Genomic DNA, 576,716 nt, shown 5'->3' on the forward strand with positions numbered 1-576,716 from the left:
CACTGGTAAAGGTCACCCTTCCAGGGCACAGAGAGGCAGTGGGAAAGCACACCACATGGCTGGTCAGTTGGGGCACGTGGGAGCCCAGCCCCATCATAGAAGGCACCTGGGTGGGCGGTCATGATCCCCTCCAGTCCAAGGCAGAAGGTTCCCTGCTCTGCCATCCCCACATCCTGGTCCAAGCACGACGGAGCAGTTTCACACGCTGCTCCTGGAGGGTTTGAAAGGGAAAGGCACATGAGCAGGGACCTATTCCTTGCCACAAGGACCTGGAAACAGAGGGAGCCCCCCTATGGGGAAAGTTCAGCTGGGACATCCTGGGGTGGGAGCGTTCTTGGCCTTGGACGGCCACCTGCCCAGGTACGAGTCGCGTGCTGGTGCATGCTGTCCTTCAGATCTGAAATGTTCCCAAAGGCCCATGTGGTTAAGGTGTCCTCAGTCTTGTGCCACTGGGAGGGGAACACTTGGGAGACAGGGCCTGACGCTAGCAGGAGAGATGGAGGAAGGCAGGCTCCCCAGGGCAGGCATACCCTGTCCCTTCCGACTCTCTCCTTGTTCCCCAGATACCATGAGGTGAGCAGCTCACTCCAACGTGCTCCTGCCTGCCACAAAAACTGGACCACCAAAGGTCCCAGCCCTGGGGCCAACCACCGAGGACTGAAACCTCTGGAACCACAAGCCCAAAGAGACCTCTACTCCCTACATATCTGGGGTCACAGTCACAGTGAGGGAAGGCTGATCCACCCAGCGCCCAGGGAGAAGATGACCATGCTGCCGGAGACCAGAGGGTGCGCACAGCTCCACCCCTAGCCCTCGCCACCAGAGGCCGTGCTGCATGGGATTCGCCCATCGGAAAACTCACAGTGGGTACTTCATCACTCTGTCTTGAGCTGAAATTCACAGGCCAGAAGGTGTCTTTCATTCAATTTGCAAGCAAATGGCTAGTGGAAATTCATCCCAAACACTGAACACCACCGAGGCGCTCAGGCAGGAGGACAAGACAGGTCGGACCTGGAAGGACAAGTACAAGATTCAGAACAAGATTCACAAAGGATGCAGGAAGGGTCGGGATGGAGGGCTATGCACATTTTACAGCTCCTTAAAAATCTACTACGACATAACCTCCAGAACAGAGCTGTGCGCACGGGTCCACACAGTAGAGGTCCATGCACTCCATGCCTGTGCCATCACCAAGGTGACGTTGTGGGGAAACAGGTCTGTGGGCCACATGGAAACCCAGGAAAAGGAGAGGAACTCTTCTGTTCCCCACCAGTCAAGCCCCTGGGACATTGCCTCTGGTGTGGGAATTCAAAAGCACCTCGTGCGTGTCCACCTGGTGAGGACTCGGACCACGTACTAAAGTCCAGGAGGTGCAGATGCAGTGAGACCAGCACTTCTCCACTGCCGCAGCCCGGCTGGCTGGGCAAAATAACCGGGGGGGTGATGAACAACTTGTGCAGATTGATACAGCAGGAGTGGGAGCCATTTATTGTAGGACAGGAGGGGTATATATACATTCCACACAGCTTATCTAATTAACATAAACTAGATACAGCAGTCAAGCAATAAGGAATCTCCACACTTAATGGCTCGCTGGCTCCACCTCACAAACCACTCCCTCTGGCAAAATGCCAGGCGCCATCCTGGCTTGTTTACAGACCTTAACACTCCACACCCTGATGGAGGAAGGTACACAGCACCACTTCTCTGGAGCACCCTTATGTCATGGATATTAAGGCCATGAAAAGTGTACGTGGCTTTCACCCACTAGTTGTGCCTCTGGGGAGGTAAAACAAGATAATCGGAGATGCCCACAGACAGGCTGGACCACGGGTTCCTTGCACCCCTGCTTACAAGGGCCCCAGTAGAAAGCAACTTGAATGCCCAGGGAAGGGGAACAGTCTGCCACAAATCTCAGGCTGCATCAGGGCACCTGCGGGAAGGAGTCCAGGTGCTGAAAACCATGGAGCCCTCTGCTGAGGCCTAGCAGGCTTCCCAGGACCAGGGGCTCCCCAGGACCCTCTCCCAGCCTCTCCGCCCAGCATCTCCTGCTCAGGGAGCCAGGGCTGTCCACAGGGCAGTGCTCCCCACGCTCTGCCTGCTCCTGAGCCAGCTGCTCCCTCTGGCTCTCCTGCAGGGGCTGCATTCCAGCCCCTGCTCTGGGCCACCGCTCCTACCTGCCCCACCCTCCTCCACCCCCCTGCACCCAGCCTTTCCTCCTCCTCCCTGGCCACCCGCCCTCTGCCCTCCTTCCTTTGTCCCCCCTGCTCTCCAGGAGGACCCTGCACTCTTCCCCTCCCCTCTACCCATCCCTCTTCCCTCTCCTTCCTTCCTCTCCTGCCCTTCACTCCCCTGTCTCCTGCCCTTCTCAGCCCTCCCCCTCCCCCCTCCTCCCCCCTGCTCCTGCCTCTCTCCCTGGCCCTCCCTCTCCACTCCCCCCCCTCCCTGCCTCTGCTGCTCACAGTCTAGTCTGCAGTAGGTCTCCTGTCTCAGGGATGGCTCTGGGGACTTCCTCCTCTTGAGGATGGTGTCACTGTCCAACCCAGAGCCCACTGGGCACCTTTAACCATCTCTGCAACTCAAGTCGATCCCCTGGTTCCCAGCTGGGTCCTCCAGAGGTCCCCTGCTCCTCAGATCTGAACTGAGCTTGGACCACAGAGGAGGAGAAGGGGAATGTTCTTGCCTACACAAGCAAGGCCTGCCATTGCTTAGGTCTAAAGAAATTCCAGGGCCCCAAAACAAACAAGAAACAGCCAACTATTGGGTTTATCAAAACAAACATTCCATGAATAATATGGAAAGTCTGGGAACTAAAAGGATGGAATATGGCCTTAATAACGACTCCTCCCAGCCAGCCCTCCAACAGGAACAGCTGGTGTCTCTGGCCACACATATTACACTGCCCAAACTCGCTAAAACAGAATGTCCAGCTCACTGCTCAACAGGACCTGAAGCTCAGGGTGACTGGCAGAAAGGCCACCTAGGTATGAATGCTCCACAAAAACACAATCCCAGGTAGCTCACCAGTACACAACCCTGCGGTGGCTTTCGTCCAGTGAAGAACCCAGCCCAGGTCCTCTCGAGCCATTCAGTGCCCGTCTCCTCCAACTCGGACTGACCAGCGTCCAGAGTGTGGTAGCAGTCCCCTCATGTCATGATGCTGGTGGGAGAGACTCTACCCTGAGTCCCAGGGCCATGTTCCCGACCTCAGTGGGGTGTGGGGGCCAGGGCAGAGTGCCTGCCTCATCATTGCCACACAAGGTCCTATCAGGTCACTCACCAAAACCCTCCCTACACCCCACATGAGAGACGGTGGGTCGCCTTCCAGCGATGAAGACCGAACCTTCCAGCTGAGAACCCTAAGGCCAGAGGTGCCCTTCCTGGGGTGCAGAGAGATGGAGGCGTCCCTGTCACCCAGGTCCCTTCCCCTGCTCTGTCCATAGAGCCTTAGCTGGTTGTTTGGGAACCTCACAGACTGACCGCTCCCCCCTCTGGGACCTGAGGCGTCCATGTTTCAGGCACCAGGAGGCCGGGTGTCCAGGGAGGTCTCGCTCTCTCCTTCCGGCGAGGGACCTTGTTGCCGTGTCCCACACCACACGGCTGAAAGGCCGAGGACTGGGCTCCTTCAGTCCCTTTCCCTGCTCTCCTCCCTTCTATCCTCCTTGGTCATAGTCATGGAGACACCAAGGTCAAGCATGTGAGGCCAGCGCTCAACTCCTGAGCCACTTTCCCAGCCCTTTCTAGTGTCTTTGACGAAGGATCTCACACACTTGCCTAGGCAGGTCTTGAACTGCCAATGCCCCTGCTAGGCCTCCGCAACCAACAAGTAAAAAAGCAGTCACCACCTTGCCCACATGACATGTCTGTATCTGTCTCTGTGTGTTCCTGTGTGTGTGTGTGTGTGTGTCTGTGTGTGTGTGTGTGCATGAGCACACCTGAGACCAAACGCGACCATGTGTGGTGCAGAGGGTAGAACCAGGGCCTAGTTGCTGGCCAGAGGAGGTCCAGCCCTGAGGCACACATCGCCGTGGGGAGCCAGGGCCCCAGGGCCTCACCCTCCTGAAGGACCACAACACCACACCCTCAAAGGGAGGGAGTTTCATCAGCACTTTTGGAGAAACACACTCCTCCAATCTCGGCCCTTGGAAACCAAAGGCAAAGGACTCGGTCTCCCCTGCACCTGCCCTTCAGGACAGGAGTCCCTGGTGGTGGACTGAACGACCTTAGGCAGGGAATCAGAGATGGGTGAAGACACAGGGGTTTCTGGAAAGGCCGGTTCCTGGCAAGTACAAAAGGTGGCATCACTTTTCTTGTCCACAGGGAAGGGACCAATTCAGAAGAAAACACTCAGTGGAGGGTCTGCAGTACCAAACCCACCAGGAACACACAGGTGGCTCTGTGACATCAGAGACCCAGGGGGAGGGGGTGGGGTCTGCATCTAGTACAGGAAGGAAGTGAGGCTGCCCTCCATTCACTTCAGACTGGGATCTCTGACCCACGTCAAATGGAAACCCTGCGGAGATCACAAAGAAAGGGGGACAGAGCCCACACCCCGAGTCGAAGGGATGGGAATTGAAAGGTTCACTCCAAACACTAGACCCGGAAAACGGCTCCTCCCAGCCAGCCCTCCACTCCTGGGGGCTGGGGGCTCTGGCCACACACCCTCCCCTGCCCACACCTGCGCCCCAGTTCCCCCACCCATAGGTGGTCCTGCTCCCTGCTCAGCAGCCCTGGGGAGCTCAGGGTGGCAGGCTGAAGGGCCCGTCCCCGGGTCAGGACGCTCACAGGGACGGTCCCGCAAAGCCGAAGGCCTAGAGAGGTTAAAGCTTCACCAGGGCAAGAGCGAGCCCCTGGCAGGGACATTCAGAGGACGGAGCAAGGGCAGCCCCCAAGCCACTCTGGGGGAGGCACCCACAGCTCTACCCTGACTGCCCCCGGGGCCTGCGACACGGTACCTCCTCGTGCCACTCTGGGTGTCCCCCCAGGATGGGCTTCGGCTTGTGGCTCCTCTGTCCAGGGTTCCCTTCTGAAAGTGGTGACCGGGCACCATTAGTGTCAGGCCAGGCACAAGGTCTGCCTTTCTGCCCCCCACCCAGCCTCCTCCCCTGGGACCACTCTGGGTCACGTGTTGCCCTTGGGGACCTCCGGAGGGCTCCCTGTCACTGCTCCCTTACACCATCCCCACTGTGACACCACCACCCACTCTCCCACTGTTGCCAGGAGGCGGCCAAGGAACGCAAGAGCTGATCCCCACGGAGCACCCAATTTATTCCAACATCCGTGGGACACGCGAATGGATGAAGAGCTTATTGGGAAGCATCTCTGCCCCAGAGGGTGGGAGAGAGAGCAGAGGAGAGCAGGGCGGGGCACGTGTCCAAGGAGAAGTCCCTGAGGTGGGATCCGGGTGGGGCGCAGGGGCCCACTGGTGTCCGGGTGTCTTCGGGTGTCCTCCTGCCTGAGGGGTCCGGGAGGCGGCGGCCAGGGCAGGTTGCACTTCTCGCTCCAGCAGCTGGCCCTCGTGAGGTAGAACCCGGGCCACCTGTCTGTGGACAATGAGAGGGGCTAGGAGTCCGAGTCGCCCACCCTGTGGTGCCCAGGTGGACCTAACCCTGGTGGCACCCCCCAAGGGCAGAGGGTGTCCATTCATCCTTTGGAGATGACACTCATCAAGGCACACGTGAGACCCAAGGCAGCACCGCTCCACCTACTTGGCTCCGTGGGCGTCTCAGCTGGGCGCTGGCCAGGGAGCCACTCTGTTTTTGAAGAATCTTCTGAGGGCCTGACCTCTGGTGGGGGCAGGTCCCGGGGGGTCCCTGGGTGCTGGTGCTGGTGGTGGCGCGGGCCCTCCAGCTGCAGGAGCCACTCTGTTGGAGCGTCCGGAGCCAGTCCTGGGGGCCTGCACGCAGCAGCACAGCCTCGCCAGACAGGTGGCCATCCTCCGGACCACTTCCCTCCATCCCCTGGCGGTGTCACGGGTCAGGCCAGGGGTCCTGGAGCCAGCATGGGGTTGCGCGGTGGAGGAGGAGCTGGGATCCGGTGCCAGGGCTTGGGAGGACCCGGGCAGAGGGGCCGTGGGGCCGGGAGCAGGGACGCTGGCCGACAGGCTGCACAGCATGATGGCGGGCAGGCTGGCTCTCCTGCTGCCCACCTGCCCTGAAGGCTTGAGCTCCTCAGGCTGCTGCTGCTGCTGCTGCTGCTGCTGCTGCTGCTGCTGCTCACAGGCCGAGAGGGGCCAGGAGCGCATGGCCGGCCTGCTGACGCCCCACCTTGGGCCCAGAGTCAAGCTGGAGGGGATGGACAGGGACGGGCAAGGCCCCACCTGTGGCCGCCCAGGTACCTGCAGCCGCACCTGGCAGCCCGCCCCCCGGGTTTTCTGGTGGCCCAGCAGGAGGTAGGTGGCCATGGCCTGGTTGAACTGGCGCGTCGCCACCGACACCCAGGTCTCCTGCAGCCCGTAGCCCAGGTCCAGCATGGCCAGCAGGATGGAGGTGTCCGGGCGCTTGGGGAGCAGCTCGGCGGGAGGACTCGGGCAGCGTTCCCCATCCTGGCTCAGCCACGGGTGCCCCAGGATCTGCTGGAGCGTGGGCCTGTGCGCGGGCTCCAGGGTCAGCATCCAGGACACCAGGCTCTGCGCCTCGTCGGACAGGTGGAACGGGAGGTGGTACCTGGCCTGCAGCACCTGCTCCTTGGCCTCCGCATAGCTGGCCCCGGTGAACGGGACGCTGCCCGTGAGCATGAGGATCAGGAGGACACCCAGGCTCCAGACGTCCACCGCGGGGCCGTCGTAGGGCTCTCGCCGGTGCAGCTCCGGGGCCCAGTAGGCCACGGTGCCGCAGAGCAGGCCCAGCTTCTCTCCGGCCCTGAACCTGCAGGCCAGGCCGAAGTCGCACAGCTTGGCGCGGCCCGCGGCATCCAGCAGCACGTTGTCCGCCTTCACGTCCCGGTGCGCGATGCCCTGCGCGTGGCAGTAGCCCACGGCGCTGGCCACCTGCCCGAACAGCATGCGGGCCTCGTCCTCCCACAGGCCCACGACCTCCGGGATGTGCTGGCCCAGCTGGCCCCCAGCCATGTCCTCCATCACCACGTAGGCAGTGCCGGGGGTCTCCACGATCTCCAGCAGCTGCACCACGTGCGGGTGCTCCAAGCCCTTCATGATGTCCAGCTCCGACAAGACCCAGGACAAGGTGGCCCCCGCCCCCTTCCGCAGGACTTTCACGGCCACCTTCGTCCCCGTCAGGATGTGTCGGGCCAGGAAGACCTTGGCAAAGCTGCCCTGCCCGACGACCCCCAGGGGCTCATAGCGGCCCGTGAGGGCTTCCTCCAAGGAGGAGCAGGCCGCGAGGTCCCGACACACCCTCCGCACCACACTACGCTCACTGCTCTCTCTAGACATCCTCCGCCCCACGCCCACTAAGCCCGCTAGCTAAAAACAAACACAACAAACAAAGCAAAGAACACAAGCAAAACTAACACAACAAAGCCCAACAGAAAGCCCCAAATCAAAGAACCAACCCGAGACCGCAACCAGAACCACCAAACCACCAACCACCAAACGCGCTAACTATGGGAGTCCCACAGGTCACTGCCTAGAGCTTCCTGTGCTTGTGGACAAGGTGCCAGCCTCGTCCCGGCCTTATATCCCCGCTGGCTCAAGGGCCTCACAATGCTGGCCCCTGTGAGGTCACAGCCAGGAGTGGCCCACTCACACCTGGGGGTGGCCCACGGTGGCATCTCCCACTCGGGCCTCCGGGACCTTGGCCACCTTCCTGGTCAGAACAAGGAGGGTCTGTGGAACCTCGGTGCTCCCGTGTGTTCGGGACCCCGACCTCTCCTTGCTGAGAAAGGAGGAGCTGGACCAGGCCCCGGGGCCCGTGCCTCGCCAGTACACAACTCTGTCGTGGCTTTCGCCCCGTGAAGACCCCACCCCAGGTCCTCTGGAGCCATTCAGCGCCCGTCTCCTCCAACTCGGACAGACTGCTGTCCAGAGCGTGGTAGCAGTCCCCTCACGCCAGGACGCTGGTGCGGGTCGCTCTGCCCCCTGAGATCCAGGGCCACATTCCCGACCTCTGTGGGGTGTGGGGGCCAGGTCAGGCGCCTGCCTCATCATTGCCCCACAGGGTCCTATCAGGTCACTTGTTAGAACCCTGCCTGCAGCCCACAGGAGTGAGTGTGAGTCATCTTCCAGGGATGAAGGCCGAACCTGCCAGCCAAGAACCCTAGGGCCAGCAGGTGCCCTTCCTGGGGTGCAGAGAGACAGAGGCGTCCCTGATGCCCGGGGCCCTTCCCACTGCTCTGTCCATAGAGCCTTAGCTGGCTGTTTGGGAACCTCACAGACTGACCGCTCCCCCCTCTGGGACCTGAGGCGTCCACGTTTCAGGCACCAGGAGGCCGGGGGTCTAGGGAGGTCTCGCTCTCTCCTTCCGGCGAGGGACCTTGTTGCCGTGTACCACACCACATGGCTGAAAGGCCGAGGACTGGGCTCACCCCTTCAATCCCTTTCCCCGCTCTCTTCCCTTCTTTCCTCCTTGGTCATAGTTATGGAGACCTGCCCTGAATGCTTGTGCTCCTCAGGCTGCTGCTGCTGCTGCTGCTCACAGGACAAGAGGGGCCAGGAGTGAATGGCGGGCGTGTTGACGCCCCACCTTGGGCCCAGAGCCAAGCTGGAGGGGACGGACAGGGACGACAAGGCCCCACCTGTGGTTGCCCACGCATCTGCGGCCCCACCTGGCAGGCCAAACCCCGGGGGCCAGCGCTCGACTCCTGAGCCACTTTCCCAGCCCTTTCTACTGTCTTTGAGGAAGGATCTCACACACTTGCCTAGGCAGGTCTTGAACTGGCAATGCCCCTGCTCGGCCTCCCCAACCCACAAGTAGAAAGGCAGTCACCACCTTGCCCACCGTGACATGTCTCTGTGTGTTTCTGTGTGTGTGTGTGTGTGTATGTGTGTGTCTGTGTGTGTGTGTGTGTGTGCATGAGCACACCTGAGACCAAACGCGACCAAGTGTGGTGCAGAGGGTAGAACCAAGGCCTAGTTGCCTGCCAGAGGAGGTCCAGCCCTGAGGCCCACATCCCCTTGGGGAGCCAGGGCCCCAGGGCCTCACCCTCCTGAAGGACCACAACACCACACCCTCAAAGGGAGGGGAGTTTCAGCAGCACTTTTGGAGAAACAAACTCCTCAAAGCATGGCCCTGGGAAACCAAAGGCAAGGGACTCGTTCTCCCCTGCACCTGCCCTTCAGGAGAGGAGTCCCTGGTGGTGGACTGAACGACCTTAGGCAGGGAATCAGAGATTCATGAAGACACAGGGGTCTCTGGAAAGGTCTGTTCCTGGCAAGTACAAAAGCTGGCCTCACTTTTCTTGTCCACGGGGAAGGGACCGATTCAGAAGACTCAGTGGAGTGTCTGCGGTACCAAACCACCAGGAACACACGGGTGGCTCTGTGACATCAGAGACCCAGGGGGAGGGGGTGGCGTCCGTATCTAGTACAGGATGGAAGTGAGGCTGCCCTCCATTCACTTCAGACTGGGATCTCTGACCCACGTCAAATGGAAACCCCGCGGGGATCACAAAGAAAGGGGGGCAGAGCCCACAACTCGTGTCCAAGGGATGGGAATTGAAAGGTTCACTCCAAACACTAGACCCGGAAAACGGCTCCTCCCAGCCAGCCCTGCACTCCTGGGGGCTGGGGGCTCTGGCCACACACCCTCCCCTGCCCACACCTGCGCCCCAGCTCCCCCACCCATAGGTGGTCCTGCTCCCTGCTCAGCAGCCCTGGGGAGCTCAGGGTGGCAGGCTGAAGGGCCCGACCCTGGGTCAGGACGCTCACAGGGACTGTCCTGTGCAGCCGAAGGCCTAGGGAGGTTAAAGCTTCACCAGGGCAAGAGCCAGCCTCTGGCAGGGACATTCAGAGGAGGGACCAAGCGGCAGCCCCCAAGCCACTCTGGGGGAGGCACCCACAGCTCTACCCTGACTGCCCCCGGGGCCTGCGACACAGGGCAATCCTCGTGCCACTGTGGGTGTCCCCCCAGGATGGGCTTGGCCTTGTGGCTCCTCTGTCCACGGTTCCCTTCCCAAAGTGGTGACCGGGCACCATCAGTGTCAGGCCAGGCACAAGGTCTGCCTTTCTGCCCCCCACCCAGCCTCCTCCCCTGGGACCACTCTGGGTCACGTGTTGCCCTTGGGGACCTCCGGAGGGCTCCCTGTCACTGCTCCCTTACACCTTCCCCACTGTGACACCACCACCCACTCTCCCACTGTTGCCAGGAGGCGGCCAAGGAACGCAAGAGCTGATCCCCACGGAGCACCCAATTTATTCCAACATCCGTGGGACGCGGGAATGGATGAAGAGCTTATTGGGAAGCATCTCTGCCCCAGAGGGTGGGAGAGAGAGCAGAGGAGAGCAGGGCGGGGCACGTGTCCAAGGAGAAGTCCCTGAGGTGGGATCCGGGTGGGGCGCAGGGGCCCACTGGTGTCCGGGTGTCTTCGGGTGTCCTCCTGCCTGAGGGGTCCGGGAGGCGGCGGCCAGGGCAGGTTGCACTTCTCGCTCCAGCAGCTGGCCCTCGTGAGGTAGAACCCGGGCCACCTGTCTGTGGACAATGAGAGGGGCTAGGAGTCAGAGTCGCCCACCCTGTGGTGCCCAGGTGGACCCAACCCTGGTGGCACCCCCCAAGGGCAGAGGGTGTCCATTCATCCTTTGGAGATGACACTCATCAAGGCACACGTGAGACCCAAGGCAGCACCGCTCCACCTACTTGGCTCCGTGGGCGTCTCAGCTGGGCGCTGGCCAGGGAGCCACTCTGTTTTTGAAGAATCTTCTGAGGGCCTGACCTCTGGTGGGGGCAGGTCCCGGGGGGTCCCTGGGTGCTGGTGCTGGTGGTGGCGCGGGCCCTCCAGCTGCAGGAGCCACTCTGTTGGAGCGTCCGGAGCCAGTCCTGGGGGCCTGCACGCAGCAGCACAGCCTCGCCAGACAGGTGGCCATCCTCCGGACCACTTCCCTCCATCCCCTGGCGGTGTCACGGGTCAGGCCAGGGGTCCTGGAGCCAGCATGGGGTTGCGCGGTGGAGGAGGAGCTGGGATCCGGTGCCAGGGCTTGGGAGGACCCGGGCAGAGGGGCCGTGGGGCCGGGAGCAGGGACGCTGGCCGACAGGCTGCACAGCATGATGGCGGGCAGGCTGGCTCTCCTGCTGCCCACCTGCCCTGAAGGCTTGAGCTCCTCAGGCTGCTGCTGCTGCTGCTGCTGCTGCTGCTGCTGCTCACAGGCCGAGAGGGGCCAGGAGCGCATGGCAGGCCTGCTGACGCCCCACTTTGGGCCCAGAGTCAAGCTGGAGGGGATGGACAGGGACGGGCAAGGCCCCACCTGTGGCCGCCCAGGTATCTGCAGCCGCACCTGGCAGCCCGCCCCCCGGGTTTTCTGGTGGCCCAGCAGGAGGTAGGTGGCCATGGCCTGGTTGAACTGGCGCGTCGCCACCGACACCCAGGTCTCCTGCAGCCCGTAGCCCAGGTCCAGCATGGCCAGCAGGATGGAGGTGTCCGGGCGCTTGGGGAGCAGCTCGGCGGGAGGACTCGGGCAGCGTTCCCCATCCTGGCTCAGCCACGGGTGCCCCAGGATCTGCTGGAGCGTGGGCCTGTGCGCGGGCTCCAGGGTCAGCATCCAGGACACCAGGCTCTGCGCCTCGTCGGACAGGTGGAACGGGAGGTGGTACCTGGCCTGCAGCACCTGCTCCTTGGCCTCCGCATAGCTGGCCCCGGTGAACGGGACGCTGCCCGTGAGCATGAGGATCAGGAGGACACCCAGGCTCCAGACGTCCACCGCGGGGCCGTCGTAGGGCTCTCGCCGGTGCAGCTCCGGGGCCCAGTAGGCCACGGTGCCGCAGAGCAGGCCCAGCTTCTCTCCGGCCCTGAACCTGCAGGCCAGGCCGAAGTCGCACAGCTTGGCGCGGCCCGCGGCATCCAGCAGCACGTTGTCCGCCTTCACGTCCCGGTGCGCGATGCCCTGCGCGTGGCAGTAGCCCACGGCGCTGGCCACCTGCCCGAACAGCATGCGGGCCTCGTCCTCCCACTGGCTTTAAGATGCTTTTTTTCTCACTTTTTGGTCTCGTTTTCCCAATTGTTAACGACTTTGAAAGCAGCATCTAGAAGTTGCTGCTAAAGGAGTCTTGGGACACTTTTCTAATGGTGTAAGTTTTTTACAGATATCAGGTGCAGATCCTCTGATAAAAGGACATGGAGAAAGAGAGTACCAGTGGGAGTATTGAGGTCTAGGGTGGTATATTTGGTAATAGCCTTTGTAGTAGGATTTTCAGAAAATAGTCCTAATCTGTCCTCAATTTGGGATATATCTGTCATAGAAAAGAGAAAGTGAACCTGGACTGTCCCTCAGCCATCTCCCAGAGAAGGAATACGTGTTACATTGGAAGGGTTTTACACTGTGCAAGAGGAGGTGCAAAGAGGAGGGTGTGGGACTCGAAGAGGGGATGGGATGAGTGAGCAGAGGGACCCTGAGGTCTGTAAGGAGGGTGTTCACCCACTATTTGGGGGGACGTTGAATGAGGAAGAGAGTTTTGAGTCAGCAAGAATAAGTTGTAGAACAGAGAAGGACTGGAATAATGAGGGCTTTGAACAAAGGTAAAAGAAAGTTTGGAGGTAGGGAACTGTTTGCCATTTTGTTGGAGGAAATTTTCCCAATCTTGGCGGCTTTTTAAATCAAAGGTTCCAAACTTGGGCCATCAATGCAGACTCTCTAATTGGTACTGTGGCCAGATCTGGGTACTCAGCCTAATGAGGCATTGCTTTTGAGGTCAGATTAGAGGTGTACGATGTTGAGATTTTTAATGAGAGAACCTAGGGGTGGAGTATTGTGGGACAGACTGGTTAGCCCCTCTGTTCGAGAGGTTTGTGGTCTCCTGTCACCAGGCAGAGTGCTACTGGAGAGTGAGAGGGTATCCCCTTGTACAACCTCAATGATGGAGGATACTCAGGAACCACATAAGCCTCACTCTGGCTTCTATGGAATCAGACCACAGAAACACATAAGCCCCTCAAACCCCCAAATACACACCAGCTTAGAGGGCAGTAAGCAGGTAAGGAGCGATGCTCCTGTTGGTGACACCCATCTCAAAGGTGCACTTGGTTCTCATGAGCACTGTGATGGGACTTTGTGGGGAAATGTGACAGTGTGAAAATTCACTGAGGCTATGGTGACCTACCTGAAGCTGTGCTACCAAAAAAACCAGAAAGTGAGCTGCAAGGTCTAGCTGAAGCCTGGGCGGCCAGATGTGGGGCATTGCCTACCCCCTCCACCACTCCCAGATTCACTGGGGGCCCAAGGCAGAGTGCCAGAAGGCCTACCCTTTGCTTCTGGTCCCTCTCACCCCACAAGCAGAGGCCACATGAGCAGCAGAAGCAGTCAGGGCAGAGGAGCGGCAGAAGAGCCAGCCTGCCTGCCATTCCCTCTGTGCGGCCTGCCAGCTAGTGACCCCAATCCCAATCTTGTGGTCCCTCTGCCCACCTGCAGGCCCAGCAGAAGTGGGCAGAAGGCAGAGTGAGTCTCCCAGGCCCAGGCATTGGAACGAAGCTCCCACTCCACTGAGCAGCCCCCTGTAAGACTAAGACCCCTGCCTGTACCAGTGACGCCACCAGGAGCTGGAGGGAAGTGGCCAGAAAGAGAGCTGACTGTCCTACATGGATATGTTGCTGTGTGCAGGCCCCAGATGCCAGAGTAGATCCAGGGAAGCAGGGCACGTACCACTTACACTGACTCCTCCCAGAGTGGCTCCCTCAATAGCACACGGTTGAGATGCCAGCAAAGCCAAGTAGGCAGGGCAGTGCCACCTTTGATTTCACACGTGCTTTGACTGGTATCATTTCCAAGGACAAATCAGCACCAAACTCATTTGTGAAGTGCCAAGGGATTTAGGTCCGTCTGGGCACCATGCGGTGGGGGACTGGCTCCCTCACTTATCTGTGTCCTCATTCAGATCACACAGGGTCTCACCCATGAGAACAAGCTACTGGAGGGAGAAGTGCAACCTGTTGTGGCCACCTCCTCCTCCCAGATTCCAGGAGGGACACCCAAAGCCTCCTGGACACCTGGGGGCACCTCTGCCCCACCCAGAACAGACCTCAGGGACTCTCCTGGGACACCTGCCCTTGTCCTGCTCTTCTCTCCTCATTTCTAAAGGTAAAGATGCTTTCAAATAAGTTCTTGTTCCATTTCCGTTTCTCGCAGATCTTATAATGAATTTGTGCTCCATCGATGATCGTATTGCATACTTTGGCCTCCTCCTTGCAGCCTTGGAAGAGCAGGTACTACTAATGTTGTAGTAGGAATTCATAAGGGAGTACTGATTCAGACGCTACTGAGGTCCCCCAACAGCAACATGAGACTCAGAGTGTTCCAATGGGACAAGACCCTGAGCTGTCCAGGGCAGAAAGGCGGACCTTGTGCATGACCTGACACTGATGGTGCCTGGTCGCCACTTTCAGAAAGGAACCATGGACAGGAAGAGCCATAAGCTCGAGTTCATCCTGTGGAGACACCCCGATGGCACAAAGAAGCCCTGTGTCACAGGCCACAAGGGCAGTCGGGGTGGAGCAGTGGGTGCCTCCCCCAGAGCGGCTTAGGGGCTGCTACTTGCTCCATCATCTGAATGTACCATGCATGGGGTTCAGTCTTGCAAAGGTGATGCTTTCTCTTGAACAGTGACACGGGTCATCTCTGTGAGAGTCCTGACCCAGGGATGGGCCCTTCAGCCACCTTGAGTTTCCAAGTGGTGCCAGCACTGAGGCAGACACACTAGGTGGTCGGGCAGGAGGCACCATGGGAGAATTTATAGCCAGAGATCCCAGCCTGGAGGAGTGGAGGGGTGACTGGGAGGAGCTGTTGTCCCTAGCAAGTTTTGGAGTAAAACCTTTGAATTCCCATCCTTTTACCTTGGGGTGTGCACTCTGGCCCTTTCTTTGTGATTCCCACAGGGTTTCCATTTAACGTGTGAAAGAGATATGAGTCTGATCTAAATCCTCACTTCAAAAATATACCAGAGCTGGTCCTCTGCAGCCCTGGCCCCATCCCCATGATTGCTGAGGTCACAAAGCCACCTGTGTATGCACAGTGTGTTCAGTATTACAGATTCTTTTAATTAATATCTTACAGGCATACAACAAAAGTAACTCCAACTTTTACAATTGTCATGAATTTGCATGTGCAGAGACCTTTCTGTCTTCACCCCTATCTGAGTCCATGCCTCAGGTCATTCAGTTCATCATGAGGGACTCCTCTTGTGGAGGGCAGGTACAGGGGTGACCAAGTCCTTTGTCTTCTGTTTCCCTGTGCTGTGGTTTGAAGAGTATGTCCTTTCAAAAGTGTTTTTGAAATGTCAATGCCAATTCAGCAGTATTAAGAGGGCCACCAGGAGTGGGTAAGGTCCTGAGGCTCTGCCTTCCTGGACCAGATGTGCTCCTCAGGGCCGGTCACTGTCTAGCAGGTAACAAGGCACAGTCTCCACTCTCCACCCCATGCTTGTGTGAACATGTGCACGAGTGTGCACACACACACACACACACAGAGAGACACTCGTATAACAATGGGCATGGTGCTATCTGCCTTCACTTCTTATTGGTTGGGAGGATGAGGCAGGGGGATTGCCAGTTCAAGACCTGCCTAGGCAACCTTAGCAAGATCCTTTGCCAAAATAAAATAGAAAGTGCTAGGAAAGTAACTCAGAAGTAGAGCACTCACTTGCCTAACATGTGCGACGTCCTGGTCTCCGTAACTATTAACAGAAGAAAGAAAGAAGGCGAGAGTACAAGGGGCTTGAAGGCATGAGTTGAAGGGTGTGGCAGAGCCTCTTGGCCAGCTCCTCCTTGGAAGATGCATTCATAGGCTGGTTTGAGATCTTGTGGGTCATGGGGCAGCACAGCTTGGCCATGGCCCAACACATACTGACAGGGACAGTGTTGCCATGAAAGCCCCGAGGAAGGTGGAGCAGGATGGCGTGCCCTTTTCCATGTCTGAGTAGACATCATGAAGAGTATGGAGCACCCCACGTGGTCCAAGATTTGGAAATCATCAACACCCCTGGCTCAGCCCACATGGAGAGGGAGCATGAGGCTGGGGGTCAGCTGCAGTGGCACATCCCAGAGGCTGTGGGACTTCAGGAGAATGAGGTCATCAGGGTGTTCAGGCAGGTGGCCAGTGCCATGGGCTACTGCCAAGTGCAGGGCATCAAGCACTGGGACTTAAAGGCAGACACTGTCCTTCTGGAGCTGAAGGAAGCATCAAGCACTGTGACTTTGGCCTAGCCTGAAGGTTCATGGCTGGACAGATGCTGGACGTGTTCTGCAGCATTGTTGCCTACTGGGCCCCAGAGCTGTATCCGTGTAGGGTGTACTATGGCACCACAGTGGACATCTGGAGCCTGGGTATCCTCTTATATCTCATGCTCATAGGTGACTCCCAGTTACTGGAATTACCTTTGCACAGGTCAAAAGCTACAGGAAGTCAGGAGTACCCAGCCACCTGTCAGCCTAGGTGAGAAGCCTCATCTCGCAGATGCTGACCGTGGAGCCCTCACATAGGCCCACGCTAGAGCAGATCCTGAGGCACCAGTGCATGAAGCAGCGTGGGGAATGCTCGTGGAGTCCCCCGCTGAGCTACTCCCCCCAATCCTGGGCACTTCCATCATCCTGGCCATGCTGGACCTGGGTTACGGCTACAGGGGAACTGGGTGTCAGTATCAACCAGACAATTTGACAAAGCCATGTCAACCTACCTCATGCTGCGCTACCAGAAAACCCCAGGGGCAGGGGTGGGCTCAAGGTCCAAGGAAGCCTGGGTGGCTGGAGGCGGAGGCCTTCTGCACCCCTCAATCCCTCATACCTTTATTCAGGGCCCAAGGAGGAGCACCACCAGGTCTGCCCTTCACACTGGCCCCTCAGGGGGCAAGAGAAGCAGCCACATGAGGACCCAAAGCCACTGGGGCTGGGGGCAGCAGAAGAGCCAGCCTGCCTGCCATTTCCCTATGCAGCCTGCTGGCCAGCGCCCTCAATCACAGCCATGCAGACCCACTGCCCAGCTGCTGGCCAAGCAGCAGTGGACAAGAGGCAGAGAGTGACTCCTCCCAGGCCCCATCCCTCTGAGCAACACCCTGCTGGGACTGAGACCCATGGCTGAATGCGTGAGCTCCCCAGCGGCTGGTGAGGCCTAGTCAAGAAGACGGCCGACTGTTTCAGAAGGCTCTGTTGCTGCACGCAGGCCCCAAACAGGCACGGTGACCAAAGCAGAGTGGCTCCCATGTGAGGAGGACACACCTCAACCGACAGACCTACTGACTCCAAGCCTCCAGAGTCTTCACCACCAGGGGACTCCCAGGCCAGCACCCAGCTGAGAGGCCGCAGGGCCAAGCAGGTGCGGCGGTGCTGTCTTTGATGTCACCTGTGCCCTGATGGCAGTGTTCACTACCACATTCTCTTCATTGAGTTTTTTTTCAAAATTAGTCCCTCCATGTAGACAAGAAAAGTAATTCCTGCTTTTAGAATTGCCAGAAATGGGCATGTCCAGACTTCTGTGTGCTCACCCATCTCTGAGTCCCTGCCTAAGGTCTTCAGTTCATTATGAGGAGGGACTCATCTCGTGGCACAAGGATGACCTCGTTCCTTGCCTCTTGTTTAAGAATTTGTCCCTCCAAAAGTGCTACTGAAGCTTCCATGCTAAAGCAGCAATGTGGACAGGAGGGCCTTCAGGAGGGGTGCCTTCCGAAGGGGACGTGCATCGTCCTGCCAGACCTTGTCTAGCAGGGCACAGGCCAGGTCCTACTTCCCACTCCACACATGTGTAAATAGGGCACGCATGCGTGCACACACCAACACACATATTTCCATGGGCATAGACGTATCTGCCTCCACTAATTGTTTGTGGGAGGATGAAGAGGATTACAAGTTCAAGACCAGTCTAAGCAACTTAGGGAGATCCTTTGCCAAAATAAAGAGAAAGTGCTAGGAAAGTAACTCAAAAGTAGAGCACTTGCCAAACCTGTGTGACGTCCTGTCTCCGTGACTCTGACCACAGAAAGAACAAAAGGGAGAATGGACAGGACATGAAGGGATGAGTTCGGCCCTTTCATGGTGTAGAGTGGGGACACAGCAACACTGCACCCCGCTGAAGGCAAAAGCGAGACATCTAGACTCTCGTCTCCTGGGGCCTCAACAGTGGCCTCCTCAGATCTCTGAGTTGGGAGAAGTCTGTTTCTGGGGTTCCAAATGATACAGCCCAGGCCCTTTGGATGGAGCAGCATGAAGGGATCGAGGCGTCTGGGATGTCTCCATAGCAAATGTGAGGCACTTGAGCCAGCCGAGATATAAGGCCCGGCCGAGGTCGGAGCTTGTCCACCAGCACAGGAAGCTCTAGGCGTGACCTCTGGGACTCCCATAGTTAGCGCGTTTGGTGGTTTGGTGGGTTGGTGGGTTGGTTGCAGATTTGGGTTGGTTCTTTGATTTGGGGCTCTTTTGTTGGGCTTTGTTATTAGTTTTGCTTGTGTTCTTTGCTTTGTTGTGTTTGTTTTCAGCTAGCGGCCTTAGTGGGCGTGGGGGCAGAGGATGTCTAGAGAGAGCAGTGAGCTAGTGCGGTGCGGAGGGTGTGGTGGGGCCTCTCAGCCACTGCCACGCGAGTGCTCTGGGAAGGACAGTCACTGGCCATAGGGCACTTGGCTGGCAGGTTCAGCCTTCATCACTTTGAAAATACACTGCCTTCTGGGCTCCAGGCTGTGTTCTTATGAGGTACGTCATAGGACCTTGTGGGGCAACGATGAGGGAGACCCTACCTCAGACCCCACAGACATTGGGATGTGGCCACGACTCCCGGGCAGCAGAGCATTTTGGTCCAGTGTCGTGATGTGAGTGAAGTGCTACCATGCTTGTGACACAGATCAATCCAGGTTGGAAGGACAGGCGTTGAAGAGCTTGGAGGACAAGGATGGGGTCTCTCCAAGGCAAAGGCGATACATTTTTGTACTCGCAAATCAAAAGCTGCTGGAGCCTCATATAGGCTTAAATTGCAAGTGTCCATATGGCACTGAGCAACCACGTTCTGCAGAGCCTACTTCTCTGAATTCGGAATGTGGCAAAAGTCCTGGAGGCCTGACGGGGAGACACCACTGTGGGCACCACCTGGGCACGAGTGGACCACTCCTTGCTGTGATCTCACCAAGAGCAAATCTGAGGCCCTTGAGCCAGCGGGGATATAAGGCCCGGCCGAGGCCGGGAACTTGTCCATAAGCACAGGGAGCTCTAGGCAGTGACCTGTGGGACTCCCATAGTTAGCGCGTTTGGTGGTTTGGTGGGTTGGTGGGTTGGTTGCAGATTCGGGTTGGTTCTTTGATTTGGGGCTCTTTTGTTGGGCTTTGTTATTAGTTTTGCTTGTGTTCTTTGCTTTGTTGTGTTTGTTTTCAGCTAGCGGCCTTAGTGGGCGTGGGGGCAGAGGATGTCTAGAGAGAGCAGTGAGCTAGTGCGGTGCGGAGGGTGTGGTGGGGCCTCTCAGCCACTGCCACGCGAGTGCTCTGGGAAGGACAGTCACTGGCCATAGGGCACTTGGCTGGCAGGTTCAGCCTTCATCACTTTGAAAATACACTACCTTCTGGGCTCCAGGCTGTGTTCTTTTGAGGTACGTCATAGGACCTTGTGGGGCAACGATGAGGGAGACCCTACCTCTCACCCCACAGACATTGAGATGTGGCCACGACTCCCGGGCAGCAGAGCATTTTGGTCCAGTGTCGTGATGTGAGTGAAGTGCTACCATGCTTGTGACACAGATCAATCCAGGTTGGAAGGACAGGCGTTGAAGAGCTTGGAGGACAAGGATGGGGTCTCTCCAAGGCAAAGGCGATACATTTTTGTACTCGCAAATCAAAAGCTGCTGGAGCCTCATATAGGCTTAAATTGCAAGTGTCCATATGGCACTGAGCAACCACGTTCTGCAGAGCCTACTTCTCTGAATTCGGAATGTGGCAAAAGTCCTGGAGGCCTGACGGGGAGACACCACTGTGGGCACCACCTGGGCACGAGTGGACCACTCCTTGCTGTGATCTCACCAAGAGCAAATCTGAGGCCCTTGAGCCAGCGGGGATATAAGGCCCGGCCGAGGCCGGGAACTTGTCCATAAGCACAGGGAGCTCTAGGCAGTGACCTGTGGGACTCCCATAGTTAGCGCGTTTGGTGGTTTGGTGGGTTGGTGGGTTGGTTGCAGATTCGGGTTGGTTCTTTGATTTGGGGCTCTTTTGTTGGGCTTTGTTATTAGTTTTGCTTGTTTTCTTTGCTTTGTTGTGTTTGTTTTCAGCTAGCGGCCTTAGTGGGCGTGGGGGCAGAGGATGTCTAGAGAGAGCAGTGAGCTAGTGCAGTGCGGAGGGTGTGGTGGGGCCTCTCAGCCACTGCCACGCGAGTGCTCTGGGAAGGACAGTCACTGGCCATAGGGCACTTGGCTGGCAGGTTCAGCCTTCATCACTTTGAAAATACACTGCCTTAGGGGCTCCAGGCTGTGTTCTTTTGAGGTACGTCATAGGACCTTGTGGGGCAACGATGAGGGCGACCCTACCTCTCACCCCACAGACATTGGGATGTGGCCACGACTCCCGGGCAGCAGAGCATTTTGGTCCAGTGTCGTGATGTGAGTGAAGTGCTACCATGCTTGTGACACAGATCAATCCAGGTTGGAAGGACAGGCGTTGAAGAGCTTGGAGGACAAGGATGGGGTCTCTCCAAGGCAAAGGCGATACATTTTTGTACTCGCAAATCAAAAGCTGCTGGAGCCTCATATAGGCTTAAATTGCAAGTGTCCATATGGCACTGAGCAACCACGTTCTGCAGAGCCTACTTCTCTGAATTCGGAATGTGGCAAAAGTCCTGGAGGCCTGACGGGGAGACACCACTGTGGGCACCACCTGGGCACGAGTGGACCACTCCTTGCTGTGATCTCACCAAGAGCAAATCTGAGGCCCTTGAGCCAGCGGGGATATAAGGCCCGGCCGAGGCCGGGAACTTGTCCATAAGCACAGGGAGCTCTAGGCAGTGACCTGTGGGACTCCCATAGTTAGCGCGTTTGGTGGTTTGGTGGGTTGGTGGGTTGGTTGCAGATTTGGGTTGGTTCTTTGATTTGGGGCTCTTTTGTTGGGCTTTGTTATTAGTTTTGCTTGTGTTCTTTGCTTTGTTGTGTTTGTTTTCAGCTAGCGGCCTTAGTGGGCGTGGGGGCAGAGGATGTCTAGAGAGAGCAGTGAGCTAGTGCAGTGCGGAGGGTGTGGTGGGGCCTCTCAGCCACTGCCACGCGAGTGCTCTGGGAAGGACAGTCACTGGCCATAGGGCACTTGGCTGGCAGGTTCAGCCTTCATCACTTTGAAAATACACTGCCTTAGGGGCTCCAGGCTGTGTTCTTTTGAGGTACGTCATAGGACCTTGTGGGGCAACGATGAGGGCGACCCTACCTCTCACCCCACAGACAATGGGATGTGGCCACGACTCCCGGGCAGCAGAGCATTTTGGTCCAGTGTCGTGATGTGAGTGAAGTGCTACCATGCTTGTGACACAGATCAATCCAGGTTGGAAGGACAGGCGTTGAAGAGCTTGGAGGACAAGGATGGGGTCTCTCCAAGGCAAAGGCGATACATTTTTGTACTCGCAAATCAAAAGCTGCTGGAGCCTCATATAGGCTTAAATTGCAAGTGTCCATATGGCACTGAGCAACCACGTTCTGCAGAGCCTACTTCTCTGAATTCGGAATGTGGCAAAAGTCCTGGAGGCCTGACGGGGAGACACCACTGTGGGCACCACCTGGGCACGAGTGGACCACTCCTTGCTGTGATCTCACCAAGAGCAAATCTGAGGCCCTTGAGCCAGCGGGGATATAAGGCCCGGCCGAGGCCGGGAACTTGTCCATAAGCACAGGGAGCTCTAGGCAGTGACCTGTGGGACTCCCATAGTTAGCGCGTTTGGTGGTTTGGTGGGTTGGTGGGTTGGTTGCAGATTCGGGTTGGTTCTTTGATTTGGGGCTCTTTTGTTGGGCTTTGTTATTAGTTTTGCTTGTGTTCTTTGCTTTGTTGTGTTTGTTTTCAGCTAGCGGCCTTAGTGGGCGTGGGGGCAGAGGATGTCTAGAGAGAGCAGTGAGCTAGTGCAGTGCGGAGGGTGTGGTGGGGCCTCTCAGCCACTGCCACGCGAGTGCTCTGGGAAGGACAGTCACTGGCCATAGGGCACTTGGCTGGCAGGTTCAGCCTTCATCACTTTGAAAATACACTACCTTCTGGGCTCCAGGCTGTGTTCTTTTGAGGTACGTCATAGGACCTTGTGGGGCAACGATGAGGGCGACCCTACCTCTCACCCCACAGACATTGGGATGTGGCCACGACTCCCGGGCAGCAGAGCATTTTGGTCCAGTGTCGTGATGTGAGTGAAGTGCTACCATGCTTGTGACACAGATCAATCCAGGTTGGAAGGACAGGCGTTGAAGAGCTTGGAGGACAAGGATGGGGTCTCTCCAAGGCAAAGGCGATACATTTTTGTACTCGCAAATCAAAAGCTGCTGGAGCCTCATATAGGCTTAAATTGCAAGTGTCCATATGGCACTGAGCAACCACGTTCTGCAGAGCCTACTTCTCTGAATTCGGAATGTGGCAAAAGTCCTGGAGGCCTGACGGGGAGACACCACTGTGGGCACCACCTGGGCACGAGTGGACCACTCCTTGCTGTGATCTCACCAAGAGCAAATCTGAGGCCCTTGAGCCAGCGGGGATATAAGGCCCGGCCGAGGCCGGGAACTTGTCCATAAGCACAGGGAGCTCTAGGCAGTGACCTGTGGGACTCCCATAGTTAGCGCGTTTGGTGGTTTGGTGGGTTGGTGGGTTGGTTGCAGATTCGGGTTGGTTCTTTGATTTGGGGCTCTTTTGTTGGGCTTTGTTATTAGTTTTGCTTGTGTTCTTTGCTTTGTTGTGTTTGTTTTCAGCTAGCGGCCTTAGTGGGCGTGGGGGCAGAGGATGTCTAGAGAGAGCAGTGAGCTAGTGCAGTGCGGAGGGTGTGGTGGGGCCTCTCAGCCACTGCCACGCGAGTGCTCTGGGAAGGACAGTCACTGGCCATAGGGCACTTGGCTGGCAGGTTCAGCCTTCATCACTTTGAAAATACACTGCCTTCTGGGCTCCAGGTTGTGTTCTTTTGAGGTACGTCATAGGACCTTGTGGGGCAATGATGAGGGAGACCCTACCTCTCACCCCACAGACATTGGGATGTGGCCACGACTCCCGGGCAGCAGAGCATTTTGGTCCAGTGTCGTGATGTGAGTGAAGTGCTACCATGCTTGTGACACAGATCAATCCAGGTTGGAAGGACAGGCGTTGAAGAGCTTGGAGGACAAGGATGGGGTCTCTCCAAGGCAAAGGCGATACATTTTTGTACTCGCAAATCAAAAGCTGCTGGAGCCTCATATAGGCTTAAATTGCAAGTGTCCATATGGCACTGAGCAACCACGTTCTGCAGAGCCTACTTCTCTGAATTCGGAATGTGGCAAAAGTCCTGGAGGCCTGACGGGGAGACACCACTGTGGGCACCACCTGGGCACGAGTGGACCACTCCTTGCTGTGATCTCACCAAGAGCAAATCTGAGGCCCTTGAGCCAGCGGGGATATAAGGCCCGGCCGAGGCCGGGAACTTGTCCATAAGCACAGGGAGCTCTAGGCAGTGACCTGTGGGACTCCCATAGTTAGCGCGTTTGGTGGTTTGGTGGGTTGGTGGGTTGGTTGCAGATTCGGGTTGGTTCTTTGATTTGGGGCTCTTTTGTTGGGCTTTGTTATTAGTTTTGCTTGTGTTCTTTGCTTTGTTGTGTTTGTTTTCAGCTAGCGGCCTTAGTGGGCGTGGGGGCAGAGGATGTCTAGAGAGAGCAGTGAGCTAGTGCAGTGCGGAGGGTGTGGTGGGGCCTCTCAGCCACTGCCACGCGAGTGCTCTGGGAAGGACAGTCACTGGCCATAGGGCACTTGGCTGGCAGGTTCAGCCTTCATCACTTTGAAAATACACTACCTTCTGGGCTCCAGGCTGTGTTCTTTTGAGGTACGTCATAGGACCTTGTGGGGCAACGATGAGGGCGACCCTACCTCTCACCCCACAGACATTGGGATGTGGCCACGACTCCCGGGCAGCAGAGCATTTTGGTCCAGTGTCGTGATGTGAGTGAAGTGCTACCATGCTTGTGACACAGATCAATCCAGGTTGGAAGGACAGGCGTTGAAGAGCTTGGAGGACAAGGATGGGGTCTCTCCAAGGCAAAGGCGATACATTTTTGTACTCGCAAATCAAAAGCTGCTGGAGCCTCATATAGGCTTAAATTGCAAGTGTCCATATGGCACTGAGCAACCACGTTCTGCAGAGCCTACTTCTCTGAATTCGGAATGTGGCAAAAGTCCTGGAGGCCTGACGGGGAGACACCACTGTGGGCACCACCTGGGCACGAGTGGACCACTCCTTGCTGTGATCTCACCAAGAGCAAATCTGAGGCCCTTGAGCCAGCGGGGATATAAGGCCCGGCCGAGGCCGGGAACTTGTCCATAAGCACAGGGAGCTCTAGGCAGTGACCTGTGGGACTCCCATAGTTAGCGCGTTTGGTGGTTTGGTGGGTTGGTGGGTTGGTTGCAGATTCGGGTTGGTTCTTTGATTTGGGGCTCTTTTGTTGGGCTTTGTTATTAGTTTTGCTTGTGTTCTTTGCTTTGTTGTGTTTGTTTTCAGCTAGCGGCCTTAGTGGGCGTGGGGGCAGAGGATGTCTAGAGAGAGCAGTGAGCTAGTGCGGTGCGGAGGGTGTGGTGGGGCCTCTCAGCCACTGCCACGCGAGTGCTCTGGGAAGGACAGTCACTGGCCATAGGGCACTTGGCTGGCAGGTTCAGCCTTCATCACTTTGAAAATACACTGCCTTAGGGGCTCCAGGCTGTGTTCTTTTGAGGTACGTCATAGGACCTTGTGGGGCAACGATGAGGGCGACCCTACCTCTCACCCCACAGACATTGGGATGTGGCCACGACTCCCGGGCAGCAGAGCATTTTGGTCCAGTGTCGTGATGTGAGTGAAGTGCTACCATGCTTGTGACACAGATCAATCCAGGTTGGAAGGACAGGCGTTGAAGAGCTTGGAGGACAAGGATGGGGTCTCTCCAAGGCAAAGGCGATACATTTTTGTACTCGCAAATCAAAAGCTGCTGGAGCCTCATATAGGCTTAAATTGCAAGTGTCCATATGGCACTGAGCAACCACGTTCTGCAGAGCCTACTTCTCTGAATTCGGAATGTGGCAAAAGTCCTGGAGGCCTGACGGGGAGACACCACTGTGGGCACCACCTGGGCACGAGTGGACCACTCCTTGCTGTGATCTCACCAAGAGCAAATCTGAGGCCCTTGAGCCAGCGGGGATATAAGGCCCGGCCGAGGCCGGGAACTTGTCCATAAGCACAGGGAGCTCTAGGCAGTGACCTGTGGGACTCCCATAGTTAGCGCGTTTGGTGGTTTGGTGGGTTGGTGGGTTGGTTGCAGATTCGGGTTGGTTCTTTGATTTGGGGCTCTTTTGTTGGGCTTTGTTATTAGTTTTGCTTGTGTTCTTTGCTTTGTTGTGTTTGTTTTCAGCTAGCGGCCTTAGTGGGCGTGGGGGCAGAGGATGTCTAGAGAGAGCAGTGAGCTAGTGCAGTGCGGAGGGTGTGGTGCGGCCTCTCAGCCACTGCCACGCGAGTGCTCTGGGAAGGACAGTCACTGGCCATAGGGCACTTGGCTGGCAGGTTCAGCCTTCATCACTTTGAAAATACACTGCCTTCTGGGCTCCAGGCTGTGTTCTTTTGAGGTACGTCATAGGACCTTGTGGGGCAACGATGAGGGAGACCCTACCTCTCACCCCACAGACATTGGGATGTGGCCACGACTCCCGGGCAGCAGAGCATTTTGGTCCAGTGTCGTGATGTGAGTGAAGTGCTACCATGCTTGTGACACAGATCAATCCAGGTTGGAAGGACAGGCGTTGAAGAGCTTGGAGGACAAGGATGGGGTCTCTCCAAGGCAAAGGCGATACATTTTTGTACTCGCAAATCAAAAGCTGCTGGAGCCTCATATAGGCTTAAATTGCAAGTGTCCATATGGCACTGAGCAACCACGTTCTGCAGAGCCTACTTCTCTGAATTCGGAATGTGGCAAAAGTCCTGGAGGCCTGACGGGGAGACACCACTGTGGGCACCACCTGGGCACGAGTGGACCACTCCTTGCTGTGATCTCACCAAGAGCAAATCTGAGGCCCTTGAGCCAGCGGGGATATAAGGCCAGGACGAGGCCGGGACCTTGTCCACAAGCACAGGAAGCTCTAGGCAGTGACCTGTGGGACTCCCGTAGTTAGCGCGTTTGGTGGTTTGGTGGGTTGGTGGGTTGGTTGCAGATTTGGGTTGGTTCTTTGATTTGGGGCTCTTTTGTTGGGCTTTGTTATTAGTTTTGCTTGTGTTCTTTGCTTTGTTGTGTTTGTTTTCAGCTAGCGGCCTTAGTGGGCGTGGGGGCAGAGGATGTCTAGAGAGAGCAGTGAGCTAGTGCAGTGCGGAGGGTGTGGTGGGGCCTCTCAGCCACTGCCACGCGAGTGCTCTGGGAAGGACAGTCACTGGCCATAGGGCACTTGGCTGGCAGGTTCAGCCTTCATCACTTTGAAAATACACTGCCTTAGGGGCTCCAGGCTGTGTTCTTTTGAGGTACGTCATAGGACCTTGTGGGGCAACGATGAGGGCGACCCTACCTCTCACCCCACAGACATTGGGATGTGGCCACGACTCCCGGGCAGCAGAGCATTTTGGTCCAGTGTCGTGATGTGAGTGAAGTGCTACCATGCTTGTGACACAGATCAATCCAGGTTGGAAGGACAGGCGTTGAAGAGCTTGGAGGACAAGGATGGGGTCTCTCCAAGGCAAAGGCGATACATTTTTGTACTCGCAAATCAAAAGCTGCTGGAGCCTCATATAGGCTTAAATTGCAAGTGTCCATATGGCAATGAGCAACCACGTTCTGCAGAGCCTACTTCTCTGAATTCGGAATGTGGCAAAAGTCCTGGAGGCCTGACGGGGAGACACCACTGTGGGCACCACCTGGGCACGAGTGGACCACTCCTTGCTGTGATCTCACCAAGAGCAAATCTGAGGCCCTTGAGCCAGCGGGGATATACGGCCCGGCCGAGGCCGGGAACTTGTCCATAAGCACAGGGAGCTCTAGGCAGTGACCTGTGGGACTCCCATAGTTAGCGCGTTTGGTGGTTTGGTGGGTTGGTGGGTTGGTTGCAGATTCGGGTTGGTTCTTTGATTTGGGGCTCTTTTGTTGGGCTTTGTTATTAGTTTTGCTTGTGTTCTTTGCTTTGGTGTGTTTGTTTTCAGCTAGAGGCCTTAGTGGGCGTGGGGGCAGAGGATGTCTAGAGAGAGCAGTGAGCTAGTGCGGTGCGGAGGGTGTGGTGGGGCCTCTCAGCCACTGCCACGCGAGTGCTCTGGGAAGGACAGTCACTGGCCATAGGGCACTTGGCTGGCAGGTTCAGCCTTCATCACTTTGAAAATACACTGCCTTAGGGGCTCCAGGCTGTGTTCTTTTGAGGTACGTCATAGGACCTTGTGGGGCAACGATGAGGGCGACCCTACCTCTCACCCCACAGACATTGGGATGTGGCCACGACTCCCGGGCAGCAGAGCATTTTGGTCCAGTGTCGTGATGTGAGTGAAGTGCTACCATGCTTGTGACACAGATCAATCCAGGTTGGAAGGACAGGCGTTGAAGAGCTTGGAGGACAAGGATGGGGTCTCTCCAAGGCAAAGGCGATACATTTTTGTACTCGCAAATCAAAAGCTGCTGGAGCCTCATATAGGCTTAAATTGCAAGTGTCCATATGGCACTGAGCAACCACGTTCTGCAGAGCCTACTTCTCTGAATTCGGAATGTGGCAAAAGTCCTGGAGGCCTGACGGGGAGACACCACTGTGGGCACCACCTGGGCACGAGTGGACCACTCCTTGCTGTGATCTCACCAAGAGCAAATCAGAGGCCCTTGAGCCAGCGGGGATATAAGGCCCGGCCGAGGCCGGGAACTTGTCCATAAGCACAGGGAGCTCTAGGCAGTGACCTGTGGGACTCCCATAGTTAGCGCGTTTGGTGGTTTGGTGGGTTGGTGGGTTGGTTGCAGATTCGGGTTGGTTCTTTGATTTGGGGCTCTTTTGTTGGGCTTTGTTATTAGTTTTGCTTGTGTTCTTTGCTTTGTTGTGTTTGTTTTCAGCTAGCGGCCTTAGTGGGCGTGGGGGCAGAGGATGTCTAGAGAGAGCAGTGAGCTAGTGCAGTGCGGAGGGTGTGGTGGGGCCTCTCAGCCACTGCCACGCGAGTGCTCTGGGAAGGACAGTCACTGGCCATAGGGCACTTGGCTGGCAGGTTCAGCCTTCATCACTTTGAAAATACACTACCTTCTGGGCTCCAGGCTGTGTTCTTTTGAGGTACGTCATAGGACCTTGTGGGGCAACGATGAGGGCGACCCTACCTCTCACCCCACAGACATTGGGATGTGGCCACGACTCCCGGGCAGCAGAGCATTTTGGTCCAGTGTCGTGATGTGAGTGAAGTGCTACCATGCTTGTGACACAGATCAATCCAGGTTGGAAGGACAGGCGTTGAAGAGCTTGGAGGACAAGGATGGGGTCTCTCCAAGGCAAAGGCGATACATTTTTGTACTCGCAAATCAAAAGCTGCTGGAGCCTCATATAGGCTTAAATTGCAAGTGTCCATATGGCACTGAGCAACCACGTTCTGCAGAGCCTACTTCTCTGAATTCGGAATGTGGCAAAAGTCCTGGAGGCCTGACGGGGAGACACCACTGTGGGCACCACCTGGGCACGAGTGGACCACTCCTTGCTGTGATCTCACCAAGAGCAAATCTGAGGCCCTTGAGCCAGCGGGGATATAAGGCCCGGCCGAGGCCGGGAACTTGTCCATAAGCACAGGGAGCTCTAGGCAGTGACCTGTGGGACTCCCATAGTTAGCGCGTTTGGTGGTTTGGTGGGTTGGTGGGTTGGTTGCAGATTTGGGTTGGTTCTTTGATTTGGGGCTCTTTTGTTGGGCTTTGTTATTAGTTTTGCTTGTGTTCTTTGCTTTGTTGTGTTTGTTTTCAGCTAGCGGCCTTAGTGGGCGTGGGGGCAGAGGATGTCTAGAGAGAGCAGTGAGCTAGTGCAGTGCGGAGGGTGTGGTGCGGCCTCTCAGCCACTGCCACGCGAGTGCTCTGGGAAGGACAGTCACTGGCCATAGGGCACTTGGCTGGCAGGTTCAGCCTTCATCACTTTGAAAATACACTACCTTCTGGGCTCCAGGCTGTGTTCTTTTGAGGTACGTCATAGGACCTTGTGGGGCAACGATGAGGGCGACCCTACCTCTCACCCCACAGACATTGGGATGTGGCCACGACTCCCGGGCAGCAGAGCATTTTGGTCCAGTGTCGTGATGTGAGTGAAGTGCTACCATGCTTGTGACACAGATCAATCCAGGTTGGAAGGACAGGCGTTGAAGAGCTTGGAGGACAAGGATGGGGTCTCTCCAAGGCAAAGGCGATACATTTTTGTACTCGCAAATCAAAAGCTGCTGGAGCCTCATATAGGCTTAAATTGCAAGTGTCCATATGGCACTGAGCAACCACGTTCTGCAGAGCCTACTTCTCTGAATTCGGAATGTGGCAAAAGTCCTGGAGGCCTGACGGGGAGACACCACTGTGGGCACCACCTGGGCACGAGTGGACCACTCCTTGCTGTGATCTCACCAAGAGCAAATCTGAGGCCCTTGAGCCAGTGGGGATATAAGACCAGGACGAGGCTGGGACCTTGTCCTCAAGCACAGGGAGCTCTAGGCAGTGACCTGTGGGACTCCCGTAGTTAGCGCGTTTGGTGGTTGGTGATTTCGTGGTTTGCTTGCAGATTCGGGTTGGTTCTTTGATTTGGGGCTCTTTTGTTGGGCTTCGTTGTGTTAGTTTTGCTTGTGTTCTTTGCTTTGTTTGTTGTGTTTTTTTGGTGGTTTTCTTGCAGATTCGGGTTGGTTCTTTGATTTGGGGCTTTCTGTTGGGCTTCGTTGTGTTAGTTTTGCTTGTGTTCTTTGCTTTGTTTGTTGTGTTTTTTTGGTGGTTTTCTTGCAGATTCGGGTTGGTTCTTTGATTTGGGGCTTTCTGTTGGGCTTCGTTGTGTTAGTTTTGCTTGTGTTCTTTGCTTTGTTGTGTTTGTTTTTAGCCAGCGGGCTTAATGGGCGTGGGGTTCATGATGTCTATAGAGAGCAGTGAGCGTAGTGTGGTGCGGAGGGAGTGTCGGGACCTCGCGGCCAGCTCCTCCTTGGAGGAAGCCCTCACGGGCCGCTATGAGCCCCTGGGGGTCGTCGGGCAGGGCAGCTTTGCCAAGGTCTTCCTGGCCCGACACATCCTGACGGGGACGAAGGTGGCCGTGAAAGTCCTGCGGAAGGGGGCGGGGGCCACCTTGTCCTGGGTCTTGTCGGAGCTGGACATCATGAAGGGCTTGGAGCACCCGCACGTGGTGCAGCTGCTGGAGAACGTGGAGACCCCCGGCACTGCCTACGTGGTGATGGAGGACATGGCTGGGGGCCAGCTGGGCCAGCACATCCCGGAGGTCGTGGGCCTGTGGGAGGACGAGGCCCGCATGCTGTTCGGGCAGGTGGCCAGCGCCGTGGGCTACTGCCACGCGCAGGGCATCGCGCACCGGGACGTGAAGGCGGACAACGTGCTGCTGGATGCCGCGGGCTGCGCCAAGCTGTGCGACTTCGGCCTGGCCTGCAGGTTCAGGGCCGGAGAGAAGCTGGGCCTGCTCTGCGGCACCGTGGCCTACTGGGCCCCGGAGCTGCACCGGCGAGAGCCCTACGACGGCCCCGCGGTGGACGTCTGGAGCCTGGGTGTCCTCCTGATCCTCATGCTCACGGGCAGCGTCCCGTTCACCGGGGCCAGCTATGCGGAGGCCAAGGAGCAGGTGCTGCAGGCCAGGTACCACCTCCCGTTCCACCTGTCCGACGAGGCGCAGAGCCTGGTGTCCTGGATGCTGACCCTGGAGCCCGCGCACAGGCCCACGCTCCAGCAGATCCTGGGGCACCCGTGGCTGAGCCAGGATGGGGAACGCTGCCCGAGTCCTCCCGCCGAGCTGCTCCCCAAGCGCCCGGACATCTCCATCCTGCTGGCCATGCTGGACCTGGGCTACGGGCTGCAGGAGACCTGGCTGTCAGTGGCGATGGGCCAATTCGATGAGGCCATGGCCACCTACCTCCTGCTGCACTGCCAGAAAACCCGGGGGGCGGGCTGCAAGGTCCAGCTGAAGCTTGGGTAGCTGGAGGCAGGGCCTTACCCGTGGCCCTCCAACCCCTCCAACTGGACTCTGGGCCCAAGGAGGGGTGCCAGCAACCTGCTCTTTGCTCCTGGCCCCTTTTGTCCTACACGGGCAGCCACAGAAGGATCACAGACATCACAGCAGAGGGCCAGTGGGAGACCCAACCTGTCTGCCATTTTCCTGTGCAGCCTGCTTGCCAGCAGCCAATTCCCAGCCTGTGGCCCCTCCGCCCAGCTGCTGGCCAAGTGGCAGTGCTGAAGGCTGGAGAGCCTGTTCTCCCAGCCCCTGACATTGGAACCAAGCTCCTGTTCCACTGAGCAAGCTTCGCTGGTACCAGTCCCCTGGCTCTACCCATGACACCAACAGGGGCTGGAGAGGAGTGGCCAGGAGGATGACCACCTGTGTCCCCTGGCTGTATTGCTGTGCAGGCCCCCAGGACAAGTCCCGGATGCCAGAACTGATTTGCTCCCACTTGAGGAGGGCACACACCACCACTCGACTTACGGACACGTGACTCCACTCAGTGGATGGCAACAGCCAGGACATCTGTGGAGCCAAGGGGGGCAGTGCCACCTGTGATTTCACATGTGCTTTGATTGGTGTCATTTTAAAAGGACAAATTAGCACTTCCACATTTGCAGGGTGCTGCGAGGGTTAGGTCCACCTGGCTCCTTCCCTTCTCTGTGTCCCAAGATGGATGGCACAGGGCCAGCTGTTGGAGGAAGAAGTGCAACGTGCTCTGGCCACTGCCTCCCAGATTCCTCAGGCAGGAGGCCACCTGAAGACACATGGACATCAGTGGGCCCCTGCGCCCCACCTGGAGCAGACATTAGGGGCTCTCCTAGGACACCAACCGCTTCCCTGCTCTCCCGTGCTCTTTCGCCAATGACTCTAGGGGGAGAGATGCTTTTCAATAACTTCTTATTCCGTTTCCATTTCTCAAAAATCTCATGATGAACTTGTGCTCCATCAGTGATCAGATACTGCATTCTCTGGCCTCCTCCTTGCAGCCTTGGAAGAGCAGGTAGTAATGTCCTAGCATAAATGTGTAAGGGACTGCTGACTTCAGAGACCTACTGAGGTCCCCCAACAGCAACATGTGACCCAAACTGTTCCAACGGGACAAGACCCTGAGCTGCCCAGGGCAGAAAGGCGGACCTTGTGCGTGACCTGACACTGATGGTGCCCGGTCGCCACTTTCATAGGGAATCATGGACAGGAGGAGCCATGAGCCCGAGTTCATCCTGCGGAGACACCCAGATGGCACAAAGACGCCCCATGTCGCAGGCCACGAGGGCAGCAGGGGTGGAGCGGCTGCCCTCCCCCAGAGCGGCTTAGGGGCTGCTGCTTGTTCTGTTGTTTGACCGAATTCTCAAGGAGTTAAATCTTGCAGTGGTGATGCTTTATCCTCTAACAGCGGCACAGGACTCTGCCTTTGACAGTTCTGCTGCAGGCCTGTGCCCTTTAGCCCCTCTGAGTTACCTAGGGGTACTAGCATGGTACCTTGTTTCCAGGTCCCCATGCTGAAAGGGCAGAGGATTGAAGTCACTCCTTCAAACCCTTTTCATTGTCTTTTGTTCTTTCTTCCCTGGTAATAGTTATGGAAACAGAATGTCATACATGTTAGCAAAAGCTCTACTCCTGATCTACTTTCCCAGATCTTTCTATTTTCTTCTGAAAAAGGGTCTTGATAATTTGCCTATGCTAATCTTGAATTTGCAATCCCCCTGCCTCAGCCTCCCAACCGACAAGAAGTAGAGATAGTTATCTCCATGCTAAGCAGTGTGTTTGTGCCTGTGACCGTGCATGCATGTTTGGTGTCGAGGGTGGAACCTGGACCTCCTTGCCTGCTAGACAAGGTCTCGCTGTAAGGTGCATATCTCACCCAGGAAGGCAGAGCATTGTTCTCACCACCTCCTGAAGGCCCTCCGCTCAACACTGATGCATTGGCATTGAAAGTTTCAATGGCACATTTGAAAGGACACCCTCTTCAAATCACAGCACAGGGAAACAAAAAGGAAGTGACCACACCCCTGGACCTGCCTTCATGAGAGGAGTCTCTCATGCTGAACTGAATGACGTTGGACATTCAGAGATGGGGAAAGACACTAAGGTCTCTGCACACGCAAATTCATAGCAATAATAAAAGCCTTAATTACATTTGTTGTCAACACAATGTAGGCCTTGTGCAGGATGCGTAGGAACTGTTTTCTAAACAGACAAGTCCCATTTGTGATGTACAGCCTCATGGCCCAACCCCCTCCTGAAGGCCCTCTTCTCCATAGTGCTGCCTCGTGGCTGAACTTCCAACAGGACTGTTGGAGGGAAAGCCCTCAAGCCCCAGGTCTAGGACTTGGTCACTAGATGTGCCCTGCATCAGGGGAATCCTTTTGATTCATCCAAAGGACATTATATGGGCACTCAGAGCTGGAGGAGGACAGAAAGAGCTCTGGTGAACACAAATTCATGACAGTTGTCAACACTGTGCTGCTTTTGTCTTCCCTGTGACTAAAGAGAATACTGTATGAAAAAAATCTCCTCCAGGGCTTAGCGCAGGTTATTGAACCCAGGATGCATGCTCTGCAGCTCTGTGACACAGGTGACTGAAGGGGATGCCCTGGAGCTGTAGGGGGCATGCTAGGACCCCATGGGCGTGACGCTGCTCTGGGCTCACATCACTTGGTCATGTTAATTGGAACCCCAAGGAACCCCAAGGAATAGCTGTGGCCTAACCCAAATGAAAGGGAAAACCAACAAATAGCAAAGGAGGAAATGGCAGGAATGAGGCCAAGCATCCACGAGACCTCTAGGAACACACAAGAGATGGCTCCGGTGCCCTCCCTTGTCAGGACGTCCTGTCAGGAAAGCCCATGAAACACTCCCTGGAAGCACAGGAGGACCAGGACCCGGAGGACAGGCTACAGGAGCCCCCTGAGGGAGACCACCCAGCCCTGGCCGGATCTGGGGGAACAGGGCCAGGCAGAGGAGTTGCAAGGCCCCAGGTCGTGGGCATGATGAGTGAGCTCAGAGGGATGGAGGGACAGGCAGGCCTGGGTGTGTGACCCCGTCCTGGAGCAGGAGCAAAGGAGAGCCAGGTGTGGGTCTGACCAAGGTCACACTGGGTGCCGGCAGCTCTGGTGTCCACTCTGCAGATAAGGAAACTGAGGCTCAGGGAGGTCGAGACCCCTGTGAGTGCCTGCCTCCCTCCCTGGATGCACGGTCCTCACCCCCAGAGCACTGCCCTGGACCAGACTCACACGTGCTGGGCTCCCCACCTCCCAGGCGACTACTAAAGTGGGGTTGCAGCCGACAGCCGTCCAGATAGCTGACCCAATGTGTCGGGTCATTCAGCCCCTTCCCCACTGAGTCCTCAGCAGGCTCCCTGCCCCAAAAATAACTTTGGCCCGTCTTCTCAGGGCTCTCCAGAGGACTGCTCTGGACACTTCCCAGACGGTGTTTTGCTCGTCTTGAGTTTGACGGCTCTGAGTCCTGGGAGGTCTTTCTACTTCCTGTGTAAGGAAAGCGCCACTTGTCCTCCAGAATCAGGAGAAACACACACAGAGCCGCCCAAGAGTGGCAGGGACCTGGAATGCCTGGTCACAGAGCAGACGCGACACAGCTGGAGAGAGCACTCGTGAACTGGAAGGTAGCCCTGAGGGAACGTCAGGATGTACCACAGAAAATCAAGAAGCTGAAGAAGGAGAAGACGGCCATGAACACCACAAAGCCCCAGAACCTCGTCTGAACTCGAGGGTAGAGAAGAAAGCACGCAGGAGAGCCCAGAGGGGCACTCTGCAAGCCAGGACTAGCATTTCCTGCTGAGGCCAACATGGGCTTCCTCGGACCCTCCTCGGCATCTCACAGTTGACTCAAGACTGTGGTGTGGCCGGAGACAGGAAAGCAGGACGTGGGTGCTAACTGAGGGCCACCACGCGGCACACGCTGCCCATGTGTCCCAGTGAGCCAGTCCCTGGCCTTGAGGCTGAAACCGCCACTCCCTTTTTGGCATGGGAGGTTCACTGTATCTCACTGGCTTCTGGGTGCTTGGTGGTTGGCACAAAGACACACACAGTAGGTGCTCAGTAAAGACCATTGAATGAGCATGGACCTGCGGCTGGCAGAGTTCAGGTTCACGTCCACTGTGGCATAGAGGGGAGGAGGAGGAGGAGAATGGCTCTGAATTGAGGACCCTCTGACCCCAGGCCTGCACTGAACCCACATCCCAAGCAATGTCCACATGCCCCCATGGTGGTTTGGACCTTAAAGGGCCCCGACAGCTCAGATGCTGAAGGTTTGGTCCTGTGGGGCTCATATCATGCCACTGTGTCTCGGAGACCAAACATGACCCAGAACCAGAACCCAGCAGGGAAGTGGCGCCCACTAGGGTGGGTTCTGGCCTTTCTTGGCCCAGCTCCTCCTCACTGTTTTCCTGGTCTCCTGCACTGTATCTGGGAGTGTCCGATTCATTTTCTGATTTCCCCAGTGGCTCACATCAAAGAGCCCGCCTGGGGTCAGAGGGGAAACTTGGACTTGCTGTTAGAGCCACGTGGAGCCTGTTGACTATGGGAGCCATGAGATGGACCAAATGGGGCTCACACTGTGCGATGGACACCAGGTGATGGGGGCTGGGAACAGGAGGTCATGCTTTGCATCACAAATACCCCAAAAGCTTGAAGGCTTGCAACCCAATGCAGCCGTGTTAAGAGGTGGGCCGTGGGCAGGTGACTAGACCATAACATCCCTGACCTCAAAATGCATTATGAGGGTACATTACTTGTGGGACTCTTAGGAATTTAAAGGATCTTAGGGGGACGGGGCCTAGTTGGGGGAAATAGGTAGTTGGAGACGTGGCCTTGAAGGTTACCTGCTTTTAGGTCACCACGAGGTAAGCAGATGCCCCACCACAAACCTGTTGTCCTGATGTTCTGCCTTGACAGGGGCCCAGGACAACAGGGCCAAGCAACCACACACTTTCACTTCTGAAAAAGTGAGCCAAAATAAAACTTTCTTCCATTTATTTATTTTCTTATGGGGGCAGGTGAGTACTAGGGATTGGACCCAGGGGCAATTTACCACTAAGTCACATCTACAGCCCTCTTTTTATTTTTTGAGATAAATGAAATTAAGTTAATTAGAGCCTCCCTAAATTGCTAAGACTGGCCTCAAAGTTGTGATCCTCCTGCCTCAGCCTCCCAAGCTGCTAGGATGACAGGTGTGCACCACCATGTTCGGCTCTTTCTTCCTTCTAAGTCATTTTGCTCAGGTATTTTGTTGCAGTGATGAAAAGCTAATTATCACACTTCCCAAGGCTGCTAGGGCAGCCGTCTGTCAGACATCAGGGGACAGGACTCCAGGAGAAAGCCCCACACCCTCTCGCTGACTCTGAACCCTGAGAGTCCACCCTGTTGGTCCAGCTCTATTTACACACCGTGGCAAATATTCCCTGCTTCACCTGAAACATTGGGCAGTTTTCAGATCTGTCTTAGTCAGCTTTTTCACTGCTGTGAATAAATACCTAACTAGAACAGCTGCAGAGGAGGAGAAGTTTATTTAGAGGCTCACGGTTTGGAGATCTCAGTCCATAGACAGCCAGCTCTATTCCTCAGGTGAAGCAGAACGTCATGTTGGAGGAGTGTGGTGAGGGAAGCGGTTCACATGATGATCAGGAAGCAGAGATACACTCTATTAGCCAGATGCAAAATATAAGTCCCAAGGCCACGCCCCCAACGCCCACCTCCTCCAGCCACGCCCCCAACACCCACCACCTCCAGCCACGCCCCCAAAACCCACCACCTCCAGCCACGCCTCCAAAACCCACCTTTCAGCTGCACCCCCAACGCCCAGGACCTCCAGCCACGCCCCCAACGCCCACTTCCTCCAGCCACGCCCCCAACGCCCACCACCTCAGCCACATCTCCAAAACCCACCTTTCAGCTGCACCTCCAAAGCCCATCTCTCCTGCCACGCCCCCAATGCCCACCGCCTCCAGCCACACCCCCAATGCCCACCTCCTCCAGCCACACCCCCAACGCCCACCTCCTCCAGCCACGCCCCCAACGCCCACAACCTCCAGCCACGCCCCCAACGCCCATCTCTCCTGCCACGCCCTCAAGGCCTACAACCTCCAGCCACGCCCCCAACGCCCACCACCTCCAGCCACACCTGCAACACCCACCACCTCCAGCCACGCCCCCAATGCCCACCACCTCCAGCCACACCTGCAACACCCACCTCCTTCAGCTGCACCCCCAACGCCCACTTCCTCCAGCCACCGGTAGCCACCTTCCATTACCACTCACTTCATCCCATCAGGGGATCCATTCAGTGTTGACCCAGTCATTTCACCTCTAAACCTTCCTGCATTGTCTCACACATGAGCTTTTGGGGGACACCTCGCATCCAAACCATAACAATATCTTCTTGCAAATCAACAAAGTGAATCTTCTCATTTGGGTTTGGGGGGAAAGGCAGAAATAATGAGAAAGTCTGTGTTGCCTCAGTGGATGGAGGAGGATGTTCATAGGAAATGGGCTGGGTCTGTGCAACCAGAGTCCCTTTCTCTAGGGACAGCCCCCTCACCCTACACCACCACAACTCTCACCCTAAACCCAGCTTCCAGCTTCCCACCCCAAGATGTTGGTTGGTTCCTTTGGAAAATGGAACCGGGGCCCCAGACTCTGGCCATGAGCGGAGCAGAAATGCCTCCTTCACACATTCAAAGCCACACCTCCGTCAGCCCACACTTATGGAAGGGCTTCCCTGGGGACCTGCAGTTCCAACAAGCATCACAGTCCTCTCTACCTGGCAAAGGCTTTCCAGTGTGACTTCTCAGTTCTGTGCTGTGAATCTTATATGGAGTCAAAAACAGACCAAGCATTGCTATCTTAACTTAGCATGATGCTCTTTACTTTCATCTTTTAACCAGAAAATGCAATAATTTCATTCTTCTTCATGGCTAAGTAATACTCCAGTGTGTGTGTGTGTGTGTGTGTGTGTGCACGCACACGCATGTACATGTGCACATGCATAAATTTTCTTTAACCATTCATATCTTGATAGACACCTAGGTTGACCTTGGCTATTGTGAATTGTGCTGCTACAAATATGAGGTGGCAATATCACCGTAGTATGCTGATTTTACTGATTTTAGATAAGTACCAAGGTGTGTCATACCTGGGTTATATGGTGATTCCATTCCTAATCTTTTGAGGAACCTCCATACTGCTTTCCAGAGTTCTTGTTGTAACCTGCAGTTTTACCAACAATGTATAAATGTAACTTTTCACCAAATATTAGCCAGCACTCATTATTATTTCTGTTCTTGATGATTGGCATTGTGTTTGGAGTGTGATGGAATCTCAGTGCAGTTTCAGTCTGCAGACTTCAGGTTGCTAGAGATGTTGTATAGTTTTTATATATTAATTTGCCATTTGAATCTCCTCTTTTGAGAAGTTATCTTTTTAGTTCTTTTGCCAATTTATTAATTAGGTTCTTTTGTTTATTCTTGTTTCTGTATTTGTGTGTGTGTGCATGTGTGTGTCTTATTTTTTCCATTCTTTATATATTTTGGATATTAACGCCCTATCTGAGGAGCAGGTGACAATGATCTTCCACTCAGTAGGTTCTCTCTTGAAGTTCTCAATTTTTCCTTTGCTGTGCAGAGTTTTTAAATTGATTCATTCCACTTATTGTTGGTTTTATTTATTATACTTTGGGAGTCTTGTTAAGGAAGTCAATCCCTGTGTCGAAGTTGGAGTGTTGAACCTATATTCTCATCTAGCATTTGTAACGTTTCTGGTCTGATTCCTGGGTCTTTGATCCACGTTATGTTTTGACTTCTGTGCAGGGTGAGAGACGTAGATGAAGTTTCATTCTTCTACATAGGGATATCCAGTTTCCCTAGCACTTTTTGTTTAAAAAGCTTTCTCTTCTCCAAAGTATGTTTGGACACCACTGTCAAGGACCAGATGACTGTGATCATGTGGGTGTGTCTCTGTGTCTTCTATTCCATTCCACTGGTCTTCAGGTCTGTCTGTGCAGCAGCACCATGCTGTTTTATTTATGACCATACTCTCTGACACTACACGAGGTCTGGTATCACGATGCCTCCAGCACTGCCTTTCTTGTTCAGGATTCTGGGTCTCTTTATTCTTCCCAAAGAATTTTGGAACTGTTTTTTTCTAGTTCTGAGAAGAATGTCGTTGGTATTTTGAGGGGGATTGCATTGAATCTGTATAACGCTTTTGCTAGTATGGCCATTTTGACAATTATTATTACACTATTATTAACTACCTATACAAGAACATGGGTGGTCTTTCCATCTTCTAAAGCAATCTTTCTTCAGTGTTCTATACTTTTCCCTGTAGAGGTCTTCCATCTCCTTGCTTAGATTTATTCCTAAGTGTTTTATTGGTGGGGGCAGGGTATTGTGAAGGGCATAGTTTTCCCAATTCTTTTTCAACAGATTTATTATTGGAGTATAGGAAAGCAATTGATTCATGTATTTGGATATAGTAGGCTGCTACTTTGGTGAATGCACTTATCAGGTATAGAAGTCTCCTGGTGGAGCTTTTTGGGTCTTCACAACACAGGATCATGTCATCAGCAAACAGATAATTTGGCTTCTTTTCCTATTTGCCTGTTTTTAATTTCCTTCTTTTGCCCCATGGCACTGGCTAGAGTTTCAATGACTGTGTTAAATAAGAGTGGAATGTTTTTGTGATTATATTTGCTAAGATTTGTTTTGTGCCTCAATATATGAAATATTTTAGAGAATGTTTCATGTGCCACTAAGAAGATAGTGAATTTAGCTGTCATTGGATAAAATATTCTATACATGTCTGTAAGGTTCATTTGATTAATCGTATTTTTTAGGTCTGAAGAGTCTTAGTTTATGTTTGAATGATCTACCTAATGGTGACAGAGGTGTGTTGAAAGCACCCAGTATTACTATGTTGTGGTCTGTTTGATTGTTTATATTGAGAACAGTTTGTTTTATCTATGTAGATGCATAAATTTGGACCATAAATATTTATAATCATATGTCATTGTTGAATGATTCCCTTAACAAGAATGAAGTGACCTTCTTTTTCTCTTCTGATTAAATTAGGCTTGACGTCCACTTAGATATGAGAGTAGTTCCCTTGCTTTTGCTTTATATTTGCATAATATGTCTTTTCCCATCCTTTCCCCTTCGGTCTGTGGATGTCTTTGTGAATATCTTGTTAATAACAGATGGTTGGGTCTTGTTTTATAATACAATCTTCAAAGCTATGTCTTTTGATTGGAGAGTTTTAGCCCTCCTGACTTTTAGTATCTGCACTGCAATAGCAGTTGAAATCCAACTGCTTTACCTCTAAATGTAGCCAGCCATCTTCCCCTTGCAGGTTTTAAGATTCTGCCCTTACTCTCTGGGTTAGACAATCTCATTATGTGTCTCTTGGAGCGGACATTTTTTCATCACGCCTATGTGGGGTTCTATATGCTTCCTATATTTTTATTTCCATCTTATCCCTAAGGTTTGGAAAGTTTTCTAATATTATTTCATTGAAGAGATGTTCATCCTTTTAGTTTGTATTTTGTAGCCCTTTACCCCAATGATTGTTAAATTTAGTTTCAATGTTTTCCCATATTTCTTGAATATTCTGGCCATAGTCTCTTTACATCTTTTTTTATTGTTGACATTATTTCAAGATTATATACTTTGTTGTTAAGTACCGAAAATCTGTCTTCAAAGTGTTCTCATCTATTGGTGTTGCTTTACATTGAACTCTTAGTTTTATTTATTGATTCTTTCATTTCCAGAATTTCTGTTTGGTTCTTTTTTCAGAATCAGTCCTTATTGAAATCTTTCCCTTCCTGTATTTTCCATCTTAAGTTAATTTCCTACCTTCTTTTGACTCCTTGAAGATTTAACGATGAATCTGCTAAACTCTTTCTCTGACATTTCCTCCTCGGTGGTGTCATGGAGTCATTGTAAAGTGGGCTGTTTGGGGTGGTCTGTTCCCTTGGTTATTCATATACTTGTATGTCTACTTATCTAATGGGTTGATTATTGCCTCTTCTTTTAAGCAAGGGACAATGTAGGAAGCTTTTCTCTCTTAGAAGCCCTGGGCTGGTCAAGATCCATGCACTGATACTTTTATTTAATGAATGTCCTCTGCTGTTCCCAGCATCAACACCACTTTAAGAGAAACCACTGAACTCTATTTTCCACAATCATTTCAGAGCAAAGACACATACTACTCAACATTAGGAAGAACAAAAACTTGTTCATATGGCTCATCACAATTCCTCTAATTCAGGTATAAATTTGTTTCAAGTCCATCTCCTGTCTTTCAGGTGCCCCTTGTTCTCCTTATAGATCTTCCAGCTCCTGCAATCAGAGCAAACCGGGCCGCCTCAAAAATTCTAGTGAGAATTTAGAGATGGATCCTAAGAATCTGAAATTATTTTTAATGTCATATTGTTGTAAGATACTTGGAACAATTGTCCTTTTATATTGTAGGGTTTTAAAAAAATAATTTTTATTTGTACATAGACATAGTATCTTTATTTTGTTTATTGACTTTTTTATGTGGTGTTGAGGATTGACCCACTGCCTCACACGTGGGAGGCAAGCGCTTTACTGCGGAGCCACACCCCGGCCACCAATATTGTAGTTTTAATATACAAGGTCCTTAGTCCAGTTTTTCAGTTTGTTATTTTCATTTCATTTCTCTGATTCTACTATGAACATTTAAAATGTCTGTTTAATAGTAAAATCTGTTGTTAATACACACTCTCAGTCCCCACTCTGATCTCCTTTTCCTTTCCTCTTCATTCACTAAGTCACTACCCGTATGGTCTCAGTCCTGCGCTGTCTCCACACCTCACAGCAGGCTACATCCTGCTCTGCACCTTGCTCTTCCACCGAGTCAGGAGGCATCTTCCCAGTCACTGTACAGCTTAACAGCGTGTATCATCGGGATTTCCCCGGCTTCCCAGTCCCCTTGCGTAACTGATGTTGACAAAGAGGACATGAGCAGAATCCATGCCGCACTTACAGGGCAACCTACCAGCCCATGTTTCCTCTCTTGCTCTGGCTTCATGGTCACAAAGAAGCAGTTCTGAGACGGAAGCACCTGCAGCCTGGGTCACAAGGGGCAGTCAGCCCTCTTAGAGGGTCAGCCACTCCCAAGTGCAGCTCTTGAGGGGAAATAATAAGCCTGATGAATTAAGCCTCAGAGATTTTGTTCTGTGTTCAGACACACAGCGCTTGTATAGCTTCACCACATCATGCCACAGACAGTTCCTACAGCAAAGCCTGTTGGCCCAATTCAGGACACCTGCAGGACTTCCCTCAAACATGACCTTATTGTTCTGGCCACAAAAAAATCTCAGCTAGCCCTCAAAATGCTCTACCAAATAGGCCGCAGGTTCTCAGCACATAAACTAAATTAACAATAAACCGAGTTAAATTAAGACAAAGCCATAAAGTGATGGCTGAATTATTTGGAGTATGATTAAACACACTCTGAATAACTAGGCAAGCACAGGGTAAGCACAGCGAACATGCAGTCATCAGTACTGGGAGGCACAGACGTGAAGAAAGCATGAGATGTGACCAAGCAGCGGGCCTTAACATTTAGTAGAGGAAATGGGTATGAAGGTGAATGGATTCGTGGTTCAACACTGGATCCAGGAGAAGAGAGAAACAGCTCAGGTGAATTAAAGGTTCAAAGCATTGCAAATAAAGATGTTAATAAATATCCAAGGAAATATGAGGGATGAGAAATGAAATGAAGAAACAACAAGCAATTACAAACTATCAAAGAGCAAAACTTTGACAGTGAAATAGAGGAATAAAAAGAACACAGGATGACTTCTAACTTGGTTGTGTCTATAGGGAGATAGAAGTTGTTCCACCGTAACAAGCGTAATACAAAAATGAACTCACTGAAAATTAGCCACTTTCCTCACATCCATTAGAGACTCGAGGTCACAGGGCAAACTGCTGGTCTCAAAATGGTAGAGCCAAGGGCTGGGGCTGTAGTTCAGTGGTAGACTGTGCTTGGCATGCGTTAGGCCCTGGGAAGTTGTAGACACATGTAGAGACTTCGAGAATGACGACTCATTAGGGCAGCAATCCCGAAGTAGAAACCTCAGGGGGCTCCTCCAAGGGTAGGAAATCTCAAACTCTAATTTTCAAATTGGTGTAGTCTCCAAGGTGATGAGTCCAAGAGCAAAAGTCTCCAGGCTGCTCACTCAGGGGAGGCACATCCTCATGGATCATCTCCAGGAGCCCCCAAGGGCCTCACACTCAGAGTCGAGAAAGATCCCAGTATCTATGGCAGAGCAGAGGAAAATGAACTAATCCCAGGGGTGCATTAGCACTGAGCTACATCCCCAGCCCCTTTTATATTTTCCAGACAGTGTCTCTAAATTGCTGAGGCAGGCGTTGAACCCAGGATCTTCTTCCCAGAACTGCACACACCTTACTCCTAGGCTAGGATTTCATGTGCTTCATCTTAGCTCCCCCTGAACTTGGAGAGACTTCCCTCTAGTCAGAGGAGGAGCTGGGTGTGCACAGCATGCACAGGCCCTGGACTGGTCCATTTGCCCTTAGTGGGTAGAAGCCAGTGACCTTGAACTGCAGGTCTGGGAAGTATCTGCCCCAAGGGCCATGCCAGGTCTCTGCAGTAGGACCCTTCCCAGGTCTCCCCAGGAACACCCCTGGCTCTGGGCAGTTCTCGGTGCTCTCCTACCTGCTGAAAGCAATGACCCTTCGCTGGCTTCCACCCGCTAAGGGGAAACCACTGCGTTAGTGTACAAAGCTTCCCAAGTTGGAAAAAATGACAAAGGGATCCAGTCCATGTGGGCAAACGAGGGTTTATGGTTGTCCACCCTGTCCCCATGGTGGAAACAGCCCTGCCTTGTGGATCCTCGGGGACAGGTAAGGAGAGTGAGCCTGGAGGTCCAGGTAGACTCCAGGCCAGAAGTGGCTCAGCCCCCAGCTCATTCACCTGTCAGTCACTCAGGCTGGCTGCCTGTCCTCTGGTAAACTAGCATCCCCTGGGGGTTGCATGGCTGGGGGTGCACTTGCCCCCCTTGCTTGTGCCCTGGAGCTGGCTGTCCGCAGGAAGCCGGCTCCCCACCGCCACCAGCCAGGTCAACCCTTTCTGCCTGGCCATGGCAGCAGCAGAGGGTGAGAGGAGGGCCCCTGCGCCCCTCCCCTGAGCTTGCCCTACGAGTCCTCCTTCAGAAGCCGGTGTCCCTCCAAGACCCTGACCACCACTGCAGATGTGCGGTGGGACGTCCTTCCCCTCACCTCCCAGCAAACTCCCAAGTCCTGCCTGGCACTGGGTGCACACTCCCAGGGCACACCCCTTAAACCAGGGGTCACCTAGCGGATGGGGTGGCTCTGGAAGGGGTCAACTTGTCGAAAGGGCCTCAGCTGAAACCCAAATCCCCCTTCCTAAGTCCAGTCTCTCGGGACAAAGCTGATCAAAGACTGGAGCCCGAGGGACGCACAGCGGAAGGAACAGCAGTGGAAATGGCTCACCTGTCGGTACCCACGCTCGGTTGCGGACCTGGCGGCCTCGCCCTGCGGGATGGCCCGCGGCTCGGCTCGGCGCCCTTGGCCGCTGCGGTGGCGCGATGGGCGGGGGCAGCAGGACCCACCTGGCCGCCGGACGCCCCCGGCCCAGCGCCCTCTCCGTCCCCCACACCTGGCCCACCTCCGGGCCTTCGCTACCTGCTATCCTATGAGGCGACACCAGAGTGGATCGGCCGCGGGCCGGGGTCCTCGGGCTGACCCCTGGACGCGGGCAGGAAGGGGCCGCTCCTTAGTCGGGGCGATCTGTGCCCAGACGCCTGCAGGTGCATGATGCCCGCGCTCCCCGCCAGGTGGACGCCGCCCGGGGCGGTTGGCCTGGGTACCAACTGTCCCAGCGCGTGTGCCGCAGCCGGTCCGGAGGGGCGGGGCCTGTAACGGGCGGGGACCGTGGGGCGTGGCCTCTATGGGCGAGGCCTGCGAGGGGCGGGGCCCCAGGGCCAGGAGAGGGGGCGGGACCCTCAAAGCTCGCGACCCCGCCCAGAGGCGGCCGCGGCCACAGGGGTGGTGTCAGGGCCACTCCAGGGAGGAGGCCTTGCTGAATCCCGCGGTCTGAGCGGGAGTTCCTCGTGTGCAGGATGGGAGGTCTCAGTGGAGGCCCCGTGTGCAAAAAGAACCAGGGGTGGAGGGCGGTGCGGCCTTCTGACCCCTGCTGAACTGTGAGACCCGAAGCTGAGGACGCTCGGCTGCACTCGCTCAGCAGGCCAGCGGCTGCGGGGTCCTGCTGCGGGGGTCTCGCTGCCCCAGCGGATAGGGTGCTGGCCACCCCCCGGGGTGGAGAGCTTCCCGGTGTGGGAGAAAGGAGGATGTGGGGATCTGGGAGCTGAGTATTCCACCTGCCCAGGGTGGAGGCTGGCAATTCTGTTCCCAGGAGGAACCGGCCACTGGATGGGGCCAGCAACTGTAGGTACTGTCCTGCAGACCCTGGGTTGTCTGAGTCCCCACCACCATGACACTGTGCCTACCTTGAGAAGGCAGGGGATCTTGTCCTGTGGCAGGCAAGCCCAGGGACGTCCGGGGACTGTGGGAGCCAGACAAGGGGAGGATGAGGACTTGCTCCAGTGCTTCTGCCCCACCCAGCTTTTGGCTGCCTGTTAGGGCAAGGAGCCACAAAAGCACCTCAGGGCCTGGCTGGCCTCCACCTCTCCCAACTCTATGTGCAGCGCCCACCTGCCTTCTGGGAGCAGCCTGTACTTCCAGAGGCTCGAGTCTCTCTGCACCTCACCCTGGGAGAGCTCCCCCACCCCGCCCTCATGCCCACCCCTCCGTGTCCAATGACCAATCTGCACCTCTGCCTTAAAACACCCTAGTTGTCTACTCTGGCCAAGCACCTGCCATCCAGGGAGCTGGGGGTCCAGGCCCACGAAACCCAAACGGACCGTCTAGCCCCCTCCAGTGCCTGGCCCAGGGAGCTGCCACACAGGTCCCTTCCTGGGATGCCATCCCAGGGTGCCCAGCAGCACATCTGCCCTTATCCAATAATATGTTAATCAGTTACTTAATGTAAGGGGATCGACCCTGACCCTCTTGACCCCCTTTCTAGGGTGAGGGGACTGGATTGCGTTTGCTGACCTGATTCCTTTGTGGATTGGGGGACCGGTCTCCCGCTGGGCTGGGACAAAGATGAGGGTGCAGTCACTGGACTGGGCCTTTGTAGGCTGGCATCCCAGGGGACCCTCCTGAGGACCTGAGGGGATCCTCCTTCCTAGCACAGTGCTGAGCTCCCTCTGGACCTCCAGGAGGCCCGACTCCTCCTGCACCTGCACCTGCTGCTCTCTGCGACCTCCAGGCACAGAACTCTCTGTTTCTCTTCTACCAGGGCCACCTCCCAGGCAGAAATGCTGCACTCTCTGGGCCCAAATAAGGAAGAGGGACTTGAAACCACAAAACCCTTGTCAACACTTTTTTTCAAGCACTTTATGATTTAATGCCACTTTTTCCCTCAAATTTTGTAAGAACAAATAGTATGATTTCTAGCTTAGGAATAATTTGGGTTAGATCATCGCACAAATGTGTTATTTCCTGAAGCCTTTTTTAAAAAATATTTTATTTTAGTTGTGGATGGACACAATACCTTTATTTTATTTTTATGTGGTGTTGAGGATCAAACCCAGGGCCTCGCACATGCTAGACGAGCACTCTACCGCTGAGCCACAACTCCAGCCCTCCTTAAGCTTTTTATATATGTCTGTATGCCAAACATTACATGTTTATTTTCATTTTTATTCAATTTTTTGTTATCTGTTTTAAAGGCAAAATCTCAAAAAGTATAATATGCTTCACAAAATAAGAGATCCATTTTATTTTAAATCATATAGATTTCTTTAAGATGTGAATCAGTCCTAAAAATAAATATCATAGATTTGTAATTACATGACATTTAATAAACTTTTAGTTTCTATCCCATAATTACTGGTTAAAAGAAAAACCCTTAGACAAGTTTAATTTATCTGAGTTTATTCAACAAAAAAGTTAAAAAAAAAATTTACTTGTTGGCCTCAGGATCAGAAGAGGATCAGAGAACTTGGGTCACAATGTGGCATGAAAGGTGGCACAAAAAGAGTATGTGCTGTCACCCGGGTTTCCCTCTGAGTTTGGTCCCTTGTGTGGGCACCTGTCTGTCGCCTTTGTGCTAGGACAGACGGGAGGGATTTTCCTTGTTCTGTTCAGCCACTTGCAGAACTGGCATATGACCAGCCCCTCTGCTCCATCTGGTCCTGGTGTGCAGGGGACAAGGCCCTCCCACTCTAGCATAAGAGGGGTGTGTGCAAGCCAGTCACCCAGTGGCTGCCTGGAGAGACCTGCTAGTCAGGGGCACTGGCACCTCCTGTGGCTGCTCTGTTTCTTCCCCACTGAGTGAAGGGGAAGGGCTGGATGCACTGTGCTCTCCACGGCGCCTGAAACCCAGATGCCCTGGGCGGAAGGGCTCAGGCTCCTGCTTCTGCAACAGGCCAGCAATGCCACTTGTCCAGCACAAACTGTTCCTGAAACAATGCATTCGTCTTTGGAACAAGTTAAGCCTGTGGAAAATGTAACATTAGCGACACCACCTGGATCACTTTTAAATCAACTGAAATGAAAACTGAAGGTTTCTCTTTTGTCAACATGTTTCCTTTATGAAAGCTCTCATTGCTTATGCACATAAACATTCTTAAGTGTTTTCACGTTATCTTTAAGTCCTAATTGTATTGCATTTCTTTCTAGACCAAACAAAAATGTACCTAATGCTTTATATGTGAAAAATTTATCCCTCAATTATTAACAATGATGCATAGAAATAGACATGGGCAAGGGCAAGTTCAAAGAGTTCTAATTTAAAGACTCCTTCTTGTCCAAGTCCCAAGTCTTCTCATGGACTCTTTCTTTCTTTCTTTTTCTTTTTTTTCCTTTTGGTATCAGATATTGAGCCCAGGGGTACTTAACCACTATGCCACATCCCCAGCCCTTTTCATTTTTTGAGACTGGGTCTTGCTAAGTAGGTGACACTGGCTTTGACTATGTGATCCTCCTGCCTTGGCCTTCTGAGCTGCTGGGATTACAGGTGTGTGCCACCATGCCCAGCACCTCTTAAGTTTTCTTGCATTGTTTCACACATAAGCTTTTGGGAAACAACTCTTATATAAACCATACAGGATCTTATCTCTTATCTTATCCTGTATGGTTTAGATAAGAGTTGGTTTTTATTTTTTTTTCAATACCTTTATTTTTTTAATTTTTTTTTCAATGTGGTGCTGAGGACCATACCCAGCACTTCACACGTGCTAGGTGGCATTCTACCACTGAGCCACAACCCCAACCCCCTAGAACTTTTAATCAGTTGGCTGGTAAAAGCTAAGCCAAAGATTTAGTTCATGTGCTAAGCAGTTTCCAAAATGGCTCCCCTTGACCCCTGTTTTCATGGTATCTGTGCCTATTTTGGACTATTTTTGCTCTATAACAAAATACAACAGACGGGGTTATTTATTTATTCTTAATATTGGAGGTTAAACCCAGGTGCACTCTACCAGTACATCCCAGTACACCCCCCCTTTTTTTAGTTGTTGATGGACCTTTGTTTTATTCATTTATATACAGTGCTGAAAATTGAACCCAGTGCCTCACACATGCTAGGCCAGCACTCTGCCACTGAGCCCCAGCCCCACCCAACCCCAGCCCCTGTTAGTTTTAATTTTGAGGCAGGATTTTCCTAAATTGCCTCAGATAGCCTTGAACTTGCCTCAGCCTCTTGAATAGCTGGGATGATAGGCATGTGCCACTGTGCCACACAGATGGGGTAATTTATGAGGAACAGACTTTTTTATATAATTATGAAATTTATTTATATTTCACCTTTTAAAATTTCACTTTCTGGAAAGTCCTCTTATTAGAAATACATAAAGTGCACTTAACATAAGGAAATTAGTTTCTTGGTTCCTCCAGTGAGATGTACATGCTCTTCCAATCCTCTCCAAGGAAGGTTTTCTCAAACTTCCCTCCAGGCTTCTCCTCTCAATTCAGGGAGTTCTGAGTGAACTTTTCTCAGAAATTACAGTGAAGAAGCTGATTTTAACAGGCATGTCCTCCCAAGAAACAACACATTAGGAAAAAACTACATTGCCCCAAATAGACCCTGTCTTTGGTGGTTATAGGCAACTGCAGTTAGCTCTTCCATGGTGGGTGGGAAGAGCTCGCAGCAGTAGGGTACAGGTCCAAAGCCACTTGCAACCTTGGCCATCGACCAGGAAAAAACTGCCATATTCAAACTAGAGATGTGTGACATGAAAGAATGAACCAAATCTATAAGCCCTTGGTCCATCAGAGATTCTGCTCCTATACATTAGGCTGGCAGCTCTTAGCCTTGGAACTAATATTCATGAAATATGTTCACGATTCTTGAACTGCTCCTAAACTGCGTTCCCAGTACACAGCTCATCAGAGGGCGTGCTGTGCCTTGCAGACAGTGTGCTTGTTGGAAGAGACAACAGGGCACACCACAGCCTCTCTAGGAGTTGAAAGCCAGGGTTTTAAAACAGCAGTTTGGATGTTGAAACAAGTGTCATAAAGAAACTATTGGTCACAGTAAAATAATGCTGGTTAATTTAAGTTACCAAATAAAAGATAAAAGAACTAGTAGCCTTCAGAGCCCCTTACCTTCTTCTTTTCAATCATTTGAGGACTCCTTTTCATGCTTCAGGACAAGAATGTATGCAAGCTCCCAGAGAGAAAGGTAAATGTGACCCAGTCATCTGAAAATACATTGTTAGCTTGAAAACCGGAACCAAAAAGCTTTGGCCATCCCACTATTTTAGCTGACCCTCTCCCCCACTTACAGAAAAATACTGTTTAATTTTCCCCCACTAGAAATACATGGTTATCCTTTATCCTAAAAAGACACCATGCAGGCATTTAAGACTGAACCAGCCAATTCTAAGGGCTGCAGGAGTATAGCAAAGTATCACCAATAAAACTTCCAGCATCAAATCATGCAAAACCCAGAACGTTCACCCCAAGAGGGTTCCTGAAATGTTTCCCGGGTGCACACTGCAGCTTCCAGCAGCCACTGCCCACCGCATGGACAAGCAGCTCCACTGCAGAGGATTTTCAGCTCTGGTCGGCTGCACTGTCACCGGAGTTCATACACCTCAGGACAAGGAAAAGAAACGCTCATTTCATTGTTATGTGTGACCCAGAAAAGGTCCTGGGGAGGATCTGAGATGAAAACTGGATGGGAGGAACAGTGTGAAACAAGAACACGTGCAGATGAGGAAGATGGGTTTTCCTCCAGGAGAGGCGCTGGAAGCTCCAGGAAGTAACTGAGGACAAGTGTGACTAGACCAGGTGACAAAACAAGGTTAACAGTGGGGAAGATAGCTTTGGAGAGAGCCCAGCAGAACAGAGGGCACTGACTTGGGGACCCAATTCCCATCAGAAGTGACCTGTCCCAACGCCCTGGCTCGATTCCAGGTCTGTTGCACGGTGCTGGTGTGGGAGGCAGAGGTCTCATGCTCCACAGATGGAAGAACGAGGCAGAGGCAGCGACTCCGCTCACGGATGGTGATGGAGGGGCAGCACCTGAGCATCTCAAGCTCCTCACTCGATTGGTGTGATCGAATATTCGCTTGCATTTAAAGACAACCTGCTTCCGAATAATGATTGATAGTGCCACTACAAACAGGAAGGCAGACATTCTCAGGCAGCCTTGGCAAGAAGGCTCTGTGCTCTCAATCTGCCTCTGGCGCTGCACAGCTTGGGGCCCCAGGTACCAGAGCACTGCAGCACACCTCCAAGACAGGTTTCTTGGGCTTCAGACATTCCTGTAGGCATGCAGAGAAACGAGTGTCCACAGGACACCTGCATGGGCTTCTCACATACTCCTGGGGCCCTGTGCCGGTGTGACGCCCTGACAGGGCTGCTGCTGCTGGCCTTGCTACCGCCCAGGGCGAGCAAGCAGCCCAAAGGGGAACAGACGTTTCTTGCTCAGGGTTTTGGAGCTGGGAGGTCACACAATAATAATGGTTTGTTTGCCAGATTCATTTGGATGTGGGGCCAACTGCAATAAACTTCAATAAAATTCTAAGTCTGTGGAACCCACTTAAAAAAAGCAGTTGGGATTAACACTGCTCTTACATTCCTGGCTCAAGGAAGCTCTCATGTTTTGTTTCTTTGTATGGCAAATATAACAATATTGGTAGAAACACAACTTTTCACACAGACACCAAGAGACCAATCTGTGTAGACAAACTAAAAATTGAAAATGAATCCATTCAGATCTTACATTATTGAATCATATAACAAATGGGACAGAAAAGAACAGTATTAAAAAGCGGTCTTCTTCATCATTTTCAAAAATTCTTCCTCATTTATTTCTCCATCCCCATCATAATCAGCTTCATCAAGCATTTCCTATAAAACAAAACAAAAAATGATATATAAAATCTACTAAAATGAATGACAGAAATGAATGTTAAATTACATGCTCGAAATCAAATTTTACTTTTAATGTACAACTAAAGTTAGAATATAACATTTTATACAAAAGTTGTAATTACACATAAATTATAAAAACAAGCAAGATTTACCTGCAGTTCATCATCTGTTAAATTCTCCCCGAGCTCCTTGGCGGCTCTCCTGATATTACTTAGTGTTATCCTCCCAGTATCATCATCATCAAATAATTTGAAAGCCTTCAATATTTCTTCTTTTTCATCTTTCTCACCCTTTAAAAATATGAAATAACTGGCACTTGTCTTTGATTATACTGCTAGAATAAATAAATATTCTAAAAACAGATCTTCTCAGGCCTCTGAGCACTAGCGCTCCAGTGTACTGGGCAGCTGAGCTGAGCTGACTGCTGCACTGTTAACCACCCAATGCCCTCACACTTGCCCTCAAGGAACTGAGGTTCAGAACACAGTGAGGCAGGAAAATGCCCCTATACTGGCCCTCATCACTCAGGTCCATTCCAAAGACATAGGCTCCGCAGAGCTCCTGCAAGGCTCTGCAGAACAAGGCCTGCAAATACAGGCCCTCAACATGCTTGCCAAGTGCAAGTTTTTAAATTCTAGCTCCATTCTGTCCATCCTGACATATGTCCTCATTATTTCCCGACAAACCCCATTCTCCACAACAGTCTCCATTACCAATCTGAGAATGTTTTAATCTTGCAATTTCTGTTTATCTGTGTCCCACCCAATCTGAAACTTCTAGACCCAAATTCTTCTATGAAACCTGTTTCAGCCCTCCCTCAAATTTGGAAAGCTACTGCTTGTGTTTCTCTGAAAAAAACAATATCATGACTATACCATTTTTACACTTATAATGGCAAAAAATTTTTCAAAACTAATGGTGCCAATTCCTTCTTTGTCCATTTCAGCTATCATTTGTTTAAGTTCTTCTTTCTTTGGTTCAAATCCTAAGGCCCGCAATGCAATCTAGAATAGGAAGAAAAAAATTTTAATATGCCAAGATATCATTCTGATTAAATATTCATTAATCAACAGCTTCTCTTTTTAAAATTTTTTTTAGATGTTGATGGACCTTTATTCATTTAATAAATGTATGCTGTGCTGAGTCTCAAACCCAGTGCCTCTCACAGGCTAGACAAGCCCTCTACCACTGAGCCACAACTCCAGCTCAGGCTTCTCTTTTTTAACAGGGACTGAGCATTAACCTAGAAATGAGGTCAGCAGTCCCAGGTTTCAACCCAGCTGTGCTAGAGTGTACTGTACACCCTGGGCTTGGCTTGCTCACGTATAGAACATGATTTAAATGTTAACAAGATATTGTTTGTTAACACTCTCAAGCTTCCCGAAGACTACCGTTAAAGTCTGATCCCACAAACATGGAATTTGAAATGTGTTGGAATTGGAAATTATTTCAGGACCTTCAGTTCTTTCACATCTATGGTCCCAGAGCCATCAGCATCAAATAAGTCAAAGGCCTCTTTAATTTCTTGCTTTTGCATTTCATTCAATTCAGTTTTCACTGCTCTTTTCTCTGAACTTGTGTGTTGGTCAGACGCCTGCAATAAATACACACGTGGGTGAAAGACAAACTACATGCCTAGAATAATGGACGCATAGTTGAATCTGATAAATGAACTTATTGAAGGACCCTACTTCCTGCTATTATAAAGTTGCCCCTCACTAAATTTGTGCTTTGGGTTATTAAGAACTTGGTGGAAAGCCTGGTTCTTTTTTATCACTTAGATTTTTTTTTCCTTAAAATTAGTGCCTTTTGAGAGGGGAAGGAGCAAAGGAGAGATGGTGGAACGGGCAGTGGCGGTGGTACGACTGTCCCCCCGCGGGGTATCCGAGGGGCACTCGCCCAGGAGGAGTGACCTTCACGTAGGCCCGTTTCCTAGCACGGGGTGGGGGGCCGCCCCACGGAACAAGAGCCGCTCCCGTCTCCTCCCCGTGCTGCCGTGTACAGCGGCGGAGGGGCGAACGGCCACGCGGCCCAGGCGAAATACTACTGCAGAGGCCGGACGGCGACGGTGCGCCAACTGGCAGTGTCCGCGCCGCCTGGGCGGCGTCCTCTTCCGGCGAGGTGCGGTTTTCTGCCGGCAAGCGGGGCGTCGGGCTAGCCTCGGCCGGCGGCCGCGCCGGGGCCCTAGCCTCCAGCTCTGAACCCAGGAGCCCTGGGCCCGAAGCCTCGGCCTCACGGCTCCCGGGGCAGCTCACGCCCTCGCCTCCAGCGGCGGCGGCGCGGCGGCCGAAGGGAGGGATTGCGGGCCGCCCAGAGCGAGCCACAGGAAGGACGCCTCGGCGACTCCTGCGGAGCCCCGAGGGAAGCAGAGGCTCCACCTCACAGGCCCAAGCTCCCCTCCTTCCCGGGACCCACTCACCATGTCGCCCCGCTCTCCGCCCGGCCCGCTCCACCCGCGTTGCTAGGGCCGCCTTCGCCCCGCGAACCCCGCCCACCGGGCTGCGTACTGATGGACGGACACTCCATCCAATGGTCGGAAAGGGAGTCCTCAAGCCCCCCCCTCCCGATTCTCCACCAATAACGTGGCGTGCCCCGCCTTCTCCGCCGTGAAACGGAAATTCCCGAGCGCGGACGGGGCGGGGGCGTTTCCGGCTTTGGCTGCCGGCGTGAATCCCAGGTCTGTGGGGCTCTTCAGGTCGGGCGCGGGGAGAACCTGCGCCTTCCGAGGCCGCTGGCCGCGAGGGCCGGTGAGAGGACGACGGTGGCCCGCGCCCAGCAGGGCCTCTGCGGCCCCGGCGGAGAACCAGCTGAGGCCGGGGCGAGGGTGCGGTTTAGCCACCGCAGGTCGCCCAGCTGGAGCCGAGTGCTTCTTGGAGCACTGCGTTAGCGGGGCTTCTGAGACCAGGAAGGAACGTGGTCCAGCGGGCCTCAGCCTGACCCCGGCTTCAGGCTCGGCTGCATCGGGTCTGATCTGACGGTAACGAGAAGGTTGAACAGTGGGTGGCCTGTTTTTGCATCACTCTGCGATTTACGCTTCTGTTTGGGAACGTGGAGTTAAGATGTTTTGTTTTCTTTTTTTAAATGGTAGGGCTCAGATTGCAGTTCTAGGTCTTGATTAGAATGTACTCAGTCTTGAAAAAGGGCTGCCACTAATCCGGTTGCACTATAGACATTCCTAGTGATAACTAGATTTCTTATATCTACCAGATTTATTATATCTTATATATCTACCAGATTTATTGCTTTACATGTCAGCCTGTCAGCTACTGAGTTTGAAAGGAATTGCATGTAGAGTGTAAAAGATGAATAAAACCAAGGGTCCCCAGATTAGTGGTTGAGATAGACAAGACATAAACACAGGGGCTGTGCTTGGGAGCACAGAAAGGAGGGACTCCTCCTCCAGCACTGGAGAAAGCTGTATCCAAAATGTGGCATTTGCCTTGGGTCATAGAGCCATAGAGCATTCAAGGAGGTATAAAGAGGATAGGCTGTTGAAATCAAAGTGTAGTATGTACAAAGTAAGGTACGTGGTATAGCACAATCATGTGGCTTTCAAGGAAGGGTGGGAGATGGGTCTTAAAAAGTCTGAGTGTAGACTTTACAGCACAATGTTAAGAAGACTTTATTTTCCAAGATAAATAGTTATTGGCAGTGGAATACCCAATTTACCCAATTCTATTTTTAGTTTTTCAGAATGATTCTGAAGCCTCTTTAAAAGAAATTAAAGGGTTCCAACTAAGGCAGTGCCAAATAGGAATCAGTCAACTCCAAAGGTAGTTGAAAGTTATATTCATGTTGGAGGAATACTAAACAGTGATATCTGTTTTCTCTTGTTTCAGGTGTGTACTCAAATTTGGGATAACAAATGTGAAAATCATTTACCAAATAATTTTTGAGTGCCTGCAGTAAAGTATACAACAATGCTGTAGGTACTTGAGATACTTCCATGACTAAATTGCACTCCTGGAAATTATATTCTAACAGGGTTCATAAATGATAAGTAAACTGTATGCTACTAAGAGTATCCAGGGTGTAGAGGGAGAAGAGTTTGTGTTATTAATAGGGTGCTCAGGGTGGGCTGTACTGAAAAGGAAATTTGAGAAAATATTTAAAGGTGGTGAAACAGTAGAGTTCTTGGAGAAGGAGTATTCCAGAAAGGGAGAACAACTAGAATAGAAACCCTAAGGTGGAGAGCAGGCTTTGCATGTTCCAGGAACAGGATGGAGGCCAGAGCAGAGTGAGGTGGAGTCAGAAGGGAAAGGGAAGAAGTGCATGTTCCTGGGGCTTGTGAGCACTGGGACTCTCGTATCAGTGAGCTGCGGAGGCTTTGCAAGATTCCCACCATCAGTGAAGGGAGTCCTATGTCAGACAAAGGTCCACGACTTTCTGAGAGGCTTTTAAACAGTGGGTTGATAGGATTAGACTCTGTGTTGGGAATAGACTGGAGATGAGGAAACTGTTGATTTTTATGATGAAAGGCTGATTGTCCCCAGGCCGCTCCTGAGAAACGCGTCTTAGTGTTGAGCTGAGTACTTCGGACAAAACTAGACATGACCTTGTGAAAAGAAAATGCCTTCTGATTTCAAAATCCTGGATAAACAGAGGCGACTCTGCTGGTCTGTCACTCAGGGAGGAGGAAGGAAGGTGCCAGAGGTCCTGTCCCCCATCACCTTCACTGTCTTTGCCTTTGTAGGCCCAGCCTCTTAGAAGGTGAGGAATTCTTGTTTTCAGTCTCTTTTTTTGTGTTTATGGTAGGCCCTTGCAGCTTCTTTAAAGTAATAATTAAGAAGGTCATCCAAAGTTAGAAACCTTAGACTGATTTGTTTTTGTTTTTAGATTACTACTCAAAGTTGGAGTAGGTTCTTCAAGATGCTGAAACAGGTCTTTTGTAAATATTTATTTTCATAGCAGTTGTATGTGATATTTTGCATGTAGACTAGTTTTTTTAATTGTATGCCTTCTTTGGGAAGGTTTTTTTCATATAAATTCCATACCAACTAAGTTTGGAATAGCTCATGAATTTTTCCATTTGTGCATTAATATCCTTGTGGTTCAGACAGTACAGAAAGGAGACCGTAAGCAGACATCTTAAAAAGACATGGGCCTATGCCTGATAAGAGTGTTAACCAGCCTTGGAAGAAGGCAGAGGCCTGAGGAATGGAGACCGTGGGTAGAGAATGCAGCCCGAGGGCAGCATCGTGAGGCAGTTGGTAGCTTGAACAAACCTGGGTTCTAGTCCATAGCCCTTTACTTACTAGTCACGAGGTCGTGTGTGTTGATTATCACGCCTCCTTTCCGCATCACCAGGAGGCTCATGGCAGTACCACCTCACACTGCTGCTGTGAGGGCCACGTGACATAGGCCTGGTAAGTGCCTCACACCCGGTGAACTCTCAACATGTGTTAGAAATGAAAAGCAAAACAAACAAAAACAGTCTTTTTAAGCTATTCCTTTCAACAGATTATTTTGAAGCACCTGGATATTCATGAGGAAAAAGGAGCCAATGTTTCCAGTAATTTACAAAAATCAGTTTAAGATGAATTATAAACATAAATGTAAAGAAAAAGTTTGCAGCCCGGGTTCCTGACATCAAAATGTACTGCAAAGCTGTGTTGTCACAACAGTATGGTGCTGGCACCAAGTGAACACAGGGGCAGTGGAATTGATTGAGAAACCAAAAATAAACCCATGTACCTACGGCCAGTTGGTATTTGACAAAAATGCAAAGGCCACTCAGTTGAGAGAAGACTCTCTTCAACCAATGGTGCTGAACAGTTGGATATCTACATGCAAAACATGAAGTTGGGCTGGGCTTGGTGGTGCACGCTTGTAATCCTGGCAGCTTGGGAGGCAGAGGCAGAGGCAGGGGGATCACGAATTCAAAGGCACCTTCAGCAAAAGCAAGGCACTGAGCAACTCAGTGAGACCCTGTCTCTAAATAAAATACAGACTAGGGCTGGGGAGGTGGCTCAGTGGTCAAGTGCCCCTGAGCTCAATCCCCAGTACCACACAAAAAATGAAATTGGACCTCTGCTTATACCATATACAAAAGTTAACCCCAAATTGATCAACACTGTTAAGGGATGAATTTATAATTTAAAGATGATGTTTGGTTAAATATGAATGATCTTGGATGTGGCAGTGGAATGATATGGCACCAAGAACATGAGCAACAGAAACAAAAAAAGTGGACTGCATCAAAACTAAAAACTTGTGCATGTCCTCAACAATGTAGAAATCACTGCATTTGTTTTCCGCAAACGGGAGTGTGTTTGCAAATTGTATACAGTGGTCTTTCACGTCCTTGGTTGACTGGTTCCAGGACTCCCCTGTGAATACCCAAGTCCACAGGTTTGCCAGTTACTTTTACATCTTCCCATATACTTTAACTCTCCTCTGGGATTACTTATTACTTCCTAATAAAATGTAAATGCCACATGAACAGTTGTTATGAGGCATTTTGAAGGAAAGTGACAAGAACTTGTCAGCTGCAGGTGCAGGTTTTTTCCCCAGGTTTTTGTGTCCACAGTTGGATCCCTGCGTGCAGGACCCTGATTGGCTCTTGCTGTTGTTTGATAAGGGTCTAGTACCCAGCGTGCACTTACAGCTCAACACAAGAAAATCAGCAGCGCTTCTTAAATGGGTGAAATACTTGAAAAAACATTTCTCCATTAAGATTTACAAGTGGAAGCTGGATGCAGTGCTGCGCTGCCGCAGTCTGGCTGGGCACACAATCACGAGCCACCACACAGCTTGTAGATTCAAACAGCAACTCTTTATTCCCGAACTCACACCAGCCGTCTACAATCACGTTCTGGGGAAATCCACGTTCTCTGCCCAAATCCACCTCCACTGGGCTTCTATCTCCAAAATATACTGTCTGAATCACGTGAGAACTCAAGGGGAACTCAGGCAGCAGGATACGCCCTATTCCCAGGAGGAATAATCTTAAACCTTAAACCTGGAACCTAAACTGGGAACGCCCTAAACAGGATTATCTTAAAACCGGGAACACCCTAATCTGCCTTGGTCCTTGAGCAAGGTCACCTACATTCAATGTCGCTGCAACATGTCAGCAACATGGGGTACGCTGGCAAGGAAATTGTCATACCTACTTGGCTAATGGCTCCCAGCATCTCCCCCCTTCTGATTAATTAAACAACAAGCAATGTGGCTTAAGGACCGTGCCTGGTAGGTTGTCCAATTCAACATATGGTTCTTACCCGTCATCGGAAAACTGACCTTTAGGCGTCAGCCTCCTGTCTTAGGTTGGTACCACTGCAATTGAATCATACCCGTCACTGACTACCGGTCCAGCATACAGCCATACTTGTGGATAGGTCTATGCACCAGTGGGGGGGTGAGGTTCTTTGCCTCACCTCTGTTGGCCCCCAAGTTTGGCCTTGGTGCCAGTGGGGGAGTGAGGTTAATGTGGCTTATGGACCGTGCCTGGTAGGTTGTCCAATTCAACATATGGTTCTTACCCGTCATCGGAAAACTGACCTTTAGGCGTCAGCCTCCTGTCTTAGGTTGATACCACAGCAATTGGATCATACCCGTCACTGACTACCGGTCCAGCATAAGCCATTGGCCCCCAAATTTTAGACCATCACTAGCAGAAGGGAGGAGGATACAGAAATGCCACGACACCAAGCCAATTGACGGCTCCTTGGGAAAAATTGCATCACTGGTGACACCATCAGCAAAGATATGTCAGCACTACCACAATTAACATGGGGTGCGCTGGCAAGGAAATAAAAATTGCATCACTAGTGACACCATCAGCAAAGATATGCCAGCATTACCACAATTCGCTGCACCAAACGATAGTTACATAGTCCAGGCAAGTTCTGCAAGCAGTTCAAAGCGGAGGAATCTATCAATATGTCCATTTCCTCCCAAAATCCGTTTCCTCCCAAAGTAAGTTGACTCTTTGATTGAGCATTACTTGTTGAGTTCTTCACCGGCACTGGGATGGAGATAGGAATTCTGGCAATGATGCTAAAGAGACATTATCCTGAAAAGAATTATTAAATATAATGAAAAGGAAAGGTGAAAGTAAACAAACAGATCTGTTAACCTACTTTAAAAACAATCCTTAACAGCCTTTTACCTAATTTAAACTAGTAAACAAACAGATCTGTTAACCACCTTTAAAAACAATCCTTAACAGCTGTTTACCTAATTTAAATTAAACCATTTAAATCACGTGAATAAAAAAAATAATAATAATTCGGATCCATTTTTTCATGAGCGCTCCTCATATAAGAAATATGGACATACGCACATACAGACATACAACACAAAACACAAGAGTGTACACAAACGTACAACACATAAGAAAATAGTAAAGGCCTTGTAGCTTTACCTAGGTGAAATCTCCATTGCAATGTTTAAAAACTCCACCGTCAAAAAATAAAACTGATCAGAAAAACATTAACCTAGGTTTGTATGAGCTCAAAAAATAAAAATAGAACCTTATGATGTGGAAAAATGCAATAATAAAATAGCTATTGAAAAAAGCATCCTGGTTAATCACTGTCGCAGATGTAAGAATGGCCAAGCTGGAGTTCTGGATATCAGCTGTTATGGATTTGAGTCAAATCATCTTCTTTTCGATCTGTAGAGACTGTTTTAGTTAATCTTTCTGGAATCCAAATGGGCTGCTGTTCTCCCTGTGGAAAAACACAAACAGACCCCCGACTCCAGACAATCACTGGGTCAGGACCTTTCCATTGTCCTGTTAGAATATCTTTCCAAAGTACTTTAGGCTTATGTACATTTTTTGGATACATATGCCTTTCCGCAGCACTAAGTCCTGATGAATCCAAATTTAAAAAGTTTAGAGTAAAAAGCGTTATTTTAAGTTTATCTTTGGGGGATATATACCCCTTTCCAATTCCCTCTTTTTGCTTTAATAAGTATATGTCTGTATCTAATAGTTGTCTTAGCTTCTTGCATTTTCTATCTGAAATACCTTTACTTGACATTTTCAACCATTTTTTCTTATTTCTATCTTCTAGTTTTTTTTTTTCCTAAGGTTTGTATATTTACCCTTAGTTGCTTATTTTCCTCCTAGTTTTTTTTTTTTCTTCCTATTTTGTGGGTTTAAAATTTTTGTCTTCCTACATTTTTTTATCTTTCTACATCTTTTCTATCTTTTTTTGTTTTTAACTTTCTATACTTCTGTCTTTAAAGTTTTTCACTTTAAATTTTTAATCTTCTTTATCTAAATATCTTTTATCCCATTATCTTCCCATTTTTTTTAAAGTAATGCCTTTACGATTAACTAGGCTTCGAATGATGCAATCTTTCCTCCGTCATGAAGGCATTTTAACCACCTTCAATTTAACCTTTTAAAGCCTTCCAATTATCATCTATACTGTACTTTTAAATGTACTTTTTCACCACCTACAACTTCACTCTTTTAAACGAGGCTTAGATTCTGTTTAAATCTCTTTAATGTTAGTTTACATGGCTGCCCTTCAACCAAAGGCTTTTTTTTTTTTTTAAACCATTGAGAAGCTTTGTCTCAATCTGCCATGTACAAATACCTTTTTCTTCTTTTTTCCTTTCTCAAGCTTTTAAAGTAAGTCTAGTTTCCTCAAAATCTTTTTAAATGGCATTTTACAACTTTTTACTTTACCACACAGATTATCTCATCTAGAAACATTTCTTTCTCCTTTAACCTTTCATATTAAAATATATTTCCACATCTTGAATCTTTTTATATCTTTTTTAACTGTTAACCCTTTTTATAAATTTACATTCTGAAACAACTCTTATAAAATTTCTGATTTAGACAAATTACTCCACTTTAATAAGATGAAAGACTTTCATGTTTTTTATGATACTATAATACTATAATTGAAACCCAACTGAAAATTTTTCTACTCTTTGTATATAAATTACACATGATAGAATCTTAACACTTAGTAACCTTGTTTTAGCAAAGACACAGACACAAAGCAATATTAAACCTTTTTCCATTTACCAATTTATGAAAACACACATAATGTTTAAATATATTACCTTATGGAACTTAATAAGTAAAGAGTACTTGATTTCATATTTAGTGGTTGATATTTTAACACTTTAGCTTTGTAAATTAATCAGATGTCTGTAAAAACCAAGATCTTAGACAAATGTAGTAAACAGAACTAGCATCTCTTTCTTGTTGAAGAAAAATCTTTCTACAGGATACCATGATGGTCCCATTGATATATTTAATAACTCGTCTTTAAAAAGCCATGGGCTACATTTTTGTATTGTATCAACATATGTCCTAACTGCTCTTGGTCTTACTGGGGTGCCTCTTTCCTCTAACAATTTTTCTTCCTCGGAGGCGAACAACTTCAAACCTTGAGTCAACCATTTTCCCCAGTTTGCCTGAGAAAGTTCTAGGAACAGGCAACTTGAAATAAAAACAAAATAAATCAAAACAATAACACATTGTTTTTTGAAAGGTTCACCCATTCTTTCTCTCTTCCTCAAGGGTGAGAAATTTCACTTACCTCTAAGCTTCAGAAGTTCCCCGTACGGGCCACCAAATGCCACAGTCTGGCTGGGCACAAAATCACGAGCCACCACACAGCTTGTAGATTCAAACAGCAACTCTTTATTCCCGAACTCACACCAGCCGTCTACAATCACGTTCTGGGGAAATCCACGTTCTCTGCCCAAATCCACCTCCACTGGGCTTCTATCTCCAAAATATACTGTCTGAATCACGTGAGAACTCAAGGGGAACTCAGGCAGCAGGATACGCCCTATTCCCAGGAGGAATAATCTTAAACCTTAAACCTGGAACCTAAACTGGGAACGCCCTAAACAGGATTATCTTAAAACCGGGAACACCCTAATCTGCCTTGGTCCTTGAGCAAGGTCACCTACATTCAATGTCGCTGCAACATGTCAGCAACATGGGGTACGCTGGCAAGGAAATTGTCATACCTACTTGGCTAATTCCTTATTCCACCGAGGTTTTACATGCATAGAAGAGGAATGTTCACCTTAAATAAGCATATGAGCGATTAACAGGTTTTCCAAGTGATAACTTCATCAAATGGCCAGTGGTAAACAAATGTCCGATGATGACAGCCCCAGCACCAGCAGTGGCAGTTCAAATTCGGACCAGGAAGACCCTGCTGCTCCAGAGCCTGAAGATCATGAAGAAAGAACCTTCTGCCACCCAGCAGAAGAAGAGCACCAAACTCTCTAGCAAAACCACTGCTAAGTTATCCACTAGTGCTAAAAGACTTGAGATTCATCTGAAATGACAATGCAATCCCTAGCTATTGCAACAGAAATCTTAACCTCTCAGTGAAAAAAAAAAAAAGAGGGATGTTGAGATACCTTCAATCATCTTTTCTCACTTCTGCTGTTAATGTATCGAGGTGAAGCTCTTGAAGATTTCAGAGGCCCAGATTGTCTTTTTGTGAATTTTAAAAAAGGTGACCCTGTATATGTCTACTATAAACTTGCAGAGGTATCACCAGAATGTTGGGCCAGAAGCGTTGGCCATATTTTTGGATACTTTCCAAAAGATTTCATCAAGGTAGTTCGTGAATATACTAAAGAAGAGCTACAAATTCCAACAGATGAGACAGATTTTGTCCGTTTTGATGGTGGAAGAGATGATTTTGATAATTATAATGTAGAAGAACTTCTAGGATTTTTGAAATTGTATGATTCTGCAAATGAAGATTCTGAGAAAGCTATAGAAAAAGTGGAACAATTTCCTGAAGTCTCCCAGGACGTTGAACCTGAACCTAAACCAGTAGTAGCAAACTCAGAGCAAATTGAAAGTGCATTCTCAGAAAACACTATGGATCTTGAGGAACAATTTTTGGCTCAGAAGAACCATCCTCATTCGGATAGTCAAACAGATAATGCTCAGGGTGAACAAACTTCATTTGAACCTTTTGAAGAAATACTACCAGATAAATTGAAAGTGCCAGAAAGTGAAAACAACAAAACCAGCAACAGTTCTCAGGTCTCAAACGAACAGGAGAAGACTGATGCTTATAAACTTTTGAAAAAAGAAATGACATTAGACTTGAAAACCAAATTTGGCTCTACTGCTGATACACTTGTGTCTGATGATGAGACGTCCAGAATGGTGACTTCATTAGAAGATGATTTTGATGATGAGGAATTGGATGCTGATTGTTATGCATTTGATAAGGAAGAAGAGGAGAATGAGGAAAGCTTTGGGGAGCTCCTGTTATCAATCTTTATAAATGAAGAAGACATGAAATTCCCAGTGGAGTTTGGAGTGGAGAAATATTTAATAGGTGAAGAGCAGAATTCAAATGAAGAAGATAAGGTTGAGTCACACATTTTGAGCGTAGCAGAGCAAATGCTTGATAATCGTGTGAATGATAATAGAGACATAGGAATAAAGGAAAGTAACATATTTGAAGAGGCTGCAGTGCTTGATGATATCCAAGACTCGATCTATTTTGCGAGGTACAAGCACTGCACAGTGGAGGAGACTGCTCCATTGATAACAGCGAATCCTCTCGAGGAAATCTGGGCTAAAGCTAAAGTTTTAGAGCTACTTATAACAGAAGATACTTCTGTTGATGCTTCTGATACAGAAGACCATCTAGAGATAAAGGTGGAAGAGCCAGCAGATGCCACCCTTTTGGACAACATACTTTTCTTGTTATATTCATTCTTGCCTTATTTCTCTAAGACGCTGTTTACTACATTGCCTGATGATACTCAACCTGGGCCTGATTTTTATGGACTACCATGGAAGCCTGTAGTTTTCACTGTTTTGTTTGGATTTGTATCCTTTGTCGTTTTCTTTTGGAAAACTATTCTTGTTGTAAAAGATAGAGTATATCAAGTCAATGAACAGCAAATTTCCCAAAAGGTGAACAATTTCACAAAAGAAAATGAACTGAAGCAGAAATTGTCAAATTATGAACAGAAGATGAAGGAAGAGGTCAAAGAAATCATGAAGCAAAATATGATTCTTTCTGATGAAGCAACTAAATATAAGGATAAAATGAAGCTTCTTGAAAAAGATAAAGAACTTCTGGATGAGAGAGCTAAAAGTCTTCATGTTATGTTAGAATATGAGAGAGAACAGAAAGCTAAGAATCAGGACTTGATAATGGAAAATAAGAAATTGATAGAGAAGCTTAAAGAGGTCATTTCAGTGAATACTGCTGAACTTTCAGAGCTTCAAATTATCCTTAATGAAACTAAGCTTCGTGAAGAGAAGGTGAAGTTGGAATGCTGTCGGCTTCAGAAAGAAAATACCATGCTTAAGAAGAAGAAAGAGCAGTTGCAGCAGGATACGCCCTATTCCCAGGAGGAATAATCTTAAACCTTAAACCTGGAACCTAAACTGGGAACGCCCTAAACAGGATTATCTTAAAACCGGGAACACCCTAATCTGCCTTGGTCCTTGAGCAAGGTCACCTACATTCAATGTCGCTGCAACATGTCAGCAACATGGGGTACGCTGGCAAGGAAATTGTCATACCTACTTGGCTAATGGCTCCCAGCACTGCGCTCCTGGAAATTCCACTGCTCTCAGGAGGCTGAGGCTGGAGGATGGCAAGTTCAAGGCCAGCGTGGGCAACTTAATGAGATCCTGTCTCAAGGTAAAGACTAAAAAGAACTGGGAGAAATGCTCCATGGTAGAGTGCCCCTGTGTTCAGTCCTCAGTACAAATGCCAACAAGCACATGAAAAGATGCCCATCATCATTAGGAAAGTGCAGGTCAGAAGCACAGTGAGATCACTCCACATCAGTGGGATGTCTTTAATTTTACAAAAAAAAAAAAAGTATTGTTGAGTGTCCTGTTGATTGAACAGTACACACACACACACTTCATGTCCTTCCAGAATTTCAGAATGTGGTGTTTTTTGAAATGAGGGAGATCACTGAAGCTGAGGTTATACTGGATTAGGCTGGGCCCTAGGCCCACCAACTGGTTCATGATTGTAGAAAGGCCATTTGAAACAGAGATTAAGTTACCAGGAGTAACTAGAAGCTGGAAGAGGCAAGGAAAGAATCTTCCCTGGGGGGTGAGAGACTCACTGCCCTGCCAGTGCCTGGATTTTGGATTCTATCTCCAGAACCGTAAGAGCATGGGTGTGTAGTTTTGAGCCTCTGGTGCTCTGTGATATCTGGTAGGGCAGCCCAGGAAACCAATACCTTGTGCGTGGCTGGTGTGAGTGTTCTGCTGTGGAAAACACTGTGGTGGTTCCTTAAAGAAAGTACCTCCAGGTTCCCTCCTAGGGTAAAGAATTGGAAACAGCTGTTCAGGTCCACACTGTACATGGAAGTCCATAGCAGCATAATTCACAATGGCCAGCAGATGGAAGGAACTCAAATGTGCATCCATGGAAAAGAGGATATGCTAAGTGTGATTGTCCGAAGGCAGGTCGCTCAGCCATGAAAGAGGAATGAAGCCCTGGTCCATACTACAGTGTGGATGAGCCTCAGAAACAGGCCAAGTGAGAATCGGTGTTTTATGATGCCGTTTATGTAAGGTATCAAGAATGATAGTGCTGAAAGACTGAAAGCAGGGTGGTGACTGCCAGGTCTGGGAGGGAATGGGGCAGAGACTGCTTCATAGCCCTAGGGCTTCTTTAGGGATGATGAAACTAATAGTTATACAGCATTGCAAACGTACTGAAGGCCACTGTAAATGCCAGTGGTACACTTTAAAATGGTTCAGTTTATGTTAAATGAATTTTAGATCAATTTAAAACAATAAAGCTTTCAGAAGAAATACAGAAAAATAAGTTTTCTTCTGAGAGTTAGGAAAAAAACCTTTCTTAGATAGATAAGAGAAAGTAATAATTATTAAAAGAAGAAAAGATAAATGGACTAGGGAAATATATTGTGAGGCGGTTTTAAGGCCACTTGAGGTTTGGGGCCATGAACCTCAAATGACACCAGTGAGCGTGGTTGTGTGTGTGTTTCATCTGCACTGGGGCAAGCACGGAGTGGCTGGGGCTGGACTTCATCCAGATGAGCTGAATTTAAGGATATTTGTACAAGGGAGCAACTGTAATAGTTGACAAGTAGAATTCAAAACAGGCAAGTAGAGAGTTGATGTTACGGAGTAGGAGGTAAAAGGCGGATGTGGTGCGGCAGAACCTCACCACACTGTGGGTCGGAGAACATGACAGTCTCGGGAGGGTTGAGGTTGGAGCCATCAACCTCAACCTGGGGCTGTTCTGACGTATTATGGTGCTATCTAGGAATATTGCTGACCATATCATAAATTTTTGTTATATAGAATTGAAAATTCACAAAAGAGGCCTTGAAACTGAACGCAGAGAGTCTGTCAAGCTGTTCCAGCTTCCCTCCGAGTCCTGGGACGCCGCCAGCTGCTTCTGGGCTCAGCGCCTGCTGCCCTGGAGCCCCTCTCAGGGCACTCTCCAGGGGTGGTGCAGTGCGGGGGCCAGGTGGGGTGCAGAGACAGCGTGGGAGGAAAAGCAAAAGTCTGAGTTGTTTGCTTTTCAGTGTTTGAGATTTAAAAGATTGTGATTAAGAAGTATTATTCAAAAAAATCATGGATTCTTAGAGCAAAGGGCAAGTTTGTATTTTCTCTGATCTCGGCTTCCCTGCTGAGTCGCCAGGGATCATGCCTCCCAAGGCATCAGTTTTATAGATGGCTTTTCAGTTAGGGGGTGTTGAGAGCCACAGCCGAAGGGAGTTCTATTTATAGGACTAAAGTCCTTCCCTTGTAACTTCCTATAATTTTGGGTGCAGATTCCAAAGTATTATGTGGAGTTAGTTGCTTGCTTTTGTGTGTGTGTGTGCGCGTGCGCGCTTGCATGCATGCTGTGGATTAAACCCAGGGACACCTAATCACTGAGCCACATCCCCAGCTCTTTTTAATATTTTAAATAGAGATGGTCTTGCTATGTTGCTTAGAACCTAATTAAATTGCTGAGGCTAGCTTTGAACTTGCAGTCCTCCTGCCTCAGCCTCCTGAGCTTGCTCTTGAGCCTCCATTTAAATAGCACTTATTTTCCTTTATAATGTAATCCTTGATCAAATCCATTTCCTCCCTCCATCTCTCTTCCACATTTCTCACCAAGGTAATTACAGAAAATTCTTAATTGGCCTCTCCACCTCCTCTCTACATGCAGCCAGTCAGTCCTCTGAATCTGTTACCACAGTGCTAACATGTCCGGAACATCCCCGTCAAGGCTCCTTGAACAGGACTCTAGACCTCTGGAGCATTGTACTGTCTTAATGACCCCACAAAGTGGATGCTGTGATTAGCTCCATTTTCAGATATGCACACTGAGGGCCAGAGTAGTTAAATGTTTAAGTTGCTGAAGGCCACCCAGCTAGTAAGCAGTGAGCTGAGTTCAAGCCCAGAGATCTAGACACACATATACAAGCTTTCAGGAGACGGCCAGTGGTACACACCTGTAATCCCAGGAACTCGGAGACTGAAGCAGGATCACAAGTTTAAGGCCAGCCTGGGCAACTTAGCCAGACCCTGACTCGGGAAAGTAAAATAAGTAGTAGTACAAACTTTCAAACACTATGTCTAGTTGTTTCTCTTTCTGTTGGGATACTGGGGATTAAACCCAGGGGTTCATGCTTATTATCAACCTCTACTGCTGAGCCACAGTGAGCTGGGGAGCTCTCTTCAGTGGCCTCCACTGCAGGAGCAAGGCTAGGCTTCTCGGCATAGTATATTATGCCCATCTTGATCCAGGTTCTGTCCTCTGCAGGAGGCTGGTTTCCTGAGGTCCCCCTGTACTCGGTATGCGCCCACAGCACCATGGCTCACGATAACCAATCTTACCCCAGCACCACAGGTTGGTCTGCGTGTGTACTTTACTGCCACCTCCCACCTCCTTCCTCCTCCACCTAGCTGACCCGCTCAGGTAGTCCTTCAGGGCTCGCTCTGGGGATTGCTGCCTTCTGCACACAGCGTGTGTTGCGTCTTGAATGGTGTGGCCACCGCCATGTCTTTGTACCTTTGTCATTAGTATTTTACTGCACATTGCACTGACCACATTTAATGGAAACCATGTGTACTTCAAAGGCAGGGACCATATCTTATTTTTCTTCTCTGTATGCATTCATAATGATGAATCACACTGAATAAGTTTCCAAGTTTTTATTTTATTTGCAGATGATGACTTGTGATGGCCTGCAGGGTAATAAACAAAAGACGACATGTGGGACTTCAACAACTGTCCTCATTTGCAGAAACAGGAAGAACGTTCCTGGGCCCAGTGAAATCATCCAAATTTGTTACAGGTGGGGACTGTCATGAAAGTGTGTTGATCAGCTCAACAGTAAGACTCCTTGAAAGTTTGGATTTGACCAGCACAGTGGGGCAGCTTCTCCATGAGGCAGTTCAAGCACAAAACAACACCTATAGGACTGGCACCAGCACTCTCTTGTTTCTCGTCGGTGCGTGGAGCAGGGCTGCTGAAGAGTGCCTCCATCTGGGTGTTCCTGTTTCCATAATCGCTGCAGTGATGTCAGAAGGCTTGGACTCTTGCAGGGAAGAGGTAGCTTTCCTTCAAGTCCCAGTCCACAACGTATTTGACCATGTGCACAACTCAAGGACCATTTCTGGACTTGAAACACCTCATGTTGGTTCCTGTCCTTTCCTACAAGCCCCTTCAGGTGCTGGTGGGATACCCAAAGAGCATGATTTCAAACATGCTGCCTCTCAACTATTGACCGTTTACAGTCTTTCTGGGAGACCTGTTAAACTGCCAGAATTCTTCAACCTTCCAGTAAAGGTCGAAGCAGGTAAAGAGGCATCACAAGGTCTGAAGAGCAGTCTGCACACAGACACCTGCTCTAGAAAGTCAGTACTGATCCACAGTAGGCATTTTAACAGGACCGATAACAGTCTCTGGATAAGCAAACCAGATGGGTTTCTAGAACAGTACAGCGCAGCGACTCCCAAAACTTACAGATGTTGTGATTTGGTAGAGTTGGCAGTGGGTTTGAGCCATGGAGATCTTGGCACCATGAAGTTGGTAGAAGCAGCAGTACAACTGCAGTATCAGAAGGCATGTGTGCAACAAGGCAACTGTACAGTGCCATTTATGTTTGATGTTTCTAGAGTCTTCACTTGCTGTCTCCCAGGCTTGCCCGAAAATTTGTCTTGTGTTTGTTCAGGGTATGTCACTGTTGTACCAATAGCTAGTGTAACCCTGATCAAGGGATTAGAGAATCAGCCTCTCCGGGTAGTTCTCATTGAGGGTGACCTTGTAGAGAGTTACCACCACCTGGGATTTAATGAGTCCACCAATACTAAAACAGTACTAGATAGCATGGAACTTCAAGGAGACAGCTCAGAAGAACTGTGGACGAATTATGTATTACAGGTGTTGACCCAGTTCAACGTGAACCTCATCCTGGTGCAGGGAAATGTATCTGAATCCTTGACTGAAAAGTGCAGGCACAGTAAGCGGCTGGTGGTGGGATCTGTGGGCAGCAGCGTGATGCAGGCTTTCGCTGAGGCTGTGGGAGCAGTGCCAGTGACCTACGTTTCCCAAGTGAATGCAGACTGTGTGGGCAGTGGCGTCTCCGTGACCTTCTGGAGAACTCCCTTGGAGGTTGTAGGCAGGAGCAGCGGAATGCCAATCTTGTTAAAAACAGAAGGAATTAATCTGATCACAGCGGTGCTCACTCACTCAGTCCCTGCACAGATGCAAGCCAAAGAAGACAGGTTCTGGACCTGTGCATATCGTTTGCATTATGCTCTAGAAGAGGAAAAGGTCTTCCTTGGAGGTGGAGCAGTTGAATTTTTGTGTCTGAGTCATCTTCAAATTCTTGCTGAGCAGTCTCTGAACAAAGGCGACCACCCCAGTCTGGGGTGGCTTCCTAACACTTCCTGCTGGCTGGCCTCCTCCCTGCCAGCATACAGGCCAGCTGTGCTTAAATGCCTGGCAGGCGGGTGGCACAGATACCTCTCGGCACTCATGTGTAACTCAGCCACTTGCCCATCAGAGCTTGCAGCCCGCACGTTCATCGAGCATCATGTACAAAATGCTACAGCCTCTGGCTCACCGTTGGCTTACATTTTAAATGAATATAGTAAACTAAATAGTGGAATTTTTAATGCAGATTTTTCAGATAAACTGGAGCAGGTTCCAAGAGTTTATGACATTGTCACACCAAAGATGGAGGCATGGCGCCGAGCCCTGGATTTGGTATTGTTGGTACTTAAGACAGACAGTGAAATTATCACTGGACTTGGACATGCCCCACAGATGAACTCACAGGAAGTAGGGGGGCTTTTGTTTTTATAGCGTTATTGGATAAGTCTTTGGAAAATGATCTTTTGTAATATACCATGCAAATAATAAATTTGTTAATAATCAAGTTATAGTGCCTGAAATGCTAGGTATTACCAAGAAGAAAATAATTGAGGACCCTCATGCTATGCAGGGGCTGAGATTTTACCCTACTGGGTAGCCGGCAGATAACCCAGCTCCTGTTTCATGGAGTGCCAGAGAACACAAGACACTGGGATCAGCGGCAGAGGACTCGGCTAGTCAAAGCAGAAGTGGTGTCTAGAGCTTTGCGTTGGCTTTCATGAGTGCTGAGCTTGGCACAGTCATAGCAGAACCCTTTCTGCACCCTTGTCCAGCGGGAGCTGTTACCACATACTTCAGGGTGCTCAGTGTAAGCACAGCCATGGCGTGGGCTGGCTGAAGGTCACTCACGTCCTTGTGTCCTTCGCATCCCCAGCAAATGTGCAGGGTAGTGTCACCCATGGTGTGTCGCCGTTGCCAGCAGTCCCAGCCACCTTGCTGGTGGGAGCCAAGTGGAGTAACACAGGGGCAGAAGAGCAATGAGAACTAGTGTGAGCGTGAGCCGGGTGTGGTGGCCCACGGCCATAATCCCAGCAACTCGGGAGGCTGAGGCAGGAGAATGGCAAGTTTGAGGTCAGCCTCAGCAACTTAGCAACGCCCTGTCCCAAAATTAAAAAGTCCAAGAGAACTGGGGTGTAGGTCCCTGGTAGAGCATCCCTAAGTTCAATCCCCACTATCATCCCCACCCCCCAAAACAATGTAACCTTGAAGACAAGGTCCACTGGCCTCTAGGAAGCAGCTGGACAGTCTGGTAAGCAGTTCCTCCTCAAGAATAGGAGCGAGCCCCAGAGTCATAAAACAGAATTGGCACAGACCCATACCCCTCTCCTCAGAGGAGTCCCCTCCTCTAATTAGATTCACAAAGATTCCCTGCAGGTGCCTTGAACATGGGGGACAATGAGAAGCCAAAGCCATTCGACATCAAATGACCACAGTATAAGAAAAATGCTAAACCGACTGCGGTGTCTTCTGTGCTGCTGCGGCAGTGCCACAGGCTGCCTGGTAACCCACACGGTTCTGGGGGCCAGGGGTCCAGGTCAAGGTGCCAGCGCTGTGTCCTCGGGACGTGAAGGCTGGAGAGGCGGGAGGGTGAGAGCCACTCCCTAGCCCTCTCTGTAGGGCCACAGTGTCATCCTGTGCACTCCCAGAGGCTCCGCCTCCCAGCTGGTCACACTGGGGACTCAGTTTCCAATAGCAGGTGTTTGGGGAGGATGAAAACATTCAGGAAGTAGCACAAACCAAAGAGATTCCCACAGGTAACGGAAACTCACCAGAATAACAAAAAGCTAGAGCAGGTGAAGAGTGTGTTTAAATGGGTTAGGTCATGTGGAACAGAGTTTCTGAAAAGCAGTACAGTCTCAAAACGATATCAAGTATCAGATGACAAGCAGGTCATGAAATGGGAACACGGAAAAGAACTGGGGGGAGCGGTGCAGTGAGGCGGTAAGTCCCCCAGCCTCAGTGAAGGAGCTCCCCGTTCTCAGACGGCCAAAGGCCCAAGACAGACCTGTCTTGTGCCATTTTTCTTTCTAAACGATTGCTTAAATGGCCGAACTGCAAAGAGTGAGACAGGGCCAGTCACCCTAGGTCCCCCTGGAAGGCCAAGCCATCGAGCAGAGGGCAGTTTGTGGCTCACCTGTTCATACCGTGTTCTCCTCTAGAAGGCGCAGTTTAGTGAGAAGGAAGGCTGTGGTGGGCTCCAGGAGTCCCGGTCCGGGGGGAAGTGCCATGGTTTCCATGATCGTGGCTTTGCAGGCCTCACATAAAAATGCATAAATAAGAATAAAGGTATTGTGTCCATCTACTACTTCTACAACAACAACAACTCTGTGTGTGTGTGTGTGTGTGTGTGTGTGTGTGTGTGTGTGTGTATCTGCTCTGTACTCCATTTAAAAAAAATTTCTTGGTCCCTTTGTTTTCTTCCCACATACCCATGTAATAATTGTCAATATTTGGGGTACAGTTTCCCAAGGGGCTTCTGTGTGTCTAGATATGGAGATGGAGTTTATAGTCCAAAAATGGGATTGCCGCGCATGCTGTGTATAATCTACTTCTGTCCATTAGTCTCTCAAGTACTTTCCCCAGTATCCTTTCCCCAGAGTCCTGTAAAATCATCCAGCATCACTTGTTCCAGCACAGTAAACTGCTGTGATTTACTTAGCCTGTGACCTGTCAGACATTGAGGTCAGACCCAGTGTGGAAGTTATTATGAACAAGGCCATCATAAGTGTATTTATAGCTGAATTTTTCCTGTTAGTCATCATTATTTCCTTTAGAAAAATTCTTAGAAATGGACCAACAGGTATCACGGATATCTTTAAGGTACTCTGAAATATTCTTGTCAGATTGTTCTCCAAAAGGCTCTACAATGTGTGTGCGTACACATGTATATCGCTTCACCGACCCTTGTCAACCTGGATGTTATCATTTTGATTCTGTTTGACCAGTGTGGGTGAGAATGCTATTTCCTTTTACTTAAACATTCTTTGACCATTAATGAGGGAGAAAACAGTGATTTTTTTTTCTTTTTAGAAATTATTTGTTCTAATTATATTTTCTAATTACATTTTTATGTTGTTCTAATTACATTTTTAAGCCATCTGGAATTTATTTAGTAGACTATTTAAAGACTCTCAACTTTTCCAGTGGTTATTCAGTTGTCCCAACGTCATCATTCAGGTAACTCTTGCTGTGATGAGCAAGTGTGAGCAGAAAGAGGTCCATGTTCCTTCTCATTGCTAGAAGCATTCCATGCCTTTCTGATCATGAGGTCCTACTGCTCAGCATTCTATCATAATTTTTTCTGACACCATAGTGCTGTACACTAATGAAGAAAAGAATGTAGTTAGAAACTCATCGCCCTAAAAATGCTGGAAATTAAGGCAATACCCCACTGGTAGAAGTCTCCTCCCTGTGTCCAGTTTCTCTTCTAAAACCCTTCATTCCACCAAAGCTCGCTCCGAAAACCCAAAGATGCCGCTTTCCTTTGACCTGCAGGTGGCAGACGTCCGCCGTGGCTCTCAGGGCTTAGCCACAGGTTTACAGTCCTGGAGGAGAGAGGTTGGCAGAGGTCTGCCAGCAGGGATTTAGGGCAAAGGCCCTTGGGCAGATCCTTTTGTTGCTGTGTGTGTGAGTCCACAGAAGCTGGCTCTGCAGGAGGGGGTTCTCTGGGCCGGCATCTCCCCTTACATACAAGGTTGAGGGAAGTCTCTCCTGCTCACCTGCCCGCTCTGAATTCTCATTGCCAGTTTCAGCCCTGGGAGGTTCTGAGTGGTAGGGAAAGGCACGTGAAGGGGAGCAGCTAGTCGGATGGGTGCTTCCTGAGGCAGTGTGAGGCCAGACCTTGCAGCACAGACCTCGCAGCAAGCTGAAAATGCCAAGTTAGGGAACTTTGTCACATTTCACCATAATTCTTAAGTTTTTAAGTAAAAATTAATTACCAAAAAGTCATACCATTTTTATAATATTACAGTTTCAAAAATTGGCCAATTATAGATTCAGACCATTATGATGGTGTTACTATCACCCAGAAGCCATTGGTGAGTGAAATAACTTCCTGAATGACCCTATCTGTCTTGACAGTGTGGCCCTATTATTAAATCCCTCCCTGGGCGGGGCAGGGCTCGGTGGCAGAGGCTTGCCTAGCTGGTGTGAGGCCCTGGGTTCTGGGTTCCATCCTCAGCACCACACGATCAGTCAGTCAGTCAATCAGTAAAAATTATTGTGTCTGTCTACAACTAAAAAACAAAGGTTTCTAAACAGTGACAAAGATTGGAATGTGAAGGAATTGCTGTTTAATTGTAAAGTTCTAATGTTCGGAAATGACAGTTGCTCATCATGGTGGTTGCATCTGGTGTTGTATCTCTGCGAAGGCTAAGACCGGTTGTTCAAGTTGGTGTGACTTGATTTTAATAGTTTGAACCATCTTCACAACATTTATTTTCCTTCCAGAATTGCTTTGTCAGATTTTTTTCCCCATGTAATAATGGAATCTAGGAACAAAACAGATATCTTTAAAAGTTTATTAGTGTGTGGCTTCCTGAAAAATATCTGACACTGCTCAAAACTGTCAAGATCATAAAAACAAAACAGTGCTGGACATGGTGGCTACACCTGTCATCCCAGCGACCTGGGAGGCTGAAGCAGGAGGATCACAAGTTCAAAGCCAGCCTCAGCAGCTTAGTGAAACCCTGTCTCAAAATAAAGAATATTTTAAAAGGGCTGTGGATGTGGCTCAGTGGTAAAGCATCCATGGGTTCAATGCCCAGTACCAAGAAAAAAAAAATTGTTCATGCCAAGCAGAGCTCACAGGAGACAGGACAACTGAATATAACATGTCCTGGATGGGTCACAGAGCAGAGAAAGAAAAGATGTTAAGAAACACTAGAGAAATCAGAGTGATTCGGACTCAATATGGACTTGAGCTAATACTTACATATCAATACTGGCTCATTAATCGTGATAAATGTGCCATAGTAATGTAAGATGTTAATAGTAAGGGAAGATAGACGTGGGGTGCCGTGGTGTGATCGTGTCCCCCCAGAATCAAGTGCTGGAACTCATCTCCGGGGCAGCAGTGTTGGAATGGGGCTGGTGGGGGTATTCAGGTCCCCATAGCTCCCGCCTCCTGAAGGCCCTAAGCAGGATCCTCCCTTCCACTCTTCTGCTGTGTGAGGCCCCGTCCTCCAAGGCCGCTCCTGATCCTGGACTTCCCAGCCTCCAGAGCTGTGAGAAGTAAATTCTCTTCTTTGAATCACTAGTGTGTGGTATTCTGTTACAGCTGCAGGAAATGGACCAAGACTTGAGGCACGTGGGATTTGGGGGGATATTTTCACACTTTTTCTGCAAGTGTAAAATCATCATGTATTTTAAAAATATGTTGGTGTGTTCAAATAACTAATACCACTCAATGCACGGAGGCTAATATACCAAGTAATAGAAACTGGTTTTCCAAGAGTGCCCAGCTGAGGAGGGGAAGCCTGTGGGCTCAGACTGGGGTGCTGCTGCCAAGAGCGCCTCGGAGCCACTGCCTTGCTGGGGAGTGCGGTGCATTCTCGGGGCTGAAAATGCCCAGGATGCGGACAGGCCCCCTTGCTGCCGCTCCACTTGTCCTTGTGCAAAATCAATGCTGTTTCAGTGGAGACTTATTCAAATTTTGGATTCCCTCTTTTCCTGGGCTGCTAGGGTACCATCAGGGTGCGGTGGCTTTCTGCAGCCAGCAGTCATGTGGGTGGACCCTATGCTCTGCAGGGAACGGCAAGCTGAAAATGCCAAGATAGGGAACTTTGTCACCACATGCTGTGTTGCCAGCGTGTGTGCCTGCAGGTATTTGATGGGCCACATAGGGTGTTCAACACTTCATCAGAACATGGGCTTCGAGCAGGACACACACCTGCAGCTCCTCAGGCTGAGGCAGGAGATCATAAGGTGAAGATCAGCCTCAGCAACTTGATGAGATCCTATCTCAAAAAATAAAAGGCTGTGGGATGTGGCTCAGTGGTAAAGTACACTTGGGTTCATTCTCTCGTACCCAGAACAATAAAGTGAAATATTTTGTTAGATTATTTTGCCCCACTGTAGGCAAATGCTTGTGTTTCAAGCGTGTTCAAGGTGGGCTAGGCTAGGCTAGGTGTGTTAATGCACTTTCCATTTACAATGGGCTCGTCAGGATGTAAGCCCTGTAAGTTGAGGATGAGTATAAAAAGAACTAGCCTCACCCCCAAGTGTACATAGTCACCTCCATCTGGAGCAAATGACCAGAAAAAATGTTCTTCTACAAAATGTAAAGTTGGTACTATTATATACCACAATATGTAACAAAGTCTTTTTTCAGGTGATTTTAAGGTTTTTTTTTTTTAATATCTTTGTTTATTTTTATGTGGTGTCGAGAATCAAACCCAGTGCCTCATGCACACTAGGCGAGCGCGCTACCACTTGAGCCACATCCCCAGCCCCATTTTTTAAGTTTTTTTTCCTGAGATTTTTTCCCCCCATTTCTTTTGCCATTTTTCTTGGCAGTCACATTAGAAATTTTCCCAGTATGTTTATCTGGTGATGTGAAGAAAATTCTCTGTACGCAGTCTGCTATGCAAGTGAATTGGGACACTCAGTCTGTTGACAGTATTAAGCACTGGTTTGATGTCCCAAAACAGTAGATGTGTTTCCTGTGTTGACCTCAGAGCCGGCTCCCCAGCAGGCTTCCCCTGGGGTAAATGGTGAATAGCACTGGAGCAGGCAGCAGCCCCTCCCTCACCACTTAGCTGAACCGGAGGCTAAAATGGGTTCTTGTTAACATAGTTTAAACGTTTTAAATAGCATTAGTATTTCTTGTCTAAAAGTAATAGGCTTCTATTCATACAATCATTTATTTCCTTCAAATAATCATTTGTTTCTAGATTCTGAAACTTTGAGAATCTCATGGGCCAGTTGTCAAAAGGCAGATCCCCAGAGCCCGAAGCTATCTTTTAATTGAAGCCTGATCAGGTAAGTTTCTTAACCCTAGCTACACAAAGAGACCCCCTAAGGAGCTTTTAAAACTACCTGTGCCCCAGAGCAGAAGCCAGGGACCAAGCAGGAGAGGAGGGAAGGGAAAGGCCGGGGAGTGAAGTTGACCAAATCATGCTGTGTGCACATATGAATATGTCGCCTTGCATCCCAATTTTATATATAACTATAATGCACCAGTTAAAAATAAATAGAAGAAAGACTAAGAGAGGAAGGGGATCAAAGCTGGGCACTGTGGCACACACCTGTAATCCTAGCGGCTCAGGAGGCTGAGGCAGGAGGATTGCAAGTTCAAAGCCAGCCTCAGCAACTTAGCCAGGCCCTAAGCAACTCAGTGAGACTGTGTCTGAATAAAATATAAACGAGGACTGGGGATGTGGCTCAGTGGTTAAGAATCCCTGGCTTCTGGGGCTGGGGATGTGGCTCAAGTGGTAGCGCGCTCGCCTGGCATGCGTGCGGCCCGGGTTCGATCCTCAGCACCACATACAAACAAAGATGTTGTGTCCACCCAAAAATAAATAAATATTTAAAAAAAAAAAAAAGAATCCCTGGCTTCAATCCCTGTTACCAAAGAAAGAAAGGGATCAAGGGAAGAGAGGAAGGCAGGAAAGAGGAAGTAACAGGGATTGAATGGAGCAGAATATATGCATTTATGAATATTCCAAAATGAACCCCACTTTTATACATGACTATAATGCACCAAAAGAGAGGGTTTAATGAGAATAGTTTTAGAGATAAGAAAATTACCAATGCCTCAACATACCCCCATCACTCCTTAGGTTTTAATTTCTGATTGTGGGGTGGTGCCTACACACCAGGTTTTGTTTAATTCCCTGGCTAAGGCTAGTGTGCAGTCAGGGTCCAAAACTACTAGTTTTGTACATGGAACCAAAATTAACTAGAAAAACCTGTACGTACCTCTTTAGGTCTTTTTTAGACACATGGACTCTTGAACGTGGCAAGGGATCTCACCAGCATAAGGCTGAGTGAAAGAAGCCAGGTACAGAAGAGAAATAGTAATTAGGACTAACTGCTGACAGGTGTGGGGTTTATTTTGGCAATAGAAACATCCTGGAATTAGTGTTGATTACACAACATAGTGAATATACTAAAAAACATTTAGAGTGTACATTTTAGAGTGGTGAATTTTATGTCGATATAGACAAATAGCCTTAAATACTCCATCTTTGTAATTTCGGAAACAGGCATAGCTAAGCCAAAGTGTTGGATGCGGGGTAGAGGTTCTCTCTGGGGAGGAAGAGGGAGTGCAGGAGGGCTGGGGGCTGGCGCTACACTTACTCCTGACCTGGGGTGTACCTGGCAGTGTACAGAGGTCACTTTGTGACCATTTTTTGAGCCCTGTGTTCATGACTCATGCTTTGGGGAGACTCAGACATCAAGGGAAGATTAGAAGATGTCTACACTGAGAGTGAAGGAAGGCTGGCTGGGACTCTGCTTTAACCAGCAACCAAAGCAAGTTTCCAGAACATGGAGATGATTTTTGAGAGTAGAGGTCGTGATATTGGAGTGTTTATTACCAAAGAAGGGTGTAGAATTGTCTTTGAACTCTTGCTGTAAAATCAGTTCTGTCTTGGATATTATCTTGTGGTAACGGACAGATGATATTTGGGATCTAATTCAGTCTGCCTTTAATTTGTTCTACTTTTTATTCTGGAAATCAAGATGTCAAGAGCTTTGAATTCCCATGGCCTCACCATAGAAACTTGGGCAATTTGTGTATTTTTAGTTGTGACAGGATTTGTTGTTGGAATTACAGAAGAATGCCACCACACCAGACTCGTTTCCTCCTTTAATGTCCTAATTTTACAGATGAGGAAACGGCTTATAGGATCTATAAGTTAACTACTGGTAAAGGCCATTCTCACATTTCTTTCCCCACCATTTCATTGTATTTAAGTTATATCTTTTTTTCCTAAGTATTTTAACTTGTTAATATATTTTTCGTAGGTATACTGAGGCATTTTAGCTTTTATTTATTTTCTTTAAAACTTTATGGTAGGGGCTGGGGTTGTGGCTCAGCGGTACAGCGCTCACCTAGCACGCGTGAGGCCCTGAGTTCGATCCTCAGCACCACATAAAAATAAATAAATAAAATAAAGGTATTGTGTCCAACTACAACTAAAAAATAAATATTAAAAAAAACTATATGGTAGGTGCTAGAGTTGTAGCTCAGTGGTAGAGCGCTTGTCTTGTACACATGAGGCACTACGTTTGATTCCCAGCATCACATATAAATAAGCAAATAAAATAAGGAACCATCAACAACTAAAAAAAATATATATGCTTTATGGTAAATAACTCAGTTTTTTTAGATTCCACTGTTTAAGCATCCTTTAATACATTATTAGCACAAATTTAAGAACTTCCTCAAGATCCCAAAACTCCTCCAAAATTCTGTTAGAGCTAATATACAAATTTGGCAAAGTAGCAGGTTACAAAATAAACATACTTTCCTGTAAAACCAATAGCTTGCTTATATACCAACAATGAATCTGCTGAGAAAAAATCAGGAAAACAGTTCCATTCACAATAGCCTCAAAAAAAAAATATATATATATGTATATATATATATATATATACACATACACATACCTAGGAATAAATCTAACTAAGAAGGTGAAAGACCTACAATTAAACTATACAACACTAAAGAAAAAAAATTGAAGAAGATCTCAGAAGATGAGATCTCCCATGTTCACGGATAGCCAGAAGTAATGTCGTTAAAATGGCCATACTACCAAAAGCAATATACAGATTTGATGTAATCCCCATCAAAATACCAATAACATTCTTCACAAAATTAGAAAAAAACAGCCTTAAAATTTATTGGGAAAAATTAAAGACCCAGAATAGTCAAATCAATTCTAAGCCAAAAAAGCATTGCTGGGGGCATCACAATACCTGACTTCAAATTATACCACAGAGCTATCCTAACAAGAACTGATTGATACTGGCACAGAGACAGGAGGATCACCAGTTCAGAGCCAGCCTCAGCAATGGCAAGGCACTAAGCAACTCAGTGAGACCCTGTCTCTAAATAAAACACAAAATAGGGCTGGGGATGTGGCTCAGTAGTCGAGTGCCCCTGAGTTCAATTCCTGCTAACAACAACAACAACAACAAAAAAGTACACATAGACCAGTCCAGTGGTTCAGAATAGAAGAAACAAAGACAAACCCACACATCTACAGTCATCTGATCCTTGATAAAGGTGCCAAAAACATGCACTGGAGAAAGAACAACCTCTTTAACAAATGGTGCGGGGAACACTGTTATTCATATGTAGAAGAATGAAACTAGATTCTTTATCTCTTGCCTGCACAAAAATCAACTCAAAATGAATCAAAGACCGCGGATTTAAGCCAGAAACCATGCAACTCCTAGAAGAAAACAGGGCAACACTCCAGCATATACGCCCAGGCAACGACCTTCTCTTTAGGACACCTAAAGCTCAGGAAATAAGGCCCAGAGTTGTTAAATGATATTACATCAAATTAAAAAGCTTCTGCACAGCAAAGGAAACAAGATTGTGAAGAGAGAACCTACAGAATGGGAGAAAATCTTTACTAACTTCACTTCTGACAGAAGATTAATAGCTAGAATGTATAAAGACCTCAAAAAACTTTACACACAAAAAAACTCCAATAAATTTGGCAAATGAATTATACAGACACTTCTCAAAAGAAGAAAAACAAATGGCCAAATATATGAAAAAAAAAAATGTTCAACATCATTAGCCATTAGGGAAATGCAAATTAAAAACTACACTGAGATTTCATCTCATCCCAGTCAGAATGGCAGCCATCAAGAATACAAATAATAAATACGGAGAGAATGTGGAGGAAAAAAAACCCTTTTACACTGTTGGTGGGACTGTAAATTACAACCACCACTATGGAAATCAGCAGGAGGTTCCTCAAACACGGGGCATGGAACCACCCCCTGGCCCAGCTTCCCCTCTCCTGGTACTGACCCCAGAGAGTCAACATCATCATACCACTCTGTGCACACCGTGTTGACAGCAGCAATTGTCAAACTCTGGAACCAGCCTAGGTGTCCATCCAGAGATGAATGGATAAAGAAAACGTGGTGTATACCACAATGGAGTTTTATTAGGCTGTAACGAAGAATGAAATTATGTCGTTTGCAGGAAAATAGATGGAGAACATAATGTTAAGTGAAAATAAGCCAAATTCACAAGTCAAGGGTCGTATGTTTTCTCTCATATGTGGAAGCTAAAGATGAAAAAGGAAAAGAAAGGTGAGGGTGGGTCTCATGAAAAAGGGAGATCAGTAGAAGAAAGGGCCCAAGGTGTGCAAGGTGGAGAGAAGGGGGGTGCTGGGGAGTGAATATTGGCTAAGTTACATTGTTGTGTTGTATTATATCCCACGTTATTAACAGCTATAATGCACCCATAAAAATGTGAAAAAACCCTTCTCAGTGCAAAGTACCTTTCTTTGTTTTTGTTGTTGTTTTACATTAATTTATTTATTTCAGTTAGGTATATGTGATAGCAGAATGCATTTTGATTCATTGTACACAATTGCAGCACAACTTTTCATTTCTCTGGTTGTACACCATGTAGCGTCACACCACATGTGCAGTCCTTCATGTACCTAGGGTAATGACGTCTATTTCATTCCACCATCTTTCCTGCCCCCATGCCCCCTCACCACCCCTTCCTTCTCTTTGCCCAATCAAAGTTCCTCCATTTTTCCTATGCTCCCCCCCCCATTATGGATCAGCATCCACTTATAGAGAAAATATTTGACATGTGGTTTTTTGGGATTGACTTGCTTCACTTAGCATGATATTCTTCAACTCCACCCATTTACCTGCAAATACCATAATTTTTTTCTCTCTTTTAATGCTCAGTAATATTCCATTGTGTATATATACCACAGTTTCTTTATCCATTCATCTACTGAAGGGCATCTAGGTTGGTTCCACAGTCTAGCTATTGAGAATTGTGCTGCTATAAACATTGATGTGGCTGTGTCCCTGTAGTATGCTGTTTTTAAATCCTTTGGGTATAAACTGAGGAGTGGGATAGCTGGGTCAAACTGTGGTTCCATTCCCAGTTTTCCAAGGAATCTTCATACTGCTTTCCATGTTGTCTGCACCAATTTGCAGTCCTACCAGCAGTGTATGAGTGTTCTTTTCCCCACATCCTCGCCAACACTTTATTGTTGTCTATGTTCTTGATAACTGCCATTCTGACTGGAGTGAGATGAAATCTTAGAGTAGTTTTGATTTGCATTTCTCTAATTTGTTGTGTTTTAGTATTGGTATTATTTTCTTTCTTCCACCTTATACTGAGTTTTCTAAAATGGTAATACTCCAAGAGAATACCCATCCCCCCATCCTCATGCCGTTTCCTTTTTTAGCCACAGGTTGGTAACAGCTGTTGACCGCTGGGTTCACTGTACCTCCCATTCTACTGCTGAGATGACCGAAGCACAGGGTGCTTGTGACACAGCAAGGAGCCCTGGGCCTCCTGTTTCTAGTATGCTTTCCACTTCCTTTGCAGCAGTTTGGCTAATGAGTGAACACAGCAGAGTTCATTTGGGGGAATCACCAATGCTCTAACTATAGAAAAGATCTGGAAGTAATTGTTCTAGTGTCAGGCTTCAGACATCATGCCTGGAGGTGTCCAAGTGGGGGGCACCCACTTCATAAAGGGAACGGATAATGCGTGGAGAATGTTACCTATTCCTATAATAAATTCTGTTACTCTGTGTTTCTTATGCACATTCTGTCCTCACCTATTATTTAAATGTGCCCCAAAGCTCATGGGTTAGACAGTTGAGACCCTAAAGCGAGGGTGCGGGGAGGTCGGGCCCAGTGAGAGCACTGATGTCTCTTAGCTCCGGGGCGTTCTCTCTGCTATGGGCCAGCAGTGCCAAGGCCCTCCCCAGATGCCATTGTCCTGCTTTAGAGTTCCCAGCTCTAGAGCTGGAGCTGGGCAAATGGCCCCACTTGGGCTTTCTGCTCTAGCTGTGAGAACAGACCTAAGACAGTGATATCATTCATGATCTGCACATTTGCAAAGGCAAAGAGGCCTGGTCTTTGCCTCAGCTCCTGGGGTGGGCTTGCAGCCCTTGGAATGTGCTTTCTGGTCAGAGTGCCTTTGTCTTTCCAGGGACGGGGGACCACCTTCATCACCTAGCAGTGCGAGGGCTGGGGAATAAGGGCATGAGCCCACCCAGTGAGGAGTGGACCTAGAGGTGTGGGTGAGGTGCCCTGAAGCCTGCACTCCTGGGGCTGATGTGGTCTGTCTCCTTACTGCAATAAGCCACAGTGTGAACATGGCACTTTCACTGAGTCATATGAGACCTTTTGGTGGATCATTGAACCCGAAGGTGGTCTTGGAGACAACAAAATGGCCTTGGCACTACCAAACTCTGTTCGGGTATGAAAGAAAAGGTTGGCACCTTTATCAAGTTAATCTAGGTTATGTTAGCAAATTGATTATCTATTTGCTTCCCAAAGCTCTAGGAAAAGGTAATATTTTTATTTTTTTATTTTATTTTTTTTGAGAGAGAGAGAGAGAATTTTTTAAATATTTATTTATATATTTTTTTTTTTTTTTAGTTTTCGTCAGATACAACATCTTTGTTTGTATGTGGTGCTGAGGATCGAACCCGGGCCGCACGCATGCCAGTGAGCGCGCTACCACTTGAGCCACATCCCCAGACCAGAGGTAATATTTTTAATGGTGTATATCTTAGTTGATTTGTGCTGCTATAACAAAATACTTACAGATGAGAAATTCATAGCAATAGAAATTTATTTCTCACCATTCTAGAGGCTGGAAGCCCAAGATCAAGGCAGCAGATTCAGCATCTGGGGAGGGTCTTCTGAGATTCTGCTAGGAACCCTGTTGCTGTAGCCTCGTGTTGCAGAAGGACTAGAGGACAAAAAAGGACCTAGCTAGTTTCCTCTAGATTTTTTGGGATCCATTCATGAGGGCTCTCCTCTCATGACCCAGTCTCCTCAGCCCACCTCTTAATACTATCCCATTAGTGATTAAGTTTCCATGTAAATTTTAGGGGGACACATTTAAAGTAAACGTAAGGGGGTAGTTTGAGTTGCCGGCGGGCGGCTGCGGCCGGCGGACTCTCCTGCCCACGCCTCTCTGGTGCCGGGAGGCGGGCCGCCGGGTCCTCTCCGCGCCGCCGCCCTCCGGGTCCGGCAGACTCACGTGACCGACGCGGACTCTGGAGCGGCGGGCCGCGCCGAGGCGGCGGCGGCGGCGAGCGCAGCCTGCGAGGTAGCGGCCTGGCGAGGGACCGGCCGGCTGCCCTCGCCCTCCGACAGCCGCGGCGGGGAGGAAAATGGCGGAGGCCTCGGCGGCCGGGGCGGACGCGGGCGCCGCTGTGGCCGCGCACCGGTTTTTCTGCCACTTTTGCAAAGGCGAGGTCAGCCCCAAACTGCCGGAATATATATGTCCCAGATGTGAATCAGGCTTTATTGAAGAAGTGACAGATGATTCCAGTTTTTTAGGTGGTGGCAGCAGCCGGATAGACAGTAGCACATCAACTCGTTTTGCAGAGCTCTGGGACCATTTGGATCACACGATGTTTTTCCAAGATTTTAGACCATTTCTAAGTAGCAATCCACTGGACCAAGATACTAGAGCCAATGAAAGGAGTCACCAGACTCCCACTGACTTCTGGGGACCAAGTAGGCCTCCAAGGCTGCCCGTTACCCGGAGATACAGGTCTCGAGGAAGTGCTCGTCCTGGCAGGTCTCCAGCTATTGAGGGAATAATGCAACAGATCTTTGCAGGATTCCTTGCAAATTCTGCAATTCCAGGATCCCCACACCCTTTTTCTTGGAGCGGGATGCTGCACTCCAACCCTGGGGACTATGCCTGGGGTCAGACAGGGCTTGATGCCATTGTAACCCAGCTTTTAGGACAGCTGGAAAACACAGGGCCTCCCCCAGCTGACAAGGAAAAAATCACCTCTCTTCCAACAGTGAGCGTAACTCCGGAACAAGTTGATATGGGTTTAGAATGTCCAGTTTGCAAAGAAGATTACACAGTTGAAGAGGAAGTCCGGCAGCTACCCTGCAATCACTTCTTTCACAGCAGCTGTATTGTGCCATGGTTAGAACTGCATGACACATGTCCTGTATGTAGGAAGAGTTTAAATGGTGAGGATTCTACGCGGCAAACCCAGAGCTCTGAGGCCTCTGCAAGCAACAGATTTAGCAATGACAGCCAGCTACATGATCGATGGACTTTCTGAAACTAAAGGTCACACCTGAACCAGGGCTGTCTGTGGTAGTCTTCTTAAAACATAGCTATAGATTCTATCAAAACAAAAAATAGTAGATGGATTTAGGAATCACATAAGAAACCCCAACCCATAATATTAACGCAATGAGTGTTTTTCTTCTCTAAATTTAAAGTTAGTACCTACCGATTGAATTGTATCACAACCAAATGCCTCTTACTCCTGAATTCAGAGTGATAATTTTTTAAGTGTGAAACTTAACTATGTGGGTTTGCCCCTGCCTGAAGAGAGTCAGTTCCTTGAAGTCTAGCGAGGGTCCTGCTGTCTGTCATGTCTCCTTGGGATGGATGTTCCCACCTCCTCCTTCAGCCTCCTTCTACCCCATCGTTAGTATATTTTACAGTGAACACAGAGGAACCAGAGCCCTCAAGTCCTGCTGACGTCAGGTCCTGTTGTCTTTATTGTACAGAAGCATCTACTTTTGACCACATTAGCAATAAGGTGATGTCAGATTGATTCAGGAATTTGAGACTAAGGATCTTGTTTTGTTTTAATCCTCAGAGCACAAATCAAAGAAAAATTACAGTGGAAAGGAAAAGGTAACCTGTCGTAGACTTTAGTTTTTTAATTCTTGAGAGTCTTGTGCTGTTGGGAATCTGATTCTGGTTCCTTTCTGGGAATGAGTTGGGCAGCAAGTAGCGTCAGAAAGACAGATGTTTAAAATCTTAAGTTCTGTGATTTTTTTTTTTTTTTATGATCCTTAACTCATTGTTTACTGTTTGTCTTAAGAACCTTAATATAATTTCTCTCATAGAAATATAATTATTTCATACTGCTTCTATATCCAGTTCACTGCTTTTGGTAATTCAGTGCTCTTTAGGAATTGAGATTTTACATTGTCTTTTAATCTTTAAAGCCCATTGTTTGTCTTGGAAACTTTTCTGTTCTGCTTTGATTCTGGCAACACTTAGAATCAAACTGATTATGTGATCATGCCCAAAACAACTTGGCCTGGAAGAGGTAGGCCTTACTTTTTAAGCTAACAGTGTCCCATATGTGTGCTCTTCAAGTGTTTAAAGTTGAATAAATGAAGAAAGAATGTCAAAAAAAAAAAAAATAAAGTAAACGTAAGGGCATTTATGTCAAAAATAAATGGTGGCCAGATTTCACCTACTCTGACTGTGAGTTCTGTATCTGTTTTCTTCCCTTGGGTTATATTGTTCATGCCTTCCTCGTTTATTGGCCACATCAAAAATTGTTTCAGGGGGTGCGGCGGGGGGGGGGGTGGTGAGGTAGGGGTGGGGGGGGTGGCTGGAGTTGTGGCTCAGTGGTAGCACGCTTGCCTAGCACATGTGAGGCCCTGGGTTCAATCCTCAGCACTACATAACATAAAATAAAGGTATTGTGTCCTACTACAACTAAATAAACAAAATATTTTTAAAAAATTGTTGATGGCTTTAGCACCCCTTAAAACTTTCTCCTGGCTAGTTTCCATGAAGTCGAAGGCCCAAGAGCTGAGGCCATAGTCCACAGGTGTCTTGAGCCCTGACACCCAGCATGGTGCTGGATTCCTCTGTAGGAGAAGGAGCCGAGGCAGATTGTCAGCAGAGAATGCTGGAGAAAGAGGCTGAGCGGCCCTGCCCTCCTGTGCTCTTGCTCTCTGGTCTTTCTGAACCTCTGCTTCACTGTGGCACAGGGTCTAGACCTGGTCGTTCAGCCTCTCCCAGCTGCCTTCATTCATGGGAAGATGCTCTTCTCAAGGGAAGCCTTGTGCAGAAGCCCCAGCAAGCTGATGTCGGAGGGGAGGGCACAGGGCGCTGGACCACCTCCTGCTGACGGCCCTGCCCGCTCTCCTTGTCCCAGCACCGCTGGGCACCCGCTGCGCTAGTCAGCTGCCACAGACCTGTCGGCCTCACAGTACTGTCTTCTCGAAGCAACAGCAAAATGTGTTTTACATAGGATGACCCCAGATACTGTCTGATGGGGAAACAAATTTTGTTGGATGCACAGTTTTGCTTTGCATTTTTAACACGGCATCTGCAGTGTACAGTGGAATTCAGTTCAACTTCTGAAGAGACAGAACAAAAGACAAAGTAAATTGGAAGCCGAAGCCATCATTCTCCTCCTCCTTTTCCAACTTCAGTCCTGTTAATGCTAAATAGATGGTGAGACATAACAAGCCCAGAAAGCTCCGTGACCTGGGCGCTCATCTTACTTATTATCTTATATTTTTTTTACGACATTGGGGATTAAGCTCAGGGTGCTCTAACACTGAGCCACATCCCCAGCACAGCGGTTTTTATTTTCGATCTGAGACAGCTGCCCAGCTGCCCTTCCACTCAGGACCTCTCGCTCAGCTTCTGAGTTCTGGGATTGAGGCGTGGCCGCGCCCAGCTCTGGGTGCTTTGTTCTGCTGGGGGCTGCCATCTTGAGTCTGCTGGGAGAAAAAGAACTCAGTGAACATGATATAGTAAAGCAAAACCAAGGGCCAGACTTAAAGTGCTTCCAGAACAGACTTCAAACAAGTCCTCTTAAAGGTCTTTGGAAAACACTAAACCAGGATCGAGTATGAGCACTATTCTGTGCTGTGTCTAACAATGAGTATTTCCATGGCATAAAATGCTAAATACTTTATGAGTAGTATATTAATAAATATACGACTATTACTACTAGTCTACACTTGTGTGTTTGATATATTTGTATTGCAATTACTAATGTATTTGAACTGAAGCATTCACAACCTTATTTCTTACTTGTTTCTTTCCTTTTTGTTTTCTTCGCTACTATTTGTCACTGATCCTCTAGCTAGAGGAAGGTTATACGTTCAGTTTCTATTCTCGAGTGATTACTCGATTTTAACATGCATATTTAAGTTGCCAGCATTAATCAGCTTATGACCGTCGTCTCAGACATCCTCAGCATACAGCTGTCCCTCCTGGACCTGGGCCAGTCTCTCCTCTCACATGCCTGGGTCGAGGCAGACACATCCTTGCCCCCGCTGCAAGGGGCAGTAGCCTGGACTGCTTCTCTTCTGAAGCTGCAGATAGTCTGGTCCTCGCACTGCAGTTTTCCTTAGTGGTCCTGTGAGGCTTGTTTTCTTTTTGGATTCCTCTCCACCTCCACAATCTGACTTTGTCTCCTCTGTTCTAAACATGTCTGGGTCTCCAGTATTGGTCCAGGCTACCGTGTTGACTGCAAGTCTCAAAGACTTCTTACACATCATCCCAGTACGTGTAGAGCTGTGATGGCTAATCCAAACCATCGCTGGGAAAGATAAAAGAGAAATTTTACTTCACATTTTCTGACTTAAAATCTACCATGATTTCTCTTACCTGGGGCCCTTTCCCCCTCAGTTATTTCTTGAAGTCATTTCTAGGCTCCTGTTTGATTCACAGCACATTAGTCAAGTTCTGCCTTCTGAGGAAAGTTCTGTGGACTCCCTGCATCCCAGAGTGTTACCTCATTTCTACAGCATAGCTTCTCTTTTCTTTAATATTTTTAGTTGTAGATGGATACAATACCTTTATTTTACTTATTCATTTTTATGTGGTGCTGAGGCTTGAACCCAGTGCCTCACACATGAGAGGAAAGCACCGTACCACTGACCTACAGCCCCAGTCCTCCCCCTCCTCCCCCTCCTCCCCCTCCTCCCCCTCCTCCCCCTCCTCCTCCCCCTCTTCCCCCTCCTCCTCCCCCTCCTCCCCCTCCCCCCTCCCCCTCCTCCCCCCTCCCCCTCCTCCCCCTCCTCCTTCTCCTCCTCCCTCTTTCTTCCTTCTTTTTTTTGATACTGGGTAGTTGAACCCAGGACACTTTACCACTGAGCCACATCATCAGCGCTTTTCATTGTTTATTTTGAACAGGGTCTTACTAAGTTGTTAGCACCTCATTGAGGCTGGCCTTGAACTTACGATCCTCCTGTCTTAGCCCCCTAAGTTGCTGGGACTACAGGTGTGTACCGCCGTGCCTGGCTCTACCAGAGTGATTTTTCAGGAGTTGCTTTAAGCATCTTTTATTCCACACCCAGTATCAAGGGACATGAAAGCAGTGAGGGCTTGAATGATCTATCGGAGGCCCAGGTTTACTGAGTCCCCCAACTTTTACCTCTCTTAGGTGGAAGTAAAGACTGTCTGTCACCTTTACTCATGAGTCCGCAAAAACGAACTGACTCCTGAAAACCAAGGGCAAGAGCTTTCCCTGAGTGCCATCAAAGTAACTGGCTTTTGAGAAATTATACTGTTTTGCAGTGTTTCAGGTAAATGCATTTTTTTAAAGAATTATTCTCAGTTTCACTGTGTTATTTCCAGATTCTCAGTTCACACTGTTCTAGAATGTATCCTGATGTTCGTTATTCATTCAGTAAACTTTTTTGGGGGGCTGCTATTCAGTGCTAACCACTAGAATCACAAAGATAAGGGAGAGAATAAATACACGGGGAAATGGGTGCCAGGGTGCCACACACAGACCTTGCTAGGAATCCCTGAGGAGGAGCACCCACTCCCTGGAGGAGGGTGGGACAGAAAGGGTGCACGCGTTCAAAGGCCTGGGCATGTCAGCGCAGCGCAGGTCTGTCCGTGCTGGGCGTAAATAGAAAGGGAGACTGGCAGGGACCGTCTCCCCAGATGCAGGTGTTTGTACTCATTCTGGAAGCACTGGGAAGCCTAGGAAAGGCTCTAAGCAGAGAAGCAGATTTTCTCTAGCTACAGATCTTCTCTAGTTAACCTGCTCATGGGGACTTGATCTTATTCACATGCGAGGGCCCCACCTCCATAGAGGCCCTCTGCAAATCTAAGCATTTTTAATGGAGGGAGAATAAAATGACTTCTGCGTAAGATAGAGACTAGTTTTACAAGGTTTCTCTTTACGTTGCAGTGGCTCAAAAGGCCTTAATAAAAACGAGGGCCCTGAACTTATTCTTACTGTGAGCAGAGCATGCTGTAGCTGACCAGAGTGGGCAGAGTCCTGGTTTTGAATACAGCAGTCCCCGTGGGTTCCGTGGCATCCCTCAGAGCCTCTCTTCATCCTGTTGATGATCTGGTCCTTGGCCCTTTTCCTATTCCTTCTGAAATCCAACATTTTACCTTTAAAGCATTCTACCACATTCACAAATGGGGTCAAGAATGAAAAAAATGGTTGATTTTATAAACATTTTAGAATAGCATTTTCACAGGAAGTCCCTAAATGCCATGTGCTTTCTTGAGGGCCTTGGTACAGAGGTATATTTATGCCCTTCAGAGAGCCAGAGTCATATAGAGAAAATATATTATTCTCTGCTTCATTCCAATTTTGTTATTAATAAAATGTGTATGGAATATTGAAACAAAATTTAAAATAGTACTAATTTATTTTCCTGGTGGTGATGGTGATTGTTTAATTCGTTGACAGTTAAGTGACCAGAAAGAAAAAAAAAATCATGAATTTTGTCTTATATATTTTAATAACTTGAAACAAGTTTTGCCAAATAATCTATACTTTTACTGACACATGAGCTAAAATTCCAAATGTTTGCTGTATGTTTGCCTCTGTGCCAACACAGGTTGTCCTTACAAAGCATTGCTGTTCTAATTGAGATATATTTATTGATGGTATGGCTGAACTTGTCGAGGTTGATTAGGAGCATGGATGACATATAGCTAATGTGCTGATTCCATGTATTCATCACTAACGGGAGCCTTATACTGTATATAAGTGTTTACTTTATGCTGTACATATTTTTAAGTTTATGAAGTTATAATAATTAAGAAGACAGTGTGTTACCAGCATGGCATCATCAAACAGACCAATGATGCAGGAAAATAGCTTCACAGTAGGCCCTATCACATCACAGAAACCTAACTCGTGAGGCAGTAGAGTCTGATGGAAAGTAGCTCTCCCCAGGCCCAACAGCGAGCCTCGGGCCTTAGACAAACACGGAGTGTCAGTGACTGCAGGAGTGTAAATGTGATATGTCACAGCCTAGATGTGAAGCACAACAGCTTTGGGGACAGGAGAAACCCTTGCCCTTGGGTTATACAAAGAATTCTGAGATATGATACCAAGAGTATGACTCTTTTTTAAAAAATTAATAAATTGGACTTCAAAATTAAAAGTTTGTGTTCTGAAAATCCCTGTTATAAAAATGAAAAATAAGTCACAGACTGGGAGGAATATTTACAAGTCATGTTTGTGTACAGAAATGCAAATAACTCCTCAAAGTCAACAATTAAGAGAACAACCAATGCCCTAAAATATGGATAAAGGTTTTTGAAAAGATGTGTTACCAAAATGCCTCAAACCAAAATTCAATTTTTTTTAGTATATTCAGAGAGTTGTGCAATCAGTCTTTAGTAGATTCATCGAGTTGGCTGGCCAGCAGAAAGATCCAGCATCATTTGTCCGTAGACTAATACAAGAAAAATGCAAGTTAAAACCGTAGTGAGATACCACTACATGCCTATTACAATAGTTGAAGTTGTTGGGTGGATAATGCAAATTACAAGGATATTGAGGAACTGGATCTCTCATGCAAACTGGTGGGGTGCAAGTGAGCATAGCCATTGTGGAAAAGATAAAGTTGACCATACACTTACAGTCTGACTCAGAGATTCTTCTACATTTTTACCCAAGTGAGATGAAACCTGTGTTCACATACACATTTGTATGCCAATGTTTACAGCAGCTTTATTTAGAATCTTGCAAAACTGGAACAATCCAGATGTCCCCAGCTGGGGAAACTGGTATACCCGTAGGAAGGGGCATGGGATGCACATAGGTGAGGCTCAACACACGGCTCCTCGCCGGGCGGTTCTATTCCCAGGCCATCCCGGGGAAGGCAAAGCTCCAGGGAAGCACAGGTCAGTGGCGGCCCAGGGATCAGGAAGGACTCACACCCACAGGTGGGCGAGAGGATGTGCCCTGCTTGGAAAACAACCTGGCCGTTCCCGCGCAGTCTGCAGGGTTGCCACGCAGCCCAGCAGCCCACTCCTGGATGTTGAAAACCTACGTCCACGCAGAAACCTGGGCATGATATTTACAGCAGCATTATGATAGCCAGGTGCCCATCAATTGGCAAGTGGGTACATAAAATATAGAATATCTAATACCATAAAATACTACTGGTAATAAAAAGAAACAAAGTACTGATACGTGCTGCAATGTGGATGAACCTTGAAAATAATGTGCTGAGTGAAAGAAGCCAGTCACAAAGGACACAGGACTCCTTCTATATAAAACGTCCAAACAGGCATATCCATAGAGGCTGAACGGTCAGCGGTTGCCTTGGACTAGAGAGTCTGGGGTCAAGTGGGCGGTGGACTGATGGAGCATCCTAGGCTGATCATGGTGGTGGCTGAGTGTGCTGTCTGAATGTGTGAGAATCACTGAAGTGAGCGGTGTGCAGGGCACGTGGACTGTATCTCAAGGAAGCCATTGTGAAACTGTGGAGTGCAGAGTGCGGTCTTGCTCCTGTCAGGATGTGGGCAGCACTGCCCAGCAAGTGCACAGCCCTGGGCTCCATCCCCAGGGGACAGCTGAGAAAGGGAAGGAGGAAAGAAACCTCAGTGATAAAAAGGAGGTCAAGACTAGAGTGGTGATGAAGACTGAGGAGCTACTGAGGGAGAAGATCCAAGGGTTAGCCATGTAAAAATGTGGAAATCTGGGTGTCAGAAGGCCCCCAAGTTAAAAAAAATCAGAAATAAAATATTTTCAACAAATATGTAAAAAAAGTATCTTTACTATGGGGAGAGCTCACACAAATCAATAAAGAAATCATTTGTCTTATTTGATTAATAAATGTATATTATATTCCTATTTATTTTTGCAATGAAATAATTAAATAATTAGAAGCAATAACTGGGGGCTGGAGTTGTAGCTCAGTGCTTGAGCACTTGCCTCACAAGTGTGAGGCACTGGGTTCGATCCTAGCACCACGTAAAAACAAATAAAGGCATTGAGTCCATATACAACTAAAAAAATTACAGAAAAAAAACAATAACTGGTATAACTGCCACATTGTGTTCTCTACAGTTTGAAGGAAATTGACAGAAAGTGTGATTTACTCTTACTTCAGGAATGAGCATGAGTCTTCTTCCTGCCCTAACTCAAGAGTCCTGGCTGCTTGGTTGAACTCTTTATGGCGAGTTCTTTTGATTTCTCACCTGTGTCCATTCAGCAGGCAAGGTGACGCCCAGCCCAAAGGCTGCCGGTCTGGCCAGTGGAGACAGGTGCCCTTTAGCGTGGGCAGCTTGTTGCTTATGTAGACTACAAAAAGGAGCAACCCAAGGTGCTAGTGACCGTGGGCACTGGGAAGGACCAGGAGGAAACAATCACCCTGTGATGAGGCCAGCGCCGTGCCCTGCTGTGAGGAGCGAGGGGTAGCGCAGCGAGGGGGAGAGACCCCCCTGTCAGTCTCCTTGAAGGACAGGGAGCAGCAGAACTGTTGGCTGTCACCAGCTCGAATGCTCACCACCTTAGGGAGGGGCCACCCTGTCAGGCCAGACTGCAGCCTCAGCCTATCCCATGTGGCCACTGGCCTCTCCAGGACACAAGGCCATCAGGACCCTGGACAACACGTCCCAAACCCCTTCATGGTCTGCAGAGGCCGTGGTGCCTGCTAATGTGCAGTGGCACTTTCCGGCTTCTGAAGGCAGCCTGTGAGCTCCATCTGTGCAAAACGCCTGAGGCCTCCTCCCTGTTCCCACCCTGCCACCAGGAGTGACAAGTGTGCACTGACCATTACTATGTGATAACCAGGACGTGGCCCCTGGAAGCAGCAGCCCTGCCCAGAGTGTCACGACCTGTGTGGCAGGAGCTCCCTGCTCTCTGCCTGGCTCTCAGGAGGCCCAGGACGGCCGTGGCCAGGAGGACTGCCATGGGGTGCGTTGGCCCTGCTCCCCGTGGCCGCTCGTCTTCAGAAGCTGGCTGGCTGCCTCACGTGTCAGAATCAGTAAGAATGCCTGGGTGAAAGCCCTTCTGTTCCCATCACTCTTACAGCAACGGCCACAGGAGCAGAGAACTAGGAAACCACAAGACTGTCCCAGACAGAATTCACAAGAGAAGTGGGGCACCCAGGCCTGCTTCTCTGTGCCAAGCCACCTGACCCGCGTGCTTTCCAGACTTCAGGTGCACCAGTTAGATTCCAGGCCTCCGTAGTTAGTCACAGAGCAGGGACCCCAACCAAGGACCTTGTTACTTAAAGAGAATCTGCAAATTAGCTCCCTTGAGTAACCATCAGTAGGTTAACATCTTCTGACAGGAATTTGCATTTTATTACCTTCTACCTTGCGTAATTGATGAAAACTAAATGAGATTATTAATGTTCTGTGAATAGTGTAATACTTGGCTAAACCTTGCCTCTAAAAGCATTATACTTGCTCCCATTAAATTTACATTGTTCAGTGATGAAAGTTCTCTTAGGCAGTTTCCAAATATGTCTGCGTGGTCAGAAGAGTGCTTCATTAACTCACTTTAAACAGAGTGCTGGATCACTGGGCTTGGAAACTTTTCCAAACTAGAATTATCATTGTCGTATTCTACAGGGTAACACTTTGAAATATCCATTGTTTGTCCAGATGATGAAGACTGACTTCATACAATTACAGCAGCCAGATACGGCTGGGTAACAAACAACCCCTCAACCACCAGTGGCATCAAGAGCACTTGGCTCCTGGGTCTTTGAGGTGGCGAGGTGGTTCTGCCTGGCCCCTGGCACCCGGCTGACTTTGCTTAGTGCTGCAAGTCTAGAGATAGCTTGACTAGCTCTGCTCAACACATAACGTGGTCCTCCCTTACCAGGGTTGGGCTTCATGAGAGTGCAGAAGCCATGTGCCTTCAACAGAGATGGTGCTTCAGATTTTGCATTTTGGTCCTTATTGACCTTTTTGTGTTTTAATTTTCTCCTGGACTACCATATGCTGTATGATTCTCTTGGTGCTGGGCAGAGGCAGAGAGCACTAGCTCGCAGTCACCAGCTGGGGCTCTACAGTGCACTGTCGTAGGCACGATGTTCAGTGGGGTGAGTGTGTCAAATGTATTTTAATGTGTGGGCCAATGAGACAGAGGGCAGCACACAAAACTCACGAGATAACAAGCAGGGTTGCAGGGCCAGAGGAGGCGGGTACCCCGGGACATGTGTACTCAATTCTGGGTGGGGGGCATGGGAGACCGGGAGCTTGGAAACCCAGGGTAGGTTTAGAGAAGTATGCCCACGTCCCATGGACACGTAGTGCCCCGTGTGGGGTGGGGGTCCCGGGACAAGTCAGGTCCATTGCATATAGCTATCCCATGAGGGGGTGGCCACCGGGAGGCGGCTATATAAGGAAGATGCCTGGATGGACTTCCTTGAGAAACTGAGAGAAGGCAGAAACTAGACATTGTGCCCAGCGTGACTAGGTCCTACTTCTGGTTGGAGAAAGACCACTTTATAACCTGGTGCAGTTGTGCACACCTGTAATCCCAGGACTCCAGAGGCCGAGGCAGGAGGATTGAAAGTTCGAGGGCAGCCTCAGCAACTTAGTGAGACCCTGTCTTGCCGCAATCTGGCTGGGCACAAATCACCGAGCCGCCACACAGCACTTGTATCTTCAAACAGGAAGCTTTATTGCCTGAACTCCAACAGCACTCCAGGCACACTCCCCGGGAACTCTCCCGAACGCCACCCACGCGGCCTCCAGGAACACCACACACCAACCAGAACTCCCCCACCCCCCAACTCTTCCGGAACACCACCTGGCTGCGCGCTCATGGAACCCGCAAGAACTCAACGGGAACTCCAAAGTAGCGGGCGCCCGAGTCGGACAGCAGGGGTCTATATACAATTGAGTCAATCCAGCATCATCTTAATGGCTCCCCTCTCAACCATGACTTCTGGCAAAATGCCAGGGGCCATTCCGACTCAGCTGTGGCTCTCAACACTGTCTCAAAAGATTTTTTTAAAAAGGGCCTAGGGTGAAGCTCAGTGGCAAATCACTTGCCTAGCATGTGTAAGGCCCTGGGTGCCACCCCTAGCACCACAAAAAGAAAAAGTCCAACTTATATTCAAAATGGATGCCAAGACAACATAAAACCATACGAATCTGCTCTGCACAATCACACTAGATATTTGCCTCCTAACGACGAGGGGCACTTACTAAATCTTTGTTAAACTTAAGCTTTGCAAGGATGCTGACTGCGTCCTGGTGTCGTAAGACTGCTGAAGATAATGGCATGTTCTGTCAAGGAGCTGTCACTTGGTAAGACAGCAATGCGGAAATGCAGCATCTGAAACTGCAAAGAACACTCAGATTTAAACATCCTGAGAGCATCTTTTGCTCTCAAGAAGCCAGGTCTGTCAAGAGCCTAGGTCACCTTCATAAGGAAGATGCTGGGGACACCAATGCACGCTGCCATCATGTCCCAGTCAGGTTGATGCAGGTGTGTGATTTTGCTGTTGTTTGGTGCTGAGGACTGGACCAGGCCTAGCCTGCCGAGCACACACTTGGCTGGGGCCCAGCACCGTGATCACTTCTCTCTGTGGGTACAGTGAGACCATAAGATGTAGCTGTCATAAATGCTGGTGTCACAGCAGCTCCTGTGTTTGTGCATGTGCTACGGCTCCCAGCTTGGTCTGGAAGGTGATAGTTTTACTGATGGTTCCTTCCCTTTCCTGCCATCAACTGTCAGAAGTTGTGGGGACATGTGTGCAGCCACTCAGGAGGTTCAGGCAGGAGGACCCCGTCTTAAAAGCTAAAAATCAAATCAAGGGGCTGGAGACGCAGCCCAGTGGTAGGGTGCTCCTGGGCTCAAGCCTCAGAAGCCCAGGGGAGCTTGGGACACACCGTCCACTTGTCCTCCAGCACAGGGGATGGTGGGTCTCTGCGAGGTTTTATTGCAAGTGTGTCTCTGTTGCCATGAGATGAGGAATTCCTAAAGGCTGCAGGACAGAAAGTAAGTCCCACGGTGGCCTAGTCACCTTAGCATTTTACTCAATGATTTAATCTCATGTGCCACCCTTTTAATTTGTTCAATCTGGTGCTAATTTAGCCATCTAACAACTAAGAAGTACATTGAAGTGTGACACAAGGAGATACAGACCAAGCAATGCACCACATACGTGGGGGCCTGTTGGTAGATGTGCAGCCGGGGAGCCTGGTGAACCCAGGGGTGGGAGCCTGGTGAACCAAGGGGTGGGAGCCTGTGCAGAGCCTGTGAACCCTGGGCAGCCGCGGTGGAGGAGTTGGCCCCAGGGTTCGCATGCACAGGAACCACAAAAGGTGGGCAGCCATCCGTGTGCACCAAGGAGTACCAGGAGGCACCCTGCAGCGGTCCAGCGCCATGGCCCCGTTTCTCTGTCTTGCAACTTCAGCTTCCAGTCTCGGCTCTGTTTTCCATTATTTTAAAAATCAACACACAAGAAAATCACCTTCATAAGCAGACCGTTTCCCACCCTCTCCCCTGGGCAGGCGCTGCGAGTGTGCAGCCGGCTCCTGGCCCCCTGGCGTGAGTAACTCAGCCTGAGACCCCAAAGCTTTGGGCTGTTTCTCCAAAGTGCAAAATTAATCTGTTTTCCCCAAGAATTACCATGTGATGGTTTTGATCCGATTCAAAGAGAATTCAAACAAGATTAGTATTTATTTTGTCATGAAGAAAAAGAGAAAAAGGAAAAATCTACATTTTCCAAAAATTTTTTAGTTGTAGATGGACACAATACCTTTATTTTATTTGTTTATTTTTAGGTGGTGTGGAAGTTCAAACCCAGCGCCTCACACATGCTAGGAAAGCGCTCTACCACTGAGCCACAGCTCTGTCCCAAAATCTACATTTTCTTTTCCCTCACATCTATGACAAATGCAGCAAGAAGTTCTTTAAAGAAAAGTAAAATTTAAAGTAAAAAAAAAAAACTAGAATAGCATTCAAACTCAGAAGGTCATTGACTCTGATGAAGTTGTAAGTCAACAACTTAAAGGAACACGGGATTTAAAAGCAGCTCCAAGTGCATTTCCAGAGACCACTGTGGGAGCACATGCCCTTCAACCAAGTGGAAAGGCTTCCTTCCCCTGGACCCCTAGGCCCAGGGCTCCAGCTCACAGTGGGTCTATTCTCCAGCCAGGAAAGAAATCAACAGAACCCCAACAGCCTGTCCCAGCCAGCCTTGATCTCTTCTTCATAACTATAAAGACACATGATTTCTCCTGGATCCCGTCTGAATCCCTTTCTAGCACAGAGGCTTGTTATGGAGATAAGAGACACTGCATATGAAAGGGCCACCCCCCAACTCTCACAAAGTAAAGGCCACGCCATTGCCAAAGCCTTTACTTTGAATAAGTAGACTTCTTCCCTTTTGCTTTTATTCTTCTCTTAATCCATCATTATTTTCTTGATAACAAAACTGCTATGTTAGATCATAATGTTATTCAGTTAGGCTGAAAATACTTAAAATATTTTTTGTTTTGGCTCTCAGTAAAACTAACAAAAGTACTCTACACAGCCAACTTTTACTCTAGACTCATGTGTTTAAAATGACAAAAAAAAAAAAAGCCAGATGCAGTGTCACACGCCTGTAATCCCAGCAGCTCAGGAGGCTGAGGCAGGAGGATCAAGAGTTCAAAGCTACCTTAGCAACTTAGTGAGGTTCTAAACAGCTCCAGATCCTGACTCTAAATAAAATTCAAAAAGGGGCTGGGGGTGTGTGGTTCAGTGGTTTAGTGCTCCTGAGTTCAATCCCTTGTACCAAACAAAAACAAAACCCCACAGTGGAAAGATTCCGCTTTCTAAAAAAGTTGTTTTTCTCCCTCATCTTCAACGACTGACCAGCTGCTCCCCACGCTCCTGTCAGGGAGGGCTGGGGTGCAGCTCAGTGGCAGAGCGCTTGCCTACTGTGCTGGGCACAGCGTTCCTCCCCTAATACCATAAAATAAACATATAAATTGCAGTGGAAGTGAAATTACAGAAGAGGACGTGCACCCTCTGAAGCCATCTTGTACACACCTCACTTAAACCAATTGTCACAAAGGTCACTGCAGGTAAAGAACCCAGTTGTGTTCTTAGCATTCGTAAACAAAGTAGCAAGAGGACTGCAGGCCAGGGACCCAGGCCTGCCTTGGAGGCGTCTCCCTCCTGGGGGTTGGGAGCAGTCTGTGCAAGGGCCAGGGAGAGCTGAAAGGCAGTGTGCCCAGTAGGCGGCATGCTTCGGATTGTTTTCTGGTCATCCCAAAAGGTGTCCTATCAGACTGGAGATTTGGCTCCCTCCCCAGCTGCTCTCCCCGCCATTACATTACTATTTTTAATATTAAGGTTTTTGCCAGAGTGGTTACCAGTGCCTTCTTCATCTTTTTAATTCTCAGGTAAAAGATCAGTTTATCCGGAAATATGCCTCAAAGGAGAAATGGAAAGATTTTGTGAAAAGATGAATATTTCGAGTGCAATACAAAACCCCTCATTCCTGGATGGACGAGGAGAATCAGCTAGGAGGCAGTGCTCGATTTGAGGCTTTTCATTGACTTTGCTTAAAAGCACAACTTGTCTCTATTTTACTTCTATTATTAAGAACCACATATAATAAGCCAGAAAATATGCTCTAGAAATTATTTTAAAAGGTTAGAAATTGAATTATAAAAATAACAATAAAATTAAAACACTTAAAAACTTGGAAGAAAAGTAAATGGGATACGAAATAAAGTAAAAAAGTTATTAAATCAGTTTTGTCATAGTGACCAAAAAGTGGAGCAATTCAAGGCTAAATTAGCATCACTGGTGAAATGGCATCTTTTTAAAAATGTTTTCTATTTTTATTTTCTGGTACTAGGGATTGAACCCAGGGGTGCTTAACCACTCGACGAGCCACATCCCCAGTCCTTTTTGATTTTGAGACAGGGTCTCACTAAGCTGCTTAGGGCCTTGCTAAATTGCTGAGGCTGACCTCAAACTTGTGATCCTCCTGGCTCTTGTGTTGCTGGGATTACAGGCATGTGATACTTCGGCCAGTTTCAAATTGCGTCTTGAATTAATTTGTGATGTGGAAGTTAATTCAGTTCTTTAAATATGCATAAAATATGTTTATGAGAGTGTGAATCCATCTGCTAGAGACACGTGCGCACACATGCATGCACGCGCGCGCACACACACACACACACACACAGCTTCTTTGTGCCCAACCTACCAGCTGATGTTTCCTGATTCCATTATCTTCAACGGATGTGCTTTGAATGGCCTCTGTGAGTAGTTAGTCACAGGCAGAGAAGATGGTATAAAGTTAACCAAGACTCTGCTTTTTCGGAAACTTGGAATGTAGCAGAACAAATTAAGTGCACGGAGAATAAATGGTAGTAAAAATAGAGTAGAATAAAAACCACAAATGAGACCCTTGATGGTAAAGGAGTTCAAGGAGTGTCTTTTTGTTTGGAGAAAACAGAAGAGTTCCATTAGGAGCATTTAGTGTGGGCTTCGCAGGATGCTGAGAATGACAGAATGACACCTGGCAGCCACGCAGAGAGGGATCCCCGTGGAGGCTCTGTGTGTGGCCGCTCAAGTTCTGAGAACTACTTGCAATGTGACTACAGGCTGGACTACTTGCTGGGACTGATCAGCAGGTACACATATCACCCAGCAAAGAGGACACAGTGGAAATGGACAGGGAACTTGAGGCTAGCAACGTCTCAGAAGCAGAATCTTTAGGACCTGTGAACATCAACTTGGTGACAGAAGGTCACAGGTGTAGGCAAGTCTTGCAGGAGGATGAGTGGAGGGAGAGAAGAGGGAGAAAGGTGTTTACAGCCTGGGAGCCCCCGTCTGCTCTGGGCGAGGAAGAGAGCCCCGAGAAGGGGAAAGGGCACAGGGAACCGGAAAGGAGGCTCTGGCCGCCTCGCTACCCGGAGCTGATACTAACAGCCTTGCCCACAAGACTCGGCAAGAACAGCCCCTGCGGCCAGTCCTCCATCACATAGCAAGTCTGACCCTCTGTGCTGGGTGACTCCCGGGCTCCTCAGTCTTCTCTCTGCCCCTCTCCTGCTCTGTGCCTGGGTGCTGATCTGGGTGGACTACACCGAGGATGGATTCCAGCTGAGATGGCAACAGGACGCACTTGGACACCAGCAAGTGGGAGTTGGGCAGGGATTTCCTCCCCAGAGCCCAGCTCCTTCAGCGCAGATCTGTTCCTGCAGGGGAAGAAGTGGTGACACCTCCCGCTGTTCCCACTGCAGGGTGCATGCTGTGGTCTGGATCTTAAGGTCCCCTGCAGGCCCTTATGCTAAAGCTCTGGGCAGCTCTGGCCATGCTGGGAGGTGGCAAGGCTTTGGGAGGCAGGCGTCCTGGAAGGAAGTTAGGTGGCGGGGTGCCTTGAGGGTGCTGGGACCCTGCTCCCTCAGCTGGCTGCTTACTTGGCTGCAGCACCTGTTCCCACCTTCCTGGGGACGTGAATGGAAACCCCTGAAACTGGCCCACACACTTTCCTCTTTTGTTCATCCTAGGCCTCTTGTCACCGTGACAGAAAGCTGACCCACCCAGGTGCAGGCTCCTCGCGCCCTGTGCAGACTTCTGTGAGTAGAATCTATAAACTCCTGCACTTGCCTAGTTCAAAGAGCTCTTTATCTCCTGAAGGACAGAACTGCTCCCACGTCCATGGCCGAGGGGCTTCAGTGCTATCCCAACTCCAGTCAGTGGGCCGGGGCTCCCCTGGGAGCCATCTTTGTGGCAGATGCCTACACATAGGGTTTTAGTGAGCAGCCGGTAATGACTGGGTGCAGCCCGGGAAGGTGTTAGCAATCCTTGTTCTGCATTTTAACAGTCTTGATAATCTCATGCTCAAATCCTCAGAAATTTTTAAACCAAACAAAAGAAGTCTGTATAATTCTAGCATTTGGGAGGCTGAAGGATCACAAGTGTGATGCAACCTCAGAAACTTAGTGAGATCCTGTCACAAAGCTGGGGATGTGGCTCAGTGGTACAGCACCCCTGGGTTCAATCCCAGAACCACACACACATTACAAGAAACGATGTTGTAGAAGGAGGCTCTCCAGGGAGTCAAAGGATAACTGATGGAGTTCAATGCTTAAAAGGTAAACCAGCAAGAACCCACACTTGCCAAACAGAGTGCAGGCCAGTCAGTGCAAGGTGGGCATTTCAGTCTGCCCAGACTTGTCTAGCACTTTCTCTGAAAAATGCAGGAAGTAAGTGTGTCATGCCTCCTAGAAAACCAAGGAGCTTGAAATAGTTATCTGAAGAGCTGTCCTTGAACTTGCTCACCAGTTTTTCCATATTGGTCAGTTCTTCAGAATCTAGAGAGATTTCATGAAAGGTCAATTACTCATTCCCTACCATTGCTAAAATTCCTAAAATTCCTGTCCATCCTACTAGGCAATGGCAACTGATGTCCAGCCCCCAGGGACCAGAGCCTAGGATGCCACACTAGTGACACACGCAGCTGGAGCTGCCTGTTCCTCGCCACCCCCCCGTCAGGCCTCCTGGCTCTGTTCCTGCCAGAGTGACTGCGTCCCCTGTCCCACCAAGGAAATGCAATCCTGGGCACACTCCAACCAAGCAGAGCAGCATTCCGAGGGTTCCTCGGGGGTTGCTGAGCCAAGGCTCTGGCAGGAGGCCTCTGACCCAGGAGGACAGAGGCTGGGCTTCACAGCGACCTTCTGGCGCTAGGCTGTGGAGTCATCGTCATTGCACAGCCTTCTGAGCCCATCCTAGGAGGCCTGTCCTAGGGGGCCCGTCCTAGGGGGGCCGTCCTAGGGGGCCCATCCTAGGGGGCTGATTGGGCTGGGCTGGTCCTGAGGAGCTTCGGGAGACATGCGCGAGCACTGCCCATGAAAGAACGACCCACCAAAGCAGGGAGGCTCCCAGCCACCCTGCGCACTGAGCCCTGTGCCCACCGCCCTGCCCCTGAGCCAGGACTGCCTCCCTGGGCGAAGCCGTGGAGGACCTGCTCAGAGCAGGGCTTGGCTTGCCTGGGCAACAACCAGGGACAGAGACGGGGACGTGGGCTCGGCCTCCGGCCTCCCAGGGGATTTCCCCGCCTTGCTCACAGGTCAGAGACAGGCTGGGGTCACTTGTTGGTGACATGGTTTGCCTTGGGTTTCAGTAGCTCTCCTGGGCTTTGTGTTTTGAAGTGACAGGAGAAGGCGTGCCAGTGAGATGGATGCTGTGCAGACTTAGCAGTCGATCTGGGCTTTGGGGCATGAGAAGGTTCTGAAGGTGACACTGGGGAGGAAGGGCTGTCTGGGGACAGCGAGTGTAGTGTCCCCCAGACCCCAACTCTGGTGAGGAATGGAACATTTAACATTCTCTGTCGCACGTAGCTGTATCTTCCTTGTGATGTCCAAACTCCAGTTGGCTCTGGGTACACTGAAGTCCTCAGACTCTCCACAGCCCCTGGTCCTCCAGTGCCAGCTCTGGTGTGTGAGCCGGTCCTGGGCAGGCTGCCTGGCCAGGAGCCTGAGGCAGGGGTTCTTGTCCAGTGATTGACAGAGAAACTGAGAAATGAAGAAGTTAGCGGAGGCCTCCCCTGGGACCTGCCTCAGCCAGCGCGATGGCCCCACCAGGTTGGCCCCACCAGAGCTGGGGAACTGGCTTTTGTGCTCCCCGTCAGTAATGCTGGTGCTTGGGGACATGGCTCCTGTGCAGCTGGCACACTGGTTCCCTGAGAAGTGACAGGGGAGCAGTGGAGCAGCAGGTGGCGGCTGGGCTGCCATTCAGAGCCCACCATGCCAGGCTGGCCTGAGGGTGCAAGCCCGCCCCAGGTGAGCTGGGCGAGTCAACATGTCACCCTGCAGCTGCCCAGCCTGGGCTCGGTGCAGAAGCGTGCTCCATGCAGGCTACAGTCCTGACACCTCACCTAGCACGCGCCTTGCGCTGACTTCAGCCAAGCGGGAGATGAAGTGGAGCAAACCTGACTGACTGGGATTCAGGGCGGACCAACAGCGTCAGCCCAGCCCCAGTGAGCATAAGTTTAGGCCAACAGTGTTAGTGCTATTCCACACCCGAATTAGCACTAGTTTGGACCAATGACAACCGTACTTTTCCAAAACCTAATTAGCATAGTTTGGGCCAATGGTGTTGACCCAAGTGCTGTGTAAGCCTGAACTCTGCACCTTCAGTGGCAACGCTGGGGAGGTCTTTTTGCTCTTTGGGGCCTGCATTTCTGTGCTCATCGAGCAAATCCTACTCTTACACTTACTCATCTTGTCTCTGGACTTCATTCTTGCAATTCAGGAAGCAAGAATCCAGAAAGAAGAAGTTGGTGGGGACTTGCTGGGGTATGCTGCAGCATGCTGGGCATGGCCCGGTGCTAAGAGCTGCAGAGGCCTGCCCCTCTGCGGACCCCACCTTCCATCTCAAAACCTCAGTTGTCCCACAGAACAGGACAGTGAGGCGACCTCTAAACGGGTTGTAGGGCTGTGTGCAGTGAAAGTTCGCCCTGCACACCGTTGCTGGCCAGCAATCTTGCAATCGCAGCCGCTCAGGCTGGGTGTGCTGGTCAAGGGGGTACAGGGTGGGCCAGCCGTGCCTCCCAGGAGGCCCTCCCAGGTGCCCAGCCATCAGGCCAGAGTCCTGGTGCTTGATCCTGGTGTGGTGTTCTGCCACTCTGCCCCACTGGTGGTCTGCATTTACCCGCAGCTGCCCACACTGATGTGACACAGATGTGTGGCTTGCCTGGTCCTCAGGTGGCCCCATCTGCTGAGGCCTAGCTGGGAGCCATCTGAGGGATGTGGCCAATGCTGTGGCCGCCTGGGGAGCTCGGATTCTTGTGGGGGAAGGAGGGTGCTGCATTCCCACCCACCCACAGGGCTCCCCAGCACCCCCGGGTGCCTCTTCAGTGCTCTGGGGTTCAGCATGTGCCCGTGGAGCAGCTGGAGGGCCTCCTCCCCTTCCCCGGCAGGGCTTCTCCAGGCCTGGTGGTCCCTCCTCTGCCCTCCACAGCGTGCTGATGTTCAGCCTCTGCCCGGGGACTGTTCTGTTACCACTTTAAACTCTTGGAGCTAAAAATACCTTTCTCTCTGGATGGCCTGTTTGTTTGTTTTTTTTATTACTCTCTTCTCAGCTGTGGATTTCGAAACTACTCAAAACAAAAGCTGAGGCATAATCGCTCCTTTCTTTCCCTGTTCTGCTTGAGTAACTCATCCTCCCCAGGGCGGGCCTCCCTAGAGCCTCGGAACCGGAGGTTGGAGGAGTGCTGCTTCTGCGCAGATGGGGGAGGCGGCTGGGCTGGGAGTGGACAGAGAGGCGTCTTGGGGACACTGAGGGACTGAGTTCTCTGAAGAGGAGGGTGTGTGCTAGGAAAGTGCCGGGAAGGCACGTGGAGCAAAAATGTGGAAAGTGAGCCCCGGGAAATGCCCGGCTCCCTTCACCCCACACGGAGGGCGGTCGGGCCCAGAGGAAGTGAAGACACCTTCACCCGGCACTGTGGCCACGCCTGTGATCCCAGGCCAGCCCCAGCAGCTTAGTGAGACCCTGTCTCAAAAACTAAAAAGGGCTGGGGATGTAGTCAGTGGCAGAGTGCCCCTGGGTTCCATCCCCAGTACCACAACAAGGTATCCAGTTGCTCACCCTGTGTGGCCATGAAGGTGTGATACTCCGAATACCCACCGCCAGAGGAGAATTCAAAAGTCAGGAGAAAGTAATTCAAAGTATCTGACAGCTAAATAAAAACAGTATCAAGAAACAGGTCAAGAGAAAGCATGTTTCTTCATTCTAGGAAGGACACATGAAGGGGAGAATCTTATTCTGGTTTAATAAATAGAAGTAATGATCAAAGACAGGTTTAGCCACCTAAGTGAGAAGTCCAGCTGTCCGGTGTGTTCCAGAAACTCACCAGAGCAAACAGCCACACGGTCACTCTCAGGGCCAGATATTTGGATCAAAGGAATTTGACAGACTTTTTTCACAAGCTTTTCATGGGGGTTCTGAGCAAGCTGTGCCACTAACACAGCCCGAGCATGCCTGCCTTTCCACTGTGACACTGAGTGACAGTAGAGTCACAGCCATGAGCTCCATTGGCTGCAGTTCACTCTTGCTTATGGGTCGGAGCCGGGTAGTCACAGGCTTGGATTCCAGTCCTAATTACTGATCCCCGTGACGCGCCTCCCACGTCCATCCTACTGTGTTACAGAAAGGTGAGGAAAGGGTTAGGCGGCCCCAGGGGTTCAGGAGGCTGAGCTGAGAGCAAAGGCAGAGGGCAGTGGGCAGATGAGACTGGGGCTAGCTTCAGACCACACTCTGAAACACTCCTTCAGGCTCACTCTAGGCTAGGGGCCAGACTGCAGCCTCAGTGTCAGCTTGAGATGTCATCTGTGTCATCGTCACAGGCAGAAGAAACAGCACTGAGCAAAATAAAAAATAAGAAGGGCTGGGATGCAGCTCAGTGGGAACGCGCCCTGGGTTCCATCCCCAGTACCAAAGATAAAGAAGTAATAAAGATTTGAAAGTACTTGCAAGTGGGCTGCAGTGGCTCAGTGGCAGAGGGCTTGCCCAGCGTCCACTAGGCTCTGGGCACCATTCCCAGCTCCTCAAAAAATACAGTTGTTATGATTTCAGAGTGGCCTGAAGGCCTAATTAGCCTGGCCCAAGCATCATTTAAAACACAAAACCCAAAAAACCCTCTGAGGATCTATCATTTCTCCTACTTTATACGTGACGTTGAGACTCAAGAGAATTTGTTTCAAAGTGATACACCCAGTAAGTAATGACAGTAAGTAATGATGGAAGAATTTTAAACTGAGCCTGTTATCCAAGTCAGAGAACAGTCTGTCCAATAAGAAGTAATTAGTTAGATAGTTAATGTTACACCCATATCATGGACTATTATGCAGCCATTCAAATAATGCTGAAAATATATTGATGCACAAATTATTTTAAACTGAAAGAGAAGGTAAAAAATGTTTATTATATGACTTTATTTAAAATATATAAAATTATAAAAATATATATATGAAATTACAAATGTATGTCTACTTTCCTGTAAAGAAATAGAAGCAAATTGAAAGTATAGGAACCCTTGTCTAAAAATGAGCAAGCATTTCACGATGGGGTCGGCAAGGCTCGGACCTCAAACACAGACCCTGGGCCACGCCAAGCCAGCACCTGGGCAGCGGCACCATGACCGTGCTCCTGGTGTCCTCCCTACAGTGACCTGTGTCTTGCCCTGGTAATAGGAAGGACATACTCATGGAATGGCCTGGAGTCCAGGGCAGCCCGTAGGTTGGGGCTCGGGCTCTGCAGATCTAAACCCAGACGTGCCGGGCAGAGCCATTTCCCTGCCGCTGACCTCCTGCTCTGCTTCCCACTTGCTGTACTTGGGTGCAGTTTGTCTCCCAAGGGCTCATGAGCTGGGGGCTTGGTCCCCGTGTGATGCTGCTGAGAGGTGCTGGACCCTCGCGGAGAGTAGGCACAGGGCACTGCCCTGGAAGGGACAATGCCATCTCAAGAGGGGCTTAGACAGTACTGAGTTGTAAGACCAAGTGGTTAAGAGTGAGTTTGGTTTTCTCGTTTATTCTCTTGCCTCCTCCTGGGGTCCCGTCCCCAGCACCCACACCTGTGCGACCTCTATCTCTCACGTGTGATCTTGCCACATGACACCATCCGCCACAAGGCCTTCACCAGAAGCCAGTGCCAGAACTGTGAGCTAAGTAAGCCTCTTTTCTTTATGAGTTATCCAGCCTTAGGTTGGTTATAGTAACACAAATGGACAAAGACATTGCCTGAATAATTTGATCCCCAAGCCAGTAAGAGGGTGGAACAAAAATAAGCATTCATATTAGGGAATGGGGTTGGTGACCCTGAATAAGGAGCCGGAGCCCAAGAGGGATGGAAGGGCATCTGCATGGAGTCGGGTGGCAGTGGGGGATGTCACATGGAGCCCAGGCAAGATAAGGAAAGCACTCATGAGGGTCCGTCCTCCAGCAGGGGATGTTGGAGGCAGAATGAGGTGAGGAAGAGGCCCCTTCAGGAGCAGGGTGAGGAGGAGAGACTGAAGATTGGAGGGGAATCTAATAAACCAATACACTGAGTAAAGGGAACCAGATTGCTTACTGTTAGAAAAGAGTTCCGTGGCACATGTCTGTAGTCTCCGTGACGTGGGAGGCTAAGGCAGGAGGATCAAAGTTTAAGGCCAGCCTCAGCAACTTAGCAAGACCCTGTCTCCATATTAAAAATGAAATGTGCTCGGGATGTAGCTCAGTAGTGGAGCACCCCTGGGTTCTACCAAAAAAAGAAAAAAAGAGTTACAAATATAAAAAGGAGAAAAATGTAATTGATACTATGGTGTTGTGGTGTGTAAGATTAAAACTGGGTATATCACTTGTGTTTTCAGTAATATAAGTGTGTGAGCATGTGTCCATATACATGTATGTAGAGATTTCCAGACCTGCCTGAGAGCCATGTCGTTGCTCTAACATAGAACATACCTAGCCCAGAACATTCCTAATTCCACTCTGTGAACACACACACACCACCACTAGCAGCAGCAGCTGCAACCAACTTTAAAGAAATACCTGATTTCAGGTCTAGGGAAGGGAATTTACGAGAACAGTCAGTGACATTTGTTTGTGTCTGTCAGAAAGTAAAAATGGGTTCAAAGAATGACAGGAATCTGGCATGACAGATCTTGGACATGACGGCACCCGACTGGCTGGCCAGCCTGGGGTAAGAGGGCCATCAGTGAACCGCAGTGAACCGCGGTGGACGAGGCAGGAGCAGGCTGGGCTCTAGGCCAGCCAGGTGGCTGAGTGAGGCCCTCTCTCAAAATACAATCTTTGCAAAAGGACAGGGGAAGTGGCTCAGTGGCGATGCTGCCGACCATGCTTGAGGCCTGGTCCCGTCCCCAGCACCCACACCCAGAAACAGCCCCACAGCAACGTGGCAGACACATCATTGCCCGGGAAACCAAACCAACATGTGAGTCCTACTAATGTGAAAATACCAAATCTACGAAGGAAGAGAAAGCTTTTCCTTACAGCGCAGTGTCACCTAATAAAAGTGGAAGGAGTGCTGACATCGCCAATGCCATTCCGTGTCACATAGAAGCTGTTGTGTGCCTCCAAGGCAAAGCACAGACAGCTTGCCAGGTTGGGAACCAAAGGGAAGGTCCCGACTAACACAAGACGGATAAAGGACGGCTCCTCTGCAGCCTCAGTGGGCCACTTACGTTCCCAGTGCGTTGACACATCCCAATCTCAAGGAACGTCCCCATTCCCACATGTGTGCAAAGTGGAAAGACCTTTCTGGGAAAATTCTCTAACCAAGTGAAAATTAAATTCATGATAAGGAAGAAGAGAGTTCAAGAAACACTGGACGATGAATCAGATAATATTCACAGTGAGGTCGAAGATGACGGTGGCTAACTGGGAATTACTCTGTTAGGGATTGCGAAACAGGAGAGACTCGTTTCTCAATCCTCAGGCCATGTCCAGGGTTGCAACGCTGTCATCATCTTGTCCAACGCAAGACCCGGGTGGCGGGGAAGATGACGTGGTTAAGGTCCTGAATCTCTCACTTCCCTGGGAGAAGAGGAGAGCGTAGAGCTTGAGATCCGGTCAGAAGTCTGCGAGTAGAGCGGGGCTGTGGCTCGGCGGGAGAGCACTTGCCTGGCACGGGCGGGGCACCGGGCTCCATCCTCAGCACCACGTAAAAATAAGTGAAGTAAAGGTGTGTGTCCATCTACAACTCAAAAAAAATGTTTAAAAGTCAAGGCTGTGCACAGTTCTGGCATGTGAGTAGAAATACAGACTTAATAAGACGAGGAGGAACGGGACGGCTGTTAGGACAGCTCAAAGGTCTGCCAGGGACGAGCAGGTACAGTCCTGGTTACTTACCCTCCACGTAGAACGGTGAGCGCACTACTGTGCTGAAGGAGGTCCCCAGCTGCAGAGTGGAGGCCAGTGGTGGGAATTCCCAGTGTGAGCCCAGGAGGAAAGAAAGGAAAAGAAAGGGGTCCGCCCAACCACCAAAGTCAGACAGGGAAGTCGACATCTAGAAATGAACAAATTGGAGGGAATAAAGTCACATGAATGTTGACTGTGAACGCAAAGTGCTCCTACCCAAAGGCAGACATTTGAAAATCAAATCCAGTCACGGACGACAAGGGTCAGAGTGGCAGCAAGTGACAGATGTGAAGCAGGATGATCTGAGGAAGGGTGGCTGGGGGAGGTGGGGGTGGGAGAACAGCCTGCAGCCCCCGTGCCCTGGGCTAAGTCCAGCAGAGCGGCCACCTTCCTGGCCCGGAGGGCAGGGCGCAGTGCTAGACCTGGAAGGGAGGACACACCGACACACCGGAGGAGGCCACCAGGGAAGAGCAGTGACTCCGGCTGAGAGCCTCGCAGCCCCAGGGGCGTCACAGGGAGGGCTAGAGAGCACAGGCAGCAGCTGGCCTGGGCGTGCAGAGCAGCCTGAGGGGGCAGGGAGCAGGCAGGGCCCAGGGCGTCCAGAGGTGCAGGTGCTATTCACAGAATCAGAGCCTGGGTAAGGGGTGGCAAAGGTGTCCAGCTGCCGGCCCTCTGACGGAATGGAGCGTTGGGGAGCCCTGCTCTGATCAGGTTCCTAACTGCAACAGCACTTGTCCTACCAGCCAGGAGACACGGAATTTATGCTACACCCAAATCTGGGACGTGTGTGTGAGAGGGGGTGTCACTGAACCGCTCACCTGGGTGCCAGGCCACCAGAATATCGCTCTGGGACTTATATGGGCACAGCGGCCAACGTCCCTGTCCCCACCGTCTATGTAAAGGAAGGAATGGGACAGGGAGGTGGTATGAGGGCCCTGGGAATGCAGTGTTCCAGGGGAGGGGTGCGGCTCCTGGACTGGGGGCCGCGGGGTCCCAGGACACCACTCCTGTCAGGTTGCATGCCAGAGCAGCCCGGCCAGAGAGCTCCCAGAGAATGTGGAGGCCGGGAAGGGAGATCCGGAGAGCCTTGAGGGCGGGGCCAGGTGATGGCAAGGCTGAAGAGGACCGGAGGCCGAGGCAGCTCTTCTCCCCACTCCTGCACCAGCGGGCGCTGCTCTGTGGGTCTCAGTCCTTCAGTACTGGAAACAGCTCCAGCCTGGCGCACAGGTGTTACCCAGCTCTTCAAAGACTCTGTGCAGTGGGTGGAGAGTCCCCACAGAGGCCATTTGGTAAATTGTGTATGGGAAGTGCTTCTCCACAGCGTGGCAGAAGGAGCCACCTCAACGTGGCCAAGGAGCACCTAAACGCCCAGAGCAGCAGGTTGGCAAACATAGCAGCTTCCTGAAATTTAATTCTGAGAATACTAATTCTATCACTTATGTAGCAAGACAAGAAACTATAAGGTTGAGGAAGGAGAGAGTAAATTCATTTTATATGTGAAACATTTATATAGATAAACCTTTAAATGTATTTAGAAATATCAACATAAATGTATTTTTAGACTCTGATTGCAGCAGTCCCCAAAAGGGCCTTGGCCAGGGACAGACACAGCGAGGGCGATGGTGCTCGGGCTGGAGGCGTGTGGGTGGAGTCGCCACTGCAGTCAGACTTCTGTTGTCCTGAAGTTGCTTAAGCAACAAATGAAATCAGAGGCCTGAGAAACAGGGACAAATGGGTGGAAGGATGACAGGCAGCCATTAGACAGCACTCAGGAGTTTCACTGTGGAGGAAGCAGAGGACGGGGTGGACCCGGGAAGGGTGCTGGGTGGGGAAAGGGTCTGTGTGCCGCCGGGAAGCTCAGACACATCTTCAGAATGATGGACTGACAGCGAGTGGGGACACCGGTGCTGCAGAAAGCAGGTGCAGGAGCCAGGCCTCCGCCAGGAGAGGGGTGGGGCTTGCACAGCAGTGGAGGCCCTGAGCCTGGGCAGGCCGGGAGGAGGAGAGTGCGCGGAGTGGACGCCGCGGGGTTGGTACCTGATGGTGAACCTCATGGGGATTCTGTTCTGATGGACCCCTCGATCCCAGGGAATGAGCAAAGCAAGGGTCGACTGAAAGTGTGGAGCCTAAGACAAAGGAGGTGGAGAAGGCCTTCCTGGTGCAAAGAGTTCAAGGACCAGGCCACGCAAGCTTCCTGGGAGCCGAGGTCCACTGGAGGTTTGGCAGGACGGTCTCACTGCCACGTCCCGGGGAGACCCCGCCCGCGCCACCTTCTCGGCCACCTCCCCTGGCTCCATTGGCATCTCAGGTGGTCCCTCTGAGAGGAGCTGGTGGGTGCTGTCACCCTTCTCACCTCACCTGAGCACAGGGAGATGGCGAGCGGCCGGCGGCCGTGGGCCAGTGTCAGCTCCTGTTCACTCTGGGCACTCTGTCCTCACACGAGGGTGTCCACAGACATGGGTACCCTGGTGCCAGGCTCTGCTCCTCTGGCTGGTTGGTGTGAATGCACGAGGGCGACCCCAGAGGCAGGACGCTCCTCGGCCGCTGTGCAGAAAAATCAAGGAATCAGTCATTGTGCTCTGAGCCGTGATGCGATCTTTTTTCTTTTCTTTTTTTATTGGGTGACTTTAAGTGATGACAGGGCCACACAGATTGCATGACTAACTCTGCTCAAAGCAGCATACTCCTTTGTAGCCTTTTGCAGTTTGAACGCTGATGTCATGGGCACTACTTCACGGTGGTGAGGTGAACGGGAGGGCACGGTGGGTTCATTCTAGGGGATCAGGAGATGACCAGGGAATGCACAAGAAACCCCGAGGGGAAGCAAACACAGTGAGAGGGGAAAGAGAGGGAAGTGATTGAGCAAGACAACAGCATTTTGTTCTTGTTCCTTTAAGAATACATGTTCTAGGCCGGAATCCCACAGGCTGGAGGCTGAGGCAGGAGAATCATGAGTTCAAAGCCAGCCTCAGCAACTTAATGAGACCCTAAGCAGCTTAGCAGGATGCTGTCTCAAAACAAAAAATAAAAAGGGTTGGGTATGTGGCTCAGTGATTAAGTGGTGGGTTCAATCCCTGGTAACCAAAAAACAAAACCAAACCAAAAAAGCAAAACCTATTATATCTGGGCACAGCTGAATACCAGTGGCTCTGGAGGCTGAGGCAGGAGGAGGCCACAAGTTTGAGGCCAGCCTCAGCCATTTAGTGAGATCTGCTGCAAAATAAAAAATGAAAAGGGACGTAGCTCAATGGTGGAGTCCCTGGATTCAATCTCCAGCACACACACACACACACACACACACACACACACACACACAAAGTTATCTGTGGAGTAAGTTCAGCAGAAAAGAACAAGGTCAGTGTGCTGGACTGGGGTTTCCTGCCTGACCCCAGAGGCTAGCCCACGGTGACCCCTGTGGTCCACCCGGACAGGGACAGCCTCTTCCCTTGCAGATATCGAGCTGCACCTCTTCGAGCCTTGGGCCTCTGGTCATGCCTGTCACCGGCCAGCTGGAGCCGGAGGACTGCTTTGAATACTGGTGTTCTAACATCTCAGGTCACATGGCAGTCACTGTCCGGCAGTGTCTCACAGACTCAGGAAAAGATCCCAGTTCCACAGTGAGGCTGAAGTCCAGATGAAACCAGTGAGGAGCGGGCAGCGTTGGCCTCTGGCTGTCTGAAGGCAGCTTCCGGGGTGCCCATCAGGAAGAGAGTGTGGGGAAGGAAGCCCTCAGGCCACTTTTGTGTGAGGCTTAGACTTGTTGAGACCCACCTGACCCAGCTGCCCAAGTCGGGAGACCTTCGTCATCCAGTGAAGGCCTTACAGAGGGTCTTCTGTATGGAGGGTGGGCTATTGCCTTCTGCCAGCTGCCGACGCTGCACCAATGATCAAGTGCAGTGAGACCCGTGGAGGGAAGACCAAGGGACGCGGAGCAGCCAGGAGTTACTTGTGAGAGAGTAATCAGAATCATGCAGAGAGCAGACCGTAACGAAATGGGGATTAATTAAAAGTCCACAGACAACAGGTTAAATAAACTACAGTATATCCACACAATGAGATAGGGTCATAATAAAGTCATGGAAAACCAATTAATGATGCATGGAAATGTTCAGGATATATGAATACATGGAAAATAAAGTTATGAAAGAGTGTGTTTGGCATGACCCAATTATGTAAAAACAAAATAAAGCAAGACAAAAACTGTGTCTCTCTACCCTCATCTGTTCCTCTGTCTGGGAAGGGTATACCAGCAAATGTTCCCACAATAATTTTGGCCGCAGATAGTACAGCAATCTTTTCTTCTTTGAGCTTGCCTTCATGAATATTCCCAAAGTTACAGAAACAAAAACAAATATATAATTGGATTCAATATAACTGATATTTGAAAGAGCAGATCTCAGGGTGTATTAATCAACCCAACTCCTAAATTATCTATCCTCTTGTTAGATCAACACACCACAATATCTTTGAAATATGACATTTTAATCCCTGCAGAAATGCTGCAGCATAGGTGATTAAAAATTGAACATTGGCTGGGTGCGGTGGTGCATGCCTGTAATCCCAGCTGCTCAGGAGGCTGAGGCAGGAGCATCTTGAGTTCAAAGTCAGCCTCACCAACTCGAGGCACTAAACAACTCAGTGAGACCCTGTCTCTAAATAAAATACAAAATAGGGCTGGGGATGTGGCTCGGTGGTCAAATGCCCCTGAGTTCAATCCCTGGTACCAACAAAATAAATACAAATAAAAATTTAAAAAGTTGAACACTTGACTGACTTTGATATGAAGAACATTTTCTTTTTTTTTTTTTTAGAGAGAGAATTTTTTAATATTTATTTAGTTTTCGGTGGACACAACATCTTTATTTTATTTTTTATGTGGTGCTGAGGATCGAACCCAGCACCCCGTGCATGCCAGGCGAGCGCGCTAAGGCTTGAGCCACATCCCTGCCCTGAAGAACATTTTCTTAATGATTTGCAAAACTATATTTCAAGACTTGGGTCCTATTCCTTTTGTAAAGAGCTGCTCCACGGGTTTATAAGAGAATTGATGCCAAGGAAGGGTTTATGTTTTGGTAAGTTTTTATTCTACAGCACAAATTTTAGAACACATCTTGTGTTGCCTGCCTGAAAGATAAGAAGTGAATTTACTCATCGATTATTGTGAAGACATGGCCACAGATCTCCTATGGTTAGGATCTCGCCTCGTAACTGATTGTGTTGCTCAGTTTTAGTTTTTCAAACTCTTTTCTCTTAGGTGTTTCATAGGCAACTCATCTCAAATGATATTTTCAAAACTGACATGTGAAGCACAGAGATTGCCAGGTGTTCTCTAATAACTGAATAAGAAGAAATGGAAATTAGCACTCTTTATGTCCGTACGCGTGTATAAGCTAGTTTTAAAACAGTTCTTCCTGTTTGTTCAGCCTTCCTGTCGGAATTCTGAGGGCTTCTGAAGTGAATTTTCACTGTCACTTCATCACAGTAAAAACTACTGATCAAAACAATGGCTTTTCAGACAGTGGGCTGTTTGGGAGAGTTTACATCAATGGAATGCTCTTTCCTACCAGAAGGAACATTATGAAAACATTTGAAATTTCCACATCTAGCCAAGTCCCATTCAGCTTAGGAAGCTCCCTGCTCATCTCTTCCACGGCTCTGAGAAGACCTCCCATTAGGAGCTGGGATTTGGTCCTCTGCTAATGACTACAAGCTTGAAATGTCCATGACCTTTTCTATCCCTGGGGCTGACTGCGGGGTCGGGCTTGAGGTCACTGGCTGGAAAATCACAATGTCGTGATGTTGGGGGAGGAGAAGTGAACTTGCACTAGAGACAAGGCGGGACTTCCTCGGCCATGAGGGAGTCAGTCCTGCTTCACCCAGGGGCTGCCTGCCCTGCGGCGCCAGGTGGGGAGAATCATGGAGAACCAGCTGTCCCCCGAGTCAGTGTCCAGACATGGCATCAGCACCCATTGGGCTGTCCTGGGAAGTGTCGAGTGTCAAGTTTGTATCCATCTGTTTATTTAAATCGAGGACATAAAGTTAACATGAAGCACAGAGGATTCTTCTGGTGATGATGGAGTCCCTGCCTGGACACAGGAAGTCCACAGCAGCCCTCACTTCTCCTGCCCTGGGGGTGGCCTCCGTGATTTCACAGCAGATGGTGCAACCTGGACCTCAAGAGCTGGTATGATTGTGTTCAACAGGACAAAAATGTGTGCATTTTACTGGAATTTTCATAAGGAAATGGGTTTAATGGGAGTTTCATCATAGAAGGATGCACATGTTGAGTTCCACTACCAAGTGTGCATGCGCATTTCAAGACCTGCACTAGGAGTGTGAGTGAGTCTTGTGAAGCTTTAAAACCAAGCATGCTTTCTTCTCCAGGCCGGTATATACTTTGTAGAGGAAAAAAAAAATCCTTTTCCTCACCCATTGCTAGGTTCACAGCTGAGCAGCCCCCATAACAAAAGACGGTTCAACAAGAGAAAAACATACTAATTTATTTCAATTTTTTGTGACACAGGAGCCTTGGCAAACGACCCAGATGAAGAGAGAAACCTGGGAGTTTTTTGCTCAGTTTGGTGAGGAAGCACACTGTTGAGCGGCAGGCAGGGTGACCGGACAAAGGAGGTTTGAGCTAATGGGATTCAATGGGGGGGGGGGGACTAGCAAGTGCTGTTAGGTCAGATCCCTGTGTCCCTGTGTCTTCAGAGGTGAGGGAACTCTGTTCCTCCAGGTGGAAGGAAGGCATTTCTGCAAAGAGCATCAATGACCTGCTCCGGTGAAGGATGGAGGAAGGTGAGAGGGGTCTTCCCGCCTCTGCCGCGAGTGCTGCATTTTGGGGTAGCAGGTCCTGAACCCCATCAATTTGCTGATCTCTACAAAATGGACTACTTTTATCTTCATTGAAAATCCATGGGGATGCTTTGCTCCCTTTCCAGATGTTCTCAGTAGGTGTCCCGGTGTCACCTGGTGCCTCCGGAGGACTCAGACAACTGCCATGAAACCAGAGTGTTCCACTTGCGCGGGGATAAAATCTAACCCGAAACGTGGCTCAGCAACTACCCAGAAGTTTGGGCAGCAGCTACAAGAGTTAAATATTTACATGGACCAGGACTTGTGGAAGGAACTTCATTCCATGTTATTGTTACTTAGTTCCTTCTAAAACCTGGCCAGGGGGTAGCACAGGAAAGTTTGATATAGCTCTGAGAAGGTCCACATCTCCAAGATGGTGTTGATTTCAAGAAGAGATCATTGAAATGGTTGTCTCAAGTTCCTGTCCACTCCCCTCACTCCGTCCTTAAGTGCAAGGGGTTAGCTTTCAGCAGAACCACGGGCAGTCATGCTACTTACATTCTCAAATAATTACCGGACCATAAGGACAATATTTAGGTAAAAATAATTAGAACTAATAAAATCTGATAAGATGATAGATACAAAACTCATTATTATGAAAAAGTCACTAGGTTCCAGTGATAATTATTTCAATATTTAAAAGGAGAAAAAATTCTCTCACATTACCAAAATGAATTAGTTTGGAATTCTTAAGAAGTAATCAGGGCTGGGGTTGTGGCTCAGTGCAGAGCACTTGCCTGGCATGTGTGAAGCATTGGGTTCGATTCTCAGCACCACATATCAATAAATAAAGGTCCATTGACAACTAAAATATTTTAGAAGGAGGAGGAGGAGGAGGAGAAGAAGAAGACGAAGAAGAAGTAATCAGAGGGGTTGGTGGTATAGCTCAGTTGGTAGAGTGCTTGCCTTACATGCACAAGGCCCTGGGTTCAATCCCCAGCACCATCAAAAAAAGAAGTAATCAGAATCTTAATGATGAAAAAGTACAATAGTTTATGAAAAGCTTTAAGAAAAACTCTCTAATATTTCTGAATGGAAACATAACAAAATAACTATGCAAAATTCCTCCAAACATATTTAGGAATTTAAAATAGTACTGATTTAAGTTCTAGAACAATTTTTAAAACTATAAAACAATATTTAAAATTTGGTGCATGCCTGTAATCCCAGCAGTTCTGATCACAAGTTCAAAGCCTTCCTCAGCAACTTATTGAGGCCCCAAGCAACTTACCAAGGCCCCAAGCAACTTAGACCCTGTCTTAAAATAAAAAAAATAAAAAGGGCAAGGGATGTGGCTCAGTGGTTAAGTGCCTCTGAGTTCAATCCCTCATACAAAAATAAAAATAAAAAACAAAATGCATTTGAAAAATAAACATGAGGATAGCAAATCCTTTCCTTTTATCTATAGAGGAAAATGAGAGTTTTAAATGGATCAAAAAGATTATTCGACTTTTTCAATGTAAATCAAGGCACTATGTCAAAGATCTGAGTTTATGGCTTCTCTGCTTTTCAGTGTCCTTGAAAACCTTATAACTCTTGCAAATCGTGGATCACTGACAATGTATAAGTAAATTATGTTATGGGCCAGGCTATATGGCAATGACCAAACAGACTCCATTTTACCCCGAGACTCCATATCATATACCAAATGCTTCTCCCAGGGAAAGCCCCACCTCTGTACCTATCAATAGTTGCTTAGCACAGCATGTTTGGCAACACAAAATGGCAATTCTTATACAATGTACCTCTAAGAGATTGATTGTGTAGACGCTAGTAACCATTCTTTAACCTGTACTCAACCAGGGTCATTTTGACCCACTTCCCCTCCGCTTATCATTATGGAAAGTCCCATGGGAAATTCCAGTGTACCCATTGCATTGGTTTTTTAAAATAATTTTTGATTTGTTTTAATTAGTTATACATGACAGTGGAATGCATTTATGCACTTTGATATATCATACATAGATGGAATGTAATTACTCATTTTTCTGAGTGTACATGTTGCAGAATCATAGTGGTCATATAGTCACATATATACATACAGTAATAATGTCTGTTTCATTCTACTATCTTTCCTATCCCCACATCCCCTCCCATCACTTCCCTCTACCTAATCAAAGGTAATACTATTCTTCTCTAGTCCCCCCGCCCACAGCCTTAATGTGAATTAGCATCTGCATATTAGAGAAAACATTCGGCCTTTGGTTTTGTGGGATTGGCTTATTTAGCTTAGCATGATATTGTCTAACTCCATCCATTTACTGGTGAATGCCATAATTTTACTCTTCTTTAAAGCTGAGTTGCTGAGAGCCACAGCCGAGTCGGAATGGCCCCTGGCATTTTGCCAATAGTATTGGTTGAGAGGCAAGCCATTAAGATGATGCTGGATCGATTCGGTTGTATATTAGACCTTTACTGTCCGCCTCGGCCTGCTACTTTGGAGTTCTTGGGCTACTTTGGAATTCTCGTGGGGATTCCCGGAGAGTTCCCATGGGTTGGGGAAGTTCGGGAGGAGGGATTTCCGGAAGAGGGATTTCAGGTTGTTGGTTCCTGGAGGAGCCGCGTGGCATTTGGGAGAGTTCCCAGGGAGCGTGTGTGGAGTGTGCTGGTGGAGTTCAGAAATAAAGTTTGTTCCTGCTTCAGTGGCTCGTGATTTGTGCCCAGCCAGACTGCGGCACTGAGTAATATTCCATTGAGTATATATACCACATTTTCTTTATCCATTCATCTATTGAGGGACTAACCTAGGTTGGTTCCATAGTTTAGCTATTGTAAATTGAGCTGCTATAAACATTGATTTTAAGTCCTTTGGGTATAAACCGAGTAGAGGGATAGCTGGATCAAATGGTGGTTCCATTCCCAGTTTTCTGAGGAATCTCCACACATATTGGCTGCACCAATTTGCATTCTCACCAGCAATGTATGAGTGTGCCTTTGTCCCCACATCCTCGCCAACACTTATTGTTGTCTGTGTTCTTGATGATTGCCATTCTGACAGGAGTGAGATGAAATCTTAGTTTTGATTTGATTTCTCTAATTGCTAGTGATGTTGAACCCTTTTTCATATATTTGTTGATCAATTGTATTTCTTCTTCTGTGAAGTTTCTGTTCTGTTCCTTAGCCCATTTATAGATTGGGTTATTTATTTGTTTGTTTGTTTGGTGTTGAGTTTTTTAAGTTCTTTATGTATCCTAGAGATTAATGCTTTATTGGAGGTGTGTGTGGTAAAGATTTTCTCCCAATCTGTAGGCTCTCTCCTCACGTTATTGATTGTTTCCTTTGCTGAGAAGAAGCTTTTTAATTTGAATCATCCCATTTATTGATTCTTGATTTTACTTGCTTTTTAGGAGTCTTGTTAAAAAAGTCAGATCCTAGGCCGACATGGTGAAGATTTGGGCCTAATTTTTCTTCTTTTAGGTGCAGGGTCTCTGTTCTAGTGCCTAAGTCTTTGATCCACTTTGAGTTGATTTTTGTTCAGGGTGAGAGATAGAGGTTTAATTTCACTTTGCTACATATGGATTTCCAGTTTTGCCAGCACTATTTGTTGAATAGGCTATCTGTTCTCCAGTGAATGTTTTTGGCACCTTTGTCTGGTATGACGTAACCGTATTTATGTGGGTTTGACGCTGTGTCCTCTGTTCTGTATCATGGGTCTACAAGTCTATTTTGGTGCCAATACCATGCTGTTTTCGTTACTGTACCTCTGTAGTACAGTTGAAGGTCTGGTATTGTGATGCCTCCTGCTTCACTCTTCTTGCTAAGGATTGCTTTAGCTATTCTGGGTCTCTTATTTTTCCAAATAAATCTAATGATTGCTTTTTTTATTTCTATGAAGAATGTCATTGGGGTTTTCACAGGAATTCATTAAATCTGTATAATGCTTTTGGTTTTATGGCCACTTTGACAATATTAATTCTGCCTTATCCAGGAGCATGAGATATCTTTCCATCTACTGAGGTTTCTTCAATTTCTTTCTTTAGTGTTCTGTAGTTTTTACTGTAGAGGTCTTTCACCTCTTTTGTTAGATTGATTCCCAGGGTTTTTGTTTTTGAGGCTATTGTGAATGGGGTAGTTTTCCTAATTTCTTTTTCAGTGGATTCATCACTGATAGTATAGGCATGCATTTAATTTATGGGTGTTGATTTTATATCCTGCTACTTTGCTAAATTCATTTATTAGTTTTAGAAGTTTTCCGGTGGAATTTTTGGATCTTCTAGATAGAGAATGATGTCATCAGCAAATAGTGATGGTTTGAGTTCTTCTTTACCTATTTGTGTCCCTTTAATTTCTTTCTTTTGTCTAATTGTTCTGGCTAGAATTCCAAGGATGTTGGATAAAGTGGTGAAAGAGGACATCCCTGTCTTGTTCCAGTTTTTAGAGGGAATGCTTTCAATTTTTCTCCATTTAGAATGATGCTGGCCTGGGGTTTGACATATATAGCTTTTACAAGGCTAGGGTATGTTCCTACTTTGCCTAGTTTTTCTAGTGTTTCTAACACAGAGGTGTGCTGTATTTTGTCAAATGCATTGTTTTGCTAACGGCTCAGTTCAGCTTCTGTACCCCTGCTTGCTTGCTGCTATGCCAACTGGGGTATGGTTTTTGTGGGTTTTGCCTTTAATGATCCTAAAACACTCAGACTCAGGGCTATTCCTTACAGAGACAGTTATGAGTCCTGTAAGGAGTAGTCACAGGCTGGCTGGCTAAATAAAGACTCTCCAATTTGGACAAAATGGACTTGGTATATTTTCAGAGCAACCTGTCCCATAACAATTATATCTAGTAGAAGGACAAGTATCTATCTCTCTGCCCTGCCTATGGGACAAGCCAGCTTTGTACCTATCTGTAAATTCACTCCAGCATTCTTTCTCCTTTCATATTCACAAACATGAAGTCTCTGAATTGCCTTTCAAGTCTGTTGTAATACCTACGGATTCCCTCAATTAGAGTCATACAAAACCTTGGTTATCTATATGAGATATAAACATCCTTTAACTTTATTAAAGTCATGATTTTACTGTTGAAAAGAACTATGTTTTAAAATGATAAAAGTAACTTGGAGAAACTTACCCTCCCCCCAGATAAAAAGTATTATGAACTGATTAGATATAAAAACATAGTGGAATGAATGCATACAATGATTGAAAGATCAATGCAATGATTAAAATCCAAGCTGTACCCAAATTAGCTACAACAAATTGGTAATAAAATAATTCTTTTTTTAAATCTTAGTATCACTGGTAAATATATTTATGTGTGTGTGTGTGTGTGTGTGTGTAAAAAAATGTGCCAAAGAAGAGCCCAGGAAAAAATAGCTTTACTGGCAAATTCTATGAAGTATTAAAGAGGAATTAATAAAATTCCTTTACAAATTCAACTGTAAAAAAAATGGAAAAGAAGGGAATATTTCCTAATTCATTCATTGAGGCTAGAAATGCCTTCACACCAAAACCAAAAACATGAAAAAAAAAAAAAAACTAGAAGCCAGACCAATATTGCCTATGAATATAGATTCAAAATGCTTCAATAAAATACTAGCAAATAGTATCCAGCAACACATGAAGAAGACCCAGGTATGCAACATTGGTTGGACACAGGAAAATTACTGTCCAACCACCATATTAAAAGAATTAAGTGGAGAAAACTATATGATCATTCAATATAAATTTCAAAAAGCATTTGAGAAGATCCCCCCATACTCCTGTGATTTAAAAAATAAAATAAACAGTCACCTGGGCACAGTAACGCTTGCCTATAATCCCAGTGATTCAGGAGGCTGAGCCAGGAGGAGTACCAGTTTGGGGACAGACTCAACAACTTAGGGAGAACCTAAGTTTGTCTTTAAATAAAAGGTAAGGACCTGGGATTGTGGCTCAGTGGTAGAGGGCTTGCCTAGCGTGTGTGAGGCACTAGGTTTGATTCTCAGCACTGCATATAAAAATGAATGAGTAAATTAGAGGTCCATCAACATCTTTAGAAAATATAAAATTGGCTGAGGATGTGGCTCAGTGGTAAAGTGCCCCTGGATTCAATCCCAATACAACAACAACAACAAAAACCCAGCTCACAAACTTGAAACAGAAAGGAACTTCCTCAGTTGTTACAAAGGGCACCTGAAAAATCCTGCAGTGAAAATCATCCTTAAAATGGAAAGAAACCAAAAGCTTTCCTTCTAAGACAGGGAATAAAACAGAGTTTCTTGTCACCATTGCTGTTTAACACTGAAGTGTCACCTCTCTGAGAACAATTAGGCAAGAAATGAAATCAGTCATCCAGAGAGCAGGGGGAAGAGGAAACCTCTATTTGAATATACCTTGATCTTATATAGAGAAAGAATCAAACAAACAAACAAACAAAAAAACCTGTTAGGACTTACAGTAAACTCAACAAAGTTGCAGAATATAATAACAACATAACAACAGCTGCATTTGTATCCACTAGCAGAGAACAATCAAAACATGAGATCACAAATCAGAGCTATACTGAGATTCCCTCTTACCCAGTCAGAATGGCAGTCATCAAGAATACAAATAACAGCAGGGCATGTGGCTCACGCCTGTAATCTCAGCAGCTCAGGAGGCTGAGGCAGGAGAATCACAGCTTCTAAGCCAGCCTCAGCAAGTTATCGAGGCTGTGAGTAACTTAGTGAGGCCCTGTCTCAAAATAAAAAATAAATAAAAAGGGATGAGGATGTGGCTCAGTGGTTAAGCATCCTTGAATTCAATCCCTGGCACGAAAATAAATAAATAAAATGAAATAGAAAGAATATAAAAAACAATAAATGCTGGCAAGGATATAGGGGAAAGGAGCTCTTTTGTTAGCAGGGATGTAAATTGGTACAGCTACTCTGGAAATAAGTGTAGAGGCTCCTCAAAAGACTGCAAATTGTTGTGCTGGGATTGAACCCAGGGGCACTCTACCACTGAGCTGCACCCCTTTATTTTTAAGTCCTCTTTATCTTTTATTTTGAGATAGGATCTCACTAAGTTGCTGAGGCTGGCCCTCCACCTCTCAAGTCACTGGGATCACAGGCCTGCACCTGTCTTCATAAGTGGAAAACAGAGGCAAACAACATCAACAACAAAAACAGATGACATGAAAGTTAGAAGAGGGAAGCTCATAGCAGTATTATTCTTAATAACCAAAAAAGTGGGAACGACCCAAGTACCCATCAACTGACGGATAAACAGAATTTGGTCTAGTCAAATATTAGGCGATAAAAACCAATGGAGAACAAGGGCTGCGCTGTAGCCTGTGGCAGAGGGTTGCCGGCGGGCTGGGGCCGTCTCTGAACACTAGGACTGAGAGACAAAAGTGCAGTGAGGGTACCTGCCAGGAAGGGTGACTCTGGAACGTTATGCCAAGGGACGGAAGCTGACAGACGGGCACCAGACAGAGGTAGGACTCCCAGGAGGCAAGCTCTCCAGGACAGGCAAATCCAGAGACAGCAGAGGAGAGGCTGCCAGGGTGAGAAAGGGCAATGGGCGACTGCTAACGGATGTGGGATTGCTGGGTGGGGTGACAGGGTCCTGGAGGGAGACGGAGGTGAGGGCACAGACTGAAAACCACGGACTGCTACCTTTCAAAATGGTGAATTGATGGTATGTGAATTTTATCTTTAAGAAGAAAGAAATTTCAAAAACTAAAAAAAAAAAAATAAATATTAAAAAATAATTTAAAAAAAAAAGGGGGGGGGGGCTGGGGATGTGGCTCAAGCGGTAGCGCGCTCGCCTGGCATGCGTGCGGCCCGGGTTCGATCCTCAGCACCACAGACAAACAAAGATGTTGTGTCCGCCGAAAACTAAAAAAAAAATAAATATTAAAAAATAATTAAAAAAAAAAGAAGAAAGAAATTTGTATTAAAACAAAAATCAAATTTTTCTGCTGTAAAGGATGAAGTGAACCAGAGACCTCGAGAACTGCCTGAGAGAGGTTAAATTATTATAGCATTGGAGAGGGTACTTTAAAAAGCTGTATCAAGGCCTAAAAGTGTTGTGACTTGTTTTCTATTTGTTTGTTTGTTTGCGGTGCTGGGGATGAAAAGCAGGGTTTCATGAACGCCAGGCAAGCCCTCTACCGCGAAGCCACAGCCCCAGTTCTGTATTGTTATTTTGAGACGGTCTCATTAAGTTGCCCAGGCTGGCCTCAAAATTCCCATCCTCCTGCTTCAGGCTCTCAAGTCTCAGGATTTTAAGATTTTAATATCAGTTGAGTCAAGTTTTAGTGCCAGAAATTTATTCTAAAGAAATAATCATGGATGTAATCTGGGTGTTCATTATATCCTTGATTAAAATGAGAAAATGTGAGATAAGCTAAATGACTAATGGTGAGCTAACATGCATAATGTTAGGATAATAACTGGAAAGTCGTTGCAATATTCACTTAATTGAAAGAAGTAGGTTGCAAAACTATATAAAGGATCTCGTTTACTTTGTAGACTCCCACATGCATATTAGAATGAAAATATTAAAATGTTAATAGTGATTATTTGGGGGTGGGAGAATCATTTATATTTATGGAAACAACTAGCAATTCCCTATCACTATCGTTATCTACAATTGTAACTTCTTTCTTTCTTTATAATGGTTCTCAGTCCCTGTCCCACCGTGAGACCCAAGTGCCTTTGGATCAGGGATCTTTCTGATCTACACCCTGCTGTGTCCTGAGGACTTAGGGGCAGTACGCAGACCCTCAGTAGACTTGTTTGTATCCGTGAGTGAATACATTGTTTTCATTGTAAAAAAGATCTACTTAAAATCCAACTCATTGGGCTGGGACTGTAGCTCAGTGGCAGAGCGCTTGCCTAGCTTGCATGGGTTCCATCCTCAGCACCACATAAAAATAAACAAATAAAATAAAGGCATTCTTTCCATCTACAACTACAAAAAAAGTTTTTTAAAAACCCAAACTCATCATGTGCATTATAGAGGGGTGGATGTGCATAGTCCCTGACACTTGTTCCTCCACAGGAACAAATATTGGCACCTTCTTCTAGAGGCTTCACCAAATCCCCCACCTCTGGGAAAACTGGGGTACCCACAGTGTGGCAGCCACAGTGCTGGGTCTTGCATGGAGGCCTTGGTGCTTCCTGCTGGCTTCCTGATGCCCCTGTCTTACCCCCTTGGGTGTGCCTGGGGAAGATTCCATCTGATTTGCCTCTGCCCAAAGCCACTGCCAATGCTTTGCACGTGGTGGGCACTCCATACCTGTAAATGTTCTGCACGAGCATTTTGTGACTTGTGTGTGGGACCCGCTATATGCTACTGAAAACCACCACATGCAACGAACTTCAGTTTTGTAGTTTGGGATCTTCAGGAAATATGCTGTCTCCAAGAAATGCCTAACACTTTAGCCAGGGCAAATGGCAGCCCGGGTTAAGACACTGACGCTCTGCTATGGAGACGAGGGTCCATCCTCATGTTACCGCTTCGACTGAAGCTAATGGTCGGTAAAGAGAAGTGATGGGAGGAGAGGGGAGGGGATGGGGAGATAGGAAGGACAGTAGAATGAAACTGACATTATTATTACTGTGTGCATATACGTGACTGCATGGCCAATGTGATTCTGCAACCTGCACACTCAGAAAAATGATTCAAATGTATGATACGTCAAGGTCATTGTACCAAGGTCATTAATTAGTATAACTAATTAAAACAAAACAAAACAGAAAGGCACCTTTCCTCTGGGCAGCTCGGCGGCCCCCTTATCTGGCCTTTCTGTCTCCCGCGTTAGTTCAGCATTTCATCCCGCGTGTTGGGGGCGGCTCCCCGCTGCCCACCCTTCTCCCTCTTGGGTGGAAGAGGCTGCTTTGCTTTGAAACCCAGCGGGCAACAAGCGCAGAGGGGCCGGGCGCACGAAGGTCCGGCGTCCAGCCCGCGGGCTGGGCGGTGCGGAGTCGCGGCCGGGGCCCCTCTGCGCCGGGCGGGGGCCGGGCGGGGGCCGGGCAGGTCGCGCGCCTGCGTGTCCGCGCGCGCCCGGAGCCGCCCCGAGCCGAGCCAGGGGGCGGGCGCGGCGGGCGCGCGGCGCACTGGGGCCCACGGCGGCTGCGGGGCGGCGTTCGCGGCGGCGACCCGAGCGGGACAGCGCGGCGGCCCGAGGCTGGGGGCCCGCGGCCGCGCGCCGCCGGACGGGAGGCTGGGGGGCCGCGGCCGGGGCGCCGAGCGGGTCGGGGGCCGGGGCCGGGGCCGGGGCGCGGCGGCTCCGGCGGCCCGGGCGGCCCGGAGGGACCCCGGCGGGGCCATGGCAGCCGGCAGCATCACCACGCTGCCCGCACTGCCCGAGGACGGCGGCGGCGCCTTCCCGCCCGGCCACTTCAAGGACCCCAAGCGGCTCTACTGCAAAAATGGAGGCTTCTTCCTGCGCATCCACCCCGACGGCCGAGTGGACGGGGTCCGGGAGAAGAGCGACCCCCACAGTGAGTACCGTCCCGTCCCGGCCCCTGTCCCCGTCCCCGTCCCCGTCCCGGGCGCCCTCCCTGCCTGCGCCCCGCGCCCTCTCCTCCCTCTCCCGCCTCCTGGGACGCGTGGCTTCTTTCCGAGCTGCCGGGCTGCGGGTTCCCCGAGTGGACGGTCCCCCTGCGCCGAGCCGGGGGCGCCCCTCCCCTCGCGGGCCCCTGGTGGCGTCGCGATGCCAGAGGCAGGCGGAGAGCAGATCCGCGCTGGGGGAGCCGGCCGCGTCCCCATCGAGTGACTGCCTCCTTTCGGGTGCGTGCGGTGGTCCCAGGGTCCGAGACCCGAGGGACTAGGGCAGGATTAAGTGTTCTTCATTGGGAAAATACCTTTCCCACGTCCTGCTGTTACATTCCGACTCAGTGAGACGCGAGGCATCTGGCACGGTACCCACCCGCGCAGGTTTCTTTCCCCCCCTGATGAACGTTGAAAGAGCCCGAGCGAAAAGAGAGAAAAAAGATTCCGGACTTTGTTCGTAGAGTGCGACAGACCTTTTATTCAACAGTGAACAGACGTGCACAGCCCTAGCGTAACCCCCAAGTCGTTATCTTTGGGACCTTGATCAGCGCTTAACCGCTGAGCAGGTCCTTCTCCTTGGAGTGCTGCTAATCTATCCTTGCCTAGGTTCGAGGATGAAATGAGAATTACACTTCTGCTTTCTGGGAAAAGGATCTTTTTGTGCGTATAGTAATAACATTGGCCTTGATCAGTGGTCGTCCAGCTCTAGGGTGCATAGGGAATCACCAGGAGGGTTTGCTATAAGGCCATTGCTGGACCCCATCCCCGGGAATTTCACGTTGGAGCGAGGTTTGAACACCTTCATTACTAAGTTCCAGGCAGTGCTGACCTGGGCACTGCCTGGAACTTGGAGGGCCTCTGGTAGGCCCTCCAAGTAGGAAGAAAAGGGCATAATTTACAACCCTTGGGATCTGAAGTGAGAGAGAAGAGACTGGAATCTGTTCTAAACAGCCCTCTGCAAATAGGTAGAACATCTGTTTCAAGGCTCTGCGTCCTGGCATTCCTTCCTTTATGGTTCCAGGCAGACAACCAATCCTCTGTTCACCTCAGAAAAGAGCAGCAAGGTCCCTAGCTCCCTTGCCCAGCAGCCCTGCCTTTATCTTGGGATGCTCAGGGCATTCCACTGACTCAGGAAGGAGGGGAAGGAAGAAGAGAAAGATGACCATCAAACAGGAATGGGAAAAGCACTTGTAGATTTGCTGTCTTTTCTTTATAAGGAAGTTTTTAAACTCATAAGAAACCAGAATCATGGTGGCATGATGTTTCAGTATATGTGCAATAAAAATTGTGTAATGTTTGAGTCAGGTCAAACATTTCTTCCTCTCAAACACCTGCCATTTCTTTATGGTAAAAATTTCCAAAATCCTCTTTTATAGCTTTGTGAAATGTGCAATACATTGCTGTCTTCTCTCATTACTACTGTATCGCTACTGTGCAACAGCACACCAGAATCTCTTGCTTCTATGAAACTATAAATTAGTATCAGTTGGGTATTTATTACTTCCAAAATACCAACCAGTAGAAGATGAAGGTCATCAATTTTGGGGGCGGGGCCTGCCATATTTTAAACAGCTGAATCACTATTTAGTAAAACTGAAGCTGCTTGTCACTTCATATAGGGGTTAGCACTGCTCCGTTCCGTTACTTGAGCAACCAGTTACCTTTGTTTTAAGCTTGCTCTGAAGTTGTTGGGCTGGCTCAGCTGATGGGCAAAGGAGTCTCAGTTTTATTCTTTTCTAGTATCTGTTGCTTAAGAAGCATGTTTCATGATTAAAGAACAGCAGAATTCCTCAGATTAGGTTCATAATTGGGGCTTCACTTGATACTCTTTCTTTTCTTTTTTTTTTTTGAGAGAGAGAGAGAGATAATTTTTCAATATTTATTTTTTAGTTCTCGGCGGACACAACATCTTTATTTTATTTTTATGTGGTGCTGAGGATCGAACCCAGCACCCCGTGCATGCCAGGCAAGCGTGCTACCGCTTGAGCTACATCCCCAGCCCGATACTCTTTTTAATACTCTGTTATCATCTAGAGTATTTTGGATACTCCGGTGCATTGTTTTTTCTTTGAAGCTCTTTTCTTTCTTTCTTTTTTTTAAGAGAGAGAGAGAGAGAGAGAAAATTTTTTAATATATTTTATTTTTTTAAATTTTCGGCGGACACAACATCTTTGTTTGTCTGTGGTGCTGAGGATCGAACCCGGGCCACACGCATGCCAGGCGAGCGTGCTACGGCTTGAGCCACATCCCCAGCCCCTGAAGCTCTTTTCTTTACAGTAAAACGACATACACACTGTGAGTAGGGGCAACTCGGAACTGCATACCACATTATCACCCTTAAACAGCCATCAAGGTTTTCTTCCCAACTGTGGCTTGGCTTTTCATTTGCACTTTAACTCTGGTTCTTGAATGGGGCGTGGCGATGGTGGGGTGATGATTTTGCCCCCCAGGGTACATTCAGCAATGCTTGGAGAAGTCTGTAGTTGCTGTAACCTGGAAAGGTGCCCCTGGACGGTGGGTAGAGACCGGAGTACTGTTGAACCTCCTGCGCGCACAGGATAGTTCCAGCAAAAAAAAAAAAATGGCCTCACCCAAATGTCATGCCCCATTCTTCAGAGTGTTTTGTCTCACCTGTCATTTGGAGATTTATTCCTTTGACATGACACTTTCTGCCCAGATCTTCTAAAATGCTAATGTGCTGAGTTGTAAACTCTTAGGACTGTACCTAACCAAAACAAGATGTCAAAAGTGAAGTGTAGAGTAGCATATTGAGATTTGTGTAGGCCAAATTTTTTAAAAGACCCTTCTTGCTAGATAATAGATGGACAGGATCACAGACCTGCATATGATGGCTTTAAACATTTCTGTGTGGTCCAACCTGGACAGGAGCTTGAGGGTGCCTGTCCATCTGTGGGATGTCCTTGGATGCAGATCAGGAGACCCCCAGGAAGGATGGCAGGAAGAAGACAAGTATGGACAGCACACGCTCCCCGGACAGACCAGCCAGCAAACAGGAGAATTAAAAGCAGAGTTAGTGGCAGCCGCCATTTCCCACTTAGCTGTGGCTCATCTCTGCTTGTTTGAAAAGTTGAAAAACCCCGTGCCCCATTCTTCAGAGTGTTTTGTCCAATTGATCTGAAAACCTGTCATTTGGAGATTTATTCCTTTGACATGACACTTTCTGTCCAGATCTTCTAAAATGCTAATGGCCGAGTTCAACCATTTTTGAACTTGAAGTATGAGTGCAGTTCTTACCCCAGGGCAGAGCAGGAGTGGAGTTTGGACAGGGTTGCTTCGAAGACTGTGGTGTAAATAGTGGGTGCCTGGTGGGTGCGGGTGTGGGGCAGGGAAATTGTGAAAGCAGAGATAGGAGGAGAGGACCCAATACACACTTGTCCCGCTGCTCCGTGTTGCTGAAATCCGTTGGAGTCACTCTGGGTATTTCCATTTCCTGGCTGGTCTCATCGCCCTGCAGTGCTCTTCATTTGACTGAGCCTTGATAGAAGCAGAGGTCAAAGGGCTGCAGAGTCTAGCATGTGTGCTGCCCTTGGCTGTCCTGGTGGCTGCTGGATCTCAGCAGGCCCCCTCTCTGGCCATGGGCGTGTAGTGTACTGGGTGTGCTCTGAAGCTGCGAAGCTGGCGGCAAACACAGGAGAGAACATTTGATCCCAAGCAGTACGTCCATCCTGTACTGCAGCAGTGGGGAATGCATGCTGCCTATGTACATGTTAGCGTTCGATTTATTCCAGATGTTCTCCTAGAGGCCCAAAACGAGGCAGTCAGAAGGGCTACATCTGCCCTGGGCTTCTCCCTGGAGGTGACTGCCTGCCGTTCACACTTCTCTGCTTCCAGGCACCGGAGGACATCGAGGCTTGGAGAGACCCAGGGCCTACCCCTCCTGCCTGGAGAAGGGGTGGGGTCCTGGGTGGCGAGTCCCTTCTCTTTGACACTACACGTGCTCTAGGAAACACAGTTCATAACATCACGGGACGTGAAACTCAAAGGGAGCTCCAGACCCCTAGCTCACCTGGAGATTGAGTTCAGGAGGGGTCCCCTTGTCTGAGTTCCCCTGTGGATTCACCTCCTGCCCACTTCTTGCCCACCTGGTCCTGGACCTCTGGTCCTGCTTCCCTACCCTCCTGCTCCCCTCCTTCAGTCAGAGCATCCCTGCGCCGTTGGTGGGGCTTCCGCCCTTTCTGGGTGCTGTGCTGCCCAGCCCTTGGGAGTTTCTGCTAGCTCAAGGTTCTTCCGGTTCTGTCCGGACTTTGGGCAAAGCCACCTTACCTTCTCATATTGCCCCTGTGTCAGCGAGACCCTTCGTTTAAGGACACTCGCCCTCACCTTCCTTGGTGATCTCTCTAGGTGATCCCCCTAGTTTGCCTTAATGAACATGATGTTTACTGAATACTGTTTGTATGTAGTCAACAAATGGAGTCAGAGTCTAATAGCGTATTTAATGCTGGAAATCACGTAATCGGTCCAGCAACGAAAGGACAATTCATGAGTCACAGATGTTACCACACCTTGGAGTCTTTAAGACGCCTTCTGTGCCAAGTGACTTCAGCCCAGGGAAGGCAGCGGCCCTCACGACATGCCCTGAGGGCTCTTGCTGGTGGTTATAAAATAGCCATTATGTAAGAGACCTCAATAGTGCTAGACCTCCACAGTGCTGGGCTGTTGTCAGAGATCCCCGTTTTGATTTATGATGCTGTTTTACTCTGGTGGTCATACTTTTAAAGTTTTAATTTGAAAATAAAATGTTTCAGCTGTAAGAAACAAACCCACCATTCTTTATGCATTATAAGCCAAAACTGACTTTGTGTACTTATTGATTCTGAGAACCTGCAGTCAGCGATGCTGACAAAGGCCACTTAAGGTATCACTTGTTGCCACCGCCGTTCCCAAGTGCAGGAGGCTCGTCCACAGTGTGGCAGCATGTGTGCCCTAGTGTTTGTGTGTCTTTCCTGACCAGCATTCTGGATTTTCCAGACACCCCTCCTGAGCCCTTTGGTGTGTAGCACACGTCTGTGAGGGGGCGGGGCTGGGTGAGATGGAGGGGGCAGGACAAGCCAGCAGTTGGGCACCCTCTCACCTCCTTGGCATTTACCATTCCTACAAGTGTCTTATGAGTTACTTTTGAGCTTACCGTTTCTGCATTCCAAGATCAGGGGTCTGCTCTTCTATGGTTGTCAGCAGTAGTACGTCATCACTGCTTGAGTTTTGGCAAAATAGTGGGACTGATACTTGTCAGCAGAGTGTTGCTAGGAAAGGCCATTGTGTGCCGGGACCTTCGGCCTTCCTGGAATAACCCCTGTTAGGCCAGCTTTTTTGAATCCTTTCCTGTTAAACTTTCTCTGTAATAACTTAGGCCAGGGAGACCCTGTCAACTAGGTCACTTGCAGGCACAGGAACTTGAGGAGATGAACTCACAGTGGTGACTCCCAGAGACGCCCTCCGGGGAGCCCTTGACTGTGGTTCTCGGGGGCCAGCCTGGCCCTATCCTGAACCCCTGTTGGATGGGTTTAGTTGGAGAGACTTGGAGAGCCTGGTGGCAACAGGCAGCCGGGACTCAGCATTCAATTTGTGTGTGATCCTCTGTCACCCTTCGTGACCAGTGTCACCTTCACACTTACCATTTATAGACCTCTGGAATGGCTGTGTGCGTGTGTGTAGATGTATTTCTTTATGGTTTAGATGTGGTGTCCTCCAAAAGCTCACGTGTGAGACAATGCAAGAAGGTTTGGAGGAGAAATGACTGAGTTACAGGAGCCTCAACCCAGTCAGTGAACTGACCCTGGTGGGATGGACTGCATGGTACCTGGAGGAGGTGGGCATTGGGGGTGTGGCTTTGGGGGATATAGTTTGTATCTGGAGAGTGGAATTTCTCTCTCTTGCTTCCTGATCTCATGTGAGCCGCTTCCCTCCACCACATGCTCTGCCATGATGTTCAGCCTCACCTCAAGCCCCAGGGAGTGGAGCCAGCCTTCCGGGACTGAGACCTCTGAAACTGTGAGCCCTCAAATAAACTCTTCCTCCCCTACAGTTGTTCTGGTCAGGTCTTTTAGTCACAGCAGCGAAAAAGCTGTCTAAAACAATTTCCAAAGGGCTTTTGACGTCTCCAAGTTAACTCCTAAGGTGAATTCGCTGGTAGAATTTTGAAATGAAAGGTTCACAGGTGTTCAAGATATTTTAGAGGTAAAATAAAATGAGGTTATATGAATATTAAATGTTATATTCCAGGTATAACTGAACTGTTGAAAGTAATGATCCCGGTTTAATTTATAATTAAGCTGCACGTTAATTTATAATGAAAATTTATAATTAAAGAATGACAAATCAGCCCAGAAAGAAGTGTTCTTTTTTGAAGGATTGTAGGAACAGTGCTACCCAGGCTGGTCCTGTGAGTGGACTGTTCTCTGTCATGATTGGCACTGTGAGAAGATTCTGGTATCTTAGGGTAGGAGCTGCCACTCCTCCCTGTGAACAGGTATCGTAGAGGGCTCTGGGCTCACTGCGGGAGCCCGTGATGGAAACTGCTCTGCGGACCTTCCAGCTGCCCCTGGGCCGTGTTCTGTGGACTGCGGTGAGGCTCCATCTCTCCACACAGGGACGTGTCCACTCAGACCCTGGGCAGTCTCTTACTGAAGAGTTGGGTATAACAAAGTTATATTCTCAGAGCCTTTGGGAACCCTAGAGCTGGCTGTTGGCATTACTTAGGATGACCTGTAGGAAGACAGTCATTTTTCAGGAAAGATTGCTTAGAACTCTGTCAGGATTTCTGGTTTCTCTGAGAAGTGCTCAGGGTTGTCGTCCCGCCGAGTGACGGCCTCAGGTATGCCGCAAGTGCTCCATTCTTTTGTGGATGTGATTCTGGAATCCTGTGTTTCCGCTTCTCTCTCCCTCTCTCCCTCCTTCCCTCCCTCCTTCCCTCCCTCCCTCCCTCCCTCCCTCCCTCCCTCCCTCCCTTCCTTCCTTCCTTCCTTCCTTCCTTCCTTCCTTCCTTCCTTCCCTCCTTCTTCAGCTCTCTCTCTCTTTCCCCACATTCCGGTTGAGGCCTTCTCGGAGAGCTGTGGTCTGCTGGTGCAGCTCCATGGCTTCCCATTTGTCCCTTCCTGGCCGTGCCGGCTCTGCCCAGCTGCCTGGTGATTCCCTGTGTCCACTGCCCCTCATCGGGTGGGTTCTCCTGTGTCTTCCTCTTTCTTCTGGTCTGTGCTCTCCGGCCCCCAGGGAGAGCTGGTCTTGCTTCTGTGACATTCTCACCGTCCTGCAGCAGAACATTGCTTGTCTGTCTGTCCTGGTCCCTCTCTGCCTCCTGCTGCCCCAAGGTCAGACTCCCCGCCACGGCTGCAGCGTGACTGGGTGAAGCACTATCTCGCGCCGTCCTCAGCTGGAGCCCCGTCCTGGTGGCCTTCCACGGGTCAGGAAGTCATTCTTCTGGGCGCCCCGAGTGGTTGGAGGCTGGTTTCCTCTTCGTGGGAGTGGTCTCCCAGTCCAGGGCTCCTGGCCCCACTCTCCGGCCTAGGCCCTGACCGCACCTAGCTGGCCTTCCTTCTCCAGGGCCACCTTCTCAGCCCGGCTTCCGCTGTTCCCTGTCCACACACACCAGAGCCACCAGCGGTGCTTTCCCAGTGCTCTCCACCGATTCACGGGCCTCTCCTGATGACCCTGCTTTGGGGAAACCCTTTGCCTCGCCCCTCCCTCTCTCCCCTCCTTCCCCTCTCTCCTGGGCTTTCTTCTGTGGTGCTTTTGCTACCTTCCCAGGGAGAAGCCAGGTTCTCTTGGCTTCCCCACAGAGCCTGAAACCTTCTGCCACCAAGTGTCTCTTAAGCTGCACCACGGGGTGAGCGCTCGGTAGGCGAGGCCGGCTCAGAGTTCCCGTGTCCCCGCGCACACAGTGGCCACGGAAGCTGTTGTGTTCCACATGCACCAGGCAGTGAGCCAGGCTCTCCTCTCTGGCCTTCCCTTCGTGGCCTTGCCCCCCTCTTGGCCTTTCACCAGATTGACCCCCTGAGCCAGTGTCCTGTGTCCCCTGCTGACCCCGGCCCTGATCACGCACCCAGCCCCTGCTTTCCCCTCATCCTGGGCCGGTTCCTTTCCACGTGCTGTCAAACTTCGGACACCCACTGGGTAATCAGTTTCATGTCTCTGGTTGTTTTGGGAATCCCTGGCTGGGATTTTTGTTTACAGAAGGTTCAGACACGGTCAGCACAAGCTCTTTGCTCCCTTTTCTGCTCTGAGGGTCTGGGGCTGACGATGCTCCCAGGCGCCCTTGGCTCAGTGCTGAACAGAGGAGGCCCGTGGGGAGGTTCAGTCCACATTTGCTGAGTGAGCCGGACTTGACGTAAGTCGGCACGGGTCCGTGGTGACGTGGAGCACCGTGTGGCAGCCGCGTGGTGGCCCTGGGATGTGTTGCAAACACCTTCGTGGTATTCCAGGGAAGCAGCAGAGGTGAACACGCTCCTTGGTTAGGGTTGCTGTGTTGTGGCCACTGTTTATGAAGCTGTTGAACAGTCTGTCAGTGTCTGTAGCCAGTACTGATGAGCGGTTCCAGGCTGATTACTGTCCCCTAGGTGAGGAAGGCAGGCCTGGGGGTGGACACCTCATCCTAGGTCATTCTGCCTCAGGTCTCACACCCGTGAATCATCCACAAATTAACGGAGAGCTGTCTGGCTTCCTTGTTAGCACCCTTCTCCACGCGGGCAGGGGCACAGGCCACGTAACACTCACTCCCCTCCGGAGCCGAAGTCACCGGGACAATCTGCAGGATCCATCCGGGTGGAGAGTGTGGGGCCCAGTGAGTCAGGCTTTGTGAGGTGATGTCTGCAGGGCTGGGTGGGAGCCGAGGCTGGATGTCTGTTCTATGCTGAATCATTTTGCAAATAGAAAACAATTCATAGGTGTTAGTGGTCCTTACGTAAATGAGGAACAGAGGAGTGAGAGTCAGGTACCCACCTTACAAGTTACTTTGGGAAGCCTATCACTTGACAAGCAGATGTGTTTTGAATGAGAGGTAGAATCAATCTTGCCACTACCATATAAATCCCATATGTGGTGCGTGTAAGTCCTTGGAACCCGTCACTTGCTGCATGCCTTCTTTATGTATTCTTCTTTTCCTATTAATTTTCCCTCTTCTTGCCTAGTTTCATTTTGATTCTGCCAAACATCATCTCATGGGCTTCTCATGCTTTTTCTGGACTCTGTGTGTGTGTGTGCGCGCGCGCGCGCGTGTGCACGTATGTGTATGTTGGGAAGTGTCATTTGCTCACTGGGTGAATGACTTCTTGGATTGGATGGGGACTCAAGCGGAGAGGTCCCTTTGACCTTGGAGTCCTGACTCTGGGTGGTGGCTCTCTCCTTCCCACTATTCCCACTCTTGTGCTACTTTTCATCTTAGAAACAAGTTCGCAGAGCTTTTATCTGAGTCATATTTAACCTTTAGTCTCTGAACCTAGGACTTACACCTTTATTTTCTTGACTTCTCTGGGGGAGTAAGGCATATAAAAGTTAAGTGAAAGAGAAATATTCTGTTTGGAGAGTGTTTCTAAGTTTTGGAAGTTCTTTACTTGTTTTGCCTTTCTCTCAACTCCGTAACTTTGTGAAGAGGATATAATTCAGGTGAGACCAGCAGGAGAGTCTTGCTGCCGGGGAGTGATACCTGCACAAAGAGAAAGAGAAGCCACATTCAGCAGAGATGGGATTAAAATTAATTAATTTTTAATTAATTTTTAAAATTAATTAATTAAAATTAAATTAATGAGGTACAGAGACGCCCCGCTGGGAGGAGAGAGGAAGCAGGCACTCGGGTTTTTGGAGGCTGGCCTTAAGTCCTGAGGTGTTCCTGGGCTGTGTCCAGCCCCACTCACACGGCGAGGGTGATCGCCTTGGTGTTGGAGCCCCTGTGTCTGCAGGAGGGGTGGCCAGCCTTCACCACTGCATCCCAGGACCCTGGAAGTCATGGAAGGAGTTTATTGAATGAATGAAATTTTGGAGCGTGTGCTCTGTGCCAGCTTTACAAATACTGTCGTTTAATCTTGAGGACAAACTTATGAGATAGGTATCTTGTCTTATTTTGCAAATAAGAAAACATGATCTCTGTGAGTGCAAGTAATCAATTCTGCACCTCAGCCTTCTTGGTGTTTAGAATAAGCTTCATGGCCAGGATTCCATGGGATCGTGCAGGAGAAATCTGAACAGAAGTGGTGATTTTAAAAAAAGGTCTAGACTCTTCCACAGAGCGACCAAGTTAAAATGACCAGGGCCACTGCCCTAGTCCCATCTGACTAGTGTCCTCACATGAGGAGGACATCCAGATACACAGACAACTGTGTGTTGCCCAGCAAAGCTACAGTCCTTATCATCTGTTCTGCCCCTTTGACGGTGGCACTTGCTTTTATTTAGGGACCAGTTCTGTCATGAGTTGGCATAAAACAATCCTTTAATATTTAGGGGTAGCTCTCTGAAGAACTCAAGATTTTTAAATAGCAAATACAAAAGTTGAGTAGGGATGTAACTAAGGATAAATGAGAGTGGACTGAACCTTGAAGCTAGGGCCCAGAACACCCTGGGGCACACAAAGAACATGGAGAGTAACTACAGGAATTTTTTTTTTAAATATATTTTTAGTTGTAGATGGACACAACACCTTTATTTATTCATTTATTTATATGTGGTGCTGAGGATCCAACCCAGTGGCTGACCTTTGCTGGGCAAGTGCTCTATCACTGAGCCCCAGCTGCAGCCCTGCCCGGATGTTTTTAAAGTATGGTTAGACCCTTTCAAGGAAACTGGAGACAGGCTATCTAAGGAGAGGCGATGTAACATTTAACAACAACCAGAAAAAAAAAACCAAAAACACCAAGAACAAAGAAAAGTAAAATAGCAGACGTGCTTGGGCTTGACTTACTTTGATCTTCACCAAGTGATGTCAGTCGGTCAGAGATCTGGGGGTGTCTCCTCTGCGGGGAGGCAGACTGTTCCTCTAGGGCTCCCCTGCTGCCCCAGTGTCGGTCTTGCTCCTGTGGCCTTCACGCTGTTCTGCGTCTGGCCTGACTGTCGAAACTGCCTTCTAACCAGCCCCTCTGTGTTGGTCTCTGGGGCTGCCACAACCAAGGGCCCCAGTCTGGGTGCCTGAAGCCGCAGAAATGTGTTCCCTCTCGTTCTGGAGGTTGGAAGTGGAAGGTCAAGGTGCGGGCAGGGCTGGTTTCCTGAGGCCTCTCTCCTTGTCCTGCAGATGGCCACCCTCTCGTGGCCTCTTCACACGGTGTTTCCACATGCTCACACCCTGTTGTCTGTGTGTCTGGATGTCCTCCTCATGTGAGGACACTGGTCAGATGGGACTAGGGCAGTGGCCCTGGTCATTTTAACTTGGTCGCTCTGTGGAGGACATGCCCCAGGTATAGTCCCTTGCTGAGGTAGTGGGCTTAGGGCTTTGATGGAGTGTTCTGGGGACAACTCAGCCCAACATCATCAGTCAACTGGACATTGTTCTTCACCAGAGTAATTATTCAGGTACCTTGTCCCACACGGTTCTTCCCCAAGATCCTGTTGATCATGTCGGGCGTCTCCTCGGGAAAGTGCTGCTGAGCTGAAAGCCTCTGAGCCCTGGCGCACCCGTTCCCCACGGCTTACAGGGGAGGTCCTGCCCACTGCAAGGTCACAGAGCAGGAGGCTGACCAGCAGGTGGGTGGCCGTGGCCGAGGTCAAAGGTGGGAGGGGGTGTTGTCTGGAAACACTAGGTAGTGAGCTTCCCAGTTCTTGAAGAAACTCCCAGAACAGTGAGGGCGTCAGCGGATGGGTGGGGCTGAGGCCATGGCAGAGACGGGGTAAGAGCTGCGGTGCGGCGTGTGCGTGGGACCCATCAATGTCCCCCGGCGACCCTCCATGAGAGGAGGGCGTTTTCTTCCGGAGGGAGTTTATCCGTTTAGCTTTTCGGAGGGGGCCCAAGGAGGGACCCAGCCCCCTGGCCTGCTTGGTAAATAGCACCTTGTTGGTTCCCTTATTCCCAGAGGCCACTTGTGCACTGTGGTGGCCGTGGCCATGGCCTCGAAGCCTGAGGTGGCTGTGGTTTTCCAAGAGCAGCAGATGCTGCCCAGCATGGTTCCTGCTACACCCGACTATTACATTCCCACCAAGGTCAGAAACCACGTGATGTGGCCTCTGGCTTCTCTAGGTGTTGCTCAGCCTGAGTTCCCATGTCCAGGCGGAGCCCACACTTAAAAATGTATGTACTATCTAGTGTCTCTTAATAATTGGAAGTGTGCTTTCCATCTAAAAGTTAAGAAATGAAAAGAAAACGGTGCTGTCCAGAGGTCATCATGGTCTAATAGCATTTTTAACAAGCACCTTGACCCAGCCACCTAATTAGCATCAAAAAGTCGTGCCCAGGTTCATTGTGAATCAGTTTCTGCAGACCAACCTCCACCCAATTCTAACGGCAAAGCAGCTAACGTCCCTGTATGGTGGGAGAGTTTCCTTAACTAATTACATTTGGTTTTGCACCTCGACTGGTTTTTCTTGGAAGACACTGCAGAAGGTTACATTTCTCAAGGTTAGATATTCTCTGAGTGTTTTAATGAAACTAAAAAAAAATAATAAAGGGGATGTCTGTCTGATTGCACCTACTTCGAATATTTTCCAGACCGAAATTGTTTTTGGCCATGATTGGTGGTGCAGGGCCACGGAGCTTTTATGTGCTGGGCTCTGCAGAGCGGTGCTGTACGCGGGGCATTGCTTCCAGAGGCAGGTGAGGCTTCCCGTCAGGTGCCTCTTGTTCTGAAGGGAGCTGAGCACCCCGTCCTGCTGAGCACCACAGTCCTGCTCTCTAGGTGACGCCTTCCATGGCAGGAGCGTGAGGTGATCCCACAGAAGCCTGCCACAGGCCAGTGGGGGGCCCCCTCCCTGTGTGGGGAGCTCCCATCAGGAGACACAGACAAGCCCCAGGCTTCCATGTTCCCTCGGACACAGAGGCCAAGTGGTAGGTATCAGGATGTTTTTCCAAAGAGAAGATACAGAGCGTTTTAGCAGATTCCCAATCGTGATCCAGAGCATGTCAAGGATGATATCACCAGATACACCTGTGAGGTGTACTTAGCAGACTGTGTTCACCTGAGCCTGGGGCTGATAGTGACTTCCTGAGAGACATCTACAGGGGACCTTGAGCAGCACCAGGAAGCCAGACGGTGTGTGGACCCAGAATCGTGGCATCGGAAGGCCTGCGGGGAAAAGCAGGAGACCTGAGTGGCACCCGCAGTGTAGACGGATGAGAACGTGAGCCCGGGACCTGTGGATGAGTGACAGGGTCAGGACCGGCCAAGTTGGCGAGGCTGGAGGGGTGGCCGCTCGACGGAGGTGGCAGGCCAGGTTGCTGGGCTGGAGGAAGCGGGGTCTTGGAGGTTGGGTGCGTGACGGTGACCAACTGGTGGGGTGCCAACAAGGAGGGGTAAGAGGACGCCATGCTCAGCCTGAGGGAGGCAGAGTGTCACAGGTAGTGGGAAGGAGCGGTGGGAGAAAGGCCAGCCCAGGGCTTCCTGTTCCCAGGGCTCACCCCTGTGCGGGGTTCTCTCTGGCCTTGTGTGGCCGGTGGCATCAGCAGCCTTGGGGGTGAGTGCTGCAGGGAGGGGAGGGATGTTGGTGCTGGAACGGGTAGTCGATCCGATTCCAGGGGCGGAGGCCCAGCTGTCCAGGTGGAAGACGAGCTGGGTCCTGAGGCAGCTTCCCTTCTGTGCAAGTCACCAGTACCTCAGAGGCAGGAGGCAGAAGAGGTCCCAGGACACTCCTGGGTCGTGGGGCGTTTCGGGTCTTAGAGCAGTCTAGCCGGGGCAGCGCTCCCCCCCGTTGGGTTGGGTGTCAGCCCCAGTACAAGGACTTGGTGGAAGTGCTCTCCAGACTCCTCCAAAATAACGCCCGCCTGGCCCCGCGCCATTGAGGTGATCGTTTTATTTTCCTCTTGTGTAGCCTGGGGCACCTTTTGGAAGAAGCAGAAGACAAAAATCAAGTTGGGGAGCAGGCAGGGAAAGGAAGTAGGAAGCAGAAGATGGAAAGAAGAGAGAGAAAACCCCAAAGCAAACCAAGAACAGGCAGTGGCTTCAGCCGCTGCAGCAGCTCCGTTCAGACCACGGGGACTGGCCACCGTGGTCCTGCCTGCTCCAAGTCTGAGGAGGAGGGGTGGAGGAGCAGCAGGACTGGTCTTCATGGATCAGGGCAGGAAACACAGGCGGTAGCTGTGGTTTTAGGCTCCTCTTTTGGGATGGAAGTGTCAGTCCTGGGCCAGACGCCCTTTGCTTCACTACTGTGTACCCGTTTATGACACTAAGAAAAGCCTTGTAGCCCTTGACTCTTTTTATCATGAAGAGTGAGAGGGCAGTGTAAGAGGGCTGCCTTTGGGAAGGGAAGCCTCTTGCCCTGGGTGCCCTCCTCCAGCCCCCACCCCTGGTCCACAGCTGATTCTTGGGTCATAGCATAACTTTCACTTTTCTTTGGGACACACTTTCTTTGCTTGAAAATTGTTAACTTTTGTAGCGCTGGGAATTGAATCAAGGGCCTAGTGCGCATTGGGTGAGCGCTCTTCTCCACCCAGCTACATCCCCAGTCCTGATGGTTCTTTTTTAAAACACATTGAACAATTTTTAATTGACAGACAATGGCACATCTTTGCGGAGCACAGCGTGACATTTCAGTGCAAGTAGACAATGCGTGCTGATCAGTCAGATCTGGGTTGGTATATCTATCCCCTCAAATGCTGATCATTTCTGTGTATTAGGAGCATTCATATTTTGGAATTGATTGATTGTTGTGGTCACCTCCTGTGCTGTAGAATAAGAGGGCTCTTCCTCCCACCCTGCTGGGCTCCATCCAGCGACTCCCCAGGCTCTGGGACTCATTGTTGTGCCCCCTGCTTCTGTGAGACCAGCTTCTTAGCTTTCACGTGTGAGAACATGCACTACTGTCTTTCTGTGCCTGACTGACTCCCCTGACACAATGTCCTCCAGTTTCATCCATTTTGCAGAGATAGTATTTTTTTCCTTTTTTATTTTTTAATTTCCTTTTTCTGTATACAGTAGACTTTCTTTTCTTTTTTTTTTTTTGGTACTGGTGATTAAACTCAAGGGCACTCGACACTGAGCCACATCCCCAGCCCTGTTTTGTATGTTATTTAGAGACAGGGTCTCACTGAGTTGCTTAGTGCCTGCTGAGGTTGGCTTTGAACTAGCAATACTCCTGCCTCAGCCTCCCTAGGCGTGCACCTCTGCATCCGGCTGGACTTTCTTTCCATCCCTCCATCAGCGACCTAAGTTGACTCCAAACCTTGGCTGTTGTGAATGGTGCTGTGGTGGATGTAGGAATGCGGGGATCTCTCTGACGTGTTCACCTGGTTTCCTGGGGACACGTACCCAGTAATGTGATTGCTGACCATGTGGGGTTCTACTTCCGTGGATTCGAGGAGCCTCCATACTATTTCCCATCCCGATTTCCATCCCCACAGCCTGTGGCTCTGCCCCCTCAGCATTGCCAGCTCGTGTTGTGTTCTGTCTTGCTGATGAGGTCAGGGCACAGGTTCAGCCGAGTTTCGACCTGCTGAGGCAGGGCCGGTGAGGTGGCTGGAGCCAAGTGCTGCAGAGAGGCAGCGAGGCTCCGCTCCCAGCCAGAACAAGGGTCAGGACTGCTGATCGGATTCCAGCTTCCTTGATGTTAGCGGAAAACTCGAGACTAGAGGATTTCTCAGGGCCAAGCTCTACAGATTCTTGATTCAAATTCTGCCAGTGAGTCAAAGAATCAGTTTTGGGAAGGGCTGATAATGTCCTCAGAAGCAGACGTGGCCAATGAGTAGAGTGTGATCCAGCCAAGGGTGCCTTGTGTCAGAGCTGCCACTGGAGTTGATCAGAGCGCGTTCAGCAGCCCTCTCACCCTGCAGTGGAAAAACACTGGAGGAGGCTAGGCGGCCAGCCACGAGTGGCTCTCGGAAGTAGGCTGCCGCAGAACTGAAGGACCGAGGTCGGACGGCACGCAGGAGCTGGCGTCTAGACAGGGCTGGAGCTGATCCCTTACGGGACGCACTGGACACACATGTCCCACCTCAGTACTGGAGATCAAACCTGGACCTCGTGCAGGAGAGGCAGCTGCTGCATCCCTGAGCCACATCCCCAGTGTCTTTATTTCTTATTTTGAGACAGGGTCTCACTAAGCTGCCTAGGCTGGCCTTGAATTCGCAATCCTCCTGCCTTAGCCTCCTGCATAAACTGGAATTATAGGCAGGCGCCACACCTGTCTGAACAGCCATTCTGGAAATTAGAGAAAATGCAGAATCATACTGAAGGGGCTGTTCTTTGTGGCCCCAGCCTCGGGCCCTCCTTTCGTCATGTGTGTCCCCAGCGCGCTCTTTCTTACAGTGTCCTCTCCCATCTGTGCAGGTTCCCAGAAGACCCGGGTCATGTCTCAGCTGTGTCTGGCCACTTCTGTGGTCTCGGGTCAATGCCTTTGTTTGTTTGGACACTAGTTCCCCCACTTACCAGTGGGAAGGCTGGCTGGCAGCAGCCACTGTCACAGGCCCTGCTGTGCGTGGGGCCTGTGACACAGGCGGGATTTGGTGCACCCCGCACTTGGTAAGTCCTTGTCATACTGGGTTTGTCACCCCTACTGGGGATGGGACCCGGCCTTGCTCCTGTAGACAAGCACTCTCCTGCTGAGCATGGCCCTGCCCTGCCAGTGCCCGTCTGAGAGGTCTGAATGGCCAGGTCATTAGCTCCCCCTTCCCGGCAGCCCCACCTCTGGGGGAGGCCGCCTCTGCTCCCCTCCTGCTCATTCCTTTGATTCTGGGCGCAGCCATGGGGCCTGTTTCTTGCTGGGAAGCCGCTGTTTCCAGCTTCCTCCCGTCGGGCCAGCATATGTCATGCAGCGGGTGTGGAGGAACTTTCCCTGCGAGGGCCTCAGAAGCCCTGGCGGAGGGCTGAGCTCTTGGCGGGCGGCGTGGTTTTCCACAGGGAGGCTGCAGGAAGGCTCGTCACTGATGGGGAGACGTGCTGCCCGGGCTATTTTCATGAGGGTCAAATAAAACTCTCTTGTCTTCAGCCTGCTTTGAAAGGTGTTTTCCTAATGATTTTACCAGTCAGACAGAATGACTGGGGGACAGGCCGCGGAATAACTGGCACACTCGCAGCCTCCTGCCCCGCCCCGTGCCCGCCCAGCTCCCCCTTCCTGGGCACACACATGCGGCTCTGTTTTCTGTTCTGGAGCTGCCTGGATTGTGCGGATTCTGTGGATGAATGTGAGCCCTTCAATCCAGAAAGAAGTGCCAGGAACACAAACAGCCCAGCTAATTGGCACTCACCCCCAGGGAGGTGCGCGGCCAGCCAAGCGGGTTGCATGATCTGCACAGGGCACTTACTGAGCTTTGAGTAAGACCGCAGGCTCTCTCAAGTCTCCAAAAGCATTTCAAAAAGGAAGAAAGATTTGCCAGGAAAAGGCTGGGATCAGGAGGTTCTCTTTCTCTTGGGCATGTTGGATCTGTGGCAAAAGTGCTTGCTTGAGGCGGCTTGTATTTTTGGTTGATCTTCTGAATTGCTTATGATTTCAGGGTACTCTGGCCAGGTTAATGACCTTTGACCCAGGGATTTCTGACTGGCGACCCACAAGCTAAACACCAGTCATAGACGTGTGCATGTGTGTGTGTGTGTGTATTATAAAGTTTACAGATCCTGGTTGGCATCGAGTAGTGAATGCCCCATTAGTTTGGGGTGTGTGTTCTATAGTTTGACACCATCGCCTGTCTTCCTCATGGCTCTTAATTTCAACCACAAGCTGCTTTACTCATATACATTACCTCCCCACTTTTCAATTCATTTTAAAAGATTTTTTTTTAAAAGAGCAGTTTTAGGTTCACAGCAAAATTAAAAGAAAGATGTGGAGACTTCCCTTGTATCCTGTGTCCCCACACATGCATGGCTTCTCCTGGACCCAGACCCCCACTGCAGTGGCTCCTTCCTTAGTCACTGAACCTAGCAGAGCACATGGCTGTGGCCCAGAGCCTGGCTGTCACTCTGGGGCTCGTTGGGTGGTGTGTTCTGTGCAGCTACTGGGGTCTGCCCCACAGCACCATGCACAGCATTCTCGCCTCACCATTCCTCCCCAGCCCACGAGAGCCAGCGTCCTGCAGGGCAAGGCTGGATCAGGGGCTGCTCTTTCTCTTGGGCATGTTGAATCTGTGGCAAAAGTGCTTTCTGAGGCGGCTTGCATTTTTGGTTAGTCTTGGGGTGCACAGTGTGGCCTTTGAGTCTGGCTTCTGTCCCTTGGCCCTGGGACCCTAGGGGCTCGAGTACTCCTTCTTGCAGTGCCGAGCGTGGTGAGCGCCCACAGAGTCCTGCAGCCACTGCTCGGGGCACCTCGCATGCATCCCACTCTGGCGTCAGTATCCAGAGGTGCTCCCTTTGTGCTAGGGAAGCTTTGACTCCTTTGACTCCTTTTGAGTCACTTTTAGTACAAGTATTTTCACAGTGATCCTTGGATGTTGGGCTTTATCTACTCAGAGACAAACAAGAGGGGTCGATGGGGCGTGCTCAAGATGGGTTGTATCAGGGAGTCAGTGGCTGTTTCCTCGGCCTCTGGCAGTGTCCACGGGAAGAGGGCTTCCAGGGCTTGCTGCATGTCGGGATGCTGCCTTCCTCCAAGGCCCACCTGCCGTGGCCTTCCCAAATGGGGGCAGCTCTCCTGACCTGCTGCTGCCCGCTCTGCTCCCAGACACTGCTCATGAGTAGCACGGCTAAGACCGCGTAGGAAATGTGGAGAAATCTGAAGCCACCGGACACTCTTCTGGGGTCACCATGAAGATCTTGCAGGTCTCAAATGGTTTTGTAGATTTTTTTTTTTTTTTTGGCAAGGCGAGGGCTGGAAGTCAGGCCCTCAAGCCTGCTGGGTAAGCGCTCCAGCACCGCGTCATACCCGCAGCCCTCAGTTTGTAGATCTTTTTTTTTTTTTTTTTTTTTTTTTGTGTGTGTGTGTGTTAACTATAGGTTTTTTCATAGATATTCTTTATAAAGTTGAGGAAATTTCCATTTTTTGGTAGATCTTAATCCACAGATTTAAAAGAATAATTATTAAACTAGAAGTAAAGAGTTGAGCAGGTTGGCTGATTTTTAAAAAATTAAATTGATAAACCTGGCCAGTTGTCGATTCACCCAGATGCCATTGTGAGTAATACAGACTCCACTCACCATGCACCCACTCCCTCACCGCAACTCCTGGCACATCTGGAGTGCAGCCGCAGCCAAGATGGGGACACGGAGACAGCAGCCCCGTCATCACGGGGAACCCCAGGTCCTTGCATAGCTGCGCTCACCCCCCCAGCCCTCCTCTGGCCACCACCAGTCTGTTCTCCATTGATAATTTCATGGACAACTTGTCTTTAGAAGCCATTTGCAAACATTTATCCAACTATTAGTTTCTGGGGGACAAAAGAGCATTTAGCCGACAGGGCTGGTGAGTCTGAGAGGCGGGGGCCAGCTGTGCACGTAGGAGGACTCAGCGTCGCTGGCACCAGGACTCTCGCGGGTCCTGGAATCCAGGGCACCCAGACATCAGTACTGCAGCTGTTCTAGCCAGAGGGGCCCCTGCCAAGGCTGATGGGATTTTCCAGCCTGCATCTGGTACCTCCACACAGCAGGCCAGGAAGGACCCCGTGAAGAGCGTTTCTGGCTCTCCCGACACTGGGGTAGTCGGTTTGTGGCCCCTGGGAGCCGTGGAGCAGTTGAGCAGATGCCACTGTTGGGACAGTAAGCGCCTTTCTCTCTCTGAAGCCTTGAAGGCCCGTTCATTCCTGTGTGCTGTTCTGCTGTGACCTTGCAGGGCACCTGGCGCCTCTGGAATGCTCAGCCTCCGCTGCTGCTGCAGAGGGGAAGGCCATTGTCATTTCACCCAGGCAGCCTGCTGTTGGCAGGGTCAGGCCATCTCAGTCCACAGCTGCTTTCGCTGTGTTGGCTGCTCTGACCTGCGTTCTAGGGCGTGAGGTGAGAAGGGCCAGAGGAGATATTGGAAAGGGAATTGGTATTTGTGGGTTTTATGACCCCCGGTGGGCCACAGCAGCCCTGTTCTGGTGTAAATCAGCTGTATGTCTTGGAATCTTTATTGAATAAATCAAGTGGCATGTCTTAGAAATAAAGTAATTATGGGACGAGATTAGCTGTTTGAGATATTATATTGCACTTTTTAAAATATTTATAGGTGGACACATATATTTTTTTATTTTATGTGGTGCTGAGGATCGAACCCAGGGCCTCACGCATGCTGGGCGAGTGCTCTACCTCTGAGCCCCAGCCCCAGCCCTTGTACTTGTTTTTAATTGAACTATTTAAAATATCTTGGTATGGATGTTCTTAAGTCCCATAATAAACTGACTTCTACTTTAGGGTACACAGAGAGATTTAATGGACTCATAAACCCATGTCCTAACCAGGTAGTAATGAAGAATGGCTTTTTGTGTGTCTGTGTGGTACTGGGGTGTGTGTGGATTGAACATAAGAGTGCTTGACCACTGGGCTACATCCGCAGACCCTTTTATTTTAGTTATTGATGTATGTCTTAGACAGGGTCCTGCTGGGTTGCCTAGGCTGGCCTCCAGCTTGGACTCCTCCTGCCTTCCCTTCCTCAGTAGCTGGGTCCTGCCACCTGCCATCCCTCCTGCCTCAGTCCATGGATCTCCCTCCCTCCCTCCCTTCCTCCCTCGTTTGTTATGCCCAGTTTTAACCTTGTTTGCAAACTGAAAGTTGCACAGAGTGTAGTGACCTGCCTGGAGTCCTGTGATGTCTCGGCTCTTACTGTCTCCAGGAGCCCGTGTGCTGGAGGCTGGCTCCCTAGCCCCAGGCAGCGGTGGGAACTGCAGGCGGTGGGCCTGGCAGGAGGAGGCAGGTCAGTGGGGGTGTGTCCTTGAAGAGGATGTTGGGATACCACCCCTTCCTGTCTCTTTTTGCTTCTGGGCCACTGTGATATGAGGAGCTTTGTGGTACACACACTCTGCTATGATGTCTGGCCCCATCACAGATGCAACACCATGGGGTCAAGTGACCACGGACTGAAACCTCATTTCATTGTAAATAAAAACAATTTCCTCCTAACTCTAAGTTGTTTTCTCAGGTGTTTTGTCACAGTGCTGGGCAGCTGCCTGACACACCTCTGATGTCTGTCTGAACTTGGCCAGTCGAGCTGGGAAGGGAACAGCATGTGTAGCTCTGTGGTTCTGGGTTGACATGTGGAATAAAACAGTGAGCCAGTCTTTCCCCGAGAGTGGCTATGTGGGCCTATTCTGTTGGTTGGGTCACAGCTGTGCTATTTATCTGATTATTCCTGTGTGTACTCCACATAAACATAGGGAGACTTTAAAGCTTTTCAGCAGATGCATTTCTCTTGTTCCTGGGTTCGTCCCTGCAGTGGGTTTTCAGTGCCTGATTCTCAGCACGGTATTGGATGGCAGGATTCGCACACTGGAGTCTCAGTGACGGGTGACCAGTAAGCCTGGTGTGCTTCCTGTGGCAGTGAGCCGGTCACAGCTAGACAATCAACTCAGCGGAGCACAGGTTTATTTTGGCTTGTGGTGTCCGACGGCGCTTGCTTGGCCATGTGCCTTGGGCCAGGGCTGACACCCTGGTGGATAGTGTGTGTGGTGAGAAAGCCCAGCCAGGGCCCACTTCCTCTAACTAGGCCCCACCTCCTTCAGTGGCCGCCGCCCCAGAGCCCATTAAGCTCTGATCCGTAAGTGACTTAGAGCCAGCCCCCATGGCCCGTCACCTCCCGAGGGCCCCCCTCTGGACGTTGTGCACTGGGGTCCGAGCCAACACATGGGATTAAGATACACATGGTAGCACTGGATTAGTTATTTTTTGGCCTGGAAACATGATCCTGTTGGGCAGCAAACATAGCCTTATCTCTGCTTTTCATAAAATAAGTCATTTTGGATCCGTAAGGAACTGAAAGCCCTGCGCCGTGTTCTGCGGTGGGGACGCCTGGCAGAGACGCCTGGCAGAGAGGCCTTGCTCTCTCTGGGCCAGCACAGCCACCCCCAGAGTGGTTTCAGACAGCGGCTTTCTGGCTCCCTGACTGCAGTAAGCTGAGAATTACTTACATGAGAAATAGCATTATTTGCTGCCCAGTTGTCGCTGGAGTGCAAGGTCCCGCTGGGAGAGGCTGTGGGTCCCTTGCTCTTGCGGATTCCCAGCTCCTGAGTAGCTCCCAGCACACAAGAGTCACCTGAGGCCAACGTGTGGGATGAATGAATGAATAACAAGCCCAGATGGAGCTTGATAAATGAGAAACTGTGTCAGTCTGTGTCTTTTGTGCAGTATTTCCCTTGAGAATAGCAAAATTATAAATTGATTCTATAGGCAAAGAACTGGCCTCACTACAGTAAGATGTAATCACATTTCGAGAAGATGTCTCAGCCACATTTTGGAGGACATCTTGCTTTTTCTTAGATGATCTCACATCCTTGATCAAATATGAGATTTCCTAATACATACATAATTCCCTAAACCTCAAAGCAAAGCAAGTACAGTAGAAGCCAGAGAATTTGAACGCTTACTAGAAGATTTTTACATGGATACATGTCTACTCGCACACATACAGACATAATCTGCATTGTAGCCATGGGTAATAGCAATTATTTTACATCCTATAGGAGAGACGTTTAGCTCAGCTACTACCTGGTGAAGCTGGATTTTGAATATGGTTCTGAGCCCCAAATCCATGCTGTCATTAAAAGTACTGATTCTTTCATTTGGGGAGAGATGTGACATCTTCACTGTAATGAATCTTCCCATTTGTAAACGTGTAGATCCCCTGTGAGTTATTTTAAAGTGAGTTCAAAAAGTGTTACAATTTTTTTCATAAAAGTCCTAGATACATTTTGTTATCATATACAATATCATTTCTATAATCATTTAAAAATACCATTTCCAATAGTTTGTTGTAGCTATAAAGAAATCCAGTGTTTTTATTTCTTTATTCTTTCTGGTTTTGGAGATTAAACCCAGGGGTGCTTTAACCTGAGCTACATTCCCCTCCCTGTCTGTTTTATTTACTCAGTTGCTGAGGCTGGCTTTGAAGTTACAACCCTCCTGTCTCAGCCTCCCAAATTGCTGGGATTACAGTGTGCACCATAGCGCCCAGTTCAGTTAGTTTTCACATATTCTTAAGCACATTCGTGAATCATTTCCAATAGTTGATCTGTGTTTTATCTTGACTTAATTTTTTTTATTTTAAAGTGATCTTAGAATTACAGAGTGTTAGAGATCTCTGTCTCCAAGGCCTACACTGTGCTCTCCTGAAGGTCAACTTCACATGTGACATGGCACTGTTATGGTTTGATGTGAGGTGTCCCCAAAGCTCCTGTTAATGCAGGAATCTTCAGAGGTGAGATGATTGGACTGAGAGAGCTGTGACCTAAACATTCATCCTAGTTTAAATGGACTGAGTGGGTGGAAACTGTAGGCAGGAGGGTCAAGGGGAGTGCCCTCTAGAGTGAAGGACAGCGCTTAGGGAAGAGTGCTGCCATCCGAGCCTGCTCAGGAGTACAGAGAGGACCCAACGGAGAAAGGGGCCAAGGGTCCCAGCAGACATTTCCCCAAAGAAGACCTGGCCTTGGCCCGGGAGCTCGCGAGACCAGAGGGAAATGCAGACCAAAACCGCAAGGACACAGTTGTACCCAACCCGGATGGTTCGTTAAAAGACAAAAGCCGATTGTCACAGGTGCTGGCCAGCAGGTGGAGCAGCTGTCTCCCCTTGCTGCTGATGGGCATGTCAGTGGTGCCATTGCCTTAGAAAACTAGGTTCCTCAAAGGATTCAACATGAGTCATCATACATCCTCGTGATTCTCCTCCTCCATATGTACCCGAAGAAGTGACAACATTCTACCCAGAATCTCTTACGCAAATGTTCACGGCAGCATTATGTAACCAAAAAGTGGACCCAAAGTCCATATATCCATAAGCTGATGAATGGAGAAACCCATGTGGTTTGTCTATGCAATGGGCTGTTAGTTGGCAATATAAAGGAATGAAGTACAGGTGTGTGGGACAGCACACAGGACCCTTGAAAGCCTTTTGTGTAAAAGAAGTCAGTCACAAGACTGTGCTTTGAAAATTACACTTATATGGGATACCCAGAACAGGCAAATCTGCAAAGACAGGAAGTAGATTAGTGGTTACCTAAGGTTGGCAGTGGTGGTGTTGGGGACATGGAGGGTCACTGCTAAAGGGTGTGGGTGATGAAAATGTTTTGTGATTTATGGTTGCACAGGTCTGTGAATGTATTCAAAGCCATAGACTCGTATGCATGCTTCAGAGGGCAAGTAGTGTGGTGTGCACACCATATCTCAGGTAGGATGTTACAGATTAAACCAGAAAGACCGACAGCTGAGGGCAAGGGTCCTCAGCATTATTTAGCAACTGTTGACTTGAGGGGAAGACCTTCTCAGATGGAGTCAACGGACTTGAACCGGTCAAGCCCAGGGGGCAGGTGGGCATGGAGTGGCTTTCCATGTTTTAAGGGTTCACTGTTTACCAGTTTGCAAAGCAGTATGACGTTAACAGGAGAATGGTGTCTTAGGTGAAGTCTTAGGCATGCAAAAGAAAGGCCACTGGGTCCAGTTGATGGACCATGCTTTTCCTCTCTCTATTCCTGGTTTATTTCTTCTCTTTGGTCAGTTTTTGCTGCAGGTGGTTTGGAGTTCTGTACTAGGTGCTGTGCATTCAAGGTGACTGCTCCTCCTAGTGTGTCTGAACCTCTTGTCACAGAGCCGCCCTGTTTATCCTGGAGGTCAGATGTCAACATGGCCCTCTTCGCTCTCTGGTACTCAGGGGTACACTTCATATCTCTGCCTCACGTGGGTACATGCAGCTTTCCTGTATCTTAGAACTTGAAGTGCTTTTCTTATAAATGACATAGTTGAGTTTTTAAAAAATCTTACTGATAGTTCTTGCTTGTCAGTGGTATGTGGAGTGTCATACTCAGTGTAATCACATGGCTGGGCTCAAATCCGCTGTCTTGGGGCTGTTTTTTAGTGATCCCACCTGCTATTTGTCTTTCTGTTCCTCCCCTCCTGCCTTTCTGGGCTGGTCAGGAGTTCCCAAGCATCCTAGTTTGCCAGTAGCCCAGCTGCCAGTGGGTGGGGCCGATGGGGAGTTGACCTTGCTGAACTCCATCCGCCTCTTGGAAGGTCTCTGTCCTGCTGCTCTGTGACTTTGTGCTTGGTGAAGACCCAGGTTCTTGGGGGTCTTTCTGCTCTTGTCCTGTTCCGTGCTGCTTTCATCAGCCAAGCTGGGGTCCTGCAGGACCTCGTGTTCTGGGCCACCTTTGCTGTGTGGCACCTGCACCTGGGGCCAGCTCCATGCCCAGGACTGACTGGTGAGCACGGATCTGCCCTTGGATCAGGGCTCCTCAGGTTAGGACCCCTCCCCTCAGCAGCTGCTCAGTTTGTTGAAGTCCTGCTGGTCTCTCCTGCTCCCCTCCTGTCCGAGATGAAGGTGGCTGTGCACCTGTTTTATGGAAAGATGTCATTTGTATGTGGAATTTAGTATGTTTTAAAAGAAAATCTATGGTTTTGTGACTTATTCAACTTCTTGTTAGAGACTCTGGTTATCTTTAAATCTTATATTTAAAAAATTATATGTCAGCTGGATGTGATGGTGCACACCTGTAACCCAGCAACTCTGGAGGCTGAGGCAGGAGGACTGCAAGTTCAACACCCGCCTCAGCAACTTAGTGAGACCCTTTCTCAAAATAAAAAAAATAAAGAAATAAAAAGGGCTGGCTGGAGATGTGACTCAGTGGTAAGCGTCTCTGGGTTTGATCCCTACCTCCCCATCCCCAAATCATGCCAAAGAAAACGCTTTCAGACATCTGTGGTTAGTGTGTTGCTTTGTGACGGCCAGGCTCCTAGTGAGAAGTGCCCGAGAAGCCCGCAGAGGGCCGTGGGGCCAGGGCCGATGTGGGCACACGAATGCCCTAGTCATGCATGGGACCCACAGTGGCTCACAAGTAGGCGTGGCAGGCTGGAGCACAGGCAGTTCACCCACAAGGAACAGAGAGAAAGCACAGTGGTCAGGTGTGCAGCCTGCGCAGCGAGCACTGTGCAGTGGAGGAGTTCAGGAGGTGAGCCAGTGCGCTCGGAGTTCCTGGGGTCAATCCAGCAGGCCCCGGTCCTGTGGACCTGGGTGCAACCCTTACTCAGAGTCCTTCAGATGATTTAGCTTTTACGTTCTTTTTACTTTGTGTTCTTTCTCTTTCCTTCCCTCCCTCCCTCCCTTCCTTTCTTCTCTCCCTGCCTCCGTTCCCCCTTCCTTCCTTCCCTCCCTCCCACCCTTCCTCCCTCCCCTCCTCCTTCCTTCCTTCCTTCCTTCTCTCCCTCCCTTTCTCCCTCCTCTCCCTCCCACCTTCCTTCCTTCCTTCGTCCCTCCCTCCCTTCTTCCTTCCTTCTCTCCCTCCCTTCCCTCTTCTTTCCTTTATTTTTGTGACTGGTGATTAACCTAGAGGTGCTCTTCCCTGGAGCCACATCCCGACCTTGAGATAGGGTCCGGCCAAATTGCCCAGCCTGGCCTCCAACTTGTATCCTCCTGCCTCAGCCTCCTGTGTTTCGGGATTACAGGTGTGCACCACTGTGCCTGGCTTTGTACCATCTTTTAAGATTCAGTAGAACAATGCTGGGTGTGCTTGATGCCGGTCTGTAATCCCAGGGACTCAGAAGCTGAGGCAGGAGAATGCAAGTTGGAGGCCAGCCTAGGGGGGAATAAAGATTTGGTGGAAGAATTTTGCCTGAGTAAGATGCTGTGCTCTCTGGAGTCCAGGAGGACTGAGCAGAGGAGAAGCAGACATTGAGTCACCAACGGAATCACAGGGCTTGATTTCTTTTTTGTTGTAATTTCTCAAACATTCATAAAAATATATAGAATAATGAATCCATGCTTCCAATACCTATTGAAACAATCCAGTCTTATTTTTCCTATTCACTTTATTTTTTTATTTTTTGGGTAATAGGTATTGAACCCAGAGGTGCTTAACCATGAGTCACATCCCCAGCCCTTTTTATTTTTTGTTTTGAGACAGGGTCTCACTAAGTTGCTTAGGGCCTTGCTAAGTTGCTGAGGCTGGCTTTGAACTTTTGATCCTCCTGCCTCAGTCTCCCAAGTTGCTTGGATTATAGGTGTGTGCCACCATGCTTGGCCCTACCCGCTTTACTAAAAAAATATTTTTTATCACCAGAGAAAAGCTAATGGCAGGTATCTTGTCTCATTTTGTCTGTATATGGCTATCCCTTCCTTCCTTCCTTCCTTTCTTTCGTAGATGGACACAATGCCTTTATTTATTTATGTGGTGCTGAGGATCAAACCCAGGGCCTAGCACATGCTAGGCAAGGGCTCTACCACTGAGCCACAGCCCAGGTCCTATATTGTTTTCTATAGGAAAATAATTTAACATGATTATTGTGATACATCTAATACATTTAATAATTATTTCAGCATCTTTCAAAAGTTGTGATGTCCTGGTCAGTTCCTCTAGCTACTTACAAACACTAAGAAAAGTTAATTTCACATTCCTAATGTTATCCAGATAATATTTTATTGATTTCTAAAATTTTGACTTTTTTATTGCTCAATAATTCCTTCATAGGTCATAGGACGACTTAAGATAAAACTTGTTTTTTTTTAATAAATAAATTTGATAAACATTCTATACTTGATCCTCATGATGATTTACAAAGCAGGTTATGCTAAGCAGAATTCTGGAAAGTTTGGCAATAAAGACTTAACTGGCTTCACCAGGAATTTCCTAAATTTATTTGACCTGAAAATATGTTTTTTGTGTAAAATCTATTAGCCATAATACATTCTGGGGAATTTTGTTATAGGCAGGCAAATGCTGCCTTTGAATATCAAACTAGAAATGTTTAACATTGTTTAAATTTCAATTAGATAATTATTGGTTCATTTTGCATTATCATTGTAATCAAATAACATTTGGGTTTTCCACACAACCCTCTTAATATTAATAATATAGTGTAACAGGTCATCCTCCTTAGGGGCTTTTACTCTGGAAATCTTTCATCACACTGCATAATCCAATGAAGTATTCACTTATTTTTCTACTTTAAAAAGGTATTTATCCACTCCTTCCATAAGGAAAGATAAATGCACTAGTATTTTTTTGAGGGGAGGCTGGAGATGAGATGTACAGATGTCAAGGAGGTGCGCCTGAAGCCTGCAGGGAGCAGCTGGACAGTCTCTACTTGTGAAGAATTGCTTAGAAATGACTCTTACAGGGTATCAGCGAAGGCAGCAGCACAGACGTTGGCACAAATGGTACACCGACATTTCCATGCACTCTGAAAATATGTTCACTTACAAAATGTGAAGGGGCTAACAGGCCAGATGGAACTGATCTGTAGTAAAAGAACAAGTCCCCAATCTGTCCCCCTCTGCTCACTGGTGGTACCAAGTGGGCAGGGAGCTGTGAGCAATGTGTGGGGCTCTGAAGCTCCTGCTCTAGCACAGTGGCCCCCACCCACCCTGATCCAGTGGCGCTGCCCTTCAGGGGGCTGGTGGGTGGCAGGCACCATGGTCCTGTTTGTGTTGTGCTACGGCTCTTCTCTCTCTGGTGCCACAAGAGTAATTTCCCCTTTATTTACAGTCAAGCTCCAGCTTCAAGCCGAAGACCGAGGGGTTGTGTCCATCAAGGGATTGTGTGCAAACCGATACCTGGCCATGAAGGAGGACGGGAGGCTCCTGGCTTCTGTGAGTAATGCCTGGCTTTGCAGGTGGCGCCTGGGGCGCATGCGGCTGCTCATCCACTGGCCTTGGCATTTACTAAATCTGTTAGGAGTCCTACATGCATTCTATCATTTCATCTTCACACTTACCCTATTAAATAGAGGACTCGTGTCCTCTTTATTTCACAGATGGAAAGCCTGAAGTTCTAAGTGAGTGAAGTAACCCAGAAACACAGCACGTGGGAATTAAGATTGGGTTAGGCTTGGGGCTGCCGGGGAGGCCTGTGCTGATGGGGCTTTTTTCCTACCAAACTGTTGTCAGCTTGGTAATCTACCAAACTAGCATTCTAAATGTTTCCAGAACAGTGAACCAGGATAATTTTGGGTGACATTGATGGTGCAGTAGAGTCAGGAAGAGGGGTTTACAGCTCTCGCCTGCCTGGCCTCAGGATGTGACGGATGGCCATGGCATCTGCAGCAGTGTGGTGTGGCTGCTTTCAGACAGTCGAGGGTAAGAGGACAGAAAGGCAATGAGGCGTCTGCTTCTGTGGTAACCAGCCATGGACGCGCTAGTCGCGGGGTCTTAGAGCTCCAGCCTTCTCTGTGTCTGTCTAATCAGCACAGGGATGGCCTTGAGATTCGTTACTACCCTGTGGTCTTACAGATTGTGTGAGTCAGCTTTCCATCGCTGTGACCAAAATACCAGGCAAGAGCAACTTCGAGGAGGAAACGTTTATTTTGGACACAGTTTCAGAGTCTCAGTCCATGGTTGTCCAGCTCCAGAGCTCTGGACCCGAGGGAAGCATGGTGCAGGCCAGATCCTCCGTTCACCATAGCCAGGGAGCATGGGGTGGGGGCGGGTGGGGAAGGAGAGGGAGAGGGAGAGGCGGGGGTCAGGGACAGATATAGTCCAAGGCCACACCCCACTTGCTTACAGTTGCCACCAGTTGTCCAAATTATTAATCCATCAAATGGATTAATCCATCAAATGGATTGATCCACTGAGATTACAGCCCCCACAATCTAATTGTGCCACCTTTGAACATTGTTGTGTTGGGTACTGTGCTTTCAAATCATGAGTTTTTGTGGGGACATCAAAGATCCAAACCCTAACAAAGGCGTAGAGGTTAGAAGACCCGGTGACCTGTGATCTTAGTGGCCCTGTAAGATGTCATTGGAGGCACTGTTCATCTCCACACGGCAGGAATCCTGGTACATCTATAGTCATGAAAAGCCCCCAAGTTGTCAAAAGTGATACAAACAAGCTGCTCTCTCTTAGTGCATCTTTAAAATGAGTTACTTCTGAGACGAGACAGACTTGAAGGACAGTAGGCCTGAAAACTGAACTGTTGTTTCGTTCTGTTTTTTTCTTTTTCGCTTTTTTTTAGTTGGTGCATTAAGTTTTGCACACAGCAGTGGGGTTTGTTGTTACATGATTGTGTATAACGATATAATTTGCCAATTTGTTGTCTTATTCTTACAGAATTTGTGACAGGTTAGAATTCTGAGACTTCTGACCTTTTTCTTGGTAAACAGAAACTGAACTTCCTGGAGCTGACCCTGCCCCTAGAAGCGCAGGGCTTTCTGGTTTCTTCCTTGGCTAAGAGCTGTCAGAGGCCTTGGTGTTTCTGTAGTCCCCATGTGCCTCTCTCCCTGGGTTGCTGACTCTTCTTGAGGCGGTGGCTTCTGCCAAGCTGATGCGGTGAGCGTCAGTTTGGCAATGCTGACAAGTTTTATCACAAACTCTGTGCAGGGACAAAGCCACAGCGGTTGCTTAATTGAAAATTCAGGATTTGTGAGTCTCCTGTAAGGAAGGGCAGGATCCAGGACTGTTGCTGACTCTGAGGTGCATTTGGGGTCCCGTCAGGGGACCTGTTCCTGCCAAGGTCACGAGTGCACGTCTAGTCTTCTGTCAGCCTGGTGGCTGGCCACCTTGCCTTCTCAGCGGCAGTTTGGGTTCTGTCCCGTTCACCTGGGTCTGGGTGGGCTGGCAGTCCTCAGGCTGAGAGGTGCTTTCTGATGGTGCCTGGTGGGATGCAGGCGGGTCTCATGGTCTGGAGAAGCTGGGGTTGCCGTGCCCAAGGTGTCATCCGTCCCACTCTCGATCCTGGGCCCTTTCCAGTCAGCTGTGCCCAACATGTCCCTGGGGCTCTGCATTTTATCCCAGTGGGCCTCCTGCAGGGATTTTAAGACATTTTAGTTCCTTCTCAGAGAGTGAGGTGGAACCCTGCCAGCTAAGGACAGGAGGACAGCTGTGCCCTTTGTCCACACAGCTTCACGTGTTTATGGACCCAATGCAATCAGGTTAAGAACAGCATTGTGAAAATGCGTCTTGTGGCTCTCTTCTTGCCTTTAAAAGCTAGGAAATGTGAAAGTTCAAATGGTGACTATATTTAACTGCCCGGGCCTGTATTTGTAGGTTGGAGTTGAGCGGTTCTTCAATATACAACAGACTGCTTACTTACCATTTCATAGCAGGATCAATTTTGTTGCTATGAGTAACAGAAGCCCAGAATAAATATTAGGGAGGGTCTGTGATTTCTTAAGTGTTTACAAAATTCCTTATTTAAGAAAAATCACTTATACTGAGGTTGATTGTAGTTTCACCTTTCAGTCACCAAACAACCTTGATGTTAGCATTTTTATGAAACAATGTGGCTTATCTGTCTACTAGAAAGTTGTACATTGTTTTCTACATAGTGCTACAGATCATGGTACCCTGAGCGAGATAGCTCAACATTAACTTGCGTGGATACACAGTAGTCAAATAGAGGATATATAAAATCTCTGAGACTATGCATTTAATACTGTAAAATTAGTTTTGAATATACAATAACTTCCTATTTGAGGGGTCTTAACAAGGAAATGAATTCTATAAATACAGTAAATATAATAGTTTTTTTTTTCCATTTTTTTTTGGTACTGGAGATTAAAGCTAGGAGTACTTAATCACTGAGCCACATCCCCAGCCCTTTCTATTTTTTATTTTGAGAGAGTCTCATTAAGTTGCTGAGGCTGGCTTTGAACTTTTGATTCTCTTGCCTCAGCCTCCTGAGTTACTGGGATTAAAAGAATGCACCACCACACCTGGCAAAATAATAAGATTTTTGAGGGTTCAATTATGCAGATTCACAATCTATACTGATCAAATTTGTCAGAAATATACAGTAATTGCAGAGGAACATGTGTCATTTTTAAGAGAAAATACCAGATGAAATGAAAGGGGGCTGCCAAATGAGAATGACTGCTGCTTTCTGAAACCAATCTTAGCAAATTTATATGACTAAGACCAAAACTAGTTTTAACTTTTCACCATTTGTATTTTTCATTTTGTTCTGAAATCCTCAACTTTGATTCTTACATCACCTCTGTTTTTAATTCTCAGAAGTGGTGTAAGCAGCAGCATTTTCTGATTCCTATTGAGCAAACTCCTTCATGAGCCAAAACTGCAGAATCAAAGTACTGTAAAGGATAAACAACCAGAGAACAGGCCCTGGGGAGACGGCCATAAGGTTCCAATCTACAATCCAGCAGGGGACCAGGGTCCTGAGGGGCAGAGTGCTGGGGGCGGGGCACAGGAGCAGAGGAGAGCGCCTTCACTTCTTACTTCTTTCCTTACTGTATGCAGAGTCTCCTAGAAACTGGAAGGATCTTAACCATCATCTAATCCAGGCTTCTTAAGGCCAAGAGGAGTTAAAGAACTTGATCCAAGATACAAGTTGGTGAGGGATCAAGGCAAAATTGGGTCCAGGTTTCCTGGCCAGCAGTAGCCTCCGTGACGGGAAGCAAGGATCTCTAACTTGGAACAGCCACCTGCTCTGGTTTCCTAGGACCCAGTCGTGGATAAAGTCAACCCATGTTCTGTTATTTTGGCTCCTGGACTGGGTTTTCTCGGGTCTCATTTCTCTGTATCTCATTTAGCTTTTGCAATGACACTGAATTGTACATTTTTATTGTACACTCACTATAACAGTTTCATTTGTGCCACAGCTTAGCAGATGTTTATTGATCACTTATGACATACCAGCTGTAGACACAGCTATAGGCTCAGAATGGGACTATGGTCATGTGGCCTTTATACTCTGGTGAACACAGTTTTACATAAACACATATATGCATTTGGACATGGTAGAGCACAAAAATAAATGCAGTGCTTTTTCATATCAAGCTAGAGTTACTGTATCCAATTACTTGAGAGGTTCTTTTTTTGCAGTAGTATTTGAATTCCTGGGGTCAGTTTTTTTAAATTCTTATTTTTACTTCAATTGACACATTGTAATTTCATGTATTTATGGGGTACAATGTGATAATTCAGTACATGTGTACAATATGTAATGATCAAATTGAGATAAAGTTTCTTAAAAAAATAAAATTTAGTTTTAGAATACTGTTGGGTTTATAAAAAGTGGGTAAAGATAGTATAGAAAATTTCTCCATATTCCATGCCATTTCTCCTATTTCAGGGGTCCACTTGTTAGAACTAACAAATCAATGTCGATACAGAGTTTTGCCTAAATTCCATATTTTATGCATTTTTTTCTTCGCTCTTACTTAGTGATCCCATCCAGACACCAGATTCAGTCATGGTGTCTCCTTTGTTCCTTCTGGGTGGTAGCAGTTCCTTAGCATTCCCTAGTTTTGATTCAGGATGGCCTCCACTTTGCCTGACCTTCTTCTTGGGGTGGGAGGGTTGAGAGTGTTTGGGAAGAAGGCCTTGGGAGTAGGGTCCTTCTGTCCTCAGGCCTTGCTCTTTGGCTGTGGTGGTCTTTGCCTTCACAGTAGAGTTGCTCTTCCCTCCCTGAACTCTGGGGAAGGAAGTCCCCATGCAACAGTTCATGCCTCAGGACGGGGCCTTAGGGTTTCCACCATCTCCTGGAGGGAGTCATGTCTGTGTAAATTATTTTTATTTTTATTTTTTAGAGAAATTGGTTTATTGTCCATTTCGTTTTTATTTTTATGTTACTAGGGATAGAACCCAGGGTGCTTTACCACTGACATCGCCTTTTCTTATTTTGAGACAGGGTCTTGCTAGGTTGCCCAGGCTGGCCTTGAACTTGTGATCCTCCTGCCTCAGCCTTCTGAGTCACTGGGATTACAGGTGTGTGCCACTGCACCGGCTCTCCACTTACTGTTTTTTAACCTAATCACTTATTGGTGTGTATTCAGGGACTCTTTACATTATGATCTAGTGTGTGTTCTTCCCTTGCTGCTCTGGTGGCTGTAGTGTGGCCGTTGGAGGTCTGGTTGGCTCCTGAGCCCTCTGACAGAACCCTGTCCAGGTGTTTCCTTCAAGGCCTTCATGGTGCGGCCCGTGTGATGCTGCAGTCCCATTACACTTCCTACTCCAGCCTAAACGAGCCTTTTCTCCCAGCAGGCCAGCTCCTTTTTGTGCTCGTTGGCACCGAGGTCTTTGCTCAAGCCCTGTCAGCTGGCCGAGCGGGAAGCATGTGCACAGCTGTGCACCTATCCTCAGAGGCTCCTGCGTCCCACCTCTGGATCTGTGTGAACTAAACGCCAGTTGGCTCTTCCTCACGTCTTCAACCCCAGTCCATTAGTGCCCATTAGGATTTTGGCGGTTGCCACCAGCTCTTAGGATCAGGTTTTCATATGTATAAATATGTCACATCACTTAATTTTCTTGTTGAAATTTCAAGTATAGTGGGCTGGGGTTGTGGCTCAGTGGTAGAGTGCTTGCCTAGCATGTGTGAGGCACTGGGTTCGATCCTCAGCACCACATAAAAATAAATAAAATAAAGGTACATAACAACTAAAAAATATTTAAAAAATGGAAATTTCAAAGTATACACTTACTAGAAAAACCAGATCAAACTATTTTAAGTGTTAGGTATAATTTCTCATATTAGGTTCTTCTCTATTCACATACCCAATACCAAGGGGTTGAACTCCCAGTACCATCTTAAAATCATTTTCAGTGTTAATAAAGTATTATTGGGCCCCTTCTAGGGCTCTGAGCTGAGCTGGTCATGTGGACAGACTCTGGGGGAAACCTTGAGGTGTTGACTACAACTAAAACAAGGATCTTGGGACTGGGGTTGTGGCTCAGCAGTAGAGTGCTCACCTCACATGTGCGAGACCCTGGGTTCAATTCTCAGGACCACATAAAAATAAATAAGTGAAATAAAGGTACTGTGTCCAACTACAACTAAAAAATAAATATTAAGGAAAAACAAAAACAAGGATCTCCACATTCCTTTTGGGGTTCCTTTCCTTTTAGGCTTAAGAATAATGGTGCATTGGGATTACAGTTCATAACACATTTTATAGCATGCCTAATTCATGAGTACTTGTCAACATTCAGTTAGCATTAGTGAGAGGGGAAGAAGGCTAAGGGATGTGTCTGTTGATAGTAGGTGCTCAATAAGTGCTCATCTGCTTTGGACATGTAATATTCATCTAAACATGTGCAGAATGGATTCCTGCTCCTTCTGTAAGATCTTCTCCACCCGTGGCCATTCCCTTCTCAGCCAATGGCCAGTCTAATGTTTAGGCACAGGGACTTCTGTGCCACTCATGACTTGTGTTTCCCTCACACTGCACTTTCCCTCTGTCAGGAGACCCTTTCACTCTATCTTCCAGATCCAGAAGTTTCTTACACCTCTGTGGCCACCACCGCCACCTAAGCCTCCCTGCTCTCTGCCTGTGTTGGATTGCCCCTGGCCTCTATTTTGGCCCCCTGTGGTTTTGGTAGTGAGGGTAATCCTGGAAAAATGTCAGTTCATGGCACTTTTCTTCTCCAAAGCCCAGCAGCTTTCCCTTTTCCCATGGATCTTCTAAACTCACTGGCTGCTGTTCCCATCTTCCAGCCCTCTGCTTCCTCTGGTCCAACGTGCTGCCCACAGGCACTTCAGGTGTGGAGTGTACGAAGTGGTCAGCAGCCATGAATTAAGGGGTCCCCAGCTCTCAGGCCCACATAAAACCAGGTCTTGAAAGCAAGGCACAAGCTGTGGCAGGCCCTCAGAGGCCACTCACCCACCTCTCTTCAGTGCTCCTCCAAGACCTCCATTTTCTTAAGTTTGAAATGGTGAGCAAACCCTGTGACGAGGAAAAGAGCTCTGTGCATGTGTTAGAGGGTCAGAGAATCACATCGCATAGTCAGCTCACAGGGACACTGAGGCGGCAGCCACTCAGGACTGTGAAGACTTAGAAGGCAGAGGCTGAAAACTGCATTTTCATTGGACCACTTTTCTTGAGATGTTGGCTCTATTACACATTAAAAAATAATGCAGTTTGTTATTAAGTATGAAATACTTGTTTAGTGAATTTACTGAGTAAGTTTACATTGTGGACAAAGTACAGATGCAAATTTCCCTTCCCTCCACTGATTTTTTCAGAGGTACAACTAGCTTTTGTAAACTAAAAACAGTTTGTTGGTTCTCTGATGTATTTACTTAGTTCCTGGTATTGTTTCTTTTCTCTGAAATACTAGAAACTGGCTCAAAAGGCAAACGTGACTGGCAGGGTGAGAACTTCGGCCAAAAATTGTAGGGAGTGCCATCCAGCAAGGGGGATCTCCAGGAAGTGGACAGCAGAGTGAGCATGTGACTGGGAGATGCTGTTAAGTCCCCCTCTGGGGAATGCCTTCGAGGCTTAGTGCTGACCTGTCACATTATTTTATAAATTCTATGACTTTTGCTTTCTTTTTTTATTTCACTTTTATTCATGATCTTAAACCTGGAGTAAACAAAGGGGAAGACATTTAATCAATGACACAGAAAACGACATACTAACAAATTGACTTCGGTTTACACAAAATGCATATATTCGTCTGTTTCCTGTTGCTATGGTGAAATACCTGGGGCTGGGTATTACATAAAGAAAGGAGGATTATTTGGCCTCCTCTGCTGGAGGCTAGAGTCCTGGGCTCCTCAGTGTGCTTCTTGCCACTGGGTGTGTCCCTCCTTGGGCATCCTGTCTGTTTTGTGTGTGGGAGTTCGGGCCTGAACAGTGTGGTTCCTGTTCCATCCGAGTGGTCTTGCAGCTACCCCTCACCTTTTATTTCAGGAGGAAAGGACAGGTCCTTGAACTCATCCCCTTGCAGAAATGTGCTGGCTGTGCCTTGCTGACAGTCTGCGTTCTGACCTGTGTGCCCTGCAGAGCTGGCTCTGACACAGTTTGGCCTACTGAGTCTTGCTCCCTTGACTGCCCTGCTGAACCCAACCAAGTCCACTGCTGCTGGCTGGACAGACAAGACACTATCCTATCATGAATATTCAACATGAAAAAATAATAACAAGTAATTCTTCCTTTATTTTTCAGAAATGTGTTACGGACGAGTGTTTCTTTTTTGAACGACTGGAATCAAATAACTACAATACTTACCGGTCAAGGAAATACTCCAGTTGGTATGTGGCCCTGAAACGAACAGGGCAGTATAAACTTGGATCCAAAACAGGACCTGGGCAGAAAGCTATACTTTTTCTTCCAATGTCTGCTAAGAGCTGATTTTAATGGCATAATCTAATCTCATTTCACAAGAAAGAAGGAAGCATATTTTAGAATCTGTTAAGAGAAAAAGAAAATCATATACAGCACAGTTTAGATAACGTACCAAAAAGAAAATCATATACAGCACAGTTTAGATAACGTGCCAGACAGCTTTTTATCTAATATTTAACCATTGCCTCAGTAAAGAAACACAACAATTATAGAAAATGTGTAAACTTTCTTTTTATATAGCATCTGCTGTTACTCAATGAAGATTACCTAGATTATGTTTTTCTTACATTTATATTATTTGAAAAGGTTCTGAAGTGTCTTTACATGTGAATTTTCAACAAGGAAATCATAGGCATTAGAAAATTACCATCAAATATTTAATAATCCCAAGTGTTCATGACATTTTATTATCTGGCATATATTAATCAACATTGACAGTTTCCTTAAAATTTCCAACACACGTCGGTGTGGGTTCAGTGCGCTCCTGTCACAGTGCACACTCCTCTGGCAGTTCCCTGTGATAGAGCTTATAGAGCAGGCCTGTGGACGCTGCTGGAAGCTCCTCCACGGTGAGGTCTACCTTGTCAAACCCTTCTCTGTGCCCGTAGAGCAGCAGCCTGGCCACTCTGCTGGTGATGGGAGTTGTGTTTCCAGCCCTGACCAGGTCCACCAGGTCCACCCACTCGCACCTGAGACACTCCTGCGGGCAGCAGTTGATGGTGAAGGAATGTGGCTGGAGGCGGCAGATGATGTACATATCTGACTTCCCGAAGGCTGTGGGAAGGCTGTGCTGCTGTCGAATACTCAGGAGGGACCTGAATTCTGACTTTATACCAGTCTCTTCAAAAACTTCTCGAACTGCTGTATCTCCTACATAGTACAGATGTGCAGATTGTAAGGATCACAATTTTAGACACATCAGCTTTGAAGATTTGTAGTTAAAATCTCAAAGTCCAGAAGCAAAACTTTTGGTTGGCTGCTTTCAATACTAACTCTAACTTCTGGATGTCCTGAAATACCAAAATTATTTCACTACTTTACACCGGAGATGCTTTTGACTATTTCTTTGGCTGGTTGCTAACTGGAGGCTCATTCACTTTTTTTTTTTAGGGTTACATCTTTTAAACCTCTTCCTGCTCTGTTTCCCAAAAGGTAAAAGCATAGGTTGCAAAAGTTAAAACATGTTGCAAAGGTGCAGATAATACTTGGACATATTTCTTCTTTATTATCCTGTTCCTGATCGTCCATGAAAGCTGCCTAAACTTACATATTGCAGAACTGAGAAGTGGTCTGTTCTTCCCTAAAAGTCCACAGAGCTGAAAAATGGGTCAAGTGAGCTATGAAATGATTCTGATTTCTCCTGGTGATCCCAGGTGGGACTGTCAAGCCTCTGGTCACCGAGCAAATGCCCTGTGACCATTTTGTTATGCTTCTCTAGTAATGTGGCAGTGAGATCCCATTGCAGGAAGTTTTGGCATTGCCTTTGTTTCCTGAGATAAGACTTCAAAGAGCTTGGTCTCAGTCTTTTAATACCAAAAGGCAATAGATGTTCATCAGTTTTCAAAAGGCTAGGGATACATAAAATGTATCATATAGCCAGATGTGATGGTGCACGCCTGTGATCCCAGCAACTGGGGAGGCTAAGGCAGGAGGATCCCAAGTTTGAGGCCAGCCTCAGCAACTTAGCAAGTCCCTTTCTCAAAATAAAAAAGAACTGTGGGGCTGGGGTTGTGGCTCAGCGGTAGAGCACTCATCTAGCACGGGTGAGGCCCTGGGTTCGATCCTCAGCACCACATAAAAATAAATAAAGATATTATATCCAACTACAACTAAAAAAAATAAATATTTAAACAAAAATAAAATAAAAAGAACTGGGGAATGTGGCTCAGTGGTAAAACACCCCTGTGTTTGATCCCCAGTACTAAATATATAAATAAACTACATTAAAAATTTATAATAAGGGTCTTCATTTTCTAGAAGGTTAATTTTTCAATTAAATGCAAAATTTCTGTGGCAGGATTTTTATTACTATTACCATATTTTTGAGGTGTGTTCCCCGAATATCCTGAAAGACCACCTAAATGGGTTTCACCCAGCTTTGTGATGTTCTGTCATTGTCTCTGGAAGCATCTATGAGAAGCCCTTAAAGATCTGCCTTCCTTGACGGCTTCTCTGGGAGGCTCACTTGCCACAGACAGGCTGTTGTTCAGACACCTTGAAGTGCCTTCACTATGTTGTCAGTGACTTTGCCTTCTTAGTGACTCTTCTGGTAAAAAAGAGCAAGGAAGAGGAAGCTGAGAAGAGCAGGCCCCCCTGCTGCTCTGGTCCTCTGCTCCTCTTCAGTGCCCTGGATGTGCTCCCCATGCGCAGGAAGAGTACGGACTTCTCAAGTTAACCTATGACTTCCCCTATTCAGATCTGCCCATAGTCTCAGCATGACTAGTTTTACATTTTAAAACTGAAACCACTGGGGCGGGGGTTGTGGCTCACTGGTGGAGTGCTTGGCTGGCATGTGCAAGGCCCTGGGTTCAGTTCCCAGCACTGCAGGGAGAAGAATGTGGAGGTGGTGGGGTTACAACTGAAGGCATAGAAGAATAATCTAGGTTAAAAAAAATTCCTTAGTATGAAACTTTAATCTGTATACAGTATATATTTGTTATTAAAGTGATTATTAAAGTTGGTGGCACTGGTCTTAAAATTTTAGATAATGCCCCTAACTCTTGTTCATATCTGTACTTTTATTCTTTAAATGCTCTGAAAAATATCCTGGGGATTCTGTCTAGCTCCTAGTAGCACTAATAAGAAGCTGGGTACTGAGCTCATGAGTTCAGGCCGTCTGCAGGCCCAGGAAGCACAGGGCAGGGTGCTGAGCAGGCTGTCCTGCTTGAAGTCAGTCAGCACTGCCTGGAGAGTTCTGACCAGTCTCACAGTAGTACCATCACTGACCACTCCTGAAAATGGAAGGGCAAACAAGTGCTTCCACCTCTGGACTTTTGGAGATCCCTTCCACCTCAAGATGAAAATCTCTTCCTCAAGGATTTTCAACATGAATTAAATTTTTTTTTTTTTTTTAATCAAGATCAAGTGACTTGTTCTGTTGTGCCTTTAAAGTTATTTTAATATACTGTAACCTCAACTGAAGTAAGATACACTATTTGACAAGTGTGAAGAACATAGGAAAAACTAGTACGCTTTTGTTTTTATTTTTGCTGATTAAGAGATGTGCGTAGCTGGGCGTGGTGATGCACACCTGTAATCCCAGCAACTTGGGAGGCTGAGACAGGAGGATCACAAGTTCAAAGCCAGCCTCAGCAATTTAGTGAGACCCTGTTCAAACTTAAAAATAAAAAAGGTCTGGGGATGTGGCTCAGTGGTTAAGTGCCCCTGAGTTCAATCCTTGGTACCAAAAAAAAAAAAAAAAAAAAAAAAAGAAAGAAAGAAAAAAAGAGATGTGTTTGAATATGTCATCGTAATGTTTTGTTGTTTAATTACAGGAAAGTGATGAAATGGAGTTTATACTTGTTATTTCTAAATTGTAATATTTAATAATAGGGCGAGGTTGAAATGAAATAAAGTAACAGGAAGAATTCTGTGGAATGTGGGCTTTCATGGCTCTGGTGCACTGATAATCTTTGTGACTACAGATCGACAGAGGAGATGGCATTTCCAGGATGGCAGTGTGTCTATTTTAACTTCACAGGTGCCTTTATACCACAGTCTGTAGGACTGTATTCTACTTTGTATATGTATGGCCCTCTTACTTTCTGAAACACTACAGAGAACTCTGTTTGCCTCACGTAGTATCATCAAAGAATGAAAGATTCCAAACAAACACATTTCCCAGTTAATCAGTATATTTACTGGGACTCAACAAAGAGTCCAGTCTGGAGCCAATAGAAGTGTTTGTGTGTGTGTGTGATGGAAGTCTTCCTACAGTATGTTACTTTCCTGAATGTAGGGTTTAAAGAAAATAATCTACATAATGTCTGGATGATTTGGCTTCATTATCAAGAATATCCTCTTGTACTGTTAGAAAAAAGAAATACCCTCACACAGACATCTTTCAGACCTCTACTGTCAGGGGTCATTTCTAGCTGCTCTTGGGTTTTATCACATAGCTTAATTTATACTACACCCAGGTAGGAAGATGAATGACAGTTGCTGCTTTTTTTCTTGTTCCACATGACTGAGGTATGTGTATAATCTCTGGATGGTGGAGTGTGATAACCACAAATACTTTTGAAAAGTGCATTTTTAATTTTTAATTTGACTTAAAGGTTCTGGATTATACTTAAACCTAAACTTAATGTATTTAGCTTAGAAATGTGTATTTCTTCATTTATATTTATATGTAAGTCTGACTTTCAAAGGATCCATGAAAGTTCAAAGGAAAAAAAGTGGATTCATTTGTGAAGGCAAGCCTCAGAAGGGGAAGCCACAGAAGCTCCCCAGACGTCCCCCAATGGTCAGGATAAGAATGCTGGGCGTGGCTTCCCTAGTCCCCACAATGCCCAGGCCTCCCGCGGATGGTAATTAGAATAGGGTAGCCTCGCAGAGTAAATGGCCTTCTCTTTTAGTGCTCACTCCTCAACAAAATACTCCTATGCCACCAGCACACCTAGCAGAACCTAAGCAAAAGGTCAGTAAGTTCTCCAACCCAAGATCTGCTGTAGACACACCTGAGTGTGATCAGTTTACTGGAAGATGTTAGGAGTTGGCTATGCAAGGCACAGAGGGCATTCTGATCTGTAATAACATTTAAAAATCAAGTTTCAAGAACACACACATTTTAATTTTTATAGTAACGGGGATTTAACCTGGGGTGCTCTACCACTGAGCCATATCCCCAGACCTTTTTATTTTTTATTTCGAAACAGTTGCTTAGGGCCTTGCTAAAATGCTAAAACTGACCTCAAACTTGAGAACTTCCTGTCTCAGCTTCCAGAGTCGCTGGGATTATAGGTGTACATCACTATGCCTTGACTTTAAATAAAAGTAAGTTCAGTAAATTTCCATAATGTATTCCTGACTAAAGAGAATAGGGGACGTGCCTGTTAAGGAAGAGGTCTTGGAGAAATAATGTTAGTATCAAATGAAATTTTTAGTGATTACGATGACACTGAATTTGATCCAATGGCTTAAGAATAGACAAGAAAATTATTTTTATTCTTTTGTTTCCTATAAATTAGTGGCATAGAGAATTCTCAGATTAGTTCCTATTTCTCTGTGTCAAATGTTGAGCTCAGTAAGTTATTTTAGGGAGCTATTTCTCATTTGAGACTTTCTCATGATATTTTACTGTTCTGGCTTCCTACGTACTCAAAATAAATAGTAGATAAAATTCTTATAAAGAGAAGAATTACATCATTTTAGCTCTATAACTGACTTTATTATATTGATTCAATGTTAAATTTAAGTTATTATTCACCTTTCTGTGATATAATGGTCCAAAATTTGTGTTTTCTTGTAGTTTAACTCCAACATCAATTTTGGTCATATTCAGAATAACCCTTAATGCTAAGCTTTACTCATGGATACCTAAAGCTTTCATACAAATTAATCTAGAGACAGTCCTAAACAGAACAGGTGTTAAGTTCCTAATGGTATTCCTCAAACTAACGGAATAAACTGAAATGCTAGAAATGTTGCTGCTAATTTTATTGAATTAGTAATCTCTCTGACTTGGTCTGAAGAAATTAGAAAATTTACATTCTTATTCTTTGATACAGAGCAAGATAAAGTAAGCACGTGATTTCCTCAGTATTTTCAAGCTACTTATAATATGTAAGATACATACCAATATCTTCTCCAGGCTCTGACAGGCCTCCTGGAAACTTCCACATATTTTTCACCTGCAACATCAAGCAGAAAAAAACGTTTACGTAGCATTTGTTCAGTAACACACAGACGCACACACCTGCAGGTGCCAAAACACCCAGCGCTGGTCCAGGCAATGAGAACTCACTTTTTCCAGTTTCCCTCCTTTGCTGAGGAGCTAGTGACTTATGAAATCTTTCTCCACCTTTTTCTTCAGGAAATAGAAGTAATTTTATTTGGTTAATGTGATAAAATTTGTATTAATGAAACTTTGGAGGGAAATATCTACTGCATTTGTGTAACTTAAATTTCGCTGCTAGTTAACTATGAACAAATAGGAGAATCTTACAGATGCTGCTATAATTAAGTAGAAAGCACAGAATAAATGTAATCACTAAAGGATGCTATTAATTTTCATATCTATTTACTGTATTGTATTTCTAATCAGACATACTACTCTTAAGATTCTGTTGTCTACATCAACAATTTTATGTAAAAATGTAATTGCTTTTCATGGGTAGTATGAATAAAATTGATCAGATTGTGTTTTCTGTCTATCATTTCTTTGTGTTTTCCCAGAACACTGCTTTTTCTGGTGGGGAAGGGCAGGTAGGAAGCTCTGATCATTGGGATAGCATAGAGTAACTTAGAAATAGACCACAGGTGGTTATGAGATGGCATGACAGTGTTCGTGTGGCTGTCAGGATTGCTGTTTCCTTCAGAGCTCTGTTCTATGTATCCGTCCCCACAAGGAAGCTGAAGAATGGCCAGCACTCTGCACACTCTTCATGCACAGAAGGAGCTGTGGCCCTCCTGCTGGCGAGCTTGGTGGCCCACGCATTTCCTGAGGAGAGCTTCCCCAGGATGTGTCACTTCTTAATCATGCGAGCTTGGACACCAGTGGCAAGATTCCCAGGGCTTCCCAGACTGCTGGTTAAGTGGGTGCAGTGTTCAGGCCGCCCACCTTTCCGCATCTGGCTCAGGCAGGCTCAGTGTTGGTTTACAAAGTAAATTATGCTTCACTTTATTAGTGCAGAGAATCCATCTCCGAGTCTCTACCTCAGTACACTGTCCTGGATTCCACTTCAAAATAGTTTCAGCAGCTTTGCTTCTGTAGAAACTTCACAGGCTTTTGTCTGACCACCAACATAAATTCTATCTGCAGCAGCAAAACATGTTATAACTGGGTAGACAAATGTTTAAAAGAACAATAAAAGTCAACTTTCAAAATCTTTGCCTAGACTTTACTATAAATGATTGGAGACTCTATCATATTTGGAGATAAAAACTTGTCAGAAGGGGGAAAATGCTGGACAGAAGGATTGAAAACAGTTTACACAAATCTGATTTTTTAATAAGGCTTCAGTATGGAAAGATCAGGTATATTTTATGCTGGTAAATAGGTGTGACATTTCCTGATATCACTTAGGTTTAAAGAGCTTATTTTAAAAAGTTTCCTTCTCCCAAAGTCTGGGTTTTTGAGCCTGGGGTCTAAGTGGTGGGTGGAGAGGCCTGAGTCATGTGGTTTGAAAATGATTGAGCAATAGCAAGGCAGGCAGATCTTCCCATTCTCTTTATATTAAAACACTAAACAGGGTTAGTAATGTTAAAATGCTAAAATATTAGCTAGTGTGTACTGAATGCTTACCATGTTCTAGACACTTTGCTAAATGTTCTTGTAAGAATTAACACATCTAAACTGCACAGAAATCCAACAAGAGTCTGTTATTCCCAATTTAGAGGTGATAAGGATTAGTCACTGGTCTGGAGTCACAGCTAGTGTGGGTTCAAGTTCAGGCAATTTGATTCTAACCATTTCTTTTAAGAAATTTGAAAAGCTGATTTGAGACTTCTCACTAATACTTAGCTATGTGGTTTTTCATATACCTCTGGTCTTCTCCTCATACTAACTGGAATATTTTGTGTACATCCAATCAAGATCTATATCTTAGACCTGCACTCCCCTAGTATATGTGAATTTAGATTAAAACTGAGGGCAGTGTTGAATGTGTTACCTGTTGCCTGTGATATTACCTAGCAGTGATTTATTATTATTCTATCTTTCTAACTTCTTTCATGAGGGAAAAAACCTACTGAGGATAAGTTTGGAAGATTTAGTCTCCTTGAATTGGCTACATTTTAAATCTTTGTTCTCTTTTCCTATACAAAACATCTCTCGGATTCCAAGTATAATATTCTACTGTACTTAATTCCCCGATCGTCATAAAGGAACTTTTCACTCTCTTTTAAAAGAAATGTTTTTCTCAAATGTTCTTGTGCCTAGAAGCTCTGTTTGAACTATTCAATCTTCACAACTGTGTCCCCCTCCCTGCTTTAGGTTGGTGAGGTCATCTAGGTCCTTAAGCATACCAGAAAAGGTAAATTATCTTTTTAAACTTATTAAAATGTATGATTTCAAACAATACTAGAGTAGTTCTGTCATAATTTGGAATGGTGGTAGGAGGACAAATTTTCTTATGCATTTGCTAGTTACAAATCTAATGTGTCAGGCTGGGATTGTGGCTCAGTGGTAGCGCACTTGCCTAGCATGTGTGAGGCACTGGGTTCGATTTTCAGCACCACATATAAGTGAGTAAAATAAAGGTCCATCAACAATATATAAAAATTTGATGTGTGTGTGGAAAACAGAAGACTGTAGGAGAGGTAAGGATGGTCTCCTGGATTCCTTTGCAATCCTCCCCTTCCTAGAGTCAGTAATTGCAAGTTCAGGAACTAGGCATTTCAGGTGTTGACAAAAGGCACTCTGCTAATACATTTTTCACTGATACTAACAGAAGGTTAGATACTTTCTCTGCAATTTCAAATTTAAGAGTGCTGTTTCTTTTACATTTGTCCTGAAGACAAACTCAAATCTATTTTAAGGTTTTTAGGATAGGTGAAAGAGCATGATTAATTTTCTGATCCCTTTTTCTCACTAGTTTCTTAATTCCATAGACATTTTCTGTTTTCCTGAGCAGAGGCTTAGCTTTAGGACATTGTTCCCTGGCTATGGTTCCTGAAATCCTAACCAGAAGTTTCTGTAACAACAACCCCAAAAGACTACTAATTTCTTTGTTTCTTTTTTCTTGGTACAGGGGAATCAGACCCAGGGCCTTGCACACAAGCCTCTACCACTGAGCTATAACCCCAACCCTTTAATAAAAAAAAATTTCTTTTGAGACAGGGTGTTGCAGTGTTGTATAAGCTGGTCTTGAACTTGAGATCCTCCTGCCCCAAGTCCCGGTAGCTAGGATTACAGCTATGCACCGCTGGGCCTGGTTTACTACAGCCGTGCACCGCCGTGCCTGGTTTACTAATTTCTTTTAGTCATATCTCAAGAACCTGGAACAAGGGCACAGACTTGCTTGCCTCTTCCCTTTGGTTCTCTTGTATTATTTTAACTTCTTGTTCTGCCTTTATTCCTACCTGGCTAGATACCAGAAATCTGGTTATCTTTTATCACCACTGTCTAATCTTGACTCCACCATACTCACTTTCTAGGATTTGAACCTGGTGTATTGAGATTAATCTCATTATCTACAATATTATAATCACCAATGACTTGGAAGCTACCATCAAATCTCTCATAGTTTGGCTGAGTCATTCAACAAAAATTTTTGCGTGCTAGCTGCTAGGTGTACAGAAACTAATGTATAATATTGCAAACCAGTCGTTCTCTTTACCACTGCTCTGTTTATTTTTTGAGTAACACATCTCCATCTTATGTATTCATTTTATTATTTGTATCAATGTATTTGACTGTTAGCTCCAGATGTAGAAACTCTGCATTGTTTACTAATTTATGCCCAGTGCTTAAAAGGTCATACAGCACAGTATGAAAAGGAACCCAGTAATATTTAATAAATCAATGAATAGGCCTCTAACCTGAACACAGTTTGTTAGCACTCAATTTGTAAGGTCAAGCCACTGGTAGATCTTTTTATTACTCAAAGCCACAGGGTTGGGAAGGAGAAAGGACACACTTTAAATGTCCTGTTAGGTCTGTGTTTTGAGTGTGTGCATATAATCATTCTGAGGGTTACATTTTTTCTATAAAAAACACTTCACAGGCCTAGGATGTAGGTTAGTGGTACAGCACTTGCCTAGCATGTGCAAAGCCCAGACTCAAACCCTAGTACCACACACATGCTTTTAAAAACAAAACAAAAAACTGTAAAGGAGAAAACTGGCTTCAATGTCTGAAAATAATTCTAATTATTTATAATATATAAAATTTATTAATAAGTACTTGTTCAATTATGTTTAAATTCCATATAATGCCAAAATATAGTAAATGATTCCTTTTCTCACTATTTTTGTTGCTAAAATAGACATCTATACTTGATTTGCATATTTTGTTCTTAAATGGATCACTGCTTATAACTTAAAAAAAATCAAAACTCTATTTAAAATTATCATTCCTACTTACTCTGCAAAGAAACCACTATTATAACATAATTTCAATCTGCCTAGCTTCTACCAGTGCCAATGTTCTACGAATGTGGGGGGAACGTGAAAACCTGACTAAATCTGAAGCAGCACTTTCTCAAACCGATGACTGGCAGGTCTGAACACCAGCAGAATTTGGAAGCCCAAATTGCTAGCTCAGCTGCTCTCAGACTTCACAGCACAAGCACCTGGAGGCTGATTGCTGGGCTCCCCCTGCAGAGCAGCAGAGTCCACAGGTGGGGTCTTCTGTCAGTACCCAGCCTGCCCTTCCGTACCTGCTTCGTGATGCTGGCACAGGACCTCTGTTAACCAATCTCTGGACTGCCAGGTGACTCCCTTTCAGGCTCCACCAAAAAACTCCAAGTCTGGAGAAGGGTGACAGTTATTTCCTGTACTCTCCTGTGCTGTGGTTCCTGGGCGCACCATTCCTGCAGTCTGCTTTGCTGCCAGCAGTTCTTTCCTAGTATCAGCAAAATCCAGTTTGCAGTTTTCCTCACATCTGGCAGACACCAGGACTGGGTAAGTAGCACTTCCTGTGAGGGATTTTGAGTTTGGGTGATGTATCTTCCCAACTGGAGGGACCCACAACCCACCAGAATGGCATAAGTTACATTGAAGACATCTGAGATACAGCCGATGGCAAATGAGACATTTTCTGACCTTCCTTTATCCTATTAAAGGCAGAGATTTCTGAGAATGAAGCTGCTATTAATCTAGGATGTGTAGAGTAGAGGGAACTTGGGGGAGAGGTGGGAGCTTTCAGCTAGGCATTAGGCTGATCATTAATTAGCACCTAGAGGAGGAACTGCAGTAAAAAACTATCAGAAGCTGGCTGCCATACCTTGCATGTATCTCTAGGAGTGCTATCCCTTTCTCTTATTATGTTGACATATAAATCCTTACCCTGTGGAACTCTTCTCTGTTAATCTAGTTGTCAATTAACTTGCATCAGTACCACCACTGGCAAACAGAGTTCCCAATTCAACTCTATGACTTCACCTCTCTCATGGAGTTTTCAAGGTTGCAGATGGTGATGATAATAGGTTGTTATGATGGTTACTTTGATTAGTAAGGAGTATACAGGCTGGCGTAAAACTGGAAAGCATTCACTGAATGCTAAATGCTCTTCCTAAAAACAAAATCCAGTTTCTTAATGCATTAAATTTTCTCAGAAGTTGCCTCTTCATGGCTCTTAGATTATAACATTTAATTCTAAGTTCATTTTACATTTGGATCAATTTTTGTCATCTGAAAGGAAATAAGGAAAACTGTCATATGTATATGCGTGTTTATACATCTCTCACACACACACATGGTCACGTCATTTATTTACCCTTCTATGTGCTGTCACTACTGGACAACCTTGAGTATTCCAGACTAGTAACTGGGTATGGAAGGAGAGAGGTTTATCACTCTTACATGAATGATTAATTTTAGACTTTGCCTAACCTTTCTTTGTTTAGTTTTTTCCAAAGATAACTTAATTCCAAGTTAGATTAGAATCTTGGTTCCACTACATTATCTATGTATGTTTTGGCAAAATACTTAGTCTCTGTGACTTGGTTTCTTCATCTGTAAGATGGGAATAAAACCCCTCATGGGTTGTTGTGAAATACTCAAGTCTTCAACTAAAGATGCGGCAAACATAAAATGATGCAATGGGACATTCCTCGGCTGTTCAAATGCAGCCACACACAAAGAAAAATCAGAGCAATAAGAATCATATATTCACCTGTATGGAGAACTACATTTTTCTTTAAATGATACATTCATGTGCTAAAATAGAGTATGTTTATATAATTAATTAGTAAATTTCATTCCAAAACAATAATTAAAGATACTGGGAGAAAGACAACTCATTTCTCTCCCTATGTATGTGCCATAAATGTTAATTTTAGTTCCTAAGTGAGGCACTTTGCACATAACTAAAGTTTAACATCTTCTAAAATAACCAAGTAAAAACTTCCCTGTTAAAAGACACACTCCAGAATTATACCAGACAAAAAAGGTCTTTTGGTGTTCAACCTTCCTTTCCTAATATGATGTCTAACAAATCCTTACTTCCAAGTAATTTTTTTCAAAAAATGGTGAGCCAACTTAGATCCAGACAGTTGAATTCACTGTCATCCCCCTGCTGAACTCTCCTAATCTCTCTGGCCTGTGAGAGTGAACTGATGTATTGTTGTTCGTACTTTTCAACCACTTCATCCTGCACTGACAACTATTCTTACCAGACAATCCCTAGAATCAACCCTTCACCTGCGTTTAGAACACAGAACTCTGTTCAGCTTTTTGTGCAGTGCTTCTTGTGGGCCACGTTCAAGCTACATCATGGCATGACTCCTCAGGGCACGATTACATAGGGTGTAAGAATTGGAACTGCAGCCACAGGAAGTCATAATAAATTCCCTACAAGCTTATTTAAGGACAGGCAGTGCAACCCCAGCCCCGCACACCAATATTTCCCTGTATCCAGTCCTGAGGGTGAGGGCCACTGCCTGGAGTTTCAAAGTACTTATGGGTTATGACAGTGGAAGTTATAAAGAATAAGGAATACCTCTTTTTGGTACCATAAGAACCTAGAGAATTGACACCCAACATCTGTTCTGTCCTCAGTAATTCATCAGGAGGAATGAGAAGAAATGTGAGGGTACTTCAATTTAAATATCTTTTAAAATCCAACCAAATATGCCCTTTAGTGAAGTCATCATTTTTCTTCCCAATACCCCCTGAATCTGCTGATGATACCGTTATTCCAGCATCTCCTCCCAGCTCAAAATACTGAATGATTTAAAACTTATTCCTTTTCTTAACAAAGTCACGGTCACCAGTTCCTAGAAACATCTTTCCTCCTTTTTCATATCACTATCTTGGTGTAAGCCTTCCTTCTGCTCATCTTAATTACTATAAAGCAGTGGCTTCACTGGCCTCTCTGGCTGTATCTCTGTTTGCATCCTCACACATCCTGTGGATTAATAAGCATCAGTAATCACATTTTATTAACATATTTGTCCCTACTGAACACAAAAGAAACCTACAAACTATACTCATAATCACCAGGGATTGATCAAAGCTCCTGAGCAAATAAAGTGCCTATGAAAATGTTTTTAAAAATAAGCATATAAATATCATTTTCAGTAATATGCTTTGTAACACAGCATATTGTTTCATGCCTAAAGTTTGTGCAATGGGACCACCTTATTGTTAACTAACAATACTCAGCTTATTAATTTTTTTTTTTTTTTGTACTGGGGATTGAACCCAGTGGCACTGAACCACTGAGCCACACCTCTGGCCCTCTTTTGTATTTTATTTAGAGATGGGGTCTTATTGAGTTGCTTAGGGCCTTGTTAAGTTGCTGAGGCTGGCTTTGAACTCAAGATCCTCCTGCCTCAGCCTTCCTAGCTGCTGGGATTATAGGCATGTGCACTGTGCCCAGCTCAGCTTAAGTTGTCTTTCAGGGAGGTATCAGATCAACTATTAAAAAAACCCAATTCTGTTAGAGTATACTGATACAATACATGATAGATCTCAGGAAAAGAAAAGTATCTTTGGTAACATGAGCCTGAGTCCACATGTAGCTATTATCTTTATATTTTCATGTCTAAGGTGATCATAAGGTAGACTGGACTTGAAATACATCTAAATGGGGTAGGAACAGAAGAGGAATACCATAAGACTACTGTAGATGTTATACATGAATTCAGGCTCTCTTGATAGGATCAAAACCAAGGGCATTATTTCTGGACTTCTTTCATGTAACATTATTTTAGGTCTGTTTTCCTTATTTTTAGCTGGAAGTTACATGTGCCCACATGCTTGAATACAAAACAGCCAACTATAATTTAAAATTTGATAAAATTTTGAAGAAATAAAATCCTGATTGCATAGTTCAGTAGCTGTCATCTCCACGCTGAACTCTCCTAATCTCTCTGAACTGATGAGTGATGAGTGAACTGAAGCCTAAGCATAGGACAGGCAATCTAGCAAAACTGGACAAGTGCCTGCAAGAAGCTGGAACTTGGGCTGGGCTGGGGCTCAGTGGGGAGCGCTTGCCTTGCAGGTGTGAGGCCCTGGGTTCCATCCTCAGCACCACATAAAAATAAATAAATAAAATAAAGGTATTGTGTCCATCTACAACTAAAATAAAATATTAAAAACAAGAAGCTGGAACATCAGACTGCCTGAGGACAAGGATCTTGTCTGCTCATCATATGGCAAGCAGATCTGCTAGGTGGAAAGGGGTTCCAAAATGGTCAGACAATACAATTTTCCTTTTTATTTAGTATAGATGAAGTATTTTTTCACATCTTGTTTCATTTGTGCTAAGTAGTTGAAACTTTAGTTTACTGGAAGTGAACTTTAAAATAATAATTTAAAAATATTTTTAAAGAAAATATCAGATAATGGTTCTGTTTTTTGATTATATAGAAAAAACTTAAATATGTATCATCCATTAATTAAATAATCATATTATGGTGACAAGAGGTAAAGATAAAAGATTTAAGCAAAGAAAACCCATGGAAATTTTAAAAGTTCATCAATAGCTTAGTAATTCAGTGGTCTGCTTATGTCATGTATGTATAATTTATACATGGATCACAAATAATTTTAGATCATTTAAAATCTTGACCTTGTTCTAACGTACATTTTATAAACCAATTTCTGAGAATAATCTATTATGTATTTGTCATTTCTACCATATCTCAGAAGTGGCTATCATTTATTCAATGTGAAATGTAAAAGAACTACAAAACACTTTAAACTCTTTCGTTATTCAAAGAAGCTTCCTTTTCTAGTGCATCTTTCTGACTCCATGCTTGTGCCTTCAACACTTTGGCAGCCATTTCCGGTTCCGTATGGAAAGCGGAAAGCGTACCTGCTCCTGCCAGACACATTCAGCACACAAGGAGCCACTACAGGGCCTGCTGATGCTAGTTCCACAGCGGCTGTTGGGAGGGAAGGAGGAGAGCCCACCACACTGTGTCAGCTGCTGGGCCTTCCCACTGCCCCTGGATGCTGTGCCCCGAGGAGGCAAGGTACTTCACACTCTAGTAATTTTTCCTGATTTGGAAGTATTTCTAACTGTATTTGGAATTATTAAGATAGTTATACATTTAAAGTAAATGATACAAATAACTCCTTAAATATATGCAACTTAACTTTTAAAAATTCAACAGAAAAATCTTGACCTCCAATGGTTGGATACCCAATGGTTACTGGTGAAGTACAATCCTTAATAAAGGAAGACTCTCTCAAGTGTATACAAGACTTGCATCTATTTCAGTCATTAGCTATTTCTGTGAATAGACCACTTTACTTATTAATAAAATTCTTGCCAAAAAATAGCTCTTTCTTGTCATACAAATAAAAAAAGAAAACAAATACTGTGCTCAGCATTCTATTGTGTATTGCTATAAATATAAACTGATACAAATGAGAGAACAAATCATTAAACTGTGCATAAGGTCACTCTGCCCAGAGTAGTTTTCCATTGCTGTGCATTTCCTTCTTCATTCGCTCAAGTACTAGGAAGGGATTCAGTGGAAAGAACAGAGCAGATAGTTAACAAATCCCTTCCCCAGGAAGGTATGAGGACTAGATTTGAAAGATGAGAAAATGGGCATGGAGACTTGCCCAGGGGCAGGTTGTCATCCTTACACCAAGTCTGCTGTTTACATCTCCTCCCCTCACCTGGCATGCTACTGCTGGGCCGATTTGAAGGTTATTGTTGCATTACCCTCCCCCTATTTAATCACTACCACTTTATCACCATGACTGCAATCTGTACATGATTAACTGTTTACATTTAAATCTAAACCCCAGGCACCCCTAAAACTAGGCCCTCCTGGTCCCATTTAGTCATTCTCACCAAATATATGTGTTTTTCCCCCATTTTAAATACAAAATCTATTGAGAGCTAGACAATGACATTAGGTCTCTATAAATTTTTGTTGATGATAAGATGCTTTAATTGAGTGACAGATTCTGCCTTAATTTAAACCTCAAAAGTTCCTTATTTAAGAATGACTTTAAGATAGCATTTCTGAGAAGATGACACTGATTTCAGCCATTGTTACAAATAATTTAAATTTTAAAAACATATAGGGCAATATTTTGATTCTGTTTATTGATATTTACTTAAGTCTCAGAAAGTATTAAGTAACTATTCTTTCTCACTCTGAGTTATAAACTTCTGGGAGAAAAATCCAATTTCTACTCATGACACTGCTCTCCTTAGTGTCTAGCTGCCTAGACCTATTTTGGTATGAGGTACTTCATATTTGTTCCCAGCCTGGTTCTCAGGTCAAAAATCTTAACACTCCTACATTCCCAACCTCTGTGAACTCTTACTATTATTCCCACACCATGCCAGTCCCTTTGTGAACTCTGTGCCTTTACACATTCAAATCTAATGTTCTCAGCTTGCTTTTCTACCCCCTTTTTAAACTAGTTCATCACTTTCTACTCATTCTCCTAGACTTGTTTTAAGTGTCACCCCTTCTGAAAAGTCTTCAGGGGCTCCTTACAGTCAAAGTTAACTATAATTATCTGCTCTATGACTGCCTGTCCAAATAAACAGTAAGCTGAAGGGCATCAGGGAGAGCGTCTTACAAATCACTGTACTCTCAGCACCTGGCACAGAGTGGAACACACCCGAATGCATGGAAGAATGCCCAACCCAGGGCCTCTACCACTGAACTATATCTTTTTTTTTTTTTTTTTGGTACTGGGGATGACCCAGGGGCACTTGACCACTGAGCCACATCCCCAGCCACATTTTGTATTTTATTTAGAGACAGGGTCTCACTGAGTTGCTTAAGGCCTTGCTAAATTGCTGAGGCTGGTTTTGAATTCAAGATCCTCTTGCCTCAGCTCTGGAGCTGCTGGGATTACAGGCATGCATAACTGTGCCCGGCTTGTATAAGTACTTCTTGATCTTATATTTAAATATTTATAAATATTTAAATGATCCATAACTAGTTAAAAATAACTTTTTTTTTTTTTGTGAAGTTGTAACTGGGAATTGAATCCAAGGGCACTCTGCCACTGAGCTTTATCTCCAGCCCTTTAAAAAATTTTTTTAAAAAATTTTTGAGAAAAGGTCTCACTAAATTGCTGAGGGTCTCACCAAGTTGTTGAGATTGACCTCGAATTTATGATCCTCCTGCCTCAGCCTTCTGAGTTCTAGTACTTTTTGATTGGAAAAAAATATCAAAATGATCCATAATTGCTTAGAAATAACTTCTAGATTCTATAATTCCTTAAATTATAAATTCCTTTAAGTTTCTACAATTTCTTAGGCATGTCAAAATTTCTACATTTTCCAAACATTTGGAAAGCATTTATAATGCAGGAGCAACTTACTTTATTTCGATCTTGTACGACCAATATTTTTCTAGTACTCTCATCAAATACAGCTCCTGTTAGGAGAAACAATAAACGATAATCAAGAAATATTAATTTCATTCTCTTAGACTCCTCCCATACTTATCTGTGGTCATCAAAATCCTACCCATGCTTGAAGGCCTAGTTCAGATATCATCTCATCCATGAAGACTTGTAAATCTCCTGAGCAAGGAATTGATTGTTCAGTAGTTATTTTTAGTTCTAGTATATACTAAGTTGTAGCATAATCATCTGCTTAAGCTTCTCTAGATTGTCTATTTCTCTTGGTACACAATCTTTCTATCCTTTCACGGCATTTTCTTTATAGTGTTCAGATAATTTTAAGTGCCTGTTGCAGTCCATTTGGCATCTATAATAAACTACCACAAACTGGTGGCTTATCATAACACAATTTTCTTATAGTTCTATAAGTTGAGAAGTTCAAGACTGAGGTCCTGGCAGGCTCAGTGTCTGGAGAAGGCCCACTCCTTAGTGTCTTCTTGCTATGTCCTCACACAGTGGAAGGGCAAACAAACTCCCTCAGGCCTCCTTCATGAGGGATTGGATCCCACTGCCCAAAGGCCTCCCCTCTTCACAGCCTCACACTAAGGATTAGGCTTCAGTGTGTGGATTTGGGAAGAGAGATATTCAGAGCATGCATTTAAAAGTGTTCACTGAATAAAGGCATTTGCTTTTTCATTCTTTCTTGAATCACTGCATAGAACACAGGCCTCTGACCCCTAACAATCCAAATCCTAGTATCTTAATATTCAGTTCAGGACCTTTCTGAAGCTAATTGTACACAACTTTTTAACATATAACACAAATATTTCTTTTTGTAGTTTAAAGTTCTAATCCATTTATTTCATTTACTCATTAATTATACACATTACTTAGTGCACTATAGATTATGCTAGCATTTATCTTTGAGCAATCCTGGGTCAAAAATATAAATAACAGTCTAATGATCTTTATTAGGTTCCTTTAAATGGGATAACGTAAACATTTGTTTATGTGGGAAGATATTTTCCACATATTCAGCCATTCTTTCCATATTGAGTCCTTATACACAACATATGGTAATAAATACTATGTAGAGATAAAATATGTAAAGGGAATAGGTATTTGTAACACAAGGAAAACTGAAATGAAACACCATTTAGTGTTTTAAAACAAGAGTAAAACCAAATGAGGTGTAATTAATGATGATGGATTCTATTATAAAATTTAGACTATGATGAAATTGGACTTTCCAAGGGATAGCATGCAAGGAAACCTACTCTTAAAGTATAAAAATTGTGATTAGCCACCTTGAACTTTCCCCTAATGAATTCACTAGTAACAGGAGCACAGAACCAGTACACACAACTTGAGTGACCCCTGCTGGCCACAGCACAAGAGCTAAATCAATCCTAGGTCAGAGATCAAGTGGAAATTCCCAGCTTATGGCCAGAGACTGTGCTTACTGCTTTGTGTGCATTATTGTCTAGGGTGCTCATCAAAAGAATCCGCTGAACATCCTGAGTACCTGAGTTCATGCAGCCTAGAGGGAGAGTGGAGCCTGGCAGCCAGTCTGGGCTCCAAGTAAGCACTCTTTTTTTTTTTTTTTTTTTAAATTGGCTTCATTTATTTTTTAAGTTGGACACAATACCTTTACTTTATTTGTTTATTTTTTTGTGATGCTGAGGATCAAACCCAGGGCCTCCCATGTGCTAGGTGGGCACTCTACCGCTGAACCACAAACCAAGCCCCCCAAGTAGGCACTCTTTACAGTACAATGTGGCACTCCAAGGGCTCATTTCCACTTGAAGGTTTGACATTCACTCAAGAAATCCTGGGTGTCTGCTTTAGGCCAGACTGTCTTTGCTTGAGGATACAGTGGTGAAGGAGACTTAAAATACCCACCTTCATGGAGTTGATATTATTGTAGGGATAGGATTCCCAATTGTGTTATGTGCAATAAAGACAGGTGGCTCTAGATAAAGGGACAAAGGCTGATAGGTTTGGTGTGCAGGAGAACCCCGTTTTAGACAGGAGGGTCAGGAGCTTTTCTGAGGAGGAGACACTTGTGCAGAACCGTCAACTGTCAAGAACTGGACAAAGCTCTGAGGAAGCACATTGCAGGGGAAGAAGTCAGTAGATGCCAGGCTAGTAGGTGCTGGCTTGTGAGGGTAATTAACCAGGGAAGAAGCCACAGCTCACTCTGGTCCAGCCATACTATGAGCAACCTTCTGTCCTTCTGTTGCTCATAATAACATCGACTATTTTCTCTCCACCTAAAAATCTCTGCATTAGATTGTTCCTATCCCTAAGAGCCCCCTCTGATCCTAGTTATCCTTCACTACTGGTCAAGTTCCACATCTCCCATTCTTGAAGTCCTCTAGAACTCCTAAACTATATGAGACAATACAATACTTACTTATAAACTCTCATGGAAAACTCTTCGTGTATATATCACCAATTCTATGGTAATGATTGCAAACTCAATCAGAAATCCATGACAATGAATGAGAGTTATTTCTATGACTTTCCAATGAAGTGAGGCTGTCACCCAATTATCAAGTACAATCGTTTGTAATGAAGCTGAATGGAAAGCTTAAGACTTCAGATAGAGAAGACATTACTAGACTTTTTGAATAACTCCTTTAAAACACTTCTTATGTGCAAAATAGCTTTAAAACGCTTGTAAATTATATAAAATTGCTAATTAAAATTATTAATAAATTACTATTTAATACATATTATTTCTTTCATTTAAGAATCTCCTTAATCCTGGTTCTCAAAGGGTGTTTTTAAGACCAAAAGCTGCAATAGCAGAAATAGCCACAGGAAAATTATTAGAAATGCCAATTCTTAGGTCCCACCCCAGACCTACTGAATCATCAGTCTGTCTTAATAAGCCCTCTGATTTTGATGGCTTCTACTATGTGAGTCCCTGTCTTTATTGGAAGATAGTATTCTCTCAATTTATATCTATGAAGCTAATCAGACTATGAAGTTCTACACTGTCATTAAATCATGCTATTTTAAATAATGGTTTGGCACAATAACTTAACCTAAATGTCTTTAAGAAGTAATATTCAATTTGGTTCTCTTTACCTTATACTCAACCTAAGCTATATTTCACAGTACAGATTCGTATGTTTAGTAGTACTAATATGTGTGATAAGAACATGAAAATTGTCAGAATCAAAATAGATTCACTGTGGTAAACCTAACCAAAAAAAGGAAAAAGTGAATAAGGCTGGGAGGTTATGAAGGGCCGGTCGTACAGGAGGCCTGATGGTAATCATCACAACATTCTGCCATAACCACAGCTTTCAGAGGCCACCGCGATAACATAAAAAAAATACCTCTATGAGGACATCTGCCCTGAAACTCTTTGTTCAACTTCAGACTGCTGTACTTTTATTATTAATCACTGTGGCCCAGTGATAACCATTTCCAAATACCTGCTAAAATTCTACTCACATCTGTCTCTCAAATTTTGTCCTGGCCTCAACTTCTTTGAACACACTCATAGTTTACCATGGTACCTGTATTCCCATTGCAATACTCGGCTATTTCTAAATAAATTTCATCCTTTAGAGACTCTGATTGTTTTGTTTATTTAGGTTGAATGAATTTATTTCCTGATTCCAAGTCATGCCACTGTTTGAGAACAGGTTTTGGAATTCAGCTCTCAATGTGCCAGTTCTTTGTGATGCCCTCTGCTGATCTGTAAAGCAACTTTCATTTATTTAAAAGCTCTGCAACAGTTTCAGGAAGATAATCACTGAACAAAGTCATTCATCAAAGAAAGAAACTGGGTTACCCTTAAGGAACTTTAAAAAGTGAACTCTAGTGGCCATGAGTTCGAAACTTACCTGCGACTCCTACTTGATGTGTGGCATACGCTGGTAATCTGCTGGGCCCTTCTCCCAGCCACAGGGTCAGCATTGATGAGTCCGATTCTGCATGGTGAAAGCGGAAGCCCAGGGAAGCAGCAGGGGCAATAAATCGGCTTTGGAGGATGGGAATATGCAGCCAGACGGCTATTTTACCTTCTGATCGCCACTCATGTATTGCAGCTAAAATGTAGAAAATAAGAATCTGTAAACATTTTACAGTGAGACAAATAGGATAAACTAAAACTGGGCTCAGGGTGTCACTTCCTCCAGAAAGCCATCTTTAGGGATGTACTTCCTCATGATTAGCTTTCTGGAGAGATCCCAAAATGTCCTGTTCACATCACCAGCATGGCTACTACTATGTTTTTCATAATTACCACTTTATTTATATGATTTTCTACCAGATCAAAATCCTGGAGAACACAGTGCTGATCTTCACATCCATACCAACTGAAGACAATATTCGCCACATAACAGGTGTTGTTAATTGCAGAATAGACAAATAAACTGATTTAAACAAAATGGAATACAATTTTAATGCTGTTTCTTTCTCTGTTTTGTGATGCTGGAGATCAAGCCCTGGGCTTCATACAGGATAAGTGTTCCACTACCAAGCTACATCACCAGCCAATGGTTTCTTTTAACACCCTTAGTCTTGATCTTTATTAAGGACTTTTACTTGCACTTAAAGAGTTATGCCATAATTATTTTTGGTTTATAAATTTCAAGATGGTCAAAAGTATATAATTATTTTAAAATAATTATGCTAGTTCTAGAAAATCTTGAAAATAAAGATAATGAATTAACCTTAATGTTTTACTAGTTTGAAAATATCTAAAATTTTTTTGTTTTCATGAATTTTTTAAGTAACATCATATTACATACAGCTTATATTATGTCTTTCACAACATATCTTAAACATTCTGGGGTAAGTCACCAAAATTCTTTGAATGAATATACATTTCTAATAACTCCAAGTTTTCCATATGTAGGTATTCATAAGCTTCTTAACCAACCTTCTACTCATAGACATTTATTTCTAATTTTATTATAAAAAATTCCCCAATGAACATGATAGGTTTTGTCTTTGAATTTTTAAAAGTTTCTTACTTCATTACATAAGATTAAGCCAGGGGATAAAGATGCCAATTCATTTAACCTTGCTAAGTTTCACTGCTTTACAACATTAGTTAAGTACTCACAACCATGAAAGACAAAGGAAGGGGTGAAGAAAGGAATACTTCGCAATTTTAGAGATTTGAGAACCCTTTCCGGTCACTTTCCCTATGCGTCATCTCACTTGCTTTTGGCCCCAACCCTGAAGCGTGGGTCTTGGGAGGCTTGAGCACTTGTTCAGGGAACTTTTCCCTCTCTTCTCTTCCTCAGCTCTGCAGCAAGCTCCTCCAAGCCAAGGACCATGCTGTATGCCTCTCTCGAAAGTTGGTGTGCCCAGAACAGTGCCTTTAACAGATTTGGCCTGACTTAGCATGCTGTGAGGCCATGGGATCAGATCCTTCTGACCTTTTCTCTGATTAAATCTTTAAAAAACAGAGGTCTAATTAAAGCAATGTGCAGAAATCTTAGAGTTGATTAGGTTTTTTTTTTTTTAATATTTATTTTTTAGTTGTAGTTGGACACAATACCTTTATTTTATGTGGTGCTGAGGATTGAACCCAGGGCTCACATTAGGCACGCGCTCTACCGCTGAGACACAACCTCAAGTTGATGAGTTTTGACATGTATGTACACCTATAACCAACACTTGAAGATTGCAGTCAGGAATTCCCATGTATTTCTTCCCAATCTTTCAGAGTAAATGAAAAAGGTTTTGCAAAAGCACTGCTATTTGCTGCTGTTTTGCATCTTATACTCTTTGGCACAAGGCTAGTGCCTAGTCCTGACTTCACGTAACTGTCAGCTCTCTAACTGCTCTCAGACATTTCCTGAAGACTGCCACTTCAAAACTTCTCAAAGTACTTTCAAAACGGAATAATACAGTCCCAAACTAGCTTTATATACCAGCTTGTTTGTTTCTGGCACCAATACTTGAAGTCTCAGACTCACTTCTTAATTCTTTCCTTTTCTCAAACTTCAGTGATTTTCTTCCACTACCACCTTCCATCCCCATGGCTTATATCTGTTCCTCAAAGTCCAGCTCATAAAAGTCCACCTCTTGAGGGCTGGAGTTGTGGCTCAGTGGTAGAGCGCTTCTCAGCACCACATATAAGTAATTAAATAAATAAAAAGGTCCATCAATAACTAATAAAAATATTTAAGAAAAAAAGTCTCTCTTGAACAAAAAGAGATAAATCTTTCCTAAACCATGTACAAATGCTATTATGTGAACTTAAAGAGTACTAACCATGTGAGGATGATTAGAACTCATCCCGAGTTACCTGATGACATTTCTTTCTCACCCTATTTAATATTCTATACAGTTGCAATCCAGGTTAGCGCCATATTATGCACCAGTGCTCAATCTCTATTTATTAAATAACTGGTTGCCTAAGGTGGCACAGCTACTCAGTGGCATAGAAAGATCAGAAACACCCTTGCAGTTTATTATCTGTGTTATAATTACCATCTAACTTTTGAGTTGTCAATAAAACGAACACAAAAAGAATGGTGGAGTTCTATGTGTGAACAGCTTAACAACTTTTGCTGATGTTATTCATAATGAGTTCAACTTTCCAATCAGGCTTTCTTCTCAGATTATCTCTGAGATAATCTCTGAGATCACTGTCAGTTTTGTTTGACTGAATGACAACAGAATGGAGTTGTAGCAGTAGGCCAGCGGGCAGCAGGGTACAGGAAGAACAGATGTAGAGCCAGGGGAAGTTACCCTATTCTCTCCATTCCTGGGTCCCATCATATAGAAAAAATCTTAAAAAAAAAACAATTATTTATCATTCAATAAGTTATTTAATATCAACATTTAATAATTTGACTATTATTTAATGATTCCTGAATGGCACAGAATTCGTATTATCAAGATACCAAGGTTGTCCCTTCAGAACTCCTGAGTGTCCTGCACGGTGGCCTGCCTGATCGGCCGGACTGATCACACCGTCTGTCACCGGGCGGGCACTCCGCGCTGAAGCACCCTAGGGGACGCATTCTCAGCGGCAGGGCTCGTGGCAGGACCCGGGACCAAGCGCAGGACGTCACCTGCAGACCCAGGTGCCTGCCTTGCGGTGCCTGCCGAGCGCCCCAGCGTACGCACGGAGGTCCTGGGGGGGTCAGCTTGGCGCCGGCCGGGCAGCGGGCGAGGCTGGCAGAGCCGCGGTCGGGAGTGCCTTCCTCGCCTGGACCTCCGTGGGGTCGACGGGACCGGCAGGGTGCCCAGGGTACCCGGCGGGCGCGGGGCTGGCGCTGCCCCACCGCCCCGGGCCGCCCCGCTGCCGCGGCCCGCGCGGACACTTGCCTCGCAGGGCGCTGCGGAAGGCAGCGGCGTCCAGTTGGTCCAGCGCGCCGCCCTGCGCCAAGCGCACCGACACGCCCCCGAACCTGTCGGGCTCGCCGCGCAGCTCGCCCGAGAGCCCAGAGGCCCTGCGGCGCCCCGCCGTCGTCCTGAGAGCCGCGCCTCGCGCCCGCGCCCACACCAGCGCCGCGCGCCAGCAGCGCCCGACCGGCCGCATCGCGTCCCGTCCCGTCCAGTCGCGACCGGTCCCGTCAGCCCCCGCGGCGGGCCCGGGCCGCCGCCGTAAGCCTCAGAAGAGCGCCGCCGCCGCCGAGTGGGCGGGGTCCCCGCCGCGCAAAGCCGCCCCGCGTAGGCCGCGAGTCCCGGGCTCCCCGGCGCCAGAGGGCGGGAGACGCTTCCCCACGTTGGTGGCGTTCGCTCGTTCACACCGACCGACGTTCCAGGTGAAGCGGGGGACGAAGCTCCCCTGCGAACGCTCCTTCAGGGATGCACCACCGACGCGCCGGCTCCAGCCGCCGAACCGCCCCCTCCTGGGCAGCAGCGGAACCTCCGCAGCCGGGCCGCGTTCCACTCCGGGCTTTACGGCGCGGGCCGCGCGCGCCGATCTCTGCCCCGGAAGTCTTCGCTCGGCTGCGCGCACGCCCAGCCGGCTCTGCCGCTCGCCCGCCCTCCGCCCACTGGCCATGTCGTCCAAGAAGCACCGAAAGCGGCTGAGCCAGACCTTGGAGAGCGGGTCCCCCGCGCCTCCCGTGGCCGCCTGCGGCTCAGCGGCGGCCGGGACCCTGCTGGTGACCAGCTTCCTAGAGAAGGGTGAGGGCGCCGCGGGAGCGGGGGCCTGTCGGCCACGCGGGGTCGGGGCCGCTCCGCGCCGGGGTCCGCTCGGCGCGCCGGGGCGGCGCTCTGACGCCGGTCGCAGCCCTGCGCGACCCCGCGGGCCCCGGAGCCGGGGTGGCCCTCAGGTGTAGCGCGGCGCGAAGCCCCGGGGCGGGGTGCCAGCCCACGGCCGGCTTCCAGTGCCCAGCGTGCCCGACGCCGTGGCTTTGAACGACGCACCGGACTAAAGTGGGCTTCTGTGTGTCCAGACCCTAAGGCGGTCCTGGGGCCGGCTTCGCGGTTGCCCACTTCCGAAGGTGTCAGAGTACGCCCTCGCTGACCCGCGACCACCCCTTCCTCCCTGGCTGACCCGCGGTCCACCCTTTGTACCCCCTCGCTTACCCGCGGCCCACCCCATTCCTCCCTCGCTGACCCGCGGCCACCCCTGTCCTCCCTCGCTGACCCGTAGCCCGCCCCTTCTCCCTTGCTGACCCGCTCCACCCCTTCTCCAGCTGGGCCCTTCCCACTGACATTCAAACCTCTGCATTTTCTTGGGACCGCCGCTCTGATTTCTTCATGGCCAAACTAAGTGGCCTGGACTCTTCCTTCTCATGTCTCGCGCCCTCCTTGGCCTCTTCCTGCTTGACTTCCACCCTGTCTTTGAGTGGAAGCCGCCCTGCCGTGGTCACTGATCATCTCCATCCAGTGGATGATTTTACATTACTTTCTTCACCAAAGCTTTGCAGCTTTTGGCAGTCTCTTCCTTTTGAAGTCTCTTCCTTCAGTCGCTTATTTTCTGCACGCTTGTGGGTATTTGTTTCCTCGGCAGGCTTCTCCCCTTCCATTAAACGTGGAGGTCTCTTAATTCTTAGTCCTAAATTTTCCAAGGCCAACAATTCCCCATCCATACCTCTACGTTTTCAAATTGGTTTTTGTAACGCATGTTGTTCCAGAGTCTTGATTCCCTTGTCTTTTGTACTGTTTTGCTTAAACTCTCTGTGCTGAAGGTTTTAAAATGTACAAAAGGTTACACTTTGGCACTTTTGTAGAACACAATAAAAATGAACTAGAAAAATAAGTTAAAAAAATAAAGGAAAAGTTTTTATTAGATCCACCAGATGTAAAATTGTTGTGTTAAATTGCAATAAAAGCTTCTTAATGCTTATCCTCATTTTTTTCTGGGTGTGTATGCATGTATCTCATAATTGAACCAGTAATAAATATATTTCATAGACCACATTTTGAATAGCACTGTCCAAAATTTTTTTCATGGATTTCTCAAGGTACCTCAGGACTGACCTCATCATCCCCTGTTTCCCCCAGCAGAACAAACTTTAACCCTATTCACTTTTTACCATTATAGAATCTGGAAGCGTCCAGTGGTCCCTGACCCACTTCTCACATCTCCTGCATACATGCAGTCCTTGATGTTTTCCTCTTCGTTTCTACTTCGACTTAGACTTTACCATTTCTCACCTGGACTGATGTCACAGCCTTTTAGTCAATCTCCCTTTTTTATTTCTTTTCTACTTTGTAGCCAGAATAATCTTTAAAAAAATTTTCTTTAGTTGTAGATAGACACAATACCTTTATTTTATTTATTTTTATGTAGTGCTGAGGATCTACATGTACCTCACATGTACTAGGCAAGCTCTCTACCACTGAGCTATACCCACCCCTGTCCTCCCTGGCTGACCCGGGGCCCACCCCACAAAATTATCTTTTGAAATGAAGATTCTGTCATGACCCTGCTTTTCATTCATGGGGCTCCCATACTGTCAGAGTGATGACCAACATGTTGACACCTCCACTGCTCTGGATGGTTTGACCTTCCTCACGTGCTCTGCCACTCTGCCTGTACTCTGGAGGATGCCCCTTACTCTTCTGTGCCCAGGACATCTATGTGCTATACTCTTGGCTGAGAATGATTTTTTTTTTCTTCATTTAGTTGTTTTCTACTTTTCCTACAGATCTGAATTCAGCATTACTTTGAGAAGCATTCTTTGGTTTTTTCAAATAAAGTCAGCTCTCACATTATAGGCCCTGCTAGCACTTTTTATCATTTTGTTGTATGAACCTTCGTGTGTGATATCGTTATTTAATGATTGTTATATAACTTCTTCATCCTGCTAGATTATGAACTCTGAGGGCAGAATTTGTGAACCAGGAGTGCCTATTATGGGGCTGAGGCTGAGTGGTAGACCATTTGCTTACTTGCACATGGTCGTGGGTTTCTCCCCAGCACCATCAAAAGAAAAAAAAATGCCATTTATAGTGCCAGTTATGTAGTAGGCAGTAGTACATATTTGTTGAATGACTGCATGGTTGTTTGAGATTATTTGAAGGAAGAGACTTGGTCGACAATGCCAAAAGCTGCAAAGGTTTAGTGAACAAAGTTGACCAAACTTTTAAGGTGCTCAGTAAGGGGAATATTGTGAATGGGGAAAGTGGATGTTTAAAGTACTGAAGTAGTAAGGATTGGTGGAGGGAGTTTTGTGGACAGGTGAGAATTGATTGATGTAAGCAGAGAGTACAATGACAAGTTTTTGGGAAAGGAGGCCAGGGATGGGAATTTGAACATGATCTACATGGATAGGGAGGAGATGTTAACATGGAGATGTTAAAGGAAGCCTGTGGTTTTTCCATCCTGGGGCACGTGGGTGGGAAATAGAAGCATAACCTAATGCTCAGAAGCCAGGTAGATGTACCTGTTCTTATTGAGGCCAAGGCTAACTCAGCTTAGAATCTGATCTCCAAAAAATAGAGACTATTTCAATTATGTTTAATTTTTTTCTTTTCAAAACAGTTTTATTTGATTGTTTTTATTTTTGTGATGCTGGGGATTGAACCCAGGGCTCAGGCATGCTAGGCAAGCTCTCTACCACAGAACTACATCTCCAACACCTCAGACAGCTTTATTTGAAAGGCGGGGACCATTGAGCCTTCCCACCTACTGCGAAGGTCCTCGTGGTGTTGGGCTTGGGGCAACCAGATGCTTAACTGAAAGGAAAGTGTGTGCTCCCAGGACCAGTGATATATGTTTGTTTGTTTGTTTATTTATTTATTTTTTAAGAGAGAATTTTTAAAATATTTTATTTTTCAGTTTTCGGTGGATACAACATCTTTATTTTATTTTATGTGGTGCTGAGGATCGAACCCAGTGCCCTGCGCATGCCAGGCAAGCGCACGACCACTTGAGCCACATCCCCAGCCCAATATATGTTTATTTTTTTAAATGAAATTAACATTGTCTCAAAGAACTTTTGACTGGAGGGAATTTTGAATGCAGCATATTTGCCATTCATAAATAGAAACCAAAATACTTAAGAAAAAAATTATCTTTTTTAAAAATTAACACTTTTTAGTTAACACTCATACATTGCCAGTAGACATATACTTAGAAGGACTTGGTTTTAAATTGGTTACAAGAAGAGTTGGGGCAGTGTTTTCTCTGGAGTGTGTGAGTACATTCATGTGGCTGTGTGGATATAGAATTCTTGTGTACTCCAGAGGAAAGCATGCCTTAGCTTCAGTTAAAAACTAGTACAAAATTAATTTTCTCTTTCTTTACAGTGGATGGCAAAGTTCCTAAAACGTTCCAGAACTCCCTTGTTCATCTGGGACTCAGCACTATGAAGTCTGCAAACATATGTATAGGTCGACCAGTATTGCTTACCAGTTTGGAGGGAAAGCAGGAGGTAAGAGTCTTTTTCATTTTCTTAAAATATTCGAGGTGTTTCTGATTTTGACTTCAACATAGGCAGAAGAAAATTAAAAGTACATTTGAAAAACGTTCACATGTATATAGACTACTCCTTTCTTTGATGTCTACAGCTATCTTGGGAATAGTAGGCCCTAAAATGCCATGTCCTTTTCCTCAAGGATGCAGTGACATACCCTTTGTTTCTCCCGACCTGTTATATTTCCCTGTAGAAGTGTCATTTTGGGCTAAGAAGGAAACCTTTGTTTCTCCTTGCTGCTGTTCACCACTCCTGAGACTCTGAGCCCAGAACCATGGATTTTCAGGAGCTAGGCTTTGTCTCCTGCTTGCCAGCCCCTGCCTCTGCCGTGGCTCCTTTGCTTACTTGTTTCATTTACAGGGGATATTCTGGAAATATTTAAAAATCATTTGTCTGCTGATGGCATCCTTCTCATTCTTTTCATTGTTCTGGGCTCATGTTGTACTTTCAAATCCTTTGCTGTGTCCTGTGGAAGAGAGGACTATAGATGTATGAACTCAAGCCAGGAATCTTCGCTCCTCAAACATTTAAATTGATGAGATCCACGTTCTGTGATAAAAAGTGTAGTTTAAGTTCAAACCTGGGTTACTTTAAAAAATTCTCTTGCTTTTAATATTTTTCTCATTTTCTTTTTATTACCTGTTAATGTCTTTTTCTTATTTCCTAAACTTACCTTTTGAATTTTCCAACATTTCAATGAGAGTTCACTCCTGATTTTCAGAGACACAATATTATTTATCCGAATAACTTCATTTTTGTGATCCTATGTAGTATTATCATATTTTTTGTAAGTGGAATTTATTCTATTGCAGTTTGTACCAGATTGTAAAGACTCTGGTATAAGGACTGTGTTTTGCAGATTCAGGTCCTTAGCTATGCTTAGCATTCTGCTTTATAAGTGGTATTCTAGAATACAACAATATTTTATAAAATAAATTTGGAAAATATTTTCAAGAAAATTTATTTTCTTGCTTCCTCTCTCTATGGGCAGGTCTATACAGCCTGGCCAGTGGCAGGATTTCCTGGAGGCAAGGTTGGCCTGAGTGAAGTAGCACAGAAGAATGTGGGTGTGAGGGCTGGCGATGCCATCCGGGTGCAGCCTCTTGTGGGCGCTGTGCTGCAGGCTCAGGAAATGGACTTGGCACTGAGGTTTGATTTCTTTTCCTCCCTTTCATGACTGTATGGTTGGTGCTGCTCAGTAGAAATATGAGAGTCACAAACATAAGCCACATAACTAATTTTGCATTTTCTAGTAGCCACAAAGAGTAAAGAGAAAGAGGTGAAATTATCATAACAGTATGTTTTGTTTAACCATTATATGTAGAATTTTATTTTAATGTGTAATAATTATAATAACTACTAATAAGATGTTTTATGTCCTTTTTATCAAAATAAGACTTCAAAATTCAGTGTGCTGTAGGATAAACTTATAGCTTATCTCAATTTGGGTTAGCCACATTTTTTTTTTTTTATTAGTTCTATTCAGTTATATGTGACAGTAGAAAGCCCTTCAATTCATTATACACAAATGGAGCAGAATTTTTCACTTCTTTGGTTGTATGTGAAGTAGAGTCACACCATTTGTGCAATCTTGTTCCTAGGGTAATGATGTCCGCCTTATTCCACCATCTTTCCTACCCACTTATCCCCTTACCCCCTCCTTCCTCTCCCCTTTGCCCCATCCAAAGTTTCTCCACTCAACCCATGCCCCTCACCCACCATTATAGATTAGCATCCACTTATCAGAGAGAACATTCAGCCCCTGTTTTTTTGGGATTGGCTTATTCACTTAGCACGATATTGTCCAACTCCATCCATTTATCTGCAAATGTCATAATTTTATTCTCTTTTAAGCTGTGTAATATTCCATGGTATATATGTACCATAGTTTCTTTATCCATCTATCTATTGAAGGGCATCTAGGTTGGTTTCACAGTTTAGCTATTGTGAATTGAGCTGTTATAAACATTAAAGTGGCTGTGCCACTGTAATATACTATTTTTAAATCCTTTGGGTATAGACCAAGGAGTGGGATAGCTGGGTGGCTATTGGCCCAATGAGTGAGACAGCACAAGTGGTCCCATTCCAAGTTTTCTGAGGAATCTCCATACTGCTTTCCAGAGTAGTTGCACCAATTGCAGTTCCACCAGCAATGAATTGAATGTACCTTTCTCCCACATCCTCACCAACACTTATTGTTGTTTGTGTTCTTGATAACTGCCATTCTGACTGGAGTGAGATGAAATTTTAGAGTAGTTTTGATTTGCATTTCTCTAATTACTAGAGATGTTGAACCTTTTTTCATAGATTTGTTGATTGATTGTATATCTTCTTCTGAGAAGTATCTGTTCAGCTCCTTAGCCCATTTATCGATCGGGTTGTTTGGGGGTTTTTTTTGTGTTAAGTTTTTTGAGTTCTTTATATATCCTGGAGATTAGTACTGTATCTGATGTGCGAGTGGTAAAAATTTGCTTCCAGAATGTAAGCGCTCTCTTCACCTCATTGATTGTTTCTTTTGCTGAGAAAAAGCTTTTTAATTTGAGTTCATTCCATTTATTGATTCTTGATTTTATGTCTTGGTGCTTTAGGAGTCTTGTTAAGGAAGTCGGGGCCTAATCCAGTGTGATTTGGGCTTTTTCTTCTATTAGATGTAGGGTTTCTGGTCTAATTCCTAGGTCCTTATTGGATTAGCCACATTTTAAGTACTATAGTGGCCACATGTAGGGACTGGCTATTGGCCCAATGTGTAAGACAGCACAAGTTAAATGAGTACTATGTAATTTAGGGACTAAGGGCTCATGTTCCATGATTAGAACATACCCTGACATTTTAGATTAAAGGAAGTATTATTGCTGCATTTTTAGCAGTGGTTTTCATGTTGGCTTGGAGCATAGTCAGGGCTTCTGATTTTTCTTATGGTTGTAAAGAAAGGAGTAGCTTACTGTGAAAATTAAGTTTGAAGACTGCTTGAGAAAAAGACCTGATCATATATTTTAACTCGTTGTATTCATTTTAGTAAACAGAGGGTCATTACTATTGAGTTTTAAATGGTCATTCACCAAAGGCTAATTGTTCGATTCAGCCTAACTTTAAAGTATATTATCTATCCTTTTGAATATTCTGCATCTAATAGGATTTTGACTTAGTTTGTATGTACAGGTTTGATTAGAATTCATTTTTTAAAAGCACCTTTTGACATTTTATCACCTTAGTAATAATTTTGGGAATGTGTTTACATGAATCACAAAACATTTTGTAGTCATCAGCTTGAGTTTTAAATTTTTTATTTTTTAATTTTTTAGTACTAGGAATTGAACCTTGGCCACTTAACCACTGAGCTACATCCCCACCCTGGTTTATTTTTTAATTTTAACACAGGGTGTTGATAAGTTGCTTAGGGCCTTGCTAAGTGCCGAGGCTGATTTTGAATTTGTTATTGTCTTGCCTCAGTCTCCCGAGCTGCTAGGATTACAGGCTTCTATTAATTTCTGAGCTTGCGTTTTGGCACATTTTTTTCCTTTAAAAATAAAACATTCTCAAAGCCTATAATAAGTTTAGTGAACATTAAAAAATCAGAGAGAAAAAACAGTATATGTTGAGCACCAGCTTTATACTAGATGCTTCGTGTATATTGCAAACACATGCTCACACTTACCTCACTTAACACCTTGAAAAGTATCCTTATGTATCCCATTTTAATAGGTTAGGAAATGGGCGCCATGAGGGGAATTAACTTGCCTGATACTTCGTAGGATAGTTGTTGTTGCTGCTCAGCTTAAAGCAGATTAATCATCACATCATGTCTTAAAAAAGGTGCTCCATGCAGAAGTAATCAGTTGACTGGAATTAGCCTTGATTGTGATCTACTACCTAGTCTGACCTCTTGAGGGCAGCAGTCTTAGGTGAATAATGTAGCCTATTATAGAGGACTGTACATATTTTCAATGGAATGTTGGTCTATAAAATTTTATTTTAAAAAATCTTACATTTCAAATGAGGCTTCAGTGTATAGACAAGAAAGTTAGTTTTCAGTTAGGAAAATCAGTAATTTGAATCTACTTATATTTTTAGTTGCAACTGAAAAATCACATTAGTAATGTTGGAGCTCCTTCTGGTGGAAATAATTTTATCTGCACCCATTCTATTATAAAAGCAAAATTGGTTATTTAGGTACTTTTACTGTTTTTATACATACACACACACACACACACACAAATATATATTTTGTGAAGACATTCTATTTAGAGTTTAATAAATAAAATAACTTGGTTCAAAGTTTTATAAACAAATAAATTTAAGCATTTAAGGATATAATTTTCTTATTAGTTTACACAACTATTTAATTCATGAACACTTCCCCGTGTTCCCTTTTGCGTGTAATTATGTCGTCAGTTCTCATTATTTTTGTAGTAGTTATGTTCTGTTGAAGTCTCCTTGTGCACTGTTCCTGGGGGTAAGTATGTACAAGTATGTGCATATTTACATAGATTGCCATCTTAAATCCTTAAAAAAAACAAGAAACCTCATTCTGGTAAGAGTCTGTTTTCCTTATGTTACAAAAGAGTAGGGGAAGATTGTCCAGCAGAGCTGGACAGCTGTTGGTCTCCTGTAGTGCTTATGCATGGAGGAAGAAGAAAATGCTAATGTTTTGAAAACTCTCCAAGAGAAGGCTTCTTTGCAAGTGCAGCACTATTCAGGTGTGCCTACTTCTTGCATTTGAACAAGTAGGAAGACACCTGTAGGACACCTTTATCAATAGAAAGAAGGAGGTCTCATTTTTTCCTCAGGCATGTCCTTTCTCCAGAATAAATTTTCACTGTAGTCATTACTCACTTTTCTCTCTTCAGGTAATGTACTTACAGGATTTAATTTTCTTGAACAGGTAATTTATAAATAGGGATGAAATTGGCTGTGAATAAAAGCCTTTTTCCAAGGTAGGCAAGTGCAAGAAAGGAGTAGGTAGTTTAAGCTGGTGTTTTTCATGTTTGTGGTGTGAGTGCGCACACACACACAGATGTTATTATGGATTATCATACACCCTCCAAGAAGTTATGCACACGTGAATTTATATATATATATGTGTGTGTGTGTGTGTATGTAGATATGTTTGTATGTATGTGCATATATGTGTATGTAATAAATTAATGTTTTACAAAGCATTTACCCTGTGTGCAGTGTTCTCTGACATTTATTCTAATAAAAAAGTGCTTGATGGGACTGACTAAAATGTTCTCATGATGCCCTAATGGATAGAATATTATATTTTGAAGAACAGTGGTTTTTCACTAAGGTACCAAATTGCAAATATTTTTCTGCTGTAGGAAGTGTCTGAAAATTTTAAGTTATTCCAAAATTGTATGAATCATTCATTTTTCAGGTTGCAAATAAATTATTTTGATGAGTTTTATAATACAACTGTGTAAATGTCATTTTATTCCAGTTTAGTTTCTGGTATACCTAATGCTGATTTTTGTCCCTCTCCCCTCTTTATAGTGACAAAGATAGGGAAATTAATGAAGAGGAACTGACTTCTTGTATTCTGAGAAAACTGGGTGAGACTAATATTTTAAATTGTTTTCTTAAATTTTAAGTGCAATGCTGCAGCAAATACTGTTTTTTGAGGTCTTACAGATATAGTAGTTTCCTTCCAAATAGCTTAGAGAATATTCCCTTAATGAAGTAACATCCTTTTGAAGCAGGGGATGTCTAACTTTTCTCAGTAAATGGATTCAGCACTGGAAAAATCAAATGGCTTGTTTGTGGACAGGTTCAGCCGTAGGACCAAGGCTTTAACCCAGCTGAAAGCAATTAGAGAAATAATTGAACTGCCTTTCAAGGCACGTGGACTTCTGGCTGTTGATGGGATCTCAGATCCTGGTGTGTAGAGAGTTTGAAAGAGTCATCTTTTCTGTTTCCAGCTGGTGCTGTCAGTATGTCATAGGGGAATATTAAGCTCTCAGCTTTTTTTTTTTCTTTCCTTTTTATTTTTTTCAGTGCTGGGAATTGAACCCAGAATCTCATACAGGGTAGGCAGGTGTTCTACCACTGATCTTACCTCTCCAGGATTTTTTTTTGGCAACAGGGTCAGCATTAAGTTGCCCAGGCTGATCTCATTCTTGTGATCTTTCTGCCTCAGCTTTCACAGTAGCTGGGATTATAGGTGTGTACCACCACACCTGACTAGGCCTCTCTCTCTCTCTTTTTTTAAATGTGTAACTTTTTAAAAATATATATATATTTTTTAAATTTGCAGATGGACCTTTATTCTATTTATTTATATGTGGAGCTGACAATTAAACTCAGTACCTCACTCATGCTAGGCAAGCACTTTACCACTGAGCTACAACCCTAGGTCTTTTCTTTTTCATGACAAAAGTGACTTTATTGATACTCCAGTTTTGATTGAGTCTTTTTGGTCAGATAGTTTTGTTAATAGCCAATAAGTTGCTATTAAAGCATTGAATGGGTGAAAAATTTTGTTAACGTGGTGTATTTGTTGAATTGTTTTCCAGATGGCAAGATTGTTTTACCAGGCAACTTTCTGTATTGTACCTTCTATGGACGACTTTGCAAGTTACAAGTTTTGCAAGTGAAAGGGGCAGATGGCATGGTATTGGGAAGGCCTCAGACTGACTCTGACACTAGTGCACAGGGAATGACCTTTGAACAATCCAGCATGGAAAACAGTAACCTGGATATGTCCTTCCAGCTAAGTCAGTTACATCTGGATGAGCCCCAGAGCCCAGCATCGAGAAGTACTCCTTGTAAACCTGTTGATGACAAATTTATAAATAAAGCCAATGACATTTTGCTGGATATTACACAGAACTTTGGGGATGGCAGTGGACTTGAGCTAGAGGGAAGCACAGCTCTTAAATGTAGTTTTGAGTCTTCCAGAGAAGGAAATAAGCAGGTTATCAATGAAGAGAGACTGCTAAAATCATCCAGCACTGGAGGGAAGTGCAATACTGATACTTTTTATTTTATTTCTTCCACAACAAGAATCAATCTTACAAAGAGTTGTACAAATTCAAAGGAGCAAGATAACCCATTTAAAGTAACGTACGACATGATAGGAGGTTTAAGCAGTCAGCTGAAAGCAATTAGAGAAATAATTGAACTGCCTCTCAAACAGCCTGAACTTTTCAAGAGTTATGGTATGATATCTTCAGTTTATTGTACCTAGAAGTGTTAAATTCAAACTGAAAAGTAGTTGGCTGATTCCAGTTATCTACTGAATGTTCTCTCTCTCTGCCTGTCTTAGTTCATTCTGATAAGAGGTGCCTTAGGAGATACCATGCACTGAACCAGTCTCTATGCTTTGGTCCCTGGGCTGTGATATGTGTTAGTGACAGCCTTGTCTCTTCTAATAGCATATAACAGTTGCTTGTGTTGGATCTATAATAAGTATCTTGTTGTGCTAGACCAGCTGTAAAGGTGAAAGAAATAAACTATATTCATATAGGTGGGATAAAATTTCTTTGTTAGGAAATGTAACTGTGTGCTGATTTCATTGCATTGAGACAATTAGTTAAAGGTTGTAGCAAATTAAGCTAGTGACTTGACTCCTGGCAAACTCAGGTGCCTCTTTCTGGTTTCTAACGGATCCTTTGTATGTATTTGTGCATGCTATCTCTGTTTATTCCTTTTTATGAATTTTTATGTTTAAAATTGACCCGTGGACCCCAGTGTGGTGGCACATGCTGCTACTGGTGAGGCTGAGGCAGGAGGATCACAAATTTGAGACCTGTCTCAGTAATTTAGTGAAACTGTCTCAAAGTAAAAAAAAATAGAGCTGGATGCGGTGACAAGTGCCTGTAATCCCAGCAGCTCAGGAGGCTGAGGCAGGAAGATCCAGAGTTCAAAGCCAGCTTCAGCAAAATCGAGGCCCTGAGCAACTCAGTAAGACTCTGTCTCTAAATAAAATACAAAATAGGGCTGGGGATGTGGCTCAGTGGTCGAGTGCCCCTGAATTCAATCCCTGGTACCCCACCCCTGCAAAAAAAAAAAAAAAAGACTGGGGATGTAGGTCAGTGATGAAGCACTCCTGGATTCAGTCCCTAGTACAAAAACAAAAAACCAAAAACCACAACCGAACTTTTGGTTTTATATTTTGCTAGTAATGTTTAGCCTCTCCAAGGTAATAGGAAGGAAATCGGTATTGGTGGCTTGCTTTTGTGTGTGCATGTTTGATTTTATTTTTGGTCATTGAACTGTGCTGTGCGAGATAAGGCTTGGCAGTGTGTGTGCAGTTTTCTACCAGCATACTTCCTATGCTTTGTGGTCTATAGAGAAGAGAGAGATCATTGTGGTGATAGGTATTTGGTATAGTTAATACATCTTTCTGAGGGAGTGGGAGGAGGCCTGACTCTTATTTTAATTTTGTGATGCATGATAAATTTGCATTTGTAACTTGTGTTTGAAGTAGTATGACAGTCTTCATGAGAGTCTTAGTGAAGCTGAATTCAGTGTTCATTTTTTTCTCGTAGGAATTACAGCTCCTAGAGGAGTGTTACTCTATGGCCCTCCAGGTACTGGGAAGACAATGATTGCCAGGGCTATTGCTAATGAAGTTGGAGCCTATGTTTCTGTAATTAATGGTCCTGAAATTATAAGCAAGTAGGTGCATGACTTGATAAAGTAAATTTAATATTACTAAATATACTTCTTCAAGGTAGCCTTTAAAAGTGGCAGCATGGGGCTGGGGTTGTGGCTCAGTTGTAGAGCGCTCGCCTAGCACATGTGAGGCCCTGGGTTCGATCCTCAGCACCACGTAAAAATAAATAAATAAATAAATTAATTAATTAATAAATAAAGTACTGTGTCTACTACAACTAAAAAATAAATATTAAAAAAATGGCAGCATGGATGGGGTGCAGTGGACGTACTTATAATCTTACTGGTTCTGGAGGCTGAAGCAGGAGGATCGCAAGTTCAAAGCCAGTTTCAGAAACTTTGGAGAGGCCCTAAGCAACTACGCAAGACCTGTTGAAATAAAAAATAAAAAGGGCTGGAGATGTGGCTTAGTTATAAGTGCTCTGGGTTCAAATTCTGGTACCAAAAAAAAGAAGTGACAGCATGATATTCTCTCTGGATAATACATACCTTGGAATATTTTAAATTTGTTATATATATATATATACATACACACACACACACATACAGGTATATAGAATATAAATATATTCATATATATAGATCCATACACATGCATGTACACACATATGTACTGAGGATTGAACCTAGGGTGCTTTACAACTGAGCTACATCCCCAGTCCATTTATTTTTTATTTTGAGACAGGGTCTTGCTAAATTGCTAGGCTGACTTCAAATTCCTGATCCTCCTGCCTCAGTCTCCTGAGTTGCTGGGATTATAGGTGTGTGTCACCATACCTGGTTTGCTTTTTAACACTAATGTATAAAAATTAAATTTGGAAAATAAATGTTGAAAGTGCTTATTCTAGAACTGTTTAAAAAGTCAGATTAGCTTTTATATACCAAGATTAAAAAATAAATAAATGGTCCTTAAAAAATATTTGTTATTTGTTACAGATTCTATGGTGAGACCGAAGCAAAGTTACGTTATATATTTGCTGAAGCCACTCTACGGTATTGTTTTTTTATTTTATGGGGGAAGCACATTTTTTTGTTTGTTTGATGTTTTGCTTTTGTTCTTTTTAGATATACATGACAGTAGTTTTTGAGGTTTTGGAATTAATAGTCAAAGCTCCATTAAAGTGAAGTAGTAGTATCTTACACAAAGCATGAGAGTTAACACAAAAAATAGTAGTAGTTCTAGGAATAGATTGTAGACTTCATGAAATTCTGTTTCGTCTATTTCTAATATTGTTTTGGAAGTTTGATAAATTGGTAATTAAACTATAGAAAGTAGAAGAATTAAAACAGCATTTTTTGCTGAGTCAGTAAGCAAATAAATCTCTGAATTCCTTTAGAGTATACCTACATTTAATTATTTTAATAGACTCTATTTTCAAAGTATGCTTAGAGCTTAGTTCTCTTATAAATTCCTTCCGAGGGACAAACCTTGTGCTCTTTAAAAAATTACCATAGTATTCCTGAGTTTAGGTTACATTGTTAAATTGCAATGAGTATTAGAATATTGTCAGTAACTTGGTCTGATGTAATATTGTTCTTAAAATGGCTGTATTTCTACCATTGTTTGGATAGTTAACATCATATTACTGCTTTTTAAAGAACTGCTATTTTAAAGTGCTTTCTTCCAGTGTTAGAGATAAAATAAGAATTTTATCGTCCTACTACTGAAAATTTGAGAAGATGGTTTACCTTATTTTTTATGTATTTGTTATTAGGTTAATGGTAGTTGGGGTTTCTTTTTGTAAGAGAATTCATGTCTTTTTATGGCAGAATTGGTCATCTTGAAAGTATTGTTTACGTCGTTTAACAAAAACAAGAGGGCATTCTAGTTTATGTCCTTTGGGCTTTAGACCTACTCCCAAGGGACAGCATCTCTGTCCTCAGCTTCTGAATTGATCTAGTCATATAACAATTTAATAGGCATTTGTGGGAGAGTTCTGCCTGGGTATAGATGCTCACCTCAGGAGCAGTAGGCTCTTCCCAGTACTCTGCCTTGTAACCAAGGCAGTAGACTAGAATGTGAGTTGATAAGTTAAATCGGCTGAAGTTAAGCATCTTCACTTTCTAATGCTTTTATCTATAAGTATTATTAAATTCTAAATTTGACATGTTGCATTTCAGTTAAAAAATTGAAACTAAAATTAAAAATTAAATGTGAATTAGAGATTTCGTATTATGTGTTTGTTTTTAGGCACCCTTCAATTATTTTTATTGATGAACTAGATGCGCTTTGCCCTAAAAGAGAAGGAGCTCAGAATGAGGTGGAAAAAAGAGTTGTGGCTTCACTCTTAACATTGATGGATGGCATTGGCTCAGTGAGTACAGTACTAGTACTGATCCTGTGTGGGAAGCAAAAGTGCATGTTCTGGGTCTTTGGGTATTCCAGGATAAGGGAAATGTATCTAGCATAGTAACTAGCTTCAGTAGATAACTTAGAAATTTCTAGGACAATGTAACTTGACATGTTTTCTAACATATAAAATAACATACTGTGATAGTTTTTTTTTTTTTTTTTGTGATAGGTGGTATTAACCTGAGGCAAAAATCAATAAGGAAGATTCAGCATTAAATTTTAGGGTATTTTATTTAGAAATTTCATGAGTAAGTCATCTTATTTATGTAAAAAATCTTTCAGACAAGTAAAAGGGATGAGAAAATAATGGACAGAAAGCATTTACTCTGATCACTGGATTCCGTGATGGGGTATATACTCTTGTATTAATGAAAACAAGGAAGGACTAATTCAGAACAGGAATGAAGAAAAATTCTCTGAGTTCTGATATCTGTTAACCAGAAAAATGTATATCTTTGGGCTTTTGTTTTTGGTACCAGGGATTGATCCTAGGGATGTACCACTGAGTTACATTTTTTTTTTTAATTTTTAATTTTGCAACAGGATCTTCCTAAGTTGCTGAGGCAGGCCTTGAACTTGCAATCCTCCTGCCTTAGCTTCCCTGAGTCTCTGGGATTAAAGGTGTGCACCACCATGCTCAGCTCAGAAAAATGTACTTCTTGGGCCAGAGTATAAATAACTAAAGTTTTTAGAATCATGATATGTTAAAGCCAAAAGAAGTTTTAGAAATTACGTAGATCCTGCTCTTCTTGGTGCATATTAAATAAGTGGATAATTAAAAGGTTTTTACTGCTTACTGGTAGAAACTGAACATGTGGTAATAATGTGAATGCTTGGTATTTGGTCAGTTGGACATCACTATTAAGTACACCAACTCTCTTTGTTTATGGTTGACTGTAATTTCACCCTCATGGCAAATGTAGAGAGCTGTATTATAATTAGAGGGACCCAGGGGAGGAGTGAATCCACTGGCAGGCCCCATGTGGAAGGATCTCAGTTGCAGGGTCTTTCTGCTGCCCCTTCTTCTCTGCTGTGGAATAAGCCGACTGCACTGATGTTCTTGCTTTTGGACACTACTGGAAGTACCACACTGATGTTATAGTATGAAAATATTTGTACTCTTAAATTCATGATTCATGAATTCACATGGTTTATTTTCTGTTGGCACATTTAGAATAATTGATGAGGTTTGAGTTTTATGTAAATCACATTCCACTTACGCTGGTCTTTGTTGAAATGACCATCTAAGTAAAATGCTGGGTAATACCTACGGGTGCCTGATCATGATTATAGTTCTTTATAAGTTGTTCTTAATTTCAGTTTCAGAGTAAAAATCCTTATGTATTCAAGGGTGTCTGTTATTAGTTGTATTATTGTCTGTATTTTCAGAAAGTTAAAAATTTATTATTATAAAAAAGAAAACAGTTTGTATATAAGGAAGACTTCCTAATGGAGCCTTGTTCTCTTTGAGTAACATCAGTTCATCATCTTTTTTTCCAAGTAGGGAAAATTATTTAATTAAAACAATTAAATGAAACATGTAATTTAATGCAATTATTTATGATAATGATGTGGTTAAGATGATAGAAGTCAGAGAAACATCCTTTAATTGATGGAGAGGTAAGTGTTGGAAAGCTTTCTAGGGGAAGAAGGATTTAGACTGAACTTTGAAAAATGTGGAATAAAAGTATAACAAATCTATTACAAATAATAAATAGGTAACAGGACCTAAAGTTAAGACTTAATAGTCTGGATGGTTCTATTCATTCTTATCTACGTAGCCAGTGTCTATCTCCATATATATATATATTTTTCAAGTTTTAGAAAATTATGCAACTTATTTTTATTTTATTTTGTTAGGAAGGAAGTGAAGGACAGGTGTTAGTACTTGGGGCCACAAATCGCCCTCAAGCATTAGATGCTGCACTCCGAAGACCTGGACGATTTGATAAAGAGATTGAGATTGGAGTTCCTAATGCTCAGGACCGGCTGGATATTCTCCAGAAGCTGCTTCAAAGGGTTCCCCATTTGCTCACTGAAGCTGAACTGCTCCAGCTGGCAAACAGTGCTCACGGCTATGTTGGAGCTGACCTGAAAGCCTTGTGCAATGAGGCAGGTGAGAGTGTTTGGCAGTGTGGCGTCTGTGCCTGTGGGCTTTCCTCTGGTTCACACGCTGATCATTTACCTTTCACTTTTTATTTTTTTGGTACTGGGAATTGAACCCAAGGGTGCTTTACCACTGAACTATATATCCCTTGCCCTTTTTATTTATCTTATTTACTTTGAGACAGGGCCTTGCTGAATTGCTGAGGGGTTCATGATATTGCTGAGACTGGTCTTGAACTAGTTATCCTCCTGCCTTAGCCTCCTGAGTTGCTGGAATTACGGGTATGTGCCACTTTCCTCAGCATATCTCACTCATTGCTTAATGGAAATAATTTTTTTTCTAATCATAAAGTATGTTTATTGGAAAAACATAATGATTCAGAAGACTATAAAATGAATGGAAATTACTTTTATTCCTCCTAAAGATCACTACTTTTATGGTATATATCCTTCAAGATTTTTTCTGAGTATGCGTGCACATACATGTATGTACACACATATATCACCAGCTGCACAGGTGGTAGGATGGATGATGACAGTATTCATTGATATTGTGCTGTGGAAATTAGGTAAATATGTCTACAGGAAGATCACAGTTTTCGTTGAGCAGCTTAGTATATGTTGAAGTGCTGAAAAAGTACTCAAAAAGTCTATGCTATAGAGTGTATTTACCTTTAACAGTGTTTCAGGGTTGTTATTAGTTGCCTACTTAAGAACTTGACCATGGAATAACTGTAGTTACTTTTGGAAGTTTTAAGACCTTTTAATGTTTGCACAGTTTTTTTTTTAAAAAAACTTAATGCCATGACATTTTGTTTTCTTAAATCAGAAAAGTAAACCCAGAATTTCTAGGATAGATGTCCTAGGTGAGCACCAGAAAGGGGTCCTGGCTAGGGTGAGGCGGGCATCAGGCTATAGGGTCCATGGGGCAGGAAGACCTTGCAGACAGCTGGGGTCCTCACAAGCAATGAGCAGGGGAAAGGCCAGGCCTCAGTTGATGTGGCTTGGGCTTGGAATCAGGGGATTCCTGCTCCCTCCTTCCCATGAATAGCACTGGTATATGAGGTGGCTATTCATCCACTTGACTCTAGCTTATTCTTAGTCCAGGGACCCTCGGGTGGCCAAAGCTGCCTTTGCAGGGCTGGCCACAGCTAGCACCCTGGACTTCCCCAAAGCCTAGAGACAGGTAGGGCCCAGGCTCTTCCCTCCTCAGACATGGACTCCTTCGTTGGCTCACTCTACCCTGGGACTCCAGGAGACCAGAGTGTGGGGCTGCCCTGAGGGGTCTGGGACTAGGGGTGGGCAGCCTGTAGAACAGGAAGGGGCGTGACCCAGAGACAGTCCTGGGGGGAGTTCTGTCCAGCTGGGGGCAGCCAACAGCTGACAGGTTACTTGGGTGGAGAGTGGAAAACGGCACAGACTGGGTTCTCTAGCCCTTCCATAAACAGTTCCCCCGCACCCTGCAGCTCTCCCTGGTGTGGAGACCCCAAAGCTGCCCCATCAGTACCTCTACTTCAGTGGGGGCAGAATCCTAAGAGGTGGGGTGGCAAACACAGCACCCCTGTGTTTGCAGTTTTTCAGAGTAATTTTCATTATGGAAAATTCAGGACAGTTTATTTTTTATTTTTTTGGCATGGTACTGAGGATTGAACCTAAGGGTCCTTTACCAAAATTGTGACAGTTTTAATAAGTTGTTGAAATATTCAGTATTTGATCCAGTAAGTAAGAATTTGTTGAAAAAAATATGATAGTTTTTGTTGGTTTGGAAAGGCTGTTTATTTTCTACTGACTTTTAAAGGCAGGGCACATACTGAGCCAGTAATCTATACTCCTTAAATACGTTCTTTTCTCTGTGTTGGCATATATTTTTAAGTCCTTTTATACTTTGAAGGAATTTTTTTTTTTTTTTTTTTTTTTGTATTGGGGATTGAACCCAGGGACACTTAACCACTGAGCCATAACCACAAGCCTTTTTATTTTTTATTTTGAGACAAGGTCTCGCCAAGTTGCTGAGGGCCTCACAAAGTTAGGCATTTTTTCCAGTTGTAGTATTCTGTTTTTCCCATAAGGTGTTTTAAAGAATATCTAATTCTTACAGTGATGGAAGACATTAAATTCTTGAATTGGAGACCTGTTTATTTTAGAGCTGTCGTTTCAGAAATTTAGTAACTTTTTTTTTTTTGATTCATAGTTGTCTATATGTTACTGGCTTTGAAGACCTATCCATTAGTCCTTTCAGTCTTTTAATTTGGACTGATGGGTTTATGAAAAGTGGTTAAAGAAGACAGGTAGGAAAAGAAAACTTGGGAGAGATATTTAGGAATTTTTGAATTCTTACTCTTAAAATGGAGAAAATCAATTGTATTTCACTCTTCTTGATTATTACCACAATTCCAGGCTAGAGGATTAATAGCTGTGGAAACTATAGGCAGTATAGATTACCTAGGTGAATGTTAACATTTTCTTCAGCACATTATCACATTATGGTATAGGACTAGACCCCATCTGTCCAGCTTCTGTGCTGCTAGCTTCCTGGTGAGGGGTGGGCCTGGGTTAGAATTAACTTCTCAGGCACTAAGTCACAGATGTGTCAGTAGGCTGCTTTGCTCTTTTTTTTTTTTTTTAAATTTTTTTTTAAAATTGTAGATGGACATAATACCTTTATTTAGGTTTTTTTTTTTTTTTTTAAATGTGGTGCTGGGGATCGAACCCAGTGCCTCATATGTGCTAGGCAAGCACTCTACCACTGAGCCACAGCCCTAGCCCAGCTACCTTGCTTTTTTAATTCTGTTAGGTGATCCCGAAGAGTCTGAATTACTGTTGCTTTGGACCTTCCCATGGCATCTAGGCAGGGATTCAATCTTCAAAATCTTTATCAGATAAGTTTGGACTTTCTAGTAGATTTTATACACTATAGAAAACTCTGGGATTCTTGCTTTCCAGAAAACAGTTCGATGAAGAAAAGAGATTCGTGATCATCTACTAATACAGTAATGAATACTCATAAAAGTATGAAAAACGTATTGACATTTTCAGTGGAAAAGGAATTCCTGGGGTTAATAGAAAAAAATGACTTCTGAGAAGAAGTTAAAAAAAGGTAGTTTATGGGCAGGTGAGTGAGAAGGTATGAAAGGGAAAACATTCAGACTCAGAGATCTCACAGCTAGTGTGTGGCAGCGTTGGAATTTAATCCCAAATCATCTTCAAACCTGTGTTCTTTATCCAAATTAAAAAATAAAGCATTTTTTCAAAGTGGTGTAGGGCTTTAAGATTTAATATTAGCCTGCAAAACTAAGGATAGACTCAGTTTATAAAGGAGATAATATTGAGATATTTTCTTATTTTCTGTCTTCCTTTCTGTAAACTAATCATTTCCCACAGTCTAGCAATGATTCAGACTGTGAAAAAGTAGTCTTTAGAAAGATTGGCGGTATAGTGTCCATAAGGGAAAATATATGTGATTTTTGTGTGTGCTCTTGAATACTAGTGTGTGTAGAGTTATTAATATTATTCACTTAATTTTATAGCAGAAAAAATTTGAGAATAGTGTGTCGGGATGATTTTCAAGGAATTTTTCCCAAGGGCAGGATGATACAGTGGAGAAGTAGTTTTGAGGTAGGGTTGGACAAATTTGCTTTTAAAATGAGGTTCGTGATCTTAGGCAAGTTCTGTGCCTTATCTGAGCTTTAGTTTTCTCTACTTGTAAATAGAAGGGTTAGGGCACATGATATTTTAGTGCCCTTATGGCTATGGCATTCCCTGGACTTAAGGAAAAACAAAGAAATGAACAAAATAAAAAGGGGGAAGAGGATAGAAATAATAAGTCAAGAGGAAGGGAAAAGATAATAGAAATACCCAAGTTACTTGCTGAGTTTGTCCTGGCTAAATTGGCTACTTTCCTACCTGTGACCTTTCCTCCGTCCCTGGACTGGACTTTTGTAGAACAGGTTCTGAGTGCTTGGTAATCCCAAAAAGGTGGGACAGTGAGGCACCTTTAAAAATGTCTGTGATTTTCCTGAATATTTCCAGTTTGATTTTGTGTTCTCACTAATAGATTTCTCAGCTTTGGCTCTGCCTCTAGACTTAACCACATTCTGTTTGAAGTAAGGGCTTTTCAGGAGACATTTCCTTTGCTTCCTGGTTTGCTGTGCCTTGGTGGAATGCTGGAGCATGCCCACTGGCATGTCTGGGTGGTTAAGGCACCAACACCAAGTTCATGAGTTGGGACAGTAAGACTCCATCTCTAGGAAATCTGTCTCTGGCTGTCGTAAGTGCATTCTGTCTCTGTTATTCATTCTTCCTCACAGGGAAGGGTTATTTGACATGTCCTTCATTCAGGATGGATCACTTGGAGCGTATCAGAATCAGCTGTACTGAAACAGATTGCTGAGCACCCCCAGAGTTTCTGATTCAGTGGATCTGGGCTGTTATCTGAGAATTTACATCACATTCCCATTGCAGACTTACTTAGGTAAGGGAGGTAGGAAAATGGAATCAGGATTTATGTTTCCTGAATGATTTTGAAGCAGCCACTCTTACCCTTGATGTGATCAGGTATTTGAGTCATTAATTTAGGTGAATGGTTATCCAACTGAAACACCTATCAGAATCACTTGGAAGCTTATTAAATCGTAGTTCTGGCTGGGTGCAGAGGCGCACACCTGTAATCCCAGCAGCTCAGAAGGCTAAACCCAGAGGATTATTAGTTCATAGCCAGCCTCAGCAACTTAGTGAGGCCCTAAGCAACTTAGTGAAATACTGTCTCCAAATAAAAACTAAAAAGGACTGGGGATATGGGTCAGTGGATTAATTCCCCAATACCAAAAGAAAAAGAAAAAACTGAAAAAATTATAGTTCTAGGTTCTAGCTCAATGATTCAGTAGATCCAGGTGGGGCCCAATAATTTGCATTTTTAAGAAGCTTGCTGGTGACATCCCTGCTGCTGTTCCATCTAGACCAATCAGCTACTTGGTATTTGAAGAGTCTCTGAAACTGACTTCAGTAACGGGATTAAATATAGGGAATGTAGTCCTCTGACTACAGAGTCTTTCTGTGATAGTAATGTACTGTTTCAAACTATATTGTGGATCATTCCCATTCAAGGAGAAAATGAGTGTTCAAATTTGCCTTGCAGTTATGTATAATGATTCTGAATAAAATTTTAAAATGGCAAATAATTCTGAAAGAAAGGAAAGCCACAAGTAAGGAAACAAGAATTAACAATTCAGAATACAAATTAAAATGTGGACATGTGTTTTTTCCTAGAACATCTACTTGCCTATGATTTGTGGACCTGTGTGTTCTTTGTGCTTTTTGTGTAGTCTCTGATGGTTTTCCCTTCTCCTGGACTACTGTGGAAGCCCTGCCTTTTAAACCAAAGTTGGGCACTGATACCTACTAATAGGAACTAAAGAGATTCAGAATTCTAAAACATGCAGAACTGTTTCCTGACAGTTTCTGTAATCTAAAGGTCATTGTTGGTGGGGTAATAATATAAAATCCACGTGGTATATATGTAGATTGAGCATGCTTTTCTAGAGGATAGATGATTTTCAGACTCTTGAAGTTTGTAAGAATGACACTGCATCTTTTAAAAAAAATATTCATTTGTTCTAATTAGTTATACATGATAGCAGAGTGCTTTTTGATTCATAATACACAAATGGAGCACAATTTTTTATTTCTCTGGTTGTATGTGAATTAGATTCACACCCTTTGTGTCATCATACCTGTACCTGGGGTAATGTTTGTCTCATTCCACCATCTTTTCTACTCCCTGATCCCCTATCCACTTTGTCCTATCCAAAGTTCCTCCAACCCACCACCCCGCCCTCCCCGCCCCCACACACATTATGGATCAGCATCCACATCAGAGAAATTGGGCCTTTGATTTTTTGGGATTGGCTAACTTCACTTAGCATGATATTCACCAACTCCATCCATTTACCTGCAAGTGCCATGATTTTATTCTCTTTTAATGCTGAGTAATATTCCATTGTGAAACTGCATCTTTTACAGTGTGCATATTCTCAACTTTTTAAATCTCTTCTTCAAATATAATTGTATTTTCTCTACCTTTTGACTTTTTCCCCCATAATAAATGTGAACATGCTGTCAACATGGTTCTCCTGTTGGTTGACCAGATATAATGCTCAATGTTGATGGTTGGGTATTAGATTTATTTTCAAATGTTATGTTTTCTTCATAATTAATTTTTGAACTGGAATGTGGTTTGATATGTTGTGACTTGTCCAAAAACCTAGTGTTTTCTTGCTCATCTTTTAAGCAAAGAGCAGCTTCATTTTAGCATGTTTTATCTCAAGGGGACAGGCTGTTTACAAGTGATACTCTCACACATCCTGACATTTAATGTCTGTGTGTGTATTCCTCCTGCCTTTCTAATTAATTAGTTGGATAGCCTTTTATTAATTCCCTTGAAACTTAAAATGTTTTAAATTAACAGCATAGATAAGCATACTACATTTTTTTTGGAAAAACATGAAATGTTAATTATGTAGCAGTGACATGAATTATATAAACTCTGTTGAATGTTAGAAGATGCTTAGCAACAGTGTTTTCCAAATATAGAGATTTATTATAAACTTATCCTTCTAAGGCTGTCTGTGCCATTTCAGAAGAGTGAATATAAATAGAGCTTGATTTCTTCAAGAGTGGACTCAGTCATTTTGTTTATAGTGAAAGGAAGTATTTGCTTGACATCTCTAAGAATTTATCTTTAGCATCCTTGCTGATTACACATCATTTCAGCATGTTCATATCAAATGCTTGGGCCTTGATAAGATAGCATTACAGAACAGGAAGAATTAAAACTCTTATTTAAACAATGATTTTTGTCATTATGGCACTTAAATGGGTTTAGTAACAATACTGAACCTAATAACTATAACTTTTCTTGAGATGGAAAATTTTATATCTTATCTAGATTTCTGAGATATTTATAGCTTCTTAGTCCTTCCTTACACCCCTATAAGCTTATTTTAACAAGAATTTTTGGAGCATCTACTATTTACCTAGCAGTCTATCTCTTATAAAAGTTTCTTAGTTTCTAACATTTCCCCCCATTTTAAAATTAAAGAAATTCTGCCAACCTTGTTTACTAGAATTAAAATATTCTGTAAAAATTCAGTATTTTATTTGTTTCTTATTGTTATATTTTAGCAGTCCTGGAGATCAAACCCTGGGGCTTGCTCATTCTAGGCCTGCACTCTACCACTGAGCTACATCCTTAGCCCTTTTAATTTTATTTTGAGTCTTACTATGTTGTGTAGGCTAATCTCATACTGCCTATTCTTGTGCCTCAGCCTCCTGAGTAAAAATTTAATATTTTAAAGTCAAGTCCATGGAAGTAATGGGGTTTACTATAAAGCTTATGATGAATGCTTGATTCAGATGCTAGCTTTACTTTGTTGAGAGACATTGGGCAAGTCATTCAAACACTTATTAAATTCATTTCCTTGGCTTAGTGGGTTACATTCTATCTAAGAACCTCTTTAAGAGGCTTAGAAATAGAGCCTGGGAGCAGAGGCCATACTCTGATAGGTGTCACTTCATTTTTCTCTTGCTTCTGGAGTACTGTTTAAACATAGTTTAAAAAATTATATCTAATGTATAATATGGCAATCTTGGCAATGTTTCTGATATGAAGTATTCTTGGTTATCCTAATGGAAGGCAAATCAGAGAAATCTGATAGAATCCTCCACCTTGCTAGCGTAGTGATTTTTACTGACTCTGGATCATTAGGAGTTTTTTGCCCATCTATATATAAGAATATGCAGTACGACTAAAAAATAAATAAATAAATAAATATTAAAGAAAAGGCGGGGGGGGGGCTAGGGTTGTAGCTCAGTGGTAGCACTTGTCTAGCACGTGCGAGGCCCTGGGTTTGATTCTCAGCATCACATAAAAATAAATAAATAAAATAAAGGTATTGTGTCCAATTACAACTTAAACAAAAATTTAAAAAGTATGCAGACTAAGCACAGATACAACCTGCTTTGGGGTAGCCTCCTTGACAGAGGGATTTGCTGAATGTGGTTACCCTCATGCTTCCTAGGCAAACCTGTTTTCTCCTTCCTGCCACCCATGTGGGTTCACTGTAGCTGCAGCAGAGCAACAGCAGCAGGAATGCAAGTTAAGTTGATGTGTGTGTCATGATTGTCACTCTCAGTGCATTATTGTAGTGGAAAATCTAATAGTATTTATGCAGCATAACATAAGACAATGGATTTTCCCCACTTTGTAATTCTGAAATGTAGTGATAGGTTACAGTTGTGATAGATTTTCCTGTGCATAAACATTAGTGATATAAGAGGTAGAATTTTTTGTCAGTGAAGTGGGAATTTTAATATTAACTTCGGTTACTGGCACCGAATGGTTTGTTTCAGAAAAAGAGGTGGCAGTTTTGATTCTGTTTAAGCTCTGACATATACCGTTTACTTTGCTAGTGGAAAATTTTCTGGTTTGCTTTGTCAAGACTATAAACGTGTAAAACTTGAGGAAAAGTTTTCTTTCTAATTTAATTATGACAAAAATAAAACCAGTCTATTCAAATAAAAGTTATTTCTATGAGATATTCTTGATTCGCTTTCTTTCACTCTTCCTTTATCAAATCTTGTCAGCTGTTGTCAAAATTGTTCAGAATTTGGCCTTTGAGAAAAATTTTTTTAAACTACTTTCATTGCCACCCCTGCTGTTCAAGCCATCCACAGCTCTGGGGGACATTGACATACTTCCTGATTACCCTCCTGCTACTCCCCTCTCTCTCATGGGTTCCCTTGTCTTACTTAGAAGTTTCTGAAGTGAGGAAAAGTGTGGGTTGGAAGTTGTCATAATTACCAGGCATAGGAATGAATGAAGTCACTAGGAAAGAGTGAGTAGCATTCATTCATTCAGGAGAAGGCACTGCACTGGTGCTGAGACGACCTCAGGGACCTTAGGTCAGGCTCAGACTGTTGTGGAGTTGGGATGTCAAGGCAGGTGTGGCAGTTGAGGGTCTTTAGTACTGTGTGGGGTTAGGGAGTTTCAGAGTGCTAACGGGGTGGACAGCAGTGCTGAGGAACACCACCCTTCACAGGGAGGGTTTTGCTAATAAGACCTGGCGTAGGAGGTTGAGGAGTGGCTGCAGAGATGAGAACCCAAAGCAAGTGGCACCCCATGTGATGTGAGGGAAGCTTTTTGGAAGGAAAAAAGCACTAATTGAGCACTTGTTCAGTCTCAGTCACTATGAAAGCACCTTACATGTGTCAGTGCATTTCTAACTCACAGATAACTCTGTGAGGTGTCTTTATTTTAAAGTTGAGGAAACCCATGCCAGAAAGTTAAGAAACTTTACTAAGACCACAGAGGGACAAAATAGCGGAGCCAGGATCAACAGTGTTTGGTACCCCTGTGACAAAGTCATGAGTTCTGACGCTGAAGGTCATGGGGCCTTGGAAGAGAGAAGCTGGTTCATAGGGGGTCTTGTGTCTGGCTTCTAGAATGCAGTAAATGGAGGGATGATTGAGTGTTGAAGGAGCAGATGGTGATGCCAGCTACTTCTTCACTGTTCATGTGTATTAGTTCCTGTGCTTTCTGTTAAATAATGTGTGTGTGCACGTGTATTTGGTCTTCTTTCCTTCTTTACCACTCACTCCCCCTCAAGTAAAATCCAGATCAGATTATATTGCTTTGCTGTGTTCCTTTCCTCTTACCTGCTTTAACCCAGCTTGCTGTGGATCTTCAGTTTGTTTTGGCAAAAGAAGTGGGCTCTAATCAACCTTTTATTGTTGTTGTTAAATTCATCATTTTAATAAGGTTACTAAGTCATGTAGGTTCATAATTTGATGCTTAAAATGTGAAACTAAAGATTCAGATCTGGAGATCTGTGGGCCTTCCACAATGCCATTACTTTTAAAAGTCGTTTTTGGAAGTAATAGGGTGTTCATAATAGACCTGTTCCTGTGATTAGTGTAAGTTATAGCAATCACTTTTACTTTATAAGTGAGAACCACATATACTCTTTGAGGGTATTCTGTTAATAATCACTGAGGAATGGAAGCTTACCTGTGATCTGTGAAGTAATACATATCACCCATAAATTAAATCACTACAGGAGATTAAAAGTAGAACTATCAAAATAGTCAGTAGAGGGAAATAGTTCAGAAAGTAGAACAAAAATGGTAAATGGAAAATAGTAAATAAAATGTAAGAAAATAAGGTATCTATTTAAGAAGTTCATCAGTTAACTAATAAACTACCAGAAAAAGAGAACCAAAAAATCAAGGAATGAAAACTATTAAAAACAAAACAAAATAAAACAAAAAAATAGAAAAAAAGAATTTTTTTTTTTCCATAACTGGAGGACATGGGTTTCCAGATGAAAGACAAAGGTACCAAAACAATTAATGTTAAAACACTAGAATCGTGGTATGTGTGTGTGTGTGTGTGTGTGTGTGTGTGTGTGTGTATATATATATATATATATATATATATATATATATAAAACAGTGGGTGGAGTAGAAAACTCTAGATAAAACAAAACTTCTGGAATTCTGGTATTTAAATACAGAATACATTTGAAAAGGGGAGACAGATTTTTGTTACACTTTCAGTTTCATATAAATGAATATAAGGAAATTTTATGTTCAACTTTTCAATTCAAATCTGACATCCAGATTTTTTTAATATTATTTCTTCATATCATTTACTCCTGATCAGTATAAGTTATTGTTTATTAGTTTCTAATGAAGGAACTTAATAATTTTAAATATTGAATTAAAATTATAGGATTCATATAGGTGTGGCATTATGTATGTGGATTGCATCTAGAACAGATGATTTCCAAGAGTATAAATTCAGAATAATCACTCTTGTTCAGAAGCAGTTATATCTGGATATTGATGTAGAGATGAGGGGGAACAGTCATTCAGTGGAAAGAATGTGTTGACATCAAGCTTACCTGAGGCACTTTGTCTTTTTAACCTTTATTGAGTCTTATTTTTCTTTAGAGAGCATTGGAAAATAAAATAATGAAAACAAAGTGACCCATCTATTGTTTCATTAGCCACACCTATTTTTATTTCAAAGTTATGTTTCTTAGAAACACAAAAATTTGCTTCTGTATTTGTTTACATTTTAGAAAACTTTAAACTTAGTAAGAATAGGAAATATAGATGGCTTGCTCTAAGCTAATTTCATTGTTAATGTATATGTGTCCATATGCTTCTTTTAGTTAATTGTCTTCTGGTTTCTAAAAATAGGTGTACTTAAAAAAAATAAATCACTTGGTGTAAATCTCAGTATGGCCTCATTAGAAATGTTTCATGCAGTAGTTTAAATTTAACATCAGAGAATTGTAAATTATTTAAATAATTAGACAAAACATATTTTAATCTTTTTTTTTTTTTTAAATATATTTATTTTTTAGTTTTCAGCGGACACAACATCTTTGTTTGTATGTGGTGCTGAGGATCGAACCCGGGCCGCACGCATGCCAGGCGAGCGCGCTACCGCTTGAGCCACATCCCAGACCATATTTTAATCTTTTTATTTAGTAAATGACATAAGTTATTGTCACAGGAGCTAAATTTTATTTAAAGTCATGCCTGAACAGATCTAGACCCACAGGTGATTGGATATATGATAGTTCCAATGATGTTTTATTATTATTATTAATATTTTAAGTAATTGAAATCTTTTTATTTATTTATTTTTATGTGGTGCTGAGAATGGAACCCAGTGCCTCATACATGCTAGGCAAGCTCTCTACCACTGAGCCACAACCCTGACCCGTATTATTATTTTTTTATTTTTTATTTTTTGATGTAGTGAGGTCTGAACCCAGAGGCACTCTACCACTGAGCTATACCCTGAATCCTTTCTATTTTATTTAGTGATAGGGTCTTGATGATTTGCTGAGGGTGCTTCTAACTTGCCATCCTTCTGCCTGAGCCTCCTATGTAGTTGGAATAACAGGTGTGTACCACCACAGCTGGCTCTAGTGATATTTAATTTTTGTATTCTCTGGTAATATATTTTTAACATTCATATAAAGTTTGTTGTTCAACTTAACATTATTTTTAAGAATAGTATTGGTTATGTAATATAGGGTTCATATATAGAAAGTGTAGAATCATAGGACTTCAGTGTGGGAATGACTGAAGACCAATAGCAGGAATCTCTAGATTCCTTGTTAGGTTTTTGTAGCTTTTGCACATCAGTAAACTTTCATATTATTCTTTTCTCCTTTCTACCAATCAAGCATACTTTTATTTTCCTACATTTCTACAAATTGATAGAGTTGGATTTAGGACTATTTAAAATATGATCTTTCCCATGTATAGGACTGAACTCTTTTTTCTATTTTATGGGGGCTTCAAAATCTGTAACATGCTCTGTTTCTAGGCCTCTGAATGCTTTTCACTCTGCCTGGAATACTCTGATTCCACTTTAGTCCCAGTTCCCATTTTATTAGATTAACATCAACTCATTTTTCAGGTCTCACTGCTTAAATTAGACACGTTTTAGTCTTCTCTTCATTAGTGAAATAAAAAATTGTACCAATTGGTTTCTACAAGAGTTGCCTAGGTCTGTATTGTCACTGATCTTTCCCTAAACTGAGTTGGATGTTTCTGATGTGTTTTTATGCCACTCTGTTCTTTCCATGCCACAGTACTTGGCACAGTTTATAGTAATTAACTGTTAGAATTTGTTGCCCCTGTTTGACTGTTAGTGCTGTGAGATTTTTCTGCCTTCCTGTGTACCCTGAAACATAAGAGCTCAGTAATTTGTTTAATTAATTATGTCTAGGAGGTTCTGTGAATATTTTTAATGAATGTATACACGAGTTAATATTGAAGAAGAGTGCCTGTGAAACGTGGTTGATGAATAATCTTCTTAGTAGTTTCATGATATAATAATGCTTTAATAATTTTATTTTACTTTAATATGAATTGTAACTGAATTGGCAAGTAATACAGATACAGAATAGTGGTTCCCTTATTGACAATTGTTCTTTAAAAATATTTTCAAAATAATACATGCATAGAGTGCTCTTATCTCATCTTCTGGATTTTTCTCCTTTACTCATCCCACTTCCTATGTGAAACATCATTTGTATAAATTATTCTGGGAATTGAAAATTCCTTGTGAGGACTGTAAATTATACAGTCCATATTGTGTATACTAGTATATTTTGCACACTAGATAGCCTAGTAAATATGCCCTGCAGTGATTCCAAACCTGCTTAGAGTTTCGCTGTAGACAATTCCCAGAACTTTTTTTTAAATGGACTTCTTTTTCCAGATTATCATGGTTTTAATTATCATTTTTAGAAATCACCCTAAATAAGAATCATACTTCCATGCTTTAGTAATAAAATATCAAGGAATAAACTTTACTATATGCATGTTGGATGCTTAGAGTTAAAATAATATTTCATTTTAAATTTGAGTTTATGGTTTCTGAAACTATCATTGATATTTAAACTAGCTTCCATGTGGTATCTTTAAATTTTTTTCCCCTCTCCTCACTTTTACATATCTATTTTTAAGTAAACTTCCTTTTTGAACTATTACATACATACATAAAATTACATAATGTATAAGATGCATGAATTTTCCACAGTGACCTCGCCACTGTTGAGACCAGGATGGAGAACTAGCTCCCCACACCACTGTCTTCCAGCTCTGACTCTTGCCTCAACCCCAAAGACAGCTTCTCTGGCCTGACACGGTAGGCCAGCTCTGCCTCTTCTGTGCTCTCTCCTTTCATTCCCACCGTAGTTCAAGAGCTTCATCACTCTGTTCTGTATTGCAGTAGTTCATTTTTATTACAGTATTCTATTACATAAATATATGAATAATGATGTTATGGACATTCTTGTGCTTAACTTTTGGTGCACGGTGTTATGTATTTGTTTGCTGTATATTTAGGAGTGGAATTATTGGGTTATAGGATTCTTTTTAGTAATTGTCAAAAGCTTTCTGTAGTGATTTTTCCAATTTTCTCTTTTACCAGTGGTAGTGTGTAAAAATTCCACCTTCTCATCTTTTGTAACATTTGATGAGTTTATAACAATATTTCATTGTGGTTTTTAACTCCATGATGACTGAGGTTGAATATCTTTTCATATATGAATCCTCCATTTAGATATTCTCCTTTATTTTGTGTTTAATTATTTATTCATTTTTTTGTAGTGTTGCTTTAAAAAAATTTGTTGATTTGTAGGAGTTCTTAATATAGTTTGATTGTGAGACTTTTGTTGGGTACAGGTGTTATATAATTTCTGTTCCATGGCTTGACTTTTTACTCTCTTCATGCTGTCTTTTTATGAGTTGCTGAGGATTGAACCCAGGACCTCGCACGTGCTAGGTGAGTGCTACCACTGAGCCACAAACCCAGTCCCTTTTCATAATGTCTTTTGAGGAATAGAAGTTGTTAGTATATATGTTTAGGGTCTAATGTATCACTCCTTTTTTTTGTGGCTAGAGACTTTTATGTTGTTTAGGAAATCTTGGTCAAATCTACTGTCTTGAGCATTTTGTCTTAGGTTGTCTTTTAGGTACTTCATGCTCTGCTTTCATGGTACTGCCTATTGTTGAGTCTCATACTGTCCATTCAGGTGCTCTCTTAACTAGCACCAGTTAGGGAGTGAGCATTCCTTCTTTCTCTGGTTCCTTTGTCATAAATCAAAAGTTTGGTATTGTTCTGGATTCTCTGTTTATTTTTGTGCAGAATACTGAAATGTATTTAATCCTTTTTAGCCTATTAGAAGTCTTAATTTATGGAGGGTAATCACTCCGTTTTTCCTTTATCAAGGTTATTTTCACTTTTCTTGGCCCTTGCATGTGTGTGCGTGCACACATGCATGGGTGAGTTTGTGTGTGTCTTTTGCAGTGCTGGGGATTGTCCGCAGAACTTGTAAAACCATTTTGTCAGCCTTCTCCCCACACCCATAAAATGTCTTGACTTTTGATTGAAATTATAAAGTCTTTTGATTAATTGGGAGAGAATGGGAAAGTTAACATCTTGCCATCCATGAACACCAGTATATCTTTTTTTTTTTTTTGGTCTTCTTTCATTTATCTCAAGATAGTTTTCTGTGGAGTCTTTGTATAATATTCATTAGATTCTTTGATATACTTTGTTTTTTGAATGCAATTACAAGTGGATTTTTAAAAATTTTACTTATAATTATTTTTTGTTAGTATCTAGAAAAAGTGGATTTTTTCATTGACTTTGCTTATCTATCTTGCTGAATGTATATTCACTTTAATGGCATGCAAATTTTGTTTTTTTATGTATCTTAATATCATACTTTTACATTTATATAATTGATGAATAATGGCAGTTTTATTTCATTCACTTCAGTCTGTTACCTAGTATTTCATTCTCTTATTGTTGTTGATAGGACCTTTAATATAATATTTATTATTTTATGTTATTACTTTTTTGGTACTGGGGATTGAACCCAGGGGCACTTAACCACTAAGCCATATCCCCAGCCATTTTTTTTGTATTTTTATTTAGAGACAGGGTTTACATAAATTGCCTAGGGCCTTACTAAATTGCTGAGGCTGCCTTCAAACTTGCAGTCCTCCTGCCTCAGCTTCCTGAGCTGCTGGGATTACAGGAGTGAGCCACCATGCCTGGCTCTAACATATTTAATAGAAGTGTTAACAATAATCATCTTATTCTTGACTTACAGGATAAAGTTTCTAATATCTTGCTGTTAAGACTGATATTTACTGTGTATTTCTAGATAATGTATTAAGGAGGTTTACCATTTAGTCTTAATTTTTAAAAATAATTCTAAATTGATTTTTATCACATTTCTTCTCTGCACCTCTTGAGCCAATTATCTCTTTTATTCTGTCAATGTAGAGAATGATGTTGATTGATTTCAAATGTTTAGTGACAGTTCCTGGAGTACAGACAGCCTTTTTTATGTGCCTAAGTTTTTACTGCTGTTTGTGCTCATATTTTACCCCAGCCTTAATGCTTCACTAGGTTGTGTTACCGGATTCAGTATACACTAGTACTCACAGCTGTGATTCATTATGAGAGCCAAAGCAAGCATTGAATTTCATCTAGTGTATTTACTTGGCCATAATGACTTTACTTACACCCTGTATTTTTAACTTTTGATTGAATATGTTCGGTATGACCCATTTTCATTCTTTAATTATAAGTTTCTTTGGGAAATGGCCAAAAGAATTTTGTATTTCTGTCTACAGTGATAAAGCAAGATTTATAATCTAGCTTAAAAAGAAGTTCTGAAAGTATTTTTAGAAATTATTACATCATTGGTAAATAGCTGTTTAGTTATTAATTGGATATATTAAGTTGTAGTGAGTTTATCACAGAACCAGTCTTTGTGTTTTATTCTTTCTTAACTTTTGAAAAATTTCATGCTTCTTTATTTTTTCCTCGTGTGAATTATTATTATTATTATTATTATTATTTTTTGCTATCATATGTGTGGAGATTTTATCAGACTCTAAATTTTGTAGTTTGTACTGGAATCATAGAGATTATGATGTTCTGTAAATATACATTGATATTATAATACTGGATATCATTTCTAAAATCATATGTTGTGTTCTTTTTTCACGTCCTTCCTCAAATGAAAGTAAATGGTCCCTTTGTTGTCAAATTTTATGCTTGAATTGTAAAACAAATATGGTAGGAAGATTATTAGAGCACTTGCCCTGTTTCAGGTTTTAGTATGTCAGTACTGCTAAAAGTAATGTGTATATCTGGTCTAAATTAGAAATATTGATAAGTATTGCCAAATAGTCATTTAGGACATGAAGAAAGATTAGATTATTCTGGTCTTTTGATTACTTTTATTTATGGTAGTTTTTTTTTTTAAGAAACAGCTTAAATTCTTTCAAGTTACCAAGGTATTGTTTAACGCAGTATAGCACTGTATTAAATGCTACTGCCCCGTTTAACTAGAGCAGAGAAACAATCTAATTTAACATTGTCTTGGTTTATTTTGTGTACCTGTAACAAAACACTACAGACTGGGTAATTTGTAAAGAACAGAAATTTGGTGCTGGTATCTTTGCTTCCAAGATGGTGACTTGAATGCCCCATCCTCTGTGGGGAAGATTCTAATTCAGCAGCAGAAGAAGGGACAGTGAGCCCACTCCTGCAAAGCCATCCACCCATCTATTTATGTATATAATTCAGTGCTAGGGCTCAAACCCAGTGTCTCTGGCAGACTGGGCAGACGTTTGGCCTTTGATCCACATTCCCAGACTTCCATAAATCCTTTTTTATACCAGTATTGACCCATTCATAGGGCTCTTCCCCCTCATGACCTTAACACTTCCCATTCAACCCACCTCCCAACACTGTCACGTTGAAGATTAAGTTTCAGCATTAGTTTTGGAAGCAACAAAAACATTGAAACCACAGTAAAGATAAACATGTATTTTTGTGTCAAGAGCTGGGAAGAGTCTGAGATTTTACCTCTTGGTAGGCCGACACATTTCATGAAGAAGACACGATATTCCTGGCTGGAGTCAGAGACAGAATGCTAAGTGGCCAGAATAGCAGCATTGGCACCACTTCCCTGAGCCTCGGGTTTCATGGAGATGGTTTAGTGACTTTTGAGTCCATACAAGGTTGCGTCATAGGAGGGCAACGTTGAGGGTAGAGGACCTGTGTCTCTGGTGGGCAGTAAGCCTTAGAACTTGGCTTTGAAGGGAGACTCTCTGTTTTCTTGCACGTGTACATCCTTCAAAGGAGTGTCTTGAGCAGAGACTGAACCTTGAGAGGTGTGAAGAATTGCCTTTCAGTGTTTTATATTTTTTTCATTGTTGATGGACCTTTAATTGTTTTATTTATTTGTTTTTATGTGGTGCTAGACAAGTGCTCTACCCCTGAGTCACAACCAGAGACCCTTTCAGAGTTTTGAAAGGTAAATAAACAAATGGGAAGACAGGCCTGAGTAAGTGACTTGACAGATTTTAGATAGCTGATCTAATTCTTGAGTGTCTTTGCACTGTTGTTTTTTCTTAGTGTAAGCTCGCCTCTGGGGGAATTTGTGTGTAACTTCCTTGTGTCAGTGCTTGTGTTTATAAAATCTCAGGTAAGTGAAAGTAAATAAAAAGATGAAAGGATACAATTTTAATTTAGTAAAACTTCATTGAGGCATTGACCTTGGAAAAAAGTGGTTTAAAAATGATGGGAACTCTATCTTCAGTGTTCAGACTGGATTTGTAAGAGATTTCTGAGACTAAAATTCTTCAAAGTGGAATTTTATTGTGCATTGGAACCAAAATATACAGCACCTCACTAAAGTCACCAAGGTCAAAGAGCACTTAGGGGCTTTAGTGCTGGTGCCACAGATCTGAGGTAGTCTGATCACAGGAGTTGGAACATTCAGTCTTGTCAGTGTTTGAACTGCAAGCAGAAAATACAAACAAAAGACAAAAGACTTAGCTTTTGAGGTCAGCACCATATCCTTTAAGTTATTTTGGACTCCCTAAAATTGACATTGTTGATTTTTTTTTTTTTTTTTGGTATCAGGTATTGAACCCAGGGGACTTAAACACTGAGCACATACATCCCAGCCTTTTTTATTTTTTATTTTGAGACAGGGTCTTGCTAAGTTCCTCCGACCCTTGCTAAATTGCAGAAGCTAGAATTGAACTTGCAATCCTCCTGCCTCAATCTCCTGAGCCCCTAGGGTTACAGGCATGTGCAACTGTGCCCGGCTTTTTGATCATCTTTTTGGTTCCTTTAGTATGTTAACATTCTGATTCTTCTTTCATCTTTTCCTTTGGTTCTCTCTTGCACAGCAGTCGTTTCTTTATATGCTCTTCACATGTTGAGCTTTCCTGGGTTGAGCCTTCTGCCTCATGCCTCCTCCTCTTTTAATATCAGACCTCATGTGTGCACATGACTCTGAAGTCTTTCCTCTTGTGTTTCCAAACCACAGTTTAGACTGTAAACCCAATAGAATATTTCCTTTCAAGTTGTTCTACCCGTGCCCTACAAACCTTTTTATTTGGGTTTGAATGTATTCATGCAAAGGGCAGTGGCAAAAGCATGTTAATATTTTACTCTTTTAAAAGACATTCTCAAGCCAATTATTTTCATAAGCCTTTATGATCTTATTTATGGGTGTTGTTTTGTAAGTTCTGTTTTGTTTGTAATTTATTTGTCTTTTCATATTTAATTTCAGTTTGTCGTGTTTCCATTGCTGAAATAAGCTGTTGGAACTTTGTCTTCCATCTCCTTCCCCTTCTACCCTATACATACTTGCAAGCACAAAGTATTTTTAATATTATTCATGGAATTTGGTTTTTTATTATTATTTTTATTTTATGGTTTTTGGGTACTGGGGATTGAACCCAGAGGCACTTAACTACTGAGTCACATCCCCAGTCCTTTTTATTTTTTTACTTCAAGATGGGTCTTGCTAAGTTGCTTAAGGCCTCACTAAATTGCTGAGGCTGGCTTTGAACTTGGGATCCTTCTGCCTCAGCCTCCTGAGCTGCTAGGCTTACAGGTGTGCGCCACCCTACCTGGCTATTATTATTTTTATTCAGTCTGTACTTATGGGGTAAAAGGTAAATTTTGTATTACTTTCCCTTTTTGTAGGTCTCTGTGCCTTGCGAAGAGTCCTGAGGAAGCAGCCTGTTCTCCCCGATAGTAAGGTGGCTGGGTTAGTGAAGATTACTCTGAATGATTTCTTACAGGGAATGAATGACATCAGGCCCAGTGCCATGAGGGAAGTAGCGATTGATGTCCCAAATGTAAGTAATTTTTTCTGCCTTCTAACTGTGCTAAATTAAATTCTGAAAGAAACAGAGACTCCAGAGAGACTGAGTTTTTAGCTGAAACTTTTAAGAAAGTAAATTTTTAATTCAAAATATTATTGAGAAAACTATAGGTTTAATGCAGTTGTAAGAAGGAAGATAGATCCTGTTTCCTTTACCTATTTTCTTTCAGTGGCAACACCTTGTGAAACTACGGCAAGTATCACAAACAGAATGTTCATGTTATAATCCAGGCCCATTCAGAGTTCCCCACTTTTACTTGTACCCATTTTTGTGTTTCTGTTTAGTTCTGTACAGTTCTGACACATAAAGCTTTGTGTATTCATCACCACAGTCAAGATACTGAACATTTCTATCATATAAAGACCCCTCGTGTTGTCCTTTCATAGGCACACCTACCTCATTCCTGTTCCCATTTCTAAAGTATTGTTTTTTCAGAAAGATATAAATGGAATCATACAATGTGCACTTTGGTGGAGTTAGCTTTTTTCTCTAAGCTAATTCCCTAAAGATTCAAACAAATTCTATCAAAGTTTGTTCCTTTCTAATCCTGAGTAGTTGTGTCAGCTAGTTCTGGGTTCCTGTAACCTAATAGTAAGGTAATCAATCAACTTTTAAAAAAGATTTATTTTTGTCCAGTTTTGGAGCTTTAAGTCCATTGTCTATGGGCCTATGGTAAGGCAGGAGCCTGTGGCAGAGGAGACTGCTTATTTCAGACCTGTTGGGAAATGGAAACAAGAAAAAGGAAGGAACCAGGGTTCCACATTTTTCTTCAAGGGCTCTCCACCAGTGACCTAAAACCTCCCTTTCCGAAGAGTGCCAAGCAGAGGACTGAACCTTTAAAACATGGGACTTTTGGTGACAATGAAGAGCCAAACTATAGCAGTAGCATTCCATGATAGCTGTGTACACCACTTGTTGATAGACATCTGGGTGTTTCCAGTGTTTGGCTACTATCAGTGAAGCTGTTATGAACAGGTATTATATACACAAGAGTTTTCATTTCACTGGAATAAATGACCAAGATTGAGATTGCTGGGATATATACAGATTTTTGCAGTAAGTTTAGTTTTATAGGAAGAGGTCAACTAGGAGATTTTACACTTAGGATGCCTAATATTCTGTTTGTTTGTTTTTTTCTTCCTTCCTTCCTTTCTTTTTTTTAACATACAGTTCCACAAAGAAGTCACTTTTTACATGTAGGTCTTTTTGTTATATATCTCTCATTACTCACGTGGCCCTGATATTCAGGGGAAAAAAGGGTCCTTTAGGTTGCTTCGAGTATATTAATATTTCTGCAAAAAGAACATTGAAACCCAGCACTGGCAATGTGCCCTGATGGTACTGAAGGTAGGCCACTATGGTTGTCTCACACAAGATTAGCATCTCTAGCTCTTAGTGTAACTTGGGGAATTTTAGATTGCTTTCTGAAAGCTGTTAGTTGAGCTTTGATGGATGAGTGAAGGTTTGTGACTTTTCTTTCCCTGTCCTATATGTTATGTGTATTTATGGTGAGCAGTATGAACGGTTTGTGTATGCATTGTGAAGTGTTGATCACAGTCTAGTGATTGACATTTCCATCACCCCACGCAGTTACTGTTTTTGTGTTTAATGAGAACATTTAAGGTATGAATTATTAACTAATTTCACATGCGCCATGCAATCTTTCTCATGCATTACATTAGATCTTTAGAAGTTATCATCCATAACTTTTTTTTTAAGGGGTGGGTACTTGGGATTGAAATCAGGGGCACTCAACCACACACCCCAGCTCTATTTTATATTTTATTTAGAGATAGGGTCTCACTGAGTTGCTTAGCGTCTCACTGTTGCTGAGGTTGGCTTTGAACTTGGCGATCCTCCTGCCTCCGCCTCCCAAGCCAGTGGGATTATAGGTGTGTACCACCATAACTTTGTATCCTTTGGCCAAAATGTCCTTCTTTTCCCCATCCTCCTAGTCCTGGCAGCCACCATTGTACTCTGCTACTGTGAGTTTTCCACATATGAGTGAGATTGTACAGTATTTGTTTTTCTGTGCCATGCTTATTTCGCTTGGAATAATATCTCTCATATTCATGGTATTGTAAATGAGAGGATTTCCTTCTTGTTTAAGGCCAAACAGTATTCCATTGTGTATATATGCCACATTTTCATTGTGCATTCACCCATTCATAGACACTTAGATTGATTCCAAATCTTGGCTATTGTGAATAATGCTGCAGTTAACATTGGAGCATAGAGACTTCTTTCAGAAGTATCTTTATTTTCCTTGAATATATATTCGGAAGTGAGTTTGCTAGATTGAATAGTAGATCGGCTTCATTTCTGAAGAACCTCTACTGTTTTCCATAGTGGCTATACCAATTTATGTTCCCACCAACAGTGTACAGGACTTCCTTTTTCTCTGTATCCTTGCCAACACTTTTGTCTGTTTTGTTATTTTGTTTTTGTTTTCTGCAGTAGTGGGAATTAAACTCAGGGAGGGCACTTTACTAGTAAGATACATTCCCAGCCTGTTTTATTTTATTTTTAGACAGGGTCTCTCCAGGTTGTGGAGGCTTGCCTTGAACTTGTGATATTCCTGAGCAGACACCTCTTTTTATTTTTACAGATGAATTACTTAATGAGGTTTTGAATTCAAACTTAATTTGCGGGTTTTCAAAGGCCTCGTAGGGAGCTGGGGATATAGCTCAGTTGCTAGAGTGCTTGTCCCGCATGCACAAGGCTATGGGATTCTGTCCCTACACCATAAAAACAAAACAAACAAATACATAAATAAGCACTGTAGCAGAACATACTCATTTAGTGTAAATTATTTCACAAATGCAATTATGGAATAATGAATGATTGATGCTTAATATAAATTTTTCATTGCTTAGGAATTTATGGTCTAAATAAATGTGTGTTTGGGCACATTAATATAAATATTTTTACTTGCAATGTTTATCTGCATTTTATTGACTGTTTTGTACAATGTAATGGATCAGAGAGATTCCTTGTCATCAAGTACCACACGAAAATTTCAGGTGATAGTTACGAATCACTTCCTCCATTCAACCCCACTATAGTTTTAAATGTTTAGGGACTCTCGGAATATACAGTAAGGTTTTAAAGTTACTGCAGTGGAGAATGTATTTGTTAAACAGTGTCTACTCTTGGAATTGCTAAAGTAAGTTTCAAAGGCATCGTAGGGAGCTGGAGATATAGCTCAGTTGATAGAGTGCTTGTCTGGTGCTACATCATAGGACCTGGTGCTACAACTACATTTTTAATTGCTATAATGGAAGACTTCTTTTATTTTCTTTTGATACGGTATTTACAATCCATGGACTTGTGCCATTTTCCATTTGGCACTTTATTATTTGGCCTAAGGCTGTGTTGTAACAACTCATGAGCTTTGGAATGATCAGCAGTGATAAAAGTACTTTCTTTCACACAGTTTTTATGCTTCCTTCAGATTGTAAAAGCTTTCCTGAGATTTCAACATTTGTATAATTAGATTTCTACATTTTATTTTTCTGATTTCTGGCTATTATATCTACAAACATAGCTCTGAATTATTTTTACAGAAGGTTTAATATTTGCTATAGAAAATCTGTTGCAAGAGGCTGGCTAGTTGTGAACATTGAACAAATACTGTAGTAAAGTGATATGCAGCACATTTTGAGAAAAGATGTTAGTGTGTAAAATGAAAACTTCTAAATCACACATGCCTGGTTACACTTAAATTTGCAAGAAAAGTCCTAAGACAGAAATGTCGCCAATTATAATATAATGTAATGCAGTGTTAATTTTAGGAGACTATAAGTGTTACCACTTACTTAAAATATAATGTGTCCAGGTTTTGGAGTCTCTGAATTGGTCACTACCATAACATTAAAATCAAATGCAGTTTTTTAATACTGTAGGAACCCTTAGAATCTGTGAATATGCTGGAATTGTGAAATTCCAGTTTCCTTACCTAGAGATAATAACTGTTAACATTTTGTATACTTCTAAGATTTTTTTTCCTGCTCCTATATATATTTTAATATAGTTGATCTTAGGACATAAAAAGTTTTATATTTTTTTTCTCTTAAAGTTAAACATTTAACTTTAAAATTTATTGGCCAACTTATTTTAGAAAACTGTATAATGGCTGTTATATGGATACATTTTTATATGGATATAGCTCGGTTTTTTGTCTTTTACACAATACCTTTATTTTATTTTTATGTGATGCTGAGACTTGAACCTAGTGCCTCATGCATGCTAGGTGAGTGCTCTACCACTGAGCCATAGCCCCAGCCCTTACATTTTTATATGGAGAGGATTATTTTATCCTTCTTCTAAAATGAAATATTTAACTTTCCTTCCTTCCTTCCTTCCTTCCTTCCTCCCTCCCTCTCTCTTTCTCCTTCTCCCTCTCTCTCTCTCTCTTTCTTGTTTGGGTTTTCTTTTGGTTCTAAGGATTGAACCCAGTGGTATTTAACCACTAAGCCACATCTTTAGCACTTTTTCTTTTTATTTTGAGACAGAGTCTTGCTAAGTTGATTAGGGCCTTCCTAAGTTGTGCAGGCTGACCTTTAACTGTTGATCCCGCTGCCTGAGCCACCCCAGTTCCTGGGATTGCAAGCATGCACCGTCACACCTGCTTAGCTTTTTTCTGTTTTTCTACACTATTGCCATGAAAATATTTGTGTACAGATATTGCATTTATTATTGCTAGAAGTGGAATTATCAGACTAAAATATGTGATTTATAAAGATTGTGACAAATGTCATTAAGTTCTTGTTTTCTTTTTATAGAAAAGTTGTTCTAATTTATAGTTGATGTGACAACAATTTAAAAACACAAAAAGCTTAAAGCAAAACTCATTTTATTTTCACATTAGACTTTTTCTTTAGTTTATTTTCTTGACTGGAAAGATCTTTATTATGAGAAGTTATACTGATTAGTTTAGATAAATACAGATTTTAAAAAGAAAATGAAAAAATAATTATCAATTACGTGTCTTCTCTCTATATAAAAATGGTAAATTTTTAGATAAAAGGTGTAGCTGGACTATTACTTGGGATTTTATGTTCTGTAACAGCATAAGTTCTTAACTTTTATTTTATCCTTGATACTTACCATATAACTAGCATGTAGTAATACCCAGATTTGTTGAATGAATAATTTTAATTTTCTTGAGAAAAGCCCTCACAGTAAATGATGAATTTCAGATATATATAAAAATGAACACAGCATCCTTCGGCTGTACCACAGTACAATAAAGTGTATTATTATTTTCATGTAACATTCTTTTCTAACATTCATTTAACATTCATGTAAATTTTTTGATATTTTAAAAAACAGCTGATATCTTTAGCAAGTTTAAAAACTAGTTCAATGAATTTAACATTTGCAGTGTGAAGATGCCTGTAAAAGCCTGCCCTAAGCCTGCCCTACTCTGGAAGGATGAACATAGGGATGTTCAATGAAAGAAATATGGTGCTTTTAATATTTGTATTTACGTATTATCTTTTTTAAAAAAAATTTTTTAGTTGTAGATTAACTCAATATCTTTATTTATTTGTTTGTTTTATGTGGTGCTGAGTATCGAACCTGAATCCAGTGTCCCACACGTGTGAGGCAAGTGCTGTACCACTGAGCTACAACCCTAGTCCTGTATTTACGTATTATCTTGGCAGTGAGTCACTTCATATGCACCATTAACAATTAGCTGTGATAAATAGCATTCTTAACGAAATAAATACAAATTGGTGACCATCAAATTTAATTCCATTTTGCATCTAAGTGTCCCAGTCCAGGCTTTTTCTATTTTATGTAGAGGAGTTTTAAATTGTCTTTTATTTTAGACAATTTATATATCTTTATACTTTTACCCTTGCCTTTTTATCTGTTTTCAGAATTTAGATATTGGGTTCACGGTAATTTAAAAACCATCAAAAGGGTTAACTGAATTTTGTAAAGTGAACTGTGGCCAGAGCCTTAGACTAACTGGAATCCCCAGCCCCAGCTGGGGTATCTTTAGCTATCAAACCAAATATCATCACTCACATAAACATTCCTCATTCACTTTCATTTTTACAAATGGTAAACTTCTTATTTATATGAATAATCAAAAGGCTGTCTTTCACTAATTATGTATTCAAAATTTACTGCTGTATTATTACCTGGCATCTTTTCAGATGAGCCTACAATATCAGAATGTGACTGTCAGTTGAATCTCATAGGATGAGCTCATTAGTGGTATGTTTCTGGTGCAGAGATTTGAATGAAGTGGTTTAATTGACCATAATTATATTTCATTCTTCATATACCCTTAGGATATTTAGAAGGAATCTATTTGAGTTTCTATTCTTTAAATATATACACATTCTATATTTTTAAGTTTTTCACAAACTCAAGGGATTGAGGATTTCTCTCATGCATTATTAAATAAAATCTTGCTTTTTTTGGAATAAATACCACAACCTGTGGAAATTCTGTTAATTCCATATTGGTTCTTGGCAAATTTTGGTTTCTTTTGATTCTATTTCTTGTTGGCTAGACAGAAAAGTGTCTTCTATCACTCCCAAGATCCTAGTCTTCCTTGCCAAGTTCTCATGCATATTTATAGTTTTCTGTAATAACAATTCAACAGGAAAGCACATTTGGAAAAGTAGATTACTTTTAATCAGGAAATATTCAGTGCCAAAATCAGGACTGTAGTTTTAACCTTATTAAATATTTTAGAGCTTAACTCTTTCATTCTTCTTATTATTTTTTTAACCTTACTTAGGCCTCCTTTAGGAGAAATGAGAGAGCAAAAGTTAGTGAAAGGATTCACAATTTCTGTTATCAACTTCAGTCCTTATTAACTTTGGTGAAATCAGTCCTCCTCTCAGGTTCTAAATGCAATTTAATTTACATTTTATATTGGTTGTCTTGTTTTATGTTTGTAAATAATGTTGAGGTTTCAATAAAAAGCAGTTACTGCATTTGTATGACCCTTTGGTTGCTTTTCTAAACATTTGGAGACTGCTGACAGTACACACTTAGGGTAAAGGAGATACTTTGCATAAAGACTGATATCAATGGGTAGGGCTAATGTGATTCTTTTGTGGTTTTACATTTCATTCACATTTCACTTAATGCAGACATGGAATAATTGTGCATTCAACTGATCTTGACCTTGAATCCATTGGTCTTACTACTTTCCAAAGAATTACTGATACAGTGAATCTCACATTATGTCTACCTTTGTTGAACCACCTCATATTTATGCATATGCTGAAAAATTATTTTCTAACATCTTTAAGTTACCAAAGATGCTGTAATGTGTACAGTGCACTTGTACACAAAAGTACACAAAATGTGTTGTGTTTTTTTTTTTTTTGGTACCGGGGATTGAACTCAGGGGCACTCAACCACTAAGCCACATCCTCAGCCCTATTTTGTATTTTATTTAGAGACAGGGTCTCACTGAGTTGCTTAGCACCTTGCTCTTTTGCTGAGGCTGGCTTTGAACTTATGATCCTCCTGCCTCAGCCTTCTCCAGCCCCTGTGATTATAGGCATGAGCCACTGTACCTGGCAGAATGTGTCATTTTGACCTAAGTTTTTGTTGTTCCTCTTTGTACTCTTGGTGCTTGGCAGATAGTAATAACTAAGTGAATGTTTATTGGGTGTTTGAATGAAATTTCATGAAACATGTTGCTAATTTTTCAGATACAGTTCTTTTGCTTTTCAGAGTCAGAACTATTGGGGGATTTTGTTTATTTATACACACACAGACACACTGTTATTTCAGGTATATCTGTGAGGGGATTTATTATGGAGGCTGAAGCTGGTGACTCTGGGAAACACCTCATAGGGCTCAATCCAAGTCTAAGAGGCCCCTAGTCAGAGAATATGATGGTATAATTCTATCTGAGGCTAAAAGCCTGAGAATCTGGCGTGTCACTGGTACCAGTCCCAGAGTGTGAAGGTGGGAGAACCTGGAGTCACCATGCTCAAGGGCTGGAGAAGAAGGGGTTCAGTTCCAGGAGAGAACCGTTTACCTTTTCTCTACCTGGGATCCCAGTGGATTGGATGGTGCCCCCACCACATTGAGGGTGGTCTTCCCCTCATATCATTCTCATTGAGAAATAATTAATCCAGTCAGGTTGGTGCTTTTTTCCCCATAATACCTTTAATGAGATATAATTAATGTACCAAGGAGTTTATCCAATGAAAGGGTCCAATTCATCCATCTTTAGTATATTTACAAATTTGAGTAACAATCACTAACATCAGCTTTAGAACATTCCTCTTCCTAAAAAGACATCCATTACCCTTCACCCATCACCTTCCAACTGACCTCTCCCCCTGTTCTTAGTCAGCCACTTATCTGCTTTATAATATTTGCCTATTCTGGACATTTCATATAAATGGAACAATAAAGTATGTGACTTTTTTGGATTGTCATGTTTTCCTTAGCATAAGGATTTCACAGTTCATCCACATTGTGTTATTTGTTAGTACTTCATTCTTTTAATTGCCAAATAACATTCATTTATATGGATATATCACATTTAAAATATCCATTCATTGATTGGTAGACAGTTGGGTTGTTTGTATACTTTTGGCACTCATGAATAATGTTATTATGAATATTTATTTAAATAATAAAATTAAATAATAATAATAATAATAATAATAAATTTAATATTTATTAAATAATAAAAAAGCTGGAGCTAGCTTGAACCCAGGGATGCTTTAGCATTGAGCTACATCCTCAGGACACACTGTCCTGTCTGCCTCCGCCTCCGCCCCACCCTTTTTTTTAAGCTCCTATCTTGCAAGGTTGCTGAGGCTGACCTTGAACTTGTACTCCTCCTATCTCCCAAGTTGCTGGAAACACAGGCATGCACCCTCATGCCCCGCTACATACAAATTTTTGTTTGAACATCTGTTTTCAGTTCTTTTGGGTATATATCGAGGAGTAATTTAACTTCCTACCTACTTACTGTCTGCCCACCTACCTACCTACCTACCTACTTGTCTGCCCACCTATCTGTCTTTCTCAGCGTAGTGATGTATTAGAAGGATTCGCTGGACTTAGCAGCTGTGACACTCATGTAATGAAAGATACAGATCAGCATGAACAAAGGGAAAAGGTGCTTGGGGTGAAGTCCAGGAGGAACCAAGCACAAACTTCTAGGTGTGCTCTCCTGGTGCAGTGACCTGGGAACATACTTAATTTTCCTAGCAGTGTTGTGTGATGACCTGTGTGCAGTATTGTCAACCATGAAAGTTCATGGGAGCCTTAATACCCAGAATTTTAAAGGGGGCCAATCCTGTAGGTATCCTGCAGTGCTAGCCTGATTGACCTCAGCTACTCAAGATTCCAGACCTCCCAGAGTAAAATCAAATGGTCACCATGAATCGCATGTCAGTATAAACTTAACTGGACAAACTAGTGGAGTTTGGCAGAAGGCCTTAGAAAAATCTGTTAAGCATCACAATCCAAATTCCCAGAGTTATCTCCCAGAAGACTTCTTTTTTTTGAGAGAGAGAGAGAGAATTTTTTTTTAATATTTATTTTTTAGTTTTCAGCGGACACAACATCTTTGTTTGTATGTGGTGCTGAGGATCGAACCCGGGCCGCATGCATGCCAGGCGAGTGCGCTGCCGCTTGAGCCACATCCCCAGCCCCAGAAGACTTCTTAGGGCTGGTTATCAAAGCAGGCTTTTGCCACATACAGGCTTTTAATTAAATCTTTCTTGAACATTGTCTGTACTTATTATTAAACTCAATGCTTTATTAGATTTCTTTAGTGTTTCTGTAAGTCTTTTGTCTGTGCCAGGGTCCCTTCTGGACTTGCATGTTACATTTAGTCATCCTGTCTCCTAGGTTGTTCTGGACTGTGAAAGTTTCAATTCCTTTTCTTATTTTTGCTGGCTTGTCAATTTGAAGATACACTCACTAGTCATGTCTTCTGTAGAATGCCTTTCAATTTGAGTTTGGTTGATATTTTTCTTAGGATTAAACTGGGATTATGGGTTTTAGGGAAGAAAACCACAGAAGTAAAGTGCCATTCTTAACCATAGCCTGATAAAGGTATCTGTTAATTTTGGTCTTTTAATATCTAATTTAAAAATCTCCAGCCTTAAAGACATCCACAGATTGAAGGTAAAAGAATGGGGAAAAACCTCCTATTCACATTAATCTTGCAAACAAGCAGGGATTTCTATCCTCATATCTGATAAGGGGGACTTCAAGTCAAAATTACTCAGAAGACAAAGAAGGCCATTTTATACTGCTTAAGGGAATTATATATCAACAAGACATGAAAATCTTAAATATTTATGCCCCAAACGATGGAGCATCTACATACATAAAACAAACCCTCCACTATCTCAAGAATCAAATAGATCACAACACAATCATACTAGGTGACTTCAGTACATCTCTCTCACCAGTAGCTAGATTATCATAACAAAAATTAAAGAATACAATTAATAATTTAATACAATTAATAATTCAATATTTTATATTTAATAGACATATAGAGAATATTTCACCCATCAATGAATGAACACACTTTCTCTTTAGCAGCACATGGAACAGTCACTAAAATAGACCACATCTTTATCCACAAAGCAAAGAGGGAGAACTTCCAAATTCATTCTACGAGGCCAACATCACCCTGATACCTAAACCAGACAAAGACACTTCAAGGAAAGAAAACTACAGACCAATATCTCTAATGAACCTAGATGCAAAAATCCTCAATAAAATTCTGGCGAATCGGATACAAAAACATATCAAAAAAATTGTGCACCATGATCAAGTAGGATTCATCCCTGGGATGCAAGGCTGGTTCAATATATGGAAATCAATAAATGTTATTCACCACATCAATAGACTTAAAAATAAGAACCATATGATCATCTCGATAGATGCGGAAAAAGCATTCGACAAAGTACAGCATCCCTTTATGTTCAAAACTCTAGAAAAACTAGGGATAACAGGAACATACCTCAATATTGTAAAAGCAATCTATGCTAAGCCTCAGGCTAGCATCATTCTGAATGGAGAAAAATTGAAGGCATTCCCTCTAAAATCTGGAACAAGACAGGGATGCCCTCTCTCACCACTTCTGTTCAACATAGTTCTCGAAACACTGGCCAGAGCAATTAGACAGACGAAAGAAATTAAAGGCATAAAAATAGGAAAAGAAGAACTTAAATTATCACTATTTGCTGATGACATGATTCTATACCTAGCAGACCCAAAAGGGTCTACAAAGAAACTATTAGAGCTAATAAATGAATTCAGCAAAGTGGCAGGATATAAAATCAACATGCATAAATCAAAGGCATTCCTGTATATCAGCGACAAATCCTCTGAAATGGAAATGAGGACAACCACTCCATTCACAATATCTTCAAAAAAAAATAAAATACTTGGGAATCAACCTAACAAAAGAGGTGAAAGACTTATACAATGAAAACTACAGAACCCTAAAGAGAGAAATAGAAGAAGATCTTAGAAGATGGAAAAATATACCCTGTTCATGGATAGGCAGAACTAACATCATCAAAATGGCGATATTACCAAAAGTTCTCTATAGGTTTAATGCAATGCCAATCAAAATCCCAACGGCGTTTCTTGTAGAAATAGAGAAAGCAATCATGAAATTCATATGGAAAAATAAACGACCCAGAATAGCAAAAACAATGCTAAGCAGGAAGTGTGAATCAGGCGGTATAGCGATACCAGACTTCAAACTATACTACAGAGCAATAGTAACAAAAACAGCATGGTACTGGTACCAAAACAGGCGGGTGGACCAATGGTACAGAATAGAGGACACAGAAACCAATCCACAAAACTGCAACTATCTAATATTTGATAAAGGGGCTAAAAGCATGCAATGGAGGAAGGATATCATCTTCAACAAATGGTGCTGGGAAAACTGGAAATCCATATGCAACAAAATGAAACTGAATCCCTTTCTCTCGCCATGCACAAAAGTTAATTCAAAATGGATCAAGGAGCTTGATATCAAATCAGAGACGCGCCGTCTGATAGAAGAAAAAGTTGGCTACGATCTACATACTGTGGGGTCGGGCTCCAAATTCCTCAATAGGACACCCATAGCACAAAAGTTAATAACTAGAATCAACAAATGGAACTTACTCAAACTAAAAAGTTTTTTCTCAGCAAAAGAAACAATAAGAGAGGTAAATAGAGAGCCTACATCCTGGGAACAAATCTTTACTCCTCACACTTCAGATAGAGCCCTAATATCCAGAGTATACAAAGAACTCAAAAAATTAGACAATAAGAGAACAAACAACCCAATCAACAAATGGGCCAAGGACCTGAACAGACACTTCTCAGAGGAGGACATACAGTCAATCAACAAGTACATGAAAAAATGCTCACTATCTCTAGCAGTCAGAGAAATGCAAATCAAAACCACCCTAAGATACCATCTCACTCCAGTTAGATTGGCAGCCATTATGAAGTCAAACAACAACAAGTGCTGGCGAGGATGTGGGGAAAAGGGTACACTTGTACATTGCTGGTGGGACTGCAAATTGGTGCAGCCAATTTGGAAAGCAGTATGGAGATTTCTTGGAAAGCTGGGAATGGAGCCACCATTTGACCCAGCTATTCCCCTTCTTGGTCTATTCCCTAAAGACCTAAAAAGAGCATGCTACAGGGACACTGCTACATCGATATTCATAGCAGCACAATTCATAATAGCAAGACTGTGGAACCAACCTAGATGCCCTTCAATAGATGAATGGATAAAAAAAATGTGGCATTTATACACAATGGAGTATTACTCTGCATTAAAAAATGACAAAATCACAGAATTTACAGGGAAATGGATGGCATTAGAGCAGATTATGCTAAGTGAAGGTAGCCAATCCCTAAAAAACAAATGCCAAATGTCTTCTTTGATATAAGGAGAGTAACTAAGAACAGAGTAGGGTCGAAGAGCATGAGAAGAAGATTAACATTAAACAGGGATGAGAGGTGGGAGGGAAAGGGAGAGAGAAGGGAAATTGCATGGAAATGGAAGGAGACCCTCAGAGTTATACAAAAGTACATACAAGAGGAAGTGAGGGGAAAGGGAAAAATAATACAAGGGGGACAAATGAATGTCAGTAGAGGGGGCAGAGAGAGAAGAGGGGAGGGGAGGGGAGGGGAGGGGGGATAGTAGAGGATAGGAAAGGCAGCAGAACACAACAGACACTAGTATGGCAATATGTAAATCAATGGATGTGTAACTGATGTGATTCTGCATTCTGTATATGGGGTAAAAATGGGAGCTCATAACCCACTTGAATCAAAGTGTGAAATATGATATATCAAGAACTATGTAATGTTTTGAACAACCAACAATAAAAAATTAAAAAAAAAAAAATAGGCCCGACTCCAACATGTCATCTTGGGAACTGAATTTCTCAAGAAGAGTCCTAAAGTTCCAGAAGTAAAATTAAGAAACAGTAAATGGGGTGGTATCAAACTGAAAAGCTTCAAAGCAAAGAAACAACATGAACAGAGAGCCTACAGAATGGGCAAAATCTTTAGCACCTGCACCTGAGATAAGGCATTAATTTCCAGGATATACAAAGAACTCAAAACACTTAACACCAGAAAAGTAAATAACCCAATCAGTAAATGGGCAAAGGAAGTGAATAATCACTTCTAAGAAGAAGAAATACAAACGGTCAAAAAAGCATACAAAGCTGCGCGCAGTGTCACACTCCTGAAATCCCAGTGGCTCAAGAGGCTGTGACAAAAGGATTGCGAGTCCAAATCCAGCCTCAGCAAAATGCAAGGCGTTAAACAACTCAATAAGACCCTGTCTCTAAATAAAATACAATCCCTGGTACCCCTCTCCAAAAGAAAAAAAGTTCAACATCTTTAGCAATTAGAGAAATACAAGTTAAAACTACACCGAGATTCCACCTCAGTGTAGAATGGTAATTATAAAGTATATAAGTAACAATAAATGTCGATGCAGATGTGGGGAGAAAGGTACTTTTTCATACATTGTTGGTGGGACTGCAAATTGGTGGAACCAATATGAAGAGCACTATGGAGCTTCCTTAGAAAACTTGGAATGGAACCACTATTTGAGTTATTCCACTCCTTGTTCTATACCCAGAGGAATTAAAAATTCTACAGTGATGCAGCCACAGCAGTGTTCATATCAGCTCATCTCAAAATAGCCAAGCTATGGAAATAACCTAGGTGTCCTTCAATGGATGAATGGATAAAGAAAACGCGGTATGTATACACAATGGAATAATACTCAGTCATGAAGAAGAATGAAGTTATGGCATTTGCCCATAAATGGATGGAACTGGAGAATATCATGCTAAATGAAATAAGCCAATCCCAACAAAGCAATGGCCGATTGTTTTCTCTGATTTGTGGATACTAACCCAAAACAAGGGAGGTTGGGGAGGGGAATAATAGAAATCCATTGGAGTAGACAAAGGGAAACAGAAGGGAAGGGAGCCAGGAGGGGATTAGGAAAGAGTAGAACTTTCCTAGCTTTGTATTTGAATACATGACCAGGGCAACTCTACATCATGCACAACCACAAGAGTGGGATCCTAAATAGAATATGTTATACTCTATGTATGTATAATTTGCCAACATTCATTTTACTGTCATGTAACAAAAAAGAGCAAATTAAAAAGTAAACATGCACTTCTAAGTAAAAATAATCAGAGAACATTCTAGAAGGCTAAATATTTGCTCAGTATTCACTCAGTTTATTTATTATAAAACGATCGAAACTCAGCTCAATTTTATTGTAGAGTATATTTTTTTCTCTTGTTTCATTACACAGATAAATCAAATCATTGAACTAGGAGGGAAGCAGTTGATTTATTTGCAATAAAAAATGAGGTAGCAATGCGGGGCTTTGCAGGAGCGCCTATGCCTGGAGAAAGGCTCGTGCTGCTCCCGGCATCAGTCCTTTTCAGTGACAGGCTCTTCTAGCCTGCAGCCTTCTTTTCAGGGGTGTCAAGATTTCTGTGCATGATTCATATTTGTCTAGAGGGCGCAGGGAAAGGAAGCCAGGAGATGAACATTGATCAGAGCACAGGGCAGACAAGCTAGATGTGCTCTTTTCTTGCCAGATCAGAATCTGGAGCGACACCAGGAAGACTGTCACTGTTTTCTTGTGTCTCTTTCCCAAGATGAGCTGGAGGTCAGCACTGGGGGCTCCAGATGATGCAGCCTCATTGGTCTCCTTTGGCTGCCTGACTCTTCCTCCTCCTGCTGAAATGCCAGGTCTTCTGGAAGCCAGTCTGCGCCTCTGGGGTTCCCAAGAGCCTGTTTAGATTCTTGTATCATCCTGTACAATTGCTTTACCTAGTCCTTAAGTATCTGCTAATATCTGTTTAATGTCTCTTTTACCTAGAGTCTAAGCTCCATGGTGTAGAGGCCAAGTCAGTGTTGTTTTTGTTGTATTCTTGGAGTCTGGCCAAGCACTAAGACATAATATCTGTAGTAAAATGAATGTATCTTTGTGCATGAATGATTGAGTAAATGATTGTGTGAATGAATGGTTGTTAGATACTGAAACCTCTACCAGCATCTCTGCCCATTTGAGTGACAGACTTGTTGAGCATAAATATATAGTTGCAACACACTGGCCCCGTACTTACCAGAAGTATCTGAGAGGGGGAGACTTGTGTGCTGTATCTCAGCGATCTCATTCTGTGCTTAGCATATAGGTCTAATTTCTCTGGGCGTTGTCTTTCTCCATAGATTTCTTGGGGCATATTTCCAGCCCAATATCTTTATGTGTAGCACATTCGCCATCTGGGGATAAGCTTTGATTAAAAGATGAAATCTTTTATTCTTTTAAAAGATATTTCCCTCTGTCTTGAAGATTGTTTTGATGTCTCTCTTACTCTTTGTCAGAGTTTTCTCCTCACACCTCTTGCCTTTACATCAGAACATCAGAACCAGGACATTCCGTACTCTGGTCAGCACTGGTTGCTTCTCCTCAGGTGGACATTGCCTTTCTGGTCCTCTGATCTGAGGACGCTGAATCTGAGCAGCTTTATTTGCTTATGTGAATTTGATGTGCTTTGGGATGGAGGGAATTTGCTCTATACAAAAATTTGGAACATCCCTTTAGCTAATCGAGGCAGGGGAGTGTTGTTTTTCTTTCCTTATACGCAAAACCTTTTATTTTCAACTAACCATTAAAGGAGACCAGAGGAAACGGTTTGAGCTTATGATCTGCTAGGCAGTCTGGGTTTGAACCTTCACGTGAGGTTCCTGCCCAACCTGCACGGGTTGTGGCCCTGTCCTCCGCTGCTACCTGGCTCTTTCCTGGCTTCCATTCCACTTGCTACCAGCCTGTGCCTCTGCTGTTTGCTGCTTTGTCCCCTTCTGTAATTTTCAAAATATTATTATCCCATGTATTTATTTCTTTATCCAACAGTGTATTTATATAATATTACAAGACACTCTGTTAGAATGGTCCTGGTAACACACACAACCACACAACCACAGAGCCTGTTCATTTTATTATTATTCACCCATATCACAAATTTCCTAAGAAAAATAATGAAAGCAAAATAATTTAAAAAATTTTTACTATGAGAAATTTGAGGTCTTTTGTAATCATTTCTTTCATTTTGGGGGCATTTGGTTATCCACTACTCTGTACAGTTGACTACAGATTCACTTTAAGAAGTTTGAGAGCTGAGTGCAGTGGCGCATGCCTACAATCCCAGCAGCTCGGGAGGCCAAGGCAGGAGGATTGCAAGTTCAAAGCCAGCCTCAGCAATGGCGAGGCGCTAAGCAACTCAGTGAGACTCTGTCTCTAAATAAAATAAAAAATAGGGCTGGAGATAGGGCTTAGTGGTCCAGTGCCCCGGAGTTTCACAATTCCCAGTACCAAAAAAAAAAGTTTGTGAATAAAGTTTGTTCGTAGACCTGCTGTAGGAGCCAGTTCGTCTGCATCCCTCTCTTTCTTCTCTGTTCTTGGAGTTTTCATTTCTTTATTGTTTATATTCATCATTTCCCAGTTCTTTGTCATAATAAGAACTGCAATGGTTACTAAGCAGTTTCCTATTCAAAGCATTTTCTGGTGATCATAGTGAAGTTCTTCAAAGAATTTAGTGAATTAGACAAAGCAAAATTTTAATAAGATATGAACAAACTTTTAGGCAAAGCTTTACATTTTCATGATGCGTATCTTTCTCTTTTATTATCACCCGTTTTTTCCCCCCTCAAATGAAGTTTCCATGTTTTATGAGATCTTTTCTAGGCTGTTCATTTGGCAAAAATAGATAGGTTTTTATTTTTCTTTCATTTTTTTTTAAAAGAGAGTGAGAGAGAGAGAGAGAAAGAGAGAATTTTTTAATGTTTATTTTTTTTTTTTTAGTTTTCGGTGGACACAACATCTTTATTTTTATGTGGTACTGAGGATCGAACCCAGCGCCCCGCGCTTGCCAGGCAAGTGCACTACCACTTGAGCCACATCCCCAGCCCTTTGTTTCATTTTTAAATTTTTTTTTTCAGTTGTAGATGGAATGAATACCTTTATTTTATTTATTTTTATGTGGTGCTGGGGACCGAATCCAGGGCCTCACGCATTCGAGTCAAGTGCTCTACCACTGAGCTACAACCCCAGCTCCAAGTAGGTGGGTTTTTAAAAGTTAAAAGTTCATTTTGCAAATGAGTAGCTGTTTTGCTTTTTCCCTGATATGAGCACTTGAGCCCCAGGACTCTACCACTGAGCTACATCTCTATCCCTTTTTTTTTTGTTTTGTTTTTTTAATATTTATTTTTAGAAGTAGTTGGACACAATATCTTTATTTTGTTTATTTTTATGTGGTGCTGAGGATTGAACCCAGGGCCTCGCATGTGCTAGACGAGCACTCTACCACTGAGCCACAATCCCAGCCCCCCTTGTTTTTTTAAAAATTTTGAAACAGGGTCTTACTAAGTTGCCCCATACCAACATCAAACTTGTGATGGTCCTGCCTCAGCTTCCTGACTGTGCCGGCTTGGTTTGCTGTTTTTAAGTTGAGTTAACGCACAAAGCTTTGTGATGTAAGGGAGGCTCGTTTGGATGATAACTTATTTCAGGTTGAGTGTCCCTTATCTGAAATGTTTGGAATTGAAAGTGTGTAGGAGTATGAATTTTCTTAATATTTTGAATATTTCCATATATGTAATGGGATATCTTAGGGATTGGATTTATATCTAAACAGAGATGAATTTGTGTTTAACCTACATGTTATTCCAGGGTCTGAAGGTAATTACATCTGCATTTTGGCTACAGTCCATTACCTGAGGTCAGGTGTGGAATTTTTCACTTTTGGTATCATGTCCATGTTCAAAAAGTTTTAGATTTGGGAACATTTTGGATTAGGGGTGCTCTACCTGTGTTATCTTTATTAGATTTAACTTCATCTATAATCAGCTTTGAGCGTAGCTTGTAGTAAACTTAAATTAAATTGTGATTATAATTTTTCATAATATTTTAGAAATTGGATTCAGATCTTAATGTAAACATTAAACTGAGTATGAAACCTATATTGTTTCAAATATAAAATATTTGCCTTTAGTTTGATTATATGTATTTTCCATGATTTTTAGACACATCCCCTGCCCTTCCCTGCCACTTCCATGCTAGGGATCCAACTGGGGCTTTGCACAGTGCTAGGCAAGTGTTCTGCCGTGGAGATTCACCCTCAGGCTGAGTGCCTGCTTTTTTTTTTCACTTGAATATTTTCCTTCCTCTTTCCATTAATGTCTTAACATTTTAATTATGAGTTATGAGAGCTTCTGGCTTTTGTAGCTTTTCCCATGTTTCCGTGGGGTCCCTAATGTCAATCTCCCAGAGTTAGATACAGTTTCTGGCTAAGTGCTAGTTATGTTCTTTCTTGTCTACTTTCTCAGCTCCCTGTGCTCTCACCTTTGAAATTGTTAGATATTTTCAACCTCAGCTTGCTTATGTAGAAGAGCAGAAAAGCAAACAGGGAAAGGCGAGGTTGAAAGTGAGGGGGACCTGAGTACTCATCCTCCACTCACCCTGTGTAGCTTGTCTCACTTTCTTCCTGCCTCCAAGTCCCCCTGTTTTTCTATGCTTTTCTGAGTACTTGTGTTGATGTTTTTGTGTTTTATCTGGGGGAAAAAAAAAATCAGTGGGCAAGCAAGCATGTTGATGGCTCATGACACTGCAGTGGAGCTGGAATCTAGCTGGGCTTTTAAGCCTTGGCGTGAGTCTCTACGCTATGGTAAGGGAACAGTGCAGTCTTTTCCCCTTGTGAAGCTCATGCCTTTCATGGATTTTCACTTAGATCTAAGCATACATTTCCAACACTGCTTCCGGTTTCTGCTACATCTCCACTGAAGAAGCATCTGGGAATGTACTGTAAATCCTTTTAAAGCTTGGAGTTGAGATTTCTGTTTAATTTTATCTTGTAACTTTTTAAACAAAATATGTGCATTTTAAACACTTTAATTGGCCCAGCAGAGAATTCAGAACTGGTGTCAACTTAATTGCTACTGCCTGGCTTCTCCTTCATATGTTGTGATTTGTTAATATGAAATTGCAAAATGAAAAGTAATTTTTGACATAGTATTTTTTTTTTTTTTAATAATAGTTTCTAAAGGGCTTTTGTCTCTGGCAGTGTAAAACTCAGACACCTAGCAAATAAGAGGATCTTGGCTTCATAGGTACATGAAAACATTGTCAGTCCCTTGTTTCAACACCTTGGAACTTGTCCTTAAAAGTTTTATTGTTTCATTTTGTTTTTTAATATGATCATCAGGTGCTTTGATTTCTGTGGATGTTAATTAGCATTTTTTTGTTTTATTTTGGGTTTTGCAGTTTGTATGTTTGGAATGCTTGTCTTGGAAATACTGTAAAATGTTTATGGGGACATTTTCCTTGGGAAATTTTAGCTTACTCCTGTGTCTGCTTGCTTGACAGCTGTTTCTTCACTTCTAACTATGTTATTAATTCAAAAAGCTGTCAAGCTGTTAGCAGCTGCCCACTGTTTTCATAAGGGCAAAATAAGAAAGGATCCAACTAGTATCAGAAATGTTTAGGTTAGATTGTAGGAATAGTTTTCTGACAGTTATGATATAATTTGTTAAAAGCTAAGTTGTAGAATTAAATAAAATTAAAAAGCATAAAATAGTATTTGTTGAAAGATAAAACACCGTCTGAAGGTAGGACGATGCACCACCTGGCTTTGGAATTCCCTGTGGTTCCCGGATTCTGCGGCCTGGGGTGGTTGTGGTGCTGCTGTTTCCTCACACAACCAGCTTTCCCCAGGCCTTTCTAGCAGCACCTCAGGACTCCTCTGTGCAGTAGTTACTCTTTAAGTTAATAACATGTATATTTTGGAATTATTCCTTTAGCCATAGTCAGACTAATCATTTTTTTAACTTTCAGGTGCTAACATCAAAATGTAAAACTGGTTTGCCTTTAAGAAATATAGTGACTAGACTCACCCCCTCAAGAACAAAAAATAATAAAAAAAAAATGAAGAATTAAATTTTGCTCATGAAATTACAAATGTAATAACTTGTGTTTTACCTTTTATCACTAGTCCTTCAAAATATAACTTTATAACCATTTCTCAAACATTTAAATAGAATAATATCTAGCACTTATTAAATGTCTACCATGTACTATGTAAAATGCAGTTAATTTAATACACACTATACTGTTTAATTCGTATAATGGCCCTGGGATATTTGGTTTTATTATTTTTAAGTCATAATAAGGAAGAAATATAGAGATTGAAGTAAATTATCCAAAGTATGCAATAAGTAGTGGATTTGAGATTTAAACCCAAGATAATTTCTCACAAAGTTTTAAAATTTAGAAAATAAAAAGAAGCAAAATATAAAATTGTGAAAACATTAAAATGTCACCTGAACCACACAACATGTCCCATGGGGGCTTGCATTTTGAAAGGCTAGAAGGAAATACGCCACACTGCTGGTAATGGTTAATTTTAGGCTTTTGGAAATACAGATAATTATTTTCTCCTTCATGATATTTTATAGGTTGTATTTATTAAATGTCAGCCATCATAATCATTAAGGTAGAAGTTGTCAGTATTATTTAAAAAAATCATTTTTAGTTGTAGATGGACATAAATAACTTTATTTTTATGAGGTGCTGAGGATTGAAGCCAGTGTCTCACCCATGCTAGGCAAGCGCTCCACCACTGAGCCACAGCCCCAGACCTTGTCACTATAATTTTTATGTTATTTTTCCCTTCTAATTTTTTATTATTTTTATTGAAAAAAGTCACAGTTACATACATTTACAGAGTACAATGTGATATTTTGAATTTAGCATAGTCTGATCTTGTTTCAGAAGGTTTTCATTGGTGCATTATAACTATGCATAATAGTTGGATTTCATTGTTATATATTCATACACACACATAACATAATTTGATCAGTTTTTTCCTTAGCACCTTCCCTTTCCTTCCTCACTTCCATGTCCTGATCTCCTTCCTCTACTTTTATTTTCATGAGATCCTCCCCATTTTTCTCTTTATTATACTAGCTTACACATGTAAGAGAGAACATATGGCCCTTGACTTTCTGAGACTGACTTATTTTGCTTAACAATGGATAGTCTCCAGTTTCATTCTGTTTCTTTTTGGCTGAATAAAACTTCATCGTGTACATTTTCTTCATTCATTCATGGACACCTAGGCTGGTTCCGTAATTTAGCTGTCATGAGTTTTGCTGCTGTAAACAGCATTGTGTTGATTGCTGCTGTATTTTGAAGAGTGTGTAGGTGCTTCTTTTTTAAATTTTGTGCTGAACTACATTAAGAAGTTACATGAGACGCGTACTCCACACAGGCAACCTTCAATACTTTAAGAAAGCATCATTCATCAAATAGGGGAGTATTTATTACAACATGGAGTCTTTTGTAGTTAAAAAGAAATTAGGAATGGAGAATGTGTCACTCCGGCCCCAGATCATCTTTTCATTCAGTTTTGGATTGATTGTTCATCAATATTCCCACTTTTTCCTGCTATACTCAAATCCCAGTTATCATCTCATAAATCTGTTTCTTAGTTTCCAAATACCTCCTTCCTCCCTCTCCCCCTCCTTCCTTTCTTTTTAAAAATTATTTTTAAATGTAAATGGACACAATATCTTTATGTATTTATTTATTTTTAAATATTTTTATTTTTTAGCTGTAGTTGGACACAATATCTTTATTTTACTTATTTATCTTTATGTGGTGCTGAGGATTGAACCCAGGGCCTTGCCCGTGCTAGGCGAGTGCTCTACCTTTGAGCCACAATCCCAACCCACCCCCCCCCTCCTCCGTATGTACGTATTTTTATGTGGTGCTGAGATGGAACCCAGTGCCTCACATGTGTGAGACAAGCACTTTACCACTGAGCTACAGCCTCAGCCTTCTTTCTCTCTCCTCCCCCCTCCCCTCTCCTTACCTCCCCTCCCATCCTTCCTTCCTTCCTTTCTAACACAGGGGTGTTCTACCACTGAGCCACATCTGCCAGCCCTTTTGATTTTTAAATTTTGACACAGGGTGTCCCTGAGTTTCTGAGGCTGCCCTGGAACTTGCCATCCTTTTACCTCTGCCACCAGAGTCACTGAGATTGTAGGCATGCACTGCCACCACTACCAGTGCCAGGCTCCTGGCTTCTCTTTTAATGCAAGTTTTCAGATATCTAGTTGCCCAAGTCTTTATCCTTAGTGTTCCCCCAATTCCCTTTTGCTTTTCAACCCACCCCCTCCAGATATAATTAGTTTTCAAGATAAATTGATCTGCCTTATTTTTTCCTCTACAGCCTCCCTGCTCTTACTTTATTCAGACTATTGCCAACTCTTACCTGAGTTACTGTAGCAGCCTTCTGAACTGGTCCTACTCTTTACACTCTTGCCCCTGCCCCTATTCTAGTCTTCATGCTAACTTGTAATCGCGGTGATCTTCCAGAAGTGCAGATCCCATCCTGCCATTTCCCTAATTAAATAGCTTGATTTCTCCCTTGTTGTAGGATAGAGGCTAAATTTTAGCCATCCCGATATACACTACAGTTTGTTTTCCTAATGTATGTATAAAGTTCTCCCCTAAGGCATTTTATTGTTACTTTCATCTAGGTAATTCCTGTGTTCATCAAATCTATGGCATAGGTCAATTCTAAAGAGGTTTTTTTTTTTTTTTTTTTTTTTGACCATCTGTTTAAAGTCAGTGACTGCCCTTTTAGTAAATTCCATGCAATATAGTTATTGCCTGGAATTGTATTTTCAGGAAGCAGCATTATATGAAATGGTCATTTATTCAGTATTTGTTTGATTGATGCTTCTTTCTGCAGATGACCTTGCCTCAGTTTTTTCCTGAAAGACTATAGATATAGAGACTTTCTTACTAACTCCTGCTAACTCCCTACAACCTTAAGCTTTTCATCTGTATAGTTTTCTTTTTTTTTGTACTGGGGATTGAACTCAGGGATGTTTAACCATTGAGCCACATCCCCAGCCCTTTATATTTTATTTAGAGATAGGGTCTCACTGAGTTTCTTAGGTCCTCGCTAAGTTGCTGAGGCTGGTTTTGAACTCGTGATCCTCCTGCCTCAGCCTCCCGAGTCTTTGGGATTACAGGCTTGTGCCACTGCACCTGGCTCATCTATACTATCCTTTTCTGTCATTGCTGGGGAAGATTCTATTTGGGAAACATTAGATTAACTAAGTACGAAGTGAAAATATATGTGCAGTAGACTAGAGGAATATTAAATATCTTTTAGGAAGTTTAGTGGTGAAAGAAAAAGTAATAAAATTTAGGTAGGAAGAATATCAAAGTGTATGTTTTGAAGGATGGGAAGAACAATATAATTAATATATAAATAAGCATAAGAATATAAGTTATAAAGCTCTAGATTATGATTTCCAACCTATTTTAATGTACCTATATCAGTTTTATTGACACAGTTGCAGAATTAGAAACTTGGGGTTTAATGGATTAGAGAAGACTACAGTTAAGACAGGAATAGAGAAGGGATCACTGATAAAGCAAGGCCTAGAATGTCAGGAAAGAGACAGAATTCTCTCTCAGTTCTGTAGATCCCTTCATTGTTCAGGGAAGTGGACCAGTTCCTTAGCATGGGACTGCCAGGTTCATGAAGAGGACTTTTTTTCTTTGTTTTTTTTTTTTTTAAGTGAATGTTCAGTTTTCTGGTTAGATTGTCTTAATTTTTCTTGAGGAAAAGCCCTTCCCATCTCTTGATCAAAGTGACACTTCTTCTTTTTTTTTTTTTTTACTACTTTTTTGCTGCATCTGGTGATGCACACCTGTAATTTCAGCTCCTGGAGGCTGAGTCCAGAGGATTGCAATTCCAAACCCCCCTGGGCAATTTAGTAAGACCCTGTTTCAAAGTAAAATAAAAAGTAAAAGGTCTGAGGATATCACTCAGTGGTAGAGCACTTGCATAGCATGCACAAACTCCTGGGTTTAAATGAACAAAAGAAAAAAAATAATCTCTCATGACATAGATTTTCTTATTTTAGTGATTTTCAAAATATGTGTTTCATGAAAGTGTCTCGGGGTATCTCTTTATAACTTCCTCTTATTGAAATCAGACATCTGATATGTATTAAGTACAGAATTTCAGCACATTGAAGATTACCGGATTATAGTGCTGGTTGATTTAATTTCAGAGTTTACTTACCTGAATTACTGTAGCAATCTTCTGAACTGGTCCGACTCTTTACACGCTTGCCTCTGCCCCTATTCTAGTCTTCATGCTACCTTGTAATCATAGTGATCTTCCAGAAGTGCAAAAGAAAAAAAAGGAAAAAATTCTTCCTAGCCATTTATATGCATGTAATTGTATTTTTAAGAATCATTGATTAGGAAGGATGTACCCACTTCTAAAGACATTTTATCTATATTGTGTACTTACCTATTAGCATGAGAAATTATCCATCCTGCTGCAGTACTTAGTTTATATAAATAACTCCTGTGCTCCAAGGAAGGGACATTTGCTGCTTACAGAGCTTGTGCAAATTGTGTCTACTTCTTGCTGTATGATAACTGCATAGTAACCAGTAGTGATATCATGAATATCATAATAATATAGTATTACTAAGTTTAAGGGGTTTTATATTTGTGATAGTTATTACAAACACTGCTTTTATCGGATAAATATAGTATATGTGTACTTCATGTATATGCATGTGTGTGTATGTTTATACAGTCTACTGTAAAAGACAATAAACTGAGAAGTATTGATCTGCTTAAACCACTCTCTACAGTAATCCTATTGCCAGATCTGCTGACCATTTCTGCTTAGTCCTCTGTATTTTCTGTTGTCTAGTGTTTTGATGACCTTTAAAATTCTCTTCCCAGATGTTGTTTTCATTTGTGTGTGTGTGTGTGGTTTTGTTTTGCTGCTGGGGACTGAACACAGGCCTCCTACATGCTAGGCAATTACTGTACTATGAGGCCATTACCTCAGCCCCCAAATATTAATTTTTTTTCATGAGGGAGATGTTAAAATATTTAGAGAGAAGTGACATTGTATCTGAAGCTCACTTTATAAAGGTTCTACAGAAAATTAAAAGAATTTCAAAAAACTAAGTAGGTATGTCAGTGTGCACACTGATTACTTGTGTGTCCAGAGAGAATGTGAGATTACTCATAAAACAAATGGGGCAAAGATTAAAAACTGGTGAATTTTAGTAAAAAATATGCAGAGATTTATTATACTGACTTTTCAACTTTTGTCTAGGTTTGAAAAGGTCAGAACACCAGAGTAAGCCAGCCTGGTTGTACCAATAGTAGCTGCTGCAGTGGTTTGCACTTGGGATCTCTCTCAAAGGCTGGTGTGTGAAGGCTTGATCTCAGTGCATCAGTAATCAGAGATGGAGCTTTTAGGAAATGATTCAGTCATGGGCTCTCTGACCTCAGTGATGGGTGAATCCCCTGAGGGAGTTGTAGCTGATGGCGTGAGAATGTGATGGTGAGGCCGATGTGGAGGAAGTGGGCACAGCGGGTATGCCCTGGAAGGACGTGTCTTGTCCCTGCTGGCCTCTTCTCCCCTCTTTCTGCCTGCTCTGGCTGCCATGAGTAAGCAGCCTTGTTCTGCCTCTCCCTCTGCCTCACCACAGGCCCAAGCAGTGGAGTAGGCTGACCATGGACAGAAACTTCTGAAACTGTAACCAAGAGATCTTTCTCCAAGTTGTTTTTTCTCAGCACTGCACAGCTGAGTAACACAGTTGTCCTCTGTGGTAAACACTAACTATGATACTGCCAGTGATTGCTGGACATTTTAGGACCTTAAACTCACGTGCACTGCTGTGAAGTTCAATTTTAATTTTATTGGTAAAATTAGAAAAAAAAAGAAGAAAGAACAAATAGGCAAAATAAAAATTCAGTTCTGATGATGTTGCAGAGAGACTTACTGCTGGTAACCTTAAAATAGAGAAAATGTTTGGGATAATAACTTCCATTATGCATTAAGAGACCTATAATTCATGCCTTTTTATGTAATAATTCTTACTTTTTAAAATAAATCCTGAGACGACAACTTAAAAGAAATAATTAAATGTGATCTCATGTTTATCATGTGGTACTCTTCTGGCTTTCTGGGCAGAAAACAGAAACATCCAAATTCTATAAAACTATAGAGGTTCATTTGTAATTGATTCATTAGGAATTGTTTCCTAATATTAACAAAGTCCCTCTCTTCTCCTTTAAATTTGTCAATTGCCTGTTCACTGACTTCTCATTCTTTTTGTTTTCCTCTTATCTATAAAATGTAGGTGATGCCCACCTCTCTGCCTTTGACCCACATCTCTCTTCCCTTGGTTGGTAATTTTAATTGATCTCATGGCTTCTAGTACTGTTTGTATGGAGATCTAAAATTATAGTCTTGTTCTTTTTCCAGAGCTCCATTTGTGCCATCTGTATTCCAACTGCTCATTTTTTGATCTTTTGAATATCTTGTTCCATGTTCAAACTTTATATATATAATCTATCTTTTTTTTTTTTTTCCCTGGTGGGGCTGGGGATTGATCCCAGGGCTTATGCATGTGAGGCAAGCACTCTAGCAACTGTGCTATATCCCCAGCCCCCCTTAAAAAATCTATCTTAATTATTTTCCCTCCTAAATATTTTCTGTGGTTCATAATTTCTTTGCCAGTCCATCTGGGAATGTTTAGCATACATTTTCTTTCTTATTTTACTTCTAAAACCTTTTAAAGTATCGCTCTGCAGTACTTTCCAATGTGTTTCCATCATCTACATGTAGTTGCCCTAGTTCAGTCTATTTTTTTTAAAAAAATTTATTTATACTCTCGTGGTTTTGGTAATTGAACCCAGGACCTTGAGCATGCTGTACATATCACTGTACCACTCAGCCACTGAGCTATACCCCAATCCAAGCTGTTTTTAAAGGTTATTTGCAGTGGGGCCTTACTCGATCTTCCTTCCCTGTCCTAAGCACTATCTTCTCTCTGATGAATCTTCTATCAGAGAAGCCTTCATGAAGCACAGATTAGACCACATATACTGCTCTCTGGATTAAAAACTTTCAAAGATTCTTAGTTTGTACAGAGAATATCTTGAACTACTTCACAGAGTCTTCAGGACCCTACACCTTACAGCTTCAACTTTATTTCCTTCCTTCAAATCTTGTTTTCTTTTCATCCTCTTTGTCTCATCCTATTTCTATTTCTCTCATTCTTTCCTCCTCCTGAGCATGTTGTCATTTTGTGGCCTCTGTCTGACCATTTCCTTGTTTTTACATCTCATTTATCACTCAGGAGTTGGCTTTCAAGTTGCCTCCCAGCAGGAAGTCATATTTTCTTACTGGGAATTTGAAAAGGCTTTTCTGTGTTTTTGTTGTACTTAGTATACTCTTCATTATACTATGGCTCTTAGGTATGTGTTACTGGTTGTTTCTAAGTTCTCAAGGTTTTTAAAATCTGGATTTATGTTCTATTCTCCAGTTTTCTTTGTACATTATTTGGCACGTAGATTATTCGTAAGGCATATTTTTAAGTAAATAAAGCCTGAAGAGCTACTTTCTTTTGGAGGTTATTTCTCCCATCCAAGTACTAACCAGGCCCGACCCTGCTTAGCTTCTAAGATTAGACAAGATTGGGCACATTCAGGGTGTTATGGCAGTAGATTGGAGGTTATTTCTTAGTTGAGAGAAGGAACAGAGTTCTAAAGATATTCTGCTTACATGCCAGAGACAAAACAATCAAATGTTTTACAAGGATTTTTTTGAAAGTAATTTTGCTAAAAAAGAAGTATGAAGCTAGATATGTAGATGAGATCTTGGATCATTGACTCAAATCATTTTCAGACAGATGAAACCTAACTTTTAAAGCTGTCAGGAAGATAGACTTAATAGTACATTTAATCATTCAAGCAATATTTATACAAGATTTACAAGTAAAAAATGCTGTCTTCAATATTTCTACAATAGCTAACTCATATTTTATGTATTCCTAGTTTAGCTCTTGATATTCTTTGAATTTTTTGGTGTTTAGCCTCTTGATTCTTAAGTGGATCTTTTCCTTCTAACACTTCTTTTGCTGATGATGAGTTTTATTTTTCTTAGTTTCTCTGTCATGGCAAAATTAACATTTGGAAAACATTCTGTTTTGCAGGTGTCCTGGTCAGATATTGGAGGACTGGAAAATATCAAATTAAAATTGAAACAGGCTGTGGAATGGCCCTTGAAACATCCAGAGTCTTTCACCCGAATGGGTATTCAGCCACCTAAAGGAGTTCTCCTATACGGGCCCCCGGGATGTTCTAAGACCATGATAGCAAAGGCTTTGGCTAATGAAAGTGGACTGAACTTTCTAGCTATAAAGGTAGGGTGTTCAGCTTTCTAGTGGCTGTGTTCTCTTCCATCGTCTTCCCACCCTCCTCCACTGACTTCTACCCTCAGGAGAGTGTGTAAAGTTGCTGCTTAAGAAATAGTTTATTTTTTATTTGAGATAGATGACAATATAATATGAGGGGAACAGAGACAAGAAATAAATTGGTGCATATGACTGTAGCAAATCATGGTGGACAGTATCTTGATTTTCAGTATTTCTTAGACCCATGCGTACCAAAAACTACTCTTTTGTTTTTGATTGCTGTAATTATACTAAAGACTTTTTGTTTAAGAGTCAATTGTAAATAAGATAATGAATTCAGCATTTACACACATAGAATTTCCAAATCCAAAAGATACTTTTTTTTTTTAATGGTAAAATGTTTGATTCTTTTTGGGGAGCAGTACTGAGGATTGAACCCAGGGGTGCTTAACTACTGAGCCACATTCCCAGCACCATTTTATTTTTTATTTTAAGGCAGGGTCTTGCTAAATTGGTTATGGTCTCATTAAGTTGCTGAGGATGGTCTTGAACTTGTGCTCCTCCTGCCTCAGCCTCTCGAATCTTTGGGATTACAGGTGTGGGCCACCGTGCCCAGCACAATGCTATATTCTTTTTTTAAAAATTTTTTTAGTTGCAGTTGGTACAATATCTTTATTTATTTATTTTTATGGGGTGCTAAGGATCGAACGCAGTACCTAATACATGCAAGGCAGGTGCTCTAGCACTGAGCTACCGTCTCAGCCCCACAACGCTACATTCTTTAGAAATGCCTTTCTAGTCAGAGAATAGTACTTTTTTAAAAAAATTTGTAGTTGTATACAATACGTTTATTTTATTTCTTCATTTTTATGTGGTGTTGAGGATTGAACCCAACGCCTCGCATGTGCTAGGTGAGTGCTCTACCACTGAGCCACAACCCCAGGCCCCATAGTATGGTTTATTCTGAACTACACCCATACATGTACATTTTATTTGTTCATTGCCCTGTGTCAGCTGAGACATATAATTTTACTTGATATGTAGTTTCACTTTCAGACCAGATGTTAATCTTTCTTTTTATATAACATTATTATATATTCAGTTAGTAAATACATATAAATAAAATCTTAAATCCATTTTTATGGATTATACCACCAAAATTTATTAAGTATCAGTTTATTTCAGAAAAGCCACATGATGAATAAAGTATTTGGATATCACCAGGGAATTTTTCATGTTACAAAATGTGTTTTCTATCATAGAATATTGAAATCATTGGCAGATGGAATGCATGAAACCTGATTTCAGGTTTTGGCATGACTTAAAATTTATGTGGAATGATATTCAGATGTATTTGCTCCTTCTGAATGTCTTCAACATAGTTTCTTTTATCTGTTGTTCTGAAAGATCTTGGAGAGTGACTACAATGAAAGGTAATCCTTTTTACACTGATCAGGGATAGCGAAGCAGCCATGGGTTTAAAGGGTGCAGGGATGAGATATTTTGAATCCCCAAAATACCTTGATTGTCTCTGGTCTGTTACCATATGGACACAGCTATTCTACTGGCATTTCTATGCTTTATCCAGTCATTTCCATTTCTCTGTTCCTGTTTTGTGTAGGCCACAATTCTATATTGATAATATTGGAATGTTTTCTGTCTAGTAGAACATGAAACATTTGATGAGGACCTAATTTGAAGGTTTTAGACTTGTATCTCAAGGAGGAGCACTTCTATTTTCTTATAAGTAGCATTTTCTTGCTCACTGTTCTTAAAACGAGTGATGTTTTAACTCAAAATTCATTAAATTTTTAATTCTTTTAAAAAGGCTACACACAGAAAAATGATGTTAAGAAGTTGTTGTTATTAAGTATTATTATTATTTTTTTACTGTGCTGGGAGTGAAAATCCAAGGCCTTGTATATTCTGCACAAGTGCTACCACCAAGCTACACCCGAACCCAAGAAATTATCTTAATTGTTTGGGTTTATACATAACTCAGAAGTCAGGTTGTATCTTGGGCTGGGGCTGTAACTCAGTGGCAGAGTGCTTGTCTAGCATGTATGAGGCACTGGGTTCGATTCTTAGCACCACATAAGAATAAACAATAAGGGCATTCTGTCCATCTACAACCAAAAGAAAAAAGAAATCAGGGCCTATCCTAATTATTAATTTTTTATTTAATGTGGTTTGTTTGTTTTCTAGGTAGTACTAGGAATAGAACTCAGGGGTGCTGTACCACTGAGATACATTCTCAGGTCTTTTTTAAAAATTTGAGACAGGGTCTTGCTAAATTGCTGAAGCTTGACCTCAAACTTGGCAGTCTTTTTGCCTCAGCTTCCTGAGTAGCTGTTATTACAGGCATTTGCCACCACGCCTGACTGAATGGATGTTTATTCAGTATAGAATTCAATGTAGTTTAACAGTATTTTTAAGCTTTGAATCTAAGTATCGGATATTTTAATCAGCAATGATATTCATTTTACTCTGCTTTCTACTTCATATTTTAAAATTTTCAAAATGAGAAGTTGAGAACATGAAAGAAATTGGTGTAATTACATACATGATGTTTTCTAAGGTGACTCAAGTGTTATAATTTATTTTGAGCTCTTTAAAATAATAAAATGTAACATTTTGAAGGTGATCAGAAACAAAACAAAACAGATGTACAGTAGAATTTCCTGTCCAATTGGGAAACAAAAGTACTCTAGACATATTGAAAGGAAAAACTGATCCTTTCCCCAGTGGTGATCACCTTTCAGCCAAGATAAAGCATTTTGATTGATTTTAAACATTACTTTCTTTAAGTCTCTGAAAGAACTTTTGAGCTTCCCCTATACATCTTTTATAAGTAGAGATCAAAAATATTTGTACTCTGCGTGGAGACTTCACTTTGGCTTGTGTGGGCTCATATTCTTGGCATATATAGATATGTTTGTGTAGATTTCAGCACTTAACATAAGCTTAAGTTTATTTTGTCATCTGGGTCATTACATCAGAATATTTTCCAGTTGAAATTTTTTTTTCTGCTCCTCTCTTGCTTTTGTCTGGAGTATTCCTATAGCCTGATTGCTTTTGGATAGCTGGGCTGTTCTCCTTTGTGAAGAGCCATCACTGCTTCTGGAAGAGTTGTTTGGTCTCTGGCAGGGGTTTCCATCCAGTTCTTTCTTGGTAGCATTAGTGAGGAAGAAATGTAATGAGCTTAGGATACCGTTGATTTTTTTGAGAAATCCTCTTCTCTATATTTGTCTCAAAGAGGAACTCTGCAAAGTATATGATGTTTTCAGTAGTTTATTTAGAGTAGTGCATTCAGAGTAGTGCACAGTTCAAAGTAATTACCATTATTCATTTAACTTGGTCTCCTACCCTTCTGTTATCAGAGCTACAGGATAATCTGAACTTGGAAAATTCAGATGAAGTCCAAGTTCATTGATAGGCTTGCTTTTCGGTTATATAGACTATAGAGCTTCCAAATTGCAGATTCTGAATGAAAAGCTGTGCAGACACCTGTTTTATATACGGAATGCTTTAAGGTTAGTTATGGGATTACACAGAAGATCTTGAGATTAAGCAACTTTTCCAAGGTTGTAGTGGTGGATGGAACTGAAAATTGTTCTCAGAACTCAAACTCAAGATGTCAAGATCCATTGTATTTATATTCTCTTTTAATTTTTTTTTTTTTTTTTAATTTTTAACCTGTAACTAGAATCTAGTGCTATTTCATTAATTATACTACCTTATTGGGGATTGTAGTTTAGGTCGTTTCTATAGGACAGAGTAGAAAGATGCTTCTGAGGACCAGTTTGAAAAATAATTTTGTTTCTCTAGGACAGAGAAGACTGAAAAAAATAGCATGACTTTGGTCTAGAAGTAAGAGAAGTAAGTTGATTGAGTTCACAAGAAAGAGTTATCACTCTGAATAAGTTATAAGTTATCACTGAATAATAATAATAATAATAATAATAATAATAATAGTAATAATAAGTTATCACTGAATAAGTGGTGTGGAAAAGTCCTGTGAGTATGTAATTGATGTCCTTGAGCTTCCGTGTATCACAGTGAAAAGAGCACTAGGCCAGGGTTCAGGTGGCTTTCATTTGCTTCCTGAGCCTAGTACTTTCTAGCTTTTTAACCTTAAACTAAGTTCTCTGTGTCTGTTTTCTATAATGTGTATGACAGTGTGTGATATTGGTATGTTATGGGTTTTGGAGAGGATTATGTTAATAAAAGGCAGTGAGCAAAAACTTTTGGTGGGCATAACTCACCATTTCTTCAGTGTCAGTTGTGCTTAATGGTCTAGCAAAGAATCCAGCGTGAACAGGGAGGGAAGAACTGCTTCACAGAAGGGAGAACTGACAGGCACCTCCCCAGCTGACAGCACACGCCCTGAGGCGTGTGAGGATGGCACTTCCGTGACTTCCCCCAACAACAACAACAAAAAAATAAAATGCTGTACGCAGTAAAAATAACTTATGTCAGTTGCTGAACTTTCATCAGTTTTAATGAGGGCTATTCTCAAGTCTTGTAATTCACAGTTTTGCCTCTTCTCTAAAGCATTTGCAATCATATTTATGAAACACAAGTGCTATTAAACTAAACTCATTTTATAAACAAAACAAAAGCCTGTCTGACCATCAGAAAAACTTAAGCAAATCACTGTTGAAGGATATGCTGTAAATACCTTACCAGTGTTCCTCTAAGCTGTCAAGGTTTATCAAAAAGGGAAAGTCTGAGGAACAGTCATAGCCAAGAGGAGTCCAAGGAGTCACAGTAGCTGTAAAGGTATGGTAGGTAACATGTAAAGTTAGGGTCTCCTGGATAGGGTCCTGGACAACAACAGGAAGGATATTAGGTCAAAACTAAGGAAAACTGAAAAAGCTGTGGACTTTAATCAGAATGTATCAGTCTTGGTTCATTAATTTGAGCAGATATAATGTAAGTGACTGATAATAGAGGAAACAGCATGCACAGGGGCATTGGAGCTCTTTGTGCTGTTTGCTCAATTCTTCTGTAAAGCTTGTACTTTATTACGAAATAAAGTCTACTAATTAGAGAAAAAATGTTTTGAGGTCATTATCACAGATCCAGTGATGTGGACATTCAGGGAGATGAGGAAGCTGAAAGGCCAGCTCTTGAGTGGTGTGCAGCAGCAAGCAGATGCCTGGGCTACAGGAGAAGGGTCCTGGGGAGGGCGGGGACTCCCGAATGAGAGCTATGGCACAGAACTCTCCCACCCATCCTCCTTCCTTGGTCTTCTAGGTGCCTTTCTGAGAAAAGCCTGGGGAGGACTTGGGGGGAATGGGGGTGGGGGCTGCCCTGAGCTGCTTGTTTTTGGTTGAAACCTCTAACAGCATAAGTTAGTTCTGTCCTCAAACCTAGACCCCAGCACTAGACACTCTTTCCTTGGTGGTTGGGCCACTTTTTCTTTCCCTTGTGCAGTTTCTCATTGGATCTAACCAGGAATGGGGTTCTCTTTTAGGCTTTTGTGCATCCCAGCTCTGCATCCTCTTCCTGTAGGGCTATTGCCATTTGGACCCATCTAGATTCGGAAACTTTTTTAGTGTCTCTTTAATTTCCTTAAGTTTTTTGATTTGTTTTAACTTTGAAAATTCCCTTATTTTCTCCAACTAGTGTTGTCTTATGTGTCTCATTTGCATTAATTGATTGTTATTGGCATCAGTGTTAAATAAAGAGGGATACTTAACTTTATCACTTTGAATGGCTATTACAAACTGACTAATAGTGAACTGGTGGTTCTTGGGACAAATGGAATAGTTAATATGCCATTGTTAGTTTTGCATAGTTACTAAAGAGTTACTTAAATTTGGCATTGTTATTTATGTGTGCAAGCGGCCAGTTTAGAGTTGGGGTAGTATATGTTTACACTGTGTATGTTAATAAATTATTATTTTTTGAGTTTGGCTTATATCAGTTGATAAAACTAATATGTAAAAGAGGGTGTCTTGACTTGAGAATATTCCATTTAGATAAAAGGGTAAGAATTATAGTAATGATATTTGGCATTGGAATCTTTCAAGACTTAGATTTAGAAAGAGAAGAATGCTTTTAGACTTATAAGAAATTTATAAGGAAGAAAGTTTTATTGTTTAATTTCTTGTTCATGGAAAAATTAGCTGACAGAAACTAGTGACGTTTTGTGTTTTAGCTTCTCTTTGAAAATTAATTATAGCTGGAATAAATATTATAATTTCATGCTTGTAACACTTTGAAAATATTTATAATTGTTTTAAAATTGTGACAAGAGAATTAAGAATTAAGGACTTCCTGTGTGCTGAGTTCCATATGTGGTAAATAAACACATATTGGGTGGCCTCCTTGCTGTCAGTTCATAATTTAGTGAGGGAGACATTTACCTAAACAATTAATGTCATGAAATGGTAACCTTCAGAATCTACAGTTCTTGATTATTGATTGTATGTGAGAAATGAGAAAGGGAGAGGGTCAAAGGTGATTAAAATTTTACTTTCAGTAATTGACAAATGAAAGCAACCTACTCTGGAGAGGAAGAGAAGCAGGTTAGAGGTGAATTGGGATTTAGACATGAGAACAGATGCTGAATTGGGATTTAGACAAGTTGGGTTTGAGAATGCCTCTGGGCAGAGGGTAGATGTAGCTAAAAGGAGTTGGTGTACATAGGCTTGTCGCTCAGGAGAAATCTTGACATTAAAAACCAGGCTTGGAGGTTCTGCAGAGAAGTTGATAAGGAAGAGTGAGAGTGTGGGAGTGGTCAGAGTGTGTGTGTGTGTGTGTGTGCGCGCGCGCGCGCGCCCTTGCACACTCACACTTGATGGCATGCTCTGCGAGAGCCATAGTGGCACCTACAGTGGAGTTCTGAAGAAACATGTCACTTTTTTCCCCCTCTAAATGAATGAATTGTGGGGAAGGTTTTATTATACTGTTTTTTGAGAACAGCTTGAATTCTGTTTCCTTCTCTGCCAAGTCCTCTCACTTTTTAGGGATTTTGCTTTTCTGCTGCATTTCTTGACTCGGATTTGATTCCTGTTTTCAAATTCTTTGAAGTGTTTTCCCAGAATGGCCTTCTCCATGTGCTGAGGGTGTACTTTTTTTTTTTTTTCTTATTAATTTTCAAGATCCTTTACTCATGTTACTGTATAAGTAATTGTATCTCAAGTGAGTTTGGGTTTTTATGAGTGTATTCCCTAACGTTTAACCATAGTTAACACTCAGGTTAACTTGCCCTCCCCAGACATTTCAGAACTTATAAAAACTTGATTTGAATTGTACTAGCCAAAAGTACTAGGCAGGTGTCAGACACATTTAAAAAGCCCTTGGGAAGCCTGGAAAGAACCCAGTGGTGATTAAAGGGGTAAGATTGCAAGAGCATGAGGTGTAAATATTATATGGTCCTTGAATTTGTGACTGATGGGGTGTCTTAGAATGAAACACAGTAAAAGGTGAGTCAGGTCTGGTTCTCACAGAAGGTGAGTCAGGTTTAGTTCTCATTAGGTTAATGGAGCAGCTGGGCAAATATTTTCACGTATATTTATGATATTTTTATTGTTTTGTAAACTTGAACACTGGAAATCTTGGCTTTGGGATGCTGAAAGTAACACTGTTCCCAAATGAGCCAGTTTGTAGAGTTTGATCCTGGCAGTTTCTCTTGCTCACTCATGTCAGTGAAGTGCACGTAAGCTTGGAGGTACCTCGTGGCACAACTAACTTACTGTGGATTTAGGAAAGCAAAATTGGAAAGTAAATCTTTTATGTAGATTTACCAACTTTATTGTAGGCATTTATGATTAATTTTAAGGAGGTAAACAACTTATGAACAAATGTGCGACTCATGGGCCAGGCTATATTCATCTGAACCTTAAAGTTACACATAAATGGGTCCCTTGGTGGTAAAAAATATTAGTAAAATTTTTATCTTCAAATTAACCCATACAGGCATCTGTTTTGAAAAAATTTCATTGCTCACCATTAGTACCTTTGAATTTGAATTGCTGGTACTTTTACAATTATAATAAGGCATTTACCTTTTCTTTTAAGGACTTGGAACAAACAGGACAGCATGATTTATAGAAAGAGTACTTGATCTGGAGGCCCAAATCCTGCATTTTTATCATCTTTTATGCAGTTGAATTTGTTCTAGGACTTTTGGCACGTTATTATTCTGCTTTTTTACCCTTTTGTTTGCATCAGGTTTTAAATGAGGTAGGTTAGACTGACTCCTAAAGCCCTTTTACTAATACATTCTTTGAATAGTGTCACAAGGCTTATTAATTTTTAATCTTTTGCTTTTTACCGTGATGGTCGCTAAGCATTTGGGGCAGTTCCTCTAACTGCCAAATTTAAAATTAAGAAATTTGAATTTCAGTTCCATCATTTATTAAAATTAAATTGTGTGACTTTGGATACATTAATTCACTCTTTTCACTTAATTTTTTAAAAATAAAATTATGATAATATACCACTCAGAGGGCTATTACAAGCAATAAAAGAGATTGTATTATTTCCTTTTTTGTTTCTATAACAAAATACCCAGAGCAGGCTAACTTAAAAGATGAGAAAATTACTTAGCTCAGTTTTGGAGACTGAAAGTTCAAGATTGGGTGGCCTTTTGGTTTGGATTCTGGTAAGGATCTATGTGGCATCAGAATGAGAGTGAGATTACATTATGGAAAGGAGGTCCAGAGAGTGATTTAGAGACTGGGCTCATTCTTACAAGAGCTCACTCCCAAAGAGCTCAGTGATGCCAGGAGAGCTAGCTACTTAATCCCTCTGAGGGCAGCTCTCTTAGACACCTGTGTGCCTCCCAGCAGGCCCTACCTCTTAAAGGGCCCACCGTCTCTGTCTCTCAGCATTGCCACACTAAGTGCCTCCACATGAACCCTGGGGACACACTCAGACCATAGCCAAACAGGACCAGGGATAATATATATTAAACATTTAGCAAGATTTCATAAAATTGGCATATGCTAATCGTTGCTCCCTTCTGGTTTTAAGAAATGAAAACCTCAGAGGGAACAAAAAATGTGTTAGCACATCTATGCTCTGTTAAGTGTTCTCTTAGTGGCAGAGTAGAATATTGTGTATATCTTGACACTGAATGTAAACTTCTGCAAATCTGTTTCAGAATACAGTGATTTGTAGCAACTTGAACTTTTAACTAAAAATAACCTTCCTTATTGATGAAATTGCTCTGACTTGTTAGATTCTAGACCAGTGCCACATAACAGTTAGCTACCTGGATTGCTTTAAGGTTCATCAGCAAGAGTGCAGAAAAAAATCTTTTCAAGGGGCCCCACCATGGTCTTTTATCACTGCCATCACTTGTTGGTAACTCTGGACTCAAATTATTTCAGCCCAGATTTTTTTTCACAGTGCTAAATTATCAGGTTAAATTTTCAGATCTTTTTGATTTTCTTCTCTCTCTCTCTCTTTTTGGTTTTTGGTCTTTGTTTTGGAGAAACAAAGCGTTGCCACTAAGCGTCCTGTAGTCCACTGCTGTGGGAGTGGAGCAGTCGTTCTTTAATTGGTTCAGGCTATTTGCTCTATTTTCATATTTCCAACAGAATATGAAGTCTGTACACTGGATTTTTAAACGATATTATTTTTTGTACTAAAAATGCCAAGATCAGTTACATTATACTTAGCAAAGAAGAAATCATGAAGTAACTGTAATCTTTTACTTTCTAGCATTGACATTAAGTCATTCCTCTTCTATAGAACCAGTCTGTAGAGAGTGATGACCATTTCTCATGTTCTCTGGCCTTTTCCCTTCAGTTAAGACTGTATGATTACAAAGCAGTGTATTTCCCTTGAATTATATTGCCTGCTTAAAGAAATGTCTTCACTGTATAACTTTGTAGAGATTAGTTATGAGAACAAAAACAATACAGAGTTAGCATGCAATATAATCAAAACAGTGACACCAGCAGTGTCCCTTCAGATCTTTGTCAGGCCATAACTTGCCTAATTAGTTGCTCTAAACTAAATAAAATCAGCATAAAAATTTCTTACCATATCCCACCTCCAATAAAATTAATTATCTAAAGGTTATTTTATCTAATTATCTAAAAGTTATTTTATTGGCTGTGACTGATCCTTGTTTTACTCATTTCCTTAATTCTATGCCATGGTCCTTTTAGGTAGATGTGTAGTTCCACACTTGCATTAGGAATGGGGGCAGTCCTTGCTTCCCACTATAGTGCAGGGCTGTAAAAATGATTTTGCAAGGTGAAACTATGCAGAATGATCTTAGTAATCAGTGGGAAAAAATTGCAACTGTTGCATTAACTTTAAAACATTTGTCTGGATTTTGAGAACACTCAGTCTTGGCTAGAGCTGTTTTATGCAGTGTTTGAGTCTATATGATAGCTTCCTTGCTGGTCTCCTTGCTCGGAGCCTCTTCCTTTGTTGTGTAGTCTTCCATTCAGAGTCTTGTGTCCTAATACTCCATCTGTGAGGACGTTATAATTTATATGTTTATTTTATATTAATGCATTTTAAAAGAGATTTCCAGGATTATTTTTATGTCATGAACCTTGCTTCAGTATTTTTGTGCATGTTTCCTCATGTATATATACAAGAGTTTACCTAGTGTACATGTACCTAGAAGTAGTTACATGTACCCCAGAAATTATAGGCCCCCAGAGCCCGAAGTGTATGTGTGATTCTTAACACTTCATCCCGCGTGGTCTGCATTGTGTGGGAAATGCCTAGGTTGATTTACATTGCCCATCCCCGTACACAGTCTATCCTGTTTCTGAAAATAAGCTTGTAAATTGAGTTGGTATTAAATTTTGCTACTATTTTCAAGATCCTTTAAAAAAAACAAGAACATTGTGCCTCAGCATAGCTAAGATTTTATTGTTTGTTGTTGTTTGTATTGGAGATTGAAACAAGGACCACTTTACCACTGAATTATACCTCTATCCCCCTGCCCCCTTTTGTTTTGAGACAGGATCTCTCTAAGTTCTGAGACTGGCCTTGAACTTGTGGTCCTCCCACCTTAGCCCCCTGGTGTGCTGGGAGGGGATCATAGATGTGTGCTGCCATGCCTACCTGTCTTTATTCAAGCTAAATCTGCTTGAGGGCTGGATTATTTAAGAAGTTGAGATAATTGAATCATAGTGATGAAGTTGGATTCATGAAGTCTATAGTATATTTGGGGAGAAATAAGTTTAGTGGATTTTATTATGTAAGCATAATTGCTTAGAGACAATTTAAATACCAATGTACAGATGGTTGATAAACTAATTATGAATACATTTCATCTTCAAAAACACTGTTCTGAGTAGTTTCCTTGCAACTACTTGGCAGCTTTGTTCATGTATTCCCTAGCCTAGTTATTATTGCTAGATTTCAGCCTGAGAGGTGGAAATACCTTAAATGATAGGTAACGTCATTTTAGATTTTTATAATAGCCCATTTCATACATCTGGCCCCACTTAACCTCATTATCAATTTTTAGACAATGTCTAATCTATTATCTGAAACAGCTTCTAAAAATTGTTAGTTGTCTTCGGTTAATAAAAATGTCAGGCAGAAAGATAAAATTGCCTCTGTTATTACTTAGGGATTCCTGTGTTGATGCTATCTGATGCCTTATCTTAATTAAACATAATGAGTGACAGTGCCCTTGGGGCAGCAGGATTTTGTCAACTTGAACTTTGGGGTGCTCTTCTCATCCTTTACTGGTTTTTGTTGATTTTTCTTTAACCCTGATCCTCTGTGTTCTAACCTGTGTGTTTGTTACATTTTATCATATTTTAACCTTTTTGAAGTGCTCATTGTTTTGATTCAGGCCTTTGTAACAGAAATCCAGTGGCTTTAACAAGAGCGGTATCTTTCTCACAACTCTGGAGACTGGAAAGTCTGAGACCAGGGGGCTGGCACTTGGTTTTCAAGTGGCTGACTTGGAGTTTCTTAGGTGGTGGAGTCAGAGAAAGCTCCGGCTCTGCATGTCCTCTTACAAAGACACCTGCATTTAGTAGAGTCCACCCTGGTGACTTGATCACTCCTCCCCACAGCCCCTCTCTCCTGATAGCATTGTTAGGATTTCAGTAGGTGAACTGTGGGAACATTCAGTCCATAGAAACAGTGTGCAGAAACCATTTTAAAGATCATTTTGTGAGGGTCCAGAGCTCTGAGCCCTGTGCGTCCTGCTGGGTGGCTTCTTTGCGCTCACGGGTTGGCCAAGCTCTCGCAGATCTCGGCTCTTGTGTCACAGCAGAGGAAAGCCCTGTTGCTGCAGTTTGCTAAGGTGTTTGCATTGAAATTGTTCGGCTACCAGTGAGATCCTGTGAGCTCCCAAACAGCTGTGGGCTGGCTGGAGCTGCTGGCTGGGTGGCTGTTGGTCGTGGGCCCACCAGTTCTACAAGATATCAGTAACTTGCTCTTGACCCTCCCCATGATGGTGGCTGTCTTCACTTTGGCATCTCTGAAAGAGTCACTGAGATCTCCATCCCAGCCATCATCTGCTGCTGGACATCTGCCAGTTCTTAGCCCAAGCTAAGAATGTGGTCATACACTCTAGGAAGAAGACTCTGAGTGCATTCAAGGAACCCTGGAAGTAGAGAGTCTCTTCATACCATGCAGCTGTCACAGCAGGAACATGCTGGAATAGTCTTGTCACCTCGTTACCAGTACGTTCCAGGTCTTCCAGTGTTGAAGGAGACATCTTGTCTACCTAGCCCTGGTTACGCTCTGCAACTATACTGCTCTCTTTTGAGGAACAGATATTGCACACACTGACATTCTTTATGTCATGTGAAAATAGAAAATAAGCACAAAAGAAATTTAAATCACCAAAACTCTAATATTTCAAAATTATCACTTTTAATGCCTTGGTAACTGTATCTCTTATCTTTTTTTATGCCTTTATATAGATTTATATATTTTTTAAATGAAAATGAGACCATATATCCTACTTTATTACCTACTTTTTTAAAAAAAATATTTATTTTTTAGTTTTCGGCGGACACAACATCTTTGTTTGTATGTGGTGTTGAGGATCGAACCTGGGGCGCAGCACGCCAGGCGAGCGCGCTACCGCTTGAGCCACATCCCCAGCCCTATTACCTACTTTTTAAAGCTAATATTTCTGTAACACCATTCCGTCTCTCTTACCTCGTTAATCTTGATGGCTGCATAGTATTCCGTTGTAAGGATGAACTGAATTTAGTTTACCTTCCATGAGGAACTTTCAAGTTGTTCCCAATTTTTTGTGATTGTAAACCTCACAATAAATCATCTTTGCATACTTAAAAAGAAGACCATTTTGCTTCACTGGGCATGTTTATAATTTTTAAAAGGCTTTCTTATGCCTGTCATTTTGGTCTGGCTTCTGTTTTTTTGTTTTTCTTTTCCTTCTCTTCTTTTGGGTTAATTTTGGTACTCTTGTTTTATTTTCCTTGTTATTTTAGTAACTAAGCCTCTTAGTTTTACTTTTTAAAAAAATTCCTGCTCAAGAACTTATACATAGGCATTTTCAAACAATACTCTTATCAATTTTTAGTGTAAGATTCTCACATCTGTTAGAAATATTGGGATGCCATAAGAAATCAGGCATGTGTTCAAAAATTACTCGGCAAGGCAAACTTTATTTTTGCAGAAGGGTGTGCTACTGAACAAAGTCTGGAAGGCAAGCCCACTTGGGACACACTCCACCTGTTTTTATCTCTAATACAACACCAACCCTGCTCTGAGAGGAGACGCCCGGGGTCATAGTCTACACAATTGGACGACTTTAAAATTGGGGAGGACAAAGAGAAAGACTATAGTTAAAATGGCTGCGATTGGATCTTACATCCCAATTTTGCATTTAAGATTAAATACTATTTTCTGATAATGGACCACCAGACTTTCCATTTCTCACAAGTCCCCACTTTTTCTCTTTATATCTTTTGGTGTCATTTTCGTTTTTGTCCTTGTGCCCTTGGTATTGCCGTCCGTCCTGCACCTGTTAACTTTCTGAGGTGGAAACCACTCACAGTAATGAGTTCCCCCCTTTTAAGGAGTTTTGATAGCCATCCCGCTGATCAGGAGCACTGGGTGAGGTCCTTTTCAGCTCTGCTGACGCTTGTCTTCTTCCCAGGTCTCGATTAAATCAAGTCGCCAGGCTGGAAGCGATGAATTGCAAACTCAGAGAGGAGTCTGAGCAGCAGCTCATAATAATCATATCAGGAACCCACCCACATGCATGCACACATACAAATAGGTTTCAACTTGGCACAGCACAAACTTGTCACTCTGAGAGAGCTTTTTGTGGTTTTTATAAGGCACTTCTGTCCCAAAACCCTTCTTTTATAACTTCCTAGTTTTACTTACTTTTAGGAGGACTGACACAAATGTACATCTTAAGTTACATTAAAAGAACTATTGTCTTATCTTTTAAATATATAGTCACATATATAACATATATAACCAAAAATAGTTTTAGTTATACTCTCCTGCCAGGTATTTAAGAACAAGTTGGTCAAAATTGACCCTTTTCCTCTCTGTTGTTAAAAGTCAGCTGAGATTTGTCAGGAAATTTTGAGAAGCTTCTTGGCTCCTTTAGCTTTTTCTCTACCAATTGTGCCATCTGCCAGGATGGGTGAGGGTCTTGCTGACTACATGTAGCTTCCTTTAGAAGCATCAGGGACATTTCCCTGTCCAGTGACCCTCCTGTTTGCAGAATGTGCACTGGTTGGCTTCCTGTTTCCTGGGGTCTTCTTGGTCTCCTGTTTGGGAGGTCAGGTGACTCACTAGAGTTGCAGGGCCCTTGGAGAGGTCCCATCCTTTGATGAATCCTGGCTGACCTTATGTTATAGTTTAAGCTTCATGCGGGGTTTCATAAACTGACTTCCAGACCACTCACATATAATCGAATCAAGCCTTTATTGAAGCACACCGGTGGCGGCTGACCAGAACATAAAGCTGTTCCCCTGATCAGCCCCGAACAATTTCAAGGGCGCTTCTTATAAGCCTGAAAACCGCAAAAGGAATGTTCAGGGGTCCAGCCAATGCAAGCAAGCCAGGTTACAGAAGCTGGAGAGTGCAGTCAAGCAGCGGGAAGCCTAACCAATCACAGTTAGCCCAGTCACCCCAGTTACAAAAACAGAGCCCCATTACCCTAGTTACAGAAACAGTACCCCATTAGGTAGTTCCATGTTCTTAAAGGTTTCTATAGCAAAAGGAGAAGAACATCCTGCCCCAGTCCTGACCCTTCTACTTGGCATGGTTGTTTTACAGGATGAAGTCATAAAACAAAATGGAGTCACATTTGCTCCTGCTATCACACTTAGAGCACAAGGCCAAAATATTGACTGCTTTTTCCTTAACCCTTTTACTCTCTTGCCTGGGTTTTAACTTCAGTGTCTATAATTCAATGTCTATAATTTAACTTCAGTGTCTATTAAGTGTGTTACTCCTTCCATTTAATTGGAGTATTACTACTGGAAGTTAGCTTGTTACTGAAAGCTTGATTCTTGCTCCCCATGCCAATCCAATATCAAAGATATGGTTTTGAGAAAAGAAGTTTCATTTTGCTTTGCTAGCAAAGGAGAAACACAGGGAACACCTGTCCCAGAGGCTGATTCTCTCAATGGGGGGAATCAAAGGCTACATTCTACATGTTCTCTGTCTGAAGTTGTAATTCACTTGTTAATTTAGGGAGATTTAGGTCATTTCTGAGATCTTCTGGTGCCATTCACAAGGCTGAATTACTTTCTTGCTGTGGTGCATGTGTGCTCAAGGATAGATCATTCTGCCTAGGATGGGGAACAAAAAGTAATTTTATTTCCCTCAAGATTAGGGAGAAGGGAGAGAGGAAGAGAAAGAAATAAGTTGCAATGGCAAAGCAGTAAGGGCTATTTTCAAAGAAAAGTAGACCACTGTTCCAAGCATTATATCCTGTCTGTACTACAGGTGATGGCTTATTATCTCAAGTTAACTCACTTTGTTCTGTTAGAGGAAGTGCTGCTGCAAACACTAACAGGTAACAGTTATAACATTTTACAAGGAAAATACAAAATGAAGTTCTCAGGTGAGGTGGGACTCTTGACTAATTTTAGTAAAGTGTTTTATTTCTGAAGTTGATCTTTTTTCTCTTAAATATAATTTTACAAAATTTTCATATATTGGTTCCCAAGTCTGTATGACTATCAGTTAACATAATACAGTATTACATCTGAAACACAAATCAAACAAAAGCTAACAGAGCTTTTAAGTTTCTTTCTGTGGAAAAGGGAGCACAATGTTTCCCTGTCATATTGTCAGCCTTTAAGTAAATCAGGCTCTCCTGATTACCTTTCAAACATATATTTAAATTACCATCCCAATGTATGAGTAACACAAAATTTTTATATATCACTTATTAATGACAGGTTGTTTTTATCCAATTATAAAACATTAGATGACATAAATAAATACCCAGCTAAATTTGTTATTTGTATACAAGTCTGAAAGAGACTAACTCTGCAGATAAGTTTAATTTGGAGAACACCAGCTTGGTAAAGTGCTCTCCTAAGCTTTACATTTTAAAAGACTTGTATACTTGGAGAACATGAATACATCTAATATAGCAAAAAAAAAAAAAAAAAAAAAAAAAAAGACCATAATTATTAGTATTAAAATTACACTGATGTCTTTATATTAACTAAGTTTAACTTTTAAAAGAAAAATTTAAATCCATAGTGTAGGGTAAGTATAATCACAGGTCTGCATATGTTAGCAACACTGACAAAAGTCAAAAGTGTAACTTTAAATCTCTTATATAAGTTTAGAAAATAGTGTTGATGATGATCAGAAATAGACATATTTTGATGGATAAGAGCAGATCAATGTTTTAAGGAGCCCCTCTTGTTTTTAAACCTAAAGAATTAGCATATTAAAGGTTATCCTTAGAAAAAAAAGCTTGTGAATAACTTCGTGCTGATTATATCCAACTTAATCATATACATGAATTTTTTAAAATTTACCTTCTACAATCCTTTTGCAGCTTACTTAAACATTCTACGAATTGTTTACATCCTTGGTTTTGTCGCCTTTCATCTTTAACATAAGAATATACTTTGCCATTCCTTCTGAATCTTCATATTAAAATATATTTTTATATTTATAACTTTTTAATATCAATATTCTAGTTTTAGACCCTTTCTTAAACTTATATTCTGAAACAATCCTAATTAAATTTCTGAATTTAAACAAATCCTTTTTAATAAGGTAGAGTTGTTTTTCTTTTTCATAGAACTTTAAAATAGCTGAAACTTTTGTACTGTTTGTATATGGAATTAAACCTGTTAGATTTTTAAGTCTTAATAACCTTGCTTTCAGTGAAGACCCAGAAATAGGAGTCTGTTTTCTCATTTACCAAAAACTTAAACACATTTAATAGACCCAAGTGTATTGTCTTACAGTATTCAAGAAACCAAGAGTACTTGCATTCATATCTAGCAGTGGCTGTTTTAATATTTAACTTTGCAAATTAATTAGATGTATTTTCTAACACATTTATGAAGATTAATTCTATTTATATTAAAACTTGTTTACACATTTTTAAACTTAGGTTATCCATGGAAACCAGGGTATCAGACAAGTGTAATTAACAGTTTAAGTCAGTTTTCCTGCCCAAGAAAAATCCTTAAAAGCAGTAGACATTGCACTTCACATATTTTGTAAAACCAATGTTTTCTTGATTGGCCACCTAGAAAAACGTGTGGGTTAGTAATTTTAAAGACATCTTTTATCTATTGAACCAATTTAAATTGAACTCTTTCTGAAAGGTTTAAGTCATGTGAACAAAAAAGCATTTGGATCCTTTTTATGAGCTCTTATTTATCTATATGCCAGATTTGGTAACATGTAAACAATATATAGACAAAAACACATATGTAGACACAACATACAGTACACTGGTGTGTATGATTACATATAAAAACCAACAGGATAAAAGATTTTTAGCTTTTCCTTGAATACTTGAGCTCTGAGTAAAGACAGCAGGCAGAGCAGAATAGAGGGCTAAAAACTAGTTAGAGAAAAACTGATTGGAACAAAATATTAATTTAGATACACAGGATCCAATGTGAATTCATCACAAAAACCATGAGCTCGAACAAGACAGAGCTCTGAAAACGGCGACATGGATGTCATTGCTCTAGTAAACGAGAACGTGGAACATCTGTGTCAGGCCAGAGGCACTGTGGATCATGCTGGAGTCAGTTCAGACAGTTAAAGAATGAGGGGTTTTTCCCTAATATAGCACTGCCCTGTGCTCTGATAGGAGTAGTTTGGGGTTAAAATTTACGTGATTAGCTAATTTTAACATTGGGGCAGGCAGAGGGAAGGGCTGTAGTTAAAATGGCTATGATTGGATCTTATATCCCAATTTTGCATTTAATGCTAAATAGTATATTCTGAAAATGGACCACCAGACTTTCTGTTTCTCACACATCAATATACATTTCTTTCCTTTGCTATATGCATCTATGTTTTACCTCTGCACACAACTTCTACTCTACAATGTGTTGTTATTACTTTCATTTTAGTCAATTATTTTTTAAAGAAATTAATTAAAAAGGTGGTTTCTCTTTATTTCCCCACATGTTGATTATTTCCAAGACACTTTATTTCTTTATATAGATTTGGATTTCCATTTGTCACAAATGCACATCGGGCTTTGGAACTTTCTCTGAAGCCCCTTGTAGTGGAGGTGCTCTGGCCCCAGGTTCCCAGCTTGGGTTATCCGATGGTGTCTTTCCTTTACCTTCAGTGTTTCAGGATATACCATTTTAGCTTGACAGCTTTCTTTGTTCTTACAGCACTTTTGCATTTTCATTCCATTGTCATTGGCTTCCCTTGTCAGTAGAGTCTTTATTTGCATATAACATATGTCCTTTGATTTATGATGTTCTCTTTATTACTGGATTTTAGCAATCATTACATACTTGCTGTGGTTTACTTAGTAGGGTTCATTGAGGTGTTTTTGGATCTGTGTTTGTTTTGTTTTTTTGGTACCAGGGATTGAACCCAAGGGTGCTTAACCACTGAGCCACATTCCCAGCCCTTTTTAATGCTTTATTTAGAAACAGGGTCTCATTGAGTTGCTTAGGGCCTTGCTTAAATTGCAGAAGCTGGCTTTGAACTCATGATCTTCCTGCCTCAGCCTCCCAATCCACTGGGATTACAGGTGTGTGCCACTGTGTCCAGTTTTTAGAAACCCATATATATATATTTTTTTATGTGTGTGTGTATATATATAAAAACCAAATGTATATTTTTAACCTGTCTCCTTTCACTGTTGTCTGGATGTCGAATTATGGTATCTTAGACATTGTGGTGCTGTTACAGATCCCAGAGGCCATGTGCTCTCATTTTTTGTGTGTGCGCTTTGGCTTGAGTGGTTGTTCTGCCTTAAGATTTGTTGGTATTTCTCTTCTTAAGTAATGTTTGCTGTGAGCTCATTTGGTGCATTTTTCATTTCATGTATTATGACTTTTAATTCTTAATGATTTTAATATCTTTATTTTTGAAAAATTTATAATATGTGGTTTTAAGACATGTATGCTGTTTTGTCACTCTATTATTTCTGGGTATGTTTGTATTTGAACCTTTTTTCCCATCTCCAGTATTTCTATGCCTGTGGGTCAAGATTTTTTCCTTTCATTTATTTGAACTTTATACTTGAATTTGTACCGTCTCCATTTCATTACAATGAAATTCTTTCTGATTTCCTTTTTCTATTTGCAGCTCACCTCTTTAGTAGTGAAAACTTGGCAGCTGTAATCTGTGAGTCCTTCTGGATAAGATCACATTTGCTGCCTGTCCCTGTTCTCTCTCTGTGGACGTGCTCCTTCCCCTATTAGGTTCTGCGGGTGTCAGGGTGCTGTCACCGACTCCTTTCTTACTGCTCTTCACTCCAGTGGCTTTGCAGCCTGTGCTGGGCTGCTTCTCCCCAGGATGTGATTCTTGGCCCATCAGGAGGCCATCCTTTCACAAGCCTGTTCTCATCCTGTTCTACTCGTCCTTGTGGCCCTTCCTTGACATCCTTCTCACCCTACCCCTGGCCACTGCCACTCTTCTCTGATGTTTTATCAGGTGGAGCTGCAGTGTGCCGCAATGTTCATGGACTCCCTCGCCATCTGGCTTGGAGTCTGTTGCAGTCTCTTTAGGCTGCTGGGGAGGAATACCATAGGATGGGGATGACTTATGAGCAACAAGTTTATTTCTTACAATTCTGTAAAAGTATGTTTACTGAGATTCCTGCAGTTCAGGAAGTCCAAGGTAAAGGTGCTGGTTTATTCAGTGATAAGGGTTCTTCCTAGTTCATAGATGGTCCTCTTTTTCAGTGTATCTTTTTGTGGTGGAAGAAAGGAGAGCCCTCTCTGGGGCCTCTCTTACAAAGGTACGGATCTCATTCATAAGGGCTGTGCCCTCATGACTGGATCATTTCCCAAAACCCACCCTTCCACATAATTTCTCATCGGGGATTAAATTCTAGCATGGGTTTTGAGAGAACACAAACATTTAGACCATAGCAGATTCTTACTCCCTTCTTTTGCCAGCCTCAGTGCCCTTTCACACCCACCTCTGTCTCCTGTTTCTTTAGCTTCACCAAATAACTTCTGGATTGCATAACTGATTATTTGGATGGAGTTTGTATAAAATATAATTGTATATAAAAAGTTGTTGGCTGAGTATTTGTATGATGTTAAGCTTCTTCATAATTTCTTTTATTCCTGAACTAATTAACTATGATGTTGTAATCTTCCTGATATAATTAATTTTTGTTTATACAGGCAGTTAGGGTAGGGACCCATCACCTTAGTCAAACCAGGGTTGAGGGATGACGTGTTTCTCCTCTATTCTAGTTGGAAAAGTAAAGTATGTTTACTGAGATTCCTCCTCCTAGATGCCCCTGAACTCTAGACTTTGGTGCTCCTCTACTCTGTGAGTGCCAGGTACTCTTTATTTTCTTTAAAAAGGTGTATTTTGAAACACCTGGGTGGGAAAGTGGTGCCATGTGTTGGGCTTCTCTTGCTCACTTCCTTTGGTGCTCTCTTGTCCTTGCGGTCCTAGTTACCTTGGGACCTTCCCAGACCCTTGGTGCCTTTGTCTGCGACCTTTTATAACAGTGCTGGGTCATAAGTTTGGTTTAAAACAAATTAGTCCATAGTACTTTATATTTCTAATTGAAAAAATTGGTAAAATTGCCATTCAAAAGATTTTAACAGATTTGTTCTTTTGAGCTTGGTTGAAATCATAAAAGATTCTATAAGGAAAAATGGTATATTTCCACAGGCAGAATGACAGCTTGTTAGAAAGTTGTGAACACTGGAGGATTCCATTGCATCCGAGCATAGGGATTTGATATTAAGTATTTAGAATCTTAATGTGTTTGTGAAGGATGAATTGTCTTGGACAAATAAGAATTATGACTTCTCTACTTGTCAAAATTCTGATTAGTCTTTTGATTGGCAGTTTGAACTTTGGAATTTTTTCTGTGAAATCTTGGAACCTGAATTTCCTTTTCCGATTCCACTTCTCATATGATTCCAAAATTTCCCTTCCTGCACGCTGTTGTACTTGCCTGTTTTTTTTTTTTTTTTTTAAAGCAGCCCCTTATACTCAGATTTTTTCTCTTCTAGTGTATTAGCTTTCTCCTTGTCTAACTGGGTGCTAAGATACCCCAGGCTTTCTCTCAGACTCTGGAATTATTCTGCCTTTTATTTGCTACCCCCTCCCACTCCTGCATCTTTGAACACAAGTATCAAAGTTACTGTTGATTAATGCCTGAGACAATAGTAGAAGCATATTGATTCAGCTATTCTAAATGATTGAACACAGTTATTAACTCATTGTTGTTCAGGGTTAATTCCTTTACTAGAAAGGAATCTTTGTTTCATTTATGGCCTTCTCTTTATTGTTATGATTTTTTTTCTTGCTTTAGCTCCTCAATTAAGCCATAAACTCATTGTAGGAACTTAATGAATGTTGGTTGAATGAATGAGTGACTGATTTAGTGCCTTTATATGTCAATCACTTCAGTTACTTTTAGCAAAGAAATTGAGATACTGGGTGCTTGATGGTGATCTTCCCTAAATTTGGTTTTGTGTGAATCTTTAAATTACAACTTTGAAGTCCTCATTGTAAATCAGTGCTTCTTTGACATTTTACATAGCTTAGTTAATACACATGAAGTGCTTCGAACAGTTCATGGAACATAGTAAATTTATAGTAAATATTAGTACTTATGACAGTGATTATAATGTACTTTAGTTTTAATTATTTTGAAATGAAGTATTTTTAAAGAGCTACATGTTTTTGAGATTAGCTACTCTGAAAATATTGAAGATCCCTTTTCCATGATTAAGTCATTGTCATGAACACCAAAAGTAATGCTCTTAAGCTGAATTTGAATTATTCTTTTCATTATTCTTTCTCATCTTTGAATTCTGCTCTCTGCAATTGCTTTTTAATGGCTTTGTGGTATCTTCTCATTTCCATTTCACCATTTGCCTTAATCCTGCCCCTCGTTGTTTCACACCTTTATGTCTTAAGCACTTCATTACTGGTTTTAGTTTCTGGCCTGTGTGTCTTTCCAGAGTCTCCTTCACATTGTGGCCAGAGTCACCTTTCAGCAGTAGACCTGTAACCCCTTCCCTCCCCTGGAACCCTTCTGATTGCTTACAGGGTAAAATCTGCACTCATGTTTGACATTGCCTACCTCAGACTTTAAGTAGCTTAACTGGCTCCCTGCCTCTTTGCTCCACCTATACTAGAGCCTTACCTGCGTAAGTTTTATTCACACGTGTCAGTCTGTGCATACTGTAAAAGTCAGTGAACTCTGAATCAGTGGTATGTGTTGTATCACTAGGAGACCAGCTACCTTCGTGGGACTCTCCTGTTGGAAGACTGATTATTAAAAATGGATAGAATTTTATTATTAGAGGTCGATGCCTTTTAGCCATAATACCCTCCTAAAATGCCTTGACACAAGAAGGAGCTAGAAATCCCATCAATCGGATGGAGTGCTGAGTTGTACGTACTTGAAGGAGGATTCAGACAGAGGCCGTGAATAAAGACTAGATACTGGAGACTTTTCACAGGGACAGGGTGATACTCTGAGGATTAACAGTGTGGGTGGTCCTAAGAGTTGGTTCTATCGCAGAGACCTTCTTTGGCTGGGACACTGGTGTTAAGAAGGGCATGTTTGGTTCTACAGAACCCTATAGTTAAGTTTCTCTGTGGTCTGGTTATGGGAGTGCAACTTTTATATTGAGAACATCCAGAGACTATAAGGCAGTGTCATGGTTACATGATTCCTATTCCATCTCCTTACTTTTTCAAGGCTCAGCATAGAACCATAAGAAATATACACCTGAGGTTTTGCTTCTTGTCAGATAGGGTTATTGATGTAGTGGGTTTAGAAATAAACTAATATATAGACCTACTCAGTATTAGCCAGTGTTTAGCCTGGGAATCCATGGATGTTATCTTTTTGTTGGTCTTCCAGACTAGACTGTTCTGTCTTCTTGCCAGCTGAATTGTAAAAACATATATGTATAGATAGACAGATGATGAACGAGGTGTTAAAAAATGTTTAGTCACACAGCTTTTCCTTTGAATTGATACGTGGCTTTAGAAACATATGAAGGCTTTAATTTTTTTAAAATTTATTTTTAGTTGTAGATGGACACAATATCTTTATTTATTTATTTTTATATGGTGCTGAGGATTGAACCCAGGGCTTCACGCATGGAAGGCATGTGCTCCTCCACTGAGCTACAACCCCAGCCCCACTTTAATTTTTGAGTTAGAAATAATACCCAGAGAAAATAATCATGCTAATAGAGCTAATTTAATTAAAAGCAGATTTTTATTTACTTTTTCCTCTTGTGTATATTATTTCTCCATCATCAAAAGAAATGTATCTGGTTGCATTTATGAAGATAATGAACAGTTGTGTTTCCTTTTCATGCAGGGGCCTGAATTAATGAATAAGTATGTTGGTGAATCTGAAAGAGCAGTTAGAGAGGTAAGAAGATGAGGCCATAAGTGGCATTTTTCACAGGAGATCTACAACTTCTGTTATGTATGGTTTCCATTTTGTTTTGGGTAACAGACTCTGAAATTTCCAAATCCACATTTTAGTGATATATCTTTTTCTTCAGGCAAATATATCTTATTTGAAAATGTAATTTTTGGTTTCATCTGTAGTATCATACATATGTATTTAATATCATGGTATTACCTTTATTTTTAACCACGTAAAGATAATTTTTAAGAACTAACTGCATTTCTGTATTTTTTAAAAAAGACATGTCTGTGTAAAGGAGAACACAAGATCTCATGAGATTTAAATCTTCTAAACAGGGTGGACCTTTAAATTGGATAAACTTAGTATATGAAAATTTCAGTGTACTGTCTGCTTAATTTGCCTCTTCCTGGTGATTTAGACAGCACCTCTTTCTTCACTCCTGTGTGTTGAAGGCAGGCCTTTGTTGCCAGTCCTGACTGAGGTGCTACTCCTTCATATTGGGGAAGCTGTACAACTTAGTAAATTTGTGCACAGTCAGGGCATTTGGAATCAGCAGTTTGACCACAAGTCTTGACTTTGCTAATAATCAGTGCTTGATCTGCCTCACACAGGACACTGTGTGCTCACAGCAGCCATACGAGGATAGGAACACACAAAAAGCAACAGAATAGGCCCTCATTTGTGAAATACCTGGGTATCGGGAGATCAGGAATTGGAATACTTGATCATGAGGGGAAAAAAAAAGTCACTTTTTTCCCTTTAAAATGGAGATGATGTTAATTGGACAAAACTTAATTGATAATGACAGGATGAAAAAGGTGATATTTATTCATATGTATTTTTATGATAATACTACATGTGATCCAAAAATTGGGGCCCCGGTTATAGGCAGCATACATTTGGTTTCCTTGTACCTGTGCTGCCTTCTTTCTGGTGTCTTTCCTCACAGCACTGCTGTGGCTCTCTGGCTAGGCTCTGATTGGTTTGTTTGATTGGCTTCTCCTCCATCCAGTCTGTGCTCCTCTAAAACTTGGCCATTTTTCTTGTCTTGGCTTTACATCAATCATTTTCCCATCTAGTCTTCAAAGAAATGAGTAAGGTGTAAGGCTTTTAGGTATGTGAGTATTTTATGTGCAAATCTGTGGTGATTTCTCATCTTGTTGTTGTTGTTGTGTGTGTGTGTGTGTGTGTGTGTGTGTGTATTTAAATGAACGTGTTTGTGGTAGTTAACAAGAGCTTTCAGTTATTGAGCTCTTACTGTATTCCAGGCATTGTGCCAAATGCTTTTTGTCTTTTTCCCTCCCAGTTCTTAAAATTATCTTCTGAGGTACTAGGTAAGCATTTAGATTATCTCCATTTTATAGATATGGAAATTGAGATTTAGAGAAGTAATTAACAGCTGAAGATTGCACAGGTTCTCTCAGTGGTTGAGCTGAGATTTTAGCAGGTTGATTCTTTTTCACCTGCACTGTGTCCTGTATACCTGTGTGAAAGGTTGGTAGTCTTGTCTATAAGCACCATTAAAGAAGTCACTTTTACTTCCACTACAAAGTCCTGGACATTTATTTTAGACTGTATATGAAGTGATTGGGCTGGATGATTAGTACATAATAGATTTTGTTCTCAATGTAGTTTTCAAATAGTAAACAATTACAGAATTTTCTGATACTGGCTAATGTGGTACTCTTTCCACCAGATTTTCCGAAAAGCAAGAGCGTTGGCTCCTTCCATTATTTTCTTTGATGAACTTGATGCCTTGGCAGTTGAAAGGGGCAGGTAAGAAATACTTTTAAAAATTGCTATTAAATATTAGCATTTACAATATGGAGCAAATAGCATTTCTTAAATTTTATCAGTAAATTTTTCCAGAAAAAAACATTTTTCAGTCCCTGTATTTTTTCTTTCATATCCACTAAATTATTTCATGTAATCGTTTTTTAATATTTTCTCATACCATGGACCCCCTCCCCTAAACATTTAGGGTATTTGAGTTAAATTGTACAGTTTATTATCTATAGAGGCCCATTAATACTGCCTTGCAAAATTAGGTTTGTTGTAAACAAAACTGGGTTAAACATAATTGTTTGATGTAATAGAACCTAGTTGTAATAAACAATGTTATTTATATATTTTTTTTGAGTTCTCTAGATGAAACTGGTTTCTAAAACATAATTAGATAGAATAAAATATAAATTAGTACAACTTGAATTGTTATCCAAAATGCTTGGAACCAGAAAGTGTTAAGAGATTTCAGTTTTTCAGATTATGGTATGTTTCCTTAAACTTTCCCCAAAAGATGCTCAAAAAGCTTTCGATTTGGAGCAAAAAGTTATAAATTTTACATTTTTGCATTAGGGATGCTCCACCTGTAATAGTTTGTTGCTGGGCCTCAGCAACAAAAAGTATTGATTATTATGTCATTTCAAACAGAGGTGTATTTATGTGTGTGTGTGTGTGTGTGTGTGTGTATCAGAACTGTGTACCTGGCTTTTTTTCCTTTACAAATATTTAGAGGTCCTTTAAGAAATATGTACTACAAGTATACCATGTTGGATAATATTAATTCCTGTATTTTGTACTTCTTAATGTATATATTATAAAATTTATTAATCACAGTGAAGGTAGAGCAATTTATAACTCCTTGGATTCAGTCTAATAAGAATCTTGGCTACTTTCTTCCTAAAATGACGCCTTATCAGATTAGTGTATACATTGTCGCTAGGAAACTATCATTAGGGAGTAGACTGGCCTTTGTTCCCTATCCCCTCCTGTTTGATGTCCATAAATGTTTAAGTCTTTTTGCTTTGAGAGTTGAAGTACTTGCACCTTCTTATTACTTGCAAGTTTGAGATGACACAAAGGGCACAAGTAGCCCAAGTTCATCTTAACAACAAGAGAGGAAAATGAAGCCAGGGAAGTTTGTTGAAATGGTATGTCCTGTCCCTTATGTGACGTCAGAACCATCTGGTTTGGGAGCCTAAAAAGGAACAGGGTGTAATAGGTTGTTAAATATAAGCCAGATAGGGGATAGACTATGGAGCAGAGTGTACTCACGAAACGTTTCTGAAATAGACAGGGCAGGAGGATCATGAGTGAAAGGCCAGCTGTCTCAAGAAAAAACAAACAAAACCTCCACATAATATTTGATATTTAAAAAAAATAAGATGGTGCTGATGAATGAATATAATGCTGAGGAGTCCAAAGTAGAGTTCTGGTTGTGCTTTATGTGCATTGAGTATTAGGTTGTGTTTTTTACTGACTGTAAGAATCTCAGAACCGACCTCCTATTTTCAACTGTTTCTCCTGCTAGAAGTAAATGTTTTATCTAATTAGATTGTTGTTACTTGAAAACTAAAACAAAAGCCTGATCTGCATGTACTTTTTGTTTTTGGCTATTTGACTTAAGCACGATTTCTAGACATTGAAAACACAACAGAAATGAAAAATTCTCAAATTACTGCACCAATATTATGTACTTTTGAACACTCTTGATGTAGTAAAACAGAAAAATTTCATGAACAAGACATTTCTACATTATACTTGGCCACAGAACACTCATTGATTTCATTCGTTCATAGCTATTTTGTTTTCTGTGATAAATTCATATTAAACCCAAGTGACTGTTCCCAAAGTGACACTGCAAATGAGACCATTCCTTCTTATCAAGCTTTTAATTTTCAAATTCAAGATATTTAACAAATTGAGCAAAGAATTATGATGTATGCTAGTCTTTATAATCTTGTGCATATTAAGTTAAATTATTTTGAGCATTGAATTTTCTGAAGAGAGGGCAAGATAATCATGAAGCTGTGGATTACAGCTTGCATACAATTGCAGTATGCATAGGATTACAGTATGCATAGGCATACTTTTTGCTCAAGCATTAGAAATCTTTGATTTTCATAAAGATGTATATTTCATGTTTATAAACATGTCTAATTAAATCCACTAATCTCTCCTCTTCCCTGCCATATTTAATAGTTTCTTTGGGACTTGAAGAATAAATAAGCCTGATATTTACTTCTCTCCTTCTATATACTCAATTAAATTATGTTGTTTTCAATGGAGTATTACTCTGCATTAAAAAATGACAAAATCATAGAATTTGCAGGGAAATGGATGGCATTAGAGCAGATTATGCTAAGTGAAGCTAGCCAATCCCTAAAAAACAAATGCAAAATGTCTTCTTTGGTATAAGGAGAGTAACTAAGAACAGAGTAGGGACGAAGAGCAGGAGAAGAAGATTAACATTAAACAGGGATGAGAGGTGGGAGGGAAAGGGAGAGAGAAGGGGAAATTGCATGGAAATGGAAGGAGACCCTCAGGGTTATACAAAAGTACATACAAGAGGAAGTGAGGGGAAATGGAAAAATAATACAAGGGGGAGAAATGAATGACAGTAGAGGGGGTAGAGAGAGAAGAGGGGAGGGGAGGGGAGGGGGGATAGTAGAGGATAGGAAAGGCAGCAGAACACAACAGACACTAGTATGGCAATATGTAAATGAATGGACGTGTAACTGATGTAATTCTGCAATCTGTATATGGGGTAAAAATGGGAGTTCATAACCCACTTGAATCAAAGTGTGAAATATGATATATCAAGAAATTTATAATGTTTTGAACAACCAACAATAAAAAATTTAAAAAAAATAAATAAATTATGTTGTTTTGAAGTTTTTGTTTTTTGTGTTTTTTTTTTGGTCCTTTTTTATATTATGAGCTGGAAGAAACATGGTATTTTCTTTGCAACGTGTTAAATGACTTCTGCCACATTTGGGAAAATTGAAAATGCTGCTAAAGTAGCTTACTCTTTGAAAATAGGTAATATGACGGGGAATGGGCACTGGGGTGAGAAAGACTGAATTATATTGGGCCAGTAATGTACTATGTAACATTTATTTAGTGCTTACTATGTACTGTAAAATTTTACGGTAAAAATAAGGTTCCTGCATTAATCCAAAGTGTAGGACATTATACATTTGGCAATTTGCTTCATTGTTTACCTTTTTCAAGGTTATAGTGGGGAGGACAACAAACTAAGCAGTAAATAGGCTGCTGACCTGGTTTTAGGGAGTTGTTGAAGCTGGCCTAGTCCCCACTGATTGAGGAAATGAGACTAATGAATTTGGAGCTTCCTTTGTCTAGGTCCTTCTAGCCAGTCACAGGACCCCCAGTCATCCTCATCAGCCTGATAGTGATTGCCTGGTGGTGGTTAGACTTCAAGGAAGACTAGAAAAGGTTTGGAACTAGGGATAAATCTGTAGGATTGATAGTTGGAGAGGCCCATCTTGTTTATTTAATTAACTTCCAAATAATGTGACTTGCTGTGTTTGGCTCCTGTTCACTACATTATGACCTTGTGCTGTCTTAACCCCAGGAATTGTAGGTTCTATTCTCATCTCCATTTTCAGGTGAGGAAACTTGGGCATGCAGATAGATAAATGCCTTACTTTTGTGTTGAGATCCACAGCCAAGTCGGGATTGCCTGGGCACTTATGGACATGCATCACTTATAGCAGAACTGAGATTTGAATTCAGATGTTTTGACTCCAGAGTGGATACTCTGAGGCACTTTTTATCTCAAGTGTTATACTACATAGTCATGTCTAAGTAATTAACTTTCAAGCTTATATCTGTTGTTCTTTTTCTGTGACTTCTTGTAAGTGATGACACCGTGTGCCTCACTGGGCAGTTGTAAGTCTCTTTGAGAGTGTTCATTCATTTACTTGCTCAGTAAATCCATACTAGGTGTTGTTTCTGTTGCAGGCTTTGTATGGGGGCCAAAATGGTGAACAGAATGCAGGGCCTTGGTTTCTAATAATAATGCAAACTATAGGTAGTGGAACTATATGCATCAGGAGTGATTCACAAAGTACCTAGCATTCAGGAACTGCTTAGGAAACTTTAAAGCTGCTTCCAGTAATGTCTACAAAATATTTTTTAAATTTTAATAACTTACAATAGATAGGAATGTGATAATTAAGATAGAATTGAATCCTACACCAACACCAGCAGATCTTACATTCTAGTCGAGGAAATTTGGGACTTAGAAATAAGTATTCTGCAGATTCCAGGCTTTATGGTATTTCATGAGTATGAAATGCCATCAGTTCTCAGATGTCATTATTTTATGTAGCCTTACTGAAGAAAAATGCTGCCTTAGACTATACGATGAAGGTGGGTTGCCGCAGTCTGGCTGGGCACAAATCACGAGCCACTGAAGCAGGAACAAACTTTATTTTTTGAACTGCAAGAAAACACTTCACACACGCTCCCGGGGAATTCTTCTGAACGCCATGCTGCTCATCCAGGAACCCCACCCGGAAATATCTCTCCCGGAAATCCCTCCTCCTGCACTTCCCCAACCAATGGGAACTCTCGGGGAATCCCCGGGAATCTCCAAGAGAACTCCAAAGTAGCTCGAGAACTCAAAAGTAGTGGCCGAGGCAGATAGTAATGCCTCGCCTGTCAACTAATACTGTTGGCAAAATGTCAGGGGCCATACAGACTCGGCCGTGGCTCTCAGCATCTCCCCCCTTCTGTTTAATTAAACAACAACCAATGTGGCTTACGGACCATGCCTGTCATAGATTGTCCAATTCAACATATGGTTCTTACCCGTCATTGGATGAGCTGACCTCTAGGCATGAGCCTCCTGTCTTAGGTTGGTACCACTGCAATTGGATCATACCCGTCACTGACTACCGGTCCAGCATACAGCCACACTTGTGGATAGGCCTTTGCACCAGTGGGGGGGTGAGGTTCTTTGCCTCACCTCTGTTGGCCCCCAAATTTGGCCTTGGTGCCAGTCCGGGGGTGAGGTTCTTTGCCTCACCTATGTTGGCCCTCAAATTTAGACCATCACTAGTAGAAGGGAGGAGGATGCAAAATGCCACGACATTAAGCCAATTGAGGGCTCCTTTGAAAAATTGTACCACCGGTGACACCATCAGCAAAAATACTCCAGCACTACCACAATTTGCTGCACCAACAGATAGTTCACAATGCATACAAATGCTACATAGTCCAGGCAAGTTCTGCAAGCAGTTCAAAGCAGAGGAATCTGTCAATATGTCCATTTCCCCCCAAAGTAAATCGACTCCTTGATTGAGCATTACTTGTTGAGTTATTATTCATTGATGCATCAGTTTATACAGTTTGTTGTGATAACTATCGAAGAAGCTGTAGTTTGGTTTTATCTTTGTCTTCACCGGCACTGGGATGAAGATAGGAATTCTGGCAGTGATGCTAAAAAAAAAAAAATTATGTAACATTCCAACAGGCACTAAGAAAACAATTTTTTGAACAATTTACATTATCCTGAACAGAATTATTAAATATAATGAAAAGGAAAGGTGAAAGTAAACAAACAGATCTGTTAACCTCCTTATTTGTTCACATATTAAAACAATTTTCAACAGCTGTTTACCCAATCTAAATTAAACCATTAAAATCACGTGAATAAAAAAATTCGGATCCATTTATTCATGAGCGCTCCTCATATATGATATATGGACATACGCACATACAGACATACAACACAAAACAGAAGTGTGCACACATAACATACAACACATAAGACAATAGTAAAGGCCTTGTAGCTTTACCTAGGTGAAATCTCCATTGCAATGTTTAAAAACTCCACAGTCAAAAAATAAAACTGATCAGAAAAACATTAACCTAGGTCTGTATGAGCTCAAAAATAAAATAGAACTTTATGATGTGGGAAAAGGCAATAATAAAATAAATATTGAAAAAAGCATCCTGATTAATCACTGTCGCAGATGTAAGAATAGCCAAACTGGAGCTCTGAATATCAGCTGTTACGGATTTGAGTCAAATCACCTTTTTTTTTTTTTTTTTGTCTGTAGAATTCGCTTTGGTTCGCTTTGGTTAGTTTCTCTGGAATCCAAATTGGCTGTTGTTCTCCCTGTGGAAACACAAACAGAACCCCGACTCCAGACAATCACTGGGTCAGGACCTTAGTTAATCTCTCTGGAATCCAAATCGGCTGCTGTTCTCCGTGGAAACACACACAAACAGAACCCCGACTCCAGACAATCACTGGGTCAGGACCTTTCCATTGTCCTGTTACAATATCCTTCCAAAGTACCTTAGGCTTATGTACATTTTTTGGACACATATGCCTTTCCGCAGCACTAAGCCCTGATGAATCCAAATTTAAAAAGTTTAGAGTAAAAAGGGTTATTTTAAATTTATCTTTGGGGGATATATACCCCTTTCCAATTCCCTCTTTTTGCTTTAATAAGTACATTTTAATAGTTTGATGAGCTCTTTCAACTATGCCTTGTCCCTGAGGATTGTATGTGATTCCTGTTATATGAGTAATGCCAAATGATGAGCAAAATTGTTTAAAAGAGGTAGAAGTATAACCAGGACCATTTTCTGTTTTTAACTGTTTTGGAACGCCCACAGTGGCAAAATTTTGTAAGCAATGAGCTATAACATCTTTAGTTTTTTCTCCGGCATGAAGGGAGCCCATCAAAAATCCGGAAGAAGTATCAACTGTAACATGCAAATATTTTAATTTTCCAAATTCTGGCAAGTGTGTGACGTCCGTCTGTCAAATATGGTTAGGTATCAGTCCTCTAGGATTGACTCCAAGATTAACTTGTGGTAAAAAGGTCACACAATTTTGACATTGTTTTATTATTTGTCTAGCTTGTTCCTTAGTTATTTTAAAATGCTTTTGTAAAGTATTAGCATTGACATGGAACCTTTTATGAAAATTTGTAGCTTCTTCTAATGTAGAGAAAATATGTATGTCATGTGTAGTTTTATCTGCTAAATCGTTGCCCAAACTAAGGGCTCCAGGCAATCCTGTATGTGCTCTGATATGTCCTATAAAGAATGGATCTTTTCTGTCCCAGATTAGACTTTGTATAGCAGAAAACAAAGAGAAAACAGTAGAGGAAGGGGAAATCCTACCAGCATCTTCAAGGGATGCTATAGCATTAACTATATACTATCAGAAAATAAATTAAATACAGAATCTTTAAACATCACAAAAGCTTGTAAAACTGCATTAAGCTCTACTTTTTGAGCTGATTGTTTGGGTACTAAATATGTAAAAGTTTGATCAGGGGTAACTACTGCTGCTGTACCATTATTTGACCCATCAGTGAATACATTTGGAGCATTCATGATAGGGGTTTTCCTTGTCATTTTTGGAAAAACTACAGGATGCGAAGACCAAAAAGACAACAAAGGATTAGATGGTAAGTGATTATCAAATGAAACATTAGATTTACACATGATTATTGCCCAAGTATTTAACTCATTAGCTAACTCATCTATTTGATCCATAGTATATGGAGTAATAATTTTATTGGGAGAAATTCCAAACACTCCCTTTGCTGCTTTTATTCCTTTGAGTATTAATTATCCTACAGCCTCAGGATACCTAGTAAGAATAGTGTTAGGAGAATAAGATAAATGTATCCACAATAATGGACCTTCTTGCCAAAATACTCCTGTAGGAATATTTTTTTGTTGGTATTACAATAAACAATAAAGGCAAACATATCAATTCTATCCAAATGCATATTTTCCATATATGTTTCAATAATTTTTAATGCCTTTCTTGCTTCAGGCGTTAACATGCGGGGTGAATTTGGATCTGATGGACCTTTTAGGATATCAAATAAAGGTCCCAACTCTCCTGTTGGTATGCCTATATAAGGCCTTATCCAATTTATGTCTCCTAATAACTTTTGAAAGTCGTTAAGTGACTTGAGTTGATCTACTCGTATTTGAATTTTTGGTGGATGGACCATGGTTGAGGATAATAGAACTCCTAAATAATTAATTGGAAAATTTAATTGTAGTTTATCTATTGCTATCTCTAGATTATAATTTTTTAAAAAATTTGTAAGTGTGGCATAACATTCTAGCAGTGTGTTTTTATCTTTGTGTGCTAACAATACATCATCCATATAGTGAAATATTTGTAGTTCAGGATTTTGATTTCTAAGTGGCTGGATTGCTTTGTTAACATAAATTTGACACATAGTTGGGCTGTTAGCCATCCCTTGAGGGAGTACTTTCCATTCATATCTCTGATCAGGACCTTCATGATTCAGTGCAGGGATAGTAAATGCAAAACGTGGACTATCCTCAGGATGAATTGGAATTGAAAAAAAACAATCTTTAATATCTATAGCTAAAACATACCAGGTTTTTGGCAAAGCAGACAATTGAGGAATCCCCGATTGAGCAGGTCCCATAATAACCATCTCATTATTAATGGCTCTTAAATCTTGCAATAATCTCCATTTACCAGATTTCTTTTTAATGACAAAAATGGGAGTATTATAGGGAGATACGGAAGGTTGTATATGTCCCTCCGCTAATTGTTGTTTGACCAGGTCATGGGCTGCTTGTATCTTTTCTTTAGTCAGGGGCCACTGAGGAACCCATACTGGTCTATCTGATTTCCAAGTAATTTTTATTGCCTCAGTGACCCCTTCTGAAAACCCAGTCCATGTCTATTTATTCCTTGATCTATTTGAATTGGTGCTGCTATACCTTGTTCTCCTAATCTTTTTTCTTTCCTGAAACCTTGTCTAGCCCTAATAGTGGGCACATTTGGATTGATGTTATTTGTTAATGTCAAACCTAATTGATCTAGGACATCTCGTCCCCACAAATTTATAGGAAGATGATCCAATACATATGGCTGTATAGTTCCTTCACATCCTTCAGGATCCTTCCAATCTAATACCATTGCACTTCTATGGGGATTAGTTGCCACTCCTAGGCCTCGAAGCGTTTGAGTGGCTTGTTGTAATGGCCAATGTTTTGGCCATTCTTGACGAGATATGATGCTAAGGTCTGCACGTGTATCCAGTAGCCCATTAAATTCATGTCCTTGAATATTTAATTTTAGCATTGGGCGAGAATCTAAATTTAAAGACAGCATAGCCCAATCTACACCTGTGGAGCCTAATCCCCTGGAACCTCTTTCTATAGTACTACTGGAAAATTTATCATGTAGGCTGGGTATTATTAATAACTGTGCTATTCTATCTCCTGGTGAAATTACTGATATACCCTTTGGAGAACTAGCTATAATTTTTATTTCACCTTCATAATCGGGATCAATTACCCCGGGACTTATCATAAGTCCTTTTAGAGTAGAAGAACTGCGTCCTAACAATAAGCCTACTGTTCCTTGGGGAAGAGGTCCTTTTACTCCTGTGGGAATGATTTGAACTCCCATCTCTGGAGTTAGTACTGCTCTGGCGGAGGCGCAGATGTCCAACCCTGCGCTCCCTCTGTTTCGTCTGATGAGAGATCTGATGGATAATGTGTCCTGGGCACTACCCTGATGGGGTTGCTGGGTTCCTCCAGTGCCCCGTACATTTGTGGTCGTGGGCCCCGGAGCATTGGGCCCCCCTGTCCGTTTTTTGGCAATGGAGCCCGATGCCTTTCTCTACGATATCGTGGGTAAACACCTGGTCCTTGTCCATTTTTTGATAACGGAGTCCCCTTATGGTAGTTTGAGAACGGCATTCATTAGCCCAATGTCTCCCTCTACAGCATCGTGGGCAAATACCCGGTATTCTACTCCTTTGATACCTAGCTTTGTTAACCCCTCCTCCTTTGGGGCAATTCCTTTAAAAATGTCCTGTTTGTTCACAATTATAGCATGTTTTTGGCCTGGCATCTAAAGCCTGTTGTACTGCTGCCAAGACTTGCCCTTATTCATTAATGTCTCTACATAATTTAATATATGTGTTTAAGTCTTCATGTCTCCATGGTCTAATGACCTCTCTGCAGCAACGATTTGCTTGGTCATAAGCCAGTTGTTTTATAAATGGCATTGCTTGTTCTGTATCCCCCAAAATTCTGGAAGCCGTTTGAATAAGCCTATCTACAAATTCAGCGTAAGGTTCATTAGTTCCTTGTATTACCTTAAATAATTGTCCTTGTATATCTCCATGCCCCTGTAGAGTTGTCCATGCCCTAACCGCATCTACAGCAATTTATGCGTATACGCCAGGATCATATTCAGTTTGTTGCCATTGACCCTCATAAGGTCCTTTTCCTAACAACATATCTAGATTTCTTTGAGGGTAACTGGCTGCTGCATTTCGCCTAGCTGTCTCCGTGCAAAATTCCTCATTGGCAACCTTCCATAACAAATATTGTCCTCCATTTTGCACAGATTTACACATACTAGCCCAATCTGCTGGCGTCATGTCCAAGTTCATAATGAATTCGAACATGCTTACAGTGAAGGGTGCTTGAGGACCATAGGTTGTTACAGCCTCCTTTAACCGCTTCACTGTTTTGAAATCTAAAGCATGGTGAATTCGCTGCCCTCCTGTGTGCTCAAGTACAGGGCATGTTAATCTTTGAGGTCCTGTCTCAGGATCCCATCTATGATCTACGGGGGTTGAGGGCCACTCAGCTATCTCCATAGGTGGAGCTGTTGGTTGAATTACGCCCTCTGGTGATAGAACGGTGTTAGTAGCAGCCTCCTGTTGTAGCTTTTTCCCTAATAGCTGTTTCTCCTCTAAGCTTTCTTCCTTTAAATTTTCTTCCTCTGTCTGACTAGCTCGAGAGACCTTCTCTTTTGCTTGATCTAAAATCTCTTTCTCCATGGTCTGAACCTCTAACAATTTACTTAACAGTCTTTCAGTTTGTTTTTTACTAATTTGTAATCTGTTATAAAGATAACGCAACCCAATAACACAAAACAAAACCAAAACAGAATGAAACAAAAACGGAACAAAAAATCGTTGTATCAGTTTTCCTATTTTCTTGACATGTGCATTTGGGGTCTATTTCTATCTCTTCCTTAGGGGCGAACAACTTCAAACCTTGAGCCAACCATTTTTCCCAGTCTGCCTGAGAAAGTTCTAGGGATAGGCAGCTTGAAACAAAAACAAAACAAATCAAAACAAGAACACATTGTTTTTTTAAAATGGTCACCCATTCTCTCGCCTTCCCTTAGGGGCAAGCAATTTCACTTACCCCCAAGCTTCAGACGTTCCCCGCAAGGGCCGCCAATTGCCGCAGTATAGCTGGGCACAAATCACGAGCCACTGAAGCAGGAACAAACTTTATTTTTGAACTGCAAGAAAACACTTCACACATGCTCCCCAGGAATTCTTCTGAAAGCCATGCTGCTCATCCAGGAACCCCAGCCGGAAATATCTCTCCCAGAAATCCCTCCTCCTGCACTTCCCCAACCAATGGGAACTCTCGTGGAATCCCCGGGAATCCCCACGAGAACTCCAAAGTAGCGCAAGAACTCAAAAGTAGTGTCCGAGGTGGATAGTAATGCCTCGCCTGTCAACCAATACTGTTGGCAAAATGCCAGGGGCCATACAGACTCAGCCGTGGCTCTCAGCAGTGGGTGGACTGGCTCATGCCTCTAATCCTAGCTACTTGGGACCCTGAAATAGGAAGATTGTTAGTTCCAGGCCAGCATGGGCAACATAGGGAGACCCTGTCTCTTCAAAAAACAAAAGAAGTAAGGAAAGGAGATGTTCCTGAGAAAACTCCAGGTATAAGAGACATGGAGTTTACAAATTTAAAATGTGAAGAAAAGTTTTTAATCTCAGTAATAGAAAACAGAAACACTTGTTACTTGAGACGAAAAGAAGGCAGTCTGCTCTTTCACCTTGCTGGTCCCTGCTCATCCAGCACTAGGAGGAGGCACTTGACCACTGAGTACATCCCCAGCCTTTTTAATTTTTCATTTTGGGACAGGGTATCACTGTGTTGCCTAGGCTGTCTTAAACTTTTGATCCTCCTGTCTCACATTCTGAGTCACTGAGATTACAGTAGATTAACTAGTGCTTTATATGAAACTGTAAAAGTTGAGATATTGTTTTATGTGTAGAATGTAAAAAAAGATTAGATGTATGAAAACATGAAAAAGGTTAGGTGCTCAGTTAAAAGCTGACTGACCAACTGCTATTCTTTTGAGGCACAAAATAATCTGTGAATGCTAATAACTGCTTTCTTGTGTGGCTTTTTCTGCTCTTAATAGTTCAGAATTGAGAGTAAGAGATCCTGACCTGCTTTCATTGAAAATGGAGATGCCAGGCTTAGCAGCAGTCGCAGAGAGGTCTGAGGTTGTAAAATAGTGATCAGCACTCCTGGCCCTTTCCCAGCACTCCTGGCCCTCGGTCATTCAGTGATGTCACACTGCACACTATAGAGGGAACTTTAAGGCACCACTTCTCTAAATAACACTTTTGAGCTGGGATATAAATTTTTTAAATGTGATTTTTATTATGATTTTTAAAATTTCATACAATCATTAAATGTTGTAGCTGGGAAAGTTCTTAGAAGTCATGTGGTATAACATTTTATTCTTTAGAAGGAATAAGAGCCTTTTAGATTTTAAGAGAAGAGGCATATTGACTCCTTTGTGGCTAGACCAACCTGACCCATGTCTTCAGATATTGCTTTTTGTGTTAGACTGTGGCTACCACTGCCTCTTGGGCCTTCAAGGTTGAGGATGCATGTATCTGTAAATATTTAAAGAATACTTTTTATGCTGGGTGTAGTGGCACATGCCTGTAATTCCAGAAATTGGGGAGACTGAGGCAGGAGGATAGCAAGTTCAAGGTCAAGCATGAGCAACTTAGGTCCTAAGCAACTTGGGGAGACTGTCTCAAAATAAAAAGTGTTGAGGATGTGGTTCAGTGGTTAAGTGTCCCTAGACTTAGTCCCCTGTACCAAAATAAATAAATAAATAAATAAAATTTCAAATAAGAATGCTTTTTATCTTTTAAGAAGCTCCAATAATAACTCCTTACTAGATACTTTTAACCCCTGTTATTGACCATTGACTACATCCCCAGCCTTTTTAATTTTTCATTTTGGGACAGGGTCTCATTGTGTTGCTTAGGCTGCCTATGTTAAAATGTGCTATTTCCTGCTATGCAGTTTTTTTCAATTTGTACTTAACTTGCTGTACATGTGGAATTTTCTCATTGATGAACTTTTGGGGTGGTGGGGGGGACCTGAGATTGAACCCAGGGTGCTTAACCATTAAGCCACATCCCCAGCCCTTTTTTATATTTTATTTTGAGACAGTCTCTCATTGAGTTGCTCAGGGCCTTACTAAGTTGCTGAGGCTGGTTTTAAACTCATGATCCTCCTGCCTTAGTCTCCTGAACTGCTGAGATTATAGGCCTGTGCCATCATACCTGGTACATTGGTCAAGTTTTAACAGTGAATAAATACTAAGGAAAACAGAGCAAAGCAAAATGGAAAACATGTAACAGATTTATTATTATTGAATTCTGTTTGTTGGGTTTGTCTGTACATCGTGGTTAAGTAATTGTAACATAGGCTGAAAGATGAGTTTCCTTAGAGCGGTGGCCAGTTACAGCACTTCACTAGGAACTACAAGTTACTGTTTGCTGTTCTTGTAGGATGTGTAAGTTTTCCATTGTAGCTGCCTTTCCTAACTGTACATGGACAAGTATAATAGGTACTGCTTTTGGTTTAGAGCAGTTTGTGTTTAGCTAGCTCTCTTTAGGTTTTTATTTTGTTGTTACTGTTATTTGTTTCTTTCTTCCAAACTGAGTATTGTCTGTGGAGGTAAGAGGAAACAAATTTAGGAGTTTACCGTTTGAAACTGTTAAAAATGTAAAGTGTTTTAAAATTAAAAATGGATACATAAGGAGCTGGTATTGTAGCTCAGTGGTAGAATGCTTGCCTCCCATGCGAGGCCCTGGGTTTGATCCTCAGCAACACACAAAAATGAATAAAAATAAAGATATTCAGTCCAAATAACTAAAAACAATATTAAAAAAAATGGATACATACGATGCTGTTCTGTGATATAAGAATCTTATAAAAGGGTGAAATAAAATTTTATTTCATTTGAGGAATTTTAAAGGAGAAATACATGTCTTCTGTGAAATATTTAGTTTTGGGAAATAAAATCAGTATAATAATTAGTTTCATGGCAGTGAGGTTTAACATAGGCATCAGCACATCTTTTCTGTGCAGATTAGTTAGTAAACATTGTCAGCATTGGAGGCCACACATTTTCTTACAACTGTTCATCTCTGCTGGCATAGTATGAAAGTATCCATAGAAAATATGTGATTACAAGGAAAAGCAACTTGCAGGCCAGATTTGGGTTTTGGCTATGGTTTGTCAGCCCTTCTTTTAACATATAACACTGTCCCTTTGGTCCATTGCACTATGTTTCTTTTGGATAGGGATAATTTAGAAAAGGGTCTTGCCTTCTGAAAGGAAAAAATTATTATTTAGTGACGCCTAGCTTCAGTGTTACATAGCTAACCTTTTTTCCCCCCAAATATTGTATTGCCTGTCTGTAGCAGATAATAATGGTTTTCATTTCGTTATGTTTGTAATTAAACATTTGTATTTAAATTTTTTCTTAGAGTTGATTTTGATTTCCTAGGATGTTAGTTTTATGGTTTTTGCTTTTGTACTAAATCTTTGGCAGTTGGCCAACATTATTTTGCCATCCATCAAACACTGTCACTATGGTATTCTCCAGCCAGGTCTCACTGATCTGTGGAAATAAAGGGCACAGGCAGTATGCAGGATTTACCACAGTTTCCTCCTCTAACAAATGGCAAATTAAATAAGTCTGAGTCTTACCTCTTTTGTTTAGAAGTGAATAGAGATATCAGTAGTAAGTTTCTGAATGTGAAGATTTTAATTAAAAATAAGGACTTAAGCAAATTTGCTTCGGTGCTACATAACAACACAGAATCACAGATAGTTAGAGCCAGAAGGACCTTTGAGTTTATGATTGAAATTATATGCCTGGTTGGTAGATATCATGAAGGGAACAGTGTTCTTATTCTCTTCTCTCAGATATCCAGTACAGTGCCTAGCACCAGGGCACACAGATATTCAAATAACATGAATATCTGAGTAGTCTGAAAAGGGAATGGAGGCTCAGAGGAAGTAGAGATTTTGATCACTCTGGACATGAGCAGAATTCAACTTCACCACATTTTCGTGTCATTGGCCAAGAGATTTTCTTTTGCAATTAAACTCTGAGGCTGTCTAATGAAATTTTATCACCTACACCATTGTCTTCTGGCAAAGAATCATATATAAGCTTTGCAGTTCACCTTTCAGACAGCTTTAAAGAGAATGAAGCACTAAAAATTCAGGTGTATTTGTATACAACAAATTGAAAAGTAGGTCTGGACTCAGAATTTGTCAGTTATACTAACGATACAGAAATGATAGGTATATTTTATAGTGTAGCTGTTAGTAAAAGTGAAGGGTAACAACAGATAACAACAAAAATGAAGATCATACTTTTTGACCGATGAGAACATTTTGAAAAAGATACTGCCAATTTTTGTGGAAGTTTCTTCATTTTACTGTCTGCCCATAGGGCCATCCAGAGAATTTGCGAGTCTTTTTTCAAGCAAGTAAGCACTGAAGTCACTAGGTTGCAAGTTCTATATGTCTGTAAGTAACTTAGAACATATAAATAGTGGTCATGAGTCATCAAAGACAAATGCTGTATGAAATTCTCCTCCCACCCACACCCAAAAGCTGAGTTTGTTTAGAAGGCACACAGATATAAAAGTGTAGAATAAAACAAGTGAAGAAAACTTTTGGTATAAATCCAAAAAAGCAAAAGACCAGGGATTTTCTTCTTATTAGTCTTTTCCCTGGGCTAAGCATTTCTTTTTTTATTGTTATTTTTTTGGTACCGGGGATTGAACTCAGGGGCACTCTACCAGTGAGCCACATCCCAGCCCTATTTTTGTATTTTTTTAGAGACAGGATCTCATTGAGTTGCTTAGTACCTCACTTTTATAAGGCTGGTTTTAAACTTGCAATACTCCTGTCTCAGCCTCCTGAACCCCTGGGATTACGGGCGTGTGCCACCATCCCTGGCTCTGAACTAAACATTTCTGCCTCCAAGTACACACTCTGAAGGTGTGTTACTGAAAATATTTTTCCTGTTTTAGAAGGATTTTTATTTTTTATTTTTTGACTGATTGATTGGTACTGGTGATTTAACTCAGGAATGCTTTATCACCAAGCTCTATTCCCAGCTCTTTTATTTTTATTTTTTAAAATTTTGCAATGGGGTCTTACTAATTTGCTTAGGGCCTTGCTAAATTGTCCAGGCTGGTCTTGAACCTGCAATCCTCCTGCCTCAGCCTCCCAAGTTGCTGGGATTATGGTGCGCACCGTAGTGCCTTGTCTAAAAAAAATCACTTTTCTAAAAAAATATTTTTTAAATGGACACAATACTTTTATTTGTTTATTTTTTATGTGGTTCTGAGGATCAAACCCAGTGCCTCACACATGCTAGGCAAGTGCGCTACCACTAAGCCACAACCCCAGCCCTAAAAATCATTTTAAATTACAAAAATATCTGGAAAATATAGTTAACATCTTTATGTGGAAATTTTTATTGTTCTAAAATGAATCACTCCATGAGGACTTACGAAGAGCCAGGCTATTACTGTATGTGAGTGGGCAGTAAACAGTTAAGATGAAAATGTGAAGTCCTCCACCATATATAACAGGTTTCTGCTAACATTCTTGTGGAGACAAATGTCTTCAGTTGTGTTTTATACAGACTGCTTGTTCACTGGTTGCAGGAGAATTCAGAGGAGCAGCTCTATTCTTAATGTAAGGGGTGGGAGTTGTTTTTATGGCAGAGTTTAAGGAAGTTTGATTCTTTCTACCATATTGTAAATAGGCCAGGTTTGGAACTGAAATGTCCATCTGAATGTATTTGTTTACCTGTGCCATTCCTGGGTTCTGAAAATCTTCTAAGAGATATCATACTCATGCTTTATTTTAGTAAATACTTATGTGTCAGACATTCCTTTAATTTAATTCATTAAGATAACTTTAAAGATCATAGGTGCCTTCTCAGTCAGAGTGGTAATGCTCGTAACTACTATCAACATTTCCTTTACGCCAAGTATTGTACTAAGTCCTTTCTAGGTTTTATTAATTTTGAAGAAGTGTCTTAGACCATTCGGGCAATCACACAGAATACCATAAATAAAATAAATTTATTCTTCCCAATTCTGGAGGCTAGGACATCCAAGATCAAAGTGCTAGATTTGTGACTGATAAGGGCTCACTGCTTCATAGATTGCCATAGTATGGTGGAAAGGGCAAGGGTGCTCTCAGGCTTCTTTTGAAAGGGGAACAAATCTCACTTAATGAGGACACTATCCTAAAGACCTAATCCCTTCCTTTAGACCATTTCCTCATACTGTCACCTTGGGGTTAGATTTCAACATATAAATTTTGGGAGAACAGAAACGTTGGATAGTTGGAAGGAAGATACGGTCTTTCTGTGTCTGTCTCTCTCTCTCTGGTAGTGGTACTGGGAATTGAATGCAGGACACTCTACCACTGAGCTATATCCCCTGCCTTTTTTAATTTTTTTTTTTTTTAATTTTGAGACAGGATCTTACTAATGAGCCCTGTCTGGCCTCAAACTTGGGACCATCCTTTGTAGCCTCTTGGCTAGCTGGGATTACAGGCATTTGTCTGCTTGACCCTTCTCACATTTCAATTGAGAAAACAGGTTTAGAGACATTAAGCAACTCTCCCAAAAAGTTATTTAAAAAAATATGTTGTAAAAGTGGCTTTTGAACCCAAGTTTAGCACATATCAAAGCTCTTTCTCAGTTTCAGAGCATCCCTTCAAAACTCAGTGAAAGTTTTGCTGGAATGTTTTATTTTAAAAAAGTATATTGCATAACAATTTATTATGATTACTACAGAATTTTTTTCTATCAGTTTTTATAGCTCTATTGTAGTAGAAAATGATACATGTTTAAAAAAACCCTTTCTCAGCTTCATTTTTTAGACAGCTTTATTTCAGGAAATGAATTTGATCTGATGTGTAGTGATTTTTTAAATAATTGTCAGATTATGTTCATAACATCAGCCTGTGCAAGTTCATGAGGGAGAAAAAGCTCTCAAAGAGTTGCTTTTGCAGGATGTAAATGGAACTGAATTTAAGGATCAGTTGTTTCTTTGATGCTATATTTGAGCTAAAACTATAAAAATATTAATAATAAGTATTGCCTGTGTTAGCTTGGAATTTTTATTGGGAAGTCCATGGAAAAATGGAAAAATACATCCATCATTCTCTATGTTAACAGTTTATACATATCTATAGTTGTGTAGAACATATATATCTTACACGGGTCTAGAAGAAATGAGAGTGATACTCACTGTGTATCTGTCTGCGTTTTATACCACAGCTTATTAATCTAAAATAGCTTATTTACTCTTAGGTTCATGCTGAATATTAATCACAATGTGATAGCATAGTTTATCAAATAGATGATAGCTAGAAAATTCAAGGCATTATTGATTCTTGACATTCATCAAATGGGTAAGTTTTGGCGATAACTTCTTAATATTTTATCAGTACAACTAATTATTTCCTTTAGAGGTTACTAAGGAGATTTTAATTTTTCTCCTGAATGGTGATTTTAAATGGCTGCAGTAGCCATTTTAATGGTACACTGGCACATTGGTGTATTTGGTTTACAAAATTCTTTGAAGTCATTCAGCTTTGTAGTATGATGAGACAGGTACAGGCTCTGGAGTTGAGCAAATGATTTCAAACCCCGCCTCTTTTCCTGACTAGTTGTGCACTCGGACAAGTTGCTCACCCTCCTTGTGCCTCATTCTTTCACCTCACAGTGGTGTCTGCCTTGTTGCTCTGTTACTAGGATTAATGAACTAATACTTAAGTGCATGGCACAAAACAAATTAGACCTAAGTGTCACCTTTTATTGACCCAGATGCTCCTCATCTTACAATGAATTCTGTCTTGATCAACCCTTCCTAAATTGAAAGTGCATCAAATATCCCTAACCTACTGAACATCATGGCTTAGTGTAGTCTGCCTTAAACATACTCACAGCATTTAGATGACTCTGAAGCTGGGCAGAATCATCTAACTCAAAGCCTATTTTATAGTAAGTATTGAATAGTTCATGGAATTTTTTGGTGTGTGTCTTTTTTTGTTTGTTTGTTTGTTTTGGTACTGGGGATTGAACCCAGGGGCACTGTACCACTGTGCTAAATCTCTAAACCTTTTTGTTTTGAGACAGGTTCTTAATAAGTTCTGACAGTCTCGCAACTTAAGTTGCTGAGGCTAGCCTCGAACTTGCAATCTTCCCACCTCAGCATCCTGTGCCACTGGTGTTTCAGGCATGTACCACTGCACATGGTCATGTAACTTTTGAATTCCTGTATTCAAAAAACTTAAGAATTCATGAGCATATTGTTTTTTTAACCCTTTTGATCACATTGCTGGACCTGTCAAATCCAATGTAACTGTCTTTTAAGATGAATTTCTGTGACTAGCAAACCTATGTGTGCAATGAGTTGGTTTTTCCTGATGAAGCAGTAATGAATATTTTGACCACCTGCGAAAATGAATTTTAGACAGAAGGAAATTGATAAGAGGATTTTTCTTTTAGTTTTCCCCACTTCCATAGCAAATTTCAGAAAGAGTATGAATTATATTTTGATCAGATGAATGTCTTGGAGATGAGAACACTGTAAGAATCATTGTAAGCAGAGGAGTATCTGTGTTAACAAAAAGTGACACTTAACATTTAACTCCTCCTCCCGAATGCCTGGCAGTTGATTCCTTTGCTGTCTTTATAGTTTTGCCATCTCCAGAATGTCCTATACATTCCTTTACAAAATTCCTGTAGTTGAATAAGGCAATATGCAGCCTTTTAAGGTTGGCTTTTTTCACATAGTAGTAAAACATTTAAAGTTTCTCCTGTTCCTGGATAACTTATTTCCTTTTAGCTACAAAAATATTCTGTTGCCTTCCTTGCCTTTAATTTGTGTGTGTAGTAATTACGAAGGAGTTATTAGAGTTTTGCTCACTGTTCCTGATTGATAGGTAAACATTTATGTTGAAAAGTTTTATTATGGAGGATTTGTTTGAAGCTCTGTAGAATCCATTTATTTAAAATGTTCAGATTTGCTTTTAGGTAGAGTTTAATTAACAGTTTGTCTGCAGATTAGCCTCTTGCAGGTTGTTCATTGGTTTTCAGTCCTATATTATTGAAACATTGAAAAGGACCATGTAAGTTCGTAGATTGACATTTTGTTTTGTATAGAAACCTCATGTCTGTTTGATTATTGTGAGTTAGAGAATACTATCCTATGCATATGCTAAATCAGATTTTTAGATTTGTACTTAATATTAAGTCTACTGTTATTTAGAGATCCTGATTACCTTGTTATTAAATATATAGCACAGTGGTCATATTGAGTTCCTCTTACTGTCTGTCACAGGCACTAAGGCCCAGGCATGGGGTGTGTCTCTTTCTGTGTCTCTCATCCCCTCCCAAGTGCATCTGAACAAACCTGCATGTATAATTCACCACAGTGCTGTTCCACAGTAATTGTCCTCTCAGAATTTCACTACTCTGAATAGATTTTAGGAAATCCATGCTGTTGCTAATGAGAATTGTTACTCTGGTAATCTTGATTGTTTGATATCAGGGCTTTGTTCATTAGTAGGAGTTTCTTTAAAGATAATGTTCAGAACTTTTTGATGATCAGAAGAAATTTGATTTAATTAAAGGGAGGATAATGCATTGACCTGATATGTAAACCAAGAGAAAAAAATAACATGCTTTCTTTGCCTGTTTTTCCTGAAATGGGGATTGAGATAGCTGCCTGCCTGCTGATGTGCTTTGAACATGTCCCTAAAGTTTAAATAGATCAAGAAATGTCAGAAATGACACATTCGTTATGGGTGTGTAATATTTTTGTTTTCACATGCTTTGGGGAATGAGTGAGTTGTATCTTTTTTAAATTCTCAATTTCTATCAGTATGCTTGCTATGCAGAATGTAAATTTTGTTTAAATAGTTATCTATGTATTTGCTGAATCATTTGAAATAATCTTATGTCTTGCTTCCTGGTGCTGATACTCATTTATTGCCTGTTATTTCAGTATTGGAAAGAAAATTACATTCAGTGATGGAGTAAAGGAAATTACTTGAATATTGTTTTTTGATAGGTAATGAGTTGTTAAACATGCCTTTTGTTTTTTAAACTATGCATAATTTTTCTTTTTTTTTTTAAAATTTTTTTAGATGTATAGACCTTTATTGTATTTATTTACTTATATGTGATGCTGAGAATCGAACCCAGGCCTCACACATGCTAGGCAAGCGCTCTACCAGTGAGCCACAGCCTCAGCCCCTGGACATAATTTTTCTTGTAGATTAAAGCATCTTTTTAAAAAACAAGTGTTAGGGGTTAGGTAAACAGATTTTTATAACTGTGTTATTAAAAAATCAGTTCCTTAGGTGCTGGGAATGTTGCCGACCGGGTTTTAGCTCAACTCTTAACAGAAATGGATGGGATTGAACAGCTAAAGGATGTGACAATTTTGGCAGCTACTAATCGCCCTGACAGGATAGACAAGGTAAGAAAGAAGGTATTGTGGATGTCTTGAAGTCAAGAATGAGATCATTGATTTTATTTGTGTGATTTGGGGAGGGTGCGGAGGGGGTCAGATAACTTTGTAATTAGTTTTTCATTACAGGATATTGGAGGAGGTGAAACAGGTTCCCTGCTCACCTACATGCAGCAGAGTTTTTTGTTTGTTTGTTGTTTCTTATAGACTGGCAGCAGGGGACAGTAGAAGCCTAGGATTCATTGTGAGGCAGTCCCCTAGGGTACAGGGAAGCTGCCTGGGCAGATGGAGTCTCTGTTCCCTGAGAAGCCACCTGTTGTAGGTTCGATTCCCGGGGAAGCTGGTAGAAGACACCAAATAGGAGGACTAGAAACAAGCCTGGGCTGTTGCAGCCTGTCCTTGCCCCAGGGTGTTGCATTCCCAGCACAGCCTTCCTTTATTCTTGGTAACCATAAATGGGAAAAGGGGGCAGCTGGGCTGGTCCAAGGCTGCTGTCCTGTAAAGTATCTTAAATTAAAGGAAAGGAAAAAAGAAAAGCCGTGTGTGTGTGTGTGTGTGTGTGTGTGTGTGTGTAAATTTTTTTTTAACTGCTCATGGTTCCATGTTAATGAAACTCCTTTGTAACTCTGCAGTGCCTTCTCCTTCATTCTTGCATGGAATTTTCATTGTATTTCTCTAGAGAATCAAAGTTTTAAGATTCTGTTTTTTTGTTTTTTCCATCTACTTTATTTATTTTTAAAAGATGTTTTCAGCATTTCCATCTATTTTAATGTAAATTTCTAGTTATGTCATACTAGTTAGATTCAAGTAATCACTACCAATGAGTGCTGGTAGAATAAAATCAGTCTTTAAATAAACATTTACGACATCTTCCTGTAGTGAAATGAATCATTTTTATCACTTTTATAGTCTAGAAGTAGCTATGATGGGAATAAAATAGTTGACAAAAGAATTATAGGGCTGATGTTAAGTTGTAGAGATTTATTTTTAGGCTATTCTAATGTCAAAAGAGATATATATTATAATAATTTTCACTACATTTCATCCAGATGTTTGGTCTTTTAATTAACTAACACATTTTACATTCCTGTTGCCTGTTAACACATATCCCTCTATGCAGATGGTCTTGGGGTGGTAGATTAGAATGGGGAAAATTCTTGAACTGTCAGAATAAGATTGATATCCTCATGTTGTCCATGTGTTTTACATATTTGGTGTAGTTTGGGGGATAATATTTGTTTCATATAATCTGGGGAAACTGAAGCTGAAATTTCCTGGGGATTCTGGTGCTGTAGCTAAGGAAGTAAGACATATAGCTCAGAAATCATATTATTCTAGTTCCTGGTATGTCATGTTTACATGTTAAACTCATTAATTGTGATGTAGCACACTGGGCTGAGTGAAGTAATTACTTGTTGTCTCTGGTGGTTTGCTGTAGTCTCCATAGGCCTTTTAGCCCTTCCTCCAGCTTACAGATGAATGCAGAGAAGATGCATCCTCGCATGTCCATTTTGCATAAGAGTAACAGGACGTGACTGGAGAGTTGAACTTTAATGAGATTATGTAGACTCATTAGGTTGATATTAGTATGGATTTCCTAAGCATCAGGAGACTTTAGAACATCAGGGAACTAATTTATTATTAATGCTCAATCATAGTTAAATGTCCAGGCTATTGGAGTTTATAAGGGTTCAATCCTTGACATTTTGTGCGTTGGTGTTGAATCTTTTTGTTTCTTTATGTATTTAATTAATTAATTAATTAATACATATTAGGGGTTGAACTCAGGAGCATTTAACCACTGAGCTACATCCCCAACCCCCCCTTTTTTTGCATTTTATTTAGAGACAGAGTCTTATTGAGTTACTTAGCACCTCACTGAGGCTAGCTTTTTATTATTATTATTATTAATTTATTTTACAGTAGAATGCATTTTGAGATATTTACACAAATAGAGCACAGCTTCTCATTCCTGTGGCTGTACATGGTGCAGATTCACTCTAGTAGTGTAATCAAACATGTATGTAGGATAATAAGGTCTGTCTTATTCTACCCCATCCTTCCCATCCCCACAGCCCCACCTCTCCCCTCACTCCCCTCTACACAAACCAGAGTTTCTTCATTCTTCCCTATCCACTCACCAACTATGGCTTAGCATCTGCTTATCAGAGAAAACATTCAGCTTTTGTTTTTTTGGGGGATTGGCTTACTTCACTTAGCATGATATTCTCCAGTTTCATCCATTTACCCTCAAATACCATAATTTCATTCTTATTTAAGGCTAATATTCCATTGTGTTTAGGTACCACATTTTCTTTATCCATTCATCTGTTGAAGAGCACCTAGATTGGTTCCACAGTTCAGCTATTGTGAATTGTACTGCTGTAAACATTGTTGTGGCTGTATCACTATAGTGTGCCGATTTTAAGTCCTTTGGGTATAAAACTAAGATGTAGGAAAGCTGTATGAAATGGTGGTTCTATTCTCAGTTTTCTGAGGAATCTCCATACTGCTTTTCATAGTGGCTGCACCAATTTGCAGTCCCACCAGCACTTTATGAGTCTGCCTTTTCCCCACATCCTCATGAAGCTGCCTTTGAACTCATGATCTTCCTGCCTCAGCTTTCCAAGTGACTGGGATTACAAGCGTGCACCACCACGCCTGGCCCTTGATGTTGAATATTAAGGAAAAAAAAGGATTCTGTCTTCTCTGTTGGGTGTTAAACAGGCCTCAACCTAGTTTCAGTTTGTTGAATAATTTTATATTTAGTCTCTTCAGGTACTTTAGAACTTATGCCTACAGTGTAACAGACTGTTTTTTAAAAAGATATTTTTAGTTGTAGATGAACATGATAATTTTATTTATTTTTGTATGTGGTGCTAAGAATTGAACCCAGTGCTTTCTGCATGTTAGGCAAGCGCTCTACTACTGAGCCACAATCCCAGCCTGACAGTTTAAAAGACTCTTAAGAATAGCTATTGTACAAATTATATTTACAGTAGTGATTTTCTTGTAATTTGTAGAACTTTTAAAATTTGATCTGAAGCATTATGGAAAAGATTCCCAAATGAGGAAAACTTTGGAAGTTATGTAGAAGTCTTGAATAATTTGGGATTCAGAATTATTTTTTTGTTTGGCTCATGGAAGGTAATAATGTGAAAAGCTGAATATTGTGCTTGTGCTCATGCACTAAATATTTAAAACCTACTATTTTAGTTTGTTTCAGCTTTAAAATGATGCCAAAAAGGAGGATCACAAGTTCAAAGCCAGCCTCAGCAACTTAGCTAGGCCCTGCCTCAAAAGATAAAAAGGGGTTAGGGGATGTGGTTCATCAATTAAGCACTCCTGGGTTTAATCCCCAGTACCAAAAAAAAAAAAAAAAAAAAAAGAAAGAAAAGAAAAAGCCAAAATATGTAATTTTCTGATACTTGGCTCTATTTTACCACTGCAGTTTCATGAATTTGTGAGAAAAGAGGTCTCTTATTTGTATTATTTGAAGAGTTGTCTAGTTTTCTTTGAGCCTTTTACTTACATTGTTCTAGGCATAGCTCTTCCCAAACATTAGTATTTCTAGATGATTTTTTTTGAAAGTGCACAGCATTAGAAAGGGGCTTTTATATAACACAAACAGCAAGATCAAGGTAATGACTCTGGAGGAAATGAGATTGACATGTGTAACAGAGGACAGAGATAATAGGGACAGGAATGGCAGATGCAACAAGTGGTAGAAAGGCCTGAATGAGAGACAGTGAGATAGATACAGACCTTGGAAGAGCAAGGCAGGCAGGCAGAAGCAGAGATCACAGTTTCTGATTCTAGCTCTGTTACTAACAAATTGTGTTTTTAGAAATTATTTAGCCTCTTAGTTTTCTGTGTCTATCAGAAATGTTCTAAATAATCTCTGATACATCATTCAAATTATACAAAGACAGACAATAAGAGATTTCAAATGCTACATAAAAGGATGCTGTTTACCAAGCAGGTTTTTGCTTTCTGGTTTTTATTTCAGCAACTACCTTCCCATACTTACTTGTAAAGTTCCTTTCTTCAAACAGATCATAAAACAAGCAAATATCCAGGTGTGCAAAAAGTCACTTTTCTTTGTAGCCATGTAATTTTCAGAAAAACAGGGAACAAGCCATAAATCAGCCTTAAGGCTGGTGTTGTGTAACAAAAACTTTAGTTGACAGTTGAAGAATACTTTGAGTTTTTCACTTAATATTTATTACTCTTTGAAAAAGGAAAACTTGTTAAGCTGCATATTTCTTGGTTCACAGATGTCTGATCAGCCTATAATATTTTGGTCTATTTAATATGCTTTTAACTATTTCAAAAAACTGCCAAAAAAGTAAAAATAATTTTTGGACTAATTTGGGGAGCTATTTTTAAAGTGCATAGAGAATATTATCAATAATAATGAAGTGCCATTTTCATGTCTGGCATATTTGTGTGTGTGTGTGTGTGTCTCTGTCTGTCTGTTGAAAGGGTGTGTTTCGAAAGTATCAGGGTCATGTAATGAAAGAATGTTCAGTTCCTTTCTTTGCAATACGTATAATCTGATTCGAAATATACATGTAAATTTTAATACATTATAATCATAAAATGTGAACAATCTCAACTAAGTCTGTAGTGCTGTGGTGACATGTGCACCCCAGCAGACGTGGGAAGTTTGGCCTGTGTTGCTCCTGCTGTTTGACATGCTACTTGAGGACTGCCTTGGCATTGCAGTTGCTGTGTCTCAACACAAGATGGTGGTGCTCACCTGAAACATTGTCTGAGTGCAGACCCTGCCTCTCCTCAAAGCTCATCCCCTCTGTTCAGAGGAGCAGCTTAAGGGGATGAGGAACTAGCTTTGCTTTAAAAAGTAATAGTTGAAGTGTGAATAAACACTCAGGCTCAGTGTACAGTTTATTTTAAAATTGATTTCAGGGAATTGTGCAGGATTAGTGCTGCACGTACATGTATCCTCTCTTAGGAAAGTAATGTTTACCATCAGCCAATGTAGTAGTTTTATTTACTTTTTAAGTAAAGATACAAATTTTTAAAAAAAATTTAAATTAATTCTTGTAATTAAATATATGCTTATCATGTATCCAGTAGTAAAAGAGGTCTTGTATTGTTTGTAGAGTTCTGTGGGGGTTTTTTTGAGCCTTTTACTTATTGTGCTAGGCACAACCCTTCCCAAGCATTAGTGTTTTTAGATGATTTTTTTTTAAGTGCACATCATTGGAAAGGGGCTATTACCTAATTCCAGGTATTTACCCAAGAGAAATAAAAACATTTGTCCATGCAAAGACCTATGGAGAAGTATTTATAGTAGCTTTATTTTTAATCACCTACACAACCCAAATACTCACTACCTGATGAGTGGATAAACAAATTATGTCATGTGCATACAGTGAAATATTATTAAGCCATAAAAGTAGTAAATTACTAATATATACAAAATACAAATGCATCTCAAAAATGTTATGATAAATTTTAAAAGCCTGATACAAAAGGCTTAGTAGACAGTACACTTATTGATTCCATTTATAGAACACTTTGGAACAGCAGGGCTATAGGGTCAGAAATGAGTTGTGGGCCTCAGAGAATTTTTCATAAAGTGATATGAAGAAGCTTTTTGCGATAATGGAATTTATATGTTGGTTTTGGTGGGGATTATAGGGCTGTATATATGTATCCAATCAGAAACTTAAAAAATTAAAAAGAATAATTTTACCTTATGTGAAGTATACCTTAATAAACATGGCCATTACAAAAAGAAAATTGAAAAAAAAAAAAACTTTTCATAGAAAAGGCAAAGGAAATTGCATGCTTCCTTTGGGCAAATACTTCTCCTCATTCGGAGACAGGGATTCTGCTGCACTGCTCCCTTCCCAGGCTCTAGGAGCCCACCACCATGGGCCTTATCCCTGCTACCTGGGGCTCAGGGCCACCTCAGCAGAGAGGGCATTGTGCTTTCAGACTTCCCTCCCTGGCGTTTGTTCAGGGTAGAGCAGGAAGAATTTTAGTGCTGGAATAATTCTTAGAGAATTTGTGTCTTAGTTAATTTGTGTCTCCTCTCCACTCTGAAAAAAAAGTGGTGCTTTTAATAGCTTGCCAGATCCTCACCAGTCCAACCTTTAGGAAGAGTGTACTGATTGGGGATAGACTCTCATTTGGGGATTTATGGGTGCAATAGATACAAACATTCATGAAAATTCCGTTCAGATTGGTGATCTCATGATGCAGAGAGATGGAGAATAACCTCCTTTTATCATAGAAGGACTTAGGAATTTTATACCAGTTTTACTTCACAGATATGAAAGGAAAGTGTCTACTTTTAGGAGATGGGGTTGTGCAGAATTATTATTTCTGTATTGGTGAATTAAGTAATTTGATTTTTAAAAACTAATCACGATATCTAGAAGTAATTATTTTGACAGAATATTCAAGAGCCAGAAGCTCTGGATTCATTTTTTACATATGACTGTGGGTTACTTATTTAATGTCTAAACCTCATGTACACATCTGGAAAGTAAGGTGTTGTTTTTAAACTTGTTGGAGGGGTATTTTTGCTGATTTGTCTACCCTTTAGCTCCATAACTGTTGAGCCCCAGTGTAAGACATCCACGTTTTCCTGCTCATTCCCCTGTGAGGCTTACTGAGCCTCCACCTGCAGCATGTTCATCTTAGTCACAATAATTTTCAGGAGAAGTGTGTCCATATAACCACATAGGTATAAATGAAATCACACCTAGTGACTTAGTGGTAAGAGAGTTAGGGACTGAAAAAAGATGTTTATTGCCTTCCAGAGATTTAGGCTGAGATGTGAGGACCCTGGCATACCAATAGCACCCATTATGGTTTATGTATTCAGTATACCCGGTAGAGTGCATGGCCTCTATACAGGTTTAATAACATTCTGTCCACCGTACTGACACAAAATCAGATTGGAGAGGAAATGTAAGTGATCTTTTTATTCTTACTGTATAAGAAAAATTGTAGCCAATACTATTTTTTAACAACCATGTTTCATGTCATATTGTTCACACTCCATTAATTAACTGAATGCATGTTGGGAAGGAGTTCTGCTTTCTGTAAAGGAGGAGAAGTGACAAAAATGGAACTTCAGAGTCAAATCAGAGCAAGTCACTTGACCTTTGTTTTCTCTGTGGTGAAGAGGGACAGACAGGAGGTCTGCATTCTATCTTCACCAAAACCTTTTTTAGCTTCCCTCCCTCTATCCTGCCCCACCTTTTCCTCCTCCCCCTGTCTTCCCTCCCTTCCCATTAAGAGATCGACCAGAGCTATATTGTTAGTGCAGAGAAAAATCAAAGAAATTGGATCTCAGATAGAGGTGAGACCTGCAAAATTTGAGGATCTTAGACATTGTAAGTGTAGAAAATAGTTTCACTGAAAAAAGTAGTGTGTAACTCTGTATTCTGCATACTTCTTTTTTCATTTTAAGGGATATTTTGCTAAAATGATATTTTGAGTAGGTAATATATACGATGTGACATATGGAAAGATGCATGGTAATATCTTGCTTTCACCTGTGTAATCAACCTTCTTTCCTTCACCTCATTATTAGTCTCTTATTTCTCCTTTCAGTGTTGCTTTATTATAATACAAGGGTGGCATGCATGTGTGCACACACATACTCCCCTCCCCGAATGTACAAAATGTGGGAAACTGTGTTCAGCACTTTGCTCTTCTGTTTAGCTCTGTGCCTTGGAGACTCCTCTTCTCCTCTTCTCAGTTTCTGGTCTTCCTCACACTCTCATAGGCTTCACATGCTCAAAACCACTTATTCCTAGACTCTGTGACATGGCCATCTGGACTGCTGTCAGTCTTTTCCCCATGCCCCTGATAGTGCTGCAGAGAGGAACCTTGTCCCCACGTCCTCTGTGGTTGCTTGGGTAGTGAGATTGCTGTGTTGAGAACATGCACTTGTCATTTTGTTGGATGGGGTCATACTTCCTCCCCACATTCTGTACTTTGATCAGTAGTTGGAATGTGTCAAGGTCTCCAGGTTGGAACCAGTAATTGGTAGTTAATTCTAATAGTTAAATAAAGAATTACTAAAATATTTTACTTTTAAATTAAAATATAAACATACGTTAATTTGTGGTTTGTTTTAAGGCAAACGATTTTCTTTGAGAATAGTCTGTTCATTGGAGTTAGATATTATCTCTTATCTAAACCACATTGTATTGATTTCAGTGTTTTGCTTCTATAGAGTCAGAAATTAAAATACTTTACACTCTGAATGTTCTCATTCTTTTAAAACTGTTTGGCTCATACCATACCAATTTACGTGTTATTTTAGTTATCCATCTATATTAAGTCTTTCCTAAGTATTTATCTTTGTTTTCTTAGAAATAATAATGTTCTTTTAATAGTCATTTTATTGATTTATACATTATTTACTTATATAACACTTAATTTTTTTTTGCTTTGTTTTTTAGTACTGGGGGTTGAACCCAGAGATCCTTTGCCAGTGGACTACATCTTCAGTATTATTATTATTATTATTATTATTACTATTATTATTATTATTACTATTTTGAGAAGGTTCTCACCAAATTCCTTAGGACTCACTAAGATGCTGAGGCTGGCCTTGAACTTGCGATCCTCCTGCTTTAGGCTCCCAAGTTGCTTGGGATTACAAGTGTGCCCAGTATTATTGAGTATTTTTTAACCTAGAATTTTTGATTTGAGGATTTTTGTCAATATTTTGTAACTGATGAGTCACCCTGTTATACTAAATGCTTATTAGTAAATGCTAATTGAATGAAAGAGAAGAAAGAAAAGACGTAGTATAGAAACAGACTCAACTGACTCTTGGCATACACCCAGAAGGAGGAAGCAAAGAAGAGGTAAGGGGGAAGGCCGTGACTGGGATGATGTTAGCCAGGGTATTTAGCATGCCATGGCTGAAGGGTCTAGGAAGTAATGGCTTTCTCTCTTCCTGCCTAGGTTCCTCTACTCAAATATCAAAAATTAAGATAAAATGGGATAGTATGCATGTGGGTCCCTTTTTACTCATTTGGCTTTCATTTTCCACCTTGCTTATTCTTGAAAATTGTAGCATTTCCTATCAGAATTGATAAGCTAGATGTACTGAGGCTTACAGAGCTTTAGACCAAATTATAATGATGAAGGCTCAATTTATATAATATTATGTTTTGAGACTCTAATTACACGCTGTTCCTTTGAGTGACCAGTAATTCTCATTTTTTCCAAACTCATAGAACTTGTCATCAACCTTGACCACCATTTCAGTTTTGTGTTAACTGTTGCAAGGACTGGTCAAGGGAAAAATGGGTGAAGCCCTGCAAAATTGACCGCTGTCATTCATAACATTTGAATTTCTGCAGTGAGTTGTTAGCATAGTTCCCATACTTTCTGGCCAGGAACCACTGGTAGCGCATGCCTGTAATCACAGGGGCTCCAGAGGCTGAGGCAGAAGGAGTTCAAAGCCAGCCTCAACAATGGCAAGGTGCTTAGCAACTCACAGAAACCCTGTCTGTAAATAAAATACAAAGTAAGGCTGGGGATGTGGCTCAGTGGTTGAGTGCCCCTGAGTTCAATCCCCAGTACCAAAAAGAAAAAAAAAAAATTCTGTAGTTTCTGATCTGCCTTTATCTTTTTTGACCTCTTTTGTCTTGCCTTTATTGAAAAATACTGAGGAATTCTAACAAAAGCATTACTCATATACTAACAAAAAAGCTTTAGTATACTGATGACATCATTTTGTTCATTACTATTTTAAAAAAATTTTTTTAGTTGTCAATGGACATTTATTTATTTATTTTATTTATTTATATGCGGTGCTGAGAATTGAACCCAGTGCCTCACACATGTGAGGCAAGTGCTCTACCACTGAGCCACAACCCCAGCCCTATTCTTTACTATTAACCAGTAAAAATTAAACTGACACGAATGAACTGTAGCATACCTTACTTTGCTTGTGTGTGGTGCCTCTAGGTACGTAGCCTGCATCAGTACTGAGGCTTGGTGCGTGGAAACTGTTCTGCTATCAGGGTCAAGAAATTTTATTCTGTCATCTTAATATTCAAATAGGTTGTTTGGTTGAATCAAATTCCCAAGACTTTTTTGTACAATGAACCTTTCCTTTTAAGTTACTAAAGGATGAGTGATATTCAAGGTGATGTTTACCAAACTTTACAGGCAGCTTTGACTTTCATCATCCCTGATCCAGGGCCCATGGCACTGTCCCAGATGCCCATTTGTCCTTTGTTTCTTGTCCTGCTGCTGCTGCATTGATGATTGCACATCACCCTTGTGCTTCTCAAGTGCAGATTTAAAACGTTTCCTCAGGATGTTTTGATGTGAGCATACAGTGGCTCCAGATAGCATATTCCTTTTAACTTTGCCCCTCGGCCATTTCTGATGTCTAATGCAGTTTATAACTAATGAAGGACAATAACGGGAAGAAAGATTTTTGATGTTGTAGTGATAACTATACTTCTTATACATAGGTCTCTCTCTCTACATTTGTATCAGTCTTCTTTAATATTAAAGGTAGAATTTAGAGCTATTAATTTGGCCATATCTTTTAGGTTGTGAATAGTGTTTTTCTTTTCTTTCTTTTTTTTCCTCTTATTTCTTCCCTTTTTTTTGTTCCTTTTGGTACAGAGAATTGAACCCCGGGGTGCTTACAACCCTAGATGTACCACTGAGCTACATCCCAACCTCTTTTTATGTTTTTTATTTTGAGAAGTATCTTAAGTTGCTTAAGACATTGCTAAGTTGGTAAGGCTGGCCTCAAACTTGCAATCCTCCTGCCTTAGCCTCCATAGTCTCTGGGATTCCTGGCATGAGCCCATGAGCCTGGCTGCCAATAGTGTTTCAAGTCTGCTCTTACTCTTTATCCAGATGTGTCCTACATATGTGTAGATTAAATTCTGCTTTGCATTCATTCCTCAGTGTAAAATTACCCATATTATTTTATCATGTATATTTTACTTTCTGAAAATTGACCTTTTATTTTTTCAGGAGAAGATTTTTGAGGTTTTTTTTCCCTAGAGGGGAAAAAATGTCTCAAAAATCTATTCTATTACAGTGTGAAAGTGAAAAATGGACCTTTTTTAACTGAAAAAAACATGTTTAAAATATCTAAAATTTTTTATAACTATTGTTATAAAAAGGTATTCATGTAAGACTAGAAGACCAGATTCAAAGAAGAACACAGTGGTTAATTCCGTTTTTATGAAATTTTATTCAATAACATTACATAATCCTTTTCATTGTAAAAGGAGAAGAATGTTTCTGCTGCTGCCTGTGTGCCTGGGAGAGTGTGGTCAGTCGGGTCAGACAGGTCGTCAGTGCAGCCCTTTAGCACCTCTGCTTCTCCTGCAGATGCTGTGGGTTCCTGGCTGCCTTTCATCTTTTCTAGGAAGAATCACTGTTAATGTCTCACATGATCTCCTTGTAATGTTTGGAATATTTAGTATGAAGATGAGGCCCTAGCCCCAAACAGCTGATATATTCTTTGTTAAGCATAGTAAGTCCTTACTGGACCTGTGTATATCCTAATATTTAATTTCACTTCATGAATGTGAATTTTAAGACAAAACTTATTTACTAGAAAATTCAGTTTTTAAAATTGATATCATATGATACAAGTTGGGCCAGAAGCATTCCACATGATTTACTTTATAAGTAAAGTAATTGAATTAATTGAATTCCATCTTCAAGTTTTTCATTGAAAAGAAATTCTTTTTTTAATATTTATTTATTTTTAGTTGTAGTTGGACATAATACCTTTATTTTATGTAGTGCTGAGGATCAAACCCAGGGCCTTGCCCCTGCTAGGTAAGTGCTTTACCACTGAGCCACAACCCCAGCCCCTGAACAGAAATCCTTTTGCAAAGAAAATATACCATGAAGTCAAAAGTGACAAATGTCTGTGGTTTTGTGTGGTGACTTTGAAACCATCACCAGGAGGTCTGTCACATTCCTGGAGTCTTCCTTGCCACCTCTGGGAGGCACATGGGTGTGGTCTGAACAGTTGTTGCAGGTGAGCAGGGTTGGGAAGACTAGACACTCATCAGTGTCGGAGGCAGTGTTCACAGCAGCCTGGTCACCTTGGGCGTCTTCTGTGAAATAGCACATAGATTTTGCCAGTCAGGTATAATAAAATGAGAAGTCTTGGCTGCAGGAAGCCAGCCATCCCTGGGGACTGTACATCTCCAGAAGGAACCTGACTCCCAGTAGAAAAAGTGGTATCAAATATTTTCCAAGCCCTTCCTCCCCAATTCTGATTTATCATTCTTCTTTGAGAAATGAGCTTGAAAACTGATTTACAGAGATAATTGAGACCATTTCCCATGAAGTTCCTCCTGTGTCCCCATCTTACTGAGTACAGCTCAGCCCCGTTAGTTCTTCTTTTCCTCTTCTCTCCTCTACTCTTTCCTCCCTAAGTGAACCATTCTAGTTAGCGTCTACAGCTCATGTAAGTTTTTAACATTTTCAGCTCTTCATCGATATTAAAAGTGAAATTGTGAAGGTACCAAGGATTGTCAAACAAAATTAAATGGTTTCTTACTGTCTTGAATTCCACAATTTCAGAATTGTTGACTCCCTACGCCTTGAAGCTTCGTATCCTTTAGCTCTAATGACTGTACAACTTTTTATTCTGCTAACAGTGTCTGACTCTGTAATTTTAGTTGAATTTAACAGTTACTTCATATGATACAAGTGGAAAAAAATCTGAATCCACTCAGTCAATAAGTCTTTTTTTTTTTTTAATTAAAAAAGTGTCTGTTTTTTCTTTCTGCCTCAGTCCTATTGCTGTTCATTTCATAGCACTCTTTCCAGAAGAGTGTCTGTCTATTGTGATTGCTCTGCTAAGGTCCTCAAGAGCTCCCTGTTACTTCCTCACAAGTCCAACTCTTGGTTCCAGCTTTTTGATTTGCTGAAGTTGCCTTCCCCATCCCCTTAGCAGGGTATTCTGTGTCCTCTGGAAGTGACACACTTTCTTGGTGCTCCCTTCTTTCTTTACCTCCGGTTTTGGCTTCCTTTATCTCTGCTGCCTTCATCTAAGACCATTCAGTTACCTGTCCTCAGCCATCAGTCTTAAGACCCTTTCCCGTGAAGTCCTTTGGGAGTTTTTGTTCTTATTTTTCACCTTTTACTAATTTGGCTCTCTCTCTCTTCTCTGGCCACTGCTTTTCTGTACCACTTAGCTCGGTTCCTGAGCCTCTCTAAGAGTTCATCTCTGTAGACTTTTCTTCTCCATCTGGGAATTTGTAAGTATCTTGAGAGCAGAGAGATCAAATCATGTTGGATAATTCTTGAATGATATTCCATGAACTTCTGTCCATTGACTGAAAATATAGCAAAGATTTAGATATTTAATCTTCTTGGGGAGTCAATAATAAAGCCAATATCTGAGTAGAAGCTGTTTTTTTAAAATTATAATATCCCCACATTTATGAAGTCAGCAATTATATTTGTAAAAATTTCACATCAGCAGGGGGCAGTCAAACCAAAGTTCATTATGCTATCTTTATGAATATTTGAAATTTTATTTCTGTTAATTCCTCTACTGAGGACACTGGTTATACTTTAAAATCCATTTGCAAACAAATTTCAAAACTCCTCTTGTTGATAGATTTAAGCAGTTGTGTTAAATTGTGTTTAGTTGTATAAGGTAAATAGTTTTTTTTTTTTTTTCCTTTTTATGCTAAAAAAATTGGCCATCAGTATCATAAGATGTTTTTTTTTTTAAAAGTATTTGGCCAATTTACATAGAATTTTTTTTCTATCTTTAAACAGTATTTCTTCTAAATTAACTTTCATAGAATGCTGGGAGCCATTAGCCAAGTAGGTATGACAATTTCCTTGCCAGCGTACCCCATGTTGCTGACATGTTGCAGCGACATTGAATGTAGGTGACCTTGCTCAAGGACCAAGGCAGATTAGGGTGTTCCCGGTTTTAAGATAATCGTGTTTAGGGCGTTCCCAGTTTAGGTTCCAGGTTTAAGGTTTAAGATTATTCCTCCTGGGAATAGGGTGTATCCTGCTGCCTGAGTTCCCCTTGAGTTCTCACGGGATTCAGACAGTATATTTTGGAGATAGAAGCCCAGTGGAGGTGAATTTGGGCAGAGAACGTGGATTTGGGCAGAGAACGTGGATTTCCCCAGAACGTGATTGTAGACGGCTGGTGTGAGTTCGGGAATAAAGAGTTGCTGTTTGAATCTACAAGCTGTGTGGTGGCTCTTGATTTTGTGCCCAGCCAGACTGCGGCATTTGTGCCCAGCCAGACTGTGGCAATAGAATATTCTTATTCTGTGAATTTGGGAAAAAATAGTTTTTTATTTAGAGGCTTCTGTAACATAACACTATCTAAAATGTAGTTTGGCAAATGCTTACAGTTTTATCTAGCATTTCTTCTAGAATTTTCCTCTGGCAAGCTGCAAACATCTAGATAGTCTCATCAGCACTTCATCCTCCTGAAGGCTCACCCAGCATTTATGTAAGAAGAAACACAGTTCACACTAAGCAGGGTTTAACGTATTCTAATAGTACAACTGCGTTTCCTGTTCACAGTGAGAAGATTCTGGAAAACCGCCTTGGTATACTTCTCCCTTCATATTAGGACAGGTAGAATATTGTCTGCTAGCAGGCAGCAAAGGAAATGTGCTGGAATGCTGTTGAAGGGAATCTTTTCCTGTTCCACAAATGACACCTTAAACCTTTTAAGAATATAATTTTTTAAAAAGTGACAGGTCTACATTTGCTTTTCCTTCCTTCCTTTTTTTCCCCTTTTAAACTTTGCATGCATTGAGTTTAGAAATGCATTTAGTTGGGGGGAAAAAAATATCCGTTATGTCTGGGGGGAAAAATCACCTTCCTGATATTTTGCTGTAAATCTTTGATAGTAATGACACAGGGTAAGTGTCAGAATAAATTTAGTAGTAATTATTACTTTCTCATCTCAATCTTTTTTTTTTTGTACCCCATATTGAACCCAGGGGCATTTTACCACTGAACTACATCCCTATCCCTTTTCGTTTTTTATTTTGAGAAGGACCTCACTTAGTTGCTCAGTACCTTGCTAAGTGGCTGAGGTAAGATCAAATAGTTTTTTTAGCTTTCTGTATCTGGCTTATTTCACTTTGCATAATGTCTTCAAGGTTCATCCATGTTGCCAGAAAAGGCAGAATTCTCTTTTTTTTTTTTTAAGGTTGAATTGTATTCCTGTATGTGTATGTGTATTTCATCTTCTTTATTCATTCAGTTGTCAGTGGACACTTAAGATTGTTCCATATCTAAGTTGTTGTGAATAATTCTTTAGTGAACATGGGAATGCAGAGATCTCTTTAACTTACTGATTTCTTTTACTTTGGTTGTGTACCCAGAAGTGGAATTGCTGAATCATATATTACTTATATTTTTATTTTTTTTGAGGAGCTTTTATTCTGTTTTTCATAATGGGTATACCAATTTACAGTCCCATCAGCAGTATAATCTTGCCAACATTTCCTTTTTTTTTTTTTTGTCATTTTTAAAAACATTTTTTTAGTTGTAGTTGGACACAGTATCTTTACTTATTTTTATGTAGTACTGAGGATCAAACCCACTCTATTGCTCTACCACTGAGCTATGGCTACACCCCCCGCCTTTTGTCATTTAAATTTGTCTCTTTTTGTACCACTGAGTTACATCTCCAGTCTTTCTTTTTTGTTATATAGGGTCAGTCTGAGTTGAAAAGGCTGAGTTCAAATTTGTCATCCTCTTGCCTCAGCCTCTCAAGTATCTGGCATAACAGCTGTGCACTAATGACTTTTTGATATTAGCCATCCTAATAGGTGTGAGTTGGCATCTCCTGGTAGTTCTGATTTGCATTTTCCTGATGACGAATGATGTTGAACACTTCTTTACCTATCTGTTGCCCATTCATGTCTCCCTTAGAAAAACATCTATTTGGGTCCTTTGTACATTTTGTTATTTATTTTTTGTTTGTTTTATATTGCTGTTAGGGTGTGAGTTCCTTATATATTTCGGATATTAACACCTTATTGATATTGTGCTTTACAAATATTTTCTCCCTTTCGCAAACCTTAATATGCTTAATATAACTCAACTATGGGTCTGATATAGAGTTAGATTTTTGTGATTCTAGTAAATATCTGAAAAAGACTGATGATCAGAGTATTTTGTAGTTTAACAAGATTCCCAGATAATTGGAATCCCAGATAATTTAATGTGTGCTTATTACATACGTTATAAAAGTTATAAATTCCACATGCAGATATTAGACCAATTGCAAATTAATGAGTACAATCTTGATAGTAAAATGTTATAAAAATCATGACTAACTTGTATGAAACTTGTAATTCTGATTTTATTTACCCTTATAACTCTATCAGTTGACAAAATTAAATAGTTTATACTAATTTAAAATGTAAAACTAGAATTTCCAGCAATTAGAAAAAAAAAAGATTTAAGAAATACCTAGCTGACCAGGTATAGGGGCACACGCCTATAATCCCAGTCACTCAGAAGCAGAGGTTGTAGGAATACTGGTTTGAAGCCAGTCTCCGCAACTTAGCTAGACCTTGTTTCAAAATAAAAAATAAAAAGAGCTGGGAATGTAGATCAGTAGTAAACAGCTCCTGGGTTTATCCCCAGTTACTCCCCACCCCCACAAAAAGGAACATCTAGCTGCAAGATACCTGAAACATACAGTGTCATCTACAGAAAAGGATAGATGGGTCAAAGTGGAGGGCTCTCAACAACTGTAGTTTCAGAGACTGAAGACCATTTTATGAGAAGCAAAATATTTCAATGACTCTTGCCATTGAACGCTTGTTATTAACACACATTAAATTCCACATGCAGATATTACACCAATTGCAAATTAATGATTAGAATCTTGACAGTGAAATGTTATAAAAATCATGACTAACTTGTATGGAACTTGTAATTCTGATCTTATTTAGCCTTTAAAACACTATCAGTTGGTAAAATTAAATAGTTTATACTAATTTAAAATGTAAAACTAGAATTTCCAGATTTAAACCCTCTCAGCCAGGTGTGGTGGCACATGCCTGTAATCCCAGCAGCTTGGAAGACTGAGACAGGAGGATACTGTTTTTCATTTGTTATTCAGCCCTTCATTTTCCCTAAATATTTCCAATATAAATTCTAAAAAATAAACCTGTCATATGCATATATGTCTGTACATAAAAATTTGCTTATAGAAAAAAAAAAAAAAAAAAAAGCCGGGCACGGTTGTGCACACCTGTAATCCCAGCGGCCTAGCAGGCTGAGACTGGAGAATTTTGAGTTCAAAGCCAGCCTCAGCAAAAGCAAGGACTAAGCAACTCAGTGAGACCCTGTCTCTAAAAAAAATACAAAACACAGGGCTGGGGATGTGACTCAGTGGCTGAGTGCCCCTGAGTTCAACCCCTGGTACCAAAACAAAACCCAAAAAAACCCCAAAAGATGTGACTATTTTAAAATGTTGAAGATCTGCAGAAATAAGCATATAATTTTTTTCTGCAATTTTTTTTTTGCAGTGTGCATGCTTTTTTTGAAATTATTGTTAAAGGGGTATGTACGACATAATTACTTTTTAAATAATTGATTATACTAGTTTATAAATAGTTTTCTGTATATACCCAAATATATCTGTTCATATACAAATCTTCCTTCCCTAAAATTTTGATAATGTTATAAAGTAAGTCTCCTGAGATAAATTTTCTACCAATCCCTAGAGTCATAACTGGACATGTGCACTATGTCTCAATTCCTTGAGGAGTCAAGACAAACTCAGCCTGCACTGGATAGTGTATATCTCATCTAAATGTTAGTAGATAACCTGTTTTATGTAAGTGTATCATTTTTCAGAGTGCACTTGGCTGGCTCCAGCTTATAACTGTGCCTACCAGTTATGAGAATCTGGTCGTTCTTATGGGAAAGGTATAAGCACCTGTGTACGTAGAAGCATGTGTCACCCACCCAGTAGAAGATGTGCAGCACATTTATTTTGTGATAGTAAGTAAACCAAAGTTTATTTTAGTTTGATTTTTTTTAGAATTATAATTAATTCTACAGTTCTTGTATATGTTGAACTGAAAGAGCTAGTCCAAAGATATTAGTCTTTGTCACAGTAATTACATTATATGAATATTTAGGTTTTGAGAATGTTTTATTATTCAATCTGGTGTCTTCTTTTTGACACCTAAACCAAACCACACATAATGGCTAGTATTGATTTTAATAATTAATATGTTGAATCAAAGTGTTTTAAAAAAATTTTATTATTTCTTTATCGTACTTTATTCAAGTCAAGCAAATGCATCTTACAGGTCTCTTCTCGGGAACTGAACCAAGTCCTGTTTGCACTCCTTTGAAATGACTGAGTAACTCCTCTCTTAGCAGGGAGGTCAGGTCAGTTTTCTAATTAATTTACCAAGTTATACTATGAATTTGGTAATTGGTAGTTATTCTTTTTACAAATGAGAAGACTAAGGGATAGCATGTGCTAGGTAGTGTTCTAGGAGGCAGATAGTAAATTGAAGGACAATCTAGCCTGGTGAAATTGACAGTTTCTCCAGTTGTTCTAGGAATTGCTGTAGTCCTGTTTTTATTATGTTGAGTATAGACATGAAGGAAATTTTGGAAAAGCACATCCTCATAATTGTTCAGCTCTCTATAACTTCAGTTTTCCTTTGCCTTTTCATATTCTTTCTAATACATACTTTTGTCTTGCCTATTAAGGTTCAATTAATGTAAGGATAAACTGATAAATGACCTATAAATGACCTATCAATTTATCTACACATTCCAAGTAATTTAGCAATGGTAACTGTGCTTGTTTTTGCTTTTGTTCTGTTAGGATCTGAGCCCAGATGATAGTTTTATATAGTGTGTCCTGCACTGGGTGCCAGATGCAAGAAGAGAAGCCAGTAAATAGCTTGCTCTCCAGAGAGACCCCACCTTTACTCTAGAAGGGAAGATGCCTTACAGCGGTGCTCTTTTAACCACACAGTAATTACGAGCTCCATAATTATACAGGTGTGTTTTCTATTCTCTCTGTAACTGGCCTCTTCTCAGATTAAAAGGAGAAACATTTCCTTTAACGAGGAGGAAAAACATGCTTATTTTTACAGTCAGATTTTGAAGTAAAGGAAGATTCCACTGGGATGAAAATAAGTCCACAGGGTACCTTTCATGTGGGATTTTCCAATTCCTGGGGACCTATACACTATTTCTTGATTATTTCATGAAATTGATCATATTCGTTTATTAATAGTTCTTAAGTCCTTGTATTCTTCTTTATATATAATTTTTAAAAATCTGTCAGTTTGGGTTGCTTGCATCAGTAGAGGGACATGTGGAAAAGTTAAGCTAGCTTAGACTTTGCACTGAAAGCAGGTTTATTTTTTTAATACCGTCAAATGTGCCTCCCTGCTTTGTTTTGTTTGTGCCCCCCCCCCCCTTGTTTTGTTTTGTTTCCTTTTTGAGACCACCAGTGAAAGCAGATATTTTTCTAACTCTGAATATTTTCTCCTTCTTTCATGCTCTGGTAGAGTATACTTTGTAGAGGATCTGCTTAATATGGAATGAGTATGGCTTTATATTGCAGTTTATCTTTTTGTTTTTCCCTAAATTGGAGCTTTGCTTTCTTATTTGTGTTGTTCTGTGCCTATGTCACACGTGCAGTTAATTTTTAGCAAATCATTCATTATTATTCTGACTGGCTTTCTTGCCTTTTGTATAATTGGGGAGTGATCTTAACCTAGCCATGCTGACAGAGCTCAAGTGTAAGTGCCAGTACTTTTTCTCAGCTGCCCAATTCTCTGTTAAAAAAACAAAACAAAACAAACAAAAAAAAAAAAACGGAAGCGGGGATAAGTCAAGAAAGCAGACCATACTGAGTGAAGAAAAAGATGGACTACAGTTTCTTCATTTAATCTTGCAAATGACATAAGGAACACTTCCAGTAAAACTCCCTGTTTATATAACAAAATCTTCCTTGTTATAGAAAGAAATCTAATGTTTAAAAAGCTCCACCAAGTTAATATTTAGTAGTAGCTGGATTAGTCAGTTGTTTGAGTCTTAAGCCAATGACTTTGTAACAATTTCCAGACAATATTAATAAGGTGAAAAAGTCGTAACATTTCTGGAGTTCACCGTGTGCTGATGCGTGTTATCTCATGTGACTTCCCAATAGCGTTCTGGCAAGTGTTTTCTCAGTATGTAAGTGAGGAAATTGATTTCCAATGAGGTGGGTCCCTTTGGAATACTGGTTTAAAGAAAAATAAATATATTGAGAAGTGAATTCTAATGACTGATAATTGGACTATTGGATTTTTTAAATTTAACATTTTATTTGATTTTTTTTTTTAACCTTTGAGTTTTCTTTTTGGAGGTTGCTTATGGATTACTCTTTGTTATCTTTGTTTTTCTTTTTAGTTATACATGAAAGTAGAGTATATTTTGACATTTTTATACAAACATGGAGTATATTTATTCTAATTAGGATCCCAGTCTTGTGGTTGTACATGATGTGGATTCACTGTGAAGTATTCATATATGAACAGAAGAAAGTTAAGTCAGATTCATGCCACTGTCCCTCCTATTACTATCCCCTTCCATAGATTATTAATGATTTATAGTAATACTTTAGAGAAGTTTAGAAAGGTCATAGTCTAGAAATACCCATCTTAATTATATTTGCAATGCAGTTTTAATCTAGAATCCTATTAACATGTGATAAATGTCAACAAAAAAAGATTTGATGCCTTTTATTTTTAGAGAGAGAAAGAGAGAGAATTTTTTAATATTTATTTTCTAAATTTCCGTGGACACAACATCTTTATTTTATTTTTTATGTGGTGCCGAGGATTGAACCCAGCGCCCTGCTCACTCCAGGCGAGCACGCTATCGCTTGAGCCACATCCCCAGCCCCAATTTGATGCCTTTTTAATTTTAATTTTGTTTCTTTAAAAAGTGTTCATATTAAGTTAGAAAATAGCCAGGATTTTTTGTTCAAAAAAAAAAATCATAATTACTAAGAGTTGTAGTATTATGTATTTTATAATAAACTTAATTGTTTCAGCAGCTTTCAGAAACCCCAATGTTTGTGAGTATGACTTTCGGTGGGGATACACATGGTCCCTCATAGCCCAGGTCCTGGAACAGACAGGCTTTACGTTTTCAAAGTCAAAAAATAGAAATTTAAAGTTCGGCATACAGTGGAATGTGAGCTTGCTTAAACTGTGGTTGCCTCCTGCTGGTGTGTGAACTTTAAGAATACCATTGCTGATTGTCTAAGCTCTAAAGAGCATAATGGGAAATTATTCCAGAGCAATTCAGTGTTTTGCCAAAAAAGAGAAATGAAAAGGGAGAATATTTACTCAATTTTAGAACCAGGAAGTATTGAAAGAGCTGTTGGAGATGGCCTGTCTTAGCCTGCCTCTCCACCAGGATCTGGAAATAGCCTTCTTGTGCAGAGGAAAACCCAATGAGTTCTTGTAAACATGGAAGACTTATAACTCAATGCTATTATTCAATTATTTTTAAATTCTATTTCAAAAATATTTTAAATATGTGGAATGAACTTCAGAATGTCCGTGTTTACATAAATGAGATTAGAAAACTTTTGTTACAGTAACCTCCCTCAATCCTTTGAAATCTTGGTTGTATATCAGAGAAGATGATAGCTTCAAGTCCTTGTCCATTGTAAATACTGAGAAGAGGGTCATAGCAGCTCTGGTGCTGGCCCTCCAGGGCTGCCTGCTCCCAGCTTCTGAACTTTCTTCCCCAGTGCCTGTGTGTGGTGCCTCAGAAGTCTTTAAAGAGAGTTCTGCAAAGAGACATCCCACTCATCTCAAAGGGTTCTCTGGCCTAAACAGTTCTGTCCACTAAAGTTCTAGAATGTATTTCCTTAAACTATAATTCCTATGTGTACCATGCACACCCCACTTGTGAAGTTGCCTGGTAAGAAGTTAAAGAAATTAAATGACTTCTGCAAGATTGATCATATGACATTTAACTGTCAAGAAAAAAGAGGAATGAAATTGTAACACAAAAAATGCAACTTTAAAGGAACGGGATCAAGTTCGTCATAAGGTGTTACACATCTTGTAATTTCCAACTGAAAGGAAGGAAGAATGGTTCAGAGTGGGGAAGAGGCACAAGGCTGTGCCACCAGCCATCGGGCACACATCCACACTCACTGCATCCACTTCCAACCCTGTGCACTCACCTTGAGGGAATGATGAGGTAAGAATCAGCCTTGGCATCCAGCCCTGGGATCTCAGGCAGTGGGAGCATCTGGACCATGGTTTAAGTGAGGCCATGGTCATCAAGCACAGTCAGGTGACAAGGAGTCTGCAAATCGTTGCTCTTTGCCAGTAACAACTCTCTCCCCAATTCTGAATAGTCTTTCCACAGTATCAAATAGAGAGCTTAAGTTTGATCCTGTAACTCTGCTTACTTGGCATTGTTATGATCTGAAATTCATTAATATCTATACAGTTCCCTGAAAAACAAGAATCGGGATCCTCTGAGCTCTAGCAACCTCTTGTCCTTTTTGTTCCCCCAGCTGCTGTTATCTTTGATATAAAAGTTCTTGGAGTTTTGATTTTGACTGATGAAATATTTAGTTATTATTTCTTTTTTCTCTTTTTCTTTCCTTCAATGCCCTGCCCTCCATTATCCAGTTTTAAAGTATACATTTCTTGAATTCTTTAATTTCTGTTATTTCCTGTATCTCACTAGCTCCTTCTGGATACCCTTCTCTTCTTGCTCAGGGACTTGCTCAGAGAGTTCTTGCAGGGATAGTGTTTGTGTTAGCTATTATAAATGACTATTAATGAAATCTCCCAAGTTTCTTTTACATTTATTATTTTTCTATCAGGCATCAGCTGTCTATTTAGTGGGCAACCTGGCCAAGTCTGGCTTCTTTCCAGCGTGCCTGCAACACACCCATCACTGTCTAGCTACCAACCCTTTAAAAATTATGGGGCTTATATGTTCTACATGGCTGCTATATTTCTTTATTCATAATTTACTTGAAACTCAGTTAAATTAGTTTGAAAATTATTCTAGTAAATAGCTTTTTAAAAAAAGACTTATATTTTAAAGCAGTTTTAGGTTCATAGATAAACTGAGAAGAAGATGCAGACCTTTCCCCTAGCCCCACAAAAACACAGCCTCCCCAGCTATAAACGCCCTCCACCAGAGAAATCCATCTCTCAGAACTGGTGAACCTACATGATTGGTCATTGCCACCTGGCCGTGATTATCTTATGTTAAGTCATAAGATGGTGATAATTTATATAAGGGTTTGCTCTTGCTGTTATACATCTATAGGTTTGTTCAAGTGAATAATGACGTGTATCCACAATGACAATATCATGGAAAATGCCTTGATTTGCCCTAAAATCCTCAGTGTTATGCCCATTCATCCTCCTCCTGGGTAGCCCCTGGTCCTTATTTTGTTTTTAGTACTTTTTTGCTGTGTTCACAATGCCACGAGGTTGAAATCATACAGTAGAGGGCCTTTCCAGGTTACTTCTTCAACTGAGGAGTATGCATTTAAGGCAGGGTCCATGTGTTCTCCAGGCTTGATACTTCGTTTTTGTTGTTGTTTTTGCTAGTGCTGAATAGCACTCTGTCATCCAGATACACTGCAGTTCACGAGTCTGCTCACCACTGAAGGACTTCTTGTAGCGTCCAAGCTCTGGCAGTGATGGACTTTTAAATGCACCAGCTGAGCCCATCCACCCAGGCTGAGATCCCTCAGAGTTGCAGCAGCATAGAGAAAGCAGAACCAGTGGTACTATGTAACGTGATTTTAAAATAAAGGTGAAAATAAGAGAGCAGAGGGAGAGTTATGGGGTTCATAAAGAAAGTGTAAAAATAGTTAGGACCAGTTGGATTTACTGAGCTTGAAAAAATGCTGTTGTTAAAACTGAAAACAAAAGGGCTGTACTCCCAGCAACCAGGAGGCTGAGGCAGGAGGTTGCAGGTTCAAGGCCAGCCTCAGCAACTGAGCAGGCCCTAAGCAAGTCAGTGAGACCCTGTCTCAAAATAAAGAATAATCTTAAAAAGTGCTGGCCTCATGAAATACTCTGTCTATAGCTCAGTGGTAAAGTGCCCCTGGGTTCAATCCCCAGGACCCAAAAAGAAAAGATGAAGTGTAAGTAGATTATAGAAAGGAAGAAAAAGAGTATAGATAGGAATAAGTCTACATTTATACTTATTATATTCATATATTGGAACATCAAAACCAAAGGGAAAAATCTGAAAACTTTCAGATGGGAAAAACAGATTTATAGAGGAACATGAACAAACCAATGGATAAACACATGGGATGCACGAGGAATCTTCAGAATGGTGATGGAAATAATTTTGAATCTAAGTTAGTTTATTCAACAAAGATAAATTCAAGTATTTTCTGGTATACAAGATCTCAGAATGTGCATTGCTAACATTTATTGAATACTATGTTATTGAATATTATGCCACATACTCTCCTTAATCTTTTACATTTGATTGTTTAATCTTCACCATAGTGACCACTTGTGTCTTACTATCAAAGTAACGTTCCACATTTTCTTCCTGCTTGAATTTTTTTTTTGGAGGCAGGTACTGGGGATTGAACTCAGGGCACTTTACCACTGAGCCACACCTCAACCCTTTTTATTTTTTATTTTGAGGCAGGGTCTTTCTAAGTTGTCTAGGCCTCACTCAGTTGCTGAGGCTGGTCTTATCTTGAGATCCTCCTGCCTCAGCCTCCTGAGCCACTGGGATTACAGGTGTGTGCCACCGCGCCTAGATCCTCCTGCTTATTACTTCTATCATTCAGATTCCTGTTAGCTCTGTCATTCAGATTCCTGAGCAGTTGAGCCATATCTGAGCTTCCTCAATTCAGTAGAAACTTGAGTGGCCTAAAATGTCCACTATGGCCCACCTGTATGTCTGGCTCATCTGGAACGTTTGTGTGGAGCTCTCATACGCGGCCTGTCTACAGCGTTGACTTCACAGGTCCTAAGATGGTGTTCAAGCCCTGAAGAACAAAAGCTCAGATCTCTGAATACCCTCTTTTGAAGTCACACCATTTCACCTTCCCCATTTTTTTTGTTCAGTGTTTTAGACAGAGTATTTCATGAGGCCAGACTAGATTGTGTCAAAGGAGAAACCAACTCAAGTCCAAATTTTTTACTCCTTTTAACCCACCACAGGTAGTGTGACAGCTTCCTATAAGTGCTATTCCTCTATCACACTTGTGATCACATGAGCCTGTTTCCTTTATACCTTGTCTGTGACAGCTTTTTAAAGGTTGACTGATAGTGGTGTGCGGTTTTGGCCCTGGGAAGATAGAAAGAGGAGAGGAGAGGGCAGATTGAATGTGCTTGTTCATAGTCTGATTGGGTCTGTTTCCTCAGTCTCCGCATTGAAGTAAAATACAGAGGGGGGTGAGGTAGAGAAAAATTTGAGGAATTTTTTCCTAATAGTTCCAAGAAGGCAAAAGTTTATGTTTAGAGACAGAGACAAGGTCATATTACTTATAAAGTCATTTAACATGTTTATTTTCTATTTACATCTGTTTCTGTTAAGTTTTATTATGGAAATAACTGTTGTCTTCCCCCCTTTTTAAGTCAGATGGAACAATAGGCTGAAAGAAAATACAAGTCTTTTACTTTCCTCTCATTCTCAGTTCATACTCTCCAAGATAAACCACTTTTAACTCTTTTAGGGTTTTCTTTCTGACCTTTATATCGCTAAAATACTGTGTTCATAGACTTATCTTTTTGAAAAAAGAACCAAATAAATATCTAGATTTCTAGAACACAAAAACTGAAATGAAATATTCATCGAATGGCCTTAACAGCAGGTTAGACACTGCCAGAGAGGGGTCAGTAGACATATAGACCTATTAGCAAATGAACCTCTTCACACTGAAGCACAGAAAAACAGGAAAAAGAAAACCAATAGAAATGGGAAGCCATGTACACAAAAGTATAAATAAACAGAGAATCCAGAGCCTCAGGGACCTTGGGACAGTAATAGAGGTGACTTAACAGAGATGAAATTGGATTCCTGATGTGAGGTGGGAAGAAGATCAGAGAATACATTTAACAATATAATGACCCAGGTTTGCTCAGATTTGATTAAAAAAGAAAGTATCAACAGATAACAGTAGCTGCAAGAATAAACAAAAACAAAGAAAATCAACAAGAGAAACATTTTAAAGCCATGCCAGGACACACTCTAAACTAGAAAGAAAAGGGGGAAAAAAAATGTTAGATGCAGGGGAACAAAGGTGAACTTTTCATTAACTTCTTGGCAGAAACAGCATAAGACAGACAATCAAATGCTGCTGTCTTTGAAGTAATGAAAGAGAAAACTATCAATACGGAATTCTCTCTCCAGCAAAAATATCCTTCAAATATGAAAGTACAGTGGAGCCATTTTTAGGCAAACTAAAGTAGAGAGAATTTGTTACTGGCACACTTAGATTACAGAACAAGAAATTTTTGAGGGATGATGATACTAGATGGAAGCTTGCAAGGAATGGACAGTGTTAGATATTATCTAAATATAAAAAGCTTTTTTCTCATTTCGGTGAAGGATGATTTATAGTTTAATGGCAAAACTGAAAATAGTAAATTATAAAGCTCTATAATATTTATCAAAGTGAAATGAAATATACCACAGTGGGAGAGAGAGGAGAATGGAGAGATTCTCTTTTGAGGCCCTTGTGAAACACACTGCAAAACACACTGGCAAGCCAGCAGCTCGCAGCGGGCAGGCAGTGCCTGTGGCTCCCAGAACAGGTGCCCTTACTCCAGAGCTGGCGCTGCCTTTCATAGGCCACCAAAACCAGATGGTGGTTGTTCATGCTAAGATTTTGCAAGTAAATCTCTCTCAATTAAAGTGTTAAAAATTAAAAATAAGAACTTGGTTTCTTTGGACCTTAAATTCCAATCATAGCAACAGCATAAGGTTATAAGACAGACCAGAGAAAAATCTATAAAGCAAAAAAATCAAAGAAACAACAACAAAAACCCCATAGGGCATGTGCTTGAAATATATATTTGCTTTTTTAAAAAATTTTTAAAATATTTATTTATTTAGTTAGTTAGTTTTCTTAGGTGGACACAATATCTTTATTTTTATGTGGTGCTGAGGATCAAACCCAGTGCCTCACGCATGCCAGATGAGCACGCTACCACTTGAGCCACATCCCCAACCCTATATTTTCTATTGTTAAAGAATTTAAGGGTTCAAAGCAAATTACTTCAGAGACCTTGATAAAGGTGACCAGGAAGTGCAACAGGTGCTTTTGGCTAACAGGGAAATCAAATCCCTTGCCGACATTTTTCTCTCCCATTTCATCCTGCCTGTGTCCCCTGCCTGTCCTTCCCATTAATAACCTTTCCCCTCCTGCCACTTTGGTGATATTGAGGATGGAACCTAGGAACTCTCATGCTAGGCAAGCACTCTACCACAGCCACACCCCACCCTTTCTATTTTGTTTTGAGTCAGGTCTTGCTGAGTTGCAGAGGCCAACCTTGAACTATATACTCTTCTGCCTCAGCCCCACAGGTAGCTGGGATTATAAGTAGTGTGCCACTATACCCAGCTGCTTATAAACTATAGTGAGATTTTGTTGTAAGCAAAAGTTATTTGGGGTACCAAAAAGAAATTATCTTCATATATAATTCTTCTCAAAGGAAGAAAAAATACTTTATTTTTTTTTTTGTTTTTGTAAAAATTCTTTTTTTTTATTATTTTTTTTTGCATCAGTGTATTTTTTTATTGGTTGTCCAAAACATTACAAAGCTCTTGACATATCATATTTCATACATTAGATTCAAGTGGGTTATGAACTCCCATTTTTACCCCAAATACAGATTGCAGAATCACATCGGTTACACATCCACATTTTTACATAATGCCATATTAGTGACTGTTGTATTCTACTACCTTTCCTATCCTCTACTATCCCCCCCTCCCCTCCCCTCCCATCTTCTCTCTCTACCCCATCTACTGTAATTCATTTCTCTCCTTGTTTTTTTTTTTTCCCATTCCCCTCACAGCCTTTTATATGTAATTTTGTATAACAATGAGGGTCTCCTTCCATTTCCATGCAATTTCCCTTTTCTCTACCTTTCCCTCCCACCTCACATCTCTGTTTAATGTTAATCTTTTCCTCCTGCTCTTCCTCCCTGCTCTGTTCTTAGTTGCTCTCCTCTGATAGAAGAAAAAGTTGGCTCCGATCTACATATTGTGGGGTCGGGCTCCAAATTCTTTAATAGGACACCCATAGCACAAGAGTTAATAACAAGAATCAACAAATGGGACTTACATAAACTAAAAAGTTTTTTCTCAGCAAGAGAAACAATAAGAGAGGTAAATAGGGAACCTACATCCTGGGAACATATCTTTACCCCTCACACTTCAGATAGAGCCCTAATATCCAGAGTATACAAAGAACTCAAAAAATTAAACAATAAGATAACAAGTAACCCAATCAACAAATGGGCCAAGGACCTGAACAGACACTTCTCAGAGGAGGACATACAATTAATCAACAAGTACATGAAAAAATGCTCACCATCTCTAGCAGTCAGAGAAATGCAAATCAAAACCACCCTAAGATACCATCTCACCCCAGTAAGATTGGCAGCCATTATGAAGTCAAACAACAACAAGTGCTGGCGAGGATGTGGGGAAAAGGGTACTCTTGTACATTGCTGGTGGGACTACAAATTGGTGAGGCCAATTTGGAAAGCAATATGGAGATTCCTGGGAAAGCTGGGAATGGAACCAAAAAAAATACTTTAATACCCAGAAATTTACCATTGTATTACTGGTGTCCCAACCTTGGCGTATGTGTAAGTTAAATTCATTCATGTAGTTTCAAAGAACTAACACCCAGGATGTGGGTAGTTTTTAAATTAGACCTCTCGGGGCTGGGGATGTGGCTCAAGCAGTAGCGCGCTCGCCTGGCATGCGTGCGGCCCGGGTTCGATCCTCAGCACCACATACAAACAAAGATGTTGTGTCTGCCGAAAACTAAAAAATAAATATTTAAAAAAAAAATAAAATAAAAAAAAATTAAATTAGACCTCTCAGTTGTTTATTGACCTTTATTATTTATTTATTTATTTATTTATATGCGGTGCTGAGAATTGAACCCAGTGCCTCACACATCCTAGGCAAGCACTCTACCACTGAGCCCCAACCCCAGCCCCTCATTTCTGTTTTGAACAGGAAAATGGAACTGAATCTTAAAGATACAAGAATAGTTTGAACAAGGGTAGACCACGGCAGCCGCAATGTTAGAAGGTTATTCTGGGATCCTACTAGTTGCATAATCCATAAAGCATGTGTCCTCTGATTGATGGCCTCCTGACTAATGAAAGAATCAAAACTCATAGAGCAGAGGTTGTTGGTTGGCTTCTAGACCCCCAGGAAGAACAGAGGATTTTGACTTTTAACCCTTAATTATACAGTGTTTTAGTTTTTGTTTGTATTTTTTAGTATTGATAAAATGAAACGAAGCACCATCTGAATTTTAAGTGGATATGTTACTGTCAAAAGGTGAAGAACTATTATGAGAGGGGTTGTTTTGTTTTGTTTGTTTTGTACTGAAGGTTGAAACCAGTGGTGCTCTACCACTGAGCTGCATCTTCAGCCCATTTTATTTTGAGAAGGGTCTCACTAAATTGCTTAGGACCTCCCTAAGTTTTTGAGGCTGGTCTTGAACTTCCAATTCTCCTGTGTTAGTTTCCTGAGTCACTGGGATTACTGGCAAGTGCCACCTCACCTGTCATGAGATGGTCGTTTTGTTTTTAAAGATGAAGGACAGGTAAATTGTTAAAAGAAAGAATAGAGAAATTAGTATGGGCCTTCTTTCTAATAGAAAGCTCTTTCTGATGCATAACTTAGATCAGTAAATCTGTTTCCTACAGGCTGCTTTTCAGAATAGGTTTTCCTCAAAGGAAGAATTCTAATTCCTGCTCTATGTAGCAAAGTATCACTTAATGACTTCTTAATTAGTTAACATAAAACAATTCTTTGGCCACAATTTGGCTTTAAACATCACAAAATATGTGGTCTTTCCTAAAAACACAACTTTCTGTATCATTAAGTGAAAGTGAGTATTTCATCCTTTATGAAAAGTATTTATTTATGATCTTCCTTTATGAAAGATCAAAGCCCATTCATCTTAAATAATGAAATTTGTTGTTGTTGGAAGATTCCTTGCCATTGTATAGTCACAAAAATTGGATACTGATAAGGGCCTTGGTATCTCAGTACATAGCAGTGGGAGTGGCTGGGTGAAGGGGGATTATCATGACAGCCTCCTGTGTCCCCGACATACACAGCCCCACCATAGGCTTAACAAGTAGATCTGGAAGCTTCACACACACACACACACACACACACACACACACACACACACCACATCTTCTCATGCCTTCCCCTCACTGTTGTATCACCAGGGTAGTGGGCAACTGTGGTGTGCCAAAGCGTAGAACACATCAAAGTCACTGACATCTGACTCCTCGTTTTACTTGTGGCCGTCCCAGCTCTAAGAAGATAAATTGACTTGTCCAAAACCACTTTGGAAAGGGAAAATAATAAACATGCATCTCAGATCAAGTTATTCTCTATTTCTTTGGGACATTTTAAAGTTTGGGGCTCCGCTTGGAATTAATTTGACTATGTATTTACAATGAAAGGTTGATCTGAGAAATTTCAGAGGAAAGCTGTGTGGTTAGGTACATGTGGTAGGGAAAGGATACGTAGTTTGGATCCTGATGCAGTTGTCTATAAACTTAGTATAAAAATCTTAGTTTCCTGAAGGATCTATTAATTTACTTACAGGCATAACAATGATAGAGATGAATGCAATGTCTTTTTTTCCATTTCTCTTCTATAAGTTCACAGTGTTGTAATACCTGTTATGTAGTGGCTTCCCAAAGAAGTTTGTGTCAAGAGGCAGAGTCCACAGGTGGTATGGAACCATGCTTATTGTTGCATCATGTCAGTGAAAGAATATAAGAGGAACATTTGAGCACATAAGTCTCTCCTGAAGAGAGCTTTACTTGCTGCAACCTGTCTGCAGAAGTCAGAGGAAGGAAGTCAGCAAGAATAGGACAGCATGCCAGACGGCAGGTGCCAGAATGTCTCATCACCTTAGCTCAAGAGGAAGCCAGCTTCTGTAACTCAAAACAAGCTTCAGATTCAGCTGCTAGAATACAAGGGTGTCCTTAGAGTCCACTTACCTATCAAAAAAGTGAGCTTAAACTAAATATTAATAATGAAAATCACAAGGACAAATGCTAAAAGAGACCTTAGAAGTCATGTCCACCCCGTTTATTTTCAGATGAGGTTAACATGGATTCTTAACACTCTGATTCCTAGTCCAGTGTTCTGTCCAGTACTCTGTGTTAGGAAGAAAAAAATGTGAGCCAATTACTTTCAAAGTGCAGGTAAATCATGCCCCATCGGAAGTATTGGATCTCTGTTATTTGATGGAAGCTACAAAGTGGTTCTGAGAAACTAGTTCTGAAGGATATACAGATGACTTATTAAGTTTTCTTTTGTAAATTTTGACAGATTTTTAATCTGACATTCTGATGTTATTGGAAGCTGCCAGGTATGTTACTCTTGAGGTCAAAGTTCTGTCTCTAATTGAGTTTTGTTAAAGAAGCAACTGTGGGGGGCGGTGGTGTTTTGGACACCTAGGAGCCAGGTCAAACGGACATCAAGTATGTCATGGTCGAGATCGCTAATTGTGAAGTATGCCATCACTTCACGGATGCTAAGAATGAAAATGCAGCTGATTAACTACCATATGCACTGATCTCAGGACTTTGTCTTCTGTGTCAGAAGACGGGGAATGGGCTCCTTGGGGAATGGGCTCCTTAGGATCCCCGCAATGTGGCAGTTAAGTTAGCAATTGAAGTGGAAGAGCAAGTTTCAGTACCTCGAGACTCTCCTAGAGTTCAGCAGAGACATGAAATTATTGAATGCCAGTCTAAAGCATCTGAACCTTATTGTTTTTAGGCAACCGTGAGCTTCCGGAATTAAATTACCGAAGTATGCAATGTTTTTAGAAGATGAAGCTAACGAATTTTTAAGTAATTATATTGTGCTAAAAATCTTCTCCCTTTTTCCCCCCTCATCAAGTATTCTGTTTGCAGGGACAGTAGTGGTGTATGATTTTCTCTCCCTGCCCTTCTTTCCTTTTCTTCTCCCGTCTCTTTTCCTTTCCATCCTCTCCCTTTCAATCCTTCATTTCTTTCTCTACTTTGAGAAAATTCAAGTTTTACACCTGATAGTAAAGAAACCAGTAGTTATTTACATGAGATTTTTACCCACCCTAACCAGAAGACTCAGTGCTAAAACACCACATTCTAAATTAGGTTACATCCTTTAAAAAAAAAATAAAAAAGGTGATTCACCTGGGTGGAGTGCAGACCTGCCCAGAACCATCAGTTTTACTGAAGGCAAAATAGAGACACACCTCTTCCTGAAGCCCTGGGCCAGCTTCTGACATTATCATCTGCATCAGCTCATTCCTACTGCTAATCACCTGTTGCTACTAAAGCCTAGCGCCCTCTATGAGCTCCAGGCTGGTCTTGGATGGCCTCCCTGCAGTGTCTGCTTGGTTGTTTCTCCTTCCACTTCCATCAAATCTCCCTGAATGACTTACTTTCTTTTTTTTTTTGCATATGGATTTCCAGTTTTCCTAGCACCATTTTTTGAAGAGGCTATCTTTTCTCCAACATATGTTTTTGGCACCTTTGTCTAGTATGAGATAACTGTATTTACTTGTGTTTGTCTCTGTGTCCTCTATTCTTTACCATTGGTCTACATGTCTGTTTTGGTGCCAGTACCATGCTGTATTTTTTTACTGTAGCTCTGTGGCATTTAGTTTAAAGTCTGGTATTGTGATTTCTCCTGCTTCACTCTTCTTGCTCAGAATTGGTTTGGCTAATCTGGGTCTCTTATTCTTCCAAATGAATTTCATGATTTCTTTTTCTATGAGGAATGTCATTGTGATTTTGATTGGAATTGCATTAAATCTGTATAATGCTTTTGGAAATATGGTCATTTTGACAATATTAATTCTGCTTATCCAAGAGCATGGGAGATCTTTTCATCTTCTAAGGTCCTCTTCAATTTCTTCCTTTAGTGTTTTGTAGTTTTCATTGTAGAGGTTTTTCACCTCTTTTGTTAGGTTGATTCCTGACTTTTTTTTTTTTGTTGTTGTTGTTGTTGTGTCTCTCACCCTGCACAAAACTCAACTCAAAGTGGATCAAGGACTTAGGAATTAGGCCAGAGACTATAGGAAAAAAAAGCAGGCCTAAATCTACATCATGTCAGCTTCAGACCTGACTTCCTTAACAAGACTCCTAAAGGGCAAGAAGTAAAATTAAGAATCAATAAATGGGATAGATTCAAACTAAAAAAGCTTCTTCTTAGCAAAAGAAACAATGAGGTGAAGAGAGAGCCTACAAAATGGGAGCAAATTTTTACCATACGTATATCAGATAGAGCACTAATCTCCAGGAAACATAAAGAGCTCAGAAAACTTAACACCATGAAAAATAAATAACCCAGTCAATAAATGGGCTAAGGAAATGAGCAAATACTTCACAGAAGAAGATATACAATCGATCAACAAATTTATAAAACAAATTTTCAACATCTCTAACAATTAGGGAAATGCAAATCAAAATTACTCTTAAGATTTCATCTCACTCTAGTCAAAACGACAATTATCAAAAAATCAAGCAACAATAAGTGCTGGGGAGGATGTGAGAATAAAGGTACACTGATTCATTGCTGGTGGGATTGCAAATTGGTGCAACCACTTTGGAAAGCAGTGTGGAGATTTTTCAGAAAACTTGGAATGGAACCACCATTTGACCCAACTATCCCACTCCTCAGTCTATACCCAAAGGATTAAAATCAGCACATTACAGTGATGTAGCTACCTCTATGTTTATAGCAGCTCTATTGACAATAGCTAAACTGTGGGAACAGCCTAGTGCCTTTCAATAGAAAAATGGGTAAAGAAACTGTGGTATATATACACAAAGGAATACTACTCTGCCTTAAGAATGAAATTATGGCATTTACAGGTAAATGGATAGAAGTAGAGAACATCATGCTAAGCGAAGTAAGCCAATCCCCCAAACCAAAGGCCAAATGTTTTCTCTGTTAAGTGGATGCTGATCCATAATGGGCAGGGGCCAAGGGAAGTCAGGAGGAACTTTGGAATGAGCAGAGGGGAGGGAAGGAGGGAGAGCAGAGCTGGAATGATATGGACATGATTACCCCTATGTATGTGTATGAAGCACGAATGGTATAACTCTATACCATGTACTCTGCCAGAGAAATGGAAAGTTGTGCTCCATTTGTGTAAAAAATATAAATAAAAATTATTTTAAAAAATAAAAAAATAATCCATACACATACTACCAAAAAAAAAAAAATCTCTGTGAACAAGAAACTGCCTTCCTGTTTTTCTGCTTGCTAAATTCATGTTCATTTTTTAAAAATCAGATCTTCTGAATGTCTCCAACAGACATTTGGGCTTCTCTGAATAAAGCAGATACCTCTTTTTTTTTTTTCTTTTAAATACTTCAATTCTCTCATTGCACATCCCTGAGGGCTTGGATCATAACTCTTCAGATTCATATCCCAACCGCTTAGTACAGAGCTTGGCATGTAACAGATAACCATTAAATACTTCTGATTGACTAATGAGATGATGGAGATTTATTCCATTTATCTAGAAGGATAGACTGCTTCCAGTAGGGCTGATTAAGAGATAATCATTCTACTCAGTCTTGGGGAAGGGGTATTTTAGGAAACTGGACATTCCATATGGCAGTGACACCCTAGGCTAGGGATACAGACATGAGAGCAAGACCTGCACTGGTAGAGTGGTGTGCAGTCCAAATTCCTGGCTCAGATTTTATGACATCAGTGGCTGATAAAACTGGCAAGTAAGTGCAGAATTAGGTAGGTAGCAGAGAAGGAGAATTTCCCATTTGACAAAATACTATCATGAGATTTTATGAAAATCAATCAGTGCTCAAACTGAATGAGTTGAGGCAGAAACTGTTGACTAGGGATGAAGGTTATACGTAATTCTTTAGGAGGGGATTTTTAAGTAAGAAGCTAAGTAGATTAAACAAAGGACATATATGAGTGACAGTGTGATGTATGAAGTCTCTTCATACCTGGATGCTAGTCGATTTACATGCCATCACAATATTTTAAGAGAAACTCTAGCAAGCATGGTAAACAGAGAGTAAAGTGCTCAGGATTTAAGTAGGAAGGAGAGATAAGGGTCTGCCAGCTGTAGATTCCTGACTGTTAGGAAGGAGTAAAAGACTCGGAAGGAGGGTGGCTCAGCAGCGACAGTTATTGGGAAGGCTGTCACCTAGAAGAGACAGCAGCGTTCTGCTGCTGCTTCATAGAGGCTGTCCAGAAGAGTGTGAGCAGGTCAGGAAGGGTTAGGAAACAGGGCCACACAAGAAGAATCCATGATTTGGAGAATTTGATTGATGATAAAGGAGATATCTGGTCTTCAGATACATGCAGGGTCTGCCACATAGGAGGGAGACTTGAAGTAGGTTCAGTTCACTCCATACATCAGAACCATTTTTCACTTAGAGAGGCAACGTTTCCCTTTAACATGAAGCGTTTAGTATAAATTTCAGCAGGGCATGTCAGAAGTATTCTAGAAAGTATATGTTGGAAGGGAATGTTGGCAGTGATAAATGTTTTCAAAAACCCAAATTATTAGTGTCTGTATTTATTACTATCCCCATGGTAAATAAAGAATTGGCTGAGGTATAGCTTGGTGATAGAACTTAGGAAGGCTCTGGGTTAATTCCAAGCAGCATCAAAAAAATAAAAAGAATTAATGGGCCTGGTAATAGTAAAAATATTTATTTTATAAATATTTTTATAAATATTTCAGAATTTGTGGTTCTCAGAAAATATAGACATATCAGAACATGTAAGTACTCATGTGTAAATCATAAAGTCTCTTTCTAAAAATGAGTACCAAATAATGAGAGATTTTTATTTATAAGGAGTCACCCTGGCCTGGCATAAAGAACATTTAGTTGACCATGAGGCATGACTGAATTGAAGCAGTTCTGCCACTTTCTATCTGTTTCAACCTTTGGCGTATTATTTGGCTTCTCTGGGTCACAGCTTAATCATGTATAAAACAGGGGTATAAATGCTGTGTCCAGATTAATACTAATGTCTGTACATCACACAGAAAACAAACCTACTTCGTACGCTATTTTAAAGGGAGAGCTGCCCTTTCCCAGTGCAGACCCCCTGAGACTCATGAGCCTCACAGACTCCCTCTATTATGCAGCCTTCAAAAGAAAACTTGTAAGTCTTTGTAAACGAAGACAGGACAGAGGCTCAAACTTCTTTAATACAAAAAGTAAAAAGTGTAAGTCACTACTGTCTAGGCACACGTATTAGAATTACTCCTGACTGAACTTCATCTAATAATCATAAAGCTCTACATGTTTTAGGAGGGTTCAGTGGTCAGAGGCAAGGTTTGAAATGTGCCACTTGAACCTCGTTGTTTCCCTTGAATCAGAGTACCTCAGTCTTGTGTATTGATGTCCTTGGTCAGACTTCCTTCCCGATCACTGGACTACTTTACTCCTCTCTGCAGATTTACCATGGTGTTCTTATTTAGGGAGCTGTATAATTGTGAGTCACTGTGTAAGAGTCACCTCAGAATCTGCCTCCTCTTAACCTTAAGGATCTTTTTAGCCAAAGTGATTTTCCCCCAGGTTTTCTCAGAAGCCGGCTTCTCTAACTTTGACCCTCACTTTGTATTTTGAGCTTTTCTATACTTATTTCATGCGCGTAACTTATTTTCTCAATAGAAATTTAAGCACTTGAAAGATAGGAAACGGTATTGATGGATTTCTGTGTCCCCCACTGTGCTTAGCAAAAAATGTATTTCTTAATTTAAAAATATGCAATTAGTATTTATTAAAATGCATTAAGTTTTGGGTCTTTGCTGTGTGCCATCGCTTCATTACTTTATTTGGTTGATTTGTCTTTGAGAATTTCCTGCGCACTTCTGCTTTAATAATTAGCAAAACTTTGAGGTGTCATATGCCATAAAAATAGGAATTCTCATTCTTAGTTCAGTTTTCATTCTTTTATACATGAATACTAAAACACAACAAATGGCACTTATTAGTGATTTTGGTTCTAGATAGATAGATAGACAGACAGACAGACAGATTGACCTACTCTTCTTGGCAATGCTGGATATTGACCCAGCGCCTCACATATGCAGTGCTTTCAAGCCCTTCTTACGTTTCATTTTGAACAGGCAGGCTCCAGGCTGACCTGGAACTTGCATCCTCCTGCCTCTGCCTCCTGAGTAGCTGGGATTATAGCCATGCACCACCATGCCCAGCACTGAGTACATTTTATAGATTTTTAATGAAAAAAATAATTTGAAATTTTTAGTTTGAAATTTTTTACTGTCTGTAAAAGAAACTTAAAATTACCCTTTTCTTTTGAAATATAGATGGTTTTAATTTCCAAAACACCTGGGAGTTTCATTTTCACTTGATTTTTAAATTAATTTTATTCAGAGTGTTCTGTAGGAAAAAAAAAAAAAACATTCGTTTTAGAGAATTTTTTAGTATAAAAATAACTGAGAATGTTTATGATAACACATGAAGTGTCCAAATAAGGAAAATCTGTAGACACAAGAACTCTATGAATAGTTGCTTTGGCTGGATTAGAAGTTGCCGGGAGGATTAATCATAAATAGGCATAAGGCAGTGTCTAGGTCCACAAAAGTGCTCTAAAGCTGGATCGTGGGAAAGTTCACAAGATGGCAAATTTACTAAAAATCTTGAACTATCTACTTAAATTTGATTAATTTTATTTGTAAATTATTCCTCAGTAAATACTTGGCTAAAAGCAATTTATGAGATTATATGGTTATTTTATTTTATAATAAATTGTCCATAGTTTCCATTATGAAAGCAGATATACTGATTGAAATGCTTTCATTAGAAAAACTGTTGGTCCTCTATAGTTGCGTGCATATATTATTTGTATATTACTTCTATTAATGTGTATGTTATACTATTCAGTAAAATTTATAAAAATATGCTACTTGTATGTGAAGAGTTCCAGAATGTTCTTATTTTTTTCTGACTTCATTATATCCACATATATTTGGATGATTTCTCATTGGTATATATTATTTTCTACTCTGCAAATAATATAAATATCAGATGCATTTATTTCCTTATTTTAACAAGTGCTCTACCACTGAAGCCATGCCCCTAGCCCTCGGTTGCCTTTTTAAATAAGATATTGTACCAGAGTTAATTATAAAGTGAATAGTCTCAAAATAAATCATATTATTATTTTTTTTTGTCTAGTTCTAAAATTAAATTTGAGAGGTTTTCACTGAGGGAAAAATCAAATTGAGTAGCTTGCAAGCACTCAGCAGTGGAAGATTGAGTATGTGATAGTTTCTCCATTCACTATTCCATCTAAACCATCTTTTGCTCTATACTTTTTGCACCTAATTCTAGATTTGTGTTATGTCCATTGAGGCATTAGTTCTAATTTTTCATACATACATACGTACATACTATCTGAACAGGAATATTTGAAGCTACAAGGGAACTTAGAATCATCCAGTTCACTTACTAAAGTATATATTTGATATGAAACTCTGCATGATTAAGAAACTTGTTTAGATAAATAAAATTATTTGGTTATTATAGTTCTCTTAATTTGATAATGGCCACCAAAAACTAGCAGAATTTTCTAATTTAGCATGAGAGAAATTAATGCTCTCTTAGATTATCAATAGATTGGTTTTTGTTTCGTGGAATTCTGAAATTCCATCAATCCATCAACTATAAATGGCATTTGTGATGCTGTGGATGTTAATCTTCTTAATCAGCTTTGCTTAGCTCCATTTGCTCATAATCCAACTAAAAGTAATTTCAAATTCAATGTATAGGGGCCATCTATCTTCACCCATGCATTTTTTTGTAAGGAATATATCATAGTGGTAAAAGCACATACTTTGAATTCAGACTTACTGGATTGCGATGTTGGCTGTGCCACTCATTTACACTATGACCTTGGCCAGGTTGTTCCCCTCTCACTACAGGGAGAATAAAAGGATTCATAAGCTTGCAAGGATTAAATGAGTGAATACGTGGAAAATACTTGTAATAGTACATTGGATTATATAGTACATCCGATATACTATTACAAGTATGTTGTACTCATTATTTCATGTACTCATGTTCGCATTATTTCATATAATATATTCATAATGCAGTTAGCAATTAAAATAAGCCAAATAAATTGATTGGGATGGGTAAAAAGGAAGGTACATATCAGTGGCTTTTTTCCTGCCCTTTTCTCCTTTCTTCCTAAGTTCAACTCTAGAGCTGTGTTTCTTAAAAACTTAAGTAATACAGGGACACATTATAAAGAAAGTAATCAGATTTCTAAGAATATTCTTACAAATTTCAGTTAAAGGAACTGCATTTATCAAATTTTGTCATCTTTTGATGACATCTTGATGCTGATGCAATCAGAAACAAGTGCAAGTCACATTGAAATATGGTTAGCTATTATAAGCTGTTCATTCAGTGGATTTAACATTTTAAGTCTTTGAAGTTATCATCAAAATAAAAATAAAATTTAAACTCATAAAACATCTTTAGACTATTTCAGCAGACCTTAGTATAAGAAATGTTGCTTCTGAAGTGAGAATAACCTCTTGTTCAATCAGATTGGTGATTTTCTATGTACCTGAAGCTCTAGTATCCTTACTTGTTTTGATCTGTTGAAATCTCTGCAGTAACACCAGGCCTGCCTGCTGGTGGTGGGTGGCAGCTGCTGAAGCTGATTTGGGTCAGATGGTGAATGAGACAGGATAGTGCCGGTTGGGGCCAGCTTGAGGTGGTATGGTAGATTGGCTAGGAGCTCTTCTGCTTCTCCTCATCTCCCACTGCGTTTTCTTAACCTTCCTCTGTCTGTGCCCTTCCCCAGCACTCCAGACACTCCTCACTAAGATGCATAACCAGTTGCCTTTTTCAGAATGTTTGTTTTAATAAACACAGCTGAGAACCTGAAAGACCTCTGACACTATAATCTCTGAAAGTGGACTTTCTAGCACTTTCAAGCTTAATAAGGAGAAATGTAAGTATATCTGTTTTTGCATAGTTTTTTATGTTTGTAAAAATAAAAGCATACCTTCTAGACAAATTAGTCCTCATTTCCCCTTTTTATAAGTCTTCTTTATAAAAATGTAATGATCATAGAGAATTATTGATGTAATACTTCAAACGGGGCATAGTTATACATGGATTATTTCAGATTTATTAGGACAGAATTCACTTAAGATACAATAGGCATTATATAATTTTGTACATCCTTTTCTCCCAAGTTTGCTGAAGGAAAAACCAAAGATTTCTTTTTTATATATACTAAATGATGTAAATATTAATTTATGCCTGATTGTTCTCCATGGAAAAGGAAAATTGGGTATCACCAAAAAACATAATAAGTACTTTGTACTCTAGGTTTCTTCCCAGTGGGACACAGCAGAATTGAGAGTATGGGGTCGAACAGGAGTCCTGGGAGGGGAATGTAAGGTGGGCAAGGTGGGAAGAGAGGGTGCAGGGTAGCTGTCCTCTTATTTGGAGGGTTGAGGTCACGAGCGAAGTCCATGGAGTTCACACATGGTGCTTGCTGCCAACCTTGAGGGTAGGGTTATCTGGGAATCTCTGAGGGCAGTGAAGAGGGTTTGTATCAGCCACTGACACCAGGGTAAGTGGATTATGGCAGGCAGCCAGACCATGCTGAAATTTGAGAACTGAGTTTGGAATTTGTTATTCCACAGGGTTTTTTTTTTTTTTTTTTCTGTTTTCTTCTTGGAAATATGAGGTACAGTGAAGAGTAAATAATTATGTCTTAATACTTACATTTCAAATCTGAATTATCATTCATAGCAGTTCCATACTTTTTCAGGGCATAAGCCCTGTCTGCATATGTGGCCCTAGGCACATGCTCAGGGTTCCAACAGTGGTTAGGCACAAATTTTAAATATTCACCCTAAATAATGTCTGTCAATATTTAGAAAAGCATTTAGGTCACCCAGCTCAAGAAACAAAGTTGGACAAAACGGTTTGATAGGGAAAGCTACTGGGTTCATTTTGGCAGTTCTGCGATTTTAATACTTGTAGTTGTAGCATAGAACTCTGGCCTTCCTGTCATCTAATTATAATGTGCAAGGGCTGATTGCATGTGCTCTTTGACTACAGGCCTTGGCACTATTAACCCTAAACAAAGCTGTAGGCGCTAATTACCTCCTTTTCCTAATCTGGGTTTTGATGTGCTTTTGAACTAGCAGTCTTCTGGCATTCTAAAATGCCCCATCTTTGGAGACATTTCCTTCGGAATTCAGGAAACTAGATTTTTAAATAGAAGGTTTTTTTGCAGGAGTTTTTGATATTGTAAGCCTATAACAGCAACCAGTGTGTCTTTATTTATTTATTTTTACTGCCCAATTAGTATTGCCTGCCTTAAGTAGGTAAGTGTAAAAGTGTGCTTTATAGTACTTGTGAGATGTGTGTGGGTTTTGAAGAAAATATGGAGATGACGGAGAGCATTTATCTGTCTCCAGATTGTCAGAGTCCATCTGTATCTCTTTTTACCATGCTTTTACTGGCATTTTTTACTAAGTAGCTAGAGGGAATAAAAAAAGAGCTTTGAGTTTATATCAGCCGAAAGAAAAGTGATTGACTGAATTACTTAAATGCATCTCAAAAAATGACAAGGCAGAGGGCCTAGGTATAGCTTGGTGGCAAAGCACTTTCCCAGCATGCACAAGCTCTGGGTTGCATCCCCAGCACCACAAAAACAAGCAAAAAAAAAAAAAAAAGAACAAGACAGGGACTATTGCTTTTTTATTTTACTAAACAACCAGACTCTTTCAGCTGGTGTCCTTGCATGGATACTGTTGATTAGCTGGAAGAAGGAAGACTTTTATGCTTTCTCTGGGCCCTTGACAAAGAGAATGCAATTCCATATAAATAAAGAAAATTTAGCTTATAGGTTTTTTTCTTTTTCCAGAATTCAGTAAAGATTCTTTGCTAGTTTTTTCCTTGCTTTTTAAACTGTTTTATGACTTGGGCCACTCACTCTGACTCAATATCTTTCTCTTTACATTGGGGTTACTGACCTACCATTTATCAAGCTCATTGTGAGGATTAAATAAGGTCACATCTGTGGAATGATTAGAATAGTGTTTAGTAATTATCAGTGATTATTAGCTACTGTTTTAAATTGAGTCAGTATGGTTTCAACCACACCAGTAGAGAGAAGATTTCAGCTCTGCCTTTTGCCATGTGTGGCCTTAGGAAAGTTACTTAACCTTTTAGTGCCTTAGTTTCTATATCTGTATGGCAGAAGTAATGTCAATACCGATCTCCAGCTTATGTGACACCTAGAGAAGTCAGGGCATGTAGAAGTGCTCAGAAAGATGACAGATAGTGAGCCTTTTGTAAGTGTTCTCAAAATCAGCTTTATCAGGAGGCCTGAAAGTATTTTGTACATATATGTGGGTTCTATACTCTGGTCAAGCAGGAAAACAAAATAAATCATGTGTAAGCACAAGAAATGAGAAGCGAGACCACTGAGAGGAATAGGTAGGAAAGTAAATACTAAGGAAGCACCCCTCAGGGAGAGAGAATACGGAAGAAGTGAGGAAAGTTCCAGAAAACTTTCCCTGCTTCTAAAATTCATTTATTTGTTTACACACAGAAACACAAGAATTACAATCCTCTACTGGAGTGAAGGCTCTGTGGCTACTGTTTCCTGCTCCATGGCATTTATCACACCCTGCTGTGTTTGCGTAGTTGGTCATCTGTCTTCCCTTCTAGATTGCAAACTCTTTCAGGGCAAGAAGGACACGGATGTCTTGCTCATCTGTGGAACCCTGGTACCTGGCATGTGGAGAGTATTCAAATCTTTAAGTCGATTTGAAAATGCAACTTTTCTAATATTTTCTCACAAATAATCCTTGAAAAACTCCCTTAGCTGTGTATAACCAATTTGCCTTTATTGAGTGTAACATATTTGTTTCTAACTTTTTAATTTCTCAATGTTTAAAGTCTCAGTAATTATTAAAATTAAGGTTGTATGTAATTTAATATAATAATTCTTGCCACATCTTGAGGAAAAGACAGTTGTTCACCCACTTTGTATCTTGTTTCTTCTCTATTTCTTCTTTTCAGAGTGTATTGTCCTTTTTATTTGTAAAGCAACATACTTGATGCTTCAACTAGTGGCTTTTTGCCATGCATTCTTAGTACTTCTTGGAATATTTGGTTTAGGAAGTAGGGTAATTAGTATATAAACATCGTGTAGCAGAACAACTCTAATTAGTGCCTTTGGCCTGGGTGCAGTGATAAACAAAGTTAAGATGCACGTCAGCATTCAACCTGACAGCTTGTAAATATCCTGTTATGGCCCTTTGGGGCAGCATTCACAGATATATTAAATCATGCAGTAGTTTGAAACCTTGAGAAAAGAGTTTCATCATGTCATTTTAAATGGTCTTTGCATGATAAATTAGCTGTCTAGCTTTGAAGGCTTTCATTAGTCTTAATTATCCAGAAATCCTAAACTTGCCATCAAAATGTATCCCTAATAACATTTTACATCTTTAGTGAAATGTTGCCTCTTTAATCTGTATCTTAACCAATTTCTTTCTTTTTTCAGGGGGCAGTGGGGAGGGGGAGATTAAACCAAGGAGCACTTAAGTACTAAGCCATACCCCCCAGCCCTATTTATTTATTTTTTGAGACAGGGACTTACTACATTCCTTAGGGCCTTGCTAAGTTCCTGAGGCAGCTTTGAACTTGAGATTCTCCTGCCTCAACCTCTTGAGTTGCTGGAAGATAGACGTGTGCCACTTTGCTCAACGAAATAGAAGAAAACTTTGCAAACTTGATAAAAAATTATATATACAATGTCAATACTAAAACTTTAAGAAGATTTTTAGACAAAGCACAACAGACTTGCTAATATTGATGTCTTTGATACAGATCTGACTAATCCAGTAGGAAAAAACAAAAATGAAATAAAAACGAACAGAGGGAAATGGTGGAAGGGGAAAAGACAAAATACACAAACAAGCCAGTCTTATTTGGAGATTATATTTTGTGTACATAGCCAAACTTGGCAAAGAGAAGCGACATAATTTAAAAAGTCAGAAATCCTCCCCCTGCACACTTACCAGTAACTACATTTCAAAATGTCTGATATTTACAAAACCTAAAATGCATTTAGACACTAGTCTAACAAAAATCATAACTTTACAGAACAAATTGTAAAATTTTACTAAAGGTGGTAAGGGAGTATTTGCATAAATGAAAAGCTATAATGTGTATTGGTGGTGGTGATGGAACACAGGGTCTCACATGTGAGAGGCAAGTAAGTGCTCTATCACTGAGCCACAACCCCAACCCCAACCCCACAACGTCATTTCTTACCAAATGCTATTCTAATTAAAATTATAAGATTTTTTTTAAAGAACTCAGTAAATTGACTTTTTAAAAAAAGTTTTTAGTTGTCAGTGGACCTTTATTTTATTTATATGCACTGCTAAGAATCGGACCCAATGCCTCACACATTCTAGGCAAGCACTCTACTACTGAGCCTCAACACTAACCCCAGTAAATTGATTTTGATAAAGAAGAAAGTTCCATAGATAGCTAAGGCTGTTTCAAAATGAATCAGGAAGAAGAATTTTTCATCCAGATTTTAAGTTTTTTTGGTAGGAGTGGGGGCGGGTATCGGAGATTGAACTCAGGGACACTGGACCACTGTGAGCCACATCCCCAGCCCTATTTTGTATTTTAGAGACAGGGTCTCACTGAGTTGCTTAGTGCCTCACTTTTGGTGAAGCTGGCTTTGAACTCGTGATCCTCCTGTCACACCAGATTTTACTTTATATTAATAAAAGCATTATGGAACTGGCACAGAAACAGGATCAGACTAAAGAGACAGAAAACTGGTTAAAAGCAGACCCACAGTGGGAAAGAGGAGGATTAGTAACAAAGACATCAGGATTAGCAGGTTTATTTGTCATGCTTAGTATGTTCTTGGAAAGACTGGTTTACAAATCTTTTTTAATCACCTTAAATCATATACCATGTGAACTCCAGAGAGAAGAAAGACTTAAAGTAAGACAGGTACACCATAGAGCTAATAGAAGAAAGTGTAAGAGAATATCTGCCCCATCCTGGTATAAGGAGAACCTCTTAAACTGTACCACAAAAGGACAGACTCTTGAGGGATAAATAGTTAGCTTTTCAGTGGTTTAGTGAATTATAGGATAAGTGCATTAACATACAGATAGATTGAAAGAAGATTTCTGCAACATTGAAAGCTGAAAATTGTTAAATATGTAATATAATACAGGAACTGCTTGCCAAACAAAAAGAATAAGAAGGAACCAATATAAATAAAAGCAGTTTATTACTTGACAATTCATGGACTCCTGAGTATTCAAGTGTGTGGAGAGGGTTGTTTGACCTTGAGTATTAGAGGAAACTAATGTCAACAACAGTAACATATTCCTTCTCACCCATCTCTCTGGGAAGAAGCTTTCAGAAAGTCAATTGGAAAATCAGAACATAGGTTGAGGATTTGGGACATCCAGGATGTTCATGCACTGCCTGTGGAAATGCAGTCTGATGTAGCTGGTCTGTAGAGCAAGTGATCTCACAACATTTGCAAAAGTAAGTAGGTGGATGACTTGACACCCAGGAGTCTCATTTCTGTGTGCATATTCCAAAGAAACACAGTGAGTTATATTGTTGTGTATAGTGTGTGTTCCAAGATGTTAATTGCAGAGTTGTTTCTGGAATGTAGAGTTGAGGATAGCTGAAGTGGCCATCACTAGAGGACAGTTGAGTAACTGGGGGTGGAAGAATGCCTCCTGTGGAACACTCATGTGGTTCAGAGCAGCACCTAAGTGTGCTGCCAGTGCCCTCCAGCCACAAGCTCTTGGGAGCACACACCTGTTGGTGGAACAAGCTGGGTTTATTAGATACCTTGTGGGAAGAGGGAGTGTACCCTTCAGGGAGTTGGGGGACATCTCAGCAAAGAGGATGTCAGAAGGAGCTTGAAAGAGCTGAGTTTGTGTGAGATGACTTGGGGGACATTTTAGGAAAGTGGGACTTTGTTCTAAGAGGGATATTTAGGGAGCCAGGATAATTAAGTAATTGGTTATCTTAATTGAATCCTAGGAGGGAAACACTGAAGAGGTGACTGGTGAGCCATAACAGTCACTCTTACCAGCTTGCATGGAGAATATGTTTATTTTTGTGGCTTAGACAGTATATATATTTTGCCTAAATTGTTCACATTAGCAAAACAGCTTATGCATCTTAGTCCAGTTCGGACAGCATGGGGGTCTTACTGGCAACACCAGGCCAGCTCCCAGACCTGCTGGTCTCCTCAGGAACAGCAGCACAGAGAGTCATAATTATAGAAACATCTGACAACAAGACCGATAACAAAATATTACTTATGTAAATTAAATATGTAAGTAAGACATTGTATGTTCTATTTCAATTTATAACCAGGGTCCTGGACCAAAACCAGAGGTTTCCATCTCTAGTGGGGTTGAAGGGAAGGGTCTAGAGGCAGATGTTGGGGCTGACAGGAAGTACCGAGTGAGAGGAACACATGGGGACGTGTGCTGCAGATGGGGAAGGGTGGTTCAGTGGTCTGCACCTTGAGTCCAGAGCTGGTCTACACTCAGAAAGTGGTAAAGGGAGCACCAGAGTATGGGCTCAGCACCTGTCTGCACTTCCTTGCCCTGCCTGGTGGGAGGCTGTAGAGGAGAATGCCTTTTATAAACTCTTCCTTAATCTTTCATTTCTCCCAGCGAGAATGAGCCACTGTAGCTTGTAAGCATGTTGATGCTTGCTGAAATAAAACATGCCCACCAGTGTAAAACGAGAGCATTAATATTTCATGTGGGAACTTGATTTAGCTTTAAACAGACCCAAAAGCTTTGGAAGTGTAAAAAAAAAACTACAAAAAGATAAAATAAAAACTAACCCCAAACCCTCGCATTAGCTTCAGAGGAAACCTAGTTTATTGTGACTAGGTAAAAAGATTTCCTCATAGACCTTGAAATTAGTGGCAGTGAGCACATTATTATATCATCATTTAGCTTCTTAATTAGGAAAGAACTTGATGTTTTAGGAGTAGAGAGACAGCCCTACCTCCCCCCTGAGCTCACCACTGATTCTTTAAAGCTAGTGTCCTAGTGTCTGCAGTGAATTTCCCTGAGTTTCCTTAATAAAGATTCAGAGGCATGATTTTTTTTCATTAAAAAAAAAACAAGCTGCCTTTTGATTTTTATATTTTATGCTCATCTCGTCTGGAGCACACGCAGTTCTCCCTCTCCTAGTGTCCTCGTATATCTTGCTTAATCCTTTTCGGGGTTTCATCAACATGGGCCCCTTGGTCGCAGGGAGGAAGTATCAAGATCAGCTGCCAGGCTGCAGTCCTGTCATCCTAGCTCAGAAAACTGAAGTAGGAGAGTCACAAGTTTAAGGCCAGCCTGGGCAACTTAGAAGACCCTGTCTCAAAAATAAAAAGTGCTGGAGAGGTAGTTCTGTGGTAGAGCACTTTCCTAGCAACATGTAAAGCCCTGGGTTCAATTCCCAGTATTACCAAAAAATAAGAGGGAAAAAAAAAAAGATAAGCTAAGGTGTTTAGGAAGGTCTGCCCTCTCTAGTGTTTTAGTGTAATTGGATGTCTTGATGTTATATTTAAAACATTCTTCCTTTCAATTTCCATCATTTTATTAGGTAGAAGAGAAAGTATACTGTGTTAATTTTATGTTGTGTTAATCAGCTTTGCATTGCTGTGACCAAAATTCCTGACAAGAACAACTTAGAGGAGGAAAAATGAATCTGGGCCTCATAGTTTCACATGTTCAGTCCATGATGGGCTGACAGCATTGCTCTGGACCCAAGAGAGGCAAAACATCATGGCAGCAGGGTGTGGTGAAGGAAAGATTCTCTGCTTAAGGTGTCCAGGAAGCAGGGGGAATGGTAAGGGGCCACAGGTCAGACCCACCCTCCCAGGGCATGTCCCCAGTAGCCCACCTCCAGCTATGCCCCAAATGCCTACAACTACAACCCAGTCAGCCCACCATGCTAGGATGGACTGATTAGGTCACAGCTCTCACAATCCAATCATTTCTGCATTAACAGAAGCCTTTGTTGACACCTCATATCCAGCCATAACATCAAATCTTATTTAATTATTTATTAAACTACTTGAATTTTTATTAATATTATACGGGCAAATATAGAACTTATAAGTATCGAAACCCCTGATGTTAATTTTTAAAAGATGATTATTCCTTGTTACACCTTCTCTAAGGATCCATGCAGAGTTCCAGGTTTCATCCATTTCAATTAGTAACTATCACAAATTTTATTTAAGAAATGAATATTTCTCCATTCACATTCTTGAACTATACCTTTAATTGGTGACTTACTGTGGAATTTTGCTTATCAAAACATGTTATAAAATCTCTGTATTATAAAAGATCTTTGCTTTCTTGAGAGAAATTATGTTGTTTCCTGTAGAACTTATTCATCCTGACTCCTGGTTTTAAACTGTTGAAAATTTCTGTATTCCATCTTTAAATTTAGGTTGCAAATTTTGTTTATGTAGTTAGGATTAAGAAGAAACTGTTTTCAAAATTGGGTTGTGTGTAAATTATCCAAATTCAGATTTTCCCATAAATCATAGTATAGAATGATAGCTCACAACCCTTTTTAAATTCATAACGTGTCTGACAGGTTTTTATGATAAAGAATATTAGAAAAATAATCCTTCCACAGGTGTGTGGAATTCCATGTACCCCTGTGCTCCTGTTAGTAGTTATACATGGGCTTCTCATAGCTCCACGTATTTCTCTCCAGATTGCAAAGCTCCTTTACACTGAAAGATGAGTGAAAGGTACTTGATCCATCATTGAGCTTCTAAAGTCTTCAGTTTTATTCTTCTTTAAGTCTGAATAAAACTCCATTGTATATACATATCCCACATTTTCTTAATTCATCTGTTGACAGATACCTGGACTGATTCCATATCTTGGCTATTGTGAGTTGTCCTGCTGTAAACATTGATGTGGCTGTATCATTATAGTGTGATGATTTTAGTTCTTTTTTTTTTAAGAATTTTTTTAGTTGTTGACAGATTATTATTTTATTCATTTATTTATATGTGGTACTAACAATCGAACCCAGTGCCTCACACATGTGAGGCAAGTGCTCTACCACTCAGCCACAACCCTAGCCCCCATGATTTTAGTTCTTTTGGATAAATACTAAGGAGTGACATAGCTGATTCGTATAGTGGTTCCATTCCTAGTCTTTTGAGGAATCTCCATACTGCTTTCCAGAGTGGTCGTACTAATCTGCAGTTCCAGCAGCAATGTATGAGTGTATCTTTTCCTCACATTTTCATTAGTATTTATTATTATTTGTATTCTTGATGATTGTCATTCTGACTGGAGTGAGATGAAATCTCAATGTAGCTTGGATTTGCATTTCCCGGTTTGCTAGAGATGTTGAACTTTTTTTTTTTTTTTCATGTAAAAAATTTGTTTGGCTATTTGTTTTTCTGTTTTTGAAAAATGTCTGTTTAGTTATTTTGCCCATTTATTGATTGGGTTGTTTTAGTGCTAAATTTTTTGAGATATATATATATATACATACACATATATACACATACATGATATTAATCCTCTGTTGGAAGAGTAGCTGACAAAGGTTTTCTCCCATTCTGTAGGCTCTCTTTGTTTCCTTTGCTGTGTAAAGCTTTTTCATTTGATGCCATCCCATTTATTGATTCTTGGTTTTATTTCTTGAGCTTTAGGTGTCTTATTGCCTGTACCTAAATGGAGGGAGTGTTTACCCATGTTTCTTCTAGCAGTCACAGAGTTTCTGGTCTAATTACTACATTTTTGATCCACTTTGATTTGACTTTTGTGCAGGGTGAGAAATAGGCATCTAGTCTCCTTCTTCTATATATGGATGTCCAGTTTTCCCAGCACCATTTGTTAAAAAACGCTATCTTTTTAGATGTGATGTCATTAGTGTTTTGTGTTTTAGAATAGTTTCCTCCATTCTCGCTATTTAAACTTTTAACTGTTTGGATTTTATTTTGCTAATTGATATGGATTTGGGATTAAAGCTAATTTTTGTCTTCTCCAAGAAGAGTACTAATACCATTTGGGTAAAGATCCTTTTCTCCACCATTAATTTTTATGCCTTTTTAAGCTATATTAAATTCTTACATATAAAAATATATTAAACTCCTGCATATTAAAAAAAGGCTCTCTTTTCTCCAATATGTGTTTTTAATACCTTTCTCAAGTATCAGATGACTGTAAGTATGTGGGTTTGTCTCTGTGTCTTCTATTCTATTCCACTGGTCTTCATGTCTATATTGATGCCAATACCATGCTGTTTTTGTTGTTGTAGCTCTGTAGTATAATTTGAGATCAGGTATTGTGATGACTTACGCATCACTCCTCTTGCTTGGGATTGCTTTGACTATTCCAGGTCTTTCATTCTTTCAAACAAATTTTAGGACTTTTTTTTTTTTTTCCAGTTCTGTGAAGAATGTCATTGGTATTTTGATGGGGATACATTGAATCTGTATAACACTTTTGGTAGTATGGCCATTTGTCAATATTAATTTTGCCTATCCAAGGACAAGGGCAGTCTTTCATCTTCTAAGGTATTCATTCTCTCTTTAGTGTAAGAATGCATACCTTTTGAGGAACTCTTTTTAAGGTAGACAGGGACAGGTAGTTTTGAATTGCATTTCTGTAATTCCCTTCAGATGCTGGGACCTGGAAGGGAAGGAGGAGGGGAGTCTGTTACTTCTCCACATTGGGAATAGAACTTAACACAGTTTTCCAAATATGCATGCACACATAGTAAATGTCACCCTCTTTTCACTGCTCTAAGGATTCGTACTTATAGCATTGGACAGTCTGCTGAAATCATTAACATTAAATGTTTTCTTTCCAGAGGAATTTTGTCAAAAAAGAATGTGAAGTGTTTTAGGGATGGGAAAGCAAAGAATTGGTAGTATAATTTCTTATTTAACTATCTTATAGGTCCACTCTGGAACCACAGTGATTCCCCCCATTTTAACCTGCATAGTAGTAGGTGACACCACCTAGGTGGTAGGTGGTTTTGTATTCATAGGGGTACATATGTGGTACCTTTGTCTTAAAAAGTAATTGTGATTGGCCTATAATACGAGCGTCACTACTGATATGTAATTCTTAATGTTTCCAGAAAACATGGACCAGAGTGTGATTTGTTTTTTGAGGAGGGAATTATGCATCTGTTAAAATAAGATAAATTTTTATTTGGGGCATTTATACTAGAATCCTGTATTCTGATTCTTATGTATTGCACATTTATAGACATAAATCTCGTTTCTCCCCCCCCCAGCTTTTAATAAATAATTTTTCCTTTTTTATTGATTTTTAAAAAACTAAATGACAGTAGAATGCATTACACTTCTTATTACATATATACAGAACAATTTTTCATATCTGTTTGTATATAAAGTATGTTGACATCAATTCGTGTCTTCATACAGTGTGCTTTGGATAATGATGTCCAGCACATTCCACCACCCTTGTTAATCCCCTGCCCCCTCTCTTTCCCTCCCACCCCTATGCCCTATCTAGAATTCATCTATTCCTGCCATGCTTCCCTTCCTTAACCCACTATGAGTCAGCCTCCTTATATCAGAGGAAACATTCGGCATTTGTTTTTTGGGGATTGGCTAATTTTACTTAGCATTATCTTCTCCAACGCCATCCATTTACCTGCAAATGCCATGATTTTATTCTCTTTTATTGCTGAGTAAAATTCTGTTGTGTATATATGCCACATTTTTTAATTCATTCATCTACTGAAGGGCATCTAGGTTGGTTCCACTGTTTAGCTATTGTGAATTGTGCTGCTATAAACATTGATGTGGCTGTGTTCCTGAAGTATGCATTTTTAAGTCCTTTGGGTATAGACCAAGGAGAGGGATAGTTGGGTCAAATGGTGGTTCTATCATAAGATTTCCAAGGAATCTCCATACTGCATTCCATATTGGCACCAATTTGCAGTCCCACCAGCAATGTATGAGTATGCCTTTTCCCCACATTCTCACCAACACTTATTTGTTGTTTGTCTTTATAATAGCTGCCATTCTGACTGGAGTGAGATGATATCTTAGAGTAGTTTTGAATTGCATTTCTGTAATTGCTAGAGATGATGAACATTTTTTCATATATTTGTTGATCACGTGGGGCTAGGCCCCAACTTCCTTAATCAGACTCCTATAGCACAAGAATTAAAACCAAGAATCAACAAATGGGATGGATTCAAACTAAAAAGTTTCTTCTCAGCAAAAGAAAAAATCTGTGAGGTGAACAGAGAGCTTACATCCTCGGAGCAAATTTTTACCCCTTGCACATCAGTTGAAGCACTAATCTCTAGGGTATATAAAGAACTGAAAAAGATAAGCATCAAAAAAAAAACCAACCAAACAAACAAACAAATAACCCAAACAACAAATGGGGTAAGGACCTGAATAAATCCCGTTTCTACAATCAAAGAATTTCCTGAGAATATAGGTGCTCAAAACCTGAAATTAGTTTATCTTAAAACATTTCAGTGTTTTGAAGGAGAAACAGATTAGATATTATATTTACTTTGTTCTTTATAAAATAGTTTTAGCTAAACCTTAAAGTTGTATTTTATTACCTGACATACCGGTAGTAGGTGAGTGGTATTCTTTTTCGTCTTACATGTCTGTGTCTCTGCTTTATTTTAAAAGAAGGTTCAGCACACTCTTCTGTAAAGGGCCAGATAGTAGATATTTTAGGCTGTGCAGGCCACCTGTGTTCTCTTCTCTCCCCTCCTGTATATTTTGTTTGTGGTCTTTGGGAAATGCAGGTGTGCTAATGCACGCCTGTAATCCCACTTGGGAGTGGACAGGAGGCTCTCAGATGCAAACCCAGCCTCAGCAACTTAGTGAGGTCATAAGCAACTTAGTAAGACCATGTCTCCAAATAAAAAATAAAAAGGGCTGGGGGTCCAGGGATTTGGCTCAGTGGTAGAGCACTTACCTAGTATGTGTTGAGGCACTGGGTTTGATCCCTGGCACCACATAAAAAACAACAAATAAAATAAAGTTATTGTGTCCATCTAGACGGGCTGGGAATGTAGCTCAGTGGTAAAGCACTCCTGGGTTAAAATCACCAGTACCTTCCACCATCATGAGATGTACATACTGATTTTACCAAATATGTAATTTTCTTTAAAAATTTGATTTCAAACAAAATGCCAAAATATGCTATCAGTCTTTTTTATATGTTAAATTATCTCTACAGTCCATGATTTTTAACATTCTAAATTTTCTGAGATTAGAATAATCTTTTTAAAAATATTATCTTTTTTATGTTTGTACATATTTGAGAAACTAAATCTGATTGTGAAAAATGAGTGCTTCATGTTGTACTACTTACACCATGCTGAGTACTGTTTGACTTTTAAAACAATTATTTGCCCAGTGATCTGGATGTGTTCTATAAGACACAGAACTTCTACCACAGTTATTTATTACAGAGAGCATCCTTTTCAATAATGTCTGGGATGACCATTTTTTAAGTGAAAATAAGCAGTGAAAAGCCATAGGATCATAGCCAGTAATTGTGCACTCTGGTTGGGATGGAAAACACAGTCATTGAGAAGATATTATACCCTTGTGTCAATGACATGTCACATAGCCCTATCTTGTCACAGAGTAAAGCTTAAATTCAAGTATGCTAATTCCCCTCAGAGTCTATCCTTGTATTTAATAGATGAAGTCTAGGCTAGGCTAATTTGGGGCTCAACCCCTTCCAAAAAACATGATTAGTTGATGAATTTCTAAAAAGAACTGAGTCCAGGAATCTGAAGAATTAGAGTAATGTTGGTAATAATAGGATAGATAATGTTCTAATAATGTTAGTAATAATAGAACATACCCTTAGCACCCACGAGGCCCTGAATTCAATCCCTAGCCCCACAAAAAGAAAAAATAAGGGCTGAGGTTGTAGCTCAGTGGTAGAGCACTTGCCTAACACATGTGAGGCACTGGGTTCAATCCTCAGCACCATATACAAGTAAATAAATAAAATAAAGCTATTGTGTCCATCTATAACTAAAAAGAAAAACAAAAAGAAAAAATTAATTGTGCTGAGCTTTGAATCTTATAGCTCATCTAGTAAAACATTTGAAGTCACATTTATGATAAGAATGCAGTGCTAAAACTTCATAGTTTTTTAGTACTTCGTACGTTAGCCTATGAGTACTAATATAAGAATTCTTTTGAAGCAGTCCACTCAGGATTTCTGTTTTAGTTTACCACTGACAGTAGTACAGACTGACTCAGGTAGGTAAGGTTGTGTCCTTGTGTCCGTAGTTTGTGTTCATTGGTCATTCTGCAAGTGAAATTGCTCTTTGATTCATACTAGTGATGCCATGCAGAAGAAATATAAGCCTGTCTCTAGTTAGTACTCGAGACGCCAGCAGCTCCTCACTGGAAGGAGTGTGGGAACTGACTGACCCGCCGTGCCAGCCTCCCCTGTGCTGGGCTTGTTGTCCTTTCAGGAACTGCTCAGAGGCAAAGGGGTTCCATGTGCCTACTCTGTTGTGATACAAGGTTGCAGGGAAGGTCTTGGCCTAAAAAGAGGAAGGAGCCTGCAGTGAGCTCATGTGACTACCAATTCTGAGACAGGATATCAGGAAAACCTTGTAACCACATATGTAAGCTGTGTTCTCCAGTCAGAAGTTTGTGTTTCTACATTTTCCCATATCTCTTCTTCCTGTGTGTTCTCATCATTTCACCAGTACGTGTTCCTCTTCCCATAGCCAGCTGGCTGCCTCTGTTGCCACAGCCTCCTCTCCCTCAACCTCTGCTCCTTCCCTGTCGTAGTCAAGTAGGGAAGATAGGGAGGGTTATTTCCTGCCCCTGCCCCCCAACTGTAATACCTTTGCCCCTTGATGTTGCCAGTTCTTTTGTTTACTCTGAGTTGTCTCTCTCCTGTTATTCTGGGATTCTTCGTGTTTTCTGGCTACCAATCCCTTGTCAGTTACTTGTTCTGTGAATGTCTTTTCCCAGTCCTGCTGCCTGTCTCTGTGCTTGGTCTCCTGTGGCCTTTCAGTAGAGGAGCGTTCTTCACTATGATGTAATTAAATTTAGCAGCCTTTTCCTTCATGGTTTGTACTTTTTATGTCTTTCAAAGAAATCCTGTACATCCAAAATCTTATTTTCTAGTAACTGCTTTAAAGTATTAGCTTTTATATTTGGGTTCTTAATCAATCCAATGCAGAGGCTTCCAGATTTACAAATTTGTAATTATGTAATTTTTTATATACCTTTATTTTGTTTATTTTTTATTTTTTAATATTTATATTTATGTGGTGCTGGGGATTGAACCCAGTGCCTCACACATGCTAGACAAGCCACAACCCCAGCTCACTATGTAAATTTAAGTTAATTAAAATCAAATAAAATTTAAATTCTGTCCCATACTAGCCTTTGTGGTTGATGTCTGCTCTGTAGAACAGTGTAGATGTAGAACATTTCCGTCCCTGCAATAAGTAGCCATTTGTGGTTCCCAAAGGTCTTTACCAGGATGCTCCTCTGCTGACGGGGAAGCTCACTTCTCACTCCTTGGGACCTTCTTGTAAGATCAGAGCTGCTCCCAGCAGAAAGCTCCCTTAGATTCAGGAACTTACTTCTGTTCTTCCTACTTCTGCTAGATCCAGGCCCATTAGTACTTATTCTCTGATTCCTTCAGTTAGATTCCCCCCGCCCTAAATTTTGTAGTTATCCTGCACAGGAGTGTTTCCTCACTGTCTAGAACTTTATCAAAACATAATGATCAAAAACATAATGATCCAGCATTCAGACTTACATTATTTTAACTAAAGTATAGTTCACTTCTGTGAAAATTCAATTCTTTTTAAACCTTAATTTTGAACTCACTCTAATTTGAATTGAATGTTTGATTTTTTTAAAACAGCATATTTTTTTTTAAAATCCGAATCTAGTATTTTATAGTCTACCTTTGATTAGGCCTCTCTATGCAGTGAATACATTTTAAAATATTTCATTTTCGGCCTTAACTTTAAATATAAATTATAAAAATCTTTGCTTTATATGTCTGAGGTACTCATGAAAAAATAATAAGTCCATATTTTTTTCTGAACAATGCAGTGTTGGTTTATTTTGTGTTTTGCTTGCTCAGTCAGTGGATGCCTTTAATTCTTGCCAGAATACCAATAAACTCTATGTGAATATAGGAGGGCCTGAACCTGACCCTTCTAGTAAAACTGCTGAAACATGATTTGGTGGGGAAAATTTAAAAGCTTTAGATTAACATAGTGAGAACAACCCAACTTGAAGTATTAAACTGTTGTATAATTTTTCAATAAGCTGCTGTCAGTGAAAATACACATTACTGTAGTGCTATCAACTTTAAAATAAATTCTCTAGATATTAGTGCACTCAGAAAACATCTGAAAAAAATTGAAACAAATTCTTAAAGTTTCTGTTTTTAAACATCTCTAATATACAAGATTTTATGTGTTTATCCACATAAAATGTTTACTTACAACATAATATACGGAATTAAGATTGCAGATAAATCAGTATTACAGATTATTCCTAAAACACTCTCAGGTACTGAAAATGATAACTCTAAGCTTACCTACGAACACATTATAGACAAGAGAAAAGCACAGTGTTCAGCCAATGAGCAGATGATTACACATTTTAAAGCTTTAATAAGACTGAAAAAAGAGCAAAGCTGTTCTCTGGTATACCAGAGAAGTTTACTAGGTCAAAGTAAAAACTGAGGTCGATCTTGCCATCTAATATGCACTGTACTTTTTGTTTCTTAATGAAAATGTGAAAAAGAACATAAATAGAGTTGTATTTTCATAAGAAAGATAATTTGACGTCCTTAAAATTTACTTCAAAAATTAGAAGTATAGAAATGTCATTACTTAGAAAGTAAGGAAAATCTTACATAGTCCATCTCAGTCACTTCTGAAGATAGATCAGATCTACATTTTGAAGCTTAAAGGTCTTTAAAACACAAAAGGAGGAAAATAGTCCTAAGGGCACTAGAGCCCATGTCCCCTATGACCTGAGAGAAGGTACAGTGTGAAAAGGCTAGTGTTCTCCCTCAGTTTCTCTGTTACTTTTCACTGTTTCCTGGGGCAAGAAAGTAATGCTCAAACCTGTGAAGACCCAAGGCTTCAACAGGAACTTAGGCTGACTTCAGGCATCAGCTTGCCTGCTGCAGGAGCGCAGTGGTAGCAAGGAGAAAGCAGGTTTGGGTGGCAGAGCTGTCGAAAAATGTCATTAAAACCTCAATCATACTTTTCATAGTACTTTTTCTTTGGGATACTTAGTATTGCATTAAGTTTGAGCTATTTTAAAAAGCATTTTCTATATAAAGAATAAAGGAATATATGAGTTGTGGTTGCATTTTAATTACAGTTCCAATTATTAGGATTTTTATTTTTTCTTATCTTGAATACTTGATTTTAAATGGATGAACAGCACATGATCTTTAACCTGAAATTTCAATTTGTCATTGCAAAACTGAAAAGTTTTTTTTCTCTTAGGCAAGACCAGTGCTTATTAGCAGTTTTGATATAAATAAAGAAATAGATGTTTCAGACCATTTTGTACTATATAGAGAAGGCTTGATCCAAAATGTTTCATTTTCTCTGTTATTTGCTGTTCTCAGAAAGCAATCTAAATTTTATTGAAGCTAATTTACTGATAAGAGATACCTCCAAATATATCATAAATATAAAGTTCCATGAGGTCAATACTGTGAATTTCAAATTTTTGTTTTTTCTATAGAAAATAATTTACTTAAAATTCCCATTAAAATATCAGATTCAGTTCATAGTTAATACTTGTTAGATAAAAGAATGTCAGTGGTAGATATTTCAAAAAATAGCATATGTAAAGAGAGGGATTATGAGTTTATTATGTGCAGATATACAGTCAGTGTTTCAAATCTAGATTACAAACTGATAAAAAAAATTCAAGTTTAACAACGTATCTTCTTAGATGAACATCTTAATCCTTGATGAAAAGAAAAACAACAAAACATACCCTGAGAGCAGGTTAGTGTGGAGGGGACCTCCGTGGCGAGGGGGTAGCTTTCCCTTCTGTTCTGTTGCAGCCGTCCTGCATGGGGTGGCGCATCGCGGTGGCACCTCTTCTGACAGTGCAGGTCTGCCCTGAGCAGAAGCCGACGACCTCCTGCCCAGCCTGGAGTGCTGCTGAGGCCTGTCCGCCACCACCACAGGCTGCCTGCACCACTTTGCAGGCCTCTTTCATATGCAGGGTAATTGGCTTCTTTGAATAGAAAGTGACTTAACAAAGTTTTCCTGAACCTTTCACACAAAAAGAGAAAACACCTGATTGTTTTACACACAAGACCATTATTTCTAAGCTTTAAAGAATTTCACATCACCTGCTGTAACAGGACTTAGTATTTGCTATCTGAGGTTCAGCTGGGTATGGAGATTGATTGAATTAATGAAACACAAATGCAGATTTCTCTATCCCAAAAGGTAAGGCCACATTCTCTCCTAACCATTTCATTGGTACACAGAATCATGAGGGAAGCTGTGTTTATATTCTCCTTTCTTCCTGTACATCATCTTGAAGAGCCTAAGGGAATTTTATGTTCAGAACAGCAATTTGTGCTACTTATCAGTGTATATTTTAAAGCCACCTTTACAGATAATGCACTGACCTAGCTGAGAGCACCTGAGGGGCTAATGCCTGCGTGATTGGTTAAAGCGTTTCTTTGAAGAAAAAGCTTGTGTTTGCCCTGGTTACCAGCTGGGAGTGTTCCTGTGCGTGCCACAAGCTCGGCCCTCAGTTTGCCAGTGCTCTGGTTTGGAGTGGCTCCTTTCATTGTTTGACTTTGGTTGCACTGAGAAAGCGAGCCTGTTGCTTCATGTAAGAGGAGAGTTCTTGTCCAAGCATGTTGCATGTTGGCAGTTACCGGCTGCTCCTTCGCTGCCTGGAACTTGAGCAGCTTTTTAACCTTTCCAAGGCAAGGTAGCTGTGACGAGGTGTCAGTTACTTTCAAAAAGTGAATAAATCACAGGCTTTGAGTTTCAGTATAATAATAAAGATCCAGTATCCTCACCTGAGTTTCTCATTCCACAATTTTGAATCATATTTTTTGTGTTAAATGCTGTACCTTCAAAGTAAAACATTTAAAAGTATAGTTTAGAGAGCCAAGTACCCTCAGAGGAAGATTTTTTCCCTACAATGAAAGAACATTGAGTTAACTTTAACAAAATGAGCTGGAAAACAAGAAAATGGAAGATATATTTAAAATTTTACCTTCTATTTCTTTACCAAACCAGGAAATACCAGTATAGCTATAATGATAGCTATAATGGGAATATTGCTTCTATTTGAGAAAGTGACTTTAAATGTTTCAAATACTTTGTAGTTCAGTTAAACACTTGCTATAAGTTCGCCTAAGACTTATAAATTTCCCTGAATTATACTAAATTTATTCTATAGAACAGTAACTCACAAACTGGGAAATCTGGATATCAGAGTCTTCTACCTTAATTGTATTGATTCTGTTTTGTTATGAACAAAACCATCTGCAAATGTGTTAAGCTTGAATTTGTTGATCTTTTTCAATTTATGTTCAGATCTCTTTAGCTGTGTTTTACAGAGCAAACATGCCTTGCTGAGCAAAAATTGGATGTTTCAGTTTTTACTTCCATGTGTTCTTATGACCTCCAGAACTGTTGGCAGAGTTCATTTGAGCCACAAATTATCAAAAAAGAATAAGAATGTACAGAATAGTACATTAATAAGAGCGACAATATGCACAAAGTTGATGAAAGTGCAAGGTCTTTTTTCAGCTGATTAAAAAGTGAGAAGTGTGATATGATTGCTGACACCTCTTCTGAGAAGATGTGATGTGGACCTTGCCAGAGTAGGTGGTGTCTTACTCCATTTCTGCTTAGCACTTTTAAAATTTATTTTTGTTGTATCTTGTTTCTGTTCTTTAATACTGGGGCTAATATTCTGGAGATAATATTATATTAGAATACTTATTAGGTTTTTTGTTTTTTGTTTTTTTACTGTTTAAGTGTGTCCAGGAAGCAGTGGGCATGATGCCAGGGACAAAATATAGAATCCTACAGGCATCTCTCATGAGCCACCTGCTCCAGCCACACCCACCCTGCCTAGAGTCACCATCTAGTTAGACCAGTCAAATTATTAATCTATCAAATGGGTAAGTTCACTGATTAAGTTACAGCTCTCAATCTGATCAGTCCACCTCTGTTATTCCTGCATTGGCTCACAGGTGAGCTTTTGGGGAACACCTCATATTCAAACCATGATATTTCCATAGCCACATATTTTTCTTTCTCTGTCTCCTCTTCCCTTTTTAATTCTTAAGTAATATTACACAGTGTAAGTCCTGTGACTACACTGAGCCCATTTAGATAATTCAGGATAATCTCTCTATTTCAGGTCAATTGACAAGCAGCTCAGTTCCCCTTTGTGTGTTAGGTAGCCTGTTCCCCGTTTCTGTGGATTAGGATGTGGGTGGGCATCTCGGTAGGGTTAGGAGATGTTATTCTGCATGTCACACATGATCAATTCATGCTTATTCCATAATAAAAAACAAAACAAAAACCTGCTGAACTGCTTTCCAGAGCACCTGTATCATTTTATGTTTCTTGCCAGGAATGTGTGAGAGCTGCATCTCTACGTCTTGCCAGGGTCTGGTGTGCTCCCTGGTGAATGGTGGTCTCTCCTGACCTTCTGGTTACAGTGCCCCAGTGGTTGGTGATGCTGGCCTTTCTTCAGGCGCCTCTTTGTTTTCTGTTTCCTTTTTGGTAAAAGGGCTGTTCCGTGTCTCTTGTCCATTTGCTACTTGGATTATGTTGTTTTATTATTGTGTTTTGAGAGTTCTTCATGTATTCTAAATACACATTCTTTACTGGATCTGTAGCATGTGTTTTTATCCTCTTAACAGGATCTTTTGCTTATGAAAACTTTATAAGATCCCGTTTTTTGCTTTATGTGAGTTATGGCATGTGCTCCAATCATGAATATCTCAAGAATTTTTTGCAGTACTGGGGACTTTACCACTGGGGACTTTACCAGGGGCACTTTACTACTGAGCTACATCCACAGGCCTTTTTATTTTATTTTGAGACAGGTTCTCCCTAAGTTGCTGAGGCTGGCCTCAAACCTGTGATCCACCTGCCTCAGCCTCCCAAATGACTGGGATTCCAAGAATGTGCCATGGTGCCCAGCCTCTCATCAGATTTAAAGAAAACATTAACATGAGACAATAATCATTACTTACAGCTGTTTTTCAAGTAAGACTTTGTATGATTTGGATTCCCAGTTTGCACGAGCCATTTTTTAAACTTTCAGGAATGTTGTAAGTCAGCTTTTAAACACTAAGTAGCCATAGTTGGCATATATACATATGCCATGGAAATTGACAGTCACTCCAAATGAGTGCTACTCCCTCCTCCCCCACCCCATGAAAAGTAGGTAAATATTTGTCAACACTCTCCTAGTGGCACTACACAGAGGATTGTCAAGAAATTCAGATTTTTCTTTTAATTAAATCAGTATCCATTGAGATACATGTCATAATAAATATGCCAAGTCATTCTGTTTACCAAATTACAATATTCGCTTTGTATATTTTTCTAAATTTTGTCTTTCTTCAGTTTGGTCTTATAATTTTTCCAGAGTGTCAGACAGTGCAGTCGTATACAAGTGGTTTAGTTTACTGGTGCATATAGACCATGAGCTTCAGAATCAGAGCGGCTTGGTTCAGATTCCATCTCAGCTTAGTAGCTCCTTGACCCTGGCAGTATTGTCTCATATGTAAAATTGTTGTAGTGATCGTACTTCGTAGATTATGAAACTTGTATAAGACGATGTTTATAAAGCATTTAACAGATAATGAGTCAGTGTTAACTGTGATATCATTATAATCATCATCTCTGTAATCTCCACAGTGCAAATCTTTTTTTTTTCCCCCCACAGTGCAGATCTTTCATAGTCAATGCAAATTAAAATAGTTTTTTAGTCTTTAGCTATCCCTTGCCTTCCACTCACCATCCTAGATAATCAGATGTCCAACTTGGAACATGGACCACAAGCCTGTGTTCTTAAATCTCCAACCAATTTTCTAAAACCTAACTAAATAGGTTTATGAAATATTGTGTTTAGTCAGCTTTTTATCACTGTGACCAAAGTACCTGCTGAAGAGAGATTGGGGAGGGAAGCTCGGCTTATGGTTTCAGAGGTTCAGTCTGTGAGCAGACAGTCCCATTGCTCTGGGCCCAAGGTAAGGGAGCACATCATTGTGTAAGGTTGTGTTGGAGGAGTGTTGCCCATTCATGGTGGCCAGCAGGCAGAGAAAGAAAGACATCAGGAGAGAGGAAGAGAGGCTACAGGAAAGATGTACCCTTCCAGGTCAGACCCTCAATGATCCACCTCCTGGAGCCTTACCCCACCTGCCCACAGTTACCACCCAGTCAGTCCATTCAAACTAGGGTGGACTAATTGGGTTAAAGTCCTCACAGTCCAATAATTCACTTCTGAACATTCCTGTACTAACATAGGAGCTTTTGGGGGACACTTCATATCCAAACTGTAACAAATACCAACAAATGTAATAGATTATGAACTTAGAATATAAAGTACTTAAACCCTGCTTCCCAGCCATGAAATTAACCTCTTAGCTGTTAAGAAACAGAGGGCTTCCCAAAATGTCTGCACATGATCTGATGTTACCACCAATTGTGTTTGGAGTGGAATTTGAGACTTTCCTCCCTCATGTTTTTTTTGTTTTTTTTTTTTTACTTAAAATGTTACATGGTGAATGTTAAAATGTTTGGTGAATGTAAGTATAAAATGCTTCCTTTATATACCTGAGCTGGAAAAAGTTGAATTAAGAAATGTGTATTCCTGAGTTATTGGAGCCAAGAGGCAAGAAGATATAGGCCTTGGGGGCTGGGGTTATGGCTCAGCAGTAGAGCACTCGCCTTGCACGTGCAAGGCCCTGGGTTTGATCCTCAGCACCACATTAAATGAATGAATGAATGAATGAATGAATGAATGAAGTTATTAGAAACAAATTTTTTAAAAAGGAAGGTATGGGCCATGGAGAGCTACAGGTGTGTCTGTTTCTTATGTGCTCATTTACTCATTCGATGAAGTGGAATATAATTTAAGAGAATATCTGGTTAATGTTGCATGGTTTAAATACACTATTATTTCTCATAATAATCTTCAATGAGAAAATAGAAGTTCAAAGACCTTAATTTTCCAAAGCCCTACAGTTCCTCCATTTCAGGGTTGAAATTCAGATTTATTTCAACAGGTGATATTCATGAATAATTATTAGAAAATAAGAAAAGCAGAAAGGAAAATACACTGAGGTGTCTCAATCAGATTTAGTGTCATGTTGTTTTACATTAGTGCCCTCTCTCTTCCCGCTGCCCCTAAAGGTTTTAATCCCTATCTTCAAATGCCATTAAATGAGGTACAGTGCCAAATGCTATGGAATGCCATTGAATGAGGGCATTACTAGGGAAGAACTTACACTTCCTAATTTTAAAAATTACTACATTACTACAAATCTTTAGTAATCTGTTTTTAGTAAAAACAGTATGATCCTGGCATAAGGATAGACTGTTTATGGACTAACAGAATAGAATTGAGTCCAGAAATAAACCCACAAATACATGGTCAGTTGAGTTTTGACAAGGGTATGAAGACCATTCAGTGGGGAAATAAATAGTAGACTCTTAGACCACTGGTGCTGGGATAACTGGATTTCCACATGCAAACTGATTTCATACCATATACAGAATGAACTCAAAGTGAATCTGTGGATTAAACAGAAACAGCTAAAATCATAAAACTCTTAGAAGAAAACATGAGGATGAATCTTGGTGACTTTGAATTTGGCAGTGGATTCTTAGGTCTGACACTAAAAGCACGAGGAAGGAACAGATTAAGTGTTCTTGCCTCATAAACCATGAACCCAGACCACAATGTCAAACTATTATAAAAAATAAATTATATAAATTCACATAAACAGATTATATAACTGACCTGTAATTCAGATAATAATCTGAGATCAAATTTTAATTTGCTGACAGTTACCAGCTTTAATATAACTAACCAGTAAACTACATCTGGACATTCTGTCGGACTTTCCATGGGTTACATCAGTGATGCTGTGAATGAAAAGTCTCAGCATCTTTGAGATGACATATTTAGACAGTGAAGCGGGTCAGAGTGTTCTCCCCAAGGTGCTAGGCGGTTCCTGCCAAGCAGCATGCCCTTGTTCTGGATGAAGCTCATGATGCTATTTGTTCTCCTTGCTTCTCAGATCTCCTTTTGTCTTTATCAGTGTTGCCTGTGAGTGTTTGTTAAAGGACAGGAAGGGTGGTAGAGGTGACCCACAGTCTGCACAGCTGTTTCCCTCTGTTGGATTTGCCTGCCAGGAAGTCTCAGGAGATTAGAAAGTGAGAAAATAGTCATGATGTGTCTTCCCACTGGCTCCTGCCTGGAGCTCTGGGTTCTCACGTTGCTTGCGTCCCTTGTCCCTCCACCCCACCTCCCTAACAACTTCAGCTTTCTTAGGGCTGCCTTCTCCCACTCTCTCCTCAGATTCCTAAGCACTAATAGCTTCCTGCAGCTGCTAGTCTTCGGGCCTCTCACCACCCTCACCTTTTGACTCACCTGGAAATATTTTCCAAATGGATTTTTCTTCAGAATCCCTGCCAAGACCCTGAATGATTCGTTTTCTTCCTTCTTTCTTTCCCCCATCTTTCTTTTTTGTTGTTGTTGTTGTTTTTAAATATTTATTTTTTAGTTGTGGTTGGACACAATACCTTTATTTTATTTATTTATTTTTATGTGGTGCTGAGGATTGAACCCAGGCCTTGCACATACTAGGTAAGCACTATACCACTGAGCCACAAACCCAGCCCTCCTTCCCCCTATCTTTTTGAAAAGTAAAAATTATGTATGTTTGTAATGTTTGGGGTGTATTTGTACACCATGGAATGGCTAAATCAAGCTCTTTAACACATACATTACCTCACTTACCTTTTGAGAGGAAGCACTTACAGTAATGATCTTAGCAGTTTTCAAATACATAATATATTGTTAGCCATAGTCACTGTGGTATGCAGGAGATCAGTGAACACAGTTTTTCCTTGCTGAAATACTGTTTCCTTGGGCAACATCTCCCTCACCTTTATACCCTCTAGCTTTTGGATAGCCATTAATTTACTTTTTCTGAGTTCACCTCTTCTAGATGTCACATGTAAATGAGATCATATACTGTTTTTGTTTTTGCCTTGCTTTCTTCATTTAACACAGTACCTTTTCATGTTGTCCCAAAGACAAGATTTTCTTGTTATTTTTTAAAGGCTGTGTAGGTTTTTCATTTTATAAGTATCACGTTTTATTTATTCCACTTATTGATAGATACTTAGGTTGGTTCCATAGTTTGGCTATTGTGAATAATGGTGCAGTAAACATGGAATACAGACCTTTTCCACACACTGATTTCATTTCCTTTGGCTCTATACCCAGAGTGGGATTGCTGGATCCTATAGTAGTCCAATTTTTTTTTTTTTTTTTTGAGGACCCTCTATACTATTTTCCATAATAGTTGTCCTAATTTACATTCCCACCAAACTGAATCAAATTTTCAAATATTCCAACTTAGATTTCTTATTGTTAAATACAAATTTAGCCTGTCAAATTATGGCAGACATTGTGTGATTAATATTACTACACTAGAAGCCAAGAACAGAGATTAAATCTGCAGTTAAGTAGAGGCAGATTCAGAGAGCTTCTCCTGTTGGCATAAGTGCCTTTGGTTCTCAGACTCAACGTTTGTCCAACAAATTTGAAATGTCGTATACAGTATTCAGAATTGTATTCAAGATAAATTGTTTTACCAGCAAATGAGCTTAATTTTTATAGTTTATTATCATCTTCATTTCCATGTCTTCAGCATACTAGTGATTTTTAACATTTGTCACTAATGCTAAGGACCATCTTTCCACAAAGTACATATATATTTAAAAGTCTGTTTGCATTTTCAGTCTGTTCACCAAACCCTTGACAATCATCCAGGAACCCCAGGGTAAGAATATCTATCTAACTGTTTTAAAATCCTGTGGCGTGTTTGGTCAGGGAAGAAGTATGTTCTGTGCCAAGTGTTAGTGTTATTAGCAAGGTAGGAAAATCCACAGAAAGTATTTGTAGGACAGTTGTAGGAAAATACAGTGTCTGAGAACACAGAGATCCTCCCTGCCTTGGATATACACCACCTGGTGCGACAGATTAGGAAGGCGTTTTATGGAGATGTCACACTACACGTGCTGGGAAAGTACCCTATTACATGTGAATTGGCTGTAGGTAAGAGTAAATGATGGGGAGATATTTTACACTTTTATAGTGTTTGCAGTTGGGGACAGATGTCTGTAAATGTTTAGCCACGTGATAATTGTTTTTTTTTTTTCCAGCAAAACTCATAGTATATATATTTTTATTTTATAATTTTGCTTCTAGAGTCTTAATGAACAATAGAATAGGGATTAATCTTGCAAATCCTAACACCTTGCTTCACTGAAAGCCCTTTGCCCACCTGGTCCCCAGGCCCAGTAGAGTAGTTTGTGTTGTCAGGTTAGGTAGTACCATTAACATATTGTGGTCCGAGACTGACATGTTTGTGACCAGCAGATTATAAATAAATTATAGATTATAATAAAGATTATAAATAAATAGAGGATGTCTGGAAGAATATGGTTTCTGCAAAGAGAAATTAATGCATTGAAGGATGGGATTTTTTTTTCACATACTTGCTTCTGTAGTGTTTGTTGGTTGCTGTTGTTTTATCTTGAGTGTCTGTGACTTAATAGCATAGCAAGAACACGTAAGTTCACAAGCACACATGGCTGTGCTGTGTGGATTATTCTTGCCTGGTCTCTGGGTCTATCTCTTGGTACCTTAGCTGTATTTCCCGGTGACTTGTTATTAAGAGTCTCTCAGTTTATTTCTTCATCACCTGCCCACAACCCAGACCCTCTGATCATACATGAAGCCTACCTGTTCACCCTCCACACCATACTACCCATCTGATTCTTGTGTTAACTGATCCATTTGTTCCATTATTATTGTTTTGTACCTTTGAGGATTTATTGTTTACAAGGAACTGAAACTTTCTTAGTTTATTCATTTTTAGGTACCCTCAGAAGATAATAGACAAAATAAACAGCTTATGAGCATACCAAAATTCCATCAAAAGGAGTTTCACAGTTATATAACTGGGGAGTGTTGGCTTCCAACCTTACCTGGCAAATGATCAAAGTTGATTATTGGTTGATATTTTTTAGCATAAATTGTGAGTCATCAGGAAGGAGCCAGAACCATAGATGACAGTTTTAGTCCCAAACTAAAGTGTGTGTGTGTGTGTGTATTTCCAAGAGATCATCTGCCTTATAGAAGACAACAGAGTTACTTCCACCTGAAAGCCATTGCAGAGAAACACCCCTGGTGCTGAGTACAGTGGCTCATGTGATTCCAGTAAGGCAGGAGGCCTGTAAGGCAGGCAGGAGGATTGCAAGTTCCAGGTCTGCCTCAGCAGCTTGATGAGACTCTGCCTCAAAATGTTAGAAAAATGGTGGTGGTGAGGAGGATGGGGACCTGGGAATGGAGCTCGGTGGTAAAGTGCCCCAGGTTCAAACCCCACTTATTCCCCACCCCACCCCCCAAAAAAAGAAAGATGCCATGGTTAAAGGTAGGCCTGTACCTGGCTGCCTGCTTCAAGTCCACACCACTTCACTTTCAGTGTGCTTGACTTTGGTCAAACTACTTAAGCCTCTTTGAACCTTAATTTTATCATGTGTAAATTCAGGATGTTTAAAATACCTCATTGGTTTGTTAAATTGTACATATAAAATACTTAGCACGGTGCCTTTAAATGTTGCTTTGAGCTACTAGATAACAGCATAATCATATTATAAAGGTCAAGAGGTGCTCTTCCAGCCCCAAGTTTGCATAATTTGATACTGTACTACCAGCAGCCTTTAACTCACTTGACCCACCATGTTAGGAGTTTCCATGGATACTTATCCCATATACAACAAATTCTTTCCTGGGTTTCACTTTCCTTTTCTAGAACTTCTTGCATGCATACTCAAGCAAATACAAACACACCTCCTTTGTACCCTAACAGGAAGAAAAGTCTCACTTGATTTCAGGCTTATTTGGATTAAAATCAGTTGTTTAGTCCCATATATACATGGGATTTGTAATGCTTCATGGAAATGATGAAGGAAGTTTCATTCTCGCTTTTTATAAGAGCTGGCCAGGAGGCAGCTGTAGTTGTAGCCAGAGTATCTCTGCCGTGGAGGCTTCTGCTCCATTGATGAGGCTTGGTGCTATTGTATCTACTGACAGCCAACCTTCCAGGTGGGGAATGAGACTCCTTTGCAAGTCTACATAATAACACAGTAGTTTTTGTATGTAGATTATTTGTGCAGAAATACATTCTACATAATTGGCATGAACTTTCTCTTAAAAATAGCCTTCCTAGCAGATAAAAATCATCAGTGTTCCAGCTTAACCCAGTTCCATCCAATTTTAGTTTGGGAGAATAATTCAGTCATGCAGCCTGTAATGATAGGTATATCTTTTGAGAAACACACTGTTAGGTAATTTCATTGCCATGACACCGTGGAGGGTTCCTATGCAAACCTAAATGGTATAGGCCAGTCACTTTGTGCAGGGAAGAGATGCAGGAAAAATGAGAGGGATGAGTGCAGCAGGCGTAATGTTCTATGGTAACCCTTTGTTTCTGAGTCAGAAGAGTACAGTCTACAAGTATAGTATACTAAGTACATACACTAGTAGCAGGCACTTATTTTTATTATGAAGCATTATATGCTGTGTAAAATCACATGTGCAGTACTTTTACATAACTCCCAGCACAGTAGTTTCATTTATATCCTCTCCAACACATGAATGATGTGTTAATATGTTATGAGGACTTCAGCATTGAGTGACAGGAGTTTTTCAGCTCCATTCTAATCTTATGGAATACATTCTGTCATTGACCAAAGCATTGTTGTGCATCTTATAACTGTATCAATTATTTCAGCAACTTACAGAAGCTACATAGAATAAGTGAATCGTTTTAACTTCTGATGGAGTTTGGTAGTAATTTGTATGAACAGCCTACATATAATGAATTATTTTAATAATTGGAATTATTAATAATCCCACTGGGTTTACTCCTACTTATTATCTCAGGTATTTAACTACCTTGGGTATTTAATGCCAGATCAGTGATTGAAGTGATCAAATATATTTATTAGTAATATCTATAGAAGTCACTAGGGAATAAAGATGCAGATTAGGCACTTAGGGAAAAGCATCGACGATGGTAAAACACATATTCATCTAAATGTGCACAATTACTTTATTATTAATGGAACATTTAGTAAGTAAACAGAAAGAGATTACAGGAATGACAGATCTCAGAACATACAGAGAAAATCTAGCAATAGAGCAAGGTCTGGCAATACTTTCTTTTGGCTAAATGTTAACTGTTTATCTTTTAAGATATATTTTAAGGACTTAAAATAACTTGTAGATGTAGGAATGTAGATCAAACATTGTTTTATTTTAGTTAACTTTTGTAACTAATATTGATAAATAATACTCATTCTCTCGTGTTTACTTTGAATGTTGAATATATGTAATGATGTCATATGTTAAATCCAGTCAGGAGCTGAACCAATTAAACAAGGTTGAAAAAGGTTTGCCTACTTTTCTGTGAAATACTTTTTTTTTTGTACCGGGGATTGAACTCAGGGGCACATAACCTCTGAGCCACGTCTCCAGCCCTATTTTGTATTTTATTTAGAGACAAAGACTCACTGTGTTGCTGAGTCTAGCTTTGAACTCACAATCCTCTTGCCTCAGCCTCCCAAGGCACTGGGATTACAGGTGTGCCACGCCCAGCATCTGTGAAGTACTTTTATGCCTTAATCAGGCCCTCAGTTATAAATGTTAATGATCTGATGTGGCATAATATGGATCAGTATTTTTATTTTTTAAGATTAGAAATTGTTGGATGAATTGTGGATACTTTAAAGATTTCTAAACTTTGTAGAATATAAAGTCTGATGCAAATGCTTGTGTAAGAGCCAGGCACAGTGGCTCTTACATAATGAGACATTTGGGATCCAGGATTTTATATCTCAAGACAGCACAAGAATATATGGTGAATATATAGGCTTGTGAGATTTGACCTACAACCGATTTTTCCTGGATATTTCTAAAAGACATTCCATGTTGTTTTCTCCAACATCAGAATCAGCATATAATACTTTTTAAATATATGTAGATAAGGTGAGATAAATGAGCACAGTCTTTCTATAAGGTAGTTAAAGCTATCAACCAATAAAAAAATAATATCTTCAAGTAGTCACCTTTCATCCTACTAATGCTGCTTCTAGAAATTCATTCTAGGACATAGGACAAGTCGCCTGAGATTAAATCTATAAAGTAATAATGGTACTTACGTTAGAGAAGGGATAAGCAGAATAAACAACTATTAAAATGGTGATACATATAGCTATTGCTAACAGTACAAGGAAACCATGCATCATATTAACTGGGAGATTAAAGTAGATTACGCAATAGTCATTGATTCAACTTTTATATAAAACTTCTTATGTTACAAAAGTCTGGAAAACCATTTCCCAAAATGTTAATGGTGCCATCATTTTTGTGACTTCTACTTTATAATAAATGTTAACCTACATTATGTCAATATTGTTTATAATATAAATCAGTTTTATAGTCAGAGAAAGGAATAAAGTCAGTTTTATTTTATAAAAAAGCCAAATGTGCACAGCCTTGCTGCTGACATTGTGTGGGGATTGCTTGAAATCCTGAAGTGTAAAAGGCGGTCCTGATCAACTGAGCTGTCCTTGACTCCCTGGCAGCTGGAGCAAGTGCCTTCTTGGAGAGTGGGCGTGGGGGTCAGGTTTCTCATCCGTAACTTCCTTAGCAACAGCAGTGCTGTGGGACCCATGGAAAAGTTAGAGGGAAACCCACATGTTGACAGCGGCTACAGGAAGCAGCATGATGATCCTTGGGACTCTTGGCCAAGTCCACAGTTAATGTGGCTATTTTAAGACCATATTTAGTTTTATTCAACCTTTAGAACTCAGTCATATTTTAAGCATGGTCTTTCTGAGTTTCAGAATAGAGGGAAGGTCTTTCCATCTCCTTCTCCCCAGTTTTATTTTTGGATATGTGCAGAGAAGGAGTTGTCCTAGTTGAAAGTGAGGGCCAGCTCACAGAGCGGAGTGGCGCTGAGGCCGCGGAAGACGCAGTGAGCGTGAGGGTGCACCTCGCACCGCACCAGGACCTGGACCTGCAGACATTGAGTGCTTTTTCTGGCTGTTCTCAGATACAGTCACATTTCATAAGGAGAACTGTGTAATGAACTTTGAGGAGTTTAAAATAAATGAGCCGTGGTATCCTGGTGTGCTGCGTAGGACTCCAGCTTTCACCGTTTTTTTCTCTTCTCCCACTCACATTTCAGTTAATGTTATTCAGCAAACCCATTTCTGAATTGTTCACTGGGGTGGAAATGGCGTAATGTTCCTAGCTGTAGAGGCAGAGGTCCTCAACAGTTCCCTGAGGTTCAGGATCAGACTGCTGCCTTGAAACCCTGGGCCAGGAAGCCTGCACAATGTGCAAGTACTTGAGGAAATTTATTTGAAGAATTTTCTTCTCTAAAAGCAGGACAGGAGGGCTGGGGTTGTGGCTCAGCGATAGAGCACTTGCCTAGCACGTGCAAGGCCCTGAGTTCAGTCCTCAGCACCATATATAAATAAATGGAATAAAGATATTATGTTCAATTACAACTGAAAAATATTAAAAAAAAAAAAAAAAAAAAAGCAGGACCAGGACCTCCTGATGTATAGGGGTTGTTTGTTTCTGTGACCCCAGTGATTGAACCCAGGGGTATTCTACCTCTGAACTATATCCCCACCCCTTTTCATTTTTATTTTGAGATAGGGTCTCACTAAGTTTCCAAGATTGGCCTCAAACTTGTGATCTCCTGCCTCAGCCTCAGCCTCACAGGTAACTGCAATTACAGGTGCATTCCACTATGGGTGACTCCCGTTAACTTTCTTTTAGAAATTATTTGTTCATGTATGTATTTGTGTGTATGTATTTATTTATTGAGGTGCTGGGGATTGAACCCAGGTCTCCACTCAGGCTGGGCAAGCACTCTATCTCTGAGCTGTAACCCCAGTTCTTTTTTTGAGACATGGTCTTCTGATTGCCCAGGCTAGTTTGATCCTCCAGCCTTAGTCTGTCAGGTAGTTTGGGATTATAAGCATGTGCCACTGTTCCAGGCTGGGATTTGCATTTAAGATTTCCTTTATGATTTCTTCCTCTGGAGAATGTTAGCTATCTTTAGCATTTTGGTCATCAGGTACAGTAGTGAATCTTCTAGAAAATATGAAGCTGAAGAGTGAAGAAATCCATTTGCTCTTTGTACTGACTTTTGAGCGGACATAATCAAAGTGGCGCCAATACCAGGAAACGGCTTGGATCTGCAGAGTTGAAGCAAGACATATCTCTGTATCATTCAGAGTGTTAACAGTTTTTATTATGATTTGATCAGTTACACAGGGTTTACCTTTAAGAACAAATTTTTCAAACATCTGTAAGAAGTCTCATCTTGAATGGTTACTGGTTTCTTTGCCTGAGTCCTTCAAGAAAGGCCTGGGTACTTTGATTTGTCTTCGATAAATCTAGTGCCAGACTCAAATAGTTGGTTGGTTAATGGATTTTGCTTTTTAATGCAGACAATTGTTTTGCTTAAAAATATTTTATCATTCACACAGCATGTAGGTATGTACACATGTACTCACGTGCACATACTCTGGTCCTGCCTTCTGTTTTTCCACCTTTAAGAGCTTGGAAATAGGATTTTTTTTTTTTTTTTTTAACTATAACAGTTTACAAAGTTTTAGCATTGAAGGATAATGTCACCTTGAATTGAGTAGAAATCAGAAGGAGCAGTAAGTGATATTGTGCTCTTTCTGTATTTTAGTGTCTTTGTTGTAAGAAGAGGAAATGGTCACCTGTGGCAGAGTCGCTCTGAAGCATGTCCATATCTGTGACAGACAAATTATCCACCATTCCCCATCTTAGCACTTAATGTGCCCAGTCAATGCAAAATGTAGAACAATTAATTTTATGTAGTTTCTTTTCATATTTAGTCCTATAGATAATATCTGTACCCATAATTTAAGTATATATGAATGTAAACATAGAAAAATAAGCATTTGTGTTATTTCTGTTATTGAGTTTAAGGAATTTTTAATCTATTTCTGGCAATTAAAATATAATTTTACTTATATGTGTTTTGTATGAATATGTGTGTGTGTGTGTGTGTGTGTGTATGAAGTATTTCTAAATGTAATACTTCTAGAAAGGAAACTAACAAGGAAAACACTAGCCTTGTTTCTTAAAAGGAATACAATGAATTACAGTTAATGTAATTAATACACATTTGTTCATATGTCTGAACTGTAAAAACCAGCAACTTGAAAATCTTGATTTTTACACTGTCTTCTATAATAAAAATTTATTACCACATTTCACAGAAACAATACAGTTCTGTTACATGTTTCCCTTAACAAGTGACATTTTGTCTACATAATTTATAGGATTTCTTTTCTTTAACAATGAACATAGCTTCTTGTTCCCACCCATGAGCGGAATACTTCTTCAGCTGATAATGGTTTAGTAATTTTTTAATTTGCAAATTTTAAAAAATACTTATTTCTTTGTTGAGGTTGGACACAATACCTTTATTTTACTCATTTATTTTTATGTGGTGCCGAGGCTTGAACCCAAGGCCTTGCACGTAGGCGAGTGCTCTACCACTGAGCCATAACCCCAGCCTCTAATTTGCAAATTGTTAACAAAATCCGTCATCTTGTCTGTTCTGATATACATAGCTTTGTGTTCAAAATGTGGCTCTGGAAGAGATTGAAGTCTCTTCAAGGTGAGGTCTGGATACTGATCTCTGGGCAGCATGAAGTGATTGTGCTTATCAGTGACAAGTAGAAGGCTGTTTTCTCAGGTAAAGAATGCCTTCAGGAGGGTAACTCACTAAGAAACACATGCCTAGAACTGCCTCTCCAATTTGGCAGCCCTTGGCTTCATGTGGCCATTGAGCACTTGAAATGTGGTTTATACAAATGGAGATACGTTTCAAGTGTAAAAGGGTATATCACATTTTAGACTTTGTATAAAAAAAGAATGCAGTATATTTTTGTTTTTCAAGTATTTACACTTTTTTAAGGATAAATGATAAACATTTTGGGTATATTGGATTAAATAAAATCTAAAGATTAGTTTTACCTTTTAAAAACCTTTTAAATTATAGCTTTTAAAGCTTCAAAATTATATCTGTGATCTCCAGTCACTTTCTTTTGGCCAGTTCTGATCTAGGGCTCTCATTGTGGGTTTAAATGGGTGGTGATGGTTTCGATGCTGCATGCGTAATTCGACTGGAGATCTTGTGTTTTAGAACTAAAGGGCTCTGGGTGGAAAGGGATTCTAGCCTTTACATTTCCCACTCCACCCCCACCCTTCATTGTGCCTGCTTTTTGTAAGAAATACACTTTGTCCTGGGCTAACAGGATAGCAGGATTTTCCTTTAATCCTGTAGCTCTAGTAAAATAAGTTAAAACATTATGTTAGGAATGGCTCTTTCTAACACATAGCACTTTCTTATATGTCTGTTATTTTAAGTTTAAAAATCCTCCTTTAAAGCTTTAGAGTAGATTTAGCACACGTTTCTCTTCATGCTGAAAAGTGTCATTTTCAGGCATCAAAAGCTCTTAAGCACTAATATTCTGGCATGTAGTTGCTGTGTGTTTTATGGTGTTTAGTTATTGGTACAACCACCATGCATGGTTTTAATCTTTGAGAGACTATTATTTTTATAGTTTGTCAGGAGACATTCCCCCAGATCACAAATGAATGTTGTTGCTGTGACTGAGGTTGGCCATCTGTACTGAGCTAATCTCTTTTTAGAGCCCAAAGAGTTCAGAGGTGTTTAAACTACTCCTTACAGCCTTGTTATGTGTGCTCACAGATGATCTGTTGTTGCATCTCAGTGGCAGATTGTTGAGGAGAAGGATTTGTGAACAAGAGTAATTTTCAGTGAGTCTCCCCAGTTGTTCCTTTGCCATAGAACCATGGGGAGAAGAGCGGTTAGGACCATAACCGGTGGGTCTGTGAACCAAGGAACTCTGAGCTGGGAGAGACTCTGTTTCAGGATAAGGTTGCAGGGGGCCACGGTGTCTACTGTTTCTGCTACACTCCTTCAGATGATCCTTCTGAAGCTGCTGAAGACTCCAGCTGAGCCTGAGCTCCAATCCAGCACGCAGGATGACTTGGATGACTTGTTGCCTAGAGGACTAGAGGTGCTGTCCTGTTAGCATAGGTCTGACAGAAGTTTCCCATCTTGGTCTAATAGTCAGGAAAAGGCTTAAACTGTTTTGTGAAACTGGAGTCCTTAATCTGAGCATCTGGGCCAACATTCACCAACAAACTAAATCTAATCACAAGCAATATGAAGAGACAGCCCACGTTCTGCTGGGATGGATACTAGAGAGCTAAGGGCAGTCCCCTCATGTTGGGTGACCACAATATTTCTTTTAATCTTTTACTCTCAAAGCTTGTTTCAAGTTCTTGAAATTACTTAAAATAATAATGGAATTACTTAAAATAATCAACTGTCTCTCACTTAAAAAGTATTCCAAGACTTCACTGAAGCTCTTGGAACCTTTTTAAACTGTGATTGCCCCAGCTTGTAGCAATATCTTACTTATTCCTAGTGTTTACTCCACACTCTCTTAGGCAACTATTTCCTGTGTCCTCTCTCCTCACTCCTAGAGTACCAGATTTCCCCTACCGTCTTGTAGTACTTTGATAGAGCCCAGGGCTTCACGACACTGAGCTATACCACCGGCCCCCTTCCATCCTCATTCAACAAGAAAGCTAAAGAGTCAGAAGAGAAGTTCTGTAAGCCCTGTCTTACCCCATTTCTGCACCTGTACCTACGTGTTTTATCATTATCTCCTGCTATGAAGATTTAATCTCATCTAAGGCCATGTCCTCACACTTCGTGCTAACCATTTCCATTCTTAAGATAACTTAACTGCATTGCCCTACCAGGGCTCTCCACTCTTGGCTGCATCACCGATTTTCCTCTCTTTAGAGTCATTCAGATCAGCATTGACAAAAAGGCTAGAGTTCTCCCACCTTCTGAATTTTAGTACCCCTCTGTTATTGCTCTGTGACCCCCAAGTTGCTAATTCTAATGATCAGCTCTAAGTTCTTAATGGCATTCAACTTAGCAGTAGTAGAACACAGGTCATCAACCTTGAAACCGTTTTAATTTGGCTCCAGGACACATTTCAGTGTTCTCTTCTCTGTTTCCTTTGCTGGTTTCTCATTATCTCTGCGTGACCTTTTAGCATTGACTACCTAAGACTAGTCTTTAGCCTCTTTTCTGTCGATACTCATTACCTTGATCTCATTCAATATTGTGTGTATCTGTCCATCTGTCCGCCCAGGATGGACCTCTCTCCCAAACTTCAGACTCATAATAACCACTGGCTTCTTAACGTCTCCATTTTCACATCTTATTGATATCTCAAACATAGTGTGACCAGAGGAGCTCCCAGTCTCCCCTTCCTGCTCCCTCAGCCTCAGACACTTCTCCTGCAGTATTCCACATCAGTAAAGATAGTTCTCTCCTTTTCTGGTTGCTCAGGCCCAAACCTTCAAGTTGTTCCTCTTTGTCTCAAACTGTACAGTCATCACTCCTCTATTATACTACCCTGTCCAAGCCATAATTACCTCTTGCCTGAAACACTGCTTTCAACTCATTCCTGGCTTCCCCATTTGCACCCTTACTGCTCACACTCTGTGCGCAAGAGTGAAGTATGTTAGATCTTGTCACAGATCTGGACTGCAGCGATTGGCCACCTCATTCAGAATACGTCTGTTGATCTCTGTGAAGCCTCACAGTGCTGCAGAGAGCTCTTCCTCCATCAGCACTTGGACACCCTCTCTTAGCACCCTGCTCTTCACTCACTTCCTGTTGCTCTTCAGACACCTCAGGCCCGTTCCCACCGCAGGTTCATTGTGCTGTGGCGCCTTCATTCCTCTGTTCAGATTGCTTCCTGATCCCAATACGGTGGCTCCTGCAGCTCTTACTCAGGTTTTCTCTCAAAGCCCTATCCAACTCTATTTAAGTTTGGACTCTCCGTACCCCATGCCCAATTTTTATTTTTTCTACTGGGAGCTTAATCATTTAACATACCCAAACTTATTTTCTGTCTCCCTACTAAAATTCAAGGACATATAATAGTTTATCTGGCACATAATGGATATTTGGAAAATGTTGAATGAATGCTGAACATAGTTCATAGTAGAGTCCTCTTAAGTCTGTCAAGTGCTAGGTGGTTCACACACAGGCTTAGACTCCACACAGAAGTTAAGACTTTTTGCTTTTTATGTGAAAAGAAGAACTACCAAGAGACTGTACATTGAATAACTTCACACAGAGCCAAGGAGTGCTTCAGGGCCCAGCAACCCAGAATACCGAAATATCATTGATGGGCATTTTAGGTGATTTTGGTAGGGCCATACCTTAGGAATAGGGCTAATTGTACCAAAAGTAAAGGCCAGTGTAGATCTGTCCAAAATCACAAAAGTGAGCTTTGAGGGGAATCACGTGGACCCACAGCTAAACTCTGCATTCTTCTTCTTCTTCTCCTCCTCCCTCCCTCCTCCTCCCTCCCTCCCTTCCTCCTCCCTCCCTTCTCCTCCTCCCTCCCTCCCCCTCCCTCCCTCCTCCCTCCCTTCTCCTCCCTCCCTCCTCCTCCTCTCCCTCCTCCTCTTCTCTCCCTCCTCCTCCCTCCTCCCTCCCTCCTCCCTCCCTCCTCCTCTCTCCTCCTCTCCCCTCCCTCCTCCCTCCTCCTCCCTCCCTCCTCCTCCTTCCCTCTTCCTCCTCCTCCCTCCTCCCTCCTCCTCCCCCTCCTCCTCCTCCCTCCTCCCTCCCTCCTCCTCCCTCCCTCCCTCCTCCTCCCTCCTCCCACCCTCCTCCCTCCCTCCTCCTCCTCCTCCCCTCCTCTCTCTCCCTCCTCCCCTCCTCCTCCCTCCCTCCCTCCTCCCTCCCTCCTCCCTCTCTCCTCCCTCTCTCCTCCCTCCCTCCTCCCTCCCTCCTCCCTCCCTCCTCCTCCTCCCTCCTCCCTCCCTCCTCCTCCTTCCCTCTTCCTCCTCCTCCCTCCCTCCTCCCTCCCTCTTCCTCCCTCCTCCCTCCCTCCTCCTCCCTCCTCCCTCCCTCCTCCTCCTCCCTCCTCCTCTTCTCTCCCTCCTCCTCCCTCCCTCCTCCCTCCCTCCTCCTCCTCCCTCCTCCCTCCCTCCTCCCTCCCTCCTCCTTCTCCTCCTTCCCTCTTCCTCCTCCTCCTCCTTCCCTCTTCCTCCTCCTCCCTCCTCCCTCCCTCTTCCTCTCTCCCTCCTCCTCCTTCCTCCCTCCTCCCTCCTCCCTCCTCCCTCCTCCTCCTTCCCTCCTCCTCCTTCCCTCCTCCTCCTCTCTCCCTCCTTCCTCCCACCTCCTCCTCCCTCCCTCCTCCTCCTCCTCCCTCCCTCCTCCCTCCTCCTCCTTCCCTCCTCCTCCTCTCTCCCTCCTCCCTCCCTCCTCCCTTCCTCCTCCCTCCTCCTCCCTCCCTCCTCCCTCCCTCCTCCCTCCCTCTTCCTCTCTCCCTCCTCCTCCTCCTCCCTCCCTCCTCCTCCCTCCCTCCTCCCTCCTCCTCCCCTCCTCCTCCCTCCCTCCTCCTCCCTCCCTCCTCCCTCCTCCTCCCCTCCTCCTCCCTCCTCCTCCCTCCCTCCTCCCTCCCTCCTCCCCCTCCTCCCTCCCTCCTCCTCCCTCCCTCCTCCTCCTCCCTCCTCCTCCCTCCTCCCTCCCTCCTCCTTCCTCCCCCCTCCTCCCTCCCTCCTCCTCCTCCTCCCTCCCTCCTCTTCCTTCCTCCCTCCTCCTCCTTCCTCCTTCCTTCCTCTTCACCAGGGCTTGAACACAGGGGCGCCTAGCCACTGAACCACATCACCAGCCTTTTTTATTTTATATTTTAGTTAGAGACAGGGCCTTGCTAAGTTGCTGAGGCTGGCTTTGAACTTTCCAACCTCCTGCCTCAGCCTCCTGAACTCTAGAATGATAGGCGTGCTCCACCATGCCCAGCTAACTCAGCATTCTTTAGAAGAAGATGACAAAATACAAACACTGAACAATGTAGTGTTCGTGGTGACTCATTCTAAAAACAATTAAAATATTAGATGTGAAGAAATAGGGAAATGTGACCACAAATTAGGATAAAAAAAAGTCAATAGAAAAAAACATAATTAATAGAAATGTTTAATTAGACGTTAAAACAGCTATTATGAATGTGTTAGGACTTAAAGGAGAACATCATTAATGGGATAGATGAAAGCTGTGAAATAAATCAAATGGAAATTCTAAAACTGGAATATATAATATCTGAAGTAAAAATTACTAGTTGGATTTATCAGGTTAAACATTGAGTAGCAATATAACTGTCCAAAAAGGAAGCAGAGCTCAGTGACCTGTGATGACATCATGTGATTGGAATACTTAAAAAGAAATGAGAAAGACTGGACCAGATAATTTTTGATAAAATAATGGTCACAGGGTCTGCAAATATGAAAAATGTGCAGCTCAACAAAATCTAAGCTGGATATACATAAAGAGAATTGCACAAAGTGCATCATGACGAAGGGTTCAAAACCAATAATAAAGGGAAAAATCTTTTTTAAAATTTATGTCATTGCAAGAAGAACACACGGGTTCTAACCTCTTAACAAGCTTTTAAGTGTAATATACTGTATTGTTGACTTTGGGTACAGCAAGTCTATGACTGACTGATCTTGCACAAGTGAACTTTTTATTAGTAGCTATCCACATCTCCCTCCCCACAGCTCCTGGTAACCACCATTCACTTTTTGATTCTATGAATTTGACTATTAGACATATCTCCAATAAGTGAGGGTCATTCAGTATTTGTGTGACTGGCTTATTTCATGTAGCATAATGTTCTCGGGGTTTGTTCATGTTGTCACTTAGGGCAGAATTTCCATCTAAGACTAAATAAATTGCATTGCAGTATCTCCTGTGTCGGGTGGTTCTGGGGACTGAACCCGCGCTGCGTGCTGTGTGTGTGCTGTGTGTGTGCTGTGCTGCTGAGCCGCATCCCCAGCGCCTGCACCACATGCTGCTTTTATCGCTCACCTTTCAGTGGACATTTAGGCTGCTTTCACATCTTAGCTGCCATGAATAATGCTACATCAAACAGGGGGATGCTGGTATTTGTGAGGTCCTGATTTTAAATCTTTTGGATAAATGCCCCAAAGGGAGATTCTTAGGTGATATGATAATTGTACTTTTCATTCTTTGAGGTGCCTTGGTGTTGCTTTCCTTGCTTCTGTGCCATTTTGGATCACCACCAGCATGTAAGGATTCAATTTCTCTACATCCTCACCAACACCAGTCTTTTGTTATTTTGCTGACAGCCATCCTAATAGGTGTGAGGTGGTATCTCACCATGGTTTTGATTTACATTTCCCTTCTGAATAGTGACATTGAACATTTTTTCACATACCTGGTAGCTGTTTGTATGTCGTCTTTGAAGAAACGTGTATTCAAGTCCTTCGCCTAGTTTGAGGGCTTATTATGTATTTTTGGTTACTGAGTTCTATGGGTCCCTTATCTATTTTGGAGATGTATCCCTTATCAGAAAAATGATTTGCCTAGTGTTTTCTTCATTCCAGGTGCTGCCTTTTCACTCTCTGGATGGTTTTCTTTGCTGCACAGAGAATTCCTAGTTCATATGTTCCCACTCACTCACTTCTGCTTTTGTTGCATGTGCTTTTGGTTTCTTACCCATGACACTATTACCAAGACCAGTGTCATAAAGCCTTTCTTCTGGATTTTCTGAAAGGAATTGTACAGTTCTATGTCTTACATTTAAATCTTTGAATTGACTTTTGTGTATGGTGTAAGATGGGTCTAATTTCATTCTTTTGCATTGGAATATACAGTTTTCCCAGCACCACTTATTAAACATAAAGAGAAAAAAAATTAAAGCAGCTGGAAAAAATGAAACAAGGTACAGATTTAGCAAAGCAATCATTCTACTTATTCAGAATGATTCTGATTATTCACAGAAACCACACAAAGCAGAATACATTGTCTTATTTCAAGTGCTGAGTGAAAGAGTGCCCAAAGCCGGGTTCTGAATAATGACCTCTTCCATGTATTTAATACATATTATGTGCCAGAAATTATGCTGATTCTTTTAGAATTCATTAACTTACTTAATCCTTCTAACAACTCAGGAGGTTCAAATTATCATATTTTAGAGGTTAAGAAAATGAGGTTCAGAGAAGCCAAAGGTCATGACTTATGAATGTTACAAACTTAGCTGGTTTCAAATCTTTAATTTTCCATTTGCTATCAAAAAAAGGAAAGAAAAAAACATAAAGGAAAAAAGTGCTGGCAGTGACGTCAGGCCACGGTTTCTTTGACTAGAAGAGACTACAACTTTGACTCAATAGGTGACTTTGTAAGAGATACCTTGTTGTTGGGGAGTGTTTGTTTAGTAAGCAGGTAAGCTATTCCAGTGTGAATCCCAGCCAGAATCAGAAAGGATGCACAAGAATGTTCTCCCCATCCTCACGTGCTTATCTGGAGCTAGCAAAAAAGAGAAATGTCATAATTGTAGGTGCCCCTCCAGGTTGTTTTAATATTTCATTAAAAGAATACGCACATTTCTGGTATATTTATATTAAATAAATTTACACATTTAAGAAAATAATGATAGGTATTCACAGTTCTGTGGTAAGTACCAACTGCTCTGAGATTGTGCAGGATAGTGCTGGGGTTGGGTCCTGCATCTCCCCCAGGGTCCCAAGGGCTCCAACCCCCAGGATAGCCCTATTGTGGAGTGTTGGGAACTTTGAGAGGCGGAACCCGGTGGAAGGTGTTTTGGTCACTGGGGGCATGCCCTTGAAGGGAAGCTGTGTGAGACCCTGCCGCTTGGCCTCCTTTCCTTCTCCCTGGCCACCGCAAGGTGGACATGCAGCTTCACTCTGCCACGGGCTGCAGCATGCCCGAAGCCAGGACCAGGCTCCACACTGTGAGCCAGGCTTCTCCTTTCAATCCACCTCTGTGCAGTGTCCAGTGGGCAGTTGACACATGGCCTTGGACCTCATATCTGGATTTGGGGATCATTTAATTGTAGATGCTACATAAAGTCAAAGAAATGGGTGGAAAAGTGAAGAAGAAAAAAAGAGAGTGAAGTATAAACTCTGATACACGTCAGACTTGCATTTAGGTGGAGGCGGAGGAGGCAGCGAGCAAGGGAACCTGCCAGGAGCACCTGGAGGACAGGAAGTGTGACTGGAGTGCCAGAAGCCTCGAGAACAAAGGAACAGAAGTCAGCTCATCAAGTCCTGCTGAAGGCTTGGGCAAGACACAGACAGAAAACAGTGCTTTTAGCATTTTGACATCCTTGGGTTCGTCATTTTGGTGAAGTGACAGACAGATTAGAGACTGCTAAGGAAAGATACCAGAGACTGCTAGAGCTTAAGCAGTTCTTTAGCTGAGAGCCAAAAAGAAAGAGGTTTTTAGTGGGCAGAAGGTACCTGATGGAAAAGAACAAATGGAGAACTTGAAGATAGAACGGGAATGGACAATGGCAGAGTCAAGTTCCGCTCACATGAGGCAGGATCGAAGCCCTGAAAGAATTGCTGGTCTGATGTGAAATTTAGATCAAATACATGAGAACATACCATCAAAGTTGGGCCCAGTGGCTCACCCCTGTAACCCCAGCTTCTCAGGAGGCTGAGGCAGGAGGATTGCAAGTTGGAGGCCAGGCCTGGGCAACTTTTCAGAAAGGGCTGGGAGTGTAGCTCCATGGTAGAGCACCCCAGGTTCCGTCCCCAGTACTGCAAAGAAGGGAAAAGGAAAAAAAAAATGCTGTCAAATCTAAATGTCAGTTATTAGCATCACACTTGACATTGTGAAAACCAGGCAAGCATTTCACTGTTCCTGAAGGAAATCCTGCAGACGGCACTACACTGACCCGACAGCAGCTCTGAGTAATTAGAATCAGAGTCCCTGCAGGCGCTCGAGTCCCATCACTACAGCATGACTGCCTGTCGTGAGATGGTTTACCTGCACAGTCCTGTTGATGTTAGTGCTGAAGCCGTGTGGATCCTGTGGCCCTGGGCACGGTTTTAAAACTGCTTTGTTAGATCATGTGGCAGACGTGCTCATGACCTGCAGGCTCTTCTTTTCAGCTTTGTTAATTCGGGGCAGGTGTTCCATTGTCTTTCTTCCTTTCCTTTTTCCTTCCTTCCTTCCTTCACAGTCACTCCCATCCCTACCCCCAGAAAAAGTCTGAAATCATACAGCTGTTTCTGTCAGAACCAGACTATCCTCTGGCATCTCTCTGATCTGATGATATTTTTCCTCCTTCCCACTCTCCCATTCTTCCTAACCTATAACAGAAGAGAGAGAACAAATCATCTCTCTTTTCATATTGAAATTTAAGGTGGAAGAAAAGTGGTTATAAAAGCATCTATCAACACAGCATTAACATGCCAAGCTAAGTATTTAGTTTGGAAATCATGCCTTGCCAATGCTTAAAAACAGGAAGCCTCTCTGTTCAGTGATACATAGCTCCCTGCTGCTGGAAACGAAAGTCTTATTTCTTGCAACATTTTGAGCAACTAAACAAGTTCTGCATGTTCATCTATGGGCTGTGTTTGTGTGTATGCTGCAGAAATCCATTTTCCATGTTTATGCATACATGCACATATCAGTATGTATAAATGTATGTTAAAAATACTTTCAAAGGCTTTAAATATAGAATCTCTTTTCATAACCCCCTCACCCCTGGAACATCTGTCCAACAATTCAAGCAAAATCCTTGCATCTGTCAGAAACAGCCTATAGGTTTGCGCTAGGGGATTGATTGCCAGGAGAATCAGGTTCTGTGTTCCTTTATGTATAATTGTTGTCTTTTCTTAAAATGTTATTTTATTCAGTTCCCACCTTAAAATGAGGAAAGTACATATAACTTACTTTCCTGGTCTTTAGCAATTATTAAGAAAAAGAAAAGCAAGAGGAAAACATTAATGTAACACTAAAAATGGCTTATTTTTCTTGGTTTATAGCAACCCTCTCCCCCTCGATTTTTATAAAAACCTTAGTAATATTTTAACTTACCTAGAACTTGGTCTTGGGGTAGCAGTATGGAATCATGGAATATATAGTTTAGTTATCCAGACCTGAGAATGTAGAGTCAGAGTTTAGTTCAAATTCCTGCTTTAGTGTTTAATGTCCACCTGACCTTTGGCAGTGACTTAGCCTCTTGATTCTTCAGTTTCTTTTCTGTAAACTGGTGTGTCTCCTTCTGGTGTTATTGTAAGGAATGCATAATTATCACATGAAACTCAGTGTGTGTGGTAGCTCAGTCACATTATGATGTTAAATTTTAGAATACTTATTCTACGCTGTGCCACTCAGGAATGATTTCATGTTCATTTTACCCTTCTGGGCCACATTCCTCACAGTCACTGTAGGAGTTCGGAAATGGAAGACTTCTTTATGATACTAATGCCTTGTGATTCTGTAATGATCTTGATGTCAAATGAAGAAAAAACACTTTTACTTTGTTTTGGTTGTTACTTTGTTGCTGTTTTGGTACCAGGGATTGAACCCAGGGGTGCTTAAACATGAGCCACATCCCCTGCCCTTATTATTTTTTATTATGAAACAGTCTTGCTAAGTTGCTTGTGATCCTCCTGCCTCAGCCTCCCAAGTTGCTAGAATTACAGGTATGCACCTACTTTGAATTTAGATACAAACTCTTACCTTCATGACTTACAAAATAGGGACCCTAGCTTCTGTTTGCAGTGTGACATGTACTTTGGTGCACTGGTTAAATATGGACTATAGAGCCAGACAGCCAGGATTCCAATCCTGGCTCCCCCATTTATCAGCTGTGTGACTTTGGGCAAGTTACTCAACCTCTCTCTACCTTGATTTTGATACTTGTGAAGTGGGACTGACAGCAGCAGCCTGCTTAGGGCTGTGGTGGGTTAAATGAGTTATATTGTGTCAGAAACCTAAAACCCTGTCAGTCCATGGTGAATTCACATGCAGATTGGCATCATTGTCCAGAGCAGCCTCTCCATTGCCTCGTAACCACAGCAAGGAGTCCAGGTTTCTCTGGACAGGCCAGCCGCTTAGATGTGACTGTGCAATGAGGTGCCTGGAGAGGCTGGGTGAATTGGTTCTTGTCCGTGCTCCTCTTTGGACTTGGCCATGTAAGAAAGTACTGCTCTTTTCAGCGCCTAGGCTACAGAGTGCATTCCTACAGGGTAGCTAGGAACCTGGCTGCTCCCACCTAACGGCAGCACAATAGGGCTCTTCTAACAGGCTTTAAATTTGGGGTTATAAATATTGTTGTCTCTACAAAATGAGAAAAGTATTATTAATTTTTTTACCTACTATGCTTACAAAACACTAGAAAATTTTAAAAAATCAGTAGACATCTTAAATGAATTCATTTTAAAGCTGTCAAATAATGTTTGACACATTACAAAATAACTCTCAATGGGCTTTTTTCCTCAAAGTTTCCATATAGGTTGGTATAGTGTGCGCCTTAGGATATTCATGCTTAAACACAGGGGCCTCCACCGCTTTTGGAAATATATTCTATTCTTTTGTGGAATCAAAGAGACTCCTGTAAAGAGAATGTTAATACAGAATTTTACATACAGAATTTGGCCTGTGATTTCAGGGGTTCATTGATATTCACTTTCCCTAAGCCTACCCAAGAATCTTCAAGTAACTGAGGTCCCCTGGACAGTGAAAGGGCTGTAGCTGTGTATGTGCTCCAGCACATGGACTGCTATGTAATCCCTGCAATACACAGGCGCTGAAAAGAGCAGCATTTTCTTAAAGATTAGCTTTCTACAAACCCTTCGTTTTCTAGGTTCGACTTGAGAAAATCATTGTCACAGTTCTTAGTTATGACTTGATTTTTTTTTTTGCAATCATGTTAAAATTATGGTATATGCATTATCCAATTATTATGTGATATCTACTTATTATATGTTCTCTGAATTTTTAGGAGGCTGTATAAATTATAATCTAACCCTAATCTTCAAAAGAATTATCATCTTCAGTTTGACCACAGAGAGTTGACAATGAAGCACTTTTCATAGCAAACTTATAAAGTAAGCAAGAAAAAGAAAGAATCTCATTTTACAGATGAGAAGACTGAGGCCTAAGAGTAATTTTAGTGCTTTGATTCATTGCTGAGGTGCAAGACAGGGAATTCAAGTTTTCCTGTGAGGCCTTTTCACACCGACTTCTACAAGCCATACCTCTCAAAGGCTGAACTATAGCTGGCAAACTCATTAAACATGCAGTGTCTCCCCCTGCAGACCTCATAAATCCAAGGGAGGGCTAATGCATGATATCTTAGAGGAAGAGATAAGCCAGGTGGTTCCAGTTGCACATCGAGGTATGAGAAATCCTGAGAAATGGCTTCACTTTGACTGCAGCTTACCAACACCTGAAGAAGGCAGTTTGCCTGAACCTGTACTGTTCAAAGAAACATTCTAGAGGGAGGAGACTGAGGCAGTCTAGTGTTTTTTAAATTCACCAGGTAATGGCAGTGCTCAGTGGAGTAAAGGACCACCACTCTACAGGGCTTGGAAACTTTCTGGAAAGGGCAGGGTGGTGAGTACTTCACCCTCTGTAGGCCACATCTGTTTTCCACTGCAGCTCCTCACTCACACCAGAGGGCAAGAGCAAGCTGGGTAATAGTGGAGTGACTGAGCCTGGCCGTGTGCTGGTACAGCTTAAAAATCAGGTGCCTTAGCTACCCAGAAATTCAAAGGGTCCCTTTGGCCTGGGGCTGTCGTTTGCTAGCCCTGCCTAGGAACTCATTTCCCCTGTGCCTCACTGAGCCACTAGGTAGAGTGTGTTGCAAACTTCATTTGCTTCTGGCTGTTGGACATGAGTGTTGAAAACTGCTATATTAAAATTCAATTAGAAAATAACAGGACCAGAACTTTGAATTATGAAGTAGTTAAAAAGAAAAAACCATGTCATAATGTGTGTTAGTCAGGACAAGGCAGCAGAGACAGGAGGAGGAAAGGCACTGAACGCCCAATCACAGGCAAGACCCACAGCAACAGAGCTCAGAAGTGAGTGGGACAGCGTGAGGTTCTTTTTGTTTTGTTTTTTAAGGCAAATAAATGCAACTCTGTACTCTCAGATGGTGGGATTGATGAGGAATAGCTATCTGTGCTTTGGTATCTTAATCTTTAAAGAAGTTGGAAGGTGGCAGGAATGGAAAAGAAAAGCAGTCGTTCTGGGGGTGACATGCCCTTGTGCAGCGAGTGTCTGGAGACACTCAGAACTGCCAAGTGCAGCAGGCAGGCCTGGCGCCAGCACCATAGCACCCTCTGCACCCAACAGCCTGTGGCTTCTATCACACTGCTTGTGTCAGTTTGTCCTGCACCTTAACATCTAGCACAGAATGATGTGTAGTTGTGATGGAAGGGAGAACAGAATTTTGAGTTGACCATATCCATTCTGTGTAGTGTATGTTACAAGATTTTTATTTTAAGTTTTTTCAAGTGGTTTGTAGGTAATAAGTTAAAAACCTTAGCTACCCAGAAATTCATATTCTGAGTGACTTGTTTTTGGAAGTAGTTGGTATTTCACTCATTTTCTCTTGGTAGGTTCCCTGCTCTAGGTGTTAATCGTCTGCAGGTGGATTGCCTTGTGTTTTGATGCACATTTTGAAATTGGGACAGATGTAGGTCCCTTGGATACCTGCAGCCCATTGTGAGCATTAGAACACATAAACCTGTATTATTTTGTAACATGTGCCACACATACGTGAACAGAAGAAATACAGAAAACAGCTATTTCTTTTGTATGCAGAAGTGATTTGAAGAAATAACCAAAATTTGCCTGGAGTATGTAGCTTAGGGGTAGGCAGGACTGTCCAGGCAGACCAGCCTGTGTAAAGATGCAGAGGCATGAGGGACATACTGTTTTCAGGGAACTGCAAGGAGTTTAGTATGGATAGAAGTAAAGGGCATGGAGGGATTCCCTAATGGGAGATGGTGGAGAAGTAAGGAGAGGACTGATACTACCCCCACCACTTCCCCACTATCCCTATTCAGAACCTGTAGATTTATTTTTTTAAATCATAAAATATGCAAATATGTAAGGAAATTCTCCCCTTCTCTTTTGCCCTATAGAAAAAGATACTTGAAAGATTAATTTTGATTGTTTTCAGTTTTCTTCCGTAGCTTTTCAAATAGCAGATTCACTGTTTATAAGAGCAAGAATTAGGTTTAGTTGTAGATAAACACTGTTTTGCTTTGTAAACAGGCCCTTTAAATAGAAGTGGGTGGGAATATCTAATGTTGTAAAGAGAGCTCAAGCTGTGTGTGTGTGTGTACACCAAGTTGTCTTTGTTCCGCTCTCACTCCTTTGTGCTGTCAAGTGCTGCCATTTAGCAGGGCACATTCTTCCTGAACACCTGCTGTCAAATGCATCAAGTCTTTTCTTGCACAGTGCTACGGGTTTTTACAAAATCAAGCAAGCCCAACATTAGACAGATAGCCTACAGAGTGATTGATTTATTTGTTTTAATACAAATACATGTTCAGATGCTGGCATACAGAAATTCTTTTTAAAAGAATTTATTTTTCCAAGTAGAAAGAACATTGTAACCCTAGCTCCTAATCCTGTGCCTGGCCCTTAGTAGATACTCTGCAAATGTGTGTGGAATCGAGCTGTTCTGAAATCTCGACCCAGGACTGCTGACTCTCTCCATTGTGGGTAGAACTGATTATCTTAATAGCTAAAATGTGAGCTGAAAGGGTGTTTAAAAAGCATTGCCAGCAGTTAAAAAGTGAAGTCATGGCATATTGTGAAATTAAGATTTTTAATTTGCTTTCTTTGCAAGTAACTATAAATCCATTTAAAGGAAATCCTGTTTTACCTTTGTCTTCCTTTGTACCGGGGAGAGGCCTGCCAGAAGAGAAGGTGTGTTAGTAGGTGGCCGTGGCTGGGCAGTTGGGTTCTGGGGCCACTCTTGGGTTGCCCCAGTGGCTCTCCTGCCTGCTGTTGGTGCTCACATCCTGGCTTGGGGCCTGGGCTGGGTGACTTTCCCCCTGGATGCTTGCCTTCAGTGCTTTGCTTCCTTCACCCTGTTGCCAGAATTGTTTGCTCTCCTGAACAGAAAACTGAGCTTGTCTCTTTCCTGATTTAAAGCCTCCCCAAATTTCCTGTGGCCATGAGATAAAAACCAACCCCTGTGACATTATCCACTACACATGACATAATCATACCTGTGGAGATCTTTCATCTACCTTCCTGTCTCCGTGTTTGTGAGGTTGCCCAGTGTTTCCCTGACTTTTTCCTGACACATGCAGTAATGTCAAGATGAAGCTGCTGTCTGACTGCCTGAAGTCTCTGGCTTCTCTGAGCCGCTTGTTCTGTTTCCCACCCTTACCCCCCCAGCTGAATCATGAGAAAAAACTCAGATCCACTCTCAGTGTAGGTCTGTGACTGCAATATAACCTTTCAGTCTCCCAGGAAAATTCTTTGCTTTCAGTCAGTCTTATCTCAAGTCAATTCATCTCAACACTTACAAATTCTCAATTTCCATTTTCTGAACCATTTGTAATGATTTTAAGATTTGGCCATTACCTACTGCACAAATAATGGTTTTATGTTTTTAAAAAAAAATACAAAGAAAATAAAATTATCAATCCTTTGGCCTTTGAAAATAAGAAACAAAATGTTTCTTTCCTCATAGATTATATTGTGCATGGTTTTAAGTATACACTTCTCAAAAGAGTTTCTTATACAAAGGATGTGTGTATAGTACAAATATGTATCATTACTGCCCACTCAGTTATACTCTGCATTTAAAGATGTCAGGCGACTTCTTGTGAAAGGTTTACCAAGGCTTCCAAAGAGGTTTAAATGATTTGACCACACACACAGCTAATAAGTGATTGGGCTGGAATTTTAATCCAATTAGGCTGATTCTTCTGCCCTTGCTTTTAACCTTGTATGCCAAATTAGAAGTTTAAAATCCAGTCATATACTCAGAAGAGTCAGAATTTTCTAGAAAGGAGAAGACTTCTTAGATGAGACTTGAACAAGAGGTGAAGCCTGCCTGACAGACACAAAGGTAAAGCATCTTTCTAAGGGAGGAGCGTGGGTGTGAGGGTGGGCAGACAGGCAGAAGACAGTGTGTTTGGCTGACTGGAGCCCCAGATGGAGAAAGGAAAGGGAGCTGCAGATGAGGTAGGAGAGGTGGAACTGAACTGTGGAGGCGGGTAATGCCAGGCTTGAAGTATGATTAGATGGCTAGAAGACAGGAAGCTATGGCATTTGCAATTGGAGCCATAAGTTTAGCAGTGGTATGGATGAAGAGATCGCTGCAGGATTCACGACATTTGGACAAGTGGTTATAGTGGCATGACTTCCCACAATAAACTTTTATTGAACACCTCTTAGATGCTGTGGGAGCTTCCAGCATTGAGCAAAATGAATGGGATTCCTGCCCCATCACATTCAGCCTTCAGTCTATTGGGAAAGACAGACTATTAACAAACACACCAATGGACAATAAAGAAGATTGAGAGAAATGACAGTTTCAAGAGAGACTTAAGAGGTAGCATTAACCACGCCTGTGAATCAGTTGGATTTAGAGGAAGAGAAAGGTGCCTAGAATAAATCCAGAGCTTCTTGGAAATAAATCAGAGCTGTCACCAAGGACCCAGCTCTGCCTGGTTTCTGGAAAGGTTTTCCCCATGAGTCATGGTCCACTAAGAGAGTTCACTGACAGGCAGAGGTTCCCTGCTCTGCTCTGTGCTGCAGGAAGCACTCCCTGGATCATGTCTGATGTTCAATCGGTGGGAGTCTGGGGCCCCCAAAAAGCACCTCTCCTAATGCTTTGATCAGAATAAGCATTCTGTTCTGATTAAATTAGATTTGATCATCTGACAGAATATGAACCTGTAATTATTGAATTTTAGAATTTATGAAAACGAAAAGGCAGCCCTGTGACCATGGTGTAGGGCTGGAAGGGGAAGCGTCTTTCATAAGAAGTAATGTTTCAAGTCCTTACAAGGTCAGAAGAAGAAAAGAAGGTTGTCCTTGTAACTGATGTGTTTTTGGTAACGACCACATAATGTAAGCTGTGGGGCATTTCATTGGGCAAGAAAAGCAGGGGATGCTCTGTGGACATCTAGAATTGGGGGCTGGAAGGCCCATTTAAAAGATCATCTAGAGTTGACTGTAGCTCCATAGTAGAACACTTGCCCAGTGTGGGTCAGGCCCTGACTTTTTCTCCACTGCCACAAAAAACAAATAAATAGGGGTGAGGTTGTGGCTCAGTGGTAGAGCACTTGCCTAGCATGAGTGAGGTACTAGGTTCATTTCTCAGCACCACATATAAATGAATAAAAATAAAGATCCATTGACAATTAAAAAATATTTTAAAAGAAAATAAATAAATAATGATTCAAATAAAAGGTCATCCAGTGTAGTAATTACTCAGCTGATTCCAGGTAAAATCCCTGGAACTGCTTGCAGAATCATGTAGAAAGTTTATGTGTATGTAATGTTTGCGAGAATCTTTGTCAGATGCACAGAGGCCTCTGGATAAAGTGCTACCTTTAAGAAACTGAAGCCATTAGAGGTGCAGAGACTTGCCCAAGGTCTTTAAAAAGAAGCTTGCCCTGAGGTGTTTTTGGTTTTTTTTTTTTTTTAATATTGTTTTAATGAAGAAGGTGCAGTATCCAGTATGACCTTAGAGCCAGAAGGGTTCAGAGTATTAGAAAGCCTTGACTTGCTTTTTCACTGTATTTTCATATGATTATTTTAAAGTAACGCAACACTCCATCATTCTGAATTGCATTCTTTCGCCCTGATGCCCCAGAACAGTAATTTTAAGAAATCCTAGGAAGTGTGTTCACTTATTCTGGGTTCAACAGGAAGCAAGGCTCTTTTCTACTATGTTTTAATCATAATTTTCATTTACAAGATCAGGCCAGGAAAAGCCTGGCTGGCTGTTGGCCCAGACAGTCATTTAGGTGTGCTCAGCCTCCACAGCCCAGCGACAGTTCCAGCTGGGAGGAGAGCAGAGACGTGTGTCAAGTGGCCCATTGACTAGCAGACATGTCCGATGTGTGTCCTTTACTGTGCGTTCTTTCAGCTATTAGAAAAGACATTCTAAAATGCATTGAATTTCAGTTTTTTTCAGAAGGCAAAAAGAGTAACTTCAAGAAAAAGAGCCACGCTACTTACACTTGCATCCCCAGCAACTAAAACAGGACCTGGCACTTTTTTTTTCTTTTTCTTTTTCTTCTTCTTCTTTTTTTTTTAATCTGTATCTCATTTCAGAATGAGAATGTTTGTTTATTTGGCCGTTGATAATGAGTATGATATTCTACTGACATGATGGTAAAAGAAAAAGGACTGATTCAACATTCAGAAACCCCAGATTTCAGCCTAATTTCTGCAATTTTTATATGATATTGGGCTTCATTTTTTTGTATATAATAGAAGTATAACAATACCTAATTCCCAGAATTTGGAGAAATATTAAATGAGATACCATGTGAAAAGAAAGTATTTTATATATTCTGTATTCCAGATGTTTTGAAAATAGCATTTTCCAAAGTGGAAATGAAATATCAGCTTTTGAGATGTTCTATGATTAAAAATTAAGAATTTGAGGTCAAATTCCTACATGCCACTATAGCCTTTTTTGGAGATTTTTAGTATGCAATAGGCTAGAAAAAGTCCTGCATACAGAAATTTACATAAACCTTTAATTTTATTTCTACGCAATGTTTCCCAAACTTGTTCAACTAGAAAACCCTTTTCTCATTGCACCTGTTAACACTCATTGGAATAGTTTGTGAAACACTGATATGATATAGGAAGGTAGTTAAACCCTGAGTCCTAGCAATCTGTTTAGAACTCTAGGCATTATCATGTGAAACAAAAACAGGTTTGGTTATTGGATTGAAATGACTGTCCTATATTCATGGAAAAATCATAGAAGTTGATGTTACAATTTGTTGAATAAGTAATCTGCCATTAAATTTATTGATTTGTAAATATTGAGAATCTAACAAATGTAAGACTTTTTACTTTTTTAAATCAACATTGTTTAATTATAATTTGCATATAATAAATTACATCAATTCATGTGCAGGATTCAATTTGTTTGGGGTTTTTTTCGGTACTGAGGATTGATCCCCGGGTTCTCTACCACTGAACTACACCCCCAGCATCCCCTCACCTTTTTTTTTTTTTTTGGTGGGTGCATGCTGGGGATTGAACTCAGGGGCACTTGATCTCTGAGCCACATCCCCGGCCCTATTTTGTATTTTATTTAGAGACAGGGTCTCACTGAGTTGCTTAGTGCCTCGCTTTTGCTAAGGCTGGCTTTAAACTCATGATCCTCCTGTCTCAGCCTCCCAAGCCACTGGGATTACAGGCATGTGCCACCGTGCCCCCACCACTGCCCCCCCACCCCCGCACCACACTTTGTTTTCTGAGACAGGGTTTCCTTAGGTTGCCCTTGAACTTGTGATCCTCCTGTCTCAGCTTCTGGAGATGCTGGGTTACAGGTGTGTGCCAACACAGTTCATCTAATTTAAACAAATGTAAACCTGTGAAACTACCTCTGCAATCAAAGTATGACCCTTTCTAACACCCCCAAAAGATTGCTTTTGCCCTAGTGCAGGCTATCTCTGTGCTTCTCCCAGGCTTCAGTCAGTGACTACTGTTCTTTTTTTGTTAGTACAGAGTGTGTTAGTTTTTCTTAATATTTTATGTAAGTGTAATTATTATATAGTTTGTGCTCTTTTATGTCAGGTTTTTTTTTATTCCAGACAGTGATTTTTAAGATTTACATATTATTGTTTCAATATTTTGTTCCTTTTTATTGTTTTAATAATATTCCATTATATATTTTGTGTGTACACCTATAAATTAGACATTGAATTGTTGACAGTTTTCAGCTACTGTTATAAGGCTGTTATGAACACCCATGTACAAGTTTGTATGGATATAGGTATTTGATCCTCTCAGATAAATATCCAGGAATGGAATACTTCAGTCATTATGGTCGGGTATGTTTCCCTTTTTAAGAAACTGTAAATAGTTTTTCAAAGTGGTTATACTGTTTTATATTCCCATTAGCCACGTATAAAAGTTCTAGTTGGCCCATATTCTAGATTAATCTTTGGTATTACCAGTGTCATTAATTTAAGTTATTCTTATGGTAATAGTGATATTTCACTATGATTCAAATTTGCATTGATCCAGTGGCTAATTATGTTGAATATATTTTCATGTGTTTACTTGCCAACCAATAATAGCTTCCTTTCTGAGGTATTCATTCACATTTTTTGCCTACTTTCTGTTAGGTTTTTTTAAATTATTTAATAATAATAAGATGATTTTTTTTCTTTATAAAAACTATAGTTTTAGTGCTTAATTCATTGAGATTTATGAACCATTTTGGGTTAATTTTTAATGTAGTATGAGTGTAATGTCACAGCTAACTTTTTTCTTTCTGGTATCGTTTTCTAAAACAGTTATTGCGTGCTTAAAAAATCAAAATCAGTATGGATTTCTGTATTTTTTAATTACCTGTGATTTTATTCTCAGGATACTGTTCGCACAGTCTTGTCTCTAGCATTAGAAATTTTGAAGTCAAATAGTGTGAGTCCTTCAACTTTGTCCTTTCACAAGTTATGCTCACTATTGATAGTCATAGTAGTAAGCTTGCCACATTTCTTTTAAATCTATAGATAAATTTGAGGAGACTTCATCTCTTGCTGTTGAGCATCCCACTCCATGAACATGGTGTATTTCTCCATTTAGGTTGTCTTTACTTTCTCTGAAGAGTGTTTCATATTTTTTAGAAGAGAATTCTTTGGTTAATTTTATTCCCAAGTTGTTTGTTTTACTCTTATTAATGTATTTCCATAAAATTGATCAAACAAACAGTTGATTAAAATATTATGCTTGTATCATGTGGTCTTGCTAGTAGTCATTTATTGATTCCTTAGGATTTCTATATGAACAGTGTTTTCCTACAAATGAAGAATATTACTTTTTCACACTCCATGTTTTATATCCCTCGCTCTTTTTTTCTGATTGCCAAATCTGGTACATCTATTAGAATTTCTTGATCTGATGTTAAAAAAATAAAGTTGAATATTTCAACATTAAATATGTGCTGGCTATAGGTTTTTCAATAGATACCACTTACTATATTAAAGAAGTCCCCTTCTACCCATAGTTTGCTGAGAACTTTTCATTGTGAGTGAATCTTTTAAAGAGGATTTTTAAAATATTGTTAGATTATTTTGCCAGTTTTTTTAAAAGGTTTTGTAATCTATATTATCCCAAGAATCATTCATCTGTAATTTTCAGCTTTTGCAATATCTTTGCCAGGTTTTGGAGTTAATATACTAACCTTATAAAACAACTGAGAAGTATTCTCTTCTCAGTGTTCTGAAGTGGTTATAGGATTTCAGTGTTAAATTCAGAAGTGAAAGTACCTGGACTTAGAGGTTCTTGATGGGAAAGTCGGCATAGCCAGTTCAGTGGTTTAATGAATTCAGTTCAATTTTTCAAAACATTTGAGGAATGGACAGCTTTAGTTGGAGAAGAGAGTCTTTCTGCGGAGAAACTTAGGCAGATACCCCAAGGAGTTAACCACCCAAGGATCTGCTGGAAAGCGTCCAAGGTAGAAGGAACATCAAGTGCCAAGGGTCATAATATGGGTTATCTTGGTGAATTTACCAAGTGCCCTTGAAAGGAACGTATGTCCTGAGGTTGTTGGGTGTGCTGTTCTAGAATTATACATATAGATTAATTTTGATATTCTTTCACCAGAACAACCTTTGAATATAAGTTGTATCCTTTCACTTTTCTACCTAAAGCTTTCTGGTAGCTTCCTTTTTTATATAAAACTATAAATACACACATACACATATACACACCTACAAATATAGATATTTGTTGCTTCACCTTTATTTTATTTATACATGGTGCTGAGAATCGAACCCAGTGCCTCACACATGCCAGGCAAGTGTGCTACCGCTGAGCCCCAGCCCCAGCCCCATGGCTTCCTTTTTATACTAACTATTGGGCCTTAAGAGCTACTCATAACACTTTCTGACCTCAATTCCTGCCTCTCTTCTTAGTATTCATTATGCCATGTTTTTTTTTTCTTTCCATAAAACATGCCAGTTATTCTTGCCTTAGCACATGATGTTCCTTCTACCTTGAATACTTTCCAGTAGATCCTCGTATGGTTAACTCCTTTCTGCCTCAGAAAGACTCTCTTCTCCAACTAAAGCTACCCACTCCCTCAAGGGATGGATGCACATACCACACACATACACCCCTTTCCAACCCATTTCTCTTTTTTTACCAGCTTCACTGAGATATAAATCACAAACTATAGCTTGGTGAGAATAGCACACATCTATGTAATCCCATCAGCTCAGGAGGCTGAGGCAGGAGGATCACAAGTTCAAGGCCAGCTTCAGCACCTTAGCAAGGCCCTGTCTCAAAATAAAAAATAATCCCCAGTAAATAAATAAATACCACAAAATCAATTCATTTAAAATATGTCCCTCATTGGTTTTTAATATAGTCATAGATATGTGTAACCATTCCCACAATTTATCTTATCTATCTTATTCATACTTTTTTCTACTATCAGAACTGTTTGGTGAGTAACACATGCTCAGTAAATTCTTCCGAATAAGTAAGTTCATTATTCATAAGGTTATTGAGGCATTAGTCTCCAGTGAAATGTCAGGAAAGTTCAATTGGCAGATTCAACTCTAGGCATTCTTCTATCAGAGCTGTGCTATTTGTATTACTGAATTAGCTAACAGCTTGTGCATATTTAAGAGTTATTGAAGACAGCTGGTGCAGTGGCTTTAAAATAAAAAATACAAAGGACCGAGAATGTAGCTCAGTGGTAAAGCACCCCTGAGTTCAATACCTAGCACTGCCCCCCCTCCAAAAAAAATAGTTATTGAATGAGCCAGTTATTGTCCCACACACTTATAATCCCAACTACTCAGGAAGCTGAAGCAGGAGGATTGCTATTTTGAGACCAGCTTGGGTGACTTAGTTAGACTCTTGTCTCAGATTTTTAAAAAATGAAAAAGGGATATAACTCAATGGTAGAGCACCTCTGTGTTTAATTTCTGGTACTGAAGGGGAGGGGAGTTACTAAAGGAAGTTATGAAAAATTCCTTTTGATATAATGAATGCAAAACATATGCCACTTTTCTAAGAGAGTGACTTTTTACTCACTAACAATTGATGAGAAACAGAAAGCCTTCCAGAAATACTGATTTTTCTATTTTCAGGAATGCTCCAGACATTATTTGTAAATTTGAAATAGATTATTAGTATCCCTAGTGCTTGTGTTATTTGCCAGTTCTGGATAACAATGGGTTATTCATGAGATGCTGGGCATACCCTTTCCCGGATGCCTTGATGTGGAATGTGGGTTCTGAGCTAGTTAATCTTTACTGCTCTCCCTTCTCTCTAGGCTTTAATGCGGCCTGGACGAATTGATAGAATCATCTATGTGCCTTTACCAGATGCAGCAACAAGAAGGGAAATATTCAACCTGCAGTTTCACGCTATGCCAATCAGTAATGAGGTTGACTTGGATGAACTCATCCTGCAAACCCATACATACTCAGGAGCAGAGGTAAGATAACTTCTTTCAAAGTACCTTTGTGGTTGGGACTATAGCCCGGTGACAAACCATGTGCTTCTAATGGAAGAGGCCAAGTTTGTCCCCCAGCACTGGGGAAGAAATGGTGAGAGGGAAGCAGTGGCTTGGGACCATGAAGCAAATGAAGTTGCTTGCTAATGACTGCTTTAGATGACGTTGTGCTAAGGAATCTTTGAACAGGAAAACTAAGTTACATTGTGCTTCACCTGGCCTGTATTGTAGCACAGTTGTTATGGTTTTGTTTTGGGGGTTTTTTTTGGTACCTGGGATTGAACCCAGGGGCACTTAACCACTGAGCCACATCCCCTGCCCTTTTTTTTGCATTTTATTTAGAGACAGGGTGTCATTGAGTTGCTTAGCGTCTTGCTTTTTTGCTGAGGCTGGCTTTGAACTCGTGATCCTCCCTCCTGCCTCAGCCTCCAGGGCCACTGGGATTACAGGCATGCGCCACCGCACTTGGCTATTAAGTTTTTTTAATCTGACTCCTGTGATTTCTCAAAGTGTAGTCTTGAGATAAGTAACGTGAGATAGTGGGAAGAACCCTGAGTGGAAGCCGACTCTCCTGTCAACTTCTCAGTAACAGCTATTTCCAACCAGTCATGTTTCATTGAACTTTTATTATTTATTTATTTTAACCTGTCAAATGGGAATGATAGTACAACCTACTGGGGATTGAACCCAGGGTTTTGCACATGATAGGCAAATGCTCTATCACTGAGCTACTTCCCCATCCATTTTTATTTTATTTTGAGACAGTGTCTTACTGAGTTACTAAGGCCATCCTCAAACTTGTGATCCTCCTGCCTCAGCCTCTCAGGTAGCTGGGATTGCAGGCATACGTCACCATGTTCAGCTTCTACTGAATTCTTAACAAAAGGACATACTGTTGGGCTGGGGATGTGGCTCAAGCAGTAACGCACTCACCTGGCATGCGCGGGGCGCTGGGTTCGATCCTCAGCACCACATAAAAATAAAATAAAGATGTCGGGTCCACCGAAAACTGAAAAGTAAATATTAAAAAAATTCTCTCTCTCTCTTCTCTCTTCTCTCTTTTCTCTTAAAAAAAAAAAAAAGACATACTATATACCTCACACAGAAATAGCATGTGAATACCACTGGTGGAGTCATACTGCAAAGTTAGTATTTTTTAAGGAAGATATTATAGATTCTTTTTTCTATTCTGAATAATCCAGTAGGCTGGGACTGTACATCCTATTTTGTTTGCTGTTTTTACCCATTTTCTGTAAAAACTAAAGAGATTTACATGTCACAGATCATAAGTGGTACCATAGGTAAATTTCTATGTAGAGTTGACTTTCATGTATCATGCAGTGTAGCTAATAGAAACATCCAAAATCAGTCTCGCATCTACTCATGTTTTTATGTTATGAATTATGGAATTTTATTCTCCTTCTTATTAATTAAGTTTTTCAACAACACTGGGTTTGGGAGCCATGTGGAAAGTAGCTTGAAAAGCAGTTGGCGTGCACTTACATTTAAGTTCTGTCTGAAACAGTATCTTCATGAAACAGTATCTTCCATGACCATTTATAAAGTTAAGATGAACATAAAATTGACTACTCCAGCAATTATAAAATTCAGTTTGGATGTGAATCTTAAGGGCAGGCTTCATATATATAATATGACAGTTTATAGGAAACAAACAACAAGAAGAAGCCATACATTTTTTGCTTGAGTGACGTGGGACAGCAGATGCACCTTCTCACTTTGAAGTAATTCAAGTAGCAACACTGATACAAAACAGAAAGTAAAGCCAGTGAGATTCTGTCTGGCTTAAAAGAAAACACTCACTCAGTGCCAGCAGTTGTAGCAGCTTGCTGGTTCTTATGTGGTACATGTCTTATTCAGTCTAAAATATAAGGGCATTTATGATTAATTTTTATATCAAATCTTCTAAAAATAGTCACAGGAGAAGCAGAACAAATTCTGTCCTTCCTTGATTTAAATGTCTGCATCCCACAGTGCTCAGGCAAGGGAGGAGATTGCGCTGTGGTCCTGTTCATAATTTACAACTTCATAGAAATGTTATCTCAGAACTACATCTTAGTAGTTCTGTGGTTCTTAGTCTGGAAAAGACAGGTTTGTTTCACCTGGGTTTTCAATTTACTTTTGTTGTTGATGTTACTCTAAATATTTAGGAGGTTCACATAAGTATTTGAGGAGAACTTTTATTTTTTTTAAGGATTTAAAATTGGTCAATAGGAAATTCAGGACAAAATGTCTCACTTTTTTTCCTCTGTCTTTTAATTGGAACAAAAGTAGAGCTATAAAGTTTTAAAGCCAAAATTAATTAGGTTTGAGGGGTGTGTGTGCATGTGTGTGTGTGTGTGTGTGTTTGTTTTTTTAACAGTGAAATGAATTTAGAGCCAGAGTCTCAGGCACCTGACTCTGTAGACTCAGTGCATTGCAACTCTGTTGTGACTAATTTCTGTCCTTCCCAGGCCAAGGCCATGTCCTTCAGCACATGTTTAACAAATGCTGGAGAAGCTGGCAGGGGTCAGAGGATCTGAGCTCTTTTCTTTCTTTATTTAATTTCTTTGAACCTTGGATTTCTAATTTGTAAAGTCTTTATGTGAAATTGTTTCAAGGTCGTGTAGTGAGATAACAAATGTAAAATCACCAAGCAACAATGCCTGTGTGAAGAGTACCTCCTAGTGTTTTTCCCCTTCGCCCTTTTTCTTCTCACCTGTTTTATATTTCTATTTCCCACCAAGATGTTAGATAATGTTGCTACAAGGTGGCAATATGTTTTGCATTACCTCAATAACCAGATAAATCATTTATCTGAAAGCTAAATGATAATTGTTTTTCTTATTCTTTCCTTTAAAATATAAAAATTTGCTTAATATAGTGTTCTTAGAATAGTATTATAAATCTAGCTGTAAAAAGTTTTTTTAAAGAGATTTATTAAACACGTTTCACACCAAATGTTAAAAAATTCATGTTTTTTTAAAACTTAGTTTTTTTTAATCCTTATTTTAATATTAGAATGACTGTCTTGTCTTGAGTTCTGCTCAGTAGTCTCTGCCTTCCTAGGTTTAATGATAGCCTAAAGTCTTCATGCCAGCTTGACATCAAAAACTCATCTCCTGGTGCCTCATGATCTAAGGAAAGACTGTCTTCACCGTGCCTGAGCTCTTGGAGCTATTACAAGGAGAGCCTTGAATTGCTTTTCTATCTTGCTGATTAACGTTCCTTCTGACATCTTTTTTCCTCCCACACAATAAAAACAGGAGCAATTAGAGCCACTTAGAATGTCTATGCTCTTCCTTCGCAGCTTCTCTTGTGTTCGTACATGTTCCCCAGCCGAGAAATCAGAACCCACGTGTTAGGGTCTGGAACAGATCTGCTGTTCATTTGACGAGTCTGATAGCACAGCTGAGATGGGAATTGGGACTCAGCAGCAGGACAGGGCACCCTTTGGTGTCGTCTCAGGCTCTTACCAGCTATAGTACAGAGTAGCGGGTTGCAGTGTCCCTTCCCATATGAGGCAGAGCCTCCACCCTGTGTGGTAACCTGCCTGCAACCACCTTTTGCATCTAAGGACAAGCTGTCCTGTGGAAGCCTGCTCTAGCCAACTGGTCTTCTATTCATGTTTGAGATTTCTTTGTTATCTTCTTCCTCTTTCTTGAGGAAATTTTATCCTAAAATTCTGAATTTGACCTCAGAATTGCAAAATACTTAAGTAAGCAACCTTCTGAAATCACAACTTTGTCAGTAAACCTTCACAACCACTCGACGCAGGAGTGGCATTTCCTTCCTGACACTTTATGCTTGTCTCTGTTTGGCTTCCTTGGCTCTTAATGCATTTCCCCTCATGGTAATTGTGGTGTGAACAACTGCCTTGTCTTCCCAGACCTTCTCTCTGCAGAAACAAGGTCTCATACCAGTGGATATTCCTGCACAGGGTAGTTCCTACATGTGTTGGTTCTGATGTACTTTACCAACCAAAAATCTTGGCCTTAACGTTCACTAAAATGGCACTTTTAGTGTAAATTGCCGTTTCTTATACACCATCTATGCTGAGCGCACTAACTCTGTGGGGACAGTGACCTAGCAAAAGAAATGGCTGTAAGCAAGAGCACTTGATTTGTCTGCAGTCCCACCAAGATCCAGATCTTTCTGTTCCTCCTGAAGATTCTTGGTGACCTGTGCATGGTCTGAGTTGACAGTGAGTCTCTGAAACCACTGTGTCATTCCCTTTGACCTCTCCAAACCTCTTGTGAAGATCTGCCTGTTCTTGTAGGGAGTGGCTTAGCAAACTGAACAGCAGATGCAAAAGTCTTTACTCCTTTGTATAAAACTTCTCTTTACAATGCTTGCCTCTACCTACCTTCTTTCCATCTTCCCCAAAATGCATAAGCGATTTGAATTTAGGAACTTTGATTTTGGTTTTGGTTTTGGTTTTACTATTATTATTTATTTCATTCCCCAGGTATTGTGTACAAGACTTGTGATTTAGAGGGAAAGACACATCAACAACCACATTCTGTTCATGTGGCATGATCTAGGCATGTGTGGTATTGCCAGATAAAGAAGGGAGTCACAAGAGCCAGGGTTAAAGGTGCAGGCACAGCCTTCACCTCTGTAAAGGGCCCTTGGATTTTGGTCTTATCCATGTTTGTATCACATTACGTAGCACACTGCCTCACATAGAGCTGATACATGTCCATGGAATACACAGATGTATATTTTACGTCTCAAATACATAAACTACACTCTGAGTTTAATAACTTGTCTTCTGAGCCCTTGAATATTGAAGATGTCGTTTGTGCAATATTAGCACTTTGAACCTCCAATGAGGCATAGCACCTATATGAATTGCCAGATTATTAAAAGTCAAGTGGATTATGTCTTCTGAGCCACATTATATAACATAATTTTGGATAGAAACTCCTAGGACAAAGACCTTTTCCCAGCAGCTTTGTTCAGTGGATAAAGTATGTCTGTCCTGTTGTAAATGAACTTTGAAAAGAGACTTCACAGCAGAGATCAACATTTACTAAAAGTAGATTTTTAAGACTTAACTCATCAGCCACCACCCCTTCCCTTTCCTCCTCTCTAGTACCTTGTCATCTACTTGCTAAATGAAGAAACTTAGTAAAAGCCAAGACCCATCTTGGCCATTTACTACAACACAAATTTGGCCTAACCATTTATCATTTCTACAGATCACATTCTCATCTTTTAATAACAGTAGAAAAAAGGTCTCTATGGTCCTTTCAAGTGTTAAAAATCTGTGTGATGACATACCCATCATAGATTAGATTCATTGTATAGGAAACCCCGTAGAAGTTGGAACTCCAAGGTATTTAATATGGTCATGCGTATCTTATGGTACTTCTAGAAACCTGGGGCCTTGGCATCTTAGTCAGTGCCTCTAAAACTTGGCTTCTGTTGCCTACAGATCCTAATCATGGCATCAGAGGACTGGGAACTTAGGATAACCAGCAGTGCATACAACTTGGTTTTTAATGAAATTCTCCTTAGCAAACTTAACAGTTTTTCACTGCACAGAAATAAATGTTTTACCTGCTCAGAGATTCCAAAGTGTAGTGATATCACACACACTTACACACACACACACACACACACACATTTTTGGTCCTAAGTCATTTGGCAGTTCTGCTTTTCAGCTTCTTTAAGAACGGATGCTCATCATATTCAATATTTATGGTTTCAGAGGCACTCAGAAAAAAAGAAATGTACAGAAGCCAAAGTTTTTCTTGAATTCTCTTTGTTGGCAAAGTAACTGATCATTACAGTTACAGTGATTTTAGTTATAACTTAGAGTTTTTTAAACATTCTTTCAGTGCAGAGATTCTAAACTTCAGCTTCTACTTAAATTGGCAATAAAAGCACATGAATTCAGCCTACCTGCACATGAATTCAGCCTACCTAAGACTATGTGAGATAGATGTCCACACCACAGCAGATCATCCTCCAGAACACCCCAAGCTGCCATACCTGTACTGCCGACTCCTTGGCAGGGGTTAAGACTGCTGTCTGCTTACAAAAGCATTAGTCAGAAAGGAAGTGGCTGCTGAATGAAATTTGCTAGCAGCAGACTTAATAGATCATTTTATAACCAAATAAATATGGAAACCCCTTTATAGAGAAGCAGTTATGTCTAGGCAACAAGTTAGTCAGGACCTACCTGATAATCTAGTTCCCAAGGCTGGCAGCCAAGGTGAATATGTCTATGGAAAATTACTTAAGCCTGTGGTAATGCTGATTTCAACATTTAATAGTCCATCTTATTTATTCTTTTCTGAATCTCCGTCAGTCTGTTACTTCCCACTAGTTCTCCAAAATTCTTTTTTTTTAACTTTATTTTATTTACTTATTTATTTAATGTGGTGCTGAGGATCAAACCCAGTGCCTCACATATACTAGGCAAGTGCTGTACCACTGAGCCACAACCCCAGCCCAACTCCAAAATTCTTGTATAAAATAATGTGTGTTTCTCCATCTTAAAGAAGAATGATATAATGATATAATATTAACTTGAGGAGGAACATATGATTTTTAAAAAAGATTTTGTGAAGTGTGTTGTTATGTAGTATAGATTCCGATGGAGATAGATATCTCTGTTGGTCATCTGAGGTTCTGGAAAGCTAATTGCCAATAATAATTTAAATCTATCTATATATATGAAGAGTATGCACCAATATATGTGAAAACTTCCTGTTTTTCTAAGAATTTTTTTTACTTTGTGAAAGTGCATTATGATTATGGAATGAGAAAGATCTAAATCCAGCCAAGCTTGCCCATTTCCTAGCCATGTGAGCTGTTTCTTCATCTATAATTGTGGGTAGAAAAGGTCTCTCCTTCATAGAGCTGTTGTCCAGTTAGGTGAAACAGTTAAGTAAGGTACTTATCTCAGATGCACATAATAAATGCTCAATAAACACCTTTGTTGTATTTTTATGATTAGCAAATCTAGTCCCTGTTTTTAATTTTTCCTTGTTTAAAGACATGCTAGTTTTTTACTTTTAACGTAAAGCCAGTGTTTATTTGCAAACCATCTGTATATTATCCCTACTTCAGCATTTTAAGTAATTCCTACTTTTTCTTTTATAGCTTAATTTTATTTTCTTTTTACATAAATCTCATTTATTTAAAAAATTATTGAATCTATCAACTTTTAAAAATTGAAAGTTTCAGGCTGGGGTTGTGGCTCAGTGGTAGAGCACTTGCCTAGCACTTGTGAGGCCCTGGGTTAGATCCTCAACAACTCATAAAAACAAATAAAATAAAGGTATTGTGTCCAAATACAACTGAGAAATAAATATTTTTTAAAAAATTGAAAGTTTCTAATTCTTCTAAAATAATTGTTTAGCGAATAAGCATACTGAGTTGCAGTGCCCTTTCTTTTAGATTAAAAGAAAGAGCAGTGTGGACCCAGCATTTAGGTAAGGAAGATAATTCCTTTGCTAAGGACAAAGACATCAAGTCTCATTGCTAGTTTATGGTGGCCACAGTGGGCATGCTCCCATTTTTCATCCTCAAATGACAGTCATTCTGAGTTCTGAAAGATGTCACTTCCTAAATATTACTAAAATTCTGACAAATGCAGTGGCTAAATTGTTCTTAAATGTGCCCTTTCACAAAGGAAACTGAAAAACAGAAGTGACAAGGGTTATTTGATACACAGTACTTTCTTTTCTGTCTTCTTTATTTTTATCTTCCAGTAGTATTTCTGGTGGTCTTTAATACAGGTTGGAGGTCCCTTATCTGAAATGCCTGGGACCAGCATTTCAAATTCCAGATATTTTTAGATGTAGAATATTTGCAATACTTTACTGGTTGAGCGTTCCCTAATCCAAAAATCCAAAATTTTGAGCTTGAGTCTCAGATTTCAGAGCATTTCAGAGTTGGGGTTTTCAAATTAGGAATGCTCAACCTGTACTAACTCTTTTTATTTATTCTGGAAAAGCAAGACTATTTTTAGTAAATAATATAATATAATATGACATTATATTACACTAGTAGCATTTCTGTGTGTGGGAAGCCTTCCCTGCTCCTTCAGGAGTAGAAACACCAGGTGTGTTGCATGCTGCTTTACATTGTGAGGCTCCAGTGCAATGAATTGTTCTCTCTCTTTTCAAACTGCACACTTTTGGTGTTAAGACTAGACATTCTTCAATTGTAGTAAAAATAGCCACTTTGCATATTTTAATTCACTTTGAAAGGATCCTCAAGGAGCCACAAGGATTGTATTATTTGCTAGAATCCTTTAAAATGTAATGGTCAAAAGATCTTATTATAATAATTTGTATATATCCAAGGGCATCAAATATATATCATGATCTGTTTTATTTTGAACTTTTATTTTTTTACTACAGTAGTGACAAATCTTGAAGACCTCCAAAATATATCTTAAGGCCTAAACATAACTTTGTGAATATTTAAAGAATCAGTTGACTTACTGCTTGAACTTGGCTTATGACTGTAAAGCAAAACTACACTTAAATGTAATTCTGTATATAAACTAGTCATGCCTTGTAAGCTAGCAACCCCAGAAGGTGGTGTTTTTCTTCTGTGACAGCTAGTACTCTAGACAATCAATATATTATTCATGTTTAGAAACAAAATTCAGAATAAAGTTACAAAGAATATTGCTCCCATTTATGTATCTGACAGAGAAAGCCACAGGCTGAGTAAAGAGAGACAAAGAGATCAGTGCCCAATAACTGAAAACTGCTTTCTTTTTCCCCCGGTGGTACTTGACCTGAAGTGTCTCCTGGGGGGTGAATTGTCCCCCTCAGTTCATATGGTGACTTCCTAATCAAGCTCCCTTTCTCTCTAGAAGCAGTGCTCCTATGATCATTTCTGACTCTGTTGGGACATAGGATCTGTAAAGGGTCAGGAGGCTGACTGAGTGGAGAAGAGCATTCCAGCCCACAGGGTCGGCAGCCTTGTCAGGAGCGGGAGTGAGGGAGAGCAGTGTCTCTACAGGTGCTCCCACACCAAAGAAAGGACACAGAGGACACAGTGCCAAGGAAGCCATCTACAGGCCAGGACGTCCTCACCAGCAACTAACCATGCTGGCATCTTGATCTCAGAATTGCAGCCTTCAGAACTGTGCAAAACTAAATTTCTGTCAGTATAGTCACACCTCTGTATCTGTAGGTTGGGAAATTCCTGCCCACCCCCACTCCCCCCAAAAAAATTTCCAAGACTTCCTAAAAGCAAAACTTGAATTTGCCACCCACCCACCAAGTATTATGCTGAGTCTACACAGATGAAATGATGTGTACGTGGGCACACCTGCTCTAGCCTCCTCCCCTTCACACACCTTGCTCTCTCCGCTCTCCTTAGGGCATCAGTTGCCCTGAGGCCTGTGCTGACCGTGTTGTTAGACCCCCCTGTGCTGAACATGGCATACTTCTTTGTCTTGGAATTTTCCCCTAAACAATACACTATAAAAGTAACTTACATCATATTAGGTGCTGTAAGTAATCTAGACACTATTTAAATCATACAGGAGGATGGTTGTAGTTTATGTGCAAATAATACACCATTTTATATAAGGTGTAGACCCTTTTATATAAGGGTCTTGAAGATCTGCAGATTTTCATATCTCTCCGTGTCTCAGAACCAGTCCCCTGTGGATATCAAAGGGTGACTATATTTTGTTATGGCAATTCACATGCAAAAGAGTCCATTACAGCACATGTCATTGTAGCTCAGGTCATTGTTAAATTTTGCTTTTCTGTTTGGTAATTGGTAGAGATGATTTCTATCAATAAATAGTCATTAATTTCAGCCTGAATTGCCTACAGGAAGCAGGTGATTGTAGGCAATTCTTAGTAGGTCAACAATTTTACTGCAAGTTCCTTTTCAAGAATTCCTAGTACTTTTCTTTCTAGAAGCAGTGCTCCTATGGTTATTTGGGCTATCCCCCTGCAGTGTGTTGCACCCCAAGAACAGGTAACCTAACAGCAGCAGATTGAGGTTCTGGTACTGAAAACAGGAAAATCTTCTCTACTAGGGTCAGCAAAAGGAAGAGGGGCTTTTCTTTTGTATCTAGGCACAGCACCAACCCTATACAAGATGAGACTGGACAGCACTTGTCTTACTTTCCCACTGTATGTCTCGTCACCTTCATCTTCTCTGCAGCCTCCTCCAGACCTTCTTTCTCATTGTTTTTCTTTTCACAGTTCCAGTCTGTTGTCCAGTAAGAAAGTCATGATGCAGTCGTTTGACCGTAAGCCAGTTAATCAGGCCATGCTCAGAGCTATCTGAATTGGGGGGTTACTATGTACAATTTGCAGAAAAGATTTTAGTCTTTGCTGTTGTGTGTGATTAGGTTTTTACCTTGTTATACTCAGATTGCACAGTACATTCCATTGACTTGATGGCAGAAATGCACCATCATTTTGAACACTGTGCTTATATCTTTCTGAGCCTTATTTTTCAGGGACTTTGGGGTGGAAGCCGAAGTATAGGTAATAAAAACAGAAGATTCTGTGGTAAGTGATTTCATAACTGGAGAATCTTAATCTCAGAGGCAAGTTTGAAACTGCAACTTTTTAAGACCTTGGGGTTCCCAGGGGTATCTGGACCAGGGCCTAGAGCATAACAAGGAGGACTCCACAGCCCCTCACCTGGACTTCATTAGACAGCTCTGCTTTAATAGGTAAGACTTACTTTGATAGCAAGACTTTGCTTCTGAAAAGATATTGTTGTGAAAGCCTCAATTTAAGAGGAAATTCATAATTAAAAATATAAAAAACTGGAGTTGCCCACATAAACATCAAAAAGACAACTTAGCAAAAGAATAAAATTTATTGATTTCTGCCCTTTATAGGGCACTTTTCTTTTTTAAAGATTTATATGCAGAGTTTTTGGAAATACATTATCTATGGGAGTTGGCAAATAAAGGATTTCAAAAGAAAAATATTCAGTTAACGTACCTGCCCATCTGGGGCTGGGGTTATAGCTTGGTGGTAGAGCGCATGCCTAGCATTTGTGAGGCACTGGGTTTGATTGTCAACACCGCATAAAAATAAATAGATTTTAGAAATTAAATAAATAAATAAAGATATTGTTTCCCTCTTTAAAAAAATAAATAAATAACAACTTAGAATATACAAGCTTAAGATCATATTTTCCTAGTAATTTGTTTGCAAAATCTGACAAACACTATTTTCTATTATCAAAGAACCAGAATTGTTTTTCTCAGTGATGCATTTTTATAATTTGAAAGTTAGGTATGGAATTCTTCAAAACATTTATCTCACTAGAAAAATTAGGAGTATTCATTCTACCTTATTACACAGCAGACCTTTAGCAGCTAGGATTACTGTATTTTATGTAAGTTTAAATTTTACATATATAGAGACTTTTAGCAGTTTAAAGCTTATAGAAAAATAAGTTGACAAAACAGAAAGTTCCCATATATTTCTAACTTCATCCCCTAATTGCACTTATTTTTATTTTTTGTATCAGTATGTTGCATGGTTACAGTTGTTGCGCCCACATTAATAATAATTCTGTAATACTGGCATTGATTCAAGTCCATAGTTTACTATAGGGTTTATTCTTTATGTTGTGCATTGGGTTTTAACAAATGTGTCATAACCATATCATACAGAACAGCTTCACTACTTTAAAAATCCCATCCCTCCACCATGTCCCTAGCAACCAGTAATCTTTTTTACTGTCTCCATAGTTTTGCTTTTTTCAGAATGTCATATCATTAGAATCTTCTTTCACTTAAGAGTGTATACTTTAGGATCTTCCATGTCTTCTATGAGTGAATAGCTCTTTTTTTTTTTTTTCTAGTGAATAATGTTTCACTGTCTGTAGGTACCATCATCTGTTTTATCTATTCGCCTGTTAGAGGACATCTTTGTTGTCTCCAGGTTTTGGCATAATGAGTAAAGCTTCTGTAAACATTCATTTGCAGGTGTTTATATGGACTTATGTTTCCAACTCATTAGCTAAATACTAAGGATTATGATTGCTGGATCACAGTTTAAGGTATCATTAAATCTACTTTAAAAAAAGAAAGAAAGAAAAAAAAAAACCCTTCCAGCCGGGCACAATGTCACACACCTGTAATCCTAGCAACTAGGGAGGCTGAGGCAAGAGGATTGTAAGTTTGAGGCCAGTCTTAGCAACTTAGCAAGATCCTTTCTCAAAAGAGTACTGGGGATGTAGCTCAGTGGTGAAGCACCCCTTGGGTTCAATCCTCAGTACAGGGGGCTAGAGGGATACTTGCAAATTGTCTTCAAAAGTGACTGCACGCACCATTTTGCATTCCCATCAGCAAGGAGTGAGAGTCCTTTCCAGCATTTGCTATTGTTAGTGTCAGATCCTGGTTGTCCCGTGTGGTGACGTGTGGCTGATAGTTGGTAGTGCCCTGATGTCGTGAGACAGGAGTGTCTTCTCACCTGACTCCTTGCCATCTGGGTATCTTCCTTAGTGAGGTGTCTCTGGAGATATTTTGTCTGTTTTTAATGGAATTTTTTGTTTTCTTATTGATGAGTTTTAACAGTTGTTTGTTTCAGATTCCAGTCCTTTATCAGAAACATGTTTTGTAAAGATTCTATCCCACTCTGTAGTTTGTTTTTTTATCATCCAGTTGTCTTATGCAGAGTAGAAATTTTTAATTTTAATGAATTACATTTAGTGAATTATTTTCTATAGAAAAAGATCTTATTAGAGTCAACTTTTTTAAAAGCATTTAAAGATAAAAATAACCATATTTGCACTATAGTTTCTGTCCTCATTTGTAATTGTGATGGTTTAGAACTTAATGCTAAGGGAGAATCATCCCTTAAAGAACTGTTACCCGTGAAGTGATGCCCCCTTCATCTACCTACCTACCTACCCACCTTTTTTAAATGCTAGTATATTTGAATCAGATGCTTCTCTCTACATGAATCAAGAAAAATATTCTCAGAAATGGGGACTCCCTCTCCAACAAGAGCAATTTTAACTTGTGCACTTTCTGTATTCTGTGTGTAGATCATGCTCCACACAATGGCAGTACTTATAGCCATGTTTTAAAAGGCTGCATAATGGTACTAGTGGGTGACAGATGACGGAAGGGACTTTTTAATGAAGAAGTGCACCAGAAAGAACTTTTTGACATTTTTAAAGGGAATCTTATCATGTCACCTCCTGGTGACAGAATGAGGCCTTATCCCTGTCTCTGATGGTAAGTAGCTTTGTGACCTTGGAGAAGTCTTAACTAACCTCTTGTATTTCATTCTCTTTATATGGGATGAAAGTACACCCAAGAGCCTTTCCATCTTTAAAATTCTCAGGTTTTATATCTAATAAATGACTCTTAACCTTTCTCTGCTACTTATTATTTTTAAACAGTATTAGAGTTAATATTAAGGGAGATTATTTACAGAAAATTGTCCACATTGTAAAATAATAAGGGCAAAACTTAGAGCAAGTTGTCCTTTTCACATATCTCTTCCATTTCTTGAACTATAGAAAAGAACTGAGGATTTTTTTTAGTGACAGCATTGCTCTTGCATACATATCTGCTGAAATCTATCCTGGTAGATATAAAGCAGCAAAACAACAGGTCTTTGGCAATTTCACCCACATAAGAAGACCTTATAATGTTGTAGAGCCTGATTTTGCTTGCCTCCATGAAGAAAGTAGGGAGAAAGCAGACTTCAGAACCGAGAAGCCAGGCTGCATGGAAATACTGCAGCAAGCTACTGGGATTCTGTTTCCCTTATGTTTTCATGCCCCCATCATTGTTCTTTATTTGATTCTACCTAAAGATATATTTTTAATAGTTTGGTAATTAGAATTGAAGTTCACTTAGCAAGTGTATGCAGTGGATTATTTACTGATTGATAACATTCATGAAGAAAAAAGTAATGGTCGCCTCCTGTGGAACCCTAAGTTGCTATCTCTGAACCTGTGACAGATGATGACAAACTGACAACCTTCTTATTCCTGACTGTCCCAAGTATTCTCCACTGACTAATAAGAGCTTGCCTTGAGCCGCCACCTCCTCTAATCCAGGAGACTGACTTCTCTGGATTTTAGGATCCTTGGAGTTTTCCTTACCTGTTTTTTGTTTGTTTGTTTGTTTTGTTTTTGTTTTTTGTTTGTTTTTGTTTGTTTGTATGCTTTGCTACTGAGCCCTATGGCAGGGTCTCACTCGGTTGCCCGGGCTGGCCTTAAAATTGAGGCCTTCATGCCTCAGCCTCCTAAGTCATTGGGATTATAGGCGATGTTTTCCTTACTTCTGAGGAAACCCACAGACTTCATTTGCCGCCTTAGTAAGATGGTCTACATTTACCTAAGCTTATTAAAGGCTCAAGAGTGGCTTGCTACTGGCTTCACTTCCTGTGTAAGACCTTGTCTTTCAAGCATTGTGTTCATTCCCCACTGCCTATCTTGTCTGCTTGGTGAGGTTTTAAGTGATATGTGTCAGCACCAACCCTACCTACATAGGGATAAATTATCTTCCTGATGAGAAGCTGGGGGATGCTTAGAAACATTCTGTTGTACAGCTGCAGCTTCAGGGGACTGTTTGAGTCTACTTTCAGCTAGCCAGCACCCCCTCTGGAAAGCTGTCCCTGACCACTCCAGCCTGGAAATCATTTCCAACCTGAAGTTCTGTATCTAGCCAAAGAGGAAATTACATGAGAGGATGCGACAAACACATTTATCACATGTGGAATCTAAAACAAGCAAATGTACATGCACCCCTTTTTAGGAAGCTGCTGTTCAATGTATTCCTCTGGAAATGAGCTAAAAATATGGCATCCAGAAAACAAGCAGTTCAGCACACTAGGACAGTAAAGGTGATGTTCAAGAAGAAGCCTAGAAAAGACGTTTTTAAGCTTTTCTGCAAAAGCTGGCAAGGAAACTCATTATTATCAGGTTGTCACTATTTAATAGACAACTTTCCCTTTCATTTGCAAATAATAGTAAGAAAGACTAGTAGGTGAATATCACATCAGCTACACTTGGGAATCATGAAAGCAAAATATTGTGTCAGGAAATAATCTTGTACTCTCTTCCCCTCTTCATTGCAATCCAGAGCTGTTTCTCCATGAAAGCTTTATTTTAGAATTCGTGGTATCTTTTTTTTTAATCATTTTTGAAACAACAGGTAAGTAGTTTCCAAAAGACATTAGTAGCAGAATTGTTTTTCCAAGCCTCCAGTTCAACTTTATGTGGGTGCCCACGTTGCAGCTGCGTGCCGTCCCTGCCAAGTAGGCAAGGACGCAGAGATGCGGCGCACTGAGGAAGTCGGCTGCAGCAAGGCCGCAGCCAAGCCCACGCGTCTCCACTCTTACTTCTCTAAGCCAACAGCGTGAGTGTGCTGTTGGCTTCCTGCGCCCACAGGCACCAGATGTTACTGTGGCTTCGCTTATATGTGTGTGTGAAATGCACGCCAAAAATCCACTTGACACATTTGCACCCATCTCAATATAATAATCTCTTTTTAAATAAAATGTCTTTGCTTGCATTTTAAATAAAAACTGGAACTCTCAATTTTTATGTTCCTGACATTATTGTGTTTGAAATTAGTTGACTTACATTTCTTTTCCTTCTAAATGTGAGCTGAAACAAAGATAGAGCATTTAGATAGCACTGTATTTGGACTGGGGGGAAATGTGCCTTAAGTGCTCCTTATAATATGTCCTTTGTCCCTTTTAATGTTATCCTTTCTTTTTTCCATGCCACCTGTATAAAAGAAACTGTTGAAAGATTTATAGTTTTAAATAGCTTTCCAGATACAATCTTTTCTGATAAATAAAGCTAAAAGATGGGGTTAAGAGATTAAATGCAATAAATCAATGCCTTGAGAAGTTGAGTTTTTGTCATTATGGGGTGTCTGTCACCTCAGAATTGAAAGGTGCCTCTGCACCATGAAAAAATAAAGGTACAACAGTAGAATATGGCCAGAACTATTCAGTCTGAGAAATGATTGATCACTAATGAGCATTAAAAACACCATTTTGTTGCCCGTGTGCCCTCTTTGGGGAGGGGTAGTCCCTAACCAAGCACTTTGTGAGCTGGTTAATGTTTAATATTCATTTGTAAGGCGTCAACGAATTTAAGCTTACATTGCTTTCCCATTTGCCCGTCCTCCTTAAGTTCTTGAAGTAAATAATGCAGATAATGTAGTTGGTGAAATTAAAGAGTAAAATAACATTTTTAAAACTCCACCTTTTGTATTCCCTGTAATTTTGAGAATTAAACTTTGAGCAAGTGTATATCTTGGCAGGTTCACTACTCTAAACTGCAGCTTGATTAGAGTGCAATTAGAAGAATACTGATCAGAGCTGGGGATGCTTTGTCTTCTCATGCTCAACCTAAGAGGCAGATGCCAGATTAGCCTTTTGGGGCAAGACACCTTCATCTCGAAGACCTTGGAGAGTTGGACCTCTGAAAGTCTGCAGTAGCCCGCAGTTTTGTCTTTGATTCATCCCCTAAGGATGTTTTCTGTGACAGCTGTGAAGAAGCAAAGCCATGGAGTTCCCTCCCAGAGCTAATGGGATGCACCTAGACTGCATGCAGTTTCCTCTGTGGCCCCTGCAGCACAGAGCTGAGAGGGCTGTGGCACTCCAGCAGAGGCCCTCACAGACTTGGGAGCTGCCTGAAAGTTCTCAGCCTACCTTATGCATACCGTCAAGGACAAATGGACTTCCTAGCTTGGCAAGAAATAATAAGAGTGTCTTGAGTATGTTCTTCCAGTCTCTTTTATCATCATCATCTGTGATAATACTAATTATAATACTATAATTAATATTATAATACTAATTATAATGTTATAATTAGTTTTAACTGTGAAAACAGTTAAAACTATCCATTTTTGTATTTTTCTTCATTTTAAGTAAGGAAGAGCCTTTTGTTTAGTAAGTGTTGATGTTCCTGTAATTCCTGCCAGCAGGGACACAGCAGGGTAGATCTTAGGAGGGTCCGGTCATCATGGCCTTCTTTGGTGGCCTCCCTGCCATCCTCCTTTTATATAACTTCACGTATGGCTCATACTTCTAGGATACTGGTCCCTCTGGGTTAAGCTTTCCCTTTATTGCCTCTTGGTTTCTACCTGGCTTCCTCATTATATGAGCAGAATTTACTGGGTACTTGGGGCCCTTGTTTTAGTTGATAGAACCTTGATGCACATAAATTTGAATAAACTTAAGGTGGTTTTTTTGTTTTATTTTGTTTTTGTTTTTGCTGTCTACAACTTATAAGACAACATTATCCTGGTCCTGCAGTTAAAATTCTGCTCAAGCATTATTCCCAGTATGTCTCTGGTTTTCTCCATGCCCCCAAACAATGCTGATAATTGTAGTTTTTTCATGAATAAGATTTACTGATCCTGGTTTTGAAAGGTGTAAAATAATCAGTATCTCACATGCTAAGACTCATATTAACACAGTGTTGTACAGAGTGAATTTCTCTGAGGAGCTTGGAAGAAGGCTCTTTCCCATTGACTTAGAAATGCTTCCACCAGGCTGCAAAAGCAGTGCGGAACTTCACCACTCAGTCTTGATGCTCAGATAATACCAGTAGTCATGGTGACACTCTTGAGCTTCTGTCTGCTGTAAGATGTTTTGTTTTCTGTTTTTCAAAGGTAAATGCTGCCAGATAACCCAATTCTTTTTTTTTTTTAACTTTAAAAATTTTTTTAATTAGTTGCTCAAAACATTACAATGATCTTGATATATCATACATTTGATTCAAATGGGGTATGAATTCTTATTTTTCCACGTGTACAGATTGCAGGATCACATTGGTTATACAGCCACGTTTATACATACAGCCATACTGGTGTCTGTTGTATTCTGCTGCCCTTCCTATCCCCCCTTCCCCTCCCCTCCCCTCCCATCACCTCTCTCTATCTAACCCATCTACTGTAACACATTTCTCTCTATTTTTTTTTCTTCCCCCTCACACCATCTTATATGTAATTTTGTATAACAATGAGGGTCTCCTTCCATCTTCCGTGCAATTCCCCTTCTCTCTCCCATTCCCTCCCACCTCTCGTCCCTGTTTAACGGTAATCTTCTTCTCATGTTCTTCCTCCCTACTCTGTCTTGAGTCGCCCCTCTTATATCAAAGAAGACATTCGGCATTTGTTTTTTAGGGATTGGCTAACTTCACTTAGCATAATCTGCTCTAATGCCATCCATTTCCCTGCAAATGCCATGATTTTGTTATTTTTTAGTAATATTCCATTGTATATAAATGCCACTTTTTTTTATCCATTCATCTATTGAAGGGCATCTAGATTGGTTCCACAGTCTAGCTATTGTGAATTGTGCTGCTATGAACATTGATGTAGCTGTGTCCCTGTAGTATGCTCTTTTTAGGTCTTTTGGGTATAGTCCGAGAAGGGGAATAGCTGGGTCAAATGGTGGTTCCATTCCCAGCTTTCCAAGGAATCTCCATACTGCTTTCCAAATTGGCTGCACCAATTTGCAGTCCCACCAGCAATGTACAAGTGTAAGAATTGGGTTATCTGTCAACCCGGACGCACACAGGAGGGTTGACAGATAACTCAATTCTTATCCATTGTATATGGATGTAATGAGAATACCACCCTGAGCTCAGCAAATCTCTCTTTATTAAATACACAAAAAAGTCCATCTTTTAGGGTTTTTTTTTCCATTTGCAAAATTTGGTACACCAAACTGTCTTGAGCCTCTGAACCTCCCCTCCACATTCCTTCCTGCTCATTCGACATCCGCCACTATCATTCCCTTTCAGTGCCCAGCCAGCACTGGATGTTATATGGTTGTAAAAATTATTTTGGGGTTGCTTTGCTCAGTGATCTCACCTCAGAGCCCCACTTAGCATTCTCTGGAAAAATGCTTCTCCAACACTGGAACCTCAGACATCAGAGACGAGTTTAACAGTGGCGTGTGGGGGACACACACCAGAGCTTATAAGAACACGTGAGATACAAGCGTCCTAGACAAGTGACAGTGACATCCACTTGAGTTAATTACATACAGTTTTTGTTGGAAAAAAATGTACATAACTCCATAGCCACTGGATTCTCTACTGGCCTTTCACATACAGTAATCAGGTATATTAATAACATTATTATTAATGTTTACTACAACTTTGTTGAGCATTTACCATGTGCTAGACATAATGCTTTACATAGCTTACCTAACATAATACAGCAACCTGAGTTGGTACGTTTTATAGAAAAAGAAACTGCAACTTAAAATAACCATCAAGGTCCCATAACAGTGGGGTCTCATAACAAGGTCCCAACAACTACGGAACCAGAATTTAAACCCAGGTCTGATTCCAAAACCTGCATCCTTAAATGCTAATTTCCTTGAATACTCATTATTTTTTGAGAATTAGTATTATAATAACATGACCACCATAGCAGTGTTTTTCCAACTAAAGAATAACACCCAGAAGTGATGTCTCATGACCACTCTTACACCAAGTCCATCATCTCCTAGTGTGGCTCCTTTCTCTGGTCTCATTGTGGTCCCGTGTTGCCTGTGGCCCTGCAAAAATGCTTTAACCTTGATTACGTTGCAAATTTAACTATGATCAATAGTTGATATACAATGGTTAAGAAAAGGAAGAGAGTAGAAAAGCAAATGAAAAAAGAAATATTATTTAAGAAGAGGCAAGAAGAAAGGAAGGGGTGGGATTTTAAAATTTTTAGATACTCTAGCGATGAGCAAGGACAGTGGTGGAGGCTGCAGACAGTTCCTGCATCTGGCAGTGAGCCCACGGTATTTATGACCTGCTTTCTCCCCTGGCAATTCATGTTCCTCTTTGCTGCTGGTTAGTATTTCACCAAGTCAAAGTAAAGTGCACACTGTTGGCACAACCCAAACCTACTCCTCTAAGGAATCTGAGCTGTGGGTGGAAGGGCTTGTCTAGAATTGTGATTGTCATCCATTAGACCTAAGCCCAGGTCGTGGTAGTAGAAGACTGTCTGTACTGAGCAGCCCAGATGTTAATGTGGTTCTGCTCATATCCCTCCCCAAACTCCACTGTGTATGGTCAGTTCTGTCCCCCTCTTGCAAACACTGCGACTGGTTGGTTGGTTGACTGATTGCCTATTCCCTCAATGAAAAAAGAAGGTCAGTGCTCTACTGTCAGCTCAGCTCCCATATCAGTTAAGTCTTATGTCAGCAGATAGAAGCATTTTCTTTTTTAAACTAAAACTCGTAAGATAGAAAAAACTTTTCATTAATAAGAGTGGAAGCAAAAATTCTGAGACTGGGTCTTCAAATCTATCTCCAAATCTAATGTTCTGGTTACAGGAGTGAATACAGTTGGTATTAGCCTATTGCTTTATTGTAGTTTAACATTGATGTTACTTAGCATGAGCATTACTCTTTTGAGGTACATCAGCCATCAAAACACACTCAAGAGTCATTTTAGAGTGCTTTGGAAGAGCTGTTACTTCTTAGCTGTTACTGAGGTAATGTAAATCCATATCCAAAATAATTATGTTTCTAATCAGTAAAAAGCTCTGTGCTCTTCATAATGGAAGAGCTCAGTGTGAGTGATTATCCTCTACCATTGGTTGTTTCTCTGAAGGGCTAATATTGAAGACTCTAATGCCAATAACTGATCACTTCACTATGGCGGAATCCAGGTCAGTCTAGAGATACTCCTTTCCTGTCCCCACCCCTGTTCGAAATCCCAGCTTGAAAATATCAGCACCATTAGAGTCAGAATTCTCTCTCCCAGCCTCCAGTGTCTTGCATATTGCACATGTTCAACATGATTATTAACCAAATAAAGTTATTCAGTAATTTTATTTCTTTTAAGAAGATTTATGTCGTTTTGCCCTTATTTGCCAACTTTCTAAAACAGATAAACAACTCAGTATCTAACTAATTACCATACTTAATTTGTAATAATATTTTGTATAGATTTTTACAAATACTCGTCTTCTTAAATGAGAAAAACAAAACATTTCCCTAGGCGCATAATATTGCCTTAAGGTATTTTTGTTACAGTTAACTTAAATATGTAGACAGTCAACAGTAGTATCAAATTCCCACTTCATGTAATTTCTAAATAACTACAATAAAACAGATTAACAAGTTAATGACAAAAGAAATCTGTAAAATTTTACCCATAAATACAATGTAATGGCTATGTTATTGCTTTACTGTTAACTACTTGCTGTGTTATAGAATACCGAAATGCCCGCAGTGGCATAGCCTGTAACAAGTGCCAGGTGCTACTGCAGTTTTCCCTAAAATATTCTCAATAATAATAATAATTATTATTATTCACAATATGCTGAATATTTACTATGTGTAGTGGATTTTTTTAATGGCCATAGTACTTTAGCTCTTCTCATCAAGAGACAGAGAATCGATCTCTCTACCCTGTGAAAACAGCCTGACTCTGTGACATCATGGCAGATACGACATCAGATGAGTTCTCTCAGGGAATTACACTATATAAAATAAAAAGACTAATGATTCTAAGAAGGAAACCTGGGAACACCAGGATGTAAAGCAGAAATGGAAAGAGAAGGTCTGTAAAAAAAGACTTAGCGAGTCCAGCTGAGAGGTTCAGGTGTTTGGGGTGTAGGAACATAAAGGCCATCAGTGACCTCATCAAGTGTTCTAGTAGAGTAGTGGGGGTAGAACTGGGTCGTAGGAGACTCAGGTGAAGACGAAAGGTGAGATGTCATTGTGGAGCTCTCCAGACTTGAATGAAAAAAAAGGGGAGCATTCTAGAGTGATAAATAGGAGGTGGGGGCCAGGGATAAGAGGGGAGACACCTGTGCATGGTTACAGGATGAGGGGGAGTCCACACAAAGTAAATGCAGATATCCAAGAGAGAAAAGAGAATGCTGATAAAACCACAGAGGAGGAGGTCCTGGGCAAGAAGGAGGAGCCTGCCTGCAGCTGAAGGAGGGAGCCCCGTTTCCTAACAGTAAGAAGGAAGCACGGATAATTGTGGACTGGATAATTTTATAGGTAGCAGGCCTCAACGTGAAACTATTCCCCACGTCTTTTATTTGACCCATAGTAATCTGGATCTGTGTTAATGAGCTGCCATAGATAGGGTTCCACTCCATACTGCTGTTGCACATGGTATAATACATAGAAAGTCTAATTTCTCTCTTTAAATAATATGCAGAAATCCAATCTGAGGTGGTTATGAATTATCTTAATGGAGATGATGATCCAGACATTTTATCTTAATTTCTTCCCATTCTGTTGAAAATATAAATTTCTAATTAAAAATAAAAATATACAATTCTAATTAGTATAGACCTATTGAGTAGAGAGAATGGGGAAGCTCTGTGTGTGAATGGTCAACACTGAGAGGGGATTTTTTTTTACCATAAATCCATCCTATCTCTTCTCCTGTAAAGGAGGACGGGCTGTCCCTAGTGGGGGGCAGCCCTGGAGTTGGGGCTGTCTGTGATCCCTAGTTAGCTCAGGATGTCTGACCTGGAAGTCTTGCCCACGCAACAGTTTACTGAAGTTAAACTTCTGCTCTAGGTTCTTCTTGCTTTCTGGCCTAGTCCTGCTTGGCAACCTAGTCTTCTGTTCACTCTCCCAAAGAATAAGTCTGATTGATACGTTATTTGTACTCAGTGTGGTCTTAAAGGGTCTTCCCAATTATTTTAATGTCTGCCCTTCTGCAGTGACCTGAGAACCTTTTCCAGTTTCCAGAAATAATGCCCTTTAACTCAGTGTTAATGACTCCAAATCTTCAGAGTGAACTGACTGACCAAAAAAGGCTGACGGCCTGGCCCACGGCTTGCACTTAATAATTATTTGACGAGTGAAAGACTGAATGCACACAGTCACAGCTTTGTGAAAGCTACCAGTCTTAAACCCTCACTGATTTCCTTTGCACAGCAATATGTGTTCTCTTCAAAACACCTGGAACCATTTGTGTTAATATTCTTTCTGTCACTCTAACAAATACCTGAGATAATTGACTTCTAATGAGCAAAGGCTTCCTTTGATTCCCAGTTTTGGAGATCTGTGTCCTGTTGCTTTGGGACCTGTGGTCAGGTGGCATTTTTTGGTGGGATGTATATGGCGGAGCAGAGCTGTCCCCTTAGTGGTAGGAAGACGAAGGGTCCTGGGCCCTGTTGTTCCCCTGAAGGACACATCCCCAGTGTCCTAAAGACCTCTTGAAGGTTCTGCTGCCTCCAGGTAGTGCCTTCCTGAGGACCAGGCCTCCAACACAGGGGCCTTTGGGAACATTTATGAGCCAGACTTGAGCACCGCTGACTCTTAACTATCCCAAGAGCTCACCAAGACTGAGATAAAGAGACCTAGTCACTTCCTTTACCTTGGCTATGAGTTTTGGTGTCTAATGATAGCAGGTTTGGCTTGTTACTCCTTTGGACAAGGTTCAGATTAATTACATAAGTGCATAATTTTTTGAAGCCTATCGTATCCTGTTACCCAATTCTGTGATAGAAGTGCTTCAGGCACTGATTTAATCTGGACATGATAATTGGACTTCCTGTTAGAAGAGCCGTGTGTTTTGAGAGGCCTGTGGTGGTGAGGATATCATTCTTGTAAGAAGGAACACAAGGCAAGAATCCAGAAGAGCCACAGTCTGGGTACCAGAGTTCTGACAGTACTGTGATTTGAAATATTTTGGTCCAAGTCAGGTTCAGTGATGGTCATAATTTTCAGAAAGAAGAATCTCAAAGGAAGTTACCTGATATAGTGGAATAAAAACAATGATCCGTGCATCGTGTGCCTAAGCAGGTTTGCTCTTGTTTTTTTAAGCTGTACTGATGTGTTCAGCTTCCTTTCCAGGTGTGCTGGAAAGCTTGTCTGTTGATTGAATTGTGTTCTCCACAGATTTCTCTCTAGTACTTTCTTCCCCAGACTTTTGGGTGGCTGTGGATTTTTTTTTTTTTTTAACCCCTTTCAGTTTCTACCATTCTGCCTCCTGTGTGTTCCAGTTTCACGGAAGCAAGCACAAGCAGGTACACTCTGGAAAGAGTCTATTTCGTCTCTGAGTCCACACATTCACTCTTCTGGTGGCCTGCAGAAACCAAGCAATGAGACATATAGAGGTAACACAAACGAGCTTCAGGCAGCATTTCCATAAAGCTCTGGACCTCCTCTAGTTTGTTTGTTCTTTTGAATATCTTTACCAATGTCTTTTATTACTTTGATCTCCTGGGGCCAGGAAAAGGAATAGGAAGTGAAGTTCTGTGGCATACGTGCTGCAGAGGACACTACCACACAAAGTGCCATGCCGTGTCATCTTGCGAGGGTTCTGTAGTGTGCTGGGGTTTTTAGGAGGCACGTGTGTCCAGCGGAGGGAGCGCAGGCAGTGGTGTTTAGAAGACCTGGATTCTAGACGTGGTTCTGCGTTTACCAGCCACACTTCATTGAGTGAGTTAGTTAACCTCTCTGTGAAATGGAAGTAGTAATACTTAACCTCTTTTTAATTTTCCCCTTTCTTTTATTGGTGCACGATAATTATACACAATAGTGGGATTCATTGTGACTTATTTGTGCATGCGTGTAACCTAATGTGGTCAGTTTCATTCCCCAGCACCTCTCCCTCCCGCCCTCATCCTCTTCTTCTACCCTTTTGGTCTCCCTTCCGTTGTCATGAGATTACTCCCACCCCCTTTTTTTCTCAAGCTTCCACATATGAGAGAAAACATAAGGCCTTTGACTTTCTGAGTCTGACTTACTTCATTCAACATGATGCTCTGTGGTTCACCCATTTCCCTGAAAATGATAGAATTTCATTCTTTATGACTAAATAAAACTCCAATGTATGTGCCACATTTTCTTTATTCATTCATCTCTGGACAAAATGTAGGCTGATTTCATAATTTAGCTCTTATGTATTGAGCTTCTATAAACATGTGTATGCATGTATCACCATAGTATGCTGCCTTTAGTTCTTTGGGAGAAATAACCATGGAGTGGGATAGCTGGGTCATATGGTGGTTCCATTCCAAGATCTTTTAAGGAACCTCCAGACTGCTTACCAGAGTGGTTGTACTGATCCACAGTCCACCAGCACTGTATAATGTTCCTTTTTCTCCGTATCCTCAACAGCATTTATTATCATTTCTGTTCTTGATGACTGCCATGCTAACTGGAGTGAGATGAAATCTCAGTGAGTTTTGATTTGCAAATCTGATTTCTAAAGATGTCAAACACTTTTTCATATTTGTCCATTTGTATTTCTTCTTTTGTGAATTGTCTACTTGGATTTATTTGCCCATTTATTGACTGGACTATTTGACATGAGGGGGGTTAAGTTGTTGTTGTTGTTATTCTTTACGTATTCTGAACATTAATCTTCTGTGAGAAGAGTAGCTGGCAGAGAGTTTCTCTCATTCTGTAGTCTCTCTCTTCACACTCTTGCTTCTTGTGCTGTGCAGAAGTTCTTTAGTTTGGTGCCATCCTATTTTCCAATTCTTGGTATTACTTTCTGAGCTTTAGAGGTCCTAATGAGGAAGTTGTTGCCTGTGCTTCCTGTATGTTTTGAGTATTGACCTTATGTGTTTTTCTAGATGTTACAAAGTTTCTAGTCTGATTCCTAGATCTTTGATCCATTTTGAGTTGACTCTGTACAGGATGAGAGACAGGGATCTAGTTTCAATCTCTAATGTATGATTATCCAGTTTTCCCAGCACCATTTGTTTAAAGGATTGTCTTTTCTCCAGTGTATGTTTTTGGAGCCATTGTCAAGCATCAGATGTCTGTCTTTCTGTTGGTTTAATTCTGTGTCTTGTAGCCTATTTCCTTAATCCATGTGTCTGTTTTCATGCTGGGACCCTGAAGCTTTGGTGCCTTTGGCTCTGTAGTACAGTTTTAAATAGGATATTTTGAAACCTCCAGCATTGCTGTTTTTGCTTACAATTGCTTTGGGTATTCTGAGTCTTTCATTCTTCCATGTGAATTTTGGAGCCGTTTTTTCTAGTTCTGTGGAGAGTCATTGGTATTTGGATGGGGATTGCATTGAATCTGTGCATTGCTTTTGTTGATATGACCATTTTAACAATAATAACTCTGCCTGCCCATAAACATGGGAGGCCTTTCCATCTTCTAGTATTTTATTCATGTCTTTATTCAGTGTTCTATAATTTTCATTCATTTCATCAGATTTATTGCTAGGTTTGGGGCTGTTTTTGTTGTTTTGTTGTTGTTTGAGGCCATTATGAATGGAATTATTTTCCTGATTTCTTTTTCAGCAAATTCATTACTGATGTAACAAAAAACTATTAATTTTTGCCTATTGATTTTGTATCCTGCTACTTTGCTGAATTTATTCAGTAGCAGTTTTTAATTTTCATAGGCATTGAAGGATTGAAAATAATGTTTAGGGTGCTTAATAAATGGTTCCTATTGTGAGTCCTACTATTACTTGTCGCGACCCCTTGCCCGCAAGGAAGACGCAACTCCGAAATCTTCTCTCAGTAGTTTTATTCGGGCCCTTGATATTTATTATACTTTCTTCTTCTCTCTCTCCCGGATGCCCTCCCAGCCTTAATAAAGCATCCCAAGCCCCAATGCAAAGCTGCCGCGTGGAACTCTCTCACAGGGTGGTGAAAAATCATGTGCCAACTCTCTCAGATAAGGAGTTGTTTGTCACATACCACAGCGGAGCCAGCGCCATCTCGTAATGGCGACCATAGTCTGCAGAAACGGCAGAAGCGGCTCACCACAGTTCCCCCTTTTCTGTTTTATTAAAACAATACAGGCGAGAGTAGAGGTCCTATCCCACTGTGCAGAAGTGGCTGCATAGTATGGCTCAGTCCTAAGGAGGCGCCTTCCCCAGATCCGAGGCCATATCAGCCGACGCCTTTTTTCGTGGGGCGGGGCGTGGACGCGTCTAACCCGCATGCAATAGGACATGCTCTCCTTGAGGTCCACGTCAAGGATCACTCAAGTGCAGTGCCTTGCCTCGCATCCTGTATCATGACGATGGTGGACGAAGGGGGATAGCTGAGGCTGAACTGTGGCTGTATTAATGACAAACAAGTTGACAGCACCCTGAAAGAAAGGCACGGACTTTAAAGCGATAGTAAAGCACTAGTGTGGAAACCCATCTGCGTGCAATGGCAGCAAGACCGGCAGAGTGCAAGGGCTTTCCAACACTAAGAGAATAATAAGGAAAGTCATGTCGATCCCAGTGCAATGTTATAATAACCTGGGGTGCAACGACCATGACAAAGGTTTACTGTTTAAGATGCGCAAGCCAGACTTGAGGTGAGTTGCCATTTTCTAAAGCTGCAAGAGCTTGTATGATCATAGCCTTTTCTTGTGCATGGCGAGTTTTAAGGCGACAGAGAAACCACAAACAAAGTATAACACTGAAGCAACACATTGCACCAAAAATGCCTACTCCCACCCACTCTTTGAAGAAGGAAAAAGCAGAAGATATCCAATCGGTGAATTGACCCAAAGTCACTGGTTCGATACGGGTACTGTTCAAGACAGCAATCTGAGTTAGTTGAGACTGGATCAAGTTTTCTGCTGCCAAGGACCAGGTTCCGGATAGATATTCCCCGATGATGCGGGAGGCATTTCTGGAATCATTAAATCTGACAGAGGTTATACATAAATGTGCACGTTGATCAACACAACCCAAAAGCACTAAGTCAGCCAATTCTTCTACCTGAGCTTGGAGTAAATCTATCCTTTGGTTGGCAGCTAAAATCCCTGACAAAATATGTTGATTAATTGAATTTTGGGATTCAAGTATAGTGGAAGTTTGTTGAACAACTTGATTAATAGTGGCAGCAGTTTGTACTTGACTGGCCATGGCTACTCCAGCTGTAACTGCTGCAGCAGCAGACACTGCCACAGCTGTCACTATAGCTGCCGTAATTCCAAAATCTCTGCGGACTCTGAGTAGTTCAACAATGGGGAATTTATCTGGGTCCGCAGTGACTGGGATAGGGACAAAGGTTGGAATTTTCATAACCACTGCTACAGTCCAAGAACCATTCCAACACTCAGATAAGAGACAGGTAACACTAGAACAATCCAGCATCCCCGACGAGGTATTGTTAGCCAAAAGGAGCAAGAACGGGGATTGGACGCAGACCATTGCAGGAGGCAATGTAGCATTATGTAGCAAAGAGTTGAGCGAAACAGATGTGAGCCTATTACCTCGTTCACTTTTCCTAACAGTGCCAGAAACATTAGCCAGCCAGGTTTTGGCTCCTAGCAATTGAGCCAATGCAGAAATATCAGCTGAAGCCCCCTTCTCATTGGAAATCAGCCATTGAAACCAGGACCAACCTACTCCTGTAGAGGAGTTGGCACTATGGTTAAAATTATAAACATACCTCTTAAGAGAGGGGGAAAAGGAGAAACCCTTAGTAACTTGAAGTTTCTCCCAAGAATGATCCTGACAAGGCGTAAATGTTGGAGGGAAACCAAGATTAGGGGTACAGTAAGGAGAGGCCTTGAAATGAGTGGCATTGTAAGTACTATTAAAAGAAGGAGGCACTGGGATTAGTACCTTGGAGATCATGGCCAAGGTAGTTATGTTTAAAGCAGAGCTATTTACAGGGGTCCCTGAACCTGATTGCTTCCCCGAAACTACTTGGCTCAGTACAGCATTAATAATACTCCCTGAGACCTGCTTGGACCGCAATGGGTCCTCCCAGTTAGTCAGATTTTTGGTCTTAAGGCTAATGCAATTAGCGTTTCCAAGGCTGAAACAAAAAACTCCTGTGAGATTAACCTGAGATCGATTAAAAATGCTTTCCACGTCCCCTCTAGGAGAGGCACAGGGAGCAGACATCTCACATGAGGTAGAGAAAAGAGTGGGGAGGACACTAGAACTACCATGAACCGGCATCGGCATTGGCCAAGCCCGTGCCACTGCCCACCACTGCATTGGTGTCGTCTGTGCCATCGGCACCAGCACCAGAACCAGAGCACGTAGCAGAGTGAAGATCCTCATCACAGGGTTGCTGTGGTATCTCTTGTTGCTGGTCGGTTGATGTCAAGACTCTTCTTGTCAGGCGTTCAGGGACCCACAACGGCTCCGTGCGATCCTGGGGAAAAACACATACAGATCCTCGTGCCCATGTCAGCACGGGGTCGGGGCCGTTCCATTGGCCTGTAAGAACATCCTTCCACTTAACATAACCAATCACAGAGGGCTGAGGGGACACATGTCTATCAGCCACAGAGCGACCATGAATATCCAAATTTAAAAAATTAATGGTAAAGAGAGCTAAGGACAGGCGTTCTTTAGGAGTGTGTTCAGCTCCTATTCCCCCTTTTTGTTTTTGTAAAGTTTCCTTTAAAGTGCGATGAGCACGCTCAACAATGCCTTGTCCTTGAGGATTGTAAGGCAGACCATGAGTAAGTTGCACTCCCATGGTAGAACAAAAAGATGTAAATTGTCTGCCAGTATAAGCAGGTCCATTATCAGTCTTAAGGGATGCAGGAGCACCCCATGCTGCCCATGCTTCTAGGCAATGAGTGATAACATTACGTGCCTTCTCTCCCGACAAAGCAGAGGCATGAATAACTCCAGAGCACGTATCAACAGAAACATGTACATACTTGAGGTTACCAAAGTCAGGTATGTGCGTCACATCCATTTGCCAGACAACCAATGGTTTTAATCCCCGTGGGTTCACTCCATAAGTAGGGGGATGAAGAAATGTGACACAATGAGGACATTGTAATACTATCTGACGAGCATCCGCTCTTGAAATGGAAAAACGCCTGCGCAGCGTTAAAGCATTAACATGGAAATTTTGGTGAAATAATTTAGCCCCCTCTAAGGAGGAAGCCAAGCATATCAACTGGCCTCTAGTGGCTGAGTCCGCACAGGCATTACCCTGTGATAACGGACCAGGAAGAGAAGTATGAGCCCGTATGTGCATTGGATAAAAGGGAGCAGTGCGGCTACAGATAAGTTGTTGAAGCTGATTAAAGTAAGCAGATACATTATGGGCATTACTAATAGCTCCCACGGCCTCCAGGACTTTGAGTGCTTGTACCACATAAATGGAGTCCGAGATAAGATTAAAAGGAAAAGAACACTGTTTAAAAACCTCAATAACAATTTGCAATTCAACCCATTGTGGATTACCAGGAGCAAATTGATGCTGAACAGGGGGAGAATCATTAATTACATAAGCTCCCATTCCAGACTTGGAACCATCAGTGAAAATATTAACAGCCCCCGGAATTGGATTGGGTGAAGTTACCTTAGGGAAAATGATGGGATGTTCTTTAACAAAATGGAGTAATGGATGGGAAGGGTAATGATTATCAATAGCCCCTTGAAACGAGCAACATAGAATAGCCCAGTTGTCTAGAGTAGCACACAAAACATTAAGTTGAGCCTTAGTATAGGGTATAATAAGAGAAGAAGGTGATTGTCCAAAAAATTGAATGCTTTGGTGAATCCCTTTAAGTGCTAACGCTGCAACAGCATCAGGATAGTATTCTAAAGATTTTCCTGGGGATATATGTGGATGGATCCATAGTAAAGGCCCATCTTGCCACAGTACTCCAGTAGGCTGCCGCATAGTGGCAAGCACACATAACTGGAAAGATTTATCATTTTGGAGCCTGTATAGAGTAGCATGTTGTATAGCTTCTTCTACTGTTGTAAGGGCCGCTCTAGCCTCTTTAGTGAGGCTACGAGGAGAAGCAAGATCTGGATCACCCTTAAGGGTAGCATACAAAGGCTGGAGCACACCATTAGGAATATGTAAATATCCCCTTATCCAATTAATATCTCCCAACAGTTTTTGAAAATCATTCAGAGTTTGGAGATCTTGAGTTCTTATGGTGATTTTTTGTGGTTTTAGTTTATCATACCCAATTATTGCTCCCAAATACTCAATAGAATTTCCCGTTTGAACCTTTTCAGGTGCAATATGTAGCCCATATTGAGCTAACAGCTTTACTAAGTCTTTATAGGCCTCATTAACTATCTGTTCTAATTTAGCGGCCAATAACACATCATCCATATAATGAATAATCCTGATGAAGGGATACTTACGTCTGAGAGGTGCAAGTGCCTTCCCCACATATATCTGGCACATCGTGGGACTATTAGCCATTCCCTGTGGCAACACTACCCACTCAAACCTAAGATCTGGCTCCTCGTGGTTACACGAGGGAAGGGTGAAAGCAAAACGTTGTGAGTCTTTAGGATGCAAAGGAATAGAAAAGAAACAGTCTTTAATGTCAATAGCAATAATATGCCAGCCCTGAGGAATAGAGGAGAGCAGAGGTAGCCCTCTTTGAATGGGCCCCATAAATTGCATTTGAGCATTAACTGCTCGTAAATCATGTAGTAGGCGCCACTTTCCTGATTTTTTCCTAATAACAAATATGGGAGTATTCCATGGAGAAGTAGAAGGTTGGATGTGACCCAAGTTTAGTTGTTCTTTAATTAAATTATGGGCCGCTGCCAATTTAACCGAGGGAAGAGGCCACTGAGGCACCCAAACAGGCTCCTCGGTGAGCCATGTTATGGGTATTTGAGCCCCAGTGGCCCCTAGGAAAAACCCAGACCAAATCTGTTAAGCTTTTGATGACCTTGCACAGGATGCCTACACCCCTGTAGGTGTTTTCCTAGTCCTAGACCTGGCCTATACCCCATATTTTGCATAATCTGTTGAGACACCGGAGAATAGTCATTACTAAGAGTAAACCCCATGTCTTTCATCAGATCACGACCCCATAAAGAGATAGGTAAATCAAGTACATAAGGCTGAAAGGTGCCATTGTGTCCTTCTGGGTCCTTCCAAGATAGATGTCTACAGCTGATTTGAGGGGCTTGGGCATATCCCAAACCTCTTAGTGATTGATCTGAGAGCTGCACCGGCCACCCCTTTGACCAGTCCTTTTGTGCTATTATACTACGATCTGCTCCAGTATCTAGCAATCCCAAAATTGATTTGCCTTCTATGGTTAAGTTTAAAGTAGGACGGTCATTCATATCTAAGGACAAATAAACAGAATTCCCTCCAGTGACTCCAATCTCATCACTTGTCCTTGAAAAAGAATCAGCAGGAAAGCGGGTATGCAGACTGGGTAGAATTAGCAATTGAGCAATCCGGTCTCCTGGGGAAATGGACACAATACCCTTTGGAGCTTCCACCATAACCTTTACTGATCCTACAGTATCAGGACTAATGACTCCAGGAAAGACATGAAGACCTTGTAATATAGAGGATGCACGTCCAATTAGCAAGCCTACAGTGCCAGGTGGTAAAGGTCCTTTGAATTTAGTTTCCACCAATTGGACTCCCATCTTAGGTGTTAGTACGAGTCTAGAGGTGGAACAGAGGTCCAATCCCGCGGCACCTGTAGTGGCTCTCCGCGTCTCATGGGATGGCGTAGAGATGGCCATGTCTCGGGTTTGGGTGTGACATTCTCCATTGCCCCATATATTTGTGGGCCCTGAGGTCGGGGGCCCCTTCGGCCGTTTTTTGGCCCAGCTGAAACAGGCTGTCCATAGATGTCCCACACTGATCTACACTCTTTTGCCCAATGCTTTCCCTTTTTACATTTTGGACACAGCCCCGGTTGACGAAGGCCATTGGAAGGGCCACCGCGAGGGGGTCCAGTAAAATTATCTTTTTTAGGACATTCACGTCTGAAATGACCAGGTTGACCACAATGGAAGCATGTTCCGGCACCAGGACTGCCCCCTTTTGCCATCCGAAGGACAGCAGCTGCAAGACCTGCATTAGTTAAAGGTCCTCCAATCTCTCTACACACTTTCATCCATGCTTCTATGCCCTTATTTTTATAAGGAGTGATTGCTGCTTTACATTCCTTAGTGCACTGCTCAAAGACCAATTGCTTGATAAGGGGCATGGCTCTATCAGGATCCCCAAAAATCTTTCCAGCGGCATCCACCATCCTTGCTACAAAATCTGAAAAGGGTTCTGTAGGGCCTTGTAGAATCTTGGTCAAATTACCAGACACCTCTCCTCTATTTGGAAGCGACTTCCATGCCCGAATGCAAATGTTGTTAATTTGATCATATGCCTCAAGAGGAAATCCTGTCTGTTGATTTGCAAATCTACCCTGCCCTAAAAGCATATCCTTGTCCCAATGGGGATGTCCCGCCGCATGGTTTTGGGCGGCCTGCTCTATTGCGCCCTCTAGCACGAATGCTCTCCAGTCCAGATATTTACCCGGGGAAACGCAAGCCCGAACAAGGCTAGCCCAATCAGAGGGAGTCATACAGTATCTAGATAGATTCTCCACCTGAGTCAGTGTGAAAGCGGCATCCACCCCATAAGTGCGCACAGACTCCGCCAGGGTCTTTACAATTTTAAAATCTAAGGGTTCATGGACTCTTCCCCTGTTGTCATCCTGAAAAACTGGATAAGCAAGACCCATCTCAGCGTGAACAGCCCTCCATGTTTGGGCATGGAAAGCTCTCCCCGAAGTGCCTCCACCATACGGCGGTGGATCCGGGGGATCGTTTTTCCTGAGCTCCTGTTTCTTTTTGTTCCCTTCTTCTGTAGCTAAACTCCCTAGCTGACAAGACAGCCTCCCGAGCTCTTCCTCCTCATCCTCCTCCTCCTCTGACCCACTTTCGCATGGGGGTGTACGCAGCGTACTGAGATCTGGATACAACCGTCTCCTCCCCCGTGTCATGCTCCGCACACTCCCCTCTTCTCGAGTCACTTCGCTTTCTGTCGTCTCCGACTTTTCCTCATGTAATCGCTCTAAAACCTCCTGTCCTTTAGCAAGTGCTTCCTGGCATCTGCCATCCGTAAGGCAACCACGGACCATTTTCCAAAGGGGTATCACCCCACCCTCTAACATGCCGTGCTCAGATGCAAAATCAAGATCTTTGCCTAATTTATCCCAACTAGGCACAGTAAGGCTGCCCGAAAATGCAAACCACGGTGCAGCGACATCTACCTTTTGTAAAAATCTCTGTAGTGTACTATGCTTCACTTCCAGTCCCTTGGAACGTAACAGGCCATCTAGGGCCAGAAGAAGCGGACTTGAAGATGTGGCACCCATGACACAACGACAAAAAAAATACAGACAACAAAAACACACTGACACAGCGAAAGAGACACAGAAAGCAAAAGCGAAAGTAGACGCAAAAGTACACGGCGCGGCTGCAATAAAATGCAAGGCTTCCTCTTTCATTACAGACAGAGGAGTTGCCCCACTTTCTTCGCGTATCCCACTTACCTGGGACTAACCCCGCTTTAATCGCGGATCCCCCTTACCTGGGGACTGACCCCGCTTTAATCGCGGATCCCACTTACCTGGGACTAACCGGTGCACCACCCCTGACTACTGAGAGTTCTGATTTTCCCGGGTTTCGGCACCACTTGTCGCGACCCCTTGCCCGCAAGGAAGACGCAACTCCGAAATCTTCTCTCAGTAGTTTTATTCGGGCCCTTGATATTTATTATACTTTCTTCTTCTCTCTCTCCCGGATGCCCTCCCAGCCTTAATAAAGCATCCCAAGCCCCAATGCAAAGCTGCCGCGTGGAACTCTCTCACAGGGTGGTGAAAAATCATGTGCCAACTCTCTCAGATAAGGAGTTGTTTGTCACATACCACAGCGGAGCCAGCGCCATCTCGTAATGGCGACCATAGTCTGCAGAAACGGCAGAAGCGGCTCACCACAATTACTGTTTTTGAATTAGTAGTACAACTGGTATTTTTAATGTATAATGTTCTTTCATAAATAAATATTTTTTGCTATTCCTGCTGTAAGAAATTACCACAGACTTTAGTTGATCAGGCAGCTCAAATTTATTACTATCTTATTATAGTTCTAGATATTGGATGTCCAATATTTAGGTCACCTCTGTGATAAAATGAAGATGCTGGCGAGGCTGTCTTCCTCTCTGGAACTCCTAGGAAACATTCCATTTTTTAGTTTTTTCCAGCTTCTCAGAGAACCCTGTGGTCCTTGGCTTAGCATTATCCGCTCTGTCTACAAAGCCAGTTTTCAGGCTATTCCTTCCTCTGGCACAGTTCAAGGAACCTTCTGATGACACTGGATAATCTCTGTCGTAAGGTGGAGCCGTTCGCAACCTCCTTCCACCTGTGACCTGATTCTCCTTGCCATGTAATGGAACATGTTGCAGGCCTGGGGATTCGGAGGTGGAGGTCTTTGAGGAAGGGGTGGCATTATTCTTCCTACAATAATCATCAAAAGGGATAGCTGTTCATAGTACCCTGCTTGCCTTGATGATCTTGAGAGACCAGCAACTATAAACTGGTGCCATCTAGTTTCAAGTCTTGGTGTTTTTATTTTTCACCTTTGTTCTGGTTTTGTCTTTTTGGAAATTTACTTTCTTAGCCACAGTAATTACTATTCTGCTTTTATTTGGCTCAAGTTATCTTTAGAAATCTATAGATACAATTATATGAGGGCAAAATTTTGAACTATAGATAAAAGAAAAATGATTAGGGAACTGAGTATTTCTCATAGTTTTTTGCAGTAATTGCTAATGGGAAAATATGACTTTTTTCTAAGATAGAAGGTACTGGAATATTTTGTCTTAGCAAGAAAATTTTGTTAGCAAGTAAATAGCTTACAAATTTTTAAAAAGAGTTTCTTCTTCTCCTTCTACTTCATCTTTTCTTTCAATGCTGGGGATGAATCCAGGGCCTTGAGCATGCCCACTAAGTGCTCATCATGGAGCCACACCCTGCCCCCCAGGCATACTCTCTGAAAACACTGGATGCTATAGAAGACCAAACATGACACTTGAGGGTGTTAAATCTGAGCTAAACATCCTAAATCAGAGACAGCAAATCTTTAGACCTGTGGGCTGCCAGTGAGAGGAACGGTGTATTTAGTTATGCTCAGATACTGGAGGCCAGGCTCAGACAAAAAACTGGGAAGGGGACAGCACCATGGGCCAGTCATTTAAGTTCTGTGCCTCAGTTTCCTGATTCCTATTTTGGGGATTATATGGGTTGCTAATTAAGACTCTGTCTACCCTTGATGTCCTCTGAGTTTAAAGCAGAAGAAAGAAATTAAAAGAAAGACTAAAAACAGAATGGAAACCACCAAGACGTCCTTTATTAGGTTAATGGATAAGTCAACAGTGGTCCAGCTGGTCAGTGGAGTAACAGTAGGAGGCATTTATTCCCAATCCTCCCAATGCCCATGAAAATTAAATATTACTATTTAACAAATTAGCAAAGTAACAGGATATAAAATCTACAGACAAAAATTAATAGCTCTCTATACGCCAATAATGATATGCTAAAAAGAAATCAGGAAAAGAATTTCACTCACAGTGGCCTCAACAACAACAACAAAGCCCCCATCTAGCACCCACCCCTGTGGCAAAAAGAACAGAGCTCTGTGGCTGGCCAGTCAAAGGGCTGGCGCAGCTGAGGGGCACGTCCTAGTGAAGAAGCCTCATCTGTCCAAAGAACTAAGCAGTAAGGCATTATCTTGAGTAAGTAAATAAAGGGAGGAGAAGAAGAAAAGATAGGGGCAAAAGGAAGAAAGACCATGAAGGAAGGACTGGAAAAGAAAGGGGAGTGAGGCCATTTCCTTCTGAAGGTCTGCCAGGTTTCCCACTTGGAGAGAGAGGGAAGGGCGGTGTTCTGCACGGGGCCACGTCACCTATAAAATCACTGTGCTTCACAAAGGCTGTGAACGTCCACGTTGCACTGTGGGGTTACCTGTTCCTGGAAGTCTGCTTCAGATGCTGCCTAAAGTTTCTATTGCCCTGTGAGCTGTAGAGCAGATGTGCCACCAGGAAGTCCTGCCAGTCACCAGCCCTCTGGTTGCCACAGAGGAAACTCAGGAATGGACCCAGGCTGGCAGCAGCTGCTGTGGCTGAGCACTCGTGCTCAGCTCTACCATAGGGAGTGATACCCCTGCATCATTCCCGATGCCTGCCTAATGCCATGTGCTAGTGGTGATGAGCATTTCACCTCACAATCTGTACGTAAACTTGGACTTTAGTGGAAGTGTCTTTGGAGGGAAAAGTATATAAATGCTGGGTGCTATGGTGCACACCTACAATCACAGCAACTTCGGAGGCTAATGCAGGAGGATCACAAGTTTGAGGCCAGCCTGGGCAACTTAGCGAGACCCTATCTCAAAATTTAAAAAATAATAATAATAAAAGAACTGGGTATGTAGCTCAGTGGTAGAGCATCCCTGTGTTCAATCCCCAGTGCCATAAACATGGAAAAAATACACACGTGTGCTTATGTACATATGTGCTTGTCTTTTTTAAAAGTCTAGAGAAAATCTGCTATCTCTTCCAAATAAATATTTTCTACCATTATTACCATCTTTTCAATCAGCTAATTTAAAAAAAAAAAAAAAAAGTTTTTCTTACCCCAAATCCCAAATATAGGTCAAGCCCAGTTTCATAGGAACATTCTGCTATATAATAGGAAGTTAATATCTACATCAGGGATTGGCACACTACAGTCTCAGGATCAAATGTGGCCCACCACCTGTTTTGCAAAGCCCTTCTTTTAAGAGTTGTATATTTTTAATCAATTAAAGAAAATAATATTTCATGCCATGTGAAAAATGCATGAGGTTGTAATTTCAGTGTCCCTCAAGTTTTATGGGAACCCAGCCACAGTTGTGCATCTGCATGTGTCCCTGGCTGCTCTCCCACTGCTAGGGCAGGTTGACGTGGGTACAGGAGGAACTGTGTTCTTCACGGGGCCAAAATATTTGCTCTGTGGCACATTAGAGAATAACTTTGTCCTCCTGATGTAAATAATCTCTCACCATTCTCCACTCTACCCACAGACCTATTTCCTCCACCCTTCTCCCTTCCTCCCCTTCACATCACACACACGCGCACCTCATTTTGAATCTGGCAATTACAGTTTCAAAGAAATGACTTGTGAGCCTCCAGTAAGTGGTACAGAGGAAGCAGTTTCCCTTCCTGGGCCTTGTTGGCTCTCCCTCCTGGCCTGCTGTCCCTCTCCTCTGCTGCCTTTCTGGAGATTTTTGAAGGCCATGCCCTTTTCCCAGCATATTTTGTTTTAAGGATGGGGGTTAGATTTTGATACATTATTATTATTATTTTTTTTTTTTTTTGCTTCCATGGAAAGTTCCGTGTTAGTATGTGGTCTCATTTTTAACCTATTTACAGACACCCCCGATTTTCTAAAATCACTTTCACATGGGGCTGAGGTTAGGCTTTATTTCTCTTGGCATGTCCCTGCCATGGCAGACACTTCCTCTTTGCCTTGAAAGGACAAAATGATGTTCAGCTGTCTGGGCTTGGGCCCAGTATTTGATTTATACATTATTTAATTTCCTCCTGAAAATTGGAAGCAGGACCTTCAGGAATGGGAGTCAGTATTTTTCATGTATTTAAGAACACTTTAGGTCTATTATAGTCATCAGTAGTAGATGTCAGCATGGTTCGGGGGTGACTTAAGGTAAAGCAAATAGAATGTAAAGACAAAGGAAAATCATTGACAGTGAAGCAGATCTGAAGCGCGTGAGCAGCCGCTGTGTGTTAGGAGGTTGCCTGTGTGCTGCTGATGGGCGCCTGCCCAGTGCGAAGGACCTCTAGCCGTTGTGTTAGAGTTGTAATTGCTGGAGCTTGGAAGTCTCAATCATTTTAGAGAGGATTTTTGGTTTCTGTCTGAGCCGCTACTGCATTTATCTCCACATTCGTGTTTAAACTCATGCCAAGATGTGAATGCCAAAAGTGATTTTGAGATCATTATGGCAGTGAACTCAGGAAATTAAAGATTAACTCTGGAAATAACATCTTGTATTTTACAATCACTTTTGGGTAGTGTATTCCTTTTTAAATCTTCCTTGTATCAGTTGTTACTCTAAGGTTATAACCTGTTTGTTTTTACCACTGAGTTTTTAAAAGCCTGGCACACCCCCTGCCTCCACTTCCTCACTCCTCAGACCCTGGTGCGTGCGCAGCGTCCTCCTCCCTCTGCACACTGCCAGGCTGATCTTGCCAACTGTTTTCTTTTCTCCCAATGGGTCAGTTCTAAGTTCTCAGCTTCCCTTTGTTTCCTTCCCTATCTGCCAGATCATATCCCTTCCTAAAACCCTCTCCGGAGCATGGAGCCAGGCTAATGTCCACAGATTCTGTCTTTTGGCCCTCTTTCCTCCTTGTCCTTTCCCAGTGCCTAGACACCTCAGGAGAATTGAGAGGCTGTAAAGAGCAGCTAGGAAACCACCCCAGTCTCCAGCCCTGTGGGACTACTGCTCAGTTCCTTGAAGGCAGCCCATGCGCTCCCTCTGTGTCCCCTTCCCATGCTACAATAGCAGCACCTTCCTGCAGCACCAACAGCTGCTATCCCAAGTCCTTCAAAACTTGCTCCAGCATGGCACACACCTGTAATCCCAGCAGCTCGGGAACTGGAGGCAGGAGGATTGCAAGTTCAAAGCCATTCTCAACAAAAATAAGACACTAAGTAACTCAGTGAGACTCTGCGTTTAATCCCCGATACCCAAAAATATATTTAAAAAAAAAAAAAACTTGCTCCCAGAGAATCTGCTCCTCTAGTTCCCAAGCTCCCAGTAGGCATTTTTTTCTGCCTCATCTGAGCTGCGGGATATCTGATATTGCTGCATAGAGAAAAGGTAGTGGAGTCAGACAGATGTGGATTTAGATAGATCTGGGTCTAAATACCTGTTTGTTTGGTTGAATTTACGCATTAAAATGAGTTCTTTTATTTATAAGTGGGGGTGCTGTCTGTCTATCTCTTGTACTGCTCATAGATGGGATGACTTACTAAAGGTCTGGAGCGCGCAGTGAGCCACTGTGGTGGTGTGGTGGTGCCGTAGTAGTTAACTGCTGTGCCATCCGTCATCCATTCTCTCCTTCCTGCTCAAACATTGTGTTCATCGTGTGTCAATTACTTGTTGCACAATTTTTTTTTCTTTTTCTTGAACTGGGAGTTGAACCTGGGTGCTCTACCACTGAGCTACATTCCCAGACCTTTTTATTTTGGGGGACAGGGTCTGAGTTTTCCAGACTGACCTCGAACTTGTGCTTCTCCTGCCTCAGCCGCCCTTCACTGTAATTACAGGTGTGTGCCACCATACTGGCACTGCATTGCACTTTCTAAATGGGCATTTATGCCACTGTCTTATTCTTCTGAATTTCAGACACTTGAGGTTGTCTTTGTGTTACTGTTTCCTAGGAGCATAAAACAATGACTTATGTGCAGGTCTTCATAAGTGAGTGGAGTTACATAGAATAATTCCTCTCCTCCCTAAAGGCAGTACTGGCTCTGTGGTGTTCTGACAATGCAGAGCTGGTAAGTTTGCACCTGGGTGTTCATACTTCAGTCATATACCAGCACACTAAAAACAGTTTTTTCATGACATTTTATGACACTGAAGATTGAAACCAACTAGTTTTTTAAAGTTATTGCATTTTAATTCCTAAGTCTTAATGACCTATATATTTAGGTTTGCTAGTCTGAAGTAATTCTTATTTTTAAAAGAATTGCTTTTATTTTATATATAGATGCTATGAATAGTAAAATATTTAAAGAAGATAGTATGTGTTTAAACATTAAAGTATTTGAATTTTGTACTTTTTGATTTTGCATTTGATTTTGGGGAGTTTTATGTTCTTTGACTTTGCAGAGTCAAAACCAAATGCAAAATTTTTTCACTGAAATAGCCAGCAGTGGGCTGGGGATGTGGCTCAAGCGGTAGCGTGCTCACCTGGCATGCATGCGGCCCAGGTTTGATCCTCACACCACATACAAACAAAGATGCTGTGTCCGCCGAAAACTAAAAAATAAATATTAAAATTCTCTCTCTCTCTCTCTCTCTCTCTCTCTCTCTCTCTCTCTCTCTCTCTCTCTCTCTCTTTAAAAAAAAAAGAAAGAAAGAAAGAAAAAAGAAATAGCCGGCAGTTTTCTTTTTAAATATATTTTTTTCTTACAAAACCTTTATTCTTTATCTCTGAACATATTTCTAGAAGGTAGATTTTTCTGCCTTTTATTTTCCCTAGAAGCATCACTTCTTCACCATCCACATTGACCTAGTGTGGCAACCTGTAACTGCTTTGGTGTCCTTCAAGCCAGGAGTGTAGATGGGTTCTGCCGGTGGTGGGTAAGGGCTAGCATAGAGGAGGAGTGGCCTTCTGTTGCCTGATTGAGCTGCTGTCATAGGAGAGAACCCACCTGTTGGGTTTGACTTGACAGATGAGGCAAGAGTTGACAGACCTTAGCAACAGCATAAATTCACATGAAGTTCATTGTCAAAAGTACCAGCAACCCAAAGTCACTGTACTTACTCTCTGATCAGGCTCCAAGGAGGACTGGGACATAGCACAGTGGTCAAGTGCTGACCTGACTTGCTAAAGGCCCTGGCTGCATCCTTGGCACTGCCAAAGAAAAAAGGGGTGAGGGACTTTATGGATCTCTGGTTTTGCAGAACTTAGTACTTGGTGTCCTTAGGCCTTTGAATCCGCAACGCTTAATCTGAATTAAGGACATGTCTGCAGATGAGCCCCTAAAAAGTGTTTTCCAAGTAGTGACAGGTCAAGAAAGGGAGGGGGTGGCCTAAGGACAGACTGAATCTGCACTTTGAATACTTTCAGGAATTATTTACAACCACTCAGGAATATGAAATAGTAGCCCAGATGAAAGCTTTATTCAATATTCCATTTAGCTCTAATCTCTACTTAATTTCTATCATTTTTATTTGGTTACTAGGTATTTAGTGCAGCTCTGTTTTTGTGGAAGGCTGGCCAAGAATAAGCTCCACATTAGTAGTGCTCAGAGCTAGCTCTATTGAACCTAGACTGAACACGAGCATGCAAGTCCAGTGGTGCTGAAGTTTGTGGGTAGTTGTATATTTTAGTTTGTGCTAAGCCTTAATCTGCCAAAGTAGTATATGTAATGTAAATTAAATACAGCAACTGCTTTAAGACATAAATTCCACATTTGGTCAAAACCAAATGATTAGTTAACATTACTTCAGGTTAATTAGTATCAGAGTTGATTCTCTTCATGTGTGTCTCCTTCCCTTCATATTGTCCCTGTTCATTCAACGTTGCTTGGACTGGGGATATAGCTCAGTGGTGGAGGCCTGCCTCGCATGGGTAAGGTCCTGGTTCTGATCCCAGCACTGTTCAAACAAGCAAGGTGTATTTCTTGACCACCACAATGTGCCAGGTAAGTTTCTAGGCACTTTTGGATACGTTAGCAAACAAATAAGAGTTTAGCTTCTTCTGAGAGGCAACAGAGCATCAACAAAATAAGTTAAAGTATGACCTACTAATAGTCAGTAAATGAGGAGGAACAAAGTAAAATAGGGAAGGAAATGGGGCAGAGAGAGGGCTGCACATTTAGATAGGGTGGGGGGCACACCTCAATGATAAAGACCTGAGGCAAGTGGCACCATGTGTTTATCCAAGGGAAGTGTGTTCCAGGGAGAGGGAATGAGTGCTTGTGCTGTGTGCTCAAGAACAGTCGGAATGCCAGGGTGCTGGAGGGAGGGGCCTGTGGGGTGCAGTGCCCACCTGAAGGGAGTGGGAGACAGCAGCAGAACATGCTGCAAGTACATCTAGCAGAACGAAGCTGAGGAGGGAAGGTTGGATCAGTGACCTTGATGGAGTGATTCAGTGGAGGAATGGATGTGAAGTCCCATTTGATTAGGTCTGAGTAAAATGGCAGAATGGGAAATGGAGAATGGCAAATACAGACTCTTCCAAGGAGGTTTTTGTTTGTTGGTTTATTGTTGCAGAGATTGAACCCAGGAGCACTTTACCACTGAGCTACATCCCCAGCCCTTTTTATTTTTTATTTTAAGATAAGGTCTCACTGAGTCGCTTAGGGGCATGATAAGTTGCCGAGGCTGGCCTTGAATTGTGATTCTCCTGCCTCAGCCTCCTGAGTCGCTGGGATTATAGGCGTGCACCACTGTGCCTGGCATTGCAATGAGTCTTGTTAATGAGAATGAAAATAGATATTGAGATGAGGAATCACGTTTTTAAGATGAAATATTACATCATGTTTTATGCTGATAGGAAACATCATAAGTGAGGGAATCATTACAGCAGCAAGGTTGGAGTCAGGGAAGGGGTAACAGAATGCAGTGCATGAAGAGGAGACCGTTCACAGGAGCACAGCTCAGTCAGCTGTGCAAACAGGGAAGAGTCGAGTTTGCAAGTGCAAGTGAAGAGAAGCAGGCCAAGCAGTTGTTGGCAGCTGGCCGTGAGTGAGAAGTTCTCTGCTGCCACAGAAACAAATTTTCTGTATCGTGCTTGAAGAACATCTATCTGTAGGATTCATTCATTATTTCTAGAGATAGCTCCTATTTGGCCAGCTCATTAATTGTTCATATATTTCTTCCTTTTGTTGATCAAAACCTGTCTCCTTCAGCATGAGCCCAGTTCTGCCTCCCCAGACAGCTCTAACCCTGTGCACGAGTACCTGCGGGTGCTGGGGTGCTGACAGACTTCTCACTTCCTCCTGGCCCTCACACCCAGGTGGCAGAGCTGCTGCTGGGCCTGGTTTCAACCCTCCTGCATTGCTACTCTCTCTCTCAAGAGAGCTGGGCTGTGCAGGCAGGTTCATCTGTTCACGGGAGCCCAAGTGTCCTGGCCGTCGGGTCCGTTTTTCTCCTCTGCATTCTCATGTTTGTTTTTTCCTATTCAGTGTTTCTAGCAAATGGTTACATTTGACCATATGCCAGTAAGTTTTTAATCTAATGTGTTTATCACTAGGATGAGGCCAAAATGAAAGTATAACCATTAAAGAGTCCCCTCCAAACCTACTGTTGGCTCACTAGTCAGTGCCATCTGAGTAGGATTGTCATTTGTAAGTTTTTAAATGGTGCCAGGAAAATCAACATCTATTACCAGTCAAGTCAAGCCTGGATGACTGGGAAAATGGTACATCACTGAAGTGAGTTGGTGAGGCAAGTGGTTTTCAGATCAAGATGACATACCTCGTGTTGGATGGGGGCACCCAGAGGAATGCCTAAGCTAAAGAATGTCATAGACATTTGCATAGAGATGCTGTTTGAAGACATGGTTAGATTCATTCTTTGAAATATTTCTGCAAACTGGAGCTCCTGGGATGCCAGGGACATGACTCACTCCGAATCCAGAGGCCTCAAGACCAGGAAAGATGATGAGGTGGTGCAGTGCGAGGCCAAGGTTTGAGTGCCAGGACCGCTGCCGTAAGCCCGGAAAGCCTGGCATTCTGGTGTCCAAGGTGGAAGAGAAGCATACCTTGGCTCCAGGGGAGACAACGGTTCCACCTTTCCTGTCTGTGTTCTGTGCAGCCCCAGCCAATGGGTGGAGCCCATGCACATCAAGGGCAGATTGTCCTTCTCTTACTCCACTCACACACCGGCCCATCTCTTCTGGAATCGCCCTTGCAGACAAATCAAAAAATGCCAGTTCTGGAAGTCTTCCTTAATCCAGTCAAGTTAACACCAGATTAACCGTCACAGTAGGTAGACTCTTAAAACCAGGGACCAAGAACCTCATGACTGTGTTGTTTGTATCTGTGGCATATAAGCATGTGCTCTTACGAAAATTAGAGACAAGTCCTAGCACATGAAATGTTACTACGACAGAACCACATTGGTTTGGGTCACCAAGCTGATCAGGATCAACTCGATTTCCCCGTTATCACTCTCCTAAGCACATGGTTACTGCTTCTTAAATTTCTGAGCTGACTGGAGTCCCACCACCAGCCCTATTAGCATGGATATGGCCTTTCCCATTACAACAGGTGTAGCAGCCCTGGTGATCACCAAAGGCAGTGACCCTGTGTGAGTAAACTCTAGCAGCCAGGCTTAGGCAGAACCAGGCAGTTCCCTAGTGGAAACCACTGGAAGCTGTGGAGAGGTGGAGTTTACCAAGAGCCAGCAGAGACTGGACGCCTTGGAAAGCTGCTAGGATCAAAAGATGAAAAACTAGAAAGATCAGGGTCAAAGGAATCAAGAAATATGATCCCAAACCTACCTTTCTAAAGTTCTGAACAAGCGTGGCTAGAAAGGCCAGGTTCTTTCCACCTTGCTGGAACTTGACCTTTGTCCTACTTGAGACTTTGACAAATAGGTAAATTTTAAAATGAAAAGGGAACAAAAGACTAGGAACAACTGTAGTGCCCATTACTGGGACTGGGTGGAACAGACGGTAAGCTGTAAAATCAGTGAGAAGTAGCTCGGTGTGCAGTGTGATGTCAAGGATGAATTGCTAGGTGAAAAAGGTAAGGTGGAGAAAAGTGTGACTAGGCAAGGAGAGGAGATGTGAACAGGGTGCTAGCATTCATCTAAGAAAGTCGGGGGCTCCCCTTTGTTCACATACCCTGGCTGCAAGTGAAGAGAGGAGGTAGCAGAAGCAGGGTGGCACCACTCTGCAGACCATAATGAAAGAGAAGACCTGGGCAATCATGTGGGACCACTGACCCAGGCCAAGGTCAGCCAGGCATTTGCACCTCGGCATCACCTGTGAGGGTTTATTCAGAAAATCAGACTTGATCCTGTGCAAGCCTCTAGGAAATCGGGGAGGCAGGGGAACAGTAGGTAACATCTCAGGGTGCAGTCAGCAAAATAAAAGGATGTGGGAAACCATATTTAGGATATGATCTACTGTTTTCAACACAAATGATTAGAGAGGAAGACAAATCCTCTAGATACAAGATATAGGAGCTCAGTGCAAGGTGTTGCTTCTGTTTTAATCCCAAGTCAGACAAACCAGCTGCCATTCACTTAGGACTGCTGAAAAGTGTTGGCCCTGGCTAAGTATTGATAATATTAAAGGATTATTGCTGTTTTTAATATGGAGTAAAGATGTATGGTTCTGCCCTTTTTGTTTAAAAAAAGCACTCTTTTAGAGATAATCTACTCAAATATAGGGTGACTAAATATTATGATTATGGGATTTGCTTCAAAAAATTTCTGTGCAGTGCTGGAGCTGAGGCGTGAGTGTAGGTGAGCAGGATCAGCCCTGAGTCCAGCACTGTTCAAGCTGGGAGGAACGTGAGCGAGTTTGCCCTCTCCTGCTCCCTCACGTTATATGTGTTGTATGGTTAAAGTGACATTTCATCCGGAAGTATTGTTCCCCTACTGTTCACCCAAGTGTTCATCTTCTCCACCTTCCCTGTCTTCTCTTTTTGCAAAAGAATTGGACCAATTTCTAAGTGGGATGGAGCTGTTGTGAAAGACACTTCAAATTGCCTTTCAGCCACTCTGAATTACAGAAGGAAGTCAGTCTTCCCAGCATGCAGTGTGGCCACTTCATTTCTCTTCTTAAGCCCTGTCAACATGCGTTTCCAGTTACATGCACAATTTTAATTGAATTTAGGGACTGTCTCCAAATAAAATTTCCATAAACTTCCAAACTGAGCAACTCCAGATCTGACCTTTTTAATCCATTTGCTATTCATGACCCTCCTCTCCCCTCAAAAAAAAAAAAAAGTTTTTTGTTTGCTTTTTCTCTCTTTCATTGAGACTTCTCTGGGTGCCAAGAAAACGAATGAATTTAACACAAAATGCTTCTAACTTTGCCCATGACCTATTATTGTTATTTATTCAAAAAGAATAATCTGATTTTTTTTTTCTTCTAAAGATTCCATAATTTTCAAAGTTGCTTGGTGGCCCTTGAGACTTTGGGTAATACCTGTGGCCTGGAAACCAGGTGGACAGCCTGAAACGTTATCTTGGTCTCAGGTGAGCAGCATGGTACACGACTGGCAGCAGGCCCAACCCTGGTCTTTGGAAGTATGCGCTGCCGGGCATGGACCCCAAGTGGCACCTTTGCAGCAGGCTGTCATCAGTGTGTAATACACACATTTTGAGGCAGGTGTAACCAAAACCATATTTGAGACAAAGTAGTTTATAAGCAACACACATTGAGGTGTACACAGAAAAGGAGAGAAAGCAGCAGTTCCATCTTCTCCCCCCACCGGCCAACATGGGCCTGTCTCAGATCACCTGTCCAGCCCTGCTGAGGCCATGCCTTCTCCACCCAGAAACAAAGGTTGTTGTAGCACCTGTGTGAGATCACACACACACACAGAGGAAATGACCTAATTCAGTTTGACCCTGTCACCTGTACCCTTTCCTCATCAAGTGACTGAACCAAGACAGACTCCAAAGGAATTTAGTCACTGGGACTGATTAAATGAGGACTTTCTCATGTCTAAAGCTGTGAGCTTTAAAATACAGGAATCGGTCATGTTTTTTACCACATGGGAAATGTGCTCGCTCTAGCCCAGTGTGTTGGTGCACTCCTGAAATCCCAGTGGCTCAGGAAGCTGAGGCAGGTTGATCTCGAGTTCAAAGCCTGCCTCAGCAATTCATCAAGGCCCTAAGCAACTCAGCAAAACCGTATCTCTAAATAAAATATGAAAAAAACGGCTGGGGATATGGCTCAGTGGTAAAGCACCCCTGAGTTCAATCCCTGGTAACCCATCCTCAAAAAAAAAAAAAAAAAAAGTTACTCACTCTATAGTGAAAGAGGAGTAAAACCAAAATAGAGAAACAGAATTTTGGAAAGACCCAAACACAGTGACATGCTCCAGCAATCCCAGCTGCTTGGAAGCGGAGGCAGGAAGGTGGTTTGAACCCAGGAGTTCAAACCCCTGCTGGCAACATAGCATTCTGGATTCTGCTGCTGCTTGGTCCACAGAGGATGCTCAACCTCACTCCTGTCCTTAGGTTCTGTTAGACCCAATTATATCATTAGAATAAATTCCCCTTTTTTATTCAAATTGGATTTTTATCCCTAGCAATTGAGCCCTCCTGCTTAGCAGATGTCCCAGCTGACTGCATGTATTTGGAGAAATAAGAAAAGCTAAGGCAGAAACTGGTCGACCTGGCTCAGAGGCGTTCACAAACGTACTGTGTAAACTCTCCTGAGTCCCTCTTGCTGAGTTAGCCTGGTGTTTCCCATGGCAATTAAAGGATATGGAGCCTTAAAGGCTTTTCAGGACTTGGATTTCTCGTGAAGGAAAACAAATCAAAAGTATTCATTAAAAGATTGATATAAAAATTTAATGATTCTGAGGTTAACCCAAAACTTAACATAATCTTTCATGGTAACAACATTTGTGTATGTCTGTGGGTTTCAGATTCTATACTGCTAAAATGAGCAGTCATCAGAAAGATATTTTAAAATATTTTGTTTCAGCATGTAAAATCCTGTTTTATTGCAGAACTCTTTTGTTAAAGGTATAGCTAGGCTGGATTGTTGCCAGACTGATGGGATCTTAGCAGGCCACTTGATTTGTAAAAATTCACAAATGCTGGGTCTTGAAGCTGAGGGTGGTAATGTGTATGTCATACTCCAGTACAGTAGTTTAGGTTATGTGTCTTGTGAATGGATTTGTGTCTACACGTGTGTGTGTGTGTGTGTGTGTGTGTGTGTACATGTGTGGATGTAGACATGTTATTTCAAAGAGAATGGAATTGGGGGTGGGGCAGGATCTGTGCTTCAGGCTTCTGCTGGCTCTCACCTTATCCATTGTAGTTAGGAAACGTGCAGAAGAGATCCTCAGCATACCCAGTTGAAGGTAGCCTGGGTTTGCCTCCTGTCAGATGCCAGCATACTAAAATGGAGATGTGTGTTGCAAAAGCCTCGCGATCTCTAGGCTAGCCATTTGATCTCCAGATGAGAAGGTTCCTCTATGAGAGGAAACCTGGGCACCCTGCTTGCATCTCCTCCTCTTGACAACATCAGAGGGCACTTTCATGTGAGTCCTTTACCTTTCATAATAGGGAACACATTGACTGAGAGATCTCAGAGCTGTTTCCGTTCTATGGTGACCCCTCGTGCCCAGCTGACTCAAGGCTCTGTGTAAAAAAATTCTGCTCAATAGAAATATCTATTAGTTTCTTTCCAACTATGCATTTTTTAATGGTTAGAAATGTGAGAAAAGCTTGCCTAGTTTAAAATAATGTAAAATGTATGGATATAGTCCTAAAATTTATTAAACATGTATAGGTGAGCATACATACATGCATATATACTCAGATTTACTTGATTTTATGACTTTAGGGTTTTTTTTAATATGTATTTTTTAGTTGTAGTTGAATACAGTACCTCTGTTTTATTTATTTTTATGTGGTGCTGAGAATTGATCCCAGGGCCTCAAACATGCTAGGTGAGTGCTCTACTGCTGAGTCACAACTCCAGCCCCAAGATTTTTAAAACTGGATAATCTATCCTTTAAAAAAATTTACCATTACGCCAGGCACTGTGGCTCACACCTATAATCCCAATGGCTCTGGAGGCTGAGGCAGGGGAATCCCAAGTTCAAAGCCAGCCTCAGCAATGGTGAGGCAGTAAGCAACTCACCCTGACTCTAAATAAAATTCAAAATAGGGCTGGAGATGTGGCTCAGTAGTCAAGTGCCCCTGAGTTCAATTCCTGGTATCCTGCCCACCCCCCCAAAAAAAATTCACAATTAGCTTGTCAAAGATACCAATTACTGCATTTCCAATACCAAACAGCCTCACCAAGTGATAATTTAAATATATCTTTTAAGCATATATTTAATATATTTTAATACATTTAATTATATTTAATACATATCTAAACATATCACATACTTTTTAATTTTTTTGGAGCATGCGTCATCCATTGTCAGCCGGTAGCCCCACTGTCTCTCACCATTCTTTTTCTGCAGCCCTTTCCACATCTGTGGACTGTCCATATGGCCTTTATCCTAATTTTTAGTTTAGGCTTAACAGATATTTTCATGTCTGTTTTTAGAAGGCTTTCTGGCTTTTCTTTTTGCTGAACTTGACACAGAACTTATTTGCTTATTAGCCTTCTTGCAAAGTAGAATAACAGTAGTTAACAAAGAGGTGTTTAGGTTTGATAATGGACTTAATTGTCAGAAGAGAAAATAGAAATATTTGGGCTCAGGCCTTTAAAACCTGCATCATCTTTATTCTCACCCTAGCCTGGGCACAGAAATACCCTATAGAGCTTTTGCAAGTATTTGCCACCTTTTAAGTTGCGTCGCATATATAATCTTCTTGTTAAAAACAAGAGCTGGATCTCACTGTTAGCTTTCAAATCAGTAAAATCAGATTTTCCGTATCCTTTTCTCCTTTTGTTTCACTCCTTAAAAGTCAACAGTCTATATAATTTTGCAGATAAGGAATCTACTCCTGCAGTTTGCAAATACCCAGCATGTAGTGCTATTATCAAACATCAAAAATTCACTCATGGGTTCACTCAAATCACACACATTAATATGTGCCACTTGTGAACTCTGATCTGATCTTGAGACTCAGGTTTTGCATTTCTTTACTGGTGTGCCTAAATTTGCACTCAGAGTGCCTTATTGCCAAGCTCATTTTTTGTTTGTTTTGATAAAACTAAGATGTAAGTCTTTAGGTTCCTCTACATTTCAATAAAGATGTAAATAAGTATTTAGTTACACTCAGGGGCAACTGTCAATTCTCTGGGATGTAAGAGGCCTTAGAAAGTAAAGACTTCCCGCCTCTAGCATGCTGCAGGCACTTCCGTGTGTTTCCTGGACCCCCCCAGTGTGGCAGTTGCAGGCCAGTTGTGTGCCAGCCTGAGGCATCTGGAAAGGGGAAATGGGAAGGCATCTATAGGATTTAGAAGATTTGGAATATGGTTACTAGAGCAGTAGCTCTTCGCTTAAAGATTGTGATGAAAGTTTTGAACCCTCTGTCTAGAAAAATACAAACGTGTATCCACAGGGTTATGTTTCCATAGGTATCTGTTGTGTTCTTAGATTCATCTGGGCATCTGTAGGCTGTACATTAAGAATGTTTCCATGTGGACAATCAAATAAACAGAATTGGTGAAACATGAGTAGCAGCCAGTTCAGCTAACAGATGAAACAATGCCACTTTATAATTATTTGAATTTAAAACAAAATAATGTAATGTCAGCTTCTCAATCAATGGCTTGTAAAAAACATAAGCATTACCAACCAGTGGAAAACACCTCAGAAATGCAAAAATAAAGAAGACATGTGAGAATATTCTGGGCTTTTTCAGAATATCTTATTTGATGGTGATGGTGTGCTGCCATTTAATTTACATCCACTATATATATATATATATATATATATATATATATATATATATATATATATGCTAGAGGCAGGGAAAGAGCCTTCCCTTCTCTGAGAAATAATACAACTGTTGTTGAGAATGACGTCCATAAAATAAGTGTAGGATAAATAACCTCCCTGGTGTGTGCTCACCAGGACCTGTCTTCACATATCCTTAGCTACTGATGGGCCAGTCACTTTTTTCTGTTTATCACAAATAGCCATTGACACTAAATACTAAGTTTTTAGGGGTGCCAAGGAAGCTTGCAGGTCAGCCCAGGTCAACCTGCAGCTGATTGGAAAATGGGAAGGAAGTAAAGGCTCATTATAGATTAAGACTGGAGGTAAAAGTGCAGAAGGCTCTAACCCCACAGAATACACCACTCAGCAAGTCTTCAGAAACCAGGATCCTGAAGTGGACTGCACAGGGCATCCTGAGCCAGGGTGTCAAAGCAGGCTGCTATGTACATCTGTCAGTGGAGCAAGGTGTGGGGCCTGACAGTGAAGATGACTGACAGGTGAGGGAGTAGGGTATGTTAATACTCTAACACCCTTACCCAGCCCTGCCCCTCCTCAGCCTGTGTCTCTGGAGTTCCCAGAGTCCTGGCATTGAGGGTCAGGCCCTTCAGAGTTGGGGAGGAATCCTAGAGCTCTCGATAGCTGAGCTTGGCTTGCTTTCCTCTCCCCAGGACATCCTTCTGTCTTCCTGTCCTCTCTCCCATGCTGAGTGCCTTTATTCAGAGTTCAGAGCCTCTTCAGGGGTCTGCCCACTTTCTGGCCATAGCTGGTTGCCAGCCCAACAAAGGCCTGCAAATAACACCTCTGAGCTCTTTTAGTCTTTAGTAGGCAGGTATCTTGGTTGAACTTGTTCTGGCAGAAGGGGTGTGTGTTTAAAAGGCAAAAAATAGTTTACATTCTATCTAACATGCTAACAGTGTGCCTGACAAAGAGCAAGACCAAGGCTGCAGGGCCTTCTTGGAACTTAGTCTGGAGAGGGAGGCAGACACTGAACACAAGGACTCAGGTCTCCACAGCTGCAGTGTGACAGAGTGTGGGCAGTGAAAATGCCATACGACAAACAACCCTAGAACCAGAGGCATGGCCGGTGGCGAGGTGGCTTACAGGACGCCCTCCGCGGATGCACGCACACCAATTCGGAGGGCTGTGTGGAAGAGGCAGAGCTTCACACTTGTTCACGGAAAGCCGGACTCTGCTTCCTCTCTGCTGTGCCCCAGCCCCCACCCAGTGTCTGACACCTACAGGCTGGTCACAGAGATTTCTTGAGTAAGTGAATGAAAAGGGGCTCTTTCCCCACCAGGGTCCTGTTCTCCCTGTTTCCACATCAGTTGATGTGTTCTTTGCAAAGCTAAAGTACTTATTTTTTACCTTGTTTTGGTTCAAGGGAAGTTAAAAGCACCTAAATTTCCCACAGGTGCAAATGGTTGTAGAAACCACATGCTGGAACAATTAAATAAGATGTCAGAACTCAAGATCCTTTCATCCCAAAAGCTCTCTGGAACAATCACTATGTGTGTACAAATTTTTTAAAAGCATAAGCTATTCCAGGCTTCTGCACGTGAGCAGGAGTGAAGACTAAACACTGCAGCTACGTATTTTGAAGGCCTCAGAATGACTTTTATTGAGCAAAATTAAGCAACCCATTTTTTTCCCCTTCTCTGTCACTGGATTTGAATGTGTCTTCAGAGAACTTTTTATTTTTTGGGGACTCATACTGTGTGGCATTGAGATCATGTGACTGTAACATAAGCCCAGATGCATCAATGATCCTGAAGCTTGTTTTGCAAGGGGATTCAGACCAAGAGCACTAGTTGGGTCGTTCCTCAGATCTGAAATCTGTTCTCCAAAGTTCTCACTTCTGACCTCACCCTCAGTTTTCCATGAGTGGCATTTTAAAGGACCAATTTAGGTAAGCACTGCTGGCCTCCCTCTGAATCCCCTTCTGGCCTTGCTCTGCGAGCTGCCTTCTTGGCAGTGTGGGGCAGCTCTCACTGTCTGTGCCTGTGACCATCTGGCTCTCATTTGCCAGGTGCCTACTGTATGCTCTCAAGGCACATCTCCACACCCCGGGCCATTCGGCCATCTTGAGCAGGGCTCAGTGCGCCCCAAGGGAGGGGCCTCTGCTGGCTTCCCCCACTCAGCCTCTTCAGCACTGGCTGCTCATGCGCAGCAGGATAGGCTCTCTCCTGGGTTCCTAATCCCTCAGACACACAGAGAGGGAGGTCGTAGGACTCTGAGAGTGAAAAGAAAAGCAAGGGGCGGGAGCCAGGCAAACACAATGCCAGCCCCAGGCCCTCGGCCCAGCATCCCAGCCAGCACCAGCTGCAGCCCAATTAAGCTCAACAGGTCACAGGTGTTTCAGACAGAAGACGCTGTTAACAAAACCGCTTTCTTGAAAATACCTCAGACTTTTTAAAGCACTGCAGCCTATTTCTTTTGGTGGATTCTTCAAAGCTATTTAGTACACTTGAAATACAAAGAAACTGAGATTAGCCTTGCTGGAAGGCGGGCTTTCTTCATGCCAAACAGCAGGAGCAGCACAGAGACAGCATCTCTGCCAGTGTGTGAATTCAGTGTGCAGCTGCAGTTGAGAGGACACGGGGCCTCCCTCTCCTCCAGCTCCGCCCCTCCTGAACCTTGCCCCAGCTGTGCCAGAAAGCGCCCAGGGTCGAATCCTTGTGTTCTTAATCCCAGCCTCTAGCATGCAGGCGTGGTTTCCTATAACTTTCAAATTGCCTGCCATGTTAAAAGTAGGTGCATGAATCCAGCAATCACGAGCTACTTTTCCTTGCTTAATGTCATCCATTTAAGAAACTTCACTTCTGGCACGTTTAAAATCGATGCCCTCATTTTCTTCACAGATCCAAGAGCTCCCTGTCCCTGCTGGTAGTGGGGGGCAGGAGGGTGACAGAACCAAACAGAACTTTCGTTGGTTGTATGAGCCGCATTAGAATCTCTGTTACCCCTCCATCTTGAGGATAATGATAATCGCCAAGGTAGTTTATTGGCAAAAGTCAAGTTAGAACTTCAACATCTCTGTTAGGAGGGCAACCCCTAGACCCCCTGTGCACAGGTGCACTGGCAGCAGCCTCCCCTCTCTCCATGCTTACGTGCCACTGTGCCTACACTCTCCTGTTGTCACTGCTACAGTCTGCTTGCAGCCAGCCAAGAGCAGGGACCTGCAGGTTCCCCAGGACCTGTTTAGAGGAGGAAGTTCTGTGATAAAACTTTATAATGGTTCCTAATCTCTCAAGGCACCAAAAAAGAAGCTGGCACTACTGTGGAACTGAGAAGAAGGTCCTGCGCAGGAGAGAGCACACTTGGACAGAGTCCGCATTGCAGGGTCTTCTGCTGATGGCATCGTGGCGGGCAGCCTTCGCCTTGACTGCACCTTAGAAACCTCTGCTGTCTGCTTAGACCAAGCCGTGCTGGTCTCAGCCTCCGCTGCGGGCCTGCTCTCCCTCCGCTAAGCTGGGCCACCTGTTCAAACTCTTCTCATCTGGTGGGCTGGGGAAGAGCCGGCAGCTATGGAGAAGAGGTCTCGTTTTTTCCACACTGAAGTATGACATTGTTCTGACTCTTCATGGTGTTCCGAATTCTGTACAATTTCCTTTCTTGCCCTCTTGCATTTAAACGTGAAGTAATTAGATTTCCCAAGGTTCAGTGGTCAAGAGCCTCCCATCCCAGGGTCGCCTCCCATCCCAGGGTCGCCTCCCGCACGGTCGCAGCAGGACTGTCTCGCGTAATCCAGTTACTGCTGTATTGTTGCAGAGGCCCTCCTTTGCCAGGGGGCAGGCGTAGCATGGAAACCCATCCTCACATGTCCCTTTGTCTCCATCGCAGAGTTACTTTTTTCTGCATTTGAAAGTAATTATTTGCTATTTTTTTCAGGGACTCTGTTTTGAGGATTTCTAAACATTTCATAGAAATCTTTTCCTGCCTCTTAGGAATCATCTCAGATATGTCTGACTCTTTCATATGGAGTTCCTGTTTGTTTTTTATTTCTGTCAGATGTCTGATGGTCAGATCTGTTTGGACTGAGGAATGAATGGAAAGAGAGTTTGTGGCAAGCTGGCACCAAAGAAATGGTGTCATGGCCACTGAACAAAAGCTTGTCAGAGTCCAGCTCTGGCAGCAAGCTCTCAGGCCCACGCTGCCACCTTTTGTCTTATTTTCTCCTTTCCATAAACAGGTCATGTTTTCACCTTCACCACAAGGCATGTATGTGTTCTAAAAGCTTGACCACCCAGTGTTTAGTAAAAACTGAGAAAGGATATACACTCAGCCAAGCCATGTCTGCTTCTGCAGCTTAATGGCAAAAGCAACCTTGCTGACGGTTAGCGAGGAGCACATGGAAATGACCTCCGCTGCAGCTGGTGGAGGAATGTGCAGGATGGTCAAGGGATTTGAGGAAGGCTTCTAAAACGCTCTCTGCCAGAGAAGTCAAAGAGCTCAGAGGGCTAAGAAAGAAACAGACTAGTTTGATACTCCAGGGAGTCTGATTCAGATTTGTGTATTCACCTCCACATCTTAGTGAAGTTCTTCTGTGCCCTTATGGGAAAATCAGCTGAATTCCCCCATGGCTGAAACAGCCTGGCCCCGGCCTGCTTGGTCTGGGATGTGATCCTAACAGGGTGGTGAGCTGAGCTGGGGTCCCTGTGTGCTCTGTAGAAACAGTCTTTCTCACTCCCAGTGCGGTTGTTTTCCATAACAATGCGGCAAAGAAGATCCTGTCCCTGTGTGACACTTTTGACCCCTAAAGAAGTCTCCTTCAAAACTATCACAGGCATGGTTGTATTCTTAGAATTTCTAATGTATATTACTTTTGCCAAAAGAACTGAACCTAGAGTAGTGCCTAGATTAAGAAAATTGCTGGAGATAAGCGTAAATCACAGTATTGAGCAGTTTTTATAGCTGACTTCATCTTCAGTCAGCAAACTTGAAGTACAGCTGGCAAAGTCTCGATTGTGTGAAACAGAAGTACAAGTACTTGCAGGGTACTGGCCAGACTTGGGAAAGATGCACGTTTGGAAACACTTAATTTTTTTCCTTTTGGAATTTCTACTAAGAAGCCCTGTTATGAGGAAGGAATAAAAGCAAAAGGGACCTTTGGAATTGCGCTCTGCCGGGTCTTGTGCACCAGCCACTTGTGGATTTGGTTTGCAGCTGTACCTGCTCTGCCTTCGCAGGCTCCAAAACTGGGAGTTGACTGTCCTTGACTAGCTTTCACTGCCATTGTGGTTCATGTGACTTTGAGTCATTATTATTTTTTGTTATATTTGATTGTAACATTGCTCCTTTTTAAAAAAAAAATTCTCCATTTTGGCTCTGAGGCTGGTTGAGCATAATCCTTAGTCTCTTTTTTCCCACCTTAACTTTATTCTTTTTAGTCAGGATGTCCTTAACAGACCCGTGTGTATCTAAATTCTGTTCTTCACACTTCATTTACAAAACAGGAATTTCTTCCTTCTGTCCACACCAAAGCACTTCCCTTATGCCTTCCTGGCAGTACTTCTGATCCTGGGCACATGTGGAAGTAACCCATGTCCTTCCCTGCTGGGTCCTGAGGGCAGGAGGAGTGCATCGAGACAGCCCTGGATCTGCACTTGGCCTGTGTAGTCACTGCAGAGAGTAGCTAGACCACAGTGCTGACTGATCCACAGGGTCCTATTTGCAGTTGGCAGTTACTGATTGTAAACTACTAGGTAAATATGATGGAAAAATAGCAGAGAGGATTGCCAAACTGACTTGTTCTTTTGGGCATTTCCAATAAACAAACCGGTGTGGCGTATCTTGAAGCAAGTATTGAGCTCAGGTGGCCCTCTGCCACCCTAGGGAGTGCCAGGAGCTGTACTCCTTCCCTGCCAAGGAAGGCGCCTTCACATTCAGCCCACAAGTGAGGATTCCATTGTCTCTGGAAAGTTCATCCCTGTGTAGCCCAGGCATTTCCCAGTCAAAACTCAGTCTCCCAGCTTGGATGGCATGGTTTGTGAAGGTCAGGCCACCACTGGGAATAAATAGTAAGGGATTGCTCTCGAATGTTAGCCTGCACTAGAGGCTCCAATGTAACAAACAGCTACCTTTCAAGGGGCCACACTCCTCTGTGTGTCTCACCACCAGAGCCCCCTGTGTTACTACCAAGGAAGCTACCATGAAACTCAATGCAGAGCTTATAGAAAAATCTGCAGATACAGGTGCAAACGAAGTAAGTGATTTTCCAAAAGGAATTACTTAGGGAGAAGATGGAAGCATGGGCTTTTAGGCTTCCCTCAGTGACATGCCACTTGTGCTCCCTCCATTTACCGACCTTCTTGTGCCTTCACAGTCATCTCTCAGTCTCCCACTTTAATGCCTGCTGCCTGCCATCTGGCCATGCAAGCCCAATCCCAGAACTCACCAGGCTTTGGGTCTCTCTCCTTCCTTGCTCAACACGCCTCCACCAGCACTTCACATGGGCTTGCCTGGCTGCTCCATTTGACAACTTCCAACACTTCACACCTCCTGTGAGCATTGTGCAAAAACCTGGGCATCACCACACAGCAAGTTAGTGCAGTAGTTAGTTCCCATCTAGCATATATAGAAAGTACTCAGGAATTGGGCTCTGTATTCTCTGAGGTACATCTCAGCTAGTGAGCATGCAGGAAGTGGCATTGGCCTGAGGACCGTGGCTTCCCTACCCCTGCAGCCTGGAGAGAGCTGCCTAGTGAACACCCTCCTGTCCTGGGGGGCCTGCCGCCAGCCGGATGCAATTATTCAGACCTCAGCCCTGCAACCGTGGCTTCAAGTTATTGCCCAGGTGAAGAAGTGCTGCTTAGTTGGGGGGGACTCTCCCAACTTGGCCCCTTCACCTCCATTTTCGGAGGTTCCCAGGGTCTTGTCAGAACACTGCGGGGCCACTGCGCAGCCAGCTCACCGTGCGGGCACTTCCCGGCTTTTGCTGTGCTTATTAATTCTCACAGTCTTGTTTTGAAAAGAACTCTTTTTGCACCAGAACATGTGGTGAAGTGGTTTCACTAATCCCTGGAGGTTTTGTTTTTCCTTCCTACTAGTCGGGAGCCACTCTTTTGGGAACAGCATTGACATGCATAGCCACCATGGTTAACTTCAGTGCTCATTAATGGAGCCCCAAACTAATAGTTACATTGTCGTCATTTGACAAAGCCACCTAAATCTATGCATGATTTTTTTTTTTTTTTTGAAAGCTCCCAAAACATGCTGCTAAATCCCCTAAAAAGCCACTAAACTGCTTTGGCAGCCATTAGCCCAGCATAAGCAGACGCACTCTTTTCAGTAAGTGAACAAACAGAGGAAAGATGCTGAATGGCTGGACAAATGTGTTTCAGCTGCCTTTCATTTACCTATATGAGGGCGCAGTCCATATCAATCACTGTTTTCCCTGCTGCCCTGAAAATCACAAGATGGCCTTTTATGCCACAGCCTCTTCCACCACAGCAGTGAGCCTTCAGAGTGACGCTGGCGTCAGCCTGCTTCCCTTCTCAGGTCCAGGGAGCTGGAAACCTTCCCTTCCGCCTTCCTCCACCAACTTTCCTCTCCCCCTGCACCCAGTTTTTCCAGCTTTCCTCCCTGAATAAATAGAATTCGCTTCTCTGTTCTAATGTGGCTTTCCAGAGTAAATGTGGACAGCCCTCTCTGATATCCCAAGATTTAGGAACTCCTTTAAAAGATGCACAGAAAGAAACGCCTCTCCATGCTGGAATGCATCCAATTGAAAGGATCTGGAGGTCTGGGCTGTGACAGGTGTGCTGGTGAACAAGCCTCCTCTGCAGCACCTCCTCCCCACCTCTCCCACGCCCCACCCCCACCCCGCCCTAAAAGCCTGGGTGGTAAGTCCTTCCTTTGCAGTTAGGAGCAAACGCAAGATCGCATGTGCCTTATCTTACACAGCTTTGTGCTCCTGATTCCAAGTGCTTGTTACATTATTTTGGAATGAAGGAAGGAACAGGAAACTGGATATGGTTACTTTGTATCCTTTTAAAAATTTGAGTGGAATAACTGGCAGAAATTTTTAGCAACGTGCTTGTTATCACGAATGAATATTTGGAATATCACATTTCTGAAAAAAGAGTGTTGATTGTTTTCCTCTCCTTGTGTGTATTTTTATTTTCAGATCATAGCCGTCTGCAGAGAGGCAGCTCTCCTGGCTCTGGAAGAAAACATCAAAGCCAACTGCATTATGAAAAGGCATTTTACTCAAGCCTTGAGCACTGTGGCCCCGCGAATCCCTGAGTCACTGAGACGCTTTTATGAAGAGTATCAAGAGAAGAGTGGGCTGCATACACTCTGAGAAAATCCCCACATCCATTAAGCCAGACTCCTTTCTAGAGAAACATTGGCTTTGTCTTATTTTTTGTTATTTAATTTTGCCATAAAAGTGTTTTTTTTTTAAATCCCTACTAGATAAATTGTTTGAAGTAATTTCACTTGAACTGAGGGACTTTAGTCTTTACACACGTTTTGAATTATATGGATGCATTGAAAAATCTGTGGATATGAGTTTACATTAGTTTTCTCTGGAAATGTATGCCAAGTTTAAAATGCTTAGCCTTTTCATTTTTGACCTGGTCCGTTCATCCCTTGAGATGATTTCCTTGCTCTAGAATTCACTCTGATGCCCTCCTAAGTGTCCCACCTTAGGCATCTCTCTCAAACAACAAGATAGGGAATGTATGTGGATGAAGGCATCGTGGAAAACACTGAGCTTTGTTTTTGGAAGACCAGCCAATGAAATATCCAGATGCCACCAGGTGTCTCTGGCCTTGTTTGCAAATGCATGGTTGTCCTCATTATAACTCACACCTGCATCTGTGGCAGAGAAGAGTCTTGTTAGGTCAAGGCTGGGCCGTAGTGAAGCACTTGCCATCCATGCCCAAGCCATTGGTCCAGCCCCTAGCACCACCAAAGAACTTGTTTCATGTAAATCAGTGCCATCTTAAGGGTTAAAATTTATAATTATAAGGCCATTCTAAGCCCAGAACAGCAGTAGGCTTGATTTTTTTTCCTAAAATGCTATAAATACATCACATATAAAGTATTAATGTTTTAATTCATATGTATTTTCAGGTTACAAGTGAACTTTTCTGTTCAAAAATAAATTTTTTAAAGTGTACTCTTCATATTGTATTATGGTATCATCTAACTATGTTTTATATTTATGTGTCTATTTATATGTCCTCAGGATTTCTGGACACTTTAATGCTTCATAAAGACCCTTTGAAACCTGGAAAGCAATTCACTAGCCTCCAAATCACACACTTGTCAGTGAGCACACCTGTAATCCCAGCGACTCGGAAAGCTGAGGCAGGAGGACCACAGGCTGGAGGCCAGCCTCAGCAACTTAGCAGGCCCTGTCTCAAAAAAAAAAAAAAAAAATTAAGGAGGGGGCCAGGGGAGTTGCAGTGCATACTGTCTGAATGGAAAAGACCCTCTCCAGATCCTGGGGAGGAACTCCCTTTGGGAAGGAAAGCTGCTGCAGTATTTCTACTGTCTTCCCAGTGTTTCACATCTTACCAGGGTGTTTGGAATAGAGGCACTGATGATGGCGGTCTTCTCTTTTTGAATGCCTGAGCATTCCCTGATGGTTTTTATACCAACATCATGATCCTGTCCTTCAGTCAGCTCCATGGACTCAGTGCAGCCCACGTTGTCCACTCCTTGTGTCTGGAAACTCAGGAGTACTGGGCACAAAGGTATAAAATGTAAGAAGGCGAATGAGATCAGGCTTCAGAGCCAGGAGTCAGTTGGTAAGCTAGCGTATGTGGGTGGCTGCCCTCAGAGTGGGAGACTTTAGACCTGGAGCGAGGTCCGTGTCACACTGTGGCCACACACAGGAGTAGGAGTTGGTAGTTTAAGAGGATCATAGAGGACCGAGCACTATATCTTACAATTATAAACCAGTTGTTTTTTACATCTCCAGGTAGCATTCCACTCCTTCATTTGAAGTTTGTACTCTTTTTACAACAGCAATGGCAAAATCTGACTCACACCCAAGAGCAGTGGCAGAGTCAGTGGTGACAGCTTCATCTCCATGAGAACTTTGCTTCCAGTCTAGCCTCTCCTGTTAGGGGTTTGCAACAGTGAATTATCCTCTTACTTGGGTTGTTTCTGATGGGATACATGGTAAATGCCATGGAAAATTTAAGTTTCCCAAGGAAAGAAAATGACTAGCTTTCTCTCTTAAAGTCATTTTATTTTTTGGCACCCATTTGGTCAGAAGTTTTGCCTTTGGTCCAGATTCTTTTGCTGTTTCAGCTATATTTACATTGACATACCTTTTCAGTGTTCCAAGAGATTTTAGTTTGAAAAGGTTTGAGGGTTTTTTTCTTCTTCTTTTAACAGTGAACTTAGAAAACTTTTATTTCTTCGTGGCCAAGAATTTAATCTAACTTGGCTTGAAATTTAGTTCTGTCTTATTTCTAATGTGTAAAACAGATTTTTTATATAATACGTAGGTTTTGTACTTTCATAAAAGATTAAATTTATAGAAGAATAAAACTGAAGTACCTGTTTAATATATCTTAAAAGAAGGTAAAGAAAGATTGCTGTAAAGATAGAATTAAGTTATTTCTCACCAGGCGCAGTGGCACATGCCTGTAATCCCAGTGGCTGGGGAGGATGAGGCAGGAGGATCTTAGAGTTCAAAGCCAGCCACAGTATTTACTAAGGCCTTAGCAACTCACTGAGACCCTGACTCTAAATGCAAATTAGGGTTGGGGATGTGGCTCAGTGGTTGAGTGTCTCAAGTTCAATCCCAGTACCCCCCCCCCAAAAAAAAAAAAAAAAAGAAAGAAAGAATTTCTCTGGTCTGTTGTTACTTCAATTCCTGAAAGTGCATTTGTCAGAGTCTAGTTATTTGCTGTGTTTCCCTGAGTCCTTCCTGTAGATATGAGCACAACCCAGAGCACCCTTTAAAATTATGTATGGATTAAATCAACACTAGTTTCCAAATGTGGTCTGCAGATTTTTTGCCTTCCTTCCCAGGCTTTCACTTGGGTATCTGTGTGCCCAGGTAGGCTCTTTCCCGGTGTCTCTGCAAGGATGCCCCAGTAACCTGCAACTTCTGGAGACTCGCTTTTAAGAACAGAACTTATTCTAGCTAATTTTAGCAGAAAGAGGTATGTTACAGGTTTTTTAATGACTTACAAAATCACTAGGAAATGTGTGGACTCCTCTTTCAGACTTAGTGATAAACATTTTTGGAAAGATTGTCACGTGTTACACAGCCACACAGAAAAATCCAGGAAAATGGGAAGGGAGGGAGGAAAGTAGCATTCATCTATCCTGAAACTAGGGAACAAAATCAACCCACATTAAAAACCTCGAAGGCTATTTGCTAGGGGCAACACATCTTGGACCAACTTAAAAAGGATCCACAAAGTTCAAAATACACTCTTAGAGCACAAATAAAGATAGGAAATACCTTATTATCTTGGCCTCCTCAACACCCCATCAATCATAAAGCTCACTATTTAGAAACTTCTTTTCTTTTGGAAAAAATATAATATTGACATTAACTTCAATATTAATATTATATTCTGGTTCCAGAAGCATTAAAATGTGAAAAGCATACGTACTTAAACATGAAAAGAGTCCAGTGAGAAGGAAACTGGCATGTAATCCATTCCCACATTTATATGGGCTGGGTTGTAGCTCTGTATTGTGGTGGAGCACTTGTGAGACAGTGGGAACTGATGGGGTTATGAGAGTCTTACCCTAATCAGTCTGTTAGTTCCCTGATAAGGGATTAGCTGGGTGGTTACTCTAGCCAAGTTGTGTGGCTGGAGGAGGTGGGTCCTTGGGGGCATGCTTTTGGTGTATTTTGTCAGTGGTGAGGGAAGTGCTCTCATGCGCGCCTGCACACTTTCTGCGCTCGCACTCGCTCGCTCGCTCTCTCTCTCTCCCCCCCCATCCCGCAACTTTCCTTCACAACACCCCTCCACCATGATGTCCTGCATCACGCAGGGACCTGCGGAATGCAGTCTACCATCTGAGACCTCTGAAACCAGGAGCGCCAAATGAACTCACATTCCTTTAAAGTGTTTTCTCTCATGTCTTTGGGTCACAACAGCAAAAGAGATGACCAAGACACCTAGCATTTGTCAATCCCCAGGACCACAAAAGGAAAAAAAATCGTAAACCCCTAATTAAAATACTACTTGTGCCAACATAATCATAAACTGTAATGAGAATCATGAGAAGTAAATGGGACAGTCAAGGATATGGAGCACATTGTTCAAGGCCCATGAGAGAACATTGAAAAATCCCAGATGGAAGCAGCAGCAGGGGGTCTATGCCAAAGATCTGTTGGTGGAGGGTGTCAGGAGTAGGAAAGAAACAGGACAAGAGAAAAGCTTAGAATACAACTACTTAAAAAAAAAGTTAAAACATGGGCAACATGGTTCAGGAGGTAAATCAATTAAGATTCAAAAAGACAGGAAAGGAGTTAAGAAAAATAATTCATGTACCCTTTGACTCAGAAATTCCACTTCATTTATTGTACGTATATATTTACAAAGGTTCAAAACGGCATATATGAAGTTTTCCACCGCATTTGTTGTAATAGCAAAATATCTGAATCAGTTGAATGACTGATTTAAATGTGCTCTACCACCAACCCACACTCCAGCTCCAATGTGCAATTTTTATGTTCATGTATCCAAAATAAAGAATTATCTCCAAGATACATAGGAATTATAATTTATAAAAAAAATATGCTTAAACTCTGTGACACAGGATGTGCCTGATTGCATTCTCCCGTTGCAGAAATCTAGAACTTACAATAGGGCGCCCACACACATGCACATTACCACAGCATACCTGTAAGAGTAGAAAGGGTGCAGCAAGCTTTATACTACCACTGCAGTCAAACTGGAAACTGACTAGACTCAAGTCGAACTTCCTAGAAGGCTCGCTGGTGAAAGAAGAAGTCGAAATTACAGAAGACCAGAAAATACTACATATCGGAAGTCTACTGGATACAATTAAACTATCCTCCGCTCGGAGGATAGTTTACAGGCTCCCTTTAATAAGATTCACTGAATTAAGCATTCCACCAAGAAATTATGGAAAGGAACACCAAAATGACCTCAGGAAATTAATAAATATAAAAGCTGAAATTAGTAAATTACAAAACAGATTACTGTGTTGGATATAGTGAATCTCCCCCTCCAAATACGTCAGTGTCCTAATCCCCAGTCTTGATTGTGTTCATGATTATTACTGTCACTCGGTACAAGGGACTTGGAGATGTGACTAAGGATCTTGAGATTTTCCTGGGGTTTCTAGGCAGACCTAATAATATAATCACAAGGATCCTTACAAGGGATGTAGGCAAGAGGATCGGAAGCCAGCTGTGTCCCCTCGACCAAGTGCACAGTGTAGTTTCTGCCTCTTACTGTTAAGGCTTTCTTTAACGTTGTGGTGCAGAATTACTTCATTCAATTGTCCCAAGCATGTTCACTGTAGAAAGAGTTTTTTATTTAGCCAGGCACAGTGTCTTATGCCTGTAATCCCAACAACTCAGGAGGCTGAAGCAGGAGGGTCACAAGTTCAAGGCCAGCTTCAGCAACTTAGCAAGATCCTGTCTCAAAATCAAAATAAAAGGGCTGGGAGTATATCTCAGCCAGTGGTAGAGCACCCCTGGGTTCAATCCCAAGTACTAAAGAGAAAGAGAGATTTTTGTTTTTATTTTTAATAGCTAAAATTTACATTATTTTTTTCACCATACTTTGCCCTAAAGCTGAGGTTTTTCCTCTGTTGAGAACAATGGCAAACAACATCAGTAAGTTTTAAACTGTTTGAAAGTATTAAGTTTCTAGAAATACTGTGTTTCTATCTTAAAGGGACCTATCACCTTTGTGAGCCCTAGTGTTCAGTCCCATAAAGGGAACCAGAAAAGGAGAGAATGTGGACAGATCAAAGGGTGCTTGTGAGTTGAGAAGGAGGGCATTTTCAAGAAGCAATGGCGGAGGGTTCGTGAAAGGAACAAGCAAGCCAAGGTCATTGGATTTAGTCCTAGCAGTACATTAATGACCTCTAAGGCATGGATAGGAGAGGGAGTAGGGTTAAGGGCAGTTGCAGTGTAAGTTACATGATTACCTGACTCGCACGCATTTTTGCAGCATGACCTTCTTTTCTCCCACCTCCAAACCAGACCTCCTAACTTTGCTTTGTGTGCGGAAGGCGGGCCTGGACAGACCAGCTGATGTGTTAACAGGCCCTGCGATAGGAGGTGCTGGAGGGCCGCTGCAGGGAGGGTAGGAACAGCCTTGATCCCTCCGGGGTTCCCTGAGGTCCCTGGTTCTCCTTGCCTGTTCCCGAGCATCTCATGAGCATTCTTTTCTGCTTTTACCTATCGCAGCAGTTGGGTCTGGACTTTGCAAACACAGCCTGGCTGTGCTTCTCCTTCCCCAGAGAGGCCAGCACCAGAAGACGGTGAGTGGGAATTCTAGCAAGAAGTGCAGCCGGGTGTGGGCTGGGTCTGTCCGTGTGGGGGGCTTACCAGAGGTGCAGCTGAAATGTCTTGGCTGGTGTAGCCACAGCAGCTTCTGAGGCTCCTTCTGTTCTTCTTTTACTTGTTTATTCCTTGTTTCCTGTGCTCCCACAGCTCCTCATGGCCAGGGTTTTTTATCTGTTTTGTTTGCTGCTGAATTCCCAGCCACTGAGTTCATCCTCAATAAGTATTTGTTAAGGGAATAAATGAACACCATTGCTACAAGTAAAATCAGGGAGAACAGTTTTTTACTTGGTGTTTTGTGGACTTTTGAAAGGGCTTGTGTGTAAGTGCATGGTCACTGTATGTCTCCAGTAAGTGTTCCTGGCGAAGACCTGCGTTTGTTAATGATATGGATGCCCTCGGATTGTGGGCAAGGACTTTATTTCCTGCATTCATCAGTTGTTCAAACATTGCCTTTAAAAGTGTGGTCACATCTCTTTGCAGGTTTTCATGATGGTAGGGGAGAGGCTATTGGAGCACAGAGAATTTCTTGTTGATCAAATTCTTACATTTTATCTCAAATTCATATCACTTTTGTAGTTTTCCTAAATTTACTTTAAATGAATATATAAAAGCCTAAAACCAGTCTCAGTTTCATCTCCAACTTCCATTGTAAGTGAAAGACAATAGTTTGTAGTCTATGCCAACTTAGCATAATTAGCAATTTTAAAAATATATTTCTTTAAAAAAAAAAGTGTGGCTTTCTGAGCTTTGCCTCTATTTAACTTCTTGGTAGGAATTCTTTGGAAAAGTAGAAGAGATATTGGAAAGGGCCCGACTGAGGCCAGGCATGGTGGATGGCCACTTCAGAGCCAAGCTCTGGACTGGTCGGGAGAGGCGCTCACCAGATGGTCTTGCATGTAGCCCCCATGTTCACAACAAAATAGCTAATGACAGCTAGGAACGAGGGAAATGGCTCAAATAGACACAGAAACCCAAGCACAGATTTTTAGATATTTTCTAAGTCTCAAGGATCCAGAGTTTTGTAAAATGTTGAGATTTTTTTGGTAGGTCTTCTCACAAAAAACTGTTGCCCCTGAAAAAAATATCACAGTGATGTTTTAGCAGAGCCGGGTCGCACTAACCCAAAGACGGGAGGATTTTCCCAGTGGCCTCTTGGGTTGGGCCACAGTTCATGATCCCAGAGCCTCCGCCCTGGAAGCATCTCATCCAGTCACAGGACCTCGCCCAAGGCTCTGGGCCCCGGTCTGTCATTGTCACAGTACTGGGTCTCTCCTCTGGTTCAGTGAATGGACGACCCCCTCCCTCCCTTCCCTGATGTACTGGGGCAGAGAGTGGTGGGCTCCCGACCCTGGGCTGCCCAGCCTTCTGGACAGCATGGCTCAGCCTCCTGTTTTGTCTCCTTCAGTGGCTGGTTTGTTCCTTTACCAGAGACTTAACCAGCCCCTGTGGACTCCTCAGGAGCTCCTCTAGGAGGCACACTGGGGAAGGAGGCGAGGGAATTTTGGCAAAATCACAAAATGGGGATAATAATATACCAATTGGAATGGAGTCCTCGCCCATCTCCCGGGGTGCTAGGAGAATTAATTAACGTTTGTAAAGGCCTTTGAGTTACTTTGGGGACGGTGCCACCAGAGTGCTGTGCATTATTGTGAAGGGATTATGTGCACAAATACAATACCAGGAGCCAGGATATCACTAAAAATAAAGCAGGACTTTCTGTGAGGAAGGTGAGGAAGGAAATGCTCACTGAGACAAGCTTAGCGTCTTTTCATACAGACGCTCAGGCTGCGGGCGATGGAACGGCAGCTCTGAGATTCCATTGTAAGGGGGATTGTGCTTTCTGGGCATTGTCAAGGTGCTGTGGAACCCAACCAAATGCCTGCTTGGCCACCAGAGGCTGGCCTTTGAAAGAGCACAGGAGGACTCGGGGCTGGGCCGTGCAGTCCCCCCACTGGGGAAAAGGCAAGAGTAGAGCAAATGTTTGTTTGCATTTGTGGAGAAGGGGCTTTGAAATGGGGAGAGGGGGGACTGCCCCCAATGAAGGAACTCCCTCCCGGGGCTGCACTGGTAACCTCAGGGCTGTGGAGCGGAGCCGGAGCCGTTGGAAGGCTGTCTGTCCTTTTTCATTGCTGCTTCCTCAAGTGCTTCGAATCCCCCGTTTGAAGTAGCAGAAGGAATAGGTGCTGCTTGTGTGCTGGCTGAGGAAGAGCAGTGACTTTGTAACAAACAAAAGCAGAGCAGCCAGTAAGCTCTGAGGTGCACCCTGCGGGCAGGAGTGTCTGCTGCGCTCTCGGAAGGCTTCCCCCGCCTTTCCCCACCCTTGGTCCCTCACTTTCCCTCTCCTCCATCCCCTTATCTTGTAACAGGCCTCTGGAGTCTCAAGCAGATCAGCAGGCAAGTCAGTCCTTCAATGTCCTGCATACTTTCCCAGCATAAGTGGGATTATTCTGCCAACCCTGCGAATTCTGCATGTCAGACACCCGGCTGATAACAAGCCCCTACGTGTGGCACAAAGTCATTTCATTTTGATATTTGCACTGGTTGGACTTTCTCCATTCTTCCTCCCTGTCCCACCTCCACCTCTCTCCATTCTCTGCCTTCGAGAGCATCCTTTACACAGCATCAGGGGACCAGTGACAACCAGAGGCTCACAGAGAAGCGGAAGAGTGGCAGAACGTAGATCGAGTGCATTCCATGGGCCCCGAAACAGCCCAAAACCGCGGTGGAGGGAGCCCCCATGGTCTGGCCCTGCTGCCCAGTGCTGGGGCTGAGGCCCCACCCCATGCCAAACACGTGTCTTACCCAGCCGCCACACTCGCTCGCCCAGCTCTTGGCTGGTGCTTGTAGACTCAGCCTGTGGTTGGAAGAACCGGAGAGGGCTGGGTGTGAGCAGGAGAGGTCCTGGCTGAGCAGTAGAACTAGGGCACCTCCAGGACGTTGCACCTCGGTCACACAGTAAGAGACGGGCGGCCTGTGGCCACCAGGTCCTCTGCTTGCCAGAGTCATGCTGTTCCCCCAAAACCACGCCACTTCCCTGCGGAAAGCATGGCGCTGCTCTTGTTCAGGAGCCTGAGAGGATGACTATTTTGGGGTTATTTCCTAAAAGCCCTGATAGACGCTGAGTCACATGAACATTTCCCTTCAATCACCCATTGCAATCAAAGGAACATGAGTCACCCAGCTGTCCTCGCCTCTTGCTTGGTGACCAATGGGAAATGCTTCATTTTAAGAGCTCAGTTGCTAGGACAGGTTCTGAGTCCCCTGCGGCTGGGCAGCCCTGCCTCTGTGAGCCCCAGAGTGTTCATGCATGTGGGCTGGAGAGACACCTCCTTCCTGGGGCACAGGGCTCTGCCAGGCCTTGACGCCAGGGGAGTAGGAACAGGGGTGAGGAACAAAGAGAAGGGAAGAGCCTTCTAGAGAGCAGTCCTGGCAATCTTATTTCAAAATGGCTAAGAGGCCCGACATGAACCACAGCAACCTGCAAAGAAACAGGGCTCGGGGCCATGGGGCAGGAATCAGCAATGGAAGTCCCCAGGAGGTGCACTCCACACCCCCAGGGCTCTGGGAGCACCAGGGGCAGCGCAGGCAGTGGGGCCACGGGGCGGCCACTGGGCGGTGCCTTCACGGGCCCACTTCCTTTGGGGGAGCTGGGCTCACAGATACTTAGTGCGTTATTCAGAACAAGTCACTACATAAAGCTGAACATTCACACCTGAGGGACAACAGCACGCCATGAACCGCCCCTCCCGAGTGGTCCCAATAACACACCAAGTTAAAAGGACGAGGACCCCTTGCTGGCTTCCAGGCTGCTGGAACCAAACACCTCCAGCTGAGCGGCTTGGACATCAGAAACCATCTCTCAGTTCTGGAGGCCAGAAGTCCAGAACCAAGCTGTGCACAGGCTGGTTCTTTCGGAGGCTGGGAGGGAAGGCCTGCTGCAGGCCCCCTCCTGGGCTTGGGGACAGCCGTGGTTTCCTGGCAGTTCCCTGGGCCCGTTCCCCTCAGGAGCCACCCCCCCATGGGATCAGGCCACCTCCTGCCTTCACGTTCACTTGACCACCTCTGCAAAGGCCTTTCCTCCAAACAAAGCTCCATTCTGTACTCCTCCTCGGGGAAGGACTCCAGCGCATGTTGTTTGAGAGACACCGTTCACCCACAGTGACCGGTGGTGCTGGCCGTGGGAGCAGGCATGGGGAGCGGAGGCCGCAGTTGTTTCCTTTGTCACTTTACAATGAGTTTCCAGAGGTCTTTCATTCTGGCATTGCTGCCTCAAGTGTGTGAATGGAAGAAATCGCAGAGAGACAGCCAAAAAATGCTCACAGGATTAGAGAGAGAAAGACAGGGAGAGAGAAGAAGAAAGAAAAGGAGCAGGAGGAAGAGGAGGAGATGGGGAGGATCTCATCCTCTGACTTTTTAATTGATTTTAAGTATTGCTTATGAACCTTGAAACCAACTTTGATTTTTCTTAAAGCAGCTACTAAGTCCTAGTTGTCCTTTCTTATCAACATTAAGATGTGTCAGATCGATGTCCCGACCCTCTCTCTTCCTGCAATCTACCTGGTAACAGGAGTCTTTGAAGTCAAGGTTCAGGCTGCTCATGCCACACTGCAGTGGTGTGCAGCAGAGGGAAGGAGACTCCGCCGCGGGAGCTCAGGCCTGGCAGCGCTGCGGAAGAGGTACGCTGTGCCGGCAGCCAGGTGTCCGGGCTCTGCTGGCGCAAGCCTGGTGCAGGAACACCTGCGCAGACTGAGCGGTGGGATATCCACCCACATGCGGCTGAGGACAGCAGGCCTGAAGGGACTCGAGAGGTGAAGTGCCCGGCTCAGGATGACACACCTAGCAAAGCTGGACTCACCCCAGGAAGGGCGGGAGCAAGAGAGCTTCCGAACACCAGGTGTGAGCCCCTGAGGCTGCGGCAGGGGCTTGGGAAGAGGCTTCCTTTGGGTGTTATGAGGCCCACCTTTCGACTCCAGCTCGTCCCTGCCCTCCTTTCTGCTCCCTCCAGCCCAGGAGCCAGGCTCCTCCTGGGCTTGGTACACACCCGTCTCCCGGCACCCCTTTCCCTCTGCACACCCTGCACAACTCTGAACCTGTCCTTTGCCTCCAGTGGGTCCTGCCTTCCAAAGAAGGCCAGCTCCCAGGCCCCGGTGCCTGGCACCCCAGTGATCCATTGTCCCCAAGGCTTGGCGTGCCCAGCTGTGTGCAGCACGCTCGCCTGGTTCGTGCCCAGCACCCACATTCCTCTCCTCACGGTCTGCACCTCGGCTGAGCTCCCCCGGCTGTTGCTTCGCGGTGGCGCTGACAGCTCCAGCTCAGCCCAGTGCGACCCCTCCAGGACACCGTCCTCATTGGCCAGCCCTCAGGACAGCTCCTCTGTGACCCGTCATCAGTCACGCGTCCCACTCTCTGTAGGTGTGTCCTTTCTTCCCTGGTGGGCAGGTAGCACCCATTTTTATTTTTGAAACTGTGAGCCACTCAGCACGATGCTGGCCTGGTGCTGAGAAGCACATATTTAATCAATGAGTGGACGCTGCTGCGTTCAGAGGCCTTCTGTCCACACACAGAGACGGCTTGCCTAGGTAGAGTAGAAAGCACACCACTGTCCCCAGGACATAAATTATGCACACACCTGATACCAGTGACTGGTGGCTGAGGCAGGAGGGTGGCAGGTTCCAGGACAGCCTCAGCAACTGTGTGAGGCCCTGTCTCAAAATAAACCATAACAACGGCTGAGGATACAGCTGTGTGTAGAGGGTCCCTGGGCCCCATCCCCAGAAACAAAAAATACACTCACCTAATGACTCGTTGAGTTGTTACCCACGTGCCTCTCACACATCAGACCAGCATCATGCTCAGTGTTTTGCACTTTCAAAAATCGAAATAGGTGCTACTTGTGTGTGTGTGTGTGTGTGTGTGTGTGTGTGTGTGAGAGAGAGAGGTAGCAAATCCTGCGAGGCTGAGGTGGGCATGTGGTGTAATGGCCTTCTCTTCTTGCTGCCCCATAAGCTTCTGACTCACCTAACTGAGGTCCCCTCCTCTAAGTCCAGCCCTACTCCAATTTTTATGTAAAGGGAACAGAGGGGACGTGGGTAGTAGTGCAGATCACTTTTAGCTTGTCACCTTGACAGCCTAGGACTATCACCTTGATATGCTGCAATGGAGTCTCCTTTTGTCCAAGGAACAGGTTTTTTGCTTCTTACCCAGTGCCCCAACCACTGGCCTTCCCATCTCTGAGCTCACCCCTCTCTGAGGCCAAGAGGGGCCACACCTGTTGCCAGATACCCTAGGCCACCTCCTGCCTAACTGGACTTCCACGGGAGCCACCCTTGACCTCGGCTTGGAGAGTCACCTTGGATTTGGGGCTCACTTTGAGCCCTCAGTTAATGGTGTCTATGCCCTGATGAACCCTTTCCTTATATAGATGTATCTCCTGGTTTATTCCTAATTTGGGATTCATGGCAGAGAATTATTCAAATCTCAAGTAACAGATTCTGTCCTTACTCCCATCTCCAGAGTTTGAACCTCGTTCTTCTCATGGTCTGCAGCTTGGCTTTCGAAGCCCCTGATGGTCTCTGGGCCATCACAGACGAAAACTAGACCCCTGCTCAGTCGGCCCTCGAGTAAACGGGGCAGGCAAGCTTTGGGGCATTGGAGGAGACTGCAAGAGACCCCTGAAGGCAGGCAGAGGAGAGAAACCCTCTCTGCCATCCAGGCGCTCACAGTGGGCGAGTCCCCTGGGTGGAGTCCCTGGGCTTGACCAGCAGCCAGAGGGAGGAGCCAGGCCTAGGGTGAGGATGTGGGACTGCAGTGACTTCTCGTGCATCGACCTGTCTACGAGTGTCCGCAGGTCCCTCCGACGCAGTTCCAAATCCCCTGGTACAGGCTTGGGATTAAGTAGGATTTTTTTTTTTTTAAGAGGCTGATGAGCCTGAAATCACTGGGTGAAGACGCCAGCGTGGGGGACCAGGGCCATGAGGACAGGAACAGAGAAGGGAGCCATGGTGGCCCTCGCCTCCACCTGTGGCCGGGGATAGCAGCACCGGGACCCTGGCTGCTGCCCTTCTTGGCCTGGCCCCTGCCCCAGCGAGCGGACGGGACCTAAGAGAGCCTGTCCAGGTAGAGACGGACCGCTCCTGGCGCAGAAGCACTGCGGTCCCCACCCGACATTCAGGATGTGCCCAGGAGGAAGATGACAGCTCCAAGGAAACTGGCCCGGTCACTGCACGTGAGCCCCGGGAACCACCCAGCCTCCCCACAGAAACAAGGCACCCATGGCTCTGCTCAAGGTTGGGACAGTAAGGAAGGTCCAGGGTGCCTGGCCTTTCACGGGGGGCGCTGGCTCAGCCTTCCTGTTCCCTGGGCCAGCACGGCCCAGGGACAGCTGTGCCCTCTGCACACGTTCTTCAGCATGGGAACAGTTCAGAGAGGTTTTTCTGTCCCCACCATTTCCTGTTCTTCCTCACAGGAGTATTTCCGAGCCCAGTCCCACTCCGTTTCTCTGCTTTGTTTTGCTCTGTTCCACGCGTCCCTTCCTGGAGTCGCGCTCCTGGCTGAGCGGGCACGAAGCTTTCCGAAGCCTGCTCCCCAGAGTCCAGGCGCAGGCCGGCCCCACCCGAGCGCCTTCCTCCACCTGCTTCTCCCCTGGGTTCCTGGAAGTCACGCAGTGGTCATCCACTTCTGCTCCCTGGTTTCCTTTGCGGCTGTGTGACGAGGGCCGCCAAGACAGCCAAGGCCCCCCGCACGTTCCCTTGGCAGGACGGGGTTCCCAGCGCAACCCGGAACTCTGGGGGCGCCAGGCACTGTTCAGACCTGACGTTGGCGGACAGTGCCTCCACGCCGGCTCCCGTTCACTTGAATGTTCAGTGGGTGCGCCAGGTGCCCAGAGAAGCACTCCAGATACTTCTGATTTAAGCTTTAAAGCAGCCCTGCGCTGGTCCAGCAGGCTCCGGGCCCGGGTTCCCTCCCACACCACAGCGCAGCCCACCAGTGTTGAGAGCCCCAGAGGCAAAGAACCTCATCCCCCACTGCACCAAGGCCAAATTTGGGGGCCAAGAGAGGTGAGGCAAAGAACCTCACCCCCCCCCCACTGGTGCAAAGGTCTATCCACAGGTGTGGCTGTATGCTGGACGGGTAGTCAGTGACGGGGATGATCCAATTGCAGTGGTACCAACCTAAGACAGGAGGCTGACGCCTAGAGGTCAGCTCATCCGATGACGGGTAAGGACCATATGTTGAATTGGACTGCCTAACAGGCACGGTCCCTAAGCCACATGCTTGGTGTTTAATTAAACAGAAGGGGGGACACCAGGCAGGCAGAACTGCTAGTGCCCATCTGCTCATTCAGGGGACCTAAAGTGATGACCTGCCTAAAGCCACCTGGTTTACAAGTAGGAGAGCTAAGCCTCCACTGGGGCCATACCTCCTGCGCCCCCCAGCTGCCCGGTCCCCACTGCCCACTGAAGCCGAAGTCCATCTCCCCATCAGTGTGCTCTTAATGAAGCTGAGCTTTTCCTCCAGAAGCTGTTAGTTAATGGCAGGTCCTTCTGTAAGTGGCACCTGTCCTCGAGGGAACACAATGTCCCTCTCCCTGTGTGCTTTATTTGTGGGGAGTTTCTTGGTAACTCAAGGGTAGGAGCCAGGCTTGAATTTCCCTGAGTTCTCTGAACACCCAAGACCGGGTCTCCCACACCCTAATCACTCAGGAAATGGTTGGAGAGGGCACAACTGTGTGTCACAAGCAAATTCAGCTCTCTCCTGTTGTGTCCAGTACAGATGCAGGGCATGGGCTGGGCCAGGCAGGCAGGGGACGCTTTCTCAAAGGGTCTTTTCCTCCCTGCAGAGTGGGCCCTGAGCACTTCTTGGAGTGAGTAGAGGCAGCACCAGCCAGAAACTGCCCCTCTTTCTGCCGAACTCACCCACCCCCACCTCCCCGCTGCAGCTTGGCTGGGTGACTTAAAGCAGAGGACGTGCTGAGGCCAGAGGGAAACGACCATTCCATTCGTCTGGGCCACTCTTCTGAACCTGGTCTCTGAGGAGTCCCCAGGAAGAAGGGAGAGGCTGGACTGGACTTGGTCTTGGTGTGTGTGTGTATGTGTGTGTGTGAGAGAGAGAGTGTGTGGCTTTCACAGCCATTAGGACGTGCAGATGTGAATGCGGCAGCGGACGTCACAAGACAGCCAGGTGCTCAGGAAGCAGGCGGTGCTGAGGGAGCCCTGCTCGGGCCAGGACAGGCGGGGCTCAGGCAGGGGTCTTTGAGGGAGGGTGCCTGTCGGCTGCACCCAGATTGCGTGGCCTGTCTTCCCAGGACTTTCACAACTCCAGTGCTAGAAAGCAAACAAAGCATTTCTTTTCTGAAATCAAGAGGCTAAATTACTGGTCTATAGAGTGGTGTCGTGCTCAGCTCTGGAGACATTTTCACTTGCAGTTGAACAGTTTCAAAATTAGAAAAGACTGACCGTCAAGTTGCGCCTCTCCAACATCACCTCTGTTTGTTAAAAGTGACGGGAACAACACCCACGGGAACAAACCGCCCTGGCATATGTGGGCCTCTGTCCACCTTCTGCATGGTCCCCCTCAGCTGTACCAGAAGGTCAGGAGTCGCTCGGCTCCCACTGTACACAAGGAACGTCCCTCCCGGAGGCGGCTTGGCGCTTTCCTTTGGATTTCCCTCTCGGGTCTCTCTGGGATTGGCATGGCCACTGCTGGCCTTGTTTACGGGAATCTGCGTCCTGCTGTTCTCTGTGTGTTTCTAGAAATGGAAACCTGCCTCACCAGGAGCTCTGCTCTTCTGGTGGAAGGAGCAGGGAGGATGTGGACAGCATCTGGTAAGCAGAAGGCCCTGCTTACTTCATTCAGCTCAGGCGAGGCCCAGAGGCCCAAGGGCCCCACAGGGGAGCAGCCCACGCCCTTTCCTGTTAGGAGTATTGGTTTGGTGATTAATGGACAATAAAGAGGCTCTTTTCTGTTTCTAGAAACTGGGAGTTGCTCCTCTCCTCACTTGTTTCACAGGCCACAGCGGGTCACCGCTGGCGCTTCTGGTATCTGCTGGGTGTCTCCAGGGTGCACACGTGGAGCTGGGTGGGTGAGCCTCTGCCTTTTCCCCCCAGGAGGCTTCTGCTGTTTCTGACCCTGCTCCTTCATGACCCACGAAGCCCACGAGCTCCCTTTCCCTCCTCCCACGAAGCCCCGTGTCAGCGGCTCTCCTGGGAAGAGGCTGGAATGCCAGGGCAACTGTGGACAGGCAGGAGAGGGACGCTCGGCAGCGTGTCCACCAGGACTCGGGGTCTAGGAAGTTCTTCTTCCCAAAAGGTCAGACCATCCTGGGTTAGCCTTCTAAGAGGGCCACATTCAGGCGACTAACCGGGGAGCAAGGTCCTGCGCTTCGGAAGCACCCAGCACAGCAGCAGGTCTGCGCGGTGCCACTTGCCTCACCCTGAGTCCCCAGGTGACCTTACCCATCATGACACTGGTCCCAAACAGGTTTTGGGAACTGCTGCCCTAGAGCATCTGGGCCACCTCTAGGAAGTCATAGCAACTTAACAGAAGTATTGAATCAGGCCCCCAGGAGATGCGTGTGGCCTCTGCGATATTGAGACCTTCACTAAGTCATGTGATCATACATGAGACCTGGAGATCAGATGGACTGTCACCCTTCACGCCCACTGTACAGAGGTAGATCATGCCTGGACAGGAGAAGAGACCATTTCCACCAGATCTAGGTGGTGAGATTGGGGAAAAAACGGTTAAAGTACTGTAGAGTAAGGACAGCTGACCCCAGGGCCATCTGCTAGGGAAACAGATGGAGCTCAGCTGCGCTAGGTTAGCCGGCAGCCCTAGAGGCCTGGGGCTCAGAAACGCTCCCTTTAAGTAAACTGTCCCCAGGTGGATGTGTAACCATAGTGACGGCACCTGTGGGAAGGAGGGAAGGAGGGACAGGTCACAACTACTCACGGTCATCCTTGCTGGCCGGCCCTCTCTCCTGTTGGGAAGCTGTGTGAGCAGGAGATCTGACAGAGGCTCCCCTGTACAGTGCTGCTCGTGGGGTTAACCAGGCCGTGGACTTGCCACGCAGAGGGAGAGCGCCGGGCGGACCCCCGCTCTGCAGAACCGTCTGGGAGCAGGGGAGGCCCGCGGCACCCCACTGCCCTGGGCTGCACAGGGACCTGTTCTCGAGTTTCCTGCCTTAATGTTTCCAACATCCTCCTGGCGGGAGCTTCCAAGGTGACTGGACCCGCAGTGCAAGGGCCATGGCGTGGAGGTGGCTGAGGAAGGGCCTCCCACCTCAGTGTCTGCACCAGCCCCTTCCCCTGCACTTTTCCTACTTCCTGAAAGGTCTGCCCGACTCCAGGAAGAACACGTGGGTCTGTGCTTTTGAAACGTGGACTTGTGTTGAGAGCCACAGCCGAAGGGGCCCCAGCAAACTTCCAGCTGCCAGCAATCCAGCTGCCGGCTGATGATTGGCTCACAGCGGCCCCAGCAACATCTAGCTGATTGGCTCCTCTGCGGTGATGCTCATTGCACTGTTTCCCTGCCCTTTCAGACCACGGAGCTGCTCATTGGGGGACTTTTTTGGCTCTGCCCACGTGACCCAGCCAATCAGCCTCAAGAGCAGGAGGATTGTGGGAGGTGGAGAGAAGCTTGTGTGGGAGAGAGAGGCTTGTGGAAAGCCGGTGGTGGCAGTTGAGGCTCTGAGGGTTTTTCCTGAGAGGCTGTTTTGTTTGGCGTGTGTGGTTCTAAAAATAAAGTTAGTTTCTTTTGACAAGTGGCTCCTGATTGTGCCCAGCCAAACTGCGGCATTGACTTGTGTTTAAATGTTGGCAGGAACTGGTTCTGGCAGAGTTCTTCAGCTCACTCCTTCTGAGGCATACGTAGAGGTAGCCTGATTATGAGACCTGAACCTGTGCCCTGGGTCCCCTCAGGGGTGCCGCGGCCCTTTCTCTCCCTCGCTCTCCCTCTTGGACAGACCCTTGACTTGGAGTTGCTGCTGCTCACCCCCCAGCTCTAACCTCTGTGCTCGGGTCTATATTTGCCTTGAAGTAAAACAAACACGGTATTCCTGTTTTTATAGCCAGAATGCTTTTGAAAATCTCACTGTTGATAACCACGCTGAGTGGGGCAGCCTGGGAACTAAGTGAGAGTGGGCCGGGCACAGCCGGGGGCAGTCCTGACTCACCTGTGCACACAGGTCAGCGCAGGAAGGGTGGCCCAGGTGTCCAGCCCTGGTGCTCACTGTGTCCAGTCCCTCCCCGGGAGCGCGGGCTGCCTGCTGGCTTTGATGAATGGGATACAGAAAAGGGGTGGGAGGTCGTGTCCCCAGTAGACAATGAAGACAGTCTCCCTGTGCCGCAGTCCGGCTGCAGCAAAATAACGGGGGGGGGGGGGGGAACAACTTGTGAACGTTGAAACAGCAGGAGTGGGAGCCGTTTATTGTAGGACAGGAGGGGTATTTATACATTCCACCCAGCTTATCTAATTAGCATAAACTAGATACAGCAGTCAACCAATAAGGAATCTCCACACTTAATGGCTCACTGGCGCCACCTCACAAACCACTCCCCCTGGCAAAATGCCAGGCACCATCCAGACTTGTTTACAGACTCTAACATCCCTGTGGATGCCTTTGTGGCTTTGATGAAGCAAGCAGCCATGCTGGAGGCCCTCGAGCAGGGCGGGTACACCAGGTGCAGCCCGCAGGAAGCCACGCTGACTGCCAGCTGTGCCTGCGTGGCTCCTTTCCTGTGGCAGGGGGACCCTCGAGCAGCTGACGCTCTCTCAGTCAGTAAGACCCAGGAGGTCAATGCTGCTGTTCCGAGTGGCTGGCTTGGTGGAACTTCGTCTCGCAGCAGTGGCCAACACAGAAGGTCAAAGAGTTGTCAGAACCAGTAAACGCAAACTTTGGAGAAACACCCTGTGAGAAGGTGACATCCTCTGTAATGAAGACTCCTCTCCATTAGCTTTAAAACTTAATTCAGTTCCGGTGAGTGCCGTACAATACACTGAGGAAATTATCCAGAAGCCACTGGAGAAGCGTTGCGCAAGCCCCAACGGCGGATTTCTTGGTCAACACCAGCACAAGCCCACGGCCCTCCTGCACCCTGACTCCCCGGCTCACCCCTCCTGTTTCTGCCAGAGAACACACTATTTCAGACTCCTCTTGGAGACCACCCACCTGCTCATTTCACAGCTGATATTGGATGGAAGTCCGTGACAACCTCACTATTGTCATGCCCAGTGACACCCGAGCCACAGAGCAGCCCTTGCACCCGCTCTGCCTTAACCACCACAGGTTGGCAGTCCTTCTGGGCTGGGGCTGGGGCCCCTGTCTCTAATTCAGCTGCCTTTTCCCCACCTCTGTGCTGCGGGGACTCCCAGGCGGCCCCTGCATCCTTTCCACGGTCGGTCCCCACTGTCCGTGACAACCTCACTGTCCCCTGCCCCACCTCCACGCGTCCCTAAGGCCTGCCCACACCACTCTGCCTGGTTCTTAACCCCCGCCCAGTGAGCGGCGCCCCTCTTCCCGGGCCTGCACACAAGTGCTCAGCCCCAGGCCCCAGCCGGCCTGGCCTCCACACCTGCCCTTCTGGAAAGCGCTGGTCAGGCTGCTCTCCCCCTCCCCCTCCTCGGAGCTCCTCCCCTGCCTTTCTCAGTCCTTGAGGCACCCCGAAACTTGCGCTCCTCACTCCTGATGGTCAGCACAGCCTGCTCCCACACTCCTTGTCCCCGCAGAGCCACGCTCCTCAGCTCATGGCGGCCTCCTTCACTGCTGTCGCCCCAGGGCCTCAGTGGCACCGGGCACACTGTTCAACAAATACTTGACTTTCGCAAAATTGCAGCTGCCCTGAGTGTCCCTCATGTTTCCCTCCCTCCTTCTCTCTCTCCTTCTCTCCCTCCTTCCCTCCCTCCTTCTCTCTCTCCTTCTCTCTCTCCTTCCCTCCCTCCTTCCCTCCCTCCTTCTCTCTCTCCCTTCCTTCCCTCCTTCTTCTCTCCTTCTCTCCCTCCTTCCTCCTTTCCTCCCTCCCTCCCTCCCTTTCTCCCTCCTTTCTTCCCTCCCTTCCTCCCTCCCTCCCTTCCTCCCTCCCTCTCTCCCTTCCTTCTTCCTCCCTCCCTCCCTCCCTCCTTCCTCCCTCCCTCTCTCCCTTCCTTCTTCTTCCTCCTCCCTCCCTTCTCCCTCTTCTCCCTTCCCTTCCTCCCTCTCCCTCCCTCTCCTTCCTTCCTTCCCTCCCTCCCTCTCTCCCTTCCTCCCCCTTCCCCTCCCTCCCTCCCTCCCTCCCTTCCTCCCTCCCTCTCCCTTCCTTCCTTCCTTCCTCCCTCCCTCCCTCCCCCTTCCTCCCTCCCTCTCTCCCTTCCTTCTTCCTCCCTCCCTCCCTCCCTCCTTCCTCCCTCCCTCTTTCCCTTCCTTCCTCCTTCTTCCTCCCTCCCTCCTTCCTCCCTCCCTTTCTCCCTCCTTTCTTCCCTCCCTTCCTTCCTCCCTCCCTCCCTCCCTCCTTCCTCCCTCCCTCTCTCCCTTCCTTCTTCCTCCCTCCCTCCCTTCCTCCCTCCCTTTCTCCCTCCTTTCTTCCCTCCCTTCCTCCCTCCCTTCCTTCTTCCTTCCTTCCTCCCTCCCTCCCTCCCTCCTTCCTCCCTCCCTCTCTCCCTTCCTTCTTCCTCCCTCCCTCCCTTCCTCCCTCCCTCCTTCCTCCCTCCCTCCTTCCTCCCTCCCTCTCTCCCTTCCTTCTTCCTCCCTCCCTCCCTTCCTCCCTCCCTTCCTCCCTCCTTTCTTCCCTCCCTTCCTCCCTCCCTTCCTTCTTCCTTCCTTCCTCCCTCCCTCCCTCCCTCCTTCCTCCCTCCCTCTCTCCCTTCCTTCTTCCTCCCTCCCTCCCTTCCTCCCTCCCTTTCTCCCTCCTTTCTTCCCTCCCTTCCTTCCTCCCTCCCTCCCTCTCTCCCTTCCTTCTTCCTTCCTCCCTCCCTCCCTCCCTCTCTCCCTTCCTTCCTTCCTCCCTCCCTCCCTCTCTCCCTTCCTTCTTCCTTCCTCCCTCCCTCCTTCCTCCCTCCTTCCTCCCTCCCTCTCTCCCTTCCTTCCTTCCTCCCTCCCTCCCTCCCTCCCTCCTTCCTCCCTCCCTCTCTCCCTTCCTTCTTCCTTCCTCCCTCCCTCCCTCCTCCCTCCCTCCTCCCTCCCTCTCTCCCTTCCTTCTTCCTCCCTCCCTCCCTTCCTCCCTCCTTTCTTCCCTCCCTTCCTCCCTCCCTCTCTCCCTCCTTCCTCCCTCCCTCCCTTCCTCCCTTTCTTCTTTTCTTTTTCTGAAAACATCTCCATATTTGGTCTGTTGAGCACCCAGCAGAGCCTAGATCACACCCAGGCCCCATCCTGTCTCTGGGCTGTGGGACTGTCACACCTATGTACACCAGGCACACTTCCCGCCTTCTCTAGAGATACACCACCACCATCTTCTCCCCAACTGTTGCCCAGACCCCGGGGCTGGACACAGGCGCAGGCTGGGGATTAGAAAGTCCTGCCCTGGCCACAGACAATGGCCAAGGAGTAACAGGCACTGGAAAGAGGGCGGCCTCCAACACTTGGCCACTCTGGGCTCTCTGGCTTCTCCTTCAACCCCAGGAGCTTCCCTTCCAAAACAAACCTCTCTGGCTCTGTCTGTCGGGTTTCTAAGGTGCCACACCAACAGCTCTTTGTCTCACTCTTTCCTTGCATCCTCAGTTGGCAAGCAGCCATGGATCCGGTTGAATATAGACTTCTTCATATTCCACATTCCAGCAGCTGGACACAAGGCCCCCGTGTTGTGCACATGCGTCTGAGGCCTGGTCGTGGCGGAGAGGGTGCTGCAATGTCTGCAGCTCCGATGTGACTGAGATAAGGTGTCATGGAGAGCAGACACTGCAAGGTGGCTCAGGAGGACCAGTGGATACCAGGGTAGAGTTGAGAAGACCAGGGGACCACCTGAGCGCGCTGATCAGCACCCTGTCTGTAACGCAGTCCTCTAACCTTGCCCTCCACCCAGAGCCAGAGGGCAGGCAGCTCGTCCACCACACGCCTGCCAGATCTCCTTTTCCTGACCGCGGCCAGTGGTCCTTCAGTTTTGTACCTATACTCAGTTTCTCGGACATCTGGCCCTTTGGAGTGGGTCCCTAGTGCTGGAGGCCTTTCTGAGTTGGTGTGGCCTGGGGGCTTCCTGACCTGTGCTTCCTGTTGAGGGAGAGGGGCTCACCTCCCGCCTTCCCCAGAGCTGGCCACTTTGCAGGAATGGACTTGGAGAGTGCAGGAGTGAGCCGCCAGTCAGGCCCTGACTACTCACAGGTCTCGCGCTTAAGGGCCTCTTCGCGACTGGATAACGGGACCGACGGGCAGCAACAACTTCTGCAAACTGGGTGACCCCCGAGACGCTATGACCACCAAGGTGCAATTTCTCACCTAGAAGATTTTCTAAAGCAATTCCACTCGAGGTTCCCCGAGCCATTGGCCAAGGAGTGTGAGGTACCGGCTTCTTCCTTCACGGGAGCTCATTTCTGCTAGTTTTTAAATACTGCCTCAAGCTCAGTGTGGAGGTGCCCGCCAGGAGGATCAAACCTTCAAGACCAGCCTGGGCAGCTCAGCAAGACCCTGTCTTAAAATACATAACAAGGGCTGGGGTTACAGCCCTGTGGTAAAGTGCCCCTGGTTCAATCCCCAGTTAAAAAAAAAATAGATACAAACAACGCCCGAAACTGCCTCAGCTTGTGTTTCCTTGGACTCAGAAAAAGACAGGACATAAAAGTTTCACCTGTCTGAATGTTTTCTACTTTAAAAAACAGAATGAACTGGACAAGAACGTCACAGCTCATGACTCATGGCAAACAAACACCACGCACAGGCGCGTCACCTTGCTCATGCTGGGCAAAGTCAGGAAGCTGTGTGGATCTAAAAAGAGAATCATCCCTTCTCCAGAAAGGACAAGTGAGGGCATCCAGAAGACACGTGTGAAGGTCTTGTTTCTCAAATAGATTTGTGTGACTTCAAACAGCCACATGAGTCGGGATCAGAATACGGGCCTAAGAATCTTGAGGCATCTTCAGATCGACCTGGTTTTAGTCTGCTTTGGAAAGTCTCTAGTTCTGCAACAGTGTTTTGAAAAAGCAGCATCATAACCCACGGCTCCCATAATAAGCAACGTGGGTAGGTGGGTGGAGCATGCTACTGACTGACCCAGAGACCCAATGTGTGTCGCGCCAGTTCTCCGTCTAGCCTAGCCTGACGTTCCCCGTGAGGGACCACCACCTCATGGCCACCCTGCAAGATCAGAGGCGAGCCAAGGCTTCCTGTGGTGACGTAGCCTTCAAGTGTCACGGTTGCTCCCACATGGTGCTGATGCTGGTGGTAGCCACCCTCTGCGCGGCCAGTCCTGTAAGTGTGGCACCTAAGTCGTGCACTTGATCGTACCTGATGGTGACAGTGAATGGCCATGTCGCTGAGCTATGCGCTTGCTGTCTTGTACTTCTGCTTGTTACTCTGGGGAGTACTCCGACTCATAAAAAAGAAGGTTGCAGCCAGGCACGGTAGCCACGTCTATAATCCCAGCGGTTAGGAGGCTGAGGCAGGACGTTCGCGAGTTCAAAGCCAGCCTCAGCGACTTAGTGAGGGCCTAAGCAACTCAGCGAGACCCTGTCTCTAAATAAAATACAAAAAAGGGCTGGGGATGGGACTCAGTGGTAAAGCATCCCAGATTCAATCTGCAATACCACCAAAAAAAGATAGAAGATTATTCAAGACTTCACAAGACACAAGAGACACACAAGGAACGCGTGCAATCACATTCCCCATCAGCAGAGATTCCGATGTCATTCTTAGGTGGCTGCCAAGTGTGTGCTTCTTAACCAGGTCGGCGCAGCCTGGGTGCCCTGAGAAGCCCAGCCTCTCTGCTCGCACCTGGTGGAGTGGGGCACAGTCCTCCAAGACCTGTGTGCTCCGAGGGGGGGTTCGCAACACCGCCTTCCTGGGGCTGCGGGCCCCAGGCTTCGGGTGACCCAGTATTGCCCAACCTGTAGACACCATGAAATCAGGAGAGCTCTACTTCTGGAAAAGTAAGCTTCTACTTCCCATGGAGGCCACTCAAGGCTGTGGTGGACAGACACAGGGCTGGGATGGATTGTATGCATGAACGTGGAGTTGGTGACAGGCAGGCACCTGACCAGCACAGCTTTTTGGCACAGAATTCCCTGGGGCTGTGATTCCCAGGGTGGAGGAAGGGAAGAGAGTGGAGATGGCAGTGAGCAGGCAGCTCAGATGGGAAAGGAGGCCCCAGTTCATCAGCGCATGGAGAGGAAGCCGTCTCTGGTGAGCTCTGAGGAAAGGGCCAGCTCGAGCCTCAGACAGGTGTACGCCCACACAGGGGCAGAGCTCAGGGGCCACGCCAGGCTCCTGCCCAGCGCCCAGCCAAAGAAGCACCTGGAAGCAGCCAGAACAGAAGTCCTCAGAGCTGCCAGCGGAAGGCAGGACAGAGCTGCTGGACACCCCGTCCCGGGGACTGTCCAGCCTGCTCTGAATGGAGCAGCTCCTCCAGCAGGACTGAGCCCAGGTGCTCGCTGGGGACTGAGCCCAGGGACCGGAGCGCAGGCCGGCTTGGATTGCCGCCAGGGTTTCTTCTCGTTGCGCCATTGTGAACACCAGCCTCCCAGGTCGGGCACTGAGGCCAGGTGCGTGCTGCGCCACCTCCAGGGAGGTCAGGTCACCCACCCACCGAGGCCGAGCCAGCACACGTCCTGCCTGGGCCAAGGGCAGGTCCCAGGAGCACTTGTGCGCCACAGCCTCAGGGCAGACCAGTGTCTCTGAACTGAAGCCCTGCTCTGCACGTTGAGGTCACACACGGGTGGCCCAGGGTCCTCCTGTGGGTTTGACATGTTCAGTTATTTTGAAAAATCAAGTGATTCAACATTTCAGAACCAGGCAACTCCACATTCAGAACTTTGAATTATAGTTTTGTTTTCCTGCAAAACACTGGGGACAGTGCCCATGCCGGGCTGACACTCCCCCACGGGGCACTCAGCCCTCACGATGGCAGCTGCCCCCTAGACAGGGGACACACGTTCCAGTTCATCGCAGGCCCCCACTCCTGACGGGGAGCCGGCCCCGGCGGGGCCTTGAGCTGTCATTCCTCAGGATGTTTGTGCTGCTTCTCTCAGAGCAGAGTGGCCCCGCACACCACCTCAGGAGAGGAGGCCACGCGGAGGAGAGCCCTGCACTCTGCTCACACCGCGGCCCCCGCACGCCGCCTGCCGGGACCCCACAGTCCCAGGTGTCCTGTGACCCTACCCCAGAGGCACTGGGTGTTATTATTAGCACTGTCACCAGAAAGGGGTCTGAGGAAGTCCCCCAGAAGGGGAAGGCTGGCGCCCCAGAAGGGACCCCAGGGATCTCGGGGCGCATCGGGAGAGGCACCAGGATGACGTGACAGCAAAGCCAGCAACCAGCAGGACCCTCTCAAAGGGAGGAGGAGGGGGTCAGGCACCAGTGCCTCGGGGCCCATCTTTCTGGGGAAACTGGAAACAGAAGGAGGGAGTGCGTGGGGCGCCCTGGGGCTCCCTCTCTCCATCCTCCGGGGAGCAGGGCGCGGCCAGCTCTGGTTCTTTGAGGGTCTCTGTGGAGGTGGCCACACCATGAGTGTCTAACAGTCTGTGGCCCTGGGCCTCATTCAGTCTAAAGAAAATGTGCCGCGTGCGCTAAATGTGTGCAGGCCATAGCAGGCCGCGGGCCTCGGACAGACCTGCAGCCGGGGGGCAGAGGCCAGGGCGCGGGCGGAGGTCTCGGACTCCCCGTGCCCCCTGGGCTCCTGTCCACCCTGCATGGCGTCCTGCCTCTCTCAGGAGCCCACCCCTGTCTCTGGACCCTCACACCTGCTTCCTGGGCTCCAGCGAGTGGCAGTACTGCAGGATGGATCTGCCTGCCGACCCCCTGCTCCGTGAGTCCTGCAGATCTAAGGCCCAGTGGGGCGTCTTCTTCCTCCAGCTGGTAAATACGAGGTCCAGGGCAGGAAGCGAACCGAGTTATCTAACAGCCTGGCACCTGCCACCTGCCTGGGAGCAGGGGTGCCACAGAGGCCAGGTTCCTTGAGGGAAGGAGGGCGGAGGAGGCAGGAGGGGCAGGAAGGAGGGTCGACACACAGGCCACCTTGCTGCCCCAACCTGCGGCACCAGTCCTGCATCCGAGGTTGTGCCGAGGGTCCCTGTGCTTGAGGACAGCGTGGCCGAGCAGTCATCTGAGGACAGAGCTGGATCAATTCACGTTGTACCAGGTGCCAAAGTTTTTCTGTGGATGAGCTGGAAATAAAAACGTGTCACTTCTCTTTCTGGTCACTGCTCAGCTTGTTTTCCTTGAAGACCTCTCCGTGGTTGCGGTGGGCAGGTAGGTAGCTGCGGGGGAATGGGGCTCAGGGTGAGCACTCGCTCACTGAAGGCAGGAGACACGGGGTAGGTGACCACCAGGGGCGGCTGGCGGCCAGGGCCTTTGGTTGGGAGGCTGAGAATGTGGTGGCCGGGAAGACAGATTTTGTGGGACAGTCCCGGGACTGTGCACCCAGGGGATGGGACAGTCCAGGGACTCTGCTCACGGGGAAGCTCAGTTGCCCTCCGAAGCTGACGGGGAGGACACAGCCAGAAAGGTACGAGGAGAGGGGGACTGCTGCTGTGGTCGCCTGCCTGGCGTCCTGCAGTGTCTCTCCCTACAGGTCGTGGCACACTGGCCAGTCACCTGCTGCACAAGGAAGAAAGACAAGATGGGAGGTGGCCTGCTCACCGACAGGAGGGCCTGGCGAGCCCGCAATACAAGGCTCCAGACCTTCTCCCACGTCTGGCCCCGTTGGCGAGTGGCCTAGTGTCCGCTGTCTGTGGCCGCCTGTAGCCCACTGTGGCTGCTGTGTCCAGGGGAAGACCTGTTGTGGCACAGAGCGTGCGTCTAGAGGGTGAAAAGCTGTCCCGCGGTAGGAGAGGCGCTGCATTTGTCCAAACCCTCTAGCCCTTCCTCCCTGCGTCCTTCCTGCCCCGGCCCTGCTGCCCCTTCCTCAGCAGGACCATCCAGCTCCAGGCCCGTGGTTCCCACCGCTGGCCCAGGCTTGGCCATGGACACTGGCTTTGGCCCCACTCTGGGGCCTCTCTTGCTCTGCCTGGGATCAGTGGTGCCCCAGAGAGGCTCTGCTTCAGAGGCTGCGCTGCAGAGCAGCCCAGCCCCGGGCCTCCAGGGGGGCAGTGAAGCAGCCAGAGGCCAGCTTTGGTGGTAGCCACTGAGACCTGGGGGTAGCCTAGTGGCTCAGCAGACCGACACAGGTGTGGGGCAGGGGGCAGCGAAGGCGATGGATGAGCTGGGCTTGCAGCTAAGGCTCCGTGGGCCAGGCTCATGCACAGCAGCAGAGATGAGGCCCTGAGTGGGAAGAAGTCACCAGCCTGCAGAGCTAGGGGACCTGCCAGCTGTCCTGCTGCTCGGCACAGGGCACCCTGGCTCTGCCTCTGTTCAATGCCGGCCTCCCGAGTGCAAAAGGGGGCTGTGGTTTGTTTCTAAGCAGCTTTTGGAGGGGACCGTCATGGCTTTAAATGCTCACACGGGTCAGCAAAAAAGCATGAGTACAAATTAAGCAATTCAAAAACCAAATGCCAGGTGCAGTGGCCACACCTATGATCCCAGCTACTAGGGAGGCTGAGGCAGGAGGATCACAAGTAAGAGGACAATTTAGCCAGATCTCAAGATAAAAAGCACAGGAAGTAGCTCAGTTGTAGAGTGATGGCCTAGTGAGTGTGAGTCTCTGAGTTCAAATCCCCAGCACCGCAAACAGCGGCAGGATGTACCAGCTGAGAGACGCAGAAGGTGGCGAACAGTCACAGGAAAGGAAGGAGCCTTCGCTCGAGGTGCTCAGCCCACTTCTTCACAGGGGTGTGTGAATTAAACCCTGTAGAAGTTCTGCTTTCACTTACAGGTTGGCACAGGTTGGCACGTGAGGCACTGTGCAGCTGAGGACTTGGGGACATCAACTCTAACAGTGCAGATGAGCGACACTGTAGATGGGCTGGGACCCATCTGAAGCTGCCAAGCCCGGCAGCCCACGCCCAGGACTGTGTCCTGTAGGTGCCCTCGGGGACACTCCATTCCCCAGGTGTTGCCTAAGAGCTAGACTGGGAAGGACCTAACCACCTAAGGCAGGGGCTGGGGGGCCCTCTGGGTACCAGGCCGCCAAGGCGGTGGGAAGACCTGGAGACACATGCACAGTATGCCTAGATTTAACCAAAATCACCACCTCCCATCTTAATACCAGGAGAAGTGGTGAGGTGGGATAAACCCTCCACCAGCCCCCTGCCCCACTGCCACCCCGAGCCCCAGACACAGCCTCCCAGACAGGGAAACCTGGTGTCAAAATAATGTAATGTGAGCAGATTGGGCAAATGATGGCAACCGATTTACAACCAGGGAATTATCTATGTGCAGTTGATATGTCTGTACAGATTAGGGCTTAATCACACCTGGATTAAAAGAAATGTTGACCCCAGATGGAAAACAGATGCTCAGTTGCTTCATGTCCCAATGGCTGCTTTGTAAGCCAGTGACACTGGATTCCGAGCCTTGGAGATCGTCCCCACCTCATTGTTTAGTCAAACACTCATTAAAGTAGAAGCAGGCAGAACCCCAGTGTTGGCTGTCCCCTGGGCTGGGAAATCCCTTGGCATTCGCTGGGGTGGTTTGTGTCTACTGTGGGAGGACGCGGTGATGGGAAGTCACCTCTCTTCCTTGTGAAAATCCAAACCCACCCAAAAAAACCACCCATCCAAACCCATTTTTTTTTTTGTAGGCTTTTAAAATAGTGCATCATGAGTATACATAAAAATGACCATACATGAAGGTGAAGCCGCTGGGAAGGGTGGAAGGGGAGACCACAGGCTTGTGTGAATGTGTGTGCACATGGCCAGCGGGGTCCTGTCATCCCACCAGTCCCCCTCTTCCGGCCCAGCCCCCCCTCCTCTCCCCTTCCTCTGCTCCACTGCTCTCCCTTCTATGTTCATGGGATTCTGACCCCACCCCACTCTTTTTTTTTCTCTTTCTCTCTCCACCTTCTGAGTGTGAGAGAAAACATTCAGCCCTTGACCTTCTGGGTCTGGCCTAATTCACTTGGCACGATGTGCTCCAGTTCCGTCCAGGGACCAGCCAACACCATAATGCCACTCTTCTTTATGACCCAGTGAAACGCACTGTGGTCCCTGTGACTTTGCCTTCCTCCTCCTCTCTGGAGACCAGGTCCTGAGCCACTTCTCCGGGAGCCCTCCCGGAGCGAGGCTCTCCTCTGAGCTGGAACTCCCTTCCTTCCTACACCACCTGCCGCTCACAGGGGAAAGGCTTGTCTCTCTTCACCAGACTGTGGATTCTCCTTCCTGCACTTTAAACTCCTTAAAGTTAGGGAAATTGTCTTATTAGTATTGGTCTTTGTGTCCCAGGTCACCACATACGGTTTTGCACGTAGTAGAAACTCGGTGAATGTTGAGTTAAAGTGTAGGAGAGAAGTTAGGCTCCTGCTCTTTGTCTTGAGGGAAGACTTATACCCAGTGACATACAGGATCTTAAATGTGCGGCTCACTGAGTTTTGATAAGTAAAGTCACGTTGACTGCCACCTAATCAGCAGGTGGAGGGTTTCCTTAATAATCCCAGGCCGTCCCTGCGCCCTTTCTGGCCAGTCCCTATCTTGGCATCACGATTTCGATTTTTATTCCTAGAAACTAGTTTTGCCTGATCTTGAACTTCACGAACAGTGGAGTCTCCCAGTACGAGTGCCTCTGTGTCTGTTTTGTTGGTGACTTTGCTCCGTCCTGAAGTGTTTCAGGGGTCCACTCCCTGGCATTGGTGAGACACCCCAGGATTCGTTTATGGTCTCTGTGGATGGACATTCGACATTCCCAGTTCGGGGCTGTCATGGGTGACGTTGTTCTAGACGATCGCGTGGAATCATTTTGTGGACGTGTCTTTACCTTCTTGGTCCACCGGGAAGACCCCTGGGTGAGGGTTGTGTTTAACCGTGTGGAATGTGACCTCTCCTCAGAAGGGCCTCCTGTCCTCCCATTTCCTAGCTAGGTGCTGTGGGCTTGTGTGTCCATGGGTTCTGTGTCTGGAACCTCAACCAATTATGGATAGAAGATAAGGCTTAAAAGAAAATCGTGTCCGTACTGCACACGTGTAGGCCTTTCCCTTGTCGTTATTTCCTAAACAATGTCACCGGCCCGTCTATTTAGGTCACATTTCATTCACAGGCATCACAAGTCACCTAGAGATGGTTCAGAGTCTATGCGAGGATGTGCCTGGGGACAGGCACATGCTGAACCCCTTTCACCAGGGACCTGGGCTTTGCAGTTCTGGGCATCTCCGTGGCCCTGGCTCTGGTACCCACAGAGTGAGTGGTGCTTTACGAGAACTTCTGGTGGCTCCGCTCCCTTGGCACCATTTGGTCCTCAGTCTTCTACAATTTCAGCCATTCTAGTCACTGCAGAATGGCCTCTCTGTGGCGTTCTTTTGCTCCCACGGACAAATGATGCCAAGCAACTATTGATGAGCGTATGGCTGGCTACTCTGACCTCATTGGTGATGTGTGAAGTCTCTTATCCACCTGAAACCTCACTGTGGACTTTGCGTTGTTGATGTACTGGACCCGAGCCCCATGTCACATGTGGGCATTTCCAACACTCCCCCACCCGTGCCTGGCCTTTACTCCCCTCAGTGTTGCCAGGCGGCTGTGAGGAAGCGAAATCCACCCGTGCCTTACAGCTTCTCCCGTGTCATCCGTGAACACAGCACCGTAAGACATTGCTTCACACAGATCATGTGGATGTTCTGTGTTTTACTCTAGAAGCTTTAGGCTTGGCTTTTATGGTGAGGTCTCCAGTCCATCTGGAGAAAATCAAAGTCAGATATGGTTTTGAATTTTTAGAAAGTACACTGGTGCCTCACTTATCAAGGAAAGAAGATGACCGGAGGGGGAAAGATAAGCCATTCTCTTGTACAAGAGACTGTCATTTATGAATATTGTGTGGCCCCTCTAGGGGTAAAATATAGTCTATCCACCTTGAAAGAAAGAACACCCACCTACCTGGACAGACAGCAACAGACCAGACCTCAGTCACTGAGGTTTTTTTCTAAACTTTTATATCAATGAAGAGTCACTGGATTTTTATGCCTCTTTTGATAGTAAAATTTGATGCTTCAACATCTTACTTAATAGGATTGGATGGAGCATATTAGTCTTCCTGAAATATAAAATGACACCATCAAGCTGCATCATGTAACAGTGACGGTAGGTAATGGTGAACTGAATGACAGATCGCAGGCTAGACTGTCCTAAATGGAAAAGGGGGCTTGTGCCTCATCTCTCTTAGAACTTAGCAAAGATGAATGCGTAACTTCGTTTTTATGGAAAAATAAAATTTTGTTGGTACCCAGTGTTCTGTAGTAACGGCTCAGTCACCAGAAACAGTGTAGCAGAACTGCAAGATGTTGGAGAGACGAGTGCCTTCTGAGCCCAGACCTGCGCCAGCCATCCGGCCCTGCTGTTCCGGGGGCAGTTCTGTGGATTCCCTCTGAGGAGCCAGGGTGCAGGTGGGCATGTTCGTGATCCTCACTGTCACTGGGCTCCGAGGCACTGCTGTCGGGTGCAGGCCACCACTCATTAATAAAAGTCCTACCCCAGCATTGAGTTCCCTGTGTGGCTTCTGACATCTCATTAATCCCAATTCAGAACCCATCTTGGAACTTGTAATAATTCCCATCTGGTGTGTGTGGTTCTGACTCAGTTTAAAACACAAGGCATCACCCAGAATGACTGCTTAAAAAGTAGGGGAAAATACATGGCTGTGAATCTAATTTTACTGTTTATGGGCCTTTAGTTTTAATATGTAGCATACAAGGCATAAGACTGCATTTTTTTTCTGGTACTAGGGATTGAACCCAGGGGTGCTTTACCATTGAGGTACACCCCCAGATCTTTTGTTTTGAGCGTGGCCTTGAACTTGCAATCCTCCTGCCTCAGGCTCACGAGTCGCTGGAGTTACAGTCGGGGCACCATGCCTGGCAGTGTACATCACTGAGGGGCTTTTCACCAGTCAGGGGGCCCTTCCCGGCCTCTTCCTGCCTTTCTGTTCCCTTCCCCACTTCCTTCAGCAGAGCACAAAGCCCCATGGTTCCTGGGCAGGGACACTCTGGCCTCACCCGCAAAGGCGTCAGTGAGGTTTTCTGTATAAAATTAACGTTTGAATCAGATGCAAAGGCATGTTGAAAAGTAGACCCTGCAGCCACTTGAACACGTCCCCGGTGCTTGCTTTCTCCTGGTTCTTCCTAGCATTTGCCTTGGCCAGTACTTGACCACTCAGCGTCCATGGGGGCTGGAAGCACATGTTCACTACAGTGCACAGCGTTCCCAGGCCACCGCTGTGGCTCCGAAGGCCTGACACAGTTGTGCCTGCCAAGCACACAGGCAGTTTAAGTTGGGAGAGGAGAGCTCTGATTCCGGGATGCTGAATGCTTTGGTTCCTTGGTCACATCTTCACAAAGACTCCGCCAGTGGTGTGGCACAGGAAGGGCCTTATGTAGTGCACAGCTTACTCAGGAAAAGCAGGCTTCTCACGCATCTCCTTGTGCCACGTAGGAAAAACGTGAGGCAGCTCCTGATACCAGCCTGCTGGTTTGTTGTCATCAGGCTGTCTGGCTCCTGGGTCACACGGTGCGAGGTTGCAGGTTAGTTAGCTGAGGGACTCTTACACACAGGTGCTCTCCTGATTTCTGATTTTGTATCTCCTGGGGACCGTACTTCCTGTATCTGGTTATCATACTGGGCTGTGTGTGTGTGTGTGTGTGTGTGTGTGTGCGTGTGTGTGTTTTAAGGGCTGGGGACAGTTTCCCAGCACAGCCTTCAGCTGCTAACAACTGTTATGGTTTGGATGTGAAGTGTCCTCCAAAAGCTCAGGTGTGAGACAATGCCAGAAGGTTTGGAAGAGAAAGGATCGGGCCATACCTTAACCTAATCAGTGAACAGATCCCTGGTGGGATTAACTGAGTGGTGGCCCGAGGCAGGTGGGGTGTGGCTGTGGATGTATATTTGTATCTGGTGAGTGGGGTCTCTCTGATTCCTGATGGCCATGTGAGCTGCTTCCCTCTGCCACACTCTTGCACCCTGATGTCTGCCTCACCTGGAGCCCAGGGGAGTGGGCTTCTGTTCACTAAGACCTCGGAAACCGTGAGCCTCAAGTAAACTTTTCCTCCTTTAAAATTGTTTGGATCAGATCCTTTAGTCACAGCAGCAAAAAAGCTAAGACACACATGCACAGGGCACCAGGAGCCCTGGCCAAGAAGGACACACACAAAGGTGTGGGCTGTACTTGTGCTCTGCCTCACAAGCGAAATTCCATGAAAATGCCCCTGATGGGCGAGGTAGAAGGAGGGGTAGATGAAGAACCAGGGCAGCGAAGCCCAGGCCACGCATGGTCTTTGGCAGGAGAAGCGTGCCCTTCCCAAGGTCACCACGGCTTCCAGCATAGGTGGTGTAGCCAGCAGGATGGGGGGAGGGGTACCTGGAAAGACAGTGCAGATCAGCCCCTAAATCTTGATGTCAGAACTGAGAGCCAGAGCCCTGGAAATCTGTCCTTTTTCTTCTTGAAATTGGGTCTGGGGTATTTAAGATTGAGGTGTATTCTTTGATGCTTGTATTTATCAGACTGTTGGTTGTAAGGAGTGGGGACTGACTCAAGCAAAGATGGTAAAAAGAGGAGGGAATCTCATGAATCCAACAAAGAAACGGTGCTGTGGCTGTGCCACCCTGAGTCGTGCAACCTCAGAGTCCCCCAGCTGTCCGCTGGTGGGTGTTCGGAAACTGCAACCCACTTACCCTTCTCTGCTCACCTCTTTCTGTCAAGCAGCTTCCTCGACCTCACATACCGGGGCTCAATCCTGAGTCTGTCACCTGCCAGCTGAGTAGTCTTGGGCATATGATGTGACCTTTTGGTGCATATTTGGTACAAAAGGTGAGAGGGAAGGTGAAGGAGGAAGGGTTAGCTGCCGTCATCCACAGATTCCAAAATGCACGCTTTCGTGCACATCTTGAAGTCTGGGCTTGCCTGGCCTTCCGCAGAGGCTCTGTCCAGCGGGCAGGGGTGGTGGGCTCTTACTGTCGCCCTGTGCAAACGTGCCGGTTCTTCCTGGCTGTTGATGGGCGACTGCGGCTTCCCTGTGGGACGAAATGACCACTTGAGGCAGGATATGAGTTTCAGCTGTTGTTGGGAAACCCACTGACGCTTTTGATAAACTCAAAATGCTGCTCATTCACAACGGTGCTTCCCCGTCACAGCGTTCCACTTCTCGAGATGGCTTTTTAATGCTGACTTATATGTGGCTTTTATCATTTTCCACTTTTGTGTACACCTGAAAAGGAAAATAGAAGCAAATGAATTCACTAGGGTTCCTGAAACTTCTCCACGTCCAGAGTCTGATGGTTCTGAGTTTCTCTTTGACTCTGTGGCCCGAACTCAGCTTCTCTACACAGCTTCGTCCTGAGGAGCCAAGAGCACCCTGCCCCACCCTCAGCACTGCGCCTGGCGCTCTGGGTGGCCCGCCTTCAAGGTGCGTTTCCCTTCTAGGGAGGTTGTGGCCATCTAGGTGCCGACACACCGGGTTTGACTGCTGCCACCACTTTGCCATTGACCCCACTGGCACTTCCTTAGGTCCTCAGCAAAGCCTCTGCTGTCCACAGGGTGACTTCTTCCAGCTGGTGAAGGTGGCCAGTGTGGGTGTGGCAGCGTGTCACCGGCAGAGCTGAGCAGGGCCAGCGAGCAGCCAAAGGTCTGCCCCCTTCTCTGCGTGGCTCTGCAGCTTCCATTACACAAAATGACAGCCTTATTCTCTCCACAATCCCCAGCTGGGACCAGTGTTCCTCTCTCTGTCCAGTCCACCAACTTCATCCACCCAAGTGCAGAGTAGAGTTCTGTGACACAGACATGACTGCCCGCGGCTTGCTAGGGAGTTGGTTTATGTCTTTGTGTCCCTGGTACACACGGGACTACGCACAGTACCACCCACAGGACTGTGCACAGTACCACTCATAGGACCATGCACAGTACCACCCACAGAACCATACACAGTGCCAGAGGACCACTCACAGGACCATGCACAGTACCAGAGCACCATACACAGGACCACGCACAGTACCACCCACCGGGACCATGCACAGTACCAGAGGACCACATGCAGTCCCACGCACAGTACCACCCACAGGGCCTTACACAGTACATGCCTGTTTGTTACATGGGTATAGGGACCAGAATGATCTTGTAAGAGAATAAAGTCCATGGTTCATTTACCATCTACAACTTGACAATGAATTGTGAAGTTTAAGTTTTTTTAAATCAATAGCATCTCCCAGTTACTTGCTGTATAAGTATTCGGTCTCAATTGTCTGAAAATGTCATATTTGAGTTCTTTCATAGATTCAGATTTTCTAGTGTCTACACATTCTCCTGACTTGGAGAATTTTTCAGTAATCATTTTGATGCCCTAATTGATTAACACTTTAATGGAGCATAAATATATATGATATAGCAGCATAATATATTAAACATTCTGTTCCTTGTAAATATTAGTGACCTCTTAGGATCATTATCTCCCTGAAAATGTCTTCTTCCTCCTGTTTCCTCCACAGCTGAACTGAAGGGAACAGGTGGACGTCTCTAGCTGTTCTGGTGAGCGGATTCCCCCTTTCCGGCAGATCCATGTCACCGAGTAAATTCTCTAACTTCTGTGTTAAAGTCTTATGTGACTGGTTTCTTCCCAAAGCCAGTGTCCTCGGTGCAACTGACCAAATGAGGTGGGCTTTCCCAGTCTTCAAGGTTTGGTGCCAGCCTGTGGGCACGACTTCAGTCCTCTGTCATTGTGCCATTTGCTGAAGGGACATGCAACCACCGTCCACAGTTCCGTAGCTGGCCTCTCCTTCTTTTCCACTGCTGCCCCGCCTGCCCCAGACCTCCTGCCTGCCCTCGGACACTGCTCTGACCCCCAAGCCAGCGCTCCCGCGCCAGCCTGCTCTTGCAGCGATGGTAGGACCAGGCGAGTCTGCAGGGAAGGGCCTTCTCGGGCCAGCTCCTCTGCACTAGAACTTCACTGTCCTTGGATGGAGCCCAGACCCTCCATGTGGCCTTGACACTCTCTGCAATCTGTCCTTAGCTTACTTACCCAGCTGTGACAACTGTGATTTCACAGAGAAACCTTCCTTTCCAACACACCGGTGCTCAAGCAGAGTGTGACCCTGGTGTGGTGGAGGCCACCTGATCCTCGGCCCTCCTGCCGTCCGCTAGAGCGGGGCTGCCTTGGTCTCTTCCTAGTCAGTGAAGCCAAGATATTCTAGAATAGGGCCCAAAGTCTTCTTCCTACCACAATATACCTTACATTTTGTAGCCATATATAATTTATACTCTGCACTAACAAATAATGATTCCCCCTCTCTGCTAATTCTCCCTACAACTACTTTTTAATATTTGGCCTGGCGGATCTTTTAATGTTTCACACAGGAACCCGCCAGCTACAGCATCTCCTGTGACTTTAGAACACACTCTGGGCTCCCGTGGGCTCCAGGGTCTGAATGGAACAGCCTCAGCCTCCCCTCCGACCTCTGCCCTTTCACACTGCTGGCTCCTCGCTGCTCCCTAGGGCTCCTGGCTGCTCCCCAGGGCCTTGGCTTGCCACTTCTGCTGACTTGTTCTCATACACTTGACTTGTAGGTGGCTGCTCTGTCCAAACCTCACCTCCTCAGGGAGGCCCCTGGCCACCAGGCAAGCATTGGTTCCTCCCCAGCGGTACTTGGTGTCACCTGCGACTGCTGCAGAGGACGTGCAGTCTGTGTCTCCCTCCTGCTCTCCAGCTCCAGGAAGGAGTGAGGACGTTTTGTCGGTCCTGTTCCCGTGTTCACACCGCTGGCCATGACACAGAGACTTGGTAAGTGTTTGTTAACCAGGGGCTGTGGACGTGAGGGGGCGGCCAGGGCCACACTCAGCATCCACAAGGCCTGGACTCAGTCCAGCACTGGAGAGCAAAACCCAAGCCACCAGGAATAGGTGAGTGGATTATTGGCAGATGAATTTAAGACTCTGAGTTAGGGGTGGGTTGCAGTGTGTCTGCTTTACAGTGTCCGTTTTCAAATTCAAGGAGGGCAAGAGATTCGCAAGAGCAGCGAAGGGGAAAACCCAAAGTGGCCTCCTGCTGTTCTGGGCGCCTAAGCCTTACCCTGTCCTTCGCTGCCCTCCTCCGTGTCCTCCTCTGTATGGCCACTTCACTTCATGCAATAAACTCGCAACTTAGAAGATGCAAAACAGGTTCTTAAACAAACGGACACCAATTTAAACCACGTCCTTTAAAGCACGGCTTCAAGAAGTTGTACGTTCCCTCCAGTGATTCTGCCACTGCTGATTATTTGAAACCTCTTGATTGGCAAAGACTTTCAGTCATATTATTAGTAACCAATATAAAAAATATCAGTTTTGTTATTTATATGTCAACAGGTTCCCACATTGCTACTCAGCCTAAGCACTCGTAGCACTCAGTACATCCGGCTTCTATTGACTGACAGGTCGATAAAACCCAAGACCATCTTCTAAAAGGAGACATCTTTCCAGTACTGGCATTATTTACAATACTCACAATATCCCACTTAGGAATATACAATATTAAAGTTATTAAGTTTTTTCCCAAAAGAATGTGGATGGAAGCCTAGATAATATTTACAACTCAAGGATTTTAAAGAAAGATTTATTCAATTGCAATGCGTCTTACCTTTTCTGATAACTACATTGGGTGGGAAAGCACCTCTACAGATGTACCAGTTCTCAGGTGTTAGTCAAAAGTCATCTCCATCAAAAATGTAACTTGGATTCTTCAAAAGGCAATCGAGGTACATACTGCATTTCCCCCATTTTAGTGAAAATGCACACCCCTCATGTGGCGGTGTTGTAAATCAGAAGAAAGAGTGCAGAAAAGGATGGACGTGAACATTGAGTCCTAGAAGGCTCATTTTCCCCATTTGGATTGAAATTTGAAGTGACTCATTCTCAACAATAGGTGGCGCTTCACAGGGTTTTCCTTGTTAATTGCATTGGCTATAGGAAATAACATCTTTCTGCCATCAATTAAAAAATTAATACAAAAACATTAAGATTCATGTGATACTTTGGTAGTTTTGCCTCAAAACTGTCATCTTTACAGAGGATCAAAACTGAGATTCTTGGAGATTATAAAAAAGAGCAATAAATATGCTTTTTGAAAATGTTCAGGAGCACCATCTGTGTACTACTTTTAAATTTATTTTCGACATTTTAAATGTTATGCAGTCACTTTTCAAATACATATTTGCTGTTTTTTACTTTTAATGATCACAGTTTATAAATTTTGTAAAAGGGTTTTATATATATATATATATATATATATATATATATATATATATATATATATATATATATTTACAATGACTTTTATCTTAACTGGAATCAAAATGTTCACAGTGAAAAGTTGCAGGTAAATGTTAAGGTGGTCAAGACCCATCAGGTGGCTTCATCTGAAATTATTAGTAGACAGCTGCTCCCAACTCCTGTGCACATGTTTGCGGCCCCCCCCCCGCCCCGCCCACAGGACAACACATTTAAGCCCCCAAGAGGTCTCAGGCTTAGAAAAACAAAAATGAAACCAATTTAACTTGAAAATGTGATAAGGCAAGGAGGCTCTTTATTCAGGAAGGAAGCTCCCGGGTGGGTGGGGGGGACCTGAGAGTTGTCCTCACGGACAGTGTGCTTCAGGACAACGGTCACTAATCATTAAGAAGATCCTTAAAGCCTACGAGGCATTTGTGCAGGTGTGGTCCTTCAGTAGCACTGGACTGGGGAAATAGTTAGGATTACCAACTTCAGGTAATTGATGAGAAAACAGCTCAGAGACCCCGAGTGGGGGTCCCCTAGCTAGGAAGTGCATTGACTGGCCCTGTTCTGGCACTCTTGTTGCCACCTATGTAGTGCCCATGAGCTGACCTTACGATCCACGATACCCAGCGGGTCTTGCCAACCCTCTGATCTTCAATACGGGTACTGTCAATTATTATAGACCGTAGAATGCTTTTATAAATGGTATTATTTTAAAAGAAAATCACAAATTATGTAAAACTCTTAAGTGTAAAAAGTCTCTTTGGGTGAGATTTGCTTGTTTTCTTTTTTCACTATTAAGTATTCTTAAAGAAGGGCCTGCTGAGAGTTGTCTCATCAATATCCTTTTTCTTTTTTCACAAACAAAGGATAAACTGTAGTTTTGGCATAGGTTATTTCAATAGGAAATAGAGATGAAAATAGACAAGCCCCAGGAGATGTTTTAATGAAAACATGACTTTATTTTTTTGCTGTTCTATCTTGGGGGGCAGTTACAGGTTTCAATTAACCCGGGTTCTTGTGTGCCGTTCTCTAAGGATGGGACACAGTTTCGGAAGTGAGAGATTAGTAACTTGCTGACCAGAATCAAAGATCCACCGTAATCCTTGTAAGGGCCATTCCACCCTCACCTCAGATGCCAGATCAGCAGGACAGATGCCTAATCTCCTTTTCTTACAAACATGAAGACCAAGTCCAGGCCCAGAAGGGAATCTGAACATCACTGGAGGGGAAAGAGGTTCGTGCTGAGGTGGTCTCCGGACGCTGCCTTCCCACGGGGGCTCGTTAGTGGAAGCCTGACACACAGTGGGGATCAGGCTGTCGTGCCCTCGATCTCCTGGAACGGACAACGCCTATCAGGAGGAAGGGCACCCTTCAGAGCCCCTCCACGTGCTCTGCTCGCTTTACTGACAGCTCGCAGGGAAACACAGTCCCGGTTTGCTGTGGAATGAGGGAGCTGACAGAAGGCACAACCCTTCAGTGGGACCCAGCCAGGGAGTCGCTTGAGTTGCCCACTTCCAGACTGAAACCAGCCCGCGGGAGCAGCACCCAGAGAGCCCCGAGGAGGAGGACGTGCTCCTGAAGACCAGGGGAATGTTTATGGAAAATTTACAGAATAGGTTACTCTATTTCTGTCAACTGCAAGGATTGTTTACAAAAGGAAACTGAAAATAACAGGGCCCAGCCTTGCCAGCTTTTCTTGGGAAGTAGAATAATATAGTGACTATTGCCCTAAAAGGAAAGTAAAGGAAATTCAGTCCCCATTTCTCATTCTCCATTGATTCACTGGGTTGTTAGGTGCTAATGCCTCAACTTCTGTGACTACTGTTTGTGTTTCTCAGTAACAAAAAATGTTATAGCTGAATAATAACACCGTGAATCTTACTAGCAATAATGTAAGTTATATTACTAATAACACAATTGACTATGACTTCACAGAAGCATTGGATTAGTAAGGGATGAGTTTACAAAAGTGTGGGATACATTAGAGTTGCTGCTGTTTTTATTTTGGAAAATAAAATGAATAAATGAATAAGGAAAGCCTTTTAGAATCCTACTGTTTATTTATTTATTTTTAATTTCTAACAGTTGCAAGGAGATACCAGGCCTTCCCCCCCCCCACACCTTTTACTCAAAAGTCGAGTGAGAAGAGATAGCTAACTTTGTTTCCATGTGACCAGGAAGAACAATTTACAGATGCCATTCCACTCCATTTAGACATATTTGGACATAGTGAACTAAAAATTATTACAAGATTTCCCTATTGGTATTTACATTGCTTTTCTTTTCCAGAAAAATCTCATATATTAGATATCCATTTTTATCAAGGTATGCTGTAATTAAACTCACAAAATAAAGAACAACATCTATTTTAAACTAAAAATGTTGATTTCTACAAAGGCATGTAATCATAGGCAATCAAAAGGAGAAGCAGGTTTCATTAAATGTCTTCTTGATCCAAAGAGGCAAGGCTATTCTTATATATATTTTTTTTATTAATTTAATATTTATTTAATATTAATTTAATATTTAGAGGAAAAACATTGATGTATTTGGAGCCAAGTGATGCAAAGGGTCATTGATCAATTTAATACAGCATATTGGATTTCTAAATAGAACACGACCCACAGAAACACTGTTGTAGATAAAATCTCATGGATTTTATTCATTATTATAATTTGAAAATACTCAATCACATGAAAATTGTTTTAATGCTGGGGCTGGGGCTGGGTTGTGGCTCAGTGGTAGGGCACTTGCCTGGCATGTGTGAGGCCCTGGGTTCAATCTTCAGCACCGCATAGCATACGCATAAATAAATAAATAAAAGATCCATTTACAACTAAAAAATGTTTTCAAAAATTGTTTTAATGCATCTCTGGTTGATATAGTTTGAAGTGTACTGTAATAGAAATCTTTCAACTATATTTTTGAAGGGTTGGTGGAATTAGAATGTTTGGTGCTCCCTCTGCTGATTTTATCATATTGGTGAACTCACCCTCTCCTCCTGTTCACACATCCGACAGTCCCAGAGTTTAAACTTGTTGCTCACTATGGTGAGAGGTGAGAAGACAATTTCAAAGAACCAAATAAGATACTCATGGGATGTTCTATTTCTGATTTGAATCTTCAAATCCATTCATAAGAATTCCCCAAATCAGATGAAATCTATGAGAAAGGCAAAATATATACAATAAAATCAATTTTATCTTTTAGACTATTTTAGTACCATTCAGAGCATTAAGGGTGCCTATGTAGCTCATGGGCTCATTCTTGTTCTATTATTTTCTAGTGATTTTTGCTGGTGTCCTCAGCAATGCCCTGGGTTCCTTAGAAGCAATTCTAAACATGACTTTAATTTTTGAAAGTGTTCAAGCATTTGAAAGTTCAGTATTGGGTGGGGGTGGAGTTTCAACAGAATCACTTGCTATTATAAAGGATATTTTTAAAAATTACTTTGAACTGGAAATATCCATACTGAAATCTACATATGATTTAGATTCTTGAATTTTGTTTTTGTTTGCTTTCCAAATGGACTTTGTTATTCCTGATACATGCTACCTGGGAAAATATTTCTTTTTTACCTTGTTTTAGGGTTTTAAAAGCTTTTATCTTTAAAAGTTTTTAAAACCTTAAATTTAAAATCTTAAATTTCATCTACAGTTATCTTTATGCAGCATGAACTTCATGGTTTTGATAATATCCAAAATCCCAGTTTGTAAAAAAGCAAAAAGCAAGTTTCCTACTTACATATTTTTTTTCAGTGACACATCATAGGGTTAAGAATTATTAAATCTGTGAATTGTTTCTATTTTAATTAATTGCCTTTTAACTGATTTTTAAAATCAGTTAAAAATAGGGTTTTTTCTCAAAATTATTCAAATATATTACAAAACAGAAAGAATTTGGGATTTTTGTTTTCATGTGATTGACTTTTGGGAAATAGTATCACAATCCAAGATAGAGCAGTTATTTTAAAACTCACAACAGATTTCCCCCCTGGTGAACATAAGGTTATGGTATATTTGCCAAAAGGAGCACTACTTTCTGAAACTTCAGATTTCACTTACTCTCAACTTTGATTTAGACAGGAATTGTAATGTTAAATTATTATTTTTGAAATATCAATACACATTTTCCCTCTAGTTGTTCAAAGGGATGGCTTGACATACAGCGTTTTTCATTTGTTTTTTAAAAATCTTATTTTACAATCATTTACTAATTCAACTTCAAGGGTGGAATTCACCAATCCTTTTAAATTAGCGATGGGTAACTAGAGATTGATAGCTAAATTTGAATGTGTTCCTTCACGACAAATTTATTTGCAGGATTTTTTAGAGGCAATCCCCAATTTTTAGAGGATGTTTATTACACGAGTCTATAAGTTTACGTTTCCAAGTTGGTACACACAAACCAAGAGCCAACGGAAACAGGAGGAAATCCTGTTCCAGGTTTTCGGGCAGCTGGTGTGATTGACACATGATATCACTGGGGGCGTGTCTTGGAGTGGAGGTGGAGGTGGCCGCGAGGAGCTGAAATGCTGCAGAGCAGGAGTGGGATCGCTCTGTAAGGCACACAGTGGTTTGCGGAGCGATAGCAGCGGACCCAGCTCCCTGCCCCGGATAAGGAACAGCTGCAGACGCTGCAAATGTGCGTGAAAAGCAATTTCCAATCTTTGCATTAGGTAAGAACTGTTTCCTTCCTTTCCTTCGTAGACATTTTAGGAAAGATAAGGTGAGAAATGTCGGTTTTTGCAAGGAAGAGAACATTTCTTTGAACTTGCTCTAGAGCTGAGATTACTGGCTGCATTTCAAAACACCGGCAGCGTTCCCACTACTGAACGCTCTTAAAAGTCCACCGCTAAAAGAAAAAGCAGGGTCCCTTTCACTTCCCCCCTTAACCGAACAGCAACAAGTTTAACCTCTGGGACTGTCGATGTGTGAAACAGGCCGTTTGTACCGAAGAGGGGCTGGACCAAACGTGGGTCTGTTTAGGCATTGTTGGCGACCGAATCCGAGCGAAGCCGGGTTCAAACCTGCGTTTCTTTCTGCGTGCCGAGTCCCTGCGCGCACAGGCGCTGCTTGACGTTGGTTGAACTCCTGGGCATTCCAAGGGGCAAAAGCACTTCAGCAAAACGTGCACGGCTGCATGTTACCCGGGCTCGCTGCTGACACGCGACTGCGCCGGCCTGTCAATCACCGGGCGCGGGCACATGGCTGGGCTGCGGGCGCGGGCAAGCTGGCCGGCGGCGGGCGCGCGGCGCGTCCCAGGGCCCGGAGAGAAGGGAGACTGACGTGTTTCTCTGTGATCATCTGTGGCAGGCGTTTCGCCGTGGAACCGGAGGGGCGGAGGACTGGAAGTGAGCGCTGCCCAGGAGAGGCTGACCTGCCGGGACCGCGGCTCCCGGGACGCGGCGCCCACTGCCCAGCGTGCGGGATCGGCGGAGCGCCTCGGCCTGCGCGGGGACCAGGACGACGTCCGTCCACCTCGCCCTGAGAAGGACCCCGAACTTCGCTCCTTTCGCCCCCCAGAGGCGGGTGGGAGCCCCTCCCCCACCGGCCTCGGCCCGCCGAGCCCGCGACGTGGATCCACTCGTCCGGAGCCGCCCCTGCCTGCCTGCCCCGCGGGGAGCGGAGGGAGCCGCGCGGCGCCCGGCGCGCACGCCTCCCCGCCGCGCGGCAGCTCGCGTTCCCGAGGCTCGGAGAGCGCGAGCGAAGGGACTTCCTCAGCTGGTTCCCGGAGGGGGCTGCAGGAGAGGAGCCCCAGGTGGATGCTGCTGAGCCGCGGGGCGCACGGGAGCCGGGAGAGGTCGCGGGAGAGCCGCGCGCGGCGGCCGGAAGGGGGCCGCGGGGCGCTCGGCAGGACGGCGGGGGCGGGCCGACGCACCGCGGCTCGGGCTATGCCCCCGCGTCCTCCCCGCCGCGGTTGATGCCGCGCCGCCCGCTGCCCGCACCGGGACCCGGGCCGGGCCGCACGGCGAGGGCCCCCGCCGCCGCTCCGGCCTGGGTGAGTGTGCGGCAGGTGCGGGGCGGGACGGGACCGGGGCGGGCGGAGGGCCGTGTCCGCAGCGGGCGCCGCGCGTGTCGGGGCGGCCCGGAGCGCGCCGCGGCCCTGGGCGCCCCGGGTGCTGCGCGCGGCGCGGGCGCGGCGGGAGAGGGCGCTGCCACTTTAAAAGCCGCGGCCGCCCCGCGAGGCGGGGGCCTCGCCCCCCTGGAGAGCTTGTTTTCATTCATAACTTTTTCCCCTCCGTCCTCCGCGGCGACTATTTATTCGCGCTGCCTGCGGAGGAGCGCAGAGGGCGCGCGCCCGGGAAGCGGGTCTGGGGCCTGGGGACGAGGCCGGCGCTGCGAGCCGTGGGAAGCCGGCGCCGGCGCCGTGGGCAGTGCGAGGAGGTACGCGGTCCCCGGTCCGAGGGCGCCTCCCGCGCCCCGGCCCTGCCCGCCGGTGCCCTTGGCCCGCGGCGTGGGTCGGCCCCAGCCCCGGGGACCTGCGCTGGGGTGCGGGTCGCGCCGCGGGGGGCCTTGCGGGCAGTCGGTTCTTAAAGCGCCCCTTGCCTGGGGAGGGCCGGGCCTCGGCGCGTCTGGTGGGCCGGAGTAAGAGCCGGTCTTAACAGCCCTTAAGGACTCGACCAAACCCCGCGTGGTGACTGTTTCTCGCCGCGTGCAGGAAGGTAAAAGTAGTGGGCGCTGGAGAAGTGAACCTGGAGGAGAGTCCAGGGACGCTCAGTGCTGGAGAGGTGAACCTGGAGGAGAGTCCAGGACGCTCAGTGCAGGCGCTTGGTTCCGCTTTATTCCTTAAGATGGGGTTTGGGGCATAGGGCAGTAGTGATAAGGGGCATTTTCCCCTTTCGGTCTTGATTTGGATTGCATCTGTAGACTCTGCAGAGAATATGTGTGAAATATAGTTTGCCATTGACTGGAAATGGGAACGTTTTTATATCTGGTAGTTTGTTTTATGAAGATTACATCACAACTTAGAAATATGTCACTGTGAGCCTGGAAACACAAATGCCTATTTTGATCAGGATATTAGTATACTTATTACAAGAAGCACGACGACTCAGAGTTGGCAGTGCTTTAAAGATCAAGGTCTGTCATGTAAACACATATTTTTAAATTAAAGGAAATTCGGGTAATATTTTAATTACTCAGGATTTCCCCACCCTGCTTGAAAGCCTGACACTTCTGCATAAAAGTTATCTTGTTACGTGACTGAGCTCTTGTTGAAGCTTTTAAAGAAGTCGGATGTGAATACTCTGTTACAGTAGTGACAGAATGGTGTGTGTGTGTTAGTGACTGTTAACACACCAAGAACTCTTGTGCTTCTTATCCTTTATTGTGCATCTCACAGATCAGTAATGAGGTAGCCTTTGATTTCTGATTTCTACTAAGCATGACCGCTTATTCCGATATTCCATTTTAGTTTGGAATAGCTTGAGCTTTTTGGAAAATGCTTTCCTTAATTTCCTTTAATCTAAAGCATGTAATAGCATACAGCCAACAAAAGGCCTGGGCACCCATGTCATTCTTGATTTTTAAGATGTAGTAGACATTTCCTTTATGCAAACCACCAGTGAACTGACACTCAGCTTTCTCTAGAGGAGAGCTCTCCCAGAGTTTGTGCCCAGTATTCTACACCAAGGCAAATTTCATTTTAATTTTTGTTAGATACACAAACAGGAAGACGTTACTTCCTCTTGACTCTGCTTTTTTAAAGCTGGAAAAACGTCTGATTTTTATAGCATGGGGTCTCTTGCTTATATTCCCCTATGATGTGTCCATAGCCTCTCGGAATTGGATGCTGGTCAGGACCCCAGCATTATTGTATAAGGAGACCATTACCAGGTGGTTTAGGCACTTTGTGACTTGACAGGACCTCCCTCCCCCAACAAACGCTTCCTGTCGGTTTATTTTCTCTTTTTCCTTAATTTTCCGTTTCTTTTCTAGGACTTCAGATGCATGCCAGGTTTCCACTGACTGCAACAATCCAAGGTCCCCACACATGGAGCCCCCAAATCAGCATGGCAGTGGAATTTCGTTAGTTGTGACCCAGCAGCCTTCTTTGGATGGCCGTCAGAGGACAGACAATGAGAGAGAGATTCCGCCTGCTGCTATTTTGTCCCTAGACCAGATCAAGGCCATCAGAGGCAGCAATGAGTACACAGAAGGGCCTTCGGTGGTGAAGAGACCTGCTCCTCGGACAGCACCCAGACCAGAAAAGCAGGAGAGGACGCACGAAATCATACCAGTCAATGTGAATAATGGCTACGACCAGAGACCCTCCAGCCACCTGGGCCCCGCGGGACCCCCGAGCAGTGCCCGGGGCCCGGTTCTGAGCAGGTCCACCAGCACTGGCAGTGCAGCCAGCTCTGGCAGCAGCAGCAGCAGCAGCGCCTCCTCGGAGCAGGGGCTGTTGGGACGCTCCCCGCCAACCAGGCCTGGCCCTGCTCAGAGGTCCGAGAGGGCGGTCCGGACCCAGCCCAAACAACTGACTGTGGATGACCTGAAGGGTTCCTCGAAAGAGGACCCGGCCCAGCACAAGTTCATCTGCGAGCGGTGCCGGAAGTGCAAGTGCGGGGAGTGCACGGCGCCCCGGACCCTGCCCTCCTGCCTGGCCTGCAACCGGCAGTGCCTGTGCTCCGCGGAGAGCATGGTGGAGTACGGGACCTGCATGTGCCTGGTCAAGGGCCTCTTCTACCACTGCTCCAACGACGACGAGGGGGATTCTTGCTCAGACCACCCGTGCTCCTGCTCACAGTCACACTGCTGCTCCAGGTACCTGTGCATGGGAGCCATGTCGCTGTTCCTGCCCTGCCTGCTCTGTTACCCTCCCGCCAAGGGGTGCCTGAAACTCTGCCGGGGGTGTTACGACTGGGTGCACCGCCCGGGGTGCAGGTGCAAGCACTCCAACACTGTCTACTGTAAGCTGGACAGCTGCACCTCCCGGGCCCAGGGCAAGCCCTCCTGATCTGTGGAGGGCCCTGCACCTCCTGGACCCTGGCTCTCCAGCTGTGGCTGTAGAGGAAGATCCTGTCGGATGCTGAGCTTCTTTTCTTTGAGGTTTCCCTGCTTCCTGCCTTCTGCTCCCCATCCCAAGGTCTGACTCATGGAGTTTACGTTTCTATTGTGGGTGATCTTCAGTGAGAGGAGACGGAGACTGCGCGGACTCCCACCGATGGCAAGAGCCGAGGGCTTCTGGGTAGCCTTTTTCTTCTACAAGTGGCCCTCCAAAGTGGTGCTCCCACACACCCCCGGACTGCAGTGGCCCAGGCTGTCTTTGACTGGCTTCGGTGGGAGCCAGGAGATTGGTTCTGGAGGAGGCAGCTGTCAGGCTGCTGAAGAAGCCGTGTCTCCAGTCTGTCTGCAGTCAGGGGCACCGTCCTAGCATGGGACCGTGAGTAGAAGGGAGGAGCCAGTTTTGCCATGACCTGAAAGTTCCCTTTAACCACTGCCCCTCTGCTCCTTGGTTCCCTCCCTCGGTCGGGGGTGTTTCCTCCTTTCTGTGGTTTTGGGTTTGCTCCACAGCATGGAGATCCGTCCTGTACTGCCCCATTCCTGCTCCAGCCTCCTGTCTGGAGGGCTCAGCGCCTCCCCCACGCCCATGCTCGTCACCAAATCTCTGTTACTGACAGGGGCTCTTGGTGACAGGCTGATTGCTGGCCCGTCTCTGGGTGTTAAAGAGCTGAGCTGCCTGGAGTGGTCTTGGCTCCTGCGTGGTTGCTTCTTTTGGCCCCTCGGGTAGTTAGCAGCTGGGTGATTCTAATCTTTTCTGTGTTTTCATTGCCTTAACCACAAACTGTGGTGCTTTTTGTATATTTTATGTATAAATCACAAAGTTGAATTCTGACTATTTTTAAGACAAAAGTTTGTTAAACTTTTTTATTGTAAAGAATATTTATTATGCGAATCTCTATTATTTTATGATATTTATTGCAAAAGACTGTTGAAATGTACTCCTGTCTGAATATAACAAAATATCAATACTTAATGGAAAAAAATAAAGTGACACGAAGAAAGTACATATGTTAACTACAATGCAGAAAATATATTAATTAATAACTGTCTCTCGATGCCTTCATTTATTAGCCTATACTGTTATGGTGCTTTTATTATTTGCTTTGATTCTTTTTCACATATATTCATTTTACTTCTTTCCCTTGAGCTATTGAATCTGGATGCAGGTGACCTCAAATTATAAGCTTGATGTTTCCTGCAAAGTACATCAGTCAAAATCTTGTAATGCAAGTTCTGTTTCAGCAAGTGCACAAATGAATCACTTTATTAAGTAAAAATTTTTTTGTAATATTAATAGTACCTCCCTACTTTGGCTATTTTGTAAGTGTGAGGTTTTGTGTAGTCATAGTTTCTTGAGACGGGGCACTTCTGTGTGTTTTTAAAGTTTATCTTACCTGTCTGGGGTTATTCAGAAATTCGTCAGCAAGACTTAAGGAATCTAGTTCGGTGGACACCCTAGAACCCTGGTACTGTCACTTTACAAAGCACTTAGAAGTTGGAGAGCACCAAAGGAATAATTCACATGGTCAGATGTCTTGAAAACTTTTCTGTTTCCTTTAATAAGTCTTTAATGTGACCTGTTCAGATTGTACTTTATGTGTCATGGAGTAAGAAATCTGGGCCTAAAACTCCACATAGATAAAGTAAATATTCTGATGCCTTCTGGCTTTTAGTCTGATTAAAACCACTGGCACCCGACTAGCCTGCCAGGAGTCTATGCTGAGCCTCCTGGGTCTGATGAAATTCTTGATCACGTGAGTCCCCACTCTCAGTCCCACCTTTTCCCTGTGGCTAAACAATATCGTCCGTGATTGTCTGCATTTGAGAATTAGATGCTGACACAATCTGAACCCACGTGACCAAAGCCCTTATCCAGGTGGTGTCTGGTGGTCACTGACGGATGTGCTGCTGCTTAGGAGTGTGTGCTCCACCGACAGGCCTTGGCTTTACGGGTACAGACAGTGCAATTGGTAGAAACTTGCCTTCAAGCTTCTCCATCAAGCCATGACCCTATCAGTTGGTAATGTGACATCTATCAAATATTTCCTCTGTGCTACAAGCAGAACATTTCAAAATGAATACTCGTGTTGCAGAGCTGCTTTGCCATCTCTGCTGTTTCAGAATGTGGGCTTAATTTTCCGTACACATCTTGTGATGTCATCGTGGTCTCAGTGCTCACAGTATTTCCTTCAGATTTGGCTCCTAATGAAGTATATAAACGGCCTCCCTCAAAATGCGATGTGGTTTTGGTGTTATTATTCAGACATTGGTGTAGTTAGGAGCTGGTGTAAGAGCTGTGTGTCTCCGTCATAACCAGGCTAAGAGCGGCACGTGGTGTGACCTCGGAGAGGGAGCTGTGCTGCAGGCTGCAGCTTCTGGCTGGGTGAGCTCATGGGGTTCAGAGGTGGTCGCTGCCCCAGGGCTCAGCGTGGACTCCTGGCAGGCTAGTCGGATGCCAGAGCATGAACGCCTGACTCCAGACTCCTCCTTGTTTAGACCTGGGGTGTCGGGCGTGTCCCGAGAACTGAGTCCTGCTCTGAACCTGCTACCGGCCATTGCTCCAAAGTGCTCAGGCTTTGAGAGGGCCAGGCTCTCTGGCCGTGCCTCTGCCCCCACTGGGGCTGCTAGATGAAGAGTGACACATGGAGCATCTGGGTGGCCTTCTTACTCCAGTTGCTCCTTCGCAGCTCCTGCCGCCCGACAGTGATGTTTTGGATAAGTGGTGCTATTCCAGTGTGTTTCCTTACTACTGGTGACTTTTCATTTTGAAGAAGCCTTACTTATGTAGATAATCTAATTGTGAATGAGACCGGAACAGTATTTCTCTAGTTGGGTAGTTGCCAGATAACAGAGTTTATAAAATGTGACCTAGCAGGAAACTGGAATGCGACACAGTGGACGTGTTTGTTTTGTGACGTGCTGAGATGAATCTTTAAATAGAATCTGTTACAATTATCTCATGGTTTTCAAAATGCAAATCATACAACTTTCCAGTTACTACCCAAAGACAAAACCCCCAAATGGTGGTCTTTAAAGTGAAAACTTTACCCTCAAATTGATAATGAACCAAACTAAGAGGATTCATTTCCAGAGGATTGGAAGAATTGAAATGACTTCCTCTTCCTAAATCTTTCCTTTTCTTAATAGAGTCCTACGTTTCATGGCCGACTTTATGTATAGCTTTTTATACACAAACACAATCCCCTTTTGAAGAGTATTGAAATATTGAATCCAACAGAAAAGAGTGGGCAGCCAGTTCTCTTCCGTCCTCCCGAGAGCTGGGTGTGGTCAGTGGCGGTGCCTGGCCCAGCGGGCTCCAGGCCCAGCTCTGAAAACAAATGCGACCCAATCCCCAATCCCCGGGGGTTTTGTTTTTGTTTTTTTCTAATTGGAAGAGTCAGGTGTTTGAAAACAAAACTCAAAATTCTCCTGCCCACCTGATAGAAGCCTGTTTTCCTCACTATTCCACTGATGAGATGATCCCACAGCCGCGTGCTCGCCCGACAGGTGCTGGCTCTGCTCACTTTCACTGAGAATGCTGCCGGGCCATCTTGCTGCCCTTATCCAGGGCCTTCTAGGCGTGCTGTTCTCCGTGTTGCACAATCTAGAGCTAGAGACACCTCGGAGGGTGCCTTCGTGTTCCTCGGCTGTGTATGAAGGCAGATAGGTCGTTCATTCACAAGCCTGGGGAAAATCCACAGGGGAGGGGGCTGGTATCTTTTCAATACTTTCAAAAAGTTTTTTTGGGTGATTTTATCAGGCAATTTTGGAATGGATTCATTCAGTCCGATACCTTCCTTTGGAGAATGTGAAACAAAGGCACTGCCCGAGAAGACGGGGCCAGGCTCCTCCACCTGACGCAGCCCCCCCCCCCCCCCCTGCTCAGGGCCTCAGCACGCTGTTCTCCAGCAGGAAACCTCTGATAGTTGGTAATGTTTTGGCCCGAATCCAGACGATGGGGTGTTGCTGTACATGGTTGCACCTAGGTATCCCAAATAAGCCGAAATGACTTCATTGCTGTGATTATCTTTACTGGTGAAAAGTGACACTTGGTTCGAGGGCTGAGCCCGCCGGCTTCCTCTGTGCAGGCTGGGAGGGAGGGAGGGAGGGAGCACACTGGTGTGAGCCTTCTGTGAAAGGGGCCGTAGCCTGGCCTCTGACTTAAGGCCTCTTGTGACTGGTTCTCGCCATCTTTCGGACTGCTTTAGGGGGATGGTGATTAGAAGTCACTGTTGAGTCTTCATTATGGAAAAGACTGATGTGATCTGTCAGATAATATCACCCTGGATACATCCAAGGGGAGCCTAGAACTGTTGTGAACTGAGCACTTCCGCAGACCATTCTGGAAATGCCATTCTCCAGCAGTCGGAGAGCTTATGGTGGTGAAAGAGTAATAGAATCATGATTTTGCATACAAAGAAACTTAGAGTCTTCTAATCTAGTCTTTCCATTTCAGGGATGAGAAATCCAAATTCAAATCCAAATCCAAATTCAAAGAGGTCCACGAGAGAAAGAAAAACTTGGTATGCATTTGCCTGGAATTCCTGAGCCCTGAGTCCAATCGCTAGCACACCAAAAATAAAAATAAAAATAAAAAAGGAAAGAAAGAAAGATAACCAGGAGTGCTTTGAGAAAACCGAGTTCCAGCTGGCCGCATGGTTCTCCGCCTAAGCTGTTCTGCACATTAAGATCAGCTGAGGGTAAGGGTGCCCCCAGGAGCTCAGGCAGCTCAGCCAGGGCCTCTGGTGACTTGTGCAGCAAATGGCTGGCTTCTGGGGGTGAACCCTTGAAGCATGGCACAGTGTGTGCACGTCCTGGAGTTCAAGGGAGGCTAGTGATGACCTGTGGCCAGGCTGAGGTGCAGGGGTCTGCAGTGTGGGCCCCATAGGGAAGGAGTGGAACTCAGAGCAGCGCAGCGGGAGGACCTACGGCCGTCCACACGGAGAGGCAGGTGTCTGGGATCTCCTGCTGGAGGAGTTCAAGGTGGAGATTAGCCATCACAGTCAAAAGCTGCGGGGACGCCCAGCTAAACTGGGGGTGGAGTTGGGGTGAGATGTAGCTACCACCCAGGCCAGGAGTGGGGACAGGCAGTGAGGCTATTCCCCTAGGAATCCTGAGGTGACGGGAAGGGGTCAGAGGCAGGTGTTTCCGATAGGAAGCCACAGAGCCCTCGAGAGGCAAGGGCAGGGCCAGCAGAGAGGGTGGCTGGCTGCAGGAATCCGTCTGGAGGGAGGAGGAAGACCCGGAGCAGCACTGATCTGCAGAGGTCCTTCACCCACAGCAGGAAAGACCACGAGGACCCGAGGCACCTGGTGGACATGCGCCCCACTGGGGTAAGTCGCGGGTGATCCAGAAGGTGGTCAGAGTGCCCGATGCTGGTTTGAGAACAGGACTGGAACTGAGGGGGGGCCTGGGGAGCGGGAGGGCGGAGGAGTGAAGGCCCTTGAGGGGCAGCTGGCTGGGGACGGGAGGCTGGGGGCCTTGGACGCTTGTCAGGTTGTGGGAGGGCCAGGTGAGGCCGGGTAAGTGTTACCTGGGCACAGTAAGAAATGCCCAGTTTCAGGGGGGGTCAGGAGCTTTGCGGGGTGGTCCGAGTATTTGCCCAAATGAGAACTGGGTGGTATTCCATGAGGGTGAGATTTGTCCACCAGAGAAAGGAAGCAGGAGGGGAGGCCAGGCCTCTCGGAGCTGAGGGAAGCCGAGGTGAGAGGCCTGGGGAAGGGGAGGAAGGCCAGCGAGGAGGGGAGGGGACGCAGGAGCACGTGTGGGAGAGGTGGTGAGCAGAGGCTGAACAGAGGGGAGCTGGCGCTGATGCGGGAGAGGCCTTCACGTGGCCTTCAGCTCGGCGCCTGTGAATCACGTCCCTAGGGCTGAGGGGATGTGTCAGGGGGGTCCTGTCCTAAGGAATGAGCTGGGGCAGGAGAGGTTCTGGCGGATGGGATGTGCTCTTTTGCAGCACAAAGGGTCTGTTACCAAAATCTGCCGTGGAATCAAGAAAATGGGTTGACCCGTCCATTCAGTCAGAATACTGTGCAGGGCCAGGGGCCTCTGACCTCCTGTCCCCTCTAAGCTCTGTGCACTCCAGCAAGCCAAGGGAGGGGTCCAAAATCCAGTCCCGCCATGTCAGAGCCTGGAGATGGCAGACCTGCCGTGGGAGCTCTGATGACTTTAATTCCCCAACAGAAGCCCGTTTTATTCTTCTGGGCCACCCAGAATCTGCCCTCTACTCCAAAGGAAGGACAGCAGCTGGGGTCCGACCTCTGCACAGCGCTGGGGGCTGTACCTGGCTCCTGAGCCTGGACTTGGAGTTCATGCAATTCCCCTTTAGCTCCACCTGCCCGCGGCCAGTTTTGTTTTTGTCCTCTAGTACCCATTACGGAAGAGGAAAAAATATATATAAGAGAAGCAAATGTGACACCTGAGCTTCGTGCTGTCTAGCGCCTGGACCAGTAGCTGTGTATGACAAGAGGGAGGAGCTCAGTGAGGGTCGACCTGCCCGCCTGATTCTTAAAAGCCTCACAGTAAGGAAAGACGGAATTCCCGTGTTTGCAGTGGTTTTGATATCGTTTCTAACGTCAAAAATATTGGCAGTTTTGAAAGTTAGAAGAGCTCGACTAGTCGACCGTCGGATCGTGGATCCAACAACCACGTGTCCCGTGGTCAAGATCCCAGTCTTGAGTGGCAGTTCATACTTTTGGGCAACGTGGAGTGGGGCCCAGCAGACACTCTGGGAGCAGGCAGCCACCAGTCAGGGAAGGCTTTGCAGAGAAGACCAGAAAGGCGCGTCGGGCATCCCAGGAGCGCACAGCGTCTCTGGAAGTGCCCGGGAGGGAGTGGGGATGACTGTGGAATGCTGGGAAAATCGCTAGTGGTTTCAACTGCTGGAGCCTGAGTCACTGTGGGAGGACAGGAGTGCGCCATGGAGAGGGAGACTGCCCTGTGAAAAGCCCAGCTGTCCCCCAGGCCACAGGGAGTCCCTGGCAGCACCATCAGGAGGGTGGCAGGACAGGTGGGCCTCAGGAGGACTCCTCAGGCAGCACTGCGCGGAGCCGCTGGGCTCGGGGGGTGGACAGTGGAGGCTGGAAGAGGCTGGGGGAGGAGGAGTGTGGATGGCCTGCCGGCCAGCGCTGCCCTCAACAGAGCAGCCTCAGACAAACCGAGCGAAGCCTAGAAGCAGAGCTTCCTCACACAGGCCTCTCCGAGGTGTGCCGAAGTGTCCTTTCTCCCGCCGCCTGACCCCCGCGGCCCCTGGAACAGGGAATGGGCTATGGGTGCCCAGAGGCAAGAGGAAATCGGAGGCTCTGAAAATCAAGCAGAAACTAAATTACAGACCTTCCTCGCAACCCCGCTCCCCAGATCCCCGCCCGGCCCCACCCCTCTGAACGGCACAGTCTCGGCCTTTGGCGTCCCTGGGGCTTCGTGGGAACCGCGCTGGCCACGGTGCTTTCCTCTGCCTGTTCGTGAAAGTCAGGAATGACGGTGGTGACCGCGGGGCAGGAAGGCGGGTGGGGACACGGGTGCCTGCTGATAGGGAACAGGACCCCTGAAGAAGCAGCTGCCGCTCGCAGGCAAACCTGGGGAGCCTTCAGTGACTCCGTTCTGAAGACGTGGAGGCTCAGAGAGGCGAAGTCTTGCTGAAGGCCAAACAGCAGCAGAAAGCAGAACCAAGGCAGCGAGAAACCATGAAGATGTCAAAAGTGCTGGGCTGCTCCACGACCTGGGCTGCTCCACGACCTGAGTGCTCCACGACCTGAGTGCTCCACGACCTGAGTGCTCCACGACCTGGGCTGCTCCACGACCTGAGTGCTCCACGACCTGGGCTGCTCCACGACCTGGGCTGCTCCACGACCTGGGCTACTCCATGACCTGAGTGCTCCACGACCTGAGTGCTCCACGACCTGAGTGCTCCACGACCTGGGCTGCTCCACGACCTGAGTGCTCCACGACCTGAGTGCTCCACGACCTGGGCTGCTCCACGACCTGGGCTGCTCCACGACCTGAGTGCTCCACGACCTGGGCTACTCCACGACCTGGGCTGCTCCACGACCTGAGTGCTCCACGACCTGGGCTGCTCCACGACCTGAGTGCTCCACGACCTGGGCTGCTCCACGACCTGGGCTGCTCCACGACCTGGGCTGCTCCACGACCTGGGCTACTCTACGACCTGGGTGCTCCATGACCTGGGTGCTCCATGACCTGGGCTGCTTCATGACCTGGGTCCTCCATGACCTGGGCGCTCCATGACCTGGGCTACTCCACAACCTGGGCTACTCCATGACCTGAGTGCTCCATGACTTGGGCTACTCCATGACCTGGGCTACTCTACGACCTGGGTGCTCCATGACCTGGGCTGTTCCATGACCTGGGCTGTTCCATGACCTGGGTCCTCCATGACCTGGGCTACTCCACAACCTGGGCTACTCCACGACCTGAGTGCTCCATGACCTGAGTGCTCCATGACTTGGGCTACTCCATGACCTGGGCTACTCTACGACCTGGGTGCTCCATGACCTGGGCGCTCCATGACCTGGGCTGCTCCATGACCTGAGTGCTCCATGACCTGGATGCTCCACAACCTGGGCTACTCCATGACCTGAGTGCTCCATGACTTGGGCTGCTCCATGACCTGGGCTACTCTACGACCTGGGTGCTCCATGACCTGAGTGCTCTGTGATCTGGGCTACTCCATGACCTGGGCTACTCCATGACCTGGGCTGCTCCATGACCTGGGTGCTCCATGACCTGGGTGCTCCATGACCTGGATCTCGGCTGTCCTCAGAGCTGCCAGTCCAGTTACCTTTCCTGAGAAGGGTCCATCATGGCAACAGGCTGATGCAGGCCAATCCAGATTTTTACAGAAACCATACAAACTGAGGTCAAAATAAGATTGGGTTTGGAATTGGTCCTCTTTTCCCCGTCTAGTTTGAAATGTGGCAGAGGGTGCTACGGGAATCAGGCTTTTCTACGTTTTATGGGTGGCTGAGGTCCACGGGAGACTTGCAGAAGCTCTTCTCAGGAGGTGATCCTTAAAGAGCAGTGACAGGTGTTGGGGAAGCTGCTGTGGTCTCAGGAGCTCAGTCACGCGGGCTGGTGTGGAAGTCCACCTCTCTCACTGCCTCGCCACAGCGAGGCCAGGTCCCTGTCCTGACCGGGAGTGGCTCTGTGTCCAGGGGAGAGCGTGCCTGGCATGGACTGAAATCTGGCAGATTCTGGAAAGAAGAGAGCAGGCTGTACTCTTGGGAAAAAGAAAAGTCTGCTTGAACTGGCCTTTCTTGAAAGAAACAAGACCCAACATTCTTTCATAAAGCATTTTTTTTTTCAAAAGTATTTGCCCTTGAGCATTCTTTCCTACTTACCCATGCTTATCTTTCAAAACAAACATTTATTCCTTTCCCCACAGAGTGTGAGGGAGTTCCTTTGAGGTTATGCCCTACTAACGTACCCAAGCAGGGACCGCCTCCTCCCCTGGCACCGCAGATGACTAACCCCACCGCAGGCCCGGCCCCGGCCTCCTGGGGGGGGGCTGCTCAGATGTTACCTGGGGGGAGATTCTCAAGGGGAAAAAATGCACAACTGTATTTTTGTGTGCAAACACCCGGTCCTTTTGACCCAGTGGAAACTGTGTGTCTGCAGAGGCTGCCCAGCTGAAGAGGTGATTTACCCTTGGAAATACTGTGTCATTTATCATCACCATGTCATGGGCCTGCAGCGGGCCTGCAGGGCAAACACCCACACCGAAAATCAATCTTTTCCAGTGCATCAGCCTGCAGGTCTCTGGGAGGGCCCAGGTCCCTCCCCCTGCCTGCCCTCCTTTCCTGCAGCTGCTCTGCTCTTTACAACCAGTTCAGGGTCAGGCCCTGGCTGACCCCAACCCGCCCTTTCTGCCTCCTGCCTTCCAACCAGTGGGTTTGGTCCCCTCCTGTCCCTGAACACACCTTCAGATTCAGACCAGAGCTGGCCTGTGTCTTTTTAACCCTGTTCACCTGTGGCTGGGTTGAAGCCCACTTCCCTGATTGGGTCATGCCCAAATAATTCCTCCCAGAAATTCTTTAGAGCCTTGTGTAATCTGCGGTTTTTCCTGTTTCCTTCTTAATGCTCTTGCCTGTCTCCCTTCCTAGGCTGTCATTCCTTGAGACGGATCATGTTTCTGAATCACCTGCCTCTCGGTGCTCTGCTCCTAGTAGGCCCTCGTAGACATCCATCAATATTCTTTCCTGAACTTTATGGCATGTGGCTCCTGTTTTCCTGGCCTGAGTGCCATTGGCTGTATCAACTAGGTTTGTATTCGGAGAGGATGTATATCCTGCTTAAATGCATTTTAGTCTTGCAAATATGAAATAGAGTCATTTTGAACATTGGGTAACTGTCTGATGCCGAGAGTTCTGGGCATACCATTGACCATGTTAAGGTTTCCAGGCGAGGATGATTTTAGGAATCGGCAGAAGGCCTCTGGCCCTGCAGGAAGCAGGCTTGGAGGACCTCGCCTGTCTTACCTGCCACTCAGCTGGTGACACAACTCTCCAGGACATCTTGACTGGATGGGGAGACCCTGGAATATCTGCCCTTCACGTCACTGGCCTTAGTTGTTTGTGGCACAAACCACATGCATTCCCGTTCCTGTGAGGGCCAGAGTCTGACTGGGCCTCCGCCTCTCAGATGCTGATGCTCCTTCTCCGCTGCGTTCTAAATCCTGGTGTGCTCTTCTTGCTGAACTTAGCATAGGCATGAAACCCCTCAAATATCCCTTCTTTCAAATGTGCTTTGCCTCCGAAATATTATTCAATAATATTTATTTATAAATTATATAACAGATACAAGCTGTATAATTTAAGTTATACAAATCAAAGCACTATTGTTAATAAATGTTAATAATAAATCTCCCAAATAGCATACAGTTTTCCCTCCTTATTCTGGTGTTAGGCAAATAGTGGGGGTCTTGGACTCTATCCCCCCCTACAATCAGGATGGATGGTTGTACTGAATGTAACATTTTCTCCATTTCAACATTCTTGTAAATTAAGGAGGAGACAAATTATTAGCATAGTTTCATAGATAAGGAAGTCAGGATTTCCACACTGACTGGAAACTCGGAGCCAAGTCTCACCCTGGCTCTGCGCTCCTCCTGCTACCTGCCTGATGCTCCTGGTGTGGGGTCCAGGGGTGTCCTTCCGCTCGGCTCCTGGGCCCTGGTGAAAACACCCGGCGACAAGCATCCAGTTGAGAAATCAGCTCCTATGTTCATACTTGAACTTGAGGAGCTCCACTTTGCATTGTGCTGTGTGTATGGAACACTGTCTGGCCCATTTCTTCTGCATTCTGTCCCTAGGGTTTAGGAGCAGTGCTGTTCACAGGGAATGTGCATCACCCCAGCACACAAACCTCAAGTGGCCTTGGATTTTTATTATTTTATGACTCTGGTTTCTCGTAACTCAGTGAAGCTCTCTGTAGCGAGCAGCTGACCTCTTATTAAATTGTCCCCTTCAGCCCTACCCCTGCTCAGATTATTAAGCAGGAAGGTTCTAATTATATAGTCTCATTCTAGAGGGGACATGGGAAGATGAGGGAAATCTCAAGGAGGCATGTCACTCTCAGGGCCAGGAACTGGAGCCAGGGCTCCAGCACGCTAATTAAAAACTTCTCTTCCTGCAGATTCCTCCTGGGCCCTCCCTCCCGCGTACTGGGCGCTGGGTCTCCGCACTGCTCTCTGCAGGAATGCAGGCCTGTTTCTTTGAATAGCTGAGTGCAGATTAGTGGTCTGCCAATTTCCTGTGGCCTTTCAGACCTGCAATTTGAGCCCTGTTTGCTCCGGGCCCTTGCACAATTGGAGACAATGGGTGACTTCTTTCAGGTCTCACTCCAGGGCTCTCAGAACCAGGGGAAGTGGCTAAAGCCCTACTTTACAGGTAATTAACAATAGATAATGTTTGCTCTGCATTTTTTGCAGTCGATAAAAGGCAGCAGAACATATTCAGCACCCGATTTAGACCCTGTGCAGTGGTTTTATGGATACAATAACTGTCTTTGGGTTAGCAGGGTGGCACGGGGGTCAGGCTCACAGATAGGGCTGCATGGGACCTACGGAACAGAAGAGCAACGGGAGGGCAGCCAGGAGAGGGCTGAGGACTGCAGCTCTGTACACCCGTGACTGGGGTGTGGGTGGGGTGGGGTGGGGCCCTGACTGTTTTAGGAGGGGGTTTATTTTCACAGTCTGTTGACCCCCACACAAGGCATTTTTTTGTTTTATAAATTCAGTGCTGAAAGTCACCTGTTTGTTACAACAGAGTCAGCTTAAGAAGTGATTTGCTTTCACATTTGCTTCCTTTGCCACTTTGTGACAAAGTGGGTGTGTGGCCCTGCAGAAGGACTAAGGGATGCAGGACTAAAGGGCCCGGCTGTTATTACATAGCTTACATAGCTGCTTAGCCCCACAGAGAGGCCAAAGTGACAGAGGCCTTGTCCTGAAGGAGATTATGGCTTCTCTTTGGGAAAAAGAATCTGAGTGTTAATGCAGTTTGACATGTGTAAGCAGTTCTCTCTCTCTCTCACCCACTCCCTGAGAACTGAACCCAGGGGTGCTTCACCATTAAGCTACATCCCTCCCTCCTTCTTATCTTTTGAGACAGTGTCCCTAAGTTGTCCAGGCTGGCCTTGACCTTGCAATCGTCCTGCCTCGGCCTCCTGAGCCACTGGGGGACTGCAGGCCGCGCCATGGCATCTAGGAAGCAGGGCTCTTGATCATGGTGTAGCGGCTAGGTCATGTTTGAGGTCCCCAACTAACATATTTTTAGAGGGAATCTAAGTCTAAACCAGAAGGTAGTGGCTTTCTGTTCTAAGCCACTTCTCATCAGCAGCATGAGATGTCACCTTACTCATCCACTCTTGAGAGATGGACAGAGAGCAGTTGCCTTCTGGGGAAATGACGTACTGCTTAAAACCAGAGCATTCTCCTTCCAAGGGCGTCCAGCACACAGGGCTTCAAGTGCAGAGCCCTGTGGAGGGGAAGGAGCCCTGTCCTGCCCTGCTGGGCTCCGGAGCAGCAGCTGCTGATGTCCACTAAGGGCTGCTCAGGAGGGACAAAACCTCCAAATCCTCTTCTGCCCACAAAAGCCACGCGTGTGTGTTGTAGCCCAGTCCTGTTTCCTTCTGTTAGTTTCCTTGTGTGGTCCTGGGGACCCAGCGCCTTGGGGTGCCAGGTGCGCACTCCCCCACTGAGCTGCTGTGCCCCGGCCCCAACAGTTTGGGATAATGTTAGAAAAGTATAAGGATGAAAATGAAAATCACACGTATCCTGCTTATCCATTTCTTGGGACTCTTAACAGTTAATTGAGTATATTCTTTACCTGTCTCCTAGATTCTTTACCTTCTAAAATACAATCGAGGAGTAGAGCGCACCTCTGCTTTCTTCTCTCTTTATTCTCTTTTGTGACTCCCTGAACCTTTAGAACAGAGCCATCCATTCCAAAGTGGATCAGACCAGGTGACCGTTCAGAAAACAGCCCCTCTGCGAAGACCAGGGTGGGCCCTGGTTCCTCTACTTCCCTCCTTTCCATCCTCAGGAGCTCTGGGCACAGGTGGCAGGGCCGGGAGACCTCAGCTCTTCCTCCCCAGTGTCCTGGTTCTCAGGGGGGCGGTATCGGAGGGAAACTCGGGAGTAAAGAGAACTTAGAAGGTCCCAACTGCAAGACACTGTAAAGCTCTGTGGCAAGGACTCGTGCCTTCTACTAAAAAGAGATTACAGCAAGATAAATCCACAGAGAAAAGACTTTAAAAAAAAAAAAAGGGACCCTTGTTTTGGCTGTGAAAGCAGGTGGTCGTCTGCCCAGGCCGGCTGGCTGGGCAAAATAACCGGGGGGTGACGAGCAACTTGTGTAGATTGATACAGCAGGAGTGGGAGCCGTTTATTGTAGGACAGCAGAGGTATTTATACATTCCACACAGCTTATCTAATTAGCATAAACTAGATACATCAGTCAACCAATAAGGAATCTCCACACTTCATGGCTCGCTGGCGTTACTTCTCAAACCACTCCCTCTGGCATTTTGCCAGGCGCCATCTTGACTTGTTTACAGACCCTAACAGTCGTCCCTCCTTCAAGTCCCATGCTCACACTCCCCTTGAGAACTTGTTCTCTGGAGACCGGTGCCCACCATCTCACCCACGGTGGCTGGCGTGGGATTACGTGACCAACTTTATCATCAGCATGTGTTTCCGGGTGTACAGGAAACGACTGACTAAAGCATCTGTTTAAAACAGGACTCACGTTTAGATAGGGAGCTGTGTGTTTGAAATGTAAAGGCTCGGAGAAATAAATATTCTGTGTTCCAAGTGCCCCACGGGCTGCGATGGGCTAGGACCAGCTACACGCGTGTCCACGTGCTCATCAAGATGAAATGAAGCTGGTGGCTGCGATGCTGGTGGAGTGTGCGGATTCCATCAGCCTTTGGTCCGCAGAGGAAACGAGCCTTGTGGTTGTAGGCAGAGCCCCGTCTTCAGCGTCATCCTGCTCAGATGGGAACCATGACGTTGCTCATCTTTTCCAATCAGAGAGCCCCCTCGCTGCCCCAGCCCGTGGGCCTAGGAAGAAGTGACGAGCCCATTTCGATTTCATTTAGCTAACCTTTTACTCCTAGATAGGTAGGTGTTCTGCCCCAAATTAAGGTATTTTAAACCAGCCATGAGCTCACTAGATGCCTCTGTTCTGAACAGAGTGCTTTTGACCGTCTGGCAGACGCGACATCATGGCTTCCTGTTCCATACTTGAACGCAGCAGCTGGGCAGACTGTCCGTCTGTGGCCGAGGCTCTAGGGACAAGAAGCCCCTGACCCGAGCTTCAGGAGCTTGGTGGCCTGAGCTGTGAAAGGATCAAACCCAATGCTGATGAGCCCATAGAGCCTCCGCTCAGCACCCCCAAGTGATGGAAAGATGGAGACCATCATTTCCCCTGTCCCTCGGGAGGGCCCCCAGGGTTTTGCGGATCTTCCTTCCCCATCACAACCAGCCTAGCGCTGGCATCTTGGCAAAACTGTGTTTCGTCTTCTCGGTGGAGAAAGGGAAACTGAAGGCCGCGTGGAGCTGCAAGGCCCTGCAGACCCCCTGCCGCCAGAGCCCAGCGCTGCGGCCCAGGGACCAGGGCGTTCACCTTGTGGCAAACGGAAACAATCCCGACTCCCTCCTTCCATCCCTGGTGGAAGCAAACGAAAGAGGAAAGAAACAGAGACGGACCTCGGCGGCCAGCGATGCTCTGTGGAGCAGGGGAGGGCCACATTTTCAAGAGGAAAACAGAGTTTTCTAGGGTTCAGCAGGGACGGGCCGTGGGCAGAGCTGGCCAGATGGAGGCCGACCTTCGGTGGGCAGGGGACGTTGGCAGATAAGGGAAACCGCAAGAGCCGGTCCCCAGCCTCCTTTCCCCAGGGTTTGAGTTCGACCTCTTCACCCGAGGAACTAAGGCAGAATCCGCCAGCGCCCGTGGCCCGCAGACTCATCCCTCAAACAGGACATTCCCCACAGAGGCCCTTCTGGAAGTCCCCTACACCAGGATCAAGAGTCACACTCGGCTTTCTGAGAGGACACCTCTTAGATCAAGGTGGTGACTTACAATAGCTTTTACAGACGGGAAAGTAGCGATTTTAAATATCTGAGCAGCTCAACAACAATGCTGCCTGAACCCAACCTCCATGAGCCCCACCGAGGAGGCAGGAGGCTGACCTCGGCACCGAGGCCACACTTGTGAGGCAGGCGTGGCAGGCAGAGCCTCTGAGGCCAGGTGGTGGCAAGACTGTGGGGACTTCAGACTTCATCGGCCTCTTCCTTGTGTGGGCAGAAGAACGGCCTTTCTCTTTTTGACCTTCATATTTTCTGCCCCGGTTTCCTCTGCCTCCCGGTCGGTTGCTGTCCCTTCCGAGGGCCTTATTTCCTAAGAGACTCGGGCTAGTCACCCTTTCGTACAGGAACCCGGGTCCCACAGCCTTCAGCTGGGGTCCCTCCATTTCAGTTCTTGCTGCCCACACCCCGTATTCTGGCCCTCTGCTGCTCTGTGGGGGGGTCCTCGGGGAGCATGGCTGCAGTTGCTCCTGCACTCTCATCCCTGACTCTGTCTGGAGGCCGGCCAGCCTCTGCTGCGCCTGCTCACTCCCAGGTAACTCATTTTCCTCACCGTTCTCCTTTCTCCAGAGGACAGCATGCCCTCTCCTCATCCTTCACGCACCCCACAGCTCACCACCTGCTGAGGTTCCCTTGCCTGGGGCCTGGGTCAGTAATGCCACAGCCTAGGGGGTGAGTCCACAGTCCTTCTGGTAGCCAAGGAGACTCCAGCCCTGGGGGTCCATCTCCACGGGAGACAGGGACAGGGAGTCCAGGCCACCCGAGGGCTTTCTGTGACTCCACCCTGCACAGGTGGTCAGTAGGCGCTGGCCGGGGCTTGCAACCTAGCTCTGGCTCTGGGCGGTGCCCGGGCTTGCACTGCAGGGAAGACACAGATGCACCTTAACTCCGCACAGCCTGGTTCCCCTCCTGCTGGCTCCCTCTAGGCCACTCGGGACCACTCACATGGTCTGCAGGACAGCAAGCGAGGGGACCAACTCACTTGTAAAATGTCCCCTTAGCCTGGGTGTGCAGGGCCCTCTCTCCTGCCTTCAGATGGATTCCTCATTCACTGTGACATGCTGACAAAGTTCCTGTGCAAGACCGGCACCCCGTGGTGAAGGGCAGAGTCACGAATGTCCTGTCCATTCCCACACAGAGCTGATGTTCTCCAGGGACACAGATGTCACCTCAGGTGATGATGGCAGGCACTAGGCAGCTCTGTGTGCTGCAGAGGCAAGTTGGGCAGGCAGGGACTTCCTTAGAAGGGCAGTGCTTTCTCCCTCCTGTCTTGACGTTGGGACATGGGGAAAGTGTGTCACTGTGTCCTCATGGAAGTCATCGGGCCTCACCCTTCCTTTTCCGCTGGCATATTCCTAGGGGCAGCAAGCCCTGCTAATTTTCCCATGTCCTGACCTGTGAACGTTGTCCCTTGCCACCTCTGTATTCTTCGGAAGGGGGCTTTCTCTAGGTGGGCTGCCTCCCTCCCTACCCTGGGTTAACCCCGCCCTCCCCTGACTTTGTGAACCTTCTTTCTCCAGGGACCCCCAGTCCTCCGCTGTCACAGTGGAAGTTACTGACGTATTTTTATGGTTAACGGGGGCCACATACGGGGGTCTGCTGTGTTCGTGAAGACTTTCCGGAAGACCGTACTCGGCTGTTGATGTCACTTTCTGCCCGTGGACTGACGGCATACCACTTTTGGTCAGTCCCTTGTGACTGCCGTGTCCAGGGTATCATCCTACCGCCTCCTGCCCGTGCGTGGTGGCCGCACCTTTGGGATTTTACATATTGCAACATGTTCTTCCAGGGTGCTATGTTTTCAACCACACGAAAATACCTAAATAGATTTGTTTCTGATTTCTTGGACTTTCCCTTGCACAAATGACAGTTCCCTCCTAGCACTGACGAAGCCCAGCTCTTCCCGACGTGGGAATCTTACTGAGGAGGGGCCTTGCAGGGACATGCAGCACCAGTGCAGAGGGAAGGGCTCCCTGCTCCCAGCCGCCCTGTTCTCCTGTCCAGCCCCGGCCTGCACGGCCCAGTTAGTCACCGCCCACCCCGTGAGGCTCCGTTCCCTAGTAACGGTGGCTGCTTCACCTTGACCACCACCAGCCGGTCGGAAAGCTGGTTTGTCCATAGTGGCTAAAACTGTGCTGGACAAATTTGTCTTCTATCTTTAAATGGGCTTTGCTACTTTTAAAGTTTGATTTTCAAACTAACTTAACATCTTACAGCCTCCCCACAACCCGGCCAAAAAAAAAAAAAAAGCCATACAATTTGGATCCAGAATTGCAAACAGACCAACAGTAATGAAAAGACACTGATAACCTCCACCGTTTCCTTCACAAGCCTCTCTGTGAAGGCGGTTAGGTAAGAATTTGATGTCGCAGGGAACCTTGTTCGCTGAATGACATGCCATAAAAATACATCCATCGGCTGCTTTAAAAAAAGTTTCCATGTCCCTGTTCATGGCTAAGGAACTCGTTGTCCTGAGGATCTGGGCGGCTAGTGAAGCCCAGGTGCAGGGTGTGGAAGCTCGGGAGTGGGCGGTGTCTTCAAGGAGTGCAGAAGACCAGAGGTGTGAACCAAAGCCGGTGAGGGGCCGACGTGTCCCCCAGGGAAATGTACAAAGGCCCCACTGGGTGGCCAGGTGCCCCGATCCTCTGGGTGTCATGCCTTCCACGCTCCCAGCTCAGGGTGTGTTGGGGACTGAATGTGTTCATGGCTGCCATCCCAATCCTCAATGTGACTGTGTTCGAAAATGGGTGTCACGGGGGGGGAACAGAGGCTAAGGTGTCCTGAGGTCGGGCCACAACCAGTGGGACTGGAATCCTCCTGAGTGTCCTGGCATCTGTCCTGTCTCTTGCTGTCTCTCTGCCCCTCCCTCTCTCGGTCTCTCTGCAGGAGCCCTGGGGACCGGCCAGGAAGGGCTCCCCGCTGCTGGCTCCCTGATCCTGGACCTCAGCAACAGGGTGTCTGTGGCTGAGCCTCCCGATGTGTGGTTTTTGCAGCATCTTTAGCAGAGGAACACAGTGTGGCCCTGGAAGGAGCCGGGGAGGAGGACTCTCCAGGCTTTGCGACAGCTCGTCTGCAGCATGGCTGCCCTGGAGGCCGGGTGCAGGTCTTGGTCTTCTGCTCTCCCGGCTGCGGCCCCACCAGGGCTCCACGCCCAGCCCAGACGGAGCGGGTGTGCCTTCTGGCCTTGCAGAGCTGGGGTAGTGTCAGCCCTCCAGCCAGCCGAGAACCTCCTTCCCGTGGACGCTCAGCCGCGCGTGACTCACCGGATGCCACGGGGTCACCGCGCTGCGTGCTTCTGCATGGCGGGGACTGAGATGCGAGGACCTTATTTTCCTTCCACGTTTTCATCAGTTATTATAGACTCTGAGATGAAGGCAGGAAGAGCCCGCAGTCAGGAGGGCAGGGCTTCAGTGTGGCTAATTCTTTAATCTTTTGAATAATAGATCCAAAGAAATAAGGATAAGAAGGGTACAATAAATCCCTTACGCTAAGTTTCTTTTAATCTTATAATTTGTTGTGGCTTTTACTATCTTACATTACAAATATTGGCAGTGGGGAATGTGCCCAAGTTTGCCTAACAGGCTGGGGATTTAGCTCCAAACGAGGGCTTGCCTGGTGGCCATGGCCCTGGGTCCATCCCAGCACCCAAACACAATGAATAAATAGGATTTAGAAAATAAAATAAAAAGGGCTGGGGATGTGGCTCCGTGGTGGAGCACCCCTGGGTTAAACCTCCAGGATCAAAACAACAGCAAAAATAGTCTGAAGCAAAATATATACAAACTTGAAACTAAAATTGTGTTCAATTTGGCAAAATTTAGATAAACTCAAAAATTCCAGAGGGAAAAAAATTCATGAAATGATGGATCTTGATACTTTAGACACCACTTCATCTTCTCACCTCGTGAAGGCTGTTGTACCAGAAGACCATTTTCCTGAGGTGGAGCGAGGGAGGAAGGGACGGGGCTGGGCCGCACCCTGAAGCCACCAAGCCTCTTTTTAAAGGACTGGGTGAGTTCTTGGCTGCCCCATGGATGGTGCAGCTCCGAGGGTCTGTGGAGCCTCGCTGGGTGGATTTAGGCGGATCCATCCCCCCCACCCCATCGCACCAGCCTTGGCGCAGGATGGAGTGTTAATGGCAAGGTGTTCTCGCTGGTTTCTTCTTTTACGACCTGAGGAAGACGAGTTCCCCATCTCTGGCCTTTCTCACAGGGAGCGCCTGGAGCTGGCAGTCTCCACGCCCGGCCTCCTCTCTGCTCTTGTGCCACCCAGCCCCGGTGACATCTTTTGGTATTTGAGACTGTGAAACAACTAGAGGGCACTCCCAGGCTTCTTCTGTGTCGCCCTGAACATTTTGGAAAAGGGCAGAATCGGAGTCACCGTGGGGAGAGACTGAGGAAGTCACTAAGTCCAGTGAGAGTCACCTTGCTGACTGCAAGAGACCCCTCTGTTTCCTAGCTACGTGGTCAGCCACTGTGATTAAGAAATCATTACGACATTCTCTGGTCCTGGGGGTTGAAGCCAGGTCCTCGGGCATGCTGGTGGGCACTGGGCCGCCACCCGTTACAACCCCAGCCCTGAGCGGTTCTTCCTCTGGTTGATACTTCCTGAGACTCTCTCCTTGAGAAATTCAGTGACCAATAACTCTCAGGCCAAATAAGTTCACCTTGCAGATATCCTAACAGATTTCTTCTGAATTCCTATATCCTGGTTCCCAAACCTCACAGGTTAAAGCTTAATAACATTCTTTATGATTCATTTTCATAAACTATTTCAACAGCTACATTAAAACCTTCAAATGCCTTATCCATCTTTGATGCCACCACACGGTCTCACACGTCTGGACGCCATATTCTGCACGGCCTGGTGTGGGGCAGAGATTGACTCCCAGCCTTCTTGACCACGTTCCCAGACCCGAAGGAGGACAAGCCCTTGAACATCTATGGTACCTTCTGAGGACTAAGCCAACCCATGTTTTTTTTTTTTTTCTATAGAATATACCTTGAGAGTCTTATGTTACCCAGAGTCATTAATTATGTAAATTTTCTTTGCTTAGCAATTAGAAACAGGATGAAGGATGATGGGAGAGAGGAGATTTTTTTTTTTTTTTGAGCAGACAAAATGAGAATACTGAGAAATAACTAATATCAATCCAAAAGATGTCCTCTGCACTGTGGCATGAAGGATCCCTTCACTTTAAGCGCAAAATTGTTCCCAAGAATATCGCTGTATGATGACATAGTGAGGTATTTTATTTTCATCATAACAATCTTGAATTTAAAGAGATTTGTTTTTATATTCTGACATTAAAATGGCTCTAGATAGAATTTAAGATAAAAATTTTAATTCTTTATGGAGTACATTTGAGTTATTTGAAACATTAGGCTGTGTGTGCATACTGATTCATGGCAGATTTCCTAAGTGAACTAAGGAATTAACTGATCAGTGTGGAATAATATAAAATGCGTATTTCTTAGGCAAAAATGATCACTTCTTGCTCAGGTACCTCAGGTGACCGTTTATCCTGTAGGTACACCTGGCTCACTGTTTCCTGAGCTTGTGGTGATGGTCACCCTACAGGGTGGCTGCCTGCCACTGTGTCCTCCCCTCTACATACCCACTTTCCTGGCCTAGCCGCATGGGTTGGCCCAGGGGGTGGCCAAGGATGGTCCCACCAGAATTTTTCCTCAGGGTTTTCCCAACGGGACAGAGGAAGACTCCTTCCCGCTGGTTGTAAAGATGCCAGTGTGGACTCCCAGGCCGTCGTCCCTGGCGGTCAGAGAACCTGCAGCAGCAGTGACAGGCGGGTTAGAGGGAACTAGCCGGAGTTTGCTTCAGTGTGTCCCCAGGTTCTCCACGCCCCACGGGGTGAGCCCCGTGTCTGGCAGGCTGAGGTCCAACCCAGGCCTCCTGCACCCCGGGCAGTGCCCTACCACCGAGCCACCTCCCCGTCACGGGGCTCCATCTCTTGCCACAGAAGCCCTAGTGAGCCCATTTCCCAGGTTTCAGGCTGTACGTGACTCCTGCTTGTCACCTCGCTGTGGGTGTCACCATCCCTTCCACAGACGGGGAGAGCAGCCTCGGGAGAGCTTCCTTTGAGTGGCAGAGACGGTCACGCAGCCTCACGACCTGGAAACTCACCTTTCTTTTACTTCTTCATTTTTAGAATTCTTCATGCATTCTCATTTTTTTTTGTGGGGCAAAATATACATAAACTAAACTTAGCCATTTTAACTGTGTTGAAGAGTACGATCCTGTGGCCTCAAAAGTGCATTCATATTATTTTGCTGGCACTATATACTTCCAGAACTTTCTGATTATCTGAAACTAAAACTCTGTGCCGGCTGAACAATAGCTCCCCACTCTCCTGGTGACTGGGTTCTACTTCCTGTCTCTGAATCTGACATTCCTCCAGTATTTTCCCCTTCTGTGTCTGGCTTGCTTCATTTAGGCCAGTGCAGTCTCGGTTCATGCCCGCAGTAGCCTGTGTCAGGATTTGTTCCCCGCCCCGTACGAGGGATTGAACCCCAGGCCTCGTGCATGCTGGGCAAGTGCTCTACCCGCAGCTACACTCTGACCCCGAATTTCCTTTTATTTAAAAGGCTGAATAATACTGCACTGTGCTGAACACGAGCTTGTTGTTCAGTGGGCACTGGGTCATTTCTGCCTTTGGCCATTTTGAACTGCTACTGGCCACCTGGTTGAAGAGACGTCCACCGAGTCCCTGCTTTCTGTTGGTTTGGGTGCACACCGACAGGCAGACGGTTGGGTCGTGTGGTCAGTCTGTGTTTTACTTTTTGAGGTCACTTCCTGCTGTTTTCTGTGGTGGCTTCACCCTCTTACGTGTACCAGGCCTCTGATTCTCTACATCCTCACCAACACTAGTTACTTCCTGATTTTCTTTTTATTTTTTTTAAATAATAGGCATCCTCGTGGGTATGCAGGGGTATTTCCTTGTAGTTTGGAGTTGCATTCAAAGCTCACTATCTTGGAACTCTGCTTTTGTGTCCCCCTCCCTGGTGGCCCTTGTTCCCTGAACCTCATTTGATAGTTGCTTCGGTCCAGAGCACCAAATTCAGCTGACAAGACCCAGAACTGGTGGATCCTCCTCCATCCAGTGTCCTTGGCCAGGAGAGACTGGTGTCTCCTCTGCTCTCCACCAAGGCGGTGTCTAGCTTCTTAAGAATTGTTTCAGATTCATCTTGCCACTGAACTCTTCCTGAAGCAATCCGACCTAGTCCCGAGAACACTTTACACCCATGTCCCTAGAGGATGGGTCAGTACTGGGTTTACCTGTATCTTCTCTCGCATATTTTGCAAGTGGGTTAATCCCGGCTACTTTGGGGTTAGGAACTCTTGAGGGAAAGGATTGTGAGTAGCTCCTTGTATCAATCCCCTCGAACCGATTTTTCTGTGATGGATCTGCAGAGGACACTTTACTAGAAGTTCTTGATGACATTTATAAAGTTGTTTTATTGTATTTTTCCTTGTAACATTTTCCTACTGCTTATGTGAATGTCAAAAAGTGCGTTCTGGTTTCCTTATCTGTTTCCCACTTACATGCAATTGCTTCTGCAGAGCAGTTTCTCCCTGTGTTCTCCTGGGACAAAGACGTAGTTGTCCTCAAGAGAAGCGGACACTGGAACACCCGTTTCCTTCTCGGCAGTGCCGCGGATCTGCTGGCACACATTGATTCCAATCTTGACTTTTAGACACGGCTATTTTTCAAAAAATGTTCAGATTTTATAACATGCATATCATATGGGGACCCACTCCAAGCAGTCTCAGGTGAGCCTGTCTGTTAGCCGTGCTGTGCCCTCTGAATACAGAGAGGAAGATAACCAGGCTTTCTGTCCTGGGACTTTGAGTGACCATAGTGGGGTCTCCAGATACAGCCAGCAGTAGTCTCAGCCTGGGCACTTCCTGTCCCAGTTGGTGATTATTCAGAGTGACGAAGTCACAGGTGGAGAATTGAGGACGTGGCTTATTTGGTGCTGACTCTTATGGGAGGTGGGGAACCGGTACCTCCTGTGATTCTGGATTCCTTCAGACCAAAGCAGTGGTGCCGAACGAACGCTGCCTGGCCCTTTAATCCCCTTGCACCATTCAAGGGCAATAGGAACAAGGGAGGGGACTTGTGGAGGGTGGCCATGAGGGAGGGGACAGGGGATGTTAGATAGCAGTGTCACTCAAAAAGGGTCTTCTGTTCTTTAGGAATTTTGTGAGCCGGGTGTGCATGTTTTCCACTTGAGGTTAATGGTGAGTGATAATCAAACACCGGTGCCCGGGTCATCTGCTTGATACTTATTGAAAGAGCTTGTTTACTGATCTGCTGAGTTGGGAAGCGGTGTGTCCTCCGGTCAGCTTTGCTAAGAGGAGTCCCGCTCTTTGGGGAAGGATCTCTCCCCTCCTTCCCTCTCTGTTTCCTCTGGGCCTGGGAAAGCTGGTTTCATATTATTCAGAAGTCGACTAGCACAGCCGGAGTGGCTGCCCCTCTGAAGGGCTTTCTCTCTTGTCTTTGGCACAGAGCAGAGGGGCCAGCTGGTTCCCGTCTGCTGCCTTGAGTCAATGCACTTCCTCCCACTCACGGCCCTGCTGCCCTCTTTCCTCCCCAGCTCCTCCGCTTCCCACCCCCACCCCGACCTCTCTGTTTTGTGGCTAGAAATAATCTTTTATTGCCCAGTTGTTCGGAAGTGACCTTTTGCCCTTGATTAGATAGCACCAGGCTCAGTCCCGGGGTGCTTTGGAGCTGGCAGTTGCTTCTTTGTGTTGGCTGATCCGGTGTCAGGGAGAACAATGGTGGGCTGTGCAGGGCTGTGGGGTAGCTCCGGCCAGTGTGGGGTGGGCGGCAGGGCTGGGGTTATATAAAGCAGCCCAGCGGAGCCTGCTGGCAAAAATAGCAGCCGGTGGATCCCTGTTGGAAAAACATCTTTTCTTTAGCAAACTGAAAAACAAATGGCATATTTGAGAATTCATTTGTACCTATTTTTAACTTACTTCTGTTCAACAACCATGCATTTTGGAGGAGTAGGAGATTACTGTAGGATTTCAGTGCATGTATTTAAGTACACAATTATATTATTAAACTGTGTATAGTTTTACAAATATTAATCAAAAGAACTATTGAATTTCTGAGAACAATTTTCCAGAAAGTCCCAATTATTCTAAGTAACGTGTAATAAACCATATAATAGGGAATGTGCTTAATCACTGAAAGCTAACTCTTTTTTTTTTTTTAATTTTAAAGCCCAGGGAAAATATCCACGACTTTTCTTGCTTCCTGGATAAAACTAAAGAGTCCGTGACATAGTATCCTTCCTAACAGTTCTCAGGCTCTTCTGATTTCGGATTCACAGGAATATCCGCTGGTAGTAGTACAACATTTTTGTTTTGAAACTTTCAGTTTCACTGTAAAGGTGAGCATTTTGCTATCCAGGATAAACGAATTCGAAGATTTGATTTCTTAAAAGTCGATCAACATTGTTAGCATCTAAACTTTGAAAATTTCCCTGCCACCTTCTCAGTGTCTTGCCCAGGGCAAATCTACATGTTTGCTGTGATTCTTGGTGACAGAGGCCAGGCCATCAACCTAGACCTGCCCCTGTGGCTCCGAGCAGAGCTGCCCGTCCCAGCTTTGTGACTGGCCCATTTCTGGTGCCTGGGCTTGTAGTGTTGGGGGACACCCGACAGGCAGCCCCCTCTGCTTTCCAGTGTCCCACAGAGGGCCACATGTGCTGCACCTGGTGGAAACCGCACGTCCGCCTTCACCACGCAGGAAGCTGACCTGTCGAGAGCTGGTGAGGAAGCATTAGCAGCCAGTGCCATGGACCTAGGACAGACTCACAGTCACACAAGGCAGGGTTCAGGAGGCACCTGGGCCAATACCATGGTGCCGGCTGCTGGCTTCCACATGCAGGAGGGCGGCGTCCAGGAATATCCGGTGTGGATGCTGCAAAGTGACCGACCCTCCTCCTTGTTGCTTTTTGCACCATATTGGTTAAATATGTCTCTCTCAAAAAATCAGCTGAAACAAAAACGTTTCAAATAGTTTTGAGAATGCAGTGATCCTGGGTGTGTGAATGTGGCAATATCTCCGTGTGTCTTAAGGAGCAGTGGGTTCACTGTGGACGTTATCAGGGCCCAGACCCACAGCTTGCACAGAAGCTGCTGTGGGCCGCCTTCCCTGGTGGAGCCCAGGAAATTGGAGATCAATGCTCAGGCATCGAGCATGCTACAGGGGCCGGTAGCTATCTTTTGGCTCCAGCCCGTCTTCTGGCAGTAGAGATGGAGAAGGTGAGTCCTGTCTGTCCCTGTGCGGAGGGAGGTGAGGAGCAGCATTGGCCTCTGAGTGCTTAGGAGGGCTGGGAAATGGTTCTGGTCTTGAATCCTTTCTTCCCCCAAGAAGTGAGTCCCCAGCCGTGGTACCGTCCCGAGGCGGGTCCAACCGTGAGGGCCAAGGCAGAAGACAGGAGGTCCCTTTTGGGCCCAGGTGAAGCAGGGCTCTGCTTGACGGGCATCCCCGCGGCTTACTGGCAACAGCGGCCCGGGCAGCGCTGATTTCGTTTCCTTTAAAGCCTCCTGTCTCGAGCTGGCCTGCTCTGAAATGAAGTCTTCTCTGTTTATCTCACGGGCAGTAAGAACAGCAGATTCCCGATTAGGGGCAATCAGCCCTAGGTGAACTTGGGAAAGAGGAGGAAGGCTGGGACTCGGGGTCACACCTGGGCCTGGGCCTTTTCTAGCCAGGGCCCCGACTAGGGCTGCAAGGCCTGAGAGTGACGGGTGTGATGTCGCCCGTTGAAGCTGACCGGCATTTATCATCTTAACTAGGATGCGTGAGTCTAGCAATGCCAGAAAAAGTTCAAATCCATGAGGACAATGGAGGCCACGTTCTTTTGTTGCCACGCCCAGAAACTGATGTTCTGCCCACTTAACGTTCAATGTCTGCTCTTCAGTTCTCACGGGAATGACACACACATGTCAATGAAAGAAGTACTGTACAAGCAAACTGCTGACCAGGTTGGTCTGAGGCAGGGCATGAGGCGGAGTAGGGAGACCCGCATGGCAGTGGGCCGACGATCATGCCAAGGATCACAGAGGGGAGTAAGGGCAGCCCGAGCAGATTATTTTCTTTTAATTAAATGTTTTTTTTTTTTTCTTTTTTTTTAGTACCAGGGATTGAACTCAGGGGCACTTGAACACTGAGCCACATCCCCAGCCCTTTTAAAATACATTTTATTTACAGACAACTTGCTAAGTTGACTAGGCCCTCGCCAAATGCTAAGGATGGCTTCCAACTTGCGATCCTCTGGCCTCAGAATCCTGAGCTGCTAGGATTACAGGCTGGACCCACCGGGCCCAGCTAGCACATCCTTTTGATTGGGGGAAAAAAATTAAAGTTTGTCCTTAAAAACTGATTTAAAAAGAGTGAATTGGAAATAAAGTCATGGCAAAATGTCACATGGGTAGAACTATCTTTAGTCAATCAACCAGATACTGGTTTTGTCATGAAATAAACAAGCACTTTGTTGAACGATCATGCTTGCCTGTGTTTCCCGACGTTTAATTTCATGAATACCATCCAAAAATCTGAGTTTCATTCCTTTCATGGACACAGGGCTCTCTGAAGTCCCTAAAAGCTCTTTGGCTTGCAGGGTCCCGGGGCTCTTCAGTCGCTGGCCGTCTGGGACACCAGGTCTCTGAGACCCGGCGCACACCTTCGGGAGTCTTTCTTGAGAGCTGGTCCTCCGTGGCCCGGTCCTGTTGCTCTGCTCCTGCCCCCTCTGCGGCATCCCAGCGCCCCGTCTGAGTCCCTGCCCCTCCTCCCTCCTGTCCAGCTTCGCATGAGGGCGCTGCTCCGACGTCTCACCGATGACCCAAACCGGACATCCCTAAAATGAAACCCAGTGTCTCCTGCCACCATCCTTATCTCCTGGTGACTTGGCAAAGGGGCTCAGGAACTTGGTGGAAGGAGGCATGAAGCAGCCCCGGAGGAGCCAGCACTCAACAGGTGATAAAACCCCACGCCCCAGGGAAGGAGCCGCTTCCACCTGGTCCTTCACCTCCTGGAAAGAACTCCCGGGGTGTCGGGGTGTCGGGCTTCGGGTGTTCAAGACCTGGTTGGACACCTGGCTCTTTAGAGGTCTCTGAACCTTTGTTTCCTCTTTGTGGAATATTTTACTCACCAACTTTTGCAATAAACATGAAGTAAAATACACGGAAACCCTAGGAGGTACTGAGCCATATGAAGAGGGGTGCTTGTGCCTCAGTCATCATGTGGGCGGTTGACCACCTGGAGAGCAGCCCAGCCCACCCTGTGACCACCTGGAGAGCACGCCCTCCCTGTGTCCTCCCACTGTGAAGCCAGGTGGCACTGGGGACTGAGGATGAGGAAGACAAGCCCCCTCTCAGGGAGCAAGTGGTTCTGACATCCCCAGTGGAGAAAACCCTTTCTGAACCCATGGAGTCTACAGGGTAGGAGGCTTGGGGAAGAAACGACAGTAGTTACACAGTCACTGTGGGCCAAGAGGAATTTAAAAAGGAATCATACTTATTTAATGACTATAATGATAATATGAAATTTGATAATAACATTTAATAATAATTTTAAAATTTAAAAGGTTCAAAACCCACAGTTAAAATAAATGAATTTGAAGTGTGTACGTCATCAGTTGTTAAATGTGTTGGAGGAGTAGCAATGACCTCTTAGGATACATTTTAGTACATATATTTCAATACACCTTTCTCAAGGTTACTTATATAATGTGCTTTTATTTTTAAGAAAAAAAAAACAGCATCAGGTTTATAGTTACTAAATTTTCCTAAATTAAAATAAAATAATTAAGAAATTTACGTACAGAGGGTGAGAGAATTTAGATGAAAGTGCTCGCAGGAGCAGGCTGGTTTTCAAGACAGTCCTGTGCACATTTCCTTCACCTGTTTGCTCTTCCTTTGTTCTGAGACTGAAGTGGGTGTACTCAGAGTTGCTGAGATGGGTTTGAAGGGCTTTAGAGCCAGCAGTTCTCAGCCTTTTCCAAGGTCAGGTTTGATGTCCTTGGTTGCTCTGATTCATTCCACCGTCCAGGAGCACAGCAAACCATTCAGACAAGCCCCTCCCGGGAGCGCGCAGTGGGGCTGTGATCTTGGAGGCTGGTCCAGGGAGTCAGGGACATTGGCATGTGGGCTTTCTACATCCAGGAGGTCACTGGCATCCTGCTCTGTCCCTTCTGGTCCCTTAACCTCTGCTGGCAGGTGCTGGGCTGCTGGGGCTGGCCCCGAGCCTTGCAATTCTGGTGGGTGACTGAGGACCGCACGGAGAGCCCATTCTCCATGCGTGGCCACTGGGCTAAAGTAAGGAAAACCTACTCTGGTCTATATATTGGTCTTCGGTTGCCTCCAACTGTGTACTCCAACTGGAACTATAAAGTGTTCTCAGTCCTAGGTAGTTGGAGCAGGAAAAAATGATCCTAGTGCACAATGAGAAGGTCAGGTCAGGGGTAGTGACAACATCACTCAGTGGAGGTTAGCAAGAAAGGGGAACGCTGTTAGAAACAAATCAATGGCTCCTTGAACAACAGGAACAGAGAAATTGCAGCACCTTTAGATGGAAGCACAGCATGACTTTTAAAAAAGCCATCCAAATGAGAATGGGAGAAAATAGGGGAAAGTTGAAGAACACATACTGAAGGAGGAGTCCATTGTCCCCAGCTCCGGGGGTGAGGGATGCTGACCAGCCATCCTCTGACCCTGGGAAGTGCAGGAGGGGCTGCCCACACAGTGGGAGGCTGTGGAGACCTTCCAGGCTCTGGGGGTCCTGCTGGGGCCTCCCAGCTCTGTGCCAGGCACCCTGGAGGGAGGTGTTGGGCACACTTAGATCATATTTCCACTGTGGGGCCTTGGCCCTGAAGCAGGCTGCAGAGGTGTGGGACAGGCACCCTCGCTCAGCTCCTGACAGCCTGCGAATCCACCTGAAAGCTGTGTGCAGGGGGAGATCCACGCGGAGGAAAGTCCACGTCTATGACATGTGGATGCATTTGCGTGGTTTTCTTCCTTGGCAAAATAGTGCAACAGAATGAAGAGCAGTTTTCTGTACCTTCACCTCTCTTTTCCCTTTGTTACCTTCAGGAAGCCCCAGTGTTTGGAATCACTGTACCTCTACAATGCGCACACACTCCAGGCAGGTGATAAAGACCGGGGATGGCTTAGGGTCCCCCAAGCTAGGTCAGAGGCCAGTCTCCACCTCCAACAGGGACAGTGGCTACTTCCAACATGGCTTGAGACACAGGCAACCAGTCCCCTCCCTGCGCTCTGCCCTCCAGCCTCAGAGGACCCTGTTGGGCTCCTTCTCTGTCCTGGTCTCTCCTATGGCACTGAGAGTGTGGGGGTCCAAGGAGACACGGACCCTCCCGGAGCCTGTGCCTCCCCATGTTCCAGGGACCCTGGGGCCTAGGGGTTGGGCTGGAGCGACAGGCCTGCTTTCAGGGCAGGTGCAGGACCCTCCTCGTCTGCCCTCACAGGACAGCTGGCAGAGTTGTAACCGCCATGAGAGAAAGGTCAGCTCGGCACAGGGGCTGGAGACTAGACGCAGCCAGGATGGGGAGGCCCAGGGTTCACACGTGCGGAGGCCTGTGGCTGGGTCAGGGCTGGATATGTCTACAAGACGGCTCCCACTGTGGCCCCATCTGCAGTATCAGAAGCCAGCCTGTCCATCAAAAAAAAAAAAAAAAAAAAAAAAAAGGAATTACTGTGATTTTTTAACTAAGCTAATGAATTCAAAGTGCTCAGTACAGAGATGGCCGGGTTGCAGGCACCCAGCCTGCTTTCATTCTGTGATGACTTCTGTTTTAAATTAAACCCGACCTAGCTTCTTCTAAATTCCCATGAAAAACATGTACCCAGAGGCTCAAAAAAAGATGAAATCTGAAAAACAAGACTAATAATAATGCCAGATTGTGGGAGGAATTTATAAATACCTTACAAACTATGGAGCAGAATAAGGAATCAAATTGGTGTTTTGAGTCATTTTGAATTGATAAAAACACAACCTCCAAACTATGGAAAAAACCCACCCTCCTAAACTGAATAATATACATACCATGATAGGAATCAAAATCTATATAATCTAAAATATACCAGAAATACACACAACAGTGGACACATAACAAAAACCATAGAAGATAAAAGAACTTTTTTGAACTTTTGAGAGGTCAAGTAATAATATATAGATATGTGAAATTCGAATACACTTGAGTGGAACTTATAGTCATTGAAAAATTCAAAGAACACACTTTTTAAATGTTTGTGAAATATTTTCAGAAATTGATTAAACCGAGAAAAGAAAATCTCAGTAAGTTCTTGCCGAGGAGAAACTGAATAGCCATATCATCTGACCTCAATGTCATAAAACTAAAAACTAAATACAAAAAAATTAAACAAAATGATTAATTTTTCTGACAATTTAATACTTTAGTTTTGTGAACCGAAGACATCTTTGATGGTCAGATACATCTTAACTTTACAGCTGCAAAATGTGTTTTTTGACAGAATATGAAATGTTTTAACTTCTGAGTCAAAAAGAAAAATGAAAAAAATTGCCAAATATTAGAAAAAGAAACAAAAACACTTTTAGGACTATGGCATTAGACCAAAGCTACATAATGAGGCATGTTCATAATCTTAATTTATCTTCATTATAAAGAAGAAATGAACTGGGTATTCTATTCAAGAATAGTTTAATTTGGTAGGACAACTGCCATTTCCTTTCCTCAGAGACTGTCAGTAACACTAGACACCATTCTTCCCCTTTGTGAGTCTCTTTAATCTCAGGGGGCCCATCATCTCTCCTTGAATTTGAATTTATGTTGCTTAACTTTCCCTCCTACCAATCCAGTCCTTCAGGCATGATTGCATATGGTTAGCCTCAATTATGTGAGACTTAGATTTTTAAAAATGTGGTTCCTAGGCCTGATTTAACTCAGTTGGTGAGTTATATAGCATCATGGAAGGAATATCACTTAATATTACATGGTGACTTATCTTAGTTTCAGTTCTGACTCTGTCTGCAGCCCTGAATGATAAAGATTATCCATTTTAAAGCAAAGTCAAGATAAAGTTTAACAATAAAGTATTAGAGGGAAAATCAAGAATTAGAGAAAGATTGCTTCTATAATTCATTATTCAACATCATTCTTTCAGAAGTAGAAATGGGAAATATGACATATAGGAAAGGAGGGAGACCAAATTACTGTTATTTATGATGACAAATAAAGTGTAAGGAAATCAACTTTGAAACATTTGATATAGAGGTTTGATAAGGTGGCCAGGTAACAGATCAATCTAAAAATCAATAGCTTTCCATTTGGCAGCAATAACTGCTAAGGAGATAAAATGTGGGAAAAGGTTTAATCAATAATAAGTAATAAAAAAAAACCTTTTACTAGCACGTTACAAAAACAGAAAGATGTACTTTGCGTCTGGATGGAAAAGTTGAATAAGAAAAACCTGACAGTTATTTCTAAATTAATATAGATCTCATGTTTTTCTAATCAATATAACCAATATAGTTTTCTTTAAGTACATGAGCAAATTATTATAAATTAATTTAGAAGACTAAATGTGAAAATATGTGCTTACCCTTTTGAAAAGAGTGATTATTAATTCTTGTGTGAGAAGTGACAGACATTAAGGAATGTGAGACTGACACAAGACAGACTAGCCAAGTAAAATAGCCGGAAGACGGTCCTCATGTCTACAGTGACCACTCATCATTTAGAGGAGCCCGAGAGAATGGACAAGTTGATCAGGGAGACTGGATAGGATCCTAGTGACAAGGAGGTGGAGAAAAACAAAACTAGTTTCATTCTTTTACCATAATGATAAGTATTAGAAGAATTAAAACTATAAGAATTCTCAGAAAATCATGTATTTAACCAATCCTGAGATGAAGATGAACTTTTTTTTTGTAGTGCTGGAGATCAAATCCAGGGCCTCGGTGAAGATGAACTTTCCGAGCATAAAATGATAAAATGGAAACAGATATTTGCAGAAACATCACTGGTACAGCATTAGTTACAAACTGAATATAGAGGGATATTATACTCAAAATGCTCATGACTGAGGCTGGGGTTGTGGCTCAGTGGTAGAGCGCTTGCTAGGGGAATAGGGTTTGATCCTCAGCACCACATAAACAAACAAAATAAAGTCATTAAAAAAATCATGACAATTTCACCAACAAAAAAAATCTAATCTCACTAATGATCAAAGAATGTATGTTGATCGTGTATTTATCATTGGAATTGAACATTATAGTTAAAAGTTGAAAATATACCCTTCCCTTTTCTCCTCCCTAGGAGCTGTGAGTACAGATCTGATTTCTCTCATTTTGGCCTCTCACTTTATTCTCGAGACACATTTTGTATTTTATCATAAGGTCTATAGCTCCTCAGTAAAGAAAGAGATGACATTCCTGTAATTATAAATTTTTGCTTTAACAGCTTTATATAATATGGTCATCAAAGAATTCCCAATTCAGGGCTCAATTGGTAGAGTGCTTGCCTCACATGCACAAACCCTGGGTTCAATCCCCAGCACCAAAAAAAAAAAAAAAAAATCCCAATTTCACATTTTATTTTAGCATAATATCTCTAGCTAAACACTGAACAGATAGATCCCAGTGAAAATGGCTGCATAAATACTTATGTGAGATTATTTTTGGCAAACACACAAAGGTAAAATTAGACATTGCTATGAGAATACTTTAAAAGATCACTTATGCACATTCTTTCTTCAGACTGGTAGATTTCAATAATTTCAGCAAAGAAGACATTTTCCAAAATTCAGTTTATTGAAAGTCAATTTCTCACTCTTTCATGGTCTCCTTTACAGTTAATATCCACGGGTTCTGAATGTCAAGTGGTTAAAAAAACTGAGGGCAACTGTGACCCTAAACCCATCTCTGATAAAAGACGTCTTTCTCTGTGCCAGAGTCCAGCAGTTCATTGAGGACGGAGGGCAGTTTTGATGATCACCCTTCACTCGGGAGCAGGGAATGAAAGCTCGCTCCAGGATAAATGGAGCCAAACTTTGTGGGTGCCCCTTCTCTTCGTGAAAACGCTATCGGGTTGACTGTGTACTAATTTAGGTATTGGTTTACTTCTTTGTTTTTATTTCTTTATATTATTGGCAGTACTGGGGATTGAACCCAAGGGTTCTCTACCACTGAGCTGCATCTCCAGCCCTTTTTATTTTTTATTGTTGCAATCCTCCTGCCTCAGCCTCCGGGTCCCTGGGGTCACGGGTGTGTGCCACTGCACCCAGCATCCTGGAGTTCTTGGTAGTGGGAGCCACGCTGTGTTGGTCTGGTTTGCTCTGGATGCTGTGCATGGTGCCTTGCGTCTTGGTTGGTAGTGAAGCCACAGGTGCCTGGAGCCAGAAGCCTCCTAGGCGGTCTGTCCTTGGGTGCGTGGTGTAGACGACCTCCTGGTTTTTGGTGAACAACCAGGAAGCTTCCACAGGGAGGGTGGCTCCTGAGGCAGGGGGACAGATTTCCTCCGACAGATGCTTCCAGGTTTCCCTTTGATGTCGGAGACTGTTGGTAGGAAATGGGAAATGTTATCATTTGCTTATCATCAGCCATGCGGGAGACAGACGGGGCGATTGGCAGGTGGAAGTAGGATCCTGGTGACCAGCGAGTGAGTTTTAAAAATAAATCAAGTGGGAGTTTCAATACAGCACGATCAGAGTTTCCAAGGCTCTATGGCATTTCCCCGTCCTTGTTTTTCTTCCTATGACAAAAAAACTAAATCTTGCAAATAGCAAGTCACACAGAAAAAATGTCTCAAGTGAACTTTGAGTCATGTTTACTGTGGGACCCTGTTTCCAGTTGCTTTTTTGAGCTTTTAGGAAACAATTCATTGAATGTTTTCTCTTAAACCTATAAGAAGTGTGTGTGTGCTTGTGTGCTTGTGTGTGTGTGTGTGTGAAGAATGTCCCTAGCATCAGCGCTATTTGCATTGGTATTTCCAGTGGAAATGTCAAGTGTGACCTTTTCCTTGTCTGGGTGTCTAATCCTATTTTAAAGCCCTGTCACGCCCCTGCTGAGGGTCAGTGCCCCCTGAACAGAGTGTCTGCACCTGCTCCCCTTCCTCCTCCTCTCCCCCACCCCCAGGACAACTGGAGGATGTTCCGGGTGGCAAACAAAACAATACCACGCTTCAGTGGCTGCAGTGATGGAAAATTATTCTAGACTTGGGAATTTGGCGGTGTAAGTTTAGAAACCATGAGAAAATAAAAGTAAACACAAAAATATGCAAACCTGAAAAGAGGAAAGGAAAACAACATGCAGAAATATGACATTCCAGGCCACAACTGTCAGGCTGACATGCCCTTGAACTTTTCAACTGATGAGATAGACGCGGGCTCTGAAGAAAGACCAGCTCTGGCCAATACAGGGGCTCCCGCCAGTGCCACCGACACTGCACCCAAGGGAGACAGATCATTACCACGAGGAAATGTCACTCGGGAAATCCAAAGTACTACCCTGAGTGGAGTCGGTTCCCTGTCTTCCGAAGGGAAATCCTGCACCATCAGAGCTGCACTGAGCAGTAAGTGAGGGCAGTCGATTTGAGTAGTAAAAGGATCACATCTTCATTTCCATGTAAAATAATGTTCTATGAAATCAGCCCTGTGCTAATGCTTTGGCTGGATCATAATTTCCCATCCCAGGAATTATTAGAGAATTAGAGAATTTCATTTAGGAACATGGCCAAATAGAAATATGTAACTCGTCCCTCTATTTGTCTTAAAGGAAGGTAATTCTTCCTGCTGACACTATGAAGTTCCACATCCGCATTTGACAAGGATCCCTCACCACAGAATCCCTAGGACCCTCCCCAATCCAGCTGTATTGATGTTCCCACTGTTTTCCTAAAGTCACGCGAATTTCCGCTTTTTCTCATGAAACCTCACGGTCAGGCCTACTCCAGGTGTGCACAGTTTAGGGGGTAGATCTTCTGTCCATGTCCAGCTCTCCCCTCTCTCCCCGGCACCTTGTCTCTGGACCCTGCCACAGCTTTCTCACCGGGCTCCTTCCGGCAGCTTCCCTCTGCCCAGTCCATTCTGCGCCCGCCACCGGGACCAGCTTCCTGAGAGACAGCAGGACGCTCCCAGCAGCACTGCCCTGGGATCAGGTGGGGCTTGCTCCAGGCCTTGAAGACCTGGCTGGACTGCGGGGGCGGAGCATGTGCTCTTCAGGGAGCAGGCTGAAGACCCAGCGGGTGGAGAGGTAGCAGAGCAGCTGGCCTGGCAGCAAGACCCTGGGAAATGGATCTGGAAAGTGGGCTAGGATGGCGAGAGCCTGGCTGTGATGATCAACAACAGAGTCTTGTCCTTTGGGTTGGGGACGCCAGCAGAGGGTCTGGGCAGGGAAGTGAAATGCCCAGGACAGCTGGGGCAGGGCTGCTTGGGTGGGCATTCCCCAGATTTGGCAGAGAAACTGGCTGGAAGATGGTTGCTGTCACCCAGGCCTGGGCAGAGCCCTCCACTGGGGCGAAGGAGAGAGGGACAGGGGACACTGGGGATGGAAGGACTCACAGGATTTGGAAATTAAATGAGTCAGGGGGAGAGGATTAAAACTGACCCCAGGACTTCAGGTTTGCCCAGGAGGAGCCGCACATCAGGAAGAGAACCCGGCTGTGTGCGCTTAGTGGGGTTGTGGACGTGGAGTTGAAGGCTGCAGTTCAGTCACAGAGAATGTCACGCGCGCAGCTCGGGATGCAGTTTTGGAGTTTCAGAGAGAAGCCTGGCTTGAAGTGTTCCTGTGGCAATTGTAGCCGCTGAGTGCTCGTTGAAGGTCACGAGCATGACCTCTGGCTACTACTGGACCCCATGAGGCAGGAAAGAAGGGAGAAATCAAGGAAGAGAGCAGCAGGGGGGGCGGTGGGCGCTGGGGTGTGGCAGTGAGGGGGACGGCAGCTGAGGGGGCGGCAAAGGCAGATGGGAGCACCTACAGAGGCTCATGGCCACGAGGCGAAGCCTGAGACCTGCCTGAGGCTGCCCACAGGGGACATGGCTGACCCCTGCAGACAGGGGCCTGCAGCTGCCGGGTGAGTGGTCGGGAAGAGCAGGCGCAGAGTGCGTGAGGGCAGAGGCTGCATCCTGAGATCTCGCCGACCTCTGGGCTGAGCAGAAGGAGAAAGGTGGAGGCGGGCAGGGCCCCCCGTCCCGCCAAGGACAAAAGCCAGGAGAAGGCCCCGGGTGCGCGGGGCGGGAGGGTGGAGCACGGAGGGATGTCGCTGGCAGGGGGATGCGTGCCCACGCTTAGGGAGCCAGGTGTCCACAGGTGCCCACAGGTGTGGACCAGAGCCTGGTGCCAAGGGCGACTGTGACGGGCTCCCAGGCTGCAGCAGAGTCCTCCTGAGTCACGCGGGAGGCCCAGTTCACTTAGGTGGCCTTGTCTGTGGGGGCCTTGATTCGGCACCTGCCCTGGCAGCTGTGAGCAGGGGAGGTCCTCCTCCTGGCTCCCGGTTCCAGCCGACAGGGACGACTGTGGCAAGGGCGGCCTTCCCCCTCGTCCCACAGACCAGAGCCAGGCCAGCGGCCGAGCCCCCCAGCTTCCACTGCCGTGGCTTTAGACGTGGAGTCGGTGAGATCTTTTATGAAGGAATGAAGCTGAGGCCCCTTGTAAGACAACTCCTTTATGATAAGCATGGCGTGTTGACCAGACTGGAGGAAAGCCCCTCGGACAGAGGACAGGGGACATGCTGGAGTCCTGGAAGCAGCCGTCCTGTCTTGTGCGTCCTTCTCACTTCAACAGGCAGAAACCAAGGAACAGCACACGTGGTGGCTTCTTCCTGTCCTAAAGGTGCCATTCAGAGGATGAAGAGAGACTCTGAGTCAGTTTGGCCGATTAACATGAACCTGCATCTTGTCATCGTGGTCTGTGAACGTCTGCCCTGTGGATTAGCCTGCAAGAGGCATTACAGTAATAAAAATTACGTTAAGAATGATTCTCTAGGACTGATTAAGGCTGCAGCTTAACTCCTTGTCAAATGCTCTTAGATGCCGCAGCCAGTTTGCAGTTCGTTCTCATGAAAGGAGCTCACTGTCATTGCTCATGCTACCTGGTAGAATGGTTAATAATATAACCACCTTTCCCAGATGGAATGTGCAGAGATGATGCTGGCATCCATGAGGATTTGTTCAGCTGCCTACACACAAGCTGGATTCCGGCGGTTGGATCCGTTGTCCCACAGAAAGGCGTCTTTGATCTTCAAGGTCTCCTCAAACTTCCTGTGTGTGCCTGGGCTGGTGTTTGCACTCTCTGAGAGGAGTGATAAGTCAGGTCCTCTCTGTGGTACACGCACACGAGCCCGACACGCTCACCCATGCACACACGCCGCTGTGCTTCCAGGAGGCCCACCATGAGCACACGTCATTCCCTGTGTCCACACATCAGCACACACGTTATCACTTCTTACAATCTCAGGTGTTATCAGCAGACAACAGCTACATGTTGAAGTCACCAAAGAAGCTCCGTCAAATTTAACATGCACTTAAACATTTTTGTTCTAAAATTCCTAAAAACACAAAATGTTTGACAAAGAGTGCTAAATAATAGATGGATAAAATAAACATTGAATTTCCTGACAAGTAGAATCCCCACCACAAGTCTCCACATTTTATACTGGAGTGATTTTAAACATCTGTGGTTATAAGCTTATCAGATTTCCAGAAATGAACCTTCTGTAAAAATCACACTGGGCCCCTCAGCTGTGTTTTCATCCATTATTTATAGACAAATTGGAAACAAATGTTCTTTTGAAAAAAGTACAATGAACCGAGAACAGCTGTCCGGATGCACTTTTCATCTGTAACACAGAAGGGCAGCAAGTGGAGCTCAAGCCTGTGAAACCGGGCCTCTTTTAATGGTCGTCTTAGCATCAGTTCAGAAAAATGAGCATCCGTGTCTTCCGGAACAAGACACAGTGCTGTGTTTATCTGCTAAGGTCACAAGTAAAACAAGTGATAGCGGGCAAAGCCACGTATTTCATTTTGGGGATTTTAATTGCAAATATATCATCCAAATACTTTTTGAAAAGTCATTTCAAGTGTTTTGATGAATCACACAGGTGGTCTGGACATTTCCCTGCAGCTACTCAAGCCTGGAGCAAATGCTTGACCTGATGCAAGATCACAGAAACAGTGACCCCAGAAAAGTTCAGAAGATACATGCATAAGATGCCACACGGCTTACCTGTTCTGAAGAGAACATCTCTCTCTCTCAAGATATCCTTTTAGTTGCAGTTGGATGCATTATCTTTTTTCTATTTATTTATTTATTTTTTATGCGGTGCTGAGGATCGAACCCGGGGCCTCACACATGTGAGGCACCCACTCTCCCACTGAGCCACACCCCAGCTCCTGAAAAGAATATCTCTTTTATTTAATAAAAACATTTCTCTTAATTTAGAAAAGACATGTTAAGTTAATAGGAGTTTAAAATTGAGCATTTAGTCTAAGATGCAGATTTTTTTTTTTTTTTTTACCTTAGAAGATGTCATCCTTCTGAGTTCAATCTGTGAGAAGGAAGGATGTGAGAACACCTGTATAGCATTCTCGCAGGAGCACACCATCTGGGTTTAATTATGAAGAAGCATTCAAATGACGGTCATTCCATTTTGAAAAAGAGAGAATAGATTCTGCAAAAATGTCAACATCATAAAAGACAAAAGAAGCTAAAGAAATTTTCAAAATTAAATGACATAAGCTGGTTGTGGTGGGTGCATGCCTGTAATCCCAGTGGCTTGGAAAACTGAGGCAGGAGGATGGCAAGTTGGAGGCCAGCCTCAGCAACTTAGTGAGGTCCTGTCTGGAGACCCACAAAAATCAAAGAGCAATAAAGACGCACAGCAACTAAATGCAACGCCAAGTTCAATTCTGGAGGGAAAATGTGGTAGAAGATCAGTCCAGGAGGCAAGTCTGGGGCACAGCAGGTTAGAAGGTCTGTGTCAGGGTTTGATTCATTTCCCTTGGTAACCCTGGCCGTGAGAGAGGACCCCGTGAAGCACCCAGGGCGGGGGGCTGACACTCAGCTTCCCGTGGTTCCCAGAGATAAAGAAGACATTCACAAGGGGAGGATCTGGGTCACGGCATGGGGATGTCCTTTGTTCTAAGGCTGTGACTCTTCTGTAGATCTGAAATTATTTCCAAATTAATTTATTTAGAAAATCATTTTATGGAAAAAGTGATTTCCGGGAACCAGGAACCCCTCCAGGGTAGGTGGTGTTGTAGGAACACCTCGCCTGCAGCCTCTGGGCCTCTGTGAGCGTTGGTTGAATGAATCCATGACTGTGTGCAAGAGGACAGCGGCAGGTTGAAGGTTTTTAGATTCTGCAAACTCTGCAGTAATGGATATGAAATAATAAGCAGCCATTGACTTAGGCTTTTAGTGATGTTTGTTTCAAAGGATTTTTTTCAGTTGGCTGGCCATCAGTCTTGAAGGAGCCCAGTAGCCCCAAATTTCTCTCTAGGAGATATGTCATACCTTCTTTTTTTTGGAAAAAAAAAATTGGGTTGGTAGTTACTGGGGCTTGAACCCAGAGGTGCTTAACCACTGAGCCACCTCCCCAGCCCTTTTTATTTAGAGACAGGGTCTCCCTAAGTTGCCGAGGGCCTTGTTAATTTTCGGAGGCTGGCTTTGAACTTGTGATCCTCCTGCCTCAGCCTCCTGGGTGCTCTGATTATAGGTGTGGCCAGCTTCCTGCTTTCTTTACCATTTCACCAAAGTGTTTGCCTGTAGCACATTCCACGAGAGCAGATTCCAAGCACTTTCAGTTGCACTGGAATCTTTCCTCCTTCCCACCTCCCTCCCTCCCCCCCCCCCCGCCCCCCTCTCTCTCTCCTGGACCTGTCAGGGATGGGCTGCCCCTGGTGAGATGACAGAGGCCCCCAGTCCAGCTCCCGGGCTCTCCCTCTCTCAAGCTGCACTCAGCCATTCTTCTTCTCTTTTCCTTTTTCTCCTTTGGGGTAAAATACCTAGTTTAAGGACATTTAAAGGTGCGACTTGTCCCCGAGAAGGAAGGGCTGCTTGGCCTTCACGCAGTCCTGGTTTTCGCACCTGGACCAGCGGACAGCAGGCCCTGGCTCTTCCGCAGTGTCCCCGCGAGAGTGGCCTGCAGGCCGCCAGCAGGACCTCAGGGGAGGAGCACCTGGTCTTCTCTCCCACAAACAGGCTGAGGAGCCCCAAGATGCTCAACAGCAAGTGTGTGCCGAGGTGGGGTGCAGGGGTGGGGTGCAGGTGTGGGGTGGAGGGGTGAGGGTGCAGGGGTGGGGTAGAGGGGTGGGGTGGAGGGGTGGGGGCAGGGGTGGGGGGCAGGGGTGAGGGTGGCAGGGGGTGCAGGGGTGGGTGGAGGGGTTGGGAGTGCAGGGGTGGGATGCAGGGGTGGGTGGAGGGGTGGGGGCAGGGGTGGGGTGCAGGGGTGGGTGGAGGGGTTGGGGGTTGGGGGTAGGGGTGCAGAGGTGGGGTGTAGGGGTGGGGTGCAGGGGTGGGTGTAGGGGTTGGGGGTGCAGGGGTGGGGGTGCAGAGGTGGGGTGTAGGGGTGGGGTGCAGGGGTGGGGTGTAGGGGTGAGGATGCAGGGTTGGGGGTGTAGGGGTGGGGTGTAGGGGTGGAGTGGAGGGGTGGGGTGCAGGGGTGGGTGTAGGGGTGGGGGCAGGGGTGGGGTGCAGGGGTTGGGGTGCAGGGGTGGGGTGCAAGGGTGGGGGGTGCAGGAGTGGGGTGCAGGGGTGGGTGGAGAGGTGGGGTGCTGCCGACCTCAGCTCCGGCCGGGCCCCGCCCTCCAGGGTCTGCTGGGGAGGCGCAAGGCCGCGGGGGCTCTCGTGTCCTCCTGCCGCGCAGCCCTCTTTCCCAGGCCCCCGTTCTTTCCTTCTCCTTGTCTCCGTTGCTCATTCGCAGGCTGTACTTTTCTTAGACAGAAGTCTCCTGGACTCTTTTTCCTCGCCTGCCCTGTGACCACCCAACGCTGCTGTCCTTGTTTTCGGCTGGAGTCGGGGAACTCATGCCGTGAGGTTTGGATTCTCTAAACTCACCATCTCCGTGGCTCCCAGGGTCCCTCGGGTGATCCTGTGGGTGGCGTTGTGTTCAGCGGTGGTGGGTGTGATGATGACAGTTTCAGGTCACTTTGCTGTGACAGCTCCATGCTGTTTTCTAATGCCACTTCCCTGCAGTGCCCTGCAAGGGGGTGAGCTTCCGACCCTGAGGGTGGGTCCGTGGTTTCCTTCGAGTCTGTCGGTTTTGACCCTTCATGGTCTGTCTGGGGTCTGAGCATTTGGGGGGCTGTCTTTGGGGCGGCCCTCTTCCTCATCACTGGGTAGCAGCCTGTGTCATGGCTGGACCCCACTCTATGGACGTCTACCTGGCAGGGATGCCTTCTCCATGTCTTACCCCTCCACTCAGGACACTCCCAGGGGCCTGGCTCTGATGCGTGCTTCTCCTCGGGAGGACGCTGTTGGACGTTGCGGGTTTCTTTGGTCCCACACAGTCACTTCTGCCCTGAGGTGTCCGGCCCTTTGCCCCTCACGCAGTGACCAACCCAACGGGGGGAGGGGACCTTCCCGTTGTTCTCCAGTGGTCTCTGCTTGGGTCCTATCCTTCCCTTCCCACATCCGTGGGTTCATCATTCTTGAACATTACGTGGTACTCGCCCACTCGTGCTGGCATTTATGTGTCATGATTCACACATCGTTCACCTTGCCTCACAGGCCTTAGTTTTGGCTTTGGTAGTGGTCCCCTAAGAAATTTCAGGAAGAGGTGAGAGCCAGCCTTGTCAGGTGGGCGAGCCACTCTTCAGTATTCCCCCTGCTCTTCCTTCCTCTGTGTAGATCCAGGGTTCCAGCAGATGTCATTTTTATTTGGCCTGAGGGATGGTTGAACACTTTTTCTTTTTTAGCATGTCTTCTTTCTTTATGTGAAAACTCCTCTTCATGTCATTTGTTTAAAAATTTTCCACATTTTTAGTTGGTGCATTATGGTGGCACATAATGGTGGACTTGTCACACATTAGTACACGAACATGGTTTGACACTGTGATTTGGCCATCATCCCTCCCAGCAATCCCCCCACGTCCCCTCCTCCCACTCCCTGGGGCCTTTCTTCTGTTTTATTGACCTTCCTTTCCTTGTCATGAGACCCCTTCCCCCCACACCTTTCTTTTCCTTTTTAGCTTCTACATATGCACTTCATCTCATTTTAATAGACATTTTTGCTGGGTAGAGTGTTCTGTTTTCCTCTTCAGCACTGTCCATTGTCTCTGGCTGCCATTGTCTGCGATGAGACGTAAGGACGATTCTGCCCTGACTCTGTGTGACTCTGTGTGGCTCTGTGCCTTCTCCTCTGGCTGCTCTTGAGGTTTTCTCTTAATCTTGGATTTGGAGCAGTTTGATGATGATGATGATGATCATGATGTGTGTGTGTGTGTGTGTGTGTGTGTGTGTATTGCTTCGGTTTGTTGGATTCTAGACTCTATGGGCTGATGTTGTCCTCTGAACAATGGGAATTTCAATCACCATTTCTTCAAATTATTCTCTGCCCTGTTCCTTGCCCCAGCTGCAGGGTCCCAGGTTCCGTACATAGTTACACACCTTCAAGTTGTTCTACAGATTGCAGGGCCTCTCCTCACTTCATGTTTTCCCTCTTTTTCTGATCATATAATTGCTTTTACTCTGTCCCAAGTTTACTGACTCTTTTTTGTTCTGTACAGTACTGAATCTCCCATTAGGCTGATCCAGTGCCTTAAAAAAAATCAATTATCATAACTTTTTAATCTCTAAAACATTTTTATTATTTTATTTCTCTTTTGAACTTCCCTATCTACTCACTCATTAAGACTATACTTTCCTTTATTCATTTTGTTCAACTTTACATCTGTTTTGGTGGGAAGGAGGGCCACCACTCTATCGTGGCTAGAAGCCCACTGGTTTTCACATTGTGGGGGTGGGAGAGAGACTCCCCACCTTGATTCTTATTTCAAGACAAGTAACCATAAAGTGGCAGAAATTTGTTCCTTAAAGCTCTTGTCTAATGTCTAGAGTTTGATAATATTAATAATGATAATTTTATATTGTTGTTTGTTCTTCATTTAAGATTTGCACTTTTCAAAATGATTATTTTGTTAGCATGTTATTTCAATAAAAATAATGATCTATCTCGGGTTATTTTTACTGCTGTCTTCATTAATTGTCTGAGAAGTGCAATTTGAAAAAGAACAGCTTAAATATCTTTGATTAAATAATGCTCATTGCAACGTACCGATACTAAGGAAATCTCACAGAATACTGTTAGAGGACAAAACACTGGGTCGAAGTTGGCGGGTGTCTTTCTGTGGGAGGCTGTCGGTGGCTCTGAAGTCTGAGGCTGCTTGACAGCTCATTCTCTGGGGGCTGGAAGTGCTGTGACTGAACCCATGCCATTGCATAATGTCTGTGTTGGGTAAGACCCAGGGGTTCCATGTCCAAGGACTCTGAGAAACTCTAATCAAATTATTTTCCCATTGTTTGGGGAACATATGCAGACTCACTGTGAAATTAGGTCCCTTAGCTAACCAGTCCCCACGGCAACCTTCTAATTTTCCTAAAGAGAACCCAAAAACCTGGTGTCATTGATAGAGAGCTATTACGAGACATTTTGAATCTTAATATATCAAGTACTGCCAGTCTTCGGTTCCTAGAACTGGGTGGAATGGGGACTGTTACCTAAGAGTGTCCTCAGGGCAAACCAGGTGTGGTGTGGACTTGGTCAGAGGTGCTCCCGGCGGGGGGTCACCACGGACCTGCTCCAGTCCCTGCTGAGCACTGGCATGCTTAGGGCTGCTGCGGGTGGGGGACACGGGGCCCAGGCCGGAGCGTGGTGAGGCTCCCGTGTTCCAGGCAATACCTGCAGTTATTCCTTGTGAAGAAAAGCCCGAAGCAACCAAGGAGGGGACACTGTCTCCAGAGAATGTCAAATAACCCAGAAATGCTTTGAGTTATCACAGTAGGACCCCAAACCATCCTTTGGGAATTAGAGCTTTAGTAACATTTAAAAGTAACATTTTAGAAGACCATATACCATGAAGATGCACAAGCATGTGAAAAGCAGATTTGTAGAGACATTCTCAATCTCAGAATTTAAAAAGCATTTGTGTGTTTAGCAGGAAATGCTTCCAAACATCCAGAACAAATAATCCGTTTGAGGATCTCCAGGGATGGAAATACTACAACTGTCTTAGTGTTTTGAAACTCTGATGGTCAAGAATGTTTTTGTTTTTCCTCAAGTTGGGTTGAAATAGTCTCAATTTAATTTAAACCCATGTCCTCATGTCTGGTTTTTAAAAATTGTGAGAGTATTTTTCAACATTCTCCTTAGAGGAAAATACAAAGACCCCCTAAAACCCCGTCAGCCATCTCTTTGATAGGACTGGTGTCTTCTTAGTATTTCCTCGTTACTGAGCATTTTACTAATTTTCCCTTCTCTTTCTCCCCCTCCTGAATGATCAGAAGGTGCAGCAGGAGGAACCCCCGCTGCTTGTCCAGAGCCCCTTCCCCACCCGCACCCTGCGCTGTTCTCCTGCCTCTGGTGCCGACTGAAGGGGTTCCCAGGAGCAGCAGCTCCTTGGCGGGGTGTCCTTCAAGACTTCTCATTGCTCTTGGGTGATTCAGCTGTTGGAGGGAGACACCAGGCAGCACTGTAGCATGGCATCCTGCTTCATTTACCCTTTCTTGAAGTGAGAATTAGAGATTGAGCATCACTTATCTGACATGCTTAGGACCAGAGCAGTGTTGAATTTCAGACTTTTTCAGATTTGGAATATTTGCAAGTCATGAGGTGTCTTAGGAATGGGACCCCAAGTCTAAGCCCTAAATTCACTATGCTCAAACATGCCTTTTGCAGAGTCTCAACGTACATTTATAGCGCATTTTCAGTGTGCTTGTGTTTGAGGGAGGCCTGTCACATGAAATCAGGTGCAGAATTTTCCACTTGTGACGTCATGTCAGGCTCTGATTTTGGAGTGTGTAGGATTTTGGACTTTGGGATTGGGATGCTCAGTTTGTATCATTATTCTCTGAATCACTGATAAGGAAGCCAGGGCCGAAGGAGGTAAATAACCTAAGGCCCAGAGGAGTCCGTGATGGAGCTGGGGTTCTGACTCAGGACTGTGGAATTCCAAAGTTTGTGCTTTTAGATATTATTGCAGCTTTTATAGTAATTTTGTTTGGAGAAATTTAATTTAAGCCCATGTCCTCTTGTCCAGTTTTTAAAATTGTGAGAGTAGTTTTCAGCATTCTCCTTAGAGGAGACACACTGGGGATTGAGCCAGGGGTGTGCCACCGAGCTACACCCCAGCCTTTTTAATTTTTTGAGGCTGTCTTCAAACTTGCGATCCCCCTGTCTCAGCCTCCTGATGGCTGGGGTGATGGGCGTGGCAGGGCAGCCTAGCTTTGTAAAGTGCTGCCCGGGCACAGTCAGGACCCATCCACGGAGCCACACTGGACGCGACTGGAAGAGCGAGTTTGATGGTCCCCTGAGAACGTCCAGCAGAGAGGAAGATCCCCTGACAGCTAAGAAAGAGGAGGAACCTCGGGCTTGCTTTGGGAGCAGACCCGTGACAGCTGAAGGTGGCAGAAGTCCCTGTGGAAAAGGCCATGGAGGGGGCTGGGCTTGTGGCTCAGCGGTAGAGCGCTTGCCTCACATGTGCAAGGCCCTGGGTTCGATCCTCAGCACCACATACAAATAATAAATACATAAAGTTAAAAAAATTGTTAGAAAAAAAAGGCCATGGAGGCCATGCCAGGCAGAGAAGTGTGGGGATGGACCCCGTGTCCCCACGGCTGCAGGGGCACCTGCCATGTGGAGGCTCTGTGCAGGGTGCTGCTCACCATGATCCTGGTCTCCGTGCCCCCTCCCCCAGGGACCGGAGGAGGCAGGATGCGGTTGGGAAGCCCTCCACTCAGGGTGCCGCTCTGCTCCTCGGATGGCCCAGCCTCAGCCACACTGTGCTAAGGGTCCTGGGCAGCTGGGGTGGTGGAGGGGTGCTGGCAGCCGCACCCTTCCGGACTTGGAGAACGTGGAGAGAGTTTGTTTTGTGACCTTAAACAAGCCAGAGGGTCACTTGGGTTTCAGCACGGTGCCTGCGGCGGAGACTTTGAGGAAGCCCAGGCAGTCGGGGCGGGCAGCTCGTGTGCCAGGCCCAGGGACACGAGGCGCTCACCCTTCCCGCTCACGCTGCGCCTCTTCAGCCAGCGAACTCTGCCCTGGAGATGGTCTAAGGGCTCGGGGACTGGAGACAGGAATCACGCTGCTTCCCTGCGTCAGGCAAGTGCAGTGGAGATGGCCCGGTGCAGCGCAGGTCTGGCCCTGGAGAGGTGGAGCTCAAAGGCACCTGTCTCCGCAGAGACCCACCCTGCAGCTGTGGCTCAGAGAGCCCCTTGGATGCGCTGGCCTCCCGCAGGCTGTGGCTGGGCCTGGCAGGCCGCGGTAGGCACCAGGGGTTTCGCAATGCCGGCCTATCAGCCGACACTGGACAGACATTTCCACCACTGGCTGTTCCCCTGAGGCTTTTGACACTTTGTGCAACCTGTGGAAGACATTCCTGAAAGAGAGGAGCATTTGTTCAGCTTGTATAACTTCTTTTTATATCATAAGACGAGAGCAGGCCTTCCGGGCGCAGGTCCTGTTGAACGTGGTCCAACTGAAACTTGTTTCCCTTCCACGTTCAGAAACCTGGCTCCCTGTGCGAATCTGCCCGGTGGCTGGCTTAGCTTGGCCCTCCGTCCCCCGCTGGCCCTGCAACACGAGCACTTCACAATGACACTCTTCCTCCTCTTGAAATTCCACGGAATCATTAAATCATTCAGCAAGAAGGAACACCTTGTGAGGGGATGATGTCCACGGCGTGTTCTTACACTGAGTGTGTTAAATGAGTACATTTTGGGGACACGGGGACGAGGTGGTTCTGGAATTACTAGGGAAGGGTTTAGTGGGGCTAGGGGAGCATTCACAAGCACCAAGCTGGGGGTGCTGCTGCCTGGGAGCGGGGCAGGGGTGTGACACTGCTCCCCGCCCCTGCCACAGAGTTTGATGAGATGCTCAGGGCTCAGTACGTCAGGCTTGGCTTCTGGATGCAGTGCCCACAGCTCATGCTTTGATTTATTTGTACCTGAAGTTCTCAGGGAGCAGCTTTAAGGCCCTGTGACTGAGAGGCAGCCACGGGTCACCACGCACACCAGGGTCCCCAGTACGTCCTGTTCTGCGGCCCCACCTTGAGCAGCGTGGCAGACAAGGAGGCGACTCTCAGATGGCTCTGATTCCCAGCACACCTTCACAGAGGTGGTCCCGCGGGGCAACAGTGCTGGTGTCCTCAGACTTACTGGAGAGTCAGCTGCGTCACACAACAGGCCACCTTCTGAACAGCTGGTGTCCTGCACCTGGGCTGGTTTCTGTGGTGGCTGTTGTACCACCTGCTGTCCCTGTGCTCACCGCTTCCTGCACCTTAGTTCTGTGAGGACAGAGGAAGAAGGAACAGAGTCGTGTCACCAGAGAGCCTTCTTGTTGGGAATGAGGCCACTTGGTGCGCCTCTGAGGCCCTTCCAATGGCAGCTGTCCTGAGCGTCACCTGTGTCAACACCCATCCGCTGCCCTTCCTCACCCCCACATCACCTGCCGGGGCTGGGCAGGCCTCTTAGGGTCCTGGAGACGGGGGAGGGCCAAGGTCTGCCGGCGTGACACCTCCGTGGTGGACTGTCACGGGGTGCTCCGGTGAGGGCTTGGAGTCCTCCATGTGGGAAAGGAGGCCCAGCAGACCCCGTGCAGCTGAGGACAAAGAGGGGCACCGCAGACAGCAGCCCCCAGGCAGGAGCCCTGAACTTGGCGGGGGAGCAGCTCCCAGCGGGGCCAGTCTCTCCCCTCTCCCTCCCCAGCCTCGCCCTTGGATTCTCGTCAGCCATCTCAGTAGATCTGGCAGAGATTGGGACCAGCTTGAACTGCGAGAAGCCAGAAGTGGAAACTTTGAGTAAAAATCTTTAGGAAAATACGATAAAAATGTTCCTGAGAATTAAAATTAATCACTTGAATATGTGTGGCTTGTATTTTTAAGTGTAAAGCTAAACTTTAAGGGGTGGCCCCTTGACATTCATGGGGCTGGCTATAAAAAACTGCCATTACTTCTGAAACTTTCTATTTCCAATGATGTTGGTTTTCAAAATGTTATTTCAAAGAAAGAAATGTGATATATTTCAGGGCTACTACTGGCTCTTACATGTCTCAGCTTTTCCATCAATAAATGGAGTTAAAGATACCTGCTAAGAGATAACAATTCATTCTTAGTCACTCAAGATGCCACCAAAGCTCTCAGGACTAAGTTGGAAAGCGTCATCATTCACAAGTGTGGACAGTCTGATCGGTAACAGCACTCCCTTTGCCTTTTAAAGCATAATTGACCAAATTCACATGGCATATGTGAAAATCAAAAGTCCTTTCTGTGTGGACTGGTTTCTTTTTTACAAAAGGGACGGTGATCTGACACCCTGAGATGAGGGTCCAGATGGAGACTGGGAATGTGGGCCCGTGGGTGCAGGGTGAGTGCTCACCTCTAGGAGTGGACCAGCCGGGTTGGGTCAGGAAGGGAGAAGCCCTTGGTGTTTCAGGCCTATCAAGCTTAATTCAGAATCAGGAACTTAGGCTACTTTTGGCAGAGCTGGGTGTGTTGGGGGTGAACCCTGCAGAGGTCACAGAGCTGCCTCTGAAGGTCAGGGAACTACCCCAAAGTCAGAGGAACTGACCCCAAAGTCCACAGCCCAGATGTCTGGAGTAGTTTTCCAAACCAGTCTGCAGCAGCTGTGCCCCTCGAGGGTCCCTGAGGAGACCGCCCAGGCTGGCACAGTCTGCTGGGCAGGGCACTGGTTCCCAGGACTGTGCCCGTTTATCCAGGGTCCTGGCTTCACTGCCAGCCTCTCGACCAGGACCCCGCCAGTGTCCCTGAGGTGATTCCTGCACAAGAAGGGGGTGGCAGTTAAGCCCCCTGGGCAGGAGTCAAACACTGGCCTCCTCCTGTCAACTCCCACAAGCATCACTAGACAAAAATAGAACCCGGGAGGGCCGGGGCACAGCTCAGGGGAGAGCACCTGCCCAGCCTGCTCCAGGCCCTGGGGCCCATCCCCAGCACCAAAAAGTAGATGAGTCAGCTAAGATGCGACAAAGGACCCTGGGGTGAGTTGGTCCTCACTCGTTTATTCATTTAACAAGCGTGCTTGGGGTACCCGGTAAAGCGCCTGCAGAGAGGCACACCAGCCCTAATAGTCCAGTAGGGGATAATCAGCACACAGGTACCACTCAAAATCAATGAGATCTTTCCTCATTTGAAGGACACGTGGCTCCTTGGGGCTCCTCAGGGCCGTGGGCCTCTCTGCCAGCCCCTTCGCACAGGGCCCTGTATTAGAAGCCTGGATCTTCAACCCTTGCACAAAGGGGTTGGAGCCATGAAGGTCCACTTGTGCCAAGATTTTTAAAAAGATTTTTGACAATTTAAAAAAAAACCTGCCAACTGTATGACCTAGAGATGTCAAGAAAATTGAGAGGATAGGCCAGGAATGCATAATGTGTATGTAGATACTATCTAATATTTACTACCACAGAACACACATAAACCCATTATAAAAAGTTCACTTCACAGACACAAGCGCAGATCATGCATGGCTCGCCCTTAGCAGTTGAGAGAAATGCAAACAGACATGAAGATACAGTATCAAATCCCACCTTCAGGAAATCAGCTGCAGACTCAGCCGGGCCACCTGGATAACAGGGAGCCCCTCCTCCTGAGCAGCTCTCTCTCGAGTACACTGCTTGTTACAGTAAAAAGTGATCTTTGTGGCTCTTGGGTGTTGTCACCATATGTAACCCACGTTGATCTGCTGTCTGTGAGGCAGCAGGCTCCCGGTCTACCGCAGGCCGTGGGCAGGCAGAATTACAGAGTCCAGTGGTCTGTGGATTCGTGACTGTGCCCTCACCTCTGCCTTGACCAAGGGTCAGACATGTATCTTATCTCCTCTGTGAGGATTTCAGCTCTTGGAGGACAGAAATCTTGATTGCTTCTGCTTTGATTCCTTGTAAGTCTTGTACAAAGTAGGAAACTAGGCACAAGAAATCTTGATTGGACAGTGTGGACCACAGCTCAGCATGCCACACGGAGTCGGTGGTCTTGGGAAAATCAGGAGACCCACTGTTTCCTTTTTCCACGATTCATGTGCTCATGTGAATTCTGCTACACCATAGGGACTGGCCACGATTCCTAGGATCCCTGGGACCTCGGCCTTGACCTGGCTCTCAGAGTGCTGATACAACATCCTTGTGCAAGGGGATGGATCTCAGTCCAGCTGCCTGGAGAGGGCAGGGTGGAGGGACGGTGGACCATCAGAGGAGCAAGCACACCACCAACACCTCTGACCCGCCCTGTGTTACCGGCAGGGGGGTTTTCCTGGGCAAGATTCTGCTTCTTAGAAAAGATGAATGTGTGGTGGCACGCACCTGTAATCTCAGTGGCTCTGGAGGCTGGGGCAGGAGGACCACGAGTTTAAAGCCAGTCTCAGTAACTTAGGGAGGCCCGGAGCAATTCAGAGAGACCCTGTCTCAAAATAAAATATAAAAAAGGGGTGGGGATATGGCTCAGTAGTTAAGCACCCTGGGCTTCAATCCCCTGTACCAGCCCCTACCCCTAAAAAAAAAAAAAAAAAGAATGTGAAAAGTTAAGACAGTCTAAATTCAGGAGGATTCATGTTTTAGTTTACATTATTCAGATTAAAGGGCTGTATTGAAGGCAGCAATTGACATTTTAGTGAAGTGATCGTACTTCTCAGAGAGTGACCCATAGGGTAAAATTCATGACTAGGTAACTGGGTTTGTTAAGAGTCAGAGTTGGGGGTAGTGTCAAAGGTCACATCTTCCTGAGAAGCAGGCCATGTAGTTAATTATGTGGATCATTTCTTCCTCTTTTTTTTTTTTGAACTTAACGTTTATTTTGTTCATTTTTTTTAACGTGGTGCTGAGGATGGAACCCAGTGCCTCACCTGTGCAGGCAAGTGCTCTACCACTGAGCGACAGCCCCAGCCTGAACCACTTCTTCTTACTAGTTGCTTGTGAAAGGAAGAGATCTATAGTCTACTTTTTTCCCCTCAAAATTAGTAATCAGAAGAAAAGCTATACCAAGAATTCAGCTTCTCGTCTTTTCTGGCTGTCTCTCATAGAAACCTGTCCCCGATCACCTCCTCTCCCTGTGGCTGTCTCCCTGGTGAGGAACGGTCACGGAACCTGGAATTGACCGTTGGCAGATGTGACCAGATTGCAATGTGGCCGCGCCTGGCAAGCATTCTTCAGAGGCAGCTCATTCTGGGGCCTTTCGGGGCACCCCCCTCCCACCCACACCTCCCGGCACAGGAGGCTCTGCCCGGGCCCCGCAGCATCCAGTGCTAGGAGCTGGGCAAGCTGCCTGGGCACAGCTTGGTGCCTCTTCCCGCCCAGCTGCTGCTGTGCCCTCTTCACAGGCCTGTGGGAAATGCAGCCCTTTGCAACCTAGAAGGCGGCTTCTGCCGTCTCCTCCTCCTTTTCTCCACTCGGCTGTGGATCATGTCCCCAGCAGTGACTTATGCTGTGTCTTGGAGGAGAGGATCTGTCCCCAAAGCATGAAGGGAAAGGTCTCAGGAGATTCCCTGGGCCAGGAGCTGAACACAAAGCCATAATTTTCTTTGTGAAAGATGAAAAATATCTTATTCCCCTCTCCACATCCTTCTCCCCTCTTCAGTCCAAAGTGCTAATTAAGTCCCCTGGTCACGTCAAGATGTGCTGATAATGCCGCTGCAAATGTCCAGCTTAGACTAGAGCAGTGTGTGCCTGGAGCAGGCCCCACGTCCCTGCACCCTGTGGCTGTTAAACCCCGCAGGGCCCGTCAGTCCGTGAGTTGGAGTTATTTATCTGGTCTCCACAGGCATAGAGTCACATGCAAGGGAACATTTCTGGGGGCTTTTAAGATCCAAAACTTATGGGTTGCTGAGCCGATTCATTTTATTGCTGTGACAACAGATTATCACAGCATTATCGGGTGCCAACTATGGGCAGAGCACATATCACAGCCGTGCTGCTGTGAAACCCGCGCTGTAACTAGAACCCTGGAGTGCAGCCTCCATTCCATTATCTAGAGATTCTTTCCTTTTCTGTGATAGGTGTGAAGACCCAGGTCCCTGGCACCCAGCTTTGGAGTAGTGTTAAGTTTGCAAGCAAACTTTCCCCCCAGTACTGAGGATTAGATCCAGGGGTGCTCTACCACTGAGCTACACCCCAGCCCTTTTAATTTTATTTGAGACAGGGTGTTGCTGAGTTGCCCAGGCTCGTCTTGAACTTGCGATCTTCCTGCCTCAGTCTCCTGAGTCCTTGGAATCTCAGGCCTGTGTCTGGCTCACGGTAAGCAATTTTCATTGGTGGGTGCACAAAGGATGAAGAGATTATTTTCCTTTATAAGATCAACACGGGAAACCAGTTCCTAAGTCAGAAGGTTAAGAGTAATCCTCTGTTTGTACAAGAGGAGTGAGTTTCGTATGGAAGGTTCAAATGTGGCAAGCAGAAGACATAGAAAAGAGCAAAGAGTTTCCATCAAGGGGCCTCATGGAGTGGCATTGACTTTTATGACTTTACGACCTTGAGCTTCATCTTGGTGTAAAATGCTTCCTTCTATAGAAACAGACTCATTAGTCAAGATCATAGAGACTGATGTATAACTACAATGTCTGTTTATTAATTTACATTAAGAAATAATCAGTCCAGTCATGATGGCGCATGCCGGTAATTCCAGGGGCTCAGGAGGCTGAGGCAGGAGGATCAGGAATTCAAACCCAGCCTCAGCAACTTAGCAAGGCCTTAAGAAAATTTGTGAGACCCTTTCTCAAAATAAAATATAAAAAAGGGTTGGGGATGTGGCTCAGTGGTTAAGTGTCCCTGGGTTCAATCCCCAGTACCAAAAATAAAAATTAAAAATAAAGAAATAATGAGCAGGTAGATACAGATCCAAATACTTTGGTCAGTGTATATTTTTCTTTGTAAGTAAATGTTCTTCTCTTACATGATACAAATAATCTCCTATTAGTTTAGAACCCTGTAGACAATGTCTTCTTGTGTTAACTTTGCACCTGGACTTACTTTGATATTTCTCTTCTTGTTCTTTGACTCAAAATATTTTTTCTTGAATCTCTGCTCTGTCACATGAATTTTATTTCATTTTATACATACATATGTAGTATATAAAGAGTATATATATTATATATAAAAATATATATTGTTTTTTTTTTGAAAGTGCTGGGGATCTGACCAAGGCCTCGGGTATGCCAGGCAAGTACTCTACTAATGAGCGATACCTCATCCTCCATATGAGTTTTAGAAATAGCTTGACAATTTATACACCTGTACATCAAGAGCAAAAGAAAGGAAGAAAGAAAAAAAAGAATCTGTTAAGATTTTTCTTAATTTCATGGAATCAGGAGAAGTAGTGGTATTTCTGATGCTGGGTTTCTCTTTTACAAAGAAGACACACACATATGAAATCAGGTCTTCCTTTATGTCTTTTGAAGAAGTCAAAACTTAACTTTGATGACATCTTTGATGACATTTATTCCAAAGTCACTTAGATCATGTTTTTAAACTCTTTTCTTTTAGTTATTGCTGGTGCCCAGGAATGAGATTGGTCCTTGATGTCTGTCACAGGTGACTGTCCCCGTGCCAGTTCTAAGGGCTCCCTGCCGGTCTGATGTGCACAGTCTACACTTGCTGCTCAGGGTCATGTCATTGGCACAACACCTTATTCTTTCCCTTTCCTGTGTGGCGGCTCTTGTGTGAGCACATGTACCCTGGATGCTGGCAGGTCCCCACCTCCCAGCCCCTGTGCCGCGAAAGCCATGTGACATGGGGGCAGCAGAGTCTAGTGGGGTCCCTGGCTGTGGACTGCTCATTGGAGCGCTCACCCTCCCCTCCCCTCCTCACCCTATCCTGAGCTGCATAGCACAAAAGGACCCTTAGAACTGTGCTGTCTACAGCAGGATCCACCATGGACATGAGCAGAAAGCGACTTCCCACTTAAGCCCCGACAAGAGGGCCCGCGCATGGCCACCGTTCAGCCCAGGCCATCTGACCCGGGCCAAGGGACGTCCACGCCCGGGGTGCAGACCAGATCTCCTCCGTGATTCTGAGTTGAACCGAGGCAGGAGGGTTGCTTGTGTCGCTTGCCGGCTTTCCAGGGCTGCTTCTGCTTCCGTGCGGGTGAGTGCCGGTGACTGCTAGGTGTCCCGGCCAAGTTCAGGGAGCTCCTTTCTTCCCAGTTTGCAGCGAGCCTCTGTCACGAATGAGTGTTGACTTGCAGTCGATGCCTTTGTGCAGTCTCTTGCAGTGACGGTAGTCCACTGAGCAACAAGGAAGAACAGGACGACCTATCGCAGTGCGGTCAGGAATTCCGAGCTCTCAGACCAGCCTTGCAGTGACGGCTGGACTGTGTGTCCACAGCGCCTTCTCATTTCTGCTGGAAGCAGAGGCTCATTTCATGTAGGGTTCTGGGTTCCAAGGACAAGCGAGTGGGCCTGTGATCTCCTGTCTGGTGTTGTCCTTGTCTGACACATTAGTTTCATAAAATAACGTGGGGAATGCTTCCCCTTCTTCCTGCAGGGAAGGGTTGGTATGAATAACTTTGGAATCATGGACTTTTAAAAAGCCACCTGGTGGATCTGCTGTATAAAACTGTCCAGACCTGGTGTCCATGGTGTGTACGGGAGCTCAACTTGGTCAGGACTCGTTCATAGGTCTCATAAAGTGTTTTCTAGGTGATTAGCTGTGGTATCTTGTCGCGACCCCTTGCCCGCAAGGAAGACGCAACTCCGGAATCTTCTCTCAGTAGTTTATATTTATTATTCTTTCTTCTTCTCTCTCCTCTTCCCGGATGCCCTCCCAGCCTTAATAAAGCATCCCAAGCCCCAATGCAAAGCTGCCGCGTGGAACTCTCTCACAGGGTGGTGAAAAATCATGTGCCAACTCTCTCAGATAAGGAGTTGTTTGTCACATACCACAGCGGAGCCAGCGCCATCTCGTAATGGCGACCATAGTCTGCAGAAACGGCAGAAGCGGCTCACCACAGTTCCCCCTTTTCTGTTTTCTTAAAACAATACAGGCGAGAGTAGAGGTCCTATCCCACTGTGCAGAAGTGGCTGCATAGTATGACTCAGTCCTAAGGAGGGCCCTTCCCCAGACCCGAGGCCATATCACCCGACGCCTTTTTTCGTGGGGCGGGGCGTGGACGCGTCTAACCCGCATGCAATAGGACATGCTCTCCTTGAGGTCCACGTCAAGGATCACTCAAGTGCAGTGCCTTGCCTCGCATCCTGTATCGTGACGATGGTGGACGAAGGGGGATAGCTGAGGCTGAACTGTGGCTGTATTAATGACAAACAAGTGGACAGCACCCTGAAAGAAAGGCACGGACTTTAAAGCGATAGTAAAGCACTAGTGTGGAAACCCATCTGCATGCAATGGCAGCAAGACCAGCAGAGTGCAAGGGCTTTCCAACACTAAGAAAATAACAAGGAAAGTCATGTCGATCCCAGTGCAATGTTATAATAACTTGGGGTGCAACGACCATGACAAAGGTTTACTGTTTAAGATGCGCAAGCCAGACTTGAGGTGAGTTGCCATTTTCTAAAGCTGCAAGAGCTTGTATGATCATAGCCTTTTCTTGTGCATGGCGAGTTTTAAGGCGACAGAGAAACCACAAACAAAGTATAACACTGAAGCAACACATTGCCCCAAAAATGCCTACTCCCACCCACTCTTTGAAGAAGGAAAAAGCAGAAAATATCCAATCGGTGAATTGACCCAAAGTCACTGGTTCAACACGGGTACTATTCAAGACAGCAATCTGAGTTAGTTGAGACTGGATCATGTCTTCCGCTGCCATGGACCAATTTCCGGCCAAATATTCGCCAATGATGCGGGAGGCATTCCTGGAATCATTAAATCTGACAGAGGTTATGCATAAATGTGCACGTTGATCAACACAACCCAAAAGCACTAAGTCAGCCAATTCTTCTACCTGAGCTTGGAGTAAATCTATCCTTTGGTTGGCAGCTAAAATCCCTGACAAAATATGTTGATTAATTGAATTTTGGGATTCAAGTATGGTGGAAGTTTGTTGAACAACTTGATTAATAGTGGCAGCAGTTTGTACTTGACTGGCCATGGCTACTCCAGCTGTAACTGCTGCAGCAGCAGATACCGCCACAGCTGTCACTATAGCTGCCGTAATTCCAAAATCTCTACGGGTTCTAATCAATTCAACAATAGGAAAGGATTCTGGATCTGCAGTAACCGGGATCGGGACAAAGGTTGGAATTTTCATAATCACTGCCATAGTCCAGGAGCCATTCCAACACTCAGACAAGTAGCAAGTAACATTAGAACAATTAAGCATCCCCTGTAATGTAACATTAGCCAAAAGAAACAGGAACGGAGATTGGAGACAGACTGCTGCGGAGGGCAAAGTAGCATTAGATAAAAAGCATATCCTTATCCCAGGCAGGGTGTCCTGCTGCATGATTTTGTGCAGCCTGCTCTACCGCGCCCTCTAGCATAAATGCTCTCCAGTCCAAGTATTTGCCTGGGGAGACACAAGCGCGCACCAGACTAGCCCAATCTGAGGGAGTCATGCAAAATCTAGTAAGTCCCTCCACTTGAGTGAGAGTGAAAGCGGCATCTATGCCATAAGTGCGGACAGATTCTGCCAAGGTTTTAATTATCTTAAAGTCTAAAGGCTCATGATATCTTCCTCTATTATTGTCCTGAAACACCGGGTACGCAAGTCCCATATCTGTATTAACTGTCCTCCAAACTTGTGCATGAAAAGATCTCCCGGAACCTTGGCTCCCCCCCACATACGGGGGTGGGGCAACAGGCATCATATCTTCTTCTAAATTTTCAACCTCCTCCTCCTCAGAATTCTGTTGACCAATATTAGATCCCTCCCCCTTCTTACAGTAGGCATGCGCGTCTTGTGTCTCCTTTTTCTTCTTTTTCATTTTTATCTTATGTAGTTGTTGCAACAATATATCAAGGTCCTCAGAACACTCTGAGCCGCTTGTGTCCTCAGATGTTTTGAATTCGGTCAAGTCTGGATAGAGCCTTCTCCTATTTTTATCTTCAGGCTCTTTTGCCTTCTCACTACTGTTACTTTTGATACTCTCTGCCACTTCACTATGTGATCCTTCAGATTTTTCCTCATGTAGTTGTTCAAGAACGGCCTGACCCTCACTCACAGCTTCTTGGCATTTACCATCTGTAAGGCAACTACGGACCATGTTCCAAAGGGGTATCTTTGGATACCCACCCTCTAATATGCCCTGCTCAGAAGCAAAGTCAAGATCTTTGCCTAATTTATCCCAACTAGGTACAGTAAGGCTGCCCGAAAATGCAAACCATGGTGCAGCGATATCTATCTTCTGTAAAAATCTCTGTAAAGTACTATGTTTCACTTCCAGGCCCTTGGAACGTAACAGGCCATCTAGGGCCAGGAGAAGCGGACTTGAAGATGCGGCACCCATGACACAACAACAAAGGAAGCACAAAAAACAAAAGCGAAATGACACAACAAAAGAAACACAGAAAACAGAAGCGAAAGTACACAGTGCAGCTGCAATAAAATGTAATGCTCTCTCTTTCTTTACAGAGGAGCTGCCCCGCTTTGGTCGCGGATCCCACTTACCTGGGACTAACCCCGCTTTGGTAGCGGATCCCACTTACCTGGGACTAACCCCGCTTTGGTCGCGGATCCCACTTACCTGGGACTAACCGGTGCACCACCCCTGACTGCTGAAAGTTCTGGTTCCCGGGTTTCGGCACCACTTGTCGCGACCCCTTGCCCGCAAGGAAGACGCAACTCCGGAATCTTCTCTCAGTAGTTTATATTTATTATTCTTTCTTCTTCTCTCTCCTCTTCCCGGATGCCCTCCCAGCCTTAATAAAGCATCCCAAGCCCCAATGCAAAGCTGCCGCGTGGAACTCTCTCACAGGGTGGTGAAAAATCATGTGCCAACTCTCTCAGATAAGGAGTTGTTTGTCACATACCACAGCGGAGCCAGCGCCATCTCGTAATGGCGACCATAGTCTGCAGAAACGGCAGAAGCGGCTCACCACAGTATCTGGGTTTTCGAGTTGAGTTATTCATTTCTTTATTTTTTATTATTATTTTTTTTTTATTTTTAGTTGGGTATAATACCTTTATTTTATTTTTATGTGGTGCTGAGGATCGAACTCAGTGCCTCACGCATGCTAGGCAAGTGCTCTACTACTGAGCCACAGCCCCAACCCCTCATTTCTTTCTTTCTTTCTTTTTTTTTTAATATTTAAAAATCCCGGGGCTGGGTTGTGGCTCAGTGGTAGAGCACTTGCTTAGCATGCGTGAGGCCCTGGGTTCCATTCTCAGCACCACATATAAATAAATGAAAAAGACAAATGTCTATCAACATCTAAAAAAATCTTAAAAAAAAAATCCCCCTGTATCCGTAGTTGCCCTCCCCATGTGTTCTGCACACCCCCACTCGAGACTTCTCATTCCATTTAGTATCTACCCTTAGCTTGTTAATAACAGCTTATTATTTCTTAGGTCCACGCTTTAGAAGTAGTTTTGAATTTTCAGACATGAAAATTATTTATTTATTTATTTGGTACCAGGGACTGAATTTAGGGACACTTAACCACTGAGCCCCATACTCGGCCCTTTTTATTTTTTTATTTGTGGAGAGGGTCTCGCTAAGTTGCTCCAAGTGGCTGAGCCTGGCTTTGAGCTTGTGATCCTGCCGCCTCAGCCTCCTGGCTCCCTGGGATCACAGGGCCGTGCCACTCAGGAAACATTGTGCACCAGATATCACTTCTCTTGTAGCTGAGGTTTCGTCTGTGGTTTCATGTGGAATAAAATGTCCCCGATCTTCCATTGGTGCTGGAAAGCTTTTTCCTGGGTGACCAATGCAGGATATATCGTGTCCCGGGAATGGCAGTTCTCAGAGATGAGGGCCCAGGTCGACTGAACCCCGAGGGCTGGCTGGAGGGCAGCGTGATCTGGACCAGGCCAAGGGGAGACACAAGGGGACCTCTGCGGGGGCAGGTGCCACTCTCTCTACCACTTTGCCCCAGGAAGAGGCTGCCGCAGTCCTGAAGGAGCTGTTCCCAGGATTTACGCACAACCTGTGACTCCAGGAAGAGCCAGGGGCACGCAGGGCGTCACGATGTGCCACCCAGTCCTTCACTCACCTGCCCTGAGTGCTGCGGGGCCTGCTCCACTGTCCCCGTCGGGGGTTGCCCTGACTGGAGGGAGCCCTTGCCCACCTGGCAATACCTGGCACCTGGTCCCCACTCGGGTGGGCGTTGAGGATCTGGTTGCTAAAGCACTTGGCAGTCAGGCTACAGAAGGCTTGGACGGTGCAGACTGGGTGAGCCAGCTCTAAACACCGGCCGCCGTCTGTCCCGTACTCTTCGACACCGTTTCTCCTTCCCATACTTGACCATTCAGACATCAGGACAATACCAAGAGCCGGCATCTGCTCCTGACCAGCATCGGCACTGAGTCCTCCTGCAAATGCATTCCCACCTCTCCCAAGTGGAGAGGGAAGATGTCTGAGTGAAGCTCATTTCCACTGCCCATAGTCCCACGTGCTTAGCTTGTTTTCTAGGGACTAAATTATAAAATTAACAGCACCTAGTCAGTTAGTGGTGGTTAACTGAGCAACAAGGAAGAAAAGGACGAGTGGGTAGAACTCCTGCTCTGTCCCCACCCATCCCAGGTGTCTCCTGGGCCTTTCGGGTTCTTCCCTCTGAGGTCACCCCATCTTTTCTGTGCTCTAGCCGTGCCACTGCTGCCCAGGGCCTTCCTGGTGAGGCGCCCTTGCGGGGCACCAGACGCATGGTCTCCAGGTGATCCTGCTTGTATGACGTTGCTACTGTCTTTTGGGGGCATTTCTTGATTTTTAAAATGGTGGTAAACTAACGGTGACATAAAACTTACATTTAAGGATTTGTGAGCGTGTCATTCAGTGGCATAAAGTATCTCCATAGTGATGTGTGGCCAGCACCACTATTCTTTCCAGAACCTTCCATCCCACTAAACAGAAACTGTACCACTTAAGCATGCCTCCTCCCTGCCACCCCTCCCCACAACAGTCCCCGGTGACCTCTACTCTACTTTCTTTCTCTGAATGGGCATATTTTGGGTTCTTCATTCAAGTGGAACTGTAAATATTTGCTCTTTGGTGTCTGCTTGTTTTATTTAGCATGGTATTTTTTTTGGTTGTGGGGACTGAACCCAGGGACACTTTAGCAATGAGCTACAGCTCAGAAGTTTGTATATTTCACTTTGAAACAGGGTCTTACTAAATTTCCCAGGCTGACCTCAAACTTGCAATCCTCCTGCCTCAGCTCCCTGAGTGGTTGGGATTACAGGCGTGAGCCACAGCACCTGGCAGAGCATGAGGTTTCCAGGTTCACTTATGTTGTAGTGAACATCAGAATTTCATTCCTTTTTATGGACGGGTGACATTTTACTGCCCTTTAGCACATGAGCCACTGGGGGACACGGCATTTTGTCTATCCATGGGTCTGCTGACGGACACCAGCTGTCCACCCATGGAGCGCCGGAGTGTGCTCTGCATGCTGGGGCACGAGAACCTCTTGAGCCCTGCTCTCTACACTTTGGACGTGAACCTCGGTGGAGTTGCTGCATCACAGGTCCCTGCATGCTCAGCGTCCGGGTTGCCCGAGGGCTCCCACAGAGGCCGCTCCACGTGACATTCCCACGGGCAGCGCCCCGGGCTCTGGTTCCTCCACGTTCCCATTTAAAAACATGTGTTCCAGAATCCAAAAGAGGAAATAACAGCTTCCGCACAACAGACACAGGGCCACATCTGAACAGGGCCCGCCTCCGGGTTTCACCCAGGCCAAGAGGTGAGCGGTGAGGGAGGTCCTGAGCAGACGCTCGGGGCCTCTGTTGTTGGAGATGAGTCAAGCCACAGTGAGACCCACCTCTGCACGTCCTAGCAGAGTGTGGAGGGCACGGTGGAAGGGAGTGGGGAGCGAGGGTAGGGACAGAGGGTCCAGAGACAAGCTGTGCCCTTGGAAGGCACCCCCCCCCCCCCAGTGCTCTGCTGCCTCCAACTGAGCCCCGTCTCCTAATGACCTACTCAGCAGTGGACTTACCAACCCGCCACTCCACCGGCACGGTCAGAGCCCTGGTGACCCACTCACTTCCCCAGAGCGCACCTCGGCACATGGCTGAATTGGGGACCAGCCCTTTAGCACACGAGCCTCTGGGGTACACTTCAAGATGATTTTTTTGGTGGTAGGTACTGAGGATTGCAGCCAGGGCCTCCAGCGCCCTGGGCACATGCACACCCACACTGCAGCAGGCCCACACTGGTGAGCAAGCATCTTCAGCACACGTATCTTATCACGTAAGAAGCAACTGCGGGCAGAGCGACCCCAGCCATGCCCACGTGAAGGCCGGTGAGGACAAGACGAGCCCTCTGTGGTGAAAATGGCCCAGCGGAACGGCCTGCCCCGTGCCTTTGTTTTATCGCCCTCTCTGGGCTCAGCCTCGGTTCTGCTCCTGGAGCTGGGCCTCCCCACCTGATTGTGGAGAGCACCTTGGCCCCGCTGGGTGTGGACCCAGGGCAAGGCCTCCAGGCTCCTCTTGAGGACTCCCCACAGGCTCCTCCTTACCACCCTTGACACTCCAAACCATCGGCCACGCCCAGGGCTTGAGATCCCAGCGCCTCCCAGGGCTCGGCCGCCTGCAAGCATTTTCCTGGCCAGTTGTCCTGGGACATGGTTGGGTGGGGCTGCAGAGCCCGACCAGCAGTTCTTCTAGAAGCTTCCCTAACACGGCCTGCCTCCTCCTCAGCCAGCTGCCATGGGGAGCTGTCCATAAGGTCACGGCTGCGTTGGTGAGTGGCCACTGAGCCGAGCGTGCGCAGTGGCTGCAGAGGACAGGAGCCGATTGCAAAGAAACTGGCTGTACTCCTGAGTCCTTGGCACTCTTACTGTGACTGTCCCATTGCCACAGCGCCCACAGAGTGTCCTCGTCTACCAGGTCTACCAGAGACGAGGGATGAGATTTATGGCCAACTCTTCTGTCCCTCGGGACTGTCACTCAACTTGGAGGTTATTCTGTAAACGGGGTAAAATGCACACCTGGGTCTAGGAGACCCACTGAGCACGTGGTAGGGGACAGGGCGTGTAGGGGACAGGGCGTGTGGCGCACTGTCTTTTACGTTGGAATGAAGATACTGACACGTTGGGCCACTGAGAGCCCCCTCCTCACGGAGACAAGAGATCTCTGAGGTACCTGGGATTTTGGCGGCTCTGCCGCGGCCCGTCCACGCCTTTCTAAGACGCGGAGAGTGCGTGACTCGACACCTCCATCCTGACAGCACACTGGGGGATGCCCTGGGAGTGGGGTGGTGGGGGCCCAGCGGCCTCAGTTTCCTGAAGGAGCCAGGGAGCCAGGGAGCTGGGAATGTGGGTTGCTCTCCAGGTCTTCAGCGCAGGAAGCCAAGCCACGGGGAGGCTGCAGGACGGGGACACCTCACCCGCCACTTCACGGTGAGGGCTGTCAGGCCCCTGACCTCTCTCCACCCCGGCCGACAGGCAGCTTTGGTGGGAGTCAGGAGGCCATGTCAGCTGCAGCCATTTTAGAGATGAGGGATTTTCAGGGAGAGTGGAAGAGGTGCTAGTAATTGGTAGTACTTTGGATTATGTTTATTTGAACCTGAAAAAAATTAAATCTTATGTTCAAAAGAGTAGAACCTCCTGAATTATTTCCAGTTTTAGCCCCAAGCTAAGTTCCTGTTGCTGCTTTTATTTTAAACTCTAAGAACTGAGGACCCAGGTGGGAGTGGACAGGAGCAGAGCTGAGGCTCCTTCTCCTGGTTCCTTTGCTTCTTGTTCTTGGCTGAACGAAGACTGAAGAGAGCCGCCACAGAGAGCTGCCGTTGGCCCTTTGTTTGGGGGGCACTGACTCCCTCCCGCCTGCTGTAATGTCTGACACATCTGCTTCCATTTTTGTACCCCAATTACACAGTTTTAGAGGCATTGGCTTCCCAATAACTATGAAAAGATTTCCCCAAACCACTTCCCATGTGATACTTACAATGGACCAACACTAAATGTACCAAGGGCATTAGTGCCTTGGGTAATTCCCCACCCTCCTAGAGGAGGGAAGACACAAGTGTCACAGCCGACACTCTTATAATAACCACTATCACCACCAAAAAACAAACAAACAAAAAACAATTACAAATTTATTTAATCAGAGTTTTATGTGAGACTTCAAAAATGAAGATCTGAAGACCCAGAGAGTATTTTCTGTTTTTATGCCTAGGCTAGATGAAGAACAGCTATGCAGAAATGTGATTGGACCAAAGGGCGTGGCCCAAGGTAATGAGCCGGGCCCAGTGTGTTAGTCAGCTTTCTGGTACTATAACAAATTCCTGAGTCAACCAGCTTATAAAGAAGAAAGGTTCATTTTGGCCCAGTTTTGGAGGCTTCAGTGCATGAGTGGCTGGCCGTGTTGCCTATGGTGAGGCAGCAGCACACTAAGGAGGGGAGCACGGCGCTGAGCAACAGGACTCACCTCACAGCCTGGACAGGAAAGGGAAGGCAGGAAGCCAGGGTCCCCGCCCCCTTCAAGGGCATACCCGAGGGTCTGCAAGACCTCCCATGGCCCGCCTCTCATAGGCTCCTGCCTCAGGTGACCATGCCTTCGACACATGGGCATCCAGAGTTTCCAGACCCACAGCAGAATTACCCAGCTGGCCGGTGCAGGTTCTTGTCCTCCCAGGCAGGAGACCTCCGAGGGCTCTGGGGAGGAGGCGAAGGGCCTGAGAGGGACTTCTCTAGGATTCCCTCTTGCTCTGGAGGGTTCCAGTGTCCATGCCCACGGTGGAGGGTGGCTCCTGGCCTTGCAGCTGGGCGCACTGAGCAGGGGCCATGCTCTGAGTGCCAGCGTCACTGACACGGCTCAGCTGTGTCCAGAAAAGTTTTCGATCCCCAAGAAGTTACAACATCAGTCGTGTGTTTTAGTTGCATGCATTATATGTCACAGAAAAAAAAAAAAAAAACCAGAGGAAATGGAATCTTGCTTATGAGGTTGATTTATTTTAACTGAAATCATTCTCAAGGGCCCTCGTATCAACACCCCAGGTGAGTTCAGCGACGTAATCAGCATTTGCCGTGAGTCTTGCCTTCTCCCACCGCGACAGTTGTACTGGTCAGGACTCTTGGACTGCAAACTGCAGGGAATTGTTAAACTGTCTCACCCAAAAGAAGTTTCTTGGCCACATGAATGAAAGGGCGGTGGGCTCAGCTATGGCTCCGACACTGAGATCAGATTAATAATGCCTCCCTCCTCCCTCCTGGGCTGACTGTCCCGGGGATGACCGGGACCCAGTGCAGCCCCCAGGCTCTCTGCTCCTTTTAATCAGGGCACTACAAAGCGGGAGGCTCTCTTCAGTGGTCCCGCCGTTCTGTGGTGAGCTCCCAGAAGATCAGCCTGTCCACAGGCTTGTTCTTCAGCTCCTCGCTGTGGCCGGGGCAGGCTGAAGCCAGCCCTGGGTTTACTGGTAGGAACAGGAAGGACCGCGCATGATGGTGACTGCGCAAGGGCCCAGCTGATGGGCAGCGCGGCCCTGGCTACTTATGGCAACCCTGGTGCTCTGGTGGCAGCTGGCTCCATCTGCCTGAAGAAGGGGCATCCTCTGTGTTGGCCATGGCCCGGGCGCCATGGAGTGGCCGAGTCTCCCCTTCCCTCAGCAGCCTGGAGTGGGGGTGGGAGGGCGTCCACCGAGGGAATGGGGCTGGCTTCCTGAAGGGGAGAGCAGGCGGGGGGCAGCAGGACACCAGAGGAGCCCTGCAGAGGAGACGCCACGGCCTGGTAGGTCCTGCTCGGTCTCTCCACTCAGCTCAACCCCACCCCACGGTGACCCTCCTGGGCTACTGGCCCAAGTGTGTGTCGGGGGTAGGGAGGTGCCACCTGCCTCCTGCCATCTGCACCCTGCAGAAAAAGAAAAAGAAAACAGAGACCTACCGTTAAAGAGCATGAAGTATGTGACTTTAAACCATGTCAAGGGTGAAAGTTGTTTTGTTTTTAAATTCTACTTTGTTTTCCCAAATAATTTAAAAGTTGTCATGCAAAATTGAAGACGGTGCATGTTATTTTAGTTGCTTTTTATCAAAATAATATAAGCAAGCTGCTCATCTAGTATGTGTTCAAATATGATTACCCTGTAGAAAACTTACCAAATTAAGGGGTTTTAAGAAAATTATTGTATGTGTCACAGTTATATCAATTCTGAACCACTGAAGTAAGAGCCTGCTATAGCTCCTGGAAAGTCAGCCCAAGTTTTCAGGAGACTTTCACCCACAATTTAGCTTTATTACTGAATTATAGCTACTAAGTCATGGTTTGTCAAAAACTTGAATTAGCCTTTTATGTCTGTGAGGACCAAAGTCACCCACCCCCAGGGCCACGGGACTTTAACAGCAGCCCCACTGACGTCAGACCAGGGAAAGCACAAGGTAAACACCGAGCGGATAATGTGGTCTGGTGGAGCAAAACCAGGTGCCCGGTGGGGGACGGGACAGTCACCTGGGGTTTGTGTCTGCTTGAGTCTCACAGGGCATGGCCCTCCTAAGTGAAATGTGTCCTCGCACCCCAAAACTTCAGTCTGGTTCTTTCTGGATAAGAGAAACGAACGAGCAGGATTTCAGTGACAAACCCTGGGAGAAGGCCCCTCTGCCACACGGGACTGGGCTTCCTTCCCGGCCTCCTGCAGCTCCGGGGGCGGCGTGACCTCCCTGGGTCCTCGTGGGCCCCCAGGCAGGACAGAGGCCTCCAGCTGTGTAGTGGCTGCAAACGCAATTTCCCAGCCCAAGGTAGCCCTCACCCTCGCTGTTCCCTCTGAGAGGCTCAGGAAGGTGCTGACCCGGTGTTCCGCTGGCCGGAGAGCCTCCTTGTTTTGTTTTATTTATTTATTAAAGAAGTACTTGCAACTAAAACCAAGAATCAGTAAATAGGATGACATCAAGCAAAAAGTTTCTTCTCAGCAAAAGAAACAATCTGTGAGGTGAACAGAGAGCCTACATCCTAGGAGAAAATCTTTACCCCTCACACATCAGATAGAGCACTGATCTCCAGGATATATAAAGAACTCAAAAAGTTAAACACCAAAAAAACAAATAACCCAGTCAACAAATGGGCCAAGGACCTGAACAGACACTTCTCAGAAGAGGATATTCAATTAATCAACAAATATATGAAAAAATGTTCATCATCTCTAGCAATCAGAGAAACGCAAATCAAAACTACTCTACGATATCATCTCACTCTGCCAGCTATTATAAAGACAAACAACAATAAGTGCTGGCGAGGATGTGGGGGAAAAGGCACACTCATACACTGCTGGTGGGACTGCAAATTGGTGCAGCCAATATGGAAAGCAGTATGGAGATTCCTTGGAAAACTGGGAATGGAACCACCATTTGTCCCAGCTGTCCCACTCCTGGGTCTATACCCAAAGGACTTAAAAAAGCATACTACAGGGACACAGCCACATCAATGTTTATAGGAGCACGATTCACAATAGCTAAACTGTGGAGCCAACCTAGGTATCCTTCAGTGGATGAATGGATTAAAAAAATGTGGCATGTATACACCATGGAATTTTACTCAGCAATAAAAGAGAATAAAATCATGGCATTTGCAGGTAAATGAATAGCACTGGAGAAGATAATGCTAACTGAAGTTAGCCAATCCGCCCCCCAAAACCAAATGCTGAATGTTTTCC

General features: G+C 44.1%; 9 protein-coding genes, 1 non-coding gene and 2 pseudogenes across 29 annotated transcripts; 9 read left to right on the top strand and 3 right to left on the bottom strand.

Annotated features, from left to right (window-relative positions):
* Positions 1-5,247: 5,247 nt before the first annotated feature.
* On the bottom strand, positions 5,248-8,390 carry LOC139706446 (sperm motility kinase 2B-like). Its single transcript, XM_071614693.1, has 2 exons — positions 5,709-8,390; positions 5,248-5,543 (listed from the first exon to the last, which is right to left on the bottom strand). The coding sequence occupies exon 1, from the start codon at positions 7,391-7,393 to the stop codon at positions 5,726-5,728; it is 1,668 nt and encodes a 555-aa protein (XP_071470794.1). The 5' UTR covers positions 7,394-8,390; the 3' UTR covers positions 5,248-5,543; positions 5,709-5,725.
* A 21,876-nt stretch (positions 8,391-30,266) lies between these two features.
* On the top strand, positions 30,267-31,349 carry LOC139706380 (sperm motility kinase-like). Its single transcript, XM_071614030.1, has one exon. The coding sequence runs from the start codon at positions 30,267-30,269 to the stop codon at positions 31,347-31,349; it is 1,083 nt and encodes a 360-aa protein (XP_071470131.1).
* Positions 31,350-49,274: 17,925 nt separating this feature from the next.
* Positions 49,275-54,810, bottom strand: LOC114079700 (uncharacterized). Its single transcript, XM_071614031.1, has 8 exons — positions 54,788-54,810; positions 54,432-54,656; positions 53,763-54,369; positions 53,306-53,443; positions 52,725-52,853; positions 52,002-52,139; positions 51,698-51,825; positions 49,275-51,236 (listed from the first exon to the last, which is right to left on the bottom strand). Exons 1-7 carry the CDS (start codon positions 54,808-54,810, stop codon positions 51,739-51,741), a joined length of 1,347 nt encoding a protein of 448 aa, XP_071470132.1. The 3' UTR covers positions 49,275-51,236; positions 51,698-51,738.
* On the top strand, positions 54,487-71,199 carry LOC114079697 (chaperonin-containing T-complex member BBS12). Of its 13 annotated transcripts, none has more exons than XM_071614699.1 (5): positions 54,487-54,826; positions 55,689-56,559; positions 67,121-67,289; positions 68,577-68,663; positions 68,984-71,199. In XM_071614699.1, the coding sequence occupies exon 5, from the start codon at positions 68,997-68,999 to the stop codon at positions 71,124-71,126; it is 2,130 nt and encodes a 709-aa protein (XP_071470800.1). In that variant the 5' UTR covers positions 54,487-54,826; positions 55,689-56,559; positions 67,121-67,289; positions 68,577-68,663; positions 68,984-68,996; the 3' UTR covers positions 71,127-71,199. The 13 variants fall into 13 exon arrangements, with proteins under 13 accessions (XP_071470800.1, XP_071470798.1, XP_071470801.1 ...); XM_071614697.1 differs by having other exon boundaries at positions 55,689-55,778; positions 56,343-56,559; positions 68,577-71,199; XM_071614700.1 differs by having other exon boundaries at positions 55,689-55,774; positions 56,343-56,559; positions 68,577-71,199.
* On the top strand, positions 62,888-65,256 carry LOC139706447 (transport and Golgi organization protein 1 homolog pseudogene; annotated as a pseudogene).
* Positions 71,200-84,825: 13,626 nt separating the features above from the next.
* LOC114079698 (E3 ubiquitin-protein ligase RNF115) lies at positions 84,826-85,997 on the top strand. Its single transcript, XM_034635350.2, has one exon. The coding sequence runs from the start codon at positions 85,055-85,057 to the stop codon at positions 85,970-85,972; it is 918 nt and encodes a 305-aa protein (XP_034491241.2). The 5' UTR covers positions 84,826-85,054; the 3' UTR covers positions 85,973-85,997.
* Positions 85,998-118,457: 32,460 nt separating this feature from the next.
* Trnav-uac (transfer RNA valine (anticodon UAC)) lies at positions 118,458-118,530 on the top strand. The gene has a single exon. It is a non-coding gene; the product is annotated as a tRNA-Val (tRNA).
* Positions 118,531-127,597: 9,067 nt separating this feature from the next.
* Positions 127,598-175,787, top strand: LOC114108236 (fibroblast growth factor 2). Of its 2 annotated transcripts, XM_071614715.1 has the most exons (4): positions 127,732-127,993; positions 156,706-156,809; positions 165,062-165,147; positions 175,532-175,787. In XM_071614715.1, the coding sequence occupies exons 1-4, from the start codon at positions 127,819-127,821 to the stop codon at positions 175,572-175,574; spliced, it is 408 nt and encodes a 135-aa protein (XP_071470816.1). In that variant the 5' UTR covers positions 127,732-127,818; the 3' UTR covers positions 175,575-175,787. The 2 variants fall into 2 exon arrangements, with proteins under 2 accessions (XP_071470817.1, XP_071470816.1); XM_071614716.1 differs by lacking the exon at positions 175,532-175,787 and having other exon boundaries at positions 127,598-127,993; positions 165,062-171,604.
* Positions 165,597-190,822, bottom strand: Nudt6 (nudix hydrolase 6). Of its 3 annotated transcripts, XM_027955856.3 has the most exons (5): positions 190,211-190,822; positions 186,763-186,966; positions 182,876-182,931; positions 171,039-171,093; positions 165,597-166,111 (listed from the first exon to the last, which is right to left on the bottom strand). In XM_027955856.3, the coding sequence occupies exons 1-5, from the start codon at positions 190,422-190,424 to the stop codon at positions 165,729-165,731; spliced, it is 912 nt and encodes a 303-aa protein (XP_027811657.2). In that variant the 5' UTR covers positions 190,425-190,822; the 3' UTR covers positions 165,597-165,728. The 3 variants fall into 3 exon arrangements, with proteins under 3 accessions (XP_027811657.2, XP_027811656.1, XP_027811655.1); XM_027955855.2 differs by lacking the exons at positions 182,876-182,931; positions 190,211-190,822 and having other exon boundaries at positions 186,763-186,848; XM_027955854.2 differs by lacking the exons at positions 182,876-182,931; positions 186,763-186,966; positions 190,211-190,822 and adding an exon at positions 175,783-175,860.
* An 11-nt stretch (positions 190,823-190,833) lies between these two features.
* On the top strand, positions 190,834-462,408 carry Afg2a (AFG2 AAA ATPase homolog A). 2 transcript variants are annotated; one of them, XM_027955852.2, is made up of 16 exons: positions 190,835-191,017; positions 194,594-194,718; positions 195,752-195,909; positions 200,254-200,312; positions 201,273-201,917; positions 203,250-203,379; positions 204,313-204,369; positions 205,568-205,691; positions 207,590-207,845; positions 227,454-227,608; positions 256,277-256,486; positions 280,428-280,481; positions 282,181-282,260; positions 303,811-303,937; positions 402,103-402,267; positions 461,410-462,408. In XM_027955852.2, exons 1-16 carry the CDS (start codon positions 190,891-190,893, stop codon positions 461,584-461,586), a joined length of 2,649 nt encoding a protein of 882 aa, XP_027811653.2. In that variant the 5' UTR covers positions 190,835-190,890; the 3' UTR covers positions 461,587-462,408. The 2 variants fall into 2 exon arrangements, with proteins under 2 accessions (XP_071470809.1, XP_027811653.2); XM_071614708.1 differs by lacking the exon at positions 256,277-256,486 and having other exon boundaries at positions 190,834-191,017.
* Positions 261,586-269,040, top strand: LOC114108222 (transmembrane protein 35B pseudogene; annotated as a pseudogene).
* A 42,270-nt stretch (positions 462,409-504,678) lies between the features above and the next one.
* Spry1 (sprouty RTK signaling antagonist 1) lies at positions 504,679-510,401 on the top strand. 4 transcript variants are annotated; one of them, XR_011708038.1, is made up of 2 exons: positions 504,679-504,860; positions 505,498-505,790. XR_011708038.1 is itself a non-coding variant. In XM_071614719.1 (2 exons), the coding sequence occupies exon 2, from the start codon at positions 508,178-508,180 to the stop codon at positions 509,141-509,143; it is 966 nt and encodes a 321-aa protein (XP_071470820.1). In that variant the 5' UTR covers positions 504,679-504,860; positions 508,123-508,177; the 3' UTR covers positions 509,144-510,401. The 4 variants fall into 4 exon arrangements, 3 of the variants coding, with proteins under 3 accessions (XP_071470820.1, XP_027811666.1, XP_071470819.1); XM_071614719.1 differs by lacking the exon at positions 505,498-505,790 and adding an exon at positions 508,123-510,401; XM_027955865.2 differs by lacking the exons at positions 504,679-504,860; positions 505,498-505,790 and adding exons at positions 506,080-506,182; positions 508,123-510,401.
* Positions 510,402-576,716: the final 66,315 nt, after the last annotated feature.

Source organism: Marmota flaviventris, chromosome 7 (genome assembly GCF_047511675.1).
Source record: "Marmota flaviventris isolate mMarFla1 chromosome 7, mMarFla1.hap1, whole genome shotgun sequence".
NCBI classification, from domain to species: Eukaryota; Metazoa; Chordata; class Mammalia; order Rodentia; family Sciuridae; genus Marmota; species Marmota flaviventris.

What these genes read in the sequence shown, in the direction of transcription:
- LOC139706446 (XM_071614693.1), bottom strand. Translation starts at nt 7,393, where the DNA reads ATGTCTAGAGAGAGCAGTGAGCGTAGTGTGGTGCGGAGGGTGTGTCGG.
- LOC139706380 (XM_071614030.1), top strand. Translation starts at nt 30,267, where the DNA reads ATGGGCGTGGGGTTCATGATGTCTATAGAGAGCAGTGAGCGTAGTGTG.
- LOC114079700 (XM_071614031.1), bottom strand. Translation starts at nt 54,810, where the DNA reads ATGCAGCCGAGCCTGAAGCCGGG. An exon ending in CCATTATAAGTGTAAAAATG is followed by an intron (nt 52,140 to 52,724) that starts GTATAGTCATGA and finishes ATATTTTTAAAG; the next exon opens with GGTGAGAAAGATGAAAAAGA. An exon ending in TAACAGATGATGAACTGCAG is followed by an intron (nt 51,826 to 52,001) that starts GTAAATCTTGCT and finishes TTTGTTTTATAG; the next exon opens with GAAATGCTTGATGAAGCTGA.
- LOC114079697 (XM_071614694.1), top strand. Translation starts at nt 68,997, where the DNA reads ATGGCCTGCAGGGTAATAAACAAAAGACGACATGTGGGACTTCAACAA.
- LOC114079698 (XM_034635350.2), top strand. Translation starts at nt 85,055, where the DNA reads ATGGCGGAGGCCTCGGCGGCCGGGGCGGACGCGGGCGCCGCTGTGGCC.
- LOC114108236 (XM_071614716.1), top strand. Translation starts at nt 127,819, where the DNA reads ATGGCAGCCGGCAGCATCACCACGCTGCCCGCACTGCCCGAGGACGGC. An exon ending in GGAGAAGAGCGACCCCCACA is followed by an intron (nt 127,994 to 156,705) that starts GTGAGTACCGTC and finishes CTTTATTTACAG; the next exon opens with TCAAGCTCCAGCTTCAAGCC. An exon ending in ACGGGAGGCTCCTGGCTTCT is followed by an intron (nt 156,810 to 165,061) that starts GTGAGTAATGCC and finishes TTTATTTTTCAG; the next exon opens with AAATGTGTTACGGACGAGTG.
- Nudt6 (XM_027955856.3), bottom strand. Translation starts at nt 190,424, where the DNA reads ATGCGGCCGGTCGGGCGCTGCTGGCGCGCGGCGCTGGTGTGGGCGCGG. An exon ending in CTTCCGCAGCGCCCTGCGAG is followed by an intron (nt 186,967 to 190,210) that starts GCAAGTGTCCGC and finishes TCTACATTTTAG; the next exon opens with CTGCAATACATGAGTGGCGA. An exon ending in ACATCAAGTAGGAGTCGCAG is followed by an intron (nt 182,932 to 186,762) that starts GTAAGTTTCGAA and finishes TTCTCCTAACAG; the next exon opens with GAGCTGTATTTGATGAGAGT.
- Afg2a (XM_027955852.2), top strand. Translation starts at nt 190,891, where the DNA reads ATGTCGTCCAAGAAGCACCGAAAGCGGCTGAGCCAGACCTTGGAGAGC. An exon ending in TTGGCAGTTGAAAGGGGCAG is followed by an intron (nt 282,261 to 303,810) that starts GTAAGAAATACT and finishes TTAAAAAATCAG; the next exon opens with TTCCTTAGGTGCTGGGAATG. An exon ending in ATACATACTCAGGAGCAGAG is followed by an intron (nt 402,268 to 461,409) that starts GTAAGATAACTT and finishes TTTTATTTTCAG; the next exon opens with ATCATAGCCGTCTGCAGAGA.
- Spry1 (XM_071614719.1), top strand. Translation starts at nt 508,178, where the DNA reads ATGGAGCCCCCAAATCAGCATGGCAGTGGAATTTCGTTAGTTGTGACC.